Here is a 576,716-nt window from a genome sequence, read left to right as displayed (position 1 = left end):
AAACTGGCGTGTCCCTCTAAAAAATTGGGACCCAGATATTTGGGACCTTTTCCTATTAAGAAGAAAATTAATTCAGTGGCCTATGAACTCGAACTTCCCGGCTCATTCAAGATCCATCCTGTATTTCACACTTCTCTACTTACGCCTGATGTACCTAATTCTTTTCCAGGTCGAGAGTTGGGCTTTCCCAAAGCTATATTGATAGAAGGAGAGGAGGAGTTTGAGATCGAAGCCATTCTAGACTACAGGAAGCGACAAGGACAAAATCAATACTTGATTAAGTGGAAAGGCTTTGGCCCTGAAGAGAATTCCTGGGAACCCGAAGCAAACCTTCATGCCCAGAGGCTTATACGGGCTTTTCACCGCTCTCAAAGGTTGGTTCAAAGGGGCACCCGGAGGCTGCCCTTAAGGGGGGGGCACTGTCAGGGAACTCACCGTACGTATGCCCGTCCCCGTATAGCTGCAGTTCCCCTTCGTTCCAGGCGCCATGCGCGGTGTCCCCGTCAGAGGCGTACGAGTTCCAGGACGAACGGACGTATGCTAATCCGAACACGTGGACGTACGCCAATCCGAACACACGGAGACACCCGCGCAAATTGAACGGATGTACGTATTCACACACGGACGGCCACTTCCACCAATCCTGGCTCACTTCCCTCTATATAAACAGGATCCTGGCCTGACACCAGTGCTGGATCGTCTTCAGCTATTCCTGCAAGACCTGATCGTTGCTCCTGTGACCTTGATCCTGTGAACCTTGTTCCGTGACCTTGCTCCTGTGATCCTTGCTCCTGTGACCCGTTCCTGATACCCTCTCCTTGGATACCCTGTGTACTATCTTCCGGACTACCTTTGACCTCGGCTTGGACTTTCGACTTTGGCTTGTCTCCTGATTCGGTACCTCATTTGCTTACACGTTACCAGACCCCTGCTCGTCCTTGACTACGCACCTGCCTCCTGTTATTGTACCGCATTGCCCGCCAGTTGCCGACCTTGCCTGTTACAGACACGTAGTGCTTCCTGCACACCTGCTGGACTTCCGCTGTCTACCTCCGTGACCAGTCAACACCTCTTCTACCGTGAGGACCCAGCGTCTCCAAAGTCTTCTACTTCCACCTGCAGGCACCTGCACCCTTTCGTTGTCCTCACGCTCCCTGTTCCCATCTCCAGGGGCGTGGAGACCGGAAGCGTGCGAGAGGCCACCCTCAGCAGTCTGACTCCGCTGTAAGGTACGTGACAACTTCTTTTATCTGTAACTGGAATACAAGCTACTTTTTGACCATCAATCGCCCTTCTGGGACTAGATCTCAATGCATGGCCAACATCTTGACTCACGTACTTATCGTGACCTAGCATTGGCGCACAACTGAAAATCTGCCTCTCCTCCCACCTTCCCACATCTTTCTCGGTCTAAGGGTGGACAGGAGGTTGGTGCTATTATCACACACCACCATTTCTGGTTCCAACTGGAGTGGCATGAACCACCTCATGGCCTACCCCTGCAGAGCTGCAAGATACTCTGCTTCATGTGGCTCCTGTCCCCCACCCCCACATAGACCAGCTGAAGCCATGCATGGCACCTTTTAGTCTGGCTCATTGAATAGCCCCTTGGACAATTAGGGGGTACTATTGGTTCATAGGACAATTCAGCAGAGGAGAGCATGGAGGAGGATGTGGAGCTGACAAATCTCACATCATCACCACTAGCTGTATAGTGATGTGGCGGCACAACAAGCTGCAGCACTGAGCCCTGTCCTGTATCCTTTCAAGTTGCAAGCAGAGCTGATCAGTGTGCTGTGAACAAAATATATCTGCCCTGACCATGTTTGCTGAACCACGTGTTAGATAGATGATAGAGAGCTGAAATAGTCTTACGTGAAAAGAAATAGCAACTGGGAATCTGCTATTGTGGTCCAGCACATTCTATAAATTAATGGAAGGGGCCAGAATCCACCATATGGCATTAGTTGTAAAGCTAGAAATTTGGACAAGCTGGAATTTAGATGCTGGGCATGTGGGTGGCAGTGAGTGCATTTTTTTTTTTTTTTTTGCACTGCAGCAGCTGAGGCAGAGAAATTTGCCTGCTATACTCTACAGCTGGCGGTGCACTGCTGACAGATGTGTTGCAAAGACCTCTGACATCCTTTGCTACACCATCATCCCTGTCAGTGGAGGCTGCTGAGAGATCGTTGAGAGGTGAGGAGTGAGGAGAAGAAAAAATGTGTGCTGTTACCAAATGGGTAACACCAAAACTGTGCCCATCATATGCAGCCACTGTGTCCAGCAAATGCAACCACTGTGCCCAGCAAATGCAGCCAACTGTGCCCATCATATGCAGCCACTGTGCCATCATATGCAGCCAACTGTGCCCACCATATGTAGCCAACTGTGCCCATCATATACAGTCACTGTGCCCATAATATGCAGCCAACTGTGCCCATCATATGCAGCCAACTGTGCCCAGCAAATGCAGTCACTGTGCCCAGAAAATGAAGCCAAATGTGCCCAGCAAATGAAGCCAATTGTGCCTATCATATGCAGCCAACTTTTCCCATTATATGCAGCCAACTGTGCCCAGAAAAAACAGCCAACTGTGCTCATTATATGCAGCCAAAGGTGCCCATGATATGCAGCCAACTGTGCCCATCATATGCAGCCAACTGTGCCATCATATGCAGCCACCTGTGCCATCATATGCAGCCACTGTGCCCAGCAAATGAAGCCAACTGTGCCCATCATATGCAGCCACTGTGCCTATCATATGCAGCCAACTGTACCCAGCAAATGCAGCCACTGTGACCAGAAAATGAAGCCAACTGTGCTCATTATATGCAGCCAAATGTGCCCATGATATGCAGCCAACTGTGCCCATCATATGCAGCAAACTGTGCCATCATATGCAGCCACCTGTGCCATCATATGCAGCCACTGTGCCCAGCAAATGAAGCCAACTGTGCCCACCATATGCAGCCATTGTACCTATCAAACACAGGCAGTGTGCTCATCAAACAAAGCCACTTGTGCCCATGAAATGTAGCCACTTGTGCCCATGAAATGTAGCCACTTGTGCCCATCATATGCAGCCACTGTGCCCATCATATCCAGCCACATGTGCCGCCACTTGTGCCCATCATGTGCAGCCACTTGTGCCCATCATATGCAGCCACTTGTGCCCATCAAACGCTGCAACGGTGCACATCATATGCAGCCATGTGTGCCCATCAAATGCAGCCACTGTAAAAAAACGGATCCCCCCGGCAGCACCTCCCACATGCTGCTTGCAGCTCTGGTGTAGCACCTCCAATCGGATCATGGCTCTGGTAAACCCCCCCCCACTGGCGGATCATGGATCGCGGCTCTGGAAGCACAGCCAAACCCCCGCGGCTCACGGCTCTGGTATAACCCCCCATGGCTCAGACAGAGCTCAGTGGACTTACTGTAGGTCTGCAGCAGCTCCTCTCAGAGTGGTAACAACCTCCAGTGCTGTCTCCTCCGCTCCTCTTCCTAAGCCAGTGTGACGCCCTGCCTCCTGATTGGTAGGGAAGAAGGTTAGTGTGGAAATAGCGAAAATTAATTTGCTATTGTCACACAATTGGGTGGGATTAGGGCGCACTCTCTGCACCCAGATCCCACTCCATTTTGAAGCCTATTAGAGTCTCGTTTTCTAATCAGATGCTTCAAAAAGTCCCACCCCTTCCCACCCCCACCATAGAAATCCATGCGTCCAGCATCCTGAAAGGGGCCGGGGGCATGGAAGGGGGGGCGGTGCAGTACGCCCACAGTGCACGGGCCACCACTGCTTGTCAAGCATGTGGTACCCAAATGGCTAATGGTTTTGTCGAGCTCTGAGAAGCGGTCTATGGGATAACAGCTCCACAATTTGATCGAATAGCATGGCTGCTCTCTAATCTTCAATGATGGCTGCCTCTGGAGGACATCCTGCCTTGTTGGGGTTGTTTCTCCCCCTCACTTTCCTCCTATGCTCTATCCGGAACCCAAGTCATGTCAGTGACCTCATCATCATCATCCCCTTCATCCTCACCATCACTGGAGTCAACATAGCAAAGCGCTGTGGTTGGGGGAATATGACTGCCAGTTTGTTGTTTATCAGTGTTCTTCCCTCTCTCTAGGATCATGTTCCACCCTTCCTCTATCTCAGAACCAACATCAGAATCAAGTAATGTCTGTGCATCCTCAAGAAGCAAGTGGCTGATGCTGTGTTCAAATAATTCAGCTGACTCCTCCATGCATGGGGCTATGGTAGGAGTAGCTGCGGACGAGGACGCAAAATAAGCTGCTCTGGAAGCTGTGGTGGACTACGCACTAGTCTCTGCTTCAGTCATAAAGGATGAGAATGGTTTAGTAAGTCAGTTCACTGCCTCCTCTGCATGCTGTGGCTGGATAGCATGGGCAATATCACTAAACAGAGACATCCACCTTTGCATATGGACACAGACACTGCTGGTCCCCTCATAGTGGCATGGGAATGTCTGCCTCTCCTTGTTGGCCTCCCAAACATGATGGTAAGTGTATTACCCAGATTTTACAGACACTGGGAAATGTGTAACTGGTTGCACTTTATTCAATGAAAAGTGGTGTTTGGTGCACATTAAATTCAGCACTGACACTGACAGAAATGTAAAAACTATAAACAAATAAAATAAAAAAGGTGGAAGACCAGCATCACAGTCAAAAAAACTGTGGCTGACAATTAAAAAAAAGACGGGCAGGGAGTAGATAAAGAAAACCATGCAGCAATCAAAAAAAGAATGGTACACAGCACTGTATATGGCACTAAATGCTATGTAATACGGTTTGAAGCACTGCACTATACTCACACTCTATACTAACATGACACTAACACTCTATACTCAGAGTCAAATGTTATGTACAGCTGTTAAAACTAACACACTTCACTTACACACTACACTAATGCCGTGTACGCACGAGTGGAATGCCCGACAGAAAAAGTCCAACAGGAGCTTTTCATCGTATATTCCGATCGTGTGTATGCCCCATATGACTTGTTACATCGAAAATTCAGATGGACCTAGAAATAGAACATGTTCTAAATATTTCCGACGGAACCAGTTCCTATTGGGAAAACCGCTCCTCTGTATGCTGTTCCGACAGACCAAAAACGATGCATGTTCTGAAGCAAATACGAGATGGTAGCTATTGGCTACTGGCTATTGAACTGCCTTTTTCTAGTACCGTCGTACATCTTGTACGTCACTGCATTCTTGACGGTTAGACTTTGGTGTGATTGTGTGTATGCAAGACAGTTTCAGCAGAATTCCATTGGAAAAACCTTCAGAGTTTATTCCAAAAGGAAAATGGTCGTGTGTACAGGGCATAACAAACTACACTAACACACCATTCTCACACACTACACTAACACTAAACTAAAACTCTACACTCAGAGTCACAAGCAAACACACCAACTGCTAGTAGCAAACTGAGCCCTGCTCTATCTCCACTCCAAAACACTACAAGAGATTTCTATGGGAAGTTACCTATTATAGTGTGGGGTGGGACTATGAGCACTGAGACGTTATTAGAGAAAGTAATAATCACTGTCCAATCGGGGTTTTGACATTGCTAATTGGCGAATCCTTGCACCCGACCAGCAGTCAGGTGCAAGGCTTCATCCAATTAGGGCCTTAGAATGCACTGTGAAGCAAATTTGGGCGTTCGCCGAATGGGAAAACAGGCGAAGTTCAGGCCGAACATTTGCTTGGCTCTAACTGTTTGCCCATCTCTAGTCTCAGCTCTCTTTACTTTGAAATTTTCTCCTGGCATTATTATGCTGTGACTGGACTCCTTTTTGTTGTTGCCAATGAGGGAGGAAAAACAATAGGATGAATGGTAGCAGAAAATGGACAGTCAACAAAATTGATGAATTTGGAAGTGGTGGACATGACCCTGATGTTGCACCTTTGAGATGAGGCTGCTGCTCTGTCTTAGAACCATAGCAAAAATGACTGATGGGGAATTATGTTGAAGAGCAGTACACTGGTAAAGGGGTAACACTGAAGGTGAAGAATGAGTCCACCAAGTGACCTCATATTAAGCTAGGCTGAAAAATATACCTAAAACGACAAAAAAAAGATTACCCTAGTGTGGGGAACAAAGATGTTAAAGTGGTTGTAAACCCTCCCCCACAACCTTGTCCCATTTAAATCAGCATAAAAATCCCTAATGAACACTGCTTGTAGATATTACCTTACTTGCTTAGTATTGTTGTAATCCTTTTTGTTCTTTGGAATGAAGTCACTGAGCATGCCCAGATCTCCCCTGATTTACGGCACACTCTCTATGTCTTATCTATCTGTTATCAGGACTTCCTACAGCACACAACACTGAACTCCCAGGAGGCTGCTTAATCACTCAGAGCTTCCTTCTACACACCATGTGACCATGTGACCTCACATACAGTGTAAAGCAGGGCATGGGACAGCATTACTGCAGACTTATCAGCTGAAGATGATATGACTCATACAGGCAAACACTAGGTAATCAGCACAAGTAAATACTATGAAATAAAACAAGTCAGCCATGAACAGGGAAGCAGGGTTGCCATAGAAACACTGGATTGAGAAGGAGGCTTGGTTAATAGTACAGGAAGTGCTCAATGTAAGGGCAGAAATACACTGCACTGTGGACTCAGAAAACAATACTGAAAATGGTGCTGCCTAACCCCTGGAAACAAGTTTTTTAAAGTTTCTTTAAACAGTTAAGTAATATGCAATTTGGGCTGGATTACAGTGGCTATCGTTTGATAATTACTTATTATAATGGACTAAATGAAAAGAAGCATCAGAGTGGGAGAGTTTACTTCCTCTTTAATGAACGACAAGTGTGGACTGCTCATTAATCTAAAATATTGTTTATTGAATACAAATTTATAAAAACCACCAAATAGGTGGATGCATATGGGAATCTAACTCCCAGACAAGAACACACTTAATCACTTGACAAAACATGAAATCATGCTACATGTAATAAACACATAACTCAACAACACACATAGTCAATTTGTCCGGATTGACTCAAGCTGGGGGAGATATTGCTAATTTACTGGGGACATCTGTAGAGCTATGCTGCTGGGTGCCCTGTAAGACCTATCATCTCAAATGGTCTGTTGAAAACGGAATACAGTTATCCATCCTACATGGGTACTTCTGCAATTATGTGGGGGATTTGCAACGATGAAACTGTCACTGGTGGTCCAAGTATGAAAAAACAGTCTCTGGTATTGGCATCAACAGTTTAGTGGCTGCACGGTGTCAGTGTACAGGAATATTCCCTCTTGCTAATATACCAAAGTCTATCCTGAACACCTATTGGGTGAGGTATAACTAAGAGGATAGGCATCTTGATCAGTGAATGCCATGGAGACATGCACGTATGGATGTTGCTGCCATGGGTAGGAAGAGGAAGGGGGAGCAAGGTTGGGACAGGGTGTATATGTCTCTCAATGGCATCAAGGGATATGTATGAGTATCAATCCACATTTATGTCCTGGTGCAGTTCCCGTCCATCTCTATCTCCACCATCCCCACATGGAAAGTCCCACTGAGGTGTAGTCCACAGTTTCTATTATCCAGGTGCTCAGCGCTAGCAGTCCAGCATGGACCATGTGGTGTCAAGTGATTAAGTGTGCTCTTGTCTGGGAGTTAGATTCCCATATGCATCCACCTATTGGTTTTTATAAATTTGTATTTAATAAACAATATTTTAGATTAATGATCAGTCCACACTGCTTGTCATTCATTTAGCCTCTTTGTTCTCCACACTAGGGGAATAGTTTTTTGTTGTAAACTTTACTAGGCTTTAATGACATAACCTATATGGTATGAGTTGGATTGGACGTACTGCTTATGACTATATGCCTACTGCCTATGCTTTTTTTTAAAAATATACCTATATGCTTGCTTATTTCTTGATTGCCAAGCATATCATCAATATTAAAGGTCACCTATAGATAAAAATTGCTCTCTTCCTAGCCCCAACGTGACCCTACCACCTTTTTTGGCAGATTCTTACTAACCTTTCCCTATAGCTGCTTCCTGTGGTATCTGCAGCCTGGCTAGTAAAAATCTAGTGCCACGCTGCCCTCACCTGTGCAATAACTCTAAATAGGATGTAATTGTCTATTAAGAGGAATGACTACTGGGGGGGTGCCTGGCACACGGGCAAGATGGCCACATAAAGCTCCAGCTCCTCTCACCGGACCAGCTCTCACAACGTCTACCAACTTCCCGATGGCTCAATGAACTAACCCAAGCCCCGCTAGCAAGCCCTCACCATCTGAGAAGTCATGTTGCAGAAATGAAAAGAAGACAGAGAAAAGAAACGAAAAGAAGACAGACTCCCGAGGAAGCACACAACTTACATGTTTCAGCTGGCCGCAAGGCAATCCCGAGAGGGTGCCGCAGCTGACTCGTGTGCTGAAGCACTCGCGGCTTTCTCCTCTCCTCACCTTGAACTGTGCTCCAGTCCCCATAAAACACTGGGTGATTGCTCACAGCTCAGGACCGGCTCCCTGACCTTCTCTGCTGCATCTCCCTTATCCAGCAGCCCTGCCAAAACAAAAATGAGGATGGACCTTGTGACAGACCTAGCCGGGAGACAGGCTTTTTGAGAGGACTGAGTGTGAGCCTTTTGCCGATCGATTATGGGCCCTGGATTTTAAGGGGCACAGGGTGAATGAGAACCCCACTATAATCTGTGCTAGTCAGATTCAATGCTGTATATATGTACTGTATATATGATGTGTGTTGTCTCATGCTGTTGGGACACACACTGTCAAATGCTAATGTCATTAACTCCAGACACCTGTCTGTTGTGTAAATGAGTCTAGTCTGGCTTGTAAGGACATTCCAAACGTTGTTGTTTGTGCTAATTAACCCTTTGTTTATGTTTATAGTAATGTTTATTGAATTGTGAGCTAGGAGCCGAAAAGTTGTATTCCTTCAGTCAAACTAGTCTGAGTGTTGATTAGATAATTAGCTCATGCTAATTAGGTTAGGTTTTAGTCACCCTGCTGTATATATATTTTGTGTGAGATCTCAAATAAAGGTCATTCCTGATGTCCTCCAAGGCTGGTGTCGTCTAGTGCTTGGGGGTTCCTATAGCCAGATCAATTGGACTTGTGTTCCAGGACTTAGGAAGCGGTATATAGACAGAAGCACTCAATCGGAGTGTGGGATCGGTTCTGTCACATTGGTGACAAGTAGTGGGTTGCTTCCTGCAGTCTAGGACATCCAAACCTCTACTGGGATCCAAGATCAGGATAGCAGACTTAAGTCACCCCAGCGGAGATATGGACCTGTATCAGAGTTCCCGGGGCTGCTGCAGATCATCCTTTCAGCATACACCAGGACTGTGTCTGAGGATGAATACCTGGAGCTCAGGCAGCAGATTCCAGTGGAACTCTGGATTGGAGCCCTCCAGCTCCCTGGTATAAAACAGGGCAAGTGCTTTCCAACCCAAGAGCAACGGGCCAGTGACCAACGGGCATTGTGGATGGCATTCCTGGGAGAGCGGCCCCAGGAGCAATGGGTGACTGAGTTGGACAGGCTGGTCCAGCAGGAGATAGAGCTGGAAATCATTATCAGGCTCTGCAATGGCACGCAGAGCAGGGATATTTAGGGGAGACAACAGAATGCTCTCCGGAGGGATATGACTTTGGAGGCCCTGGATTGCTGTGGGAGAGCCTTACAGATCGTTTTGTGTTTGGCGATGAAGGGGAACCTACCCTTGAGGACCTGCGAGAATATAGAGAGGCTATGCTCAGTCTTGCAGGGGTCTCAGAGCTTAAACCTGAACTGGACCATTTGTTAAGCATCTGGAAAGGGCGTACAGGAAACTGATAGAACACGTTCAGCAGCATGCCAGAGAATCGGCAGTGGAAACTCCAGAGATTGTCATCCCCAAACCTGAAGTTCTGACAACAGGGCAGAGTTCTGCTAACTTCTGCCCAGCACCAACAGTGGGTCTGGCCTTCTTGGGAGAAGAGGTAGTCGGCCTTTCTCCCACAACACTGACAGGGACATGTGATTTTCTGCCAGCAGCATCTATGGAGTTACAACAAACTTCTCTAGCTGAGGATCCGGTAACTGAACAGAATGCCCAAGACCTCTGTCCCACACTTTTAGCAATGCCAGAGACTGGGGATTTAATAGACATTTCTGTAGAGGAGGAACCACCTAGCAAACCCCCAGCAGAAGTGCTGGCAACCGGACAGAGGGTCCAAGACCTCTGCCCCACACCTGCCGCAATTCGGTAGGCCCAGGGTGAGTAGGTGGCAGTCTATCATGAGCTGTAGATTAGGATCCAAGGAGAGGATGCAGTCGTCACCTCACAACTGCAGCTTGATCTGTTGTCAGTGAATGGGCCTGTGGTCTCCACTAACAGAAAACGAGCAGAAGTGCTGGCAACCGGGCAGAGTGCTACCAACCTCTGCCCAGCACCTACAACAACTGCGGAGTTCCAGGGAGCTGGGGCAGTCAGCCTCTCTCCCCAACAGTTAGCTGGAGCAGATGATGTAGGGAAGCTCCTACACCCCGCTGAACTGCTGGCAACGGAACATAGCGCTGCTGGCCTCTGCCCACAACAAACAGATTTCCTGTAAAGGTGGATGGGACTTCAGTCTCCACCTGTATACCCCAGGGATTCTGGGCAGTAGGCCCAGATGCCCAACAGCATGACGGACTAAGACCAACCACCCTGTCTTCTCTCCTGTGACTAAAGGGACTCCAGGGGGAAGGACTGGTCCACACCTCTCCCCAGCGTCAAGCATGTTCTCTGAGAGAGGCAGAGGTTGGCTGGGTGAGGAATACTTTGTTTGGGACACTTTATTTGGGGTACTGTGTGGATACCAGCATTACTGGTACTGGAACCCCTGACTAACTTCGGAGTCAACCCGTCTGGGGTCTCCTCCTGTGTTAGTCTCCTGCCGAAAGGGGAGATGTGTGACAGACCTAGCCGGGACACAGGCTTTTTGAGAGGACTGAGTGTGAGCCTCTTGCCGATCGATTATGGGCCCTGGATTTTAAGGGGCACAGGGTGAATGAGAACCCCACTATAATCTGTGCTAGTCAGATTCAATGCTGTGTATATGTATATATGATGTGTGTTGTCTCATGCTGTTGGGACACACACTGTCAGATGCTAATGTCATTAACTCCAGACATCTGTCTGTTGTGTAAATGAGTCTAGTCTGGCTTGTAAGGACACACCAAACATTGTTGTTTGTGCTAATAAACCCTTTGTTTATGTTTATAGTAATGTTTATTGAATTGTGAGCTAGGAGCCGAAAAAAATCTTATCCATTCAGTCAAACTAGTCTGAGTGTTGATTCGAAAATTAGCTCATGCTAATTAGGTTAGGTTTTAGTCACCCTGCTGTATATATATATATTGTGTGAGATCTCAAATAAAGGTAATTTCTGATGTTCTCCAAGACTGGTGTCGTCTAGTGCTTGGGTGTTCCTATAGCCAGATCCATTGGACTTGTGTTCCAGGACTTAGGAAGCGGTATATAGACGGAAGCACTCAATCGGAGAGTGGGATCGGTTCCGTCACTGACCTGAGGAGGTGAGCCAGCTACTATCTCTCTCTCCCACTCTAGTCATGCAGGAACCCGAGGCAGACTCCATAGCTTCATTCCCCACTGTGAGTCAACCTTTAATTTACACCACACTAAAGGATGTTATTGTCCCTAAGGAGCTGCTTACAATCTGATATTTTCTCTATGACGCACAAATGTGGGCGCAGTATCTCTTGCATGGAAGCTAATATGGGTGGAATTATAGCTACTGTTAACGATATTATTAATGTACAAAAAAGACCAGGTACATGACACTAAATGGATCAAAGATAAATTAGCAAACATTGAGGATAGATCACATTGCAGCTATCCTCCTATGTGCATAGCATGATCAAAGCTTTTCCACCAGATTTGAAAAAATATCGAACTGGTCATAGATCGAATTCACAGGCTCCCCCAACCACCAATTTTACCCGAGACGGTACCTAGAGATGTGATTATCCAGATTCACTTTTTCCATGTTAAAGAGCAGCTCATACAAAAAACAAGAGCACTAGGCACTCCTGACCCAGATGGCCGGCAGCAAATATTCGCAGATCTCTCCCAACATACCCTGAGCCAATGTAGACAACCTAATACAATCACCAAAGCACTGCATAACCACCATATCCAATACCAATGGATTGCCCCAGCAAAAATGGCTTCAAACACGCAGTGGCTTCACTCCAAGAAGGCCTACATCTCCTACAAAGGATCCATTTGCCACCTCACCTATGGACCAAAGCTCTCCAGAGGATCAACCAGCCCAACCACTGCCTCAGCAATCTAAAATTGTTCTAGCTAAACAGCCATCGTGGGTCATTCTTATCAAGACAGTCCCCTTGTTATGAAGACCCTACTCAGGGTCTGTGCATCCCACCTACCTTGCTCTCTGTTACTTTGTTTTTCCTTTTTTTTCCCTGAGGAGCATTGTTTTCTTTTCTTTTTAGTTTTGCTCCAGTTGTCTCCCTTTGACCTGTAACCACAGTTCTCGCCTGGCTGTTGTGTGAAGACCCTCCTGTACTATTTCTCTTCAGTTATCACCATTCATTTGCACCCCAACTACCTACCAGTAAACTCGGCAAGGAAGTTATCTACCTCATCCAAGCAAGTATCTTTCACCCACTCCGAGTATACAACAGTACCTATCTCACCCGCTCCACCTCACCATGACCATTAATATTTTGTCTATCAATGTTAATGGCTTCAATCACCCTGCTAAGGGATCATCTCTTTGGAAACTCATTGCACAAGCTCAACATGACATCCTGTGCATTCAGGAAACCCACTTCATTGCTTCACACCCTCCTCCTTATAACAACAAAAACTATACTAGCATCTACACTGTTAACACGCCCCACTCAAGAAGAAAGGAGTACTGGTCTTCATCAAAAATTCTCTCTCCTTCCATATTCATAGTTGCACCACAGATCCTTATGGGTGCTATATCATCTTGGTGGACGCCATCTACAACGCCCCTACAAGATTGTGTCTGTGCATGCTCCTAAAGCCCATCAGCTAAGATTTTTCCGCAAACTGCACAAGAAAGTGCTGGCAGTGAAACAAGGTTTGGTAATTTGGTGTGGAGACTTCAACAACACCCCTGACCCCCACATTGACTCCACATCCCTGACTAAAAGAGGTAAACCTGTTTTAAATCCACTGCTATCCTTCTTCCACCTCTACTATGTATAGAGATGCCAGATGCCAGATTTCTCTTCCCACAACTCTTATTCCCGCATTGACCTATTCTTACCAGACCAATGGACCCTGCAAATAGTTTCTTCTTCTTCCATACTCACATTCACCTGGTCGAACCACGCTCTGATTTGCCTCACCTTTGGGGACAGCCCTAAGCCCTCTCCCACCTTCTTATGGAGAATGAACACTCTTCAGTCTGACCCCTACACAAATTCCTTACTTGAACAGCTAGATGAATTCTTTAGACATAACAATGACTCCATATCTAACCCTCACATTGTCTGGTCTGCACATAAAGCCTATATGCGAGGCCTCGTCATACAATATGGGGCACGTAATAAGCGGCAAAGGAAGCAGCACATTGACAAGCTACTAGCCGATATTCAGACCACAGATTCTCTTAACAAACAGATGCCTTCCATGGAGCTCAAATCCAAAAGTCTTATACTACGCACTGAACTACACTCTATTCTCTTAGAAAACTTTGACAAACATCAAAAGCACCTCAAAATGCAATTCTATGCAAGCGGTAATAAAGCAGGCAAACTATTAGCCTGACAAATTAAAGGGACCCATACCAAAACCCACATTCCCTTTCTGTACCACCCAATTACTAAACAGAAATTATTTGAATATAGCAGATGCCCTTAGCACTTATTATGGCACTATATATAACCTGAAAAGTGATAAAAACCCTTGACCAACCAGATACTGCCTCTATTCAGGCATTCCTTGATTCTGTCCACCTACCGAGCCTAACCAATGACCAATTGACAACCCTCCATGCTCCATTCACAGTATTTGAAATTGGGAAGGCCATTCTTTCCCTTCCAAACAATTCAAATCGTGGCCTTAATGGTTTTGTAGGAGAATACTACAAACAGTTCAAACCCTTACTAGTAGATACCAGGTATTCAATGCTGCCAAAGTGGCTCTTGTTTGTTAACATTTATTTTATATTTTGTGCTGTATTTTTCCGATGTTACATATATATTTTTTGTCTTTGTATAGCTTCTCCGCTAGTCTATGGTTGAGGCGTATATCCCCTGATGAAGCCATGAGGCGAAACATGTTGGGACAATACACGATCATGCAATCTCTAGAAAGCCTCTTTGTTTAAACTATCATAATTGGAGATATCCTGTGAAATTCAACGACCTATTGGACTCTGTTGTCTATGTTTATCTTTGTCTATAATAAAACATATTTTGTATATTTTTATATATTTGGTTTCTCATTATTATCTGTATAAGCACCATAATAGTCCTTTCCCAAAATTCTTCCCTCTTTTTTTAATAACTTATCAGTAATGTTACTAAAACATCTCCAGAACTTGCCTTATTAAGCATAGGTATCAACAATATCCCCTATCAATTATGTTCTGTGACTGTTCACATACTCCTAGCTGCCAGATTAGCCATTACATGCCACTGGAAGTCCAATGACCAGAGTCTACTATCCAAAGTAACAACCCTGGTGCATAATCATGGTTCTTATGACTGTATGTTTGCTGCCTCTGAAGGCCGCTTTATCCCCATTAGCAAGCATTGGTCAACATTTCTCAAATGGTATCAGCACAACCCTTGATGTATTTTGTTCATAGATCAAAGAGGTGCTCTCTCTCTTTTGTACGTTATTATTATTGCAAGTGTGTTATGTTTTTTGTCTTTGAATTACTCTTTTTTCCCACTATAAACAGCTCTCATGGCAACCATCCTTTGTGTGCTTCATCTTGTATGTTCTTATATTTGAAATTCAATAAAATGTATTGAAATTAAGAAAAAAAAATAGGCCACACTTTTAGAACCTTGCAATAAAATCAAAATAGAGGTAAATTTTTGCAATAAAAAAGAAAGCTAAATACAAATAATATTAGGGTGTGCTCTGCCTAATAACTTCACTCCAAATTGAATTCTTGCAGGCAAAAAAAGCTTTGCTGGCAAAACCATCACAACAGGTCAAGTCAGTAGCACCCTCTACAAATAAATCCAAATTAATTTTCTTTTCCTTTAACTATGGCATCAATACATAACCAGACCATTAAAAAGAAAGTACTAATGTGCTACCAAATCAACAAGTGTATTGGTGGCGAGTAAAGTGCATGATATGGTGTTTAATGAAATATAAAAACTTCTGTAGTGTTGCCAACACTCTTAAATATGTATATATATATATATATATATATATATATATATATATATATATATATATATATATATATATATATATATACATATATATCGATGAATCTCTTAAATCTCTTAAACTCATTGAGAGAGATTCTCAAAACATGTGTTCAATATGAAATCCTATGAAGTGCATTATATCAAAATATTATTCAAACATACTTCAGGTTAGTCACATCCTTCTTCCTTCCAGCATGTTCTCTATTTGCACTTCTTTACACCAGCAGGGTCTGAAATACCCAAAATGCAAGCCCTCACTCCACCAGTCTGAATGTTGCTCTGAAGGAAATTACAGGAAGCTGGAAACAATACAAACTTGGGTGCCCACATTAGCTACATCAGCAAAAAAAAAGGATATACTGTATATTTAATTAACAGTTCTAAAGCCATATTAATGATAAGTCTGGCTAATTGGAAAAAAAGGGAAGTTATATATTAATGGCTCTTTATGGATTCACTTTTGACAAGTGTGCAAATAGAGTTTTGGCTTTTCTTTCCATCATACTACCATCATTACTTCTGTTAAGCCCCATACACACTATCAGTTTTTCTGCTGTGTTTTTCCTTTAGGTTTACCAAAACCATGTAGTAGAAGGGCCTGCCTGATTGCATATGAATTGAAACTTCTAAGGTGTGACCTCATATTATATGGTTTTGGTAAATCTTATGGAAAAACTCAGCAGAAATACTTATAGTGTATATGGGGCTTTAATTACTCATTCAATAAAGATGATAAGCTGCCCTAATTGCTAGGAAGCTAGGAGCCAGGATACTATTGTTTTTTTTTTTTTTTTTTTTTACATTGTCCTTCATGTTATTTGCTTTCTTCTTTAAGCCTAACATGAAACACAAATGGAAACTAGAACTCATGCACTAATATATCCATGTTGACTTGAGCTTTCACATCAGAAAATCAAGACCCATTATAATCAACAATAGCAAATAAAGTGACATTTGTGTTTAGTTTTGATTGCATACTCAAGTCATTTTTGTGAGCTTATATCCAAAGGAATGCCATAACCAATGTGTTTGTAGTTTTTGGCTTAAGCAGAATAAAGGTGAACCAATTTTGAAAGCTATTAACCTTATGAGTTGTACGTTGACACAGCAGAAGTTGAAGTGTAATCATATGCAGTAGCGCTAAATTGTTCTTTAAACTGCCCATCCGTTTTCTATGTGCAAATGCACGGTTGAGCTCCTACTGTCAGCACTATGGACAGTTCCAACTAGTAATGATGCTGTACATTTGTTCTGTGTTATTACAAAACCTTAAATTTAAATAAGGCTGTATAGCTGCTTTAATATTTATTTGACTTATATGTGTATATACAGCAAGCACATAAAGCACTTTTACCATACACCATGCAGTAAATAACGTAATGCCTTTGATTACGTTTGTAATTGACAACCAGAAGTCACAACATGCAATAAATTTAAACTTGCTATGGTAAACAAGTCAAGTATATCTAGAATCCCTTAAAGTGGTTACCAGCAACCTACTTAAAGCAGACTATTTCTTATGGCTGTGTCCCATGACCAGGGTTAATTTTGTCGACTAAAACAGCTAAAACATTTTAGTCAACTAAATGAATACTATTTTAGTCGACTAAAACTAAAACAATTGAGATGACTAAAATACGACTAAAACTAAAATGGCATTTTAGTCAAAAGACTAAAATGGGACTAAAACTAAAATGTAATTTTAATCAAAAGACTAAAACTAAAACTGAATTGAAATTTGACTTCAAAATGAACACTGGTCTGTGGTGCATGTTTATAACTCAATACTATAACTAATAACATATTCGATTTTTCACTCCAGCAGTATATAATGAGTTTGGAAATTGTAGAGAAATGTTAACTAATGCATTACAATTTAACTACACCCATTCGATTTTAGATGACTAAAATTAGTTTTAGTCGACTAACATGTACTGGACATTTTAGTTGACTAAAATATACTGGAGATTTAGACGACTAAATATGTCAAAAACTAAAACAATTGCAGAAGACTAAAATGGGACTAAAACTAAAATGCCATTTTAGTCCTAAGACTAAAAGTAAATCGAAATTTGCTGCCAAAATTAACACTGCCCAGGACCACAGCATACTTCCCAACAGTTTAACATATTACATGCATAGGGAGTGAGCTCCACCTCTCTTCTAGTAATGAATAAATCAATGATGTCACACTGGTAGATGGATAACAATAACCAGCAGCAGGACTGTACTTTTCGATCTCCACCCACTAGTGTGACATAATTTACTTAATCATTACTAGGTAGGAGAAGAAGCTCACTACCAGTGCCTGAAATCCAGTAGCAGACATGGAAGGGGTTGGGGGCCTCCCAATAAATACATTGCAGAAGAGAAGAGTAGAGCAGAGTAGGGCAGGGCCAATCTCCTGGGATGTGGCTGATGATCCATTAACTCCCTCCCACACTTAACTCCCCTTAACTTATCCTATGGTCTTTGAGCCTAATTTTCCAGCTTCATGTACCCCTTCCGTGCACTGTTCCCCTTATGGCCCATGAACAGTCCCTTGGGGGTACCCTAAGATGGGACCCTAAGTTTGAGGTATCATTAACTCCTTCCTGCCACTAGATAGACACTTGACCAGAATTCTTGAGGCCCCATCTGCCATGTAATTCTGTATTAACTCCTTTACTCCTCTTCTCCTCATGGAGCCACTGACCACAGCTTTCACGTGGGCTCTCATACCCCACCTCATGTCTTCCCTAGTCTAGTCTGTGGCCCTGAGAAAACTCATATTGGGCCCTTACGTGGAAATTGTTTGTCAGGTGCCTCATTATTAACTTACTTGCTACAGCTCTTGGCATTAGCTACCCTGGGGGCCCCTTTTGTCAGTTTGGTTCCCTATTGACCCCATCTGTGGCCCCGGCTATATCTTGCAATCTAGAGGCCCATCACTGTGAAGTTATATTAATAATTCTGAATTAATATTATGTACACTGCTATTCACCTTTACATATTTCAAGCAAACATTTATTTAAAAACAGAGATTCTTGTCTGGCATACATTGTGATACATTTTACTCTCCCCTTCCGTGGTCCCTGGAAGAGGTTGCTGTGAGCAGCCTAGGGGTTGCATGCAGCGTCATTCCATCAGAGGACAAAAGAGTTGTTGATACAATGATAATCATGTTAAAGCACTTAACAACAGGGTAAGGGTAAATAAACAACAGTGCAAGGAGACATGCTAAAGGCCCGTACACACGATCTGACTTTTTGACAACAAACATGCAAATGAGCTGTTTTAAGGCAACATCTGACTGTGTGTATGCTCCATCATACAAACTTTTTCAGTTGTCATCTGACTTTTGTTGGCTGTGCGAACGGACAAACTTTTCGACAACATAAGTACGATGGAGCAAGTCCGATCGTGTGTACACAAAAACCATCGGACCTTAGTCCAAAGAACAAACACGCATGCTCAGAAGCAAGGATCAGCATGAAGCAGTGGGTCTTGTAAAACGAGCGTTCGTAATGGAGATTGCACATTCGTGACATGTCAAATTAGCAAATTTATCAATGCAGCGCACATTCTCTTCTTCTTTTTAATGGCTTAATAATAAATCTGCTTTGCTGGTGATACTAACGGAGTAATAACAAGCATATTTTACATAGGATTTGTGTTCTAGTGATATCACCAAAAAAAAAAATTTAGTTTTTTTTTGCCATTTTGTTTATTGTGCATTCACAACATAAATATAATTATTAAATTATTAGACATATTCTCTGTCATCACAGTTCTAAATTCAAAATTATAAACCAAAAGAGCAAATGATACAAAGAAAAATTAAAAAAATATAGCCTATTAAATCATACTCAAATCCAAAAATACAAACTCCCCAGACCACTGGCCTTGTTGTGCATCTTGGGGCTGATTTGGCCACTGACCACCATGCTGCTGAGGTGGGTGGGCTTGCTGGGGTGGGTAGGTTTGCTGAGGTGGGTAGTTTTGCTGAGGTGAGTAGGCTTGTTGTGGAGGAGGTGGAAGTGAGTGGTCCAACTGACACACATGTGATTTTGTGGTTAGCTCTCGTTTCCTGGCCTTGCTGAGTAGCTGGATGATTATACCCTCACATAGCTCCCTTTGATCTGGGTCAATCTCCTGGAGCTTAGCCAAACCCTTAAGCACTATCGGGTGCTGTGTTGATCACAGATGTAGCCCTAGTTAGGAAGTCAGCTGTGGCCTCATCCAGGTGTTGGCTCCTCCTGGCCCTTTTTTTAGGTGGACACAGGGGAGTGATTCTGCAGTCAGTTGTCTGGCTGCTGGGCCCAGCCACTTCTTGACTCAAAAGTTCTTGTGTATGAAAAACCAACATCATTTAAATTTTTGGTCATCAATCACAAACACTTTTCAGCTCATGACTTTTTAATTTTAAATATGACCAAATAGTTAAGGCTATCATTATGGCTCCAGCATTTCTCATTCTTGTCCTAATCCCTTTTGGCCACTACTGTCTATTGATATGGAACTCACTTTTTTAACACAACTAATTATTAGGCATACTACCATCTATTTAACATAATTTAATTTTTTTTGCCAAGCTTTTAAACAATGCTATACCTGGGTTAAGCTGAGCTCCTCCTCCTCTTCATCCTGTGTAGGATCAGGCTCAGTACCAGTGGCCTCAGCTGATGTGGAGGGTAGTGTAGAGAGAGATTTGCGTGGTATAGTTTGATCGGACAAAAATTGGAAGCTGTAAAAATACCACAGCTTGGGAACATAGACATCTTCAGCTGCTGCTCCTGATTTTTTTGATTCATCTATCTTCTTTCGTTCCCTGTTATACATGCTTCTGAGGCCCCCAATTGTGGTCTTTATCAAGTAGGTTGCTCTGGGGTACACAGTTTTCACCAATTCCACCAGTTGCTCAATTGCTGCCATCCTCTTGGTTTTATTGCAATAGTCTTTATGTTTGACTTGCCACAGACAAGTGAGTTTCCTGTATTTTTCAATAAATTGGCTAAGGAATTTGTGTGAATTCAAACCTGACTTTGTCATTTTGGTGCTAATATCAGATGTCTGCAAAACAGAACACAAGAGAAACCATAATGAGTGGCATATAGCTCATAATCTGCTCAAAATATAGGCCTTTATTTAAGCAGTAGGGATGGGCTGTATGTTCGGGTTGAACATGAGTTTGACTTGAACATTGGCTGTTCGCCCGTTCGCTGAATAAGAAACCGTATCTGTTGTTTGCGGCAAATTCGAAAGCCGCAGAACACCCTATAAAAGTCTATGGGAGAATTCAAAAGTGATAATTTGAATTGATAATATGCAAACTATTGCCATAAAAAGTGTTTGGGGACCTGGGTCGTGCCCCAGGGGACATGTATCAATGCAAAAAAACTTATTAAAAAACAGTCTGAGAGCAAAATTACATTTCCAAAGCAAAAGACAGTCATTTAAAAGTACTAGCAGTAGCGACAGAATTTAGAAACGTACCTTCTTTACGTGGCTACTTTGAGCTCACATTCATCCCAAGACTATTCTGAATGTTATATTACATTACATGTTCGTTCTGATATACACGGAGTATGTGTGAAAGCTCCGCTCTCCGAGCGTCATGATGCTGGGCCGTGACCAGATTACAGATTGTTCAATGCATCATTGATATATAACGTTCGGGTCCCATTGACTTTAATTGGTTTCTTTATTTGGGTCCGGATTATTTTAATTATCATGTCTAAATTATGTTTTTTATCTATACAGTACATGTATGTAGCAAAAGGCAAGTACAGTGGTTAAAGTTTCTGATTGTGTATGGGTTTCATATTCCGATTTGGCCTACAAACGGACCACGTGTTTACTTAACATAGACTGCGCATGCGTGAAACTCCACTCACGCCGTCCGCCCCTGACATTATTTTCCTCTAATATTCCCCTATCCTTCTCTCTTCGGTGTGCAGTTAGGCCGCGTACACACGCGGGGACTGTTCGCTCAACTTTGTCCGCTGAACAGTGTTTCGGCGGACAGTCCGCTCGTGTGTGGGCTTCAGCGGACAGTTTCAGCGGACAGTCTAACGAACAAAGTTTTTCGGAAATTCCGTAAAACTGTCCGCTGAAACTTGGTTTGAGCGGACAGTCCGCCCGTGTGTAGGCTTGTTCGTCAAACTAAGTTCCGCGCATGCTCAGAAAGGATTTACACGGCGAAGGTTGCATTGCAGTGTATAGGACGTCGTATTTCTAGTCCCGCCGTACGTGCCGTTCACGTCATCGTGCAAGTTTCAGCGGACTGTTCGTTCGTCGTGTGTGGCCAAGTCCGTCCATGTTAATTTTGAGCGGACTGTCCGCTCAAACTGTTTGACGAACAAAGTTGGGCGAACAGTCCCCGCGTGTGTACGCGGCCTCAGAGCAAACATGGCGGAGACACAGATGTTGGTCAATGTGTCATCTAGTGGGGAGGAAAGGCCAGAGCCACAAACGTCCTGATCTAGGAGGAGGAGATTTAAGGCCATCAACATGGACTTTGCTGAAGTGGTGGAAATGGTGGATATTTTGCGCAGGGAGGATTATGATGGGAAACATGGTCCATACACCCATCCAAATTTGCTAAAGGACCAAATCATGAGTAGAGTTGTGAGCACTCTGGAGCAAAAGTTTGGGGTACGACAGTCCAAAGAACAATTAAGGAAGCCCTGGTCCAACATTAAACTGAGGGAGCCGGATCAGTATCTCAAAATAAAGAAGGTGCTTTGAAAAAGTAAGTACTTATCGTGTGTTCCTATTATGATTAATAACTTGCATGCTACTCCATGTGCTTTGCTTTACTGTTGTAATTAATTGTTCATAGGTAGGAAACACTGTTCGTTTGGTCGTGATAATTTGTCCGATTGAATGAAGTTTAAAAGATTGTTGTCTAGATGTCTTTGAAATTTGAATTAATTGCTAAATAGATTCAGTGGAATGTAGGGAGAGGACACTCAGCAGCTGTTTACACATCTGTACTCTAGAGAACTAGTGTGGGACATCAGAGAAACTTGGCCAAGAAAGTTAAGTATTTCAGTTTGGTTAAAAGGGAATTTTAATCATGTCTTCAACTTGGATCTCTTTGTAAACAGACAATTATACACCACTTCAAAGCAATGTTTCATATTCCTATTTCTGGCCACAAATATCTATGTGCTAAGTATACCTTTTGTTTCATTCTCATAGGGGAGAAAAGACTCAGACAACAGTATCCCAGGGACCCCCAACCACGTCATGACCCCTAACCTCGACAGCCTGAATGGTAAATTAGCCCCAGCGTTGCAGAGGATGTGGAGGAAAGAGAGGTGGAAGAAGTGGGAGAGATGTGCACCCCACCAGGTGAGTGTCTGACACCCCAGCTTCAGGTAATCTATGTATTCCTGCATATTTCTAAATACGTGTTTTTAAACCCATTTTTAGTTGATGTGCTGGTTGTGCAACAGGAAGCGGTACCTTTCACTACAGACAGCGCACAAAGGCTCATTGGCCAGATCATGGCCTGGAATGCGAAAAATGGATGCCATGCGCAATCGCCTGGACATCATATAGCAGGAAATGAAGAACATAATAGATATTTTGGGGAGAATCAAATCCCTTTTTCTGGTAAACCAAACAAAATCATGTTCTTCATTTCTTGCTGCATGATGATGTCCACATTCAAAGTATAATGTTATTTAAAAGTTTGAAAAGCCAAATTCTGAAGATGCACAGGGTGTGTCAACATGTGCTATCTGCGATCATGAGATCTCAATGTATGTGTTTTGTGGGTGCAACCCCTTCCTCGACTTCTTCTTCATAACACTAGTAGGCGAGAGGAAGGGATTGCACCCACAAAACACATCCATTGATCCCCATGATGGGAAATAGCAGATGCTGACATTACCCATTTAGACTCCCAATTTGTGTGCATCTTTAAAATTTGGCTTTTACAGGGGTGACATCACCCCATCTGATGAAAGCAATATCAAGACATTTTGGACACTATAATGTCTGATATTGCCTTCAAGGTGTATGCGTTGAACTTTGTAAGTTCCATAGCCTATTTTTCTTATAGATATATATATATATATATATATATATATATATATATATATATATATATATATATATATATATATGTTTTGATGGGAAAACAAACAAAAAAATACTTTTGATGATCAAAAAAAATAAAAGCTATAGTGTGATTTTTGCCTACAGTTTTTAGATGTTTAACTTTGTAAGTTCCAGAACTATGCAAGTTATGTTTAAAAACATGCCTGTTTCTTAAAAAAAAAAAATAATAATATATATATATATTTTTTTTTAAAACGCACATGTGAATGTGCACAGATTAAAAATTTTGAACTAAAAATAATGTGTGGCTTCTTATTTCAATGCTCAATACTAGTATATTTGTTAAGTTGTAGTTACATTGACAGTCTAAAATGTGTGTAGCTGAGACACAGCACAACATAATAGCTAGCTCAAAGCGAGATTGTCACCTCATGTTGCATATCAGGTTGGTTTGAACTAGTGTCAAAAATGACAAAGATCAAGGCTATTTACAAACATAGTAAACACAGACAGCAGTAGTTCACATCAAATAGTATTTTATGAATACAAGTCAAATATTTACAAATTAGCAAGTACATTTTGCTGCCAAGGCACTGCCCCTCTACCGACAAAGTAGTCCATATATTGTTCACAGACAAAATGGGCATTCTGGGAGCCCAAACCAGCACACACACTTTCAAGAGCTGACATCACAGCCTCTTCAGCTAGTCAGGAAAAAGGCTCATCAGTTTTCCCTGAGGCAATGTAGCCGGAAGCATTCCTCCTTAAAGAAATATGGAGGATGCAGCAGCATAACACCACATGGTTAATTTTATACTCTGCCAAGTTTATGGCAGTTAAAAAGAGCCTAAATCTACTCAAAAGGATGCCAAAGGCATTGTCAACAACCCTTCGGGGATGAGAGAGGCGATAATTGAAAATTCTTTGTTCTGGGGTTAGGTTCCCATTGGAAAGGGTTTTAGAATATCTTCCCCCAAAGAAAAGGCCTCATTTGCCACAAGCACAAAATTTAGTCCCTCGATATTGTTCTGAGTATGTGGCAAATGTAAGGTCCCTTTCTGTAGCCGATCATAAAATTCTATACACATCATCATACCTCCATCAGAGTGGCGGCCATTTATACCAACATCAACGTACATAAACTCATAGTTGGCTGACACCACAGCAAGCAGAACTATGCTGCAAAACCCTTTGTAATTAAAATAATAGGATACTGAGTTTGGTGGTGGGACTAACTTCACATGCTTGCCATCAATGGCACCTCCACAGTTGGGGAAATTCCATAAATTGTCAAACTGGGATGCCACATCCTGCCATTCCTTGGTGTTTGAAGGAAAACTGTGGAGTCAAACACAAAAGAAAAACAATTAATACTTGAGCACATAAAATTGCAACCATATTTGAAACAAACATTGTGTGGCAACATAATATTCTAACATTTAAATGTGTATTTACAAAAAAGGATAAGTTAGAATTATATGCTCCCTCACCCCCTCTGATGGCACATTATAAAAATGTTAGGGGGGAAGTCGAATGGGTAGATGTTTTAGACAAGTAAACCTCTACACTTCCATGAGAGCTAAATGCATTAAAATTTAAATTTAATTTGGCCAGCCCATCCATCTTTACAAGATTGGCAGGCCAGTGGACAGGTAAGGAGTGGCATAATCCAAAAATAAAAATGTACATTGTCCAAATCTATACACATTTTGACATATATCGTAAATAATAATAACAATGTTTGTTAATTATGATTACCGTATATACTCGAGTATAGGCCGACCCGAGTATAAGCCGAGGCCCCCAATTTACCCCCAAAAAACTGGGAAACCTATTGACTCGTGTATAAGCCGAGGGTGAGATATGCCTGTCCATCCCTGTGTGTGTGTGTCCATCCATCCATCCATCCCTGTGTGTGTGTGTGTCCATCCATCCATCCATCCCTGTGTGTGTGTGTGTCCATCCATCCATCCATCCCTGTGTGTGTGTGTGTCCATCCATCCATCCATCCCTGTGTGTGTGTCCATCCATCCATCCATGTGTGTGTGTGTGTCCATCCATGTGTGTGTGTGTGTGTGTGTGTGTGTGTGTGTGTGTGTGTGTGTGGCCTTGTGTGTCCAGCCTACCTGTGTCCCGAGCCTCCGTCCGGTCCCGAGCCTCCGTCCGGTCCCATCCCGTCCCGAGCCTCCGTCCGGTCCCGTCCCGTCCCGAGCCTCCGTCCGGTCCCGTCCCGTCCCGAGACTCCGTCCGGTCCCGTCCCGTCCCGAGACTCCGTCCGGTCCCGTCCCGTCCCGAGCCGAGCCTCCGTCCGGTCCCGTCCCAGGATCACCGCTCTTCGTCGGCGCCCATTCCCCTGTTCAAATGCCGCGCCTCCCTGTCTGTGATAGGCGGTACACAATTTCCCAGCAGTCTGTGTTCCGCCTATCACGGACATCCTCTTATCCTCGTCCGTAGTATGAGGATGAGCGGATGTCCGTGATAGGCGGAACACAGACTGCTGGGAAATTGTGTTCCGCCTATCACAGACAGGGAGGCGCGGCTTTTGAAAGTTAGAATGGCCGCTGTCTGTCTGCTCGACACGCTGTTCGGGCAGACAGACGGCGATGACTCGAGTATAAGCCGAGGGGGGCACTTTCAGCCTCAAAAAAGAGGCTGAAAATCTCGGCTTATACTCGAGTATATACGGTATTCATTACGATGAAGTTAAAAACCCAGGAAGTTGGCACAGCACAGTTATGGTGGTAGCTGTTCATAATGAGCACAGCACATAATGCTAAATTCATCATAACGAACATCGAATTTGTACATTTTGAAGGAAATCAGGCAGGCCCTTGCACTGCATACTTTTGAGAATTTAGACAGCAATCTTAACTCAAAAAATAAGGTGCACTATGTATGTGTTTAGCAAAATCAGCAGATAGAGTAGTTGTATCGGTTGGCATTTTTTTTTGGGAGGGGGGTTCAAAATAAGTGTTTTCACCACAAAAAAGGGACTCTTGCACTCTGCATGAATTTAAGGACAGGAATAAGACTAGGACACATTTTAGGGGGTGTTTAGGGTAAACATAAAAATGAATCATAACAAAAGTATTAAGTACTAGGCTAGGTGTGTATGGGCCCAGGGTAGCATGCTGGGGAGGTTAGTGAAGGAAAATATGCATGTAGGCCACAAAAAAGGTTACATGTGGACAAAGAGGACATTCATTCACAGCATATTAGAAAAATGGGAAGGATGGAATACAAAAAATATAAAATACATTAGAAAACATGAAGGTGATATTAAAGCAAAAAACTTACAGAAATATAGTCCTTCTGCAGGACTTGGATGGCACTACATGTCTCAGGAATAATGACTCCCAGAGCCTGGGGAGAGATAGCAGTGGTAAACTTGATATCCTGGAGACTCCCCCCGGTCACCAAATAACGCAAGGGGGCTATGAGCCTTTGCTCTGCTGGAATAGCAGCCCTCATGCAGGTGTCCTGCTTCATGATATAGGGGGACAGCAAGAGTAATAGTTTCTGAAAGCAAGAGTCCATCATCCGGAGATAATTATGATAATCATTCAGATTATTCTCCTGCAGCTCACGCAGCAAGGGCATATGGCTAAATTGGTCACGATTAGGTAGCCAAGTTTTGACCCAAACACTCTTCATCCTACTACTCTGATTGGGCTTGAGTCACAGCAACAAGTCCAAGCCCATAAATAGCACTCTCTCTTAGGATTGCACAACATGGCTGGTTGCTCAACAAGCGGTTGGAAACGCACAAGAAATGCACAGAACGGAAAAAAACGTGAATCAGCACTGGCCAAATGTCTACTAACTCAAAATTAGCAGAAGGAGCCCAAAGGGTGACTCTGGAGAATTGAACGTCCTCTTTTGAAGTGTCGTCAGTATGTTGTAACGTCACTACTTTCATGTTTGTTAAAAAGTCAGATCGTGTGTATGCAATACAAGTTCAGGGCCAACACCCTTTGTACAAAAGTCCACGGGAAAGTTTGTGCAAAGTCCGATCGTGTGTATGAGGCTTAACAGTGTGCACATAAATCCCTAGTAGGAATTGAACATGGGACGCCAGTAAGGCCGTTTACTGGGTATTGGTAGATTGTTTTTTATAGTCATTTTTTGAGGCCCGCCACACACATTACTATCTGACCGTACAAAATAACAAATGTATTTGTTACAAAAATAAGTCATATAAAAAAAAAATCACATTTGGAAACAGGATTACACATAAAGATCAATAAATGTTGTGGGTCACAGATCTGTAAAAGCTAAAACATAAAACATTTTAAAAAGAAAATAAATGGGAGTTACACCAGGGGTCTGTATTAAGAGAGCCGGGACATGAGATGGAGGGGGTTGCCAAGCCTGGGAGTCCAAGTCCCTGCTAGTCTTGATCAGGTATGAGCCGATGTTCGACTTGAATATTAAGGGAAACCCCGCGCCAACCCAGACAAGGGTTGTGGGGAAGAGGCCTTTGACCCCAAAACACCCTCCCTATGTTGAGGGCATGTGGCCTGGTATGGTTCAGATCTGAAGAGCCTGGTATGGATCTTGGGGGGGAGGGCCCAGGTCTTTTTTTTTACATTTTGATGCGGGGTTCCCCTTAATATTCATACCAGACCCAAATGGCCTGGTAATGGATTGGGGGGGATGGGGACTCACTGTTTTTTTCAATGATTTTATATATATTGTCAGGATCCAACAATACATTACAGCCTCAGCAGCTTTTAATGACATTTTTTTCCTTTAGAAACTGTTATGAACATGGGGAAGATGCGCTGCTTTATAGGCAGACTAAGGAGACTCCCAGGCACGATATTTAACACATATTTCATTTTTATTGTTTCACTTTAAGCATTATTAAAATCACTGTTCCTGCAAAAATTGCCATTTTTAAAACTTTTTTTTGCATTGATACATTTATGGCAACAACTTGCATATACACTTTTAAAATGAGCACTTTTGAATTTTCACATTTGTGTCCCATAGACTTTAACAGTTCGCATGTTCTGCTGTAAACTGACGTGGACCTGGGGGGGTTTCAGCTTATCCCTTGTCTTGATCAGTCAAGACCTGAATGGATTGGGTATCCCTAGAAGCTTCATTCGTAGCTGCCCCTCTGAAACACTTACCATGGATTAATCACTCTACTAGGATGGCCACGGTCAAATCCCATCCACTTGTCGCTCCTACTATACAATGCTTCCACACTACCTGCACACAAAATAACATATCGTCCTCATCAAGTCCCCTTACCCCGTTGAAAATGAATCCAAATTTTACTCCAGGTATGCACAAGTCCTTCCTCGTTAAGCACTGGACACAAGAACCGATATTGGCTAAATCCTTCTATAAAAATGGAGGAATGCTCTCAGCCGGACAATTGGCTCTAGCTATGCGTTCACCACCCATACCTTTTTGGACATTCCAGCAAATTCAGCATTTCCTGACACATTCCTCACGACACTCAGAGTACTCTAGGTCACTGACCCCATTTGAAAAACTTTGCTCCTCCACGACGCCCATGACACATCTTATCTCTTTAACTCACTCTCTTTTGTTTGAAGGCCACGATCCCACGGTCTCTTTAGCATGTAAGGCCTGGGAAAGAGATCTAGACACTTCCCTCTCCTGTGAGGACTGGGAAAAGATATTGCTTAATATTCATAAAGGCATGCTAAATGTCTCCACCCAGGAAAACGGGTTCAAAATCCTGAGTCGTTGGTACCGAACTCCTGCTCTACTTCACACCTGGGACCCGCATACTCCAGATACCTGCTGGAGATGTCATAACCATCGGGGCACACTTCTACATCTGTGGTGGGCATGCCCAGCTATACAACCCTTTTGGCAACAAATCCACGAAGTAATCCACAAGATAACGGACGTGACTGTCCCCTTTACTCCGACCCAATATCTTCTACATCATAATACCTCCCTGAAATCCTCTTATCGAAAATCTCTGACACTCCATCTGATTAGCGCAGCCAAACAGTGCATCCCGATCTATTGGAAGTCCTCCAATATACCCTCCATTAAAGAATGGTTACACAGAGTTGACAAAATTGCTAACATGGAAAAACTGATCCATATTACTAAAGATACGCCGACTAAATTTGGTTCGAAGTGGACTCCGTGGCAGATATTCATATCCTCTGATACGTTTCAGGATTTAGCGAGATGATATCCTTATTTGTAGGATCTACTGATCAATAATGTGAGACGAGTGTTGGAACATTTCTCTGTACCCCTGTCCCACCTTCTATTTCAATCCCTTTATCTTTCTATGGCTCCTCCCCCTCCCATATCCACCACACAGCCTTGTTCCACTTGGCCTATACCCGCCTCAGTAATTTGAGATGTCGATAGCATCATTCAGGTTTCTAATACTTAAGATTTGGTCTTCGTTAGATTTATTTGCGGGTAGTAAACATAATCTTAAAGGTTCTTTACTCCGTGTCAGATGACTCCCATTTTCTAAGGCCGCGTACACACGGGCGGACTGTTCGCCCAACTTTGTCCGTCAAACAGTTTCGGCAAACAGTCCGCTCAAAATTAGCATGGACGGACATGGCCACACACGGCACTTTTTTGAGCGGACTGTTTCAGCGAACTGTTTGCCAAACAGTTCGCTCAACTTTTGAAATGAACGGACTCGCCCACGTAAGGCGGAGGCAAGTCCGCCCATTTCGAGCGCGTGTACAGGTAGGCGGGGCCCGCGAAGGAGACGTCGCGGGCACCGCCGCCTGGAATGGACTTAAAGGGGAACCCCAACGCCGAAAAAAATCGGCGTGGGGGTTCCCCCAAGTCCACAACAGACCCTCGTCCGAGCACGCTACCCGGCCGGCCAGGAAAGGGGGGGGCGAGCGAGCGCGCCCCCCCCCCCTGAGCCGTACCAGGCCGCGTGCCCTCAACATGGGGGGTGCCTTGGGGAAGGGGGGGCCGCGCGGCCCCCCCACCCCAAAGCACCTTGTCCCCATGTTGATGAGGACAAGGGCCTCTTCCCGACAACCCTGGCCGTTGGTTGTCGGGGTCTGCGGGCGGGGGGCTTATCGGAATCCGGGAGCCCCCTTTAAGAAGACCGGGCCACCGCCTGCAAAAGAGCTACAAGAAGGCGCGGTGGCCCGGCAGAAGAACCGAAGAGGGGGACAAGACCCCCGAAGTCGGGAGAAGAGGCCGGCGGCGGGGAGGAAGAAAGCCGGACTCCTCCGCTAGCAAAAGAGCTACACGAAGATAGCGGAGGAGTCCAGCGAGAAGACCCCCGAAGACGGAAGACCCCCGGAGCTGTGCAATAAAATATTTTTTCCCTGTGTTGTGTTTTTTTTTGTACTTTATTTCACAGGTGAATGGGTAGGGGTACATTGTACCCCATACTCATTCACATAGGGTGGGGGGCCGGTATCCGGGGGCCCCCTTCTTAAAGGGGGCTCCTGGATTCCGATAAGCCCCCCGCCCGCAGACCCCGACAACCAACGGCCAGGGTTGTCGGGAAGAGGCCCTTGTCCTCATCAACATGGGGACAAGGTGCTTTGGGGTGGGGGGGCCGCACGGCCCCCCTTCCCCAAGGCACCCCCCCATGTTGAGGGCACGCGGCCTGGTACGGCTCAGGAGGGGGGGCGCGCTCGCTCGCCCCCCTTTCCTGGCCGGCCGGGTAGCGTGCTCGGACAAGGGTCTGTTGTGGACTTTGGGGGAACCCCCACGCCGATTTTTTTCGGCGTTGGGGTTCCCCTTTAAGCACATTCCAGGCGGCGGAGCCCGCGACGTCTCCGTCGCGGGCCCCGCCTACCTGCACACGCGCTCGAAATGAGCAGACTTTCCTCCGAGCGGGAACAGTTTGCTCATTTCGAAAGTAGCCTACACACGGGCGGACTGTTCGCTCAAACACAGTTTCAGCGGACAGTTTTTCGGAATTTCCGAAAGACTTTGTCCGTCAAACTGTCCGCTGAAACTGTCCGCTGAAAGCCCACACACGAGCGGACTGTCCGCCCAAACACTGTTCAGCGGACAAGGTTGGGCGAACAGTCCGCCCGTGTGTACGCGGCCTAAGTGTTCAGTTTTATGTCCTATGTTACATCTGATTTATTTGTTATTTGAGAAATAACATGCTGTTTATCCACCTTCCTTTCCCCCTTATGAAGCATTCATGTATTGAAGGTGTAATTCTCTGTATCTTGTTATACTGAAAATAAAAAAAATTTGAAAAAAAAAAAAAAAAAAAGACCTGAATGGGGAACCACAGTTAGAAGAATCCCAAGCATCCCATATCCTATTAAACTGGGTTATGGCTTCTCTCACCTGAGCCACCATATACCCTGATCTGCATATTTCTGAAATCACCTTCAGGACCGCAACCTGCTGGGGGGGGGCAGGGGGTAGGGGATAGCCAGTGTAGTGGAGTAGTTCTCTTGGCTGCTAATCAAAAAAAGGAAGCAATTTAAGTTAACCTCCCTGGCGGTATGATTATTTCGGATTTTAGGTGCTAAAAGCAGTACCATTATTTTGCATGAAAATTTTACGTTTTATATTGTAGTCCTGTAATTCTTAGGAATAACTCACTTAAATCTGTCCAAGCCAGAGTCTAGCAGACATCCCGGGTATGATAAAGTTTGAAAAATGAAATCATAAATTATAATATAATAAATAATTATAAATACCGTATATACTCGAGTATAGGCCGACCCGAGTATAAGCCGAGGCCCCCAATTTACCCCCAAAAAACTGGGAAACCTATTGACTCGTGTATAAGCCGAGGGTGAGATATGCCTGTCCATCCCTGTGTGTGTGTCCATCCATCCATCCATCCCTGTGTGTGTGTCCATCCATCCATCCATCCCTGTGTGTGTGTGTGTCCATCCATCCATCCATCCCTGTGTGTGTGTGTGTGTCCATCCATCCATCCATCCTTGTGTGTGTGTCCGTCCATCCATCCATCCATCCATCCCTGTGTGTGTGTCCATCTGTGTGTGTGTGTGTGTGTGTGTGTGTGTGTGTGTGTGTGTGTGTGTGTGTGTGTGTGTGTGTGTGTGTGTGTGTGTGTGTGTGTGTGTGTGTGTGTGTGTGTGTGTGTGAGGCCTTGTGTGTCCAGCCTACCTGTGTCCCCAGCCTCCGTCCGGTCCCGAGCCTCCGTCCGGTCCCGTCCCGTCCCGAGCCGAGCCTCCGTCCGGTCCGGTCCCGTCCCGTCCCGAGACTCTGTCCGGTCCCGTCCCGTCCCGTCCCGAGCCGAGCCGAGCCGAGCCTCCGTCCGGTCCCGTCCCAGGATCACCGCTCTTTGTCGGCGCCCATTTTCCTGTTCAAATGCCGCGCCTCCCTGTCTGTGATAGGCGGAACACAATTTCCCAGCAGTCTGTGTTCCGCCTATCACGGCCATCCTTTCATCCTCGTCCGTAGTACGAGGATGAGCGGATGTCCGTGATAGGCGGAACACAGGCTGCTGGGAAATTCAGTGTTCCGCCTATCACAGGCGAAGGCGGAGCCGGAGGCGCGGCTTTTGAATTAGAATAGAATGGCCGCTGTCTGTCTGCTCGACACGCTGATCGAGCAGGCAGACAGCGATGACTCGAGTATAAGCCGAGGGGGGCACTTTCAGCCTCAAAAAAGAGGCTGAAAATCTCGGCTTATACTCGAGTATATACGGTAATTGTACCAAATAATAATATAACAATAATAAAAATTATTCAATAATGTAATCAAATCAAAAACACTTAAATTTGCTCAGTTGCAGAATTGTCACTGTCATTACTTTTCAGTATTTGATAACGGATCTCCCCACAAATCGCTATCGCTCAATTCTGCAAGTGATTACAATTTATTATCGCTGTTTTCTAGCTGGTCTATAATCATTTTTGATGTAAAGTGACAGTTTTGGTTGCTATGGACAATCTCCAGTTTCCAGGCATAAAGAACAGTTTTTATTATATAAAACTGCATGCAGGACACTGGGTAGACCACTAGGGACAAAGGGGATGTGAAATAATTACATACAGCAATGTAATCTGTAAGATTACATTATACTGTGTGTAATGTGTGTGTTTCACTTTCTGAATTTGGCGCCGATCTCTGTCCCCGTGTGTCGCAACGCTTGCAGGGCACAGAGATCAGCTCCGTGATAGATCGTGCAAGACACGGCTCGCTCGTACAGCGTGGGGACATCGCTGGATCTGAGGGAGAAGGTAAGTAAACATCCTCCTGGATCCAGCGATGCAGTCCCGAGTCTGGCTCGGGGTTACCGCTTTTGGCATAAAAATTCCACCCCGAACCAGACTCGGGAATACCGTCAGGGGGGTCAAAGGTTTTACCAATGCCAGGAAAATGAAGGCCTAAAAGATAATGTAGTGGGTCCAAGAGGAAGGAGTGATCTGATTCTTGGAGATTCACAGCACCTTTAAGCCCAGTACACATGGGCACAGTACACATGGGCCAAATGTTGGGACGCAACGGCCGGTTAAAAATCAGTTTTATCTTGTGGAACCTGTGGGGTGTGTACCCGGCTTTAGTTCTTATGTCTCACAGACCCTGGCTGTAGTGGGGGTCACGCAACAGACTGTCAGGTGCCATGGATTCAGGGAACTCCCATTACATATTGTTAGTTGCAACAGATTCCTTTTTTGCAGTGAATGTTTATGTTTATAGTTCCACGATAACTGTCAATTCAAAGAGTCCATTTGCTGCCAGTGATTATTAAATAAAATTTTTCCAGCAGGACTGTTCATGAGAAGTAAATCGATAGATCGACTTTTCATGAACGGTAATGGCCATAGATGGATCGCATTTCTGCCAGTTTCCGGAAAACCAGCTGAATTTTCGATCCATGTTTGCCCAGCTTTAGTCTTTTGAAATGCAAGGCCTTTTAGGACTTTTAGTTTCATAGCACCTGGTGATTGCATGTCTCTTAATATCTATCTTTTGTTTGTGATTTCACAGGCAATAAAGCTATATCAAAATACTAACTAGTGTGCTAAAAGCCAACAAATCTTAGCATATCTGGAAATAAACGGACTTTGAAGTTTTCAGGGATGCCTAGAGTTAAAAACTAATAATCCCAGAGCACCATTTTTTCTTCAGTTGTATACCAAGCTATAAACTTTTGAATTTTGGAATACTTGAAAGACAAGCAATATCCAAATGTTGCAAGACTACAAGTCATTACATGCCTTACAGACTCTTAATAAGTTCCTTAAAATGCAGGCATGGCACCACTTGTAAAAACAAATTCCGCACTGTATAAAACATATAAAAAATATATACTGTAATAAATGTAACTTTAAATAAATGCTGTGTACAAAAACGGTGTATCACCAATCACAAAGTGATAAACAATCCACAATGCCAAACAAAATTACATGCGGTTGTAGTATTCGTGAATACTCTATATATGCACTACAGCCATATGTCATTTTGTTTTGAATTGTGGATTGTTTATCACTTTGTTATTGGTGATACACTTGTTTTGTACACAGTATTTATTTAAAGTTACATTTATTATATATTTTGTATATGTTTTATTTAGCACCGCACAAGCCTCCATCTTTTGTGTGCGCACTTGCATGCACATAAACTATAAGGTGTATTTATCATTGATTTCATTCAATATTTTCCCAAAATTCACCCAACATACTTTAGTGAACAACCACTCCATGTGGTCCATTTATTAAAGGCAAATAGACAGTATACTTTGCAAGGGATGATTGCACATTGCAAGAACATTTTCTCAATAGCTTGGTCAATCTTTGCAAAGTGAAATTTCATCACAATCACTTGAAAGGAAAAAAAACAGTGTATTTACTTGGATGTGATTAAATGCAGAGTAAGCAGAGTTTCACCTTATTCACAAAGTTCTGGAGAAAACTCCTATGCAAAGTTCATGCTTTAAAAGAATAAGCTGAGTGCAGTAGTACTATCGATTTCTGTGATGTGCTGAAGGGAGAATGTGCTATGTGCTGATTAGGGATGAGCTTCGAGTTTGAGTCAAACTCATGTTCCACTCGAACATTGCATGTTCGCCTGTTCAGCGAACAGTGAACAATTTGGGCCGTTCGCGGCAAATTCGAAAAGCCGGAACACCCTGTACAAATCTATGGGAGAAATCTAAAGCGCTAATTTTAAAGACTAATATGCAAGTTACTGTCCTAAAAAGTGTTTGGGGACCTGGGTCCTGCCCCAGGGGACATGGATCAATGCATAAAAAAGTTTTAAAAGGGCCGTTTTTTCAGGAGCAGTGATTTTAATAATGATTAAAGTGAAACAATAAAAGTGTAATATTCCTTTAAATTTCGTACCTGGGGGGTGTCTATAGTATGCCTGTGAAGGGGCGCATGTTTCCCATGCTTAGAACTGTACCTGCACAAAGTGTCATTTCACAAGGAAAAAAAGTCTTTTAAAATCACTTTCAATTGTCGGCTCCCGTAATACAGAGAACACTCAATGAGTGTTCTCTGTATTACGGAGCACAATTCATTCATTGCTAAAAAAAAAAAAAAGTGTGGGGGTTCCCCAAAATTCAATTACCAGGCCCTTCAGGTCTGGTATGGGGAACCCCGTGTCATATTAAAAAAAAAAAATCGACGTGGGGGTCCCTCTGAATATCCATACCAGACCCTTCAGGTCTGGTATGGATATTAAGGGGAACCCCGCGTCAAAAAAAAAAAATGAACGTGGGGTCCCCCTAAAAATCCACACCAGATCCTTTATCCGAGCACGCAACCTGGCAGGCCACAGGAAAAGAACCGTACCAGGCCACATGACCTCAACATGACCTCAACATTGGGAGGATGCTTTGACCCCTCAAAGCACCATGTTCCCATGTTGATGGGGACAAGGGCCTCATCCCCATAACCCTGGCTGGTGGTTGTGGGGGTCTGCGGGCGGAGGGCTTATCAGAATCTGGAAGCCCCCTTTAACAAGGGGACCCCCAGATCCCGGCCCCCCCGTTTGAAATGGTAAGGGGGTACAAAAGTACCCCTACCATTTCACAAAGAAAGTGTAAAAATGGTTAAATAAGACAAACACACTTTTGAAAAATTCCTTTATTAAAAAAAAAAAAAAAAAAAGATTCCAGCGGTGGTAATCCACTCTTGTTATCCAGCAATGGATGATCTTCTCTCCGGGGTCCAGCGATGGCTGATCTGATCCAGCGACGGGTGATTTTCAGTTCAGCGCTGTCCATACATGCATCCGTCTTCTGTCTCCACTGCGCTGACGTTTCTTATATTAGGAGGGCGGGACCACCCGTTACCTGACCCCGCCCCCTCTGATGCTGTTGAAGGAAGCCATGGGGTTCCCCAGTGATGTATGGGTGACCCCGCCCTCCTCTGATGTACCCTCTTTTATTTCATGTCCTCACCACATCGGTTAAGCCTGGAGTAACCCCCAAAAATCCGCTATTGTTGGGACAATCATTGGAAATCGATCGTTGTGCTGGGATCTGCTGTTTTCCATACTGAAGGCTTGACCCGTAGGGGTCTCCACCTGAGGTGAGAGGCTGGGGAAATCGTGTGGTGCATCATGGATATTATATATCTGATTGGAAGAATTTGACATTGATCGAAAGTTGTTTTTGCACATTTTTTTTTTTGCACACGGATTTAATTCATGAGTTTATATATGTGACCTTATTCATATTAGTGTTTATCACTTGTTGGACTATGTTTTTTGAATTTCACCTGTTACACTCGATGAGAACAGTGGATTTATTCAGAAATTTTTATTTTTCACATTTCTTTTTTTATGTATGTCTTTATATCATTAGACTAGGATTGTCATATATTTTTTCACTTGATGCACCTTATATACACACTGGATGTTATTTTAGATTGCTTTTTGGAATCTGTGGCATTGGTGATCTAGAGAAGATTAGAGAAGATTTTTTATTTTTATTTTCACTTGCACTTGCCTATTCTGTTCTACACGCTTACTTGTCAGGTGTGTGAGCAGTTCTATTTAGTATTTTTATATACATATTGATTCATTTCTGCACTTTAGTTAGCGCCACATACTTCACTTATTCGTGGAGTCTGCATTAGTTTCCTTATTTTCAGGAACTAAGGAAAAATGTTTATTGCATCTTTAAATTTAAAATATATATTGACAGGAGACAATAATTTATTTTTTTGGTTGGTCAGCAGATCTACCAGTAGTTTGCAGCCAGGTGACTGGTCTGGGATTGCTGACCCACCATACTAGAGCATCAAACAGAGTGCAATGCAGAGGGACTACAGTACTTGTAAAATTGGAGCTGTAGTAAGAAGCAAGAGTCACATAAGCTGATGCCTTCTCTGTAGTGTTGGCTCCTGTCCCATGTACAGTGATACCAAATGTACTCCATCTTTTATCCCATCTAGTGGTCTCCAGAGTGGTGCCAGCAGCAGAAAAGAAGAGATCTTCAGGTCATTGTGAAGCAATACACTGGGTATAATAGTATAGGCTGCTTTCACACTTATGTGCTGCAGTTTACCCACACTGTGGGTGCAACGCAGTGTAGCTGCAGCTTTCCTGCTGGTTAGCTGCGCTTAGCCATAAACTTCAGCTCCATGCATCAAAAAAATCCTCTCCATGCGTCAAATAAATTCTGTGCTCCCTACAGCAATTAGGGGCATATACATTTACTAGTGTTATGGGGTGGTTGTCAATGGTCACTACAATGATGAGGTAGCAGCTGCTGGGATCTGCGATTTGAATGTGTAGCTGAAAGATAATAGTATCATGAATGGCAATCATTACTCCTTTGCGTTTGGATTCAGAATGGACAAAGAACGAGTGGGAAAATTCGGGATGGGAACATTTAGGAGCTTTGGAGATTGCAAAATGTATCTCCTGCACGCATATGATATCACTTTTGGAGAAGATTTCCACAGAAGTGATCTTTTGAAAGGACTATTAAGCCCTTTGGCGTTTAAAGAAATGATGTTGAGAGGCATGGGAGCGTATGAAAAAATGGTTGAATGTGCACGGCTTGGCGCACAAAGGGAATGGTAGCACATTGAAGGAGCTCCTCAGCACACGCGGCCATTTGAAGCCTACACCCGACTGACAGCTTTCAGATGCCGGGCAGGAAACTGTACTCGACCCCTCACTCCCGCAAACACCATAACACCATGCCTGCAGTGGCGAAAAATAGAGCGGACATCAAAGCCAAGCAGATGACCCTCGGTGGAGCGTCCAGGCCTAAGATGGCACTGACATGCCACGAGGAAGAGGGCAGCGAGGATTCACTGTCAGCTGCTGGGGACACAGGCAGGGGTAAGTCATGGCCAGACACCCCTTAACATTCGCTGACATGTCGGTATTTGCTGCAGACATTAAAGCCACCTTTTCAGCTGCCATCACCGATCTGAAGACCAGCATGTTAGTGCTCAATGAGAAGATGGCGGCAATGGAGACAGCAGGGAGGCTCAGGGATAAGGCAATACACAGACTTGGGAGAGCCACTGTTACACAAGTCCAGCATCTCATAGATTTTAACAGGCAAATCGAAGATCTTGACAATAGGGGCAGGAGGTGTAACGTTAGAGTGAGGAGCCCTGAGGAGAGATTTTAATAGCCTGCTTGAGAGACAGGAAGACTCTGTGAGCTACAGGCCCCCTGGACCAGTATCAACCTTTCTTGATGACTTCTATGCCTGGCTACACTACTTTCTTTCTTCTGAAATTCCCACAATCATTCTGGGTGACTTCAACATCCCTATTAATACTAACACTCTTGTCACTTCCAAACTTCCCAGCCTAAGCTCCTCCTTAGACCTGAAGCAATGGATACACACTCGTACTTACTCTGAAGGCAATACCCTTGACCTCGTTTTCTCTCACCTTTGCACTCCATGCAACCTCTCTAACTATCTATTCCCTCTCTCTGATCACTACCTTATTCGTTTCACTCTCTCCCTCTCCTCCAACTCCTCTCCCTCCAACCGCCTAAGAGTTACCTGCAGAAACCTACGTCATCTCCTTGCTCTACTTCTTATCCAAACTCCTTGAATGTCTGGTCTACAACAGACTGAGCGTCCACCTTGCTGATAATAGCCTTCTTGACCCCCTTCAGTCTGCTGCTCTCCTAAAACTAACAAGTGCTCTACTAACAGCCAAAACCAATTGACACTATTCTGTACTCCTACTCCTGGACCTCTCTGCTGCCTTTGATATGGTTGACCACCCCCTCCTCTACAAAAAACTCCACACCTTTGGTTTCCGTGACTGTACTCTTCACTGGTTTTCTTCCTACTTATCCAACCACACCGTTAGTGTTTCTTACAACTCTACTTCCTCCTGACATGTACCTTGGAGGTGAGCCTTATTTTCAGAGGGAGACTGATTCAGGCCAAGAATGAAGGAGAGAAAACATGAGGCCGATTAACTTACTTACGGGCCCTTGAGCCTAATTTCACTATTATAAGCTGAAACATTGCGGGACAGGAGCACTGCACTGACTGGAGTACACCAGGCCCTGTTGGCCTTTTTTGAACAATAGCCCAGTTACGGGGGCAAAACCTTTTTCTTACTGTAATTTTGTTTTTCTCCATTTCAAATTGACAGGTAATTTCTCACGCAGGCTATCCTATAGGTAGACAGAAGACGGATGTATAGCCTCCCCCAAACTGAGAAGTAAGGCGGGATCTTCATCGAACTCCACACACTTAAGGTATGAACTTTAATTTACCTTGACAGGGGAGGAACTTTACACCTCGGATTTCCCCCTTATACCAGGGTCCAACATCATCTCACCAGCCCCCATAAGGCAGATTTCCATTTGCATCTATAATACAGAGGCGACTACCCTGCACCTGAACTGGATACCAACAATATGGGGCTTGACACAAAAGACGATAACACTTCAAGTGCAATCTATGGGTCTTCATTTTGCATTCACTCTTATGAACTACCGTATCCAAAAAAAAAAAGAAAAAAAAAGGATGGCCTACGACCACCTTAAAGTGGTTGTAAACCCTTACAACACACTTTGACCTACAGGTAAGCCTAGATTAAGGCTTACCTGTAGGTCCAAGAAATATCTTCTAAACCTACACGGTTTAGGAGATATTTGCCGAAAGACAGGCACTGCTGTCTACGGCGCATGCGGCGTAGACAGCGGCGCGCAGGCGCACTGAGCGTGCCGCCGTCAGTGGCGATATGCCGCGCCTGGCGGCTCCCGTGCGCATGCGCGGGAGTGACGTCATTGCGGCTTCGCCGAATGACAGCAGCGGAGCAGCGAGACCCACCGAGAAGATGGATGCGCCAGACTACAGGGGACAGCGGTGACTTCGCTGGCTCCTGTGTCAGGTAAGTGACACATAATGGACTACTATGCGATACATAGTAGTCCAATATGCTTTACCTTTGCAGGGAATGAAAGAGGAAGTAAACTCATCAGGGTTTACTTCCTCTTTAACGTTTGCATACTCTTTTTACCTGCTGATATCACATAAGGTAGAAAGTAAGCTTACATAACTGAGTCTATTTGTTTTGTTTGCTTACACTCTCATTGGGGGTTACGGTTGCAGTTCACAACAAGCACTGTATAATTTAAGGTTTTATATATAGGAGCTGGGGGTTGGAAGGAGATTTTTGATAGTTACATAGTTACATAGTTAGTAAGGTTGAATAAAGACACCAGTCCATCCAGTTCAACCTGAGTGAGTGTCTACAGTTGTCCCTATCCCTGTACATTGGGCAGTCAGTCTCTTTCCACACAGTTTTATGCACGTCTATTCTATCCCTGTACATTGCACACTCACATGGGTGCCTACCCTCAAGGAGCCCACAATAGTGATAGTGGTAAATCAACCAGATTTCTCAGCTTTGTTGAGAGATTGGCTACTGACACAGCTCTGATTAAACCTCCCACCTACCCCAAAGTAGGCGCTGTGATGCAGGCGCTTCAGTGACACCCCTCTTCTGCAGGGCTCTCGCTGGTGCTCTAGTTCACAGTCCCAATTTAAATAGATACCTCTAGGGGTCACTGCCTAGAGGCTAATTACCAAATACTTTGACCCCACTTTCTTAGTGTCAGATAGTGGGATCACTCTCCCTTTTCTTCACTGCTTAATCTTCTCCTCCCTTTTTTCTTTTTTTCTTTCTTTTTCTCCCCCCACTACACCCTCATCCACCATGATCTACTCCTCATTGGGCCAAAATCCTACGGTGATTTCACAAAACGTAAGAGGTCTTAATGTTCCTCAAAAGAGAACACAGTTATTACGTCACCTGGGGAAGGGGAAGCCGGCCTTTGTGTTTCTACAGGAAAATAGGATTTTTTGTACTCACCGTAAAATCCTTTTCTCTGTAATTCACCGACCGGCACAGCTCCTCTCTTAGCCATTGGGTTGTATACCTCACCTCCAGGAGAAATACTAGGCAAAGTTGTAACACAACACTCAGAACTTTCAGTTCCGCCCATGGGGGTGGTCCCTTAGGTATCAACCCTCCTGCCTGCTAGCAGACCTCAGTACCTCAACAAGCAGTATAACGTAAATAAAAAAGAGGGGCGGGTGCTGTGTCGGTCGGTGAATTACAGAGAAAAGGATTTTACGGTACAAAAAATCCTTTTTTCTCTTATATTCACTGACCGACACAGCTCCTCTCTTAGCCATTGGGATGTCCAACAAGCTGTGCCAAACGAGGGGTGGGAAAACAGCATAAACACTTCATCCACCGTGGCAAGTGAGAACAAGTGAAACTTTACCCACAAAAAAGAACAGTGCGTGGAGAAATCCACCACAAAATTAGGGTACCCTCAACAGGAGTGACTACCCACAACCACACAAAAAAACTGCGGAATATAATGCAACAGTGCATTAACTTAAAGGTACTGTGTTTTTATCTAAAAAAAAACATGAAAAAAGGTAAAATATTGCATATTCAATTGCAACTATTCAGCCGTCTGCAAAACTTTGCAGCCAAAAACAGGCATCAGCCGATGCACTGACGTCTACCTTGTAGAACTTGGTAAACGTGTGGACAGATGACCAGGTCGCAGCCCTACACACCTGAGCGGCAGGCAAGAGGGAAAGAGGGACCCCTGCCCCTTTAAGGCATAGGCTTGTACTACAATCTGTCTGATCCACCTGGAAATGGTGGCTGATGAGACCGCCATGCCTTTCTTGGGACCAGCTACCGAGACAAACAGCGACTCTGACTTCCGAAAGGTAGCAGTGGTAGACAAATGCACTTTCAGAGCCCAAACCACGTCCAGACCGTGAAGGGCCACCTCCTCTGTTTCGGCCTAGGACAGAGAGATGGTAACACAATGTCCTCGTTAATGTGAAAAGCCGACCACCTTATCCTATGGATAACCAGATAAGGCGACTTGCAAGACAAGGCCGCCAGATCCGAGACCCTCCTGGCCAATGTGATGGCCACTAGAAAGACCACTTTCTGAGAAAGAGTCAACAGGGGAAACACCCTGCTATTTTTAAGCAGCGGTTACTGAAGCGATGATAACACCAGGTTCAAATCCCATGGGGGCAATGGTGGACGCACCAGAGGGACTAAATGACGGACCCCCTGAACAAAGGTACTCACTAATGAGTGAGACGCCAGGGGTCACTGAAAAAAGACAGTCAAAGCTGAAACTTGCCTTTTAATAGTGCTTAACGTCAATCTCTGCTCTACTCCTTGCTGAAGAAACAGCAGTATCCTGGATATGGAAAAAGAGCACGGATGCCAACCTTTCTCCTCACATATGGAGATGTAGGCCATCCAGGTATGTTGATATATCTTCAGAGAAGAAGATTTCCATGCTCTCAACATAGTTGGGTTCACCGAGTCCGACAGACCCCGGTTCCTCAACACCTGGCTCTCAAGTCATGCCGTTAAAGCCCGCAATGGTAGAGCAGGATGGAGAAGCGGACCTTGAGACAGAAGGTCCTCTCGTAATGGCAGTCGCCAGGGAGCGTACCAGGGACGCTAAGGCCAATCTGGGGCCACCAGTATTTCTGGGATCCCCTCGGCTTCCACTATGAGAATCAGACGTGGTAACAGCTTCAGTGGAAGAAAGGCATAGATCAACTGGTACTGATCCCACGGAGCCACCAACGCGTCTGACACGTCCGCCAACGGATCTCTTGTCCTGGACATGATCTTGGCACCCTCTGATTGAGACGGGAGGCCAGAAGATCCACGTCTAGTGTGCCCCACCTCAGGCACAGTAACCTGAATACCTCCGGATGCAATGCCCAATCTCCTGGGTCCAGCATCTGGCGACTCAGATAGTCCGCCTGCCAGTTCTTCACTCCCGGGATGTAAATGGCCAACAGGGCCGGTACATGTCGCTCTGCCCACCGAAGTATGTGAGCGACCTCCCGTGCAGCGGCTGGGCTGCTTGTCCCCCATTGGTGATTGACATATGTGTCAGGGCTGGCTTAGCCCTTCCTCCTCTGGGCTGGTCACTCAGCTGTCGGCTAATTGGCAGCTCTCTTCTCTCTCCACAGTTACCAGCTGTTCCCGATGATGCTCGTCTGACCTGCCTATTTAAAGTTTTCCAGCTCATTAGTCCATTGCCTTCACGTTTGGTCACATCACAAGGAACCATCTCCTACTGTTTGTTTCAAGACTGGCTTGTTGACATCCCTCCTGGCTTCTTATCCGGCTTGCAGTTGCTCTCCTTGGATCCCTGACTTCTGGACTGGCTGATTACCCGATCTGGTTTATGAACTTTGGACTAGCTGACTACCCGATCTGGCTACTGAACTCTGGCTATGCTTGACTACGCTTTTTTCTATTTCCCTTTTTATTTTTATTATTATTAAACAAGTGTGATTTGATTGTACTTCTGTCTCAGTCTGTTTCATGGTTCCTGACAGTATGCCACTGCAGTGGCGTTGTCTGACTGGACCCTGATCGGACGTCCTTACAGTCCCATCGACCATGTGGAGAGGCACAGCCTGATCGCTCTCAGTTCGAGCAGATTGATCGGCAACTCGGATTCTTTCATCGACCAGGGGCCCTGAGCTGACTGAACCCCCATTACTCCACCCCAGCAGAAAAGGCTGGTGTCCGTTGTGATCACTGTCCACTTTAGAGGTAGGAACGACTTTCCGGCCTGAATCACCGGGGACCTCAGCCACCATATCAGTGATTCTCTGGCTGATTGGCTCACCTGAATCTCATGATCCAGGGACAACTGAGATTTGTCCAATTTTGACAAGCTCTCCTTCTGCAGGACTCTGGTGTAGAACTGGGCAAATGGTACAGCCTCAAAGGAGGCCACCATGAGCCACAGGACTCGCATGCAAAAGCGAAGTGACGACCACCTGCGATTCATCAGCAGTCTTACTGCGGATCTGAGAGTCTGCAGCTTGTCTGAAGGGAGAAAAACTCTCACTTCCATGGAGTCTAGCAGCAAGCCTAGGTACTCCAAAGGCTGAGTCGGTACAATCACAGAGTTCTTTAGGTTCAACAGCCACCCAAATTCTCGCAGAGTCTGCATGGTGATCACTACATCCTCCTCTAACTCTGAGGTGGAAGATGCTCTCAGAAGGAGATCGTCTAGATATCCCATGATCGTGATCCCACGTTGCCGTAGCAACGTCAAAACCGGAGCCAAAACCTTGATAAAGACTCGGGGGCTAATGTCAGACCAAAAAGGAGAGCCACAAACTAGTAGTGGGCTTCCCCGACTGCAAATCGCAGAAACTTCTGCTGCCACAGGAATATGGGTATGTGCAGGTACGCATCCTGGATGTCCAAGGGTGCCAGGAAGTACCCTTGATGGAGTGCAGCAACTACTGGGCGACTGATTCCATTCAGAACCTCTGCACCTTAACAAAGTGATGGAGGGCTTTTGGGTCCAAGATTGGACGTACCCCTTCCTTCTTGAAAACTACAAACATATTTGAGTAGAATCCTTGGAAACGTTCCGATTCCGGAACCGGCACAACCACCCTGCGACTCAGTAGATCCCTTACTGCCCCCAAAAGGGCCTCCCGGTGAGCCGGGATACGGGTATGCTGAAAGGGAAGAATCCGTTCGGCGCCCAAGAGAGCAACTCTATCTTGTAGCCTGAGGAAATCAGATCGCAGATCCATTGGTCGAAAACCGAGGGGACCACCGGGCTGCAAACTCCCGAAGGCGACCCCCCACCCGAGACATGGGTGGGGACAAACCTTCATGCGGTAGCACTTATACTCACAGGCTTGTTAGGCTTGCGGTTCCAGGGACGTTTTTGTCCGCCCGTGGTCGTCCTGTCGGGCTGGGGACTTTATACCAAAGCTCCAGGCGGACGGAAAAGCCGTTAGTGAACGGAAAAGGAGGGCCCTTGCCTAAAGCGTGGCTCCTTAGCCTTCCTGGCCTGTGGGAGTAATCACTGTTACCACCGATGGCATTTTAACTAATGCCATCCGAAGGGGCTCCGAAGAGCCGGTTGCCAAGGAAGGGAAGATCCGTCAGGGCTTTTTTAGATGACTGGTCAACAAACCAGCATTTCAGCCAAATCAGGCACCTCAACACCACAGCTGACACTGAAGCCCTAGATACAGAGGGAGGGTATCCAGGGCCGCGTCACAAACATACTTAAGGCCTTGCACTAGTTGGTCTGCCAGTTTCACGCAGACAAGAAAAGCCTGACGCTCTCCCAATTCACGGTGCAAAAGTTTTGTCCACTCAATCAGTATCTGTGACACAAGTGCGGGTGCCAGTACTGGTCGCACAGCGGACCCCACAACCGTAAACAAGGACAAGCCACTGCCTTTGCCTTCCTGTCCGTGGGATCCTTAAATGCAGGAGTTCCCACTAACGAGATCATGGTTACTTATTTAACCTGGATACTGGAGGGTCCACGACCGGAGGAGCCGACCACTTCGTGAGAAGGCTTTCCTCAAAGGGGTAACGCACCGCCCTGTGTCTGGGGACCAACAAGGTCCATTGCATCCGACCCCATTCCCTATAAGTGAACTTGTCAAAAAGGTCAGATATGGGAACACCATAGGTGAACATGCTGGCTTGTGGGACCCAAAAGGGACCGGTACATCAGCAGGGGGACCTGCTGGCTCCTGAAACTTCAGGGTATGACGCACAGCCGTGATAAGTGCTCCAACAATCGCTTTTTTGTGCCCAGCCATGATAAGTGCTCCAACAAGCGCTTTTTTGTGCCCAGACCCAGACGGGGATTCATCCTCACGGTCCTGGTCAGCGACATTTGACAAGACAGAGCAGGGGTCACCAGCCTCAGCAGGGCCCGAATCTGTGCCAGAGCTCTCGCCAGAGGACAGGGTAACAGGGGCCACCTTATTGCACCCATCTTCCCACGCACCACCTCCATCTAGCAATGAACGAGTTGAGGACCGCCATCAGGGTGTCCATGGGCACTGAGCAGTCTGCAGGTGACCCGGTTGCCATTGCCTGGATTTTGGGGGAAGAAACACTAGTTTCTGAAGCCATGCTGACCCTATCCTGTCTGCCACCAGAAGGGGACTTACGACAGTGACAGTCCCACCCTCCTTGCTGCCGCTGACTGAGGGGCTCATTCCCACTGGACTTATCACCCTGGGGAGTTCTGCGCTGTCCACAAGTGGTGCCTGTAGTCCCTGAATGTGTCCAGGTGCAGAGGAAACCAAAAAATGAGTTGGTTTTAACCGCTGGAATTATCGCTAAAACAATTAGAAAAAATGCACAGGCTTCAATAAAATGGCCGCTCAGCGTCCAGTACACAGACAGGAAACACAGGAAAAAAGGCTGTGAGAGCACATGAGCCATGTTGCTGCTAGGGAACACTGAAATGTGTTCAGGCTTACAGAAATGGCCACCAGTGCCTTGAATAGGAATCACATAGAAAATGGCCACTGAAACCCAGACAGTCAGCCTGCTTTGCCCACACCTAAAATGGCCACCAAACATCACCATGAAGTAGAAATAAAAAAACCCTGCAAAGCCACAGCGCTGCACTGTTCACAGTAGATCCTCACAGGCACCTTTCAGGGGCATACCATACAGGCCCCAGGACCACCGCCATTCAGCCAGCCCCCAGCTGTCAGGTGAGAGCCCATAGAGAGCTTCTATATAGGCACACACACACCACTCAGCAGCCACATGCAGCATCCCCCCGAAGGGGGGAGGGAGGGAGATAGGGACCGGGGAGAGAAGAAAGGGAGGTGAGGGGGCCCCCGAATCGACCTCCCAGTGAATGCCCAGCTGCTCAGCCCCGTCAGAACAGAGAGAACTGTACTTACCAGTCCTGAAGAGCTGGGAGACATTCCACTGTAGACCTACTCCTGATCAGTACAGGTAAGGCTACTGGCCTTGGCATACTGTGATGCAAACATCAGTAGCCCGGTCATATGTACGACCCGGAGCATAAAAGCTCACCGACCACCTCTGGAGCTAAGGTATGTCATGGTCTGCCGAGCCGTAGCTGCGACCTGCACAAGCTCGATGGCTGGACTGGGGAGACTAAAAGGATAAGTGAACCAGCCTGTCACCCAGCCAGCTGTTGATAGAAGATCACAGGATAATTCATCTTGCGCAAAAAGCAAAGCTTCTGCATAAAAAAAACACAGACCTATGGGCCTGCAGGGTTCCTAGGTCTTTCTCCTTCACTAGGCAAAATAAAACTGAGGTCTGCTAGCAGGCAGGAGGGTTGATACCTAAGGGACCACCCCCATGGGTGGAACTGAAAGTTCTGAGTGTTGTGTTACAACTTTGCCTAGTATTTCTCCTGGAGGTGAGGTATACAACCCAATGGCTAAGAGAGGAGCTATGTTGGTTGGGGAATATAAGAGAAACACATTTTAAAGCAAACTCCATCCCTAAAATTACTGATGGATTCTTTACCAAAGCCTATCATGCTACTAGTCCAGAATCCAGGACAAAAAGGGGTATCCATATTGATTGGGAAGAACTCAGGTTTTGAGCTGTGTCAACAACTGGCAGACCCGGAGGGTCGGTTTCTCCTCCTCAGGGGAAACATAGGGAAACTCCCAATCAATTTAGCAAGTGTATATTTCCCAAATACTGCACATGTGACTTTCTGTCAAAAACGTATCGACAAGCTCTCTTGGTTGCCTCTGGCTGCATACATAGTTCTTGGAGGGACTTCAACATCCCATTGGATCCCCTTCAGGACATCTCCAATGGCAAATCAACAATAACATACCGTAAACTCAAGAAAATTAGAACAATGTTGAGCACATTGACACTGATGGACTTCTGGCGAGTAACACACCCACAGTAGAAAGACTATACCTACTTTTCTACTGTCCACAATAAATATTCCTGCATAGATTTTGTGTTTGTAATGCAAAGGGACTTAAACATCCTGAAAGAAGCTGACATAGGGACCAGAACTGTATCAGATCACTCTCCCATCTCATTGACTCTACAATTGCAGAATGTAAATAAGAGACCTGGTAGTTAGTGACTTAACTCAACCTTATTGACAGACCCAGTGACTTTGGAACTAATCACAGAAGCCATAAAGACATATTTTAGAGAAAACACTACAGACAATGTTTCACACCTTACTGTTTGGGAAGCCCATAAATGTGTGCTTAGAGGCCGACTCATTAGCCTAACTTCACATAAAAAGAAGGCCACAGAGAAGGAACTGAAATAAATACTTAAAAAGGTGCATAAATTAGAAACTCAACATAAAAGATTGATGGCAATTAGCTTAGCTGAAGACCTTTAATAGCACGCAAAGAATTGCAGCAGAAATTAGACTTACAAGCAAAGCGAATATTATTCTTTCGCCAAGGTTTCTTTTATGAACAAGGGAACAAAAATAGTAAATTCTTAGCTAGGGCATTAAGATATATCCGTTATAATACCACCATTACCCAGATCAAGAATAGAGAAAACAAACTGGTACATGCCACGGATCAAATTGCGTCGGAGTTTCACAGGTTTTACACAAAACTGTATAATCTCCCACCCTCACACAAACCTGCAACAGCGAAGGGACCTAGACCCCAGATTATAGAACAATACTTAGCACAAAGCGGCCTAACACGCATGTCAGCCTCTGATGCGCAGGAAATTGACAAAGCCATAGAGATAATGGAATTCCTACAGGCGATCAAAACTCGAAAATAAGGAAAAAAGCCCGGGCCCAGATGGCTTCTCCTACTCCATCTATTATAAGACTTTTTCGCATTTACTAGAGAAACCCCTGTGAAATGCACTGAATTCTCTGACAACACCCCAGGAACTCCCATCTACCTTTAACATGGCACATATCACGGTGCTCCCCAAACCCAGCAAAGATCCCAACACCTGCTCCAGCTACAGGCTGATATCTCTGCTTAACCTGGACATAAAACCTCTTTCAAAATTATTGCAACAAGACTAGGCAGACTTTTACCAGATATTATTGGCCCAGATCAGGTGGGCTTCATGCTGGGAAGAGAGGCACATGATAATATCATCAAAGCCATAAATTTCATACACAAACTTAAAGGGAACACAGCCTTCAATAGGGTGGCTTGGGACTTCATGTTTGGATTTCAGCCTAACCTGCTAGCATGGATCTCGTTATACCAAAATCCAACAGCTAGACTGAAGATTAATGGGATTCTTTCAAAATCAGTGGAAATACATAACGGCATGAGGCTGGGCTGTCCCCTGTCCCCAATATTATTTATCCTTACACTAGAACCATGTATACGCACGATATACTTGAAAACTTATCAATTAAGGGTTATCCTTAGAATCCACATACCTATTGAAAGATTTTGAATTGTTTGGATACCTTTCCAACTTTAAGATAAATTATGAAAAGTCAGAAGCATTTAACATCTCCCTAAACCCCAAACAACTCCAAGACGCTAAATCCAATTGTCCATTCAACTGGGTAGACCTCAAGCCCAAATACATAGGAATATGGCTTACACCAGAACTGGATAGTCTTTATACACAAAACTTCCATTCCATCCTACACAACCTACAACTCTGGAATCTCAAACTATTATCTTGGTTTGGAAGGGCAGCAGCAGTAGAGATGACAGTATTGCCCAGGGTGTTCCATATTCCATATCCTGCCCATCGGACTACCTAAAAAGTTCTTCTCCATACTGAACACGACTTTGAGTTATCATGCTAACTCTGACTACCCCAAAAGCAGAGGAGGGTATTAATTTACCAAATTTCTAATATTATTACTATGCGACGCATCTGATACAAATTATTGGTTGGAACTGTCGCGCTTCTTCCAAAGATTGGGTGGGAATAGAAAGCCTACAGACTGAGACCCCTCTGAGATTCATACCATGGGTCACCAAAGAGGCACGCCCTGCCAACTTAGCACTACATCCCACAATCAGACAAACATTAGAAATCTTTCACACAGTGTCACAACAATATAATATTACCTCCACCCCTGGTCCCCTGACCCCACTGATCCATAACACAGAGTATAGGTCATACTATGATGTCCTTCCCACATAGAGAAGATAAGACCCCCAGAACTGTTGCTCACTGTGTAGACAATGGCAAACATAAGACTTTTGACAAATTAAAAACAGAACTGCACGCGAAACACTTTACCCATTGGCAGTACAGGCAATTATATGATTATGTCCACTGCACTGCCAATAGACAACAATTTCTGAGAGAGCAGATTTGGTTTGAACAACTGTGCATCACAGGAGAACCAGTGAGTAAAGTAACTTCCTTGATGTACAACTGGCTACAGACCAATAAAATTAGACAACCGAGCAGGCATAAGAAAGAATGGGAAACAGCCCTTAAAAAGTCCTTCACGGACGAACAATGGGTTGACGTAAACAAATGCTCCATCAGCACTGGCACCCAAGAAACTTCCTATGAAGTACTGATGAACTGGTATTTTACCCCAACCAGACTGCACGCATGGTACCCAGATGTAACAGATGTCTGTTGGAGATGTGGCACTCACAAGGGCACTATGCTGCACATCTGGTGGGATTGCCCACTCCTGTGCGGTTTCTGGAATGAGGTCTGCACTCAAATCCACACCATAACAGAAACTGAGCTGAATTTCACACCTGGGTGCTGTCTACTACATACAGTATATCCAACTATTCACTGAGCAGGTACAAAAAATCAGTTGTTTGCCACATGCTAAACGCAGTGAAAACAATTATTCCAAGACACTCGAAATCAACACATTTTCCCACAATAAGGGAATGGTTATCTGAAGTTGACTCACTTTACAATTTATGGAAATCATGGTTCACCTTCAAGTACTCAGAGGCCTTCGCCAAGATGCAAAATGGCTGACTACACAGGATAGAAACTTTGCCCAGATACACTTAATTCAAACTCCCCTATAGGAACTAATATAGATCACTCTTGAACCCGTCTGACTAACATAAAAATAATTTAGGTACAATAGAAGAAAATTATCTTAAAACCCTCTACCTCCCCTTACCCACTTCCCACTCCTCTTTTTCTACTCCTCTTCTTTTTTTCCTGTTTAATGTATATATATATATATATATATATATATATATATATATATATATATATATATATATATATATATATATATATATATATATATATATATTTTTTTTTTTTTTTGTATCTATTCCCTTTATGTTATAACTCTCAAGACACTAACAAAAATATAACCCCTGATATTGAATTATACTGATATGCAAAACACAAGGGGTTTTCATAACATTCACAATTTTAATAGTTTCATCAACAGTTCTACGTTTAAAAAGTAATAAGGGTTGTATACACAAACAGAAAAAGCATTACTACTGTATTTGAACTTGTATTACACATAAAACAAAATGGCTGTAATGTATGATTCCCTATAAGAATGTAATGAATATTTAACTTACTTTATGACAGTATATTTGCTCAATAAAAACTTTTATTGGAAAAAAATAAAAATAAAATAAAGTCTTTAAATCTTTCCCCTATTGTGTAAATGCTATAACTTTTGCGTAAACCAATCAATATACGCTTATTGGGATTTTTTTTCCCAAAAATAAGTAGAATAATACATATTGACCTAAACTGATGATTACATTAGTTTAAAAAATATATATTATTGGATATGTATTATAGAAAAAAGTTAAAAATATAGTTTTTTTTTTTTTCAAAATTTCACTCTTTTTTGGTTTATAGCGCAAAAAAATAAATACTTCAGAGGTGATCAAATGCCACCAAAAGATCTATTTGTGGGGAATAAAAGGACCTCAGTTTTATTTGGGTACAGCTTTGTACATCCGCGCAATTGTCGGTTAAAGTAATGCAGTGCTGTATCCCAAAAAATGACCTGGTCATTAGGAGGTAAATCCTTATGGGGCTGAAGTGGTTAAAGAAGAACTCCAGCTTTACCCCAAAACAGATTCATTGTGCATGTAAATTAATCACAACCCCAATATCAGTGTGTTTGTAACTTACAGTACCTCCTTTAGCTGTAAATAGCAGGTTCCTGTGTCTGTGATGTCACTCCTCCCCTTGTTTGAATTTCAAAGTTCTCTGACTTCCTGTTTCCTTTCTTTGCCAGTCCTGATACTACATGTCCCATCATGCTTTGAGCATCTGTAGTTTCAGGGCAGGAGTCACTTGGAGCAGCTGTGGGAGTTGATGTGGGTTGGTCTAAGGATTACTGTAAGTGTTTTTGGGCCTTCGTGTGGGTGGTGATTGGGGGTAGGAATGGAATTGTGTTATCCCTGCCCACACTCCACTCTTCTGTGCGGTGAAGAGGGAAGAAGCAGGAAGTGGAACTTAAGTCAAAAAGTTTAAATTATTCTAAAGGCAATATATATATATATATATATATATATATATATATATATATTAAATAATAAACATGTCACGCTTCCCTGCTCTGTATAATGGTTTTGCAGACAGCAGTCCTGATCTTCCTCTTCTCCCACCACTGCTTGCTAAGAGGGCACTTATGCATGCTTGCTCATGCAACCCATACATAAAAAAACAATGGCAACACCCACCAAACACGTGTCGCTCTCATGGTGCCACATAAGCTGGGTTCACACCTGTGTGTTTCTAAATGCATGGCAACCTGCACAGAAAACACACGCTTTGCTGTAACTTTTCTTCTTTCTTCTTATTGACCCCGCATTTCTCCATAAAGAGGACTTGTCACACACCATTCCTATTACAAGGGATGTTTACATCCCTTGTAATGGGAATAAAAGTGATCAAAAAAATAAAAAAAAAAAGTGCAAAAATCCCAAAATTAAGTAAGATTTTAAAAAAACGCCTCTGTCCCTGGTAACTCGCATTCAGAAGCGAACATACATGTAAGTCCCGCCAACATAACGCTGTTCAAACTACACATGTGAGGTATCGCAATGTGCGTTAGAGCATGTGCAACAATTATAGCACTAGACCTCCTGTGTAACTCTAAAGGAATAACCTGTAAAAATGTTCAAAGCGACGCCTATGGAGATTTTTAAGTACTGAAGTTTGGCGCCATTCCATGAGTGTGCGCTATTTTAAAGCATGACATGTTAGGTATCTATTTACTCGGTGTAACATCATCTTTCATATTATACAAAACAATTGGGCTAATTTTACTGTGTTGTTATTTTTTAATTCATAATTCATTTAAAAAAAGTGTTTGAAAAATGATTGCGCAAATACCATGCAAGATAAAAAGTTGCAATGGCCGCCATTTTATTCCCTAGGGTGTCTGCTAAAGAAAATATAATGTTTGGGGGTTCTGAGTAATTTTTTAGCAAAAAAATGATGATTTTTACATGTAGAAGAGAAGTGCCAGAATAGGCCTGGTTTTGAAGTGGCTAGTAGCCATTGACATTGAAGCTTTGTACATTAGCATTCCACATTCCTCAGGTCTTTCTGTAATAGGACTTCCTAAGTGAGAGGACACAGGACTCATGGTCCTTTAGCAAATGTATTCTCTCTATATTGGAGCATATCCTGACATGCAATATTTTGCCCTTTAATCATTCCCACTATCTCCAGGTGCAGGGGGTTGCGATGGGGACGTCTTGTGCCCCATCGTATGACAGCCTGCACCTGTGGGGTGGGAACGCATGCTGTTGTAAGATAAAAGATACACCAAATATTGGGATTCTATTCTAATGTGGAACCGATATATAGATGATGTCTTGATCTGGACTGGTTCCACTGGTTTCACAAACATGAAAAATAAAAAGTGCTAATTTTAAACCTTATATGCAAGTTATTGCCATAAAAAGTGTTTGGGGACCCAGGTCCTGCCCCAGGGGATATGTAGCAATGCAAATTTTTTTTTTAAACGGAAATCTTTTCAGGATCAGTGATTTTAATAATGCTTAAAGCGAAACAATAAAAATTAAATATTCCTTTAAATATTGTGCCTGGGAGATGTCTATAGTATGTCTGTAAAGTGGCACAGTTTTCCTGTGTTTAGAACAGTACCACAGCAAAATTACATTTTACAAAATACACAAAATTAAAAAAGTAAAATCTCCCGTGATGTAAATCTATCTCACCTCCATGGGAGGCTCCCACCGAGTGATGCTTCTTCTTGATGACAGCAGTTATATAGCTGAGCGCGGGGCCACTTGATGATGTAAACGGGTGACCCCACCTTCCTCTAACATTACGCGGCATCAGAGGGGGGTAGGGTCACCTGTTTATGTCATCGGGTTGCCCTGCCCTCAGCTATATAACAGCTGTCATCGAGAGGAAGTGTCACTCGGCGAGAGCCTCCTGTGGAGGCAGAGCTGTTAGCCCTTGTACACACGGTCGGAGATTCAGATGGAATGTGTCCTATCGGACCGTTTTTCCAGATATTCCGACTGTGTGTGGTCTCCATCGGACTGTTTCCGTCGGAATATCCGACGGATCAACTTTTCCAACTTGCCGGTAAAATTTTCCGACAAAATGCTCTGATTGGACATACTCTGATCATGTGTAGCCTCCTCCGATGGACAAAGTGCCACGCATGCTCAGATCAAATTCCTAGACCAAAGCTATTGGCTACTAGCCTGAACGTAGTCCCGTCGTAAAGAAATAACGTCATCATGTTATGTACAATTGGATTTTCTGACAACTTTGTCCGACCGTGTGTATGCAACAGTTTCGGACAAAATCCATCGGACAAAATCCAACGGATTTGGTTGTCAGAATGTCCGACCGTGTGTACAAGGGCTTGCAGCTTTATTTTTTCTTCGGTCCATCGAACGGCGTGAGATGGATTTACATCGTGGGACATTTTTATTTTTTAATAAAGGACTTGTCCCAAAGTGTCTCTTGTCATTTTTACTATTTTTGACACTTTTTTTTTTGCCGGCTAATTTTATTTTATTTTTTACATTCAGTTTTCAGCTGGGAATACTGACAGCTGATGACTCATCGGTTGCTAAGGACACGGCAGCCAGCTTCCCGGCCCCCTCCTTAGCAACCAGCTATATACAGTCTGTTTTACAGTGAGTTTAAAGACAAGGGCATTGGCCTTGGTGTTCTTGGTGCCAGGAATGAATGTTACTACAAAGTTGAATCGGGAGAAAAAAAGTGCCCAGCGGGCTTGTCTGGAATTCAGTCTTCAGTCAGAACACAAGGCAGAGGATGGCAGAGTACAGGAGCAAGGTGGACTTTAGATGATTGAATGCCTTCAGACCTTCCAGAGGCCACATAGAGCAGTTGGTCCCTTTCTTAGTGAGAGCAGTGATGGGAACTAGAATCTTGGAAAAATTCTTGATAAATTTCCAATTATAATTACAGAACCCAATGAAACTCTGAATTTCCTTTAACGTGTTAGGTCTGGACCATAGTAAAATGGCATCAATCTTCTTGGAATCCATCTGGAATCCTTCAGACAAAATTATGTAAACCAGGAAAGGTATTTCAGGTAGTCCGAAGGAGCACTTGGAAAGTTTTGGCATACAAACTGTGATCCCTTAAACGTTGAAGAACCTTGCGTACATGGCAATGATGATGCTGTATATCCTTAGCGTGAATGACAAAAGTGTTGAGAAAGTCTCTGAAAATGTCATTTACGAACTCCTGGAATACAGCGGGGGGCATTGCAAAGGCTAAATGGCATCACGCGACATTCATAATGCCCTCTAAGCCCTTGTACACACGGTTGGACATTCCAACAACAAAATTTGGCGGATTTTGTCAGAAACTGGTGTTGCATACACATGGTCAAACAAAGTTGTCGGAAAATCCGATCGTTCATAACGTGATGACGATATTTAGTTATGACGGGACTACGTTTAGGCTAGCAGCCAATAGCTTTGGTCTAGGAATTTGATCTGAGCATGCGTGGCACTTTGTCCGATCGGTATCATGTTGTCGGAAAATTTTTATATCCAGCTCTCAAACTTTGTTGGTCGGACATTGCGACGGAAAAAGTCAGATGAAGCCCACACACGGTCGGATTATCCGACAACACGATCCGATCGGACATTTTCCGTCAAAATGTCCGACCGTGTGTACAAGGGCTAAGAGTATTAAAAGTGGTCTTCCATTCATCTCTTGCTTTGATTCTAATGAGATTACAGGCAGAACAGAGGTCCAGCTTGGTAAAGATCTTAGATCTTAGATCCTTGAACATGGTCAAACAGCTCAGTAATTAAAGAGGGTATTGATTTTTTACAGTAATTTTATTAAGAGCCCTGTCCACGCAGAGTCTAAGTCCTCCATCATTCTTCTCCACAAAAAATAACCCAGCCTCCACGGGAGAGGTGGAAAGGCGAATGAAACCCTTCCTTAGACTGTCTTCAATGTATTCTCCCATCACCTCAGTCTCCCCTTGGGTAAGGGAGTTCCAGGAAGCTATACAGGGGCAAGGACAAGCAGGGGAAGTGAGGATTTATAGGGTCACTGATCAGGTGACTACCAACAGCTGGTCCCAGGTTGGAGCTAACATCCAAACTCATGGAGTAGAACCAAGCAGAGATTCTATCAAAAAGCAAGTTCCCTTGGTGGTTCAGGCAATAGCAACCCGCCTGCAAACACCAGGTCCCAGGCTCAAATCACAGACATGGCGTGGCACCATCCAGAGTCGTCGGGGAGAGGCCTTTTTCCACATGAACATGGATCCATTTTCAGATAAAAGTGGTCTCTGCAGTGGATTCACTCCAGAGGTCTCCACCACTTACTGTAGCAGCAGAGACGATTGCATCCATTCCCCTGAATGCCGAATGAGGGAATGATGGCCCCCCGCTTGGTTCCATAGCATTGACTGGTGGAAGTGACATCAAATGTTACTTCCTCCCAATCCTCTTAAAGGAGAATTTTTTTTTTTCAAATTACTTTTTATTGCATTTGAGTGTAAATATGAGATCTGATATCTTTTTGACCCCAGCTCTCATATTTAAGAGGTCCTGTCATCTTTTTTTCTATTACAAGGGAATTTTTTTTTTAAAAGGACAGTGTAAAAAAAAAAAGTAGAATTAATAATAAGAAAAATAAATTAAATTGCCCTGTCCTGCTGAGCTCACGTGCAGAAGCGAACGCATAGGTGAGTAGCGAAAACGATGTTCAAACCACACATGTGAGGTATCACTGCGATCGCTAGAGTGAGAGCAATAATCACAGCCCTAGCCCTCCTCTGTAACTCAAAACTGGTAACCTGTAGACATTTTTAAATGTCATCTAGCAGGCGGCACAGTGGTGTAGTGGTTAGCACTCTCACCTAGCAGTAAAAAGGGTTGCTGGTTTGAATCCCAATCACGACACTACCTGCCTGGAGATTGCATGTTCTCCCTGTGTCTGCGTGGGTTTCCTCCCACACTCTAAAGACATGCAGGTAGGTTAACTGGCTTCTGACCAAATTGACCCAAGTATATGAATGGGAATCTTGGATTGTGGGCTCCTTGGGGGTAGGAACCGATGTGAGTGTGCAACATACAGGGATAGGGACAATTGTAGACACTCACTCAGTATGGACTGGTGTCTTTGTTCAACCTTACTATGTAACTGTAGATTGACAATGTCCTGCTTACATGCTTCCTAATTTGTTGACTTAAAAATGATGGGGGGCCACAGCAATGTAGGAAATATTTTAGAAAAGACCACAGTAGCATTTGGAAAAATAAATATTTGGAAATTAATAATTCAATAGGAAATAAACTGTCCGAATACCAATAATATTTCCACCAGGTGGAATGAATAAAATATGCGGTAGGGCAAGATTATTGATAAATACATTATTTGATCCTTTACTGTTTTCCAAGAAAGACTGCAGGCCTCACTCCATAAAACCTTATATACAGTAGGATCCAAGGAAAGGTTCTCAAAATACACCCTGGAGGCAACTCTATCCATGGCTCAAAAGACAAAAGAATGATCTATTATCCAAATAATTGAAACTTGCAAAAAAAAAAAAAACTGAAATAAACAGGACTAGTCATAAGCACATTTGTCATGTGACTAGTTAGTTAAAATGGCAGTGTCTGCAGTGGAGAAGGCATTTTGTGTTCTTGAATTGAGAAATGGATTACCGGCTCAATGTGTGTCATGTGACTAAGGGTGCACACATAGAACATCTGTGACTGTCTCTAAAAAAAACTTGAAACATTCCCCTACAATTCCGTTATTAGTAACATAAAATATCTTAGATTTTTTTAGGGTTTTTTTTTTCAGTGCGTTGAAACAGTATACTTCTTTATGAATCACCATGTATTTTTCCAGCAAAATCAGGGAACTAAAAGGGTTACAATTGATTTTCAATTAATTTATGAAGGAACATATCCATTGCACAGTAAGACACGTGGCAGATGGAAAGGCCCTGAAGCTCTGTGGTAGTAGCAAGACTGTATAGCCATGCACCCCACAACAAAGAATTACATTCAACCATATAGAGACTGATGCTGTAATGAGAAGACTCCATTGGGCAGGTGAGTAGTTGAATCTTGGCACCAGAATGGTGGGCAACTTAACCAATCAAATGCTGTCACAATGTGAGAGACCAGATTAACTAGTCACAGATAAAAAGATAATAACCTTTTCCATTATTCACATGAACTATCCTATGCATTCACTTGCTATACACTGCATTTTTTGTTCAGGAGAATGTACCGTAAGCTTTTACTTTTTTAATGTGTTCCTAATAAATATTTATTATATGTATACTATAAATATTTTATATGTATACTGGTTACATATTAAGTACAAAAATAGAACTGGTTATGAATGATATAGCCTAGGAAACGGAGAAAGATATAAATATAGATACATATTTTAGGCATTGATTGAAAAGTTTTTTCTTAACTTATAGGAATCAAATAAACATATATTGGAATGCTGCTGCTATCTATAGGCAAACAAAACTAACCATTAAAGAAAAAAAATTTGCATTCTCAAATAGACTGCCAAATAAGGCTGTTCCTGATTCTGCCCTTGAAAACGTTAATGGTTCCATAGTACCACATACAGATTTAATATTAAATCTTTTTTTATTAATGTTTTCAATATCAACAGTGAAAAAAAACAGATGACAATGTAAATGTGAATCAATTTTTACATAAAAAGTAATACAATGATAGCTTAAAAGGGGATGTACCAAACTGTTGCAACAGATTCAATACAGTACAACAAACAAGTCCTTAGGTATAGTAAAAAAAAACAGCAAAATGTCACCAAATAAAGCTTAACTTGGTTAAGCTATAACTATATAGCTTTTGTTGTATATGTCCTCACAACCTCAAGAGGTTTATCTATAATAGGGATGAGTCGAACACCCCCCAGTTCAGTTTGCACCAGAACCTTTGAACGGACCGAAAATTCGAACGAACTTTAGAACACCATTAAAGTCTTTGGGACTCGAACATTGGAAATCAAAAGTGCTAATTTTAAAGGCTAATATGCAAGTTATTGTAATAAAAAGGGTTTGGGGACCCGGCTCCTGTCCCAGGGGACATGTATCAATACAAATATTTTTTTTAAAAACAGACGTTTTTTCTGAGGCACTGATTTTAATGACGCTTAAAGTGAAAAAAAAAGTGAAATATTTGTTTAAATATCGTGCCTGGGGGGTGTCTATAGTATGCCTGTGAAGTGGCATGTGTTTCCCATGTTTAGAACAGTTCCTGCACAAAATTAAATTTCGAACGGAAAAAAAGTAATTTAAAACTGCTTGCGGTTTTAATGTAATGTCTGGTTCCAGCAATATGGATGAAAATCATTGAGAAAAATGGCATGGGTAGCCCATATAGAAGTAGAATCTGTTTGTAATTTTGAAGTGGTACATTTTTAAAGTGTAGCTCCAGTCAACAAAATCTATTTTTAAGCTTTTTGGAAAACATAGGGAAGGGTTATCACCCCTGTATAATTTTTTTTGCCATCCGTCTTTTTTTCTTTTCCTGTTGTCTCCTTCCGTTTGCAAGCAGGAGACATTTGTAAGTTGGATGTTTGAAAGTAGGGGCCTGTCCTATATGCTCTGCAGTAATTTGGGCCTAAGATGTTGGTGTTGCCACAACACTGTAAGCCCACCAAGTGACTCTTGGTGGGCGCTGGAACGCCTTGCTGTGAACTATCATATCAAGAATTGTAATTATGTGCCATTGTTGAACAGTGGTAGAAAAATTGGGCCTTTGGTGGTGGTGGTGGTGCTGGTGGTGGGTGCTGATGCCACAACACTGTAAGTCCTCACAGTTACTCTCGGTGGGTGCTGGAATGAGCCGTGCTGTGAAATATTATATCAAGAATTGTAATTACATGCACCTGTTAAACAGGGGCTGAAAAATTGGGCCTTAGGCACTGGTGCCATAACACTGCAACACCTCACAGAAACTCTAGTTGGAGAGTAGGGATGAGCCGAACACCCCCCGGTTCGGTTCGCACCAGAACTTTCGAACGGACCCCAAATTCGTACGAACTTTAGAACCCCATTGAAGTCTATGGGACTCGAACGTTCGAAATTAAAAGTGCTAATTTTAACGGCTAATATGCAAGATGCTGTCCGAAAAAGGGTTTGGGGACCTGGTTCCTGCCCCAGGGGACATGGATCAATGCCTAAAATGTTTTTAAAAATGGCCGTTTTGGCGGGAGCACTGATTTTAATGACGATTAAAGTGAAAAAAAAAAGTGAAATATTCCTTTAAATATGGTGCCTGGGGGGTGTCTGTAGTATTCCTGTGAAGTGCCACGTGTTTCCCGTGTTTAGAACAGTCCCTGCACAAAATGACATTTAACGGAAATAACATCATTTGAAACTGCTTGCAGTTTTAATGTTATATCTGGTTCCTGCAATATGGTTGAAAATCATTGAGAAAAATGGCATGGGTAGATCTCCCTGCCCATTACCAGCCCCTTTGGGTCTTGTACGCATATTAAGGGGAACCCCGTACCCATATTAAAAAAAGGAAATGCATGTGGCCCCCAGGTCCTATATACTCAGAACAGCAGTATACAGGCGGTGCAAACAAGACAGGGACTGTGTAGGTTTGTTGTGTTAAGTTGAATCTGTTTGTAATTTTGAACTGGTACATTTTTAAAGTGTAGCTCCAGTCAAAAAAACAATTTTTAAGCTTTTTGGAAAACATAGGGAAGGGTTATCACCCCTGTATAATTTGTTTTGTTGTACATCTTTTTTCATCTCACTTGCTGTTGTCTCCTTCCGTTTGCAAGTAGGAGATGTTTGTAAGTTGGATGTTTGAAAGTAGGGGCCTGCTCTATATGCTCTGCAGAAATGGCGGAACGAGGTGTTGGTCTTGCCACAACATTGTAAGCCCTCAAAGTGACTCTTGGTGTGCGCTGGAGCGCCCTGCTGTGAACGATTATATCAAGAATTGTAATTACATGCCATTGTTGAACAGTGGTAGAAAAATTTACCTTTGGTGGTTGTGGTGCTGGTGCCACAACACTATAAGTCCTCACAGTTACTATGGGTGGGCACAGGAACGGGCCCTCCTGTGAAATATTATATCAAGAATTGTAATTACATGTCCCTGTTAAACAGGGGCAGAAACATTGGGCCTTAGGCACTGGTGCTGGTGCCACCAAACTGCAACCTCTCCCATATACTCTAGTTTTAGTGCAGGAATTAGCCCTGCTGCAAAGCATTGCATCAAAAATTGTAATTAAACGCCCCTGTTAAACAGGGGCAGAAAAATTGGGCTGATGGCATCACCCAGAACCAGAAATGTTCTTCCAACATATCAGCGGAGGAGGAAGAGGATAGACAATCAACATAACAGGACAGTCACTCAGCATCAGCATAGGCAGTCTTGAAGGGATGTGATATTTCGAAAAAAATATTCGGTTACATCAGCTTCAGGTGCTTGGTAGCTGTGGGTGATCCAAGACTGATTCATCTTGATGAAGGTCAGTCGATCAACTGAGCTCGGTGGACAGGCGCACCCTGTGATCGGTAACAAAGCCACCAGCAGCACTGAAGGTGCGTTCCGAAAGAACGCTGGATGCAGGACAGGCCAGTAGCTCAACTGCATACTGTGCAAGCTCTGGGCAGTGATCCATCCTCAAGACCCAGTAAACCAGAGGATTTTCGGTGGGAAAGGTGTCCAAGTCTGACCTTGCCCCTAGGTATTCCTGCACCATGTAAATCAGACGCTGGCGATGGTTGCTGGAACCGATCATACCTTGGGGCTGCGGACTAAAAAATTGTCTGAAAGCATCAGTCAGACGGCCACCTTCTCCACCGCTCCTTCTGACCAATGCCTCAGCAACACGTTGTCCAGGACCAGGAGTTTGTAACCTCCGAGTCTCTGGGAACGCGTTGCACAGACCTTTCTGCAAGGCCTCCCGGAGATGTCTCATCCTCTGCTCCCTCTGCGGTGGCAAGATAAGGTGGGCAACCTTACCCTTGTACCGTGGATCAAGGAGAGTGGCCAGCCAGTAATGGTCCCTCTCCTTGATCCGAAGAATACAAGGATCCTTCCTCAGGCTTTGCAGGATCAGGGAGGCCATGCAGCGTAGTTTAGCTGAGGCATTCGGTCTGGAGTCCTCTGGGTCACTAAGGAAAACATGATCCGCAGCTACCTCCTCCCAGCCACGTACAAGTCCACGTGTTTCTTGGGACTGTAAATCATCCCTACAAGACTGCTGCTGCTGCTGAGTGCCAGCCTCCACCTCCATGCTGACACAATCATCCTCCTCCTCCTCTTCCTCCTCCTCATCCTCTTCCTGTGTGATGGGTGGCACAGCAGGAACACTGTCTGGATAAAGGGGGCCTTGAGAGGCAAGGAAGTCCTCCTCTTCCTGCCTCTGTTCTGCCTCAAGTGCCCTGTCCATTATTCCACACAGCGTATGCTCCAAGAGGTGGACAAGAGGTACAGTGTCACTGATGCATGCAGTGTCACTGCTCACCATCCTTGTGGCCTCCTCAAATGGTGACAGGACAGTGCATGCATCCCTGATCATGCCCCACTGGCGTGGTGAGAAAAAAACGAGCTCCCCTGACCCTGTCCTGGTGCCGTAGTCGCACAGGTACTCATTGATGGCCCTCTGCTGCGTGTGCAGCCGCTGCAGCATGGCCAACGTTGAGTTCCACCTGGTGGGCATGTCACATATAAGGCGGTTCTTGGCAGGTTCAACTCCTTTTGGAGCTCAGCCAGCCGAGCACAGGCATTAAATGATCGGCGGAAATGCACACAGACTTTCCTGGCCTGCTTCAGGACATCCTGTAAGCCCAGGTACCTGCCCAAGAACCGCGGCACCACCAGGTTAAGGACGTGAGCTACACAGGGCACATGGGTCAGTTGTCCCTGTCGGAGGGCGGAGAGGAGGTTGGTGCCATTGTCGCAAACCACCATTCCTGGCTTAAGCTGGCGTGGCGTCAACCACCTCTCGGCCTGCCCCTGCAGAGCTGACAAAACATCCGCCCCAGTGTGGCTCCTGTCCCCCAAACAAACCAGCGCAAGCTCGGCATGGCATCGTTTTGCCTGCGTACTTGCGTAGCCCCTGGAATGCCTACGGAGCACCACTGGTTCTGAGGACAGAGCACTGGAAGAGGCCATGGAGGAAGAAGAAGAGGAGGGGGTGGAGGAGAGAGGTGTGTCACAACCAATAGTAGCATTTTGGAGGCGTGGTGGCGGAACAACCTCCAACACTACTGCACCTTGTCCTGCATCCTTCCCAGCTGCCAGAAGAGTGACCCAATGGGCCGTGAAAGACAGGTAACGTCCCTGTCCATGCCTGCTGGACCATGAGTCAGCGGTAATATGCACCTTACCGCTGACCGCCCTGTCCAGCGAGGCAAGGACATTGCCTTCCACATGCCGGTAGAGAGCCGAAATCGCCTTCCGTGAGAAAAAGTGGCGTTTGGGGACCTGCCACTGAGGAACCGCACATTGTACAAACTCACGGAAGGGGGCCGAGTCTACCAACTGAAAAGGCAGCAGTTGAATTTCTAGCAATTTAGCCAAGCTAGCATTCAACCGCTGGGCATGTGGATGGCTGGGAGTGAACTTCTTTCGCCGGACCAGCAGCTGGGGCAGGGACATTTGCCTGCTATAATCAGACGTGGGTGTACTGCTAGCAGAGTGCCCGGAAGCACTTGGCTGTGACACACCTAATTCTACACCTTCATTCCTCTCAGAGCAGGTTTCAGAGAGGACTGAAGGTCTAGTGGGGTTGGAGATCCCAGCTAATGAGGAGCAAGGAGAGGTCCGCTTTGTTCTTTGGTGTGGGTCTTTGAGGTATGCTTGCCAACGAGCTGCATGGCAGGTCAACATATGTCTGGTCAAGCATGTGGTGCCCAAGCGGCTGATGTTTTGGCCACGCGAGATACGCTTGAGACATATGTTGCAAATAGCAGCGGTGCGATCTGATGCACTCGTCTCAAAAAAGGCCCACACCAAAGAACTTTTAGAATAACGCGCAGAGGCAGCGCCCTGCAGAGGTGGAGCTCTGCGGTGTGATTCAGTCAGTGTGCTGCCCCTAAGCTGGCCCCCGGAGAGCATCCTGCCTCGTTGGACATGTGCCTCCTCCTCCTCTTCTCTCCTACCAGGCACCCACGTGGAGTCAGTGCCCTCATCATCCCCTCCCTCTTCATCGCTGGAGCAAACCTGGCAGTATGCTGCAGCTTGTGGAACATGACTGCCAGATTGCTGTCCTTCTTGAGCATCCCCTCTCTCTGCATTCACGCTACTGCCTTCCTCTAGCTGAGTATCATCATCAGAGCCTACAAAACACTGGGCATCCTCCTGGAGCATGTACCCAACACTGTTCTCAAAGAGTTCAGGAGACTCCTTAGGAGGATGTGGTGGGTCTAGGGAAGGAGTCACTGATGATGACACTGAGAGGAGGGAAGATGATGCGTTGGTAGCTGCTTTGCTAGTACCCTGAGACTGGGTGAGAGAGGATGAGGAGGATGAAGAGGGCTTGGTCATCCACTCTACCAAGTCGTTGGCATGTTGCGGCTCAACATGCCCAGCTGCCGAAAAGAAGGACAAGCGTGTCCCATGGCCATGTGCTGATGATGACGATGCACCGCGTCCATGACCAGCACTGTTGTCTCTAGACACAGAGCCTGCTTGCCCTCTTTTATCGGCTCGCGCCTGTCTGCCTCTCCTTGCTGGCCTTCCAGACATGGTAATGGCCTGAAGGGAGTTGGGAAAACCAGCAATTGGGTAGTGTATATTGTGCTGGAGGCACACACAACTTCCAATAACTCCTGCAAATGGCAGATGGCTCAAATAGAAAAGAGCTATGTAGGTGGATATAGCAGTGTATACTGGGTTCAGAGCACGCAGACAGCATGCACAAGCTCCTACCGCTGACTGCAAGCTCTATTTAAAATGAGCAAGATAGTTTGCTATATAGGTGGAAATTTTTTATTAAAATAAAACTGCTACTGATTTACATAATCAAGAACTTAAGAAAGACTCATACTTGAGCAAAAAAAGAACAAAAGAACAACTTGTACAAATGCTTTTAGATAGACAGGATCTATTCAAACTGCCCATATCGCCCATATCGGACGACCCTTAGTCCCATGATCATCTGGACTACTAAAAAAAAAAAAAAAAAAACCTATCCAAACAATTTCCAATCATTATCCTAACTATGTACATTTATATTACATACCCCCTATAGGCAGGAACGTAAAGAAACTGACGGTGCATACCATGTTTTTAAAATTAAGTTGCCCAAAAGCTAAAAAAAGGGGGTGAAAGGACAGACAGACCACCACCTAAGGAAAAGAAGGGGGAGATCATCAAGGTGGCCGGAAAGAGAACCCTCTCCACAACCTAGCACACCTTTCCCTACCCATTCTTTCCCCCTCAAGAAACCTCACCTTACCCAATTCCCGAACGATATCACCCGTCACCTCATGCATGGGCAGGAACTTGCCCCTAGTGGACACTAAACACCGAGCGTGCCAAGTGTAGTAAAGGCATATGACACTAACTAAATACAGGGATGATAACACAAAACCCCTCCGGGCTCTGAAGTCACCGTACACCCTCTCAGGATAGGCAAGGGCTCGGAGACGGGGATAGCCAATGGCATCTCCAACCTCCCCCAGAACCTCCAAGTTGAAAGGGCACTCGACCAAAAAGTGGTCCATGGTCTCTAGCACCCCACCACACTCAGGGCGAGGACAGCCTCTGTCCTCTGGGCTCCGGTACTTCAAGTTCGATCTCACATAGAGTCGTCCGTGGAACGCCCTCCATGCGAGATCCCAGAACTTGGCAGGAATTCTCTTGGAATTCAGGAGGGCTAGTCCCTCTCTGAGAACCCTGTCTGGACAGTCCCTTAAGGCCAGTGGTCTCAGAACGTCCGAAGCCATGACCCTCTGGTACAGCTCACGCCTGCCCAGGGAGCCTACCTCTAAGGCCGTTATCCTCCACCGCCTTAGTACCTTCAGGGCGGTTGGGACATAGGCAGGGAGGTACCCGTGGGACCTCCGAAGGTCACCCGGGCGACCGCCCCCCTCCCACCTGCTCAGGAACACTAGGAACCAATTCTTGCACGAACGTTCCCACAGAGAGGGTTCGTCCACAAAAATGGATTGCAGATTGAACTTCAGGAACACCACAGTGAAAAAAACCGTGGGGTTGATCATGTCCAAACCGCCCTCCCCTCTCCGCCGATACGTGACCTCCCTTTTTATCAGGTTCAGTCTGTTTCCCCACAAAAGCAGAAAAAACAGACCGCAGACCCGCGCATAGAGTGATTCTGGCAACAGACATGCGTAGCTGACACAGAGGAACTCGGGAAGCAAATAGGTTTTAACCAGGCTCACCCTTTCCCTCAAAGACAGCTTCCAGCCTTTCCAGGCGTTAACTTTCTGGGTGGCACTTACCAGCCTGCGCTCCCAATTTAGCTTGGGATAATCACCCTGGCCGAAATAAATGCCTAAGATTTTAACCTCTGGTCGGGGCAGGGGAAAAACGGCCGGGAGGTCGAACTGCTCACCCTCCCTTCCCAACCAGAGAGCTTCACTCTTGTCCCAGTTGACCAAACTGTGTTTCCACAAACTGGGCCTCCTCTCGGCTAGCCACTACCACCGCGACGTCGTCCGCGTAGGCCACACCTTCACCGCTTTATCCGGGCCACTGCCGGGCTCCATCAGGACCCCCCTCAGCTGCCCACAGTCTAGTCTTCTTACGAAGGGGTCGACTGCAAAGACATAGAGCAGGGGACTCAGCGGACAGCCCTGCCTAACACCAGAGTCCATCGGAAAGGTAGGACCCACCCAACCATTGACCAGAGTGAAGCTTTCTGCCCCTCTGTATAAAGTCCTGAGCCAATCAATAAATCGATCAGGCAGGCCGTATCTCCCCAGGAGAAGCCAGAGGTACCCGATCAAAAGCTTTCGCCTGATCTAATGCCAGCAGATACCGCCCATCACCCGTTGCTCTGCACCTCTCCACAGCCTCCCGGACGTTAAGGACTGCACTAAAGGTGCTACGGCCGGGAACTGTGCAGTGCTGGGAGGCAGACAGCAGCTTGCCCGCAACAGCAGACATACGCGTAAACAAAATCTTTGCCAGAATCTTTCTATCCGTGGAGAGAAGGGCGATAGGACGCCAATTCTCAACCACGGACGGATCCTTCCCCTTGGACAGAAGGATCAAGGCCGACCTTCTCATCGAGGGAGGGAGCAGGCCATATGCCAAACACTCACTGAACACCTCCCTCAGACGAGGAGCCAAAAGGCTCTTAAAGGCTTTATAAAATTCTGCCGTGAACCCATCAGGCCCCGGCGACTTCTTTAGAGACAACGAGTCAATAGCCTGCTCAATTTCGGCCACTGAGATCTCTTCCACCAAGGAGTCTAGGGGGTCAGACCCCACCTCAAGTGGAGTCCCGTCAAGAAATTCCTTGGCTCTCCTCAGATCCAACGGCTTCTTCCGAAGGATGTCTGAAAAATGGGCTCTGATGATCCCCAGGATGCCTGGCTTGGACCTTACCAGGGAACCCGAGGGATCTCTCAGTCCATGTATGACCTTCCCACTCACCGCGTCCCCACAGCTTTTGTAGGGATCCGGGTTGGTGAACTTCCCGTAATCCCTCTCCAGCACCAGGGAGGCGAGACGGTCATACTGACACTCCCTCATCTGGAGCTTCAGATCCGAGATCTGGTCCTGAGGGCCACCATCAGAAACCAAGCGATCTAGCTGCCTGCGTAACTTCTGGTAGGCCTGATACCGGGATGCTGCCCGACGGCCCGAGACTTCCCGGAAGAAGCCCTCCGACCTCTTCTTCACCACTTCCCACCATTCCTGGCGGGAGCAGCCACTCTCAAGGAGCGAGGCTTGTTCTAAAAAGAAGTCCTCATAGGCCGATCTGATTTCAGGGTCCTCAAGTAGCGACCCGTTTAGTCGCCACAGGCCCCTTCCTTTCTGAGGGGTGTCCGCCACATTCAGAGTGACCGACACCATACGGTGATCAGAGAACTCAACCGCATGCAGCGCAGGAGCTGCAAAGGACGAGTCCCCCTTCAAAAAAAACCTATCTAACCTACTCCTACAACTACCTCTGGAATATGTGAAACCAGTGAGGCTGGGGAAGTGGCGAACGTGCACATCCACCAACCCAGCTTCCCTCACTATTCTATTCAAAAAGATACTATCATATCCCAGAGGGCCTGAGGTGCCTGCCCGGTCCTTTGACCTGGTGACCATGTTAAAGTCACCACCAAAGACCACCTGCTGGGATGTAAACAGGTATGGTTTCAGCAGCGTGAGAAGGTCCTTCCTCCCCCTCTGGGACTGAGATCCATAAAAATTGATGAGGCGGAGGGATTCCCCCCTCACGACTGCGTCCACAATCAAACACCTACCGATTTCTAATTCAATCACTCGTCGACAAGCCACCGAACCAGTCTTAAAAAGGACCGCAACACCACTGCAGGGCTCAGCCGCAAGAGACCAGAGGGAGGGCCCATGTCTCCACTCCCTCTTTGCTAGGTGCATCTCTGCCACAGATGCCAGCCAGGTCTCTTGCAAAAACAAAATGTCTGCTTCAACCCGGCCGAGAAAATCAAAGGCTGAAAATCTAGCCGCCGCAGAACGCACACTTGCAACATTAATGGTCGCAAGGCGTATTGGAGCGGGTACCGCCATCCTTAGTGATTGAATTTTACGTTCCTCTCTATTTTACATTTCTAAAAGAATCAATCCTCCTCGGAGTCCGAGGAGGAAAGGATCCCGTATCTGTTCCATAGGGCCAGTGAGGAGCCCCCCCCCTGCCCCTGAACTCGTACTGGGCTGGGGGTTACCACCCTCCTTCCCCGAAACCTTCCTCTTCCTCTTCTTTTTGGTTTTCTTCTCCCATTCCACTTTGGGAGGTTCCCTCCCACTCTCTTCATCGGACCTCCCACTGGAGATCTCCTTAATTCTCTTATTAACCCCCTTACCGGCCCCTGAGATGTCCATCGGGGGTTACCCCTCCTGCACCAGCCTGCCGACCACTCACGACCACCGAAGAGGCCGGAGGGGGCATTAGTATAGCCGCCTGATCCAGGGGTGGGTGCGGTTTACCCGCATATTTAATTACTGAAGGGAGGGGGGGGGGGGGGTAAAGGAGAAGAAGGGGAAGCTGGAAGCTGGGAGGGGGGAGACCAGGGGGGGGGGGGCAGGGGAAAGGGAGGGGGACGGGGGGAAACAGGGGGAGGGGGGGTGATTTTTGGGTGAGGGCTTTTTCGCCTTGGCCGGCTTCCCAGGTGTTTTTGTTGCCGTTGCCCCATCTGACACAGGGTCAGACGGGGCCGGAGAACTCGCCGGCTCCCTCACTACGCCAGTTCCTGTCCTTGATCCGCGCCTGGGGGGTCTGACCCTTTGAGGGAGGGGGGACCCCTCCCTCTGTGACCCTGAGGGGTTGGGATCCCCACTTCGTCTAGGGACCCCCTCACCCTCCGGGCCTGGGGCACCCCCCTCAGCCTGGCACCCCCTGAACGCCTTGGGGCACCGACTAAAGGGGTGTCTCATTTCCCCACAGAGGTTGCAGACAATAAGCCTGCAACCCTCAGGTGAGTGGCCGAAGCCATTACACCTCACACAGCGGGGCATTGTGCAGTCCGCGCTGAGGTGTGCGGGACTGCCGCATTTGAAACAGCGACAGGGCTGTCCAGGGTAGAAGACCAGGATCCGGTCTCTACCTATGAAGGTGCTGCCAGGTACATGCGCCACGGTATTGTTGTGGCGCTTGAGCCGGATCCTGACCAACCACGCACCTGTCCAGACCCCGCGCTCATCCAAACTTTTCCTCAGCCCTGTCTGGAGCTGCCCGTACTGCGCCAGCCAGGTCGCGATGTCCTCAGGTGGGAGGGACTCATTCCTGACCAGTACAGTCACATTCTTTACCTCCTCCTGCCTCGAAAGAGGTATCACCCGGAAACTTTTCCATGGATCTGACGAGCTCGTACAGTGTCAGGAAAAGCTCCATGGAGACCAAGGAGACGAAACTTACATCAAACTCCTTCGAGTTTGTGGGATGTATGACTGCAAATAAGTCAGAGATTTTAAATCGCAGCCCCAGCAGATAATCGATGACCTGACCCCTGATGGGACATGCAGACGTCCCTTCCCACCTGAGCTGCACCACATTCCGCCTGCGCCTCTCAGGGCCCCCCGTACCCCTCGTCCAGGCCTGCGCACCCTGGGGCTGATCCCCAGGGGGAGCCCGGAAATTCTGGGCGCCAAACTGGCCGTATAGGGGACCCAGGGGGACAGAGGAACCTGCCACCTGTGCAAACGAGCGCCCAGCCTTCAGGGCACCTAAGAGGTTTGCCTCCTCCTGTGTGCCCAAGATGAAAACTGGGTCTGTGGGGGAAGGGCCAGACCCCTGACGGACCGGACTCCCTGGCTCAGTACCTCTACCCACCGCATCCCCACCAACCGGCATCTCACTCCTTACCGCGGGGGAAGGAGCAGTACCCCCTACAGCTATATGATCCTGGGGGGGAGCCACCTCCATTTCTTCAGGACCCCGCTCCTGTGACCCCTCCAAACCCCATATGAAATCCAGGGCCAAGCACTCGCTCCTCAAATCCCCCATCGGGGACTCACCCCAGCATACTTGTCCTGCTGGAAGAAAATCCCCAGAGGACGCTAAAGCTGTTATCTCCAGGGAGGTCTCCGACACCACCGCCTCCTCTCCCCCAACGAGCGACACTAACGGCCCCCCTAGCTGAAATTCCGGTGTCCCCACTTCCGTTTTAGGCCCTTTTAGGACTTCCGGGGTCACCGCTGACATCACTTCCGGTTCCCGGAAGTCGATGAGGTCACTTCCTGTCTCGTCACCCGGAACAGGAAGTGATGCACCCGCCCCCTTCCCACCACTCCTCCCAGTGTCAGCAGAAGATGCGTGTCCACATTGTCTATCCGAGACCGCACATGTGTCCGTTCCCATCAGCACCTCCCCCTCTCTCCATGCGGCCGCGGCGGGGGCCGCCATTATGGCCGGTTTTCCTCGCACCGCTATGGGTCTGGTGGGAGTCGTCGGGGTCACCGATGGGGCCCGGGGGGGGGGGGGTCGGACTGCACTGTCCACTGGGGACTTCTGACCATTGGCCTTCACTGGCCCCTCCGACGGCTCTCTGGTGAGGACCACCATCAGTTTCTTGTGACTTGCGATTCCACCGGAGCTTTTACGTGCTTCATCGGGTACCCTACCCGGATCCTCCTGGACTGCAGCCATAGGCATGGCAGGTGTTAACACAGGAATCCGGGGACCCTCCGCACTGACAGCTCCGGGGGTCATACATTCCTGACCGGCCATGGATCGGTCGTCTCCGAAAAACGTTGCTTCTACTGGGGTCTGTTGTACTGCTACATCAGGTGAGAGTTTCAGGGGGGACTTCAGGGGGGCATTTCCTCGTCTCACCGCCTGGGTTCCTTCCTGGCTGGTCTTTAGAAGTTCTTTCTTCACCTCTGCCAAAAAACTTCGCTCACCCTTTCCACGCTCGCAGAGAGCGCCCAGCAGCCACCAGAGGTCCCTGCATTCAAGCTTCAGGCCGTCTATGGTCTCCCTATATTCACCACGCTTGCTGCTGGCTGAGCGGTCCCTGCAATTTCGTAGGTCGGCCAGTCGCTCTGATCGCTGTGCATAAGTCGCCACGGCCTTCTGTATAAGGGTTTTTACCCTCTCTCTCCTTTTCTGGAGCTTGCTTGGGCCCTCTCCCGGCTGGGCCCAGGTCCAGTCTATTAACTCAGACTGTGTGACCAAGAACAATTTCTCCTGCCTGGAGAGGTCTCTCACCCCAGGGGGGGTTGTCTGAGACCCAGGCCGGGAAAGAGGCCCCGAGCCTGGGCTGGTCGACGCCATAAGGCCGGATGTCCAAGACAGCTGCGGTTCTCCACAGAGCTCCTCCACGCACGTCTGCTCTCCTGGGAAGCCTCTCCTGTGTGCTGGGTTCAGAGCACGCAGACAGCACGCACAAGCTCCTACCGCTGACTGCAAGCTCTATTTAAAACAAGCAAGATAGTTTGCTATATAGGTGGATATAGCGGTGTGTACTGGGTTCAGAGCACACAGACAGCACGCACAAGCTCCTAACACTGACTGCAAGCTCTATTATAAAAGATAGATATATCGCTAGCTATATAGGTGAATATAGCGGTGTATACTGCGGTCAGGGCACGCAGACAACAACCACTACAGAAGAGCAAGAATGAAAAATCGGCCGATAACGATCGGTGTATACTGTGTTGAAGGTATACAGAACACCCACTAACTGCTTCAGACGCCAACACACTACACAAGGCCTCCACGCTGGCGGCCTTCTATAGTGTGGGGCGTGTACTACACAGCCTGAGCTATGTTTGGCCACAGGCATCCTGCCTGTGGCCAATCATGGCTCTCCTCGCTGCCGGCGCTGTGATTGGCCAAGCATGCGGGGTCACAGTGCATGCTTGGCCAATCATGAGCCAGCAATGCACTGCGCCATCGCAATGCATTGTGGCCTGTGAGCGCCACACGAATTTGTCACGAAGGGCCCATAACGTTCGGAATTCGCCGAACGGGCGAACAGCCGATGTTCGAGTCGAACATATGTTCGACTCGAACACGAAGCTCATCCCTATTGGAGAGCAGGAATGAGCCCTGCTGCAAAGTATTGCATCAAAAATTGTAATTACATGCCCCTGTTAAACAGGGGCTGAAAAATTTGGCCTTAGGCCACTGGTGCTGGTGCCACAACACTGCAAACTCACCCAGATACTCTAGTTGGAGTGCAGGAATGAGCCATGCTGCAAAGAAATGCATCAAAAATTGTAATTACACGCCCCTGTTAAACAGGGGCTGAAAAATTGGGCCTTAGGCAGTGGTGCTGGTGCCACAACACTGCAACCCCTCACAGATACTCTAGTTGGAGTGCAGGAATGAGCCCTGCTGCAAAGTATTGCATCAAAAATTGTAATGACATGCCCCTGTTAAACAGGGGCTGAAAAATTGGGCCTTAGACACTGGTGGCGGCACCCAGAACCAAAAATGTTCTTCCAAGCTATCAGCAGGATCATTGAGGAGGAAGAAGATAGTCAGTCAACATAACGGGATAGTCACTCAGCATTAGCATAGGCAGTCTTGAAGGGATATGACATTTAAAAAAAAATATTTGGTTACATCAGCTTCAGGTGCTTGGTAGCTCGTGCTGATCCAAGAATGATTCATCTTTATGAAGGTCAGTCGATCAACTGAGTTGGTGGACAGGCGCACCCTGTGATCGGTTACAAAGGCTCCAGCAGCACTGAATGTGCATTCCGAAAGAACGCTGGATGCAGGACAGGCCAGTAGCTCAATTGCATACTGTGCAAGCTCTGGCCAGCGATCCATCCTCAAGACTCAGTAACCCAGAGGATTTTTGGGGGAAAGGTGTCCAAGTCTGACCTTGTCCCTAGGTATTCCTGCACCATGTAAATCAGATGCTGGCAATGGTTGCTGGAACCGATCATACCTTGGGGCTGCGGACTAAAAAATTGTCTGAACACATCGATCAGACGGCCACCTTCTCCACCGCTTCTTCTGTGACTGACCGAAGCCTCAGCAACACGTTGTCCAGAACCATGAGTTTGTAACCTCCCAGTCGCTGGGAACACGTTGCACATACCTTTCTGCAAGGCCTCCTGGAGATGTCTCATCCTCTGCTCCCTCTGCGATGGCAAGATAAGGTCTGCAACATTACCCTTGTACCATAGATCAAGGAGAGTTGCCAGCTAGTAATGATCCCTCTCCTTGATCCAAAAAATATGAGGATCCTTCAGCAGGCTTTGCAGGATCAGGGAGGCCATGCAGCGTAGGTTAGCTGAGGCATTCATATGATCCGCAGCCACCTCCTCCTAGCCACGTACAAGTCCCGGGTTTCTTGGGACTGTAAATCATCCCTAAAAGACTGCTGCTGCTGATGTTTAGTGCCAGGCTCCACCTCCATGCTGACACATTCCTCCTCCTCGTCCTCTTCCTTTGTGATCGGCGGGACAGCAGGAACACTGTCTGGATAAAGGGGGTCTTGAGAGGCAAGAGGGGTCTTGAGAGACAAAGAAGTCCTCCTCTTCCTGTCTCTGTTCTGCCTGAAGTGCTCTGTCCATTATTCCATGCAGAGTGTGTTCCAACAGGTGGACAAGAGGTACAGTGTCACTGATGCATGCACTGTCACTGCTCACGATCCTACTGGCCTCCTTAAATGGGGACAGGACAGTGCATGCATCCCTGATCATGACTCACTGATGTGGGGAAAAAAACGAGCCCCCCTGACCCTGTCCTGGTGCAGTTACACCATGACAGGTACTCATTGATGTCTCTCTGCTTTGTGTGCAGCTGCTGCAGCATGGCCAATGTTGAGTTCCACCTGGTGGGCATGTCACAGATAAGGCAGATCTTGGGCAGGTTCAACTCCTTTTGGATCTCAGCCAGCCAAGCACTGGCATTATATGACCAGCGGAAATGAACACAGACTTTCCTGGCCTGCCTCAGGACATCCTGTAAGCCCGGGTACCTGCCCAACAACCGCTGCACCACTAAGTTAAGCATGTGAGCCCCACAGGGCACATGGGTCAGTTGTCCCTGTCGGAGGGCGGAGAGGAGGTTTGTGCCATTGTTGCAAACCACCATTTCTGGCTTAAGCTGGCATGGCGTCAACCACCTCTTAGCTTGCCCCTGCAGAGCTGACAGAATATCTGCCCCAGTGTGGCTCCTGTCCCCCAAGCACACCAGCGCAAGCACGGCATGGCATATTTTTGCCTGTGTACTTGCGTAGCCCCTTGAACGCCTACGGAGCACCACTGGTTCCGAGGACAAAGCACAGGAAGAGGCCATGGAAGAAGAAGAAGAGGGGGGGGTGGAGGAATGAGGTGTGTCACAACCAGTAGTAGCATTTTGGAGGCGTGGTGGTGGAACAACCTCCAACACTACTGCACTTTGTCCTGCATCCTTCCCAGCTGCCAGAAGAGTGACCCAATGCGCCTTGAAAGATAGGTAACATCCCTGTCCATGCCTGCTGGACCATGAGTCAGCGGTAATATGCACCTTACCACTGACCACCCTGTCCAGCGAGGCATGGACATTGCCTTCCTCATGCCAGTACAGAGCCGGAATCGCCTTCCGTGAGAAAAAGTGGCGCTTGGGAACCTGCTACTGAGGAACCACACATTGCAAAAACTCGTGGAAGGGGGCAGAGTCTACCAACTGAAAAGGCAGCAGTTGAAGTGTTAGAAATTTAGCCAAGCTAGCATTCAATCACTGGGCATGTGGATGGCTGGGAGTGAACTTCTTTCGATGGTCCAGCAGCGGGGGCAGGGAAATTTGCCTGGTATAATCAGACGTCAGTATACTGCTAGCAGAGTGCCCGCAAGTACTTGGCTGTGACACACCTAATTCTACACCTTCATGCCTCTCAATGCAGGTTTCAGAGAGGACTGAAGGTATAGTGGGGTTGGAGATCCCAGCTGATGAGGAGCAAGGAGAGGTCCACTTTGTTCTTTGATGTGGGCATTTAAGGTTCGCTTGCCAACAAACTGCATGGTAGGTCACCATATGTCTGGTAAAGCATGTGGTGCCCAAGCGGCTTATGTTTTAGCCACGCAAGATATGCTTGAGATATATGATGCAAATAGAATCGTTGCGATTTGTTGCACTCGTCTCAAAAAAGGCCCACCCCAAAGAACTTTTGGAATAATTGGAGGATAGCTTGGAGAAATTGGAGGTAGCTTCAGGTGTATACTGTGCAGGGGGCACAATGCACTGACTGTAACTGCTGCAGCTGCCTGTGGTATAGGACCAGAACAGCACGAGCAATTGTGGGTAGCTTCAGGTGTATACTGTGCAGGTGGCACAATACACCAACTTTAACTGCTGCAGCTGCCTGTGGTATAGGACCAGAACAACACAAGCAATTGGGGGTAGCTTCAGGTGTATACTGTGCAGGGGGAACAATACACAGACTGTAACTGCTGCAGCTTCCTGTGGTATAGGACCAAAACAACATGAGCAATTGGGGGTAGCTTTGGGTGTATACTGTGCAAGGGGCACAATACACCAACTGTAACTGCTGCAGCTGCCTGTGGTATAGGACTAGAACAACATGAGTAATTGGGGGTAGCTTCATGTGTATACTGTGCAGGGGGCACAATACACCGACTGTAACTGCTGCAGCTGCCTGTGGTATAGGACCAGAACAACACAAGCAATTGGGGTAGCTTCAGGTGTATGCATGCGTTTGACTCAAGTTCATCCCTAATCTATAACAAAGCCATATTACACCATATTTGGAACAAAAATATGAAAAGGAAAAAACAAATAAACATCAAGCAGACTGCATCACGTCCATGAAAAGTGAGCCTTATTGAAGTTTTGGGAGTGGGTGTCATATAAAGCCTCATCTGAATGCCCAAAGAAATATAGGTCAGGAAGTCTATGGTTGGGAAACTATTTTTCAAGATTTAAAGATTTTCCTGAAGGCCCTCTAGGGGTCCCAAAGATTGTAGAACCTAGTCAGTCTACCTTCCTTATAGGCCATGATTTGTTCTTATAAGTAGTGGAGATGGGCCGAACAGTTCTGCTGCAAACCGTTCGAACCTGAACGGCGAATCCCATTGAGGTCTATGGGAGCTGAACAGGAAAAATCTAAAGTGCTTATTTTAAAGGCTTATATGCTAGTTTTTGGCCAAAAAAGGGGTATGAGGGTCAGGGTACTGCCCTGGGGGGACATGTATCAATGCAAAAACTATTTTTAAAAACTATAGTTTATTTTCAGGAGCAGTAATTTTAGTGATGCAACAATAAAAACAAAAAAATCTTTAAATATAGTGTCTGTGTGGTCCCCTCAGTCTGACTGTAATGTGGCGCATCTGTAGCATGCATAGAACATGCTGTAGCAAAAATGATGTTTCAAAAGAATGAAAAAAAATATTCAAATCAAATTTGAATTGACTCACAGTTGCAATTGCTGGGTCCCCTTTAATATTGCTACTAGACACGTATCCAAGCATGCAGCCTGGCAGGTCAGGAAAGGGGGGTGAGCGAAGGCGTCCCTTCCTGAACCATACCAGGCCACATGCCCTCAACATGGGAAGGTGCTTGGGGGGGGTGGGCTCTGCCCCCTCTACCCCAAAGCACCTTGTCTCCATGTTGGTGGGAACAAGGGTCTCCTCCCCACAACCCTGGTGGTGGGTTGTGGGGGTATGCTGGCAGGGAGCTTATTGGAATCTTAACATGGGGTCCCCCAGATCCTGGGCCCCACTGTGTGAATAAGTAGGGGTACATAGTACCCCTACCCATTCACCAAAACAATTTCAACATAATAAAAACACAGAGACAGTTTTTAACAATTCAATTTACAATGGGGGGCACTTTTTTTTAATAAAGGAATTATCAAAAACTGTCTCAGTGTGTTTTTATTACTTTTTGACACTTTTTTGATGAATGGGTACCCCATTATCATTCACATAGGGGGTCTGGGATCTGGGGGCTTCCAAATTCTGATAATCCCCTTGCCCAAATACCCTCACAATCACTAGCCAGGGTTGTGGGGATGAGGCCCTTGTCCCCATCAACATGGGCATGTGACCTTGTATGGTTCTGGAGGGTGCTCGCTTACTTGCCCCACCCCCCACTTCCTGACCTGTCAGGCTACATGCTTGGATAAAGGTCTGGTATGGACTTTGGAGGGGACCCCGCACCATGTTTTTTTTTTTTTTTTTTACTGCCAATTTTTTTTTTTTTATTCAGCTGTCAGCAGGAAGCCTATTAACAGCTGATGACTCAGGATGATGCAGCTGGCTTCCTGGCCCCTCTCCTTAACAAACAGATTTTACTGCTCCCTAATTGGGCAAAGCTTTGCCCGATCAGGGAGCAGAATGCACCACACAGCACGCAGTGCATTGGGAGACATTTGGCGGGGCGAATATCTGCCAAATACCCTGCAAATTTGGGTGTTCCCCCAATGGGACAAACAGCCATTCTTCGGCCCGAACTGATGCTCAGACCAAACCGGTCACCCAATTCTAATAAGTAGGTTTCAGCTGCATGCCTTATGACTTCTCCTACATTTGGGGTTATATTATATTTCTACCTCCTGAGCAGTAAAAGCCTTGCTGCAAACAGTATATGTACCATTAGAGGTTTCAAGGGATGTGGTAAGGCATAACATTCACACTCAAAATAGCCTGTTTAAAAAAAAAATGCTTCAACAAGGATACCTGTAACTCTTGCTATTTGCGGAAGATAGAATTCCACTAACTTCTCTGGGAGCTTAACATGTCCAATGCAGCCAGGCTGCTTAAAGGATAATGAATTCTTTAACAGGATTGTTTTGAGATACAAGACTACCGGAGCATATGTTAGGAAGTCCCTATCTGATAGAGCGTATTAGGATGACAGCCTTCCAAAAGGGATAGGTTTGTTGTTTTGGAATAAATCTGACAATTTTTGAATCTCTTTGTCATCAGTTCTGTGAATACTATATCTGGCAAAACAAATTTAAACACTTCCAATGGTAAATCTATCTTTTGAGCTTGTGATGTAGGAAATATTGTCATGCCTCTAATGTTGCTAATATTATTGGGCGGGTATGCTCAACCACTTTATGACCACCCTATTGTAGCTTTACTGCTACATGGCAGCCGCTATGCGCAGGATCATGTATATATACGTAATCCCGCTATGATTGTGCGGGTACCATGGACCCGATGTCTGCTGGCACCCACCGATCATTCAGAACACAGGCAGAACCCCAGTCAGTAGTGAAGGCATTGATCCTGTGTTGCTGCCCCAAAGTACTTCCCCCAATGTAAGGAAACACCAGCTAGACAAACAGTTAACCCCTTTGACCGGTCCTGATGTTAACCACTTCTCAGTCAGTGTCATTAGTACAGTGACCGTGTATATTTTTAGCATTGAACACTGTATTAGTTACACTGGTTCCCAAAAAAGTGTTAAAAGTATCAGTTAGTGTCCGATTTGGCCGCCACAATATCTCAATCCCACTATGTCACTGATTACCACCATTACTAGTAAAAAAAAAGAAAATAAATAAAAATTCCATAAACATATCGTACATAGACACCTTTTGCGGAAACAAATCAATATATGCTTATTGGGATTTTTTTCACCAAAAATATGTAGCAGAATGCACATTGGTCTAAATTGATAAAGAAATTAAATTAATTATTATTATTTTTTTTATAGCTGAAAGTAAAAAATATTGTTTTTTTTTCAAAATTGTGTGCATACTGGATACTTACCAGGTTTGGGCAATTAACAATGGTCAAATCCAACATTTCAGAAGGGAAGGAAGCCCTGAACACGGCAGTATTGAACACCGATTTCATATGTGGGGCAGTATGGTTCAGAACAACTTGTAGTATTAAGATGAGAACTCATCTGGCCCAGGGGATTTAGTGTGGGGAAGAGTTTGAATGACATTAGTAATTTCTTTAGAAGCATACCCAGCTCCTAAGTTGATAATTTAGGTAAGGAGACTGAGTCTAATAATTCTGCAATATTCTCTGTAGCTGGTTGGGGGGTCCTGTTGTACAAAGATCCATAGTATACACTGAAAGGATCTGAAATTTCTTCAGGATTAGTTCGTTTCTTACCAGTAGTGGGGTGAAAAAAATATGGAATCTTCTGTTTAAAGTGGTGTTGCCACCAAAAAATGAAAAGTTGCTTAAAATTCGTAAAAAAAAAAAAAATTGGCAAAAAAAAAAAAATTTACTCACCTCTAAATACCTGTTGCTAGGGAGTCCCTTGTAGTCTGCCTTCTTCCTTGCCCGGGCTGATGACATCACTTCCCCTCGCACCGCACATTCACCAGGGACCTGTCACGTGTCCCAGTTGACTGTACGGCGTATCACGGCGCCCTGCGCCGCTTATGCATGCGCAGTGGGTGCCCGGCTGTGAAGCCACAGCCGGGTGCCCACAGTACGCATGACCGTGCCGCGAACGGAGTGGGGAACGAGGGGGGGGCTTCATTCCCCCGCATTGCTGGACCCTGGGACAGGTAAGTGTCCGATTATTAAAAGTCAGCAGCTGCAGTATTTGTAGCTGCTGACTTTAATTTTTATTTTTTTAGAGGGCACCCCACTTTAACCCTTTTTTCTTGCAGTTGTTGTGCAAGAACTTTACCAGCTTTATTTCATGGTGGTACCAATTTGATTGCATGTTTAACTCTGTAATGATAGAGTCTAGGATAGAAAAGGACCTGGGGGTCCTAGTGGATGATAGGCTCAGCAATGGCATGCAATGCCAAGCTGCTGCTAACAAAGCAAACAGAATATTGACATGCATTAAAAAGGGGATCTGAGATAAAATGATAATTCTCCTGCTCTACAAGACTCTGGTACGGCCGCACCTAGTGTATGCTGTCCAGTTCTGGGCACCAGTCCTCAGGAAGGTTGTACTGGAAATGGAGCGAGTACAAAGAAGGGCAACAAAACTAATAAAAGGTCTGGAGGATATTAGTTATTAGGAAAGGTTGCAAGCACTGAATTTGTTCTCTCTGGAGAAGAGACGTTTGAGAGGGGTAATAATTTCAATATACAAATACCATACTGGTGACCCCACAATAGGGATAAAACTTTTTCGCAGAAGGGAGTTTAACAAGACTCATGGCCACTCATTAAAATTAGAAGAAAAGTGGTTTAACCTTAACCACTTAAGCCCCGGACCATTTTGCAGCTAAAGGACCAGGCCCCTTTTTGCGATTCGGCACTGCGTCGTTTTAACTGACAATTGCACGGTCCTTCGACGTGGCTCCCAAACAAAATCGGCGTCCTTTTTTCCCCACAAATAGAGATTTCTTTTGGTGGTATTTGATCACCTTCGCGTTTTTTATTTTTTGCGCTATAAACAAAAATAGAGCGTCAATTTTGAAAAAAAATTCAATATTTTTTATTTTTTGCTATAATAAACATCCCCAAAAAATATATATAAAAAAAGTTTTCAGGTGATCATGGGAGGGGATAGCAACATACCGCTTGACAGAATTATGGATAAATCCAACCCTGACAGACCTGCTCTCAAAAGACCGCCAACTGGGAGCAATAGGGTAGCTAGACTGTTACATCTATATGATTTAATCGATGCATGGCGAGAGAGTAATCCCACTACTAGGGATTATACACATTTTTCACAGGTGCACCGCACTTATTCCAGGATAGATCATCTATTGGTCCGCACACTTCTACTCCCGTATCTGACATCGGTGAAAATACTGTCCACCCCCTGGTCGGACCATTCTCCAATTAAACTGTCTTTGACAGGGTTGTGGTCTAAAGCTTCCCCAGCCTCGTGGCGACTAAATGCCAGCCTGTTAAACGACCCCATTTTGCACACTGAAATAGAAAAAGAACTACAAAAGTACTTTACTGTTAATAAATCCTCAGATACGTCACCCACGATCAATTGGGCAGCCCATAAGGCCTCGATTAGGGGCATTCTGATACAAATAGGCGCTAGGCAAAAGCGGGCCCGCGAACATGCGATTCGGCAACTAGAAGCCAATTTAGACCGGCTGATGCAGGAACAACATACTCACCCGCATTGCGACATTAGACATAGGATTGATGACGTTAGACTGGAATTAAACTTGGCTTTGACGACTCAGGCAGAAAAACATATTAGCTGGTCTAAACATAGGTACTATACAATGGGTGACAAACCGAACACTATGTTAGCCAGGAAACTAGTTCCCCGACCCCACACACCCACATTACCTAAACTAAGGCTCTCCACGGGTCGCTCCACTCAAAACCCCAAACTTATTCTGAAGGAATTTCACAATTTCTACTCCAAACTATATGGTTCGCAGACCAAGTATGATCCTCGTCGGGCCGACACCTTTTTCCGTGACGCCCCGCTACCCCAGTTGACGCGAGCCCACGCAGACCTGATGGATGCTGAATTCACAGACTTAGAGGTCAAAATGGCGATTAAATCGTTGCACCCCTCAAAGGCCCCTGGACCAGATGGTTTTACGGGCCATTATTATAGGAAGTACCAGGATATATTGATTCCTCACCTGTGCTCTTATTTTAACGAGCTTTGGAGGGGAAGTAAGATACCCTTACATGAAAATGTAGCATATCTCAGTGTCATCCCGAAGCCCGACAGGGATCATGGGAACTGTGCAAACTATCGCCCGATCTCCTTGATCAACACGGACCTAAAAATTCTAACTAAAGTTTTGGCGTTTAGACTTAATACCTTCCTGCCGAACTATATCCATCCCGACCAGGCCGGCTTTGTCCCGAACAGACAGTCATCGGACCAAACCCGCAGATTAATCAATCTCATATCAGCAGTGCAGTCGGATTGGGACGGTGGGGGCACTAGACGGGGTATGTTGCTTTCGTTGAATATTCAGAAAGCGTTTGACTCATTCTCTTGGGAATATTTTTTTGATGTACTACACAGATATGGCTTTGGCGAACGCTTTTTGACTCTCCTCAGAACGCTATATGACACTCCGTCGGCATCGTTGATGCTACGGGGATACTCCTCTCTGCCTCTTCCGATTAGAAGGGGCACGAGACAGGGCTGCCCACTGTCCCCGCTCCTGTTTGTCCTTGCAATAGAGCCACTGGCTATTAGGATCATGGAGTGCCAGGATGTCCAGGGGATTACGTGTGGAAATAGAGAACATAAATGCTTACTCTTCGCTGATGACCTACTGCTAACACTGACATCACCAGTTACTTCCCTCCCCAACTTACATGTGATCCTACAACCCTTCTCTGAAATTTCGGGGTTAAAAATGAACCAGTCTAAATCTAGAGCGCTCAATCTCTCATTGTCGGAGACCACGCGGAAGGCTCTTGAACGCTCATATAAATTTAAATGGGAGCCAGAGGCACTGCCATACCTTGGTATCTATCTGACCCCGACGATTCAGTCATTGTATAGGAAAAACGATCCCCCACTTTATAAAAAACTAACTGAGGATCTAGCGAAATGGCAGGTTCATCCACCATCGTGGTTCCGCAGACTACACTCCATTAAAATGAATGTGTTGCCTAGAATACTATATTTGTTCCGCACTCTACCGGTGGCTTTACTACAAAGGGATCTTCAATTACTGCAAAATGGAATCCTTCGGTTTATTTGGGGAAATAAGAGGCCCAGGGTGAACAGAAGCACAATGTACACTTTAAAAAAACATGGGGGGCTGGGCCTGCCTGATCTGCTGAAATACTTTCATGCGGCTCAGCTGGCCCACCTCTCCAGATACCACTCACACCAACCACATGCTATATGGATGGACATGGAATCTTTTTCCTGCCGTCCCTCACAGATTTCGCAGATAATGTGGCTTCCAATGAAGGATAGACCACTGATATTGTGTCCCACTCTGTCACTGGCTCTGGCTATATGGGACAGACTGTCGAAAATACATAAATTCAAGTCACCCCACAATCCACTAGCACCATTATTCAACAATAAAGAGTTCACCCCGGGCCTCTCTCCTCAACTATTTAGTTGGTGGACAAATAAAGGGCTACTGCGCATCGCTGATTTATGCGACCATAGGGGCATGCTTTCTGAACGAGCTCTGATAGATAAATTTAATATGCCGTCCTCTGAGAAGTTTCGATATGCCCAACTGCGCCATTATGTGCAGGGTGTGGCCCGTAGTGGAAACCTGGGGTCCCTGACTCCCATGGAACAGCTGAGTAGACAATATGACAAAATTAGAGACCATTTATCGGCCATATATACAATACTGAGGGGTACCGCAAAGAAATTCAGTTATATGATCCAATGGGAGCAGGACCTTCAGGAAACCTTTGAATTAGATGATTGGTGTATACTCTCTGAGACGGCATATCGCTCACTCACCAACACATCGGTGATAGAGGCAAACTATAAGGTTTTGTTAAGGTGGTACATGGTCCCAACCAGATTGGCCGCTTTTGTACCAGGGGCAACGTCCCAATGTTTTAGGGGCTGCGGCCAGGTGGGGACCACCTACCATATTTGGTGGTCATGCCTGAAGGTCAGAAGGTTTTGGATTAGAGTGTATAACTTTGTCTATACAATCACGGGCCTGAACCTAAAAAAGTCGCCTAAGCTGGCCCTCTTGGGAGGTAAAGCGGTAGAGGCCTCCAAGTATCATCAGAGGCTCCTCACTTTTCTATTTATTTCAGCTAAGATTACCATAGCACGTAACTGGAGGTCTGCCGCATTACCGATAGCTCAGCTCAAACATAAAATGTCATGGTTAATGCTTAACGAGCAGCTATCCGTGCTGTCTCAAGACAGGATGGAAATGTTTCACAGAATATGGGACCCATGGATTGTCTACCTAACTAACAATCCTTATCGATATGAGTGGATTGAAAACAGCAAAAAAAGGGTTGCAAAGAAAAACATTAATCAATATGGGCTCAAAAGTCATTAGATTGAGCTTGCAGATCTGGAGGGTCTCGAGCAGGTGAGTGGGAGGAGCCTGGGATAGACATTTCACTCTCCAGGATACACCACTCCTTCAGTAGGGTGATACTCTCAGTCATAGATGATATATTGAAGGTACAATTATCTTTAGTGATAATGAGTTTTACAGGGTAGTGCAATTGATATGATATATGGAATGGCTGTGTAAAGGCTTGGTAATCGTGACTAGCTTCCTCCTTTGTTGCATCATATATGCTGAAAAATCAACATATTGAAAGTTCCTGGTGCAATCTGGTAGGTAATCCATGTCTTTGGCAACAGCCACCAGCTTTTTTTTGATGTGGAAGTAATGAATGCCGGCAATTGTGTCCCTGGATATCTTTGAGATAACTGGGATATGTTTTGCCCTGGGTAGCCTATGAATATGATCAATTCTCAATTCTAGACATGTGTGGTTCATTTCTTTCTGATTTGAAATTCTGAATTTTTTTTTGTTATTTCAATACATCTAAATTTCTGAATTACATTCATAACAAATTTAAACAAATTTGAAATAACAAAAGAAAAAATTGGACAAAATTCTAATTTGAATAGTTGTTGAATCAAATTTGAATAGTTTGTGGGTTTAATTCTAATTGTTTTTGAATTTATGAAGACAATAAAATAGAATAGAAAATAAAGGAAATGAATAGAAAAGAATATAATACAGTGCCTTCAAAAAGCATTCACACCCCTTGAAATTTTCCACATTTTATCAAGTTACAACCAAAAACATAAATGTATTTTATTGGGATTTTATGTGACAGACGAACACAAAGTGGCCTGTAATTGTAAAGTGGAAGGAAAATGATAAATGGTTTTCAATTTTTTTTACAAATAAATATGTTAAAAGTGTGGCCTGCATTTGTATTCAGCCTCCCTGAGTCAATACTCAGTAGAACCACCTTTTGTTGCAATTACAACAGCAAGTTTTTTTGGGGATGTCTCTACCAGCTTTGCACATCTAGAAAGTGCCATTTTTGTCCATTCTTCTTTGCAAAGCTCAAGCTCTGTCAGATTGGATGGCGAGCATCTGTGAACAGCAATCTTCTAGTCTTGCCACAGATTCTCAATTGTATTTAGGTCTGGACTTTGTATGGGCTAGTCTAACACATGAATATGCTTTGATGTAAACCATTCTATTGTAGCTCTGGCTGTATGTTTAGGGTCATGGTATTGCTGGAAGGTGAACCTCTGCCCCAGTCTCAAGTCTTTTGCAGACTCTAATGCTCTCCTTGCCTGGCCTGTCAGTTTAGGTGGACAGCCATCTCTTGGTAGGTGTGTAGTTGTGCCATACGCTTTCCATTTTTGGATGACGGGTTGAACAGTGCTCTGTGAGATGTTCAAAGCTTGGAATATTTTTTTTTTTCAACATGAGTTCTTTTTATTAAAAAAAATTGTTGCACATACAAAAATAAAGGGTATCAAATTGGTAACATATGCGTGTCTCATTTTAACGCTTATACAAAATCACAAAATTACATTCACAGAAATAAGTACATCAGCGCATAGTATTCGAATTGGTACCAGAGTCATACAAACACCCCCACAGGGCCAATCACCCTATCCCGCTAATGCCAATATATCTCCATGGACTCACCCAGAGCACATAACAATGCCCATCTAGAATCAAACCACTATATGCATGTTGCAGAGTTCTTGAGCCATCTGTCCCAAGCTTTCTCATATTTGGAGGGGCACCCTCTATGGGTGTATATAAGTTTTTTGTACGGCTGTACAGTATTAACTTCCCTGATCCATAGTGAGACAGTTGGGGGATCAGGTCTCATCCAGACCCTAGCAATGACTTTCCGAGCAGAAAATAGCATTTCATGCAAGAATACTTTAGTAAATTTATTAGAGTCAGGATCCGGGAAGATTCCCAAAAGACATGGTTTTGGCTGAAGTGTTATGGGGAAGCCCATTGTGTCGTGTAGGAATCTCACCACCTGCAACCAGAACATTTGAATTTTATGGCATTCCCACAGGAGATGAAAGAAGGTACCAGTTACTTGGGTACACATATGGCAAGTGCTAGAGTAAGTGTTAATATATTTTGACATTTTAAGCAGTGTGAGATATGCTCTATGCGTTATAAAGACTTGGGTCAAGCGGTCAGAGAGTTTGGGTGATGCTAGTTTACAGGTGTCTAATGCATCACTCCATTCATAATCTGTGATAGGTCCTATCTCTCCCACCCATCTATTCTTTAGTGCATAGGCTGCCACAGTCATGGAAGGAAGCGACAGCATAACATAAAACTGTGAAATTAGTTTTTTTGAGATCTGGGTTTTTAATGGCAGCCATCAGAGGATTGTTGGCTAGGGAGAGATTGTCTAGGGGAAATTGAGCACGATACGCGTGACGAAGCTGTAAGTATCTATAATATACAACAAGAAATAGAAAGAAATACCGATGCACTAGGGACAAAAAATTGTAAAATATATCTGTTTGCTGCAACCTAATATAGAGATATCACTATGTGAGTCAATCTAGTTAATATATGCATATGACGAGGGTTGCGCTAACCTTATTTCCTATATTAATGCCTTACTTCCAAAGACAAATTCCACAAAGTCTAAACCATGTGTATCAAATACATTAATGTCACTACCAAGTAAACCACCACTTTTACAAATTATAAAACCAAAACAAGAAAGAAAATATGTGATGACACCACTGCAGTATCTGTCTCTTAACCAGACCACCAACTTCTGCACTGGCGTCGACAATAAAAAAATATGAAATATAATTTATCTTAATCAGACCACAAACGACTAAAGTGCTCCAGTCTCCAAAATTATATAGGGATGCTGTGAAAAAAAATCATCCACAATAAGTGAGTTCAACAGTGTGAGAAAAAAATTTTTTTGCTTTCTGTATACAACATACAGTATAAACCACAATATACCCCAATATACCATTAATATTACAAGTGCTTTAGTTTCTCCTGTAAGAAAAAGTGCTACATGAATAAATATAGTGCATAAATGTAAACAGTCTCTTCAGTGTTTGAGATTATCTTGATAATGCTTCTATCTTCACCCAAAGTGCTTAATATAAACACCGACCGAGAGCTTCACTACCACCGGGTAGAATGGCCACTCACCAGACCTAATCTGTGTTTTCGCCTTTGGTTCATTCCTTCACTGGTCACATCAATGATTTCTCCTCATGGAAAGTAAAACCTCTTGTACTAATATGACTCAAAGAGACATACAGAGGACCATCATGGTGTAGCAAGTAAATACAAATTTATTAAAAAATAGTTTAAAATCAATCAATCAGGTGTGCACACAGAATAGTGAGCGTGGCTTACATGGGCGTGGTTCAAATGGGGGTGTGGTTAGAGTCTGAGATGATTGAGAGATGGAGAAAGAAAGGGGAAAAAAGGGAGGGAGGGAGGGAGAGAGAAAGAAGGAAAGAAGGAGGGAAGGAGAGAGAAGGAAGGAAAGAGAGATGGAGGGACAGCAGGCCCAGATCCTACACCACAATAGAAATGTGTATTACAGAGTTTAACAAATCAGTAGATAAAGATATTCCAAACACCTGGTGTTAGCACTTCAATCATCCCAGCACCATGGTTGTTGTGGTGTCAGGATGATTGAAGCACATTATTACTATTATTACTTTGTAATATAGAATAAAATCATTCAACTCACCATAATCCAGAATCAGTGGGACCCCTGCGGGTGTCACCTGCTGGTTTAAAGTATGATAGAATGACTGTAGTAAAAACCTTTCAGGAGTTTTAAATCTTCCCCACCAGAAACTGCATTTCTTCCATAATAATAATAATAATAATAATAATAATAAAAAAGACTTTACTCTTGCTTTACATTGTTTGGCAGTAATGTATGTATAGCCATATATTCTTTCCATTTCAGGGCTGGTGTAAGGATTGTTGACACCCTAGGCCAGAGATGGCGAACCTTGGCACCCCAGATGTTTTGTAACTATATTTCCCATGATGCTCAACTACACTGCACAGTGCACGAGGATCATGGGAAATGTAGTTCCAAAACATCTGGGGGGACAAGGTTCACCATCACTGCCCTAAGCAAAACCTAATTTTTCCGCCCCCTGGCTCCACCCCCCTTGCCCTGCCCATGTATACCCCACCTTTTTAATAAAGCGCCCATCAAATGCATCCTCACCAACGCCCATCAAAATGTAGCCTCACCAGCGCCCATGAAAATGCAGCCTCACCAGCGCCTATCAAATGCAGCCTCACCCGCACCCATCAAAAGCAGCCTCACCAGTGCCCATCAAATTAAGCCTCACCAGTGCCCATCAAATGCAGCCTCATTAGTGTCCATCAAATGCAGTCTCACCAGCACCCATCAAATGCAACCTCACCCCAGCACCCATAAAAAGCAGCCTCACACCAGCGCCCATCAAATGCAGCCTCACCACAGCACCCAGCAAATGCAGCCTCACCAACGCCCATCAAAATGCAGCCTCACCAGTACCCGTCAAATGTAGTTTCAGCAGCACCCATCAAATGCAACCTCACCAGCGCCCATCAATTAATGTTTGTTTGCTTCCATTCATTCGAGAGTCGGGGCACAGACACAGTCCTCCGCTACCTCTGACACTATGTGAGAACGGAGCAGCAGCTGCCTGTTGATGCTGAGACTTAGTTGCTTGCTGCTATGTGGGGAGATTTCTCCCTCACTTCCTGTTCTAATGACAACTGTTTCACCAAGCAGTATGAGTAAGGCGGCTGCATGCTAGATAGCAAGGGGGGAAACCAAAATGTTTGAGTTGTCACCATAACAGAAAGTGAGGAGAAATCTTCCAATGGGCTCACCTTTTCTGGTGACAACTGTCTGATGAGGGGAGGGGGTGCCTTTCACTTCCTGTTGTGTCTCTGCGACAGGACATGAAACTTCTGATTTCTTCTCAAACTATAAAAAGGCCCAGAAGGAGGAAAGCTATATAGAGTGTGGTATATAGTCAGGTGAACAGTATAGACTGTACCTTACATAGTTACATAGTTAGTCAGGTTAAAAAAAGACACAAGTCCGTCCAGTTCAACCATAAAAAAATAAAAAAAATAATATATAATAAATATCATACCAGCCCATATGCCCAATTCTATATCCACAGTTGATCCAGAGGAAGGCAAAAAACCCCAGCAGAGCATGATCCAATTTGCTAAAGCAGGGGAAAAAATTCCTTCCTGATCCCCCGAGAGGCAATCGGATTTTCCCTGGATCAACTATCCCTATAAATGTTAGTACCCAGTTATATTATGTACACTTAGGAAATAATCCAGGCCTTTCTTAAAGCAATCCACTGAGCTGGCCATAACCACCTCTGCAGGGAGTCTATTCCACATTTTCACAGCTCTTACTGTGAAGAAACCTTTCCGTATTTGGAGATGAAATTTATTTTCCTCTAGACGTAAAGAGTGCCCCCTTGTCCTCTTTGTTGACTGTAAAGTGAATAACTCAACACCAAGTTCCCTATATGGACCCCTTATATATTTGTACATGTTAATCATATCCCCCCTTAATCTCCTCTTATCAAGAGTGAATAAATTCAGTTCCTCTCATCTTTCCTCATAGCTGAGTTCCTCCATGCCTCTTATCAGTTTGGTTGCCCTTCTCTGCACTTTCTCCAGTTCACCGATATCCTTTTTGAGAACTGGTGCCCAAAACTGAACTGCATATTCCAGATGAGGTCTTACTAATGATTTGAACAGGGGCAAAATGATATCTCTCTCTCTGGAGTACATACCTCTCTTAATACAAGAAAGGACTTTGCTCGCTTTGGAAACCGCAGCTTGGCATTGCATGCTATTATTGCGCTTATGATCTACCAAAACCCCCAGATCCTTCTTCACTATGGATTCCCCCAGTTATACTCATCCTGGCATGTATGATGCATGCATATTCTTAGCCCCCAAGCGCATAACTTTACATTTCTCAACATTATACCAATAAAAGTTTATTGAAACAATTGACAGCACAATACAATACAAGGAAGAAAACAAATATATCCATGGACATCAGCCCATAGGGCATAAGATAACATATTGTTCTGTCACAGAAATCCGCTATAGAGTACCTCATAGTTCAGTGGCGTAAGTTGATATACAGAAAAAGCAAGCCAGGGAAAGGCCTCTGTAGGTGCGGAGCCTAAGGAAAAAAAAAATGCCAATAGCCCCCTTTAACCAATGCACCTTAATACCTTCAATTGTAGGGGGAGAATTTTTAAGTGTCTAGAAGGATGGGGGAAGGGGGTGAAGGACAAGGTAGAAAGGTAGAGGGGGGGGGGAGGGGGGACAGTGGGCGGGGAAGCAAGTCCGCAGGCCACGAACCAGGGGGGGAACAGGGCGCATGTGGCTAAGACAGTGGGCTGGTAGTACCTTGAGTGGTGGCTGAATCGAAGTGCAGAGGTAAAAACATACAGTACAATCCTTCATGCAGTAATATACCAATTTACATGGCCTTATGCCATAATATCCAACCTTGGTCATGTTACATTATACAGGTGTACAGCTAATCGAGCCAACACTCACAAATCAACCATTTTGGAGTTTTGCATAAGCATCTGTGTATTTAAAAATAAACCATGGTCTCCACAGTCTGTGAAATTTGATCCTTTCTGAGGCCATTGCTACCGTCTCCTCCATCTTATATAAGGAATCTACTTCTAAAAGCCATTCCCGTAAGGAAGGAGGATGTGGCGATTTCCAGTGTCGAGGAATCATCATCTTGGCCGCATTCAGCATGTGGCGCACTACTGATTTTTTGTACTTGCCTAAAGAGTAGCTGGAGATGTGAAGCAGACAACACTCAGGTGTAAGGGCAATTTCGGTTTCGGTGATGGCGCGGATCTGCGTACAAATCCCGCCCCAAAACTCCCGCAGGTTCGGACAATCCCACCATATGTGCATCATATCACCCTTAGCTCCTCCACATCTCCAGCAGGACTCTGACGTTCCCGGGTACCATTTGTTGAGTCTGACTGGCGTAAAGTACCAATTCGTCAAGACCTTGTATGCCGTCTCTTGGGTGCTAGTGCTTATGGAGCACTTGTGTGCTAATATGCAGGCATTGCTCCACTGCTCATCAGTGAAGGTTTTGGAGAAAAACCTCTCCCAATCCCGTTTATGTCTGGTTGAGCGATCTGTCCTGGTAGCTTGTAGCCAATTGTAGACCAGGGAGGTCGCCCTCCGCACCGGTTCTCCCGTGATGCACAATTGCTCAAACCACGTCTGTTCCCTCAAGACATGTGGCCTGTTAGTCGGGCAGTATACATAGTCGTGTAGTTGTCTATATTGCCAATGTGTAAAGTGTTTTGCCTTTAAGTCCTTCGATAAGTCCTGAAAGGACCTGAGTTTGCCTTTTTCCATGCAATGGGCTACAGTCACAGGTGTCTCATCAGCTCTATGTGGGAATGATACCGTAGTGTGTCCTGACGCGAACGCAGAATTGTGAGCCAGGGGTGTTAGGGGACCCGGGGTGGAAGCTAGTCTGCATTGTTGTGAAGCTTCTCTAAAGACTTCCAGGGTAGGCCCTATCAGAGGATACGAGGTCAGTGTGGCCGAACGAGCCTCTTTGGCAACCCATGGCAGAAACCTCAAGGGGGTCGCTGTCATTCGGCTTTCCAGCCCCACCCAGTCCTTGGACGTGGCATGACAGTTCCAATCTAGAATGCGAACCAGGTGCGACACGTAATAGTAAAACTTGAAGTTCGGTAAGTTAATCCCCCCCTTAGCTTTTGGTAGGGTCAGAGTCGATAGGCTGATTCGGGGCTTCTTCCTGGCCCATATGAAATCTCTTATTATCGCTGTCAAATGAGCGAAGAACCGCCTAGGTAATTTAATGGGTAGAGTGTGAAAAAGGTACAGCACCCTTGGTAGTACCGTCATCTTAACCGCCGCCGCCCTTCCGAACCACGACAGTGGGTGGAGATGCCAAACTTGGAGATCTTTACGTAGGTCATTTAAAAGGGGCTGGAAGTTTTGTGCATAGAGACTATCCGAGTCGGGTGTGAGCCAGATCCCCAGGTACTTAAGTCTGCGATCCACCTACTTAAAGGGGCAGTTAGATTTGGCAGTCAGCAAGCGTGTAGGACCCAGGGAAATATTCAGTGCCTCGGATTTTTCGTAAATAATTTTGAAGTTGGAGAGGTATCCAAATATCTCGTATTCTTTCAATAGGTTGGGAATCGAAGTGTGGGGCTGGGTTATGACAAATAGGAGGTCGTCTGCGTAGGCGGCTATTTTAAAATGTGTTTGTCCCAGTGCAAGGCCCTTAATCGACGAGTTGGTATTGATCGTGCGAATACATGGTTCTAACGCTAGGATAAATAATATTGGGGATAGTGGGCACCCTTGACGTGTGCCGTTTTGTATAAGTACAGGTTCTGAAAGGGTCCCGTTAATTTTCAGTCGAGCCGTTGGGTGTTGATAGAGTGCCGAGATCCAGGCCATCAACTTTGGTTGGAAACCCACCCGCCTGCACACTGCAAACATGAAATCCCATGCCACTCTGTCGAAGGCCTTCTCCGACCCTCGACAGCATCTCCCCTAATACAATGTAGAAGATTCATCACCTTGACCACATTGTCCCGAGCCTCCCTCCCCGGCATAAAGCCCGCCTGTTCCGGCCCGATTAACTCGGGTAACAGTGCGTTCAATCTAGTAGCAATAATTTTTGATAAAAGCTTTATATCCAAATTGAGCAGCGAAATCGGCCGGTAACTGGAGCAGGAGTTAGGGTCCTTTGGGGAGCACTGTAATGTGTGCTAAATCAAAGGAGGGTGGGAGTTCCTGGGGTGCAGAGAGAGAGTTTAATGCGTGTAGCAACGGCGTCGTCAACAAAGGTGTAAAGGTCTTATAATAAATAGCTGAGAAGCCATCCGGGCCCGGGCTCTTTCCCGTTTTTAAGGATTTGATAGCCTGGGTGAGCTCCGGGGCCTCAATGGGTTTGTCTAGTTCCCTAGCGTCATCCACGGACAGACCTGGCATGCCACTATGTTGTAAGTATTGTTCTATAATCGCACGTCTCGACCCTTCTACCGTTGCTGGTTTATGCGGAGGTGGAATATTATACAGTTTGGAGTAAAACCTATGGAATTCCGCCGCAATGCCGTCCGTGTTGTGTATTAGCTTATTCTCATTGTTCCTGATCTGAGTGATAGTGTTGGAAGCCCGTACGCCCCCTCAATGCTCGCGCCAAAAATTTGCCATTTTTGTTCCCATGTTCATAAAAAAAACCCCGACAGAAAAATAATATCCATTTAGCCTGTATGTCCAGCTTATCCTGAAGGGCCTTGCGTGCAAGCAGTAAATCATCAGCCCGAGCAACCGCCGCCGACCGTTTGTGTTGAGCCTCTAAATCCCTCACTTTCATGAACGCTTCTTTCAAGTCCTGTTCTGCCGCTCTCTTCTTTTGTGCTGCCAGGCCCATCAGTCTGCCCCTAAGAACGCACTTGTGTGCCTCCCATATGGTTATATGGGAAACATCATCGGTGGTGTTCTCTCTGAAGTAGTGCTGTATAGTTTCCCTAACCTGGTCCAGGGTCGCGGGGTCCGTCAGCAATGCGGGATTGAGTCTCCAGCCACTCGACTGTTGACGCGTGGTCTGCAGTGTGAGCGTCAAGGATATCGGTGCGTGGTCAGATACCGACCTCGTCCCTATATGTGCCTCTTTAAGGTTGTTCAAGTCCCTTTGTGTCACAAACAGGAAGTCAATACGGGTATATTTGTCGTGTACAGTGGAAAAGTAAGTGTAGTCTCTATCCTGGGGGTGCAAGACCCGCCACGAGTCTGTCAGCGTTAGGGAATTCAGCATAGTTCTAATCTTTTTGAGTTTACGGTAAGTGATGGCTGACTTACCATCAGAAGTATCCTGGAGGGGATCCAACGATACATTGAAATCCCCACCCAGGATTTTACACCCTGTGGCGAACCCAGAGAGTTCATCTATCATTTTTTGGCAGAAGCTCACATGTGCCGCATTTGGAAAGTAAACACACGCCAGCGTAATAGGGAGCCCCCCAACTTTTCCCTTGAGGAAAAGGTACCGTCCCCCGGGGTCCGCCATCTGCTGCGTGAGCTCGAATCTGGAGTCTCTCCCCAACAGTATCAAGACCCCTTTAGTCTTCGAGTCAGGGCTAGCTGCATGAAAGGCTTTGGAAAAGAATTTATCTGTCATTTTAGGAATAGAATCAGCCCTGAAATGGGTTTCCTGTAGAAACACGAAGGACGGTCTCCCCCTCCTCAAGTGGCGTAACAGTTGCGATCTCTTTTGCGGAATGTTAAGGCCGTGCACATTGTGCGAAACCACTGTAGGGTTCCGGCCCAGAGCAGAATAAATGATTGTGCGGAAGGGAAGGGGAAGAGGGAAAGAGAGAGGAAATCAGAATAGGGACAGGTAGGAGACGGGTTGGGAAGGAGCCAAAGGAGGCAAGGGGGACAGAAAGGAAGAAGAGAAAGAGGGGGAGAGAAGGAGGAGGAAAGGGGTAGAGAAGCCCACTAACTGACACTAAGAAAGTGGGTCAAAAATGTTCGGTAATTAACCTCCGGGGAGTGACCCCCAGGGGCAAGATGTAAGAAGTGGGGCCGTGGATTAGCCCTCCCCAGCGACAATCCCCTAAAAGGAAACCCGGGGAAGTCGCTCGAGGAGCCACTCCACGATACCCCCTGTGGGGGAAGTGGGAGAACACCTAGAGCAATGCCAACAGCCAAAATCCCGGTCAATCTGGGATAAGTGATCCGTCTACAATTACCGGTCGTCCTCCGCACACCCCCAGCCCCATTGTTCAGCTAGCTTAACTAATCCTGTGCATAATAAGATTAACAACCGCAACCAAAACCCCTTAAGGGGGGTGTGAAATACATTATACCTATATATTAGTACTTATCTAAAGTGATGCAATCCGGCCACAACTATAGGCCAACCATTGTCCATCTGTGGCGAGTGGCCCCACATGTCCTGCTATATAAATGCTTTAAAGTTCCTGGCCCTAGACATAGAGGCCAGGCAATAACAAGCTGTAGGCAGGGCTCCCGCGGTCAGCCAGTCCTTTCCCCAGTGTACATGGGAGGAGCCTACCTGAATGTCCTAGCCGGCTCGGACTGTTCCATGTCGTTACCCATGTATGGCAGAAACCATCTCTGAACATCTTGAGCAGCAAGAAGGTAGGTGTCCGTAAGGTCGTCCGACCCGCTCGAATGGAGCAAACTGTGAGTAAAAGAGATGACAAAACAAAAAAACAAGAACAAAAAAAATAAATAAATAACAACATAACGGGTGGCCCGCCAAGCCAGCAGCGAGGGCGTGTCTGAGTGAACCCAACAGTGATAGGTGGATACCACAACAGCTTAGGCAAGTAAACCGGGCACGAATAGTCCCAACGAACGGCCAGAGGTAAGTCAACTTGCGGCAATAAGTGCGGTCCACGGCTTTTGCCTGATCCTGTCCGCCAGTGAGTGCTTGAGCTTGGGATGAAGCTTCCCTGACCGACCGGTCATCATTCCTGATCCGGGTTCAGCTGTAAGGCCCTGGGGGCGGAAGAGCGTCTGGGTGTAGCGCTTGTGCCCGGCGTTGGTAGTTTCTGAAACTTCCTCTTCTTGTGCGGAGGTTTAGAGGGGGTGGAGTTGGGGGACCCCGGGGAGGGCTGAGATGCAGGGACATAATGAAAATCCTTGTACCAGTCAGGAAGATCAATCAGTGGAATTTGGACTGCTTGGCAGAAGCCCTGTAAATCATCCGGTGTGCTCAAGAACAATTGTCTGCCCAAAAAGGTCACATTCAGGGCAAAAGGGAACTTCCATTTATAAGGGATATTTTGCCTGTGCAGGGCTTCCAGCAGAGGGCACAGCGCGCGCCTGTTGCTCAAGGTTATGGGCGAAAGGTCCTGGAAGATGGAAAGTTCTGTATCATTAAATGTAATGTGTGCATTACGTCTTGCTTTAGCCATAATGTCCTCTTTTAGCTTAAAATCAGGGAGGCAACATATCACATCCCGCGGTGGAGCTGTATCTGTAGGTCTTGCCCTCAAGGCTCGGTGAGCCCGTACAAAGTCTATTGGCATGACGGTTTGTCGTTCTAACAGTTCGTTGAACACATATTGTAGGGCAGAGGGGATGTTGTCAGGTTCCACCGATTCCGGTATGCCTCGCACCCTAATGTTATTCCTCCTCCCCCTGTTGTCCAAATCTTCTAATTGCCTGTTCATTGCAATGAGATGGGTTGTGTGGGAATCCGAGATTCTTTCCAGGCGTGTGATGGCTTTGTCCCATTTAGAACCTGCCCTCTCCACCCCCTCCAGCTTCTCCAATATAGAAAGGATATCTGCCTTAAGTTCTGTGATGGCGGATGAAAATGTGCCCTTAATGTCCGCCGCTATTTTCATCATGTCAGTTAGTGTGAGGGGGTGCTCAGCTTGCGCTACCCTTACCTCCTCCTCATACGCGGATTGTGAATCATCGCTGAGCTCATCTTCTCCACGAGGCAGCGCCATCTTGGGTAAGGCCTTGGTGCGGCGGGGTTGCGATTTGAAGATGTCCGGGATGCTTCTGGCTCCGGAGACCGGTGCGGAACGGCTCGAGCGGCTGTCTGAGTTGTGGCGGGTGAGCCTGCTCATGTTCACTGGCGGTTACGGTGATAATCGTGCTGTCGGGGCTGAGGGTATAGCGGAGCTCTTCTAGTCTGCTGCCATCCGCTCCGAGCTCCAAGCCACGCCCCCTACATTTCTCAACATTAAACCTCATCTGCCACATAGTCACCCAATTAGACAGAGCATTGAGGTCGGCTTGTAAATTGGAGACATCCTGTAAGGATGTTATTCCACTGCATAGCTTGGTGTCATCTGCAAACACGGAAATGTTACTTTTGATCCCAGACCCAATATCATTTATAAAGATATTAAAAAGTAAGGGTCCTAACACTGAACCTTGGGGTACACCACTGATAACCTTAGACCATTCAGAGTAAGAATCATTAACCACAACTCACTGAATTCTGTCTTTTAGCCAGTTTTCTATATATTTACAAACTGATATTTCCAAACCTGTAGACTTTACCTTACACGTGAGCCGTGTGTGCGGAACTGCATCGAACGCTTTTGCAAAATCCAAATATATCACGTCCACCGCCACCCCTCTGTCCAAGGTTTTACTTACCACCTCATAAAAAGAAATCAGGTTTGTCTGACAACTTCTGTCTTTCATGAATCCATGCTGTTTGTTGCTCAAAATATTTTTTTCCTGCAAGAACTCGTCTATGTGGTCTTTTATTAATCCCTCCAGTATCTTCCCAACTATAGAAGTTAAACTAACGGTTCTATAATTACTTGGTAAAGACTTTGTTCCCTTTTTAAATATAGGCACCACATTGGCCCTGCGCCAATCCAGTGGTACTATTCCTGTCATTAATGAGTCCCTAAAAATTAGATACAATGGCTTTGAAATTACAGAGCTCAATTCTTTTAGGATCCGTGGGCGGATGCCATCAGGTCCAGGTGCTTTATCCACCTTTATTCTGTCCAAATATTTCTGGACCATATCACTTTTGAGCCATTGTGGATTTGGGGCTGCGTCAGTACCACCCCCATTACAGATATGAGCTCCCCCATGCTCCTTTGTATACACAGAGATGAAGAATGTATTTAATAAGGTAGCCTTCTCTTTGTCCCCAGTCACCCACTCCAGATTATTTTGCAAAGGGCCTACATGCTCAGACTTAACCTTTTTACTATTAATATATTTGAAGAATTTTTGGGGGTTTGTCCTACTATCTTTTGCAATCTGTCTTTCATATTGAATTTTTGCATCCTTGATTTCCTTTTTACATATTCTGTTATATTCCTTGTAACATTTAAATGACACTAGCGTTCCTTCATTTTTATATTTTTTAAAAGCTTTTTTATAGTTTATAGCTTTTTTAACTTTGGCTGTGAGCCACATCGTTTTTTTTTTAACCTTTTAAACGTATTGCCCATGGGAATATACTTTGCCGTGAGATCACAAACAGTCTTTTTGAAGAATTCCCATTTCTGTTCTGTGCCCAGTGTTGCCAATATTCTCTCCCAGTCTAAGTCCTGGAGAGCAGCCCTCATCCTTGGAAAATTTGCTCTCTTTAAATTAAGTGTTTTTATCTTTCCCGATTAACTTTGAACTACGCACATCTGTATGCAGTTCCACCCATATTGCCTCAGACTCATCACACTCTCCGTCCACCAGGTCCTCTTTCTCACTCGCTTTGAGATCACTTCTCACATACAGACAGACCCCTCCACCTTTCCTTTTTACTCTGTCTTTCCAAAAGAGTGCATAGCCAGGAATATTAATAGCCCAGTCATGTGAGGAATGAAGCCAAGTTTCAGCAATACCGATTACATCATAGCTCTCCTGATGCACCAGAGCTTCCAACTCGCCTATTTTGCTTGGCAGACATCTGGCATTGGTGAACAAACATTTTAATGTATTAATATATTTTGACCGGTCACATACTATCCTCTTGGGTGTTCCAAGATTACAATTAGGACTTTCTTTTTTTTTTTTTTTCCAAAATATTTTATTGTAAATAAGAAATAAGAAACAGGGTAACAAGCATACAGAGTCACCTATGTTGTAAACATATTAGAATATAGAAAAAACAAATATTAATCAAAAGGGAGCAACGACACGATCTATTGTATAGCAATACTGTAGTGTCCGCAGCAAGAGCATTTTGTATCATACAATACATTCTGAACAACTATAAATTCAGCAAGTATTGACAAATAAGATCAAGAGGTGAGGTCAGCGTGAGAGGACCACTATCGTGGGGTTCGCATGTTGAGGAGCTCCAACAAAGCCCAGCTTATGGGGCGTAAAAAACAACATGTGAGGGGAATAAACTAAAATAGAAATCGCCTCCATCAGTTACAATAAACCTCAGTGGAGAATAGGGTAAAGGGCAGGTAGCCAACCATTAACAGTCGGAGATATGCGAGGATCCCCTAAAGGTAGTCAGGGCAAATGCAATGCGGATCAGGATAGATTGACGGACATCTCCATAGGAGCCATGTCCTTTATTTGTTAAATAGCTCGTTGTATATACTTATGAATCATATCGTTACAGTTTATATTATGAGGTACCCTTATGTCTAAGATAGGTACGTAAAGGGGAGGGGGTTGGGGAATAGGAAAGGACGGACATTTTAGGAAAGGTAAAGAGGGTAAAAAAAAAAAAAAAAGGGGGGGGGAGGCAGGGAGAAAGGTGGAAGGGAGGGGGGAGTGGAGTGTGGGAAGGGGTTTAAACAGTCACCAGTAAATACCATTTGGGTATTGTGTCAGGACTTTCTACTATATTTACCTTGGGTTTATGTGCTTTGGTTACCCTACCACTAATGCCCCTAATATTACCTTCTGGAATATGCTCCACGCTGACTATCTCTATCTCTGAACCCTCCCTACCTGAATGCTCCTCCTTTTCTGTGTCCCGCACCTCTCCCCCTCACCTTCAGCTCATCAATGAAGACAATGATGGGATAGGGAGAATCACTCCGTCATCTGCCATGATCACTTCTTCCAACCAGGCGGAGAGGGGGTGGGAGGAGCTGGGGGAGGGGCTACCAAAGCTGTCAGGAGGGAGTACACATGACAAATTCTCTGGTGAGAGGGGGCCGGTCTGGCTCTGACAACCATATAATACTGAGTTGTGCTGCTGTTCATGAGGTTATAAAGCTTGTGGGACACACAAGAGGGGAGGGTTGGCGGCGGCGGCGGCAGGTGGGTCACTTCCTTGTGTTCAGTGGAGAGTGGGGAGGGGTCGCCAATCCCTGCAGCCAATAGGCTTCAGTGTACAATAGAATTTTCTATTTGTACACTGAGGAGAGAAGCCGCACCTCTGTACTGAACACAAGGGGAAACAACACTCCTGTTCCCCTTAGATCATAGTCCCCCCAAGGTTTCATTAGGATCCTCAAAGTTCTCTCCTTACATCATGGTCCCCAGTGTTCCTCTCTTATATCAGAGTCATTCCTTTAATTAGGGTCCCTAAAGTTTCCCCTCTTACCTCAGGGACCCCAGATTAATCCCTTGCAGTACATTAAGGATACCAGATTCTCCCTTCCTTAAATCAGGGTCCCCAGAGTTACCCCCGCTAATCTGGGTCCCCAGAGATCCCTCTTAGATCAGGGTTCCAGAGATCCCCTTAAACCAGGGTTCATAGAGCTCCCCCTTAGATCATGGTTCCCAGATCTCCCCTTAGATCAGGGTTACCAGGATTCTCCCCTCCTTAAATAATTGTCCCCAGAGTCAACCTCTTACATCAGGATTAACAGATTCCTCTCTTGTTAAAACAAGGTCCCCAGAGTTACCCCCTCATATGAGGGTCCCAAGAGATCCCCCTCACATCAGGGTACCTAGAGATCTCCCTTAGATCAGGGTCCCCAGAGATCCCTCTTAGATCAGGGTCCCCAGAGATCCACCTTAGATTAGAGTTCCTGGAGATCCACCTTAGATCAGGGTCCCCAGATAACCTTCTTATATTGATGCCCCAGAGATCCCCCTTAGATTAGGGTTCCCAGATAATCCCCTTATATCAGGGTCCCCAGAGCTCCCCCTTAGATCATGGTCTCCAGAGATCACTCTTAGATCGGGGTCCCCCGAGCTTGCCCTTAGTGCAGAGTGCCCAGAGATCCCCCTTAAAGCAGGGTCCCCAGTGCTCCCCCTAACTCCGATGGGGGTGGGCAGGGGCAGAAGAGATGGATGCTATCAGCCAGTATATTTTAACTAACAACAGCGCTGTGGCTGAAGAGCGAACCAGCAGGGTCGCTGAGTGTTCATTTGTAAATGAAAGCCCCTTATGATCTATGCATTTGATAGCAGAGGCAGAGTCTGAGCACTGTAACAGCGGTGATTTGGTGGATCAGTGCATTGTGCAGCTTTCAATTTGGTGCCTCCCTCCAGCCTCAAAAGACTCCGCCCCTCCCATCCCTACCTTGTACCGGCCCTGCCTCTGATCCCCAAATGATTCCTCTGTCTGAGGTCACTAGGTCTGAGAGCACAGTAGATTGTGATAAGCAGAAAAAAGAGTGCAATGCACATTTTTCTTGCATTGAGTTATGGGAGCTGTTTTGAGGTCCAAACTAATCTTTGGACGTGTGTGTCTCAAGAAAGGCAGGTGAGTTGTCTGCTCCCCTGTTTTCACCTTCACATAATACAGCCCCAAGAGTCTCACAGTAGGCACAGCGCTCATTAGACATATAGCCCTGCAAGGCACCCTACATTTGTATAAAATTATGTAGGTAGGAAGCTCTGAGAGTCCCTCCTACAAGTGCTTAAAGCTGCAGTATTATTGCAGACCTGATGATGCCATCACTGTGGCTATAGGTGTGTGCAGCCTATTGCATTAGGGTGTGCACTCCAAGGCTCAAACCCATATGCCTTTCGCTGCAGCCTCAGCTGCACTGGACAGTGAATGAATGGGAAGTGCTCTGTGCATACAATGCATTAAGATAAAACAAATGTTCTGCCTTTACAACCACTTTAATGTTGAAAAAAACATTAATGGCATCATAACTCACTAATGCGTGTGTAGCGCCCTGCTCCTGATGAGCAGGCGCTATTTTTTTTTTTCTTAAATTTAATTATCTGAAGCTGTAGTTTGGCTCAGACTAATTTCTCTAAAATTCTGGTTTCTGTACCAGACCAGTTGGGTTGCACTGATTCCCACCTGACCATAGGTGTCATTGTAACCGTCAGTGGGTGTGGAACAGCAGCAGGCTGGATGTAATGAATACTGCCTCTTGCTCGGAAATGGTTCAGTGGGTGTGGTTTCCCTGCTGTGCATTCTGGGAGAGGGTATTTAAGGTACTGATGCCATATTTCTGGGTTTCTTTTCAGGGGTCCGTGATCCCAACCCCAGGGCCCTCCTGGCCTGGGGTCTGTGACGCATGGTCCTGCGCCTCGGGGCCTGCTGGCCAGAGGCTTTGCAACTGAGAGTGTAGGCCCAGGAATGTCTTGGGACCTACTGATCCAGGGGTGGTCCTGTGCTGTCTCGCCTGTTGGGAGAAGCCAAGGAAAGCTGGAGGATCCAGGGGAGGACTTTTCCAGTGGAGGACCGAGCGCAAGGCTGGTGTCTCTGGAGGAGCCTGGAAACTCAGTTTGAGGACCCATCCCGGATCAATATGCTTACAGTATCGCCGGTTCAGCTGAAAGAATCTGGTACTGTATGGTAGCTCTTCCTAAAAACTCTCAAGAATCTCTAAGTTTAATTAACAAGTCTGTGGCAGAGACTTTGTTGCACATCTATTTTCAAGAACCACTAATGCCGCGTACACATGAGCGGACTGTATTGCCGCGTACACACGAGGGGACTGTATGGCGTACTTAGTCCGTCGAAACACATTTCAGCGGACAATCCGCTCGTGTGTGGGCTTTAGCTGACTTTTTCAGCGTGCAGTCTGGCGTACTAAGTATTTCGGTTTTTTCGAAATTCTGTCCGTCGTACTTTGGTTTCAGCGGACAGTACGGTCGTCAGTATGCTAGTTCGACGGACTAAGAATGGCGCATGCCCAGAAAGGATTTACACGGCGGAAGGGTGCTTTGCTGTGTCTTGGACTTCCTATTTCTAGTCCCGTCGTACGTGCTGTACACGTCATTGCGCAAGCTTTCGACGGACTGTTTGTGCATCCGTGTGTAGTCAAGTCCGTTCAGTGGAAAGTACGACGGACTGTCCGTCGGATTGTATGACGAACTAAGTATGCCATACAGTCCGCTCGTGTGTACGCGGCATAAGTTTAATTAACTGTGGCAGAGACTTTGTTTAGCATATCATCGGCTGCTAGGTCAAGTGAGAGGAGTCTTTCCGGTGACTGCTGGATCCAGTCTGTGGAGCTATCTGTCCTCTGGATGTGACTGATATCTCTAACCCGCAATTACCAGGTGACTGAACTCCCCATTATCCTCTAACCCACTATTGAAGGACTGTGTCTTGTGTCTTTCTTCAATGTTACTCTTAAATAAATCTTCAAAAAGGACCACGTGTCTGATACATCTTCAGTTGCGCTACTTTCTACAGGACCCCCCTAAGATGAAGAGGCAAGCAGAAGAGGTAACGGTAATAACCCCAATAAAACCAGCAGCTCCTTCAGGGTGTTAGTGCTACATGCGCAACATACATTAACATATGTATAGGTAACATGTGTTGACACATGCGTAACCACAATGCAGCGCTATATAAAAATGTGTTTCAGCCTCAAGTTCAGGGACTAGGTGGGGGGGGGGGGTGTTTAAAAGGGGAGAGGAAGGTAGGGGACTAATGACATGTGCTGCGCAGGGATGAATTTTAAAATTCTCTTTTGAGGAGTTTTTTGCTCAACTCTCAGTGAGTCCTCCTTCACATTGGACCGACTTGTTATGCGATATGACAGGTCAATTCGTATGACAGGTCACACCTTAATGTCGGCAATATCCAAATTGATGCGACGCCTGAAGCATGAAGCCACCAAGATGTCTTCAAAGTCGCACCTGAAGTCACACTGACATGTGGCTTTGAAATCGTATGATTTCAGATTAAGTCGCATGATTTCAAAGCTGCATTTAATGTGAACGAGAGCTGAATTGAATGTCAGCTCATTCACTCCCCATTTCTCACTTCACTATGTAGAGCCTTTTATTTAATGGGGCCACTCATAATAATGGTGTTGGGAATCAAGAAGCAGTCAGCTCCTGAAGAATAAAAAGTACAGAATATGCTCATTTGACCTTTTTTTCCCCATAAATCTTTTATTTTGGAAAATGATAAAAAAACACAAAGAAATGAGGCACAAAAATCATAGCTTCAAACATTGCATCAATAACAATAGGCCACCCCCTCTCTCCAGCCACCTGTCTATCACCGATAGTCAAATTTATGCATTGTATAAATCTATCCATGCTCGCTGCTGCCATCCCCTATTCAGGCACCCGGCCCCTTTTCGGGCGCCAGGCGCCTGAATTACAGCAGCGGGGTATTTTTGAAGCACCTGATTAGAACCATAGGCTCTAATAGGCATCAAAAAAGGTAAACAGTAAATTTATATTCTCTTTCCTAACACTGAACCGCCCCTCCACCAATCAGGTGCTCGGGTCTTTTACCCATCATCTGATTGGCTGAAACAAAAGGCGCTGTGATCAGGCGTCCAATCATAGGAGAGGATGGGAGGAGAAGACGAGAGAACACATCAAGGACATGGAGTAAACCGCTCACGGCCCTCACCTGCTGCCCCACCGAGACAGGTTAAGTGCCGGGCAGACGGAGGGTATGTGGGGGGGCACAGTGATGGCATTCGATGGGCACAGTGGAAGCATTTGATGGCACAGTGAGAGCATTTTATGGCACAGTGGGAACATTTGATGGCACAGTGGGAGCATTTGATGGGGCACAGTGGGAGCATTTGATGGCACAGTGGCAGTGTTTGATAGACACAGTGGCTGCATTTTATGGGCAGAGTGGCGGCAATTGATGGCCACAGTGGCTGTGTTTGATGGTGCAGTGGCTGCGTTCAATGGACACAGTGAAGCTGCAATTGATGGGGTTCTTTTTTCAGTTTGTTTGTGCCCCCCCAAGATTTTTTAGCACCAGCCGCCACTGAGGAGCAGCATACTAATCCAGCCATGCAGTGGGTGGGCCTCATTTGACCATTTATGTATGTAAAAGACTTACAGTAATATCAATAATGGCACAGTTCTGAATAATTCTGGGTGGAGTATGAATTCCAATTTTTTTTGGCTTGATTATGAATTCATAAAAGCTAAACTCTAGGCAAGTGGCTAAATACACAGACAAAATACATAGGTAAGGGCTGTTTTACTTCCCAAAAGATTTATGTTTCTGTCCACCCAGTCATGAGATTTACACAGCTCTGCAACCCAGGCCTGTCCTGCCTGACAGAGATAGGGACCTTATCTTCCTCTGCTACATTTTAACTTTTAAGCACCCCACTCTAGTGCAAAAAGAAGCATTACACATTTTTTTTTCACTTTGTTCTTTCCTCCTATCAGCAAGCTCCATGCATAGCAGGACACCTGATTAGCAACTTGTACAGCTTTGCGAGTTCTGCTTTAAAAGGACTGCAAGAGTCTAACACCAGGTCTAATTCAAGTACTTACACTTGCTTGTAAAACGTATTAAAAAAAACAAAATATTGTTTAGTTTTATTGCTTGTGGAGTTGTAAATTTGTCTCTTTTATGCATGCCTGGAGTTGAGCTTGAAAGTGACATTTTTTTTATATGAAATATCAATATTGTTATGTATTTATATACTGCATCCAATTTTGAGTGGAGCACAATTTCACCAATTTTGTGTGGAGCACGTTTTTTTTTTTTTTTAAATGTTCTTATATACTATATATTATTTGGTTGTTAAAGGGGTTGTAAAGGTAAGTGTTTTTTTCAGATACAAACAAACTCAAGGATAAACCGAGGAAAAAAAAACAAGCTTTACTTAACACCAGCTCACAGACAACCAAATAACCTGTCTAACAGTATGTGTTAAAAACAGGGGTTTAGTCTGCACACATTTGTAAATGCATGCGTAAGCCACAGAGCCCCGCCAAGGCACCCCAGTATCTGCGGTACCTAAAACTAACTTATAAGTGTGCCCACAGTGGAGGCACATGCATTCTGATGGATAGGTGAAAGCAGGTGATGCATAAAGATGAAAAAACACCTGGAGGTCACCGGCCCCTCAGCCCCCCCATTTTACTTACCTGAACCCTGGAATTTCACCTGGCGGAGCCACGCTCTTCCTTTGCCCGGGGTTCTCGGCTCTTGATTGGATAGATTGATAGAAGCTCAGCCATTGGCTCCCGATGCTGTCAATCAAATCCAATAACACGGGCACAGGGGGGCAGGGTTATATTCAGCATTCGTGTCTATGGACGCAAATGCTAGACTCAGGAGGGCGCGCACAAAGATAACCCCCGGGAGAGCGCGTCTCCTAGGGGGTTATCCGATAAGAGGAGGAGCTGCGAGAGCCACAGAGGGACCCCCGAAGTTCGTGTTCGGGACACTCTGTGCAAAATGAGCTGCACAGTGGAGGTAAGTATGGCATGTTTGTTATTTAAAAAAAAAAAAACGCAAATATTTACAATAACTTTAATTTAGCACCCACTAAGGTGTATTAGAGCAGATATTTGTGAACCCTAGAACGGATAGGAAGTCCTAACACACAATACGATTCCTTTAATCTTTACAAAAGCTAAATGGATCCCCCCCCCAAATATATATATATATATATATATATATATATATATATATATATTCCGTGCTCCCCCCTCCCCCTTTTGCCTCTATGGTGTTCCCCAATCCAATACCTAATGAATCATTATCAAGATTCATTAGGTATTGGATTAGGGAACACCATAGAAGCAAAAGGGGAGGAGGGAGCACAGAATCATTTTTTTTATTTTGATTGATTTAACAAACTGTCATTCAGTTGGAGTATACATGGGGGTTGATTTACTAAAGGCAAATCCACTTTGCACTACAAGTGCGCTGAAAGGGCACTTGGAAGTGCGGTCGCTGTAGATCTGAGGGGAAGATAACCCCCATGGACTTTGAAATACATATGGCCACTTGAACATCCAAGAGTTCCATTTCCACGGTGCTGAAAGATGATTCTGTCCACTCTACAGGACCGAGCAAACAGTTCATTAAAAACCACTCCTGTCAAGCAACAGATCAAATGGTCAAATGGCCAGTCCTCAAAATATGTACACCCCCCCAAGCCCAAAAAAACACACTGATCCCCCCTCATCCAGCGCAAGGGATTAAAAGACGACAGCAACACAAGTTAAATCATGTTGCCTATAAAAATGGGCGTATCGGTCTATAGATGAGAGATTGGTACCACCTTCCATTCTAAAATAAAATCTCCCTGGCATGAAGTCACAGCTTATTTCACATCCGGTTTACCCCGGGACTGTCTTGAAATAAAGAAAAAAAAAGAATAATAAAAAAAAAGCATTGTTGTAGCCGTGATCTCCAAACTAGGAAGGAATTTAAGGGAGGGGGGGGGGTTGATTCTCAAGGAGGGAGCTAGCGATGCGCTTGTGATTGCTTCTGCTGCTGGATGAGTGAGAGGCAGGGCCGTGCAGAACTCCCAGCCTCAGCCACTCTCTCTGCTTTCCCTGGCTCTCTCCAAGTCACTTTCACAAGACTGGATTATACAAGCAACCACCTCTCTTTCTCCCACTCCTGTGTTTTTTTTTTTTTTTTTTTCCTCCTTCCTCTTCCCTCTCTCCGAGCATCAATCGTCTCCTAGGTAAGGGCTCTGCCTAAATGTCACCACTTAGCATCCTGTATCGCCTGATGTACATTTGGTCCATTTCTCCTCTCTTAACATGCAAACACTGAAGCTGTGACCATTTTTCTCCTCTCACTTTGGAAATCCGCAGCGATCGATGGCAGGTTTAGAAGATCAGTTGTGTTGTGTTTTGTTTTTAGGGACAGGCTGAACGGCTCCGCAGGACTTAAAGGGTGGAGAACAAAAAGAGGGAAAAAAAAAAAAAAAAGCTTTTCATAGGGAAGTTAATGTGGGGGTTTTTTGCTCATCTACAAGTCTAAACGACTTAGTCGACTGATAGAAGCTCTGCATTTTTTTTTTGTGTCTGTAATTCTCAGAGACAGAGATATTGTTTTGTAGCAGCCATCCAAAAAAAAAAAAAAAAAAAAAAAAACCCAGTAGTAATATTGAAGGAATTGGAGGATAATGAGATTTAAGGTAAGCTTGTGCTGGCTGAAATGGTGGTATTTAATTTCTAAGAAAGACAAGATTCCAGGAAGACAGGGATAGTTTAGCAGAGCAGCAGATGTGTGTATTTCAGTGCGTACTACAAGGAGATAGTCAGATTGTGCATGCTTTTTTTTTTTACATCCTATGTACACCATTCATCTACATCTTGCAGCGTTACATGATTAAACCTCACACACGTTTATCACCAAGAACCTTCAGCATGTGCGATCACAATGGAGGCTGCATGTGTTCAATCTCATTTTATTTCCCCCCCCCCCCCCTCTCTCGTCTGTGTTTTTAGCCCAGTGTTTACATGAGAGTGATGCAAACTGCGTTTCTATTGATTTCAATTGCACAAGGAATGTGGGGGAATGACTGTATGTGTGCTTGTTTATTTTATTCTACTAGTGAGGTGCTACTAGCACCCTTAAAATAAATGGTTGAAAGTAGCATGAATGGGGCTTGGTTATAGCTGCGTTGCTCAAGGCTAACAGACACTCTCTGCCAACAGAACTTTCAGATAGATCACAATGGCAATGGTTTAAGTAGACCTGGAAACTTAGTGCTGATGGAGTTTGGCTTTGGATAGAATGGAGATAGCCGAGAACATGGGAGGCACACAGAATAATAATTAAAAAAAATATATATATAGAAGCTCTACCGCAAGCTTAGGAGTTGCTAACACATCTGGGGTACTGCATATGTGTGTGTGTGTGTTGTTTTTAATTTTCCTGATACATTATTTTTTTAATCTTAAAAGAGATGGTGTATCAGAGCATGAAACTCCCATGTAACAGATGGGGTATTAAAATAATGAGATTAAACAGCAGCCCTTGGAATCACATGGAGTTTGACATGAGAGCTCTGCTGTTTGAAAAGCTTCAACTAACAAGCATGGAAATGCATTCCTAAAACCGCATTGAGGCAAAGTTCTTATATGATGTCTTTCAAGAATATAGATAGCTGACTCATTTCATCAACAATTAGAGCCGAGTTTACTCAGAAAAAGCTGACACATTTTTTTTTTTTGGCTGCCAATACTATGAGCAATACCCACATTGGTTTACGTATATTCACGTTACATGCAAGGACTGGAGTCTTGCAGCAACATAAAACTATAGAACTTTATTATTATTTATATTATATATAAATAAATAATATATATAATATATAAATTATTATTATATATTTTTATTTATTTTGGTCAACAAATCTTTTTTTTTTTATAATTATGCATTTAATTTTATAGTCGACACAGAAAAAAAAAAAAAAAAAACTTTATTCAATCAAGTTTGCCTCTAAACTGTGCTTATGTTTTCCCATAGACTCAAGGAATTGCAATGAGGAGGAAAACCATCTTGTTTGATTGTCTTTGGGCCTGGACAGTTATTTTAAACACGTTAACAGAAATAAGGTGAGTAGAATTTACTAACGTGTCCTATTGCCTGTTATGAGCTACTTGCAAGAGGGATGTTTGCGCTTTTTTTTCTTGATTCGCCTTTGTACCAATAACATGGTGACCCTTTCCCTAGGAAACATCAACTTAATGAACCAGTTTGCTTCTTAACCCATTATTTTTCCCTCTCCATTATGACCCGTCCTGAACCTTAATGCATTATGTATATGAATAATGAAGTGCATGTGGATTGGAAGTCTATTAACACAAATGAATGTCTTGGAGACTGAGATGTAAGCCAGGCCACAATACTTGACCATAGATAAAACAAGCATTCTACCTGTTTCATTCACACAATCAAAAAAGCTCAAAATAAATTCAATTCATTTTGCAAATGAAACAATTCACTTTAAGAAAGTGGTAGATAAATGCAGTGTCAGCCAGAAATGTGATTCCGATATAGAAATAAATCAAAGTGTAGGGTAGGGGAGTTGTGGCCTATAGACTTTTTTTTTTTTTCGGGGGGGGAGGGGGTTCCAGAGTGCTTATGCAAAATCATTTTGGATGTGAATTTAAACTTTTTGGCTTTTTGGGGTATAAGTTCAGATAAGTACTGCTATGTAATGCTGTAATGTTAAGGGTGAGAGGTTGTAACAATAAATGAGGGGCCTGCAAATCAACAAGGTGTCAGCAATAGCATTGTGATGACCGAGTTTAAATTTAATCTGTTCACTCCTCCAGGCAACAAAATCATGAGCATTATCACTGCCAGAGGGCCTGGAGCATATATTATTTAGCTGATGTTTGCCTGTCAGTCAAATAAAAAAGAAAGAAAGAAAACAGGGTTATTAAAATGTGTACAACTTATGGCAACAGAAATAGAATACGTACACATAATAATAAATAATTTACAGAATAGCTTTTATTTGCTCCTGCTTTATGAAGATGGCCTTAAACGATCACAGAGCAAACAGCATCATTTGCTGTTTCCCATAGCAAAAAGCAAGCTTTTAGCAGTTTACTGTGTTGAACTAATTAAAGCTGATTTCTCATTGGTTGCTTTGAACTATTATATTGTACAAAATTGTTGTTCATACCATATTACTATATCTTATATATCAAAACTTTAACTTATGTAAAGGACATTACTCTGACTGGTAGGACAGCTCTTGACATCAATCATTAAAACAAAAAAATGTGTCATCTAGAATATTCTTTTTACAATTTTTTGTCTGTGTCGTCATTTTAGTTTGGAGCTGGTTACTTTTTTATGATTAGGAACTAGTTACGCATATATGGATGTATTTTGAGTTGCTGATCTATCTATCTATCTATCTATCTATCTATCTATCTATCTATCTATCTATCTATCTATCTATCCAACAAAAACATACATGACTTTAGACGATCAGCCAATGTTAAACATTTATGTCTAAGCCTTATGGAAAGTAAAAAATACACGCCAATATGATGATGACCTGTAGATGGAGTCAGTGCACAGTGTTTTAGGGTGAGGATACAGAATACTGTGTATACACATTAAACAGTGAATAAGGTAGACAAATAACATATGAATATTCAGCAATACTAAGATGATCTGTACTTATACCTTACCAAACTTACTTTTTTTATTATTTATCAGTTTTGATTTCTAGACTTCTTTTGGTAGTTTGTGTTGGTGGGCTTATTAACTAAGTAAAGAATTTAGACTTACAGTATGCCAACATGATAAAGAGCATAAAGTGCAGTAATACCTAGCAGCCAATCAACAATCACTTCTCCTTGTTCTTTAAAGTAAAAACTGATTGGTTGGTAGGGGTTGCAGGACTTTTTTTTAGGTCACATTGTTTTTTTAAATTATTATGCTCTCTTAATTTATCACAGTGTGTGTGTGTGTGTGTGTGTGTGTGTGTGTGTGTGTGTGTGTGTGTAGTGTGTGTGTGTATTGTACCACAGTTAATATTGTCCTTATATGAATTGTTAAGATACAGTAGAGATACAATTTCTGCAAAATATTTACATTTTCCTTTTATATATATTTTAAACAGCTTCTTTGGGTGTTATTTTTCAACACATAGGATTTTGATTTATTAGTATGAATGAAAAATAAATAAATTAAAAATAAATAAATAAATAAATATATATGTATGTGTGTGTATATATATATATATATATATATATATATATATATATATATATATATATATATATATATATATATATATATATATATATATATATATATATATATGTGTATAGATATATATATATATATATATATATATATATATATATATATATATATATATATATATATATATACATAGAGATTTAGTTTTTTTAATAGTATGAATGAACAACAAACAACAATGAACAACGATATATATATATATATATATATATATATATATATATATATATATATATATATATATATATATTTATTTTTTTTTCATTCATACTAATTAATCAAAATCCTATGTGTTGAAAAATAACACCCAAAGAAGCTGTTTAAATATATACACATGTAAATATTTTGCAGCCAAGAAATGGCATCTCTACTGTATCTTAACAATTCATATAAGGACAATATTAACTGTGGTACAATTCAATTTGTCTCCAAATAAATTCATTGCTATTTGATCAGGGAATACAGCTTAAATTCTGAAGCCAAGAACCCTATTAAGGCTATAATTATTGCTTATCACAAATTTTCAGCTCATGTTGTTTCTCATCCATCATTTTCTATCTGTGAGTGCTTTCCCTGCCCATGCAGGCTGCATCTCCTATTCATTCAGACCACAGCCACTAAGGTGTTTTTGTAACTGACATTCACCTTAATCTTGATGCCCTTCTAGTCTCCTTGGGAATTATGCGCACATCAGTTTGCAACCAGACAATAGTACTACTTCTGTAGAATAGTTGTAATCCAGAAACCCATAAAAAAAATAAAAACAAACAAACAAACAACAGAAATAACCATAAAGTGTATCTAGTAAAATGCAACGGGGTGTACAAGTTTACATAGCTATTTTGTTAACTAGATTGTTATAATAACAAGCAGATACAATAGCTAACAGATTTTTCATGATGTTTCTGGACGTGTAGGTCTTGTTTACAACACGACACGTGTTAAGGCGTTTTACATTAACATACATTTCAGATGCATCGCATTTAAAAGGCTGAATTTCAGATGACTCGAATGGCAAAATGCAGGTCAATGCAACTTAATGCAACTAGATGAAACTAGAATTACTTCCTTCCAATGCACTGCAATGAAATGTGTTAGATTGCTTTCAGTAGAGCCTATTCACACTATTTTCTCATGGTCGTGTATTTGTCCGCAATGGAAACTGCAGAAAAATGAAAGACAGAACATCTGGTGTGAATGAGCCCATTTAGCGGATATACATTTAAAATACCCCAGATAGTATATGAAGTACAGGTAGGGCTGCATGCACCATAGGGGCACTAGTGGGCAGGTGCCCAGGACAGCAGTGTAATGGGGCAGTACCAGAGCCTCAACATTTTCAAACATAATATAAAAGTTTCTTGTTATATTGATTTCTTCTTCAATCCACCTCTGGACATGTGTGGCTGAATTCAGCAAAAAAATGTAGGGGGGAGGGAGTGTAGAGAATATTGAAATAAGCTGGAAAGTTCACTAGCTCAGGAAATAAAAAATAAAAAAAGCTCTCCTGTTTCTCGTTTGGTTGTCTGAAAAGTTCTGCATTATAAACACACAGCATGGTGCCTCCAACAACACAGTCTAGTAGAAACTTTTAGCAAAACAATCACATGAGCGGAGGCAGAGCTTGCACAAAGGAACCTTATAATTTAGATGTGCGAATGACTTCATGTCAAAACATTGCTTTGGGTGCAAGGAGTGCATTACAAGCACCAATTATGGGGTGGAGAGTATTTGTTGACACTGCTTCCTTCTATACTTCTTTTAGGGTGGAGATTTTCAGTTGTTCCTGTCCAATAGCTACTTAGACTGGGCTTTAGTTAAAGTTTTGTTACTTTTTTTTTCAATCTGTATGGTACTTACTGTGCATTGAAGTGAGAAGTGTCCCTTGAGAAGTGCCCCCCCCCAATATATCCGTGAAATGGCATTCTACCAGTGCTGCAGGGGTTAATGTGAGCCATTGGACCTGTCATAGGCACTCTTTAAGAAAAAAGACTAAAGCAGGGTAAACAGGGATTGAAAATGAACTCTCAGGCCATGTTTACCATTGACTAATCAAAAAAACAGCCGGTGTTCTATCAAAAAGTGTCCGGCCATCGAATAGTGTCCGCCCCCTACTGCGCAGGTGCAGCGCTTGCACAGTACAGAGGAGAAGGAGACTCTGAAAGTCTCTGAAGAGTCCAGGTTGAAGCCCCACCATCCAAGTGGAAATACGGTTGCTCATAGTAACAGGGCCCCTCACAGGCTCGCTTCGCTGGCCACGCTTCGGGCATGGCCCCGCTTTGCTCGGATATTTTTTATTCTAACTCTATGTCCACTTGGATGGTGGGGCTTGAACCTGGACTCACTGCGCAGGCACCATTTATCTTCGGAGATGTTCAGCTTCTCCTTGTCCTCCCTACTGCGCAAGCGCAGTACAGGGTGGACACTATCCGATGGGGGACACTATTTGATACATCACCGGCTTCTGACGGTCATGGTCATGCTGGAAAATGAGTATTCAATCAGCCAATGGCTGCAGCACTGATTAGTGTAGTCTGATGGAGGAGGGGGGTATCCCCCCTGTCAGAGTACAATAGCTCAGTGGGAGAGATCACAGCATCATACATTGTTTGTGTTGATGCAGGGATCTGTCAGTTTTTTTTTTCGATCAACCTGCTGGCTCCTAGCTTGTAATATCACAGTGATATCAAGTAGCAGCTAGACCTCCTTCATGCTTGGCTAACTAGTATTGAGAAATGTGGGATACTACTCTCATTTCCGCTTGACACAAATTGGGCTTGAAATGAAGGAGCTGTTCATTGTTTGACTCCACTTCTATATTATAGATTTACATTATATCTGTTTGTAAACATTGGATTTTTGAAGTTAAATGGGAGCAGCAATACTTCTCTCGCCCAGGAGCCATTTGGTGAATATGTCCATTACTGCTCCCAGTGTGCATAGACCAACAAACATTTTTTGTAAAAAGCATCGTCCTTATTTCTATTTTAAAGGAAAGATAAAACATTAGAGTAGAAAGTTAGGCCCTATTATACCTTATTAAAGTGGAGGGCCACCCAAAAAAAAAAACATTAATAAAAAATAAATAAATAAATAAATAAATAAATAAATTCACTTACCTAAAACGCTGTTGCTAGGCAGTCTTCCTAATCTGCCTCTTCCTATTCCACGGTGCTTCCTCCTCTTCGGTGAGGGGCCCCCGTTGCCTTCTGGGACATGTGTTGTCCCTGAAAACAATGGGGCCATTCACAAAGCACCGCACGACTTGCACATGGGCAGTAGGAAACGGGCAGTGAAGCCGCAAGGCACCACTGACTGTTTCCCTTCGTTAGGATGGAGGTGCTGGCATCGCGGGATTGTTGGACAGGTAAGTGTCCTTATTAAAAGTCAGCAGCTACAGTGTTTGTAGCTGATGACTTTAAAAAAAAAATATGTATTGGTCCGGATATGCCCCTTTAAGTGAATGTAAAGTTTTTTTTTGTAAATAACAAACAAGTCAAACTTGCCTGCTCTGTACAATGGTTTTGCACAGAGCAGCCCTGATCCTAGTCTTCTTAGATCCCCCTCTGTCACTTCTGGCTCCCCCTGCTAACTACCCCCGAAGCAAGCTACTTGATTTGGTGGCACTTGTGTTGGCTCCCTCCTAAGCTGGCTCTGTGTACCCATTGACACATAGAGTGCAGCTTGGCCCTGCCCCTGCTTCCTCCTCACTGGCTGTGATTGACAGCAGCAGGATCCAATGGTTGCTGCTGCTGTGTCTGAGCCTATGAGGAGGGAGAGAGCAGAGAGAGGAGAGAGTGGAGAGAGATGCTGTTCTTGTGCATTGCTGGATCTCAATCAGGCTCAGGCAAGTATAAGGGGGGGGGGGGGGCTGAAGGGGTATCTGCATACTGAAATTTTTTCAATTTAATGCTTTAGGGTAAAAAATATTCAGCATTTAGAACCACTTTTAATGCTTTCTACTAAGTGTAAGCCCTTGTACACACGGACGGTCATTCCGATGGAAAATGTCCGATCGGACTGTGTTGTCGGATAATTCCACTGTGTGTGGGCTCCATCGGATTGTTTCCGTCGGAATATCCGACGGACAAAATTTTAGAGCTGGGCTATAAAATTTTCTGACAACATGATCCAATCGGGCTTTGTCCGATTGTGTGTAGAGAATTCCGATCGGACAAAGTGCCACGCATGCTCAGATCAAATTCCTAGACCAAAGCTATTGGCTACTAGGCTGAACGTAGCCCCCTCGGACCGAAATAACATCATCACGTTACGTACGATCAGATTTTCCGACAACTTTGTCCGACCGTGTGTATGCAACACAAGTTTCGGACAAAATCTGTCGGACAAAATCCGACGGATTTTGTTGTTGGAATGTCCAACCGTGTGTACAAGGGCTAGCACTTATGTTATATGCCGCTGATTGCAAGCCCTGTATTCTAGTTTATGGGTGGTTCCTTGGTTTTTACAGTGCAATGGAGCCCCCCTAAAGCCACCCTTCTATGCACTTGCCATGGAGAGGAATACAAGCTGGCGTGAGGACACTGCCTGTGCCCACATGCACAGGTAGCTCACACATAGGAGACATTCCTTCTGCTCCTCCTCAAAGACAGCCTCTGGAGTTGCTGTCAGCTATTGCTTTGGAGGAGGAGCAGAGGCATGCTTTGAGTATGTTGTCCTCTTGAACTGGTAGTGCATGTCACGCAAGCAACATCCTCACATTGGCCATTTTTAATGTGCTGTTTTAAATGTATTGATTATTAATTATTGAACTGCCCTTGATCATGTGTGATCATAAATGGACCAGTATTTGTATGGATTTCTTCACTAATGTTTAGCTATCAGAGCTATTCTCTAACTTTGAACTGGGGGGTAGAATGTTAAGTCTCCAAGTCCCATATCAATTAGGCTTGTGCAATTCGTTTCGTAACGAATCGAAATTTGGCCGAATTTTGCATCTTTCGGACATTCGGATGCATCCAAATGTCCGAATTAAAAAATAACGAATTACAACGAATACGAAAGAAATATAACGAATTAATTTGAATGAATTCGACATGATTCGGTAATTCTTTAAAGATCTAATGAAACAAAAGGTCAGCTCAAAGTAAATCTTATAGTCCAATCAACTAATTAATTTTGTGCTGGAGGATGGATTACTGGCAAAGTGCATTCCCGAGAACTGAGTTAGAAGGGTGTTGTATTGTATTTGAGCCGAGGAGAAGAGACGTTGTCATTGTGTGTGTTAAAAGATTCAATAAACAAACGACTTTCCAAACTAGGAATCATTATCACGAATGTCTATACATACATAAATAGCAAATTTCAACGAATACGAATGAATGAAATCGACGACACTCTACGAATAATAATGAATTATCCGACTACGTATTAACGTAACATAACGAATATAACAGAACGAAATGATGTATTTTACGAATGACAACGAACCAAAACTAAATGAAATTTTCCGTTGTGCACAAGTCTAATATCAATAACTCAACCAGGGTGGCCCACAGTTCCTTTGCTATGAGGGCCCATGACAAGTTTTGGCAGGCAAGTGATTGTGTGATTGTGATAATGCCCATACATATGAAATGATTTTCTACTTTTCATCATTTGTCAGTGAACATTATATGATGGGTGCAAATAATTATTGGCTGAACAGTTTGGCTGAAAGGATTAGTTGCTAAGGTTACATTGTCCTGGCAGAATGTGAACTGTTCCCCTTCTATAAGGCCAGCACTTTGCAAATCGTTGTCATATATGTTTGTGTATCTTTTGTCTATGAAGATCTTAAGAATCAAATGGAAGAAGCAGTAATTTATTGTATTTAGATCTAATGAAGCTTGTACATACTATACTGATTATTTGAAATGTGTAGATTACATCCAAGGGAATAAAGGAAAAAAAAAATAGAAAGAAAAAATGTCCTTACCATTGAATGTCACATCTCATCACTTAAAGTTACTTTTTGTTTTGCCAATGCAGTGCACAGCAAAGGGTCACATAACATCAACCCCTCTGGGTATGGGTGTAACTTACTCCCACTCGCCCATGTGACAGTGATAGATGATTTGTGATTGGTCCATCACTGTCATATGCAGCCGAGGCAGGACACCAAAGTCCTGTGTAAGCCCTGGCAAGACAGTTTAGAACTTGCACAGAGCTTTCTTTCCCTTAACTTGGTGGCTGTAAAGAATGGCTGTTCACTTTGCAAAGTGAAAATGTTCACTAAATAAATAAGTGAAGTTGTGTTAATTTTTTTTTCCATTTCTCTTGCACACATTTGGGTAGTCGAGGTTAATGCAGATTTACATTTTTTTAATAAGCCCAATCAACATTCACCTTGGAAAATGACCAGTCACTACACCTTGAATAAATCTGGGATTGTTGACCTTGGAAAGTGAATGGTATCTTTAAGTTCTTTAAGTGCTTTAAGTAAAATTAAATCATTCCAAATTAGTTATTCAAAATTTCCCTTGCACATAAATGGAAGTCAGTGCGAAAACAGCTTCCGTTTATTTACTAAGCCAAGTGAACTTTCACTTTACAACATTAATATTAACTTTGCCAAGTTAACAGCATTAGCACTCAATTACATAGCAACACTGTTGGGTGGCACAGTGGTGTAGTGGTTAGCACTCTCACTTAGCAGTAAAAAGGGTTGCTGGTTTGAATCCCAACCATGACACTACCTGCCTGGAGTTTGCATGTTCTCCCTGTGCCTGCGTGGGTTTTCTCCGGGTACTCCAGTTTCCTCCCACAATCCAAAGACATGCAGGTAGGTTAATTGACTTCTGTCCAAAATTGGCCCTAGTATATGAACAGGACTCCATGTGTGGGATCCTTGAGGGTAGGGACCAATGTGAGTGTGCAATGTACAGGGATAGGGAAAATTGTAGACACTCACTCAGGATGGACTGGTGTCTTTATTGAACCTTACAAACTATGAAACTGACCCATTATGTGCACATTCTCAGTATGCTAATAAATGCACAGATCAACTACTTTTTCTTACTCGTTAAAAGAAAGGGACATAAAGTACTGAACCCCCAAATTTCAGGAACCCCATAGAAGCTACATGAAGTGCTTTGATGCTGTTTTTGTCATTGCTGAAACAAATAGATTTGCAGAAATTTAACTGTAGATCAATTTACCCATCTGTACATATTATCTGCTTGTAAAGTCAAAGTGCCCTAGTACTGGAATTGCAGCAATGTAATTGTGGATTAGTATGTCCATCTGTACATATTATTTGCTTGTAAGGTCAAAGGGCCCTAGTACTGGAATTGCAGCAATGTAATTGGGGATTAGTATGTCCATCTGTACATATTATCTGCTTGTAAAGTCAAAGTGCCCTAGTAATGAATTACACACAAGGATAACATTTCCACACAGTCTTACACACTGCTGACCTGGGGTTACCATGCAGAAAAACAGGAGGTCAGAAAGTGTCCTTATGCCTATGAAAGCCAAAGAAGCCATCTGTCATTTTGGAACATCAAAAAATAAAAGTAATTTGTCGTTTTTTTCTAATTTTATCACCTTTGTATTATTATTATTATTATTATTATTATTACTTTTTTGTGCTGTGCTATAAATAAGAATATTTCAAGATAACTTCTGATCTATTAGATCTATTCCCGTCTTTAATTGATCTTTGTACCGTGATGTTTTTGAAGTTTACAGATTAGAAGCTTCTCTAATACTGTCATATGCATTTTGCATTTGTTGTTAATAGATGTTAGGATTTGTACCATAAAATGAGTATGCAGATAAATACATGATTTTCAGAAATTAGTATTTTAAATATTGTTTTCTTGAAATGGTACCTGTGGACATTAATAACAGTGGGGGAGATTTACTAAAACTGGTGCACTCAGAATCTGGTGAAGCTGTGCATGGTAGCCAATCAACTTCTAACTTCAGCTCGTCAGTTAAGCTTTGACAAATAACACATGGGGGTGATTTACGAAAGGCAAATCCACTTTGCACTGCAAGTGCACTTGGAAGTGCACTCACTGTAAATCTGAGGGGTAGATCTGAAATTAAGGGAAGCTCTGCTGATTTTATCACCCAATCATGTACAAACGAAAATGCTGTTTTTTATTTTCCTTGCATGTCCCCTCGGATCTACAGCAACTGCAATTCCAAGTGCACTTGTAGTGCAAAGTGGATTTGCCTTTAGTAAATAACCCTCATGGAATCTGATTGGTTTCTATGCAGAGCTGCACCAGATTTTGCACGCTTTATTAAATAACCCCCACTGTAAACTAGCACAAAGATCTGCTCAATGCAGAGAAAGTGTTGGTTTACAAGGTTGTTAATGTGCAAATATTTGCTTATTAAGGAATTTAAGCTTATTCAAAATGTACAAAATACTGAATGTTAAAGGCATTGAATTATGCACTGCAATAAACATGATGGTCTGGAAAGGAACCTGCATGTCTTCTAGGTTTATATGTACACATGTATACTGTACATGCTCATTACAGATATAGACTTTGCTTCCTACTTTTCTCTGCTACCCAATGCTTACCCTGCTCCCTCTTACAATATACAACATTTGTGACTTTATTAAAGAAAAAGAAAGAAAAGATAAACTGTGTGGATACTGTTGGATCACAGGCCCACATGTGTGCACAAATGTTTACCCACATGGACCTATCTGGCTGACTGTACAGTGATATTTTATATCGCCCAGTTTGCTGTGCAAAGCAATCAAATAATTATGTCATTATGCTTTCGATCTCTAAAACCTGAACTACAAGATGCACAAACTAAAAATATTTAGAAAAGTAACCTAAAACAAATAATATAACTGGCCTAGGGCTCGACAAATCTTAGGTTCCAGGTTGCCACGGCAACTATAAATTGCATCCTGGTGCCTGGGCTTTTGTCAGTCCATTCACTATTGGTCTAAATAATGTGTCCGTCTGAAACCTGGATACAATATTCAGACAGGAATGTGGCTCGGAGCGGGGCCTGATGAGATGGGTGAGGAGGAGGCGGAGGTGGCAGCAGACACTGCTGAAGAAGATGCACAGGACATGCAGGAGGACACATGGGGAATGGGAAATTGCATTACTGTCCCCATATACTGCATTCTGCACCCCATATTCTGCACCCTTCTCCTGCACCCTGCACCCCATGCCCTGCATTCTGAACATTATATCCTTCCCCTGCACCCCATGTCCTGCATTTTGCCCCTTGCACCTCACTTTTCTTCTGAATTCTGCACTACTTGTCTTTCATTCTACACACTGCACGCCTTTCCTGCACCCTGCACCTTTATACCACACTTCCTGTTCTGGCACTGATGCATGCATTCCACATCGAATTTGGGGTTTTGGATTTGTGTGGACACTCTGCCCTCCTCTTTTGGCATCCTTCTTTGGTACCCTTTCCCTATTGTCCTGGCACCTTGCCCCCCCCCCCTTTCTCCTCCTGGCATTGATGCATTCAACTCACTATTTCTAATTTGGGGTATTGCATAATTTGCACCCCTTCCCCCTTTTGGCACCACTGAATGCATGTCTTCAGTAGCTTAAATTTGGTGTTTTGCATTAATGCATGGGCCTGGCACCCGGCCCCCTCTCCTGGCACCCTGCCCCACCTATCCTGGCACTGCATGTTTTCTACATTTCCATCACAGGCTTTTTAAATGATCTATGGACCTTTCTCCTGTCCTGGCATTGTATGTTGATATGATATGTGATTCTGTGGGCCCCTGTCCAGGTACTGTATGTATTGATCTGTGGGACCCTGTCCTGGCCCTTTGAGTAATGATCTGTGGGCCCCTGTCCTGGTATTGTATGTATTTATCTATGGGCTGCCCCTGTCTTGGTACTGTATGTATTGATCTATGCCCCCCCCCCCCCCCCGGTACTGTATAAAGGCTTTCCATATCTCCTCTCTCCCATGGTATATAGCTCTGAGTCCAGGCACTAGATATATCCCATATCCCATCTGTATTGTATAGAATAATGTGTAATATTTCCTCTATGCATTGTGTTCTATTTCTGGGATTTATTTATATGAAATATGTCTGTTTTTAGTGCTTATGCTTCTACTTATTGTGGATTATATCAGTCATTGATCAGTATGGATGTTCTGTGTATACATACAGTATATTGTGCAGTGTTAACATACAAACTGATAAATTGTTTTCAATCATGTTCTGTTATTAGATTTACATTGTGTCGATTGTGCTGGATTATCAGGGTGATCAGTACAATGTAGATTTTGTGTATATGCTTTGTTGACATTAGGCAATATTGTTGTACAATCTCCTGTATATTTATTTTTCTCCAGTGTTGGATATACATTGATGTTCTGGACTTCTTATATCATTATGACATTATGTCGGGGTTATTGGCTGGCCACTCTGCTGTAAGTTAGGGTTAGGGGGTGCAAATTACTTGCCTTGCCCCAGGCTGGCAACCCACACTCTGCTAAAAAAAATTGGCTCCTAACTTTTTAAATTGGGTCCTATATTCAAAGCAAATTTGTCAAGCCCTGACTGGCCTACAAAGCAATGAAACATGCATGAGCTAAATTAAAAGGCAAAACAATCTCAAGATGCGTGGTATTTCTGAATATGTCACCCAATCTCAAATGCCACACTACATGAGAGATGTTTCTCTTACTGCTGTACCTAACCTTTCTTCAGCCAATCTCACAATTTATTGGATTCATCGTATCCTGAAGCCACCAAACCTCTCGGAGGAAGTCCCCTGAGATGTACATCTCAGGGTACATTTTTTTCTGTCAAGGAGAAATTGCTTGATACTTTCCAATGGGTGGATACACTCCCAGAGAAGATTAGAAATCTCCAAGTGTTTCCAGACTACTCCCAACATACCATTCAAATACACAATAGTTTGCTCACTATCACCAAGACCTTACGCAATCATAACATCTCCTATAAGTGGAAGTATCCTGCTAGCCTGGTGATTACCCATGAAGAATTGACTAAAACTCTACACTTGGAAGAGGGTCTTACTCTACTCAAAAAATGTGACATCCTCCCAGCCTCACTGCTACACTCGGGCCCCTCGTCCAAGCACAAAATCTTTGCCACCTGGCCTAAAGTCACGCAGAAGCTACAAGCATCGGAGGTCTCCTGGTCCTCTTCTAGATAAGTACACTACACCATACAGTCTGCCCTGCTCGAAGCCTTACTGGAGGGTCTTCTTTTTTTATGCTCCTCAACAAGTACTGTTTTTGCTTTTATGCTTTTTTGTTCCAGTTGGAACTTATGTTGATCATTTTCTGTTACGTTACCATTGTTGGCCAGACTTTTGTTCCTCAAGCATCCAAGCACAGTACCAGTTTCATGCAAGTATGTGGAGCTCCTTTTTCTTCCCACTTCACCGCTAAGGGTTTGGAGTCCCTCAATATCAGCCTGCCTGCCTGTCTGTTCCCCATCCTGTATAGTACTTACAGTATCTGCTTTCTTCAGTCTCTGACTTTCCTATATATACAGTGCCTTGAAAAAATATTCATACCCCTTGAAATCTTCCACATTTTGTCATATTACAACCAAAAACGTAAATGTATTTTATTAGGATTTTATGTGATAGATCAACACAAAGTGGCACATAATTGTGAAGTATAAGGAAAGTATAAGGGAAATTATAAATGTTTTTTCATACTTTTTTACAAATAAATATGTGAAAAATGTGGTGTACCTTTATAGCCCCCTGGAGTCAATATTTTGTAGAACCACATTTCTCTGCAGTTAGAGCGGCAAGTCCTTTTGGGTATGTCTCTACCAGCTTTGCACATCTAGAGAGTGACAATTTTGTTCATTCTTCTTTGTACAATAGCTGAAGCTCTTTCAGATTGGATAGCGAGTATCTGTGAGCAGCAATTTTCAAGTGTTGCCACAGATTCTAAACTGGATTTAGGTCTGGACTTTGACTGGACCATTCTAACACATGAATATGCTTTGATATAAACCATTAAATTGTAGCTCTGGCTGTATGTATTGTCCTGCTGGAAGGTTGCCCTGTCTCAAGTCTTTTGCAGGCTCCATCCATCTTCCCCTCAACTCTGATCAACTTGCCTGTCCCTACTGAAGAGAAGCATCCCCAAAACATCATGCTACTACCACCATGTTTCACTGTGGGAATGTTGTGTTCAGGGTGATGTGCAGTGTTAGTATTCTGCCACACATAGCATTTTGCTTTTAGGACAAAAAGTACAATTTTGGTCTCATCTGACCAGAGCACCTTCTTCCATATGTTTACTGTGTCCCCCACATGGCTTCACGCAAACTGCATACGGGACTTCTTATGGCTTTCGTTCAACAATGACTTTCTTCTTGCCACTCTTCCATAAAGGTCGGATTTGTGGCAAGCATACTACTAGAATGTCTTGTGGACAGATTCTACAGCCTGAGCTGTGGATCTCTGCAGCTCCTCCAGAGTTATATTGGGCCTCTTAACTGCTTCTCTATTTAATGTTCTCCTTGCCCGGCCTGTCTGTTTAGGTAGACGGCCATGTCTTGGTAAGTTTGCAGTTGTGCTCTCATACTCTTTCCTTTTTCAGATGATGGATTGAACAGTGCTCCGTGAGATGTTTTCTATGTGAAAACAGCGGACCCAGAATTACATCGGGAGATTATGTTGAGTCAACATCTGAAGAAGAACAGCAGAGAAGACCAGGAGAGGGGAGAAGAACCAGCAAAAGAGCAGAAGACATCGGAGAAGATCCGGAAAGGGGACTAGACCCAGCAAAAGAGAAGAAGACAGCTCAGAAGACCCGGAAAGGGGAGAAGACCCAGCAAAAGGACAAAAGATAGCGGAGAAGAACCGGAGAGGGGAGAAGACCCAGAAAAAGAGCAGAAGATAGTGGAGAGAGAGGAAAAGACCCAGCAAAAGAGCAAAAGATAGCATAGAGAGAGGAGAAGAGTCGGAGCTGCTTTAATAAAATACTTTAAAAACCTGTGCAGTGTGTTTATTCTTGACACTTTTTTATTTAGGTAAATTGGAAGGGGTACGATGTACCCCATACTCATTTACATAGGGTGGGGGGCCGTGATCTGGAGGGCCCCTTGTTAAAGGGGCTTCCAGATCACTATAATTCCCCGCCTGCAGACCCCGACAACCACCAAGCAAGGGCTTTTGGGAAGAGACCCTTGTCCTTATCAACATAGGGACAAGGTGCTTTGTGGTTGGGGGTGCAGGGGCCCCCTCTACCCCAAAGCACCCACCCCGCATGTTGAGGGGATGTCGACTAGTATGGTCCAGGAGGGGAGGGGGGTGCTCGCTCGTCCCCTTCCTTTCCTGATGTGCCAGGTTGCATTCTAGGCTAAAGCGCTGTTGTGGATCTTGGGGGGAACCTGACGCAAATTTTGTTGGGTTTCCCCTTCAAGATTATCAGCACACAAATCACATCGCTAGTTAGACCATCTTGATCCGACTTCTGGTGAGACTTCTATTCAAATCGATGGGCTCCCATAGGGAACCATTGATTTTGAAAAGAGACAGAGAAATGCGGCTGAAAGCTAGCGTGGCTAAACGGGTATTGACGCCAATACAAAGCACAAAAAAATTGTATTTTTAATGTTGCTTTTTTCCTGGCATCGGTACTAGCTTTGCAGCTCGTTTGTTTAAATGTTCATGGGCATGTAGCCTAAGAGAGGATATTTTACAAGGATGAAGGCTGCTCTTGTAAAGTATATTCCCATGGGCAATACGTTTAAAAGGCTAAAAATAAAACCTATGCGGCTCACGGCCAAAGTTAAAAAAAGCTATAAACAATAAGAAAATAGCTTTTAAAAAATATTAAAATGAAGGATCACTATTGTCGTTTAAATGTTACAAAGAATATAACAGAATATGTAAAAAGGAAATCAAAATTCAAAATGAACGACAGATTGCAAAAGATAGTAGGACAAACCCCAAAAATGTTTTTAAATATATTAATAGTAAAAAGGTCAGGTCTGAGCATGTAGGCCCTTTACAAAATAACCTAGAGTGGGTGACTGGGGACAAAGAAAAGTCAAATGCATTAAATACATTCTTCATTTCCGTGTATACAAAGGAGCATGGGGGAGCTCAAGTCCATAATGGGCATGGTATTGACACAGCCCCAAATGATCCACAATGGCTCAAAAGTGATATGATCCAGAAATATTTAGACAGAATAAAGGTGGAGAAAGCACCTGGACCAGATGGCATCCAACCATGGATCCTGAAATAATTTCTGTCATTTCAAAGCCATTGTTTCTAACTTTTAGGGACTCATTAATGACGGGAATGGTACCACTGGATTGGCGTAGGGCCAATGTGGTGCCTATATTTAAAAAGTGAACAAAGTCTTTACCAAGTAACTATAGACCTGGTAGCTTAACTTCTATAGTCGGGAAGATACTAGAGAGTATAATAATATTTTAAACAACAGACAGCATGGGTTCACAAAATTCAGAAGTTGTGAAACAAATCTGATATCTTTTAATGAAGAGGTAAGTAAAACCTTGGTGGCTGTGGATGTGATATACTTGGATTTTGCAAACGCGTTTAACACAGTTTCCCACACACGGCTAATGTGTAAGATAAAGTCTACAGGCTTGGAAATATCAGTTTGTAAATGGATAGAAAACTGGCTAAAAGACAGAATTCAGTAGTGGTTAATAATTCTTACTCTGAATGGTCTAAGGCAGTGTTTCTCAACTCCAGTCCTCAAGGCACCCCAACAGGTCATGTTTTCAGGATTTCCTCTGAATGAAACTGCTGTGGTCATTACTAAGGCAGTGAAACTGATTAAATCACCTGTGCAAAACAATGTAAAGCCTGAAACCATGACCTGTTGGGACGCCTTGAGGACTGGAGTTGAGAAACACTGGCCTAAGGTTATCAGTGGTGTACTTCAAGGCTCAGTGTTAGGACACTTACTTTTTAATAACTTTATAAATGATATAAGGTCTGGGATAAAAAGTACAATTTCAGTCTTGCAGATGACACCAAACTATACAGTGGAATAACATCCTTATAGGATGTCTCCAATTTACAAGCCAACCTCAATGCACTGTGAGACAGTAAGGCTTAATGTTGATAAATGTAAAGTTATGCACTTGGGGTCTAAGAATATACATGCATCATACATACTAGGGGGAGTACAACTGGGAGGATCTGTAGTGGAGAAGAATCTGGAGGTTTTGGTAGATCATAAGCTAAATAATAACATGCAATGCCAAGCTGCGGTTCCCAAAGTGAGCAAAGTCCTTTCTTGTATTAAGAGAGGTATGGACTCCAGAGAGAGCAATATCATTTTGCCCCTGTACAAATCATTAGTAAGACCTCATCTGGAATATGCACTTCAGTTTTGAGCACCAGTTCTCAAAAAGGATATCGGGGAACTGGATAAAGTACAGAGAAGGGTGATCAAACTGATAAGAGGCATGGAGGAGCTCAGCTACGAGGAAAGAGTAGAGGAACTTAATTTATTCTCTCTTGAGGAAGATTAAGGGGGGATTAAGGGGGGATATGATCAACATGTACAAATATATAAGGGGTCCATATAGTGATCTTGGGGTTGAGTTATTCACTTTATGGTCAACACAGAGGACAAGGGGGCACTCTTTACGCCTAGAGGAAAAGAGATTTCATCTCCAAATACAGAAAGGTTTCTTCACAGTAAGAGCTGTGAAAATGTGGAATAGACTCCCTCCAGAGAGACAGTTCTGGCCAGCTCATTTCATTGTTTTAAGAAAGGACTGGATTATTTCCTAAATGTACACAATATAACTGGGTACTAACATTTATAGGTAAAGTTGATCCATGGATTACCCTGCGGGGTCAGGAATGAATTTTTTCCCCTGCTGTAGCAAATTGGATCATGCTTTGCTGGTGTTTTTCGCTTTCCTCCTTGTCAACTGTGGGTATAGGATTGGGTATGAGGGATTGTTTGATATTATTTTATTTATTTATTTATTTATTTTTATGGTTGAACTGGATGGACTTGTGTCTTTTTTTTAACCTGACTAACTATGTAACACTGTGTAAATAAATATATATATATATATATATATATATATATATATATATATATATATATATATATAGAACATGAACATGAACATATTGAAGGACTACAGCCTAAAAGAGGCATGTAATAGTGTCAAAAGGTGGAGAGTGAAAGTACTAGATGATAGAACCTACATACCCAAACTAAGAAGGGTGTGAACAAGTGGAGGTACCAAGTAATCCCAGTGAATAAACCAGCTAAATGTTGCCTTGAACTTGGGAAGAAAAGCGTTACAACCAGTGTGTTGGGGTCTCAAGGTGAATTAAGGGTGTGTTCCACCTGCGTGCAAAGGCGCTTGTAATATGCCACTAACATCACACTTACTCTATTATAGAGTAATAATAGATAAAATCCATATGACCCGATACCCTCATCCAAACACTCGATATGGATGGGGGAAACCTTACTGCACTTTTAATGTAAATACCCAACTGTCTCTAACATTAAAACATAATCACTTTTATTTTCATTTGTAACTTAAATGTAAGCTTAAAACTACCTTGAAGGATTTTGTCTGCATCTTATTTTAAATGTATGCCACTATTGTTATGGCTACACTGATGCTAAGGAAATCATATGCAAGAAACGTTGTCTTCCAATCCAACCATGTTTGGAAATATAAGGAGGTGGCCATATTTTTTAACTACCAGACTGTGTAGGTTACAGTAGAAATTCAGATATATTGAGGCATTTCCCATTTAACTATAATGGCCATTCCATCTGTCTTACACTCAAGTGGATTTCTGTCTGCCTCATAATTGTATAGAATTCTGCCTCACAATTCTATGCTTGCCATATTTGACTATCCACCAATAACTACATATTACTTGAGCTTTTAAGAGTCTTTCAACTCATCTTGGAACTTTTTTCACCCTTTTTTGTTAATCTGACTTAATTCCTATAGCACAGAGATAAACAGAGCAGTCATCATTTCTAAATACTAGGTACTGTATACATTTGTTTGGTGCTGCTCCTGTGCACAGCTGCTCTAGGCACAAGATATCAAGTTTCTTCTAGTAGCCATAAGGTGCTGTACCAGCCACATTGTGGTTGTGGAAGATGCAGGATTCAGTGAAATCTCATATGGCCAGTAGATAATGACAGACAAGCATTCTGTGACTCCCAGTTTAGATCACGCACCATTGGGGAGTGAAATATTGACCTTGTGTGACTTTGCTGGGTCATTGTAGAATGATATGAATGATGCTTGTATATAATGTAAAACTAGCCTGTGGTCAGATTTGGTTAAGTAACCCTCTTTTTGACAAAAGTGCATGTGCTCACCATATTTATGTTACAAAAAGCTTCATTGTACTTTCATTTCAAATTGCATATATCAGTTTTGGATAGTTATAAGTTGCACGAGTTGTGCTAAATGTCTGAAACAGAATATCTCTAAAGGCACTGTTACTTTTTTTATGATATACTGTGTTAACAAGATGCCAACAAGATATACCAAATATAGTTTTCTTGTGTGCATCTTTTTTTTTAGAAAAAGAATAGAGAAAGCTGACATTCACTTATACCGTTTCATGGCAATTTCCATTACAGGCTTTTACTAACTAAACATAATAGGATCCTGGGAGCACTGGTGTTTGCAACCTCTGGCCTAAGGCTAAAGGAGCTTTAATGTCAAATAAATAATTGTAAAGGGATTTTTATTCTTTAGCTTGTGAAGGTGTAACATGACATCCAGGTCACATGATAATGTAATCTATCACTTTTAACACAGCCTATACAAGAGTAATTTTAACGCAGAGGACAGTATCTTAATAGAGGTAAAGTTATACATTTCAAACAAAACCATTGTCTGTAATATATTTTAAAGCCATAATTGCTAAAGAAGTTAAGTGATTTTTTTTACATTTTGAAAATTAATAGCTAACATGCACTACTCTGTTTAGGAGGATTTTGTGGTCAGTGTTCTTAGTTACTCAAGAATCAAATTTTGGAGCATGTGCTGCTATGTACCACCACACAGGGGCAAAAGAGCTTTCCCTGGGCTCCAGAGCACAGCTTGTAGTTGTGGTTTTGTAAATCTTTTGAATAAGCATTATCTTTAGAGCATATGTTGCCACCAGACAGGGCCTAGAAAATCACCCCACAGGCATCAGTACGAGGCTTCCATTCCCATCACCAAAAGCTAAATGGTTTTAGCAGTATTGTTTCCAGTATTATATGTTTAAAGCTGATCTTGAAAAAAAAAATATATGAAATGTAGTTGTGTATATATTTAAAAACATAATTAAATGTATTTTAAATGCAACTAATATAAATATCTATTTCATCTTAGCCTCTTTTAATCTTCTTTACAGAAGCACTCAGACTGGGGGAGGGAGTGGAAGTATTAGGAGCTAAGCAGTTGCCATCTATTAAAATGTACTGGCAAGAAAATTCTCACAGGAAGAGGGAACAGAGAGATGACATTATTATTCTTCTGCTGCTCCTTCACTGTCCATTTGCAAGCAGGGTCAGGGAGGTGATCTAGCTGTGCTAATTAAAAAGTGGATTGCATGCATCGCAAGAGGTTGGCCTCCATACTGCTGATCAGATTTGGCATCACCTCTTCACAGAAGCAAATCTTAACACCTGATTTACCAACTAGTCTTGTTGACAGGGGCTGGGAGTGGTGGTACCATCTCTTCTGAGTGGTGGTACATAATATAGGGGGGGTATTTGAAGACTGAATACTGGGAATGCCTGGCTGACACATGTTATTGAGGGTTACTAAAACCTAAGGTGCAGTGTGAACTCATTTGAAATGGTAGGTCGAAATATTCTGGTAACGCTTCACTGGCCAAAAATGCAAACTACCGTATATGAGATCATGGGAAAGGGATCTTCAGGAGGAACGAGACCTAGAGGACTGGCATTTTCTATATCTCTAAAAATTATATACAATACCTCGTTCTAATATAAAACTTTACAGAAGATGGTATCTAGTGCCCACTAGATTAGCTTCCATGTTCCCTGCCACATCTCCGCTATACTTCAGAGGGTGCCACAGCCTGGGGACTATGTTACACACTTGGTAGGAATGCCCAAAAATCAGAGTATACTGGAATACTATTTAACACATTACACATAAAGTCACAAAGTGTCCTGTAACCCAAAATTCATCCATAGCCTTATTGAATGGCTACAATACTGAACATTCCAAAACAGTCACAAACTTTGATCCGCTTTATCCTGACAGGGGAAAAACTCTCAATAGCTAAGGCATGGAAACAACCTAAAGTATCAATCGCAGCCACAAAAAGGAAAATATCTTGGATTATGGCTCAGGAAAGACTAACTGGTGTACTCCTAGACAAGTCCAAACACTTTGAAGCAATCTGGGAACTCTGAGCCCAATATATGGGAATATCCCTGATACCTGGAATAGATAATAACTAATGGATACAATTAAATTCCTCTTTGGTTGGAGACTCTTTTCCTTCTCCTTCTTCTTTCCCTCTACTCTTCTATCTTCTCCTTTGGTGTGTTCTGCACTATAACCTTTCACCATTGATCATACCTTGAAGCCTTTAGGGCTAGAACTAAATGTAAACTAGGCTGACTACAGGCCACCATGGGAGATCCGGAGGTTCCGCTAAACTGAACAATCTCAAGGGCAAATCAAAGGCTTAGCAGCTATCCCTGATTTTCACACCTTCAAAAAAGGAGATGGGGCAGCTAGATCCCAAAAAGGGTGTTGATGGTCGTGGGCCCACATCACTCCCCAAATGTATATCACACAGCCGTTTAATGTAAGAGATAGATGTATTATTAATGTTCTCCAAATTTGGTGATTCAGAAGTTGATGTACACATTATACTGTATTTTTTTCTATCTGGAAATCAATAAAATATTTTGACAGAAATATTCTGGTAAGTGCAGGTCCATGTAGGGCCATAAGGTACATCCTTTGTCATAAAAGTCGGGCACCTGTCTCATTGTGTAGAGCAGCACAAGCACTTCTATTTGTTGACTTATCACAGAAGACACTTGGGTTGATTTACTAATATTGGAGAGTGCAAAATCTGGTGCAGCTCTACATAGAAACCAATCAGCATCCAGGTTTTATTGTTAAAGCTTAATTGAATCAGCTGAAGTTAGAAGCTAATAGGCTACCATGCCCAGATATACCAGATTTTGCACTCGCCACCTTTAGTAAATGAACCTCACTGGCACAGTTGGGACTGATCAAACTTTTTATGTTTGTGATCACAATAGCTTTGAATCTATGTTTGATGGTTTTGGCTGCACAGGTTTATTTATTTATTTAATGCTCACTCACTTTAGGGTAGAAAGTCTGTAGGAACTTCATAATTACAGAATATCCCTATTATTGAGATAAAGCGAGGAGGGGCATTCTGTAGTAAAGAAAGAGAACTGGGAACAATGATAACTGATAACATTGCAGTTGGGGCAGAAAGCACAGGAAGTTTTCAGCACCCAACATTTCTTGCAGAATCACCAGGTAGTTTAACACTTATTGAAAACATACAACAGCACACTGTCAATGTTATTTAACAGACCAAAAGGGAGATAATAATAGACATTTGTTGATAAAATTTAAATTTATTTTAAATGTAGTAGAGATAAGTCAGGTCTCCAGACTGGCTCTGTTTTCTAGCAGGCCTGTGCAAATCTCAGGACTGGATAGACAAAACTAAAAATCCTTTGTAAGTAACACAGCTATATATATGCATACCAACTGTGTCTGTAGATATTTTACTGGGGCTCAGCTTAAAGATGATCTATTTCCATTTATATCCAAAAGTCATTGTAGTCTAATGCCTGCAAGGAAATTAAGTCCTGGGATTCTTCAACTTGATTTCTACTGAAGGATTCACAATTTCAAAGCTACAGTCTACATACACAACTGCCACACTAACTCCACAACTGGTAGCTGTTTTCAAATAAAGGTGTATTATTCCACCAATGGCCTGAACATAGTTATTCCAGTCATAGGCCTGAACCTTGAATGGGAGGCTGAATCACAATTCACAGAAGTGTATGAAACTGAAATATATTGCCCACAGAAGTTAGTCAGAAACAAGTTAGTCAAGGCAATATATTTGTGGTTCCTGGTATTAATCAAGAGAAGCCTCAGCTGTCTGGCCATTAAGTCCCAGCTTCTCAATGCGGTCTACTGCAAAGCCAATTAAAGTAGCAAAATGTGCTGTCACTCACGGTGACTAATTTTCTTCTACAAACATTCAGGCTGGGCTGGTATTTTGAGAGGATTCTCTTTGCAATTTGAGGAGTTTTTTTTTAAACTTCATGATGTTGTGTTGTGATTTAGTAAAATTAAGTTTAATGTTGGTGCAATAGCTGCATTTTAAAGGAGAAGTACAGCCAAAGCTGAAGCCCGCTGTCGGCTGACGTCACAGAGCCAGTCCAGGCTTGGTAAAGATCTCCATCAAAATGCCTGGACCAGCAACTGGCTCAGCTTCTCAGCGAGCCACTGAGAGCCTGACCTAGCCACTCCCTGCCCAGTTCTACTGTGAGATGCTGGAGGCAGACCGCGGTGAATGACAGTCATCACCTTTCTGCTCTGGGAGCTCTGAGAACTGAGCGATTGGCAGCATTTCTGATCAGAAAATACAGAGCTTTCCCTGAATGGCACCCGCACCAAGTGATTGACCTCCTATATTCACAATGCATTAGGACAGCTGCTCTGCACAGGACTAGAAAGCTAGTGGAGATCACTGGGGTAGCAATGCCTACTACAGTGATCTTCAGCTTCTAGAGGGAACACAAAGATATGGAATATACATAGTTACATTGGTCCAAGCTAGGGATGAGCCGAACACCCCCCGGTTCGGTTCGCACCAGAACTTTCGAACGGACCCCAAATTCGAACGAACTTTAGAACCCCATTGAAGTCTATGGGACTCGAACGTTCGAAATGAAAAGTGCTCATTTTAACGGCTAATATGCAAGATACTGTCCTAAAAAGGGTTTGGGGACCTGGCTCCTGCTCCAGGGGACATGGGTCAATGCCTAAAATGTTTTTAAAAATGGCCGTTTTGGCGGGAGCACTGATTTTAATGACGATTAAAGTGAAAAAAAGTGAAATATTTCTTTAAATATGGTGCCTGGGGGGTGTCTGTAGTATGCCTGTGAAGTGCCACGTCTTTCCCGTGTTTAGAACAGTCCCTGCACAAAATGACATTAAATGGAAATAACACCATTTAAAACTGCTTGCGGTTTTAATGTTATATCTGGTTCCTGCAATATGGTTGAAAATCATTGAGAAAAATGGCATGGGTAGCCCTCCCTGCCCATTACCAGCCCCTTTAGGTCTTGTACGCATATTAAGGAGAACCCCGTACCCATATTAAAAAAAGGAAATGCGTGTGGCCCCCAGGCCCTATATACTCAGAACAGCAGTATACAGGCTGTGCAAACAAGACAGGGACTGTGTAGGTTTGTTGTGTTAAGTTGAATCTGTTTGTAATTTTCAACTGGTACATTTTTAAAGTGTAGCTCCAGTCAAAAAAACTATTTTTAAGCTTTTTGGAAAACATAGGGAAGGGTTATCACCCCTGTATAATTTGTTTTGTCGTCCATCTTTTTTCATCTCACTTGCTGTTGTCTCCTTCCGTTTGCAAGTAGGAGATGTTTGTAAATTGGATGTTTGAAAGTAGGGGCCTGCCCTATATGCTCTGCAGAAATGGCGGAACAAGGTGTTGGTTTTGCCACAACATTGTAAGCCCTCAAAGTGACTCTTGGTGGGCGCTGGAGCGCCCTGCTGTGAACGATTATATCAAGAATTGTAATTACATGCCATTGTTGAACAGTGGTAGAAAAATTGACCTTTGGTGGTTGTGGTGCTGGTGCCACAACACTATAAGTCCTCACCGTTACTCTGGGTGGGCACAGGAAGGGGCCCTCCTGTGAAACATTATATCAAGATTTGTAATTACATGTCCCTGTTAAACAGGGGCAGAAAAATGTGGCCTTAGGCACTGCTGCTGGTGCCACCACACTGCAACCTCTCCCATATACTCTAGTTTTATTGCAGGAATTAGCCCTGCTGCAAAGCATTGCATCAAAAATTGTTTCTTAACGCCCCTGTTAAACAGGGGCAGAAAAATTGGGCCTTAGGCACTGGTGCTGGTGCCACCACACTGCAACCTCTGCCATATACTCTAGTTTTATTGCAGGAATTGGCCCTGCTGCAAAGCATTGCATCAAAAATTGTAATTAAAAGCCCCTGTTAAACAGGGGCAGAAAAATTGGGCCTTAGGCACTGGTGCTGGTGCCACCACACTGCAACCTCTGCCATATACTCTAGTTTTATTGCAGGAATTGGCCCTGCTGCAAAGCATTGCATCAAAAATTGTAATTAAACGCCCCTGTTAAACAGGGGCAGAAAAATTGGGCCTTAGGCACTGGTGCTGGTGCCACCACACTGCAACCTCTGCCATATACTCTAGTTTTATTGCAGGAATTAGCCCTGCTGCAAAGCATTGCATCAAAAATTGTACTTAAACGCCCCTGTTAAACAGGGGCAGAAAAATTGGGCCTTAGGCACTGGTGCTGGTGCCACCACACTGCAACCTCTGCCATATACTCTAGTTTTATTGCAGGAATTAGCCCTGCTGCAAAGCATTGCATCAAAAATTGTTTCTTAACGCCCCTGTTAAACAGGGGCAGAAAAATTGGGCCTTAGGCACTGGTGCTGGTGCCACCACACTGCAACCTCTGCCATATACTCTAGTTTTATTGCAGGAATTGGCCCTGCTGCAAAGCATTGCATCAAAAATTGTAATTAAACGCCCCTGTTAAACAGGGGCAGAAAAATTGGGCCTTAGGCACTGGTGCTGGTGCCACCACACTGCAACCTCTGCCATATACTCTAGTTTTATTGCAGGAATTGGCCCTGCTGCAAAGCATTGCATCAAAAATTTTAATTAAACGCCCCTGTTAAACAGGGGCAGAAAAATTGGGCCTTAGGCACTGGTGCTGGTGCCACCACACTGCAACCTCTGCCATATACTCTAGTTTTATTGCAGGAATTAGCCCTGCTGCAAAGCATTGCATCAAAAATTGTACTTAAACGCCCCTGTTAAACAGGGGCAGAAAAATTGGGCCTTAGGCACTGGTGCTGGTGCCACCACACTGCAACCTCTGCCATATACTCTAGTTTTATTGCAGGAATTAGCCCTGCTGCAAAGCATTGCATCAAAAATTGTAATTAAACGCCCCTGTTAAACAGGGGCAGAAAAATTGGGCCTTAGGCACTGGTGCTGGTGCCACCACACTGCAACCTCTGCCATATACTCTAGTTTTATTGCAGGAATTGGCCCTGCTGCAAAGCATTGCATCAAAAATTGTAATTAAAAGCCCCTGTTAAACAGGGGCAGAAAAATTGGGCCTTAGGCACTGGTGCTGGTGCCACCACACTGCAACCTCTGCCATATACTCTAGTTTTATTGCAGGAATTGGCCCTGCTGCAAAGCATTGCATCAAAAATTGTAATTAAACGCCCCTGTTAAACAGGGGCAGAAAAATTGGGCCTTAGGCACTGGTGCTGGTGCCACCACACTGCAACCTCTGCCATATACTCTAGTTTTATTGCAGGAATTAGCCCTGCTGCAAAGCATTGCATCAAAAATTGTACTTAAACGCCCCTGTTAAACAGGGGCAGAAAAATTGGGCCTTAGGCACTGGTGCTGGTGCCACCACACTGCAACCTCTGCCATATACTCTAGTTTTATTGCAGGAATTAGCCCTGCTGCAAAGCATTGCATCAAAAATTGTTTCTTAACGCCCCTGTTAAACAGGGGCAGAAAAATTGGGCCTTAGGCACTGGTGCTGGTGCCACCACACTGCAACCTCTGCCATATACTCTAGTTTTATTGCAGGAATTGGCCCTGCTGCAAAGCATTGCATCAAAAATTGTAATTAAACGCCCCTGTTAAACAGGGGCAGAAAAATTGGGCCTTAGGCACTGGTGCTGGTGCCACCACACTGCAACCTCTGCCATATACTCTAGTTTTATTGCAGGAATTGGCCCTGCTGCAAAGCATTGCATCAAAAATTTTAATTAAACGCCCCTGTTAAACAGGGGCAGAAAAATTGGGCCTTAGGCACTGGTGCTGGTGCCACCACACTGCAACCTCTGCCATATACTCTAGTTTTATTGCAGGAATTAGCCCTGCTGCAAAGCATTGCATCAAAAATTGTACTTAAACGCCCCTGTTAAACAGGGGCAGAAAAATTGGGCCTTAGGCACTGGTGCTGGTGCCACCACACTGCAACCTCTGCCATATACTCTAGTTTTATTGCAGGAATTAGCCCTGCTGCAAAGCATTGCATCAAAAATTGTAATTAAACGCCCCTGTTAAACAGGGGCAGAAAAATTGGGCCTTAGGCACTGGTGCTGGTGCCACCACACTGCAACCTCTGCCATATACTCTAGTTTTATTGCAGGAATTAGCCCTGCTGCAAAGCATTGCATCAAAAATTATAATTAAACGCCCCTGTTAAACAGGGGCAGAAAAATTGGGCCTTAGGCACTGGTGCTGGTGCCACCACACTGCAACCTCTGCCATATACTCTAGTTTTATTGCAGTAATTAGCCCTGCTGCAAAGCATTGCATCAAAAATTGTACTTAAACGCCCCTGTTAAACAGGGGCAGAAAAATTGGGCCTTAGGCACTGGTGCTGGTGCCACCGCACTGCAACCTCTGCCATATACTCTAGTTTTATTGCAGGAATTAGCCCTGCTGCAAAGCATTGCATCAAAAATTGTACTTAAACGCCCCTGTTAAACAGGGGCAGAAAAATTGGGCTGATGGCATCAACCAGAACCAGAAATGTTCTTCCAACATATCAGCGGAGGAGGGAGAGGATAGATAATCAACATAACAGGACAGTCACTCAGCATCAGCATAGGCAGTCTTGAAGGGATGTGATATTTCAAAAAAAATTATTCTGTTACATCAGCTTCAGGTGCTTGGTAGCTGTGGGTGATCCAAGACTGATTCATCTTGATGAAGGTCAGTTGATCAACTGATTCGGTGGACAGGCGCACCCTGTGATCGGTAACAAAGCCACCAGCAGCACTGAAGGTGCGTTCCGAAAGAACGCTGGATGCAGGACAGGCCAGTAGCTCAATTGCATACTGTGCAAGCTCTGGCCAGTGATCCATCCTCAAGACCCAGTAAGCCAGAGGATTTTCGGTGGGAAAGGTGTCCAAGTCGGACCTTGCCCCTAGGTATTCCTGCACCATGTAAATCAGACGCTGGCGATGGGTGCTGGAACCGATCATACCTTGGGGCTGCGGACTAAAAAATTGTCTGAAAGCATCAGTCAGACGGCCACCTTCTCCACCGCTCCTTCTGACCGATGCCTCAGCAACACGTTGTCCAGGACCAGGAGTTTGTAACCTCCCAGTCTCTGGGAACGCGTTGCACAGACCTTTCTGCAAGGCCTCCCGGAGATGTCTCATCCTCTGCTCCCTCTGCGATGGCAAGATAAGGTCGGCAACCTTACCCTTGTACCGTGGATCAAGGAGAGTGGCCAGCCAGTAATGGTCCCTCTCCTTGATCCGAAGAATACGAGGATCCTTCCGCAGGCTTTGCAGGATCAGGGAGGCCATGCAGCGTAGGTTAGCTGAGGCATTCGGTCCGGAGTCCTCTGGGTCACTAAGGACAACATGATCCGCAGCTACCTCCTCCCAGCCACGTACAAGTCCACGTGTTTCTTGGGACTGTAAATCATCCCTATAAGACTGCTGCTGCTGCTGCTGATGCTGATGCTGAGTGCCAGCCTCCACCTCCATGCTGACACAATCATCCTCCTCCTCCTCCTCCTCCTCCTCCTCCTCATCCTCTTCCTGTGTGATGGGTGGCACAGCAGGAACACTGTCTGGATAAAGGTGGCCTTGAGAGGCAAGGAAGTCCTCCTCTTCCTGCCTCTGTTCGACCTCAAGTGCCCTGTCCATTATTCCACGCAGCGTATGCTCCAAGAGGTACAGTGTCACTGATGCATGCACTGTCACTGCTCACCATCCTTGTGGCCTCCTCAAACGGTGACAGGACAGTGCATGCATCCCTGATCATGCCCCACTGGCGTGGTGAGAAAAAACCAAGCTCCCCTGACCCTGTCCTGGTGCCGTAGTCGCACAGGTACTCATTGATGGCCCTCTGCTGCGTGTGCAGCCGCTGCAGCATGGCCAATGTTGAGTTCCATCTGGTGGGCATGTCACATATAAGGCGGTTCTTGGGCAGGTTCAACTCCTTTTGGAGCTCAGCCAGCCGAGCACAGGCATTAAATGATCGGCGGAAATGCACACAGACTTTCCTGGCCTGCTTCAGGACATCCTGTAAGTCGGGGTACCTGCCCAAGAACCGCTGCACCACCAGGTTAAGGACGTGAGCTACACAGGGCACATGGGTCAGTTGTCCCTGTCGGAGGGCGGAGAGGAGGTTGTTGCCATTGTCACAAACCACCATTCCTGGCTTGAGCTGGCGTGGCGTCAACCACCTCTCGGCCTGCCCCTGCAGAGCTGACAAAACATCCGCCCCAGTGTGGCTCCTGTCCCCCAAACAAACCAGCGCAAGCATGGCATGGCATCGTTTTGCCTGCGTACTTGCGTAGCCCCTGGAACGCCTACGAAGCACCGCTGGTTCTGAGGACAGAGCACTGGAAGAGGCCATGGAGGAAGAAGAAGAGGAGGGGGTGTAGGAGAGAGGTGTGTCACAACCAATAGTAGCATTTTGGAGGCGTGTTGGCGGAACAACCTCCAACACTGCTGCACCCTGTCCTGCATCCTTCCCAGCTGCCAGAAGAGTGACCCAATGGGCTGTGAAAGACAGGTCACGTCCCTGTCCATGCCTGCTGGACCATGAGTCAGCGGTAATATGCACCTTACCGCTGACCGCCCTGTCCAGCGAGGCAAGGACATTGCCTTCCACATGCCAGTAGAGAGCCGGAATCGCCTTCCATGAGAAAAAGTGGCGTTTGGGGACCTGCCACTGAGGAACCGCACATTGTACAAACTCATGGAAGGGGGCCGAGTCTACCAACTGAAAAGGCAGCAGTTGAAGTGCTAGCAATTTAGCCAAGCTAGCATTCAACCGCTGGGCATGTGGATGGCTGGGAGTGAACTTCTTTCGCCGGTCCAGCAGCTGGGGCAGGGACATTTGCCTGCTATAATCGGACGTGGGTGTACCGCTAGCAGAGTTCCCGGAAGCACTTGGCTGTGACACACTTAATTCTATACCTTCATTCCTCTCAGAGCAGGTTTCAGAGAGGACTGAAGGTCTAGTGGGGTTGGAGATGCCAGCTGATGAGGAGCAAGGAGAGGTCCGATTTGACCTTTGGTGTGGGTCTTTGAGGTACGCTTGCCAACGAGCTGCATGGCAGGTCAACATATGTCTGGTCAAGCATGTGGTGCCCAAGCGGCTAATGTTTTGGCCACGTGAGATACGCTTGAGACATATGTTGCAAATAGCAGCAGTGCGATCTGATGCACTCGTTGCTCATGTGCCTCCTCCTCCTCCTCCTCTCTTCTTCCAGGCACCCACGTGGAATCAGTGCCCTCATCATCCCCTCCCTCTTCATCGCTGTAGCAAACCTGGCAGTATGCTGCAGCTTGTGGAACATGACTGCCAGATTGCTGTCCTTCTTAAGCATCCCCTCTCTCTGCGCTCACGCTACTGCCTTCCTCTAGCTGAGTGTCATCATCAGAGCCCACAAAACACTGGGCATCCTCCTGGAGCATGTACCCAACACTGTGCTCAAAGAGTTCAGGAGACTCCTCAGGAGGACGTGGTGGGTCTAGGGAAGGAGTCACTGATGATGACATTGAGAGGAGGGAAGACGATGCGTTGGCAGCTGCTTTGCTAGTACCCTGAGACTGGGTGAGAGAGGATGAGGAGGATGAAGAGGGCTTGGTCATCCACTCTACCAAGTCGTTGGCATGTTGCGGTTCAACATGTCCAGCTGCCGAAAAGAAGGACAAGCGTGTCCCATGGCCACGTGCTGATGACAATGCACCGCGTCCACGACCAGCACTGTTGTCTCTAGACACAGAGCCTGCTTGCCCTCTTTTATCGGCTCGCGCCTGTCTGTCTCTCCTTGCTGGCCTTCCAGACATGGTAATGGCCTGAAGGGAGTTGGGTAAAAAAGCAGTTGGGTAGTGTATATTGTGCTGGAGGCACACAACACCCACTAACTCCTGCAGATGCCTTTATTATAGAACACCAGAGATAAAGGGGTATATACAGATGTATACTGTGCTGTGCTGGAGGCACACACAACTTCCAATAACTCCTGCAGATGGCAAGTGGGCTCAAATAGAGAACAGCTATGTAGGTGGATATAGTGGTATGTACTGGGTACAGAGCACGCAGACAGCACGCACTATCTCCTAACACTACTGACTGCAAGCTCTATTATAAAAGATAGATCACTAGCTATATAGGTGAGGTGAATATAGCGGTGTATACTGTGGTCAGGGCACGCAGACAACAACCACTACACAACAGCAAGATCGAAAATCGTCCGAAAACGATCGGTGTGTACTGTGTTGAAGGTACACAGAACACCCACTAACTCCTGCAGATGCCTTTATTATAGAACACCAGAGATAAAGGGGTATATACAGATGTATACTGTGCTGTGCTGGAGGCACACACAACTTCCAATAACTCCTGCAGATGGCAAGTGGGCTCAAATAGAGAAGAGCTATGTAGGTGGATATAGCGGTATGTACTGGGTACAGAGCACGCAGACAGCACGCACTATCTCCTAACACTACTGACTGCAAGCTCTATTATAAAAGATAGATCACTAGCTATATAGGTGAGGTGAATATAGCGGTGTATACTGCGGTCAGGGCACGCAGACAATAACCACTACACAACAGCAAGATCGAAAATCGGCCGAAAACGATCGGTGTGTACTGTGTTGAAGGTACACAGAACACCCACTGCTTCAGACGCCAACACACTACACAAGGCCGCCGCGCTGGCGGCCTTATATAGTGTGGGGCGTGCACTACACAGCCTGAGCTATGATTGGCCACAGGCATCCTGCCTGTGGCCAATCATGGCTCTCCTCGCTGCTGGCGCTGCGATTGGCCAAGCATGCGGGGTCACAGTGCATGCTTGGCCAATCATGAGCCGGCAATGCACTGCGCCATCGCAGTGCATTGTGGGCCGTGAGCGCCACACGAATTTGGCGCGAACGGACCAAAATGTTCGGACTTCGCCGAACGGACGAACAGCCAATGTTCCAGTCGAACGTATGTTCGACTCGAACACGAAGCTCATCCCTAGTCCAAGCTGGACCATTATAACTATTTAAAAAAATGCCATACCTGGAATTGTTTAAAAGTAAAAAAAAAGCTAATAGCTGCTCAAGTGAGACTAAAACTGGGTACACACGATGCGAATATTGACTGGTTCAGCAGGAACTGGCCAACATTTAGACGGGGTGTACACCCTACTGTCCAACAGAACCCAATCTCATGCCAGGCTTCTGTCAAATGTGCATGCTGGAAAACCAACAGCTCATAAGCACTGGCATCCAAAGGTTGAAAGTGATGATCAGTGTGTTCTGGCAGGGGGGGGCTAGTACCTCTGTCAGAACACAATAGCTCAGTGGGGGAGATAGCCGTAATAACATTGATTAATTGTTATGACAATCTCTCATTTTAATTTTTTTTTTTTTCATCCAGCCCACTGGGTTGAACAAAAAATAACATAAGTTGTATACCAGGCTTTATTAAGTCAATGCAGAACAGTGTCCAATGAGCTTCTTTCTGGGAACAGCGGCAGTTCACCTATGGGTTTCTGTTACCCTGACAGATTTATATCAACAGTCTGTAGCACCAAAGTCCCATGTGTCTCTGATCTGACTGACACACACAGGTAGGTCCAGCTGGCCTAATCAAGACCTCTCTAGCAACATTAAAATGTGGTCCAGTATTCCTTTACCTTGACTTTGTTGGTTAAAACAGGTATTTAGGAAACCATGAAGTGATATGTGATATATATTTATAAATAAATTGTATAGGCAAAATGTATGTTGCACAATGAGCGGATAAGGTCATACAGTTATTAAAGCAATTTTTAAAGCCAGGACATACAAAAGAAAGTAGTTATATTTAAAGAACCACTAAATGATGAAACAAGACTCCATCACAAAATAAACAGAAAACAAAAATAATTAAAAGGAAGTTTTTGCTGCAATACTGACCTTTAATCAAGATTCATAGGCAGGGTGCAGCGTGGTCACATAATCAGGGGCAGTAATAAACTTGTATTGAAGAAATGCAGCAGTTCACAACAATCCCAGTGACAAAACAGCTCAACCAGGTGCAATCAAGGTTACAGCAATGGGAACAGAGCGGGTTCAGCCAGAATGACAGCATCTGTAGAAGGCGGCAGAATGCAGCCTGGCCATCTCGTGCCCATTTGGGAAGATGTCCAGAAGAGATGCAATTCTACTCTTTCCCTTCTCGTAAGCAACCTTTCCGTACTGCTAGTACTTTACCTAACAGATAGGGTACCTTTGCCTTCTCTACCCACATGCATAAAATCGCTCCAAACCTGGGAGGCAGAGCCTTAAATAGGCTCTGCTCATGCTAAGATGGCTGCCAAAAGCCATATGGGGCAATAGCATCCAACCAGAACACTTTCCCAGCATCCCAAGAAACCATAGAGGATCCAGGTTCCCAGTGATTTCCTCTCCAGATGCAGATCCACTGTGGTTGATAACCACCTGTACTGGAGTAAATAATATTCACCTGCCTACACCCCCATCATATTTATTTTCTACCATAAGATTGTTCTAGGTTGAATAGCAGCTGGGATTTTTTCAGCCCACTTCCTCTGAGCCCAGGCTGTCATGAGACAGCCCCCAGCCTAAAGCTGGACAGTGACGGGGAAGCAAAACAGTGATTAGCTCTACCTATCACAAGTCTGCTTTCTCCTTCTATCAACATGTTCCTTGTCAGTATATGAACTGAATAGCTCCTTGTGCTGCTTTATATTTTAATATACATAATTATGTATTAAAAAATAGAGAGCTGCATTCATTTTTCTTTTATTTCTACCTAAAGTTAAGTTTTAACCACTTCGCATCCAGGCCAATTCTGACATTTCTCTCCTACATGTAAAATTTCTATTTTTTTTGCTAGAAAATTACATATTGTAACATGTAAACATCCCTTGTAATAGGAATATGGCATGATCGGACATATTTACAGTGAGATATGGGGTCAATAAGACCCCATATCTCACCTCTAGGCTGGGAAGAATAAAAAACAAAACAAAACGATCCTGGCTTCCTAGCCAGATTGGCGGCGTTAATTTGAATACAGAGGCCGGGTGTGATGTCATAACATCGCGCCTGGCCTCCGAACGATCATAGAGACTCCGGGGACGATCTAGTTCACCAGAAATCTCTATGGTAACTTGCTGGGGCCGGCGGATCCTGTGACCGACTCACCGATGGAAACGGTGAGTCGGTAGAAGCACCGGAGGGCGGCGGGAGGGGCCGCTATGATCATTCTTATGGTGTAGGGCTGAAAACGGCAATATCTGAATGATGTCTGTGGCCTCAGGCATCATTTAGATATAACCACTGAAAGCCCATGACATCAATAGACGTAGTGTGGGCGCCAAGTGGTTAAAGTGAACCTTTACTTTTTCTCAGTTAAGAGTCCACACAGCCAATATAAGAAGAGGTTAACTGAACAAATGTTACTCACAATAACACCAGTGTTAGAGCATCTTCACATGTTCACTTTGAAGTGTTTGGTCATAAGGCTTTTTGTCAAGATCACATCTCTTGCTGTTTGAATCTTTTCTTTTGTCATGCAGTGCAAAGTAAAAGACTCAATTAGTACCCTGCTCCCCACCCCCACCCCCACCAACAGATCAGCATATACTCACCTTTCTTTTGTTAGCCTGATCACTCCATTCAGCTGCCAGGAGCTGAGTAAGATACCCAGAAATTAGCCTGCCTGAGCATGTAACTTACTCCCTTGCTCCTATGTGACAGCACAGGTGCCTCAGCGTACCTCAGAACTGTCAGATGGGGGTCTGTGAAGGTGTCCATAGTCCTGTGAAAGCACTGACAGGACAATTTGGAACTTGCTCATTTTCCTTTCATGGCTCTTTGAAGCATCAGGAAGGCAAAGAAGGGTAAGGGTTATAAATGTAACAAATGTAAACAAATCCACGCTTACAACGAACGGTCAGCTTTTATTCAATTGGTTAAAACCTTTATCCCAAGAGGAAAATATATCTGTTTCTGTAACTGCTTAAAACAAGTGTAGCTGAAGTTAGGCTTTATTGTGTAAGTCATTTATGTAACGTTTAGTTAAAACTACTGGTCACTCAAATATTAACCTTTTTTAGACATGATAACTCTGTTGCTCCTCCGTAGATAAAGGAGCCACCCTAAGACAGGAAGTGTGTTATTGGCCGGATTACCAGGTAAAAATAAAGAAAATAAAAACAAAAAAAGAAAATGAATGCAGCCACCACATTTAAGGTAGGCAGCTATATATTAACTTTTTGCTTTAACACAAACCCCACCTTCCCACTGCTCCCATTACTTATTTTCACCTTAAGTTTGCCCTCCATCTGTTCAGTTGCTAGAGAGAAATACCCAGTACATCTGGAAATGGGAGTCTATGTTATTTCTCCCTTTCCAAATTACTTAGTTATCTTATAAATAACAAGCAGCGGCAGATCCATAAGGGGCTCAGGGACGCTGCCTCCCTGATCTCCATGTGCCACCCCCTAATCTCCATGCGGTGCGCCGGACACATTAGATTTCTATTAGCTTTTCTTCTTTTGTTTTTTAAGCACATGATTATAACCTGAGGCATAAAAAAGGTTGGCTCGGGGTGCAGATCACTGTGCCCCAAGCCCATCTACTTGTGACATTAGCGAATCAATATTCGCTATTGACTTCCAGTTTCTCCTCCCGGTCAATCAGGACAGGAAGTGGGTCTTAAGACCGGATTGGCCAGGAGGAGAAGCAGAGGAAACCACAACCTGTATGGGGTAAGTGCGGACTTGGTGGGGGGGTTTGTTTGCCACCGCCCTCTCCCCCCCCTCCAAAAAATGGAGCACCAGCCGCCTCTGTAAATAACCTAGTTAGTCAGGCTAAGAAGTCTTTTGAGTTTAACAGTGCACTAATTGCTAGGCCTGTTATATGGGAGAAATTGGGGTCCTTAGTCTTGTGAAAGCCGTGACCAGAGACACTTGGAGCTTACACAGGGATTTTTTACTTCAACTCAGCGGGCAAAATTGGCAGGTGGACAAAGAGGAGGAACATAAAAGCAGGGGAAATGTTGGTGAAGCACAAGCTCACAATAAAGGGTTAGTTCACCTTTTCAGAAAAAAGTTAATACTCTACACGCTCACCACCCCTCCAGTGCCCACAGTACTTACCTCCATGGATGACAACATGCCCAGGCAGCTGGTATAGCATTCCAGGGAATTTAAATCTCTGCTCTTCATTCTGCAGGGCTTTCAAGATGGATTAGAGTGAGTCTGTGTGCAGACACTAAACAAACACAATTGCCCCGATTCCTCCCAAAGGCCCGGCATAAAGAAAGGAGAGAAGAGAGAGGATTTTTCAAATCCCTGGTCCACTACACCTGCTGTGTGGGCACTGACAACTGATGGAGGAAAGTACAGTGGGGACTAGTATGGTGTTGGGTGTTAGTTCACCCTTTCATTTTTTATGAAAGGGTGAACTCAGACTTTAAATATTGAAGTATTTATTTTTCTCAAAATCTATTGAAATGTTAACATAGTCATCCATAAGGAAAGCTAGAAAAAGATTTCAGAAATACAAGTCAAACAAAAAGAAATGGCAACATTGTTCAAACTTCTTATTACAACATTGTTCAAGCTTCATATACACTGCTGCTGATAAATGGACGTTTAGGAGCAGTTGAGCATTTTTTTTTCAGCTGCCCCTGATCTCTCCTCTGTTATCTTATTAGTACATGTAACACAGGGTCGTTTATAGTAATTTCTAGGCAGTTGAGTTTAGAAGCATTTTTTGGGAAGCAAAAAAATGCACTCAGGACGGATGTTCAGAGGCATTTGAAACGCCAAACGCCTGTAACAGCTTGTAAATGCATTTAAACACAGTAACTCTCATTTAGCCGTGTTTCATTTACAGGCGTTTTTTTATTTTTGACTATTTAAAAAAAAAAAGCTTTTAAACGCAAGTGTTGCTAAACGCGGCTAAACACGGCATTTAAAACAGACATTTTTAAATGTCGGTTACTATCTGTCAAGTTAAATAGTTCAGGAGAGGTTGTAAAAGTACTGTGTACATTAAGCCTTACTGTAACAGCAGACAAGCGTTGTCACTTCACTCTTGTAGACTTTGATAGAAAGTAGAAGGAAAACTGCCATATAGCTTGTGAGATGAGATCTATATCTCAGATTTGCCAGACACTTAAGATAAGTGTCAGATGTAAGCTAATAAATGAGCCAATGCAAGGCCCTATATTGCTTAACACATGTATACACACAACAAATGAGCATACATACCTTGAGAATAATTGGAACATGCAGTTACAATGTTTGCCCCTTTAAATAATAAGTGAAAGCTTTAGTTAAAAAAAAAATCTGAGTCAAACATGGATTCATGTACAGGGATGAGGTTTAGGTTCTCAGTTATTCCTGCAAGTGCAAGGTTGGTGGACCTGGCAAAATAATGAGGACATTCACCACAGTAACTATAATGATCTGCCTGGCCTTTGATCTTGGGTCAGATGGTTTAGATAGGGCCAGTAAAGAGTATTTTTTTCATGTTGTCCTGGAAGTCTCATTAAATGGACCTTCTACCCTCTGTATTGTATTTTGAATTTTTTGCTTTGTTATTTTTTTTGTCCTTCCTGTGGGTTATCTGTGAGTATAGGATTGTGTAAATGAAAGTTTTGTACTTGCTTTTTTTATTTTTCTTCAATTGGTCAAACTGACATCTAAGACAGTTTACAGATATCCATTTAAACTGTATATCTAGCTACTGGCATAAAATCCTGTCCTAATATTATGCATGCAGTGAAGAAATATATAAGCTATCAAAATAGAAAATTCTGCAATAATTAGAGGCAATGTATATATAAAGATTATCGCATGTAAGCACACTTTACATCTTAGCTAGATATCTAATATAATGCTACAAAAAAAAAACATATTTATGTACAATTACATGGAAGGTGCAAGCAACCAAAAATGCTTTTTTGGTTGCCTATACCTTGCATGTACAGTACATGCAGTAGAGTGGGGAAGGGTTACAACTTTTGACTTTGTTTTAGTTGCTGTCCATGTCTTCCTGTCCTGGTGGCACCTCATCCCTCATGTCTTGTATGGGTATTAGAGGGATAGAAATAAAGAAACATCTTCCCAGTGACATCACATTAAGTAAAAAACTGATACAGTTTATCTCTTCCTAACCCCTCTAAAAATCTGCAGAAGTAAGGCTTTAAAGGTTATGTCAAGACAAATAAAACAATCTAAGACAGAAGAAAAATACTTATTGATCTCCCAACAATCAAGTATGCTCCTAACTTCCTTTTTGATTTGACAACACAATCTTTTGGCATTGATAAAATGGTATATACTTGGTTCAGTAAGTGGTTGCAAGAGAGTATCTGGAGGATAGTGATATAAGTTGTAAGTTGTGAGCGGGGTGCTCCAGTACTCTGTCCTGGGACCGATTCTGTTTAACTCGTTCATAAACAATATAGAGGTTGGAATAAATAGTTCAATCTCAGTGTTTGTTCATGATACAAAGCTAAGCAGGGCAATACTTTCTAAACAGGATATATACAACTTTACAAGAATAGCTAGGTAAAATAAAAGGGTGGGCATCTATTTGACAGATGAGTTTCAATGTAGAATAATGTACTTGGGATGTAAAAATATGCATGCAATCTAGATGCTAGGGGGAGAACCTCTGGGTTCAAGGATGGAAAATAATCTATGGGTCGAAGTAGATGACAGATTTGGCAATAGCATAAAATGTCAATCTGCAGCAAGCAAGGTCAGCAGGCTATTAGCATTAATTCAAAAGGGTATTTACTCAATAGATACAACTATATTTCAACCACTTTACAAAACTCTGGTTCAGCCACATCTTGAGTATTCTATGCAGTTCTGGTCACCAATCCTCAAGAAGGATGTGCTTGAATTTAAGTAAGTCCAGAGAAGGGCAACAAAGCAAATAAGGGGGCTCAAGGATTTTAGTTATGAGGAATGGCTACAAACATTAAATCATTCTCCCTGGAGAAGAGGCACTTAAGAGCGGATATGATAGCAATGTACAAAGCTTTGAATGGTAACTCTTGCATTGGGATGAAATGTTTTAATTATAAGTCTCTAAAGAACATGCAGTCATACAATCAAATTGGATGAGAAATTGTTTAAATCTTAAACTGCATAGGTGGTTCTTTACTGTTAGAGCAGTCAGGATGTGGAACCCCATGATGGTGTCAGCTGAAACTGTCGATAAGTTCACAAATTTTTAGATGTGTTTTTTTTTAATTTTTTTTATTTATTTATAGTTTTTAATACAATACAGCTGAAAAGCAGCAACGTAGAATAATAATAAAAAAAATACATAAACACAAGGATTACAGGTACAGTATACAATATGACCCTATAGATTGACAATACTGCTGACCACAGGTGTCTCTGTTGCCCCTCCTTATAGAATGAAGCTGTATTACTAGTCAGAACACCAGGAGAAAAAAAAATCCTTAAAAAAGGAAAACCAATGCAGCCACCACAATCCAGGATTGGCAAACTGCAATAAACAATATTTTTATTTTTATCTTTTCTTTACTTCTTTAGTTTAAATATTGTATGCTTTCTTCTTTCCCTTCTTCTCTCTTTTCCCTCTCTAAACTCCTTATTTATATATAAGATAACATCCTTAGTATATAACCAGATGGTTACCAATCAACCAAGAAATTTTCAGGTAACAATATGCCATTTTGATCAGAAGAGAAAAAATTAAATAAACATAATGCAGATATGCATCAGACTTATATAGATGTTGAAATTTAAAGGAGTTGTAAAGGCAGAAGGTTTTTTATCTTAATGTATTCTATGCATTAAGATAAAAAAAAACCTTCTGTGTGTGTATCAACCTCTCCAGAAACCCCTAATTACTTACCTGAGCCCCTTCTCTCTCCAGCAATATGTAGGAATGTCTAAGCCACCCGGGACACTCCTCCTGATTGGCTGAGACACAGCAGCAGCACCATTGGCTCCCATGGTTGCCAATCAGTCAGGTAGCCAATCAGGGAGAAAGGGCCAGGGCCAGGGCGGGGCTCCATGTCTGAATGGATACACGGAGCTCTGACTTGGCTTAGGTTCCCCCATAGAGGGCTGCTGGCTGAGGGGGCAATCAATAGGAGGGAGGGGCCAGGAGCAGCAAACAGTGGCCTGAGAAGAGGAGGATCCAGGCTGCTCTGTACAAAACCAACTGCACAGAGGAGGTGAGTATAACATGTTTTTTTATTGAAAATAAAAAGAGACTTTACAATTAGTTCAAGATATGCATACCTCTATTATACAGCATACTGTCTACCTGCTAGTCTCTAGTCTCGACTACTGTCTTTTTACCCCAGATTTTTTCCAAACCCTGATAGAATAAAAATACATGCTTATTCTTATTTTCTCCTCTTTCCTTAAAACACTCCCAAAAAAAATAGAAGACAAAACAAACTAAAAAAAAAAAAAGACAAAAGTTGCTCTCTCTCCTTCTCGCCTCTGGCATTCGCCCCTGGTCTTAGCAAACCCCATATAAAATCCTAGGAATTGATCCTCTAATACTAAAGGAGATTGGTCTTTATTTGAGAGATACAGAGTCCATATTCTCCAGTATTTCTCACTCTTTTCTTCACTATTTCTTTAATTGCCATCGTGAGGTCTTCCATTTCCTGAATTTCTGTAATTCTAGCCAGCCAGTGAGTATTAGTTGGACTTTTGTGCTGATATACACGCTTTTGCAGCCGTTAAAAGGTGTCTCAACAATGAGTTTTTGTAGCTTTTATTGGATAAGGGTATATCATGAAGTAAGTATGTTGAGAGCTTCCTCTTAAGAGACACACCAGTTAGTTTTTTAATTGTATGTTCAACCATATCACAGAAGTCTTTCAGTTTCGGACATTCCCCAAAAATGTGAAATAGTGTACCCTCCAATTTACTGACAGTGCCAACAGGTGTCTGAGGTCTGGGGAAACATACAAAGCAATAATGAAGGTGTTTGATATCATCTTGTAAGGAGTTTTTATCCTTCTTCTTGATATCTGCTCGCCACTGAGGATCCATTTGAGTTTGCATGGAGGTAAATTGTAAATATTTTTCCCATTTTCTTGCGAAAAAAAATCTTTCCCATTTTTGGAGAAAGGAAAGATTCTGTGGGGCATTCGCCATTTTAAGCACTGAGTACAGATGGGAGAGTGAGTGCCTCATTGGTTTCACTGCAAGGCAGGACTGCTGAAACATAGGTCTCTTACATTAGAATACCTCCAGCAAAGTGTAAAGATATGCACCCAGCTGGGAACAGAGAAGGAAGACCAAAGTTTGTGAGAAAGTCTTTGAAATGTCATTACTAGTCATAAGCCGCTTTTCCTAATAGAAATGCAACAGGCGGTAGGGTCCCTGACGAATAAGTACATCAAATTCATGATTATGAAGTCCAGGATTAGAGGCTGGGTTGCCCAAAATTGAAGTTAATGAACTAGGTAAAGGTGAAAGATCTGTATGTTTAAAAACTGATCTAACAGCTATAAGAGTAGTTCCAGCCAATGAAGGCCATGTGAACCTGTTTAGGAAAAGGGAGCCTGACTGCTGGAAGTATGGCATCACTGTGGGTATGAACCTAAAAAGGAAGTGAAGTAGCTCTCTTAAGATTGGCTACAAAGACTGGGTGGAACCTGAATTCTAGCAAAAAGTTACGCTGGGGCACGTCCAACTATTTTGAGGAGATTCAGCTGTCACAAGAGTTTCCCACCCTCCCACCCGTTGTGATGTTTTGTCACAGCTTATAGGCGGTTTTGACCTTGCTAGCATCTGATATTGCTTTATGGGCTATGCCCTCAAGTTAAATTCTGGGACCTGTCTGGCACTGATGGTAAGGATAGGCCTCTTAGACTATGCGAGTTTATATTTTATGGGTGCTCAGAGTATAACTGTGACTGGCATTGTTGTTTGGTACATTTGGAAAGTCATTCATTTTGCAAAGTTCAATAAAGCTGTGGCCTTGCCCTATTTCCAACCTAATCAGAATCCGTGCCATAGTTAATCAGGTTGAAAAAAGACACAAGTCCATCCAGTCCAACCATAAAAATAAATAAATAAATTAAAAATAATATCATACAATCCCATATACACAATCCTATACCCACAGTTGATCCAGAGGAAGGTGACAAACCCCAGCAGAACATGATCCAATTTGCTCCAGGAGGGGAAAAAATTCTCCCTGATCCCTGGATCAACTTTACCTATAAATGTTAGTACCCAGTTATATTATATACATTTAGGAAAGAATGCAGTCCTTTCTTAAAACAATCTACTGAGCTGGCCAGGCCACACACACACACACATACTCAGATTGCAGGATGAACTAGTGTCTTTATCTAACCTTACTAACTATGTAAATACAGTATGCTTCTTCTTCAGCAATTACATAATGAGCAGCTTTGTTAGCCTTGACCAGTGCTTTCTCTTGGACTACAGAATACCTCCCCCCGTATGTTATTGGAGATGAGCGAAAATGCTCAGGAGAAAAGAACTAGTCAGGGCTGAAAATACTGTTTTGGTTTTCAGACTGCAAAGGGAATGTGTTGCCAGCTCAAACGTGAAGTCAGGAGTACACTAGGTTTCTGGAAGTTTAATATATATTTTTCTATATTTGCAGCATTTTTCAAGAGACAAAACACAGGAAATGTTTTGGAGAGAAAAACACACATGTAGCACACATGTTTTTACTGCCATGCATTTTAGATCCCATGTTTTTCAGTCCTCAGCAGGAGTGTACCTATAAAAGGTACAATACAATGGGAGTTTTCCATGCTGAGATCCAACATAAACTATGTAGTCCAAATCCACCCAGAAATCAGTCACTGTGTTAATATTTGTAGTCTATCTGCCTTTGTACAACACTTTGAAATGCATGTGGAGTATTGTAATAAATAACATAATATAATATAGCTATTTTCCTACAAAACCACCAAGATATTTTCAACCATCCCTACATTTGGTAATGTATGTGATACTGCTATTAATTTTGCAACATTAGGGCAGTAAGACATCAAAGAAATGTATTTTGAAGGAAAGATAACAACCACATAATTAAGTTCCTCACCACAGCACTACGCTTAAAGCTCTGATGAAAGGTAAACAGACCTAAAGTATGTTTCATGATGATTTTTCTTTAAAGCCTTGTCATTTCCTTCTAGTCTATTTTTATTTTTAGAAAAGCCTTCTCTTAAACTTAGAGATATTTATCGAGCATAACATTTTATTTATTTTAATACATAAGAAGAAAGGTTTAGATATTCCTATAATGGTACCATTAAGCAGATATAAAAACAATTATCTCCTAAGCCTGGATTGATCTGATTCACAACAGCCTACATACATGTAAATACTAGTTCAGGACCCAAGGCTTCCAGCACTTTCAGACTCATTAGTCTACTGAATTGTGATTAAACAACAACATTGGGGGGATTTACTAAAACTGGACCACACAGAATATGGTGCAGCTGTGCATAGTAACCAGCTTCCAGGTTTTTTGTCAAAGCTTAATTGAACAAGCTGAAGTTAGAAGCTGATTGATTATATGATATGCATATCTACACCAGATTGTCTGTGCCCCAGTTTTTGTAAATCCCCTCCATAGTACCTTTTTCCTTGTCATTTTTGCCCCGCAAGCTCTCCTTTAACTACTGGGATTCCAAATCCTGCTCCTCATCGCAATCTCTCAGCCGTGCAATCATTCACCACTCTTTGGAGCTCATCTCCATTTATCTTGCATCCTAAGTAACATAATCTACTTCCCCCAATAGATATGAGCTCTGATCAATACAAAACAAAACTGTTTCTCCTTGTGAAACACAAATGGCACCTTATTTGAAATATTTAAAAATTAATTCACAATCAATCCTTAGGTTCTAGCTTTTTTTTTTTTTTGCAAATATAAACTTTATTAAACACCAGTTCAGGGAAAAACAAAAATCCAGCAGTACAGCAATTGAAAGGTTAAAATACGTTTTGCAGATATCTGTATACACAGCAGTGATGAAAGTCAGCCATAGGCAATACAACTTAAGCAGATGAACATCAACCTGTAAGATTCTTCATTGCTGAAGCCACACTAGTCAGCTCCGTGCATATGTGATGACTGCTTGCTGGTGTTTTTCCCTTTTCCCCTGATTTTTCAATTTTCTTCTTATTCGAAATTGGCATGGGTAAAGGTAGGCAGGATGGCCTACATAAAAGGGTAGAGAAAAAAAAGGGGGGGTGGGACATAAGGGAGGGGGGGGGGGAGTGGGGTGTGAAACAGTATAGGCGGTAAGGGGAAAGGGGGAGTATGTGGCAGCCAGGGCGATGGTGAGCTCCTCCTGTACTACTTCGATTCGGATTGGCATGTGTGCTCAAGGTTTCAATCAGGAATTTAAGAGGGAGGTGCCCTCTGCTGAATAAATAAAAATATGCCAGCTAGCCCACGTTGTCGAGTACTTCTCTGATTGTGTTGCGCCATAAGAACCAGGTCTTCTAGTTTGCATATTTCCTCCACTTTGTGGAGCCAGTCTGCCACCGTCGGCGGACACTGCTACTTCCAGCGGGCAGGGATGCACACCTTAGCCATGTTCAACAGGTGTCGAATTAGCGATTTTTTGTAACGTTTCATTGGGATCGTCGATAAATGGAGTAGAAAGAAGGCCGGTTCGTCAGGTATTTCATACGTGTTAAAGGACTGTGTGATACGTCTAACCTCCCTCCAGAAATTTACCAGTTTAGGGCAGGACCAAAAGATGTGTAACATTGAGCCTTCCGCTTCACCGCATCGCCAGCAGCGATCCGAGGTGTTGGGAAAGCATCTATCTAATCTGGAGGGAGCAAGGTACCAGCGGGACATAATTTTGTAATTGTTTTCTTGTGTTTTAATGCAGATGGAGGATTTGACCGCGCAGTCTACAATTGTTTGTCATTGCGATTCTGAGAATTTGCAGTTAAGTTCCCTTTCCCAGCTCTCTAAGTACGGCAAAGTCGGTCGCGCAGGGGCTGAGGTGATTAGAGCGTACATTCTGGAAAGGGATTTTGTGGCCACTTCAGTTTCCGAGCAGAGATCTTCAAAGGGCCACAATTGTCGGATAAAGTTACTGGGATGTGGTAATGAGTGTAGGAAGTGGTGCAGCTGCACCGCCGACCAGAAGGGGAGGCGAAATTCACCTGTAGGGGCTGTCAATTCCGTCAGTGATGGCCATCACCCATTCTGTATAAATTTGGCGACATGATCGCGTCCTGATCTCTTCAGGTCTGCGAACCCCGCAGGTGAGAGGCCGGGAGTAAAGTCCGGGTGTCCTAAAATTGGGTATAGAGTGGAGTTGTCAGAAGTGAGGTGAAATTGCGCAGATGCTCATTTGCTTTGTAGGATGGTGACTCCTAAGAGGGGGTGAGTCTTTAGGTCTTTGTGTAGGGAGTCAAAACACCACAGCACACTTTTCAGTGCTGTCGTAGTTTGGGCTTGTTCCACTTGTACCCATAGCTTTGCTGCTGAATTACGACTCCAGTCTAAGACCCGACCCAAGTGTGCAGCTATATAGTATTTTTTAACATCTGGCAGCGCCAGGCCGCCTTGTTGTTTTGGTAACGTAAGGAGGGTCCTGCAGGTTCTAGCTTTTATATATACTGCTTTGTCATGCGCAGGAACCCTCAATTTTTCACTCTGCAGAGACAAGATACCACTTCCAATTTAGTCCTTTTAACCTCCTACTCAATGCATTTCAGACCTAGGGTTTATTCATCAGGAGAAACGCCTTACTGATTTAACTTTTGTAAAATTGTTCCACTCCTGAAAAAAAACAAGCCCAGCGTACCAGGCATACTTGTTGGTATAACCATAGCAAGAGTGCTGCAACCCTGTAGGCTCCCCATAATGTTAAAAAGTAACTATGTTTTTCTTGAAAAAAAGTTTGTTCTTTGTCTGATATACCGTGTCCTTTGTAGATTGATTCCAAATGGGAGGGTTTGGTTCAAAAATAATCAACAAGTGCACTGTCAGTGTTCTAATAAGGCAAACAGCAGTGTCTGAATCTCATTAGAAAAAATAACAATGGGGGGGGGGGGGGTATCTCACCAAAACTGAAATTTCTATTGCAGGAAATGCCTGTGATTTGACTTGTATCTAGTGCAGACTTCTGGAAAAATTTGTGATTCTATTACACAAGCAGGTCATGACATTTCTGGTGGCATTCTGTGCACCAACTGTATAGTGAACACCATATTGCCATATTGCATTACATTTTACAATAAATTATAGCAGCTGCAGATTGAAAAGGAAGGGCACATTTTAATAACATTAAAATGCAATATGACTTGGGAAGAAATTATACATATAATATTATTTTATTATTTGCTATATTTTTTTTACACAAAAGTTTAGTTACTCTTGAATACCAACCTGTAAATCTCACAACATACTAGGCAGACGTTTGGAGGGTGGTTGCAACAATAAGATTTACCCCCTCAAAACACACCTGATGATCAAAGATGAACTTTCCTTGTAACAAAAGTGATCAAATAATTTACACATGAATTATCTTTGAAAAACCTGTAATAATTCTCTGCTATTAAATTATTATCTTCAATGTATTTTGCTATCATTCCTCACAATATACTCATTTTAGCACAATACCAGGCTTACTGGATTATAGTGTTCCCTATCTAGCTTTGTAGTGGAGTTTTTTTCAAAGGGTTCATGCCCACAATGCCACATCTTAAAAGGCAACGTACAGGTACATTAATATGCCTGTACAGGTACGCCTGCATGTGCCCTTTAGCTGATGTATATCGGCATGAGCTGGTCGGCAAGGGGTTAAGGACCAAGCCTCTTTTTGAGATTTGTTGTTTACAAGTTGAAAACATTTTTTTGCTAGAAAATTAGTTAGAACCACCAAACACCCTAGAGAATAAAATGGCGGTCATTGCAATACTTTCTGTCACGCCGTATTTGCAAAGTGGTCTTACAAGCGCACTTATTTTTCTTATTTACATTGCCTTTTATTTTTTATTTTCACACTGTTATTTAAAAAAAAAAGTGTCACTTTTATTCCTATTACAAGGAATAGAAAACAAAGCATGACAGGACCTCTTAAATATGAGATCTGTGGTCAAAAAGACCTCAGATCTCATATTAACACAAAAATACAATAAACACTTTTTTTTTACCATTTACAGTTTTTTTTAAATGGCCCTTTAAAAACTATGGGTGGAAGTGACGTTTTGACATCAGTTCTGCCCTGCAATGGTATGGAGATGGGTGGGGACCATCTTCCCCTCACTCATCTCCATACCAAGCAAGGAAGAGGATCCGATCACCTCCGCTGCTGCCGACGGTTCCGGTAAGCGGCGGAGGGCACCGGAGCACGGCCAGAGGGGAGCTCCTCTCCCTCTGCCGATAAGTGATCTTGCGGTGAATCCACCGCAGAGACCACCATTATCGGAAACTGGACAACCGGCCAAAGAAGAGGATACTGGAGTTGTGGCAGCTAGCTGCTGCCATACCAACAATATTCCTCTTCAAAGTTAGGACGTATATCAGCATGCAGCAGTCCGGAAGTGGTTAAATATGTTTGTTTGTTTTTTATATAATTTTGATTTGGCATACATTTTAAGTTCAATCCACAGCAAGTTAAAAGGACACAAGGTTTCTGACAGGAATGCACAGATATTTTTCTGCTCTTACAAAAGAAATGCTGCCACCACATCCAATGACTTGTAAGCTGCAATGCTGGGGTTGATTTGCTAAAACTGGAGAGTGCAAAATCTGGTGCAGCTCTGCATAGAAAGAATCAGCTTTGAGTCTTTTTTTGTCATAGCTTAATTGAACAAGCTGAAGTTTGAAGCTGATTGGCTATCACGCACAGCTGCACAAGATTTTACACTCTCCAGTTTTAGTAAATCAACCCCGCTGCATATTAAAGTTAAGTTATTGGATTTGGATATACTTGAAGATTTATGTTTGGACTATTACTGTAACTGAAGGCCTTACTGACTAAGAGGGAAGCTCAAAAAATAGTAGAGTCAGGTTCTCTACCCAGAGTATTTACATTGAAATCAATTTATTGTGCACGCATCTGGAATTGCCTGCTAAGTACTTACAACTCTGGATTAAGTAAATAGATAACATGACAGATTTGTTTTATGCCATTTCCTGTAAATCATTTACCAACTTAATTTTTGTCACACATTGCATCAACTTTCTCCCAATACGTGCTTGTACTCTGCTTTATATGAAACATTCCTGGGATAATGTGCATAAGACAGCAGAACATTTTACAGAAGAAACCTCCCTTGGAAATAATGGTGTATAACACACTTCACTGGGTCTGAAATTTGTTTCGAGATCAGAATGAAGAGAAGGAGGTCACCAAATCCATGTGGAGTTTTGACAACTAATTACTATCTAAAAGAGGATAGGCAGTTTCATAATCAGCACACCATGCACGAAGGAACAAGGGCACAATATGATCACTGTATTTTTAGTTATTTGGATTTTTCATCAGGTTGCCGTGTTCTAGATTGCAATGCCAACTTCAATATATAAACACAGAAATCTAGGACGAAAAACACACTGTGGACAGTACACATTATTATTTCAACAGCTAAAGGTGTCTACATGCCCTTGCAGTTGAAGAACCATTGGTAAATTATGGTATGTTATATATCACATTAACTTAATTCCATGATGAGTCCATGCTCCATTCATTTATGTATGTTTTAAAGCTGAACTTTTACCCAATCTTCCACTCACCTAGGTTGTAAGACCAGTCCCTGCAGCTTCTTTTCCCCATGCTTCAGGAGATGCCCTTCAACTTCAAGAGCTCATAGCCTTGAATTGGGCACAAGGACACTGAAGGACATTTAACTGCCTGAGCAGCCCCATTGCAATGAAGATTTTTTCTTCTTTCCCTGGAAATGGGCTTTAAATTACCCAGGACACAAACTAACAGTTTAATACAATATAGAGTATATAAATCTAATTTTATAAAGCATAAAAAACTTTTTTTTTAATTATACTTTTCTTTTAATTTAAACGAGTTTCATAAGTTGTAAATGTTAAAGTGCCAGTCAACTAAAACTGATATTTCTTTTTTTAGTAAATGTTGGATAGCTAAACCATCTGGAATTTCCTTATATCTATACAATTTTTTGGATGGGATTTTTGTGCTTGAGGTTGTAGGTCTGCACAAATGCTGTGGCCTTATGAGGGTCCCCTATCCTCACTTTTGGATTTTAAATGTATTTTAATTACGAAGGACGCCTTAGGGGATGCTGTAAAAACTCAAAGTTGGGCACCCAAAACTTCAAAAGGGACAAGAACAGAAATGTACAGGAAGCTCTTGCTGTTGTAGTATCAAAGATATATAAAATCCAAGAAATATAACAAAATAGCACCTACCCTAGACGTTCAAATGCCTAATTCCCTGAAAAATACATATAGATAAATATTAAATGCATTAGCTCCAGTGATTTTTAAGGGGTCACCACACAATTGCTCACACAAAAATATATAAAATTGAATACTTTATTATGGACTACAATTAAGAAACATTCAAAACAAGGAAATACACCTCATTTTTTTCATTTCAATGTATTTCACAAGAACAGAAAATGTACAATTAAAAAGAATGTGTCATACAATGAGACACGGTAAGGATACTCATTTGAATAAAGGTGTATGACATAGAAAATTAACAGACATAGGTAAACCATATAAACAATTCTAAGTACTAAGCATAGGGTAAAGGGTGCTGTTCCACTCCCCCAGATACCCCATTTGGGAGCAAACTGCGTCAGGGGAGGGGTGACAACACACCCCACTTTTAAATTCAATAAGTTTACCTGTGGATTAACAATATAAAAAGAGTGATACACAACACATAGATGATGTAGAAAATCAGTAGTAACATGTACAGTTTTAGAAAACCAGATGCCGATTTAATAGTAGACAGTTATGTTATACTGTATTTGTCTGTCCAGTTAGATCAGCAGTTGTCAAATTTACTACAGCTCAGCAAGTTGATCGCTAGCAGTCTCTCATATGTTTGGAGAGTCTTGAGAATTCCACTTTTTAAGAATATTTTTACGTGCTGCTAGTAGTATATGAGTCACCACTTGTCTCATGGGGATTGGATATGTGCCTATTACTAGACTTAAGATAGCAAGTCCCACATTAGGAGTATTCCAGGAATTGAGGATAATTACTGCATTTTCAAAATGTGTATGTCGACTGTAGGGCTATAGTGTTGGCAATATTATCTGTGTAGGATTTTTAGGCAGTTTAAGTAGGAATCGTCCAGCCTCCAGGAGTCAAAAAAATCAGTAGAGAGATGAGGTCAGGTGTAGGTGAAATAACTATTTTGATGCCCAACCATAGTGGTTAATAATCCTTCCTAAACCAGTATTGCAATTGTTATTCCCATACCCCCAGCAGATTTATGTTTAGCTAAGTTTGTTGTGGGCACATCTCGGCTTTTTTGTTTTTCCAGATAAAGTTGTTCAGTAGACCCTTGAGGGAATTTAGGTGTTGTGCTGGGACAAGGATCAGGAACACCCTGAAATATTATAACAATTACGATTAAGGTAGAATCATGATTTTAAAGGTTGCTACTAGCCTACCTGCCCATAAAAGTTCATGGTGAGACATGTGTTAAAGTTGGCTTAATTTTTTGGGTCAGGGAAGTATAGTTATTCTGAATTAGGGAGGCCGTTGAGGTTTTCAGGGCTATACCCAGATATGGCACACTCTGAGAGCTACAGATAAATGGCAGTAGGTCTTGAAGATGTCATTTAGTGTTGGGTGGAATTCCTAAGTCAAGTATTAGAAATTTGTAGTATGAAATAGAGCTGAATGCAGTTTGGGTTTGGTATGCTTGGGGTAGTAACCACTTAGGGTTAGTTAGGAGAAGGTTGACTTAATCTGTAAAAAGGTTAATAACGTGATCTACAGTTGAACTGAAATGCTGTTATTAGGGGGTTTGGCGGATGTCCTCCACCAGTGGCTTTATTACAAGGTTGAAGATAGAAGGGGATAGTGGACATCCCTAGGGGGTACAATTTGATTTGTTAAATGGTTTAGAGAGAAGGCCAGAAGTATAGAACTGGGCTGAGGTGTAGGAATAAAGCGCAAGAATTGCTGTCCTGATGGGGCCCTGAAAAACAAACTTTGTTAGTACACTTGACATATATTGCCAATCAACTCTATTGAACATCTTCTCCGTGCCAATAGATAGTAGCAGAGAAGTCTTTCAAGTTTTTCTGCATAATATATAACATTTAGGATTCTCCTGGTTGCATCTGAAGGTTGCCTTCTCTTTACAAAACCCATCTGGTCTTCCTGAATTAGAGACGGCATGATAGTGGTCTAAAATTTGTTTAGGTTTGGGTATGGTTACCACATATGTGTTTAACATCTCTTGGGGGAAGGAAGAGGTCTGTGCTGTTGCTGAATATATGGCATACAGGTGCAGAGTAACATGGTAAAAATTTAGTAATACTCATTTGAGAGATCATCAGGTCCCGGAGACTTACCAATTGGAAAAGATGCTATGATCTTCCCTATTTCACTAGGGGTGAATGGAGAGTTTAGTTGGGGGAGTTGTGATTCTGACAGTTTGGGTAGTTTTAGTTTATCTAGAAAGGCAGAGATACTTTCAGTGGATGGTTGGGGGATGTGGGGGTAATTTTTGAGATTGTATAGTTACATAGTAGGCAAGGTTTAAAAAAAGGTTAAGATAAGTGCCCCATAGAAATTTGAAAACTGATCAGCAATTTCCTGGGGGTTAACTATCTTATGTTTGGTAATTGGGTGGATCAAATATTGGGTCCTTAACCATAGTTGAGCTGCCTTATTCCTGTTGGCCAGGGGTTTACCTGCACGGTTCACATTAGCGTTAAAGGTTAAGCTTTAGGCATGTTAGGTGTGTTAGGTGTTTATCTTACTGTTGCGTTAGTAGGATTCTCAACTCTTCTCTTTATGAAGAGCGGTAGTTATTGTAGGAGATGGTGACAATTTGTTGCGTGTGTCTAAGCTGTGAATTTCTGCAATATGTTTGTTTAGGTGTAGATTACGGTTCGGCCCGAGCATGAGTTTGTGCCAAACTTTGGCTGTTTGGTTGTTCTCCTAAACAACAGAATGATCAGGTTGTTCGACCGTTTGTTCAGCCCGCCATAATGCACTGAACATTGAAAGCCCTTATTGGGGCATTGAAAGCCTCACCCAATCTGGGCACAGAGCATGGCGTTAAACTTGCAGTAACACAATGAAATATACAGCATTAAACTTGCAGTAACGCATAGATATATGGTGTTAAACTTGCAGTAACGCAATTAAATATTAGCCGTTCAACTTGCAGTAACGCAATTAAATATTTGCCGTTCAACTTGCAGTAATGCAATTAACCACTTGCCGCCCGCCCTATAACAAATAGACGGTGGCAAAGTGGTTGCATAATCCTGACCGTACGTCATATGACGTGATCAGGATTATGAGCCGCTGCGTGCCCCCGGGGGCGCGCATCGCGGCGATCGTTGTTGCGGGGTGTCAGTCTGACACCCGGCAACTACGATCTTGATAAAGAGTCTCAGACGTAGACTCTTTACCACGTGATCAGCCGTGTCCAATCACGGCTGATCACAGTGTAAATAGGAAAAGCCGGTGATCGGCTTTTCCTCACTCGCGTCTGTCAGACGCGAGTAGAGGAGAGCCGATCGGCTGCTCCTCTGACAGGGGGGGTCTGTGCTGATCGATTATCAGCACAGCCCCTCCGAGGATGCCCACACTGGACCACCAGGGACGCCACCAGACCACCAGGGATGCCCAGGACAAAGTATGCCACCCTAGACCACCAGGGATTCCAGTCAGTGTCACAATGGATGCCAATCAGTGCCCATAATGGATGCCAATCAGTGCCCACAATGGGCATCACTGATTGGCATGCATTATTGATTGGCACTGATTGGCATCCATTAGTACAATATATTATAATACAATGCCGCTTATCAGTTTTCATATGTGCCGCCTATCAGTGCCCATCCATGCCACCTATCAGTGCCCATCCATGCCCACCTGTGCCGCCTACCCATGCCCACCTGTGCCGCCTACCCATGCCCAGCTGTGCCGACTAACCCATGCCCACATGTGCCGACTAACCCATGCCCACCTGTGCCAACTAACCCATGCCCACCTGTGCCACCTATCCATGCCCATCCATGCCAATCCGTGCCAGCTATCAGTGCCAATTTGTGCCATCTATCAGTGCCCATCCGTGTCGCCCATCATTGCCACCCATCAGTGCCGCCTATCAGTGCCACATATCGGTGTCCATCAATGCCACCTCATCAGTGCCACTTCATTGGTGCCACCTCATCGGTGCCCATCAGTGCCGCCTTATCATTGCCCATCAGTGTAACCCCATCAGTGCCCATCAGTGAAGGAGAAAACTTACTTATTTGCAAAGTTTTGAAACTGAAACAAAAAAAACATTTTTTTTTTCAAAATTTTCGGTATTTTTTTATTTGTTTAGCAAAAAATTAAAACCGCAGAGGTGATCAAATACCACCAAAAGAAAGCTCTATTTGTGGGAAAAAAAATGTACAGCGATAAACTTACAGTAATGCAACTGAAATATACTGTGTTAAGTGTGCAGTAACTCCCCGAAAGGTACTGCGTTAAACGTAACGTAACGCACTGAAATATATGGCACTAAACTTGCAGTAACACACTGAACTGTACAGCATTAAACTTGCATCAACACAACTGGAATATACTGTGTTAAGTGTGCACTAACGCACAGAAATGTACTGCGTTAAATGCCACATAATGCACTGAAATATGCGGCGCTAAACTTGCAGTAACGCAATAAAATGTACTGTGTTCAACGGTCACTACACTCACACTGACTGAACTATCCCTGCTGAGGACGTCTCTGACGAAACGCGTACAGCGTCATTACGCACACTACATCACTTCCGGTGCGCCTGACCCGTTGGAGCGCAGCTGGAGCGCACGCCGCTCGCTCAGGGGGACTGTTTGGTGTGCTGGCGAACCGGTGTGTTTTTTATCTTGGCCCCTTTCTGCGCAAGGATGCCAAAGATTTATTAAGCTAAATACTTTTATAGAATAACTTTCATTCAGCCTATAAGTAGCCTAAAAGAGCCTGGGAAGCGGTTCCCCTGGGGAGGCAATTATCCCTAAAGAGTGACTTGAGCTCCCCACTTTAGAAGGAGGGTGCGAGTTTGGGGAAATAGGTCTTATATGACTGATTTAATATTACAGCTTTTTGCACATATATAAAAAGTATTTTATTGTTTATTTTTATTTTTATTTTTATTTTTATTTTTTGAGCTGTAAAATTGTTGTATAACCTTTTTTGTATAATTGCTGTGCAAAAACCTTTCGATGTGCGAAAGGGTTTTTTTAACATAAAATTAACAATTTTTTGCAATAAAGCATTTTTTTAAGTGGTTATAAGTCTCCCACTATATATATATATATATTTTTTTCAAACTAAAGAAGAGCTTCAGCTTGTTCCCCTTCCCCCAATTATAAATGTTCAGCAAATCATAAATACTACACCATGAGTGGTTTTTTTTTCCTTTGAGGAACTACCACCGGATATAAGAGTTTTTTTCATCTTCTTAAAAACCTTGTGGAGGACCTTTTGAAGATACAGTCGAGCGGTGGAATCCTCAATAAAGTGGAATACAGATTACATGCGAACAACCCCCTAGGGGGTGTGTGGATTCGGTGAGTGGGGACCCTTGAGGGGGAATGAGCACGGAAGTCACTAATAAGCAGTCATAATCACGAAAGTCACCTTCCTGTTTTCTGAAGCAAAATAATTGCATATTTGTGGATACCTGATAGAAGAATCATTGTGGACTATATATATATATTTTTGTTCATATATTTTTTATATTTTTTGTCTTTATCTTTATTTTTATAATTTTATATTTTTATTTTTCACATTTATTTTTCACTTTTTCCTATATAATTTTCTTTTTTCACTATTCTCCGGTTTATATTTTAAATATCGGATGAATCTGTATATCTTTCATTTATCTTTACACGTGAATTTTTTTTTTTTATTATTGATCAATTTTTGGGGGTCTATTGTATAATTAGCACAAGGAATGCTTATGCAAATTAGGGGTATAGCTGATATATTTCCCACATATGGGAACTTCTAATATCACAGAATAGTTTGGATATCACTTGGTTTCTTGTTTTTTGTGTTTGTTGAAATAAGTGACGAATTTTCTTAGCTTACTTATGGTAGTTGATATTAAGTGTTGTGAAATTACTTTTTTCTGATTAAGGGTATGAGGAATTTTTTAGTTTAACCACTGTAGTTGGTATATAACACCAAACATGATTTTTAATACACCTAGTCCCTAGGGACAGCAAATGGTGATTAAAATAGGTTTAAATCCAATATTGTGAACAGAAATAGCCTGAGGTAGTGCCAGCAGCCCACAACAATCATTCATTCTTCAACACGGGTTGTTGAACATAGCCCGTGTATTTCAGGGAGGCAGCAACCTCTTAAAACTAATAAAACTCTTAAAATTAATATAATTTAAATTAATAAAAAGTAACAAAGAGAGAAAATCTCTGGGGGTACATAAATATACATCTATATCCCTGTTTATCGTGGCCCATTCCATAAGCGCGGCTTCTTCTATATAACTGAACTATCCCTACATTCACACTAATGTGAAGATAAATGGCGGTCATAATTTTGTTCTGTTTTTTAAATACAATTATTGCTGCAGCAGCTTCTATACACAGGACAGATGTGCCACTTTACAGGTGGACCTCCAGGCACTATTTTAAAAGGATTTTTTTACTTTTATGCTTTTACTTTAAGCGTCAATAAATCACTGCTCATTTAAAAATGACGTTTTGACAAACTTTTTTTTCATTGAGAGATGTTCCCCAGGGCAGTACCCAAACCTCCATAACCACTGTATGCCTAATTACTTGCATATAAGCCTTCAAAATAGGCATTTTGATTTTTAACATTTGGGTCCTATAGACTTCAATGGGGTTTGCTATTTGGTACCAAACTTTTGCGATGTTCGAAAGTTTTGGTTCAAACTGAACAGGGGGTCGTTCGGTCCATCCCTAGTATAGATCATAGCATTTCTTGTCTTCCAATACCCCTTATATGCACTTTATGAGCGTTCCATAGGGTAAATGGGTTTTCAACTGACCCAAAATTGGAGGCAAAAATTCTTTAATATGTTGGGTGATACATTTTGAGCTTTCGGGTTCTTGCAGTAGTCTGACGTTGCAATGCAATGGGGACTGTAGAGGGGGCACCTTGTTCATTAATGGTAATAGATACAACGGCATGGTCAGACCATATTATGGATATGTGAGGATGATATCCTCTGCCGTTATGTAGTGAAGCTCTAAATAACATTGGCGTGTCCTTCAGTGCTATGTCTGACACTAGCTGGCAGGATGTGGGAAAGCCTAAAAGGGGTCAACTGTAACAGAGTTGTTGGGCCCTTGTAAGGGCTGTGGTCCACTCACCTCCATGTCTGGTCCCCAGTGTCTCCTTCCTGGGGATGTTGTACATTGTCTGGACTTGGCAGGGCTCCTGGTAGTAGGACTGGAGGCTGCTGAAGATGACCCACTGTCTGGAGGGAGCTGAGAACCTACAGGGTGGTGCTCTGTGGGGCAGGATTGTAAGACAGTGACCTGCTTGTTCGCCATTTTGTTGTAGTCCCCTCAGCACAGAGGGAAAGAAGCTGTTCAGCATGCAGGGCACGATCAGTGGCCCCTTTCTCCTCCTCATTGTGCCTGCCAGTTCCCTGGGTCTCCCAGACTTGGATGCGGCTGGGTGTGAGGTGATTCGGCTCTGGTGTCTGTGGTAATCCCAGACGGTCTCGCGGTAGCTCAGCGGCCATTATGGAGCTCAGATAACATGGCCCACCTTCACCTCCTTTTTTTTTAAATCTTTCCTAATCTCAGCCCCTCAGCCACCTGAAAAAATATGCCCCCATGTAAAAAATAACATACACAGAAGACCAGTACTGCTATAATCAGCTAGCAGGCTTCTATTGTCGTGCATGTTCACCAACATGCAAGACTCTTGTAGCAATTGTAGTCTCTTACTCTACTATATGACCCAGCACAAGTAAGGGTCAAATAAAGCTCATATGTTCTACAGAAAATGCATGTGTTGGCTTTTATCTTCTCAAGTATTCTCATTTAAGGCTCCAAGATAGTGTTGCCTTTAAAGATTCCCCTATCTGCAGCTCAAGGACCTAACATGTAGGTAAAAACCATCATCCAAACAGGAACTTTAACCCTGGACCCTGAGATCAAGGGTCTGATGCTCTACCAACTGAGCTATCTAGACTCTTCTGGCACCACTATCTTAAAGCCTTAAAGGAGAACACTTGAGAATATAGAAGACACCACATACATTTGCTTTTGAAACATACCGTTATGAGCTTTATTTGATCCTCACTTGTGCTGGGTCAGATGATCTGGTGAGATTCTAAAATTGCTATGTGTTAATACTTTTAAAAGAGAAGTGTGGGATCCAAAAAAATAAATATTAAAGCCCCGTACACACGAGCAGACTTTTCAACATCCAAAGTCCGACGGACTGAGTCCGTCAGACTATTCGATCGTGTGTGGGCTGCAACAGACTTTTGACTCGCCAAAGTCCGAAGGACTTTAGAATATGGAACATGCTTCAAATTTTTCCGAAGGAACTCCGCCGGACCCGGTCCCTTCGAAAAATTCGCTCGTGTGTATGCTATTTCGACGGACTAAAACCGACGCTAGGGCAGCTATTGGCTACTGGCTATGAACTTCCTTATTCGAATCCAGTCGTACGTCATCACGTTCGAATCCGTCGGAGTTTAGTGTGATTGTGTGTGGCCAAGTCCGCTCAGCCGAAAAGTCTGTCAGAACTCCTTCGGAATTCCAGCAGAACTCCGACGGAACTCCTTCGGAAGTCTGTCGGACATAAGTCCTCTCGTGTGTACGGGGCTTTATACTCACCTTGATAGCTTCAGCACGATCCAAGCCACAGCTGTCTCCCGCTGGCTCTACACTTAGAGCTGGGCTATCAAAGACCACTGATCACTCAGTTCTTGGTCTTCTGTGGACAGGGGGTTTGTGACTGTCATTCACCACTCTGTGCTCTGCACCTCCAGTGCTCATTGGAGCTCTGAATTGTGGGGGGAGAGGCTGACTTAGGCTTTCAACTGCACACTAAGAGGCTGAGCGAGCTGCTGGTCAAGCATGTGGATGGATTCCAAAATTATTGTCAGATAAATCTCGTATACACATTAACATGGCAACCACTTACCCTCCGGAAGATTTACCTTCCTTTATGACCAGGCCATTTTTTGTGATACGGCACTCCATTACTTTAACTGACAATTGCGTGGTCATGCAATGCTATACATAAATTAAATGTATGTAATTTTTCCCCCACAATTAGGGCTCTTTTTTGGTGGTATTTGATCACCATTGCACTATTTTGCGCTATAAACAAAAAAAGACCGACAATCTAGAAAAAAAAGAATACATGCTTTACTTTCTGCTATAAAATATATCCAAAAAAAAAAGTCTCATAAATTTAGGCCAATATATATTCTGCTACATATTTTTGATTAAAAAATCCCAATAAGCGCATATTGATTGGTTTGCACTGTCATAGTTTACAGTATACACTGTCACTGTACTAATGACACTGGGAAGGGGTTAAACATTTAGGGCAATCAAAGGGTTAAATGTGTGCATAGCCAGTGTTTTTGTGTACTATATGTGGTGCCTTTACTAAGGAAAGTAATAGATTTTATTCCCTTTGTAGGGAAAAAAAATCCATTACTTCCCCACTAACAGGACAGAGCTCTGTCTTGTTTACATAGGCAGAGATTTGTCATGTGTGTCTTTGGACAATCGGCAGGTGCTGGTCGGCACCCACTGATTAGCATCTGCTGTGTTTGATCACAGCAAAGCTGGCTTGCTGGCGGCGCATGCCCCCTACTCGGACGTGCCAGACCACGTACCTAGTACGTGATCTGGTGCAGCAGAGCTGGCTTGCCCCATAAATCTAAGTGGTATTTTAACACTGGGGTGGTGCTGGCGTTAGCGGTAAAGTGCCGCTAGCTTTAGCGGCGCTTTACCGCTGTTATAGCAGCACTTTTTGGCTGCTAGCGGGACACTATTAACCCCCACTGGCAGCCGAAGAAGGTGCCTGTGATGGGGTGCTGCCGAATAGCTGTGCAGGCGCTTCAACAGTGCTGCTAATTCATTTCAATGGTCAGGGCATTTTGGGAGCGGTGTATACACCACCCCAAAGATGCTGCTTGCAGGACTTTTATTCCCATCTTGCAAGCATACCACACGAGAGGCCCCTTATTAGGTGATCTACGGGTGCAATTTTTAGCATCACATTGCCTGAAAAGCGTCCCAGTGTGAAAGGGGTCTAAGTGATATAGATGGCAAACAGTTAAAGTGATTGCAAAAGTTTATATAAATATGCAACTTTCATCAAAAAAATAGTTGGAGATCCTGCTCTGAAGTAGCATTTCTGTTATAGACTGTATGTCGCTAGCTGTCTCTCAGTTGTGCCTCTGCATTGTCACCATGTCACAAGCATCCTTGATAAGGAATGAAGGCAGTCATTCTGACCTCATTGCACAGTTATGGTTCAGGAAGCTGAAGCATGTGGACATCGGTGGTTTTAACAGGGTGGAGGTGATTGCCAGCACCAAAATACTAAAAGGATTAAAAAAAGTAAAACAGTGTTTTATGAGAAAAAAAGTGGGAATTGTTTAAGATGTAGCACACTTTAACAAGCTAGATATCATCCCTTTTGGCATATGAGCGGCAATGGCAATTTGAGTGTAGAAGGGAGATGCTGTATGTAGAAGGAAAGAAATGGAGAGAGATATTAAAAGCAGAAAACAGGGAGCGTTATTTTGTGTTCGATTGCTGCCTTTACACAAATTGCCAAAATGCTGTTGTACACTAACACTTTTGGAGCAGAATGTGTGTTCTAAATGAAAAGAGAAAATTTGAATTTAAATTGGTACCTTTTATTGGCTAATGCAACAGACAGAAAATGTAAACTTTAAAAAAATGTTACGTTTTTAAATTAGGTATTATAGTATTAGTTTAACATGAAATGTTCTGGTTATATTGAAGCAGTATCACATGGGTTGGTACTGTTATTACACATTTATTACAGTAATTTGGGCTCCCAGCATACTGTAGTTTATTGAAGTGCTAAATAATAATATCATCTACTATAGTATTTTTGGTTGCCACTCTGCCGTTTGAATTAGCATTTATGTATTTCTTTTTTTCATATTAAAATGTATTGAAACAGTGAGTGACAGAAGATAAGTTGTTGCAGTGTTTGCAGTGTTATATAAAAGAATATAGAGTGTTATTATACTGAAGTAGGCATAATGAAATTAGGCAAATCATGTTTTTCATTCTCCTGATATAAGCACCTAGATTTGTCTGATCTGCAGAAAATCATGCAGAATACCATGAAATCAGGAGTCATGAATTGTATGATTTTTTTGCAGATTGGTCAAATCTGTTTTCATATGTTCAGGACAATGAAAATATTGTGGGGTGATGGACCAAAAAAGTTCTGATGCAAAGATGATGACCAGTCAAACCATTGCTGGTGGTGCTTTAACCCCCTGACGGTATTCCCGAGTCAGGCTCGGGGTGGAATTTTTATACCAAGAGCGGTAACCCCGAGCCAGACTCGGGACTGCATCGCTGGATCCAGGAGGAGGTTTACTTACCTTCTCCCTCGGATCCAGCGTTGTCTCCCCGCTGTACGAGCGAGCCGTGTCTCGCTCGATCTATCACGGAGCCGATCTCCGTGCCCTGCAAGCGTTGCGACGCACGGGGACGGAGATCGGCGCCAAATTCAAAAAGTGAAACACACAGTATACATATAGTATAATGTAATCTTACAGATTACATTGCTGTATGTAAATATTTCACATCCCCTTTGACCCTAGTGGTCTGTCCAGTGCTCTGTTCTTTATGCCTGAAAACTGGAGATTGTCCATAGCAACCAAACTGTCACTTTACATCAAAAATGGTTTTAGACCAGCTAGAAAACAGCGATAATAAATTGGAATCACTCGCAGAATTGAGCGATAGCGATTTGTGGGGAGATCTGTCATCAAATATTGAAAAGTAATGATAGTGACAATTCTGCAACTGAGCAAATTTCAGTGTTTTTGATTTGATTACATTATTGAATCATTTTTATTATTGTTATATTATTATTTGGTACAATTATTTATAGTTATTTATTATATTATAATTTATGATTTCATTTTTCAAACTTTATCATACCCGGGATGTCTGCTAGACTCTGGTTTGGACAGATTTAAGAGAGTTATTCCTAAGAATTACAGGACTACAATATAAAACGCCAAATTTTCATGCTTTTAGCACCTAAAATCCGAAATAATCGTACCGCCAGGGAGGTTAAAGTGGCTAGTAAAGTCTCTTCCTTTACTTAAAAAAATGGTCCCCCATGCAGGCTTAGGTCAGAATGTACTAGTACTGACATGGCTCTCCTTGGTCCCCAGCGGCTTCCATCTTCACCCAGTCTTCCTTCCGTGTTCCCGATCTTCAGGCACTTGGCGGGGCTGCAGGTGAAGTCACTCCCATGCACCGGAGTCACATCACTGTGGTACACAGGGCAGGCTGTAAATGTGGTCTGAGCTACACATGTGTGGTTCAGATCACAATACCCACTGACAGGCGGGAGGGAGGGGCGTTTATAACAGATGAGACCACAAGGGTTTCTTCTGTTATAAAAAGCCTGCCTGTCAGTGGATTTACATTTCAACGATTTACATTTCAAAGAGTTTACTACTACTTTAAAGCTGAACCTTGGGATTTTATTTGTACTTTTGTCCATTCAGTTCTGAGATTTACAAAGCTCTGCCATACTACACATCCTTGTCTGGTAGCGCTGTATCATTTATGGATACTCTCACTAGCAGTCTGTGACTGGACAGTAAAGAGAAGCAGCAGACTGATGAGTTCACCTCTTTGTCGCTCTGCTCTCACTTTCTAGCAACATGCTCCATGCTCTGTTGAAGGTGTGATGATGAAACGCGTTAGTGTGTGACCTTATGGCGACCTGAAGTGACGTGCGCGTGTCACTACCAGGAGGGAACAGCCAGATACTATCAATGCAGTGGATGGCAGATGGTATTCCATTTTTTTTATAACAAAATGCCTGTTACAATTTATGTTGTGTAAGTGTGTTTTTTAAGGGCGTGGTCATCTTGAATAAACTTTTAAAATGGTATCACGCTATGTGGATCCTTTTCTTACATGACTAAACCACCCTGGGTGATGAGCTGTTTGAGATAACCAGACCAAACGGGAGATGCATGGTGTGTTCAAGGCTTTTGAATTACATCCCTTTGGTCAGTGTAACCCCTTGTTTTATGTGGTGTGGATGGTATACGCCTATCAATGATTTTAGTAGAATCTTTCAGCTATCTCATCACCAATCAACATACTATTGATTTCTCATATGTCTTTACATGTGAATGCTGGTCCCATTTAATTTATTTGATTGGAGTGCTGATTTGAGTATTGGAACTTTGTCTATATGGACTAAGGACTTTTTTTTACTTGTGTGTATGTTTATGTTTTATTTAAGCAGCTGCTTGTATGTACATAGACTTACATCATATACATCATATATATATATATATTGTGAAATTTGGGGATACTAGCTCCGCGGGATTAAGTGCATAAACCGTTGTCAGGTGAAACCAAAATATATTTATTTATAATTAAATCAAAAATAAAGCTTTTCTTCAGCATGTAGAAACTGTAAATTAAAGTCCGCTTATCTTCAGCACAAAATAATACAAAAAGAAAAGCACCTACAGTTCTGTAGATAGGTCTTCACCAAAAAGAGTCCTTGCAGAGATCTTTTTGCAGCCTCCAAAACAGCAAACAGCAAATAGAAAATACAACAGCACAGCCAGACAGCTCCCCAGACAGGTGTTCATCTCCTTCTCCTCCTCACCCCACCTCTCTGTCTACTTCCTGTCTTTATAGGCTGTCTGTCTTCCTGGAGGCCGTTAACCTCCTGTGGTCAGGGAGGGAGGCTCTTTCCCACCCAAACGTCACTTTAGAGCCTCCCAAATTCCGGGTCCCAACTACCTCTCTTAAAATATAGAGAGGACCGCGAATCAGTCATCTCCCGAAAACTATACCCGGAATCTGTCACCCATTTTTGGGTGACCCCCTGAGGCCTACCATGATTCCCTTAAAGGGACCACATCCCGAATATAGGCGCCACATAGTACCCGTCCAGGACCCAACCTTGGCGTCCTGTACATATCCCCCCCCCCTCTGCCTCAACGCGGAGGTGTTGGAGGCACCATTTGATACCATACAGTGGACCCAGGAGAGGGCATCAGCATTCTGATGTAGTCTCCCAGGTCTGTGCTCCACCACAAAATTGAACTCCTGGAGAGACAGGAACCACCTCGTTACTCGGGCATTCGTGTATTTATTTTGCCTCATCCAGGTAAGCGGGGCGTGGTCGGATACCAGGCGAAACCTTCTGCCTAGGAGGAAATACAGCAAGGAGTCCAAGGCCCACTTAATGGCAAGACACTTCCGCTCTACCACCGCATAGTTTTTCTCTGCTGCCGTCAGCTTTCTACTTAGGAAAACTACAGGGTGCTCTTCCTCGTTGATTACCTGCGACAGGACTACTCCTAACCCCTCATTTGAAGCGTCTGTCTGTACTACAAAATCCTTATTAAAGTCTGGAGCAACAAGCACCGGATCCTGGCACAATGCCGTCTTAAGCTTCTGAAAAGCTTTTTCGGCATCATTATTCCATTTTATCATCACTGACTTTCTGCCTTTGGTCAGGTCAGTCAATGGAGCAACAATGGTGGAAAAGTTGGGTATAAACCTCCGGTAGTAGCCAACTATGCCCAAAAATGCTCTGATCTGCTTCTTGGTTAGGGGACAAGGCCAGTCCTGTATGGCTTTCACCTTGCTCATTTGGGGCTTTACCAACCCTCTACCCACAATGTACCCTAGGTACTTGGCTTCCTCCACCCCAACTGCACATTTTTCTGGGTTTATGGTGAATCCTGCTCTTCTCAGGGAGTCTACGACTGTCTGAACTCGGGGAAGATGTGACTCCCAATCAGGGCTGAAGATGACGATGTCATCCAAATAAACCGAAGCGTACCGATGATGTGGACGCAAAATTTTGTCCATGGCCCTTTGGAACGTAGCAGGGGCAGAGTGTAAACCAAACGGCATTCGTTTGTACTGGAAGTGGCCTTCCGGGGTAGAGAAGGCTGTTTTCTCCCTAGCTTCCTTGGTCAGGGGAATCTGCCAGTACCCTTTCGTGAGGTCCAGCGTGGTAATATACCTGGCAGGCCCCAACCTCTCAATGAGCTCATCTACCCGTGGCATGGGATAAGCATCAAACTTTGAGATTTTATTCAGTTTTCTAAAATCATTACAGAAGCGAAGAGTGCCGTTGGGTTTGGGTACCAACACGATTGGACTCGACCACTCGCTCTGCGATTCCTCAATGACATCAAGCTCGAGCATTCTTTTCACCTCTTCAGACACTGCCACTCTATGAGCTTCTGGGATACGGTAAGGCTTTAACCGCACTTTTACCTTGGGGTCAGTTACAATGTCGTGCTCGATGACATTGGTGAGTCCTGGCAACCCTGAAAACATGTCCCTATTTCTTTGAAGAAATTCCTTTGCTTGCTGGGTTTGGGGTCTAGTTAAGGTAGTAGCCACCTGAACCAGGTCGATCCCTGCATGATCTCCTGACTGTACCGCTACCACCGCGGATACCTGGTCTCTGTCTCTCCAGGGTTTCAACAAATTCACGTGGTAGATCTAGTATGGTTTCCTTTTCCCTGGCTGGTGTACCTTGTAGTTTACCTCCCCCACTTTTTCCACTATCTCGAATGGACCTTGCCACTTGGCCAAGAACTTTCCACTGTGGGTATTAGGACAGCCACCCGGTCTCCTACTTGAAACTGTCTGACTTTCGCAGACCGATTATACACCCTTCTTTGGGCTTCCTGAGCCCTCTGCATGTGCTCCCTCACCAGCGGCATCACCTTAGCCACCCTCTCCCGCATTTGAGAGATATGCTCTACTATGGTTTTGTGTGGTGAGGACTCACTTTCCAATCTTTCCTTTACCAGATCCAGCAACCCCCGCGGCCGTCGCCCATACACTAGCTCAAATGGGGAGAAGCCCGTGGATGCTTGTGGAACCTCCCGGATGGCAAACAAAAGGGCAGGGAGTAACATATCCCAATCCTTCCCGTCCCTCTGGACGACTCTTTTTAGCATGGTCTTCAAAGTTTTATTAAACCTCTCCACTAGGCCATCAGTCTGCGGGTGATAGACGGACGTCCGCAACTGCTTAATTTGGAACAGTTTGCACAGGTCCGCCATCACCTTTGACATAAAAGGGGTGCCCTGGTCCGTTAATATCTCTTTGGGAAAACCAGTTCGCGAAAACATTTGAAATAGTTCTCGGGCAATGGCTTTAGAGGAAATTTTCCTCAAAGGAACTGCTTCTGGGTACCTGGTTGCATAGTCTAAGATGACTAATATATACTGGTGCTCTCTTGCCGATTTTACCAGGGGTCCCACGAGATCCATAGCGATCCGCTCGAATGGAACCTCAATAATTGGCAAGGGTACCAGAGGGCTTCTATAGTGGGGCACTGGGGCAGTTAACTGGCAAACGGGACAAGATGCACAATATCTTTTAACCTCAACTTTCACCCCTGGCCAGTAAAACCGGTCAGTTATACTGGCCTCTGTTTTCTCTGCCCCCAAGTGTCCTCCCAGTGCGTCGTTGTGGGCTAGATCGAGTAGCATCCGCCTACACAGTTGGGGAACCAGCAACTGCTCTATAGTTTCCCCACGGCTTTCAGCCACTCGATAAAGCAAGTCCCCCTTTAAGGCAAAATGAGGAAACCTCTGATCTGCTCCTGGCATTTGTGAGACCCCATCCACAACAGAAACCTGCTCTCGGGCATTGACCAAGGTAGGATCCCGCAGCTGGGCGGTGCCAAACGCACCCCTGGGTACATCTAGATCTGGGTGTACTGGCCTTGAGGATGTTTCCCCTTCACTTTCCTCAACCGGAGACTGCAATGGGGAGAGCTCCTCGTCATCCTCCCCCAGCATAACCTGTAATGGGAAGACTCCCCCCCCCCTCAGAGCAATCTGAAACCGACACATCTTTCAACTTAATATTCTCTACAGTATCTTATTCAAAAATGGGTATCTCTGTATCAGTGGGGTGGGTTGTGGGGGTTTCAGGCCCATGTTCCTCAGACTTTCCTGGCTGTCCTGGCAGCCCCATCTGTACCTGGCTCCACAGTTTGAAAAATAGTGGACAGTCCCGCCCCACTATAATGTCATGTATTAGACTTCTCACTACCCCGACCTCTTGGGTCACTGAGATATGGCCATAGGACACAGTCACTGAAACCATGGGGTATTCCTTGGTGTCCCCATGGATGCACACTACCCGTAGGGTTTTCCTTACAGGGCCAAGTCTCCCAATCACCCTGGCATGTACCAATGTTACCATGCTACCAGAGTCCAGTAGCGCCCTGGCAGGAAGGTGGTTCACCCACACTTGACACTCAAACTGTCCTGCGATTGGATCCAGGTGAGTGGTGCAGACTCTTTGCACGTAGAAGGAGCTTCTCCGACCAATTCCGCAGTCCATAGGCTCCTCCTGAAGTGGGCATTGCGCCCGGGTATGTCCCCAGGACCGACATCGCCAAAACTGTAGGTCTCCTGTTCTTGGGACAGGAACCACCCTTCGAGGTTCTGTAGCAGATGATGCGGTTCGGCGGATCCCAGCGTCTGGCAGGGCTTCTCTCCTAGGCACTATGGCAGGTCTGGTTGCCCTTGGTGTGGGTTCCCTGCGCCTGGCAGGCCCAAGCAGGTCCTCCACCATGGTGTACCTTTCCACCAACTCCACCAGCTGGTCAGCGGTTGCGGGGTCTCCATGGCTTACCCATCGCTGTAGGTCATCTGGCAGGGACCGCAGGTACCAGTCCATCACTATTCGTTCCACCATCTGTGGGCCTGATAGTTTTTCTGGCTGCAGCCATTTTTTAACCAGCTGAACCAGTTCATGCATTTGCGACCTGGGTGGTCGGTCAGGCTTGTACCGCTAGCGATGCACCCTCTGAGCCTGGACAGCTGTGGTCACTCCTAGGCGGGCCAGGATCTCTGCCTTCAGACGCTCATAGTCGCTGATATGTTCTGCTGGAAGGTCAAAATAGGCCTTTTGCGGGTCATCGGTGAGGAACGGGGAGATAATGCCGGCCCATTGGTCACGGGGCCATCCCTCTCTCTCCGCTATCCTCTCAAAGGTGGTGAGAAAGGCCTCTACATCATCGCTGGGCGTTAATTTTTGTAAAAAATGGCTGGCCCTCACAGACACCTGGTTGCCAGCGGCAACAGCCACTTGTTCACGTCCCTGAGCTAGCCGCTGTACTGTCTCCTGCAAGGCAGCCACCTGTGCTTGAGTGGACTCCTGCTGAGCAGTAAACTGGGCGGCTAGCAGCCGTGTGCTTTCCTGTTGTGCAGCTATGGCCTGTGCCAGGGCCTGCTGCTGCTGAGCCATCGCTTCCTCATGGCGACGGTTTGCATCTGCTGAAGCTTGCTGCTGGGTTATGGTGGCTTGTGCCAAAGCCCTGATGACCTCCTCCATGTCTTTGCCTGCCGCTTGCAGCGTCTGGGCTGGCTTCACCCAAGACATGCAATTTGTACACAGTCTCTTTTAAATGTCAGTTTTTAAACGGTTTTTGCGGCTGCAAATGCACTTTTGCCAGCATCCAAAACACCAGTTGTGAAGTTTGGGGATACTAGCTCCGCGGGATTAAGTGCATAAACCGTTGTCAGCTGAAACCAAAATATATTTATTTATAATTAAACCAAAAACAAAGCTTTTCTTCAGCATGTAAAAACTGTAAATTAAAGTCCGCTTATCTTCAGCACAAAATAATACAAAAAGAAAAGCACCTACAGTTCTGTAGATAGGTCTTCACCAAAAAGAGTCCTTGCAGTCATCTCCCAAAAACGACACCCGGAATCTGTCACCCATTTTTAGGTGACCCCCTGAGGCCTACCATGATTCCCTTAAAGGGACCACCTCCCGAATATAGGCGCCACATAGTACCCGTCCAGGACCCAACCTTGGCGTCCTGTACAATATATATATATATATATATATATATATATATATATATATATATATATATATATATATATATATATATATATATATATGTTTTCTACATATATGGTTTGGGAACTACATTTTTTCCTGAGCACTGAGCGGTACAATTAGGCCTTTTTAGACACTGAAATTATTAACGCTCTTTGCACTGCAACAAAACTGAATGACGTATGCTGCTTTTCCTACCTCCATTGTAAGCATTGCTGTACAAGGACTGCAAGAGGCTGATAACAAGTGATATTCAGGTACTTGCACTGCTTGTATATAAAAAAAAAAATACATTTAACGCCTAAATACAATTGCCCTCTCCCCAGCAGATAAAGAATATAGTACTCATTTTTCTGGTGGATGATCTAACAACGAGTGAGGTAAACACTACTCTGTGTTAGATTGCTTCAAGGTTCTGTGACAGAAGTCCTGGAATGTGGGCAGGCACTCCTGTGTCAATACAAATCATGATCAGCATCCACATTATCAGGGCTGCTGGTCCTGCTTTGTAAATGATGACATTGGCAAGAGGGTGGGCAAAAAGAAAAGTTGGAGACTCCCAAAAAGCGTATTATCAGGGTACCCCTTGTTACGAACTTGTGGAGAGGAAGACTGCAGGACCATATATTAAGATAAGCACTGCTCTGTGTTAGATAACCCCTAGAACATTTACTGCCTGGAGCTACATTTTTTATTAGTGAATACCTAGCTGCATTAATATGTGGCTTTTTATCTTTCTGGTGTCTAGATTTAACAGTTGAATTACTTGTCATCTTATAAAAATGGATGACTTCTGAAGGTTTGAAGTGACCGTGTTAAACAAAGTGTTTAAAAATCCCTTTGTGTTATTTATCATTCCTATATATTGCATGGACTTATTGAACTTCACTAGCTATTCACTTACAATTGGAACTGTTGAAAACCCCCAGTGGCTGGGAAGGATACACGTGGATGCATATAATAGAAAAAGGTCAGTACAGTTAAACTGAACAGCCTATAGATCCATAGGGACTAGTCTATTGAAAGTGTGAAATATTTTCTCTTTTTACCCACCTTGAAAAGAAATGAGCCATAAATATATATACAAGTTAACTTCTAAAATAAAAACAGTTGAACTGGTAAATATTTTTACGTACCTTGGTTGATGTCTGTACCAAAATAAAATAGACCCATTATTCAACTCTTGTATTTTGGAGCTAACACAAGGTATGTGAGTCAATGGCAATATGATTTTCATTACCTTTGTCTAGGTCACTACCAAACTCTGATTACAAGTAACAACTGACATAATAATGCAACACAATGTCAGTGGCAATATTTTTTGTAATAATGGTTAGTAGTGGAATCTTTTCCCAGAATACCCCAATAATCAGTAAAGTTGAGCTAGTACCATACTGCTAAATGCAATGACTCAGCAGCTTGCCAGTGTACTGTACCTTCCAAATTTGGGGCGGAGTACTCTAGAATCTTGAAATAACAGTGAGCTGCTTGGTCAACTAAGCAGCATTTACTAATTTAATTTTCTGTGCAGTTTATTTGTGAATTCTGTTGCTGGTTACAGTGCATATTTAAATCATACATCTAAATGGACCACAGAAATGTTGTGCACAACTCTTTCCTTGTTTCTTTCATTCTCTTTAATCCATAATTGCTAACCTCCTTTCAAAAATGCTGTTTGCTTGACTATAATGCTTACCCAATGGCTTTTAAAGACCTAAGACAAGCATACAAAGTGAATTCAGAAAACCTGTTCTGCATAGGTTTGTTGGATCAGTGACTTTAATACAGTACAGTATGTAATACCTAAGGAAAAGGGTCAGTAAGACAGCCAGATAACTAACATCTTCAGATCTTCAGCTTTTTATATTTCTTCTAGCAGAGGCTACCTTTATTCTGCTTAAAGTGTATGCTACCCCAACTTTTCATATTTTTTTCTTATATGTGCATGTGGTACCTTGTACTTGTCTTGTATTAAGAAGTACCCTGTTCTCTTTTGCTTCCTTTGTGTAAATTACCAGAAAGCATTGCTTCCTTTGTGTGAAATGCCTGGTGATCCTGCCAGCCCCCCAGCTTGCCTATTTCAATGTGGTCAGTTTTCTTCTTTGTGTTATACTGGGGAGCTCAGGTTGACTGCCCTCCAATGGTTAGACTTGTGCTGACACCCCCCAATGCACAGCTCTTCACTTCTGAAGATCATTGTACTGCTATTTTTCTGCTTCCTGCTGATACATCCTCCTGCAATTTCCACCCCAGCTCTCCAAGCCCCTTATGAAGCTGAGAACAGAGGTCATGTAATGACTTACAAATGCACAGAAAAACTTTTCTGTATATATAAAAACATTATAAATACTTTTTCTTCTTTTTTTATATATTGCAAATTTATTGGGTTGTTTACATACACTTTTACACTAAAGCATTTGAAAAGCCCAAACTTGTTTTGTTTATATTATTTTGAATAGATTAAAGCATGAATAGAATCCCTGTCATGTTTTGGAGATAGAGGAGGAAAAGCTCTCCAGAGGGAGAGAGATAGAAATAAAACTTGACAGAGGTCCTAACCCTTCCCCACCCCATCCAAAACAAATAAAAAAAGGTTTTAACGTTCAATATTCTTTACTTGTCAAAACAGGGGGGGGGGGTAATAAAACTGATTACTATCTTCTACTTGTAGAAATTACTATTATCAGTATGTTCTAGTTTGCAAGTAATTTGTACGGCAGTACTGCCGTAGTTCAGAGCAATATAGCACAAAATCCATTATCCTTATTTTGACCTTAATTAGGTAAAAGAGCATTAAGAGGATAGTAAAGTACATTCAATGAAAAGTTAAATTGCAGAATAGCTGTGAACTAAAGATATTTTAAACTTTGAAAAATCTGTAGCATTTTCACTTTTTTTTCCTTTTGAATTTCCATTAAACTAAAAGCAGGATTATTTTTAACTGTTAATCTAGATTGCTATTTTAAGTGTAAAGTAATTTGAAAATATAAAACAAACTGACCCCTGGAAAGGATGCTCACAAGGCCATAGGCATATCACTGGCAGAAATGTTCTTCTAATTAGGCTTAACAAACTGAATGAGCTATCTTAAAGGATCCTGCCGGAACTGATATTTCACATTGTGATATGCTAAATCTTTCATTTTGTTCTTATTCTTCTTGGAGACTTTCGCTGACCTTACACTTAAATTTCCAGTTCTGTCCCTTCCTATTATGAAGTCTAATGCCCCGTACACACGAGCGGACTTTTCGACATCCAAACTCCGACGGACTGAGTCCGGCGGACTATCCGATCGTGTGTGGGCTGCAACGGACTTTAGCGAAGCTAAAGTCTGACGGACTTTAGAAATGAAGCATGCTTTAAATTTTCCCGACGGAACTCCGCCGGACCCGGTCCCCTTTGAAAAATCCGCTCGTGTGTGTGCTACTCCGACGGACTAAAACCGACGCTAGGGCAGCTATTGGCTACTGTCTAGGAACTTCCTACGTCGAATCCAGTCGTACGTCATCACGTTCGACTCCGTCGGAGTTTGGTGTGATGGTGTGTGGTCAAGTCCGTTCGGTCGAAAAGTCCGCCAGAACTCCGTCGGAACTCCGGCGGAACTCCGGCGGAACTCCTTTGGAGGTCTGTCAGACTTAATCCCTCTCGTGTGTACGGGGCATTACTCTACCTTCTCTACTGCACTCTCACTCCACTCTTTTTGTTAAAGTCCCCGAATTTCACTTGGTCTTAGCCACCAGCAGCCACAAGAGATGAGCCAACTGGAGGTCCTCACACTTTTTTTTTGCTTGGGGTATCTCTTTAAATCCATACCAGCCACAAAGGGTCTGTTATGCATTTTAGAAGGGACTCTACACACATTTTTTTATCATTCTTGCTGTAGGATGTGCTATAGCAAATGTGACATTTACATAGAAAAAAAAAACATAACAGTTAGAATTGCCAGCAAATTACATTTCATTGTCAGACTCTATTGTTAAACAAGCAAACAAACCAAAAAAATAAAAAAAAAGTACACAGATGTTTCCAAAGGTCCCCCAAAAATACATAGCCGACCCTATGTGCCTCTAGGGAAGTGCCCTGGGCCAATAGCCCATTGGCCCAGAAAATGTGCATTTTTGATTTCACAAAATGGATTCCATTGATTTTAATGGGGTTCAGGTTCAGCATTCAAACTTTTTTTGAAATTCACCAAACTCCACGCTAACTAAATCCAGGGCAGTTTTAGTCCCTGTAGAACAGGGTTGAAGAGCGAGAGGAAGAAGCACAAGAAGTCAATAAGTTTATGCGCTAACACAAAGCATGCCATGCTGATTGAAAGAGAGAGCAGGGTGAAGGAGATGAGCTCATCCCTGTGTTGCTTATCCTTTTTACTGTCCAATAACAGGCTGGGGGGAAGTCCTGGCCATGCTGACTCAGAGGAAGTGGGTTGAATGACACTGGCCATCAGACTGAGAACATCTATCAGCAGAAAAAAATAGTGCAGGAAAAATATTTGGAGTGAAGATGAATATTGCTCCAAAAGCTCATTATGTGTTTTTTTATCTTTTAATAAGCTATTCGATGTAATCTTGTTATTTTTAGCTGGGGTTCTACTTTAAGGATGACCTTTCACCTATACATACATTACCACACAATAATTCACATTGCCAAACGTTGGCAAACATTCTGAACATGTGTTTTAGCAGTGCTTTTAATGTCCCCCCCTAGACATCCACATAGTAAGAAATGCACCTGAACCTGTAACGCACCACGGTCCAAGACATGAGCTGTATAGCATTAGAAAAACAAGAGTCATGTATGTTTTTTTTTAAGTGAGAACACTCAGTAGAGATACAAATGGGCACATTAATAGGCATAACACACACTGATGAATCAAACTAAGTGCTTGCATATAAATGGGTCTTAAGTGGTTGTAAGTACTGTAGCTCCAAAAGACGTGGTATGTCAACAAGTATTGTAACGTTAACATGTTTTAGGACGTTTTTTTACTTGCTTGCTATTTTTATAATGCTATTCTGTTTATTTGTACATGGCATACATCATCTTATGCCGCGTACACACGGTCGAACTGTTTGACGTACTTAGTCCGTCATACAATCCGACGGACAATCCGTTGTACTTTCCACTGAACGGACTTGACCACACACGGATGCACAAACAGTCCGTCGAAAGCTTGCGCGATGACGTGTACAGCACGTACGACGGGACTAGAAATAGGAAGTCCAAGACACAGCAAAGCACCCTTCCGCCGTGTAAATCCTTTCTGGGCATGCGCCATTCTTAGTCCGTCGAACTAGCATACCGACGACCGTATTGTCCGCTGAAACCAAAGTACGACGGACAGATTTTTGGAAAATCCGAAATTCTTAGTACTCCGGACTGCACGCTGAAAAAGTCCGCTGAAGCCCACACACGAGCGGATTATCCGCTGAAATGTGTTTCAACGGACTAAGTACGTCAAACAGTTCGACCGTGTGTACGCGGCATTAGAGTCACAAATTGTTTTAAATGACCTAACTGCAGATTCATTTTATCATTGAGAATGTAGATATTTATTAGGCAGGTATTACCATATATTCTTTTGTCAGTATATTGATGTATGTCATTCTTTTGACTATACAGTAATTGGGGTTAAAGGAATAGAAACTGTTCATTTAGGGCTGATCCACACCAGCAGTGTTAGGATGCATTGCCCAAAGCAGTCCAACACAAGGATAAGGCAAATAGCTTTATTTCCTGAAAGTGGGTGTAAGCTGAAAACAAAATAGAACTTGTACTTTAATCAGCACGTTGTGATGCACTGTAATGCATGACAACAGTGCATAATAATAGCATAATAATAGCATACAAGTTAAAAAGGAGTCAAAAAATGCACTGCAACTCGTGTAGAAAATGTACTCCAGAGCAGCACAACTTAAAACCACATACCAGCGTGTGTGCATTATGCCTATGCTCATGCATGCACTACGCTATGAACAAGCCCCCAGTAAATTGAATGTGGAATGTGCATGTGCACTTTGCAAAGTAATTATTCATTCAGCTTGGTGAATGAAGAGTCAGACTGTGATTCAGGTGTTCACTTAAAAAATGCCCAGTCATGTGCAAACAAAATTAAAAAATATTCTTGCATGTGATTGGATGATTTCCATTAACACCGCTTCATCTTGTTCATTTTTTTTTTTAGCCTAAACTGTTTCAATTTTTTTAGCAACTCAATCCCATTATCTGCCTATAAATTATAACAGAGTTCCTCAGACTATGTCCACATCCAGTATTTTCAGAAAATAACAGCCTAAGTTCTGGAACACTAGTAACTCCAGCAAGAAATGACTGATAGGCATACTTTAATTACTACTGAATGCTAATTGCTACTCATTTTTACTAATGGCAGTATTCACTGATTTTCACAAAGCAAGCTAGAATAAATTGGGCTTTGTATCTCAGACCTAAGTGTAAAAAAGTTAAAGGAAATCTATAGCTGTTAAAATAACTTTTTTTAAGAGAACAGTTTTTTTCTCAGGAAAAAAGAAGTATTGCATATTACTTTTTTACTTTTTATTTAATTCTTCCAGATGTACCTCAGGGATCTTTATCACATGACCGGTAGACTAGCCTAAGAACCCGTAGAGTCACTAATACGGCAACAAATAATTTTCCCTTTTTATTATATAGAATTTTGGTCACAATATTAATCAACATTTCAGGGAATTGTAGGTTCCCTTTCACAAGTCAGCAATGTGACACACTGGTTAATTGTTGCCCTGAAAAAGGGCCCCTAGGTGACTTTCTATATTTGACTATTGAAGAGATGGTGTTTCTCCAAGCATTCATTATTCTAAAATGTCATAGGCTATATAGATGTAGTGCTGCTCACAACAGAAATATTGCCAGACTATTGTTTATAGGCCCAGTAGCTGGCGAGTAAATTTACATGTTATATATATTAGGAATGTCCTGATACCGATATTGGTATTGGTATCGGCGTCAATACTAGCTATTTTCGGTACTCGTGAAAATGCTCTGATACCGGAAACCAATACCGGAAGTGACATTGCTTGGGAGCGGACAGCCTCCTGCCCTCCGGACAATGCCATCCCCACCTCCTCCTCTCAGTGGCATCGCTAGGTGCATTCCTGCCCATCCTAACAGCCCGCAAGTCTTGTCTCCTCGCTGCACACCTCCCTCCTCCAGCTCTGACTCCCGGCCAGACAGATCATTGGATTCGGGCTCTCCCTGGCTGGAGACTGAGGCAGATAACGGGGGCTCTCTATGAAGATACTGAACATCCTGTTGTACTGAGCTGCGGGGCTCTCTCCCTGTACCATGCCTGCAGTCCCCGACTGTCTCCTGTACCATGGCTGCAGTCTCTGGCTGTCTCCTGTACCATGCCTGCAGTCTCTGGCTGTCTCCTGTACCATGCCTGCAGTCCCTGGTTGTCTCCTGTACCATGCCTGCAGTCCCTGGCTGTCTCCTTTACCATGCCTGAAGTCTTTGGCTGTCTCCTATACCATGCCTGCAGTCTCTGACTGCCTCCTGTACCATGCCTGCAGTCCCTGGCTGTCTCCTGTACCATGCCTGCAGTCTCTGATGGTCTCCTGTACCATGCCTGTAGTCTCTGACGGTCTCATGTACCATGCCTGCAGTCACTGATTGTCTCCTGTACCATGCAGGCAGTCTCTGGCTGTCTCTTGTAACATGCCTGCAGTCTCTGGTGGTCTCCTGTACCATGCCTGCAGTCCCTGACTGTCTCCTGTACCATGCCTGCAGTCTCTGGCTGTCTCCTGTAACATGCCTTCAGTCCCTGACTGTCTCCTGTACCATGCCTGCAGTCTCTGGCTGCCTCCTGTACCATGCTTGCAGTCTCTGATGGTCTCCTGTACCATGCCTACAGTCTCTGGCTGTCTCCTGAACCATGCTTGCAGTCTCTGATGGTCTCCTGTATCATGCCTGTAGTCTCTGACGGTCTCATGTACCATGCCTGCAGTCACTGATTTTCTCCTGTACCATGCATGCAGTCTCTGGCTGTCTCTTGTAACGTGCCTGAAGTCCCTGATTGTCTCCTGTACCATGCCTGCAGTCTCTGGTTGTCTCTTGTACCATGCCTGCAGTCTCTGGTGGTCTCCTGTACAATGCCTGCAGTCCCTGACTGTCTCCTGTACCATGCCTGCAGTCTCTGGCTGTCTCCTGTAACATCCCTTCAGTCCCTGACTGTCTCCTGTACCATGCCTGCAGTCTCTGGCTGTCTCCTGTACCATGGCTGCAGTCACTTTGGTCTGTTGCCTCCTCCTTCTCTCCAACAGCTGTCACTTCTGCCCCATGTCTCACAATAAGCCTCCTATCCCCATCTTCTTCCCCCGATCCCAGCCATCCCAACTCTCCCACCCCATAATCCCTATTTCACTCCACCCTCAACTACCCCTCCCCTCCCACTCTGCCATCACCAAACTCCCAAACAACAACCCTCCTCCCAAGAAAAAGTATCAGTACTCATACTCGGTGTTAAAAAAAAAAAATATATATATATATATATATATATATATATATATATATATAATGAGTTGCGTCCCCCTCTATTTGGATTTAGCACCACTGAGTTACATAGTTATAGTAGGTGAGGTTGAAAAAAGACACAAGTCCATCAAGTCCAACCCATGTGTGTGATTGTATGTCAGTATTACATTGTACATCCCTGTATGTTGCAGTCGTTCAAGTGCTTATCTAATAGTTTAAAACTATCGATACTCCCCGCTGAGGCCACCATCTGTGGAAGGGAATTCCACATCCTTGCCACTCTTACAGTAAAGAACCCTCTACGTAGTTTAAGGTTAAACATCTTTTCTTCTAATTTTAATGAGTGGCCACAAGTCTTGTTAAACTCCCTTCTGATAAAAATGTTTATCTCTATTGTGGTATCACCGGTATGGTATTTGTATATTGAAGCTTCTCTCAAGCGCCTCTTCTCTAGATAGAATAAGTTCAGTGCTCGCAACCTTTCCTCATAACTAATATCCTCCAGACCCTTTATTAGCTCTGTTGCCCTTCTTTGTACTCACTCCATTTCCAGTACATCCTTCCTGAGGACCGGTGCCTAGAACTGGACAGCATACTCTATGTGCGGGCAGACCAGAGTCTTGTAGAGCGGAAGAATTATCATTTTATCTCTGGAGTTGATCCCCTTTTTAATGCATGCCAATATTCTGTTTGCTTTATTAGCAGCAGCTTGACATTGCATGACATTGCTGAGCCTATTATCTACTAGGACCCCCAGGTCCTTTTCCATCTTAGATTCCCCCAGAGGTTCTCCCCCCAGTGTATAGATTGCATTCATATTTTTGCCACCTAAATGCATTATTTTACATTTTTCTACATTGAACCTCATTTGCAATGTAGTTGCTCATCCCATTAATTTGTTCAGATCTTTTTGCAAGGTTTCCACATCCTGCGGAGAAGTTATTGCCCTGCTTAGCTTAGTAACATCCGCAAATACAGAGATTGAACTGTTTACCCCATCTTCCAGATCGGTCATGAACAAATTAAACCCTGGGGGACCCCACTACCCATCCCTGACCATTCCGAGTACTCCCCATTTATCACCAACCTCTAAACTCACCCTTGTAGCCAGTTTTCAATCCATGTACTCACCCTATGGTCCATGCCAATGGACCTTATTTTGTACAGTAAACGTTTATGGGGAACTGTGTGAAATGCTTTTGCAAAATCCAGATACACCACATTCACGGGTCTTCCTTTACCTAGATGGCAACTCCATCCATGCTGATTACTGCTAATGATATCGTTCTCATTACTAAAATATATTACTGATGTTAGGCTAACTGGTCTGTAATTTCCAGGGATGTAGTTTGGGTCTTTTTAAATATTGGTGCTACATTGGATTTTCTCCAATCAGCTGGTACCATTCCAGTCAGTAAACTTTCAGTAAAAATTAGGAACAATGGTCTGGCAATTACTTGACTGAGTTCCCTAAGTAACCTCGGGTGCAAGCCATCTGGGCCCGGTGATTTATTAATGTTAAGTTTCCCAAGTCTAATTTTAATTCTATCCTTTGTTAACCATGGAGGTGCTTCCTGTGATGTGTCAGGAGGATAAACACTGCAGTTTTGGTTACTGAAGCCCCCCGATTCCCTCGTGAAGACTGAGGAGAAGAATAAATTCACCTTCACCATCTCCCCATCCTTTGTAACCAAATGTCCTTCCTCATTCTTCATGGCGCCAATATGGTCTGTCCTCCTTTTTTTACTGTTTACATACTTAAATAATTTTTTTTCTTGCTCTCCTCCGTTTATTGTGTCTTTCATGTTCTATCTTAGCTATCCTTATTGCACCTTTACATTTCTTGTTGCATTCTTTATAAAGTCTGAATGCTGATGATGATCCCTCAACCTTGTATTTTTTGAAGGCCTTCCCCTTTGCTTTTATATGCATTTTTACATTGGAGTTAAGCCATCCAGGACTTTTGTTCCCTCTTTTAAATTTATTACCCAATGGGAAGCATTGGCTAATGCCTTTATTTAATATGCTCTTAAAGCAAACCCATCTCTCCTCCATGTTCTTTTTTCCTAACATTTTATCCCAATTTATCCTTCTAGTAAGGCTCGTAGTTTAGGGAAGTTGGCTCTTTTGAAATTCAGTGTCTTTGTATTCCCCTTATGTTTCCTATATGTGTGATTTATACTGAAGCCAATTGACCTGTGATCGCTGTTACCTAAATTGCCCTCTATTTCCAGATCCGTGATCAGGTCTGTATTGTTGGTAATCAGTAGATCCAGTAACATTTTATTTCTAGTTGGTGCGTCTACCATCGGACCCATAAAATTGTCCTGTAAGACTTTTTGAGCCTTAGATGAATGTGTGGTTCCCTTTGCCCAGTCTGTCTAGATAGTTAAAATCCCCCATTATGATAACACTTCCCATCCTTGCTGCTAATCCAAATTGTAATAGGAGATGTGTCTGCCCTTCCTCCCTCAGGTTAGGGGGCCTATAGCATACTCCCAGTATTATTTTCCCCTTAGCTTCATCCCTTTGGAGCTCTACCCATAAGCATTCCACCTCCTCCCCAGCTCCCTTAGTGATGTCATCTCTCACATTCACTTTTACATTATTCTTGATATATAGGTATACCCCTCCCCCATTTTTACCCTCTCTATCCTTGCGATAAAGGCTATACCCTTGAATGGTTGGCAGCCAATCATGAGAGCTGTTGAACCAGGTCTCTGAGCTTCCCACAAAATCCAAATCCTCCTCATACAACAGTATCTCTAGTTCACCCATCTTGTCCGCCAGGCTCCTGGCATATTATCCTCTTATTGGGTGTTCTGAGATTGCAACTAGGACTTGCTACTATACTTACCTTGGGTTTATGTGTTTTGGTCAACCTACCACTAGTGCCCCCAATACTACCCTCTGGAATATGTTTCGCGCTGACTATCTCTACATCTGGGCCCCCCTTGTTGCTTAGTTTAAAAACCCCTCTAACATTTTGGGCCAGTCCTCCAGGAATCCAAACCCCTCCTTACTACACCAGCTCTTCAGCCACTTGTTTACTTAATCTCTACCTAATCTCCCTCTGCCTTTCTGGTGTGGCTCGATGTTCCAGTACTATTCCTGAGAATACTACCTTGGAGGTCCCTTTCCTCAATTTAGCTCCTAAGTCCCTAAAATCATTCTTTCTGACTTTGTCATTGGTGCCAAAGTGCACCATGACAGCTGGGTCTTCCCCAGCCCCTCCCAGTAATCTGTCCACCAGATCCGTGATGTGACGAACCCGAGTGCCCGGCAGATAACAAACAGTTCGACGCTTCAGGTCTTTGTTACAGATTGGCATCTTTGTCCTTCTAATAATTGAGTCCCTTACCACTAGAATCTGTCTTTCCTTTCCCTTCGCTCCCTCCCCACTCTCATTGGAGGAGTTCTTCCCTCAGCAGCTAGGAGACTGCCTCTGCTCCAGCAGTGCTGGTCCCTAACTGGTTTCACCAATGTCACTCAATGGAGTTTACTTACTGGGATGCTCCAGCCCTGGATCAGCCTCCGTGGCACTTCCCCCTCTACCTTTCCTGACTGTCACCCATCTACTCTTTGCTAGTGCCTGCACCCCTTTGTCTCCACCCGCCTCTGTGCTGGCCCCAACCGCGACCTGGTGTGTACGTTCCTGGCTCACCTTTAGTATGGAGGGACTCCTCAGTGCTGACAGTTGCTTCCCCAGATTTAGAACCTGGGCTTCCAGGGAAACAATACGCTTACATTTTGCACAGCGGTATTCACCCTTGATCGGATGATCAAGGAACGCATAAATGCCGCAAGATTTACAACGAGTCGCCTTTTCACAACCGCGCCATCATACCTATTAAATTTAATAAGGATTGGGGATTATACCCTGTCCAAATTACCTAACAACTAGCTTCCTGACACTAATACTTTATTAATTACCTCCACATGCCGCCGTTTCTATTCCTTTCTGTCCTGGTGACCTAATTCTTACTTACATTAACAGCATAATCAAATTTAGTTATACTAGAATGTGTTAGCATGTGGTTTTTCTGTAATAGATGTTTTTTACTAGGAATGTTCAATATGTTTGGGAGGATTATGTGATTTTTCTACAGCAACATGGTGTATAGAGTAGTAGAAGTAGATACAATACCACTGTTCAGCCAATCATGGCTCACGCTGCTTATGAACAATAAAGTTAGTCAGAGTCATAAACTACATGTATAATTTTTTGCCCAGAAATAACCCTGCCATACAGGTATTCTGAGAGCTGCGGGTTTGCTGGCTGTCAAGCAACAATAGTTAGCAGAGGGAGATTTACCCATCCATGCTGTATAGTGTGGATGTGGGAAGCTATGGATTTCTCATCAGCAGAGAAAAGTCAAGTCATTAGGCTGTCTCCGTTATCTGACATGATGTAAAATTCAGGGCTAGAGTGACAGAAATACAAATTCTTTGGTGGGTAAAACAGCTCTCACATATGTATTATACTTTGTATTTACCTGTTTGCCTGGAGTTCAGCCTTAAAGTGGATGTAAAGGCAGAATGTTTCTTTTTTATCTTAATGCATTCTATGCATTAAGACGAAAAAGAACTTCTGTGTGCACCAGCCCCCCTATACTTACCTGAGCCCCATCTCTATCCAGCAATGTGCACGAGTACCTCCCTCCTGATTGACTGAGACACAACCATTGGCACCCACTGCTGTCAATCAAAGTCAATATGGAGAGAGGTGGTTTGCTGTGGCTGCATGTCTGAATGGACAGTAGCTCGACTCGGGTGCCCCAATATCAAGCTGCTTGCTGTGGGGGCACTCAGCAGGAGGGAGGGGCCAGGAGTGCTAGCAAGGCACATGAGAAAAGGAGAACCTGGCCTGCTCTGTGCAAAACCTTTTTACAGAGCAGGTAAGTAGAACATGATTGTTATTTTTAAAGAAAAAAAACAAGACTTTAGTGTCACTTTAACTGCCAGTGTGGCTGTTTTCAGAAGACCTATAGTTCACAGATAGCAATTAGTAATGTAAATAACTCTGATTACCTGATCTGCGTGCCTGGTAGGACCTTCATTTTTCTGCTGTATGCCTCCTAAAGAGTTTAAGACAGAATTGTTGAGACCCTGAAATGCTTTGAAGCTGCTGACTGAAAAATGTTGCATTTTAAGAGTGTGTTTGTCCAGTGCTGGTTCCTGCAGATTAGGCATATTTAAGGGTCAATTCCAGCCCTAAAATAATAAAGCCTAGTACACACTAGTAGTTTTTTTTCCTTCAACCCTGCAGGGCTGAAGGAAAAAAATCTGACAGCTCAGGAGGAGCCGTTGTACTAACTATCTGGTGTTAGTACATCGATCTCCCCTGCTGTGCTTTTTTTTTCAGACAGAGGTGCAGTCCCCCACCAGACCACTTCAGCCAGTGCTCTCAGCCATTGGCTGAGGGCGCTGATCGGGAGCCGATCAGCAGACCTTTTTTGGTCATGTCCTATGCCGGGTGTAGTACACAGAGGCCAAATGTCAGCTGGTTTCTATTGAACTAGCTGATGTCGTCCGACATTTGGCCCATGCGTATTAGGCTTTAATCTTCTGTTCTTGTTAAACTAGACTTATATGGGAAATAGAGAGCTATCAGGGTCACACTTTATCTCAGAGCCTCTACCAGAAGTGACTGCCACACACAGTGAAAGGTCTAGTGTTATTGCTGCTATCGCTGCAGAAATTTCCAGGAATCCTATTGGGCCCATGTTTATAGCAGTAAACTACTCCTGCATGAATAGAATGGTGTTATTGATGGGGATGTTTTAAATGGCATCGGTGTTATTATGGTACTAGTAGTATTTCACAAGAAAAAGTTTGTTTTTAGGTTTCCTGGTTCTGGGCCAAAATGTAAACTACATACTACAGCAAAGTTAACTCCATTAAGTTTAATGTTAATAATCACTTTGGTTTTATAACTTCATTATTCATAGTGTATTTGTATCAGAAATAAAACAGAAGGAAACAGTAGTAACGGCTGCATATCTTACCAGATCCCCATCTGCGATGCTAAGCATAAATATGCCTTATTTGTGACGTCAGTCACTTCCGTTCAGCGTGATCCTCAGTATTAAGGATTGAGTGATATGTTGATTAAAAATGGAAAAAGCTGAGTGAGTTAAGGAGACATCTTTAGTAGTAATTACTTTGGAATGACAATCTTGCTGAATAGAAGAGATTTTGTGTCTCTGAATCAGCATAAGCGAGCATAAGTAGATTTGAGAATTACTGATGGCAGGATTGTATTCAGCTCAATGCTTAATAATATATATTTTTTCAATGTCCTGTAATTTCAGTTGTGGACAAAGCACACAGGATGAGATTAGAGACAATACCACAGTGTTCACAAGGATCCTGGATCGTCTCCTAGATGGCTATGATAACCGCTTAAGACCGGGATTGGGAGGTTGGTAATTGTTTTTAATTCTGCAATTGTGCTTAATCACATAATATCTACAAAGTTGCCAAAGCACACACGACTGTACTTGTGCTAAAAATGAATCACAAAAATGCACAAATTCAAAAATATACTAGAATGTATACTTAGCAGGGAAATGTATGAAGTGCAGTAGACCATAACAACCAATCAAAACAAATTTTTATTGCTCTTATTAAAAATATACTTCCCATGAGAGAAATATTGATGGCATTTGTCTGACTGTGATTGGGGCCAGAACAAGCATGCAGCAAATAAAAGTCTGAAACAAGTTTTAAATGTATACTGTACATCTACATTTGTTGAGAGTCAGTGCCCAGAAAAAAATTGAAGCCACAGTAAGGTGAGGATTGCACTAAAGCTTATCTCCAACCTAAGGTAAATAGACCATTGACATGTATACATATAGTAGCTGTTAAACCTGACAAAAATATGTGCATGCATGTCCATCTAGTCCTGAGATTTATAGAGCCCTGCCAGACAGCACCACCAAGTTAGTTATCTGATATTCAAATACTAATGGTAAAGTGGCACTAAACTTTGTTTTAAAAAGAAAAAAAAAGTCTAGTATGTATTAGGTTGTCTCTTAACTCCTCTGAAATCATCCCCCACCAGCACTGTCTGCTCCTCCCCTCCTGCTTGTGCCCCCATATCAAGCTGCTTGCTATGAGAGCACACATGCAGACGAGCTCGCAACTTGTGCTGTGTGCATCCAAAGATACACGCAGCACAGCTTGGCCCAGCCCCCTGCTCCCTCCTAACAGGATTTGACTGAGAGCAGCAGGAGCAAATGGCTCACACTGCTTTAAATCTGCCCTGTGAGAATAAGAGCAAGACCAGAACTTCTGTAGCTGGGCAGAGTGCTAGATCAAAAGAGGGCTCAGATAAGTATTAGGTGGGGGGAGGAACAAGCAGTAGGACATTTTTACCCTAATTCCAGGAATACACTTTGGTAAAAAAAAGTTTTAGCCGTATAACCACTTAAAAAAAAAAAATCTTCTTTTGATCTCAGCCTCCTTCAAATCTCCAACTTTCATCTGATATCCTCTGATGTCTTGTTAAATGGTAGCTAAGCTCATTCTCCATGGTCCCACTGAATGTATAAATGTAGATACCCTCTCTTGCTTGCTCCCGAAATGGACTAGGCACTATGGTACATAGGTATGGTACTATGGGACTATGGACTATGAAATTTGTAGTAGGCAAAGAGCAGTGCACATGGCTGCAACTGACGTCCACTGCTCCATCCAAACAAACACAAGTGAGAATGAAAAGAAAAATAGAATACAAGACCAATAGTTAGTGGATGTGTATGGCTTATTTTTGGAAAATAAGGAGATTGTTCAGTGTCACTTTAGGCAACACACCTAAGTCACCTCTGCCCTCATACTTTGATTAGACAGTGAAAGACCAGCAGCAACTCGATGAGCTTATTTCTCTGCTCCTTTCTCCTGATTACTTGTTCCTTGTCAGTATATTTGCATGCAGTACACCTGATAAGCTCCTAGTACTTCCCTTCCTTTCTTAAATTTTTCCTGCATGGGAAATCATAAGGGGGTAACATCAAATTCAGCAATTACACTGGTTGCATTTAAAAATATATTAATGGGCAATTTTTTAAAGCAGGTAGAACCCTTTCACACTGGGGCATTTTTAAGGCACTTTTGAGCTAAAAACAACACATCTAAAGCACCTGAAAAAAGCTTCCCCTGCAGCCCCAGTGTGATCACACTGGGGCGGTGCTCTTGCAGGACGTTAGAAAAAGTCCTGCAAGCAGCATTTTTGGGGTGGTGCAGGAGCGGTGTATACACCTCCACCGCCCCTGCCATTGAAATGAATGAGCAGCAATGTCGAAGTGTCTGAAAAATGCTTCAGCAGCGGTGCTTTTTGGGCGCTATTAACCTTTTCTTCTGCCACTAGTGGGTCGCTTTTAAAAGCACCGCTAAAATTACGGTAAATTGCCACTAAGACTAGCACTGCTTTATGGCTAATGTGGCCTGTTGTCAGTGTGAAAGGGGTCATAAGCTGACATTTACCAAACTATCGCTGCAGATGAATGATACATTTGTTTTAAATGAGAGAGGGATTAGTTCATCACTGAAATTCATCTTCACATCTTTTTAAATATTAAAGTGGATGTAAACCCTCACATATACCCAGTGAAGTCAACAGCCTCAGATGATACACAGAGATAAAACAAATCTCCCTACATAGGTATTACTTGTATATGTGCTGTCTTCAACTTTCTAGATTATTTAGAAAGTGCACATCTTGTTAGAATTTTCTCTTCTTGTTCCACCACTGGGTGGAGGAAAGGCACACACCCCCTCTCCACATAGGCAGAGGAAGGAAGAAATGTGCAGAGCTGTGTTGTTAAATGGACCAGTTGTCTGCTAATCTATTGCTATGTGGCATCCCCGACACAAATTTCAGGCTGGTTTTATCTCGGTTGTCGGAGAGCTTGTCAGAAGTTACCGTGCTGATAACAGAAGAACTGAACAGCAGAAAGATACGAGACTTAGTGCTTTGGAGAGAGATAAGTAAACACTACAGATGGATGCGCCCAGGTGAAATTTCATGAATGGGGTTTACATCCACTTTAATAGACACAAAAAAATGACAGTGCTCCTAAATCCCCTTTTCTCCCTCCTGTAAAATAAAGCAATTCTCATCCACTTAATCTTGCGTGTATACAAATATCTCAAGTACAAAATTTAAGTTCTTGAAGCAGTTTCAACTTAGCTCTCCTCTTTTTTACTTTTGTCAAAGGTCTGACCACACTGAGTTTGTTTGAATTTGTGCAGTCCCAGCTCGCTGTGCTTAAAACCTTATCAATGGTATTTTTTTTTTGTGTCTATTAATATCAGTTGTGGCAAGAAGATGAGTGGAGTTGGTCAGCAGCTCTAACTAGAATTTAGTGCATTTTGCATTATATACTATTGGCTTATTTTTAAATATGCCTCCCTTTTAGTGAGTGCACAACTGCATTAATTGATGTTGTCAGCTAGATTACAATCACAAGCTTTTAAGATAGTTTAGACCTGTTCTCTAAATAAATGTACGCTGAAGGTTAAACTGAATGACCTAAACATGAATCTAATGCCCCGTACAGACGAGTGGATTTTCCATCTGAAAAAATGTGGATAGTCTTTCCGACAGAATTCCACTCAAGCTTGGCTTGCATACACATGGTCACACAAAAGTTCTCTGAACTTTCGACCATCAAGAGTGTGGTGACGTACAACACTACGACGAGCCAAGAAAATTAATTTCAATGCTTCCGAGCAATGGTCAAACTGTTTCCCAGCATACGTGGGAATTTAGCAGAGGATTGGAATTTCCACCTGAACTTTTTCCAACCGAAAAATAGAGAACCTGCTCTCAATCTTTTGCTGGCTGGAAAAGTCTGATGGAGCATACACACAGTCGGAATTTCTGACCAAAAGCTCACATTCGATTTTTGCTGGCAGAATTTCTGATCCTGTGTATGGGGCTTAATTGTCAAAAAACATCTAGAATATCCTGTACAATTTTGGGACCCTGTTAACCAGAATAAGTTAGGGTACATGAGATGGTTCACTGAAAATACATTGGAGGGGAATTCAATAAAGCTGCTTTGCCACATTTCTGGTGTTAATCCATATTGGTAATGTGCTATGTTAAATCCATGAAGCAACTGTGTCATTTTTGGTTTCAACTCACGTGCCAAGTTCAGATAGTTCTAAAATGCACCACTTTTACATTGTGACATAATGAATGCATCAAATTCTGAAAAAAAAATTCCAACAGTTTTTATCTTATGAAAGTAGAGCTAATTAGGGCCAACTCTTTCTTGGCATATAGAGAGGAACTCTGGCGCAGACAGATTTTGCAAAAGTATCTTGCGTGCATTCTAAAAGTGGTGCAATGCCAAATTCAAGTACCAGTTCTAGACAGGTTCTTGAATTTGTCACTTTTAGAATGCATCTGTCCACACCAGTCTTTATGAATTTGAGGGACTATCCTTTCCCTTTGTTAAAAAAAGAAAAAGTAGATAATGGATAGTATTTAAAGTTTTTTTTATTCCACTGCCCTGTTTTTCAGCATCAAATATGACAAAGTTGGAACTGCATACTTTACAGTATACTGACCAATAGTGTGAAAAGGCAAGTTTTGGTGAGATTAGTTATATAAAGATATACATATCTTTCAAAGTCCTGTCCAAATTTCTATCTCTGATTCCATACAAACCAGGGATGGAGGCATGTCATTGTTCATATTTAGGCTGGTACAGGTCACAACTCCTTTTTAAACCATTAGTTATTTACTTTAGATTTCTTTATTCTTTCTAATCCATTAACACTTGCAGTCGTCAGCATATTGATATCAAAATGTAATGTGTTACTTTTCTTTTCTTACATCAGGGGACGCAGAGCCATAGTACTTACTATGTGGGTTATAGGGCCACTGATAGGTGATGGACACTGGTACACCCTAAGGCAAGGAGTGTACTCCCTACATAACCCCTCCCACTACTGGGAGTCTTCAGTTTTTTCGCCAGTGTCTAAGGTGTTGGTCATGATTAAAGATATGCTGTGCTGAGCTCCACTGGAAGCTTCCCTGCTGGGGCTAGCCATACTGACCAGATCCGTTCTGATATCCTTTCATGGGCTAAAGGAACGGTACCCAGGCCTCGTAACCAAAGAAAAAAGGTTTTGCTTGTGAACGCTTCTCTTTTTAGAGAGATGGGCCTTGGGATCCAGCACTTTTTGGTAGTAAGGCCATAAAGTTTTTACTGGCAGGGTGCTGTCACAAGTCCAGGATTGTGGGTAGCCTGAGGTTCCCCTGTTCCTGAAGGTTTCCTGAAAGTTTCGGAGCCCACCGTGAAGGGTAAAGATTGGGGTTATCTCAGATAACCCTGCTGCAAGGAAAGGTTTTTCTTAGGAATTTCTCCTTCTGTGTATAATGCTGTCATGCCTATGTTTCACCACTGGGGGCTGTATTGAGCACTCACCACATGATGCTGAAAACAGCGCAGAAGGCTTAATTTCTCCTCTCCTCTGGCCACAAGCAGATCCTCCGGTAAGAAAGGGGGGTCTGGTTGTCCTCCTGCGTCCCCAATGTTGGTGTTGTTTTCCCCTTTGGAGGATTGATATGCCAAAAGCAGTTTCCTTTAAAAAGCAGAGGATTTATCCACCTGCCATGTCTGCTGTTTCACAGGACGCTTGAGTCTGCCGCTTGTGAGGGAAAGGAAAAGGGGGGCCGTAATTTGTGCGGGGGCTTGGCTAATGGCATCAGATGCAAGCCACTCATGGAGGAAGTTGTTAAAGCGCTGTGTGTGTTGCTGCTGCCTTGCTGTGGAGGGACACATGAGCAGGAGGTTGGCTGGATTCAGGTTTGGTGACACAGGCATTCCCTTTGACACATTGTACTTTACCAGGCTAGGTATTAATAGCAGCTATTAGCGCTGGAATATAACCTAGCAGTGTACATTCTTTTGCTGGTAGTGCCTCTGCTTTGTGCTTCAGGCTATGAGTGGTAAAGGGGCCAGGAACTCCTCTAAGGGTTCTAAAAGGTCAATGGTTTCACAACAAACTAAATCCATTTCCAAAAGAATGTCATCCTCCTCTGAGAGTGATGCGCCTGGTTAGATTGAGCCATCAGGGAAATCTGTTGTTGCAGCTGGGCTAGACACTTCAGCCCCTGTATATATCACACAAGAGGTTTTCTCTTCTACCATTTGTAACTTTTGTAAGAATGATGCTATGATATCTCTCCATAGTGGGGTCAAACATAGCAGATGCCCATCTAGTGCTCAGGACCCTCTTATTGAGGTTCAGGAGGCTGGGGATCAGGTAGATCTTCCCAAATATTTGGGAGATACTTATTTATCCTCTTCTGAGAATCCTAATATAGAAGGAGTAACATCACAAGACAGGTTGCTTGTGCACTCTCTTACTAAATTGGTTTGATCGACCTTTTTGCTGCCTGCAGCGCAGGCTCTTGAGGAACCCACCTCTAATTTGGGATCATTAAAACCTCCCCGATCTGGGGATGCCTTTCCTATTCATGCATGGCTAAAGAAGCTTATGTATGCTGAATGGGAACATCCGGATAAACAATATTATCCTAAGAGATTCTCCACACTTTATCCTATGAAAGAGGATTTCTATAAAAGATGGGGGGTTCTAGCGACTGATGCTGCAATCGCCTCAGTGAACAAGAATCTCACATGTCCGGTGGATAATGCGCTAATGTTAAAGGATCCAACAGATAAAAAATTGGAACTTATTTCTAAAAGCCATATGTCTTTAGCAAGTTCAATAGCGCAGCTGGTTCTTGCCGCAATTGGTGTATCTCAGTCCATTAAGGAACAGTTTGTGGAGATACTTAAAATTCTGCCTGGTCAGCAGGTCCAGCAATGGGCTGGTGTATCAGACGCACTGTGTTTCACAGTAGATGCTATGAAAGATTCTATTATTCAAGCCTCACGGCTTATGCTTGGACTAGTGCATTCTCGCAGAGTTCTATGGTTGAAAAATTGGTCAGCTGAAGCACCGTGTAAAAAGCTCTTAGCCATTTTCCCTTTTCATGGGGAACGGCTATTTGGAGACAATCTGGATAAATACATCCAAAGGATCTCTAATGGGAAAAGCTCTCTTTTACCAGTAAATAAGAGCTTCATACATTTCTCCTTTAAACGTGCTGCCTCACCTGTACCAGGGGCATCAGACTCTAGGCAGTCTCGACGGGCTCAACCGTCAGGTTCAAGAGGAAGACCCCAAGGGCCGCACCAAGGTCAGAAGAGATCTTGGGGCAGAAAGCCCACAAAGCAGAATGCTAAAGCCTCCTTATAAAGGGGCGCCCCTGCTCGCTCGGGTGGGGATAATTCTCAAGGATCTGGCAGGAACAATAGGTTACAAACTAGAGTTCCGAGAGTTTGTCTCCTCATTTTCTAAGGGCAAATGTTCCCAAGGACCCAGAGAAAAAGAAGTCTCTCTTTCTACCTCTGGATCATCTATTATCTCAGTCAGTGATATCAGAGGTCCCCTTAGTGGAACAGGGCACAGGTTTTTATTCAAACCTTTTCACGGTTCCAAAACCAAACGGAGAGGTAAGACCTATTCTAGATCTCAAAGATCTGAATCGGCACTTAAACCTCCGATCCTTTCGCATGACGTCAATCTGATCGGTTGTTCCCATCCTGCAAGGAGAGGAGTTTTTGGCTTCTATCGATAACAAAGATGCATATCTCCATGTGCCAATATTTCCCACTCACCAGAAATTTCTGCGCTTCGAAATAGAAGATCATAATTTTCAGTTTGTGGCCCTGCCATTCGGTCTAGCCACAGCACCATGGGTGTTCTCAAAAATGTTGGCACCTCCTTTAGCCAGATTAAGGACTCAAGGTATAACGGTCCTAGCCTAGTTAGACAATCTATTTTTAATAGATCATTCTGTCTCAGGTCTAAACCCGAGTCTGGTCACAGCTGTAAACTACCTGGAATCTCTAGAAAAATCCTCCTTAAAACCATAAAGCAGGTTGCAGTACTGGGGTCTGGTCATAGATACTGTACAGAAAAAGATATTATTACTCCAGACAAGAATCAGTTCCATTATAGGACTAATTCAACTAATCAAAGCAAAGAAAAATCCCTTCCATTTGGTTGTGCATGAGATTGTTGGGGAAAATGATGGCCTCCTTCAAAGCCATCCCTTACGCACAGTTTCATTCAAGACTGCTTCAAAGCACCATCCTGTCGGCCTGGAACAATAAGTTTCAGGCCTTGGACTTTCCAACACGTTTGGCTCCCAACGTACGTCAGAGCCTAAATTGGTGGTGGATATCCAGCAACCTTCAAAAGGGAAACTCATTTCTACCAGTCTCCTGGAAAGTGGTGACAACAGATGCCAGCCTTCTAGGCTGGGGAGCAGTCCTGGAAGAAGATTCTGTCCAGGGGAGATGGTCCAAGTTGGAGAGGACCTTGCCTATCAACATTTTAGAAATTCGGCAGTTCGTCTGGCCCTAGAGTCTTGGACGGTCAAACTAAGGGATTGTCCTGTCACTATTTAATCCAACAATGCCACAGCTGTGGCATACATCAATCAAATACGGGGCACGAGAAGTCGTGCAGCCCAAAAAGAGGTGAATCATGTTCTAGCTTGGGCAGAACACAACATTCCTTGCCTGTCGGCAATATTCATTCCAGAAATAGAAAGTTGGCAAGCGGCCTACTTGAGTTGCCAACAATTATTCAAGGGGGAATGGTCTCTTCACCCCGACATATTCCTAGCGATATGTCAGAAATGGGGTACTCTGGACGTGGACCTGAATTTTTTTCAATGGCCTCTTGCTTCCTATTCTCTGGTGCATAACTTTCTTCAGGGTTAACACGGTTTAATCCCCCTATCAAGCCACCTCTAAATCCTTGGGATTTAAATTTGGTCTTATCGGCTTTGCAGAATCAGCCTTTTGAGCCTTTACGAAAAATTCCCTTGGTTCTTTTGACTAGAAAGATAATCTTTCTGGTTGCCATTTCTTCTGCTAGAAGGGTATTGGAATGAGCGGCTCTGTCTTGTAAAGTGCCATATTTGATCATGCATAAGATAGTGTTACGTCCTCATCCTGATTTCCTACCAAAGGTGGTGACAGGTTTTCACTTAAACCACGATATTGTTTTTCCTTCTTTCTTCCCAGAGCCTCAATCTAGGGAAGAGAAGGCACTACATTCCCTTGATGTAGTAAGAGCGATCAGAGTCTTTTTAAAGGCGACCACTCAATTTTGCAAAACAGATGTTTTATTTGTACTGCCAGAAGATCCAAAAAGGGGACAGCCAGCATCAAAATCTACTATTTCCAAATGGATTTGTCAAGTCCTTATTCAGGCTTATGGTTTAAAGAAGAAAATTCCTCCTTTTCATGTTAAAGCACAGTGAACCAGGGCGATTAGTGCCTTTTGGACGGTGCATCATCAGGGCTCTATGGCTCAGATCTGTAAGGCCGCAACATGGTCTTCAGTTCATACGTTTACCAGATTTTATCAAATCGATGTTAAAGGTCATAAGGATATTGCCTTTGGGCGCAGAGTACTGCAGGCTACAGTATGAGTCCTCTGGCCACCTTTTTTTGTTGTGTCTCTCTCCCTTCAGTTGCCATTGCTATGGGACATCCCACATAGTAAGTACTATGGCTCTGTGTCCCCTGATGTAAGAAAACAGGATTTTTAAAACAGCTTATCTGTAAAATCCGTTTCTTTGATGTACATCAGGGGACACAGAGGTCCCTCCCTTCTTGTATTGCTTGGCTACAAAACTGAGGACTCCCAGTAGTAGGAGGGGTTATATAGGGAGTACACTTCTTGCCTTAGGGCGTGCCAGTGTCCATCACCTATCAGTGGCCCTATAACCCACATAGTAATTATTATGGCTCTGCGTCCCCCGACGTACATCAAAGAAAATCCTGTTTTTTTCATTTTGCATGTCTCTGCAATAATTGTGTCCAGGGAATCTAGTAATAGCGCCAATGCCTCTTTTTTATACACTGATTATTATTGTTATAACAGTCAAGGCAGTAGGATTATTGTACATACTGCAATACTGTAAACATTTTAGTACCTACATTGTTGTTATTATAATTGTACTGATAAAATATGAAAGATTGCAGTAAACATTCTGTACCAATAATCAGCTCTTCTGCATCTATCAATAACTTCAATATCCAACTGATACCTGCTTAGGTTTGCATTGATGTATGTGACTCTCATAATTTTTTTTAAATTGACTGATATTGTGTCTAGGCGTTTGCAACTCAAATATAATGTTTTTTCAATTCTAATGTAGACTGTGTCAACTCTAGTATAGGTAACTTGTTACTATACTGTTAGTGCCAGTATGGCAAGCTTTAGTAATCTAGTATTTCATAGTTTTTAAGAACAACATAGTTGCTATGACTAGCACAGGCACATTCCTGCAGATTTTTAAAATGGAGCAAAGCATAACTTTCAAAAATATAAGTGTCAGTGACAGCTACCATATACTGAGACAAATCTTTTTTTTTTTTTTTTCACAATCAAAAGTTTTATTGAAAACAAAATCAGGTTTACAGTCAATGATCAAATACACGTATCATAGCCGTCTATCTGTAAACAGTAAAAAAACAAGCAAATAATTACATCTCCAGTGTGTTCTAATTTGGTTAATGATAAGATATGAGGTGATTACACCATAGAGGACGCTAAATAGCGTGCAATATTTACGGAAGGGTGAGTATTTTTGGGGGGGAGGGGGAGAGGTGGTGGCAGGGGGTGAGGGGGGGGGGAGGGGAATGTGGGATCTGGTTCGCCCTTTGCAATAGTATATAACTCCGCTTGTTACATATACTCTGTGTCATTCTGAGCCTAGTTCCTACTCTGTTGAGGTTCAAAGGATGTTGAAAAGGTTAGCCTTTAAGTGTACGAAATTCGGGAGAGAGTGTGAAAGCCAGCCACGGTTGCCATGTTTTGTTAAAATTTGTGCTGTTTTCATGTTTGGTTGCCACAATCTCCTCCATCTTGTATATATAGTGTACTCTGTTAAGCCAGTCTGTAATTCCCGGGGCTTTGGTCGTTTTCCAATGAATTGGTATCAGTGTTTTGGCAGCTATAAGAAGATGTCGGGTCAGCGATTTTTTGTATCGGTTTAAGTTGATGGGGACCAGATTAATCAAGCATGTGGCCGCATTCAATTCTAGGCGAGTTTCTGTGATGTGCTTTATCCAGGTTCTAATTGCATCCCAATAGGTTCGTATTAGTGGACACTCCCACCATATGTGCAGGAAGGTGCCTATATGTGTTTTACATCTCCAGCATGTGTCCGAGGCGGAGGGAGACCATCTCCTGGCTTTTTGTGGTGTAATATACCATCGGGCGAGAATTTTATAGGATATTTCCTGGTATTTGGAGCTTAAGGAGCACTTATGTGCCAAAATGCATGCCTTGTTCCATTGCTCGTCAGATATGCTGGTCTGGAGATCACATTCCCACTTTGTTTTGAGTTTAGTTTTGTCATCATGTGACGCTTGAGTTAACATCGAGTATGCAAGTGACGTGGTATTCGCTATTGGTGATCTCTGTAAACATATATTCTCAATCGGAGTCAATGGGAGGCAAAATTGATGCTTGTGTTTGTTGTTTACCAGGAAGTCCTTTAGTTGGATGTAAAACCAACGGCCAGGAAACAGCTCCCCCACCTCGGCGTTTAGTGTTTCGAATGTCTTGACTTGTGAACCTGACATACAAGTGTGTACCAGGAAGTCTTCTGCCATTTTGTGGTGTAGGCCAGGAATGAATTCAGGGTTGTTCGCGAGTGGTGTCAGGGGACCTGGGTTTGTTGCGATTTTTTGCAGCTTTACCACTGCTTGCCAAATCTTTATGGTGTTTTCAACTAATGGGTGATCTATAAGTTTTGGCTTTCTGGAGTGAAGCGACCATGGGAGGTAGAGAGTGTTGCGCGATGCCAAATTGCTTTCTAGTTGGACCCAATCCTTATGCGATCCGTGGCAATGCCAGTCTATCACTCTTGTGACGTGGGTGGCCTGGTGGTACTTTTTAAAGTCCGGCAATCCTATACCCCCATCCCTTTTAGACAGTGTTAAACGTCGGAATTGGATTCTAGGCTTTTTATCTGCCCAAAGAAATCGTCTTTGAATTTGACTAAGTGTGGTAAAAAAGGGTTCTGGAATTTTAATTGGTAGAGCGTTAAATACGTACAGAAGCTTGGGAAGTACCGTCATCTTTAATATTGAGGCCCTTCCAAACCAGGAGAACATTTTTACATTCCATTTGAGAAGGTCCCTTTTGATCGAGGCAAGTAAAGTTTTGTAGTTTACATCATATAATGATTCAAGTTTACTGGTTAAGTTTATGCCTAAATACCTAAGGGTGCCTCGTTCCCATTTATAGGGGTGATTGTCTTGTATACTTTTGAGGTGGTTCTGTGATAGGGTAAGGTTCAGAGCTTCAGATTTCGACTGATTTACTTTAAAGTTGGATATATACCCAAAGGTTTGGAATATTTTGTGGAGGTTAGGTATCGAAATGTGGGGATTGGTGAGGAAGAACAGGAGGTCATCTGCATAAGCAGCAATTTTGTATTCTCTATCCTTTAGTGTAAAGCCCTGAATATCAGCGTTAAGATTAATCGTTCTGATTAGAGGTTCTAGGGTAAGGATGAAAAGGAGTGGCGATAAAGGGCAACCTTGGCGGGTACCATTATGGATGGAGATAGGGTCTGAGAAAATATTATTAATTTTGATTTTGGCTTGGGGATTCCTATAGAGAGCCGAGATCCATGACAACATGTTTCCGTTGAGGCCAATATGAGCGCATGTAGCCATCATGTAGTCCCAGGAGACCCTATCGAAGGCCTTCTCGGCATCAGTAGAGAGCAGCATGCCTTTGGTGTCAGATTTCTGTGCATAATGAATTAGGTTCAGGGGGGGGCGTGGCTTGGCCGGCGGAGAGGATGGCGGCGCATTAACAGAGCTCCGGGAAGAGAGTCAGCAAACAGCCTTATCTGTCCTTCTTACACCGCGAAACATGGGCAAGAAAAGTCAGCTAACACCCCACGCCAGTGCCCGGAGGAATCCGAGCGGCGGAGCAGCCCGGAATATTAACGAGATCTTTAAATCCCAGTCTGTACAGCGGGCGAACGGACCTGACAAGATGGCGCGGCCGCATGGCGAGGAGGGAGATTTCAGTGAGGACTCCCAATCTGCCTCGGAGGACACGGGTAAGGGTCTCTCTCACTCCTCTAAACCCCTCACCTATGACCACATGTCAGGATTTGCGGCGGACATAAAGTCCACGTTCTCAGCAGCAATAACAGATCTAAAGACTAATCTGCTTGTTCTGACTGAAAAACTCACAGCGGTGGAGGCCGCAGGGAGAAGGAGGGACAGAGACATACACACATTGGAGTCAGTGGCAGAGGCCCACTCCGCACATTTCATAGAAATGAACCGCCATTTAGAGGATTTGGACAATAGGGGGAGGAGGAATAACATCAGGGTGAGGGGGATCCCCGAATCCGTGGAACCTGATCAGATCATTCCTGCACTGCAAAGACTCTTTAACAGCCTCCTTGATAGACAGGAAGATACGGCCATAGAATTTGTGCGCGCCCACAGAGCGCTCAGAGCAAGAGGCCTGGATTCTGCACCCCCTAGGGACATTATTTGCTGTCTCCAGAACTTCCCTCTAAAAGAGGACATCATGAGAAGAGCAAGGGGAAATGACCGCATTGTCTTTAATGGAGCAGCCATTATGCTTTTTCAGGACCTGTCTCAAATTACATTGCGCAACCGGAGAGCTCTACGCCCGTTGCTGGATATTCTCAGAGAACATGAAATCAGGTACACCTGGCGCTTCCCCTTTGCGCTTGTGGTATCACATGGGGGTAAACAGTTGTCTTTGCGTACTCCAAGTGACCTACCAGAGTTTTGCACTGCCCTGCGTCTGGAGCCACCAGCCTTACCGGAGTGGTATCAAGAATTTGCCCTACCGGTGAACCCCCGGGAAACTCATGGTTCAGCCTGCTCGACTCCGGAGAAACAACTGCCAAAACGCATGAGAAGCAACAGGGGGAGTCATTCCATCATGGATACCCCTAATCCCAGACCTACTCCCTCCAGGAACAGGGGGGGTGACCGGGACTAATCTACTGATGCCCCACCACTCTGTGTGATGTTCCCAGGCCATATTGTGTGCTGATTGTGTGACTGCTAGCTTACATAGAGGGAAGTCATGGCCTATCTGGAGGGGACAGTGGCGGGAACTGACTATTCGCCCGCAATGATGGAGGGACGCTATGCTACCCCAGACCTGCTTTTCCTACTACAGGGCTAAATGTGTGGTTCGCACTATTGCAAACGGATGTAGGACGTTGCTTACACCTGGGCACCTCGCCCTGTGGGAGCCTTGTTCAACTTTTGTACATGTGAACTATTATGCTACGGGGCGGGCTGGGACACGGCCTCCGCGGGTAGTCGGGAATAGTGATTATGGAGCTTTTGTGTTCTTTGCTAGATCCTTTGCAGATTGACCCCGGATTTTATATCCCACCAAATACAGGATTAGTCTGGCTACATCCCTCTTGCTGCACTATTGGAGCGAGACTATGCACCACCTGCAGAGGTACTGAGACTGGCCCACGCCGGGGAATGTTGTTCTGCTTTCTCATGGTACATTACCAGCGTTAGGCCCCGGTATACTTTGGAGCTACCGAGACTTGGCTACCACTCTTCCCACTTGGCCTAAATACTAGCTGCAGCTCGTCACCACAGACACAGATGGCGGATGGCCTGGAGGCGACTACACAGGGGGGTTTGTACCCTTGTCCTTTAAGATTCGTTTTACAGAGCTGAAGAAGACAGACTTTTCACATTTCATTGATTTTTTCTTTTTTTTTGCTGACTCTCTATCCCATCTCTCTATGTTACTTGTTAAATTACTTACATTTGTTTAAGTTTCTTATTTACACCGTGATAGCTTTCTCTATTTCGTTTTGATAGGGACTACACGGTGTCACTGTTCAACATACGCCTGGGTCGGATCCGCAAACAAAGCGAGCCGCTTGACGGATCACCCCACGGCCCCACCAAGCTTTTCCAGACCGGGTAGTTTACCTGATCTTGGGAAGGGCTACTTTACAACCCGGTAGGCTGTGTTTGGTTTACTGAGGTTTTATCTCTAAATACTTATCTCTTGGAAGCAGCTTTTTCTTTCCGTTGCTTCCTGATCTCATTTCCTCTTTTCTAGAGTTTTTTCTTCATTCTCTCTTTTTCTTTACCTCTATCTTTTCTTTCTTCCTGTTCCCCTATCCTCGTCCCCCTTCCTTTACCCACCTCCTCTGTCATAGACACCTGAGAAGCTTGCATACTGGTTTGAATTGATTTGGAGGTTAATGGTTCTGCAGAACCTATTCTAATCACTTACTGCTTGTCATATTTTGTTTCTCTTCTCTTTTCGAAGTACTCATACCATGGTATACAAAGAGCTGGGTGCTGCACCCTTCGTGCTATCGCATAATGTGCAGGGGCTGAACATTCCAGAAAAGAGATCCACAGTCCTCAGGGAGCTACGGAAAGGTAGGCCGCAATGTGTCTTCCTTCAGGAGACGCATTTTGTTACTCGCCAGACGCATAGATTGACCGACAGATATTTTACGAAATCATTTCATGCGACTAACGACGAGTCCAAAACAAAGGAAGTCTCCATACTCCTGGGCAAGGACACACCGTTCGAGGTCCCTGAGACCCTTTCTGACCCGGGCGGTCGCTATCTGTTCTTGAAGGGTTCCTACAGGGGCAGACCTTTAACTTTGGCCAATACTTACTTCCCCAACAGGAACCACTTGCAATTTTGTAAACGTCTTATTAGAGAGTTGCAGGGGTTTGCAGAAGGGTGTATAATATTGGGCGGGGACTTTAACATTCCTCTAGATCCGTTGACAGATACCTCCACAGGGAAATCTTGTGTCACATTTCAGATACTGAGGCAGATCAAAAAGCTATTGCAATCTATGCAGCTAATTGACTCTTGGTGCCTACTGCACCCAGAGGGCAGAGATTTTACACATTTCTCTAAACCACACAACAAATATTCCCGTATCGATTATCTGTTTGTGACACAAAGGGATTTACAGGCGATCAATGAGGCCAGGATAGGCTCACTTGTGATCTCAGATCATGCACCGATAGCAGTGTCAATGGACTTTAGCTTGCTCAAACGACATTCGGCTTCCTGGAGACTAAATTCCTCTTTATTGACGGACCCGACCACCCTGCCTCTAATTGAAGAAGCATTAAAAACATACCTCTTACTCAATGACTTACCAGGCACAGATCCTTTGGTGCTATGGGAAGCACAGAAATGCTCCATCAGGGGAGTGCTCATTAGTCTGGGAGCGAAACGTAAACGGGAGCAGGAAAGAGTGGTGAGAGAACTCATGCACAAAATTAACAGACTTGAGACCCTACATAAACGCACATTGTGCACTCAGACGGCCTCTGACTTACTGGTAACCAGAAAACAATTACATGACCTTTTCCACAATAAAACCAAACGCCTATTATTTTTTAAGAAAAAGGTATATTATGAGGGGGGCAACAAAACTGGTAGACTACTAGCGAGGGCCCTTCGGGAACACCACTCAAGTCAGGTTATCAATGGGATTAGGACTTCGGACGGCACCCTCGAGGTTGACAACGACTCCATCGCGGCCCACTTCCATAAGTACTACACGGAATTATACAACCTACCTCTTCAACACAAACCCCCTGACCTGACTGGAGGCCGACGTCAGATCATTGCAGACTTCCTAGAAAAAAGCGGACTCCCAACTCTTGAGGAGAATGACTGGGGTGCCCTTGATGAACAGATCTCTGACGATGAAGTGAAGCGGGCTATTAACGAACTGAAACCTGGGAAGAGCCCTGGGCCCGATGGCTACACGGCTATCTATTACAAAACCTTCCGTGACATTATAGTGGGCCCGCTCAAGAAAGCCTTGAACTCTCTGTCTGCGCCTAGACAAGTTACTCCAGATTTCCTTTCGGCACATATAACAGTGTTGCTTAAACCCAACAAAGATCCCTCTATTTGCTCAAACTACAGACCTATATCATTGCTAAATTTAGATTTAAAAATTTTAACAAAAATTTTGGCCAATAGATTGGGTCCATTGCTGCCGGGACTGATAGGGATTCATGCCGGGAAGGGAGGCCAAGGACAATATACTTAAAACACTCCTGCTGGCTCAGACTGCTAAAGCAAGGAAGATCGGAGGCCTTCTCCTGTCCACGGACGCGGAGAAGGCCTTCGATCGGGTAGCGTGGGACTACATGCTGGCCACATGCAGTAGGGTGGGGATGGGACCGAGGTTGCTGTCTTGGATCTCGGCAATTTACCAGAGTCCATCAGCTAGAGTTAGGATTAATGGCTCCCTCTCCGACCCGGTGAAGATCTCGAACGGGACCAGGCAGGGCTGCCCTCTATCCCCACTTTTGTTTATTTTATCTCTAGAGCCATTCATTAGAATGGTGAAGGGAGAGGAATCGATCAGAGGATCAGGGTGCAAGACAGAGAGTTCAAGGTGGCAGCTTACGCCGATGACCTGATGTTCTACCTAGTTGACCCACACACGACATTCCCTAACCTGCTCAACGCTTTTAAGATCTTTGGGTACATATCCAATTTAAAAATCAACTATACTAAATCGGAAGCCCTGAACATAGGCCTCACCACCGAAGAATTTGACAGGATCAAGGGGAGTTGCCCGTTTCGCTGGGAGGAAAAGGCGTTAAAATACCTGGGTGTTTGGGTTGCCCCGAACGTAGCTACAATATATGATCTCAACTTTCCCCCCTTGTTAAGACAGATAGAAGATGACCTACGCAAATGGGGGGCGGGATGGTTTTCTTGGTTTGGGCGCGCAGCAATCCTGAAGATGTCTGTCTTACCTAGACTAATATACCTATTTCGGGCACTACCAGTTAGGATCCCGAGAAGCTTTTTCAATAAATTAAACTCGCTGGCGTTGAATTTCTTGTGGAACAAAAAGAGGGCTAGGATCAAATTTACGCTGTTGTCGACACCTAAAGATAAGGGAGGGATGGGCCTGCCAAACTTCAAGAACTACCAGATAGCGGCACACCTGACCAGAATAGTTGACTGGCATTGCCACAGAGACGACAAAGACTGGATACGTTTGGAAGAAAGGTTACTCGGACGCAGGTTGCACTTCGCCCCCTGGATCCCCTTGACCAAGCTGAGGGAGGGGTTCAGCTTAAATCCCCTTACCGAGACCACACTCTCATTACTTCACATAACTATGAAACACACAGCAGTGACGACCCAGAATAGCCCACTGACTCCGCTAAGGGACAACCCTGAATTCCTGCCGGGAATGGGTAATGCTATCTTCACCGATCGGCAGTCAGACTCACCAAGAGTGGCTAAAAATTGCTTCACTGGGGGCAGACTCAAAGACCTATCTGTTATCAAAAGAGACTGGGGAATACCCGACCTTCCTCTTTGGACATATTTCCAACTCAGGAGTTTTGTCACCTCTTCTCGACATAAGGGGGCCTTTACAAGACCATTAACAGACTTTGAGGAGGTGTGTGCGTCTGGCGAGAAACAGGTTAAAACCACCTTGATGGCCTATTCTTGGCTACAAAACCTTTCCGGGCTCCCTGGGGACGACTCTAGGAGTAAGTGGTCTCGAGAGCTCGGTAGACAGATTACGGACTCACAATGGGGGAGCGCTTGTGCACTGGCGCACCGATGCTCGGTTAACACCAACACGCAAGAGTTGGGTTACAAACTACTGATCAGGTGGTATCATACACCAGACAGGCTTCACAGGTGGTTTCCGCAGGTGCCAGAACACTGCTGGAGGTGCCTAAGCGAGGTGGGGACACTAACACACATTTGGTGGAGTTGCCCTAAAATAACACCGTTTTGGGACGCAGTGCGATCCACAATTAAGCAAATCACGGACACCTCCATCACGCTAGATGCAGCTTGTTGCCTCCTACACATTACCGATACACCAAGAAAGAGATATAAAAATTCTCTTCTCAAGCATCTTTTAAATGCAGCAAAGGCGTTGGTGCCGCTGCACTGGCGCTCTCCCAGAGTCCCCACAGTATCAGATTGGCTAAAAAGAGTGACGGATCTGTACATAATGGAAGAAACAGTAGCACAGGCTCACGAGAATGTAGATTTATTTCATGCTATCTGGACTCCCTGGATCGTGTTCAGATACTCCAGGCAATATACCGAGCTGCTTCAGGTTCACTAAGCAGTCCTTTGTTATCTTCATTTATGCTCAGCAGATTACCCTTGCTTCCTTTTAACTCCCTATTACTCTTTCATCCTTTTTTCCTTCTGTTCTTCTATCCCTTTCCCACACTACTCTCCTTCTATTTATACTATCCTTTCTGATCAAAGAAGTGGTCGGACCTACTCCGACTACACAGTTTATTATACCATATGGTACAATTAGATTGGATCCTTCTAAAAGTTAGGCTTTGATGATAGCTTGTGGTTCTGGTTGGCTCAACATGCTCTAAATGTCAATGTAAGACAACTAAAGCGAACTGAATACGTGTAGACAGAGAGATCCGTGGTAAGGAATGATTCCAGTTATGTATCACATATATCTATTAGTAGAATTGTTGTGAACCATGCCATTGTACTCTTGTCTTGTGTTTTGTAAGACACTTGTCTTTATTTTACAATAAAAGCTTTTGATGTGAAAAAAAATGAATTAGGTTCAGGGCCTTGATGGTGTTGTCACGGGCCTCCCTCCCCGGCATGAATCCCACTTGTTCGGGGCCGATTATTTTTGCTAAAAGGGGTTTTAGTCTAGTGGCTAGAATTTTAGCTAGGAGTTTAAGGTCTGTGGTAAGAAGTGAGATAGGTCTAAAGTTAGCGCAGTCCGTGTGTTCCTTATTGGGCTTGGGGATTACGGCTATATGTGCCATAAGGAAGGATTGGGAGTCATGTTGGTTCTTCGCTAGGAAATTAAAGGCCGAACAAAGGGGCTTTATAAGAGAGTTAGTGTAATGCCCCGTACACACGAGAGGACTTATGTCCGACAGACTTCCAAAGGAGTTCCGCCGGAGTTCCGACGGAGTTCTGACAGACTTTTCGGCCGAACGGACTTGGCCACACACGATCACACTAAACTCCGACGGATTCGAACGTGATGACGTACGACCCGACTCGAATAAGGAAGTTCATAGCCAGTAGCCAATAGCTGCCCTAGCGTCGGTTTTAGTCCGTCGGAATAGCATACACACGAGCAGAGTTTTCGAAGGGGACCGGGTCCGGCGGAGTTCCTTCGGGAAAATTTGAAGCATGCTTCATTTCTAAAGTCCGTCAGACTTTGGCGAATCAAAAGTCCGTTGCAGCCCACACACGATCGGATAGTCTGACGGACTCGGTCCTTCGAACTTTGGATGTTGAAAAGTCCGCTCGTGTGTACGGGGCATTAGTCTTATAGTATTGTGACGTGAAGCCATCGGGCCCGGGGCTCTTTCCTGCTTTTAAGTCTGCAATCGCGTTCGAGATTTCATTGGTGGTTATGGGGTCCTCTAGCGCATTTGTATCTTCTATCGTCAGGGAGGGCAGTCCACTATTCTGTAGGAAGTCACGTATAGCGTCCTGTTTCGTGCTCGTCAGGTGGGAAGGTTTGTGTTGTGTCGGGATTTGATAAAGTTTAGAATAGTAGGCATGGAACAATTCCGCTATTTCTTCTGAATTGTGTTTTAAAGTGCCCCTTTTGTCTTTTAAGGCATGAATATGATTCGACAACGTGGCCTCTTTTAGGGTTTTGGCCAGTTGCTTGCCACTCTTGTCTCCGTATTCGTAGAAAATGCTTTTCTTAAAGAAAAGAGAACGTTTAATCTTCATGTCTAGCAGAAGCCTCAGGGAGGTTCTGAGTTGTGTTAATTGGCTTTCTAGTCTGAGTGACTGGGATTGTTTATGTTGTAGTTCAAGGTTTGCTATTTGCTGGGAGAGTTTATTAATTTCATCTTCCCTTTCTCTTTTTTTCCGGGCACCCCATTTGATAAGATCGCCTCTTATGACTGATTTGTGAGCCTCCCAGTTGTTTAGTGGGTTTGTGTCAGAGTCAATGTTGTGGGAAAAATATGTGTTAATGGCGTTCAGGATGTCGTCTTTTATAATTGGGTCGGTGAGGAGGGTGGAATTTAATCTCCAATTAAATGCGGACTTGTGTGGTGTATTGAGGTGTAACGTGACCGCCGTGGGTGCATGGTCGGAGAGGGCTATGATGCCTATCCCCGCTGAGAGCAGGTTACCAAGGTCCCTTTGCGAGATGAATATCATGTCGATTCTCGAGTACTTTTTATGGGGTGCCGAGAAGAAGGTGTAGTCCCTGCCTGTGGGGTGCATGGACCTCCACGTGTCTACCAGTGTAAGGGACTGCAGTAGCGCTTTTATTCGTTTGAGGGTCCTGTACGGGACTTGTGTGTGTCCTGTCGAGGTGTCTGTAAGGGGTGCAAGGGGGACGTTAAAATCTCCACCAAGGATGGTGCACCCTTCAGCAAACCATTTGAGTTCCTCTACCAGTTTGCTGCAGAAAGAAATATGAGAGGAATTCGGGAAGTACACATTAGCTAAGGTTACAGGTGACCCCTCCCAGGAGCCTTTAAGAAATAGAAATCGTCCCTCGGGGTCTGTCAATTGTTGTTTTAGCACAAAGGGAGCATCCTTGTGAAGAAGAATGGATACTCCCTTGGTTTTGGCCAAGGGGTTGGTGGCGTGATACACTGTGGTAAAGGTACCATCAGTGAGTCTAGGGATATTGCTGCCTATAAAGTGAGTTTCCTGTAGGAATACGATTAAGGGTCGAGCTTTTTTAAGTTCCCTTAATAATTTGGACCTTTTTTCGGGTACGTTCAGACCATTTACATTATGGGAAAGGACAGTTGGTGCTCTCCCTAAGAAAGCGTATGCCATGTCGTAAGCAGAACCGTAATAGGTGGATGTCCAGAGATATGTTGAGTACACCAGCAATGTACTCTGTATTTGCTGCGGTCGCGAGGCGTAAGCGGGCAGGGATAATATAGAAGGGATGGAACAATTGTGTAGTTAAGGGATAAATGTAGTTGGGGGGGGGGGGGATGGGGTGAGACTCGTGGGGTGATGTGAAGGGATGAACTAATCTGTCCCTACTGGAGGGTGAGTCAGCCTGGTGTCTGACTCGTTCTAGAGTAAGGAGGTATTTCCCCTGTGGGGGGTAGTGGGAGGTGTTATAGTAAAGGTAGTATTGAATGTTGCGCTAGGTAAAAGCGCCGTATGTATTTGTTAGTAGGTAACCCTGAGTAAAGGTCCAGTGGGACCTGGGGATCCAGATATCAGGACGGGGGAAGTGTCCCCCTGAGAGTAGGGTAACTGGGATCATGTGTGTGAACAATCTTAGATAGAGTTAGGCAGCTTATGGTGTCGTGTGAGATATCGACTTTAATTTGGAACTGTTTCCAGTCTGTCTGTTGGCATCTTATACTCTATCATCATTTTATAACTGCATAATACTTACAAAATAGTCAAATAGGAGAACTTCTAAAGAAAGAAGGGTAAAAAGAAAATAACATTTCAAGTCCTATAGTGCTTAAACAGAATGATCTGTCAACCAAAAGCAAGAGTTTAACACTCTGCAACCTAGTACGAGATAGCAAACATTAGGTGACTCTACACTGTAGCGTATTCATTAATCTTAATAACAAGGAGTGAGGGTTTAAGGTAAAAAAGCAAATAAGCTCAACTATACTCCCCGGCATGTACCAAAGGTCTCCTCCGAGGGAGAGTCAAAGTGTCTTGCACCGGGTTCTAGATAAGTAATCGCCTCCCAGAAATGGGGTTAGTGGTATGTCGGGCTATCAATATACCGCAGTTAGGTTTAGTAAGACGTCCAGATAGCAAAAAGTGGGTAAACAGTGTTGGGGTATTCCCTCCTCTGTCTTGGCCAATCCCATTCCCATTGCAAGGCCTTGCGTGGTACAGGCTAAAAGATTTGTGTCAAACCTTCCATAGGCTGCAAAGGGGTAGCAAACAAGGCCTCTACTTCTGCAGAACTTCAGCCAGGAATGAACTGTACAAGGTTCCTCCCGGGAGGCAGTAGGAGGTACGGATCGTGTTACAGTTCAGCTAGAGGCAGCGGCCCAAGTTTGTTAGCAGGTTACAATTTCCGGGGGTCGGTCATTGCAAAAATCTGTATGTGGGACTGGCTGGTTCCCAAAAGGTCAGAAAAAAGTTAAGAAAAGCTGCCGAGGAGGGTGTGGCGGTGAGGTTGGCAAGCTCGATAGTCCAGTGTAGGCTGTGAACCGGTCTCAGTTTGTGTTCAGGTGCTGATCTCGCACTAACTTGGCGCCTGTTAACTTAAGGCAATCTAACGACCTTAGCGATCAGTAGGTGACAAAGACTTGCAACTTGCAGTAACAGAACTTATGCGTAGCATCTGCATGTCAGTAGCCCCTCGTGTCTCTTCCTCTTGGGCTCCTCGCACTTCTAGAGGGGTACGGAGGCTCACCACTGCTCCTGTCTGGATTTCTGCGGTGTTTGCTTGATTGGTAGGGCGACTGTGCATGGGACGGTCCTGGCGAGAATTGCGGATTGTTCACTTCTGGGGGTGTGCGGAATTCCGCGTACCATTCCGGGAGGTCCAGGGTGTCGATCTGGAGGTCTTCACAAAATTTATTTAGATCCTCTGGGACTTTGAGCACAAATTGTTTCCCCAGGAAACTTGCTTGAAGTGCGAATGGGAACTTCCATCTGTAATTGATTCCCTTTTGCCGCAGCACCTCTAGGAGTGGCTTCAGGGCCCTCCTGTTTTTGAGCGTAATGGGCGACAGGTCCTGGAAAAGTTGTATTACAGCCTCCTCATGTACGATCCGTTCTTTGGCCCTGGCCTTTTGGAGAATGTCTTCCTTCAGGCAGTAGTTGGGTAGGCAGCATATGATGTCCCTCGGGGGGTTTCCGTCTGGTGCTCTAGGCCTGAGGGCCCTATGTGCCCTGTCAAAATCAATAGGGGATTGTTCTGGTCTGTCTATGAGGGTATTGAATATGGCAGTGAGAGTAGGCCTGATTTGTTCTTGGGATATAGTCTCAGGTACCCCTCTGATTCTGATATTGTTCCTGCGTCCTCGATTGTCTAAGTCTTCAATTTGCCGGTTCATATCGATCAGGTGTTGAGAATGCGTGGTTGCGATGTCATCTAATCTAATCAGGGCTCTGTCTCTCCTCTTCCCCGCACGGTCTGATATTGCCAGTTGTTCCGTTAGGCGCAGAATTTCCGTTTTGATGTCAGTGATTGCCGCAGCGAAGGAGCTTTTAATGTCAGCCGCGATGTCTGTCATGGCCGCATAGGTAAGCAAATGTTCATTCTTATTAGCGCCAGTATTTGAATCTTCAGAGGCTGGTAGTGAGACCTCGTCATCCTCCATGTCTTCTATAATACTGTCACTCTGCGTAGGTGCTTTATTGGTGTTTCTACCGCCGCCAGAGTATTTAAATTTGCTTAGGTTTGCAGATGATGTTTTGCTCTGTGGGGTCCCCAAAGAGCGTAGGGTATGGTTATGTGTACTTCTCCGTGAGTGCGCTGACATAGTCAGTATGATCCGTTTTCACGTCTCAGGTCCCCAGGTCACCAGGTTTTTGTTACAGCATCACCTTAAAGGCTATACACCAAGCCACTGCCCCTGTTGTAAGTTCCTGAAAGTAAGTGGCAGGCCAATTACTGAGTGGGGTGTACCTTAAGCACTGTAGTTGTTGTGGTCCTATTGTGCCTAGGACAGCTGGTCCTCTGGGTAGGCTCGCAAGGGGTTAAAGTAAGCTGGGTGTAGCAAGATGGCCACTGGCTTCTTATCTGTATGCCTGCTGGCACATATAGTCCCACAGCCTGCTTCTGACCCCTAAATGTCCCAGGTCTTGTCAGGTGAGGTGTCAGGGGGGAGCTCCCCAAACTTTACGTCTGTGCAGGGTTCAGGATGTCCAGCAGCGGCAGGTACAAGGGGGGGGGGGGCGGGCTTTGCAGTACTCACTGTGTGTTGAGGCCTAAGATGTGGCCTGCACTCCTGCGGAGCCTAGTCGCGGTTTGGGGCTCGCCGATGGTGGTCCTTAGCTTCCCTGGGCCTGCCCTGACGCTGCGGTACTCCGGTCCGGGTGATGCACTCCCGGAATGCTGCGTCTCAGATGGCGGTGCGTGGCGTGGAGCGGCTCGTCAGTAGGCCCCAAGATGGCGCCCGTTATTGTCCACAGCCTCGCGGCGGCCCGCGGCCTCAATACTGTCCCCGCTGCACAAAGAACACTCCGGTATACAGCCCAGGGTTCGTGGCAGCCGCCCCGTACAGGATGGGTGATTTTTGAGTGGAAATGGCTCCGGATGGCAACGGATTGCGATCGGCCTCCCGGAGCTCAGCTTCCACACGTCTGCTCTCCTCCTCGGCTGGACACGCCCCCCGAGACAAATCTATCATCCTTGGAATCTTGGACATTTGAGTGCATGGACTGCTCATTAGAAAAAAATGTGAGCATATACAAATGCCGATTTTTCTGTATCCACTGTGTAGAGTAGTCATTTTTAGTAATGTATACCTCCTAATTGATTTCATTCATTGAAGTTCTGTTTGACTGTTTTGATTTTAAGAAAAAGTCTGTCTCTTATTTTTAACATGCTGTAGTACAATTTAGTGCAGCTGTCAACAGCTGACATATAGTCACAAAGCTACAGAAAGTGATCATTACATTCCTTCATACATATAAAACATGGCAGCTGTGATGCAGTATTGCAGTCTTCTTTTTTATCTAAAACGTGCTTACAATTCAGAAAAATACTTGGTTTGTTTATATTGAAACTAGTATTATAAATGTTTGAAGTAAACATATCAAGTGAGAAAGATGGGGCAACTATTGCTGTTGTCCTTCTGAAGATGCTAGCTATTTAGCTGTGATGCCAAATCACTGACTTTAGTACTTTCAGAGTCACTAACCAATAGCAAATATTTAGTTCAGGAAAATCAGAGAAATTTCAAAGATGACTTACCTCCATACTTGTCACATGGTAGGGACTCAAGGCATGCAAGGGTCACCTCAGCATGATAGCCAAGCAATTAGTATTTTCAAAAAAAGAACACCAAATTAAAAAATGGGACAACCTATATGGTAAGTTAAAGGAATAGTAAACCTGCATAAAATATCTGCATTTTTTACTTGATAGTGCTACTTTAATTATAGAACATATAGTATCACTGCAAGACCTGGAAATCGAAAACTCACTTACAATAGATTGCCTTTTTCAAGTTATGCAGTAGTGCTTATTATACGTGCTCATTATTAGTATATAGTATTCCGTTGAGAAACACAGTAATACAATTCTATTAATTAGATAGATACGCTTTTCTTGCAAACTATTATTTGTCCAGTTAAGAATGCAATGTCCTTACTAGCCACCTGTACCTTTATGTGTATCTTGTTAGAAACGTCTGTTTGTGCCCTAGCTGTAGGCATTACACATACAAGCTGAAAGGCACATTGACGGATCACCATACCAGTAGTGATCAATAAACAGCTTGCTAATAGCGACTGTGTTCAGGGGGTTGTTTGCTGGCATTTGATGTGTTTTAAACACATGTTAAAAACAGCTCAGTGAATTCCCATTTACCTCAATGGTACAGAGTGGATGACAAGTCTGAGACTGCAGTTGACCTACATTGCATTTCTATAAATGCAGCATGTCCTACTGAAGATGCAATTGCAATGTAGGTAAAACAGATCAAACACAGTCTTTTGTATTGAGCGCATGTGCTTGAGCTGCATTGATTTTAAATGTAAAAAACTGTGTTTGATAGCCATGCCCCCGTACACAAGCAGTAATTATTTTACTGGAGAAATAAGACTGGTGGAAACTGATTGGCTGCTATGACCTACATTTTCCTATATACACTATATTGTCAAAAGTATTAGGGCATCTGCCTTTACATGCACATGAATTTTAATGGCATCCTAGTCTTCGTCAGTAGGGTTCAAAATTGAGTCAGCCCACCCTTTGCAGCTTCAACTCTTCTGGGAAGGCTGTCTACAAGGTTTAGGAATGTGTCTATGGGAATGTTTGACTACTCTGCCAGAAGCACATTTGTGAGGTCAGGCACTGATGTTGGAGGAGAAGGCTTGGCTCACAGTGTCTATTCGCTCATCCATGTCTTTATGGACCTTGTTTTGTGCACTGGTGCGTAGTCATGTTGGAACAGGAAAGGGCCATCCCCAATTGTTCCCACAAAGTTGGAAGCATGAAATTGTCAAAAATGTCTTAATATGCTGACGCCTTAAAAGTTCCCTTCACTGGAACTAAGGGGCCAAACCCAACCCCTTAACAAAAAACCCACACCATAATCCCCCCTCGACCAAATGATTTGGACCAGTGCACAAAGCATAGATGAGCGAGTTTGAGCTGGAGGAACTTGACTGGCCTGCACAGAGGCCTGACTTTACCCAATAGAACACCTTTGTGAGGAATTAGAGTGGAGACTGCAAGCCAGGCCTTCTCATCCAACATTAATACCTGACCTCACAAATGCGCTTCTAGAAGAATGGTCAAACATTCCCATAGACACACTCCTAAACCTTGTCGCTATCCTTCCCAGAAGAGTTATAGCTGTTATAGCTACAAAGAGTGGGCCAACACAATATTGAACCCTACAGACTAAGACTGGGATGCCATTAAATTTCATGTACGTGTATCCAGGAAATTTCCATGCGATCTGAAGCGTAATTTTTTTTATGATGGCAGCTTCTTCAATGCCTGTATAAATGAGGGGGTGTAAAATAGATGCTTTTCAAAGGTATGATGAAAAGAAAAATGCTTTTTAATCTTGACCATGTACAATTTTTACAGGCAGCTCTCCGTAGTAGTTTGGATATGTCAAATTTGCAACATATTACCTCTCTTTAAAGGTTCTTAAACCAGTTCCTGCTGAAGGCCTTCCTTATCAGGCAATGAAAAGAGGCCAGAAACTAAGCCACTTAATTCAGGGCTCATTTATACACAGCTTTAGTGATTTCAAGGTCCTTTTTTGACACCAGTAACTCCAGGACCTGCCTTCAAGTTCTTACTGCAACTCCGAGCTCCTAGAGACTGTAGGGTACAAATATATTTCAGGAGAAAAAGAATGCATGCAACCCATGCCACAGTGATGGTGATTCATTGGCAGGCCAACTAGCCCAATTAAAACGAGAGGACACTATGGTTTTTGAAACCTTTTCTACTCTCTACTCCTCTCTGTTTTCATCCCACCCCATTACAGACATAGAGGGGTTAATTTTCTAAAACTGGAGAGTGAAAAATCTGCTGCAGCTCTTCAGAAAAACGAATCAGTTTCAAAGTTTGCACTCTCTAGCTTTAGTAAATAAACCCCACAATGCCCAGTTCAGATTACATTTTACTAGCTTTACTGCAACATAACTTGTTAGCAAACAACTCTTCACAAAGAGACATTTTAATGGGGCGACTTAAGGTACATTTCAAAAGAATAAATATCTTACAAAATAGTTAGTACTCTTCTGCTCACAGTGCCTCAGGTGGTCAGCTAGACTATTAAAAAGGAAACTCGGTTCTGTGGATCCTCAAAAGGCTCTCCAAAACTAAGGGCAAAGTCCTTAACAGCTTGCATACTTACAGCACTTTTAAGTATCTCTCATGCTCTACTTTGGAGTTCTCACACTTAAGCTACATAAGCTACACCTGTGCCCCACATCATGGTTCCTGGTCTCCCTCTTCCTATTAAAAAGACCCTCATCTCTTTAGGAAGCAGCCATGTGGGCTAAACTCCCAGATTCACATGATGGTGGTGACCCCTGTACTTTCCCATCCTGGACTCTGTGCAGCAACACAATGCACACTATTTATACACCATTTTGGTGCCAAAAGAGCCCCCTAAATCTTGACAGTGTCCAGTTGCAACACAGACCTCTCCAGGATGGAACCCAAGCCCATACGACGAATGTGTCTTATGCTGTACACTAGGGATGAGCCGAACACCCCCCAGTTCGGTTCGCGCCAGAACATTCGAACGGACTGAAAATTCGAACAAACTTTAGAACCATATTAAAGTCTATGGGACTCGAACGGTCGAAATCAAAAGTGCTAATATTAAAGGCTAATATGCAAGTTATGCAACAGACAACACCAGCAATAAGGGTTATCTTCAGGTGTATACTGTGCTGGAGGCACACAACACCCACTTTAACTCCTGCAGATGCCTATATTAGAGAACACCAGCAATAAAGGGTAGATACAGGTGTATACTGTGCTGTGCTGGAGTCACACAACACCCACTAACTCCTGTAGATGCCTGTATTAGAGAACACCATCAATAAAGAGTAGATGCAGGTGTATACTGCGCTGGAGGCACACAACACCCACTAACTCTTGCAGATGGCTGTATTAGAGAGCAACAGCAATAAAGGGTAGATACAGGTGTATACTGTGCTGGAGGCACACAACACCCACTAACTCCTGCAGATGGCTGAGAAAAGAACACACTGTCCCTGCCTATGTAGCTCTTTCCCTGCACGCCAACACACTACACAAGGCTGCCATGCTGGCGGCCTTATATAGTGTGGGGCATGTACTATACCCCCTGAGTCATAATTGACCACAGGCATCCTGCCTGTGGCCAATTATGGCTCTCCTCGCTGCCGGTGCTGTGGGGTCACAGTGCATGCGGGGTCACAGTGCATGCTTGGCCAATCATGAGCCAGCAATGCACTGCAATGGCATAGTGCATTGTGGGCCGTTCGTGCCACACAAATTTGGTGCGAACGGTCCACAAATTTCTGAATTTGCCAAACAGACGAACGGCCAATGTTCGAGTAGAACATGCGTTTGAATCGAACACCGAGCTTATCCCTACTGTACACATTAGTTGTATGATTGGCTCCCCTTAGAAAAGTGCCTAAATAAATTTTGGACTTACTGGGATATCTAATGGCACCTGGGAGCATTGCAGAAGAATTCCACCAAGGAATTACAATGGGGTCTTAAAGTGGTTGTAAACCCTTACAAACCACTTTGACCTACAGGTAAGCCTAGATTAAGGCTTACCTGTAGGTCCAAGAAATATCTCCTAAACCTATACGGTTTAGGAGATATTTGCCTGAAGACAGGCACCGCTGTCTACGGCGCTTGCGCCGTAGACAGCGGCGTGCAGGCGCACTGAGCGCGGCATTTCCAACAACGGAGCTGCCGCGCGTGTCGGCTCCCGTGCGCATGCGCGGGAGTGACGTCATCGCGGCTCCGCCGAATGACAGCGGCGGAGCTGCGAGACCCCACCGAAAAGATGGATGCGCCGGACTACAGGGGACAGAGGTGACTTTGCTGGCTCCTGTGTCAGGTAAGTGACACATAATGGGCTACTATGCGATGCATAGTAGTCCATTATGCTTTGCCTTTGCAGGGAATGAAAGAGGAAGTAAACTCATCAGGGTTTACTTCCTCTTTAACACTTTGCTACAAGCTGGGCAAACACAGTTAGATTTTTATTTTATCATATTTAGCAGTGTTTTCCCTAGCCTATATCACTAATCACATTACTTTCTCTTTATCATCACCATCATCAGATATTAGCAATCCAACAATGATATTTGTATTTTTAAGCCATTTTGCTATTACGGTATTTATCCGATTTTTATTATTTATATGTATTATTTGCTATTTCCAATTAATTGTCAACCCTATCCATTACAAAGTTTTTACTACTCCTAACTTTGTTAGCTTGAGGTGGTATAGCTATTGTTACACAAATATGAAGTACATAATTTGGAGAGTCTAATTTAGGCCTGGGAGTTTGGACACAAAGGAAACCAGAAATTATAGGCTAGAGGTCGGAGATTTGGAATTGTGTTGTACTTGCTCTGTGTGAGCTAAAATGATTAAAATGGCCACAGTCTAATTTTATTGCACATATTTTTATTTTCAATTTGCTGGTGGACTACAGGAACCCACCATGCATTATTGTAATATGCTATTCCAGAGTCATATATAATTTCACAGTATACAAAAAAAAGTATACTTTTATTTTAGTGTCACTTTTGTGTCACAGATAAATGCAAAGAGCACCATTCTACAAAAGAAAGAAAGTACAATTGTACTAATCTCCTGTAAAGCTAACAATGAAATAAAGGTTGTGCTTTTGAACATTACTAGCGCTTATAGTATTTCCTACTGCAATTAATCCATTGTATTTGAAGAAGAAATCAAATATTATGTCATCTTGGCTACACAGAGTAAAACACATTCTAATATGCTTTAGATTTTCACCAAACCACACGTTTATACTACAACTTTAAGAGCTAGTGTATAAGCCTTTCTGATACACCAGCATGTAGACAGGTTGAAGTGTGTATGTCTTATGCCCCGTACACACGAGCGGACTTTTCGACATCCAAACTCCGACGGACTGAGTCCGGCGGACTATCCGATCGTGTGTGGGCTGCAACGGACTTTAGCGAAGCTAAAGTCTGACGGACTTTAGAAATGAAGCATGCTTTAAATTTTCCCGACGGAACTCCGCCGGACCCGGTCCCCTTTGAAAAATCCGCTCGTGTGTGTGCTACTCCGACGGACTAAAACCGACGCTAGGGCAGCTATTGGCTACTGTCTAGGAACTTCCTACGTCGAATCCAGTCGTACGTCATCACGTTCGACTCCGTCGGAGTTTGGTGTGATGGTGTGTGGTCAAGTCCGTTCGGTCGAAAAGTCCGCCAGAACTCCGTCGGAACTCCGGCGGAACTCCGGCGGAACTCCTTTGGAGGTCTGTCAGACTTAATCCCTCTCGTGTGTACGGGGCATTAGTGAACCAGCTCCCAGCCCATGCTGGGGAAAGAGTTAAGTCTTTATACCTCCATTACTGGGCAGTAACTGAGCTTACAGTTACAGTGCTAAAAAGGGGGGCAACTGAGGTCCAAAAAAAGGAAGCAGGTTCCAGTGCGTCCAGAGAGTTCCAGCATCACCTGTGAGCACTATTTTTTTTGGAGGACATCCAAGCCATGGACAATGCCATTAAGAACTCTCACCTCATGGAGGAATGCCTGAGCTATTATATAACAATAATAGTTATATATTATATTACTATTATATAACTTATATATATAGTCAAGATTAGTAATCAACTGTTATGCTGCATCTCTCCAGTAAAGTTGCATTAACCATTCTGAGCCTAGTCTGAAGTTATTCAAAGGGGTGCATGTGCATTCTGGCGTATCCAAAAGAACCAGGGTTAGTAACAGCACTATGGGATATGAAGTAACACCACTATAAAAGGTTAACTTGGCAAGTCAAGAAGAGGAGAGTAGTTGCTATGGGTTACTAAGTAAAGGAACAAGCTAAAGCAACCAGTCAGCGTGGTACCTGGTAAAGTGACAACTCCTTCAGTAGCGAGGGTTGATGTTCTATCTCCCTCCCCAGCAGCCGGCATCCAATAGCAACTGGTTTTGAACTTGTGTTACAGGGATCTTTGGCTTGGTTACAGGGTGCAGAAAGGAAGGAGTTAAGTAAGAGCACACATGAGGCCCATGCTATGTGCTCAGCAGGACCCCATTCTGTTACTGGGAGTGGGGTAACAAAGGTATGCTGGACTGATGCAGTGGGTGCAAGCTCAGTACATACCTATTAATGCAACATACAATTTGTAGTATGTAGTGACATGGGACAAGTTGCTTTGTACTTTATTACTGCACTTAGTGAAGGCTCATCTCTAAGTCGGGAAACTGCCGTCATGTTAGATTTTTTTACATGACTGCAGTTTCTGCCTGGTTCCAGCATTGATGAGCATGCTCTATGCGAGAGGTACCCCTACGTGCACAGGTACAGATGACCCCACCCACAAGCAAATCTGGTGCATGCCTTAAGGGAGATGTTTTGCATGTGGGTTGCTTTTAAGTTGTTTTTCTTGACAATGTTTTTTTATTGGAAGTTTAAAGTAAGATAACAAATTAAAAATATAAAAAAATTGAGTAAATGGCAGAGAGATTATATTTCAACAGTGATAAATCTTACAAACAGATGCACTAAACATTGTTACTTCAGGTATAAATGCATAAGAAGCCAACAATATAGTAATAAGCAGAGAGTGATCTCTCCACCATGAAGAAAGGAAAGAAGAGGGGACATGGAGTGGGGGGTGTAAGTAGAGATGGGAGGGAATAGGAGGTAACAAGAAGGGGGGGGGGGGGGGGACAAGGAAACACAGGAAGAGGGAGAGGAGGATGAACATGATCATGGGCATGAAAAATACCAGTCAAAATAATACTGTTGGTTGAGAGGGGACAAAGGCTAGTATCCACAGAACTGTATTGTGGTAATTTATCAAACCTTAATTGTATATCCAGGATTAGATAACCAGATAGATCTATTTTTCCTGAATGTCATAAATGTGAGGTGTGTGATCGATAATAGTTTCTCAATCTCACATTGGCGGTTGAGAGTTTTAAAGCATCAGTGACAGATGGTGTCTGTAATGAATTCCACATAGTTACATAGTTACATATAGTTACATAGTTAGTCAGGTTTAAAAAAGACACAAGTCCATCCAGTTCAACCGTAAAAACAAATAAACAAAATAAAAAATAATCACACAATCCAATATACCCAATTTTATGCCCACAATTGATCCAGAGGAAGGCGAATAAAAACCCATCAGAGCATGCTCCAATTTGCTACAGCAGGGGAAAAAAAAATTCCTTCCTGATCCCCCAAGAGGCAATCGGATTTTCCCTGGATCAACTTTACCTATAAATCAGGAATTTTAACCGCGCTCTCACTTATAGTAAATCTAAATAAAAAATTAACACCTAAAACCCCCAAAAAATATAAGAAAAACATATAAACAAAAATAATATATATACACAATAAATAATCCAAAAATATAGTGCCAAAATACAAATAAGTGAATAAATAAAATTATACTCTATGATTTTAAATTCATACAATAATAAAGTGCACAAAATTTGTGTAAACAAAAATAAAGTGCTCAAAAAATGTGTATAAGCAACGGTTCCTCATAAAGATGTGATCATGAGCATACAGTAATAAAGTGCACAGAATTTGTGTAAACAATCACAGATATTATAAACAGAGTGCTCAAAAATTACGTATAAGCAACAGTTCCTCATAAAGACGTAATCATGGGCATGACAGTCCAATAAACGAAAATGTTTCTTCCAAAGAAATCCTGTGCAGGTGCAAAAAAAGAGGGTTTCCTTCACCAACACCGTGCTGATAAATAGTAAGAATGCGCGCTTACCAAATCTCAAAATCAGAAAGGCATTTGTTATCAGAAATCTTAGGGGTCATTACACCGGAGCATCAACTCGTTTTCATGCGGTTGAACCATTCAAATCTCAAAATCAGAAAGGCATTTGTTATCAGAAATCTTAGGGGTCATCACACCGGAGCATCAACTTGTTTTCACGCGGTTGAACCATTCATAAAAGGCAAGCAAAAACTCCCATAGCGTAAATCCGTAAACAAAATCTTTTATTCAATAATAAAAACCATACTCACAAACATAAAGGTCAAATCAGCGTTAAAAAAGCTGGCCGGCAAAGCGAACGCCCAAATGTCACATGATTTGCGTCAAGCACGTCAAGACCACCCTACGTACGTTTCGCCATATGTGGCGTCGTCTGGGGCATGGGCGATGCGCTGACGCATCACCTTTTATAGACATAGACTAGGACCAAACCTCGTTCTGAGCTGAGGGGAGGAAACCGGAAATGATAGAAACCGGAAGTGCGTCACACCAACATGGCCGCCACGTGACACCACAGGCTCCATGTTGGGTGAGGGCAAAAGTTAGCTAATGTGAAAAAATCAAAAACCAGAAACGGCGAAACTCGGAAATAAGTCATATTAACATGGCTGCCACATGTTACCGCGGGCTGCATGTTGGATGAAGGCAAAAGTAACTACTAAAAAGGGACATCAAAACCGGAAGTATATCATATCAACCTGGCAGCCAAACAGCAACACAGGCCGACTTCACGGCCGCACGTCGGAGGTCACAAAGACCCGGAAGCACACCACATCAACATGGCGGCCACGGAACACCAAAAGCCCCACATTGTTTATGGGCAAAAATAAAAATAAATATAAAAATAAATAAAAATAAAACCATACTGGAATAACCTAATGGCCACATAACGGCATCATTAGCATGCCGGCATAGGAGCCACCGGGTGCCACTAATATCATACTAAAAAACAAAAAACAAAAATAACTATAATGACTAGTTATCTCAGGGATCCTCAAACTATGGCCCTCCAGCTGTTGCGAAACTACACATCCCATGAGGCATTGTAAAACTCTGACATTCACAGATATGACTGGGCATGATGGGAATTGTAGTTCCTGAACAACTGGAGGGCCGTAGTTTGAAGACCCCTGAGTTATCTGATGGCCGCGTGGCGTTATCTTTAACATACTGTTTATAGGAAGAATGGTCCACACCACCATGCAAGCCATAAACTTCCACAAACACCACAAATCGAAAAGACATATAGCAGAAAAAATTAATATGTCTCACAAAAATTGTAAAACAAATCAATTAATAAACTCTATATTAAAAAATGCATATAAAAAAATTAAATTACAAAAGGATAGAAAAAATAATCTGAACTCTCAACCATTAAAAATATAAACCCCACAAACACATATACCTGCCAAAGAAAGTAAATTATGAATTGTCTATAAGTGCATTGATGTCAACGTCTACATTAAGTCCAAACGGGGTATAGCATTTAATTTTATGGATCCAGGCCATCTCTAATCTTGATATGCCCCTGACCACAGAACCTCCTCTCCAGGGCAAATCAAATTTATCTATGCCCAAGAAAATGGTTTTAGCTGGATTTTTATCATGGTATTCTAGATTAGGGATGAGCCGAACACCCCCCGGTTCGGTTCGCACCAGAACTTTTGAACGGATCCCAAATTTGTACGAACTTTAGAACCCAATTGAAGTCTATGGGACTCGAACGCTTGAAATTAAAAGTGCTAATTTTAACGGCTAATATGCAAGATACTGTCCTAAAAAGGGTTTGGGGACCTGGCTCCTGCCCCAGGGGACATGGATCAATGCCTAAAATGTTTTTAAAAATGGCTGTTTTGGCGAGAGCACTGATTTTAATGACAATTAAATTGATAAAAAAGTGAAATATTCCTTTAAATATCATGCCTGGGGGGTGTCTATAGTATGCCTGTGAAGTGCCACGTGTTTCCCGTGTTTAGAACAGTCCCTGCACAAAATGACATTAAACAGGAAATAACATCATTTAAAACTGCTTGCGGTTTTAATGTTATATCTGGTTCCTGCAATATGGTTGAAAATCATTGAGAAAAATGGCAAGGGTAGCCCTCCCTGCCCATTACCAGCCCCTTTGGGTCTTGTACGCATATTAAGGGGAACCCCGTACCCATATTAAAAAAAGGAAATGCGTGTGCCCCCCAGGTCCTATATACTCAGAACAGCAGTATACAGGCGGTGCAAACAAGACAGGGACTGTGTAGGTTTGTTGTGTTAAGTTGAATCTGTTTGTAATTTTCAACTGGTACGTTTTTAAAGTGTAGCTCCAGTCAAAAAAACTGTTTTTAAGCTTTTTGGAAAACATAGGGAAGGGTTATCACCCCTGTATAATTTGTTTTGTCGTACATCTTTTTTCATTTCACTTGCTGTTGTCTCCTTCCGTTTGCAAGTAGGAGATGTATGTAAGTTGGATGTTTGAAAGTAGGGGCCTGCCCTATATGCTCTGCAGAACTGGCGGAACAAGGTGTTGGTTTTGCCACAACATTGTAAGCCCTCAAAGTGACTCTTGGTGGGCGCTGGAGCGCCCTGCTGTGAACGATTATATCAAGAATTGTAATTACATGCCATTGTTGAACAGTGGTAGAAAAATTGACCTTTGGTGGTTGCTGGTGCCACAACACTATAAGTCCTCACAGTTACTCTGGGTGGGCACAGGAACGGGCCCTCCTGTGAAATATTATATCAAAAATTGTAATTAAATGCCCCTGTTAAACAGGGGCAGAAAAATTGGGCCTTAGGCACTGGTGCTGGTGCCACGACACTGCAACCTCTCCCATATACTCTAGTTTTATTGCAGGAATTAGCCCTGCTGCAAAGCATTGCATCAAAAATTGTAATTAAACGCCCCTGTTAAACAGGGGCAGAAAAATTGGGCCTTAGGCACTGGTGCTGGTGCCACCACACTGCAACCTATCCCATATACTCTAGTTTTATTGCAGGAATTAGCCCTGCTGCAAAGCATTGCATCAAAAATTGTAATTAAACGCCCTTGTTAAACAGGGGCAGAAAAATTGGGCCTTAGGCACTGGTGCTGGTGCCACCACACTGCAACCTCTCCCATATACTCTAGTTTTATTGCAGGAATTAGCCCTGCTGCAAAGCATTGCATCAAAAATTGTAATTAAACGCCCTTGTTAAACAGGGGCAGAAAAATTGGGCCTTAGGCACTGGTGCTGGTGCCACGACGCTGCCACCTCTCCCATATACTCTAGTTTTATTGCAGGAATTAGCCCTGCTGCAAAGCATTGCATCAAAAATTGTAATTAAACGCCCCTGTTAAACAGGGGCAGAAAAATTGGGATAATGGCATCACCCAGAACCAGCATCATGGCCAACGTTGAGTTCCACCTGGTGGACATGTCACATATAAGGCGGTTCTTGGGCAGGTTCAACTCCTTTTGGAGCTCAGCCAGCCGAGCACAGGCATTAAATGATCGGCGGAAATGCACACAGACTTTCCTGGCCTGCTTCAGGACATTCTGTAAGCCCGGGTACCTGCCCAAGAACCGCTGCCCCACCAGGTTAAGGACGTGAGCTACACAGGGCACATGGGTCAGTTGTCCCTGTCGGAGGGCGGAGAGGAGGTTGGTGCCATTGTCGCAAACCACCATTCCTGGCTTAAGCTGGCGTGGCGTCAACCACCTCTCGGCCTGCCCCTGCAGAGCTGACAAAACATCTGCCCCAGTGTGGCTCCTGTCCCCCAAACAAACCAGCGCAAGCATGGCATGGCATTGTTTTGCCTGCGTACTTGCGTAGCCCCTGGAACACCTACGGAGCACCGCTGGTTCTGGGGACAGAGCACTGGAAGAGGCCATGGAGGAAGAAGAAGAGGAGGGGATGGAGGAGAGAGGTGTGTCACAACCAATAGTAGCATTTTGGAGGCGTGGTGGCGGAACAACCTCCAACACTACTGCACCTTGTCCTGCATCCTTCCCAGCTGCCAGAAGAGTGACCCAATGGGCCGTGAAAGACAGGTAACGTTTCTGTCCATGCCTGCTGGACCATGAGTCAGCGGTAATATGCACCTTACCGCTGACCGCCCTGTCCAGCGAGGCAAGGACATTGCCTTCCACATGCCGGTAGAGAGCCGGAATCGCCTTCCGTGAGAAAAAGTGGCGTTTGGGGACTTGCCACTGAGGAACCGCACATTGTAGAAACTCACGGAAGGGGGCCGAGTCTACCAACTGAAAAGGCAGCAGTTGAAGTGCTAGCAATTTAGCCAAGCTAGCAGTCAACCGCTGGGCATGTGGATGGCTGGGAGTGAACTTCTTTCGCCGGTCCAGCAGCTGGGGCAGGGACATTTGCCTGCTATAATCGGACGTGGGTGTACTGCTAGCAGAGTGCCCGGAAGCACTTGGCTGTGACACACCTAATTATACACCTTCATTCCTCTCGGAGCAGGTTTCAGAGAGGACTGAAGGTCTAGTGGGGTTGGAGATGCCAGCTGATGAGGAGCAAGGAGAGGTCCGCTTTGTTCTTTGGTGTGGGTCTTTGAGGTACGCTTGCCAATGAGCTGCATGGCAGGTCAACATATGTCTGGTCAAGCATGTGGTGCCCAAGCGGCTGATGTTTTGACCACGCGAGATACGCTTGAGACATATGTTGCAAATAGCAGCGGTGAGATCTGATGCACTCGTCTCAAAAAAGGCCCACACCAAAGAACTTTTAGAATAACGCGCAGAGGCAGCGCCCTGCACAGGTGGAGCTCTGCGGTGTGATTCAGTTGGTGTGCTGCCCCTAAGCTGGCCCCCGGAGGGCATCCTGCCTCGTTGGACATGAGCCTCCTCCTCCTCCTCCTCCTCTCTCCTACCAGGCACCCATGTGGATTCAGTGCCCTCATCATCCCCTCCCTCTTCATCGCTGTAGCAAACCTGGCAGTATGCTGCAGCTTGTGGAACATGACTGCCAGATTGCTGTCCTTCTTGAGCATCCCCTCTTTCTGCATTCACGCTACTGCCTTCCTCTAGCTGAGTGTCATCATCAGAGCCTACAAAACACTGAGCATCCTCCTGGAGCATGTACCCAACACTGTGCTCAAAGAGTTCAGGAGACTCCTCAGGAGGACATGGTGGGTCTAGGAAAGGAGTCACTGATGATGACATTGAGACGAGGGAAGATGATGCATTGGCAGCTGCGTTGCTAGTACCCTGAGACTGGGTGAGAGAGGATGAGGAGGATGAAGAGGGCTTGGTCATCCACTCTACCAAGTCGTTGGCATGTTGCGGCTCAACATGTCCAGCTGCCGAAAAGAAGGACAAGCGTGTCCCATGGCCACGTGCTGATGATGATGCACCGCGTCCACGACCAGCACTGCTGTCTCTAGACACAGAGCCTGCTTGCCCTCTTTTATCGGCTCGCGCCTGTCTGCCTCTCCTTGCTGGCCTTCCAGACATGGTAATGGCCTGAAGGGAGTTGGGTAAAACAGCAATTGGGTAGTGTATATTGTGCTGGAGGCACACAACACCCACTAACTCCTGCAGATGCCTTTATTATAGAACACCAGCAATAAAGGGTAGATAAAGGGGTATACTGTACTGGAGGCACACAACACCCACTAAGCCCTGCAGATGGCTCTATTAGAGAACAGCAATAAAGGGTAGATACAGGTGTATATTGTGCTGGAGGCACACAACACCCACTAACTCCTGCAGATGCCTTTATTATAGAACACCAGCAATAAAGGGTAGATAAAGGGGTATACTGTACTGGAGGCACACAACACCCACTAAGCCCTGCAGATGGCTCTATTAGAGAACAGCAATAAAGGGTAGATACAGGTGTATGTTGTGCTGGAGGCACACAACTTCCAATAACTCCTGAAGATGGCAGATGGCTCAAATAGAGAAGAGCTATGTAGGTGGATATAGCTGTGTGTACTGGGTACAGAGCACGCAGACAGATCGCACAAGCTCCTAACACTGACTGCAAGCTCTATTATAAAAGATAGATATATCGCTAGCTATATAGGTGAGGTGAATATAGCGGTGTATACTGCGGTCAGGGCACGCAGACAACAACCACTACAGAAGAGCAAGATCGAAAAATTGGCCGATAACGATCGGTGTATACTGTGTTGAAGGTACACAGAACACCCACTAACTGCTTCAGACGCCAACACACTACACAAGGCCGCCGCGCTGGCGGCCTTATATAGTGTGGGGCGTGTACTACACAGCCTGAGCTATTATTGGCCATTGAACACGAAGCTCATCCCTATTCTAGATAATGCCTAGATACAGAATGCTTTGGGAAGCCGTCAATGATGTTAGTAATATGTTCATTTAAATGCACGTTGAGTGCCCTTTTAGTCCTCCCAATGTATTGTAGCCCGCATGGGCATTGCAACAAATAAACTACCCTTTTGGTGGTACATGTGATAAACGGTTTAATGTTATGTACCCGCGATGTACTAGATGATGTAAATGACTGAGTGCGTCTATGTGTGCAACCACTCATAGAACAAACCCGACATCTCCGACATTGATAATATCCCATCAGTTGCTCAAAAAAATAGGGTTTCACGCTAGGGGGATTGAGGACATTGGGTGCCACCTTATTCCTCAAAGAGGGGGCACCCTTATATATCACTCGTGGCCTAGTGGGTAGCACTTCATTTAGAGTAGGATCGTTGGCCAAAATGTGCCAATGCTTGTTAATAATCTTTTTTATTGCCTGGTGTTGGACAGAAAATGTAGTAATAAAGGGGACCCGGCCCATTTTATCATCTAAATCAATCTTTGTCCTTTCCCTCAGTAGTGAACTTCTTTCAGTAGCCCTAGCAGCTTGTAACGCCGTTTTGAGCATCTTATTCTCATAGCCCTTGTCGCTAAACCGCTCTGATAGGATACCGACTTGTTTCTCAAAAATATCAGGATCCGTACAGTTCCTTTACCTATGTTAGTACCCAATCTAGTGATTGGTAGCTTTGCAGTCATGAGTAAATGCAAGTGTAATCACTAACCTAACCTTGAGGGAAAAGTCATGGATGCCTAAATGGAGGATGGCCATTGAAGTGTCAGGACTGGAGCTATAGAATATCCTATGATCAGGGGTGGACTGACAACTCATGGGGCCCCCGGGCAATTGGAGATTATGGGGCTACATCGTACACACACACACACACACACACACACACACACACAAACACACACAGTATACAATCACACAGTACACACAGACATGTTTCTATTGGCTGAGAAGGTACTGGAGAGGTGGGACAGCTATAATCTCAGGATTTAGACTAAAAGGATGTCGGTAAGGGACATTTCAGAGACAGATGTAAAAAAAAAAACACTGATTTTTACATACTGTCCCTGGTTTTACTGAGGCTGGCAACCCTGATGGGGCCCTCTAGTGGCTCGGGGCCCTCGGGCAGGCACTCTAATAGCTCAAGTAGGAACTCATTGTGTGGTACAGCCAGGGGGTGTTGTGCTTCTAGCCATTCGGATACCGCATGTACCACTGTCTCATGTAGGATGGAGGCGTAGAGGGACTCTATGTCCACTCCTGCAAGGACACAGTCAGAAGAGTACAAAACAAATGATGGTAACTCTGTGACCAGGTTTTTGATGTGTTTATCAATATACTTCCTCACTCTTTCTAAAGGACCTCCCATCCCTGACACAATGGGGCGTCCGGGCGGTTTTTCTATATTTTTGTAAGTTTTCGGGGTAATATAGAATGTGGGGATATTATATTCATTCACCTTCAGGTACTCATATTCTTTTTGTATCAACAAGCCTACTTCAAAGGCTTTGCTCAGGCAATAATTAATTCCATCTACCAGATCTGGGAATGGGGTTCTGGGACATTTTTCATAACACAATGAGTCCAGGAGCTGCCTATATACTTCATCTAGGTACACTTTTCCTGCCACAGAACTACATTGCCCCCATTATCGCTTGGTTTTATTATACAATCAGGATGTTTTTTTAGTTCATCTAGAGCTTTCTGCTCCTCTAGAGTCAGATTGTATTGCATGGGTTGCATTTGCTCCATGCAGTCAGCTGAAGGTCATGTGTGGTGGCTTCCATAAACATTTGCAGATATTGATTGTTACCAAAAGTTGGACATTTTTTGGATTTATTGACTAGTTTTTAAGGTCAAGTAAGCCAGAGTCGATCCATGTATTTCATTCAAGGTTTTTCAACAATTCGTTGTCACCTAGATCTTCAATTTGACAACCCCCTTGTTTAATGTCTATAATCTCCTCCTTACCATCAATTTAAAATTTACACATCTCAGAAATAGACCTATATCTTTGTAAATATCGAAAAGATTTCCTTTATTAGATGGTGAAAACCCTAGGCCTTTTCTAAGACGGGATAGGTGATCTAGACCTAGTATGTGTTCAGTTAGGTTAATTACAGTTTGATCTAGGTTCTCTTTTGATTCTGGGTTATTACTCCATTGCACTGAGGGTAGGGTGATCTGTTTTGGACTTCATCAATTTCCCTATTTGTGGTTCTTTACCATTTGTCCCTACTTTCTCATTTACTTTTCCCCCTTCTTCTCCGCCTGGGTCTTCCCTGTCTGCTCCAGTCACTAAAAAAACGATTTCCCAGCCTGATTGCCATCCTTAGTAGGTTTCCTAAATCTGCTCCGAGATCTACACCTTCCTCTTTTTCCCTCAAGATCATATACCTGTCCACTTTCAAAAAGTCGGACACATCCCTTTGGATTTTTTTCTGTTTTCCTAATTTCTGTCCCTTCTGATATTCCTCTACTCTTTTTAGTCTTTTATTAAATTTACCAAATTCTTTAGTATTTTGGCATTCATCAAGCCCTTTAATTGACTCATGTAGCTGCTCCTCCAATTGTAGCTGAATTCTTTCCTCATTAATGATTAGTCCCATAAGATGGGAGGAAGTTGTTCCTGGTTTTGTTTGTTGGATATGTAAAAAGTAGGGCATCCCAAAATCCCTTACGACATCCAAGTTATCATCCCCTAATAAAACAACAAAAACATGCCAAAGGTCTGATCACTGTGTCTGGATGCAAAAAGGAAATACTGTGAGACTGGCTGTGCAATAGTGTGGAACCCTAACATCAGCATCTTATCTGGGGGGTAGTTCTACATTTTGGGGGCTCCTCTCGGGATTTGCCTATGGTAACTTGCACTGCCATTGCCCCTAACAATTGGAAATCATCGAGCCAGAGACTATAGTTTGCCATTTAAAAGTCCTCAGGAGGATTATGGTAGGAAGCTGGGATTGTATACTGCTGAACTATGAATGTCAATATGGTGTTCAAGTGACGTTGTCCATTGCAACCATGGTAAGATTGCTACCAATCAGCTATACTGCACAGCCAATTGCCCCCATGCCGTGAGTGGGATGGCTACTTGTGCTGCACCTGAGCCTTCCTTGATCAGTGAAAACTATGTTGTGTGCTGTCCTCAGTGGCAACCACCTCGGGCGATCGTGCCAATGAATTACAAAATGTTTAGCTGTCTGATCATTGCTGGGAAAAGTGACTGTGTGCCGAAACATCCTGCCGAAACCTGTAAGCCCTTGTACACACGGTCGGAGATTCCGACAATCAAATCCGTCGGATTTTGTCCGTCGGATTTTGTCTGAAGGATTTTGTCCGAAACTGTTGCATACACACGATCGGACAAAGTTGTCGGAAAATCCGATCGTTCAGAACATGATGATGTTATTTCATTACGACGGGACTACGTTCAGGCTAGTAGCCAATAGCTTTGATGTAGGAATTTGATCTGAGCACGCGTGGCACTTTGTCCGATCGGAATTCTCTACACATGATTGGAGTATGTCCGATCGGAGCAGTTTGTCGGAAAATTTTTCCAGCAAGTTGGAAAATTTGGTCCGACGGATATTCCGACTGAAACAGTCCGATCCATACCACACACAGTCGGAATATCCGACAAAACCCCCCGATCGGGGTTTAAGATGTGCAAGGATGTGTCCGCTGTTACCCGTATATACCAGGGTGAACCAGTGGGATCCTGCAGGATTTTGTCTGTCAGCTATTCCACCACAGCTGAAATAAGAGACTGCCAAGATCCTGCTGAAACCAGTATTACCTGTTCTGTCGGCAGCAATAAAAGTCTGTAGCAACCACTACAGACTTTTATTGCTGCCTGCGCCCAGCTATTCAGCCCTGGCTGGGGTCAAGGGGCATGGCACAGGAGAACCAAGAGGGAATGCATCATGGCGGGTTACCTACAGCCCTGCAGGTAACCTGCAATGCATTCGTAAGCCTTCTTGACTTGCACTGGATGGTAGGCATGATCATCACATGTTGATCACGTCCGTGCCTATATAAGTCATGGCGCACCTTGCAAACGGCATTACAGTGGGAGAGAGCATCGTGTCAACATCGGAAGAAGAGAATAGGGATCAAGACGACAGAGAAGACCGGGCCACCGCTAGCAAAAGAGCGGTAAAAGAGCATAAGATAGCAGAGGAGCAGAAGAACCAGAGAGTGGGAGAAGAACTGGAGACCCAGAGAAGAGGCTGGAGAGCAGGAGAAGAATTGGTCACCAGGAGAAAAGGCTGGAGAGAGCGGAGAAGTCGGAAGAGACCCGTGAAGTCAGAAGAAGACCCCCGGAGCTGACTTGTAAATTACTTTAAAAACCTGTCTAGTGTGTTTTTTATTGACACTTTTTTCCCCCAGGTGATGTACACCATATTCATTCACATAGGGTGGGGGGCCGGGATCCGGGGGCCCCCTCATTAAAGGGGGCTCCCGGATTTCGATAAGCCCTCCGCCCACAGACCCCAACAACCAAGCCATGATTGTCGGATAGAGGCCCTTGTCCTCATCAACATGGGGACAAGGTACTTTGGAGTGGGGGGCCACAGGGCAATCGGTCGACCGTTTTTTGACCGATCCGAATTCTAAAAGTTGGAATTTGTTAGAAAATTAATAAATGAAACAAACTTTAATGGACTTCAATAAAATGCATTACTATTCATTACTTTTTCGTTGGGCTATTCGGATACTTTCAAATCTCTGAATAACCAAAAATGTCTAATGCTGACTTAAAGTGGTTGTAAAGGGATTTTTTTTTTAAATAACAAACATGTTATACTTACCTCCACTGTGCAGCTCGTTTTACACAGAGTGGCCCTGAACCTGGTCTTCTGGGGTCCCTCGGCGACTGTCTCGGCTTCCCTCCGCAAGTACTTCTCACGTTCATGCGAGCTCCCTCGCATGGTAAGAAGTACTTGCGGGCGCGCTCCCATGATACAGCCGGTGGCTATAGCCGCTCACTGTATCACTCTGCCCCACCCCCTGGCACGCCGCGTCATTGGATGTGATTGACAGCAGCGCGAGCCAATGGCTGCGCTGCTTTCAATCCATCCACTCTAGCCAATCAGCGGCCAGGCTGAGCAGCGAAGAGGATGTCAGAGGCAAGCGTGGGACTTTCGAGGGGTCATGTAAGTAAAACAGGGGACTGGGGGGGGAGGCACTGTCAGATGTTTTTTCACATAGAATGCATTAAGGTGAAAAAATGTTTACCTTTACAACCCCTTCAAGGAACTGAAAAAGGACAAGGCACATAATATGATATTGGAAAGAAGGGGAAGATGTTTCTGGTCCTATAGTTTAGCTATGTTTTTGGCACTACTTCTCTATAGCAGATGCATATCTCACAATTTTTGAGATGGGGACGAGGGATGCCGATTAGGAAAATTATGTAGGCATAAGACACTTCCCTTGACAGGCCTCCTTAAAGTAGAATTATATGTATAAAATAAGTTTAGATATACCCACAAGTGTTTTTTTTTTTTTTTTAATCACTACTATTCCTTTATACTGGATTTTCAAATTTACAAATGCAGCAATTCAGAATTTGGTTGAAGGGATTATCACTGGGAAACACTTTTTTAAAGATAAATAGTGAATTTTATATACAACTATATAGATCTGACCAAAATGAGGAACAAAAGAGGAGGAACGAAAGACAAAGATACTTTGTTTAAAATCAGGGACAATCCCTTGAAATCAAGGACAGTTGGGAGCTATGCGGATGGGCCAGCAGTGAATATTTTGATAATATTGAATGCCTATTCAACATACAACCAGATTATTTAAGGCAGTGTTTCTCAACTCCAGTCCTCAAGGGCGGCGCCCCAACAGATCATGTTTTCAGGATTTCCCTCAGATGAAACAGCTGTGGTGATTACTAAGGCAGTGAAACTGATCAAATCACCCATGCAAAATAATGGGAAGCTTAAAAACATGCCCTGCTGGGGCGCCGCCCTTGAGGACTGGAGTTAAGAAACTCTGATTTAAGGTGTGACACAGCTCAGACTAACTCCTTAAAGAGGAAGTAAACCCTTCCAAACAACTTGGACCTACAGGTAAGCCTAGATTAAGGCTTACCTGTAGGTCCAAGCAATATCTCCTAAACCTATATGGTTTAGGAGATATTTGCCCGGAAATGGGCACCGCTGTCTACGGCGCACTAAATGCGGCAAATCCATGAATGGATTTGCCAAATTTGTCGACTCCCGTGCGCATGCGCGGGAGTGACGTCATCGCGGCTTCGCCGAGTGGCAGCGGCGGAGCTGCGAGACGCGACTCCCGTGCGCATGCGCGGGAGTGACGTCATCGCGGCTTCGCCGCTGTGATTCGTCGGAGCTGCGAGACGCCACCAGCAACATGGATGCGGCGGACTACAGGGATCAGCGGCGACTTCGCTGGCTCCTGTGTCAGGTAAGTGACACATAATGAGCTACTATGCGATGCATAGTAGTCCATTATGCTTTACCTTTGCAGGGAAAAAAAGAGGAAGTAAACCCATCAGGGTTTACTTCCTCTTTAAATAAAATGTACAAATATTTAGCATTTTACTCCAAAAGATTTTTTATAATGTTTATACTGGGATGGCTTTAGATTGTCTCCTCTGTGCTAATGAAACTATTAACTCACTGCTGCATATTTCTTGCCAACCAAAGGTGGCTTGTTTCACTACCTTTTTTGAGTGGAATGAAGCTTAGACTTGCTATGTCTCCATGATCATATTTGACATCTGCTAGCCAATATTCAGTACAGCGGCATGGTCACAATGCACACTAGGCCTTAATCAATAGTGCTTTACAGCAGTTTTGCTTAAATTACATTTAGATTATTGAGTCAGTGCCTGATTAGTGTTATCTGTTTCCTAAACTGTGGGTTGATTTTTGCACTCTCAGATTTGCACTCTGCGATGTTGTTTGTTCTCGGCATCTGACTCAGACTGCTTTTGGCTTATCCTCAAATATCTGTTACTGTGCTTTGCCTCTGGTTAGGCATTGAGTTGATTTTGGATTCTGCTCTCCGCCTTCTGCCTCTTGCCTGTTTCAATTTGTTTTGCTGGTTTTACTGTGGGGACCAGGATTAATACTATATTCTTGTCTGCACAAGTTGGCTGCCACCATTAAGGTAATATATCTGCAGTACAACGTCTGCTCTTTCAGTAGGCACTGGATAAGACTAGAAACACTAGCTTTTCACCTCAATGAGAGTCTTCTGCATGCTGGCAGAGTCCAAATTTATATCACAGCAGCCTTGCATTCCTTTCCACCTTGATTTTCCCACAGCCAGTAGTAGATATTAAAGTATTTGTAAACCAAAAAATTTGAATTGAATACATTTTTCCCTTTCTGTATTTCATATGTGCTTTTTACTCGTTTCTGTCATTCATTTGAATTCCTGGTTGATCCTGCCAGCTCTCCAGTACATGGTTGAAAACTGCCCATGCTAAGCATCTGTGTTAGCATAGTCAGTTTGCGCCCCCTATCATTACGCTCTGAGATACAGGTGAGCTGTGGAAGCACACAGTTTGCCTGTATCTTCTGTGGTCCATGCAGTCACACTTAGGACTGCTGATAGAAATCACGGGGCCCTGTGCAGCCTACCTGAACGGGCCCCCCACCTCTGCTAAATTTTTGGCCATTGCATTTTTGCTAAAATGCAATGGTCATGATGCTGTGTTTTGCAGCTATAGCAGAAATTATACCCCGTCGAACTAGACCTATTCAAGTGAATAATGGCACAAAGTCAAAATCTCATCCTTACAGTGAGCGATCGGTTCCAATCACTCACTGTGTTCATTCAGAATGGTGAGCCACCCCTGTTCTCTCTGCAGCTGCCGGTGGGAGAGGAGGAAAAACAGCAGCACTGTGGGTGCCAGACAGCAGGAGGAAGGGGCACAGATATTAGAATTGATCCCCCTGCAGTGCAGCCAGAGGAAGAAAAGTAGAAGCTGGGAGCACTGCATTAGACTCACAAGTGTCAGCAATAAGGCAGTACTGTTGGCCGTCCAGCATGGACGCAATTCCTATGTAAATATTTTACTGGAGCAGATGTTTTACATTTTCTTTGTTTACCTGAAAGTGAACACATCTCCATGCTGTCCAGAGCTTTTACATAGGTTACAATGATTCTCATTCTTATTCATCATCACGCGCAGTTCAATGCAGTGTTACACTGCAGTGGCTCTAAATAATTATTTTACTATTCCTCACCTATTTGGCTCAAGGATATTGACCTGGTCACTGCCATACAAAAAAGCTGCAGTTTTAAATGGGGCTAGTTTTATTGACTGATGAAACAGAAGTAATTAGGATATGGACAGATAGGTTTTGGTGGGATTTTTAAGGGTGTCAGCAAGCAATGAATACAAGTAATAAAGTATGTAAAATAACAGTTAATTGTATTGTTACACACAACACATAATTAAAAAGTTTGTTATGCTTTGAATGAACATATACATTGGAAACATCTTGTCTTTGAAAGGAGTTTTGTCTAGTCACTGAAAGGTGACAAATAGATAGTTATCCCGACATGTTTCGCCACCATGGGCTTCTTCAGGTGTCATTAAAGGCAAAAGATGCATAAAACAAAACATAATTTAGAACAAATACAGCAACTATTTACAAAGCACATTAAGTTTAAATATCAGCTGCCATGCTCCATCTCGTTGCCACTCACTCACATCTGATCTCTCCTGCCTCTAACCAGATGCCAAATACAGGGCACCTATCACTGGGTGGCGCACATGTAGGCCAGCAATGGCCCAGACAGACCAGGCTGGAATATATGTATATATGGTGTAATATATTAGTCCAATGGTCGTGTGTTAAAAAATAACAAAAAAGGCATAACTAGTGAAAAGTTAAACGAGAAAAAGATCATTATAGTGAATAGAACATCACGTAAACAGGGGATAACATCAAAATGATTATATACAGCATACTCACAGCAAAGGCTGTTGAAATGCAGATAAGGCAAGGGTGCCGTGTGGAAATTGTGACCTTAGTTGTCAAAAGGTGAAAACAAGCGGTGGAGTTGCTGCATAAATGGGGGCATTAAAATGAATGAATTCAGACAGTGGATAATATGGTTCAAGATTATACTCAACAAATGAGCTGACAAAAGATTATAAAGATATATAAATTATTAGAATAAGAATCCAGTAGATATAGGTGAGGTGTTACACAGAACACAGACCATTGTCCTGCTGCAAATCACCTGTCTCCTGAAAGGAAATTTACACAAGTGGCAGCAGGTATAAATACAAGCCAAAGAAAAAACTTCAAACAGTGCAGATAAACATAAGGCAGATGTACTGGGTATTGCAGCAAAAAAAATCACTAAGCTGAATCGTATTTTTTACCTAGTATATGGCAGTAACCAAACGTGGTTTTCTGACAAGTGATCTGTGTGATCTTTGTGCTTCTCAATTAACACCGCTCAGCCAGCGTCTGACGTCACCGGCTGATTACAGATGTGCGGAGGCCAGGGCACATGCGTGACACATCATCAGATGGGGGTACTACAGCATCCATAATGCACCGCGACCCGTGGATGGGGGATAATAATAATAATTCTTATTACTATTCCTCACCAATTTGGCTCAAGGATATTGACCTTGCCACTGGCATACAAAAAAGGCTGCAGTTTTAAATGGGGCTAGTTTTATTGACTGATGAAACAGAAGTAATTAGGACTAGGTGCTAGTTTGCCTTTGTAGGTTTAAAAAATATTCTAAAAAAAAAAAATTCTAGAAAGAAAATTGGTTTTGAATCTGTGTTTTTTTTTTAAATGTTTGTTTTCCTTGTTGACTGACAAATATCAAAATTTTTGTATGTCTGTTCTGCCTCCCGTGACTTTTTACTTGCTTCCCATTTTTTTGCTTGTACATATGTTCCAGGATTCACACCATGTCTTATATCTGTCAGCACAAGTTGGCTGTCACCATTAAGACATTACAACAGTCTCAATTATGTCACATATTTGAAGCTGCAGAAAAAAAAAAAAAAAAAAAAAAAAAAAAAAAATATATATATATATATATATATATATATATATGTATATATATATATATATATATATATATATATAGTTGGAACCCTCCTACCAAGATAGATGTGAAACCACATAAAGATGCCACAAGACTCCCCCGAGGTGTGCCCTAGTCAGTTGGTCAGTAAGCTAAAAGGGGGCATACCTAAGATAAGTAATGGTTGATTGTAGAAGAGGCATGAGAAGGAAGTGTAAAGAGGGAGGATATCGTGCACTGGAACCGACAAGGAACACAAGTGAGTGGGATGCCTAAATACCCCCCCCCCCCGGCTCCTCCTGTAAATTCAGGCCACCATAATGGTCTTCTAATTTAGAGATAGATAGATGTGAAACCACATAAAGATGCCACAAGACTCACAACATGACATAGACCTAAGGTATGCCCTGGTCAGCTGGTCGGTACGCCAAAAAGGGGGCAAAAATACTAGGATAAGGAAAGTTGTTTTATTGGTATACATGACACTTATTGGGCAAGCTTGGTGAAGGCTTGCAACATCTCAACTTGGTATTCAGAATGTACAGGGTGAAGCAGGTTGATTTCCATCTGCCTAATCTTCTGATGACATGATCCGGTACCCTGTGTCGGGAGGTGGCCGAGGCCACTCTGATCCGGAAGGAGTGACTAGAAAACTGGTTAGGGTTAAGGCCTAGATTAGCCAGTAGGATGCGAACATGTCTGATGAACTGGCTAGCTGTTAGTGGGCTGGAAGGAAAAGACAACAATGGGCTGGAGCTAGACTGGCTCAGCAGGTGTGATAACAACTGGTCCAGAACCGCTATGGGGCACCATTCATTGTGGGTCTGGAAGAATTAGATTTTGGCCTCCTGGTGCTGGACTGATGAGTTTTGAACACTGCGTAACACCTGGCAACCGGCGCCACTGTAAGTGAACTCACCGGGCCATAGGAACATGTAGAAGGCCAGGTAGATAGCTTCTTGGATGACCAGGCTGGGCAGCAACTCAAAAGGGGACCATGACAGGATGGCTGACATGTCCCAGAATGTGGAACTTGATATGGGCAAGCGTTTGCTACTGGCTACAGGCTGATGTTTCTGGATGTCACATAGCCAGGCTTTGACTGCATGGGTCACGAATAACAAGAGTTTCCCAGGTTCTTGTAGGGAGAGGAAATGCTGCATGCCAGCTAGGTACAGTCTGACAGTGTTGTGGGACAGGCTCAGATGAGTGTGGCAGTAAGACACGAAGGCCAGGTTGTGCCTGATGTGGCCTGTGCCCGTCCTGGGTGCATGTGGCTATGAATTTGCCATAGGTGTTCGAGGCGATGTGGTAGGTCTTCAGCCTCGTTGAGCAACAGTGACCGGTTTATGAGCAGCATAGCTTTGTGAAGGTGGTCTCTTAGCCCATCATTAGCTGCGACCAAGGTGGGATAAGAAATTAAGTTGGGTCGGCAGAAATACAAAGGAGAATTGAAACGGGACAGTCCGTCTGCTGCGAGATTGCATGTGCCAGGTATGTATGTGCAGTGCACATTGAAATTGTAGTGAAGGGATATCTGCACCAGCCTGCATAGGAAGGACATGAAGGCCAGGGACTTGGACCTGCCTTTGTTGACAATCTCAACCGTGGCTAAGTTGTCCGTGGAGAAGACCGCGGTCTACCCCGCCCAGGTGTATCCCGAGACCTGAGCTGCAGTATCGATAGGGTAAAGCTCGAACAATGAGTATGTCTGGCTGAACCCAGGGACCAGGAGGATTTCCTACGGCCGTGGACCTACAAACTAATGGGTACCAAAAAGGCTGCTGCATCTGTTATTGTGTAAGGTGAGGAGGCTGAAGCTGCTGGGATGAGCATGGATACTCTGTTCCAGGTTCCAGTTCTCAAGGAAGTTGTACCACATCACGTGATCTGCAGAAGCTGCCTGGTCTAGCCTGATGGTTTGATCGGAGTCCTGTGCGTGGGAAAGAAAGACTAGAAGGTGAGAAATTAAGGAACGCCTATGAGGGACAATCATCATAGCAAAGTTCAACATGCCTAAAATGAACTGCCGCTGTCTCTTGGGGCTACATCATGAGGTGGTGAAGGCATGAATGATTCCTAGGAAGGAGATGGATTGAGCGGGCCTTCCACTTTATGCTCCGTTATGGGCACATTGAGGTTGCCGAACACTAGCCTTAATTCGTCTAAATCTGAGGTGGGCTCATCGGGCCATTTGATCAGCAGGAAGTCATCCAGGTAATGGATGATTTTCTGGCATTGCACCTGAAAGTTAGAATTCAGGTGAGGGATTGAGTGAATGTATCGATGAGCCATGGACTACTATTTGAGCCTACGGTCAGTTTGATAGCAAAGTAGTATGAATTTCTCCATATGATGCCGTGCCACTGCCACAAGGAAGGTTCAATGGGTAAGAGCTTAAAAATATCTGAAATGTTCGCCTTGGATAGCCATGCACCTGTCCCTGTGCTAATGATGGACTGTATAGCTAAGTCAACATACGCATATTTGAGAGAGAACTCTTCAGAAGGAATCAGTGAGTTAAGACTGGGGATGTGGGAGGAATGAGACGCAGACAAGTCAAACACCAAACTTAATGTATTTGAAATTTGCCATTTACAAGCCCAATAGGGCAAACCCTCCATGCCCCAAATGGCAACTCAGCAAAGGGGCCAATAAGGAATCCCTGATCCAGCTCGGTCTGCAACAGATTGTCAGTAGCCTGCTCATCAGTGGATGCTGAGCAGAGGTTCCTGCACTCATGGGTAATGTGGGGTAGGGTGATGAACCTCGCGTGGAATCCGGAGACAAACCCACGCACTAGTAATAATGCGTATGTGGGTGACGGGTGAGAGGAAAGGTAGAACTCCAGCCATTGTAAGTCCACCTGGCTCAGTCAAGATGAGTTGGGCTGCTTGAGGGTGCATGTGCTCTTGAGATGAGCTCTATGACCGTTGACACAAATGTGGAGTAGTCGGCATTGGTTGAAGCTGCAGGTGCCATAGTTGAAGTTGTTGCAGATAGATGTTTTTCCTAGTAACTGGGCAAGCCATCCCAACTTGTCCACCTGAGGATTTTGCATAGGGGCACGCATGCCTTAAGCGGCAGTAGAAGTAGAGATAAAGGCCATGTTAGAGCACCAGTTTGTCATGTGCATGGAGGACTGGCAAAGGTACAAATCCATCTCTTCCCTCTTGCTGAGGTTGGCCGAGCACAACATGTCCCTAAACATGTCGAAGACCAGCACAAACTCAGTGATCAGCAGTTTGCGATATAGCCTGGGGTCTTTGACCTTCAGAACCATGGACACATCCCCCCAGGCGTAGGACTTATTCTCGGCCAGATCGTGGACTGAGATGAGCAGGGAGGCTCAGTTAACATCCTTTCCCTCTGGGATGTCCTTCCTGATGCTGGCTGGGACAAGGTGTGCAGGAAAAATAGTGGAACTAGTGTCCGGCGTACCTGTGTGTGAGAGTGCCAAGGCGAGCGCTGCGACCAAGTCTAGGGAGGTCATCGCTGGACGCACCACTAGGACTCCTACTCTCGCCTGCATGTCAGAGACTGCTGCGGTCAGCGTGCTGATCATATTGTGCAGCTGGGTGAGAGCTGAGGAGATGGACTGCAGGGATGCCTGCTGGGTACCAGGAGAAGCTGCTGCTGGTGTTAGGAACAGCAGCCTGAATAATTTGGCTTTCCTTCCTTGGGTGTGGAATGCCCTACACCGCAGCTCTGCCATGAGCTTGGAGATAGTCCATCCCCTGAGGGACTGAGTGCTGCCTGGCTCTGAACCCGTGGTGGTGACAGAGGGGCGGAGTCAAGGCCCTCACTTCCAGACCGTGACATGACTCCAGCTATAATGAGAAAAGAGGGGAGGGGGAGGGTGTTTGTTAAGAAGAGTTTTTGGAAAATGAGAACAGCGGAGGAGAAACGGAGTATGTAACAATAAGTAAGAAGCAAGGGGGATGAAGAACAAAAAAAGGAATGACAGGCATAGTGAAGAACATGATGCATTCTGGCAAACACTGAAGAGTTGAAATTTAGAAAACTCAAAGAGTGCGGGCCGATCAAGGTTAGCCAGGAAGGGACTGGCCAAATAACTGATAGCTCGGGTGCCTGGTCAGTGTCATGCATGGACCTGTGAAAAAGAGCCCCAGAGCATCCCGCTGGGGTAGGAAGCTGCAGTCTGGTTGTGGCCTAAGTAGGAAAGTTGCTTTCTGTAGTAGGTGACATATGGTTGGCCTGCTAACGCCTGCACTGTCAGCAAGCAACTGTTTAGCAACCTTGTCTGCGTAGTTTGAAGGTAATGTCCTGTCAGAAAATAGGTAAGAAAAAAAATGTGACAGTAGCTAAGTGCCAGACCGGTAGCTTAATTCGTGTATGTGAGGTATCAAGGTGAATAAAGGGTGCTGCAGGCTGATGTGGGAGAGTGTCCCGTGTACTACCCAACTGACTCATGCCCTGATAGAATAAGATCCTGGTTGTGGCCAAGACTAATCTGGCGACCGGGAACCTGAAAAAGGTAGCAGGGAAGTCCAGGTTTAACCTGGCATGAAGGAGAGTCTTAAGCCCGCCCCCTCCCTCTAAAACTTGACAAACCCCCCGGGCAAAAAAAATACAAAGCCCTGCTTGTGTGTATGTATGTTCTACCTGCGAGAAAAACATCCAACTTTGTGCAGGATGGAACAACCTGACCTCGATGACCTATGGAGAAAGACAGACAAGAAAATGTGAGTGGCCAGGTTGAGTGCCACTGGAGACGGGCTTGCAACACGAGTGGCCAAAACGTGACAAACCCGCCCTGGGTAAAAGAATGCAAAGCCCTGCATTTGTGTATGTATGTCCTACCTGCAAGAAAAACATCCAACTTTGTGCAGGATGGAACAACCTGACCTCGCTGACCTATGGAGAAAGACAGACAAGAAAATGTGAGTGGCCAGGTTGAGTGCCACTGGAGACAGGCTTGCAACACGTGTTGCAAGAATGCAGCCTCAAAGGGAGGCGAAAACAAGCAGTAGAAAAAAGTGGAACATTTAGGTTACATGGGAAACATGGGGTTAATCAAGGCCATACTGACCGAGTGATGTAAATAAATGTGCTGACATTAAGAAGAAGCATGCTTGTGACCTAAGAAGTTGCATGAGTTGAAAGTGTGAACGAGCAAATGAGTGAAAGTGATACAAGGCCCTGCTGCAGAAGCCTGTGGTGCCTGAAAACGCGTAATGAGTAGTATGAGTGGCAACTGAAAGATTGTGGCAAAGAATCTTGAGAAGGTGGCTGTGTAACAGAAGCTTGTGGTGCCTGTGAATAAGTAATGAGTGGTACGAGTGGCCACTGAGAGCTTGTGGCAGGGACCTTGTGGGGGACCTGCTTTGCGGAAGCTCGTGGTGTCTGTAAACGGATAATGAATGGTGTGAGTGGCAACTGAGAGCTTGTGGCAGGAACCTCATGGGGGAGGCCATGTTGCAGAAGCACAGTGTCTGTTGGAAGAAAGTATTATATCTATATATATATATTCTTCATCATTTTTTATTTATTCCCTTTTTTTTTTCGTTCATCGTTTTTTCATTTTTTGCTCGTGTTTTATTTTTATTTTTTTTACTTTTTTTTCGTTCCTTTTTTTTTTTTTTGTAGAAAGCATGTCCAAACTAGTGCATGATAGAACAACCTGAAAACAGATAAGAAAATGCGAGTGGCCAAATTGTGTGCCACTGGAGACAATGAGTGGTCGGATCTTGTGCCACTGGAAACATGCTTGCAACGATTGCAAGATAGTAGCCTCATCAGGGAGGTAAAAAAAAAGGACAAATCGTGCCGACTCGGGTCAGAGTTATGGAGCTGGAGTATCGTATGAGAATGAGTAAGTGTTACCATATTAATGGTCTGAGTAACGACAGGTTGCTTGTGGCAGGAGCCTCATGAGAGAGACCAAGCTCCAAGAAGCTTGTGATATGTGTGACAACTGGAATGGACTTTGTTGTGCTGAGGATATGAAACACTATGTTGCTGATGTGACCGGGATTCGAATTGGGCCATTATAAACTGTTAGGGTGCCACCCCCTCCTCCAAAACCAAACACATACAAGCCCCTGAGGCTAATAAAAGTGCAGACAAGGCACCAGGTGGGTCAAATTACCAACTCAATCAGTCACAGAGCCTGTGCAATCAATACATGCTCATCTTCAAATGGATGAGGTGGCAACCCCATAGACAATGAATCCTATAACCAGCAAAGCCTGTGTGGAATGATATAGGACAACGAACAACAGCAGCTTGGAGGCTTGGATCTACAAACAAATCGCATGTTTATGGATAGGATGACAAACAAGGCAGATGGATCTACTATGCCTGTGCCGAATGATGCCGGGACATGACCGACAACTCGAAGGCAGCCAAGTGCCCATAGGATGTGGGATAGGAAACATACCAAATTGTAGCATTGCTTATGATATGAAAAAGGTTTGAATCCCACCTACAACAGCGAGTGAGAACCACCGATGAGGACCATGAACTGAGAAGCTGCAACACACTTGTACTCTAATGCACAGACTCCCGAACACGAAGTGCACTGGGGTGAGTTGGCCTAGTGACATGTAGTATCGCGCACTGGAACCGACAAGGAACACAGGTGAGTGGGCTGCTTAAATACCCCCCTCCCCTGAGGCTCCTCCCATAAATTCAGGCCACCATACTGCCCTTCTAATATATATGTGTGCATATATATATCTATATCTATATATATATATATATATATATATATATATATATATATATATATATATATATATATATATAATGTGTGTGTGTATGTATTTGCATTGTCCTTTGGTCAAATACAAATACAGTCTCCCAACACAAATTAACTAAAGGATAAGTAAAGAGTTACAGGGAATATACAGCAAAATAAGTGGCAGGTTCCAGTTTGTACTCTGCTATATTTGTTTTAAGAATCTATAGCAATGAAGACTCCCTAGAGACTGTTTCTTTGTGTGACTGACCTCAGTTCACAGTGCAAATTCTGCATACAGATTTTTTGCTTGTAATATCCAACAAATGCTGTTGTATCGTATTTTACTGAAGGTTCTAACACAAAATAAAGTTTATTGTACTGTTGCTGGACAGACAATAATGTTTGTGGTGTCATTTTTAAAAGTTATTATAACAGAGCAAATTCTAGAGGCATATCAGAATGATTTTTGTAGCTGTAAATGTTGCAAGTTATCACTGTCTTGATAAATAATAATAATAATATTTTATATAGCTTTTAGTAGACTTATTATGGTCACCTGTGGATCATGTCTTTGTGGGCTACAGTGACAAAATGTAATCTCAATCAGACACAATGTTTGTTAAATATAAATTTCTTTATTAACCACATCAATACAGAGCTTTTATACACCCTTCCTTTGCAGACCAATTTTTAGCTTTCAGCACTCTCGCACTTTGAATGACAATTACTCAGTCATGCTACACTGTACCCAGACCAAATTTTTATACGTTTTTTCTCACAAACGGAGCTTTCTTTTGGTGGTATTTAATCACTGCTGTTTTTTTTTAATTTTTGCAATGTAAGCAAAAAAAGAGAGACATTTAAAAAAAAAAAAAAAAAAACTTTTTTTAGTTTCTATTGTAAAATTTTGCAAATAAGTCATTTTTCTTCATATATTTGGGCCAAAATGTATACTGCTACATATCTTTAGTTAAAATAACCCAAATTAGTGTATATTATTTGGTCTCTGTGAAAGTTATAGAGTCTTCAAGCTATGGTGCAAATCATTGAAAAATTATCACATTTGATCACACCTGATGTACTGAAGGCCTATCTAATTTCTTGAGACCCTAACGAGCCAGGAAAGTACAAATACCCCACAAATTACCCCTTTTTGGGAAGCAGACATTCCAAGGTATTTAGTAAGAGCATGGTGAGTTTTTTGAAGTTGTAATTTTTTCTCACAATTCTTGGGAATGTTTATTTATTTATTTATTTATTTTTGCACAAAATTGTCATAATAACAAGTTATTTCTCTCACACAGCACATGAATACTTGCAATGACACCCCAAAATACATTCTGTTACTCCTCCTGAGTATGGCAATACCACATGTGTGAGACTTTTACACAGACTGGCCACATTTAGAGGGCCAACATTGAAGTAGCATCGTCAGGCGTTCTACATGCATAAATTAAACATCTTATTTCTCAATCCTTATTGCAGTTTTGAAGACCCTAGAGCACCAGGACAATGTAAACGCCCACAAAATTACCCCATTTTGGAAAGCTAACCCCCTTATATATAATCTATGAGGCATAATGAGTCTTTTGAACGGTTTGTTTTTTTCCAGAAGGTTTTGGAAAATGTGGAATAAAAATGAAAATGCATTTTTTTGTTTTACACAACGTTGTCCAATTAGAAGATATTTCCAACACATAGCATGTATGTAGCAAAAATAACACCCCAAAATACATTCTGCTACTCCTCCTCAGTATGGCAATACCACATGTGTGAGACTTTTACACAGCCTGGCCACATACAGAGGCCCAACTTCCAAGTAGCACTCTCAGGTGTTCTAGGAGCATAAATTACACACATATCACCTTGTTGAAGGCCCTTCATATTTGTAACACATAGCATGTACTGCACATACCAATTACAAGCCAAAATATATTCTGCTGAGCAAAGGGTAAAGAAAAGATTACCTGTGGTTTTAGTAGTGCAGTGGTCCACAGAGGAGAGCATCGGTCCAGGTAGCAGGCAGGAATGTGGACAGCGACAGCAAAACAGGCAACAAGCAGGAATAGTCAGTACAGTTAGAGATGTTGTCAGCACAGCCAAAGCATTGGTCCAGATAGCAGGCAGGGATGTGGTCAGCAGCAGCAAAAGGATCAAAGGATTGTCCATGCAGCAGGCAGGAATACTGTCCATAGTTAGTACATGCAGCAGACAGAGGTATCGTCAGCACAGCCAGAGTATTTGTCCAGGGAGCAGGCAGGACCATCAAACTTAGGGCATAGGTCAGGAAAGAATGCGGACAGGGGTAGAGGCTTCTCCCACCCAAATCGCTTTGAAGCCTCCGGACAACCAGACCCTGTTCTGGGAACACAGAAAACAAAAAACTGTTTTTCTGAACTCAGTACACTATTCTGGAGCCCCTCACATATGTGAGACCCCTGTGTATCAGGGTGAAAGATCAGTCCAAGGGGCATGCAAAAACATGGTCAACAGCCCAAGGTCAGTACAGGTAAAAGGCAAAAATAGACGGTAGGCAGAGGCATAGTCTAGAAACAGGCCAGGGTCAGTTCACATGGAAGACAATGATATGGTTGGTTGAGGCAGGGAAATATTCAGGACAGATATTGAAAACGGGGAAATGCCAGTATTAGAAATACGGGCTAATAGTTTTCTAGAGTGTGATATCGCTTGAAGCATTCTCCGATGCAAAGGCCAGGTTGGGAGGGACAGTCGAGACAATGATGTCTTTCCTAACTCCTTTTTTGGTGCACACCCGACATTTTTTTTGGCGTCCTCCTCCGGATCCTGATGGTACAATATGGTCCGGAAAATCACACCCATGTAGTCTGCTGACACAATTGGAGCGAATGATTTCTGGGGGGATACTTGTTGGTAGATCAGGAAAGTGACAATGTGTTCAATAAACTTTATGAATGTGGTGGGTGATTCTGTTGATTTTTTGTAGATGATGAAAGAATTTAAAAGGGCCAAATAAAAAAAAGTAAATTGTGTCTTTTTTGTACCAGAAGAGAGATTTTGTTGTTGAAAGATAGAGCCACAACATACATTTAAACTCCCCATGAATTTATTGTACTCGTTTATATGAGACCGCGAACAGGACCATGAACGTGACCATGTTTTCTGCGAAGTTCCACCGAGGTGTCATCGTGGATGGTGGACATGATGTATTCATCTTTCCTATCACTCCACTTCACAGCCAACACTTCCTCGTTCCTCAAGCTTGCCGATTCCCCCTTTGAATGAGTGTGGTGACAAGACACTGTGGGAAGTCCCTTTGGTTTTTCCTTGTTGTACCATAGGCCAAAGGTTTTTTTTAGGTGCAGGTGGCGGAGAAGGGGCAAACTGGTGTAATAGTTGTAGGTGTAAATATGATACCCCTTTTGGAGGAGTGGGAATGCCAACTCCCAAACTATTTTTCCACTTATTCCCATGTACGATGGACACTCAGGGGGCTAGAGCTGGGAATCTTTGCCTTTGTACACGCGGAATGAGTGCACATAACCAGTGGCGCTTTCACAGAGCTTGTTGAGCTTTAAGCCGTACCTTGCCCTCTTACTGGGGATATATTGCTTGATTCTCAGCCGGCCTGTGAAATGCACCAGGGATTCGTCCACAGATATGTTTTTGTCAGGGACATAAAGTTCAGCAAACTTTTTGGAAAAAAAATTAATTAGGGGGTGTATTTTATATAGCTTATCAAAGTTTGGGTGATTTCGGGGGGGGGGGGGGGGGGCGACACTGTGAGTTATCACTGAAATGCAGTAAGTGCATTATAATTTTGTATCGGGACCTGCATATGGTGGCTGGGTTTGGTCGACCAAGGGCAGGCATAGCTGCAGCAGGGGTTGGTTGCAATGAATTTTTGGGTAAAAAGTTTGGTTTTGTCCACGATGCCTTGAACCAATCCATTTGGGAAAAACCTGCAGTGTTGACCTGCACACCTGGCTGTGCTGTAAAAGGGGGGAATGGTGCACCCTGTGGTAGAAGGCAGCCACAATGGGTTTGCCAAGGCATCTAGAAGCTGGGTTTGTGCCCTAATTCTTTGTTGTGCACTTGTACTGGGCCTTTGCTCCTGGGGTCTACCGCCGTTGGCGGTGTTCAGACCATCTACTGTTTGGATGGACTGCTTCCTCCTCCAATTCAGATCCTGATGTGCTGCCTTCGAGGGGCTAATATTCCGAACCAGAATCGGAATCAGAACTGAGCGGTGAGAGCTCCCCAATGCTCTCATCGGTCAGACTGAGTATTTGGTAAGCCTCTTCTGGGGTGCACACCTTTCTGGACATAGGTACTCTGGTGGCAGGTACTCTGGTGGGAGGTGGTGAGGTGGCGGGTACTCTGGTGGTGGGTACTCTGGTGGCAGGTACTCTGGTGGCAGGTGGTGAGGTGGCGGGTACTCTGGTGGTGGGTATTCTGGTGGCAGGTACTCTGGTGGCAGGTACTCTGGTGGCAGGTGGTGAGGTGGCGGGTACTCTGGTGGTGAATACTCTGGTGGCGGATACTCTGGTGGTGGGTGCTTTGGTGATGTGGCAGGTAGTCTAGTGGTAGGTACTCTGGTCTGGTGGTGGGTACTCTGGTGAGGTGGCGGCTACTCTTGTGAGGTGGCAGGTACTCCTGATGTACGGGTACTCCTGATGGACAGGTATTCCTGATGGACAGGTACTAGATGACAGGTACTCCTGATGGACAGGTACTAGATGACAGGTACTCCTGATGGACAGATCCTAGATGACAGGTACTCCTGATGACAGGTACTAGATGACAGGTACTCCTGATGGGCAGGTACTGATGGACAGGTACTGATGGACAGGTACTAGATGACAGGAACTCCTGATGGACAGGTACTAGATGACAGGTCCTCTTTATTTAGGGGGGCAACCCCTAACAGGGAGAACCCAGCAATAGTAGTTACACACAGTTTGTTTACATTTAGTGACCGGCTGTTATTGGAAACAGCCGGTCACTAAAGAGACAGTTTCAGGCTCTTTACACTGATCATGGCTCGGCTGTATCCAAGGGAAAAGCCCCAGCCCCGATCACCGCGCTGCTTGACCCGGATGCGCGCGTGGGCGCCGTGCACGTTGCTACACAAGCAGCCATCAGAGGGAGCGGGGTCACCCATACGTTATTGGGGAAACCCGGCTTCCCCATTTGCATCAGAGGGGGGCGGGGTCAGGTGATGGGTGGCCCCACCCTCCGCATATAAGAAACGTCAGGCCGCCGGGATCCCGCAGTGTCTCCTCCGTGGAGACAGAAAATGGATGGATGTGCTGCGCTGGATCAGATCAGCCATCGCTGGACCTCGGAGAGATGATCATCCATCCCTGGATAGCAAGAGTGGATTACCACCGCTGGAATTTTTTTTTTTTTAATAAAGGATTTTTTCAAAAGTGTGTTTGTCTTATTTAACTATTTTTTTTACACTTTCTTTGTGACATGGTATGGGTACTTTTGTACCCCCTTACCATTTCAAACAGGGAGGGGCCGGGATCCGGGGGTCCCCTTAAAGGGGGCTTCCAGATTCTGATAAGCCCCCCGCCCGCAGACCCCCACAACCACCAGCCAGGGTTGTGGGGATGAGGCCCTTGTCCCCATCAACATGGGGACATGGTGCTTTGGAGGGGACCCCAAAGCATCCTCCCAATGTTGAGGGCATGTGGCCTGGTACGGTTCAGATGGGGGGCTCTCTCGTCCCCCCCTCTTTTCCTGTGGCCTGCCAGGTTGCGTGCTCGGATAAAAGGTCTGGTATGGATATTTAGGGGGAACCCCACGTCAATTTTTTTTTTAATTTGACGCAGGGTTCCCCTTAATATCCATACCAGACCTGAACGGCCTGGTAATTGAATTTGGGGGAACCCCACGCTTTTTTTTTTTTTTATCAATGACTTTCAATGAGTGTTCTCTGTATTACAGGAGCCGACAATTCATTATAGCCGCAAGTGATTTTAAATGACTTTTTTCCTGCAAAAATTACACTTTGTGCAGGGACAGTTCTAAGCACGGGAAACATGCGCCCCTTCACATGCATACTATAGACACCCCCCAGGTACGAAACTTAAAGAAATATTACACTTTTATCATTTCACTTTAATCATTATTAAAATCACTGCTCCCGAAAAAACAGCCATTTTTAAAACTTTTTTTTGCATTGATACATGTCCCCTGGGGCAGGACCCAGGTCCCCAAACACTTTTTAGGACAGTAACCTGCATATTAGCCTTTAAAATTAGCACTTTAGATTTTGAACGTTGGAGTCCCATAGACTTTAATAGGGTTCTAAAGTTCACACGAAGTATGCTATATAGAGTTTAGCAGCTCCGTTGAATCTTCTTTATACATTCGACAGACACCATAAGCCTTCAAAGACAGATTTTCAGACAAATGCAATTTTTGAACGAAAAACTAAATAAATAAAAATGAATTTCGGAAGTAACTAAATACATTTATTTTTCGGACGAAAATTAAATTCTGAAACAAAATATTTCACTCTGCACATGTCTAGCATTTTCAGGAAAAAATACATAAAAAATATTTTCAGTGCAAGCAAACACAATATTGTACCCATTTATTTGGTAAAATATAAAAGATTGGGCTGCACTGAGTAAGTAGATACATGTCAAGTCATAAAATTGTACACACCTGTGAAATCACAAAAAACAATGGAACCCAAAATTCTCCATCGACCTTAAAGGCCTTAACAGCTTTTACAAGTTATCAGTTTGCTTTTAGCCATGAATTACAGCTCTAGAAAATTAGCTCTCACTTTGACACTTGTGTTAATATCTCACGTGTGTGACACAAATGATGTTGACATATACGTGATCTCCCTGTGTTTTTATGGAGTGTGTGAGGGGATGACGAAGATTATGACGAAGATGCTTAAAAATATTTTTAAATTATTTTTGTTTATTTTATCTAACTCTTCTTATACCTTATACACACACACAAAAAAAATTAACGTTATTGTTATCATAAGGGAGTTAACAAGTACCCCCAATATCATAGCATGGACAGGTGACAGGTACTCTTTATAGGGACATTGGGTTCTATTAGATGCTCCTAAAGGGTAATTACTTCTAAAGGTAGCAGGCACTGCAACTTTCCTCATTAGAGTCCTGCAAGTTCATCATCTGATCAGTAATGAAAAAGTCACTCCCATAGGCACTTAGTACACAAAAGACATAGAATAATAAAAATATTTATTCACAGGATAATAGGTAGGAATCTGCAAAAAAAAAAAAAAAAGTTGGTTAAAATCCTTGTCCTATTGATTAATCACTGAGAGAAGATTTTTCTTTTTCACAACAAAAGTGAAGTTACTTTCTAATGTTGATTGAGAGTTGAGATTTTAGTTCCACTTTAACACTATAATTTTCACTTCATTGTTGAAGACTACACATTAAATGTTCATTTACCAACAATAATGGAACACTTTCTATTAACAATTCAAACCTGTCAGTTAACATTAAGGATGAGCCGAACACCCCCGGCTCGGTTGGCACTAGAACTTGTGAACAGGCAAAATATTTGGACGAACACCGTTAAAGTCTATGGGGCACAAACATGAAAACTCAAAAGTGCTAATTTTAAAGGCTTATATGCAAGTTATTGTCATAAAAAGTGTTTGGGGACCCGAGTTTTAGAAACTGGCTTCCTATAGATCTGTGTAAAGGCACAACTGTGGAGTCACATTGTATTGTCAGATATAAACAGTTAATTATGGAATTCTGTTCTTAGAATGTAAATTTTTACATTATAACCGCTATAATGAAATAGTTAAAAAAAAAATTATAATACATGTTTATTGATCTATAGGCTCCGTTTACATCTAGCCATTTTTGGGCATTTTTCTGCTCTAAGCCTCAACTCTAAAAATGTCCAATAAGACAAATCCCTTTCATTTCAATGGCCTCTGTTCACATCCGTTACCTTAGTGAAGTTGTGAAAATGATCTTTGCAAAGAAAACCCAATCACGTGCAAGGAAAAAAAAAACATTTTTGTTTGTACATAATGAATGATGGAAGTCACCATGGGTTCACCTCATTCACTAAGTTAAGGGAAAATTGCCTTGCAAAATGAAAATTATTTCGCAAAGTGAACACTTTTTGCTTTGCATAAATCAACTCTGTCGTAACAGATGCTAGTTGTGATTTGCATATGTGATTGTCCCATATGTGTACAAGTTCACATCTTCTTCCTCTTGGCTCTTTACAATTTAGCTCATTATGAATGAAGAAGAGAGAGAGCCCTGGGGGAGTGCCTTTGTACCTGAAATCCATTTAATATAACAATATGATTATTGAACAGGACTGTGATTCTTTCCTATTCTTTACATTATTCCTATAAATATAAGTTGAGGGAATTTTTTTAGGGATTCTGGAAGAAAAATTACATGTGGACATTTATCAAGCAATATTTGTATTCATCTTATAGAAGCTTTTTCTAAGCAGTAGTCCCACTTTAAAGAATGAAGCCTTTGTCACTTTTTGCTTTACCCTTTCTACCTCTTCCCATGCTTGCAAACCAACAATATGAGTAAAAGTATTAGTGGCCACTGCAGTTTGAATAATGTGATATAACATGTTTTACAGCTTTCCCACCATGTTAAGGTATTTAACTAGACCCTATGCAGTATCTTAAAATATAAAGACTGTGCCTTGATTTCAGATAACTGACACTGACATGGTCGATCGATTACTAGATATTCAGATTGTACATATATACTGAACTGGTTAGCCCTCTGAGAGGTATTCCCCAGATCTTCTAATAAAAAGAATATTTAATTTGACAGCTAGCTCCAACACCACAAACATACAGAACTGTTTACACCAATCATGGAGATTAGTGATGGACGAACTTCCGACGGGACGTTTCGCGAACGCGAAATGCGAACGGACCCAAACGTTCGCGAAACCGACCGTTCGCCGCGGGCCCCATTGACTTCAATGGGAGGCGAACTTTGCAAACCTTCATGTCGAATTTGCGGCCACGTGGTAATTATTAGGGGGTAAAACGTAGTCCCACCATCTGGACAATGACATAATACATGTATGAGGTGAATTTGGGATCGATAACTACAAGCATTTTTATTTTATTTGGGAAATTGTTCTAACAATTCAGGACTATGGAGCTAATGAAGGCAATGGAGGAGAGGGAAGGTCAGGGACCAGGGTAGGCAAAGAAGAGGGTGCAGGAGATGATCACCAGCAGCGTGACATACCGGAATGACACATGCACCGTGATAGAGGCATCTGACAGCAGCACCGTAATACAGAGCACTGACAGCAGCACCGTGACATACAGCGCTGACAGCAGCACCGTGACATACAGCGCTGACAGCAGCACCGTGACATACAGCGCTGACAGCAGCACCGTGACATACAGCGCTGACAGCAGCACCGTGACATACAGCGCTGACAGCAGCACCGTGACATACAGCGCTGACAGCAGCACCGTGACATACAGCGCTGACAGCAGCACCGTGACATACAGCGCTGACAGCAGCACCGTGACATACAGCGCTGACAGCAGCACCGTGACATACAGCGCTGACAGCAGCACCGTGACATACAGCACTGACAGCAGCACCGTAAGCAGCCCCAGGAGGAAGTCAGCACAGCACAGGGATGGTGTGATCCCCTCATAATAAGAACCCCCAGGAGGAAGTCAGCACAGCACAGGGATAGTGTGATCCCTTCATAATAAGAACCCCCAGGAGGAAGTCAGCACAGCACAGGGATATCATAAGCAGCCCCAGTAGAAATATGACACCGCTCAACCTCTTCAAAGAGGAGGGTAGGGGCATATAGTACGGTGTGCTTTTTTGGGTCAAGGAAGTGAGCCAAATGAATTAAGAAGGTCTGTGTGCTTGATTAAAAAAATAGTTTATAGACATATACATGGTCTACTGGTCACATGTGTTGAATTCCTCCGAGATCCATGCCTCATTCATTTTTAGAAATGTGAGGTAGTTAACACTGTGGTGAGCTAGGCGAGTACGCTTATCGGTCACAATCCCCCCTGCTGCGCTGAACGTCCTTTCGGACAGGACACTGGATGAGGGGCAAGCCAACAGTTCGATTGCAAATTGGGCAAGCTCTGGCCAGAGGTCAAGCCTGCCCACCCAGTAGTCTAGGGGTTCATCACTCCTCAGAGCGTCCACATCGGCCGTTAACCCAATGTAGTCGGACACCTGACGGTCTAGGCGTTCCCTGATGCTGGATCCGGATGACACCTGTCGATGGGTCGGCTGAAAGAATGACCTCATATCCGAAGTCACCAACACATCTTCAAACCGGCCTCTTCTTGCAGGCGCTGTTGGATTGGTACCCGCAAATCCTTCTCTGGGAGTGGGAATTGCTCCTCTGCCAGCGCACGCAAAAGCAGAATGCAGCATTTCTCGAAGCAAGGCCTGGAAGTGCTGCATTCTGACAGCCCTCTGCGACGGCGGTAACATTTCCGCCATTTTGTGTTTGTACCGGGGGTCTAAGTACGTTGCCACCCAGTACTGGTCCTTGACCCTCATGCTTTTTATACGGGGGTCCCTATTAAAACACTGGAGCATGAAGGCCCCCATTTGCACTAAAGTGGAAGCGGTGTGGTGGCCTGGCTCCTGCTCATCATCCAGGATAATGTCGTCCTCTTCATTCTCCTCTCCCCATCCTCGCACAACAGGGATCCCAGAAAGGTTTAAAGCATGCTCTTCTTGCTCCTGCTCATCCGCCCCGGCACCATCCTCCTCTGACTCCTCATCAGACTCCTGTTGTTGACTTGTCTCAGATAGAGTAGCCCCCCCTGGGAATTCATCCAGCATTGCGACTTCCTCATCTTCCCGCTCCTGCTCCTCCACAGCCTGATCAATGACACGACGCAATGCACGCTCCAGAAAGAAGGCATAAGGTACCATGTCACTGATGGCGCCATGGCTGCGACTGACCAGTTTGGTGATCTCCTCAAATGGCCGCAGAAGTCTGCATGTGTCGCGCATGAGCAGCCACTGGCGCGGTGAAAAAAAACCCAGCTCCCCAGAACCGTTTCTTTCGCAGAGTTCATACAGGTAGACGTTAACTGCACGTTTCTGCTGGAGCAGCCTATCAAGCATATAGAAGGTTGAGTTCCATCGCGTCGGGCAATCGCAAATAAGACGTCTGACCGGCAGATGGTGTCGCCGCTGAATGTCAGCAAGGCGAGCCATGGCCGTGTAAGATCTTCTGAAATGGGCCGAGATTTTCCTTGCCTGCCGCAAGATGTCCTGGACCCCAGGGTATTTGACAAGGAATCGCTGCACGACCAAGTTTAAGACGTGTGCCATGCACGGCACGTGCGTGATTTTGCCCTGTTTCAATGCGCTAAGCAGATTGGCACCGTTGTCACACACCACTTTACCAACTGTCAAATTGAGCGGTGTTAGCCACTCATCTGCCTGTGAACGCAAAGCTGAAAGGAGTGCCGGGCCAGTGTGGCTCTTTGCTTCCAGGCACAACAGACGCAGCACGGCATGGCAACGTCTCACCTGGCATGTGGAATAGGTTCTGGGGAGCTTGGGCGGTGCAGTGGAAGAGACGCTAGCAGCGGAAAAGGAGGAGGCAGCTGAGGAGGAGAGGGAGGAGGATGGAGTAGGAGGAGGAGAAGAAGAGTCAGGCCTGCATGCAATCCGTGGCGGTAAAACCAAATCTACACGGGTGCCACGGGTTACATGCTTGACGGCCGTCAGAAGGTTCACCCAGTGGGCAGTAAAACTGATATACCTTCCCTGCCCGTGTTTGCTAGACCACGTGTCTGTGGTCAGATGTATCTTGGCACCGACACTGTGTGCCAGAGATACATTCACTTGCCGCTGAACATGGCCATATAGCTCTGGGATGCCCTTCTCTGAGAAATACTTCCTTCCTGGGACCTTCCATTGTGGTGTTCCAATGGCCACAAATTTGCGAAAGGCCTCCGAGTCCACCAGTTTATATGGCAGTAGTTGGCGGGCTATGAGTTCTGACAAGCCAGCCGCCAACCGTTGGGCAAGAGGGTTATCCGGCATCATCATTTTTTTACACTCAAACATTAGGCCCACGGAAGCCTGCCTTTTTGCAGAAAAATGTGAGCTTGGCGTGATGGAAGGTGGAGTGGAGGACAATTGTGAGGAGAGAGGAGAAGGAGAAGTAGAAGACGAGGCTGGACGGTGAGAGCCTGCAGTGTGGCTTTGTGTGTTCCGTTGCTCCCACTGGGCTCGGTGATGGCTGCTCATGTGCCTTCTTAAGGCGGTCGTCCCTAGGTGAGTATTGGGCTTACCGCGACTAACGCGTTGACTGCAAAGATTGCAGATGGCAACGCTATTGTCAGCAGCGGACACGTTAAAAAAAGCCCACACTGCGGAGCCATGTGCCGGTGTCCTGGGAGCGCCAGATGTGACCGTACATGGTCGATGACTCGCTCCTGATACATTTGCAGTCTGCTTTGTCCCTGCTGTGCAATGTAAGTCATTGCTGCTTCTCCTCCCTATCTGCTGGTCCATATCTCCCTCTGAACTCCCCTCCTCTTCCTCTCTTGTGGGCACCCACGTGACATCACTAGACACGTCATCATCAACGTCACCTTCCCCACCGCTATAAGTAGAGATCTCGGAGTAGGCAGCAACACCGGGGACCAACCTCCTCCTTGGGCTGATCTGGGTACTGGCGTCAGACTGCTGAGTAGCGCTTGTTGCTACCTCCTCTTCCTGATCCAATACCAAGAGTGGCTGCGCATCAGAAATGTCCTCTTGATATGGATCGGAAAATAATTCCAGTGACTCAAGCGGAAGGTATGTGGTGGTGGTGGTGGTGGTCGTGTTGTTGGTGGTAGTGTCTTTGGGGGTGCACATAGCAGAGAGTGAAGAAGAGGGTGCAGATCGAGAGGATGAGGAGGGTGCAGAAGAGTAAGGCTGAGCGAGCCACTCAACCAAGTCTGGTGCATCCTTTAAAGTAATTGAACGCACCTTCTGCAACTTCCCACTTTGGCTCAAGCCTGTTGCTCCTGCCCTACCCCTACCACCCCTGCGGAAGGGCCTGCCTCTTCCTCTGCATGTCATTTTTTAAATGACCCTGTGACAAAACTCTTAGTCCCTATACCGCTGAAGGACTGCTGCAGTATAGGTGAGCGGTCAGCAGTGGTGCACGTCAACCCTATCTATTGTGGACCTATAGCGGTCCTTACAGAACAGCAGACTGTACCGCACTCAAGCCTATGTACCGTAGCACCCTATACCAAGTTACCAGTCCTTATAAGAACTTTTGTGGACCAAGCAGGTTGTGTATTAGTGTTTAGCAGACTGTACGTCAGTCCCTATACCGCTGAAGGACTGCTGCAGTATAGGGCAGCGGTCAGCAGTGGTGCACGTCAACCCTATCTATTGTGGACCGATAGCGGTCCTTACAGAACAGCAGACTGTATCGCACTCAAGCCTATGTACCGTAGCACCCTATACCAAGTTACCAGTCCTTATAAGAACTTTTGTGGACCAAGCAGGTTGTGTATTAGTGTTTAGCAGACTGTACGTCAGTCCCTATACCGCTGAAGGACTGCTGCAGTATAGGGCAGCGGTCAGCAGTGGTGCACGTCAACCCTATCTATTGTGGACCGATAGCGGTCCTTACAGAACAGCAGACTGTATCGCACTCAAGCCTATGTACCGTAGCACCCTATACCAAGTTACCAGTCCTTATAAGAACTTTTGTGGACCAAGCAGGTTGTGTATTAGTGTTTAGCAGACTGTACGTCAGTCCCTATACCGCTGAAGGACTGCTGCAGTATAGGGCAGCGGTCAGCAGTGGTGCACGTCAACCCTATCTATTGTGGACCGATAGCGGTCCTTACAGAACAGCAGACTGTACCGCACTCAAGCCTATGTACCGTAGCACCCTATACCAAGTTACCAGTCCTTATAAGAACTTTTGTGGAACAAGCAGGTTGTGTGTTAGTGATTAGCAGACTGTACGTCAGTCCCTATACCGCTGAAGGACTGCTGCAGTATAGGTGAGCGGTCAGCAGTGGTGCACGTCAACCCTATCTATTGTGGACCGATAGCGGTCCTTACAGAACAGCAGACTGTACCGCACTCAAGCCTATGTACCGTAGCACCCTATACCAAGTTACCAGTCCTTATAAGAACTTTTGTGGACCAAGCAGGTTGTGTATTAGTGTTTAGCAGACTGTACGTCAGTCCCTATACCGCTGAAGGACTGCTGCAGTATAGGGCAGCGGTCAGCAGTGGTGCACGTCAACCCTATCTATTGTGGACCGATAGCGGTCCTTACAGAACAGCAGACTGTACCGCACTCAAGCCTATGTACCGTAGCACCCTATACCAAGTTACCAGTCCTTATAAGAACTTTTGTGGAACAAGCAGGTTGTGTGTTAGTGATTAGCAGACTGTACGTCAGTCCCTATACCGCTGAAGGACTGCTGCAGTATAGGTGAGCGGTCAGCAGTGGTGCACGTCAACCCTATCTATTGTGGACCGATAGCGGTCCTTACAGAACAGCAGACTGTACCGCACTCAAGCCTATGTACCGTAGCACCCTATACCAAGTTACCAGTCCTTATAAGAACTTTTGTGGACCAAGCAGGTTGTGTATTAGTGTTTAGCAGACTGTACGTCAGTCCCTATACCGCTGAAGGACTGCTGCAGTATAGGGCAGCGGTCAGCAGTGGTGCACGTCAACCCTATCTATTGTGGACCGATAGCGGTCCTTACAGAACAGCAGACTGTACCGCACTCAAGCCTATGTACCGTAGCACCCTATACCAAGTTACCAGTCCTTATAAGAACTTTTGTGGAACAAGCAGGTTGTGTGTTAGTGATTAGCAGACTGTACGTAAGTCCCTATACCGCTGAAGGACTGCTGCAGTATAGGTGAGCGGTCAGCAGTGGTGCACGTCAACCCTATCTATTGTGGACCGATAGCGGTCCTTACAGAACAGCAGACTGTACCGCACTCAAGCCTATGTACCGTAGCACCCTATACCAAGTTACCAGTCCTTATAAGAACTTTTGTGGACCAAGCAGGTTGTGTATTAGTGTTTAGCAGACTGTACGTCAGTCCCTATACCGCTGAAGGACTGCTGCAGTATAGGGCAGCGGTCAGCAGTGGTGCACGTCAACCCTATCTATTGTGGACCGATAGCGGTCCTTACAGAACAGCAGACTGTACCGCACTCAAGCCTATGTACCGTAGCACCCTATACCAAGTTACCAGTCCTTATAAGAACTTTTGTGGAACAAGCAGGTTGTGTGTTAGTGATTAGCAGACTGTACGTCAGTCCCTATACCGCTGAAGGACTGCTGCAGTATAGGTGAGCGGTCAGCAGTGGTGCACGTCAACCCTATCTATTGTGGACCGATAGCGGTCCTTACAGAACAGCAGACTGTACCGCACTCAAGCCTATGTACCGTAGCACCCTATACCAAGTTACCAGTCCTTATAAGAACTTTTGTGGACCAAGCAGGTTGTGTATTAGTGTTTAGCAGACTGTACGTCAGTCCCTATACCGCTGAAGGACTGCTGCAGTATAGGGCAGCGGTCAGCAGTGGTGCACGTCAACCCTATCTATTGTGGACCGATAGCGGTCCTTACAGAACAGCAGACTGTACCGCACTCAAGCCTATGTACCGTAGCACCCTATACCAAGTTACCAGTCCTTATAAGAACTTTTGTGGACCAAGCAGGTTGTGTATTAGTGTTTAGCAGACTGTACGTCAGTCCCTATACCGCTGAAGGACTGCTGCAGTATAGGGCAGCGGTCAGCAGTGGTGCACGTCAACCCTATCTATTGTGGACCGATAGCGGTCCTTACAGAACAGCAGACTGTACCGCACTCAAGCCTATGTACCGTAGCACCCTATACCAAGTTACCAGTCCTTATAAGAACTTTTGTGGAACAAGCAGGTTGTGTGTTAGTGATTAGCAGACTGTACGTCAGTCCCTATACCGCTGAAGGACTGCTGCAGTATAGGTGAGCGGTCAGCAGTGGTGCACGTCAACCCTATCTATTGTGGACCGATAGCGGTCCTTACAGAACAGCAGACTGTACCGCACTCAAGCCTATGTACCGTAGCACCCTATACCAAGTTACCAGTCCTTATAAGAACTTTTGTGGACCAAGCAGGTTGTGTATTAGTGTTTAGCAGACTGTACGTCAGTCCCTATACCGCTGAAGGACTGCTGCAGTATAGGGCAGCGGTCAGCAGTGGTGCACGTCAACCCTATCTATTGTGGACCGATAGCGGTCCTTACAGAACAGCAGACTGTACCGCACTCAAGCCTATGTACCGTAGCACCCTATACCAAGTTACCAGTCCTTATAAGAACTTTTGTGGACCAAGCAGGTTGTGTATTAGTGTTTAGCAGACTGTACGTCAGTCCCTATACCGCTGAAGGACTGCTGCAGTATAGGGCAGCGGTCAGCAGTGGTGCACGTCAACCCTATCTATTGTGGACCGATAGCGGTCCTTACAGAACAGCAGACTGTACCGCACTCAAGCCTATGTACCGTAGCACCCTATACCAAGTTACCAGTCCTTATAAGAACTTTTGTGGAACAAGCAGGTTGTGTGTTAGTGATTAGCAGACTGTACGTCAGTCCCTATACCGCTGAAGGACTGCTGCAGTATAGGGCAGCGGTCAGCAGTGGTGCACGTCAACCCTATCTATTGTGGACCGATAGCGGTCCTTACAGAACAGCAGACTGTACCGCACTCAAGCCTATGTACCGTAGCACCCTATACCAAGTTACCAGTCCTTATAAGAACTTTTGTGGAACAAGTGAGTTGTGAATGTTTAGCAGACTGCAGCAGAAGGGCAGCAGTCAAGTATAATATCCTTTCTATATTTGGAAGAAAGAATATTATACATGTACAAGCCTATTACTGTACCACTGATACCAGTCCTGAAAAGAACCTTTGTGGAACTAATAATAACAGCAAGTCTTTAAAATTACCCTCACTGCCTGACAACACTGCTTCCTTCCTGTCCCTATACAAATTGGCAAAAAAAGAGAACGATTAGTGGTTACTGGAACAGCTCTTTTGTGGACCTTGATAGTAACAGCTAATGATGATGATGATGATGATGATGATGAAAGACTAATCTGGCTGTCCCTGTAGCATACACCGTCCTTTCCCTTTCTCTAAACTAACAAAAGACACTCAGGCTGCTGCAAGAATCAGCAGCACAGCAAACCTATCAACACCTAACACCTATACCAGTCCTGAAAAGAACTTTTGTGTACCAAATAGCTAGTGGTTTATCTCTCCCTACTCCACACAGGAACCTGTCCCTATCTTAACAGAAGAAAGAATGTAAAATGGCCACCGGATCGGGTGTATTTATAGGTTAGGGGGAATGTACAAGTGTCCATGTGCTGTCATGTCTCAATTGGCTGTCCTGTATCACATGATAAACGTGTCACCAAAGGTTAAAGTTCTTGTATACATTAAACACGTAAGTCCGCCGCGGCGAACGACGGAAAAAGGCGTTCGAACGTGCGGACCGCGAATGTCGGAAATTCGCCGCGAAACGACCGCCGGGCGAACCGTTCGGCCATCACTAATGGAGATGTGTAAAGGCAAGTGTAAAGGCAATATATATATATATATATATATATATAGTAGCTTTGGGTAGAGTATGGAAGACACTTTGTCAAGAATTTACTGCAGTAGGGAAGATTCCCCCTCACACTTTTCCTAGTGACATTTATCATCCATACAGAAAAATTCTAAAACATAATTAGACAGATTAGAAGTAAAAATAATTGGTGGGGTCCCTGAGCTTCGCTTAGGATCTGCTACAAATTCTAAGGTTTAACTTTTTAATTGCTTAACATCAACATATATTGCTAAAATGTGTGCAAATATAAAGATGTCCACATTTACATTTCAATCTTTTATAGGATTTTAAATGTAAAAGATGGATTGTAATAATCTAAAACATAGAAAAGGACAATGTTTTATAGATAAAAGACATTTATATGCACAATTGTATTATTCTTAGTAGTGTGGAAAAATTACTATTTTACATCTAATGAAGATTGTTAGTAGATATTGAACTTCCTCATTTCCTGCTCCAACAGAGCGCGTAACTGAAGTGAACACAGATATCTTCGTCACAAGCTTTGGACCAGTTTCCGATCATGATATGGTAAGATTCAAGTTTTTTTATGCTATGTTCTGTGTTCATAGAATATCGCTTCAAGGTCTCTGCACAAAGGCAAGAAAAAGAATCATATTTGCATATGGTAATAAACTTGTAAAAGACTAATTTTACCTGTCAAGAATCTGTGCATTATATTCCTCATATTCTCTTTTTTCATATGTCATGGTTGACCTACATGTAAAATGTGCTAAAATTGCTCATTACGTTGAATGTATAAGTATGTAAGTTGAATATTTAAGTATAAACCAGATACCAGATGGTCTTTAAAATTCTTAAAACATAACAACTTTGAGATTATTTATAATAATTGCGTAAATCATATGCATATATTGCATAACTCATATAAAATCTAACTACATCTTGACTTCTTGCCATTCATAGTCAATCTTGCTATGGTTAATGTGTACATTATAGGGTTTTTTTGCTAAACTGTTCTGCAGAAAATGCCTAGCTACCTAGTTGCCATGCTATCCTTCCCAGATCTAAAGTCTAATGTTGATTGCTGACACATTTACCATTGGCGGCTAACTCTCCTGATCCAGCCATTAGCTTCCCTACACAGATTCACACAGAAAAACTGTATTTTGAATCCATTCAATGTTCTTATTTTAACTGAAACCCTGATGAAGGGATATATTTTTCTAACCCAACATGTTGGATGTCTTTTAGAAAAACTAATACAACATGGTTGACTCTTTTATCTTTTGGTTTAGTGCTTCTTTCAATGTATGCTTTTTTCTGATAGCCCACTGGGGTACCCCCTGTAGGGTAGCCTTGTCTGTTGTGAGCAGCCTAACCTAAGCCAGTAAGCTTTCTGATTGTTTTTGTCCCCGTACTACTTTGCATTAACTCACATCAATGTCCCAGTGCCTATTGGTTGCTTTGTTCTTTTTTGGTATGCAGCTTGCAGAGTGGCCAGAAAGCTCAAACATCTAATATGCCTGGGAGGTGGGCATGCTGGGCCACATTCAATGTCCCACAATTCCAGGGCAGAAGTATCTCAACAAGTCAAGTGTCACCTTGGAAGTGTCCATTAAGTTGAGGGAAGCTGACAATTTAATTTCTGTTTCCTAGTTAAGTTTGCCTGCTCCACCAAACCCTTTGCGGTAGATTGCACTATCCTTTCCTGTGGACCTATCTGAGTTTGTACCATGCCTGTTAAAAGTCTGTTGGCATGTTTCAGTCAGCATAAAGACATCTCCTTCTTCATTCTACCAAAACCACTTCTAAACTTATCTTGAGCCTCCCCTGGCTCCAATTACATTCTCATGTGCTGGATTGGTCCTTCTCTCAGTTACTCATCTGGTGGCCCTTTTTTAATTCCTGACCAAGGTCATGCAAGCCAAATCTCTTTTAGCTGTCTCCAAGGTTTCCTCCTCCTTTCTGGCTCCCTAAGTGGATTACTGAAATATCTTCAACAAAGTGCAATTCTGATCAGTAAACAGTGCTTGGCCTCTACAACTGTGCACTCAAACTTATAACAGGATGCTTGCATACTATGCAGTCACTAAAAAATATTTGTGGCTAATGTCTCTCCGATAATGCACTCTACTTTTATTTGCTGCCTATTTAAGTGTTCGCGTACTGTCCTGATGGTGGCCAATTTCTACCAAAAATATAACTAAAGTGTATATTTTGTATATTTTTGGAATGAATGGGGATAGTAGGGGTGCAGGGAATGGGTCTCTGTCATACAGAGACAGACAGTTTGTGAGTAGGTAACCGGCACAGCCCAACCTGGGCTAACTCCATAGCTAGGAGCTACACTTTTTAGAGGGTTTGCACTGACAAGGCTCACACCTAAGTGAAACGTTTGAATCTGTGCAGAGATGGACAGAAGACCTTAGTGGACAAAAATTGACAGGAGGCTGAGTATAATGAATTGTGTTGATGTGATGCTGAAACCCCCTGTGAGGAAGCCCTGATGTTGTTGGTTAATAAAAGTGGGCAGTAAGCCCTAGAATGTAAGTTGAAATATGAACCACTGGGCTTTAATATAGGGCAGGAAGTTTAAACACTTGTATATAATATTAAAAGTAGAATTCATTCCCAGTCACTTAAAAATCAATAAAACACGGTATGATGTACATGGTACAAGAATCATCTACCACAAGGGTGGAAACATTGCAGCTTCCTTATTTCTCACCCCACTAATAATTTACCTTTATAAAACAGCACAAATCCAACAGTTAAAATTCACATCATAATTTTCTAATCCTGGTGGCCATCCAGCACCATAAGTAGGGGCCTGCTACTTATGATACACATAATAATTAAATGTATTCAAATATAAGTGATAGTGTTATACACATTCATCTTATACAGAGATTGTAAAAATAAGGAAAGGCCAAAGGACCAAATGTCTCCAGTGTCATTTTAGAACACCTATCCAAGCTATATAACCCAACCTTTTCATGAGCTGAAAGATCAACACAACCACTAGATATAATTCTCCTAAAATAAGCAATATTGTACATACTACTAGATGAAAGGGTGTCTATCTATAAAAAAAAATAACACAATTAGAAATTGTTCAAATTCCCAACTTGATCATAAATAAAATATGTCTCTGAAATATATTATTGAAACATCCAAAATCAAATCTCCAAAATTAGTGTCCCTTATAAAAATGACCTTCTATGCTACTTATTGAGGCTAGGGCAGTGCCCCCACAGTTCATAGGGAGCTACAATAAAACATAAACATATAATTAGACACTATTCCCTATATTAAGCTCTTTCCCCATTAGTAAAGTCAGAATATTCTTAAAGATGAAATTCAGGTTCAGTTATTTTTACATAGTTACAATGGTCCAGCTTGAACCAATGTACATATGCATATGCCATACTTGATGATCCCTCTAGTAGCCGGAAATCAATACAGTAGGCATGATCTCCACCATATACAATCAGATTGCTTTGCTTAAAGTACTTGCTGGACAGATGTCTATCTTTCTACATAAGGACCAGTTATTCAAACATGTAAAGTCTCTACAGCAGATGGCAAAAGGAATGATTCCTTTACCTTCTTAAATACCCCTGCCAAGTGCAAGCCATACTAACTTTCAATAGACACACAGTCCAGCTTTGGAGGTGTGCCACCATAAGAAGCAGTTTCCTATAGTGGCACACTATTAAGAGGAGGAATCAAGAGTGTTGGCTGGGAACACCAGAAGAGAAAGTTATGAACTGCTTTGTGCAATATCGTTGTACAGAAATATCCATTACAACTGCTTTAAGCCATTCCTCATCTTTAGATTTTAAATATCTTTTAGTAGTAGGTTAAAAAAAATGGCAAAATATAGTTACAAAATACAATGCCATTTTTAGGATTCAGCTGGGAACTTTTCCATACAAATAAGTGTATATCTATTTATTTATTGCTCAGATGTATTCATTGTAACATTGTATTTCTTTATTCTTCCACAAACAGGAATACACAATTGATGTATTTTTTCGACAAGGCTGGAGAGATGAAAGACTCAAATTCAAGGGCCCCATGACAGTCCTCCGTCTTAATAATTTAATGGCAAGCAAGATATGGACGCCAGATACGTTTTTTCACAATGGAAAAAAATCAGTGGCCCATAATATGACCATGCCAAACAAACTCTTACGGATAACAGAAGATGGGACTCTGCTTTATACAATGAGGTAAAAGTGTCTCCAAACCATATGCTGAAATGTATTTTGATGTATTACCTAGTTTATAGAAGCTTGCAAATATTTTGTCACTGTATAAAAAACATAATTTTGTAACAAAAAAAAGATTGCATAGACAGAATACATTAAGACTAATAAGACATCAAAGAAATGCCAGAGGTAAGGCATGTTTCATTTCAACAGTCCATCCTCCACTGTATTCTATACAACATTTATTGTCTGTATGTGATAACAAATAAGCATATTATTATTTTATATAATTGCATCCTTATAGGATTTTTAAATTCACTATCTATCTATCTGTCTATCTATCTATCCATCTATCTATCTATCTATCTATCTATCTATCTATCTATCTATCTATCTATCTATCTATCTATCTATCTATCTATCTATCTATCTATCTATCTATCTATCTATCTACTGCTAGAACTGCTGCAAAATCCATCTGCCCTAGTCAATGTGTTTGCAAGTAGAGAAGAATTTATACTTGTACATAATGGAGTATAGCTAAACTGATTTGTGCCCTGATACGTAAAGGGAATCTGTATTTTTAATATTTTTTTTAATATGCAGGGGAAAGAGATCTTATGAAATTATTTGATTAGTGTGTGTAATTTATAAGAATAAACTTTGTTTCTATGCAAAGTTTTTAATTATATAGCAAGAGACCTACCGTATTTGCTGTGATTTTTCCTGCTGTAAGGTTTATGGATTTGTGTCCTCTTATGCAAAAATAATGAGGATTATGCATAGTTTCACCTATAGCAGCTGCCATTCCCTCAGGGATAGTATGCCTACAGGTGCTTGGCTGCCCCCAGGACTTAGGGTACTGTGCTATATTTTCAGAACTGGGATTTACTCCAGGAACCCAGAAAGGAGAGTTCACGTACCGTGTCAGATGGTTTCAAGATGATAACATTCAAGGTGGATGCTGTGTGTAGGAGTGGCCAAGACTGGTGACTGATGGGTTATCAGTGGTCTGAGCTCACATCAGACCGTCACAAAGTATGTTATCAAGGTAAGGAGGTCAGGGCAGACAGCAATCAGAAGCGTATCTGTATCCAGGAGAGTGTCAGGTTTGGTGTCAGTCAGAAGAGTAATCTGTATCCAAGCAAGGCACAGTAACAGGGTACCAGTTCAGGTCAGTAAGAGAAACAACTCAGAGTCAAGGTAAAGCAGGGCACAAGGTACAGGGGCCAGGCAGCAAATGCTATCACAAGCACAGATCCTGGGACTTGTGATGTTCAATAAGGGCATCACAGTCCCACCAGACAAACAGAGAAGAGGAGGTGGAAAAGGAGGTGCAGATCTGCTGCTTAGAAATGAGGACACCTCCTGCTGCCAGACAGTGAGAGTGGAGGAGCTTTGCACACACAATCCAGGAATGGAAATCAACAAAATGGCAGGCTGTAGAAAGACTGCAACAGGCACAGAAGCAACTTAAGAAATCATAGGAGTCCACCTAGAGCTCCTAACACCTGTTTAGGAGCACTGCGCGGTGTTGTGCCTTAAGGATTCTTTTATGTCACAACCTGTCTACAAAACATGGTCTGTCTCATTGGATATCAGACTGATGCTCATACAGACATTTGGGTTGGTATTGGCACAGTTAGGAGTCTGTGATCATGGCCCTGAACACATTGGGTTACTAACCCCTTTTGTTTGGTACTGGATATACCCCAATTCGGTTCTCTGACTTCTGCTAATACTTTTATAGCATTTTTGGGATTGTTATCTGCAGCCTTAAATTTGACAACTTTGTTTGGAGAGCAGAGTAATTTAGGTCAAGTGTCAAATTTTTTCACAATTACCATGATGATGATTTTGTGAATACCTGGTAATGTCAACTTCTTCCTTCAAGTATATCATGCTACTTCCAATCTTCTTGCCTGAATTTCAAAAAAATCTCAAATGCCAGTAAAACTAAAACTTAATTCTCACTGGTAGGAGCAGCAGAAGCAAAGAGCAGAGAAAATAACAGGAGGAACTTCATATTGTAAATCTTAAAACTTAAGTTTATTCTGCTTATATTTTGCTTCCCTGTCCTCCTTCATCAACATTATAATTGATTTTATAACCTCCCATTTTCATTACATACCCTATTGTAGACCATCACAAGGTCTCTGTGTTTCTGTATGCTATGCAGGCAGATCATTGCTGGTGAAAGCTGCTGGCAGGGTGCAATACATACAGTATCTTACACAAGTGAGTACACCCCTCAGATTTTTGTAAATTTTTTAAATATCTTTTCATGTGACAACACTGAAGAACTTATACTCTGCTACAATGTAAAGTAGTGAGTGTACAGCTTATATAACAATGTAAATTTGCTGTACCCTCAAAATAACTCAACACACAGCCATTAATGTCTAAGCCGCTGGTAATGTCCAAATTGGACCCAAAGTGTCAATATTTTGTGTGGCCACCATTATTTTTCATCACCTTTACCGTCAGCTTCTTTAGCAAGGCAGCGGTCATTGTGGAAGTGTGTTTGGGGTTGTTATCATGTTGGAATACTGCCCTGTGGCCCAGTCTTCCAAGGGACGGGATCGTGCTCTGCTTCAGTATGTCACAGTGCATGTTGGCATTCATGGCTCCTTCAATGACCATGACACTCCCACCACTATGCTTGACTGTAGGCAATACATACTTGTCTTTGTACTCCTCACCTGGTTGCCACCACACACACTTGACAGCATCTGAACCAAATACGTTTATCCTGGTCTCATCAGACCACAGGACATGGTATCAGTAATCCATGTCCTTAGTCTGCTTGTCTTCAGTAAACCATTTTCAGGCTTTCTTGTGGCTTCATCTTTAGAAGAGGCTTCCTTCCTTCGATAGCCATGCAATTTGATGCAGCAATTTGATGTAGTGTGCGGCGTATGGTCTGAGCACTGACAGGCTAACCCCCCACCCCTTCAACCTCTGCAGCAATGCTGGCAGCACTCATACAGTGGTGTGAAAAAGTGTTTGCCCCCTTCCTCATTTCCTGTTCCTTTGCATGTTTGTCACACTTAAGTGTTTCGGAACATCAAACCAATTTAAACAATAGTCAAGGACAACACAAGTAAACACAAAATGCAATTTGTAAATGAAGGTGTTTATTATTAAAGGTGAAAAAAAATCCAAACCATCATGGCCCTGTGTGAAAAAGTGATTGCCCCCTAAACCTAATAACTGGTTGGGCCACCCTTAGCAGCAACAACTGCAACCAAGCGTTTGCGATAACGTGCAATGAGGCTTTTACAGCGTCCTGGAGGAATTTTGGCCCACTCATCTTTGCAGAATTGTCCTAATTCAGTTACATTAGAGGGTTTTCGAGCATGAACGGCCTTTTTAAGGTCATACCACAACATCTCAATAGGATTCAGGTCAGGACTTTGGCTAGGCCACTCCAAAGTCTTCATTTTGTTTTTCTTCAGCCATTCGGTGGTGGACTTGCTGGTGTGTTTAGGATCATTGTCCTGCTGCAGAACCCAAGTTCGTTTCAGCTTGAGTACACGAACAGATGGTCGGACATTCTCCTTCAGGATCTCTTGGTAGACAGCAGAATTCATAGTTCCTTTTATCACGGCAAGTCTTCCAGGTCCTGAAGCAGCAAAACAGCCCCAGACCATCGCACTACCACCACCATATTTTACTGTTGGTATAATGTTCTTTTTATGAAATGCAGTGTTCCTTCTACGCCAGATATACTTGGACACACAACTTCCAAAGTGTTCCGCTTTTGTCTCATCGGTCCACAGAATGTTGTCCCAAAAGTCTTGGGGATCATCAAGATGTGTTGTGGAGAAATTGAGACGAGCTTTGATGTTCTTTTTGCTCAGCAGTGGTTTTCTCCTTGGAACTCTGCCATGCAGGCCATTTTTTCCCAGTCTTTTCCTGATGGTGGAGGCATGAACGCTGACCTTAACTGAGGCAAGTGAGGCCTGCAGTTCCTTGGACGTTGTTGTGGGGTCTTTTGTGACCTCTTGGATGAGTCGTCGCTGCGCTCTTGGGGTAATTTTGGGCGGCCGGCCACTCCTGGGAAGGTTCACCACTGTTCCATGTCTTCGCCATTTGTGGATAATAGCTCTCACTGTGGTTCGCTGGATTCCCAAAGCTTTGGAAATGGCTTTATAACCCTTTCCAGACTGATAGATCTCAATTACTTTCTTTCTCAATTGTTCCTGAATTTCTTTGGGTCTCGGCATGATGTGTAGCTTTTAAGGATCTTCTGGTGGACCTTACTGTGTCAAGCAGCTCCTATTTAAGTGATGCCTTGATTGTGAACAGGTGTGGCAATAATCAGGCCTGGGTGTGGCTATAGAAATTGAACTCAGGTGTGGACAACCACAGTTATAGTATGTTTTAACAAGGGGGGCAATCACTTTTTCACACAGGGCCATGATGGTTTGGATTTTTTTTCACCTTTAATAATAAACACCTTCATTTACAAATTGCATTTTGTGTTTACTTGTGTTGTCCTTGACTATTGTTTAAATTGGTTTGATGTTCGGAAACACTTAAGTGTGACAAACATGCAAAGGAACAGGAAATGAGGAAGGGGGCAAACACTTTTTCACACCACTGTATGTCTATTTCCCAAAGACAACCTCTGGATATAACACTGAACACGTGCACTCAACTTCTTTGGTCGACCATGGTGAGACCTGTTCTGAGTGGAACCTGTCCTGTTAAACCGATGTATGGTTCTTGGCCACTGTATTGCAGCTCAGATTCAGGGTCTTGGCAATCTTCGTATAGCCTAGGCCATCTTAACCTCCCTGGCGGTATGATTATGTCAGATTTTTATTCAATACGTTTTTATTGAAAGACATATTGCATATCACAATGAAGATGCAACCAACAATATAACAATATACTTTTGTAACATGTATCAGTGTAATATTTCTTATCACTTAACAATTGCCATATGTATAAGCAACATATACCCATTTATTTAAGAATGTAAATAAAAGCCTCACATTATTCCCATACGAGTCATTCTACATGGCAACGGGATTGGTATCCCTATATATTACGGGCGTTACCTCTGGAGGCTGTAAGTAAGGAAGATAGCAAGTTGTAGAAGAGAGAGAAGAGAAAAGGAAAAATTGGAGTAGATTATGTCAGATTTTTTATACAATTTTTTGCATGGAAATTTGGCATTTTATATTGTAGGCCTGTATGTTTTTAGGAATAGCACTTAAATCTGTCCTAACAAGAGTCTAGTAGACATCCCGGGTATGATAAAGTTTGAAGCACTAAATCATAAATTATAATATAATAAATAACTATAAATAATTATAAAAAATAACAAGATAATAATAATAAAATGTATTCAATAATGTAATCAAATCAAAAACACTGAAATTTGCTGACTTGCAGAATTGTCGCTGTTGTTACTTTCGGTGTTTGATGTTGAATTTCCCCACAAATCACTATCGCTCAATTCTGCAAGTGATTCTAATTTATTATCATTATTTTCTAGCTGCTCTACAACTGCTTCTGACGTAAAGGGACACTTTTTGGTTGCTATGGACATTCTCAAGTTTTCAGGCAGAAAGAACAGTATATATAATATAAAACTGCATGCAAGGCACTAGACAGACCACTAGGGAAAAATGGGATGTGAAATTATTTGATACAGTAATGTAATCTGTAAGATTACAGTGTACTGTATGTATTGTGTGTTTTCTTAACTTTTTGAATTTGGCACCATGCTCCATCCCCATGCGTCACCGCTCTCACAGGAAATGGAGCCCAGCCCTGTGATTAATAGAGTGGAGGACACAGCTCACACACAGCGGGGAGACATTGCAGGATCCTGGGGACAAGGTAAGTAACTTTTCTTGGATCCTGCAATGCGATCCTGAGTGTGGCTCGAGGTTACCGCTTTTGGTACTGAAAATTCACCCCGAGCCACACTCGGCAATACCACCAGGGAGGTTAATGTAGAGCAACAATTTTTTTTGGCCCGAATTTGGCCCAATTTGGACATTTTCACTTAGGGGTGCACTCACTTTTGTTGTCAGCGGTTTAGACATTATTGGCTGTGTGTTGAGTTATTTTGAGGGTACAGCAAATTGACACTGTTATACGAGCTATACGCTCACTACTTTACATAGTAGCAAACTGTAATTTATTCAGTGTTGTCACATGAAAAGATATAATAAAATATTTACAACATTGTGGGTGGGAGTACTCACTTTTGTGAGATACCGTAGCTTTGCGAAAACATCACAGCACCTGCCTCAGTACTCCTCCCAAGGAGTGGGCTTGCTCTTGGGAGGAGTTAGACAAAATTAAATTAAAAATGAAAATTGGTGATTGCATATCAGTCTAGAAGAGTAGGTATTCATAGGCAGACTGCATTTACATGAAGGTTGCTTTAGATCAGGGATCTGCAATTAGCGGACCTCCAGATGTTACAAAACTACAAGGCCCACCGTGCCTCTGCCTATGGATGTCATGCTTGTGGCTGTCAGGGTCTTGCTATGCCTCATGGGATTTGAAGTTCTGCAACGCTAATTGCATATCCCTGCTTTAGGTAATGCTCACAAGTGATGATGTGATGCTGAGCCTTCAAGGGGAAGGACAGGGCTGTCAGACTTGGAAGGAATGGATGAGATGATGTCGGATGCCTTCCAGCCAGAAAATTAGGCTGATTCTATCTGATTTGCTGCATCTTCAAATGTACACTGTGATAAGCTCATAGTCTGCAGTTAAATCAGAGTAAGCAATTTCATACAGGATGGGGGAGCCTGTATAACTGTGCATGACTGTACCAAGGCTGGAGTTCAGCTTTAAAGTGTAGCTAATTGTAAACCTTTTTTTCGTTTTGGATAGGGTTATAATCCCCATCAGTTTTTTGTAATCTGTATCCCATTGTGGAGATTTCCTATCACTTTCTGTCCATATCCAATACATGAAGTGAGAGGAAATCCCTCCAAAATGAGGGAATCCCAGTTTTTCCCTAGGACAATCAGAACTAGTATCCCTGTAGGAAGACGTCCTTCTTATTTACAATCACAATGGTAAACAGAACAAATAGAGAGGGTGAAGCTCCTTAAGAGGGGCACAGATAGCAATGAAAACTGACAGGTGTTCCAATGCCTCACCACTTTATCCAAAACAAAAAAAAAAAAGTTATATAAAACTTAGTAACATTTTAATATCAGAGCTGCAATGGCAAGTATCATCTGGCCCCTAGGAATGAGCCGAACACCCCCCGGTTCGGTTCGCACCAGAACTTTCGAACGGACCCCAAATTCGTACGAACTTTAGAACCCCATTGAAGTCTATGGGACTCGAACGTTCGAAATTAAAAGTGCTAATTTTAACGGCTAATATGCAAGATGCTGTTCAAAAAAGGGTTTGGGGACCTGGCTCCTGCCCCAGGGGACATGGGCCAATGCCTAAAATGTTTTTAAAAATGGCCGTTTTGGCGGGAGCACTGATTTTAATAACGATTAAAGTGAACAAAAAAGTTAAATATTCCTTTAAATATTGTGCCTGGGGGGTGTTTGTAGTATGCCTGTGAAGTGCCATGTGTTTCCTGTCTTTAGAACAGTCCCTGCACAAAATGACATTTAACGGAAATAACATCATTTAAAACTGCTTGCGGTTTTAATGTTATATCTGGTTCCTGCAATATGGTTGAAAATCATTGAGAAAAATGGCATGGGTAGCCCTCCCTGCCCATTACCAGCCCCTTTGGGTCTTGTACGCATATTAAGGGGAACCCCGTACCCATATTAAAAAAAGGAAATGCGTGTGGCCCCCAGGCCCTATATACTCAGAACAGCAGTATACAGGCGGTGCAAACAAGACAGGGACTGTGTAGGTTTGTTGTGTTAAGTTGAATCTGTAATTTTCAACTGGTACATATTTAAAGTGTAGCTCCAGTCAAAAAAAATATTTTTAAGCTTTTTGGAAAACATAGGGAAGGGTTATCACCCCTGTATAATTTGTTTTGTCGTCCATCTTTTTTCATTTCACTTGCTGTTGTCTCCTTCCGTTTGCAAGTAGGAGATGTTTGTAAGTTGGATGTTTGAAAGTAGGGGCCTGCCCTATGTGCTCTGCAGAAATGGCGGAACAAGGTGTTGGTTTTGCCATAACATTGTAAGCCCTCAAAGTGACTCTTGGTGGGTGCTGGAGCGCCCTGCTGTGAACGATTATATCAAGAATTGTAATTACATGCCATTGTTGAACAGTGGTAGAAAAATTTACCTTTGGTGGTTGTGGTGCTGGTGCCACAACACTATAAGTCCTCACAGTTACTCTGGGTGGGCACAGGAAGGGGCCCTCCTGTGAAATATTATATCAAGAATTGTAATTACAAGTCCCTGTTAAACAGGGGCAGAAAAATTGGGCCTTAGGCACTGGTGCTGGTGCCACGACACTGCAACCTCTCCCATATACTCTAGTTTTAATGCAGGAATTAGCCCTGCTGCAAAGCATTGCATCAAAAATTGTAATTAAACGCCCCTGTTAAACAGGGGCAGAAAAATTGGGCCTTAGGCACTGGTGCTGGTGCCACGACACTGCAACCTCTCCCATATATTCTAGTTTTAGTACAGGAATTAGCCCTGCTGCAAAGCATTGCATCAAAAATTGTAATTAAACGCCCCTGTTAAACAGGGGCAGAAAAATTGGGCCTTAGGCACTGGTGCTGGTGCCACCACACTGCAACCTCTCCCATATACTCTAGTTTTAGTGCAGGAATTAGCCCTGCTGCAAAGCATTGCATCAAAAATTGTAATTAAACACCGCTGTTAAACAGGGGCAGAAAAATTGGGCTGATGGCATCACCCAGAACCAGAAATGTTCTTCCAACATATCAGCGGAGGAGGAAGAGGATAGACAATCAACATAACAGGACAGTGACTCAACATCAGCATAGGCAGTCTTGAAGGGATGTGGTATTTAAAAAAAAATATTCCTTTACATCAGCTTCAGGTGCTTGTTAGCTGTGGGTGATCCAAGACTGATTCATCTTGATGAAGGTCAGTCGATCAACTGATTCGGTGGACAGGCGCACCCTGTGATCGGTAACAAAGCCACCAGCAGCACTGAAAGTGCGTTCTGAAAGAACGCTGGATGCAGGACAGGCCAGTAGCTCAATTGCATACTGTGCAAGCTCTGGCCAGTGATCCATCCTCAAGACCCAGTAAGCCAGAGGATTTTCGGTGGGAAAGGTGTCCAAGTCTGACCTTGCCCCTAGGTATTCCTGCACCATGTAAATCAGACGCTGGCGATGGTTGCTGGAACCGATCATACCTTGGGGCTGCGGACTAAAACATTGTCTGAAAGCATCGGTCAGACGGCCACCTTCTCCACCGCTCTTTCTGACCGATGCCTCAGCAACACGTTGTCCAGGACCAGGAGTTTGTAACCTCCCAGTCTCTGGGAACGCGTTGCACAGACCTTTCTGCAAGGCCTCCCGGAGATGTCTCATCCTCTGCTCCCTCTGCGATGGCAAGATAAGGTCGGCAACCTTACCCTTGTACCGTGGATCAAGGAGAGTGACCAGCCAGTAATGGTCCCTCTCCTTGATCCGAAGAATACGAGGATCCTTCCGCAGGCTTTGCAGGATCAGGGAGGCCATGCAGCATAGGTTAGCTGAGGCATTCAGTCCGGAGTCCTCTGGGTCACTAAGGACAACATGATCCGCAGCTACCTCCTCCCAGCCACGTACAAGACCACGGGTTTCTTGGGACTGTAAATCATCCCTACAAGACTGCTGCTGCTGCTGATGCTGAGTGCCAGCCTCCACCTCCATGCTGACACAATCATCCTCCTCCTCCTCATCCTCTTCCTGTGTGATGGGTGGCACAGCAAGAACACTGTCTCCTCTTCCTGCCTCTGTTCTGCCTCAAGCGCCCTGTCCATTATTCCATGCAGCGTATGCTCCAAAAGGTGGACAAGAGGTACAGTGTCACTGATGCATGCACTGTCACTGCTCACCATCCTTGTGGCCTCCTCAAACGGTGACAGGACAGTACATGCATCCCTGATCATGCCCCACTGGCGTGGTGAGAAAAAACCAAGCTCCCCTGACCCCGTCCCGGTGCCGTAGTCGCGCAGGTACTCATTGATGGCCCTCTGTTGCGTGTGCAGCCGCTGCAGCATGGCCAACGTTGAGTTCCACCTGGTGGGCATGTCACATATAAGGCGGTTCTTGGGCAGGTTCAACTCCTTTTGGAGCTCAGCCAGCCGAGCACAGGCATTAAATGATCAACGGAAATGCACACAGACTTTCCTGGCCTGCTTCAGGACATCCTGTTAGCCCGGGTACCTACCCAAGAACTTCTGCACCACCAGGTTAAGGACGTGAGCTACACAGGGCACATGGGTCAGTTGTCCCTGTTGGAGGGCGGAGAGGAGGTTGGTGCCATTGTCGCAAACCACCATTCCTGGCTTAAGCTGGCGTGGCGTCAAGCACCTCTCGGCCTGCCCCTGCAGAGCTGACAAAACATCCGCCCCAGTGTGGCTCCTGTCCCCCAAACAAACCAGCGCAAGCACGGCATGGCATCGTTTTGCCTGCGTACTTGAGTAGCCCCTGGAACGCCTACGGAGCACCGCTGGTTCTGAGGACAGAGCACTGGAAGAGGCCATGGAGGAAGAAGAAGAGGAGGGGTGGAGGAGAGAGGTGTGTCACAACCAATAGTAGCATTTTGGAGGCGTGGTGGCGGAACAACCTCCAACACTACTGCACCTTGTCCTGCATCCTTTCCAGCTGCCAGAAGAGTGACCCAATGGGCCGTGAAAGACAGGTAGCATCCCTGTCCATGCCTGCTAGACCATGAGTCAGCGGTAAGGTGCACCACCCTGTCCAGCGAGGCAAGGACATTGCCTTCCACATGCCGGTAGAGCCGGAATCGCCTTCCGTGAGAAAAAATTGCGTTTGGGGACCTGCCACTGAGGAACCGCACATTGTACAAACTCACGGAAGGGGGCCGAGTCTACCAACTGAAAAGACAGCAGTTGAAGTGCTAGCAATTTAGCCAAGCTAGCATTCAACCGCTGGAACTTCTTTCGCCGGTCCAGCAGCTGGGGCAGGGACATTTTCCTGCTATAATCGGACGTGGGTGTACTGCTAGCAGAGTGCTCGGAAGCACTTGGCTGTGACACACTTAATTCTACACCTTCATTCCTCTCAGAGCAGGTTTCAGAGAGGACTGAAGGTCTAGTGGGGTTGGAGATCCCAGCTGATGAGGAGCAAGGAGACGTCCTCTTTGTTCTTTGGTGTGGGTCTTTGAGGTACGCTTGCCAACGAGCTGCATGGCAGGTCAACATATGTCTGGTCAAGCATGTGGTGCCCAAGCGGCTGATGTTTTGGCCACGCGAGATACGCTTGAGACATATGTTGCAAATAGAAGCAGTGCGATCTGATGCACTCGTCTCAAAAAAGGCCCACACCAAAGAACTTTTAGAATAACGCGCAGAGGCAGCGCCCTGCACAGGCAGAGCTCTGCGGTGTGATTCAGTAGGTGTGCTGCCCCTAAGCTGGCCCCTGGAGGGCATCCTACCTCGTTGGACATGTGCCTCCTCCTCCTCCTCCTCCTCTCTCCTACAAGGCACCCACGTGGAGTCAGTGCCCTCATCATCCCCTCCCTCTTCATCGTTGGAGCAAACCTGGCAGTATGCTGCAGCTTGTGGAACATGGCTGCCAGATTGCTGTCCTTCTTGAGCATCCCCTCTCTCTGCATTCACGCTACTGCCTTCCTCTAGCTGAGTATCATCATCAGAGCCTACAAAACACTGGGCATCCTCCTGGAGCATGTACCCAACACTGTGCTCAAAGAGTTCAGGAGACTCCTCAGGAGGACGTGGTGGGTCTAGGGAAGGAGTCACTGATGATGACATTGAGAGGAGGGAAGACGATGCGTTGGCAGCTGCTTTGCTAGTACCCTGAGACTGGGTGAGAGAGGATGAGGAGTATGAAGAGGGCTTGGTCATCCACTCTACCAAGTCGTTGGCATGTTGCGGCTCAACATGTCCAGCTGCCGAAAAGGACAAGCGTGTCCCATGGACACGTGCTGATGAAGACGATGCACCGCGTCCACGACCAGCACTGTTGTCTCTAGACACAGAGCCTGCTTGCCTTCTTTTATCGGCTCGCGCCTGTCTGCCTCTCCTTGCTGGCCTTCCAGACATGGTAATGGCCTGAAGGGAGTTGGGAAAAACAGCAATTGGGTAGTGTATATTGTGCTGGAGGCACACACAACTTCCAATAACTCCTGCAGATGGCAGATGGCTCAAATAGAGAAGAGCTATGTAGGTGGATATAGAGGTGTATACTGGGTTCAGAGCACGCAGACAGCACGCACAAGCTCCTACCACTGACTGCAAGTTCTATTTAAAACGAGCAAGATAGTTTGCTATATAGGTGGATATAGCGGTGTGTACTGGGTTCAGAGCACGCAGACAGCACGCACAAGCTCCTACCGCTGACTGCAAGCTGTATTTAAAACGAGCAAGATAGTTTGCTATATAGGTGGATATAGCGGTGTGTACTGGGTTCAGAGCACGCAGACAGCACGCACAAGCTCCTACCGCTGACTGCAAGCTCTATTTAAAATGAGCAAGATAGTTTGCTATATAGGTGGATATAGCAGTGTATACTGGGTTCAGAGCACGCAGACAGCACACACAACCTCCTACCGCTGACTACAAGCTCTATTTAAAACGAGCAAGATAGTTTGCTATATAGGTGGATATAGCGGTGTGTACTGGGTTCAGAGCACGCAGACAGCACGCAAAAGCTCCTACCGCTGACTGCAAGCTCTATTTAAAACGAGCAAGATAGTTTGCTATATAGGTGGATATAGCAGTGTGTACTGGGTTCAGAGCACGCAGACAGCACGCACAAGCTCCTAACACTGACTGCAAGCTCTATTATAAAAGATAGATATATCGCTAGCTATATAGGTGAATATAGCGGTGTATACTGCGGTCAGGGAACGCAGAGAACAACCACTACAGAAGAGCAAGAACGAAAAATCGGCTGATAACGATCGGTGTATACTGTGTTGAAGGTACACAGAACACCCACTAACTGCTTCAGACGCCAACACACTACACAAGGACGCCGCGCTGGCGGCCTTATATAGTGTGGGGCGTGTACTACACAGCCTAAGCTATGATTGGCCATAGGCATCCTGCCTGTGGCCAATCATGGCTCTCCTCGCTGCCGGCGCTGTGCGGGGTCACAGTGCATGCTTGGCCAATCATGAGCCAGCAATGCACTGCACCATCACAGTGCATTGTGGGCCGTGAGCGCCACACGAATTTGGCGCAAAGGGCCCATATCGTTCGGAATTCGCCGAACGGGCGAACAGCCGATGTTCGAGTCGAACATATGTTCAACTCGAACACGAAGCTCATCCCTACTGGCCCCCAGTCTGTGATGCTGTTACCCTCCAGTCAAAGGGTAAGCTTATGTTTTCCGAAGAGATGCACTTGCTGCATTTGCTTGCAACCTGTTTTTCTATTGGAATAGAAGAGTTCATGCAATTAACATATAAACCGTCAATTGTGGCTGAATGATCTATGAGGAGCCCCAGTTATAATTATGCCAATAATATCATGCTTCAATATATCACTAAAATATTTCCCATGATTACAAACATGCAAGACATTAATGGATACTGTGGTAGGGATCCCAGTTGGTTGTTGGTTTGCTGGCAGCAATTAACCCATTGAGCTGAAGCTATTAATCAAGATTTTCTGGAAAGCTGTCTTTGCCTAAAGGGTTTGGCAGCCTACAGTATAGCATGTTCTAATAAGCAGGTATATTTGACCTTGAAAATAACATAAAATGAGTGCTTCTTTTTGGCAGCCATATTTTAAAGGACATGTTATATGACTTATGTTTCTTTTTTTAATAGTAGTAATAGGAGTAATTTGCATGATTAAAATAATCAGAGAATAGGGTTTTTGGCTTATTTAGTAATCAACAAGACCTAGACACTCAACTATGGATTGCCATGTGAACAACTGGCCTTTTTTTTTTTTTTTTAACGCAAAGCCGTGTGTAATCAAGATCAGCCCTGATTGAAGTCTTAGCTAGGTTCCTACATTTTTCTTCATATGCTTTGTATTTAAAAAAGCAATATATAATTTTTTTGGATGGAAACAAAAAATTGGTAGATGGATCTGTAAGATTCATAATGGTTAAATGGTAGTTTAATCCTACAGCAGAAACCGGAATCTATCTACAGGCACAAATCTAATTCTCAAAGAATATTTGGACAATGCAAATTTAAATTAGCAGTGGACAGTACACATCTGCATATGCTTTGATGGAAATAAGAGTATAACATGAAAACTGATTGTTACTTTTAGCCCAGGTAAAAATATATTGAGTTGGTATCATCCTATTGTAATCCTCCATACAATAAAACCAAGACAGAGATAAATGGGCAATTGGCAGCCTAACAGTGAAAGTGAGAGTGAGGGTGAGGGTGAGGGTGAGGGGGAGTAGGAGTAGGAGTAGGAGCCAATCGGTTGTACTGAATGCACATGTGAGGGCAAGGAACATTGTAAAAGGGGGTAGATAAGAGAGTGAGCTGAGGCATGAGTTAATCAGCTTCCTGCTATTTCTTTACCGCCCAGTCATAGCCTGGGAAAAAGGAGGTAAGCTAATTAAATTCATTAAGTGTAGGTCATCTGCTAGGTTCCACTGTGTGATAAAGCTGTGTGAATCTCAGTCGTGGATTGAAATAAAATTATTTATCCTGCAACTTCCCATGTGTGCCTTTGAACTGTCTATTTTACTTGGAATTCTGCTATGGATTTCTAAGTTCAATTCCCTGCATCAGGTGGAGCAAAGCACATCCACAGGTTCAGATGTATTGTAGTATTTAATTTTTTTTTACTTCAAGAATATGCAACAACATCAAGAAAGATGAAATTGGTGTTGGAAATAGGAGTCCCTAATACTACTACATAGAAATGTGAGCTAGTGTTTCAAATAAATATTCATCTAATGAAAATATCTTTTTACTCTAGGTGTAAGTGTGTTATTTTGTCTATGACTGCATTAAAAAAAATAATCATCAGTTTTAATTTAATACTCATAATTTTTTAGACTGACTGTGCGAGCAGAATGTCCAATGCATTTAGAAGATTTCCCAATGGATGCTCATGCCTGCCCCCTAAAGTTTGGAAGCTGTAAGTATTTTTGTCAGATAGTAAATGCCTAAGTACATCATCAGTGATGACTGAATCAGGAGAATCGCATATATTTATAACCTTTATGACTGTCCTGAAAATCTGCACTCAGATGTGTCTGCTGTGGAAGGAATCACATGACTCAGGTAGCCAACTAATCATGATTTAAATTGTTGAATCCCTGAAGAATGAAATTGCATACATAGTAAGGTAAATAAAAATCTTTATTATCAATGATACTTTATTTTAATATCACATTTATAAAAAAAAAAAAAAAATGGCTAAAAGTTAAAATTAGTAGCAAATAGCCACAAATTTCTCTTATCTGCAAATCAGCGAGATCCAACAAACCAGTTTGATCATCGCTACACGAGTGGTGCAATTCTCTGAATGTAATTTACTAAAGATGACTCTTCTGCAAGGTCACTTTTGTGTGCTTAAAGCCAGACTCTGGGCATAAAAGCCTTACTAGGGTTAAACCTTGCTTTGCATCAAAAGAAACTACTCATCATGCATGCTTTCCTTCAACATCATATTCCTTTAACATCATTGTGGCTCTACTTATGGACCTCCTAGATTTAAGCACCACAGGTCTCATAAATCCTAGTGCTGGGGTTGTGCCTTTGTCTTCTTCTCGTCTTGGCCATTTATAAAATAAAACCTCCCCAGATGTGTGTTTTGTGAATGAGCTGTAGGGGAGGGGTGTGGAGACACAACCACAGCTCTGGTGTCTCTAAAAGTCCTTCAATGCTTACTTCCAATTGGCCCAGAAACTAACAGATATGCCAGATGTAGAAGTTGGCCTACGTTAAGGGAGTTTGCTTCTAAAGAAAAGCAAGGTTATTGTGCCTTAAGTTTAGCTTAAGTTTGGGTTTCTAAACCCAAGAAAATAAACTTTTCTTCTTTAGATGATGTGGCTGCAATCATTTCTTATCTTGGGCTAAAAATGTTTGCTGTAGTTACAGAAAAATATTGTTTGCTCCTAATGGAAATCCTTAGCCTTCTCTTTGAGTTGAACTGAAATCTTAGGCAAGGTTATTAGCCCTTTCTGTGAACTACAAAATCAGACCTACCAACCTGTAATGAAAATGAGCAAACTGAAAGGTGTTTGTAGTGCAAATCAAGAGCCTAGTGTGACAACACTGATCTCCCTTTGGTACAGAACAGTGAGTGAGCATTGTCACCCCAGAGCAAGAAGTGTGCTACTGGTAGGATCACCAGGAGAAAATAAAGAGGAAAAACTAGTGAGGCCAATACATATAAGGACTGGTAAACTACATTATGTTACATTTTTGCTCATGAGTTTAGATTTATTGGGTGTAAAAATGCTAAACACAGGCATCTACAGGCACAAAAATGTGCACACATATAAAGACATATAGGGAGTAAAAAATGCTGTCTTAGTCTAGTGAATATCATGAAGCTATGTTCACTTTAACCATGTCAATACTGGGCACTTTTACCTTCCTTCCGGCCTAAGCCAATTTTCAGCTTTCAGAGCTCTCGCACTTTGAATGTCAATTGCGCAGTCATGCAACACTGTACCCATATGACATTTAAAAAAAAAATGAATTCACGAAAATAGAGTTTCCTTTTGTTGGCATTTATAGGCTAAGTTCAGATTTCTAAAATCTAGTCCCCCTATGTACCAAGATACCATTAACCCCCCTAGCGGTAATCCCGAGTCTGGCTCGGGTTAGGTTTTTACTGACAGCAGCGGTAACCCCGAGCCAGATCGGGATCGCATCGCTGGATGCAGGGGAGGACACAGGGAGAGTTACTTACCTTGTCCCCTGGATCCAGCGATGTCCTCCGCGCTGTGTGATCAAGCTGTCCTCCGCTCGATTCACAGTGCCGAATGCCGCCGAGCTCCGTTCCCTGCGACGTTACGGCGCACGGGAGCGGAGAACGGCGGCAAATTCAAAAAAGTAAAAACACACAAAACACACAGTACTGTATTAAAAAATACACACCCCCTTTGTCCCTAGTGGTCTGTGCAGTGCCCTGCATGCACTTTTATATTATAAATACAGTTTTTTCTGCCTGAAATTTGGAGATTGTCCATAGCAACCAAAAAGTGTCCCTTTTTCAGTGTTTTAGGATTTGATTACATTATTGAATAATTTTTATTATTCTTTATTATATTATAAACTTTATCATACCCGGGATGTCTGCTAGACTCTGGTTTCAACAGATTTAAGAGAGTTATTCCTAAGAATTACGGGACTACAATATAAAACACCAAATTTCCATGCAAAATAATTGTACCGCTTTCAGCACCTAAATCCAGACTGAATCATACCGCCAGGGAGGTTAATGTACCTTGGTTGCAGAGAAATACAAGATTTCTTTAATTTTGAGAACAATGCCTTACCTTAGCCCTTGCTATATGTCTTAGAAAGCTTCAGAGACTCACTGGTATAGATTTGAGACAGAGAAATCAGTAAGACACAGTAAGGAGTTTACCAGCTGACCTCATTAGCACACACCCTTCACCCACCAACTAAGGCTGGCCATACACTATACAATTCTCTTATTCAATTTTCTTTAGATTTACCTTCATCTATGTAGTGCAAGGGCCTACCTGACTGCATGCACATTGAAAGTGTTTAGGTTTGACCTATTGTATGCTTTTGGTAAATCTAATAGAAAATGTAATAAGAAAATTGTATAATGTATGGCCAGCTTAAGGTTTCAAAGCATTTCTCCACGCATGACTGGTTTCCAGAGTAAAAAATTGCAGTGCTAAATAAATGATAATCAGAAATCATTCATTAACCACTTCAGCTCCAATGACTTGGCTGCAGAATGACCGGGCCATTTTTTGTGATTGCATCGCTTTAACTGACATTTGCATGGTCATGCGACATTGCACTCAAACAAAATTTTTTCCACAAATAGAGCTTTCTTTTGGTGGTATTTGATCGCTTCTGAGGTTTTATATTTTATGCGCTATAAACAAAAAACAGCGACAAATTTTGAAAAAAAAAACAATATTTTTTTTTTAAAAAAAGGCAATTTTTTTCTCAGTTTAAGCCAATATGTATTTTTCGACATATTTTTGGTAAAAAAAATTGCAATAAGTGTATATTGATTGGTTTTATGCATAAGTTATAGCATTTACAAAATAGGGGATAGATTTATAGCATTTTTATTATTATTATTATTTTTTTTACTAGTAATGGGGATTTTTATTGTGACTGCAACATTATGGCGGACACATCAGACAATTTTGACACATTTTTGGGACCATTGGCATTTATACAGTGATCAGTGCTATAAAAATGCATTAATTACTGTAAAAATGTCCCTGGCAGTGAAGAGGTTAACACTAGGGGCGATCGAGGGGTTAACTGTGTTCTCTGGGAGGTGATTCTAACTGAAGGGGCAGTGGGCTGATTAGAGGAAGTGACAGATCATGGTTCCTAGCTAATAGGAACACACGATCTGTCATTCCTCTCAGAACAAAACATGGATTTGTGTGTTTACACGCACACACTTCCTTGTTCTGTCCCTTGTCGTGACCATGAATCCACCAAATGTACCATGGGTATATTTTAGCTAGGGGTGGGAACACAATACCATTGTGTAAAAATGTTTACAATGGCTTCCATTAAGGAGATGTTTATCGCTCCCCTGAAGGAGCGTTGAAAGCATTGATACCACATATCCTGACTCTTCTTCCAGATCCAGTTCCCAGTTCCGAGCATAAGTAGGTTTAAAATGCCCTGGCCATAATGGATATACCTCCACTCTAATCCATTATTTTAGAGCATCGCTGTTCATATGCCGTCAGACTCAGGGGATTAGGTTTGTTGGACCAGATGGAGAACAGACAGTGTGAAATCTGTGAGTGTCTGAACTGCTATGAGGGGGGCACCTCTAATTTGCTTACACAATATCCAATAGTAAGGGGCCCCACTGGGTTAATGAAATGGCCTATTCTTAATAACTCCTTATTTAGTCACCATTTAGGTGTTAAGGTGTTAGTGTTCATACCAGGTGGAAAATCCGGGTTATGAAATAGGTGCGCTAATGGACAGAGATCAGAGATTAGAGAGGTATGTTTATATAGGAGATCACAAAGCTAAGGAGTGCTAAGATCGGGGGTCTAAGTTTTGATGGGCTCCAGAATAGGAAGTCTATGGTGTGACGGGGAACCATTTGTGTTTCCATTAGGCACTAATCCAGCTTAGGGTAATGAGAATAAACAATAGAGATCTGACCTACCTGATAGTACCACCACATATTAGGAAGCACCCGTCCCCCTTGAGTTTTCCGTCTAAAGAGTATATCCTTATTAGCGCAGCGGTGACCTTTGGTCCCCCAAACAAATCTGATTATTTTAGATTGAAATTGAAGCAGTTGTGTTTTCTTGATCAGGATAGGAAGAGACCCAAAGAGGTATAGGAGGTGAGGTAAGAATGTAATTTTAACAATGTTGATTCAACTTAGCCAGGATAGATCATGTTTGGACCAGGTGATTGGGTCCTCCGTTAGCATTTTAAACATGGGTAGATAGTTAGCTGAATATAATAGGTCAAAAATGGGGGCCAAGTTGACCCCAGATATGGAATGGAAGTGGAGCTCCAAAAAAAGGAGAAGCGTTCCTGCAGACGCTCGATCAAAGAATTTGGAACCGAGATATTCAATACTATAGATTTTGAGACATTTACTTGTGGGCCCAATGCTATTTGAAATTCCCACAGCAGTTTAAAAATATTGGAGATCAAGATAAGGTGAGAGGTAACGAAAAGAAGGAGATCATCCGTGAATAAAGCACATTTATGTACCTGATGTCCTCAAAGTACCCCCCGAATGTCAGCTTGGATTCTGATGGCTATAGCCAGAGTTTCAATGGCTATAGCAAAAATTAGGGGTGAGAGAGGGCAGCCCTGTCTGGTGTCCTTCTCAATACTGAAAGGTTCAGAGTAACTACCTTGGAGCCTTACTTGGGTGCTAGGGTTGGAATAGAGTGAATGCAGGATTCCCAAAAAGTTGGGGTCGAAGCCCCATCTTTCTAGTACCTTGAAAATATCGGTGACAGGTTTTTCAAGTTGAACACTATATTGTAGTAAGAAACCAAAAAGCCAAGGCCAAGAGTGGATCCCAACTTAAGGAATTTAGTAATGTCTAGAACTTTGAGATCGGTGACAGGTTTTTCAAGTTGAGCGCTATGTTTTAAAGACGATTTAGGGAGAGATATGCCTTGGAGGAAGTCCACCAGCCGTGGATGTGAACATGGGTTGTTAGCCTTGTATAGGTGTGAATAGAAATTATGGAAGCTTTCCATACTGCGTTGGGGGTTTTATGATAGAGTCTCAGAATTTTTCGAGGGATCAGAAAGGATTTATTTTTTTCCCCTGCTGTAGCAAATTGGAGAATGCTTTGCTGGGGTTTTTTGCCTTCCTCTGGATCAACTGTGGGTGAAGGATTGTGTAAATGGTATATTATAATTATTTTTATTTTTTTATTTTTTTGGTTGAACTAGACGGACTTGTGTCTTTTTTCAACCTGACTAACTATCTAACTATGTAATTAATGAGAATTTTAGGAAAGAACAGTTTTTTTGGGGGATTTTCACACATTATTTTTACACATTATGATTGTTTCCACCAGTGAATGTCACTGATATAAGCAACCGTTTTTACTGAATGAGTTTATTCAGTGTTTACTATTGTGGTTAGCCATGATTGGCCCTGTCTGTACCGTGTGATCAATGTAACCAATTAAAGAGATCAACAAAATTGTATACAATGAATGACATGAATCAAAGCCATTCATTGTGTACAATTGTTATGTGATCTGCTGTGATTGGTCACAGCAGTCACATGGTACCAGCAGCAGCAGGTACACTGATCAGTCATACTCTGGTGGACACAGTGGGTGACAGATCATGCCACAGCATGGCCCGTGGGTCGCACGTGATGCACGTTCCTGGAAGGACATCATATGATGTTTACTTGGAACAGTGAATGTCAGGCCCGGCCTACGGACAAATAACTGATAAATACCCATTTTTGTGCAGGAAAAACTTAAATCGAACCTTCACTATTGTGGAGAATAAAATAGAAAATAAAGAAAAAATAATATAGCGCATATAACTGTGATACAAGTCATATTGTAATTAAATGCTACCTTTCCTTTTCAATCTGCAGCTGCTGTAATTTACTGAGAATACATTGCAATATGGCTACATGGAGTTGTTCTGTACACAGAATGTGTACTGACCACTCCCCAGAGACATAATTTCCTGCTTGTGTGATTGACCAATTTTCTCAGAAGTCTGTCTAAGATACAAGTCATATTTCAGGCAACCCCTGCAACAACAAAAAAAATTGGAAAGATACGTTCAATAGGAACATGTCTAAGTGCTAGTTCACACCAGACGCAGTTCCGTTCAGTTCTGTGTGCTTTTTTTCTGCACAAAATGTATGCACAGTGTTTTCCATGTATTCTAATAGCTCTAGTTCACACCATGCAGTCAGTTTCCGGTCAGCTTCTGCACCAGAAACTGACTGCATGGTGTCAACTAGCGGCATTGGAATACATGGAAAACACTGTGCATACATTTTTAGTGCACGGAACTGCATCTGTTGTGAACTGGTCCTTAAGGGATGCAGGCCCAGCAGCTTTCCTCATTAGTGCTCTGCAGCTTCACAGCTGACAGTTAATTATGAAACCACTCCCATTAGATTCAGTACAGAAGCATAGAGAAACACAGATGGATTTCTTCAGAATAACAAAAGGTAGGAATGTGCAACAAAGTTTGTTATAGTCCTTGCAATGTACAGTACATAGATCACCCAGAGGGGAAGTTACTTTTGTAAAAAAAAAATTGATTTTCCCAAAACTGGAGCAGCCAGAACCCTGGACAGCTGTGCATGGCAACCAATCAGCTTCTACCTCTTATTTTTAAAGCTTAACTTGACAAGCTGAAGATGGAATCTGATTTGTTGCTGTTTACTTCGGCTCCAGATTCTGGCTGCTCCAGTTTTGGTAAACTCCTAACACAGAATTTTTCTTTGGACATAATTGTATAAATTAAGTGAACAATCAAACGCATGGATTAATAACTAATTTTATATTTGTCTTGAACTAACACCTGTTTAGCAAGTAACTATTATTTACCTTGGCATAAAAATCCCCAATTGTCACAAAAGCGAACTTATGCTTATGTTGGCAGAGGTTATCAGTACTCAGTACCTCTGTTCTTTGTCATGTCGAAAGGCAGTTCAGCAATTGTCTGTACTGTGACAGACACAAAATACAACTGTCTATCTTAGATGACCATAGGTTCTCTTAGGTCAAACCATAACCACTGGTGTGAAGCTCCCAGATATTGATGTTAGTGTAGACTTACAGTACTCCTTTGTCAAAGCAATTTGCAGATATACCTGCTAGTAGATACTGAAAACCTTTTTAGCTAATGCTATACAAATTCAGAAACAAGGTCCATTTTTCAGATGACTTATCCTGTGATTGATTTTCTCACAGCAATTATTAACTGGTTGCCGACCGCCGGCCGTCAAATGACGGCCAGGCGGCGCACCTATTGCGGCGGGAGGCCGTCATATGGCGTCCTCCCGTTTAAACAGGGAATGCGCGCGATCGTGCGCGCGCATCCCTGTTTCTTCGGTGGCGGCGTGTCACGGAGACACCGCTCGCCACCGAAGGGGGTGAACAGCCATTCGTTATGGCTGTTTACCACGTGATCGGCCGTGATCACAGATGGTCACACCCCGAACGTGCACGGCGCATGCGCGCGATCGCGAGCACGCTGCGCCTGCACGTCAGTGACGGCGTGTTCCCCGGGAACACTGCTCGTCACCGACGCTGGTAAACAGCCATTGGCCGGCTGTTTACCCACGTGATCGGCTGTGATCCTTTCACAGCCGATCACTAAAATGTAAACAAACCGCGGTAACGGGATGTTACCGGGTTCTCCTCCTCACACACCGATCGTGTGTGAGGAAGAGATTGCGGTAACATCTCGTTACCACATACAGTGTACACCAATCACACTGATTGCCCCCCCCCAATAAAGAGGACCTGTCACCACCCCTCATAGTACCTGTCAATCACAGTCCATCAGAGTACCTGTCACAGTCCATCAGAGTATTTGAGTACCTGTCCCAGCCCATCTGAGTACCCGAGTACCTATCCCAGCCCATCTGAGTACCCGGGTACCTGTCCCAGCCCATCTGAGTACCCGAGTACCTGCCCCAGCCCATCAGAGTACCGAGTACCTGTCCCAGCCCATCAGAGTACCCGAGTACCTGTCCCAGCCCATCAGAGTACCCGAGTACCTGTCCCAGCCCATCAGAGTACCCGAGTACCTGTCCCAGCCCATCAGAGTACCAGAGTACCTGTCCCAGCCCATCAGATTACCCGAGTACCTGTCCCAGCCCATCAGAGTACCCGAGTACCTGTCACAGTTCATCAGAGTACCCGAGTACCTGTCCTGGCCCATCAGAGTACCCGAGTACCTGTCCCGGCCCATCTGAGTACCCGAGTACCTGTCCCGGCCCATCTGAGTACCCGAGTACCTGTCACGGCACATCAGGGTACCCGAGTACCTGTCACGGCACATCAGGGTACCCGAGTACCTGTCACAGTCCATCTGAGTACCCGAGTACCTGTCACAGTCCATATGAGTACCTGTCACCGCCCTTCAGAGTACCCAAATACCAGTCACTAAACCATCAGAGTACCTGTCACCAGGCCATCAGAGTACCTGAGTACTTGTCACCAGGCCATCAGAGTACCCGAGTACCTGTCACAGTCCATTAGAGTACCGAGTACCTGTCACAGTCCATTAGAGTACCGAGTACCTGTCACAGTCCATTAGAGTACCGAGTACCTGTCACAGTCCATTAGAGTACCGAGTACCTGTCACAGTCCATCAGGGTACCCGAGTACCTGTCACAGTCCATCTGTGTACCCGAGTACCTGTCACAGTCCATCTGAGTACCCGAGTACCTGTCACAGTCCATCTGAGTACCCGAGTACATGTCACAGTTCATCTGAGTACCCCAATAACCTGTCACAGTCCATATGAGTACCTGTCACCGCCCTTCAGAGTACCCAAATACCAGTCACCAAACCATCAGAGTACCTGTCACCAGGCCATCAGAGTACCCGAGTACCTGTCACCAGGCCATCAGAGTACCTGAGTACTTGTCACCAGGCCATCAGAGTACCCGAGTACCTGTCACCAAGCCATCAGAGTACCCGAGTACCTGTCACCAGGCCATCAGAGTACCCGAGTACCTATCACCAGGCCATCAGAGTACCCGAGTACCTATCGCCAGGCCATCAGAGTACCCGAGTACCTGTCACCAGGCCATCAGAGTACCCGAGTACCTGTCACCAGGCCATCAGAGTACCCGAGTACCTGTCACCAGGCCATCAGAGTACCCGAGTACCTGTCACCAGGCCATCAGAGTACCCGAGTACCTGTCACCAGGCCATCAGAGTACCCGAGTACCTGTCACCAGGCCATCAGAGTACCCGAGTACCTGTCACCAGGCCATCAGAGTATCCGAGTACCTATCTCCAGGCCATCAGAGTACTCGAGTACCTGTCACCAGGCCATCAGAGTACCCGAGTACCTGTCACCAGGCCATCAGAGTACCCGAGTACCTGTCACCAGGCCATCAGAGTACCCGAGTACCTATCTCCAGCCCATCAGAGTACCCGAGTACCTGTCACCAGGCCATCAGAGTACCCGAGTACCTATCTCCAGCCCATCAGAGTACCCGAGTACCTATTTGCAGCCCATGTCTCATAGAATATACGTTGGGGTGTTTGCTTTCCAAAATGGGGTCATTTTGTGGGTAATTTCACTGTCCTGGTGGTCCAGGACCTTCAAAAGTGTGATGGGTAGGAATGAAATGAGATGTGTCATTTATGCTCCTAGAATGCCTGAACGTACTACTTCAATGTTCGGCCTCTCTATGTGGCCAGGCTGTGTAAAAGTCCTACACATGTGGTATCGCCATACTCGGGAGGAGTAGCAGAATGTATTTTGGGGTGTAATTTTTGCTATATACATGCTATGTGTTAGAAATATCTTATAAATTGACAATTTTGTGTAAAAAAAAAATGCTTTTTAATTTTTTTCCACATATTCCAAAAACTTCTGGAAAAAAATGAACCGTTCAAAAGACTCATTATGCCTCACAGATTATACGTTGGGGTGTTTGCTTTCCAAAATGGGGTAATTTTATGGGAAATTCCATTGTCCTGGTACTCTAGGGCCTTCAAAAGTGTAATAGGTGGTTGAGAAACGAGATGCGTAATTTTTGCTCGTAGAACGTCTGAAGGTACTACATCAATGTTAGTGCTCTGTATGTGGCCAGGCTGTGTAAAAGTCTCACACATGTGGTATCGCCATACTCGGGAAGAGTAGCAGAATGTATTTTGGGGTGTAATTTTTGCTATATACATGCTATGTGCTAGAAATATCTTATAAATTGACAATTTTGTGTAAAAAAAAAATGTGTTTTAATTTTTTTCCACATATTCCAAAAACTTCTGGAAAAAAATGAACCATTCAAAAGACTCATTATGCCTCACAGATTATACGTTGGGGTGTCTGCTTTCCAAAATGGGGTCATTTTATGGGAAATTCCATTGTCCTGGTACTCCAGGGACTTCAAAAGTGTAATAGGTGGTTGAGAAATGAGATGCGTAATTTTTGCTCGTAGAACGTCTGAAGGTACTACATCAATGTTGGTGCTCTGTATGTGGCCAGGCTGTGTAAAAGTCTCACACATGTGGTATCGCCGTACTTGGGATAAGTAGCAGAATGTATTTTGGGGTGTAATTTGTTGTATGCATATGCTGTGTGTGAGAAATAACCTGATAATATGACAATTTAGTAAAAAAAAAAAAAAAAATCTTCATTTTGCAAAGAATTGTGGGAAAAAATGACAACTTAAAAAAACTCACCATGCTACTTACTTAATACCTTGGGATGTCTACTTTGTAAAAAGGGGTCATTTGGGGGGTATTTGTACTTTCCTGACTTGTTAGTGTCTCAAGAAATGAGATACACCTGATGTACTGAAGGCCTCATCAGAAGTGATCAATTTTTAGTGATTGGCACCATAGTTTGTAGACTCTATAACTTTCACAAAGACCAAATAATATATACTAATGTGTGTTATTTTTACCAAAGATATGTAGCAGTATAAATTTTAGCCAAAATTTATGAAGAAAAATTACTAATTATCAAACATTTATGACAGAAACCAAGAAAAATGCGTTTTTTTCACAAAATTTACGTTTTATTTTATTTATAGCACAAAAAAAAAAAAAACACTAGCGATTAAATACCACTAAAAGAAAGCTCTATTTGTGTGGAAAAAAGGACGCAAGTTTCATATGGATACAGTGTTGGATGACTGAGTAATTGTCATTCAAACTGTGAGAGCGCTGAAAGCTGAAAATTGGTCTGGTCAGGAAGGGGGTGTAACTGCACTGTATTGAGGTGGTTAAGAGATTCTGGTCTGCATAAATAAAATGTCTACTAAAAGGTTCATCTGCAAAACATGATTAAAAGAAAAAAAGCATATACAGTTATGGAAATCACATAGCATTACTTTCAGGTATGTTTTACATATAATAAATACAATCAGAATTAATATTTACTTAAATTGCACATTCATTTCCCAATAAATAAAACCAGTGCATGGGGTAAGTACAGATTTTTGATGGACTGCTAAAGCCCCATACACACTATCAGTTTTTCTGCTGAGTTTTTCCTTTAGATTTACCAAAACCATGTAGTGCAAGGGCCTGCCTGATTGCATACAAATTGAAACTCCTAAGGTTTGACCTCATATTATATGGTTTTGGTAAATCTGAAGGAAAAAATCAGCAGAAAAACTGATAGTGTGTATGGGGCTTAAGAGGAGATCTTAGTATGCCAGTGATTACTTAGGTGTCTCTTATAATTATTATTGCTACTCAATCTGCAATAAAATATTTCTGATTAGAAGAATGAATCTCCATTTTCTAGTAACTAGTTCTGTGGTGGCAACAGATTGATAAAACATTTACTGATCATAATATTTTTTTTTCTGTTTGAACGCAGATGCTTACACAAGGGCTGAAGTCGTGTATACCTGGACCCGAGAACCAGCACAGTCTGTTGTCGTTGCTGAAGATGGCTCTCGGTTAAATCAATACGATCTCCTGGGTCTAAATGTGGCATCTGGAATTGTTCAATCTAGCACAGGTTTGTGAATATTTGTGCTTTGCCTTCACATATTGTATGCTTTACATCCTATTAACTTCCCTTGTCTCAAGCAATAGAAGCTGACTTCAGCAGCAGATGAGTTGCTATGGCAACAGGAGAAAATCTAATGATCAATTATTGTCCAATACTATCATTTTCAGGCTTAGTTAATCCTGGTAATGATGCCCTTTTCAACATCTGAAGCAAAACGAAAAGGGCAGATTATAAATAGTAAGGGAAGAAGGAGATTTTGGGTCTGTTTAGATTGCCAGAAATAATTGTCTTTTATTTTAAATTTTAAATTGTTTTTAGAAATGGACGTATAATTCTGTCGCAGCAGTTTTATTGGCAGGTGAAACAAGCATGTGACAACCAGCCTTCATTATCATAAATAACAAAAGTATATTTCAAGGGGAACGCAGCCTAATGTACTGTGAAAACCAAAACAAACAGGAGCCCTAATTCACATCTTTGTATCATCTTTGAATGACCTTGAATATGTCACCTTGTCTCTCTTAGTCTCCGACAGTGAAAACAACTGGTAAGCTCTATTGAACAGGAACATTGTGGCTGGTTTATAAAAGCCGAGAAAAAAATGTTGCCCTTAGCAACAAGCAGCTTAGGCTGAGATGGTGTTTTTCTAAAATTTAAAAAAAAAAAAAAAAAAGAAATAAGGAAAAAAAGCACGATGATAGTTCCTATGACAACACAGATATTTTTTTTAACTTTTTTTTTATTATCAGGGAAGCACGTACATTTTATCAAACTGACAGCTTTGGAACTCTTTTTACTTCCACACAGCCAACAACACTCTGGGTAGATGTAAACCTGACTAATGACTGTGTTGAAGAGTAGTCCTTAAAGGGGAATTATTATCACCTCACCCTGCTCCCTTGCCAGCATTAGCATCTTACCCTAGTCTTTTTTTGGTTTTTGAGATCTTAAGCTATCTTGATTGGCCAGGCTGGAAAGATGCATTGCAAGTACATGCGTATGGGAGTTCACTCATTCTGGCATCAAGGTATGCTGAAAATGTACATTGAGCTGTGCATGTGCAGCTCAGTGTTTATTCTAAAGTAGATTGTGAAAAGGCAGGCAAGTTTACTCTCTGATCAAGCCTATCAGGGTGAAATGCATTAGAAGGGAGTGGCCACAGGTAGGGACTGTTATCTAGTCAGTCAAGTGCAATAAACATATATGGTGCAAGGCCATCATTGTGCGGCTTCTCCTTGTTTATGTGCTGTGTAGCGTTGAGCCCGGAAAAGGTCCTGAATGGCAGTACCTGACAGACTGCGGAGTGAAGGATTTAATGGAGCTTAAAGTGGTGCTTACATTACTGATCTTCAACAGGCAACTAAGTTTGTTTTACCACATTACAAATTATCTCTTTTTTTGGGGGGACTCTGAGGGCAACCAATACAACAGAGACTACAGTTAAAAGTATTATATTCTTTATTTTTACCTGCAATTTAATTTAAAAATATATCACAAAAAAATGTATATTGATAGTATTTCTCCAAACATGTTTCAGTATACATCCATAATAGAATATGTAATTTGATGGACTTTAAATATAATCATATATATCATAATAGCACAATTGTACAATACAAATATGTGCTGCAAAACCCTATAGCCATCTATCTTTGCTTGTTGTTGTTTTGTAAGCTGGAGATGTCCAACACATTTGGAAAATGGTCAACTTATATCTTCTTCAAGGATAAATAATACCACTCTGCAGGGATTTTTTTTAAATCATAAAATAGGTACATGAACTCAACCACAACCCCCCCAAAACCTCCCTCCCCCAAACACATACCTTCTAAACTGCATTAAATAGTTGGTGCGGTCAAATTTAAATAACAGTAGGAAGGACTTAAAGGGGCATTAAATACCAGGAGTGCATTACATGCAGAGTGCAGAGTTTGTTTGTTTTTGCTTTTTGGAGGGGGGGGGGGGGGTACACACAGAGTGCAGAATTTGGGTGTCTATGTACATAGTGCAGCGTTCAGGGTGTGCTACGTATTCGTATATGTACAAATTCCACTGTAAAGCATGTTCAGTTTTTATCTGTCCTAAATCCTACTGGCACTACTATGCAATGCATATATGTGCTATAATTTTTTGGTCCACTCAATATGTACCTAACAGGTAATTAGAAAATGAGATGAGAACTCCTTACCTTTCTCACCTGCGCTCTTTGATTTGGTCTAACTATAGCAGTGTAAGTGTTTTCGATTGAAGCATCTTTGGTTAGCTTCTACGCTTTTCACATATTCGATTTGGAACAAATGTAAAGTATGGTACTCTCTCTCTTTGCCATGTCCCCATTTATCCAATGTCCTATATAAAACTGAAATACCAGATAGTTTGTACAATGGTCGGATGATACTATGGGACTGAGCTGCTGTATTCCAGTTACATCATCTTGTAAATCCAATAACCCGCAAGCTACATTCTTTTGAAGTACTCTCCAAACATCTCTTTTATTCATACCTTCAGTTTAAACATTACTTTTCCTCATTATCACTAACCACACTTAATAACTTCTATTTAAAAAATCCTCCATGAAGACACCCAATTTTCTGTAGAGTCTCATTTATATATGCGTAAGTGGGGACACATTCTTCATTATACTATCCAGTTAAATCAATTGCAAAAATATGATACTCCTTATGCTGTGTGGTGCACAGCGAGACTACCTATAAAGTCTGAGCCCTTGTACACACGGCCAGACATTCCAACGGAAAATGTCAGATCGGACCGTGTTGTTGGATAATCCGACTGTGTGTGGGCTCCATCGGACTGTTTCCGTCGGAATATCCGACCGATAAAGTTTTAGAGCTGGGCTATAAAATTTTCTGACAACATGATCCGATCGGACTTTGTCCGATCGTTTGTAGAGAATTTCGATCGGACAAAGTGCCACGCATGCTCAGATCAAATTCCTAGACCAAAGCTATTGGCTACTAGCCTGAACGTAGTCCTGTCTTAATGAAATTACATTACAAAAGATCAGATTTTCTGAGAACTTTGTCCGACCGTGTGTATGCACCGATGGATTTTGTTGTCAGAATGTCCGTCTGTGTACAAGGGCTTAGGGGTTTGTGAGATGCTCCATTTTCATGACCCAATGGTATGGGGGATCTGATGGAGATGCAGCTGTGAGCTAGGTTTGTTATATTATATCCTCTGGCAGTGCTCCAGTATTCAGCGTTTTTGTTCTAAAAGCAAACATACAAAAAAGAAAACCTCTTAGAAATCTTTTCGCCCAGCACCCTGCATGGAGATTAGGAGGCGGCACATAGAGATTAGGGGGGCGGAGACCCTGTGCCCCTTATGGACTGGCCAACCCTGCTTGGAACAATGGCGAACAACTCCCTCCCTTCCACTGGTCTGTTGATAACTGTGCCTCTTTATTTTTTCTTGTTTCTTTTAAAATTACTATCACTGTCATAAACCTCTGATGTGTACTTCATATTTTGTATAATCTACTTGGACATTTTAGCATGTAGTGACTGGGGGATAGCAGGTCTCACCCTGGCTCACACATTTGCACTTACCTGAAATAAACTTATTTCCGTGTTAATGTACAATACATCTTGTACATGTGTGTATGGACGAAGACTATTCAGTGTGGCTGTAACTCATTTTATTTTATGAGTTAACTTTTTAATATTTGATGTGCATTATATCCTTTCTTAGGTATTATCTTTGAAAAATACCCAATAAAAACACAATAGAAAGTATCTGAATTATCATTAGTTTATGTCTGGCAAAACAAAAAAGGGAATAATTTAAATGAAAACAAATAAAGAATGGATTGTGTAGTGTGATAGAAGATTCATAAAAATATTTCTGAATGTGAGATGAAAATGTTAACATAAATACGTAACTGGAAGAACTGGGTCTCAAAACAAAAGAACATTTTAAAAAATAAGAAACAAATACAAATAATAAAAAGTGTGAGGATGAAATTCATTGCAAAATATGTAAGTTAAGAACTGAATTTAGTGAAAATAATAAAATATCATATACGGTATGATTAAACAATTCACAACTTCTTCTATACTATGGGGTTGAATTGCTAAAACTGGAGAGTATTATATTCAGATAACAGTGGTCCAGAGTCAACTTAACAATTGCATAAGAATATATACAGTATATATAAACTCAGCATCTAAAACAAAGCTGCTACGCTCAGCAAAATTAAATCAATTACGCATTTAAAACCAGCTCTTGCCAATAGTATCCCCAGAGAAGTCAATGAGGTGTAACCCCTTAAACCTGAACCAATGTCTTTTACATCCAATAAAGACTTGTGAGGTGCAGTATTACTTTTGCAAGATGATCTTGCCTTTATAGTGTAGTACTGTATATTTTCATCACAAATCAACCCTCAACATGATCCGTATGTGCTCAAATTCAAACAAGTGCAAAAGACCTTTCTGCGAAATCCCCTTGTGCAATCACTTCCTATATACTCTTACCCTCCAACATTGTAAATTAGCCTTTTGTTTAACACTGTTATTCATTCCTTCTCAATATGTCCTCCCAATTGTGTTTCCTTCCAGGGATTTTCTTCATCTCTAATTTTTACTGTGTAGATGTGGAAAATACCCAAAAAGTACAGAACCTAATATATTGCTTTAAATATCTAAAACGTGCTAAGGTAGTTCACAACTCACATTAAGATATATTATAATATGCATATCCTTTACACCAAATATGATATCCACCATGTGTGAATGTGCTCTCCACTCACTCCATGCACCTTATCAGATTCTTTATGTTTGGAACAAGCCCCCCATGCGAAAAATGTTATACCAACCCCATAGTGTAGTATTTTGCATAAAGTACCTTGATGCTTTATGCATCAATCATTCCTAGGGAGTGCTCAGTCCAAATAGCCAAATAGCTCAAATGAAATAGTTTAAACCCCAAAAAATGAATATAATAATATAGTGTAATGCTCCTTTAAATAACACTCCCTTACGTGACATATACACTCACTTTGAACCATGCAACACTGTGCTTGTCCTTTAAGACCTATGATGTGAACACCAGATCCCAATATCCACCAAGAATCACTCCATGCACCTTACCAGACTCATATAAATACCAACGTTTTACTCTCCACTCCAAAAACCACGGGTACAGGCCTTTCTCTTTTTGTTTGGAACAAGCTTCCACATGCAAAAAAATGTTATACTAACTACATAGTGCAGTATTTTCCATAAAATCCAGTATTTATTCCATTAAAATACACTCACAAACAAGCTCTATGTAACACACTCACAAACAAGCATGTGAATTTTCCATAAAATACTAATTCCTTGATGGTTTATGCATCAATCATGCCTAGGGGTTGCTCTGTACAAATAGCCAAAAAGCTCCATTGAATTGGTAGAACCCTAAATTCAAAAATAATAACACAGTGTAATACCACTTTAAATTACACTTCCTAAAATGACATACAGGTATACACTCACATTAAACCATACAACACTGTGTGTATGTCTTTTAAGCCTATGATGTGAACACCAGATGCCAATATCAACCAAGACTAATTCCACGCACATTACCAAACTCATATAAATATCAGTGCTTTACTCTCCACTCCAAAAAACACGGGTTAAATCTTTCCTCTTTATGTTTGCAACAAGCTCCCCCATGCCAAAAAATGTTACACCAACTACATAGTGTAGTATTTTCCATAAAATCCAGTATTTATTCCATTAAAAATACACTCACAAACAAGCTCTTTGTAATACATGCCCAAAAAAGCTTGAGAACCTCACTCAAGATGGCAGTCAAGGTACTTCCGGCGTGCATGATGAAGTCACTTATGGCACCTGACATCATTTTCGGCATGTTTCGTCCAATGAAATTCTTCTAAGGATGTGACTGATAGACATGGACCATCTTTATATACACTTAGTTCCGCCCCTAGAAAGTATTTGATATTTACTACTGGAAAAATGTCCTAAGGTGCTTAACCACTTAACAACCGCCCATAGCCGATTAACAGCTTGAGGGCGGTTGTTTAACTCTGAGAGGCTGTTAATTAACGGCCTCCCAGAATTCTGCTCTCACGCGTCCCCTGGGGCGCGCACATGAGAGCATCCGTGACCGCCGGGTCCACTGGACCCGGCGCATCACAGATCATGGTAAACAGCCGTTCGTCACGGCCGTTTACCACGTGATCGCTCCGTCAAATGATGGAGTGATCACTTGTAAACAAACTGGCGTCATGTTATGACGCCGGTTCCTCCCTCCCCTCTCTGTACCGATCGGTACAGCGGAGGGGAAAGAGATAGGTGTCAGTAGCGCTGTGGGCTGCATCTGCAGTGCCCACATCGCTGCTCACCGAAATGTAACCCTTCAATTCCCTGCCATTACTCTGCAATACCCTGCCATTACTCTGCAGTACCCCCCATTACTCTGCAATACCCTGCCATTACTCTGCAGTACCCCCCCAATACTCTGCAGTACCCTGCCATTACTCTGCAGTACCCTGCCATTACTCTGCACTGTCTGCAGTACCCCCCAATACTCTGCAATACCCCCCAACACTGGGCAATACCCCCAAATACTCTGCAATACCCTCCAATACTCGCCAATACCCCCCAATACCCGCCAATACCCGCCAATACCCTGCAATACCCGGCAATACTCTGCAATACCCCCCAATACTCTGCAATACCCCCCAATACCCGCCAATACTCTGCAATACTCCCCAATACTCTGCAATACTCCCCAATACTCTCCAATACTCTCCAATACCCGCTAATACCCCGCCAATACTCTGCAATACCCCGCCATAAATTGCCATACCCAGCCATACTTGGAGATACCCTGTAATATGTAATACCCAGCCATACACGGAGATACCCAGCCATACTCGGAGATACCCAGCCATACTTGGTGATACCCTGAAATACCCAGCCATAGATGCCCCCTCACCGCCCTCCGGTGCTTCTACCAACTCACCAATACAATCAAAGCCAGAATCTTTTTTTATTTTTTATTTCAGGCTTCCCAGCCTAGAGGTGAGATGTGGGGTCTTATTGACCCACAGATTTCACTGTAAAGAGGACCTGTCATCCCATATTCCTATTACAAGGGATGTTTACATTCCTTGTAATAGGAATAAAAGTGATCAAAAATTTATTTTTGGGGAAAAAATTGTCAAACTAAAATAAATAAAGTAAAATTAACAATAAAAAAAAAAAAATTAAAGCGCCCCTGTCCCCATGTGCTTGCATGCAGAAGCGAACGCATAGGTAAGCCCCGCCCACATATGAAAACGGTGTTCAAACCACACATGTGAGGTATCGCCGTGAACGTTAGAGTGAGAGCAATGATTCTAGCCCTAGACCTCCTCTGTAACTCAAAACTAGGGATGAGCTTCGTGTTCGAGTCGAACATACGTTCAACTCGAACATCGGCTGTTCACCCGTTCGGCGAATTCCGAACGTTATGTGCCGTTCGCGGAAAATTCGTGTGGCGCTCACGGCCCACAATGCACTGCGTCATCGCAGTGCATTGCTGGCTCATGATTGGCCAAGCATGCACTGTGACCCCGCATGCTTGGCCAATCACAGCGCCAGCAGCGAGGAGAGCCATGACTGACCACAGGCAGGATGCCTCTGGCCAATCATAGCTCAGGCTGTGTAGTACACGCCCCCCACTATATAAGGCCGCCAGCGCGGCGGCCTAGTGTAGTGTGTTGGCGTCTGAAGCAGTTAGTGGGTGTTCTGTGTACCTTCCACACAGTACACACCGATCGTTTTCGGCCGATTTTCGATCTTGCTGTTGTGTAGTGGTTGTTGTCTGTGTGCCCTGACCGCAGTATACACCGCTATATTCACCTCACCTATATAGCTAGTGATCTATCTTTTATAATAGAGCTTGCAGTCAGTAGTGTTAGGAGCTTGTGCGTGCTGTCCGCGTGCTCTGTACCCAGTACACACCGCTATATCCACCTACATAGCTCTTATCTATTTGAGCCCACTTGCCATCTGCAGGAGTTATTGGAAGTTGTGTGTGCCTCCAGCACAGCACAGTATACATCTGTATATACCCCTTTATCTCTGGTGTTCTATAAAAAAGGCATCTGCAGGAGTTAGTGGGTTTTTTGTGCCTCCAGCACAATATACACCTGTATCTACCCTTTATTGCTGTTCTCTAATAGAGCCATCTGCAGGGCTTAGTGGGTGTTGTGTGACTCAATTACAGTATACCCCTTTATCTCTGGTGTTCTATAATAAAGGCATCTGCAGGAGTTAGTGGGTGTTGTGTGACTCCAGCACAATATACACCTGTATCTACCCTTTATTGCTGTTCTCTAATAGAGCCATCTGCAGGGCTTAGTGAGTGTTGTGTGACTCCATTACACTGCTGTTTTACCCAACTCCCTTCAGGCCATTACCATGTCTGAAAGGCCAGCAAGGAGAGGCAGGCAGGCGCGAGCCGATAAAAGAGGGCAAGCAGGCTCTGTGTCTAGAGACAACAGTGCTGGTCGTGGACGCGGTGCATTGTCATCAGCACGTGGCCATGGGAAACGCTTGTCCTTCTTTTCGGCAGCTGGACATGTTGAACCGCAACATGCCAACGACTTGGTAGAGTGGATGACCAAGCCCTCTTCATCCTCCTCATCCTCTCTCACCCAGTCTCAGGGTACTAGCAAAGCAGCTGCCAACGCATCGTCTTCCCTCCTCTCAATGTCATCATCAGTGACTCCTTACCTAGACCCACCACGTCCTCCTGAGGAGTCTCCTGAACTCTTTGAGCACAGTGTTGGGTATATGCTCCAGGAGGATGCCCAGTGTTTTGTGGGCTCTGATAAAGGCACTCAGCTCGAGGAAGGCAGTAGCGTGAGCGCAGAGAGAGGGGATGCTCAAGAAGGACAGCAATCTGGCAGTCATGTTCCACAAGCTGCAGCATATTGCCAGGTTTGCTACAGCGATGAAGAGGGAGGGGATGATGAGGGCACTGACTCCACGTGGGTGCCTGGTAGGAGAGAGGAGGAGGAGGAGGAGGAGGCACATGTCCAACGAGGCAGGATGCCCTCCGGGGGCCAGCTTAGGGGCAGCACACCGACTGAATCACACCGCAGAGCTCCGCCTGTGCAGGGCGCTGCCTCTGCGCATTATTCTAAAAGTTCTTTGGTGTGGGCCTTTTTTTGAGACTAGTGCATCAGATCGCACCGCTGCTATTTGCAACATATGTCTCAAGCGTATCTCGCGTGGCCAAAACATCAGCCGCTTGGGCACCACATGCTTGACCAGACATATGTTGACCTGCCATGCAGCTCGTTGGCAAGCGTACCTCAAAGACCCACACCAAAGAACAAAGCGGACCTCTCCTTGCTCCTCATCAGCTGGCATCTCCAACCCCACTAGAGTTTCAGTCCTCTCTGAAACCTGCTCTGAGAGGAATGAAGGTGTAGAATTAGGTGTGTCACAGCCAAGTGCTTCCGGGAACTCTGCTAGCGGTACACCCACGTCCGTTTATAGCAGGCAAATGTCCCTGCCCCAGCTGCTGGACCGGCGAAAGAAGTTCACTCCCAGCCATCCACATGCCCAGCGGTTGAATGCTAGCTTGGCTAAATTGCTAGCACTTCAACTGCTGCCTTTTCAGTTGGTAGACTCGGCCCCCTTCCGTGAGTTTGTACAATGTGTGGTTCCTCAGTGGCAGGTCCCCAAACGCCACTTTTTCTCACGGAAGGCGATTCCGGCTCTCTACCGGCATGTGGAAGGCAATGTCCTTGCCTCGCTGGACAGGGCGGTCAGCGGTAAGGTGCATATTACTGCTGACTCATGGTCCAGCAGGCATGGACAGGGACGTTACCTGTCTTTCACGGCCCATTGGGTCACTCTTCTGGCAGTTGGAAAGGATGCAGGACAAGGTGCAGTAGTGTTGGAGGTTGTTCCGCCACCACGCCTCCAAAATGCTACTATTGGTTGTGACACACCTCTCTCCTCCACCCCCTCCTCTTCTTCTTCCTCCATGGCCTCTTCCAGTGCTCTGTCCTCAGAACCAGTGGTGCTTCGTAGGCGTTCCAGGGGGTACGCAAGTACGCAGGCAAAACGATGCCATGCCGTGCTTGCGCTGGTTTGTTTGGGGGACAGGAGCCACACTGGGGCGGATGTTTTGTCAGCTCTGCAGGGGCAGGCCGAGAGGTGGTTGACGTCACGCCAGCTTAAGCCAGGAATGGTGGTTTGTGACAATGGCACCAACCTCCTCTCCGCCCTCCGACAGGGACAACTGACCCATGTGCCCTGTGTAGCTCACGTCCTTAACCTGGTGGTGCAGCGGTTCTTGGGCAGGTACTCCGGCTTACAGGATGTCCTGAAGCAGGCCAGGAAAGTCTGTGTGCATTTCCGCCGATCATTTAATGCCTGTGCTCAGCTGGCTGAGCTCCAAAAGGAGTTGAACCTGCCCAAGAACCGCCTTATATGTGACATGCCCACCAGGTGGAACTCAACGTTGGCCATGCTGCAGAGGGCCATCAATGAGTACCTGTGCGACTACGGCACCAGGACAGGGTCAGGGGAGCTCGGTTTTTTCTCACCACGCCAGTGGGGCATGAACAGGGATGCATGCACTGTCCTGTCACCGTTTGAGGAGGCCACAAGGATGGTGAGCAGTGACAGTGCATACATCAGTGACACTGTACCTCTTGTCCACCTCTTGGAGCATACGCTGCGTGGAATAATGGACAGGGCACTTGAGGCAGAACAGAGGCAGGAAGAGGAGAACTTCCTTGCCTCTCAAGGCCCCCTTTATCCAGACAGTGTTCCTGCTGTGCCACCCATCACACAGGAAGAGGATGAGGAGGAGGAAGAGGAGGAGGAGGATGATTGTGTCAGCATGGAGGTGGAGGCTGGCACTCAGCATCAGCAGCAGCAGCAGTCTTGTAGGGATGATTTACAGTCCCAAGAAACACGTGGACTTGTACGTGGCTGGGAGGAGGTAGCTGCGGATCATGTTGTCCTTAGTGACCCAGAGGACTCCGGACCGAATGCCTCAGCTAACCTACGCTGCATGGCCTCCCTGATCCTGCAAAGCCTGCGGAAGGATCCTCGTATTCTTCGGATCAAGGAGAGGGACCATTACTGGCTGGCCACTCTCCTTGATCCACGGTACAAGGGTAAGGTTGCCGACCTTATCTTGCCATCGCAGAGGGAGCAGAGGATGAGACATCTCCGGGAGGCCTTGCAGAAAGGTCTGTGCAACGCGTTCCCAGAGACTGGGAGGTTACAAACTCCTGGTCCTGGACAACTGAGGCATCGGTCAGAAGGAGCGGTGGAGAAGGTGGCCGTCTGACTGATGCTTTCAGACAATTTTTTAGTCCGCAGCCCCAAGGTATGATCGGTTCCAGCACCCATCACCAGTGTCTGATTTACATGGTGCAGGAATACCTAGGGGTAAGGTCAGACTTGGACACCTTTCCCACTGAAAATCCTCTGGCTTACTGGGTCTTGAGGATGGATCACTGGCCAGAGCTTGCACAGTATGCAATTGAGCTACTGGCCTGTCTTGCATCCAGCGTTCTTTCGGAACGCACCTTCAGTGCTGCTGGTGGCTTTGTTACCGATCACAGGGTGCGCCTGTCCACCGAATCAGTTGATCGACTGACCTTCATCAAGATGAATCAGTCTTGGATCACCCACAGCTACCAAGCACCTGAAGCTGATGTAACAGAATAATTTTTTTTTAAATATCACATCCCTTCAAGACTGCCTATGCTGATGCTGAGTGACTGTCCTGTTATGTTGATTGTCTATCCTCTTCCTCCTCCGCTGATATGTTGGAAGAACATTTCTGGTTCTGGGTGATGCCTAAGGCCCAATTTTTCTGCCCCTGTTTAACAGGGGCGTTTAACCACTTAAGGACCGCCGTATTGCCATTATACGTCAACACAATGGCACAGGCAGGCACAATCACGTAGATCTACGTGCCTGCCTTCCAGCAGGTGGGGGGTCGGACCGGACCCCCCCCCCCCCCCGCTGGTTACGGCGGTCCGTTTCCCTCCAGGAGCGATCCGTGATGAGGGGATGGCCGTTGGTTTCTGGCCATCCCCTCTCGATCGCTCCTGGCCAATGACGAACTTCCTCCCACTGTGTATTGTTTACACAGGAAGGAGGAAGTGATGTCATTCTCCTCGGGGCGGTCTTTTTGACCGGACTACGAGGAGAAGACTAAAAGTAAGTGCACCAAAACACTACACTGACACATAGGTACACATAGGTACACAACCCCCCCCCCCGATCTCCCCCCCGATCCCCCCCCCCCCCAGTCACAGTGTCACTGATTGCATTGATCATTTCTTTACTGATCAATGCATTCAGTGTCAGTTGTAAAAGTAAAAACTGTCAGGGCAGTTAGTGTTAGGTCCAGGGTAGCCCCCTATCACCCCCCAATAAAGATTTAACCCCCTGATTGCCCCTAGAGTTAACCCTTTCACCCCCTTTGCCAGTGTCACTAAGCGATAATTTTTCTGATCGCTGCATCAGTGTTGCTAGTGTCGCTAGGTAGCTAGTTATTTTTATAGGTTCACCGCCAGGTTTTTATATCGCTAGGTACCCCGATATACTACCCAATAATGGTTTTAACATCCTGATTGCCCCTAGTTAACCCTTTACCCCCTTTTGCCACTGTCACTAAGCGATCATTTTTCTGATCGCTGCATCAGTGTCGCTACTGTCGCTAGGTAGCTAGTTATTTTTTTAGGTTCACCGCCAGGTTTTTATAGCGCTAGGTACCCCGATATACTACCCAATAATGGTTTTAACATCCTGATTGCCCCTAGTTAACCCTTTCACCCCCTTTTGCCACTGTCACTAAGCGATCATTTTTCTGATCGCTGCATTAGTGACGCTACTGTCGCTAGGTAGCTAGTTATTTTTTTAGGTTCACCGCCAGGTTTTTATATCGCTAGGTACCCCGATATACTGCCCAATAATGGTTTTAACATCCTGATTGCCCCTAGTTAACCCTTTCACCCCCTTTTGCCAGTGTCACTAAGCGATAATTTTTCTGATCGCTGCATCAGTGTCGCTACTGTCGCTAGGTAGCTAGTTATTTTTTTAGGTTCACCGCCAGGATTTTATATCGCTAGGTACCCCAATATACTACCCAATAATGGTTTTAACATCCTGATTGCCCCTAGTTAACCCTTTCACCCCCTTTTGCCAGTGTCACTAAGTGATAATTTTTCTGATCGCTTCATCAGTGTCGCTACTGTCGCTAGGTAGCTAGTTATTTTTTTAGGTTCACCGCCAGGTTTTTATAGTGCTAGGTACCCCGATATACTACCCAATAATGGTTTTAACATCCTGATTGCCCCTAGTTAACCCTTTCACCCCCTTTTGCCAGTGTCACTAAGCGATCATTTTTCTGATCGCTGCATCAGTGTCGCTACTGTCGATAGGTAGCTAGTTATTTTTTTAGGTTCACCGCCAGGTTTTTATATCGCTAGGTACCCCGATATACTACCCAATAATGGTTTTAACATCCTGATTGCCCCTAGTTAACCCTTTCACCCCCTTTTGCCAGTGTCACTAAGCGATAATTTTTCTGATCGCTGCATCAGTGTCGCTACTGTCGCTAGGTAGCTAGTTATTTTTTTAGGTTCACCGCCAGGTTTTTATAGCGCTAGGTACCCCGATATACTACCCAATAATGGTTTTAACCCCCTGATTGCCCCTAGTTAACCCTTTCACCAGCGATCACAGTATAAGTGTCACTGGTGACGCTGGTTAGCCAGTTAGTTATTTAGGTTCCCCGTCAGGTTTTTATATAGCGCCAGGGACCCCCATATACTACCTAATAAAAATTTGAACCCCCTGATTGCCCCTAGTTAACCCTTTCACCACTGATCACCGTATAAGTGTTACGGGTGACTCTGGTTAGTTTGTTTTTTATAGCATCAGGGCACCCACCATTTATTACCCAATAAAGGTTTAACCCCCTGATCACCCGGCGGGTGATAACAATTAGGTTTTAGGGTCAGGGTTTGCGTCGCCCCAGGCAGCGCTAGGTTAGTGCCAGTACCGCTAACACCCACGCGCAAAGCATACACCTCCCGTAGTGGTATAGAATCTGAACAGATCAATATCTGATCTGATCAGATCTATACTAGCGTCCCCAGCAGTTCAGGGTTCCAAAGAAACGCATTGTTAGCGGGATCAGCCCAGATACCTGCTAGCACCTGCGTTTTGCCCCTCTGCCCAGCCCACCCAAGTGCAGTATCGATCGTTCACTGTCACTTACAAAACACTAAACACATAACTGCAGCGATCGCAGAGTCAGGCCTGATCCCTGCGATCGCTAACAGTTTTTTTGGTAGCATTTTATATTTAAATCCGGAAGGCAGTGCTTGGTTTTCGGGGTCCCGTACGTGGCTAGGCTCCAAAAAAGTCCCCCACATTTGGTATCCCCGTACTCGGGAGAAGCAGCAGAATTTATTTTGGGGTGTAATTTGACTTCTGCCCATAGCATGTGTGAGCAATATATCATTTTGTGACAACTTTGTGCAAAAAAAAAAAAGTTTGTAATATTCCCGCAACTTGTGGCAAAATATAAAATATTTCATGGACTCAACATGCCTCTCAGTAAATAGCTTGGGGTGTCTACTTTCCAAAATGGGGTCATTTTGGGGGGTTTTGTGCTATTTTGGCATTTTATGGCCTTCGAAACTGTGATAGGTAGTGAGGAGTTAAATCAAAAATTTGCACCCTTAGAAATCCTGAAGGTGGTGATTGGTTTTCGGGGTGCCGTGCACGACTAGACTCCCAAAAAGTCCCACACATGTGATATCCCCATACTCGGGAGAAGTAGCGGAATATATTTAGGGGTGCAATTCCACATATAACCATGGCATGTGTGAGCAATATATCATTTAGTGACAACTTTTTGTAAAAAAAAAAATTATTTTTTATTTTTTGTCATTATTCAATCCCTTGGGACACAAAAAAATATTCAATGGTCTCAACATGGCCCTCAGCAAATAGCTTGGGGTGTCTACTTTCCAAAATGAGGTCATTTGGGGGGGTTTTGTGCCATCTTGGCATTTTATGGCCTTCAAAACTGTGATAGGTAGTGATAGGTAGTGAGGAGTCAAATAAAAAATGTATGCCCTTAGAAATCCTGAAGGCGGTGCTTGGATTTTGGGGTCCTGTACGCAGCTAGGCTCCCAAAAAGTCCCACACATGTGGTATCCCCGTACTCAGGAGAAGCAGCAGAATGTATTTTGGGGTGTCATTTCACATATGCCCATAGCATGTGTGAGCAATATATCATTTAGTGACAACTTTGTGCAAAAAAAAAAAAGTTTGTAATATTCCCGCAACTTGTGGCAAAATATAAAATATTCCATGGACTCAACATGCCTCTCAGTAAATAGCTTGGGGTGTCTTCTTTCCAAAATGGGGTCATTTTGGGGGGTTTTGTGCTATTTTGGCATTTTATGGCCTTCGAAACTGTGATAGGTAGTGAGGAGTTAAATCAAAAATTTGCACCCTTAGAAATCCTGAAGGTGGTGATTGGTTTTCGGGGTGCCGTGCGCGACTAGACTCCCAAAAAGTCCCACACATGTGGTATCCCCATACTCGGGAGAAGTAGCGGAATATATTTTGGGGTGCAATTCCACATATAACCATGGCATGTGTGAGCAATATATCATTTAGTGACAACTTTTTGTAAAAAAAAATTTTTTGTCATTATTCAATCCCTTAGGACAAAAAAAATAAATATTCAATGGGCTCAACATACCCATCAGCAATTTCCTTGGGGTGTCTACTTTCCAAAATGGGGTCATTTGGGGGGGGGGGTTTGTACTGCCCTGCCATTTTAGCACCTCAAGAAATGAGATAGGCAGTCATAAATTAAAAGCTGTGTAAATTCCAGAAAATGTACTCTAGTTTGTAGACGCTATAACTTTTGCGCAAACCAAAAAATATACGCTTATTGACATTTTTTTTTACTAAAGACATGTGGCTGAATAAATTTTGCCCTCAATGTATGACTAAAATTTAGTTTATTCGATTTTTCTTATAACAAAAAGAAGAAAATATCTTTTTTTTTCAAAATTTTCGCTCTTTTTCCATTTATATCGCAAAAAAAAAAAATCGCAGAGGCAATCAAATACCATCAAAAGAAAGCTCTATTTGTGGGAAGAAAAGGATGCAAATTTCGTTTGGGTGCAATATTGCATGACCGCGCAATTACCAGTTAAAGCAGCGCAGTGCGAAATTGGAAAAAGACCTCTGGTCCTTAAGGTGTTTATTGGTCCGGAGCTGAAGTGGTTAAGTACAATTTTTGATGCAATGCTTTGCAGCAGGGCTAATTCCTGCAATAAAACTAGAGTATATGGCAGAGGTTGCAGTGTGGTGGCACCAGCACCAGTGCCTAAGGCCCAATTTTTCTGCCCCTGTTTAACAGGGGCGTTTAAGTACAATTTTTGATGCAATGCTTTGCAGCAGGGCTAATTCCTGCAATAAAACTAGAGTATATGGGAGAGGTTGCAGTGTCGTAGCACCAGCACCAGTGCCTAAAGCCAAATTTTTCTGCCCCTGTTTAACAGGGACATGTAATTACAATTCTTGATATAATATTTCACAGGAGGGCCCCTTCCTGTGCCCACCCAGAGTAACGGTGAGGACTTATAGTGTTGTGGCACCAGCACCACAACCACCAAAGGTCAATTTTTCTACCACTGTTCAACAATGGCATGTAATTACAATTCTTGATATAATCGTTCACAGCAGGGCGCTCCAGCGCCCACCAAGAGTCACTTTGAGGGCTTACAATGTTGTGGCAAAACCAACACCTTGTTCCGCCAGTTCTGCAGAGCATATAGGGCAGGCCCCTACTTTCAAACATCCAATTTACAAACATCTCCTACTTGCAACTGGAAGGAGACAACAGCAAGTGAGATGAAAAAAGATGGACGACAAAACAAATTATACAGGGGTGATAACCTTTCCCTATGTTTTCCAAAAAGCTTAAAAATAGTTTTTTTGACTGGAGCTACACTTTAAAAATGTACCAGTTGAAAATTACAAACAGATTCAACTTAACACAACAAACCTACACAGTCCCTGTCTTGTTTGCACCGCCTGTATACTGCTGTTCTGAGTATATAGGGCCTGGGGGCCACACGCATTTCCTTTTTTAAATATGGGTACAGGGTTCCCCTTAATATGCGTACAAGACCCAAATAGGCTGGTAATGGGCAGGGAGGGCTACCCATGCCATTTTTCTCAATGATTTTCAACCATATTGCAGGAACCAGATATAACATTAAAACCGCAAGCAGTTTTAAATGGTGTTATTTCCGTTTAATGTCATTTTGTGCAGGGACTGTTCTAAACACGGGAAACAAGTGGCACTTCACAGGCATACTACAGACACCCCCCAGGCACCACATTTAAAGGAATATTTCACTTTTTTTTTCACTTTAATCGTCATTAAAATCAGTGCTCCCGCCAAAACGGCCATTTTTAAAAACATTTTAGGCATTGGCCCATGTCCCCTGGGGCAGGAGCCAGGTCCCCAAACCCTTTTTAGGACAGTATCTTGCATATTAGCCGTTAAAATTAGCACTTTTAATTTCGAACGTTCGAGTCCCATAGACTTCAATGGGGTTCTAAAGTTCGTTCGAATTTGGGGTCCGTTCGAAAGTTCTGGTGCGAACCGAACCGGGGGGTGTTCGGCTCATACCTACTCAAAACATGTAACCAGTAAAAAAAATTTAAAGCGTCGCCTATGGGGATTTTCAAGTAGCGACGTTTGGCGCCATTCCAAGGGCATGTGCAATTTTGAAAAGTGACATGTTCGATATCTATTTACTCAACATAACTTCATCTTTCACTTTATGCAAAAATTGGGCTAACTTTACTGTTTTTTTTTTTTTTTTTAAGCACAAAACATTTTTTTCCCCCAAAAAAACGCATTAGAAAAATTGCTGCGCAAATACCGTGTGAGGTAAAAATTTGCAACAACCACCATTGTATTGTTCAGGGTCTTTGCTAAAAAAAATATATACTGTTTTGGGGTTCTGTGTAATTTTCTAGCAAATAAATGATGATTTTTACATGTAGGAGAGAAATGTCAGAATTGTCCTGGGTGCTCCAGAACGCCTGATGGTGCTCCCTGCATGTTGGGCCTCTGTATGTGGCCACACTGTGTAAAAATTTCACACATGTGGTATTGCCGTACTCAGGAGTAATAGCAGAATGTGTTTTGGGGTGTAATTTGTGGTATGCATATGCTGTGTGTGAGAAATAAACTGATAATATGACAATTTTGTGGGGAAAAAAAAGGAAAAAAAAAAATCTTGATTTTGCAAAGAATTGTGGGAAAACAACTTCAAAAAACTCATCATGCCTCTTACTAAATACCTTGGAATGTCTTCTTTCCAAAAAGGGGTCATTTGGGGGGTATTTGTACTTTTCTGCCATGTTAGGGTCTCAAGAATTGAAATAGGCCGTCAGTACTTCAGGTGTGATCAATTTTCAGATATTGGCACCATAGCTTGTGGACTCTATAACTTTCACAAAGACCAAATAATATCCACCAATTTGTACTTATTTTTACCAAAGATATGTAGTGGTATAAATTCTTGCCAAAATTTATGAAGAAAAATTACTAATCTGCTAAATTTTATAACAGAAACAAAGAAAAATTAATTTTTTCACAGAATTTTCGGTCTTTTTTCTTTTATAGCACAAAAAATAAAAAACTGAGAGGTGATTAAATACCACCAAAAGAAAGCTCTATTTGTGTGAAAAAAAAGGACAACAATTTCATATGGGTACAGTGTTGCATGACTGAGTAATTGTCATTCAAAATGTGAGAACACCAAAAGCTGAAAATCGGTCTGGTTATTAAGGGTGTTTAAGTGCCCAGTGGTCAAGTGGTTAAACACATTGTAAACAAGTTATTTGCCCCTCAGAGCCAAAGTATCAAATTGGACTACTTGTACAAAACCTCATAAGTCATTCAAAACCTGACAGAAGCCCATTTATATGGATCACGATACGGCAATCGACCATCAGTTCTTACCGATATTGAAATTCCATAACACTACAACTAAAAGGTTTTAAAACCAATACTATTAAAAAGTATTTAAAAAAAAAACAATTAAATCTTAAATGTAAATCAAACTGCCCTTAAAAGTTATAATCTATGGTACACTTTTATCTTATTCAATTATACCTCCATCTAGTGGTGAAACCTTATAATGACAGACAAGTATAGGGTTTTTTAGCGTTTTTTCAAAGGGTTTCATTCCTTGAGATATCTCTGACATTATTAGACCCTCTCCAATGTTCTTGGACAGTGTCAATACTGCAGAATTTTAAATGTGATAAGTCATGACTATGAATCTCTCTGAAGTGTTTGGATACAGAATGGCGCTTAAGACATGTTTTGATATTTTGTATGTGGCCCACATATTGTAAGTCAGAAACTACATTCAAGCAAATATGTTACAAAACTTGTATTACATGACATCATTTTTTTTTCTGATAGTCTTTTTGTGTAACGTTTGATCTGAATTATGGTATTTTCCATCTCCCAGAGGAAGGACATCATCATTAAACCTGCAGGCAAGGGCGGGGGTGCTGTCCTCCTAGATAAAAATGATTATGAGGAAGAACTAAATAGGATTGTTTTGGTGATACAGAAATATATGACCAAATAACCATGAACCCTACCCAAAGATTTAAAAGGGATTAAAAAAAGTAGCAAAAGACAAGAACATCCTGAACAGTAAGGAGGTGAAGTATTGGGTTCCCTCCTGCTGTAGAATCCCCCACTGTGCAATTTAACAAAAATCCACTAAAGTTTCATTAAATCCTAAAGATAGGATTTTGGAGCCACTTATTCCTATCCAACCACACTTTATTTATCATATAGCAGAGAATTTAAAAACACAAATTGGTAAAAAAAAAATGTTGTCCCTACACCACAGAAAAGAAGTACTACTATGTTCAACCTAGAAGGTTTTTCCATGCTGCAGATGTAACATCTACAAAACATCAAAAAGAAAGAAATATCAGATATAAAAAAATATGACATGTAATACAACTTTTGTAGTTTCAGCCTGCATTATGTGGGCTGGACTATTAGAAAGCTTCACGTCAGGCTGTTTGAACACATACAAATTATCAAAAAAAGGTCTAAAGAGACATTTTGATTGCACAAGTGGATTATACAGAAAGTCAGTACATAGGGGATCATGTTGAGGGTTAAATTGTGATGAAAATATACTACACTATATAGTTTTTTATTTTTATTTTTGGAGGCTGTTGTCATCTGGAAAAACAGATATCATCTTGCAAAAGTTAGGTTCGACCTGGTGAATAAAAAACAAACAAAGAAGCATAAGATGTTTTGAACTTTAATGCATGCTTTTTATTAGATGTAAAAGACATTGATTCAGGTTTAAAGCTTTACACCTCATTGACTTCTCTGGGGATACTTTTGGCAAGTTCTAGTTTTAAATGTGCAACTAAAACTGGAGAGTGCAAAATCTATTGCAGATGTACATGGTAGGAGAGAGAGAGAGAGAGAGAGAGAGAGAGAGAGAGAGAGAGAGAGAGAGGCCTCCTAAGGGTCCTTTTACACAGGGCATTTTACTCCGTTCAGCAGGGGATCCATGAACAGAACCCTGCTGATCCAGAGCTGAACAGATTGGATGTCAAATTTGTGATATGTGATGCAGTACTTTTCAACACATAATTCTTTTGATGTACTTGGATGGACTAGGCGGATGTAAATGAACACAAACAAGTCTGTGTATGTCCACCTTCCCATAGAGCTGCATGTAGGTTCCAGTTTGGCCCACCTGTAAAATTGATAGGCTGACCTGATCAGAAAGCCCATATGAAAGGGGCCTTATTGTCATATAAATGTGAAAGAAAAAAAAAAAAGAAAGTTTTTTTTTGTGGCCAATGATTCTCTTCAGCACAACATAGCTATCAATGATGTGGTTTGGTGCAGAAATAACACCCCCTCATTTTATAGGATGCCTTAACTTATGGTGTACTTACACTTCTTAGTCCTTCTCCTTCCTCCTATACCTTCACCTAATCCTTGCAACATTTGTCACCCAGTGTTCATTTACTTCAGTAGGACACCCTGTCAACTGATCGACTGGTTGTGGGTTTTCCATTGAACTGTGGGGATGTTGGTGAGTGGTGACTTATGCTTTGGGAAAGAGGAGCAGACATAGTATTTTTTAATATGTCGCTGGGGTGGGCTAACCATATAAAAAAAAATAAAAAAAAAAAATATGAAAAAAAATATTACCTTTACCTAAAAGTGTGTTACTGTATATTCCAAAAGTGAGAGCTCTAAAAAGAATGTATGCACTAAAAGTGCTTGTATCCTTTACAATAGGGAAGTCACAGACACACAGTTTTAGCTAATAGTAGACCTCTTACATTAGTAACCAAGACAAAATTGCCATTAAGTTATCTTTAGAAACCTAACTTTATATGCCATTAAACTACAAACATTATTTTCTGTAAATCATATTTCTTCTTTAAAGTGGTTGTATATCCTCAGAAAAAAAAAAAAAAACTCTGTAAGGCAAAGGCATAACGAGCTAGTATGCACCGCATACTAGCTCATTATGAATCACTTACCTTAGAACGAGGTCCCTGATGTCATTCTTGCACATGCCCCTAGGAGTCTTCTTCCCGGCAAGATCCGACAGTGTCTGCCGGAACTTCAGCCGGGCATTTACAGCGCATGCGTCACTGACGTCATGAAAAGTTAATATCTCCTAAACTATGCAGGGTTAGAAGATATTCATTTTACCTACAGGTAAGCCTTATTATAGTCTTACCTGCAGGTAAAAATTTGAAAAATATGTATACAACCACTTTAAAGTATTAATTAATGTTCTTGTTTATAAATGATTAAAAGTTAATGCCTAGAAAGTCACAATTTGTATTGTAATTGTTATAATAAATATTAAAATTAACAATCTGATTAAGTATTGTTTGCAACTGGCACTGTTCATCCGCCAGTCTGTGTAAGGGAACCATGTTATCAGGCACTTTGGACAACTAACTCATTGAATTGGTTATAAAAGGAGAGGCATCTGTTAGTATTGTGACCCATCCATAAGTGTGTGCACAGGGTGTGCCAGATATGACTGGGCACACCCTAATCACTCCATGCCTATGAACATTAAAACTGTGTGTGCTGGCGGGAAGATGGGAAAGATCACCCTCCCACAGCTAGAAATTGTGATCAGCTCTCATAGGAGTCCTGTGCATCTTTTGCTCCATTTCAGGTCTGAATTCAGCCAAAACTTGGGCTGAAATCGGACCTGAAATGGGGAATGGAGCCGCACCGGATTCCTGCTGTGAGCCACTGCTTGCTAAGGTTTGAACCCAGCCTCAATTTAGAGAACATAAGTTCTGGGAATAGAATCTGCTGTATTTTTGTTAGATACTGACCAACCAATCCATTAGACATTAAAGGTAACCCAACACCATAAAGCCTATGTGGAAATTTCAATGCTTTGAATTATTATATCTGTGCAGACTTCAGCTTAACATTTCAACCTTAAGTCTTATGCCATCTGAGAGTGGCTACCTTTCAACTTGCTGATCTTGTACACTTTTTCTTCATTTATGCATGTTCCTAATGGCGCGTACACACGACCGCACTTTCCGACAGACTAAGTCCGACGGTCTTCCCGACGGACTTTCGGCGGAGGTCCAAAGGACTTTCTGAATGACTGACTTGCGTACACATGAAATGACTTTCCGGCAGACTAGGTCTGACGGACTTCTTGACGGACTTTCAAAATGAACAGACTTGCCCGTCCGTTCATTTTGAACGTGACTCCAGGTATGACGGGACTAAAAATGGAAGTCAATCTCACAGCTTTCATCGGTGAGATTGACACTTTGCGAGCCCCGTCACCTGGTATGGATTTTAAGGAAAACCCCTGAACACCGAAAAAAATGGTGTGGGGTCCCCCCAAAATCCATAGCAGACACTTATCCGAGCACGCAGCCTGGTCGGTCAGGAAAGGGTGTGAGGACGAGCAAGCGACCCCCCCCCCTCCTGAACCATACCAAGCCGCATGTCCTCAACATGGGGGGTGGGTGCTTTGGGGAAGCACCTTGTCCCCATGTTGATGAGGACAAGGGCCTCTTCCTGACAACCCTGGACATTGGGGGGCTTATCAGAAACCAGGAGCCCCCTTTAATAAGGGGGCCCCCGAATCCTGGCCCACTACCCTATGTAAATATGTATGGGGTACGTCGTACCCCTACCCATTCACTTGGGGAAAAAGTGTCAATAAAAAAACACACTACACAGGTTTTTAAAGTAGTTTTTTGTTACTTTTTTTTTTTTTTCCATTAAAGTTTTTATTGAATGTAAGTAGAAATAGTTTTACAGGTTGTTAAGATACAACAGTATAAACAAAATGACATTGTATCAAGAACGCAAACATGTTATACAAGTTCCAAAATAACCGTAACAGTATCAGCTGTAAGGAGCATATGACATGTGAATGAGTTTACATGAGAGATTTATCCTGTACGACCAGAGGCGATAGTTGCGTGAACAGTGTGGTAGAATCTTTCGAATTTTGTGATTGTAAGTAATCTCGGAGTCTCGATTCAGATTCTGATTCAGAGGAATTGCGTCACGTAGGTCTATAGAGTGTTTGTGGTAAGGTAGGATGGATAGACATCCGTCTGGGGATCGGTCCAGAATTTCGTGGGTCTCACGTGTCTCATGTTTTGTAGAAGCATTTATGTAACCAGTCCAGCTGGTTTATTTGATTATATCTGTTGGATGAGTAAGGGGGGGGGGAGGAGCTGGGTGAAGGGGGGTGGAGTAAAGGAGGAAATCTTTCGCACTTAAGAATTGGATTTGTAGAAGGGGTGTTCGTAAGATTAGAAGGTGGGAGCAGATGGGGGGGAGGGGAGGGAGAAACCGGACGGGTCAGGGGGGGGCAATAGCCGCCAATCTAGCCCCATACTTTGAGCCGCTTCCCCCATCCCCCCCATGGGTTTTTTATGAGTAAAGTCAAGGGGGGTGAGGGGTCGCGCCTGTTCAGTTAGTGTTTAATTGCATGGTGCATGCGTAGTCTGGGGTAGATTTGAAGTGGGACCAGCAGGCCCAACGAGAATTGTGTTTAGTAATGTTCTCCTGTGAGATGGCTATAAGTTCTTCCATTTCAGCAGTTCTATTGATCCTCATGAACCATTCTTTGATTGTTGGAGGCCTGGAGGTGCCCCAAAGAACAGGGATGCACATTTTCGCTGCATTCAACAAGTGCATTGTTAAGGACCTAAAATATGTTCGTCTAGATAATGTGGTGTGATGTAATAATAGTTGTGCGGGGGTGAATTCCAAAGGGTATGTAGTTATCTTTGACGTTAAGTTGTGAACCTCCTGCCAGAATTTTTGAAGTATGGGACAGGACCACCATATGTGGACGTGGGAGCCAGGTTCAGATTTGCATCGCCAGCACAAGTTTGAGGTGGTTGGTGAATATTTGTTGATGAGGGTTGGGACTCTGTACCAGCGGTTGAGAATTTTGTATCCATTTTCTTGGGTGGATACGTTTATTGAGCCCTTGAGAGTATATTCAAATATTTGTTCCCATTGGTCTTCTGTGATGGTAATCGCGAGTGCTCTCTCCCAATAATGGCAGTTTTTGTGTTTCCTTGGATGCTTACTAAAAAGGAGCTGATATATGTAGGAAATTAAGTGTCGTTGTGGTGCAGACTCCGAGCATAGTGCTTCAAATGGAGTAAGGGCTCTGGACCAATGTGGCCTGTGTTTGGGGTCTGAGAGAAAATGCTGTATTTGCAAATATGTTCATAGAGGGCATTTCTGATCCTTCATTTGTGATGCTAGCCTTTCTCGTGATGTGAAAGAGTTTGCCTGGAAGAAGTGCTTTACTCTTATGTGTTTGTGTGGCCACACAGAAGCAAGAAAGTTTGGGGACATTCCGGGAGGAAAATCTGGGTTGGCTCGGATTGGAGTCATGGGGCCCGATATTGTTGCTAGTTGCTAGTTGGAGCATGCTTTGTGGAAACAACGCAGAGTGGGGCCTATAAGAATATGTTTGGAGGCTGTGTTTGGGATGTGATTGGAGGGTAGTCATGGTGCTGTCGCTAGGGGTATTTCTGCTAACTGTTCTTCTAATTCTACCCATTGTTTAGTGGATGCATGTAGGTTCCAGTCAACTACTCTAGTAAGCATACAGGCCCTGTAGTAGTACGGCAGATCGGGTAGGCCTATGCCCCCTCTTGAGGTGGGTGCCTCAAGGAGTTCACATTTTATACGGGGGCATTTATTGTGCCAAAGGAATTTGGAGCATAAGGTTTTAAGCGTAGCAAAGAATGCTGGTGGTAGATGGATAGGTATGGCCTGCATGACATAAAGAAGTCTGGGTAGGATATTCATTTTAAGAATTGAGGCTCTTCCGAACCAGGAGAATGAGGGATTATCCCATTTATGTAGGTCTCTTTTGATCGTATGTAGTATTGGTGAGAAATTTAAAGAGTGCAGGTCCATAAGTTGGGTTGGGAGTTGGATCCCAAGGTATGATATAGCCTTGGTATTCCAGGAGAAGGGAAAGTTGGCTTGGCATAATGCTACTGTCTCTGCTGGTAAGGAAACATTTAGGGCATAGGATTTATCTAAATTTATTTTAAGATTGGAGATAGCCTGAAAGTCTCTAAAGTCCTTCAGAAGATTTGGAAGGGAGATATGGGGTTCAGAAAGGGAAAGTAATATGTCGTCAGTGAAGGCTGAAACTTTGAACTCGCATTTCGGGGTTATAATACCTTTAATGTTGGGGTTGCTTCGGAGACGGTTAAGAAATGGTTCCAGTGTGAGTACATATATGAGTGGCGAGAGGGGGCATCCTTGGCGTGTCCCATTCCTGACCGGGAAGGCATTCGACAGGTGGCCGTTGACTTTCACTTTTGCAGCGGGATGTGTGTAGAGTGCGAGAATTAATTTGAGCATCTTGTCACCTAGACCTATCAATCTTAGAGTCACAGACATGTAGTCCCAGGCCACTCTGTCAAATGCCTTTTCTGCATCTAATGAGAGGAAGAAGCCTTTCTGATTGGAAGCCTTTAAGTACGAATGAATGTTGATGGCTTTGACGGTATTATCTCTGGTTTCCCGGCCAGGAATGAAGCCCACCTGGTCAGTGGATATAAGTTGCGGGATAAGCGGGAGAAGGCGGTTGGATAAGATTTTGGCCAGAATTTTTGTGTCCACGTTGAGGAGAGATATTGGGCGATAATTAGAGACTAAGGTGTGGTCCTTCCCTTCTTTTGGCAGTACAGTTATTTGAGCTTCTAGAAGGCGATGTGAAGGGGTATTTCCTGATGTAATTGAATTTAGTGCGGTTAAGAGAGGGGTGCTGAGAATGTTCAAGAATGTTTTGTAGTATACAGTGGTGAAGCCGTCCGGGCCTGGGCTCTTACCATTTTTCATTTGCCTAATTGCTTGGGTGAGTTCTTCCCCGGAGATTGTTTTTTCCAGGGATAGGGCTGTTTTTTTTTTTGAGATATTGGTTTGGGAGTGTGTAGTGTCAGGAAGTCCCTGATGGTGGAAGTCCTGTGTTCTTGTGCATTTTGTTGCGGATTCGGTTGGGCTATGTTGTAAAGGGTGTGGTAATATTGTTCAAAACATGAGGCTATATCACTATTATTTGTGGCGAAAGATCCATCAGGATTCTTAATTTACCGGATAGTCTGTCTTGCTCTTTTCGCCTGCAACGCTCTGGCTAGGAGTGTTCCGCTTTTATTGCCGTGTTCGTAAAATAATTTACAGGATAGGGTAAATTTTTTTCTCAGTTTCTGGGATAGCTCATCGAGCAGGAGTGATCGTGCGTGCGTGAGTTCTTGTAGGGTTAATGTGGCTTGTGATTTTTTATGTGCTGCTTCCAGCGATTTAATTTGGGTTAGCAGTTCTCGGATGCGTGCTTGTTTCAGATGTTTACGTTTGGCTGAAAGAGCTAGGAATTCCCCTCTAATCGAGCATTTATGAGCTTCCCATTCTGTGATGGGGTGCGTGTCTGGTGTGTTATTTATCTGGAAGAACGAGTCTAGACAAGATTGTATGTGGTCTAGATTGGCCTGGTCTGTCAGTAAAGAGGGGTCTAGGTGCCATATTTTAGATCTGTCAAGGGATTCCGGTAATGTGAGCGAGATGGATATGGGGTGGTGATCCGAGATATACATTGGTTCGATGTTGGCTTTAGTTAAGAAATGTAGATCCTGTTGTGAAATAAACAGATAGTCAATTCTGGAATACCGGTTATGGGGGGGCAGAGAAAAATGAGTAGTCTTTTCCAGTAGGGTTTAGGGAACGCCAAGAATCGTGTAGAAGTAGATTGTGTAGTTGGGAGTGTATTTGGCGTAAAGCTCTGTATGGGATAGATGAAGTTCCCGTTGAGGAGTCGAGGATGGGATTGAGGGGTGCATTAAAATCTCCGCCCAATATAACTAGTCCCAATTGGAATGAGGATAGAAGGGAGGCTATTTTGCGAAAAAAGGGGACGTGTTTCACATTAGGTGCATATACATTGGCCAGAGTGATCGGTCTGTTGTGTAAGTGACCTTTGACCATAAGGTACCGGCCTTCCGGGTCTGTCAGTGAGTCTGTAATTTCAAGGGGGCAGTTTTTTGCCAATAAGATAGAGACTCCTTTCGATTTGGCTGAGGGGTTTGTTGCGTGGAATGCTTTAGGGTAATGGTAGTTTTCTAGTTTTGGTAAATTGTTTGATCTGAAGTGTGTTTCTTGTAAGAAAATGACGTCCGTCTTGTGGCTTTTCATCATTGTGAGGACTTGTGATAGTTTTTCGGGCGTGTTTAACCCTTTTGTGTTGAGGGAGATTATTTTGAGTTTGAGAGGGTTCGGTGAGATATTTGGATGCATAATATCGGGTGTGATATGAAGTAGAGGGAAGGTTATTGGTGAGTAGATGCGACTGGGCGTTAATCGAGTGAGTGCTATGCACAAAAGTAAGAGGAGGAGCGCGTGTGAGGGAGGGTATGAGGGGAGGAAATAGGAGAGATAAAAGGGGAAAAAAATAAAAAAGGGGGGAGGGGTAGTTAAGCCGGGGGAAGATGTAGGCCCGCTACTCTTCCTAAATCAATTGGAGATTACCGGATGAGTTCAGCAGATGTACCGAGTCTGCTGTGTGGGGGTTGCAAGGATCGGTCGTGACTAGCCTCGTCCCGTCTCAGAGGACTTATGTTCGTATGTCAGAGGATAGTCTAAATGTGGTGTAGGGTGAGTGGAGAGAGAGTCCTTCAGTTTGTCAGAGGGGGTCATTGAGCATGTATTGAGTTATGGCAGTATCGATGCCAAGAGGGGCTAACTCTTCTGTGTATATCAACTAGCATATACGAAATCAAATAAAATAAAATAACATTAAGGCGGGCAGAAGCTTCTGGTCTGAAAAGTAACATACACATTTAACTTAACCCTAACAGAATATGAAAGGACCAAGTGAGAAAAGATAACTTAATTTAAACCATGGACCTGCCAAGGAGAGGGACATTCCCCCACGTGTCGCCATAATTGGTGATGCGGGGGCATGCACATGGGGGATCTTACTGAGGTGCATATCCTTGGGGGTGTCTTGGGTATTTAGAAGGTTAAGGTGAGTACAGTTGTTATACCCTTATAGCTGCTGGTAGGTGTCCAGGGTGCGAGCCTAGTGTAGTGCTGGGGCTTTGGCTCTCTGTGTTGTGACGTAGTAGTTGCCAGGGTGGAGATGAAGATGTGTGTACAAAACATCTCATGGGTTTGCATGTTCATACAATGACTCATATAGAGATTCCCAGGACAACAGGGAGTTTGGTGGTAATGGCTAGCTTCGATGTTTGGTATGGAGGCAAGGTAAGAATCTTGCGTGGGGAGAGGGTATGAATATAGGGTGCAGTACCTTCCCCCTGGATCTGAGTCTAGGAGGGCCCGGTGGTTACCGGAGGTGTCTCCACTATATCTCTTAACCCCCCCCTTGGGGTTTACGAGGGGAAGCCTGGGATGTTGGCAGGATTCTCTCCCTTGTCCTGTGTAGTCGGTGATATACCAATAGGAATACAAACAAACATATACATATATAAATATACATGGCTATAAGTATGGCATGGTGCTGATCCATTCAGATACTATAATTTCAGTTTGATTTACATACCCCCTCCCAGCCAAAGTGAGTTCAGTGTCTTCCTGGAGTGCTGGCAGGTTGGTATACGTCTTGCTGTGCCATGTCTGTGGTGAGCGTTGAGATCCGATATTGTGCTGTGTTCTTAGCATACTGTATCGTTCTGTTGGGGGGGGGGGGGGAGGCGATTCTCTGAAGCGTCCGGGGTTTCCTGTCATGTTTTGATGACCTCATATTTAGAACATCTATGAGGAGACCCTAGCGAGCGTACGTGTGTAAGGGATTACTCGTTTGTCAAGATGACCTGTGATGGAGTATTGCACCCAGTTAGTGTACGGGCTATGCTTTGGAGGAAAGATGTTGAGGTGCCATAATAGACAATCCTCTCTTGGGTCTGCTGGGGGGGGATAAATCTCTTAGGGTCTTGGAAACTTGAGTTTTAGCTTCGGGAGTATCTCCCAGAAGCCAGCAGCTCTCCCTACAGGCGTGAAGCGTCTGCGGTAGAGGACACGAGAGTAAGATTCAACAGATGTTCAGTTAGGTGCAAACATTAGGGGGATTAAGTCCCAGAGAGTAGGATTATGCGGGGACACCCAGGTGACAAGGGACTGTCATAAGATACACATCGAGCAGCAATAACTAATAACTTCTTAGCTATGTATCTTAAAACTTACAATTCGTAGAAAGATAAAGTGGGATGAGGTGGTCCTGTGGGTCCATGGCTGTCATGTGCAGGAGTGTGCCTACATCAGGCCTCCTGACATGATCTTCTGTGAACTGGAGAGGCCGAGGGGCTTCTGTTGGCACGGTGGTGTCTTGCCTGTGGTGGTGGTGAGGTTGGAGGTGATCTCTGGCGACGTGGTCTTTGTGCATTCCATTCCATGGGGTCTTCTCCATGTTCTGCAATCCGTGGGAGTGAACTGCGGTGCTCATTGTGCCAATCAGGTAGATGTGGTATGGGCACATTTAGGGTGCTGCAAAATTGTCACAGGTCCTCCGGGACCCAAAGTAGAACGGTGTGTCCCAATGCTGAGGCGGAGAGGCAAAAAGGGAATTTCCACCTGTAGGCGATATTTCTCGCTCGTAAGACGTCCAATAAGGGATGGAGATCTTTCCGATGTTGAAGGGTGATCGGCGACAGATCTTGAAAGAGCTTAATTTCTGTTCCTTCGTGGAGGACCTGTCTTCTCTTTCTGGCGCGTTTGAGGATTTCCTCTTTCAGGGGGAAGTTTACTAGGCAACAAATGACGTTGCGTGGCCGGATCTGTTTCTCTACCTCTGGGACGTAGTGCCCTATGCAAATTCGATTGGCGAGTCATGAGGTATGTCTAGTAAGCCATTAAGGATCGCTTGCACGCATTGTTGGAGATTGCTGGGATCGACATTTTCAGGGAGATTTCTGATCCTTATATTATGTCTCTGTCCCCTATTCTCAAGATCCTCTAAGTGCCTGCTCTCTGATCTGTATGGCGTGATGATCTGCGGTTCGCTGAGCTTGAGTAATGGCGGCTTCCTGTCTGTTTGTGACATGCTCCACCCTGTCTAAACGTGTGGCCATTGCCTGTATGTCCAGCCTAAGTTCCCCTATTGCTGCAGCCAGTGTGCTTTTTATGTCAGTGGCAATTGACTGCATGTCATGGAGAAACAGGGGCTGAGCTGCACTGGCTGTGTGGTGAGCTGGGTTGTGCTGGCTGATGGAGGAGCGCTCTGGGCTGTTGTTAACCGAGCGCGCTGTCTGTGATGGGGCCTGTGTAGGTGGTGTAGGTGGCGGCGTGTCCTGCTGTTGCGACCTGAAGATCGCGGGAGTGTTGCCGCTCGGCTGGCTCTCTCCATCCCACGGGGATCGGGACCTTGGCGCTGATGAATTCCGGTCTCCCTTACCCATTTTCGGCTGTATACAATCCTCTGTGGAACTCGGTTTATTCCTCGGCGAGCGAGAGCTTGCTCGTTAGGCGGCCATTCACGTCCGGCGCCAAGCCACGCCCCTTTTAAAGTAGTTTATTAGGCAGCTCCAGGGGTCTTCTTCCGACTTCGAGGATCTTCTTCGACTTTGTGGGTCTTCTTCTGACTTCTCTGCTCTTTCCGGTTCTTCTCCCGGGCTCCTTCGCTATCTTCTGCTCTTTTGCCGCTCTTTGCCTGGCTTTTCTCCTTCAACGTCATCGTCGCAGTCTTCTTCTTCCTTCTTCTGCTCTTCATATGTTGACACAATGCTCTCTCCCGCTGTAATGCCATGGACACGGTGCGAGATGACTTATATAGGCATACGGGCGGGGTCACCGGGTGATGTCACCACGGACCCCGCCCATTATTACATCAAAGTCCCGGGAAATGCTGGAACTGTGAAGTCATAAGGGGTGGAGTCACCGGATGACATTACCTGGTGACCACAACCATTATGCCTATATAAGTTGTCACGCACCGTGTCCATGGCATTACAGCGGGAGAGAGCATCGTGTCAACATCGGAAGAACAGAAGGAAGAAGAAGAAGAAGATGGCGATGATGACGCCGAAGGAGAAAGCCGGGCCACCGCTAGCAAAAGAGTGGCAAGAGAGCAGAAGATAGCGGAGAAACAGAAAGTATGGAGCAGTCCGAAGAAGCCCCCCGAAGTCGGAAGAAGACCCCCGGAGCTGCCTAATAAACTACTTTAAAAACCTGTGTAGTGTGTTTTTTTATTGACACTTTTTTCACAGGTGAATTGGTAGGGGTACGATGTACCCCATACTTATTCATATAGGGTGGGGGGTCGGGATCTGGGGGCCCCATTATTAAAGGGGGCTCCTGGATTCCGATAAGCCCCCCTGCCCACAGACCCCGAAAACCAACGGCCAGGGTTGTCGGGAAGAGGACTTGTCCTCATCAACATGGGGACAAGGTGCTTTGGTGTGGGGGGCAACAGGGAGCCCCCTTTCCCCAAAGCACCCACCCCCATGTTGAGGGCATGCAGCCTGGTATGGTTCAGGAGGGGAGAGCGCTCACTTGTCCCCACCCCCTTTCCTGACTGGCCAGGCTTGCGTGCTCGGATAAGGGTCTGGTATGGATTTTGGGGGACCCCATGCCATTTTTCCAATGTAGGGGGGTTCCCCTTAAGATACATACCAGACCTAAGGGTCTGGTGTACAGTACCCTGTAGCCGAGTGGAAACATTCACACGGGCCGGTGCTGTAGCTTCCCTTGCGTCGTATTTGGTCCGTCGGACCAGTATACAGACGAACGGGCTTCGCAATAATAACTTGGTCCGGCGGACCAAGATTTAAAACATGTTCTACTTCTAGGTCTGTTTGACTTTTGAGAAGAAAAAGTTTGACGGAGCCCACACACGATCGAATTGTCAGATGGATTCTGGTCCACCGGACCATGTCCAATTCTGATCGTGTGTACATGGCATAACATTAGCAAATAACATAGCTCTGCAATTCTTGCACCCTAATGTTATTGAGTACAAAAAATAAAATAAAAAAATACCAACTAATCGGTTGTTGGATAGCGAGTCCCCTTGACATCTTAATGGGTTTCTATCTAAAAAAATCCCTCTTTTTCTTGTGAGCTTCAGAGTTTTGGTTGAACTTTAATTTAAATAAATACATAAATATATGTGATACATGGGGATTTAAATCTGCTTTATTAGTGGCTTGTTGAAAGGTGAAAAACACGTTAGGAAGAAACTTTGTCCACTAAAGTACATTAGATTATGAAACAGTAACCTGTAACATTTTTCATGACTTCCACCTTTGGCACCAATCTCCTTATACTACAGATTTTAAGTAACTCCAGCATTTTTCACTGGCTAGTGGTCATGAAATATGTCTTTCTGTTGCCATTTACAATTCTGCTCACAGTGCATATCTTTCCTGCTCAACAGACCATGCAACATTTTCCAGTGTGAGCAGCATTCACATAAAAGTGACTAAGTCAATGGCAGCCACATTTACACCTGACAGATTTGAGATCTTTGGCTTTAACCTGTCATTGGCACGTTGGATGAGAACATGAAAGTGTTTTATCAACAGCAAAAAATAGTTTTTTTGCTGGCTGGCTGAGACAGATAAAAAGTGAATGGTGGCAATATACATTACTTCATCCTTGCAGGATGGAATAATATAAATCTTAGTTTTCTCACTCTGTTGCCAAGTACCCATATAGACATGCCCAATTATGTCCGACTTTTCCTCATTTTTAAACTTTTCATGTTTTTCCATGTTATTTCTATATTTTTACAATTATTTGAATCATAAAAAAAAAATGATTCTCATTGATGTAAATCTTGCCTTGACTATGTTACATAGCTTCTGTCAAAAAAAGGAAGAGGAGAAACTTGTTTTATGCCATTATAATGACACCTACTTACCTGTACTGTAAACCCTTTCTCTGTGCAGTTAGTCCTTGGTTAAGCTGGAACTTTATGCACAAAGCTCAATGCCCAGTTGAAACACAAACATGTTACAATTGGATCGCATAATAAATGGTTTGTGGACACTTCACCATCACACCTATAAAAGCTTGTAGAACATCCCATTCCAATACCATGGGCATTAATATAGACTTGTTCCCTTCCAAAGCTATAACCACCTCTACTCTTCTGGGAAGACTTACCACAAGATTTTAAAGTGTACTTGGGGAAATTTGTGCTCGTTTAGCCAAATTAGCATTTTGTGATGTCAGGTACTAATGTTGGACAAGAAGACCTGGCTTGCAATAGGTGTGTCAATTCACCCCAAAGGTGATCAGCATTGTTGGGGTAAGGTCTGTGTGCAGGTCACTCAAGGTTTTCTAGATTGGTTAAACTATGTTTTTTAAGGGAAACTGTTTTAAAGAATATTGTATTCTAAAACATCTGTATAGTGTTAACATATACAGTAATAACCTTCATTGTATTAAAGCTGGGCTGCAGACATTTTTAAACAACACAAATAAAGGCAGTTGTTTAGTTCTTCTAAAATAGTTGCATGTAAAGAACTTTTACATGCAATTAGCATTAGTCTATGAATCTGTTTTGCTACCAGCCCCTGTAATTCCCTGCAAAGCAACAGTCAAAATGAGAGAAGGAAGACCAGCCCTAGAAGACAATTAGTCTCTTCTGTATGCATATGTGCTAACTGGAAACATGCTGACTGCAGTATTGAACAGAGTGAGTAGCACTGGTAACTTATCAGTATATTGTTCAATAAAGGAGTTCAGTAAAAGATTTGCAGGGGTGCTTTCAATGGCTAATTATTGTGGTTTAAAATAGAATGAGAGGCAAAACTTTTTTCCTTTTTGGTTAGCGTAAGGGAGGGTTGTAACCCAGTTAGTTTTTATTTTACTTTCTGCATCCTATTGGGAGATTTCCCTTCACTTATACCCAAAACGGGGAGTAAAAGGGAATCCCTCTGAAGTGAATAAATCCCTTTTTTTCACCAGACTCAGCAGTGTGTCCCCATTAGAAGATGTATCCTCTATTTCTCTTCTTGTGAAAACCCAAAATTTGGCATTTTCTTTTACTTTTTGTGAAAATGGTAAACAGGACAAAATTCAAGGGTGGATCTCCCTTAGGTGGCATAAACAGCAATAAAAAACTGACAGGTGACACGTGTGAAAAGGTCCATGGTGTTGGCAAAACTTCTTAAGCACTACTGGCACTGTTATAGCTTGTCCCAACCCCTGTGACACCCTAATAATAACAAGACCATGAAACGAATGTGGGTTAAAAAATAAATAATATACCAACTATTATCAAGAATACAATATTTTGCATGGTTGTTATCCTTTAAGTGTTTGTCAGAATATAGTTAGAATATGATTGCCAGAAGACAGAAACTGATGTGATTCACTTCAAAAGATGTGAAGAAAGGAACGCAGGGTGGTTTTTATTGTTCATTTTTTGCTAGCATATCATATTGTAGTCAACAGTCAACACTTATCAAAACTTTGCTGAAGAAAAAACAAAATGTAATGATACATTTAATGTATGTAGAGGTTCTAAAACAAGCTAATAATCAGATGTTTTAAAAAAAAAGCCTGTCTACCATGTTGATTCTCTGGCTTTAGAAAGTCAGAAACGGGTGGTACAGTTTTTAGCTGCATATTAGCATAGATCACGACAGTGGCATAGAAGTCTGATAATGGGACCACAACATGTAGTGAGGACTAAAGCCGCGTACACACGGGCGGACTGTCTGGCCTACTTAGTCCGCCGAAACACATTTCAGCGGACAGTCCGCTCGTGTGTGGGCTTCAGCGGACTTTTTCAGCGTGCAGTCTGGCGGACTAAGTATTTCGTAATTTCCGTAATACTGTCCGTCGGACTCGCATTTCGGCGGACAATCCGCCCGTGTGTGTGCCAGTCCGCCGTACTTTTGAAATGAGCAGACTTTTCCCGCCCGGAGAAAAGTCCGCTCATTTCGAGCGGGTATCCAGGTAGGCGGGGCCCGCGAAGGAGACGTGGCTGGCCCCGCCGCCTGGTATGGACTTAAAGGGGAACCCCAACGCCGAAAAAAATCGGCGTGGGGGTCCCCCCCAAGTCCACAACAGACCCTTGTCCGAGCACGCTACCCGGCCGGCCAGGAAAGGGGGGCGAGCGAGCGCCCCCCTCCTGAGCCGTACCAGGCCGCGTGCTCTCAACATGGGGGGGTGCCTTGTCCCCCCCACCCCAAAGCACCTTGTCCCCATGTTGATGAGGACAAGGGCCTCTTCCCGACAACCCTGGCCGTTGGTTGTCGGGGTCTGCAGGCGGGGGGCTTATCGGAATCCGGGAGCCCCCTTTAATAAGGGGGCCCCCGGATACCGGCCCCCCACCCTATGTGAATGAGTATGGGGTACACCTGTAAAATAAAAGTACAAAAAAAACACAACACACGAGATAAAATACTTTATTGCACAGCTCCGGGGGTCTTCCGTCTTCGGGGGTCTTCTCGCCGGACTCCTCCGCTATCTTCTTGTAGCTCTTTTGCTAGCGGAGGAGTCCGGCTTTCTTCCTCACCGCCGGCCTCTTCTCCCGACTTCGGGGGTCTTGTCCCCCTCTTCGGTTCTTCTGCCGGGCCACCGCGCATTCTTATAGCTCTTTTACAGGCGGTGGCCCGGTCTTCTGTCGCCGCCGTCGCCGCCTTCCGTTCTTCTTCTTCTTCTTCTTCTCCAGGAGATGTTGCCTCGACGATCTCTCCGGCCGGAATGCCAGGGACGCACTGTGCGGCCACTTATATAGGGACAAGGGGCGGTGTCACATGGCTTTATGTCACATGGGTTGGTGTCACATGGTGACCCCGCCCCCTTACGATGTCATAGTCCCCATGTGACATCAACCCATGTGACCAACCCATGTGACATAAAGCCATGTGACACCGCCCCTTGTCCCTATATAAGTGGCCGCGCAGTGGCATTCCGGCCGGAGAGATCGTCGAGGCAACATCTCCTGCAGAAGAAGAAGAAGAAGAAGAAGAAGAACGGTAGGCGGCGGCGACGGCGGCGACAGAAGACCGGGCCACCGCCTGTAAAAGAGCTATAAGAAGGCGCGGTGGCAGAAGGCGCGGTGGCCCGGCAGAAGAACCGAAGAGGGGGACAAGACCCCCGAAGTCGGGGGGAAGAGGCCGGCGGCGAGGAAGAAAGCCGGACTCCTCCGCTAGCAAAAGAGCTACAAGAAGATAGCGGAGGAGTCCGGCGAGAAGACCCCCGAAGACAGAAGACCCCCGGAGCTGTGCAATAAAGTATTTTATCTCGTGTGTTGTGTTTTTTTTTGTACTTTTATTTTACAGGTGAATGGGTAGGGGTACATTGTACCCCATACTCATTCACATAGGGTGGGGGGCCGGTATCCAGGGGCCCCCTTATTAAGCCCGCAGACCCCGACAACCAACGGCCAGGGTTGTCGGGAAGAGGCCCTTGTCCTCATCAACATGGGGACAAGGTGCTTCATGGTGGTTTCTGGGGCCGCGCGGCCCCCCCTTCCCCAAGGCACCCCCCATGTTGAGAGCACACGGCCTGGTACGGCTCAGGAGGGGGGGCGCTCGCTCGCCCCCCTTTCCTGGCCGGCCAGGTAGCGTGCTCGGAAAAAGGGTCTGTTGTGGACTTGGGGGGGGGCCCACGCCGATTTTTTTCGGCGTTGGGGTTCCCCTTTAAGTCCATAAGTCCATTCCAGGCAGCGGGGTCAGCGACGTCTCCTTCGCGGGCCCCGCCTACCTGGAGACGCGCTCGAAATGAGCGGACTTTTCTCCGTGTGTGTGGGCGAGTCCGTTCATTTCAAAAGTAGGGCGGATAGTATGGCGGACTTAGTACGCCGTATTAGTCCGCTCAAAAAGTGGTGTGTGTGGTCAAGTACGTTCATTCAAAAGTATGACGGACTGTCCGTCGGATTGTCTGACGGACTAAGTTGGCCAGACAGTCCGCCCCCTGTGTATGCGGCTTAAGAGTACATGACACTCCCAGAAATGTTAAATGGTGTAGAGTCTTGTGGAGAACGCTTGAATGGAGGATAAGGAGAAGACACAGATTTCAAAAGAGGTCAGTATATTACCTCCTCTATTGCAGGGATTCAAATAGAACAATTGAGAACCTGGCAGTTAAGTGAACCTATGGGTGTGTATCCAAAACGGAGTTATTGGTTTTAGAGGGACTTACCTTTACAAATTACTACTGATTTCTATTTCAAATTACAAATGTTGCATACAAAATAATTGTATACATGAATAATACTCACTGTTTTGTAGAGTTGTTTGCCCCATTGGTGGCAAGGGAAATAATTAGGGTATAGCAACTTGGTAAGTCCAGGTGTAGCTGTGGCCAGGACATGGAAGTTGAAACTCCAGGTGTAGCTGCAGCCAGGACATGGAACGTGGAACTCCAGGTGTAGCTGTGGCCAGGACATGGACATTCAAGTAATCGCATGTGTTTAAAAGGAGAAAATTTGTTTTAAAACAAGCCCTCACTAACCTTCGTAGCTGCAGACACAATGGAACAATTTAACTTTAAAGTTTACAGCAGAATCACTTAAAGATTAAACTCAAGACATTTAAAAGAACCAGATTAATTAAGTTCTGTATTTATCATTACATCATTAAATCTAATTTTTTATTCAAGCATAATCATATGTACCCTAACTTGCCTTGTTATCAGTCTCTTGCTGACCCTTAACAGCAGAAATCACACTGGGAGAGGCAAAAACATCAAAAAAAGTCAGTCAGCAGTGATGCAGTGTTCATGTGCTAATCATGAATATGTTGATAGGAGGAGAGAACAGAGTGATGAGCTCATCGGTCTTCTGCTACTCTTTTATTGTCCAGACACAGACTAAGGTGGGGGCAGCACATGTCTCATGGAGAAAGTAGACACAAGATGAATGTGTAACGCATTAGTATTAATCAGCAGCAGAGAGGTCTTTTGCCCTGAAAGTCAGAGCTGTGCAAATATCTGGACTAGGTGGACATGTTTTACTTTCAAAGGTAAAACAGCTCATGTTTATGTATTTCTGTGCTTTTAGCTGTTTCCCTGGAGTACATCTTTAGATCATTTAAGGTAATCTATCAGAAGCTCATTTCACCCTGCTCCTCCTTCTAAGACAGTGGTTCTCAACCTCTCTAGTCCAGTGACACCTTGATAAAATTTCCCAAGTTGTGGGAACCCCTAACAGTAAAATTATTTTCAGAGCGTGGGTTGTCAGCACCCAAGGCAAGACAAGTAATTTACACCCCTAACCCACGGACATTTAGCGCTCCCTGTGTCCCTTCCTCTCATACAGATGTACCACTCTTTCTCTTTGTTCTCCTTTTATCTCTCTCTATCCTAATTTCTTGTTTTTTTCCCCATCCCTCTCTCTAGGTGTCTTTCTTGTTTTTTTCTCGTATTCTTTCTCTCCCTTTTTCTTTGTTCCTCCCCCACTTTTCCTCTCCCTTCCATGTATTCTCTATTTTTATTCCTTCTCTTACTCCTTGGTTGGGGGGGAATTGGATGAGTGGTAGTGCTGTGGGGGAGTTGTGATGAGTAGCAATGTTCTTCTGATCATCCAACTTAGGTACTCTTGATGAGGGTCATCTCCTGATCTGAGAACTGTAGTGGGGACTTTTAATGGCAACTATAATCACAGGTAGTGTTACTCACTGTGTCTCTGACTTTGTGGTGTCTCATAGCAGTGACACCTATGCCGATCCAGTCTCCTCCGGCCCCTCCCACTTCATATTCCTCACCAGTCAGCTGACCTCTAGTCTCTGCCCCCAGCCATGTCATGAACTGAATGGGTGGCTGCGAAGAGGCTCAGTGGGCGGCTGCAGACTCCAGGAACAGCCCTGCTGGGCGGCTGTGAAAAGGCTGGGAGAGCAGTGAGGGCTTCAGGAACAGCCCATGATTTGGTGACCCCTGGCAAATCATCATTCGACCCCCAAGTTGAAAACCACTGTTCTAAGAGAATCTGTTATGAGCAAACTTGTCAAGTCACTGCTGGGAGGGGAAAGCAGGGGGAGCTGAGATGACTTAGACAAAAAAGTTTTTTTTTCCTGTTGTGAACAGCTACAGAGGACTGTAGGGCATGTTTTAAAACACATTTACTGCTTGGTAGAAATAAGTTAGCATTCAAATGTCCATAGCCTTTGCACAGATTCACTTTAACACATGATTGTACTTCTTTAACCACTTGCTGTCCGAAAACGGCTATAGCGCGGCCTTAATTTGTCCCTGGATGTCCCTGGATGTCTATGAGACTCGCCTAATCACAGATCTGATTAAGGGGTCGATCCCAACCTCTTACCACCTGATCAGCTGCCAGCCAATGACAGCTGATCATGTGACCTAAACAGAGCTGGTAATCAGCATTTTTTTTCTAAAAAAAAAGCCAATCACTGGCGGCTGCGTGAGGGACATAGATCCCGATCGTGGAGAGGCTTCTGTGCCCACTAGCCTCACCTACCAGTTCCCACCAGTGCCACCTACCAGTGCCTACAGTGCCCACAGTGCCACCCATCAGTGCCCAGAGTGCCAAATATCAGTGCCCACAGTGTCACCTATCAGTGCCTACAGTGTGTCATCACCAGTTCTGCCTATCAATATCACCTAGCAATGCCACCTACTAGTGTCCATCAGTGCCACCTACCAGTGCCTATCAGTGCCACCTACAAGAGACCATCGGTGACCATCAGTGACATCTATCAGTGCCACTCATCAGTGCCACCCATTAGTGCCACCCACCAGTACCCCCCACTAGTGCCACCCACCAGTTCTTTTCAGTGCCCATCAGTGCTTTCTTATCAGTGCCCATCAGTGTCATCTTATCTGTTCCTAGCAGTTGCGTCTTATCAGTGCCCATCAGTGTCGTCTTATCTATGCCTATCAGTGTCACCCTATCTGTGCCCATCAGTGCAGCCCATCAGTGCCCATCAGTGCAGCCTCATCTGCGAATATCACTGAAGGAGAAAAATGACCAGTTTGCAAAATTTTATAACAAACTATTTAACATGTTTTGTTTTTTTGTTCTCAAAAATGTTTGTCTTTTTTTTGTTTGTTTAGCAAAAAATAAAAACCCCAATGGTGATTAAATACCACCAAAAGAAAGCTCCAGTTGTGTGAAAAAAAGTATAAAAATGTAATTTGAGTATAATGAAAGCTGGAAATTGGCCTGGTCAGGAGGGGATTTTTAAGTAACCAGTAAGAAAGAGGTTAAGCAGATACTTTGTTTATAATGTGTTTATATTACTAGGACAAACAGAAAAAAGTGATTGCAGCTACTAGTTTCATGTTTAAAGCTGTGACCCAATTTGTGCTTCAGATAACAAGAACACAATGCGGGTGTTATGTTGGGGTTTCACATCAAATCATTTTCCACCTGCTGTGATTGCAGAGGAGAATATAAACAAAGTGTTGGTACCTAATACCACAATTATCTGTGATGCAGGTGAGGGTTATAAAGCCGTATAAACAACACCTCTCAATCAGACATCTTGTACACTGACATCACATGTTGCAGTGTTATGCTGTTTCAAAGGTATCATGAGCTTAAAAAGAAAAAAAAAAAAAAAACTGTCTTGTTTAGACCGGCAAAGTTGTTATGACAAGACTTGGATAAATTTAGGTAATTTTGTCATTTGTCTCTCCATTGTTAATTAACAAGAGCTAACAAATACAAGCAGAATATGGTGTATTATTATATTTCTTTGTGAATTAGGCATCCTTAACCACTTAAGGACCTCCTCATAGCACATTTACTGCTACAGAGCGGCCCTCCTTTACAGAATCACACATATATACGTAATTCTGCACCTCCACCTGGGGGGCACGCCCACGACGCTGGCGGTCCTCTTCTGCTGTGATTACTCACAGCAGAAGCCGATATGTGGGTGACAGACCCTGGACGTCCACCAGCACCCGTCGTTTGTCAGACAGGAGATCTGCCTATGCAAACAAGGCAGATTTCTGTTCTGACAGGGGGGAAGTGATGGATTATGTGTCCCTACAAAGAAGGGAATCAAATCCATCACTTTCCTTAGTAAAAGCAGCACACGCAGTACAGTAAAACACTGGCTTGGAACACAGTTAACCTTTGATCGACCTAGATGTCACTGGTTCCCACAAAGTGTTAAAAATATCAGTGTCAGAATGTCCACTGCAATCACAGTCCCACTAAAAGTCACTGAGTAAATAAAAATCCCAGTATACTGTATATCTCATAGTTTGTAGAGGCTATAACTTTTGCGCAAACCAATCGACATATGCTTATTGGGATTTTTTTTTTTGCAAAAATAAGTTGCAGAATACTTAATGGGCTATATTTTTGAGCACGTCCAAAAATTATGACATGTTTGTTATGTAAAAAGAAAAAAAAAGTATACTTAATTTGATCTAATGGTTCTAAAGTCCCTGCATTAAGATAAAAAAAAAAAAACTCCCCACTAACTGTATCCCTTCCCCACTCCCTAAACACTTATTTAACCACTTGACAACTGGGCACTTAAACCCCCCTCCTGCCCAGACCAATTTTTAGCTTTCGGTGCTCTCACACTTTGAATGACAATTACTCAGTCATGCAACACTGTACCCAAATTTATTTTTTGTCCTTTTTTCCCACAAACAGAGCTTTCTTTTGGTGGTATTTGATCACCTCTGGGTTTTTTATTTTTTGCACTATAAATGAAAAAAGACCAAATAAAAAATAAAAAAAAACGCATTTTTCTTTGTTTCTGTGATAAAATTTAGCAAATTATTAAATTTTTCTTCATAAATTTTGGCCACAATTTATACTGCTACATAGCTTTGGTAAAAAAAAATAACCCAGATTAGTGGATATTATTTGGTCTTTGTGAAAGTTAGAGAGTCTACAAGCTGTGGTGCAAATCATACAAAATTGATCACATCTTATGTACTGGTGGCCTATCTCATTTCTTGCGACCCGAACACATTAGGAAAGTACAAATACCCCCCAAATGACCCCTTTTTTGAAAGTAGACATTCCAAGGTATTTAGTAAGAGGCAGCTTTTTGGCATTTTTCCCACAATTCTTTGCAATACAAAGAATTTTATTTATTTTTTTCACAAAATTGTCATTGTAATAGGTTATTTCTCTCACTTGGCATGTGCATACAACAGATGACACCCCAAAATAAATTCTGCTACTCCTCCTGAGTATTACAATACATGTGTGGGACTTTTCCACAGCCTAGCTACTCAGAGAGGCCCAACATGCAGGGAGCGCCATCAAGTGTTTTAGGACCATAAATTACACATCTAACTTGTTGACTATTTATTACACTTTTGAAGGCCCTGGATCACCAGGACAGTGACACTGACGTGGCACTGATGACAGATGGCACTGATACGTGGCACTGATGACATGTGACACTGATGTGGCACTGATGACATATGGCACTAATATGTGGCACTGATGACAGATGGCACGTATACGTTGCACTGATGACATGTGGCACTAATACGTGGCACTGACAGATGGCACTAATACATGGCACTGATGACAGATGGCACTAATACGTGGCACTGACACGTGACACTGATGACAGATGGCACTGATACGTGGCATTGATGACACATGACACTGATAACAGATGGCACGTGACACTGACAGGTGGCACTGATGACAGATGGCACTGATACATGGCACTGATGACAGATGGCACTAATATGTGGCACTGATGACATATGGAACTATGTGGCACTGATGACACGTGGCACTGATGACAGATGGCACTTATATGTGGCACTGGGGACAGATGGCACTGACGGGTGGCACTGGTGCAAATGGCACTGACAGCTGGCACTGGGGACAGGTGGCACTGGGGACAGATGGCACTGACAGGTGGCACTGGGGACAGATGGCACTGGCAGGTGGCACACTGGGGACGTGAACTGTTTTATTAGTGATTTTTAAACATAATATTGTTTGGGTCCTTTTTTACACATTGCACCCCCTTCTAGAGTAATTTAACATATTAGGAATTTTTTATAAAAAATCTAACACCTGTTTTTCTTGGTCCTTTTTTTACACACAATTTTTTTGTATAACAGCTCAACAATTTTAGGAGATTAACCTTTGGGCCAGGTTATATATACAATGTTAAATACATCTATGGTCACTTTTGCTATTAACATCACTCTTATAACAATAGGGTTTATATTTTTCTATTTTTCTATTTTTATTTGTATTTACAATTTATTTTTATTTTCATTTCTATTTTTTTTCTATTTTTATTTTTAATTTTATTTTTATTTTTTATTTTTTTTCCTATTTTTCATTTTCATTTTTAGTTTTTATTTTTATTTTTTATTTTATTCATTATTTATTATCCATTACTTCCTATTTTTGTATATTGTGGTTTTATGTAATGATTTTATTAAAAGTGTTTCAATTTATGTAAACGGCGTTGCCTACATTTCCGGTGTCACCCTATCTCTGACCGTTCCGGTATACACATAGTCTGTATTGACCAGCGAATATAAGTTCACTAACATACCTGGCATCTGACACAGTGGTAATTAGTGTTTACATCCATTAATTTGAGGTATGGACTACAACAAAATGGAGACCATCACTTATTTGCCTCTACTATATTATCACCAGCGCATGGTAGATAAGAAAATGGCCATGCTTATACTTCTGGTCACATTACCTGTGCAAGATAGATAATAAAATGGCCGTGATTGTATTTCCGGCCACCGGACTTCAACAAAATGGCCGCCGCAATAAGCAAAATAAGGGTATATAAGGGACACTTCTGTCTCTCTGTCTATTCCCTGATGAAGTCACGAGACAGTGACGAACACGTGCGGAAAGAGAGAGAGAGAGACACCGGAAGTGACGCCCAGACCCGCTGTCCACCGTTCTGTTTACATTCAATACCTGTTTTTACCTTCTAAAATGTGAGTAGCCAGACAACTTTATTTAAAAAAAGATTGATTTATCAAAATACTACACTATTTGGCAACGTTTCTTGCATTTTATGAGGTTCATCTGCCACAAAATCATCCGATATAAGAGAGAGGAAGCCCCATATTGACCAATATATGTTGTTATGCGCTGTAACCTTACAGCAGTAAGGTAAGGGGACATCCATCCATTTATGCCACGAAGGGGAAAGAAGGAGTGTGGCACTGAATTGCCTGCATGATTTGCACAGCACAAAACATGGATTTGGTTTTTGCCTGAATACCACGACAGCAATAGTTGCACTGTTTTCACTCCCAGTTTATCCATCTATGCGATTAATTGCTTGGACTTATTGGCACTTAGCACTTTATTTATTTATACGGATTGTCTTACGGATTTGTTTCTGAGTGCGATTATTTTAGTTGATCATTTCATATATGTGTGCACTAGTCACTTTATTTGAGTTTTTGTACTTTAACTTCTAGCACTCGCTATTGTATCATATGTGTATCACTATGACACTTTGATCCACATTATTTTTTTAACAATTGTTGTTTGACTTCAATATCATTCATTTACTATAGGGAACATATAGTGTGTTTATGATTAGCTATTTTTATGGTGTAATATCGCTTTTTATCCTTTATTCACCCCCGATCATCCACTCCCCCCCTTTCTTCCCTTGTTTTTTCCCCTTTCCCCATACAGCGCAGCACTATTACACATTTTATTTATTCTTACTAGGGTTAGAGTTTTTCCCTCCACCAGTGCATGCAGCAGTAGCCCATCTTCTCTTCACATCAAACCTATAGGGTTTAGCGCAGAGGTACTATATACAATACACTGGGGACAGATGGCACTGGCAGGTGGCACACTGGGGACAGATGGCACTGACAGGTGGCACACTGGGGACAGGTGGCACTGACAGGTGGCTCACTGGGGACAGATAGCACACTGGGGACAGATTGCAGTGACATTGTGGAACCTTTTATTTATGTTTATTTTATTAACTATTATGGCCGCTGCAGCCACTAATCTCTATCTCCTCACAGGCTGTCTCTGTGTGAGGAGGGAAAGCCGGCGATGAGAGATGATCTCATATGATCATCTCTCATTGGGCATGCCGATCGCGCTGTAAACGGCCGCTGTGATTGGCCGTTTACGCAATCTGTGGCTGGCTGTGTCCATGGGACACAGCCAGCATAGAACTTCCCCGATGCACACTCGAGGGAGCGCGCATTGTGGAAGTAAACAGGAGGATGTCCAAGGACGGCCTCCCGGCAATTGGCATCCGCGTTGCAGCCGTCTTTCGGCTATAGTGCGGACGCCTAGTGGTTAAGGCCTGTCAGCAATTCAGCACTCTCCCAGTTGCAGCTCTTCTGCCTTCAATTTATGGTCTCACAGGCAGCAGTGGGAGCCATAGACTCCTGGTGTTGTCAGTCAAACTCTGTGAGGACACACACAGCCCGGCTTGGAAATGCACCTGCATGGTTGCCCTCTCGGCTTGCTGAGGGGGCACTCATAAGAAGGAGGAGTGGAGAGTATGGGCAGGGGACACGAGAAGGGGACGTAAAAGACCATTCTGTGCAATACCATTGCACAGAACAGGTAAGCATAACCTCTTTTTTATTTTAACAAAAAAAAAATAGGCTTTAATATCACCTTAAGTATTTATCAGATTAGATTTGTTTCTGCACCTTGATAAAAGATCACTTTGAAATGCTTTTTTATAAAAGAAAAAAAAAATACTTCTTATATGCTTTTTCAGCAAATTTTCATAATATGTTTAATCTGAAATGCTAAAGGCTGACTTTGAAGTGCACCTGGCAACTGCACAGCCATGCAATACTGTACGCAAATTACATTTTTATAAAAAAAAAAAAGTTACAAATAGGGCTTTCTTTTGGTGGTATTTGATCACCTCTGGGGTTTTTTATTTTTTGTGATATATTGTAAATGAAAAAAGACTAAACTTTTTTTTTAAAACTATATTTTCTACTTTCTGTCATGAAACAAATCTGATAAAATTTCATAATACATTTAGGCCAAAATGTATTCTGCTAAAAAAAGTCCCAATAAGTGTATATTAATTGTGTGAAAGTTATAGCGTCTACAAACTATGGTATATACTGTATATTTGAAAATTTATCAATTCTAATGTACTGATCTAATTTCTTGAGGCCCCAAAATGCTAGGACAGTATAAATTCTCCCAAATAACTCATTTTTGCAAAGCAGACAGTCTGGAGCATTTAGTAAGAGGCATGGTGAATTTTTTATTTTTTTGACAATTAAGAAATTGAAAAATAGTATTTAAAAAAATAAATAAATAATCTATGGCTACTAGTACAGTACAGCTTCATCATATGAATCAGTTGGCAGTGCTCAGGGATACTGACTGGTGACAGTACGTTGATAAAAATATTAAATAAATAAAAACAATTTTTGTTCAATTTTGTGGGTTCGTGGGAGCGCACCCATATCTATGGAGGTGATATTCCATTCAGGTCACGTATCATCTCTTACCTACGCTACATAGATGACCTTATCTTTGTGGTCGGTGAACAGTTTGAGATGTCAATTAATTTCTGGACTTTTTAACCACTTCAATACCGGGCACTTTTACCCCCATCCTGTCCAGACCAATTTCCAGCTTTCAACACTGTCACACTTTGAATGACAACACTGTACTCATATGACATTTTTATAAATTTTTTCCCAAATAGAGCTTCCTTTTGGTGGTATTTAATCATCACTGTTTTTTTTTTTATTTGTTGCTAAACAAATAAAAAATAGACCAACATTTTTGAAACAAATCTGTTATAAAATGTAGTAATGAGGTGGCATTGATGGGCAATAATGAGAAGGCACTAATATGCAGCACTGATGCATATGCATCACAGATATGCAGCACTGATGGGCACTGATGAGTGGCACGGATAGGCGGCACTGATGGGCAGTGATAGGTGGCAATGATGGGCACTGATGGGCAGCACTGATGAGCACTGATAGATGGCACTGATGGGCACTGATAGATGGCACTGATAGGCAGCACTGATGAGGAGGCACTGATAGGTATTACTGATGGGTACTGATTGGTATCTGTGATGGGCACTGGCCGGCAATACTAATGGGCACTGATTGGCATTTGTTATGGGCACTGATTGGCATGCGTGATGGGCACTGATTTGTATCTGTGATGGGCATTGGGCACTGATTGGCATCTGATGTGCACTGATTGGCATCTGGGGTGGGCACCTCTGATGGGGGCTGCGCTGATTATCAGGGCAGATTCCCCCTGTCAGGAGAGCCGCTGATCGGCTCTCCTCTAATTGCGCCTTGTCAGGGCAAACTGAGGAAAGCCGTTTATTGCCACTTCCTGGGTACTGCTGTGATTGGTCACAGCTGATCATGTGGTAAATTCCTATGTCATAGGCTCTTTACTCAGATCAGAGATACGATGTGTCGGAGCGACACACTGCACCACATATCGCTACTGTGCAAGCCCCCTGGGGCACACGCGAGCGGCTTATCCTGCTGGATGTTATATGATGCCTAGTCAGGATAACTGATCCCTCTCCCGGCCATCATTCTGCTATAGACCGAGTGGGATGTGATAAGCAATAATAATCTGAATTTATGGTTCACCGGCCACATGGATAAAAAGGAGATATCCTTTTGGATGTCCACCTCTGTGGTGAAGCAGGTATGATTGTAATGTATCTTTTCAGAAAACCTCTCCGTGGTAACTCCTTGCTAGTTGCAAATCCAGGCACCCTAAGCATACTATTAAAGGCATTCCCGTTGGGCAATTTTTAAGGGCTAGATGGATTTGCAGCAGTGATGGTTTATTTTAGAGAGAGGAATCCAACCTGTATCAGAGATTTCTGGATAGGGGTTATCCGTGGTGGACAATTGATAAAGCCTATTCCATTGCCAAAGCCCGAAGTAGAAGTAATCTGCTGGGGGGGGGGAGCAACAATAGTAACAATAACAGATACATATGCAAAAATTGTTTAACTCTTTAAACCGCCTTTAGTTTAGAATTCAACCAGACTAAAGGTATTATCAATAGATATTTGCCTTTTTTGTTTGGTGATTCTGTTTGTGCAAAACTTTTGACAGATGGTGTTAATAGTTTTTTTGACCCCAGAGCGACACAGTTTACAACTTGGTCACATTTTAAGGGCAATTAACTTTGTGCACTCCACAATTAGGGATAAATCATTCAGAATAAATTCCTATTTTAATTGCAATACACATTATGTTATTTATTTAATCACCTGCAGACTGTGCAATAAACCATATGTAGGAATAACTAACAGGCGTCTTAGGGACTGCTTTCAGGAACACCTTTACAGTATCGAGAAGCACCACTCTACCAATGTGACAAGGCGTTTCAAAAACTATCATGCTGGGGACCTGTCATTGGTCTCAGTATAAGTAGCGGAGAAAGTATGTGTTCCTAAAAGAGGCAGAGATGTTTTTCATCTTCTGTGCAGGAGGGAAGTATATTGGATTTTCCAGCTGCAGACCTGTATCCTCCCACATCTCAACTTTGAGTGGGCTGTAACCCATGTTTATGAGTGACAGAGCACTAACAGGCTAGGTTTAAAAGATGACTGAAATACGTCATAGGTGATATAATTTGCTGCTCAGTGATTGCAGTATTCTAGTCTGCATCTCCCCAAGGTAATACTGAAAATATGGCCTGTTAGTGAGTCCCGAGGACAGGAGTTGAGAACCACTGGTCTAGAACTAGGCAGGAATCTGCAGTGAAAACAAATGAGAAACAAGAGCACAGGGAATGGAATGCTTAAGGAACAGGATGACCAGAGCAATGACTAAGATTGAGACAAGGATTCCGGATACAAGATAGTTATACAATATAAGGATCGCACCCTATCTGAATGCTATACCAGGCCCCTGGACTATGCATAGTTGTGCCCTTACATTAAGGAGTAAATTAAATGGAAATAAGGAGGTGGCCCTTAAGCCAAACATGAGCATGTGCACAAATAACCTGAAAATATATATACAGCAGGTGCACTTACTGTATACCAGGACACAGGAAAAAGATTGTACCAGACATCACTGCAGGAAAGGAACATACACCAGCAGAAGCATTCAGTGGGACCCAGGAAGGACAGAAGGCACAGCAGCAAAACCAATAGGCAAATAGCACACAGGTACGTTCCTGACAATATACCTATATTCCAAGTTAGACATATATAGGTTTGAAAGCATGTCCATAACAGTTGCTGCTTTCTACAGGGACCTCCTAGTAGAGGTTGGTGCTGATCATGAAACTTCTGTTTACTTTTCAGAGGAGGTGATTGTATTTAGCTAGCTAGCCAACTGCATTGCACAACTAACATTATTTTTAAAAAAGTAGAGAAAGGTTTTTTTTCCACAGGTTTGACATGTGTTGGTCTGGCAATAGTGTATGTCAAGTCTTGCAATCATGTATGCATGGAAACAAGTTAGAAAAATGGTGATTACTGACTTTCTTCTGAAAATTCTGCTTTCCTGTCTCTGGCATTACCATTTTCAGAATTACTTTCCTAGAACAAGCATGTAGCAACTTAAAGTTAAAATGAATCTGCATATTTGTTCTAGGTCAGTAACTCAAGAATTATTGAAAACATTGAATAAGCATGAAAGTCAGGAATTTGGCCTTTATGCCAGAGAGATCAGCAATGGTAGCTTATATATTTTCTCAGTCTCCTTTGAGGGACATTGAACCACGTCATGCTGAGTAAATCTAGATAAAGATGACAATAGGATTGATCAGTAGCTTTCATCTTGTAGATAGCAATTCACAACATACATTAATATGTTAGTGATAATGATGATAGAATTTTTAAAATAAAGATTGACTGTACTAGTGATTCCATATGTTTGATAAGGCACTTTTCACACAGGCATTCCGATCAGGTTCTCTTGTCAATTTTTTATGCAGACCTGATCAGAAAAGTTGATGCAGCCCTATGGACAGACGGGTATAAACGGACTTGTGTCCATTTACACCTTTCTACTTCTAGGTCCAATCAGATCTGGTAAAATAAAAGCAGAAAAGGTCTGCGTTCTTTTCTGTTTTGGTGGACCGAGTTGGAGGTAGCATAATATAAATGGACAGCAGAGTCCATTTACACCCAGCCACCCACAGAGCTCAGTGGGGTCTGCCCATGTCTGCTCTGCATAAACTGAGCGGCATCTGTCCCACTCATAGATCCCCTACTGATCGGAGCAGGCTCATCTCCTTGTAAAAGGGACCTAAAGTGTACTGGCTACCACACAAATCCACAAACTCTACTAATTTCACTTTTTTTAAAGTTAATATGGAATGGAATATGGAATATTAAGGAAAGGACAACGTGCTTCTCTGTACCCACCTTAACATCCATCTAAATCCTTTTAGTTGTTTCCTCTCAAAGTAATAAACTAATGAAATGTAATGTAATGCTTTTTAATAGTAAATGTACATAGGAAGCTGTATTTCTCTGCACTCTGCTGGACAATGCTGGAAGTGGTCTAATGGACCGAGCAGGGTTGTTATGTAATTTACCTTGTTTAATGTTTTAAAAAGTCAGCTGTTCGGTTGAGCGTGTGGATTCCAATATTATTGAGCAACAACTGTGGCTTAATCTCTGTAACTGAATTGCAGGCCTGCCCAACTGCTGTAACCATTGAGCTTTACTCTCTCCATTATAATTATGAGAGTCAAAAGTAAAGGGTGTACAGCCCAACATTCTAATTCATGTTAATGTTTTATAATTTCAATTATAATAATATATGTGACCTCCAGTCTGACTGCTCATGACGCCCCCCCACCCCATCCTACAACTGATGCCTTTTCTTCCGTGGGTTGATCACAGCCCACAATTAATATTAAACAGTGCTGCATAATGTGCTGTTTTAATATTATAACAAGATATTACAGAATTAACCACCACTTAACATTCACCCAGCATTATATCTAACTGGGTAAACCAGTTTTAAGAAAATAGCTTGAACTGTACTGTACAACATATGCATCACGGCAAACTATTGATGGCCCTCATTTTATTTGGAACCTAGGAAGTCAATGTCGATAGGCCCTCCCACAGTGCTATTGTGTTCTGCTGGCGGGGAGCCTTCCCTGCAAACAGAACGAACACAATGATTAGCGTTGCCAGCTATAGCAACCGAAACAAATTGTGATGGAAAAAACTGCCAGGATGTTGTACACAAGTTGATTGATAGATAGAATTGTGTACAACCAGGGTGTCCATACATGGATTGAAATTTGACCAGTCTCTGCTAAACTGGCCATATTTTGATCCCTGTATGGCTGGCTTTAGAACCTTTCCTTAAGCTGGAATTTAGGCCACAGGTTAAAGAGTAGTCCATCAATAATCGATTGTTTAAGTCAGACAGTTTAATGACTTGCTGATAAGTTGGTAAGGGCCTTTCAATATTATTGACACGCTATAATGACTTTAGGTCTGCTCAATTGCTGTTGCCACTGCCTTTATCCTCTTTCTTGTAGTTTTTACATATACAGAATAATGGATGGCAGTCAGTGAAGAGGACGAGCGAGCCAGACTATCTGACTTTTGCTCAATATTAAGAGTGCTATTTCTTAAGTACAGAAACCCAAAACATACAGTAACCCAAAACATAATGTACTCAATAATGCACTGGTCTGGAGTTCTGTTTGCATTTAAAATTGTAATAGAGTTAATGCTGAACTCCAAGAAAAAGCTAAATACCCCAATAAAATGCATACATTGGGGATGGTTTACCTACCAAAGGTTTTGCATTTGTGTCCACCGAGTCTTGAGATTTACACAGCCCTGACAAACAGCATAGTCAGGCTGATGACCTGACTTTTACTATACCACAACTAAGGAACACAGTCTGAACACCTTTCTGCCACAAGCATGTGATTTGGCAATAACAGAGTAGCAGGCAGACTGATTAAAGAGGAAGTAAACTCTCCCACTCTGATGCTTCTTTTCATTTAGTCTATTATAATAAGTAATTATCAAACTATAGCCATTGTAATTCAGTCCAAATCGCATATTACTTACTGTTTAACCACTTACAGACTGTACCATTTTGCTGGTCAAAGACCAGACCACTTTTTGCGATTCGGCATTGCGTCGCTTTAACTGACAATTGCGTGGTCGTGCGACGTGGCTCCCAAACAAAATTGACGTCCTTTTTTACCACAAATAGAGCTTTCTTTTGGTGGTATTTGATCACCCCTGCGTTTTCTATTTTTTGAGCTATAAACACAAATAGAGCGACAATTTTTAAAAAGCGCATTATTTTTTACTTTTTGTTATAATAAATATCGCCCAAAAATATAAAAAATACATTTTTTTCTCTCAGTTTAGGCTGATACGTATTCTTCTACATATTTTTGGTAAAAAAAAATCGCAATAAGAGTTTATTGATTGGTTTGCGCAAAAGTTATAGCGTTTACAAAATAGGGGATAGTTTTATGGCATTTTTATTAATCTTTTTTTTTTTTTACTAGTAATGGCGGCGATCAGTGATTTTTATTGTGACTGCGACATTATGGCGGACACATCGGACATTTTTGACACATTTTTGGGACCATTGTCATTTATACAGCAATCACTGCTATATAAATGCAGTGATTCCTGTGTAAATGACACTGGCAGTGAAGGGGTTAACCAGTGGGTGGCAGTGTAGGGGTTAAGTGTTCCTAGGGGCGTGTTACTAACTGTGGGGGGCTGGGCTTTCATTTAGTGAACACTGATCTCTGCTCCAATCACATGAAGCAGAGATCAGCGTCACTAGTTGCTAGGCAGAATGGAGAAATGCTGTTTACAACAGCATTTCTCCATTCAACCGCCCCGTGAGACGATCGCGGGTATGCCTGCGGCGATCGAGTCCGCGGGACCTGCAACCGGACTCACGGGGTCCTGACCTGCCGGCGCGCTTGTGTGGGCAGGGCGGCATTGAAGATTGGATGTACTTGTATGCCAATATGACTGCCCGTGCCATTCTGCCGACATACATCGGCGTGCGCTGGTCGGGAACTGGTTAAAGAAACTTGAAAAAACTTGTTTCCAGGGGTTAGGCAGCGCCATCTTAAGTATTGTTTTCTGTGTCCACAGTGGAGTGTATTTCCACCCTTACATTGAGCACTTCCTGTACTGTTAACCGAGCCTCCTTCTCAATCCAGCGTTTCTATGGCAACCCTGCTTCCCTGTTCATAGCTGACTTGTTTTATTTCATAGTATTTACTTGTGACGATTATCTAAAGTTTGCCTGCGTGAGTATTATCAGCTTCAGCTGATAAGACTGCAGTAATGCTGTCTGATGCCCAGGTTTACACTCCATGTGATGTCACATGGGGTGTAGTAGGAACCTCTGAATGATTCTCCAGTTTCCTGGAATTTCAGTGTTGTGTGCCATAGGAAGTCCTGATAATAGATAGATAAGTACACAGAGTGTGCCGTGAATCAGGAGAGATCTGGGCATGCTCAGTGACGTCATTCTAAAGAACAAAAAGGATTACAACAATACTAAGCAAGTAAGGATATATCTACAAGCAGTGTTCATTAAGGTTTTTTATGCTGATTTACATGGGACAAAGCTGTGGGGGAGAGTTTACAACCACTTTAAGTCACCTTTCTTTCTCATGAGCGTTTCTTGCCAGAAAATGTGCCTGCAGGCCACCTGATTGGCTCCAATAGCTGCCTGTTCCACTCCCAGTTTGAGTTCCTCTGTACAGAAATCAAGTCAGATGTATATTCTTACACTAATTACATTTGAAAATAAATGTATTTTTTAAATTAATTCTTAACTACATAAATTAACATTCTTAAGCTTGGAGTTGAGCTTTAAAGTGTAACTAAAAGCAAACTTTTTTTCACATTGATAGAGTAAGAGAGGGTTATAACCCTTGTGAGTTTTTTTTTGTTGTTGTCATCCCATTGGGGATTTTTTCCTTCACTTCCTGTCCCATAGCCAAAACAGGAATTGAGAGGAAATCCCTTTCAAAGGGAGGGAATCCCAGTTTATCACCAGGGTCACCAGAACAGGGGCACAGATAACAATAAAAACTTACAGATGTTCTAATCTATCTCCACTCTATCCCAAACTAAAACAAAAAAAAAAAGATTTGACCTTTAGAAGGCAGTTGGTGCCCCATGATTCTACCAGTAATTATCTTTCTAATACATAAAAATATTTGTGACACTCAAGTGTTAGAAGCTGCAGGATGTTTGGAGATGTGAATTATGGTTAGCCTAAGCAGAAGATACACAACTAAAACTAACTCAACTAAAGACTGCACAACAGAACAGAATTAAACCTGATGCACAAGACAAAAGTTAGAACTCTACTCTAGCTCTGGTGGAAACGACTAATTCACAATATACAGTTCATGTGACCTAGGACTATTGGGAATTAAAGTCATGGCTTCACATTGGTTAAATATAAAGAACTGAATAAATAAGAATATAAGTACCAATGGTGCCCAATTGCTGGGTCAATCTATATGCCAGCAAAGTAGGTGGTACCGTCTCACCCAGTCTTGGGTGGCACCTAACCCTTCAAACTCCTGAACACAGGAGAATTATAAAAATATTTGGGGATAGCCCATAGGAGTTCTAAGAGGGAGGGGGGAATAAAGCGAACTGCAGTAATAACATATATATATATAGTAAACTTTATTGATGGTCCAAAAAATCCAATAGAAAAGGTGAATAATCAAACAGCACAGGATCATTAAAAATAGGGAATCGTTGCCTTTTAAAAGTGCATACACGCAGGCTCTCTCAAAACACTGCATGCACTCAAGTAGTCAGCACATATTCTATGATAATGTCATTGAAAATTAGGTAGTGGTGAGTAGCAAGGAATCCTAGTGGTGTCAACTGTCATACGGCTATACAACCTCACTTAGGACATCTGCTCACACAATGCACCTGTATGAATATAATGAGTGACTAAATAAAGTTATCACTTAATAAAGTGAACAGTTGGTTGGGCATAACACTGCTCCCAAACAGTCCCCATATGGAGGACAACAAATTCAAAAAATTCCAGTGATGAAATATCAATGTAAATGACAGTAACCTATGGAAGACGTGAAAGGTCCTGCTATGAGGTACACAGATAGTGTCACTCCAAAGACATGCAGGTAGGTTATTTGGCTTCTGTCCAAAAATTGGCCCTTGTGTATTAATGGGGGCCTTGGATTGTGGGCTCCTTGAGGGTATTGACCGATGTGAGTGTGCAATGTACAGGGATAGGGACAATTGTACACACTCACTCAGGTTGAACTGCAAAGACGGGTGTCTTTATTCAACCTTACTATGTAACTATGTGAACTCCTTGGAGTGTAAGGCATTTGGTAAGTATGGAGATAATCAGAGTGTATAAAAACAGGTACAAAACGCGTTTCATACACTAGGTGGCATGGACTACCTTAGGGTTTTTAATGACATTATCATAGAATATGTTCAGATTACCTGAGTGCATGCGGTGTTTTGAGAGAACCCGTGTGTATGTACTGTACTTTTAAAAGGCAATGTTGCCCTATTTTTAACGATCCTGTGCTGTTTGTTTATTCACCTTTTCTATTGGATTTTTTGGACCATCAATAAAGTTTACTATATATAGGTTATTACCGCAGTACACTTTATTCCCCTCCTTCCTCTTAGCCCTTGTACACACGGTCGGACATTCCGACAACCAAATCCGTCGGATTTTGTCTGACAGATTTTGTCTGGCGGATTTTGTCCGAAACTGTTGTATACACACAGTCGGACAAAGTTGTCAGAAAATCCGATCGTACTTAACGTGATGACGTTATTTCGTTAGGACGGGACTACGTTCACGACAAGTAGAGGCGCAAAAGATCAGAAAATAATATACTCCAGAGGGCTGTCTGTATAAAGTTATATTGGACGATAATATGAATGAGAACTTTCAGTTCTCAAGTCCCGTGAAAGTGTCTTTCGTTCTTTGAGTGGGACTTTGGAATGCAGGGCTGCCACCACAGGGAGCTGAAACCAGGCTCCTAGACTGTTGCAGGAAAAGAGAAGAAGAAGGGGGCACCTCTGGGTGTAGATTTTTAAAAGGCAATTTATTCACAGGTAAAACAAACAGATGATGCACTCACATTTTCCAAGGCATAAAAAGGCATGTAGAATACAAGGGGGGTGTTTTTTTCATCTGATTCGTCCGTCACATAGGATCCGGTCCGCGGGTGTCATGTTGTCCTCTCCTGGCGTTACCACGAGTTTGCCAATGGCCTGATGAAAGAGCGCGGTCGTCTCTCCACCTCGACCCGAACGCTCAGGAAACGCGTCGCCCGCCGTGACGTCACAACCCTGTGACCCGCGTGTCACCGCTAACCAAGCCTCGCTTTGGAAACACATCCTCTGCGTCCACCAAGCCGGCATTTTTTAACAACAAACTTCTTCTTCTCTTTTCCCGGGACTACGTTCAGGCTAGTAGCCAATAGCTTTGGTCTAGGAATTTGATCTGAGCATGCGTGGCACTTTGTCTGATCGGAATTCTCTACACATGATCGGACAAAGTCTGATCGAATCATGTTGTCGGAAAATTTTATAGCCCAGCTGGAAAACTTGGTCCGTCGGATACTCCAACGGAAACAGTCCGATGGAACCCACACACTGTCGGATTATCCGACAATACGGACATTGTCCATCGGAATGTCCGACCGTGTGTACAAGGACTAAGAACTCATATGAACTATCCTCCAATTTTTTTCATATATAAAGCAATTACTTAAATATTCTGTTACCTTGCTAACATTGTCTAGACAATTTCTTGTAAATTCTCCACAGAACTAGATTGTAGTAATAAATCTACACTCAACTATAATATATTTTAGCATATGAGAATTTTGTCGCATTTCTCCCTTTAGCTTGCCATAACAACACAAATACCATCATCTTGCTAGGCTGGAAGTAAAATAATGTATTTGAAATGCTCTGTGCATAATCCACTGGCAATGTCTAGACATGATTTTTTTTACACAAATTCAGGTTCTTTTAGGAGAGAAATGTGTGCTCTCTTATCTGTCATCTACATTTAAAAACACATTTCTAGGATTGTAGTTTTCTAGAAGCAAAAGTTCTTTCTTTTACATCACTTATTCTGTATGCCAATGCCTGATGATTCATATCTGATTTCCACCCCCTCTCCCCCTTCTTATTTTTATTGAACAAAACGGTTTAAACACATGATGACTAAATGTGATTTTCCAGTAAGACACAGATGGATTTTTGTCTTATTAACTATTCATTATGCTTAAAGGAACAGAAAATGATAATAAAAAAAAATCATATAGATTAACTGTTAAAATGTTCACAAATATGCTGAAAAGTTACAGGAGCAAGCTTAGGTTCATATTAACACGATATGGCATGCGATTTGACACTTTTTTCCAATGCCCACCTAACCCCTGAACCCCGTTCCCTCTTAAATACTACAGTCACTCTCTGGCTCCTACGCTCTTTAACTCACATCTCCAATCTCTCCCTTTCTTCCAGCATCTTCTAAAACATGCACTAGTCAGCCTAATAATTAAACATCCTTCCTTGGACCCCACCAATCTTAACCTACGCCCATCTGTTTGCTCCTGTTTTCCACCAAACCCCTTTAACGCTTGGTCTACAACTGACTGAATGACCACCTCACTGAGAATAATCTACTTGATCTCAGTCTGGATTTCATCCTCCACAGAAACTGCTCTTCTAAAACTCACAATGTATTAACAGCTAAAACTAATTGACACTACTCTGTACTCCTACGTCAAGACCTTTTGGCTGCCTTTAATTTGGTTGACCACCCCCTCCTCAAAAAAAAAAATTTACTCCTTTGGTCTCTGTGACTGTACTCTTTGTTGGTTCTCAGCCTACCTATTCCACCACACCTTCAATGCCACTTATAATTCTACTTCCTTCACTCCTCTTCCTGTTTATATTGGGGTCTCCCAAGATTCTGTTTTTGGACCTCTTTTATTCTCGATCTACACCTCCTCCCTGGGTCAGCTGATAGCCTCCCATGGTTTTCAATATAATTTTTCTAATGTTTTTCATCACCCACAGTTACTACCTTTTCTATCACTTGACCCCCCCCCCCCCCCCCTTTAGATTGTAAGCTCTAAACAGCAGGGCTCTCTGATTCCTCCTGTATTGAGCTGTATTATAACGGTACTCTCATGTTGTAAAGTGCTGCACAACTGCCCCATGTGCAAGGGGCCTCAGGGTGCATCTATGGTCAAAACTGAAAACCATATAATTATTTCCACCTTGTATTTCAATTATATCTAGCCTATTCATATCAATCGGAATGCTCCTAAAGTTTAAAAACATACTTTTTTAAGAATCACACACATTTACTTCTCTGGATTCTGTGACACATATTCAGTAAGCTCTTTGAATATGCACTGCTTGCGTCATACTTTTTACAGAAAACCTACCTTATGAACTACAGATGTGCTGAGAAGAGGAGTTTCAGAAAGTGGAATCAGAATAGGAATAACTGTTTGCAGGTAGCAAGGTGCCATGCCACATATAATCCTTAGACATTAAAAGTAAACAGCAGATTAGGGAGCTGAAAATTATGCAGGGAATCCAGAAAGTTGTGGAAAGAGACGGCCAGCAGACAGGCAGCACTCACAACATGAAATATATGAGATATTTCCAGGGCCATCTTTAATATTGATTGGACCCTGGGCAAAACATTTCTTGCCCAGCCTGGCAATTTCACTCTCTACCTGCTCTGAGACATACAATAAATAGCAGCTAGACTTAAAATCTGTTTACTGTATCAGATCAGGCAGAAATTGCGATTGGTTTTCAGCAGTTATAGCATATCATTACTGCTTACTGACTGGTTGCTAGAGGTTAAAACACACATTATGGCTCACTGATTAGTTGCTAGAGGTTACAGCACATCATCACCTCACTGCAGAGGACCATGATATACATATGAATGCTGCCTTTATTTACATATCAATGCTGCCGGCCAAAGCTATTTACTTACTAATGCTGCTGCTATTTACATATGAATGCCGGTTATTTACATGTAAACACAGGGTCTGCAGGTGAGTAACTTGTAAACAACAATAGGGCAGAGCTGGGCAGCATTAGTACCAGAACTTCACACTGAGATATCGGGACATAGCATAGGACTAAAACTTCAAGGGACAAGGAAATTTAAACTGGGATAGTTGGCAAGTATGAGGCAACTGCTTTGGGCCCCCAACAATGACAGGGCCCAGGGCAGCTGCCCCTTTTTCCCTGTCTTAAAGACGGCCCTGGATATTTCAAGGAATAGTATTGTATTGTTTGTATTTCCATTACAATGATGATATATAGTGTATGCTGGGTGTGTAGATCCTTTTTGTTAAGAACTGTATTAAAACCTGTCCCAAGGTAACCTTTGATTAATAAACACAGATTTATGCAAACATGCACATTTTCCAGTCGGGAACCCTTGAAAACTATTTTCAGTCTCGAGGCACCCCAGTCTAAGGCCTGGTTCACATTATGGTGATTTAGGGAATTGCAAAATTGCGCACGTTCCTGACATGCAGACAAACACACTGCTCTTTACCAGACATGTAGGGATGTCATTATTCTTAATGGTACCCCCACACATTGGCAAACATGGTGCATTTCGATGCAGCACAATTAGAAGAAAAAAGATAAGGGAATTCTTTCCCTGTGTTTCTTTGGGGCAGCCCACTGAAACTAATTTGTTGTCCTATCATCATGCAGCTATATGTGAACTAAGGGCCTGTTTACATGTGGGGTTGAGGGGTGGTAAAACCAAGCACTTTTGCTGTATTTTTACCATCCCAACTGCTTACCCTTTAGCTGCAAAAGAAGCTGCTGGGGGGTACACATGCTGTGGCTGGAAGTATACCCCCAGGGGAATGGGGCTGTGCTGCAACCACCCCACAACTGTGTGCACTGAACACATTTTCTGCATAGTGATGATGCAATTAGGGGGTTATAACAGGAGGTGAGGAGGAAACATATTGCCCGTTCACTGCCTGTAAAATGCCTCTGAAAAGCAATCTGATCATGGATCACTTTTCAGAGGAACTGCCTTTTCTTGCTGGTATTATGAACAAGCCATAAACAAAATCAGAAATAGGGGTTCCGGTTTAAAAGTAATTTGAATACATACACACGCATTTACTGTATACATATATACTGTATATATTGTATGTATATATTTATATATACAGTTGTGCTCATAAGTTTACATATCCTGGCAGAATGTATGATTTATTGGCCATTTTTCAGAGACAATGAAGCCATGTATTATCATTAGGGATGAGCCGAACACCCCCCGGTTCGGTTCGCACCAGAACTTGCGAACGACCCCCGCGTTCGGCACGAACGTTAGAACCCCATTGAAGTCTATGGGACTCGAACGTTCGAATTGGAAAGTGCTAATTTTAACGGCTAATATGCAAGATAGTGTGCTAAAAAGGGTTTGGCGATCTGCCTCCTGCCTCAGGGGACATGGGTCACTGCAAAAAAAAGTTTTAAAAACTACCGTTTTGGCGGGAGCACTGATTTTAATGACGATTAAAGTGAAAAAAAAAAGTGAAATATTCCTTTAAATATGGTGCCTGGGGGGTGTCTATAGTATGCCTGTGAAGTGCCACGTGTTTCCCGTGTTTAGAACAGTCCCTGCACAAAATGACATTAAACGGAAATAACACCATTTAAAACTGCTTGCGGTTTTAATGTTATATCTGGTTCCTGTAATATGGTTGAAAATCATTCAGAAAAATGGCATGGGTAGCCCTCCCTGCCCATTACCAGCCTATTTGGGTCTTGTACGCATATTAAGGGGAACCCCGTACCCATATTAAAAAAAGGAAATGCGTGTGGCCCCCAGGCCCTATATACTCAGAACAGCAGTATACAGGCGGTGCAAACAAGACAGGGACTGTGTAGGTTTGTTGTGTTAAGTTGAATCTGTTTGTCATTTTCAAGCGGTACATTTTTAAAGTGTAGCTCCAGTCAAAAAAAATATCTTTAAGCTTTTTGGAAAACATAGGGAAGGGTTATCACCCCTGTATAATTTGTTTTGTCGTCCATCTTTTTTCATCTCACTTGCTGTTGTCTCCTTCCGTTTGCAAGTAGGAGATGTTTGTAAATTGGATGTTTGAAAGTAGGGGCCTGCCCTATATGCTCTGCAGAAATGGCGGAACAAGGTGTTGGTTTTGCAACAACATTGTAAGCCCTCAAAGTGACTCTTGGTGGCCGCTGGAGCGCCCTGCTGTGAACGATTATATCAAGAATTGTAATTACATGCCATTGTTGAACAGTGGTAGAAAAATTGACCTTTGGTGGTTGTGGTGCTGGTGCCACAACACTATAAGTCCTCACAGTTACTCTGGGTGGGCACAGGAAGGGGCCCTCCTGTGAAATATTATATCAAGAATTGTAATTACATGTCCCTGTTAAACAGGGGCAGAAAAATTGGGCCTTAGGCACTGGTGCCATCACACTGCAACCTCTGCCATACACTCTAGTTTTATTGCAGGAATTAGCCCTGCTGCAAAGCATTGCATCAAAAATTGTACTTAAACGCCCCTGTTAAACAGGGGCAGAAAAATTGGGCCTTAGGCACTGGTGCCATCACACTGCAACCTCTGCCATACACTCTAGTTTTATTGCAGGAATTAGCCCTGCTGCAAAGCATTGCATCAAAAATTGTACTTAAACGCCCCTGTTAAACAGGAGCAGAAAAATTGGGCCTTAGGCACTGGTGCCATCACACTGCAACCTCTGCCATACACTCTAGTTTTATTGCAGGAATTAGCCCTGCTGCAAAGCATTGCATCAAAAATTGTACTTAAACGCCCCTGTTAAACAGGGGCAGAAAAATTGGGCCTTAGGCACTGGTGCCATCACACTGCAACCTCTGCCATACACTCTAGTTTTATTGCAGGAATTAGCCCTGCTGCAAAGCATTGCATCAAAAATTGTACTTAAACGCCCCTGTTAAACAGGGGCAGAAAAATTGGGCCTTAGGCACTGGTGCCATCACACTGCAACCTCTGCCATACACTCTAGTTTTTTTGAAGGAATTAGCCCTGCTGCAAAGCATTGCATCAAAAATTGTACTTAAACACCCCTGTTAAACAGGGGCAGAAAAATTGGGCTGCTGGCATCACCCAGAACCAAAAATGTTCTTCCAACATATCAGCGGAGGAGGAAGAGGATAGACAATCAACATAACAGGACAGTCACTCAGCATCAGCATAGGCAGTCTTGAAGGGATGTGGTATTTCAAAAAAAATTATTCGGTTACATCAGCTTCAGGTGCTTGGTAGCTGTGGGTGATCCAAGACTGATTCATCTTGATGAAGGTCAGTCGATCAACTGATTCGGTGGACAGGCGCACCCTGTGATCGGTAACGAAGCCACCAGCAGCACTGAAGGTGCGTTCCGAAAGAACGCTGGATGCAGGACAGGCCAGGAGCTCAATTGCATACTGTGCAAGCTCTGGCCAGTGATCCATCCTCAAGACCCAGTAAGCCAGAGGATTTTCAGTGGGAAAGGTGTCCAAGTCTGACCTTGCCCCTAGGTATTCCTGCACCATGTAAATTAGACGCTGGCGATGGGTGCTGGAACCAATCATACCTTGGGGCTGCGGACTAAAAAATTGTCTGAACGCATCAGTCAGACGGCCACCTTCTCCACCGCTCCTTCTGACTGATGCCTCAGCAACACGTTGTCCAGGACCAGGAGTTTGTGACCTCCCAGTCTCTGGGAACGCGTTGCACAGAGCTTTCTGCAAGGCCTCCCGGAGATGTCTCATCCTCTGCTCCCTCTGCGATGGCAAGATAAGGTCGGCAACCTTACCCTTGTACCGTGGATCAAGGAGAGTGGCCAGCCAGTAATGGTCACTAAGGACAACATGATCCGCAGCTACCTCCTCCCAGCCACGTACAAGTCCACGTGTTTCTTGGGACTGTAAATCATCCCTATAAGACTGCTGCTGCTGATGCTGAGTGCCAGCCTCCACCTCCATGCTGACACAATCATCCTCCTCCTCCTCTTCCTCCTCCTCACCCTCTTCCTGTGTGATGGGTGGCACAGCAGGAACACTGTCTGGATAAAGGGGGCCTTGAGAGGCAAGGAAGTCCTCCTCTTCCTGCCTCTGTTCTGCCTCAAGTGCCCTGTCCATTATTCCACGCAGCGTATGCTCCAAGAGGTGGACAAGAGGTATAGTGTCACTGATGCATGCACTGTCACTGCTCACCATCCTTGTGGCCTCCTCAAACGGTGACAGGACAGTGCATGCATCCCTGATCATGCCCCACTGGCGTGGTGAGAAAAAACCAAGCTCTCCTGACCCTGTCCTGGTGCCGTAGTCGCACAGGTACTCATTGATGGCCCTCTGCTGCATGTGCAGCCGCTGCAGCATGGCCAATGTTGAGTTCCATCTGGTGGGCATGTCACATATAAGGCGGTTCTTGGGCAGGTTCAACTCCTTTTGGAGCTCAGCCAGCCGAGCACAGGCATTAAATGATCGGCGGAAATGCACACAGACTCTCCTGGCCTGTTTCAGGACATCCTGTAAGCCGGGGTACCTGCCCAAGAACCGCTGCACCACCAGGTTAAGGACGTGAGCTACACAGGGCACATGGGTCAGTTGTCCCTGTCGGAGGGCGGAGAGGAGGTTGGTGCCATTGTCGCAAACCACCATTCCTGGCTTAAGCTGGCGTGGCGTCAACCACCTCTCGGCCTGCCCCTGCAGAGCTGACAAAACATCCGCCCCAGTGTGGCTCCTGTCCCCCAAACAAACCAGCGCAAGCACGGCATGGCATCGTTTTGCCTGCGTACTTGCGTAGCCCCTGCAACGCCTACGGAGCACCGCTGGTTCTGAGGACAGAGCACTGGAAGAGGCCGTGGAGGAAGAAGAAGAGGAGGGGGTGGAGGAGAGAGGTGTGTCACAACCAATAGTAGCATTTTGGAGGCGTGGTGGCGGAACAACCTCCAATACTACTGCACCTTGTCCTGCATCCTTCCCAGCAGCCAGAAGAGTGACCCAATGGGCCGTGAAAGACAGGTAACGTCCCTGTCCATGCCTGCTGGACCATGAGTCAGCGGTAATATGCACCTTACCGCTGACCGCCCTGTCCAGCGAGGCAAGGACATTGCCTTCCACATGCCGGTAGAGAGCCGGAATTGCCTTCCGTGAGAAAAAGTGGCGTTTGGGGACCTGCCACTGAGGAACCGCACATTGTACAAACTCACGGAAGGGGGCCGAATCTACCAACTGAAAAGGCAGCAGTTGAAGTGCTAGCAATTTAGCCAAGCTAGCATTCAACCGCTGGGCATGTGGATGGCTGGGAGTAAATTTCTTCCGCCGGTCCAGCAGCTGGGGCAGGGACATTTGTCTGCTATAATCGGACGTGGATGTACCACTAGCAGAGTTCCCGGAAGCACTTGGCTGTGACACACCTAATTCTACACCTTCATTCCTCTCAGAACAGGTTTCAGAGAGGACTGAAGGTCTAGTGGGGTTGGAGATGCCAGCTGATGAGGAGCAAGGAGAGGTCCGCTTTGTTCTTTGGTGTGGGTCTTTGAGGTATGCTTGCCAACGAGCTGCATGGCAGGTCAACATATGTCTGGTCAAGCATGTGGTGCCCAAGCGGCTGATGTTTTGGCCACGTGAGATACGCTTGAGACATATGTTGCAAATAGCAGCGGTGCGATCTGATGCACTCGTCTCAAAAAAGGCCCACACCAAAGAACTTTTAGAATAACGCGCAGAGGAAGCGCTCTGCGCAGAGGAAGCGCTCTGCGCAGAGGAAGCGCTCTGCGCAGAGGAAGCGCTCTGCGCAGGCGGAGCTCTGCGGTGTGATTCAGTCGGTGTGCTGCCCCTAAGCTGGCCCCCGGAGGGCATCCTGCCTCGTTGGACATGTGCCTCCTCCTCCTCCTCCTCCTCCTCCCTCCTTCCAGGCACCCATGTGGAGTCAGTGCCCTCATCATCCCCTCCCTCTTCATCGCTGTAGCAAACCTGGCAGTATGCTGCAGCTTGTGGAACATTACTGCCAGATTGCTGTCCTTCTTGAGCATCCCCTCTCTCTGTGCTCACGCTACTGCCTTCCTCTAGCTGAGTGTCATCATCAGAGCCCACCAAACACTGGGCATCCTCCTGGAGCATGTACCCAACACTGTGCTCAAAGAGTTCAGGAGACTCCTCAGGAGGACGTGGTGGGTCTAGGGAAGGAGTCACTGATGATGACATTGAGAGGAGGGACGACGATGTGTTGGCAGCTGCTTTTCTACTACCCTGAGACTGGGTGAGAGAGGATGAGGAGGATGAAGAGGGCTTGGTCATCCACTCTACCAAGTCGTTGGCATGTTGCGGTTCAACATGTCCAGCTGCAGAAAAGAAGGACAAGCATGTCCCATGGCCACGTGCTGATGACAATGCACCGCGTCCCCGACCAGCACTGTTGTCTCTAGACACAGAGCCTGCTTGCCCTCTTTTATCGGCTCGCGCCTGTCTGCCTCTCCTTGCTGGCCTTCCAGACATGGTAATGGCCTGAAGGGAGTTGGGTAAAACAGTAGTTGGGTAGTTTATATTGTGCTGGAGGCACACAACACCCACTAACTCCTGCAGATGCCTTTTTTATAGAACAGCAGAGTTAAAGGGGTATATACAGATGTATACTGTGCTGTGCTGGAAGCACACACAACTTCCAATAACTCCAGCAGATGCCAATCGGGCCCAAATACAGAACAGCTATGTAGGTGGATAATAGCGGTATGTACTGGGTACAGAGCAGGCACACAGCACGCACTATCTCCTGAGTGACACTGCTGACTGCAAGCTCTATTGTTAAAGATGGACCACTAGCTATATAGGTGAGGTGAATATCATGGTGTATACTGCGGTCAGGGCACGCAGACAATAACAAGAAAACAGCAGAGTTAAAGGGGTATATACAGCTGTATACTGTGCTGTGCTGGAGGCACACACAACTTCCAATAACTCCAGCAGATGTCAATCGGGCCCAAATAGAGAACAGCTATGTAGGTGGATAATAGCGGTATGTACTGGGTACAGAGCAGGCACACAGCACGCACTATCTCCTGAGTGACACTGCTGACTGCAAGCTCTATTGTTAAAGATGGACCACTAGCTATATAGGTGAGGTGAATATCACGGTGTATACTGCGGTCAGGGCACGCAGACAATAACAAGAAAACAGCAGAGTTAAAGGGGTATATACAGCTGTATACTGTGCTGTGCTGGAGGCACACACAACTTCCAATAACTCCAGCAGATGTCAATCGGGCCCAAATAGAGAACAGCTATGTAGGTGGATAATAGCGGTATGTACTGGGTACAGAGCAGGCACACAGCACGCACTATCTCCTGAGTGACACTGCTGACTGCAAGCTCTATTGTTAAAGATGGACCACTAGCTATATAGGTGAGGTGAATATCACGGTGTATACTGCGGTCAGGGCACGCAGACAATAACAAGAAAACAGCAGAGTTAAAGGGGCATATACAGCTGTATACTGTGCTGTGCTGGAGGCACACACAACTTCCAATAACTCCAGCAAATGACAATCGGGCTCAAATAGAGAACAGCTATGTAGGTGTATATAGTGGTATGTACTGGGTACAGAGCACGCAGACAGCACGCACTAACACTACTGACTGCAAGCTCTATTATTAAAGCTAGATCACTAGCTATATAGGTGAGGTGAATATAGTGGTGTATACTGCGGTCAGGGCACAGACAGTAACCACTACACAAGAGCAAAATAGTAAATCAGCCAAAACGATTGGTGTGTAACTGTGTTGAAGGTACACAGAACACCCACTGCTTCAGATGCTAACAAACACTACACGAGGCCGCCTGAAAGGCAGCTTTATATAGTGTGGGGCGTGCACTACACTGTCTGAGCTATGATTGGCCACAGGCAGGATGCCTGTGACCAACCATTGCTCTTCCCGCTACTGGCGCTGCGATTGGCCAAGCATGCGGGGTCACAGTGCATGCTTGGCCAATCGTGAGACAGCAATGCATTGCACCATCGCAGTGCATTGTGGGCCACACGAATTTTGCCGCGAACGGCCCAAACGTTCGGAATTCGGCGAACGCACGAACGACCGATGTTCGAGTCGAACATGCGTTCGACTCGAACACGAAGCTCATCCCTAATTATCATTCATCTGTGTTTACTCTTTTTAAATAATAATGGCAACAGAAACTCCCCAAATGACCCTGATCAAAAGTTTACATACCCCTGTTCTTAATAGAGTGTATTGCCCCCTCTAACATTAATGGCAGCTTGAAGTCTTTTGTGGTATTTATGGATGAGGCTCTTTATCTTCTCAGATGTTAACGCTGCCCATTCCTCTTGGCAAAAAGCCTCCAGTTCCTGTAAGTTCTTGTGCTGTCTTACATGAACTGCACATTTGAGATCTTCCAGAATGGCTCAATGATATTGCAGTCAGGAGACTCCGTACCATTGTTTGGTTTATTTCAGAGCCTGACGTGACTCAGCCTCATTAGCCGATAGCAGGCAGTAGCCTTCCAACAACTGATTTTGGGTCACAGGAGAACAGGCATTTAATTAGACATGTGCATTCGTTTTCGTCCGAATGCATTTTCGTCCGAATTTCAGCTATTTTCGTTTTCGTTTTGACAAACGATAACGAAAGCACAAAATCCGAAAAACGAAAAATCCGACATAAATAAATGCTTTATTTTCGTTTTCATTGTTACAACAGTTCGATATAGAATAGGAGATTCGACATGACTCTGACAACAATCTGTGTCTATAGAACCTGTGTTCGAATGTGCCTAACCTTACCTCTATTAGTCCAAGATTATATAGAGAAAATATTCGACAGAGAAAAAAGATTTGACAGAGAGAAAAGATTCTGCAAGATACTGTCCTAAAAAGTGTTTGGGGACCCGGGTCCTGCCCCAGGGGACATGGATCAATGCAAAAAAAAGTTTTAAAAACGGCCGTTTTTTCGGGAGCAGTGATTTTAATAATGATTAAAGTGAAACAATAAAAGTGTAATATTCCTTTAAATTTCGTAGGGGGGGGTTGTCTATAGTATGCCTGTGAAGGGGCGCATGTTTCCCGTGCTTAGAATTGTCCCTGCACAAAGTGTCATTTATGCAGGAAAAAAAGTCCTTTAAAATCACTCACAGCTATAATGAATTGTCGGCTCCCGTAATACAGAGAACACTCATTGAAAGTCATTGATAAAAAAATAAATAAATAAATAAAAAAAAAAAGCGTGGGGGTCCCCCAAATTCAATTACCAGGCCCTTCAGGTCTGGTATGGATATTAAGGGGAACCCTGCCTCAAATTTAAGAAAAAATTTGACGTGGGGTTCCCCCTAAATATCCATAACCAGACCCTTCAGGTCTGGTATGGATATTAAGGGGAACCCCGCGTCAAATTTAAAAAAAAATTGACGTGGGGTTCCCCCTAAAAATCCATACCAGACCCTTTATCCGAGCACGCAACCTAGCAGGCCGCAGGAAAAGAGGGGGGGACGAGAGAGCGGCCCCCCCTCCCTCCTGAACCGTACCAGGCCACATGCCCTCAACATTGGGAGGATGCTTTGGGGGTCTGTGACCCCTCAAAGCACCTTGTCCCCATGTTGATGAAGACAAGGGCCTCATCCCCACAACCCTGGCCGGTGGTTGTGGAGGTCTGCGGGCGGGGGGCTTATCAGAATCTGGAAGCCCCCTTTAACAAGGGGACCCCCAGATCCCGGCCCCCCCCCTGTTTGAAATGGTAAGGGGGTACAAAAGTACCCCTACCATTTCACAAAGAAAGTGTAAAAAATGGTTAAATAAAACAAACACACTTTTGAAAAATTCCTTTATTAAAAATAAAAAAATAAAAAAAAGATTCCAGCGGCGGTAATCCACTCTTGCTATCCAGCGACGGACGGTCATCTCTCCAGCGATGTCTCATGTCATCCAGCGCAGCGAATCCTCCGTCCTTCTTCTGTCTCCGTGGAGGAGACACTGCAAGGATTCCGGCGGGTGACGTTTCTTATATACGGAGGGCGGGGCCACCCGTCACCTGACCCCGCCCCCCTCTGACGCAAGGGGAAACCCGGGGTTCCCTGTGACGTAGGGGTGACCCGCACCCCTCTGATGTAACACAGGCAGGTTTCCGTTACATCAGAGAGGGGCGGGGTCACCTATACGTCACGGGGAACCCCGGGTTTCCCCTTGCGTCAGAGGGGGGCGGGGTCAGGTGACGGGTGGCCCCGCCCTCCGTATATAAGAAACGTCACCCGCCGGAATCCTTGCAGTGTCTCCTCCACGGAGACAGAAGAAGGACGGAGGATTCGCTGCGCTGGATGACATGAGACATCGCTGGAGAGATGACCGTCCGTCGCTGGATAGCAAGAGTGGATTACCGCCACTGGAATCTTTTTTTTATTTTTTTATTTTTAATAAAGGAATTTTTCAAAAGTGTGTTTGTTTTATTTAACCATTTTTTACACTTTCTTTGTGAAATGGTAGGGGCACTTTTGTACCCCCTTACCATTTCAAACAGGGAGGGGCCGGGATCTGGGGGTCCCCTTGTTAAAGGGGGCTTCCAGATTCTGATAAGCCCCCCGCCCGCAGACCTCCACAACCACCGGCCAGGGTTGTGGGGATGAGGCCCTTGTCTTCATCAACATGGGGACAAGGTGCTTTGAGGGGTCACAGACCCCCAAAGCATCCTCCCAATGTTGAGGGCATGTGGCCTGGTACGGTTCAGGAGGGAGGGGGGGCCGCTCTCTCGTCCCCCCTCTTTTCCTGCGGCCTGCCAGGTTGCGTGCTCGGATAAAGGGTCTGGTATGGATTTTTAGGGGGAACCCCACGTCAATTTTTTTTTAAATTTGACGCGGGGTTCCCATTAATATCCATACCAGACCTGAAGGGTCTGGTTATGGATATTTAGGGGGAACCCCACGTCAAATTTTTTCTTAAATTTGAGGCAGGGCTCCCCTTAATATCCATACCAGACCTGAAGGGCCTGGTAATTGAATTTGGGGGACCCCCACGCTTTTTTTTTAAATTTATTTATTTATTTTTTTATCAATGACTTTCAATGAGTCTTCTCTGTATTACGGGAGCCGACAATTCATAATAGCTGCGAGTGATTTTAAAGGACTTTTTTTCCTGCATAAATGACACTTTGTGCAGGGACAATTCTAAGCACGGGAAACATGCGCCCCTTCACAGGCATACTATAGACAACCCCCCCCCTACGAAATTTAAAGGAATATTACACTTTTATTGTTTCACTTTAATCATTATTAAAATCACTGCTCCCGAAAAAACGGCCGTTTTTAAAACTTTTTTTTGCATTGATCCATGTCCCCTGGGGCAGGACCCAGGTCCCCAAACACTTTTTAGGACAGTAACTTGCAAATTAGCCTTTAAAATGAGCACTTTAGATTTTGAACGTTGGAGTCCCATAGACTTTAATAGGGTTCTAAAGTATGCTGTATACTAGCTCCGTCGAATCTTCTTTATACATTCGACAGACACCATAAGCCTTCAAAGACAGATTCGACCGTGATTCATGTGGATTTTCGGACGAATGCAATTTTTGAACGAAAAACGAAATAAATAAAAACGAATTTCGGAGTAACTAAATAAATTAAGTTTTCAGACGAAAACGAAATTCCGAAACGAAATATTTTACTCTGCACATGTCTACATTTAATCACCACTGGGCTTTTTATTTTTTGCTAAATAAATTAAAAAAGACCAAAACATTTTGAAAAAAAAATGCTTCCATAGTTTGTTATAAAATTTTGCTAACCAGTAATTTTTCTCCTTCACTGATGTATGCTGATGAGGCTGCACTGATGGGCACCGATAGGCTGCACTGATGAGGTGACACTGATGGGCACTGATGTGGCCACACTGATGAGGTGGCACTGATGGGCACTGATAGGCTGCGCTGATAGGTAGCACCGATAGGTGGTGCTGATGGGCACTGATAGGTGGCACTGATAGATGGTAATAATGAGCACTAATAGGCAGAACTAATAGGTGACACTGATGAGGAGGCACTGAATGGCAGCACTGATGAACACTGATTGGCAGCACTGGTGGGTACTAATTGGCAGCACTGGTGGGCACTGATAGGCAGCACTGGCACTCTTGGGACTGCACTGATAATCAGGACACTAATAATCAGTGCCCTGATTATAAGTGTAGATGTCCCTTTCACAGGACATAGTGATCAAAGAGCACACCGTCCCTGTGTGCCATGATGGCCGAGATCACAGGGGGACATCATATAACGTTCCCTCCCAGAACAGGGCGTCCGTGCTGTAGCCATAATTTGGCTATACTGCGGTCAGCAAGAGGTTAAACATACTTCTCTTTTAGCAGTAACTCCAAGCAGTCAAAAAAAAAAAGAAAAATATTGTAATAATGGATACCTTTTCATTAAATACTTTTGGAGACTAACATTGAATAATTTAATTTGCTTCATATTTGATGACAGGTACTGGCAAAAATTATAACCACATAAGACCTTTCCAGATCTGCATTGTTAAAATTATAGAAATCTGACTGATCAAATTGTATCCTCTTATTGGCCAAAAAATCACCGTACAATTATCATTGCATGCTCGGAAGATCTTTCTTTGTCCAGTTCATGTTTTGAAGTGTACATATTGCAATAACAAAATTTATATTTTAAAAATATACTTTTTCTTCCAGGTGAATATGTTGTCATGACAACCCACTTTCACTTAAAAAGGAAGATTGGATACTTTGTAATTCAAACCTACCTGCCATGCATTATGACAGTTATACTATCCCAAGTATCTTTCTGGCTCAACAGAGAGTCTGTTCCTGCAAGAACTGTGTTTGGTAAGTTTCAAGAAGCTGATCTTTACATGGCTGTCATTGTGGAGCTGGACATATTTACAGTATGTTGTGTCTTTTTTGTACTGTTATTTCTAAATGCTGCTAAACCTAATTATTACATTAAAAAATCATGGCTCGGAATATATACTTGCATTACAGTTACTGCTAAAAATTAGAGATTTTTTAAATGCTTTTGATTCATCTGATCTATTTTCACTCTTACTTCCACCCATACCACGTTAAAATATTCTAGTCTGCTATTTTTTCCCCATTGCTTTTTACATTGTTTAGTAAAATCATACATGGCCCAGTCTCTATCAAATAATGCAATGTATGACGCAAACCCCTATATCAGGAAGGATGTAAGCATGTGTAAGTCTAAAGCCTCATACACATGATCGGATTTTCGGCAGGGAATTGTGTGATGACAGACTGTTTGCCTAAAATCTGACCGTTAGTATGCTCCATCAGACAATTGTTGTCCAACTTTCAGCCAACAAATGTTGGATGGCAGGCTAGTAAATTTTCGGCGGACAACGGTCTGTTGTCAGATTTTCCTATCATGTGTAAACAAGTCTGTCACACAAAAGTCCAAAGTACAAACACGCATGCTCTGAAATCAATGCTCACAAAACAAAACATAAGCAGAGTGTGCCCAAAGGGGGGCGTTCAAGAACTGAAATTCGACATCACTATGTTCGTGTTTGTTGGCCAACAATTGAGTACCGTTTTTTATGCAAGACAAGTTCCTAGCAAACGCCCTTCGGAAGTTAGTCTTCGGATACCAACCCAAATGACAGTTTGACTTGGGTGGTTGCATTGTACTAGCAAAATAGGTTACCTTTTCATTAAATACCAGCCTATGCTTATAGACACCGTGTTGTTCCATATCAACCAAAATGTTCCAAAAAGATAGTAGGCAGTAAGGTGCCTATTTAAAATGGCAAAAATGCAAGGATCTTCTGTATTTTCTATGCCCCATAAAGTCCTCCACTTTATAGAATAACAAAAAAACTAATTGTAATTAAAAGACATTTTACTTGTTTCAGAGTAGAGGATATATCATAGATCCTGAAATTCTCTGTAGTAGTCTGAGCTACATACAATAATAGCCATGGTCTTCTGGGTGCTACTCCTGCAGCTTCCCCTCTGCACACTGAACACAGGACATCATTCATTCAGAAGCACTTAGAGGATCACTTATATCACTGTATGTGGCATTGACTAATACAGTGATTAAAATAATCAAACAAGCACTGCACTAATATAAAATACATGAATAATAAAAGTGCTGCTACTTAAAAATAAAATAATATTGCAGTGTAATATTGCAGTTGCAGTGTATTGTGTTTTGTCACTTCCGACCTCATCACTGGGGCCCCCCTTTGACAAAGTCGGAAGTGACAAAATGCATTAGAAGCGTGACTACACAGCAACTGGATATTGACGCTGGGAGTGCAATCTGTGAGTGTGAGCTAGGAGAGATCTGAGACACAGCATGCAGGCACCCGGCATGTAACAAAAAGCGTTTTATTTTTAATCATGATGTAAGAGGTTTTACACTATTGGAGGCTCTGTGTTGATTTTATCTCTACATGTGGAGAGAGGTATCATCTATTTTTCAGTCTGGATAGATCTGAGCAGAGCTTTGGATTGTCAACTGCTTGGAGCAAGATTAATTGCATATACGATTGAATTCTATACAATCTGGTGAGCATCAGTCTATAAGGGTGTGGAATTGGCACTTGATCACTTTGGTGAAGGATTCTTGGTGATTTAAGTTTAAGTTTTTGTATGAAGATTTGCACCACTTTTATACAATGGACTTTTGATTTATGAGTTTTTTGATATAGACATTTTTCGAATATGGACACTATTTTTTAAATATTCCTATTTTTATATTCATGTATATTATTTTCATTGCACTACTGTGATTGAGTAGTTTGACACTACATCTGTTTTCACCTATTTTACATAATACAGTGATTGTCAACATCCCCTGTGGTACTCTGAATATTTGACACTCACAGTACATCAAGCAAAGCTTGATCAATGTAAGCACAGAAAAAAACATAGTTTCTTTTAAAAACGTCTAAAAAAGTCATTTTTATAAATATATCTGCAGCAATCATCTCTAATCTCCATCTTAGTATTTTTTACATTTGCCATTATGGTTCTGCTTTTTTTTTGTTATTTCAAACAATACGTGCCAATGTGGGCAACAACTCCTATTAGCTGTAGGAGTAGCAACACAATAAAATAGCAGTAATTTATATCACTTCAGGTCGCAACATTGTTCAGAGTGTGAGTGGATTGGGAAAGTTTTAGTGACATGAATGCCTCTACATTTGTCAATAGCAGCTGACTGATAGCATAATGTGTGTCCAATTTTTTGATAAAATGTATTGGAAAACAAACTCTGTTGCAAGATCCCTCAGTATACTAAGCCCTTGTACACACGGTTGGAGATTCTGACAATCAAATCCGTCGGATCTTGTCCAAAACTGTTGCATACACACGGTCAGACAAAGTTGTCGGAAAATCCAATCTTTCATTATGATGGGACTATGTTCAGGCTAGTAGCCAATAGCTTTGATGTAGGAATTTGATCTGAGCATGCGTGGCACTTTGTCCGATCCGAATTCTCTACACATGATCGGAGTATGTCCGATCGGAGCAGTTTCTCGGAAAATATTTCCAGCAAGTTGGAAAATTTGGTCCGACGGATATTCTGACGGAAACAGTCCGATGCATACCACACACATTCCGACGGAATCTCCGACCGTGTGTACAAGGGCTAACACTGATAAATTCTCCCTTTGCCTATTTCATCCATAAAATGTCAACTTTAGATTTTAAACCACAGTTGAAATTCTGCATTCAAACTTGTCTGCAGCAATATTATGGCACTCCTGAGACTGTGATTATAATAACATGCTAAGATGTAACAACAGGACAACTATAACAAGATCACCATTCAGTACTTTATTATGAGGGTTTTGTAGAAGAAAGCAGGACAATAGTATCAAAGGTTTCAGCATTTTCAATAGGAACCACTGTTCCCATTATGTCTCCCTGCTGTTTACCAAGATAGCTTAGGTCCTTCAACCCCTTGGAAAACATCCCCTCAAGTCTCTAGACTGAAGATAGCTCACCAAAAAAATAGAAAATACTTTAACTTTGAATATCGGATGACCTTGGTTAAAAATAAAAGCTACAACACCATTACATCATGAAGTGTTATCACAACTTAATCAAGATTGAAAGGGAGGTTTTGAGATGGATTAAGAAAGTGAGAACAAGATACCCTGCTTTGTTAAAGGATTGTCAAGAAAGGAAAATGGTCAACTGTTTGCCTTGGTAAAACTTAAACTATGCTCTGCTAATTGGTCGACATATTCCCTAGCAACTCTTTTGAACTTGCTAGCATTGCTCTGCAAAGACATTAAAAATACTGCAGCCAATTTTGCAGTTCAGCAGAAATCTATTCATTAGAATTCAGTTATTTGTGCATTTGATATTTCCTTAGGGAATAAAATAACAGGTTTCCAAAATATACCGTTAAATGCCAAATACGTTTCTTGTTATGTGACACTCCTGGCCATCAGTTTTTTTTTTTTCTAGAATTTTCACTGCGAACAACATTGTGAAAACACTGCAGTAGATGTAATATATTAATATCTACAGTTGTCAAGGTAACACAAAGGCATGTGATGTGCAGAATATGTTCAGATACAACCTTAAAAAAAGTACAATTTATCTGTTGGATGTTGTAACATTCTGCTTCTTATTATAATACAGTTAATTAGTATTTGTTGGAACCTTGGCCAATTAAATAAAAAAAAAAGTTTAACCCCCTAGGGACAGAGCAGGAAGATTTATTCATTACAACACAACAATAAGGCATTCAAAGGGAAGAAGCCTACTACGTTGGTGCAGGTAGATCAGTTATTGCAGAAAAATGTTATCAGTTATTGAACTTTGCCTTCTCCTAAGGGTCTGTTCACACCTATGCAGCGGTGTGTGTGTGTTACTGCCTGTGTTTTATATACACGGATGTCCATTAAATGTACATTTTTCAAGAATGTTTTTTGTACAAGCATTATGAAAAGTGGAGAACATTCAAGGAATAGGTAAAGAGTAAAATGTTGGAAGGAAGAGTGTGAAGGGCTCCAATAATGCAGTAGTTAGATTGGGGAAGGTATTATGCTTTAGTGTAGGGCATCCTTTTTGCTTTAGGGAAGTCACAGTTTTTTCTAAACGTGAATAAAAATGTAACACAACACAATATGGAGCATTCTTTTATGCACTTCAATCCAAGTCTGAGGATTAGTTGTACACCTGTTGTTGTTCACCTTAATTTGGAGACACTCTGTAACTGCCAGTCCTTGCATTTAGCAGCTGCTTTCAAAGAAAGTATGGTATATCACTGATGCCTAATGTAGGGATCAATCGTGAAGTCATTTAATGCTGTATTTCTTGGTATTGGCTGCAGCCACTGATCAAAAAATGTTTTCCAATGTTCCTGTTCAATAGAGGTTGTTAATTAGATCAACTTCTGTCGAGCAGGAACGGCCAAAGATGAATCAAAATTCAGACGGTTCTTGCTGAACCGGCCTAAAATCAAGCTTAACACCTATTTGATGTATAAAACCTGCAGAATAACACTTTGAAAATTCTCAGCAGACCTTCATATGCTTACTTGTGCTAGAAATTTGAAAACTAAAATCTGCTTGATTCTGAAGGCAAAAGATACTTCTGTTTACAAAGATTGGTATGCTCTATTAGGGTAATTAAAAAGACAATGAGCAATGTATTGAAGTTGAAAACCATATAAGCTGTCCATACACGGCTCTGTTTTTTTTTTCATTTAGCCGGTGGCCTGAACAAAAAAAATGTCAATGATTTCCCCTTCACACATTTGAGGTGGATACAGGAAACCTCCTTGCTGCCAGAATGCACTGATCAGCCCTGCAGCTGATTGACTACATATGCTGATTGAAGCAAAATTTACAACAAGCTTGTTCATGAGAAGTTTATTGTTAGATATACAGGAGCAGGTCCCTGCTGAACCAGCTGAATTTGGACTAATCTATGGCCAAGTTTACATTGTTTTTAATATATGGGGTATCTGTCATGGATGCAGAATTCATTCCCACAAGGGGCAGATTGGCTAACCAGGACTTGATAGCAGCAGGTGAGGCTAGGTGCTGGTATAAGCCACAGGGGAGAGAGCCTTGTAGAGTCACAGAGGAAATAATTGATTGGGTGCCCAGATCAAACAAATAATTTAATTATTAGTATATAAATTAAGTAATTATACCAGTCAATCCGTTCAGGGAATATCCCCCGGACTGCAGTCCTAACGGCCCTAAAAAATGCATATACAAAGAAAAGAGAAAAGAGGTCCTCCCAAGAGAGCTGATTAGGACACGATGGTTAAATTAATCATTTTTATTGTAGAAAAAACACACAACAATTTAATGAAACAGTTAATTAGACCTAATGTGTACCTCATGGATAATTAAAAAAGACAACGTTGTCACATTAAAATGGGGGATGCAGCAGCGCATGCACCATATACTCATTCACACACACTCTCATACGCTCAAATTGATCATCAAAGATTGCCAAAAATGAATTTTAAACAGGAGTACACTCCTCTGGATGATTTAATAATTCCTTGGCACTAAACAGCATTTGTTACTATACGTGTTGATAACCAAACGGCAGTATTCAGTGTTTGTGGTGTTTAGAGCAAGGTACTCAACGTGTAGCTGTCCAGAAATCATTTACAGAGTAAATTAACATGCAGTCCAAGATGTAGTACGAGTATAAGTCCCTTTTATACAGATTAATGACAAGCCTAGTTGACCAGCTGGTACACGGAAACTTGAGTTTGGATTCTGATATAGTCCGTAAAACAAACTTTGCACAGTTCTATTACTTCAAAACAGGCAGTACAGCAAAGCGAGAGGGAGGGGGGGTGGGGAGGGAAAAATAGGAGCAAGGCATCACAGCTGATAAAAATGCTATTGCAAAGACACTCTCACAATATCCTGTTCTCACGCCACTTTCCTCTGCCTCTACCCATCCGTTCAACTCTAACCTCAAACAATAAATACCGGGATCCAGTTGCTGGAAATATTATTTTTCTGTATAGATATTGCAATAACAGTATGATCACTGTGCAAAGCCGCTGTAACAAGGACACTCCATCAGGGTTCCAAGCACTTTAGGTATCCTGTCCTATTCAAGCTCCATCACAGAAGCCTAGCTCGTGCTGCGAGCTGACACTGCCCCAGACAATGTGCTGACGTCACGCTGATGCATTTTTCTAGCTAATCAGGACGCTAGCTTCTTCAGTGCTGGGAGGAGTTTAGGGAAGCTGGCTTAAATGTCACACTGACGCGTTTCGCTAGCCAATCAGGACGCTAGGTTCTTCAGTGCTGGGAGGAGTTTAGGGAAGCTGGCTTAAATAGCCATTAAAATGTCGATGTAGTACCAACATTTGGCCACGAGATGTCAGGCATACTTCCTTCCATATACAACATTCAGCATTGACTCGGAGAATGGTGATATTTTCGATCTGACCAAATATAATAGAAGTAGAAGTCAATCAAGAGGCCCTAGATCTAGACAGCGAAGTCACAGCAAAAAAGTGGTTCATCTTCTGATAGTGATCAGGAAAAAGAAAATTTATACAAAACAATCACTTTTTTAGAAAACCTAGAGTGGAAAACATCAGCTTTAGGCCCCAAACAAATGATGAGCAGAAAGAAGGTAAAAGAGGGGGGAAAAGTATCATAGAAGGAAAAGGCAGTCAAAAGTCAGAGGAATGGGAGCTTAAGAAGCTGGTGAAGCTGGAAGTTGGAAGTGAAGTACAAGACCTTAAGATTGTGAATCTGTCTACATTTCAGTGATCACCATATTAAACTCTTAGCCCCTGTACACACGGTCGGAGATTTCGACAACCAAATCTGTCGGATTTTGTCCGTCTGATCTTGTCCAAAACTGTTGCATACACACGGTCGGACAAAGTTGTTGAAAAATCCGATCTTTCAGAATGTGATGATGTAATTTCGTTTACGATGGGACTACATTCAGGCTAGTAGCCAATAGCTTTGATGTAGGAATTTGATCTGAGCATGCGTGGCACTTGGTCCGATCAAAATTCTCTACACATGATCGGAGTATGTCGGACCGGCCCAGTTGGTCGGGAAATATTTCCAACAAGTTGGAAAATTGGGTCCGACGGATATTTGGACGGAATCAGTCCGATGCATACCACACACAGTCGGACAACACGGTCCGATAGGACACATTCCGACAAATTCTCCGACCGTGTGTACAAGGGCTAACAAAAGGGGCTGTCTTTTTCTCCCACTTCCTCTATGAATGAATTTGAATGAAGTATTTAAGGACATCAGCCGTTTCCTAAGGAAAGTCTTCTTTAAAGCATGAACAAACGATAACCACCGTGCAGAATCCAAAAACTGAAAGACCCGACATTTTAAAAATAGCAATCTGTGTCCATCGAACCTGTGGTCAAATATGCCTAACATTAGCTCTATTAGTCCAATATTATTCTACATAGAGAAAAAAGATTCGACATAGAGACAAAAGAGTCGACATTATAGAGACAGTAGCAAAAAAGGTCGAATGTGCCTAACCTAACTCTATTAGTCCAAGATTATTCCACATAGAGAGAAAGATTTGACATGAAGATTTGACGAAGCAGTCGACGCGAGTGGACATTTATGGTCAAATGCTCTGCCCATAGACTATAGAAGAATTCTAAAGTTGGTTGACTAGTAAGAACAATTAATACATATAATTATTACTAGTGTCATACAACATTAGAATTCTACTATAGCTTGTAGGTGGAACATTCGACCGGAAATGTACGATTGCAGAGTTGTACAGTTTAGCTGATCCGTCGAATCTTCTTAGAACATTCGATAGACACCATAAGCCTTCAATGGCAGATTCAACCTTAATTATTTTGGATTTTTGGACAAATGCATTTTTTAACGAAACTAAATAAATAAAAAATAATTTGGGAGTAAAATAACTAAATAAAGTTATTTTTCGGACGAAAACAAAATTCCGAAACAAAATATTTCAGTGTGCACATGTCTAATGAATAGCGACACAGAGGAAGAAACCACTCAACCGATCAGAAGAGCAGCCATTATTAGAATCAGATCTACCAAAATGCCAGTACTTTAAAAACATAAATGGCTTAAGGTATTTCTTGATCTGGTACGGAGGGACCTTAGTAAGGTTAATTGGGACTGGATTGGACCAAATAACCTAACTGGTGAAGAAAGAAAGGCCCTTAAAGAACTTGAAGAAGCCCCAGATTTGATGATAAAAAAGCGACAAGGGAGGAAATGTGGTTTTGATGAGTGAAAACCTCTATGAAGGTGAAGCCTTGAGATTACTCGGCGTTAGATCTACTTATAAAAAACTTGCAGTGACCCCCTTCCCATCCCTTGTTCAGACTCTGAACACCACATTTAAATGGGGCTTGGAAGCTGGTTTACTCTCCAAAAAAGAACATGATTACCTTAGGATTGATAATACCACTATCCCAAACTTCTATATCATCCCTAAGTTACATAAATCGCTAACTCAGCCACCTGGCAGGCCTATAGTTACATTCATCAATGGTCCCCTAGAAAAGGTAGGGAAATATGTGGATTCTTTGATCAAAGATATGGTCACCCGACTTTCCTCCTTTGTAAGGGACACTAGGGATGTACTTCTGAAATTACTACTTCTGACCCTTCCAGAGGACGAACTCTTGGTAGGAATCGATGTAGAAAGCCTCTACATGTCAATACCCCATGAATGGGGGATCGCTGCAGTGACACACTTCTTGGAACTGGAATAACCCCATTTGGGGGCGCACAATGAATTTGTGGTCGAATTACTCAAGTTTATGCTTAAAAACAATTTTTTTCCAATTCCTGGGAGTGTACTACCATCAGCAAAGAGGCACCTGCATGGGTACCCTTTGGGCTCCATCGTATGCATGCCTCCATTTGGGGCTCTGGGAGGAGGTGGTGTTTAAATCCTCTATATACCTCAGCTACTGTCTTTTATGGCTGAGGTACATAGATGATGTCCTCATGATATGGCGGTGTACAGTAGAGGAATTGATGGACTTCCTGCTACAACTTAACATTAATGATAGGAACATCAAACTGACCTACTCATATCATGCGAAGACACTACCCTTCCTTGATTTAAAACTAAATGTGGAAAACAACAAAATAGAGATGCAAACATTTCGTAAAGAGATGGCTGCAAATACCCTCCTCCTGGCTCAGAGCCATCACCCAAAACCTTTGATTAATGAAATACTAGCAGGGCAGTTCCTGAGAATCAGGAGGAATAAAGGAGATAAACATTTCCTAGAAGAAGCTAATGACATGTATAAACACTTCAGGGAAAGGGGGTACTCCCATAAACCCCTTAAAAAAACAAAGTTAAAAGCCCAGAGCTGTGAGCAGAAATGCCTTTTTAAACCTCAGAATGACTCTCTAAAAACGTCAGTAGCCTATCCAAGAATTATTACTAAATTTGGGTCCCAGTGGACATGGTTGGCCCTAGGCCTCTGTTAACAGCAAGGAGGGCACAGAATCTAAATGACACTCTGGTCCATTCAGAGTATAAAAGGTCACAAACTAAAGACTGGCTCTCTAGTTCCAAACCTATAGCAGGTATGCATGCCTGGGGGCATTGCAGTATCTGCAAGTATGTACATAGGACTGATGTGTTCACCAATCCATGCGGAGGAAAAGAATAAAAGATAAAATGTTTTATAAACTGCTCTACAACACAAGTTATTTATATGCTTACATGTCCGTGCAATAAAATATATGTTGGAAAAACCTAGTGTGAACTCCGCATTAGAATTAGCGAACACCTCAGTGGTATAAAGAAAAAGGATGATGATCGTCCAATCTCCTTACATTTGCAAAATTTCATGGTACTGACCCTAGGGGGTTAAAGATTAAGGGAATTTATGTCCTTAATCTACCCCTTAGAAAGGGGATTTTGACACCATTTTGTTGTAGAAAGAGAAGATGTGGAAGTATTATTTAAATTCCGTGGTACCTTCAGGCTTGAATATTGAATGTAATTTGCAGTCTTTTTTGCCTAAATGGTATGTGAGAAACCATGGACTATTGGGGATATACTATTTCATTGCCATCATCTTTCTGTTCAATGTCCATTTTTTCTCTCGGCTTATATAAAAACACAAAAAATGCCTTGTATTCATGTAGTTCACAGGCTGAATGTTGTATATGGGAGGAAGTATGACTGACATCTTGTGGCCAAATGTTGGTACTACATCGAAATTTTTATGGCTATTTAAGCCAGCTTCCCTAAACTCCTCCCAGCTCTGAAAAAGCTAGCGTCCTGACTGGCTAACAAAATACGTCAGCGTGACGTCAGCAGAGCGCCTGGGGGAGTGTCAGCTCGCAGTATGAGCTAGGCTTCTGTGACGGAGCTTGAATAGGACTGGATACCTAAAGTGTTTGGAACCCTGACAGAGCATCCTTGTTACAGCGGCTTTGCACAGTGACCATACTGTTATTGCAATATTTATACAGCAAAATCATATTTTCAGCAACTGGATCCTGGTATTTATTGCTAGAAGTTAGAGTTGAATGGATGGGTAGAGGCAGAGGAAAGTGGCCTGAGCACAGGATATGGTGGGGGTATCTTTGCAATAACATTTTTATCAGCTGTGACACCTTGCTCCTATTTTTCCCTCCCCATCCCCCTTCCCTCTCGCTTTGCTGTGGAGACCTATATGTACTGCCTGTTTTATAGTAATAAAACTGCAAAGTTTGTTTTACGGACTATTTCAGAATCTAAACTCCAGTCTTGGATCAACTAGCTGATCAACTAGGCTTGTACTACGTCTTGGATGTTAGTTTACCCTGTAAACGATTTCTGGGCAGCTACATGTTGAGTACCCTGCTCCAAACACCACAAACACTGAACACTGCAATTTGATTATCATCACGTATAGCAACAAATGCTGTTTAGTGCCAAGGAATTATTAAATCATCCAGAGGAGTGTACCCCTGTTTAAAATTCATTTTTGCCAATCTTTGATGATCAATTTGAGCATATGATAGTGTGTGTGAGTGAGTGTATGGTGCATGCGCAGCTGCGTCCCCCATTTTTATGTGACAACGTTGTCTTTTTTAACTATCCATGAGGTACACATTAGGTCTAATTAACAATTTTATTAAATTGTTGTTGTGTGTTTTTTCTACAATAACAATTATTAATTTAACAATAGTGCCCTAATCAGCTCTCTTGGGAGAACCTCTTTTCTCTCTTTTTTTGTAGTCACAGAGAAGCAAAGGATACTGCAGAAAATGGAGTCAGCATGCTTGCTTGCTCAGTAAAGGTGAATGCCTTTGGGAAGGCCAAGCCGCAGGGTCTGGAAAGCAGCCTGGTTTTCAGCAATTGTTACTGGCTCGTGGAGAAGTCTGGAGAGTACAGAAGGCACACAAGTGAAAGGAAACTGGATGCAGGCTGGAGAATGCTCTGGGAACCACAAAGATGCTGGTAATACGTTTTTGGCTGAAACATACACACAGGTGCTGGGATGCAGGGTACAGGACATAATTAAAGGCAAGATGCTGGCTAGGGTGCACAAGGAAATCACAGGTAAAAGTATGCTGGTTACTAGCTGGGGTGAACATAGAATCATACAGTTGTTATGCCCTCTATACACGGTCGGAAATTCAGACGGAAAAAGGTCAGATCGGATTATATTGTCTGAAAATCCAATTGTGTGTGGGCTCTATCAGATTTTTTCCATCGGAAATTCCGCCGGAAAAAAATTGAGAGCAGGACCTCAAATTTTCCGACAACAAAATCCGATCTGACTTTTTCTGATCGTTTGTAGAGAATTCCGATCGGACAAAGTGCCACGCATGATCAGATCAAATTACGAGACCAAAGCTATTGGCTACTAGCCTCGACGTAGTCCCGTCATAATGAATGAACGTCATCACGTTCCGAGCGATCGGATTTTCCGACAACTCTGTCTGACCGTGTGTATGCAACACCAGTTTCGGACAAAATCAGATGGAAAAAAATCTGACGGATTTTGTTCTCGGAATGTCCGCCCGTGTGTACGGGGGCTTAGGTGCAAGTTGTTGGCTTGAATACACATTGAATTAAGTAGGTACTGGTTGCATGTTTTAGGCTGGGATACACAGGGAGTCACAGGGAAACACTGAAGACAGGAACACTGGGAATATATTAAGATCATAGAGGATCACTGTAGACTTGTTTGGGAAGTCTCTATTAGTCATAGGGAGCTTGCCAGCTAGCATGGTGACATCAAGCTCAAACACCAAGCAGCACATGCCCTGACCTTTTAAGACAGAGCCTGACCATAGATTGGCTGAGATGCTGGTGGCAACTGATTGGCTGCAACAGCTTTGCACAGGGGAGGAAGACCCATTGCTGGAGTGTTATATTGATGAGTATGGCAGGGATGAAAGGTTTTGACATGTTTATGTTTTTTTATTGCTAACCACGACCACATTAGGGAGATAAACTGAAATTAGTTCATCTGGGTACATATCCCATCTGGTGGAGAGTGCTCATCAGAAACTGTACTACCTGAGGAAGCTGTGAAGGTCAAACTTTTCAGAAAATGCCCTTCTCAGCTTTCATTAGGCTGCCACTGGGAGTGTGGTGCCTTATTACTCTCTGTGGAAAGATATGTGCATTGTCCATGACAGGAATGCCTTACAGAGGGTAACAAAAACAGGGCAGAAGATTATTAAAGGGGCATATTTACTGGGTATTTTAAAACTGTGAGTAGGTAGGTGCCTCCAGAGAGCTATGCATATCCCAAAGGATAGCATCCCGAGAATGTCTTGTTTACAGTGTAAAGGGTATTTAGAAGTATTTTCTCTTGTACCACTAGGCTGGAAAAAAGCTTCTTTCTGTGGTCCATACAGTTTTTAAATGCTAGAAGTTTTTTTTTAGGGAAAAATTAAATGTGCAGAATGTATTTATTATACAATGTATGTGTTGTTTTTATGAAGATAATTTTCTTGTGACGTATGTGATGTCTTTTATTGTGAGGGGGCTGCATTTGCATTTCATTTTATGATTTTTATTGTAAAATTATATTTTTTTGAGGTTTTCTTGTGTCCCTTTTAAAGAGTTTACGCACACTTTTTTTTCCCAAGTGTCCCAACAGTAAATATGGGGGAAGCTATCTAACATGGTCAAGGTAGCAATAAAAGTCTGACAGAAGTTTCAAATTTCTCATTCTAACTAAAACAAAATACTGCACACATTTTGAATTCATTTTACTAAAAGCATAAGCTATAGCAATCAAAAACTCATATTTCATGTTCTGAATGCAGTAAACTGTTATACTCACCTCCTCCCAAATCCAGCTCTGGGTCACCAGGTTTCACTTCAGCCAATCAGCAAACGGGTGTTTGATGATTGCTACACCTAAACTAAGCTCACCCATGCTTCTAGAGACTTACCTGCATTCTAAGGTTCCAGTCTTCTTTGTGTCCTTGTGTTCTCTCCAGTCCACATGTCTCTGTACTCCAGCTGTACCCCACTTCCTCAAGGAGGCCTCTGTGTCTGGTGTTTTCCGTGTGTAAATATGCCTATGACAACTGAATCGACACAGTTACTATAAGGTTTACAACATTTTTAATAAATTACATATTTAAAAAGGAACATCATTCAATGTGCCATACAAGACCAGGTTAAAAAGTAAAGCTACTACAGAGCTTGAGTTTGGTGGTCTACGAGTTTTGTAGGGAGCCCCCGCTTATTCAGGACCATATAAGTTGAATGTGATTTATAGCTTTAACTAGTTATATCAAACAAGAAAAAAAATATGCAGTGTGCCTTTGTGTCTTCTGCATGCCTCTGTGCATCTCCATGTCTCCAGAGCACCCCTCTGACTTTAGGGATAAAAACAAAGCAAGAGAGAAACAAGTACTTTGAATATGCCTATGACAACTGAATCAACACAGTTACTAGAAGGTTTACAACATTTTTAACAAATTACATATTTAAAAAGGAACATCATTCAATTCAATTCTACTACAGAGTTTGAGTTTGGTGGTCTACGAGGTTTTGTAGGGAGCCCCCGCTTATTCAGGACCATATAAGTTGAATGTGATGTATAGCTTTAACTAGTTATATCTACCAAGAAAAAACCTATGTATATCATAGAAAAAGTGAATATATATACTGTATATATTATTATACAATCACAGAAGCATGTAATTTATCCAAAAAGATGGTTTGCAAAAAGAAAGTATTTATATTAACATATGAGCTATATATATATATATATATATATATATATATATATATATATATATATATATATATATATATATATATATATATATATATATAAACCATATGCGTATGCATGTACAGATACGCAATCACCTGTATTGTATATATGTATAAATATGCGCTTCTGCCCGCCGGCTCAGCGGGAGAACTCCCCGTTGATGACAGGTCCTTTCTGCTCACTGAGTGGGGAGGGGCTGCTTCCTATGGAGGGATTGGATGAAATCGGACAGCGTGTTCTTCTTTTTTCTTTGAACGTGGATGTATATATATGGTAGTGAATACTATTTGTCATTACAGGTAAGAATTTGATAGATATATGGGTAAGAGTAGCTTAGTGTTGTATCTGACTGGGGGCTAACTGCCACATCCCAAAAGAGCAATAGAGAACAAAGGAAGGGCCCCAGGGGGATTATAGAGGCAGTAGTCAACCAGAAAGCAAAAGTACAAAAGATTTAAAAAAAGTTTATCAAAATTGATTGCTACATCAATAGCATAGTTAAAAATAAGAGACAAATTATACAAATATGATACCACACAAATGGAGCAATGCTCATATTCTGGAACACACTGTCGGTCTCATGAAGTAGGAGGCCAGGCCAGACAGGTGTTCACAGAGATTCCAACATGTTTTGAAATATATTATTATTTCTTTCAGAGCATATTGCAGTTCTAGCATGTAAAATGGCACAGGCATATAGGTGTAATAGCAATCATCTTCAGAATCTGCCCCATCACATTAGACTCAACACAAAGGGAATGTCAAATCTCAATTGGAGCAATGGGCCACAGAGAACAGCAGATGTCAAGGATGGCAACCGACGGTAAAAAAGGAAAACTGCTCACGAGGATCGCATCTAAGAAGCCGTTATGTGTAAATCTCCTTATTCAGAATCACATCATGCTGAGTGAGAGACAGAAAGGCTGACCATGATCATAAAATGGAAATGCGTAGACCAGCCAAACTCAAGCTCTGTAGTAGCTTTACTTTTTTTAAATCAAGAAGAGTTTATTTAACAAGCACGCAGAATAAAAAGTACACCACAAACAGGTATGTTCCAGCAGAAAAGACATGCATTAAACTGGCAAAAATATCATTTTACCTAAAAGAAACCTAAAAGAAACCAGAAGAACATAAACATATTGATCCATATAATAAAGAAAAAAAAAACAGGGTTTAGGAAGACCAGAGAATTGCAGTAGCCCCTCAGCTCAGGTGCTGCAGCTTTACTTTTTAACCATGTTTTGTATGGCTCATTAAATTATGTTCCTTTTTATATACTGTATGTAATTGAATAAAGATTTTGTAAATGTTCTTATAGTAATTGTATTGATTCAGTTCTCATAGGCATATTCAAAGTCCAGTTTCTATCTTGCTCTATTTTGTCAATATTTTCAGTTGGGATGATGTCAAAGAAAACGTGATCAACTTTTAAGAATGGCATCCCACCCCAGATTTACATATTAGTTACCCTCTGACTTTAGGTTGACTCTGGATGCCTCCATGTTTCCAGTGCAAACTATGCTACGAATAAAGAAAGTAACAACTGAGCAAGAACATTGTGAAAATATGATGACTCATTGGAATGGTATACAGCATATACTGTATATTGATGTATATGATTCACACACACATATTTTTGAGACCCTAATCCATTTATATATCTGCTGTAACAAGTTCATTTTGTTTGGATAGGTAAGCATATTCACAATTTAACCCTTTAACCTCTCTTTCTGCAGGTGTAACAACAGTACTTACCATGACCACACTGAGCATCAGCGCCAGGAATTCTCTTCCAAAAGTAGCCTATGCCACTGCCATGGACTGGTTTATAGCAGTGTGTTATGCATTTGTATTTTCAGCTTTGATTGAATTTGCAACTGTGAACTATTTTACAAAGCGAGGGTATGCGTGGGATGGAAAAAGTGTAGTTCCAGAGAAGGTAATATTGCATTTTCATAAAAGTTGCATATTGGTCATTTGTAAATATTGTAATTGTAATCCACGTTTCCTTTATATATATTTTGTCCCCTAGATCTCTTTACTAAGGGCTCTTTCTGGCCCATGTTGGAACATATTTTGCAAAGATTGCATGAAATAATTTTTAAGATAGCAGCAGATTTCTCATATTTTTGCTGAGTTGTCTCCTCCAGCAGGAGGACATCCCCTGAGTACTGTTTTCACTGTTAAGTTGAGATAACTACTTTTGAATGCCTGTGTTTGCTGACAGACAACTGGGGTGTTTACTTGTCAGTGGAAGAGAAAATTGGCAATATCTCTTCTGACCCATAAAATGAGCTACAAAGAGAAACAATGTAATAAAAGGAAGAGTAGCAAAACCTGAGTAGAGAACCCATTAGGACTGGATTGTGTTGTCTGGGTGTTTCTCCTTTTAGTTATCTGGAGCAGTGTGAGGTTGACTTTGGTCCAACCGGTGTTCTTGTGCTTACTTTGGGAAATGTTACCCAACTCATACTAATTATCAGTAGTAGCAGATGATGTAGTAGTAGTAGTAGTAGGAGTAGGAGTAACAGGAGTAGCAGCAGAATGAATGTTAATATAGGATCAGTGTTAAAAGTCCAAAGTGTGTTGGACCATCTTGTGAGAAGGTCTTTTTTTGTTATATTGAACTGTTGGTATGAACTAATGTCTAGTCTTTGAATTAATAATAACATATTGAACCTGATATGCTGCCATTGTATTTCTGAAATAGGTAGGTGCTTTAAAAGTAAACACTAGTAAGACTGAATAACTGCTTGTCAACATTAATGGAACAGTGCCACCAGGTGGCTTTATCAGAAAATAGCACAAATGATACAGTTTCTTTTGTATACCATAGGACAAAAACAAAAACACACAAAAAAAAAAACATGTATTATTTTGCTTGATTTCCTTTAATTCTGTAAATTAAATTAAATGTAAATTAACAACATCATTTAACTAATTGTAGCAAAATAAATTGTAAACCAAATCTAAGATATCAATAGAACAATGTTAACCTCTGCAATACAGGGCACTTTTACCCACTTCCTGCCCAGACCAATTTTCAGCTGTCAGTGTACCCGCACTTTGAATGATAATTACTCAGTCATGCTACACTGTACCCAAACAAAATGTTTATCAGTTTTTTTCAAACAAGTAGAGCTTTTGCTGGTATTTAATCAGCACATTTTTTTTTTTTTTTTTTTTTGCGATATGAGCAAAAAAAGAGAAAACATAAAAAAAAAAAAAAAACTTTTTTGTGTTTCTATTATAACATTTTGCAAATAAGTAATTTTTCTTCATACATTTGGGCCAACATTTTTACTGATACATATTCTTGGTAAAAATTAACCCAAATTAGTGGATATTATGTAGTCTTTGTGAAAGTTAAGCCCCGTACACACGAGCGGACTTTTCAACATCCAAAGTCCGACGGAATGATTCCGTCAGACTATTCGATCGTGTGTGGGCTGCAACAGACTTTTGATTCGCAAAAGTCTGACAGACTTTAGAAAATGGAACATGCTTCAAGTTTTTCCGACGGAACTCCGCCGGACCCAGTTCCTACCGAAAAATTTGCTCGTGTGTATGCTATTCCGACGGACTAAAACCGACGCTAGGGCAGCTATTGGCTACTGGCTATGAACTTCCTTATTCGAGTCCAGTCGTACGTCATTACGTTCGAATCCGTCAGAGTTTGGTGTGATTGTGTGTGGCCAAGTCCGCTCAGTCGAAAAGTCCATCAGAACTCTGTCGGAACTCTGTCGGAACTCTGGCAGAACTCCGGCAGAACTCCTTCGGAAGTCTGTCGGACATAAGTCCTCTCGTGTGTACGGGGCTTTATAGAGTCTACAAGCTATGCTATGTATCATTGAAAATTGATCATTGCTGATGTTCTGACTGTCTATCTCATTTCTGGAGGCACTGAAATGGTCAGGACAGTACAAATACTAATGACCCCTTTTTGGAAAGTAGTCCAATGTATTTAGTAAGAGGCATGGTGAGTATTTGAAGTTGTCATTTTTTTCCCACAATTCTTGGAAAAATTGAGAAATAATTTATTTTTTCTAAAAAGTTATTTCTCACACATGACATAAGCATACTAGCAATTACACTCCAAAACACATTTTGCTACTCATCTTGAGTATGGTGATGCCACATGTGTGAGACTTTTACACAGCCTGGCCACCTACAGAGGCTGAACATCTGAGTAGCAACTTCAGGTAAAAATTGCACATCTAATTTCCTTACTACCTATTACACTTTTGAAGGTCCTGGAGCACCAGAACAATGGAAACACCCACAAAATGACCCCATTTTGGAAAAACACCCCCTGCGTATATAGTCTATGAGCCATTATGAGTCTTTTGAACGTGTCATTTTTTGGAAAAAGCGTATTTTGTTTACACAAAATTGTCAATTTATAAGATGTTCTAAAATACAGCATGGACATAGCAAAAATGAAACCCCAAAATACATTCTGCTACTCTTCCTGAGTATGGCGATACCACATGATTGGGACTTTTTCACAGCCTAACCAAACAGAAAAGCCCAAACTCCAAGGAGCACCATCGGATGATCTAGCGACATGAATTACACAACCTATTGCATTTTTGAAGACACTTCATAAATCTAACACATAGCAATTATACCCCAAAATATATTCTGCTGAGCAAAAGGTAAACAAAATATTACCTGTGTCTTTAGTAGTGCAGTTGTCCACAGAGGGGAGCATAGGTCCAGGCAGCAGGCAGGGACATGGTCGGGAATCATCCAGGCAGCAGGCAGGAATACTTTCCATATTCAGTACAGGCAGCAGGCAGAGATACTCTCAGCACAACCAAAGCATTAGTCCAGGTAGCAGGCAGGGATGTGGTCAGCAGCAGCAGTCCAGGCAGCAGGGAGGAACATGGGTCATAAAGTCCTGGGTCATTACAAGCAGAGATAGGATCAGCACAGCCAAAGAATTGGCCCAGGCAGCAGGCAGGAACATCAAGCTTAGGGCCTCAGTCAGGAAAAAATGGGGACGAGAGTAAAGGCTTCTCCCACCCAAATCTCTTTGAAGCCTCTGGTCTCCAGACCTTGTTCTAGGATTACAAAACCCATAGAAAACCAAAAACAGTTTTCTCTACTCAGAAAATTCTTCTGAAGCCCCTCACATATGGGAGACCCCCTGTGTACTATAGTAGCAGGGCAAATAAGCAGTTCAAACAGGAGGAAGAAAACATAGTCGATTAACAGGCCGAGGTCAGTGCATGTGAAAAAATCCAGACGTCAGGCAGAGGCATCGTTGATAAACAGACCAGGGTCAGTTAATGTGGAAGGTAGAAACATGGTCAATCGAGATAGCAGGCAAATGATCTGCATAGGTATTTGAAACAGGGAAATATCAGGCTGTTAAAAATAAGGAGAACTAATATCTTAGGGATATGTGCTAACATCCAAAGCATTCTCTGATGCATAGGCCAGGTTGGGAGAGACATTGGGGACAGTAATAACTGCTGTCTCTTCTAACTCCTCTGCTGCATACACAACATTTCTTTTAGTGTCTTCTTCCTGATTCTGTGGGGGGATTGTTTTAGAGAAAATGTTGCTCATGAAGTCGACTCACACAATCAGAGTGGAGACTTCCTGTGGGGGAGGACCCTTACAGGTATATGAGGGCAGTGACAATTTCTTCAATAAATTTGAGGCAGGTATAGGGACATTCTAATTGGTAAATATGGCTGTAGTATCAGACAGATTATAATCATGTACACATTCAAGCTTTACAATGGGACCGAGTCTTCTGGGAATCTCCACCAAAGTGTCATTGTGGATGGTGGATAGGATGTAGACATCTCTCTTATCCCTCCATTTCACGGCTAACACTTCCTCATTCCTCATACTTGCTGATTCCCCCTTTGTAGCCTTGTTGTCACTAAGTTTTGGGGGAAGCCTGTTCTGGTTTTTAGGTGGTGCCGCAGACCAAGATTTTTTCACCGCACAGGTGGCGGAGAAGGGGCAGACTAGTATAATAATTGTTGAGGTAGATATGGCAGCCTTTTTTTGAGCCAGGGGAATGCCAGGTCCCAGACAATTTATCATGGATGGAATGATCTCGGGAAGGGCACTGTGAGTTGTCATTGAAATGCAGGAAGCACATGATCATGTTATAGCGTGTCCTGGACATGACGGCAGAATAAATCGGCATGTAATGGATGGGGTGAGTGGACCAGTGGGCATGCACTTTGTTTTTTTGTAAGTTGCATATTAAATGTAAGTCCCAAACAATTTTAACTAATCTACTGTGAGACTCCACCAATGAAACAAACGGGCATATGAATAATTGGGATTGGTGGCAATAAATTGCTCTGCAAAAAGTGTTGTTTGGTTCATGATGTACTGCAGCAAATCTTGAGGGAAAAACACTTTAAAAATTATTGGGCTGGACACCTGGCTGTGCAGTGAAAGGGGGGATTGTAGCTGGCCCTGAGCTGGAAGGCATCCATAATAGGTTTGCCAGGGCACCGGGAAGGTAGGTTTGGGCCTACATTCTTTGGGTCTGGTGCGTTATTCCAGTACTCGTACTGGGCCTTTCTTCCTAGGGTTTAGCACCACTGGTGTTGTGCCGTTGGGGTGTATGGCACTGTTGGTGGTAGGCAGGTCTTCTGATCTTGTTATTCTTCTTATTCTTTTGGGAGGGACTGTTTCCTCCTCCAATTCAGTCCCTGATCCACTACTCTCTACAGGCTCATATTCTGAATAAAATTTGGATGGTGAGGGCTCCCCAGTGCTCTCATCATCCAACATAGTAAGGATTATATGCCTCCTCAGGTGTAAAATATATTTTGGACATGGCAGCTGATGTGAAGCAGTGATGGGCTGATGGGCAGCAGTGATTTTGACTCTTTAATGGGTGACATTGATTAGGCTACACTAATGGGCTGCGCTGACAGATCCACTGATGGGGGCACTAATGGACTGCGCTGACAGATCCATTGATGGGGCTGTGTGACAGATCCACTGACAGGGCTGTGTGACAGATCCACTGATGGACTGTTTGGCAGATCCACTGATGGGATGCTCTGACAGAGCCACTGATGGCGGCACTAAGAGGTTGTCCTGACAGATCCACTGATGGGCTGTGTGAAAGATCCACTGATGATGGCACTAATGGACTATGTGACAGATCCCCTGATGGTGGCACTAAGGGGTTGTCCTGACAGATCCAGTAATGGGTTGTGTGATAGATCCGCTGATGGTGGCACTGATGGGCTGTGTGACAGATCCACTCCTGCGCTGTATGACAGATCCACTGATGATGACACAGATGGGCTGTGTGACAGATCCACTGATGACGACACTGATGGGCTGTGTGACAGATATGCTGATGGTGGCACTGATGGGCTGTGTGACAGATCACTGATGGGCTGATCTGACATGTTCTCTTTATGGGGGGGAGGCATGTGGTGCACAGTAATGTGTACAGAAATAGCAGAGTCGATGTTCACTCACAGTTGATGCTTTTCCTCCTTACATGATTGATGTGTGAGAAGAAGAAAGGAATAGTGATTAACCACTATATGTTTGGACACAGCGGATCACGTGGTAAACAGTTGATTTCATTAGCTGTTTACCCTGAACAGGGCTGGGCTGTGTCCTGGGGACAAGGCACATCAACGATCACTGCACTGTGCGCCCCTGGGGGTGTGAATTATCAGTGCATTCTGATGGACTTCATATAACCTCCAATCAGGGTGGCAAAAACCCCGCCCGGCGGTCAATCTGGTATTGTCGAAGTTGAAGTGATGTATAGCCGAAGGGCATCTATACCACTTTGTCACCAGTTTGAACCCCTTTTCTTGAGTTTTAATGGCTAGGGAGAGTTTGTGCGTTAGAATAAAGCATTTTTGCCAGTCAATGGGGGAGACGGGGTGTTGGAAATCTTTTTCCCAAGCCTTCGTATAGGGTGGGAGATCAGGATGAAAAGCATTCAGCAAGAGGGAGGGAATAAAGCTGCAATACCTTGTGTGTTGGAGGATCGGTTTGGAGGAGCATATCCTCGAATCCTGTTGGTTCAACTAGAATATTTGATATTGATGGGAAGGTTCGAATATAGAAAGTCAGTTGTTGTTTCTGGACCCACTGCATAGAGAATTGAGAAAGTAATTCAGAGGGTATCTAGCTTTAGAGTGGGGTCTGCTCGGAGAACCTGGGAAAGCCTCCTATGGCCTTTTTGCCAAGGTCAAATCTTGTCACATGCATAGCCGGTGGGAAGGCTTGAGTCCCAAATAGGGAGGGCCATAGGCCCCCAAGGGATTTGATATGTTCCCACTAGAGATTAAGCAATCGCAAATTTGGATCATTTGACAAGTGAGCTCACAGAGGGGGTGTGAACCCCTACAATTTGCGGGTGTGGTCCATGGGTGAGCTGAGAGTTCAATGGAGTTCATATGGCTTTCCAAGTGAACCCAGAGCTTGGTTGTATGGTTATGGAACCAGTCCAGTATGCCAGTATCGCTGCCTTATGGTACAATGAAGCGTCCAGGGCTCCTGCTCCCCCTCTCGCTTTCGAAAGAGATAACATTCTGTATTGGATTCTAGGACAGGCCAAATTCCAAATGAATTCAGAGAACAGCTGGTGCAATTTCCGAAAATAGGAGTTAGGTATGTATATAGGGATTGTCTGAAATAGGTACAACAACGGCAAAGGACATCCATTTTCAAGGTGTTCATCCTACCAAGCCAGGTGAGCCGTTTGAACGTGTAAGTAGACAAATGGACTTGAGTTCTAAGAAGTAAGGGGGTAAAATTATTGGAAAAGAGTTGGGATGCATCCTCCCGTATTTTAATACCAAGGTATCGGATGGAGGTGGATCCTGTTTTAAAGGAAAAGGCAGTCCAGAGTCCGACTTTGGAAGAGAAATATTGAGAATTTCCGATTTACTGTACTTTAAATTTACTGACTTTCCCAAATCTCTGTAGCTCCTGCAACACTGAGGGCAGGGACGAGTGTGAAAATGTCACAAATAGGAGCAGGTCATCTGCGAATAGAGCAAGTTTAGTTTGAGTTCTGTGCACAGAGGGATTGTTTCGCAGAGCAATAGCTAAACAGTCCATGGTGAGAACATATAGGAGGGGAGACAGAGAGCACCCTTGTCCTGTCCCATTATAGATATAGAATGCAGGCGACAGAGAGCCGTTTAGTTTTATCCTAGCAGATGGAGAGGAGTAGAGGGACATTATCCTTGAGAACATGTGGTCTCCCAGCCCTATTTGTTGTAACGACAGCCAAAGGAATTGCCAATCTACTCGGTCGAATGCCTTCTCTGCATTGACTGTTAAGAGGTATAAAGGAATATCATGGGTACGGGCATAGTCGGATAAAAGGGTTTTATCCCTTGATTCTCGGCCACTTACAAATCCCACTTGATCTAAGTGAATCAAACTGGGCAACAATAGTTGTATTCTGTTGGCCAACACTTTAGCAAAGATCTTCATTTCCCCCCCCGATCAAGGATATTGGCATATCATTTTCATAAAGTCGGGTCCTTCTCTGATTATGAGATAAGGGATACATGAGCCTCAAGTGTTTGTGGAGGGAACACTGAGCCCTCTGACACAGAGTTGAATACTTTAGTGAGGAAAGGAATAAGAAGGGGAGCAAATAGTTTGTAAAACTTTGGGGTAAAGCCGCCTTGCTCTGGGCTCTTGCCAGTTGGTGTACTCGCAATGGCTTTCGCAACTTCATTTGCTGTAATAGGTGTTTCAAGTTTGGTAACGGTTTCCTCATCCTAATTGGGGAGTGCAGTTTCCATGATATGAGAGGGCCGTAGGTATGTTGTACAGGGATTGGTAAAAATCCCTGAACATCTGCACAATCTTAGAAGGTGAGGAGATTGATTCCCCATGCGGTCCTTGGATATGGGAGATGAAAGTAGAGGATACTTTTGGGTGCAAGGAGCAGGCCAGTGACCTGCCTCACTTGTCTTCGAATTTATATTGGTGAAATGTCCGTGAATGTACACGCGGAGGTCTCATACAGACCTCTGAGATGTGATCGGGCGTTGGAAAACCTCTGTGAGTGTGTTGATTGTTGGGGACTGCTTATGGTCAGTTCTTGAGCTTTTGAATTGCAGCCACTACATCGGCTGTGCGTTCCTTTTTCAGGTGAGATCCTAACTGAATAAAGGTTCCACATAACACTGCCTTCAGTACCTCCCATTGGATGGGGAACGACGTGGTTTCTTGTGCGTGGTCCCCAAAAAAGTTAGCTAGTGTTTCTGAGATACGTGTAATAAAGTTCGGGTTAGCTAGCAACGAGTAGTTCGAGCCCTATGTCCACTCCTTCACAGGTGTGGAGGGGAGCAAGAATGTCAAGTATATAGGGGAGTGGTCTGACTGTGTCTTGTCTATTTTGTACTCAGGAGACCAGTCTAGACCGCTGTGGTCACTCAATAGTCAATGCCACTATAGGTCTGATGTACCTAAGAAAAGTTTGTGTAGTTATGAGCCTTAGGGTACAGTACCCTCCAAATGTCTACAAGGTGCAAGTCGTATAGTGTGCATTTCAGGGCCCTCAATTTGGGGAATGAAATACGTGACCTTGAGGTGGAAGAGTCCAATAGTGGCTCCAGGGGGGTATTAAAATCCCCACCCAGGATGAGCTTATCCTTCGTGAATTCGAATAGAATGTTCAGATACTGCAAAGTTGATGGAACTTGGTTGACATTTGGTATCGTAAATTTAAATCTAAGGTGTCCGCATCACGTGCTAGACACAAATCGTGCCAAACCTATTTGGGAAGGGAGGTCGAAAGCAGGAGGTCTGAGTTGTGAACCTGACAACATAAGCGGTAACCCAGAGCCAGACTCGGGATCGCATCACAGGATACAGGGAGACTTACCTTATCCCCTGGATCCAGCGATGTCCCCCCCCCCCGCTGTGTGTGCGAGTGCCGCCGAGCTCCGTTCCCTGTGATGTTACGACGCACGGGAGCAGTGATCGACGCCAAATTCAAAAAAGTCAAAATACACAATACACATATAGTACTGTAATCTTACAGATTACAGTACTGTATAAAAAAAATACACATCCCCTTTGTACCTAGTGGTCTGTCCAGTGCCCTGCATACACTTTTATATTATAAATACAGTTTTTTTTTTGCCTGGAATTTGGAGATTGTCCATAGCAACCAAGAAGTGTCCCTTTATGTCAAAAGTGATTTTAGACCAGCTAGAAAACAGCGATAATAAATTAGAATCACTTGCACAATTGAGCGATAGCGATTTGTGGGGAGATCCATCATCAAACACTAAATCTAATGACAGCGACAATTCTGCAAATGAGCAAATTTCAGTGTTTTTGGATTTGATTACATTATTGAATCATTTTTATTATTATTTGTTAGCATTATTTATAGTTATTTATTATATTATAAACGTTATCATACCCGGGATGTCTTCTAGACTCTTGTTTGAACAGATTTAAAGCGGTTGTAAACCCGCTGATGTGTTTTGTTTTTTCCCACCTGCAAAGGAAAAGGCATAATGAGCTAGTATGCACCGCATACTAGCTCATTATGAAATACTTACATTAGAACGAGGCCCCCGACATCTGGCCCGATCCACGCAGAGGGAGCTGACATGTTCCCTCAGCGTTTCTTCCGGGTATCGCGGCTCCCACGCTGTGAGTGGCCGGAGCCGCGATATCGTCACTCCCACACATGCGTGTGGGAGATTTCTTCCCGGCAGGGTCTGGCGTCTGCCAGGCTTTCAGCTGAGAATCCCCTGTGCGCATGCGCCGCTGCAGTCAGCGGCGCATTGCGAGGGAAATATCTCCTAAACCGTACAGGTTTAGGAGATTTTTTTTTACCTACAGGTAAGCCTTATTATAGGTTTTCCTGTAGGTAAAAGTCCCAAAAATTACTATACAACCGCTTTAAGAGAGTTATTCCTAAGAATTGCAGGCCTACAATATAAAAAGCCAAATTTCCATGCAAAATAATTGTACCGCTTTCAGCACCTAAAATCAGAAATAATCATACCGCCAGGGAGGTTATTAACCAACATTTGTAATTGTTACGAAAAGTTAACAAACCTAAAAGTTAAAAACCCAGGAAGTCAGCACAGCACAGGGATGGTGGGAACACCTCATAATGATAAATTCATCATAACAAACTTTCCTTATTTTTACTAAAAGTTAACAAACCTAAAAGTTAAAAACCCAGGAAGTCAGCACAGCACAGGAATGGTGGGAGCCCCTCATAATGATAAATTCATCATAACGAAAATTCGTAATTGTTACAAAAAGTTAATGAACCTAAAAGGTAAAACCACAGGAAGTCAGCACAGGGATGGTGGGAACCCTATGGGAATTTCTATGCTTTCGAATTTCATACAAAATTTAGTTAACGAATTTCGGAATTTCGGATCCAAATTAACAGAAACATGACTGGTGTTTTGTTCACCAATCAGAGGAAGTCAGCGAGCACAGAGATGATGGGAACCTGTCATAATGGGCACAGCGGGTGTACACTCAGACCCGGGAACTCAGCACAGGGATGGTGGGAACCCCTCATAATGGACACACAGCAGGTGTACAGACCTGGGAACTCAGCACAGGGATGGTGGGAACCCTATGGAAATTTCTATGCTTACGAATTTCATACAAAATATGAAATGTTAACTAATTAACAAAACATGACTGGTGTTTTGTTCACCAATCAAAGGAAGTCAGCACAGCACAGGGATGGTGGGAGCCCCTCAAAATGATAAATTCATCATAACGAACTTTCGTTATTTTACCGAAAAGTTTACGACTCTAACGAAAATTCGTATTTCGTACACGAATTACAATTTTTTTTCGTACGGAAGGAAACAGAAGGAAACAAAACAAATTTTTGATATTACCCATGTCTACCAAGCAGTGATAAAGAGCAGCAACATTGTCAACATCTAATCTACATCCCTTTTATGTATATCGATCCCAGTAAGGGCAACACAAAAAAAAACCCCTGAGCTCAGCAAATTTCTATACAGTCCCTGTAAGTGGAGTGATATGATTGGCATGAGTTCATAAGAGGAGGGCACATAGAGAACACAGTACCAAGGCAAACCTGGCCAATTCCCTTAATGAAAGCTGCAGATTAAAAGATGTAAACCCATTGTAAAACATTAGACAGAGAGAACAAGTAACAGTGTTGGCTCATGTGGGGAGCCGAATCAGTCTTCCCGCGACGTTGGATGTCTTGCTCTAGGACCAAAAGAAGCAGATCCAGATCTCTGATGTCTGTGACTTTGCTGGAGAGGGCCTGGTAGTCGGTGACTGTCTTTTGGAGGGTCCAGCCAGTTCGGGATGCTGATAGGGTCTTGTGCAAGGAAGGTGAAGAAGGCAGGAAGTTGGTCAGGGTCCAACAGAGCAAACTTACAATTATCATCTTGGGTTACTTTGATGCCAAAAGGATGGCCCCAGATGTAGGTAGCCCCAGCCTGATGGACCAAATCCAAAAGCAGGCGGACCACACGTCTCATGTGTAAAGTGTTGCGAGAGAGGTCCGGATAGAGGTGTATTGTAGATCCTTCTAATTCCATAGGACCCGAGCATCAGGCCTTACACATAATATCTTCCTTGAGGGTATAGTAATGGACCCAGCATAGGACATTGCGAGGACAGTCACTGCGGTGTCCCCCATGCCTTCCACTCTGTCCAGTTCAATAGGGGATGTAACTTCCCTGTCCAGGACCTGTTTGAGGATAGAGATGACAGTGGGCTTTAGATCAGTGCCTGAGGTTGCTTCCCGGGATTACCTGTATCCTAATGTGGTTGCTGCGGCCCCTGTTTTCACTGTCCTCTATGCAGAGTTGGTGTTACTGCAAATGGGACAGATGTGTCGTGGTTGCAGATTCGAGGGCCACAATATGAGCCATATGGTCATCTTGGATGGTATCTAGTAGGGGGCAGGATGGTCGCTACATGCGACTCAGGAGCTAGGACTGCGTTCCCTGCAAATCTGCTTCACCATAAAATGAGATGGAGACATGTTGCAAAACTATTGTGATGCAGCAAACTGTCAGCTGAGGAGATTTTGCTTTTGTGAGGAGGGCTACAGGTGTCAGCTGAACCTGCTGGGCAGCTCTAGTGACAGTGTGGGGAATGATCCAGGAGCAAAGGGGTTAAGGAGACCAAGAGCAAATGTATATACTGCAGCAGGGTGGAGCAAGATAGCCGCTCCACGTGGCCCTGGGGGTCAGAGCTGAAACCCCCACCACAGGTAGCCTGGGGTATCCTGGGTTCCATGTAGGTGGCAAGGCAGGTCTGTTAGGGGGAAAAAGATAGATATGTGCCCCAAAACGGCAGGAGCTCTCTACGGGCACGTCTGTTCAGACCTCCATCCGACCACCCCCCCACTGCGTAATTTTAACTGACAATTGCGGGGTCATGCAATGCTGTACCTAAATAAAATTTAAATCTTCTTTTTTCCCACAAATAGAGCTTTTGTTTGGTGGTATTTGATCACCACTGCGTTATTTATTTTTTGCAGCATAAATAAAAAAATAGATTTAAATTTAAAGATATCACCACAAGATGGCGTTGTGTGGATACAGATAAGTATAAGTGTGCCAATGTCCTAAATATATTGCAAAATGTATTCAAAAGAAGGAAGCATGGACTTTAGAGGCACATCTGTAGCGTTGAAATACAAAATGAACTTTTATTAATCTTTAAAGTTCACATTATTGACATGACATGTTAAAAACAAGACATGATGTTTGATCTGACGCACATACCACCTAACACAACCAACTATTACCACAGTGTAATAAAGCAATCAATAGTGATTCAAAATGAGTGATGTCAGGAGCAGCTGGTTGGTGGTAGGTGGTTGGTGATTGGTGGTAGAGACGTAGTGAAGAAAACTCTGCACTCATAAGCTCTTCTTCAGGAGTTTGCAGTCTAATATGTACATAAAAACAATAGAAATAATAAAAAAACTTCTTTGTTTTTTAATTATTTTTATTGTTTTTATGTACATATTAGACTGCAAGCTCCTGAAGAAGCACTTAAGGGCACGTAACATGTAGAGTTTTCTTCATTAGGTCATGGTAAACCCCAACCAGCTCCTCCTTTTATTTGACATCACCTAATTTTGAGTCATTATTGATTGATCTGTTCCACTGCGGTAATAGTTGGTTGTGTTAGGTGGTGTGAGCGTCGTTTAGACCAAATACCATGTCTTGTTTTTAACATATTATGTCAATAATGTGAATTTTAAAGATTAATAAAAGTTAATTTTGTATTTCAACACTACAGATGTGCCTCTAAAGTTCATGTTTACTTTTTTTGAATACATTTTGCAACAAATAAAAAAAGATTGACAATTTTGAAAAAAAAACAATACTTTGTTTTTCTGCTATAAAACCAATATATGCAATAAAAAAATTTAAAATATCAAATGTCTTCATAAATTTAGGCCAATATGTTTTCTGCTACATATTTTTGGTAAAAAAAATCCCAACAGGTATAAATTGGTTTACATGAACGTTATAGAGTCTGCAAACCATGGTATATATTTATGGATAGTTTTTAACTAGTAATGGCGGCGATCAGCATTTTATAGCGGAACTGCGATATTCCAGCAGACAAATGGACACTAATACCATGATCAGTGCTAAAAATATACACTATTACTGTACTAATGACACATTGACTGGGAAGGGGTTAAACATCTAGGATGAAAAGGGTTAACTGTGTGCTTAACCAGTGTTTTTGTGTATTGTGTGAGATGCTTTTACTAGGGGAAGAGATGGAAAGTATTGCCCTTCTTTGCAGAAACACAAAATTCATCCCTTTCCCCTTGTCAGAACAGAGATCTGCCTTGTTTACATAGGCAGATCTCAGTTCTGTGTGTTTTACTGACAATCAGAGGGTGCCAGAAGACATCCAGTGCCTGGCACTCGCAGATCAGCTTTTGCTGTCAATAATCACCTGCAGGCAGAAGTGCAAAATCACATATACATATGTGCTCCTGCACAGGAGAGCCGCCCTATAGTAGTAATTCTGCTATGGAGCAGATGGCAAGTGGTTAAAATAGAAAGCCAAGGGGAATAGTAGGCTCACCAGGTATTTCATAAAAGGGAAGCAATGCAAAGAGAACAGAATTATTTTCAATACAAGTACAAGGTAACATACACTTTAACCATTTTAATACCAGGCACTTTTACCCTCTTCCTGCCCACGCCAATTTGCAGTGTTCAGTGCAGTTGCAATTTGAATAACAATTGTGCGGTCATGCAATACTGTAACCATAAAACATTTTTGTTATTTTTTTCACACAAATAGAGCTTTCTTTTTCTGGTATTTAATCACCCCTGGGTGTTTTATTTTTTGCTAAATTAAAAACGAAAAAAGACTGGAAATGTTGAAAAAAAATGTTTTTCATTGTTTCTATTATAACATTTTGCAAATAAATAATTGTTTTTCCTACATTTAGGTTAAAATGTATTCTGCTACATTTCTTTGGTGAAAATAACCCAAATCAGTGTTTATAACTTTCCTACAAACTAAATAATAGAGTCCACAAACAATGGTATATATATCTGAAAATAGATCAATCCTGATGTACTGACATCTAATTTTTTTGAGGCCTAAAAGCACCAGGACAATGCAAAACCCACCAAATTTTGGGAAAGTAGACAGTCTAAGGTATTTATTAAGAGGCATGGCAAGTTTTTTGAAGTTCTAATTCCTTGTCACAATTTTTTTTTTAATTAATCGATAAAAAAATATATTTTTTTTGTCTTTTTACATACTGTCACAAGTGCAGTACAGAATTTTCATATAATGGATCATGCACATTGACAGGTGACAGTATGTAAAAACCCCCGAAGGAGCTGCTGGTTTGATTTGGGCCTGCACTCTGCTAATAAACCCCACTAACTTGACTAAGTCCCCTTGACACAGCTGTGGTGCAATACAATACAGTACAATATAATATAACACAATATACCTGTATTGACACTTCATGATCCACTGGCTCCTCCTGCTGGGAGAAAACAATACTCCACACGAAGGGGTACTTAACCAAAGTATATTTTACTATACGTATTGGTAAACAGATGGTTACAATAACTGTGCTGTCATCCAAACTTAGAATGACTGAACAATGACTTTTGATATAACAATTATAAACAATATAATTACAAGGGAGCTCCCCCTACTTTTATAGCTATGTGTGAGATCGCACTTAAAGTACTCAGTCTTTTTGGTCTTCTTGTCTTCGCTAGCAATGATACTTCCTTATAATTTGTAATCCAAGGGTTAAAGTAATTAAAGTTGAGTTAAGGATGAACTTAGTGTTGCTTCCGTAATTATAATACAATACTTGAGATGCGATAGTATGTAGGCCTTATGCCTGCCTAGTGTCAGTTGCTATACTCCTCCTCCGTGAGACTATGGATCCCAGCGAGGCCTGTATATAAGTCTGACTAGGTGCAAAGTTTAGTAAACTGTGGGCCGCAACCCGCTCACCAACTGGATCAAAAGCTCGGTATGGTAACTTTGGTCCGGTGTTTGCAGCTTGCTTCTATGTCAGCCGACTCCGTCACTCCATCCTTCTGATGCTCAAACGAGTGTCTCGGGATCTTCCCAATCTGATCACTGTGTCTCTGGCACTTCAGGCCACTCACACAATCGAGCAGGGTTGCGCTCCTCAGGGCAATAGGCTGCTTCGTCTGGGAGGCCTCCTCACAAGTCCTCACAGGCAGGCCATGCATTCCCAAGAGACCTAAGATGGCCGCTCGGGGTCCTTTTATGTCCTACCCAGCATGCACTGTCACCCGGCATCCTAGGTAAAAAGGTCAACTCTCCAGTGTAAATAACAGTCACTTCCCATACAAAGTTCAATGCTTTGATAAAGCAAAAATCATTTAAGTCCACTATCAGTGTTTGGCCGCAAGATGGCGCCAAACACTAAGCCATAGAAATGTCCATAGGCTTTCATTGTAAATGCTAATATAATTTAATAGCCAAGGATGCCAGCTCTATCCATATATATATATATATATATATATATATATATATATATATATATATATTTATATATATAAATTATATCTTTCTATGTGACAACACTAAAGAAATGACACCTAGCTATAATGTAAATAATGTATAACAGTATAAATGTCCTCTACCCTCAAAATAACTCAACACACAGTCATTATGTCTAAACTGCTGGCAACAAAAGTGAGTACACCCCTAAGTGAAAATGTCCAAATTGGGCCCAAAGAGTCAATATTTTGTGTGACCACTAGCAACACAATTGTATACAATGGATGGCATGAAAGGAAGCCATCCACTGTTTTTCAACTGTCACGGGAACTGCTGTGATTGGTCACTGGTACTCGCAGTGGGCCTGTACAATGATCTGTCATTGCCCGTGTGGATATAGACATGACAGATTGCACCGCTGCGTGGCCCTGCAGCTGTGCAAGGGTCATGTTCTGGTAGGACATCATATGACAAGACCTTCATTGTATTATAGGCTGGGTGGAAAGATGTTAATGCCAGATACACCAGTCACCTTAAATATGTCTATTTAAACCTTCTTCACCCTCATAAAGACACAATGAAGGGCAACTATAAACATAGTTAATATAATCTGACTGAATATCTCCTCACCCAATACCACATTGCAAATGTAAATGGACAACTAATGTATCCAGTTTATAAAAGGTCCCTGGGGAAAACCTTTAATAATAACGAAACCTTGTCTACATAATTTATAAATGTTATCAAAATTTTGGATAAGATCGTATGTGCATACAAATAGAGGATTGTTGACTAAAGTTCCCCTTTAGCCCTGGTTCACTCCAGTGTGATTTTCTATGCCATTTGAAAGTTCAAAATCACATGACATGTTACACCCCATTACTTCATTGCCAGCAATGGAACCGTTCAAATCACCTGCACAACTTTTTTGTAATTTTATTGCAACTTGCATTGGCTTCTATTAGGTGAAGTCGCAAGCTGCAATGAAATCAGAGGTCCAAATCGCACTGATCTGCGGCTTTAAAAATCACTCTATGTAGCACTATTTCAAAACCACACTGGTGAACCAGAGCTTCCCGAGGAAACAGAAAATAAAACATATTCATTTGGATTTAGTCAACTTTACTATTTCAGTATTTTTAAACAATGTGGGCTAATTCAGACACTCCACATTTTAATAATGTGCATTATTTTGTACACTAACTGGACATTTGGCAAAGAGAGCCATGTCACTTCACTTTCATTTTGAATGGCCTGACAATGCACCACAACACAGGTTTAAAGGGACTGGCATAATTTTTTTCAAAGCAGCTCACCATGACCCTCAAGACGGTTCACATTTGTTTGCTGTGATGCACTAAATATGTTATGGTGCTCTGATAAGATGCATCAGGTTCCATTTAAAATTAATGGAATTCCAGCACAAAGTAGTCAGTTTTATTAGATACCATGTGTTGCACACTAGGTAGTAATCATTAATAAATCACATATGTACCTGAGTTTCAAATGGTCTTAGCTTTTTGTAAGGAAGGGAAAGGACTGTGAGCCAAACAGGTTGCTGCATGCAAATCTGCTGACTGGGAACATGCTGATTAAAATACAGAGTGATTAGTGAGATGACCTCATCAGTCTGCTACCGCTTCTTCATTGTCCAATCATTAGCCTAGGAATGATACAGTCATGTCCTTTCTCCAGTCCCCAAGTCGTCTAGTTTTATTAGACAGCTGTATTGTTAATTTTATAGCCTGCATCTTTTTTTTAAGTAACGTTAAACAGTATATGAAATTTTAAACCAAACAAGCTATCTATGAAGATTAAGTTATAGTATAGCTAATATACACAGTATCACATTGATAACAGAGATATTTTAGTCACAAATTAAAATGTAACTGAAATCCAAAACACATAGAAATAAATGCCTAATTATTTTAACACTAGAAAAAAATACTGTGTTTTGTTAATTTGAATTTGCTCTCTAACTTCCATCAAAAGCGAATAATGATCCTGCTGTACATCAATAAGGTCCAAAGCAGTACATTCATGATCAGTAATTGATCTTACTATGGCACTCCAATATCAGACTTGTCATTTTGTTATTTCTATTTCGCTGCTCAATAGTTTCCTGCTGTATTCACTGACACAGTTTTTTTGTTTGCATTGATTGCTTGCATTCTCTTTACTAGAGATTCACAAAATGTTCCTTACATTGCATTTATGTCCTATAAATTTGCATAACGAACAATAAAAATGCAATTATTTGGAGACAAAGACAAAACTGATATTATTTCACCAAGATATAAAGTTATTTAATTTCAATGACGGCAAGTAGAATTTTCAGGTCAAGCTATTATAATATACCCTTTAAATTCCTCAAATCCCTGCATGTTGTTCAACAGTTTGTACAGCCCTGAATTATCCAGTTTTAGTAAATCAACCCCATTTATTCTCTTCTTTAGAGCTGTCAGGACACAAATATAACACACAAATACACTCTGTGACCAAAAGAGGATACCCACATCTGTCTAAAATATATGTGTATACCACTGCGGCCACCTTGACTACAGAAATTAAACCAAAATAGGTACCAATCTAGAAAAAAATATATATATTGTTTTTCCAGAGGTAGTGCTGTGTGCTCCATAATTCTATATAAATCATATAAAACAAAATAAAACACCTCATGTGATCAATGTGATCAAAACTTAAAAAATATCAATGGAGACCACATTCTTAATGTCCAAAAAAATAGTGTTCCAAAATGTCCTCAATCTTCCCAATTTTATTATCAATCCATATGTAGCACTGACCCCTGAAGGAGCGGCTGGTTTTGTTGGGCTTACCGTTACCTTCTTGACCTTGTGTACGTCTAGAGGTTTCCCGAGGTAGATGGCCAAAAGAACTGCAGAAACTGACACTGGATCCACTTTGAGTATATTTATTGGACAACAAGTAGACAGAACAGTCTCTAGATGAAGGGTAGAAGGTTAGGTAGGAAGTTCAGGTACTCTTGGAACTGCAAAAGATAGGAAGTCTCTTGCCATAAAAATTCAGAGAATTACTGCTCACAACTGGATTCCCACAACTACCTGATAGACCTCCTCTCACTAGGGCTAGCAGCCCATAGAGTGTTTGAATAAAGCAAAGCCTCTGCCACAGACTTGCATATATAACACTTAAACAAAGTCTCTGCCACAGACTTGGATGTAGAACACTTGTGAATAAAGTCTCTGCCACAGACTTGATGTAGAACACTTGTGAATAAAGTCTCTGCCACAGACTTGATGTAACTGAAGGATGTAGACAAATTTAGAGGGCCATCATACAGAACCAGTATCCTGCAGCTGGCGATACCGTATGAGTGTAGATTCGCTTAGTGTCTTTCAACTGAGCCTACAGGCTCTTTCCGAGAAGCCAGCCTTCAGCGTGGCCTTCTCCCGAAGAGTCCTCCCCTGGTTGCTTCTCCAGTTTCTGGGCCTCTCCACAGATGAGATGGCACCGGACCACCTTTGAATTCTCCTTCCAGTTACTTTGCCTCGGGCTAGCCAGCCCCGAGACTCGGAAGTGGATGGATCCACACCCCAGGCCCTGAGGGCCATGGGGGCTGGTCAGGAGGACCAGGACAAACAGACAGAAAGATCTTCTGGACCGGAACCCAGAAGCACGTGATATCAGTACCTTAAGTACCCTCTCCCAGAATGCACAGCAAGATGACACTCCCACTGGGCTGGTTCCGAGAAAGAATGGCACTCAATGCGCCTAGCTAAACTGCGTTCTCACACTGTTCAGTGGTGACAGCAACACATGTGGCCAAGCAGAACACAGTGCAATCTAGCTAGACTGGCACTGAAACCACAATTTGGTATAATTGATCCTAAAACCCACTGTGGTTTTAGGAACTTTAAATAGCAAAAAAACACATCTTCAGGAGCCGGCGCTACACATACATTAAAAATTCTCTAAATGTACCACGTGAGTTCAGTGAAACAACCACTCCCCACAGGTTCAGCACTACTTTTATTTATGCCCCCAATCCACACACAGCTCCATTGCCATCTTGTCTGAGGGACAGAACGGTACTTGGGGGGCGTGGCCTGAACGCTGAGGAGAATGGCAGCTTGATTCCTCTGCTCCCGCTGACACGGAGGGAAAACAGCCCGATACGGAGGTAATCTTACCAGCCTGACTCACAGACCGACATGGGAACATCCTCCCGCGGGTCCTCCACATCCTGATCTAGGTCCCCTCGCGACCTAACACACAGGGCGACTCAAAACATACCTGACATGTTCCGCTCCCAGGCCGGCAATATGGCGCCCACACGAGGCTCACCTCCCCCTCCCAACTCTGCAGGCTCCACACGGCCTTCCTCTGCCAATGGAGAAATAATCCTCGCTCCACAGCAGCACCCCAGTCTCAATGACCTTAGATCTGTGGCCGCGGATATTAAAGATACACTGACGGCGGCGATCTCAGACCTTCGGATCGACATCCAGGCGATCGCAGGCAGAGTGCAAGAGGTGGAACAGAAGACAGTGCAACATTCAGCTGTGATCCGCCGATCCTGTCAAGTTATTGATACACACACCATGCAACTGAGAGAGCTGAACCGTCACATGGAAGACCTGGACAACCGCGGTAGACACCACAATCTCCGCCTCCGTGGCCTGCCAGAGTCGATCGAAGCAGAGCACCTACAGGCTGAGGTGATAGGCCTCTTTAACACCATCCTGGAAAGAGACCCTGCGACACCCATAGGCCTGGAACGTATTCATCGCGCCCTCCGCCCACGCGGCAAGGACTCTGATCCACCCCGGGATGTGGTCTGTTGTGTAATAGACTATCAACTTAAAGAGGACATCCTTAGGCAAGCTCGCACCAAGAACCCGCTGCTATACAAAGATGTGGAGGTCCGTTTATTTCAAGACCTATCCTCTATTACTTTACAACGCCGCAAAGAACTCCGCCCTCTACTGGATGTCCTTCGAGCCAAGGGGATCCCGTACCGTTAGAAATACCCATTTGCTCTATCGGCCTCCTCACAGGACCGATCCGCAATGCTCAGGGTCCCTGAAGACCTCAGGCGTTTTTGCGCTACGCTGGAAATTCCCTACACAGAGGTCCCTGACTGGTACGCAGAATTTCGTCCGCAGTCTGCAAGACGCCCACCACCAGGAGGCGAACCGATGGACACCCAAGAACACCGTAACCGTAGGCAGCGTTCGCCGTCAGAAGACAGAGCTCGTGACTTAGCGCTGAACTCCACTTATGGATCCAGTCCATCAAAAGCACCGCATACAAGACGGGCTCGCAGGGATCGCTGAACTGAGTCACTTCACGTTCAATCATCCAGCTAAGTGGATATATTTGCCTCATCGGCCCTTCTACTTCTTTTTTTTTCCCTTTTTCTTTTTTATTTTCTCTCCCTCGCTGTTCTGATTACCTTTATTGTGTTCCCCTCCTTTTTTTAAACAAAAGGAAAAAAAAAACAAAAAAAAAAAAAAAAACATGCCTGACTTTACTTATCAGCCGAGCGGCTCTCACCAGTTTGTCTAAGCCACTCTTATCCCTCTGACTATGAGGGATTTCACTGAACTTATTCTGTGCGCATGAGACTATCTGCTACAGGTTTATGGTTCACCTAACCCCCCAAATCTGAGAGTGGATCTGCTGTAGACCCGCATACCCAGTGTGTTTTTTTTTGGGCCTGAAATATATTGTGTTGTTGTTTTGTTTATTCTCTTTGCTTATCTCTACAGAGGGATGATCTGCACGGATTTGATGACACGGCCCTCATGTTTTAGTCACACACTGTGGCCACATACGCCCATCTCCTGAGGTATTGTGTGCCCTCCACTGGGCTGTTTAATGAGAAGCCACGTAATTGACGTCAACGATTCCACCAGACTACAATGGCCTCTGCGCTCTGGAGACTGAACTCCTGTCGCGCGACCTGCTCTCCACCCATACTCCCTGGTTAGGGAAAGCTGATTACACGATCCGTGCAGGTCATCCTGAGTTGTTTACAGGTCCACTAGTTTTGGGTACTTTTTTATGCTGGGATATTTACACCCCCCTCCTTTAATAGGAGACATGATTCGTTTAGTAGTCACTGCTAATCAATCCCAAATAGGGTTCAACCTTATTATCCAGAACCGACATCCTTAATCTTATGCGGGAGAGGTAGTTCTGTCTGTCAGAACGCATACACCCCCTTTCCCTCAGTACAAGCTGGTTACACTGTCACTGGAACCAATGCTGCCAAAATTAAGTCCAACGGAAGACCCCCACATGGCCACAGTTCCCATAACTGTAGTGTCTTTACTAATTAAAATAGTTCCGTGGCTCCCAACCAGGACCTATAACGGGTCCTCAGTTAGGTTTATACCCCCTTTATAGGATATATACGAACACCCATATCCTGGGTCAGACACCATGCTACGCAATGGTGAGACGTAATATGTGGGGGGCTTCATATCTAGCCATATGGTCTCACACAACAATGTGCGTGGTATCCTATATTGGAGAGGATTCCTGGAGATTGTACAATTCCACACACACCCTCTCCCACATAAGGATGCATCAGATGGGTTCCATTTGAAATCTTGTTTCCTACTGATGTTGATTTGTCTTACACGACCCACATACCCTGGTTTGGGCTCGGATGGTCTCATCCCCACCCTAAACCAGGCACTAACTCCACCCGAACTGGGAAGAGTACGGCACATCAGGATTACAGGCGAATCTGTCTTGCTCTGATTGTTTTTGCCGAAGTTTTTACTTGTTACCTATTGTTTTCAACCAAGTTCTTTTATGGTTTAGTTTTGTTTTATTGAATGCTGATGTTGGTCATACTAATGTAGGTCTTGCCTGATTTACTTGTGCCATGATCTCCGCATTTTTTCTTTGCCTCACACCGGTTGATAGTTGACCCTTAATCTCTACCTTCTCATGAATCCTTGTCCCCCTACCACAGATTCCAAGAAGCCTTTTACTATAGGATATATGTTTCACCTCACAGCCACATTTCACACTTACACAAGTCTCTTTGACCCCCCTATTATACTTACATTACCTCCTCCATTTGCACCTCCACCAATCCCTCCGTTCAGCAAACTGCACCCCTATTTGTATTACTACTACTTCTCCTCACTTCGGACCCCACCCCACGCAGCGGTAGTTAGTTTTGCTTCTCTATCTAGATACCTTTCAGCACATATTACCCCTGAATTACCCTGGGTGCACCTTGTGTTGGATTTATTCCACACAAGGGTTAGCGAGCTGGTTCTTGCTGCACGCCAGACACCATTAATTGGTTACACTCTATATACCTTGTTCCTCTTATCTCATTACTTCATCAACGCTCGGACGGTACACTATCCCCCCCCCACTCTTTTTTTTTTTTTCTCGATCTTCCACCTCCCCCCTCACCCCTGTCGGGTTCAGCTTCACTTTAAGTACAGATAGCATAACACATACTCCTGATCCTGATCACAACCCCAGAAGCTCCGATAGACCATGGCCTCCTCACACCTTCGCTCCGCTGCCCTTTCGCTGAAGATGGTCTCTATCAATGCTAAAGGCTTGAATATTCCGGAGAAAAGATCCCATCTTCTTCGAGAATGTTACAAATTTAGAGCGAATATAGTATGTATCCAAGAAACGCATTTCATGAGAAGTAAAATACCTCGGCTGTCTGACAGAGCATTCCCCACAGTCTTCCACGCGACCAACGAACAATCTAAAACAAAGGGAGTGTCAACACTTTTCTCCAAAAACACACCTTTTAAGTTAATAGACTCTCTTAGTGACCCCGAGGGGAGGTACCTTTTCCTTAAAGGCACCATTCACTCTAAACCTATCACGATAGCAAATATTTATTCTCCCAACACCAAACAAGTTGCATTTTTCCGCACTATATGTGACCTCCTAACCTCCTTTTCATCAGGAATTTTAATTCTTGGAGGGGATTTTAATATTCCTCTAAACCCGATACTGGACACATCTTCAGGTACTTCAGCTATACCATACAAAGCTTTAAAACAAATCAAATTACAACTCCAACATCTTATGCTTCATGACACCTGGAGAACGCTGAACCCGCTAGATAAAGATTATACCTATTTCTCTCCTCTCCATCAAAAATATTCCCGGATCGATTACTTTTTCATCTCTCAATCCGATATTCCTCTATTAAAAAAAGCCTCAATTGAGCCCATGACATTCTCTGACCACCATCCGATCACCATCTTATTAGAGTTCCCAGACACAACCACCTCGACTAAGACTTGGAGGCTCAATTCTTCCCTACTAAAAGCCCCATTGAACATAGACAATCTCTCCAAACGTATCAAGGAATACTTCCTACTCAATGACCTCCCAGAGACTCCCGTTCTTATCCAGTGGGAGAACTTTTAAAACTGTCAGCCAACATTAAAAGAGAACGCCAAGCCAAAATCGCAAAACTTACCTCTCAGATAAGCGCACTAGAGGCCACACACAAACAGACCCTTGCTCTACAAACCTACCAGGAGCTGACTCAGGTTAGGAGACTACTATTAGAAGAACTACACTTAAAAACTAAGAGGCAATATATTTTGAGACACAAGCTCTTTTATGAACAGGGTAACAAAGCGGGTAGTCTCCTGGCCAGAGCAGTTCAACATAAAAAGCAAAGTAACACAGTACATCACATCACCGACAAAAACGGGACCATCCATGCTTCCAATGAAGCCATAGCCCAACAATTTGTGGAATACTATCAAGCCCTTTATAATTTACCTCTCGACCCCAAAAACTCCCATGATCCAGATGCCAGGAAAATATTCATCAAAGATTTTCTTTCCAAATATTGCCCTACTCCACTATCGCCGGAAGTCAGCCAAAGTTTGAACACTCCTCTCTCGGAAGATGAATTCACAAAGGCCCTGAAAGAAATGAAAGTCGGAAAGGCTCCTGGCCCGGACGGCTTTTCATTACTGTATTACAAAATCTTTAAAGATGTACTCCAACCTCATTTTCTTGCGGCCTTCAGATCCTTTGATTCCAACCCATCCCCTCCTCCACAAATGCTAGAAGCACATATAGCGGTTTTGCCAAAGGAGGGCAAGGATGCATCCCTGGTTACAAACTACCGCCCCATTTCGCTCATCAATGTAGATGTAAAAATGTATGCCAAGATCCTTGCAAATCGTTTGTTACCCCTGCTCCCATCCCTGATCTCCTTAGATCAAGTAGGATTCGTCCCAGGACGAGAAGGTAGGGACAATACAATAAAAGCATTGAATATTCACCATTGGCTAACCTCTAATAATAAACAGGGATTCATTCTGTCTCTTGATGCCGAAAAGGCGTTTGACAGAGTGGCCTGGGACTACATAGACTTGGTCTTATCCACTATCGGCATCCCGGATATATTGTTGTCATATATACGTGCATTGTACACACGACCTATTGCTAGGGTCCGGGTCAATGGCCACCTGTCAAACGCCTTCCAACTCCATAATGGTACAAGACAAGGTTGCCCCCTTTCGCCCCTACTCTTTGTCCTTACTCTAGAACCCCTGCTCAATAAAATTAGGCTTAATCCAAACATTAACGGCATCACAATCAAACATCGCACCTATAAATTAGCGGCCTTTGCTGACGACCTTCTTCTTTTTTTGACCAATCCGCACATTTCTATCCCTAATCTTCTGAACGACCTAGATCTTTTTAATTCCATCTCTAATCTGAAAATAAACTACTCTAAATCTAACGCCTTGAACATTTCCTTACCCACAGAAATGGTCTCGCAATGCCAATCCAACTTTCCCTTCAATTGGGCTAAGCATTCAATTACTTACCTGGGCATCAAATTACCCACATCCCTCTCCAACCTTTTCCAAGAAAATTTTGCTCCTGCCTTGAGAGAAATCAGGGAGGATCTTAAAAGGTGGAATGCCCTGCGGATCTCTTGGTTTGGCAGGGCTGCCCTCCTTAAAATGTCGATTCTACCGCGTGTCCTTTATTTGTTGCAAACAATACCGATACACATTCCAGTCTCCTTTTTTAATTCCTATAGACAAGCATGCTCCTCCTTTATCTGGCAACATAAGAAGCCCAGAATCCAATTTGCCCGCCTTGTTCTTCCCAAAGATAGAGGTGGCATAGCCCTCCCTGACTTACGCAGATACTACTGGGCAACGCATCTCTCCAGAATAGTAGACTGGAATGTCCATCAGGATGTAAAAGATTGGGTTTCCTTAGAACGCTCCACCACTTCACAACCTTTAGGCTCTCTACCCTGGGTCCACCCACGTCACATTCAAATGCACAACAAACAACACCCCTTGATTGGGGCTACACTGAATACTTTTTACCTAATGACTAAAAAAGTGACACCGAACCCTGAGATAGGTCCTCTTACTCCTCTCCGTGGCAATCCGGCTTTTCCCCCAGGACTGAGCAGTGATTTTCTTACTCAAATCTGGCCCTATAAAGATCTCCAAGCCCGACACTTTTTTACTAAAAGAGGTGCCCTCCTCTCCCTGGAGGAGCTGAACACTATCACGTCCCCCAACCACATCCCCTACTGGACCTATAGACAAATTCACCACTTCCTGTATAGCAGGATTAACGTCCCACATTGGACGAGAGATTTAAACACACTTGAGAACTTGTGCTCCCAAGCTACTCCTCAGAGGCATCTCATATCTACCCTCTACTCATCACTCTTCACAGGTTGCTCAGCGTTCTCCAGTGCACCTTTTTCCTCATGGGAACGGGAGCTTGCTGTTCAGCTCTCGGACTCAGACTGGTCCACAATTTGTAGCTACGTACACAAGGGTTCACTCAATGTAGCAATACAAGAATGTGGCTACAAAATACTTTCTAAATGGTATAGGACGCCCTCACTGCTCCACAAGTTTTCAAATTCCTGCCCAGATAAATGCTGGCGTTGTGGCGCGGTTGGGGGCGACATGCTCCATATCTGGTGGTCGTGCCCTCTCATTCAGAATTTCTGGAAGATGGTCCACGAAACCATCTTTGTCGTCACATCCCAACGCAACGACTTTTCCCCTGCCCCCTACTTACTTCACTTCACCAATATCCCCAAACGACGATATCTCAGGTCTCTCAATATGTACATGATCAATGCAGCAAGACAATGTATCCCCTGCCATTGGGGTACCTCTTCTACCCCAACGAAAGCTGAATGGTTTCACAGATTAAATAGTATCGAAACCATTGAAGAACTGATCAGCATTTCTCATGAAACCGTTTCCAGATTTACTGCAACATGGTATGACTGGCAGCGTTTTAAATTTACAGATGCCTACCTTAGGAGTGATGGCTAATTTTACTACACATATCTAGCTGAACACCCTTTTGTTCACTCTTGTTCTGTCTGTACCGCCCCCTCCTCTCCATGTTTACTACAACTACTGATGTCTGTTATACCCTATTGCTTACAGTATAAGATAGCAATATAAGATACTTTGAATCAACACAATTCACTCCTTTAGTGATCACCGTCTCTAAGAAAATAGTCATTCTATTGTTTTTCTTGTTCCTTCATTGACTACAAACCGAGCCTTATATTTCACCTGTTTGGATAACACCTTTGCTTGTATACATCCAAGTATATGTTCTTTATCATACTTGTCTTTTGGCTCTGTAAACACACGTGTAAGCATGTACTTGCTTGTTCTTGTTGTTTTTTTTCTGTTATCAATAAAATTTTGTGGAAAAAAAAAAAAAAAAGAACGGTACTTGGAGGAATAAATAAAAGAAGAGCTGTATATGGGAAAGAAGATTTGGGATGTGAGGAGAGGAATGAAATGATTTGGTTTTTAAAGTGCTCTATGCTGCCTATATCCATGTGAGGCATAGTGATCTGGTGAGTGCTGAACCTGTGGGAAGTGATTGTTTCACTGAACTTGCATGGTAAATTTGGAGGATTTCCGCACATGGATGAATAATAAACTTGTAAAAATTGTGGACATTTTGGAACACTATTATTTTGGCCATTCCAAATTTGGTCTTTATTGATATTTTTCCCGTTTTTATCACATGAGGTGAATTATTTTGTTTTCAATGATTTATGTTAATACATAGAGCGTGCAGCAATACCTAAGATTGTACAAAGTATATATATTTTTTCTAGTTTGATATTTATTTTTTGTTAGAACAAAGCTCTAACCAAAATACTCAGTAACAAGCATTGCCATGTAATTGCCCATAACTCCTTGCTCATATTTTTTTCTTTTTGGTGTGCCCTTACTAGGGATGAGCCGAACACCCCCCGGTTCGGTTCGCACCAGAACTTTCGAACGGACCCCAAATTCGAATGAACTTTAGAACCCCATTGAAGTCTATGGGACTCGAACGTTCGAAATTAAAAGTGCTAATTTTAACGGCTAATATGCAAGATACTGTCCTAAAAAGGGTTTGGGGACCTGGCTCCTGCCCCAGGGGACATGGGTCAATGCCTAAAATGTTTTTAAAAATGGCCATTTTGGTGGGAGCACTGATTTTAATGACGATTAAAGTGAAAAAAAAAAGTGAAATATTCCTTTAAATGTGGTGCCTGGGGGGTGTCTGTAGTATGCCTGTGAAGTGCCACGTGTTTCCCGTGTTTAGAACAGTCCCTGCACAAAATGACATTAAACGGAAATAACACCATTTAAAACTGCTTGCGGTTTTAATGTTATATCTGGTTCCTGCAATATGGTTGAAAATCATTGATAAAAATGGCATGGGTAGCCCTCCCTGCCCATTACCAGCCTATTTGGGTCTTGTACGCATATTAAGGGGAACCCTGTACCCATATTAAAAAAAGGAAATGCGTGTGGCCCCCAGGCCCTATATACTCAGAACAGCAGTATACAGGCGGTTGTTATTAAGTTGAATCTGTTTGTAATTTTCAACTGGTACATTTTTAAAGTGTAGCTCCAGTCAAAAAAACTATTTTTAAGCTTTTTGGAAAACATAGGGAAGGGTTATCACCCCTGTATAATTTGTTTTGTCGTCCATCTTTTTTCATCTCACTTGCTGTTGTCTCCTTCCGTTTGCAAGTAGGAGATGTTTGTAAATTGGATGTTTGAAAGTAGGGGCCTGCCCTATATGCTCTGCAGAAATGGCGGAACAAGGTGTTGGTTTTGCCACAACATTGTAAGCCCTCAAAGTGACTCTTGGTGGGCGCTGGAGCGCCCTGCTGTGAACGATTATATCAAGAATTGTAATTACATGCCATTGTTGAACAGTGTTAGAAAAATTGACCTTTGGTGGTTGTGGTGCTGGTGCCACAACACTATAAGTCCTCACCGTTACTCTGGGTGGGCACAGGAAGGGGCCCTCCTGTGAAATATTATATCAAGAATTGTAATTACATGTCCCTGTTAAACAGGGGCAGAAAAATTTGGCCTTAGGCACTGCTGCTGGTGCCACCACACTGCAACCTCTCCCATATACTCTAGTTTTATTGCAGGAATTAGCCCTGCTGCAAAGCATTGCATCAAAAATTGTAATTAAACTCCCCTGTTAAACAGGGGCAGAAAAATTGGGCCTTAGGCACTGGTGCTGGTGCCACCACACTGCAACCTCTCCCATATACTCTACTTTTATTGCAGGAATTAGCCCTGCTGCAAAGCATTGCATCAAAAATTGTACTTAAACGCCCCTGTTAAACAGGGGCAGAAAAATTGGGTCTTAGGCACTGGTGCTGGTGCCACCACACTGCAACCTCTTCCATATACTCTAGTTTTATTGCAGGAATTAGCCCTGCTGCAAAGCATTGCATCAAAAATTGTAATTAAACGCCCCTGTTAAACAGGGGCAGAAAAATTGGGCCTTAGGCACTGGTGCTGGTGCCACCACACTGCAACCTCTCCCATATACTCTTGTTTGATTGCAGGAATTAGCCCTGCTGCAAAGCATTGCATCAAAAATTGTACTTAAACGCCCCTGTTAAACAGGGGCAGAAAAATTGGGCTGATGGCATCACCCAGAACCAGAAATGTTCTTCCAACATATCAGCAGAGGAGGAAGAGGATAGACAATCAACATAACAGGACAGTCACTCAGCATCAGCATAGGCAGTCTTGAAGGGATGTGATATTTCAAAAAAAATTATTCTGTTACATCAGCTTCAGGTGCTTGGTAGCTGTGGGTGATCCAAGACTGATTCATCTTGATGAAGGTCAGTCGATCAACTGATTCGGTGGACAGGCGCACCCTGTGATCAGTAACAAAGCCACCAGCAGCACTGAAGGTGCGTTCCGAAAGAACGCTGGATGCAGGACAGGCCAGTAGCTCAATTGCATACTGTGCAAGCTCTGGCCAGTGATCCATCCTCAAGACCCAGTAAGCCAGAGGATTTTCGGTGGGAAAGGTGTCCAAGTCTGACCTTGCCCCTAGGTATTCCTGCACCATGTAAATCAGACGCTGGCGATGGGTGCTGGAACCGATCAGACCTTGGGGCTGCGGACTAAAAAATTGTCTGAAAGCATCAGTCAGACGGCCACCTTCTCCACCGCTCCTTCTGACCGATGCCTCAGCAACACGTTGTCCAGGACCAGGAGTTTGTAACCTCCCAGTCTCTGGGAACGCGTTGCACAGACCTTTCTGCAAGGCCTCCCGGAGATGTCTCATCCTCTGCTCCCTCTGCGATGGCAAGATAAGGTCGGCAACCTTACCCTTGTACCGTGGATCAAGGAGAGTGGCCAGCCAGTAATGGTCCCTCTCCTTGATCCAAAGAATACGAGGATCCTGGGGGGCGTGACCGGAAGCGGAAGACGGTGGACGTGAATCTGAGGAGCTCCGCTGAGGCCTTCTGCTAATCCGAGGCCATCCTCGCCCAGCGAGCTCCCCAGAAGTTCCACGCCGCACATCGTGGGTGCGGACAGCGAGGGGCACAGTCCGGTGTCAATATTGGACACCTTAGACGCCGAATCCCGGTCCGCGGCCGGCCGCATTACACGGCGCGGCGCCACCATCTTGAGGCCTGCCGGGTCCGTGAGCCTAGCGCCGGCCTGTGGCGCTCCGTGGATCCCCCACCACATCCGAGGACCACCCGGGGAGGCCCCTGACAGCGGAGCCCCGAGAGCCACCTTTCCAGGAACGGAGGGACCGGCGGATGAGCCCGAAAAACGGAGGGCAGGTGAGAGGAGCAGCGGCCATATTGGCACACCTTAGGCCCACCACTCCCAGATCTGAACAGATCCCCCCCTATTCCCTACCAGACTTCCTCAGCCTAAGTGTCCTGGCTACTTTCACCCCTGAACCACCTCTCAGCAGCCAGGGGCTTCTCAGATACTCTGCAGCCCTCAGACCTGTGCTGGCTTTCCATCCTATGCCATACACCCGGTGGCCATCTTGCTTCACCCATCTAAATTCACCCACCTATCATACTGCTGCAGATATTCCTACTAGTACAGATGTGCTTCGCAATCCACCGTACTCTCTAAACGACAGGTGTGTGTTACCCCCACCGGGGGTGTGCTCCGAGCTCCACATTTACTAAATCTGGACATTTGGCTATCATTTGGCTATCAGAGACGTTACAACTTGGTGGCACTACACCCTCTCCTCCTCCTCCCCTCCTTTACAGTTTTGAGGAAGCTTGACACCTCATCCAAACCTATACACCTACCTCCCCCCCCAAAAGAAGGGGAAAAGCAAACCCAGAACAGCTCATACTAGCCACATAAGGTCTACAAATGTGATAGACTACTAAGGCCGGGACCTGGCTCCCCCGTCATCTCTCCATGACTCCCGTCTTTCTTTCATGTGAGCTTTTACAGACACGGGTGTTTCCTTTTTGACTCATTTCAACCGGCCACACGCCCCATGGGCAAAATTGGGGACCAACGACGCACCTATTCCTCTTCTATAAAATCACAGTCCTCCGCGGCTATGGACCGCTACTTGAGCAAACCCTCTCAAAATGCCTCGGGGGCTTCCGAAGGCTCTCGGTTCCCACCGGAACAGCCTGACATGTGCACCAACATGCTCTTCAATGGCACCTCCTCGCTCTCATCCTCCCCATCTCCCCCCCTAACGGCGGAGCACTGGACACTAAACTACACTCCCTCTTACAAGCAATCACCCATACCATTGCACAGGAGATAGGGAAAGTAGCCAAGGAATTGAGAGGGGAGATTAATCAGCTGGGTGAACGCACAGACTCCTTGGAATACAAATTTGACGAAATGGTGCAATATGTCCAGGTTCTCGAGGAAGACAATACCACCATTAAAAATACCGTGACTCAATTACAAGCCCAGCAGGAAGATCTGGAAAACAGAGAGCGTAGACAGAACCTTAGGTTCAGAGGCATTCCCGAAACAGTGGAAGACAAAGACCTGCGCAACTACCTCCTAAGCCTTTTCAACTTTTTAGCCCCTAATGTCCCAGACATAGACTGGCGCCTAGACAGAGCACATCGGTCGCTGGCTCCGAAACCTCCTTTGGGGGCCAACCCGAGAGATGTGATTGTGCGTTTTCACTATTATGACAGCAAAGAAACCCTGACGCTAGCATCTCGCAACCAGTCCAGAGTTGAATTTAAAGGCTCCAAGCTCCAAATCTTCAATGATCTGTCACCCATTACCCTGGCGAGGAGGAGAACCCTTCGACCATTGACTTTGCATTTACAGTTTCACAAAGTGGCCTACCGGTGGGGCTTCCCTTTTCGTCTTTCCGCTTCTAAAGACGGCATCCAATATTCCCTACGTGATCTGCAAGAATGTGACTCTTTTCTTCGCAACTTGGGGCTTCCACCTCTTCCAGAAGAAGATTCTCCACCTCTTCCAGCTACGCCCAAGCCTCCGCTGGCTCCGAGCCGCATCTGGACCCCGGTGCGACAGAAGACGTCCAAATCTAACTATACACCCCGGAAAGGTCGTGCCTCCAGGCTCCCAACCTGAACTGTCCCCTCCTGATTGGATACCTTATTTACTTTGACACCCAAGTGCTATTATGGGTGGTCAGTGCCCCCTAGAGGGTAGATCTACCCCTTGACCAGTGGGGTAGGTGGCCGGACTTATCTGCCGCTGCCTCCAGTTTAACTAAATTTTATTCCTCTTCCCTCAACAGGTTGTGATATTTTTGTCTGATAGAAACTATAGTATTATGTTTTGTTTGTGTATTTTTGTGTACGGTTGCACACTTATGGGGGTCTGTACATGTATGTGTATAGCTCCCCCCCCCCCTTTTTTTTTTTTTCCTTACACAACCGAGGTCTCCTGTTCACACTGGGGGCACCCTATTTATTTCGGAGAGAGACGGGGGACCCCCCCCCATCCATGTTCCTCCTTTTTCTTTTTTTCTTTTTGCATGTTTTGGAGATGTACAAATCTCCACTTCTGACCCATGGCTTTGACCTGGGCTCCCTGGTGGCGCCGAGCCATCCAGGTTTCTATTGGTTGGTCGTTAAATTCCGACCCCTCATTTTACCCCCGTTTTTTCCCCTTCCCCTTTTTCTTTTCTGGAACGTTTTTTCCACTCTGGGTGGGACACTGGGATCTTTCCCTGTCTTCCACTGGTTATACTTACCTCTGGTACAGATTTTTTTGAACGATTGCACCGATGTTTATGTCATGCATATTGCTTTGTTATGTATTATATATTTGTTTTGGGTCCACTGTTATACCCTACTTGTTGCACTTGTGAGGTTTTCTGCCATGCTCTGGCCCTTGGTTGACTTATTATGGCTTTAAAACTCCTAACATATAATGTTAAAGGATTAAATTCCATTCAAAAGAGATGGCTGGCTCTGAAGGAGTTTAAGGCTTCCGGGGCGGACGTGATATTGGTCCAAGAGACCCACTTCCGTGTTGGAGGTTCACTTAAGTTTGCTAGCAAACATTTCCCGACCTCCTTTCTGGCATCTGACCCGTCGGGTAAGGCGGGTGTTGCTATACTGATTAGTCGGCATTGCCCGTTAAAGGTCACATCATCCCATTTAGACCCTCATGGAAGGTTTATCATCCTGAAATGCTCCCTACTTGCTAAATCCCTCACCATAGTTAACATTTATGCCCCTAACTCGGGTCAGCTTAATTTTTTTGTCCTCAGTCTTTGACACTCTCGACCGCTTTGCCCAACCGTTTATGATATTAGGAGGAGACTTTAATATGACGATGTCGTCAGACAGAGATAGATGCACTCTATTTCCCTCAGCTTCCCCACCCCGAGCCACTCGCCTATCCAAATCGTTCCGTAAGCTGATAAGATCTAGGCGTTTGTTAGACATCTGGAGGATAAAACATCCTACTCATAAACAGTACACCTTTTTCTCACACCCCCACAAGCTTTATTCCAGATTAGATCATTTCTTTATCTCCTCGCCCCTATTAACGTCAGCGGTCTCCTCTGAAATCAACCCTATCACATGGTCCGACCACTCTTCAGTCCAACTGGATATCCACCTTTCATCTACCTTTCCTAAGACATGTCATTGGAGACTGAATGAGACTTTCCTCCATTCTCCAGAAACTAAGAGTCTTTTAACAAATGGTCTCAAGGAATATTTCCAACTTAATACTGACTCGGTCACGGAGCCCTCCACCCTGTGGGAGGCCCACAAGGCTGTTTTCCGCGGACAGTGTATAGCGCTGGGGTCCCGCCTTAAAAAAGACGCGGCATCCCAGCGTTCTGCCATTATGACTGACTTGCGCCGGGCAGAGAGATTGCTGTTGGCCTCCCCCACGGTGGACAGACTCCGGAAGGTCGTCTCCCTGCGCAATCGGCTCAAATCCTTAGCCATGAGCAAGATAGACAAGTCTCTTCTGTGGTCCAAACAGAAGTTTTATGAATTCTCTAATAAACCTCATAAGCTGCTGGTAAATAGGTTAAAGCCACGCCCCTTTCAACCCTCTCCCGACTTTCTACGACAACCCGATAGCTCACTTACATATTGCCCCCTGACTATGTCACGGATATTCGGAGACTTCTACCATAACTTATATAACTGCCTACAGACAGACCCAAATTATGACTTTACAAAAGAGAGATTCGATCTCTTCTTTAAGCATTTGAAATTACCTAAACTTCTTCCTGATCATCTTGCTACCCTGAACTCAGCCATATCACCCGATGAACTTGAGGAAGTAATCATGCAGCTCCCTAGCCAAAAAGCTCCAGGCCCAGACGGGCTACCCTATTCCTATTACAAGACCTTCCTTCCTATCCTGAGCCCCCACATGATCTCACTCTATGCCTCCCTACTTAAAAGTTCTACTCCACACGCCCAATTCCTCCATGCCCACATATCGGTCATTCCAAAGCCTGGTAAGGACCCCTCCCTACCGGACAATTATAGGCCCATAGCGTTGTTAAACTCAGACTATAACATTTTTACGAAGATCCTGGCTAACAGGCTGACCCATATAATCCCTACACTCATCCATAGAGACCAAGTGGGCTTTGTACAAACCCGTCACGCAGGAGATAATACCAGACGCACGATAGACCTGATTGATCTACTGAACAAAACCTCCCGCCCAGCCCTGGTCCTTAGTTTAGATGCTCAAAAGGCCTTTGACAGACTTGGTTGGCCATATATGTTGGCCACTCTTTCTAGATATGGTTTCGCAGGTCCTTTCGTAGCAGCCCTTGAAGCCCTCTATTCCCGCCCCTCTTCTCAGGTCAAATTGGCATCCTATTTATCCTCCTCCTTCCCTTTGAGTAACGGCACCAGACAGGGCTGTCCCTTGTCGCCTCTTCTTTTTATTCTATGCCTGGAACCCCTAGCAGAGGCCATCCGCATACACCCAGACATTAGAGGGGTATGTCTACGCCACAGGGAATACAAACTGTCCCTGTTCGCAGATGACATCCTCTTGACGCTGACTAGTCCCCACATCGCACTCCCAAACCTCTTATCCCTGCTGAAAGACTTTAGCTCCATATCAGGGTACAAGATTAACACAAGTAAAACTGAAGCTTTACCCATACATATTCACTCTTCTGCTCTCAATTTACTGCAAGATAATTATACCTTTCACTGGTGTACAGATTCCATTAAATACTTAGGGATTAATGTCACGCCCTCCTATTCAACCTTATACTTGGCTAATTACCCTCCACTGTTTCGCGACATTGATAGGCTATTGAAGCAATGGGATTCGCTTCCCCTCTCACTTCTGGGCCGTATTAATGTCCTGAAGATGTCGGTGATGCCTAGGCTCCTCTACCTTTTTGACACTCTCCCGATCCCAGTCCCTATGTCCCAACTAAAAGCAGTTCAGAGAACTTTTCTTAATTTTATATGGCATTATCGAGCACATAGGATTGCAGGTCCGGTGATGTTAGCTCCAAGATGGCGCGGAGGTCTGGGAGCCCCAGATCTGATTAAATATTATTACGCTACACACCTTAAACCAATTATTACCTGGTCATCCAGGAAAGCCCCTACAGTGTGGGCAGAAATTGAGATGAGCATCACCAGACCTGCACACATTTGTGCCATGCTCTGGACGGACCTTAAAACCTCCATGGGCCCACTTCGCAGCATTTGTCTAGCCCCGATGTTATTCTCCCTGGATGTCTGGAGGAAATGCTTAAAGTTGTTCTCTCTAGCCTCCCAATGCCCTCCTTTGATAAACATTTTGTTTAACCCAGATATCCCGGACAGCCTGGCTTATGATAGGATGATTCCTTGGTCCCAAGCTGGTATTTTTCAGCTCCGCAACATAGTACATCCTCTCACCAGGAAACTTCTATCGTTCGCGGAATCGCAGAAACAGCACCAGATTCCCAAACAACTTTTCCACTCCTATCTCCAAATCAGACATTATTTCGCTTCTAAATCCCCCACCCTAAGTCTCGACAAGCCAACCCCATTTGAACTTTTATGCGCACAAGGCCCGTACCAGGCCCATTTAATCTCTGACATATACCGAATACTCCAGGAATCGGTACCCATTACAGAATCTTCCCATTCCTATATGCGGAAGTGGTCGCAAATGCTAAAACATCCCATATTGCTCCCACAGTGGCAGAGAATATGGGCAGCTGTCTCTCAGACGTCACGTTGTGTAGAACAGAAGGAAACAGCTTATAAGATATTGCTTTTCTGGTATAGAACGCCTGAAATTCTACATAAATATGACCCCACGGCCCCTGCGGTCTGTTGGAGATGCCGAGGAGATACAGGTTCTCATTTTCATATTTTCTGGGAATGCCAACTGATTAGCCCATTCTGGCTGACAATACAGTCTTTCATCCAAGACTTGTTTGAGATTTCCCTCCCACTAGATCCTCTGTACTTCCTAATAGGGTTACCGATTCCTGGACTTTCTAAACATGCTCAGAAGCTCGCCACCTTCATTTTACTAGCGGCTAAAAGAGCCATCCCTACACGGTGGTTATCTCATATTCCGCCCGATCTCACCCAGGTTTTGCAGAACTTAGAACATATTAGACATGTGCATTCGTTTTCGTCCGAATGCATTTTCGTCCGAATTTCAGGTATTTTCGTTTTCGTTTTGACAAACGATAACGAAAGTGCAGATTCCGAAAAACGAAAGATCCGACATAAACAAATGCTTTTTTTCGTTTTCGTTGTTACAACAGTTCGATATAGAATAGGAGATTCGAAGTGACCGTTCGATATAGAATAGGAGATTCGACGTGACTCCATATGTCTATTGAACCTGTGGTCGAATGTGCCTAAGTTTCGTTTACCTCTATTAGTCCTATTATATAGAAAAGCTTCGACAGAGAGTAAATATTCGACATAGAGAGAACAGAATCGACAGAGAGAAACGATACTGGAATTGGGTGGGGGAAGTAAATTAAAAAAAAAAAGATAATATTCGACGGGATCGTTGCACGCTTATAATAATATTCGACGGGATCGTTGCACGTTTAATAATATTCGACGGGATCGTTGCACGTTTAATAATATTCGACGGGATCGTCGCAACTATATGACACTGCAATCGTACATTTCGGCAATCGAATGCTCCGCCTATAGGCTATATAGTTTAGCAGCTCCATCGAATCTTCTTTATCCATTCGACAGATACCATAAGCCTTCCAAGACAGATTCGACCGTAATTCATGTGGATTTTCGGACGAATGCAATTTTTGCACGAAAAACGAAATAAATAAAAACGAATTTCGGGAGTAACTAAATAAATAAAATTTACGGACGAAAACGAAAAAACGAAACGAAATATTCTAGTCTGCACATGTCTAGAACATATCAGCCGTATGGAAAAGCTTACAGCCATAGTCCACGATACTATGCCCCAGTTCTCTAAGATTTGGGATCTGTGGAACCGCTCCAAACTGAATACTGCTGCGTAATTCAGATTACTACTCCACGCCCTCTTACGATGAATTTAAATGCTCAAATTAATCGACCAAACCATGTCATATAATTCTGAAAGGGAGAAATTCCCACGCCCCCGGCTCACTGAGACTTGGTTATTTGAAAGTGGCATTTACGGATCTGTACTGCAAATAACTGATAATCTTTTGAAGACATAATAAATATGCTGAACTATTATGCCCCACCCTCCTTCTTCCCCCCCCCCCCCCTTTCCTTCTCTTTTTTTTTTTTTTTTCCTCTCTTCTCCCTTCCACCCTTCTCCCCCCCTTCCCTTGTTTTTGATTTGTCTCATATGTCAAACTTACTGTTTCTATGAACACTTGTACAAGATACTGTACAAGATACTGTATTCTTGTTATCTTTCTATTTTCAATAAAAAAAATACAATTAAAAAAAAAAAAAGAATACGAGGATCCTTCCGCAAGCTTTGCAGGATCAGGGAGGCCATGCAGCGTAGGTTAGCTGAGGCATTCGGTCCGGAGTCCTCTGGGTCACTAAGGACAACATGATCCACAGCTACCTCCTCCCAGCCACGTACAAGTCCACGTGTTTCTTGGGACTGTAAATCATCCCTACAAGACTGCTGCTGCTGCTGCTGATGCTGAGTGCCAGCCTCCACCTCCATGCTGACACAATCATCCTCCTCCTCCTCTTCCTCCTCCTCATCCTCTTCCTGTGTGATGGGTGGCACAGCAGGAACACTGTCTGGATAAAGGGGGCCTTGAGAGGCAAGGAAGTCCTCCTCTTCCTGCCTCTGTTCTGCCTCAAGTGCCCTGTCCATTATTCCACACAGCGTATGCTCCAAGAGGTGGACAAGAGGTACAGTGTCACTGATGCATGCACTGTCACTGCTCACCATCCTTGTGGCCTCCTCAAACGGTGACAGGACAGTGCATGCATCCCTGATCATGTCCCACTGGCGTGGTGAGAAAAAACCGAGCTCCCCTGACCCTGTCCTGGTGCCGTAGTCGCACAAGTACTCATTGATGGCCCTCTGCTGCGTGTGCAGCCGCTGCAGCATGGCCAACGTTGAGTTCCATCTGGTGGGCATGTCACATATAAGGCGGTTCTTGGGCAGGTTCAACTCCTTTTGGAGCTCAGCCAGCTGAGCACAGGCATTAAATGATCGGCGGAAATGCACACAGACTTTCCTGGCCTGCTTCAGGACATCCTGTAAGCCGGGGTACCTGCCCAAGAACTGCTGCACCACCAGGTTAAGGACGTGAGCTACACAGGGCACATGGGTGAGTTGTCCCTGTCGGAGGGTGGAGAGGAGGTTGGTGCCATTGTCACAAACCACCATTCCTGGCTTAAGCTGGCGTGGCGTCAACCACCTCTCGGCCTGCCCCTGCAGAGCTGACAAAACATCCGCCCCAGTGTGGCTCCTGTCCCCCAAACAAACCAGCGCAAGCACGGCATGGCATTGTTTTGCCTGCGTACTTGTGTAGCCCCTGGAATGCCTACGAAGCACCGCTGGTTCTGAGGACAGAGCACTGGAAGAGGCCATGGAGGAAGAAGAAGAGGAGGGGGTGGAGGAGAGAGGTGTGTCACAACCAATAGTAGCATTTTGGAGGCGTGGTGGCGGAACAACCTCCAACACTACTGCACCTTGTCCTGCATCCTTCCCAGCTGCCAGAAGAGTGACCCAATGGGCCGTGAAAGACAGGTTACGTCCCTGTCCATGCCTGCTGGACCATGAGTCAGCAGTAATATGCACCTTACCGCTGACCGCCCTGTCCAGCGAGGCAAGGACATTGCCTTCCACATGCCGGTAGAGAGCCGGAATCGCCTTCTGTGAGAAAAAGTGGCGTTTGGGGACCTGCCACTGAGGAACCACACATTGTACAAACTCACGGAAGGGGGCCGAGTCTACCAACTGAAAAGGCAGCAGTTGAAGTGCTAGCAATTTAGCCAAGCTAGCATTCAACCGCTGGGCATGTGGATGGCTGGGAGTGAACTTCTTTTGCCGGTCCAGCAGCTGGGGCAGGGACATTTGCCTGCTATAATCGGACGTGGGTGTACCGCTAGCAGAGTTCCCGGAAGCACTTGGCTGTGACACACCTAATTCTACACCTTCATTCCTCTCAGAGCAGGTTTCAGAGAGGACTGAAGGTCTAGTGGGGTTGGAGATGCCAGCTGATGAGGAGCAAGGAGAGGTCCGCTTTGTTCTTTGGTGTGGGTCTTTGAGGTACGCTTGCCAACGAGCTGCATGGCAGGTCAACATATGTCTGGTCAAGCATGTGGTGCCCAAGCAGCTGATGTTTTGGCCACGCGAGATATGCTTGAGACATATGTTGCAAATAGCATCGGTGTGATCTGATGCACTCGTCTCAAAAAAGGCCCACACCAAAGAACTTTTAGAATAACGCGCAGAGGCAGCACCCTGCACAGGCGGAGCTCTGCGGTGTGATTCAGTCGGTGTGCTGCCCCTAAGCTGGCCCCCGGAGGGCATCCTGCCTCTTTGGACATGTGCCTCCTCCTCCTCCTCCTCCTCTCTCCTTCCAGGCACCCACGTGGAGTCAGTGCCCTCATCATCCCCTCCCTCTTCATCGCTGTAGCAAACCTGGCAGTATGCTGCAGCTTGTGGAACATGACTGCCAGATTGCTGTCCTTCTTGAGCATCCCCTCTCTCTGCGCTCACGCTACTGTCTTCCTCTAGCTGAGTGTCATCATCAGAGCCCACAAAACACTGGGCATCCTCCTGGAGCATGTACCCAACACTGTGCTCAAAGAGTTCAGGAGACTCCTCAGGAGGACGTGGTGGGTCTAGGGAAGGAGTCACTGATGATGACATTGAGAGGAGGGAAGACGATGCGTTGGCAGCTGCTTTGCTAGTACCCTGAGACTGGGTGAGAGAGGATGAGGAGGATGAAGAGGGCTTGGTCATCCACTCTACCAAGTCGTTGGCATGTTGCGGCTCAACATGTCCAGCTGCCGAAAAGAAGGACAAGCGTGTCCCATGGCCACGTGCTGATGACAATGCACCGCGTCCACGACCAGCACTGTTGTCTCTAGACACAGAGCCTGCTTGCCCTCTTTTATCGGCTCACGCCTGTCTGCCTCTCCTTGCTGGCCTTCCAGACATGGTAATGGCCTGAAGGGAGTTGGGTAAAAAAGTGTTGATCCTATCCTGCTGTATGTGTCAAACAGTGTTACCTGTAATTGAATGTTCACATGTTGTCGAGCAACTAAAACTCATCAGAGGGGGGAAAGACAAAGGTGGAAGCTCTGCCACCACAGTTGGGATCATGCTGTGCCTAGAGCTCCTCGCACCCCAACCCCCTCTCCCGAAGGTAAACTATATGTTGCTCAACTTTGTAAAGACTTATGACTAGGTCCAGACCATAGAATGACTAAACATATCAACAGGAAACAGTGCCAAAGTGGGATGTCCAGTTCATTGTGTGAAGGACTACTGCGGAAACACTTAATGAAGATAGAGATACAGATTCCTGGTCCCCATAATGCCAATTTATACAAATAAATGTGTCAAAACCAGATCTAGGATGAGACTGAACCCTGGCCTTGGCTAGGCCCTTTAAGGAAAAGGCTGTGGCCCATTAACCAAAATAAGGAAGGGAAAGAAAGAAAAAAAGAGAAGGAAGAGGTGAAAGGGGGTACAGAGAAGAGCAGAAGTCGACTAGGGGAGAGTGAGTGATCACCTGACCATCTCAAGGTAATTTCTAAAGGGTAACTCCAACAAAGGTTGCCCAGGGCTCCCAGATCTGTTTGAATTTTTCAGTGTGGTCCAGGAATACACTTGCCATCTTCTCTTGGTTCATTATCCAAGAAATCTTTCTTTTCTCCAGTAGCACAGAGACAGACGTTTTTTTTTCAATACTTTGGCCAGGGTAAGTCCAAGGATAATAAAGAAAATGAGATGCTGTGTACTCCTGGAGGCTTCCTTCACTGGAAAGTTAAGAAGCGCGTTTAGGGGAGACGTTTGGATAGAGATTGTTGAAATTTTGCGAATCCAAGAGAACATTTTGGACCAGAAGTTTCATATTCTGGGGCATGCCATGTACACATAGTACATGTCGCCCCTCAGGTCGCACCCCCGAAAACAGAGGGGGGAAGATGATGGAAATATTTTGGCAACCTTTAATGGAACTAGGTACCATCTAGACATCACTTTTATACTTGCTTCTATGAGGCAGGAGTTGAGGATACCTTTGTATGATTGGGAGAAATTCCTGTGCCAGGTTTCCAATTTCCAATGGTGGGACAGATCCTCCTCCCAGGCCAGCATGTAGGGTGCCTTGGAGCACACGGAGGACAGTGCCTTGTAAATCACCGAGATCCCCCCCCCCCCCCCCTGCTCATCAGCCTGACCACACCAGTGTTCATAAGCAGTTATTTGAGTCCCATTGGGGAGCGTTTTGCAACGCTCATGCAGGAAGTTTGAGATCTGGGAGAATCTAAAGAATTCAGAAGATCGCATTTCTAGGGTACTAACACAGAATGCTTTGGAGAGTGGGCCCAGAGGTCTAAGGAAGTGTCCTATTCTATATAGCCCTTTGTCTAGCCACCACTTGAAGGCTTTTATGTTTAGGCCTGGAGTGAATGCTGGATTTTGGAATAAGTGCTGTAGTGGTTCTATGGGGGAGGTTAGTTGGCTGTTACCTTTTAGGCTGTCCCAAAGTGCGAATGAGTGAAAAAGTGTTGGGGATAGAATTGGAGGTCTCAGGCTCCAGAGGAGATAGTCCAATATGTGTAAAGGGACCGCCTCTCTCTCGATATGTATCCAGTCGGCATGTTCCCAGCGTGAATAGATCTGTGATATTTGAGACAGTTAGGCTGCTTGGAAGTACCATAGCAGATTGGGGCGGCCTAGTCCCCCCTCTTCTCTTGTCCTGCAGAGGACTGCTTTTGAGAGCCTGTGACCCCTTTGCCCCAGATGTATTTGATGAGTTTGGCTTGAAATTAATAGTATAGGATGTGAGGTAGTTGGGTCATTTTTATTGTATTAATTCTGCCCAACCAGGGTAGGGAGAGTCGGGACCACCTGGATAGGACGTCTTCCAGTTTTTTTGAATAGTGGTGGGTAGTTTGCTTGATGTAGGAGTTCAATCCCGGGGGTCAATTTAATCCCCAAATATGTAATATTTGGAGAACCTAACGCTACCCCTAAGCGTGGTGAGCAGAGAATCAGGGATATTAATGTTGAGTGCTTGGGATTTGTTGTGACTAACTTTGAGGCCAGAGGCCACCCCAAAAATCATCTAGGAGTAGACATATGTTGGGAAGAGAGGTTAGTGGGGAGGAGACAAAGAGTAAAATGTCATCTGCGAACAAAGCGAATTTGTGCCATCGCGATCCACATTGAATACCTTGGATGTTTGTGTTAATTCTAATAGCTATTGCCAGGGACTCGATTGCTATGGCAAAAATGTATGGGGAAAGCGAGCAGCCCTGTCTTGTGCCTCTAGAAATGGGAAAATATTCAGAGTAAAATTCCTGCAGATGCACCTGAGCCGAGGAATATAGCGCGTGCATGACATTGAGGAATGTTTCCCCAAATCCCCATTGTTTTAGAGTGGAAAAAATATATGGCCAATGAACAGAATCAAATGCCTTTTGGAGGTCTAGGGAGAGTAAGCAGCCCTTCCTGGGAGTGTCTTTGTCCCAGTTAGAGTTGAGGAGGGAGATGATGTCAATCGCACGGCAGGTCTGATCCGGGCCCTGTCTTCCCAGGATGAAGCCCACGTGGTCCTTATCAATATATAGGCTAATGAAGGAGGCCAGGCGATCTGCAAGGATTTTAGTCAGAATCTTTAAATCATTGTTAATGAGAGAGATTGGCCTATAGTGGAGCTGGGATCTTTGTCAGGCTTGGGGAGAACTGTGATAACAGCATGTTAATTGAGGTGTCTCTGTCGTAGAGTATTAAAAAAATGGGCCATGTAGGGGGCGAGGCGCTGAATGTGATTTTAAGTTCTTAATGACCATGCACACCTCCTCTGAGGATATAGGGGCTTCCATTTTCAAGCGGTGTCTGTCCTCCAAAGTGGGTATTTGCAAGTCTTCAAGGAAATGATCTACTGTGTTTTGAGATGGGCAGTTTTCTCTGCTATATAAAGATTTATAGAAGTTATGGAATTCCCCCATGATGTGTTGGGGGTTCTGGGTCAAGGTGCCTCCTTTAATTTTAATTTTGGGGAGGGCTGGGGTTCTGTATTTCAGCGAAAGCCTGTCCGCGAGCATAGAGCCGATTCATGACAGTAGAACCGGGATCTGCTCCAACGCAGCCATTTTTCTGCCCTTGTAGTTAGGGCAAGGTTTAAGGCCATGTGGGCTGCATTTAGCTTTGTTGTGGGAACTGCTCTTGGGTTAGCTTTGTGTTTTTAAGTTAAGGTGGTGTACTCATGATCTATCTTTTTTATCTCCACTTTATTAGCTTTGTTAATCTGGGAGGCCACTTGAATTAGTTGTCCTCTGATAACGGCCTTATGAGCTGCCCAGAGGCAAGAGGGGGCAGTGTCGGGTGTGCCATTAGTGACAAAGTAATTCTGGATATTGGTTTTGATTTCCTTAGCAATGATCAAATCACTCAGGATGGACTCATCGAGTCTCCAGTACCTACATGGTCTATGGCCCGCCGGGCGCTGCAAGATCAGGAATACCATGGAGTGGTCCGACCAGACTGTCTTCTTAATATTAGCTCTGTTCATAAGTGGGATTGTGGTTGGTATAACAAGGATATGGTCTATCCTTGCAAAAGATTTATGAGGATTTGAGTAGTGAGTGAAATCTCTAGTCTGGTTCACTTCCCTTCAAATATCTACCAGGTCATACTGGAAGATCAGTTTGGCTATACATAGGTTCTGTTTGGTTGCTCTAGTGAGGCATTTTCCAGGGGGGCATGACTTGTCATGACTTGTCTAGTCCCTGATCAAATGCTGTATTGGAGTCTCCTCCAAATATAGGGAAAATTTGCTCCTATGGGAAATGAAAATGCCCACTCCCTTAGTTTTGTCCTCAGCATTGACCAATGACAAAGAAGGGAATTTGGGGTGGATAAAGAATGGGCAATATTGTTTGGGGAAATGTGTTTCCTGTAGGGGGACCACGTCCACCTTTTGAGTATGCAGGTATTGGAAGACTTTACATTGTTTAGCTGGGGAATTCAAACCTTGAACATTATGGGAGACTATCTTAAGGGGGGGCTGCACTAGAGGGTTGTTAGCCATTGAGCAGAGGGGTGAACCACACTAGAAAATCAGTAGCACTTACAAACATGTCTCCACGTGCCCCAAGACAACCCACGCACCTGAAGAGGATCTCTGAGAGTGCCCAAGTAATCTGGGGGGTAACCCCCAGTCAAATTCTGCAAAAGAACCATAGTTAATACATCATTGATGATAGAGGAAAGCAAGAAAAGAAAGAGAGGCAGGGGACAAGGGAGTCTCCCGTAAAATGGAGGGGACAGAATCCTCCATCTGTAACAGTGTGTTCAACAAAATCCCTCTGTAAAAATGGATTAGCCCTGTCCAGAGAAACGTATAAAACCTGTTCTGCTAGACAGGAGGAGGTGCATGAACACCACCCCAGCAGAGAAGCCTCGTACTATATTCACTGGTGTAGTGTGAAAAGGGCACTGGGCCCAGTAGTCACCTCAAAAATAAATTTCTCTGAGGTAAAGATAAATACGGAGGCGAGTAAGCGGTGATCAACCATAAAATATAACAATATACATTTTCTAGTATATTTATAAAAGTTAACCTGGATCATTAAGGACAAACAAGTCGTGTGGGTAAGGGAAGGGGGAGGGGAGGGAGGAAGGGGGAGAAGGAGGTGACTATATTGAAGGCACAACAAGGCATTTCAACTTGAGTGAGCAGGACCCCTGAGTTGGTCAGGGACCATGTCCTGCTTCCCCCCTCCTGCTCCCCACAAAAAAAGGGGGGCAACCTGGTGTGGTAAAAGGGGGTATATATGAGTCAGTGTCCTCCCCATGGTGGGAGCCCCATGAGGCCACCTCAGTAGAGAAGTTGAAGTGCCCTTAATGCCGCGTACACACGATCAAACAAGCGGGTGGAAAAGTCCGGCAAACTCAAGTCCGCCAAACAATCCCCCCCTGTGTAGCCTCCGGCATACTTTTTTGACCCGAAAGTACGGCGGACTTAGAATGTCGTTTTACACTCCAATCTTCCCGCCGGACTCGCATTTCGGCGGACAATCCGGCCGTGTGTATGCCAGTCCACCGTACTTTTGAAATTAACTGACTTTTCCCGCCCGGAGAAAAGTCCGCTCATTTCGAGCGGGTCTCCAGGTAGGCGGGGTCCGCAAAGGAGACGTCGCTGGCCCCGCCGCCTGGTATGGACTTAAAGGGGAACCCCAACGCCGAAAAAAATCGCCGTGGGGGTCCCCCCAAAGTCCACAACAGACCCTTGTCCGAGCACGCTACCCGGCCGGTCAGGAAAGGAGGGGCGAGCGAGCGCCCCCCCTCCTGAGCCGTACCAGCCCCCCCACCCCAAAGCACCTTGTCCCCATGTTGATGAGGACAAGGGCCTCTTCCCGACAACCCTGGCCGTTGGTTGTTGGGGTCTGCGGGCAGGGGGCTTATCGGAATCTGGGAGCCCCCTTTAATAAGGGGGCCCACGGATAACCGGCCCCCCACCCTATGTGAATGAGTATGGGGTACAATGTACCCCTACCCATTCACCTGTAAAATAAAGTACAAAAAAAAACACAACACACAAGATAAAATAATTTATTGCACAGCTCCGGGAGTCTTCCGTCTTCGGGGGTCTTCTCGCCGGACTCCTCCGCTATCTTCTTGTAGCTCTTTTACTAGCGGAGGAGCCCGGCATTCTTCTTCGTCGCCGCGGCCTCTTCTTCCGACTTTGGGGGTCTTGTCCCCCTCTTCGGGTTCTTCTGCCGGGCCACCGCGCCTTCTTATAGCTCTTTTACAGGCGGTGGCCCGGTCTTCTGTCGCCGTCACATGAGGTTCTGATGGGGAGTTCGTGTCCTTCCAGGTATTAGCTGGGAAGAACTAAGGAAAAAAGGAAGTTGGTGGATCCTCATCTTAAGTGATTCAGGGGGCTACGGTGTCCTTGGATTTCTTGGTCTCCCAAACCAGGTGCAAGGGGCTGGTCGGGAGTTGTCTCTTTGCCAAGTTGGGATGGGGTCCCGACTGAGGAGTATTCGGGGCTTGCGTATGAGGCCTAATTTCAGCAAAAGTTTTTATTTTCCTGTAGGGATCCGAAAGTGTATGCTTTGCCTTTAAAGAGTAGTTTAAGTTGGAACAAAAAGAGCCACCAGTACTTACTGTATTTATTGGCATATAACACTCACTTTTTCACCCTAAAATCAAGTGCAAATAGCATGTGCATGTTATACACCGATACTTCCATTTCAGCTGCCTCGGAGGGGACAAGGAGGGGGGGTGGGACGAGCGCCTTCAGATTACATACAGTTAAAATCTCCTGTTTACTTGGCGGCCTCTGTAATAGGAAGTCCCGTCTCCTGGGTCACCATTGTACCACTGTTCTGTCTATCATAGGAGATCCTCACTGTATGTAATCTGTCGGTGCTTGTCCCGCCCCCCTCCCTGTCCCTTCTAGGCTGCAGATGGGCATTGATCAGGCTGCACTGATGGCAACTGCATTAAAGGCAATAGTGAGGCTGCTGCATTGATGGCAATGGTGAGGCTGCATTGATGGCACTTGTGAAGTTGCAGATGGGCACTGACCCTTATTTTCCTGAAACTTCCCTCTTAAAATGAATGTGCGTGTTATACGCCGATGATTAAGGTAATTTCTTTGTCCATCAGGATCTGGAGCAATGGTTTTAGGGCTCTTCGTTTTTGGATGGTGGAAGGGGACAGGTCTGCAAAGATTTGCATTTGGTGTCCCTGGAACACTAGCTTAGACATGGTTCGCGATTTTCGCATCACTTCCTCCTTGATAGAGTAGAAATGTTATTTTACCACAACGTCTCAGGGGAGGCCGTCAGCTCTCAGAGGTCTAAGTGCCCTGTGGGCCCGGTCCAGCTCCAATCTATGCTGAGGGGTGTCAGGGATAAAGTTCTTGAACATCTTTATACGACTCAGGGAGACCCCTAACCCTGAAATTGTACCTCCTTTTCCTGTTCCCAAGGTCTTAAATTTTAGCATTGGCAGTCTCGAGTTGGTCCTGCAAGAGCTGAATGCAATCAGTGTTTTGATTCATTCTGCCAATGGTGGCTTCTAGATTTGTTTCTATGATCTCCATGTGGGTCCCTATGGTCTGGAGGTCTGCTTTAATGTCACTTGTGATCTTGTTTGCAGTATTATGCAGTCTCCTATCTAAAAGATCTGCAAACTTGTCAAAAAGGTCTGCCACATTCACTGGTTGGTAGGCCTGAGATCCCGGCAGTAGCAACTGGTCGGTCTGGGGGGGCAGCCCCCATGGGGGAGAAGTCCTGGTCTGCCAGGGAGTGTTCAATAAGTGATTCAGTGGATGCTGGGGAAGCTGGCTCCAGGTAGGGATTACTCACTTCGAACCCTTGCTGCAGTATGGAGGGAGAGGAGGCATCCTGTTCACTGGTGAGGCAGGCATCTGCAGAGGGGTGAGGTGCGGCCACCAACCATCTTGGCCGTCCTGGACTGAGACTGAGTGGCTTCAAAAGCAGGCTTCAGGTTCCTCCTCACTGCTCCTGAAGATATCAGAGGGTCCCCGGGACATCCCCTGATGTTGGGGGCTTGATCCAGGTGGGATTCGCTGGTGACTGTGATGCTGGAGAGGCTCAAGCTGATGGGGTGGGACGAAGCTCTCGGACTAAGCTGCTGGGGTGGGACGGAGCTCCCGGACTAAGCATCCATGTCAGGTGCCACCGCGCATTCGACCTCCGTAAAGTATATTTTCTAAGTGCAAAAATAATCTTTGATTTAACTTTTAGAATTTAAAAGATTTGTTCTTCCATGTTTTTAGAAAGGGCTAGGTAAAACTCTGAAGCAATCATTTCCCAAGGTTAAACAGCGTACCAGAGTGCACTAAAGTGCCTTATGATGGTAATAGGTGCATTATTAATTGCAGCTGCAGGTCTTTTATATGTAGAGCTACTTGATACTAGTGTACAAAAAATTTTTTTTCCATTTTTATTAATTTTATATTTGGGCTCGGTTCATGCTGCTGCGACCTGAAAATCAGCATGACTTTGCCAGGGAACTTTGAGGCAACTTCGAAGAAACTTCAAGGCAGCACTAAGGCTTAATGTACACGGAACGTTTTTACAACCTCTCCTTAACAATTTAAATTATCAGGTAGTAGCCCACGTTTAAAATGTCCATTTTGCCACGTTTACATGTTTAGGAGCATTTAGCCATGTTTGTGTTTAGAAGCGTTTGAAAAAAAAATTCAATTTTTTTTTTTAACTAGAAGCATCTAGTGCTTGAAATGCCTCTAAACTCAGCCTCTGAACGATTTTTTTTGCTTTCCAAAAAAAGGTCTCTAAACTCAACTGCATAGAAATTACATTAACGAACGTGTACTGATAAGATAACATTGGATGAGTTCAGGGGCAGCTGAAAAAAGCAGCCAACTGCCTCTGAACATCCGTTTAAGCAGCAGTGTACATGAGGCCTTAAGAGAATGACTGGATAATCTTTCTGTAATGTTGGATTCAAATCACATCAATTAAGATGAGGAGCTGACTTGGATCTGACTTCCATTAACATCTATGGGCACAAGTCGGATAGAAGTTGCCTTGAAGTAGTACAGGGACCTTTTCTAAAGTCAAAACAACTTCAGTAGTGCTAATTAAGACAACTATTGTTCACTAACATGGTATTTCACATGTCATGCGACTTAGAGTCTCACAAGTCAGATCCCAAGTCTTGGCAGTGTGAACCGAGCTTAAATGTTTCAAGAGTTTTGCAAATATTAATATACGTTCTTTGTATTACATTAAAATAAAGTATCAATTTATATTTATATATAGCATGTTTAAACTTTTTTAGGTTTAACAGAGAGATTTATTTTCTGTATATTTCTATGTTAAGAGAATAACAGAATACTGTATAACACAGGCATAGACCAGGTATAAACCAATCAATTTTTACTTTTATATAAATAAGTGTCTGCAAAATGTTAAGCTGACCTTAAACGTTTGTGCATTCGTCATTAAAAAAAAGTTAACAAAAGTTGGCATTTTGACCATATTAGTGTACCCAAGTTGGTATTTGCACACTATTATGAGCAAAATGCCTGGGTGCATTTAAAATATTTTCAAGTAAGAATGTGAAGATTTATTGGTTGTTCGGTGGTGGGCACTTCCAGTCAAAACTGACAATAGGCCTTATAAATGATCATTTTTCTTCATTATACAGTATACTGTATATATACACACACACATACAGTATAAATGCAGTTTATTTTTGTTGAGTAAGTGATGTACTGTCTCAAACCATGGCCCTAAAGCAACTGTTGCTATTCCCTGAACAAAAAGGGTTACCCCTTACAGAGCCTGTACCAGAGATCTTCTCTGTCTACAAGCACTACACTAGCTCCTGCATCAGGAACACTGATGTGTTGTTTGCCAGATCTTCCACTGATCACTGTGTGTTTATTTTCTGCTTGCCGGTATTTTATCAGTATTATACTCTATGAGGGGCTTCAGAAACACACAGGGGTTGATTTACTAAAACTAGAGAGTGCAAAATCTGGTGTAGCTCTGCAAAGAATCCAAACTGAACATAGGAGCTGATTGGCTACCCTGCACAGCTGCACCAGATCATGGGTGTTCCAGTTTTATTAAATCTCCCCCACAGAAAGCATGGGAGGATTGGGCATCTGACACGTCTGGAAATGTTTAATGCTAGACATTGGTAGCTAAAGAGTGTAGCAATAAAGAAAACAAAAATTGACAGTGCAGTCAGTAGGGAAATAAGTATTAGCCAACTTTTTTTTAAATTTATTTTTCTGAGTAGAGTAGAATAGGGTGAAACTCACTTTTGTTTTTTTAGTATTCTGTGTGTACCATTTCTCTTTCTGTCCCAAAAGTGCAACTAGAAGTTAGAGGATATCTATACAAATAAGGAGAATTTCTCTATTAGGCAATGGTCCCTGGATGTCTTCATTGGAAGATTTCTCCTTACCTCTTATTTTGAGGACAATTATAACTTTTTCGATTTCTCCTCACTTGCAGCAGGAAGTTATACAGACAGCAGCATAATTGAAGATCTAATGCTCCTCTATTATATCCAAAACTAAAAAAGGCATTTGCCTAGGTATACACTTTGAAGTAGAGAGAATCAAAATAAATACCTTATAATGTACTCTTTTCTAGTGCTGAGTGATGCAGCAACTGTCCCTTGCCCTGTCTCTTGCTGCTGCCATCTTCACCATGGCACCTGGCCAGGAATAAACTAAGGGTATAGCCTGTGTGCCTCTTTTTTTCCACAGTATTATTATTTATTATTTAATAATTACATTGATTTATTTAATTATATGTATGTATTTATATATGTATTTATAATTATTATTATTATCTTTTTTTGTTAGGATTAGGGATTAAGGTTAGGGGGTCAAAGTTAAGGTTAGGGGTTAATTTATTTTATTTGATTATTTATTATCATTATGCAATTATTATTATTTAGTTTTATTTATTTATTGCATTTGTGCAGAAAAATTTGCAACACAATACACAGAAATGCTCATTAACCCGCAAATTGCATTTCTATGGGAAAATAAACACTTAAAAATGCTCCAATCCTCCTATATTAAGCTTGAAAAGTAGCTCCAAAACTTTTTTAAGCTTCAGGGAATGGAGACTAAAGCAAGTACAGACGGTCTGATTGTTGGACGACCAAGCATCTGATTTTTTTCCAAAAGGACGTGTGCAGGATTTTGTCTAGCATACTAACTATCCGCAAATTGTCATTTGACAAACCTGAACGTAGTGACATACTATGAGAGTATAAAGAGGAAGTTCATTTCTCAAGTGCCACCCTTTGGGCCCCTTCTGTGAGTGTTGATTTGCGAATTTCAGATCATACAAAACAAATGCCTTTTAAAATATGTTTGGCATAACTTACATGCAAAGCAGCTTCAACGTTACCCCATTAAAGAACCTGAGAATTTTGACATTTCATCAATTGCCGCATCACGAATGTTAATTCTAGATCACGAGCAGCAATTTACAAGACAAAACTCTTCACAGTCATTCCTTGATTCCTAGCATGCGTGCTTATACTTTCGACTTTTGTGTGATGGATTTGTATACCGACGGTCCAAAAATCAGACTTGGAGCCGTCATTCGCCAAAAATCTGCTAGCCTGTCATCCAACATTTATTGTCCAAAAATTGGAGAACAATTGTTGAAAGGAGAACACTAACGGTAAGAATTTCAGACAACAGCTTCTCAAACGACAATCCCCTTCCAAATTTGGCATCGTGTGTACGAAGCTTAAGGGTCTGTGTGGATGGGCTTTGACATTAGTTTGCGACTTCCAAGACTATTCAGAGTTCATTGACAGGTGCATTTGACTCGCAGTTGATCTCCTGACCTGCTTCAGGTGGGTTTTGCATCTTTATATACTGTACTTGTATCAGAATGCAAAACGCGTTTAACTTGAATAAAAGCCCATCAATACAGGTCCTTTAGGTCCCAGTTAATTCAAAGCTAAGTTTAAAAAATGAAAAGTCCTTAATCACTTGACCTCCAGAAGATTTACCCCCCTTCCTTACCAGTAGGGAAGGATGAGCGGTTCGGCCCAAGCATACATTCGGGCCAAACTTTCCTTGTTTAGACGTTCAGCGAGCAACATTGTGGCACTGAACAGGGCATTGCAAGCCCTGATTGGCTGAAGCAGTGAAAGCTTCAGCTAATCAGGGCACAGAGCACTGTCAGAGTCATGATTGGACACTGTCATCATGACTTTATCCAATCATGGCTCATTTCCGCCCCATAGTATAAAAGTATTCTTTCAATGGCAACCATTTTCAGTGTGATTTCAGCGTGGAGAGAGATAGAACAGGGCTCTGTTCAGTGCTATTAGTTAGTGTGCTATACTGTGCTATTTTGCTTTAATTGTCAGTGTAGAATATTAGTTTACTGTCAGTCTAGGGATGGCGTAAGTGTGGCGAGGAGGACCATAATTCAGCTTTGCATAGTGTGCAGCTAGAGTAGGGACAACTCAGATAGTTTCACTGTAGTTTAGTGAAGCTGTTTCATTCATACACACATTAGTGTAGAGTAGGAACAGCTCGTATAGTTTCAGTGTAGCGTAGTGAGACCGTGTCAGTAATCTTGACATTAGTGTATAGTTAGAGTAGGAACAGTTCAGATAGCATCAGTGTAGTGACGGTTGAACACAGTCTAATTTGATTGCGCTACTGACATTTTAACGCCATTTACTTCTGTGTGCGTTACTGCCAGTTTAACATCATATCATTTTGTGTGTGTTACTGTCAGTTAAACACCATATAGTTTTGCATGCATTACTGCTAGTTTAACGCCATATAGTTCTGTGTGTGTTACTGCCAGTTTAACATCATATCGTTTTGTGTGCTTTACTGCCAGTTTAACACCATACAGTTTTGAATGTGTTACTGTCAGTTTAACGTCATATAGTTCTGTGTGCGTTACTGCCAGTTTAGCGCCATATCGTTTTGTGTGTGTGTTACTGCCAGTTTGATACCATATAGTTTTGCATGTGTTACTGCCAGTTTAACGCCATATAGTCTGTATGCGTTACTGCCAGTTTAAAGCCATATAGTTTTGCGTGCGTTGCTGCCAGTTTAACGCCATATAGTTATGTGTTCGTTACTGCCAGTTTAACACCATATAGTTTTGTGCATCACTGCCAGTTTAACAAGAGTGCCTCTTTGTTCACATCTATTCTGGCCTTAGCTCCAACATCAGCCATTGGGGAACCCGCTGAGTTATTTGACCACAGCATCAGCCACTTGCTCCTTGATGATGCCCTGTCATTACTGGATTCAGATGTTGGTTCTAAGGTTGAGGATGACAGGAACATGAGCCTAGAGAGAGGGAGGAACACTGGTAGACAATTTGGCATTCATGTTCCCCAAGCCGCAGTGTATTGCCAAGTTGTCTCCAGGGGCAATGATGAAGGAGATAGAGATGATCATGATGATGAGGTCGCTGATGTGACTTGGGTGCCAGATAGAGCAGAGGAGGAAACTGAAGGTGAGGTGGCACAACCCCAGAGGCCGACATCAAGAAAGAGCAGAGAGCAGCCATCCTATTCCTTCACATTCTGTTATCTCCCGGCCCACTCCCCAAAGCTCAGCTGTCTGGGCCTTTTTCATCACATCTGGAGCAGATCGCACTGCTGCTGTCTGCAAATGGTGTCTCAGGCACATCAAAAGTGGCAAAAATACCAACCATTTGGGTACCACATGCTTAACAAGTCACTCAGCCCATTGGCAAGAGCACTTAAAAGCCACACAAAAGTGGCACAAATCTGTTCCTCCTCCTCCTTCTTACCCACTTCAGTCTGCCCCTGCAATACCAAATCATTACCTCTCAGTAGCCTCCAATGACAGGGATGATAGTATAGCACAGAGTGTGCTACATGTCCTAGTATCACATCTGCCAGCAGCACACCAACAGCTGTAGACTGTGTAGAGCAAAAAGGGGTGCAACAGCTCTAGAGTGAAAAATTAAAAAACACATGCAAAGAATAGTGATGGACGAAATTCCGACGGGACGTTTCGCGAACGCGGCCGATAGTTTGCGAACCGTAACGTTTGCGGCGGGCCCCATTGACTTCAATGGGAGGCGAACTTTGCAAACCTACAGGTCAAATTTGCAGCCACAAAATAATTACTAGCTGTGCAAACATAGTCCCACCACATGGCCAATGACATAACAAATGTATGAGGTGAATCTGGGATCGACAACTACAAGCATTCTTTTTTTATATGTGAAATTGTGACAATTCAGGACTGTGGAGTGCATGAAGGCAATGGAGGAGAGGGAAGGTCAGGGTAGGCAAAGAAGAGGGTTCAGGAGATGATCACCAGCAGTGTGACATACAGCAATGACACCTGCACCGTGATAGAGTGATCTGACACCAGCACCGTGATAGAGAGCACTGACATCAGCAGCGTGACATACAGCAATGACACCTGCACCGTGATAGAGTGATCTGACACCAGCACCGTGATAGAGAGCACTGACATCAGCATCGTGACATAAAGCCCTGACACCAGCACTGTGATATACAGCAATGACACCAGCACTGTGATAGAGAGCACTGACATCAGCAGCGTGACATACAGCAATGACACCTGCACCGTGATAGAGTGATCTGACACCAGCACCGTGATAGAGAGCACTGACATCAGCAGAGTGACATAAAGCACTGACACCAGCACCGTGATATACAACACTGACACCAGCACCGTGATAGAGAGCATTGACATCAGCAGCGTGACATACAGCAATGACACCTGCACCGTGATAGAGTGATCTGACACCAGCACCGTGATAGAGAGCACTGACATCAGCAGCGTGATATAAAGCACTGATACCAGCACCGTGATATACAGCACTGATACCAGCACCGTGATAGAGAGCACTGACATCTGCCGCGTGACATAAAGCAATGACACCTTCACCATGATAGAGTGATCTGACACCAGCACCGTGATAGAGAGCACTGACATCAGCAGCGTGACATAAAGCACTGACACCAGCACCATGATATACAGCACTGACACCAGCACCGTGATAGAGAGCACTGACATCAGCAGCGTGACATACAGCAATGACACCTGCACCGTGATAGAGTGATCTGACACCAGCACCGTGATAGAGAGCACTGACATCAGCAGCGTGACATAAAGCACTGACACCAGCACCGTGATATACAGCACTGATACCAGCACCGTGATAGAGAGCACTGACATCAGCCGCGTGACATAAAGCAATGACACCTTCACCATGATAGAGTGATCTGACACCAGCACCGTGATAGAGAGCACTGGCATCAGCAGCGTGACATAAAGCACTGACACCAGCACTGTGATAGGGAGCACTGACATCAGCAGCGTGACATACAGCAATGACACCTGCACCGTGATAGAGTGATCTGACACCAGCACCGTGATAGAGAGCACTGACATCAGCAGCGTGACATAAAGCACTGACACCAGCACCGTGATATACAGCACTGACACCTGCACCGTAAGCAGCCCCAGGAGGAAGTCAGCATAGCACAGGGATGGTGGGAGCCCCTCATAATATGCACAGCAGAGGTACAACCCCAGGAGGAAGTCAGCACAGCACAGGGATGGTGGGAGCCCCTCATAATAAGCAGCCCCAGGAGGATGTCAGCATAGCACAGGGATGGTGGGAGCCCCTCATAATAAGCAGCCCCAGGAGGAAGTCAGCACAGCACAGGGATGGTGGGAGCCCCTCATAATGAGCATAGCACAGGGATGGTGGGAGCCCCTCATAATGAGCATAGCACAGGGATGGTGGGAGCCCCTCATAATATGCACAGCAGAGGTAAAGCCCCAGGAGGAAGTCAGCACAGCACAGGGATGGTGGGAGCCCCTCATAATAAGCAGCCCCAGTAGAAATATGACACCGCTCAACCTCTTCAAACAGGAGGGTACGGGCATATAGTACGGTGTGCTTTTTTTGGAAGAGGAAGTGAGCCAAATGAAGAAAGAAGGTCTGTGTGCTCGATTAAAAAAATTGTTTATAGACATATACATGGTCTACTGGTCACATGTGTTGAATTCCTCCGAGATCCATGCCTCATTCATTTTTAGAAATGTGAGGTAGTTAACACTGTCGTGAGCTAGGCGAGTACGCTTATCGGTCACGATCCCCTCTGCTGCGCTGAACGTCCTTTCGGACAGGACACTGGACGAGGGGCAAGCCAACAATTCGATTGCAAATTGGGAAAGCTCTGGCCAGAGGTCAAGCCTGCCCACCCAGTAGTCCAGGGGTTCATCACTCCTCAGAGCGTCCACATCGCCCGTTTACCCGATGTAGTAGGACACCTGACGGTCTAGGTGTTCCCTGATGCTGGATACGGATGACACCTGTCAATGGGTCGGCTGAAAGAATGACCTCATATCCGGAGTCACCAACACATCTTCAAACCGGCCTCTTCTTGCTCCTCCTCATCCACCCTGGCACCATCCTCCTCTGACTCCTCTTTAGACTCCTGTTGTTCACTTGTCTCAGATAGAGTAGCCCCCACCCCTGGGAATTCATCCAGAATTGCGACTTCCTCATCTTCCCGCTCCTGCTCCTCCACAGCTTGATCAATGACACGACGCAATGCACGCTCCATAAAGAAGGCATAAGGTACCATGTCACTGATGGTGCCATGGCTGCAACTGACCAGTTTGGTGATCTCCTCAAATGGCTGCAGATGTCTGCATACGTCGCGCATGAGCAGCCACTGGTGCGGTGAAAAAAAAAAACAGCTCCCCAGAACCTGTTCTGCCGCAGAGTTCATACAGGTAGACGTTAACTGCACGTTTCTGCTGGAGCAGCCTATCAAGCATATAGAAGGTTGAGTTCCATCGCGTCGAGCAATCGCAAATAAGACGTCTGACTGGCAGATTGTGTCGCCGCTGAATGTCAGCAAGGCGAGCCATGGCCGTGTAAGATCTTCTGAAATGGGCCAAGATTTTCCTTGCCTGCCGCAAGATGTACTGGACCCCAGGGTATTTGACAACGAATCGCTGCACGACAAAGTTTAAGACGCGTGCCATGCATGGCACGTGCGTCATTTTGCCCTGTTTCAATGCGCTAAGCAGATTGGCACCGTTGTCACACACCACTTTACCAACTGTCAAATTGAGCGGTGTTAGCCACTGATCTGCCTGTGAACGCAAAGCTGAAAGCAGTGCCGGACCAGTGTGGCTCTTGGCTTCCAGGCACAACAGACACAGCACAGCATGGCAACGTCTCACCTGGCATGTCGAATAGGTTCTGGGGAGCTTGGGTGGCGCAGCGGAAGAGACGCTAGCAGCGGTAAAGGAGGAGTCAGCCGAGGAGGAGAGGGAGGAGGATGGAGTAGGAGGAGGAGGAGAAGAAGAGCCAGGCCTGCATGCAATTCGTTGCGGTAAAATCAAATCTACAGGGGTGCCACGGGTTACATGCTTGACGGCCGTCAGAAGGTTCACCCAGTGGGCAGTAAAAGTGATATACCTTCCCTGCCCGTGTTTGCTAGACCACGTGTCTGTGGTCAGATGTATCTTGGCACCGACACTGTGTGCCAGAGATACATTCACTTGCCGCTGAACATGGCCATATAGCTCTGGGATGCCCTTCTCTGAGAAATACTTCCTTCCTGGGACCTTCCATTGTGGTGTTCCAAAGGCCACAAATTTTCGAAAGGCCTCTGAGTCCACCAGTTTATATGGCAGTAGTTGGTGGGCTATCAGTTCTGACAAGCCAGCCGCCAAGCGTTGGGCAAGGGGGTTATCCAGTGTCATCATTTTTTTACGCTCGAACATTAGGCCCACGGAAGCCTGCCTTTTTACAGAAAAACGTGAGCTTGGCGTGATGGAAGGTGGAGTGGAGGACAATTGTGAGGAGAGAAGAGAAGGCTGGACGGTGAGAGCCTGGAGTGTGGCTCTGCAGAATTGTGCTATGAGCATCAGGTACCCTCAAAGCATTCAAAGGGCTATTCCCAGAGTCAGGCTAAAAGTCAGGCTAAAATATGCCATGCAGTGCTTCAGCTGGTGTGTTTAGGGGACAGGAGCAAAGATTCTTGTAGATCTGCAGGGACATGCCCAGAGGTGGTTCGCACTATGTCAGCTGGAGCGGGGAATGGTTGTGTCCAATAATGGCTCAAACCTCCTGTCCACCCTTAGAGAGAGAAAGTTGACAGTTGTCCTCAATTTGGTGGTGCAGCATTTCCTAAGTACGTACCCAGGGTTGAAAGATATACTAAAGCGGGCCAGAAGAGTCTGTAGCCATTCAGGCTGTCATGCAGAGCCAGTACTTGGTTGGCTGAAATTCAACAGGAATTCCACCTGCCCGTAAACCGCCTGATTTGTGACATGCATACTAGGGGGAACTCAACTTTGGGAATGCTGCAGTGGCTATACATGCAGCAGAGGACCGTTAACGAGTACCTGTGTCAGTACGGCTCAGGCCACCTGAGCATTTTCTTCTCCCAAACCATTGGCTGATTATTAAGGATGCATGCACTGTATTGTCACAATTTGAGGAGGCCACAAGGATGGTGAGCTGTGACAGTGCATGCATCAGTGACACAATACCTGTTGTGTTCCTGCTGGAGCAGACTCTGCGTGGCATTATGGAGGCAGAGCAGCAGGAGGAAGAGGAGGACCTCCTTTCCTCTCAAGGCCCACTTTATCCCGACACCATCATTCCTATGTCACAGAACAAACAGGTGGAGAGAGGGGAGGAGGATGAGGAGAAGTATTCTTGCACTTTCATAGGCTTTGAAGAAGAGGAAGACATGTGTCAATCTGTAAGCAATGGCTTTCCAACACCAGGACCCTTGGGAATAGTACGTGGCTGGGAGGAGGAAGTTCCAGATGCTGTTATTCTGAGTGAACCTGAGGAGTCTGCTTCTCAGGCCTCAGCAAATGTGAGGCGCATGGGGAACCTCATGCTTCAAAGCCTGCGAAAGGACCCAAGAATACGTGCATAAAGGAGAAGGATGATTACTGGTTGGCAACCATCTTTGACAACCGTTATAAAGGAAAGGTCTCAGAACTCATCCCCTCCCAACAGAGTGCAGAAGATAAAATCTCTTGAGGACACATTAAAGAGGATTTTAATAAATGTTTTTCCTGACTCCAATAGGAAACACTCCAATGTCTTGGAAAACATAGTTTTGAGTCTTCTAGTTTCATAGTTAGTAAGGTTGAATAAAGACACTAGCCCATCCATGTTCAACCTGAGTGATTGTCTATAATTGTCCTTATCCCTGTACATTGCACACTCACATCAGTCCCCAGATGCCAATTAACCTACCTGCATGTCTTTGGATTGTGGGAGGAAACCAGAGTATCTGGAGGAAACCCACGCAGACACATGGAGAACATGCATACTCCAGGCAGGTAGTGTCATGGTTGGGATTCGAACCAGTGACCCTTCTTACTGATAGGTGAGAGTGCTAACCACTACACCACTGTGCCACCTTCTGTTGGTCAAGACAGGAGTGTTGGGGAAGGTGTCCGCCTAAATGAGGCATTTCAGATTTTTTTTAGTCCTTGCCGTCCAGGGCTGTCAGCTTCCACATTCCATCAGCAGTGTCTGCATCACATGGTGGACAATTACCTTGGGGGCCAAAACAGATATGGAGATATTTCCAGCTGATGTTCCAATGACTTACTGGGTCATGAGCATAGACCACTGGCTAGAACTTGCCCAGTACGCTATTGAGTTGTTGGGTTGACCTGCATCCAGCGTGCTTTCAGAACGGGCATTCAGTGCTGCAGGAGGTTTCCTTACTGATTATAGAAAGCATCTGTCCACAGACTCCATGGACCGTTTGATTTTTATAAAAATGAATCAGTCCTGGATGAAGCCACCCGATGCTGATGTCATTGATGTCTGCAGGACTTTGAGGCTGCTTTGAGAGTGTTAAATCATTTCATCTGGAAGAATATTTTTGGTATAGCTTTCATGGGCACAATTAACACCCAAATGCCGCGTACACACGATCAAACAATCGGGTAGAAAAGTCCGGCAAACTCAAGTCCGCCGGACAATCCCCCCGTGTGTAGCCTCCGGCGGACTTTTTTGACCCGAAAGTACGGCGGACTTAGAAAGTAGTTTTGCACTCCAATCTTCCCGCCGGACTTGCATTTCGGCGGACAATACGGCCGTGCGTATGCCAGTCCGCCATACTTTTGAAATGAACTGACTTTTCCCCGCTCGGGTCTCCAGGTAGGCGGGGCCCGCAAAGGAGACATCGCTGGCTCCGCCACCTGGTATGGACTTAAAGGGGAACCACGAAGCCGAAAAAAATCGGCGTGGGGGTCCCCCCAGGTCCACATCAGACCCTTGTCCGAGCACACTACCTGGCCGGCCAGGAAAGGGGGGACGAGCGAGCCCCCCCTCCTTAGCCGTACCAGGCCGCGTGCCCTCAACATGGGGGGTGCCTTGGGGAAGGGGGGATCACGCAGCCCCCCCACCCCAAAGCACCTTGTCCCCATGTTAATGAGGACAAGGGCCTCTTCCCGACAACCCTGGCCGTTGGTTGTCGGGGTCTGTGGGCGGGGGGCTTATCGGAATCCGGGAGCCCCCTTTAATAAGGGGGCCCCCAGATACCAGCCCCCCACCCTATGTGAATGAGTATGGGGTACAATGTACCCCTACCCATTCAACTGTAAAATAAAGTACAAAAAAACACAACACACAAGGGTTAAAATAGTTTATTGCACAGTTCCGGGGGTCTTCCGTCTTCGGGGGTCTTCTCGCCGGACTCCTCCGCTATCTTCTTCTAGCTCTTTTACTAGTGGAGGAGCCCGGCTTTCTTCCTCGCCGCTGCCCTCTTCTTCCGACTTCGGGGGTCTTGTCCCCCTCTTCGGTTCTTCTGCCGGGCCACTGCGCCTTCTTCTAGCTCTTTTACAGGCAGTGGACCGGTCTTCTGGCGCCGATGTCGCCACTGTCGTCGCCGCCTTCTGTTCTTCTGTTCCTCTGTTCTTCTCTTCAGATGTTGACTCGTCGCTCCCTCCGCTCACAATGACGGGGGACCGGGCACGCGGCGACTTATCCATCCTCTGGGACTGTGACAACATAATGGGCGGGGACATCATCCGGTGATGTCCCTATATAAGTTGCCGCACGTCGCGTCGGAGCCATTGTGAGCAGAGGATGCGACGAGTCAACATCTGAAGAGAAGAAAAGAACAGAAGGCAGCAATGACATCGGCGACAGAAGACCGGGCCACCGCCTGTAAAAGAGCTATAAGAAGGTGCGGTGGCCCGGCAGAAGAAACGAAGAGGGACAAGACCCCCAAAGTTGGAAGAAGAGGCCGGCGGCGAGGAAGAAAGCTGGGCTCCTCTGCTAGTAAAAGAGCTAGAAGAAGATAGCGGAGGACTCCGGCGAGAAGACCCCCGAAGACGGAAGACCCCCAGAGCTGTGCAATAATTTTAACTATTTTAACTATTTTAACCCTTGTGTGTTGTGTTTTTTTTGTACTTTTTTTCACAGGTGAATAGAGTGGGGGGGCGGTATCCGGGGGCCCCCTTATGAAAGGGCGCTCCCGGATTCCGATAAGCCCCCCGCCCTCAGACCCCCACAACCAACGGCCAGGGTTGTCGGGAAGAGGCCCTTGTCCTCATCAACATGGGGACAAGGTGCTTTGGGGTGGGGGGCCGCGCTGCCCCCCTTCCCCAAGGCACCCCCCATGTTGAGGGCACAGGAGGGGGGGCGCTCGCTCGCCCCCCCCCCCTTTCCTGGCCGGCCGGGTAGCATGCTCGGACAAGGGTCTGATGTGGACCTGGGGGGGAACCCCACACTGGTTTTTTTCGGCATTGGGGTTCCCCTTTAAGTCCATATCAGGTGGCGGGGCCAGCAACGTCTCCTTCACGGGCCCCGCCTACCTGGAGACGCGCTCAAAATGAGCAGGCTTTCCTCCGCGTGTGTGGGCGAGTCCATTCATTTCAAAACTACGGCGGATAGTACGGCGGACTTAGTAGGCCGTATTAGTCTGCTGAAAAAGTGCTGTGTGTGGGCAAGTAGTCCGTTCCGAAAGTCGGACGGACAGTTCGGCGGGAAGTCCGCCAGACTAAGTCCGCCGGATAGTCGGCTAGGTGTGTATGCGGCAAAAGAGTAATTTTTCTGCACCTGTATGACAGGTGCATATAATTGGATTTTTTTACAGCAAGGCCAATTCTTGCTTTCATCAAGATTACCTCTATAGGGTTATGGTGGGAAGGCACCACCGACACCCAAAGATCAATTTTTACGCACCCGTTACTTCTTAGTAACCCGTTACCAGAATGTTTTCAAAAAATCTCTTGTTCCATGTGCACTACATTGTGGCCTCATCATGCACACTGGCTCCCCAGATGTTACTAAACAAAATAAAGGCAGCTTGCAGGGAAAATGTCATTTTTTTGGCTTTATAAATGCAATTATTGCTGCAGCAGATTCTAGACATGGTACAGATCTGCCACTTTACAGGTAGACTAAGGGGACCCCCAGGCACTATATTGGAAGGATTTTTTTCATTTTTATGCTTTCACTTTAAAAATAAAAAAATCACTGCTCATTTAAAATTAAGTTTTTCACAATTTTTTTTTTATTGATACATGTCCCTCAGGACAAGACCTGGGCCCCTATACCCATTGTTTGTCCATTTGCTTGCATATAAGCCTTCAAAATGGGCACTCTTGATTTTTGACGTTCAGATCCCATTGACTTTAATGGGGTTCATTATTCAGTCCGAACTTTTGTGGTATTTGAAAGTTCTGGTGCCCATCCCTACTTACCAGGCTTTTTTTTGCGATATGGCACTGCATTACTTTAACTGACAATGGTGTGGTCATGCGATACTGTACCCAAATAAAATGTATGTACTTTTTTTTTCCACACAAAAAGAGCTTTCTTTGGTGGTATTTGAGCACCTCTGTGGTTTTTATTTTTGGTGCTATATTAAAAAAAATCTAATTTCTCCATCAATTTAGGCCAATATGTAATCTGCTATATATTTTTAGTAAAAAAAAAAAAAAAAATGGATTGCTAAAATGTATGCGTATCAGTCCAATATTGCCTACCAAAGATGAAAGCTTGAATAATTTTTATTTATTGTTTATTTGTTTAGTTAAGTCTACTATAAAGCCAATTTTTTGACTGCTTGAAATTTTACAAGGAAAATCTGAACATAAAAAAGAAGCATAGTTTGTCACATGCAATTACATAATCTAGCCGTTAACAATTTGTTTTTATGATATAGATTGAACTATACAAAAATAACCCAGTGCAGTCATCACAGAGAATACAATTACAATATGGAATTTGAATTTCAGTTTATTTAGATTCTTGTTGCATACATTTGCAAATACTATATATGTGAAGCCACACTACTATACCAAGGCAATTATCCAAATGTGGCCCCTATATAAGCACCCAAACTGGGACACATATAAATACCAATGAATTAACTGAGAGCAGGCTTACTTTATAAAATCATCTCATCTTTCCTAAAGACACATCAGCACACAGAAAAAGACTAAAGACTCCATGGAGTAGATTTACTAAAAATGGTACACTCAGAATCTGGTGCAGCTTTGCATGGTAGGCAATCAGTTTCTAACCTCAGCTCAATTTAGCTTTGGCAATAAAAAATATATATAAAGGCCAGTATGGTGGCCTGAATTTATGGGAGGAGCCCGAAGGGTTATTTAAGCAGCCTTGTATGCCTTGTCGGTCCAGGTGTGCGATACTGAACATCACTAGGCGACTCTTCCCAGCTCACTTTGTGTTCGTGTGTCTGTACGTTTGATCACAAGTGTGTTGTGGCTTCTCGCTGTTGCAGGTAGGATTCAAACCTTTTTCGTTTCATATGCAATGTTACGATTCTGTATGTTTTCTATCCCGCATCCCTTTCATAGTTAGCTGCCTCTGAGTCGTTGTCTGCCATGTCCCGACATCATTCGACACAGGCATAGTAGATTCGTAGGTTCCCTCTGCCTTGTTTGTCATCCCATCTACGTACATATGATTTGTTCGTAGATCCAAGCCTCCAAGTTGCTGTCAGTCATTGTCCGATATCACTCGACACAGGCTTCACTGGTTATAGGATTCACAGTCCATGGGGTTGCCGTCTCTTCCATTTGGAGATGAGCATGTACTGATTGCATGGGTTCTGTGGCTGACTGAGGTGGTAATTAGACTTAGAATTAGGTGCCTTGCCTGCACTTTAATTAGCCTTAGGAGCTGGGTGGTTGGTATGTGTTCGATTTTGGAGGAGAGGGTGGCACCCTAACAGTTTACCATGGTCCAATTTGAATCTTGGTTGCGTCGGCGACATAGTGTTTTTCGTATCCATGACACAAGTTTATTCCAGTTGTCGCAGGCTTCCTGCAGCTTGGTCTGTTTTGTGAGGCACCTGCCACAAGCAACCAGTTGTTCCTTAGACCACTCATACGGTCGCACTTACTCATAAATACATTTACCCCAGCTTCATAACTCTGACCTGAGTCAACATGATTTGTCCTTGTTTTCGCCTCCCTGGTGAGGCTACTTGCATGCAATTGTTGCATGATCCGACCATTCATTGTCTCCAATGGCACAGCATTTGGCCACTCACGTTTACTTGTCTGTTGTTTCATCAAAAAAAAGAAAAGAAAAAATATAGGAAAAGATTAATAAAAAATAAATAAAAATTTTCTTAGGAAAAAAATAAGCAAAAACACACATAGGGTCTGCATCTTCACCCAGGGTGGTCAGTAACATGTGAGGGGGTGGATTAGGATGTATTCCATAACAGGTTAAAAAAACTCTTATGTCACCTTTTCTACAGGTTCTTGGTTGACTAGGTTTCTTGACCTCTACCAGGATTTTGTCGTGTGTGGTGTACATGGGTTTCACCCTCACATCACTCTGCAGCACCTTTTTCATACCGTTCACTTCACATACATGATTTGGGCTGCTGATCAGGCGTTAGCTACTGTCACATGTTTATTTGCACTACATTTTCTTTTCGAAGGGTGACCCTTCACCTACGCAGATAATGGCGCTAAACATTGGGCTTGTAGACAGTACAAGCGTTGGCAGGCCGAACATACGTCATGAACGACAAAATGCAGCATTCCTACTTAGGCCTTACCAGACTTCAGCTTCTCGACCCAGTACGCCCTGGGGCTCTGCTCCACAGGTTTGTGCTTAGCGCAGACAGGCATCCGAGTATCAGTTACCTGGCGAGTCACCTCCTGACTCACCTCAGTTGCCACGCATTCTTTTGAGCTTTCTAAATTTCTACTCAACAGCGTTCAACACTACAGAACGCAAAATGGCTTCTTCACTGTGCCTGTAGTTCCTTTACTATTCTTCTTCACCTTCTTCCTCACCTTTTTCTCATCTATGTTTACGTACTCCGTCTCTTCTCTTCTGTTCTTATCTTTCCGACTCTTCTTAAACATACATACTCCACGTCAGCCCAATTTGAATCCCGGTCATACTGGTGGCACAGTGATTCAAATCCATGGCTCAAGACGAACACACTCGCTGCCCATATGATGCTCCAGTTTGCAGTTCTGACATGAGTCGGCACGTTCCATTCTCATTTTCCAACATACGATCATGATACATGACTAGAATGGTCTATAGTTCCTCCCCACACTCTCCCCATAGTTTCTCTACTTACGTTTGTTTTCTACCACCCTCCCAAGGTTAGAGGCAGGATGCCATTGCAATTCGTCTACCAGTGGCATGGTTATGGCCACTCATCGTCTACCAGTGGCACACATTCACAGCCACTCATTTACATGTCTGTCTTTTCCCTCTCAGGTCAGTTGGGTTCAGCTTGACCCGTCCATGTCACAGGCCGACAGCATAGATCTTGCCTCTGCCCCTCCAACACCCCCCGAGGGGTCAGAGCACGGCAACGCTCAGTCTCTGAGGGGTCCTAGGCTTCACTTCTACAACTACCATCAGTCATTCACAGATGCAGCAGCAGCCAAACACTCTGTTACAATTCAGCTCCAATCAGGGCATTTTGGACACCAAACTTTTCTGCATTTGAAAGCTTATGTCCTCTGCTCTGCTCCATCTGCTAATCCTCCACACATATGGAAAATGGGTGTTCCAATGCAGATTCAAGACATCCCCTGGCCATCCCCTCCACCTCCATTACTGCCCAGGGCCTGCCTGCCACCACTCAGCATTTGTAGGTGAACAAATCAGGACAGCCTGCCCAGTCGCTAGGGGAAGCGCAGATTTGCAACAATTTTAACTACGCTCCCCCACATACAGCCAATTCCATCTGCTCCACAGCCTCGACCAAGCCATACAGCGCATCATCAGCATTACGAATGGGCATGCGGCTGTCCAAGGCAGACATTTTGCACGGCTTCAAACTGCTACCCATTGAGCCATCCTTGTGGCAACAGCACAGCATCAAATGGAAGGCTCATACTACTTCCCCACTGTACTGACCTTTGGCTCCAAGAGCAGTCCATGGCTCTTCAATATGTTTGCTCAGTCCCTCCTGGATCTGGATCCAAACTCATCAAGCGCAGTGGCAGTAGTCATCCATTACCTCGATGGCATCCTGCTGATCAAACAGTTTGGCGAGCCCCCTCAGATATAGACAAATTAAGGGTAGTGTTTGGAAACCTCAATGTGACTATAGCGGAGCATAAAGTGTAACACCTGGCCCAGTCCATCACCTTCCTAGGCATCACTCTTGATACCCACTTCATCCAGGCCAGCCTACCTCCAGAAAAACTGTCTCAGTCTTCGCCTTCTCACATGTTTGCACCTAGAGACAGCTGCAGTCCCTGTTAGGGATGCTTAATTTTGAGATGGGGATTGTCACTCAGGGGCATTCCTTAATTTCACGCCTCCTGGTTTTTCTACTAAGGCATGGGTCCCCAAGCAAGTCTTTAGGCTAGACCAAGCAGCTACCATGGATCTGGCAAAGTGAGACAAGTTCCTTGAAAACTAGAATGGTGTTTCCATGTTCATCCCAGTGGCATCAGCCTCATCACCTCACGTAGTAACAGATGCAGAAACCTCCACATGCTTTTCTGCAATTTTTTGCCCTCATTCCTTTGCAGGCCCATGGCCACAAGAAATGCTTTTGGTCCCTGTGATTAGCCAGATGTCCTCCTTATTCAAGCTCTACCCCATCATTGCAGCAGCTCAGTTCTGGGGCCACACCTGGGTAGGGCAGACTGCAGTCTTCTCAACGGATAACCTGGACATGGCTGAAGTTACCAACTAGGCAGGTCTAAGTCCCTGGACATGATGTCCTTCCTATGCATGCTTGTGTGGTCATCTCTTCACTACAAATTCAATGTTCACTGTACCTACATTCCTGGCAATTGCAATATCACAGTGGACACACTGTCCCACCTTACATAATTACATAGTGACATAGTAGGCCTTAATTTCCCGTTGTTTTCCTACAGAAACCTGAAGCCAGCCCAACCTTTTCTCCTATCCCACCTTGGTCGCAGCTGACAATGAGCTGAAGGACCACCTTCACAATGCAACCCTACTCATAAACTGGTTACTGTCTTGCAACGCACCACAGGTCTACCATGCCTCCTGGAACACCTACCACAGGTCTCTAGCCACATGACCCAGGTAGGGGACAAGTGACATCAAGCACATCCTAGCCTTTGTGTCACACTGCTACACACAGCTGACTTTATCCCATGACGCTATTAGGATGTATTTAGCTGGCATCCAGCAATTTCTCTCCTGTAAATACGTTTAGGTTTGCGAGATAGGTAGCACAACGAATGACAACATCGTGTATGGTAAATGTTTGAATGCTACCTGTGACAGTGAGCGAGAAACAAAAAAAAATGATGTCTTGTAAATGTTATAGATAGGCAACTCCTATCCTCATATTGATCAGTGGTTCCAGATAAGTAATAACTACTGCAGTAGGGAACAGACACAAAAATGTTCACTTTGCACCTGTACAAATAACAGTCCTGTTTATTTGATATTTTTTATAACCATGCTTACATAGGTATCACATTAATATTACAATTGCAGGCAGTGCATAGGAGGGCTATTTTCTTATCAGTCTAAAGCATGTAAAATACATGCAAAACATTAATAGTGCTATGTGCAGAGTGTAGTGTAGTGTGCAAAACGTAAGCAATGCATACTAAATGCAGTACAGTTTTATACAGAATTTAACATTTCTCAATAAATAAACTGAGAGCAGGTGTATTGCGGGGTATAGCAATATCTCTCCATAATGTTTTCTCTTAGTGGTAACAATGGAAAAGCATGACAAAGCTACAACATGCTTCTGATCATGGGAAGTTGTATATGTTTGTGCTTGAACTAGGAAAGAATGAACATATAGGAACAAGCCATTTGTCTGTCCATAGGCATGCATGAAGTATAAATGAACTAAAAAAAAGTCAAGCTATGTTTTGTGTTATATAGAACATTTATACATTTTATTACACTGAAAGATTTACATTTTGAGCCATGAAAAAAGCTGCACCCTTCCTGGGACTAGGCACCTCCTTGCCTACAGCCTCAAATGTGTATATTTTCAGAGTGAAAATACTGATATCTGGAAAAGATCTGGACCTGAAGGGCCCGGTATGGATTTTGGGGGGACCCCCACGCATATTTTTTTTTTATTTTGGTGAGGGGTTCCCCTTAATATTTATACCAGACCCAAAAGGCCTGGTAATGGACTGGGGGGAGAACTCATGCTGTTTTTCTCAATACATTTTTATCTTTATTGCCGGGATTCGACAATACATTACAGCCACTAGCAGTATTAAATTACTTTTTTTCCTTTAGAAATATAATTTTGCTGTGGTATTGTTCTAAACATGGGCAAAATGCGCTACTTTACAGGCATACTAAGGACACCCCCTAGGCACGATATTTAACAGAATATTTAATTTTTATTGTTTCACTTTAAGTATTATTAAAATCACTGCTCCTGAAAAAACGTCAGTTTTTAAAACTTTTTTTTGCATTGATACATGTCCCCTTGGGAAGGACCCAGATCCCCAAACACTTTTTATGACAATAACGTGCATATAAGCCTTTAAAAGGAGCCCATAGACTTTAACGGTGTTCCGCAGCTTTCCAATTTGCCGCAAACACCGCATAATGTTCGCTATTTGGCAAACAGGTGAACACCCGATGTTCGAGTTGAACTTACATTCAACTCGAGCTTACGTTCGACATGAACATCGTGCTTTTGTGTAGAAGGAGTGCACGTATCTGCTCACGATAATTTTAGTGTGTTTGCTGACTACATATACACTTTACTACAACCAAAGGTTTGTGTGTGACTATTTTGAGTTTTGTGTGTGCGTTGTGTGTGCAAACCCTATATACATATTACAAATCATGCCTTCAACAAAGACAATTTGCTGTTAAAAAGAATGAGATCAGAGTAGAAAAAAGAACATAATCATGTGATCAGTCTTATATTTGTGTATAGTTAGAATAGCACATTTCTTGTCCAAGAGATTGTTACACTTTCTGCTCACTGCAGAGAGAAATAGAGTGTGGGCAGGGATAATACAATTCCATTTCTCCTCTTTCACCACCCACACAAAGGCCCAGAAACACCCACAGTAACCCTAGGACCCACCCACATCAACTCACAGAACTGGTACATGTGAATCCCATAGCCTGCCCTGAAACTACAGAAGCTTAAAGGATGATGGGACATGTAGTATCAGGACTGGTAAAGGAATGAAACCAGAAGTCAGAGAACTTTGAAATTTCGCCAGGAGGAAGAGTGACGTCACAGACACAGAAAGGTGCTTTATACAGCTAAATTATGTAAGATACTCATAAACTGACACTGGGGTTGTAATTCATTTACATGCACAATTCATCTGTTGTTTTGGAGAGGAAAATCTGGAGTTCTTCTTTAAGGGAATTTTCCAAACAAAAAGAAATTGTGGAATTAATCTAAATGTCCCTATGTAAGGTAAGGTGTTCCTCCTATGTACACTTTTGCTTCTGACCAAGGCTGTGATAAACACATATCATTTATAGGAATACTGAAGTTAAAATGTGTTGGTACTGTTTATCTATTTTTAATATCTTGCTTCTTCTTTTTTATTTCTTTATTTATATGGATAAAGTTTCAATTATTATTCCCTACTATTCATTATCCTGAAGGATTGGCAACAGGGATCCTCTTGTTTCATTTTTAGTTCAAAGTGGAAAATCATTTTAATTTGGATGCAAATCCTCTCTGTTGTTGTTTTATTTTTCTAACACATTTTTGTTTTGTCTAGCCCAAAAAAGTAAAGGATCCTCTCATAAAGAAGAACAACACATATGCTTCAGCAACAGCCAACTACCCACCCATAGCCCGAGACCCTGGTTTGGCTACCATTGCTAAAAGTGCAACCATAGAACCAAAAGAAATTGAACCAAAACCAAAACCTGCAGAACCCAAGAAAACATTCAACAGTGTGAGCAAAATTGACCGGCTATCAAGAATAGCTTTTCCTCTCCTATTTGGGACCTTTAACTTAGTCTACTGGGCAACATATTTAAATCGGGAACCAGCAATCAAACCATCAACACCACCTCAATAACCCATCAACTCATATCCATGTTCTGTCTTTTGCACTGGGAATTGCTTCCAGTATTTAAATCGGAAAATTCCTATTTGCCATATTACCTCTGTCTTAAGGAATTTGAAGGTTTGCGTATGAAACATAGTTTTAAAAAAGAAAAAAATAGAAGAGGCCACTGCTTGATGCCACGGTACAAATATGTTGTTTGTCCAAAACAAGAGGTATCTGTGAATCCTGAACTGGACATGTGAAACTAGACAAGAGTTTAATTAGCAGCATGTCGTTGAAATACCTAGCAGATAGAGATGTGCCCTGTTCACCATATCTACAATGTATAGATTGCAGGGATATATGTTATATATTTAAAATATGACAGTAATATACTGTAAATACAGGAACTCCATGTAGTAAACACTACTGTAAGAGTAGTAATTAAAGTTTAAATTCAATACAAATGTTTCTTGTACACTAGTAAAAAAAGGTTGTTGACTTTCCGTATCTTGGTTACTGTTGAACTTCTTTAGTTCTTATATTCAGTCATTTATCAGGTAACATGGCATAAGGCTGACTATGGATTATAGAGGTCTGAAAGTGGTTGAAGTGTCCAGACACGGTCATCGAGTAGTGCCATAAGTGTTTACTAGTGCTTGATGTTTTCTAATGCTTAAAAACCCATAATCACACATGACTCTTAAACAAGAATAAATATATACTCAACAGAAGCATTCCCTTTGCAAAACAATCCATTTACCACCTGTTTCTTTTAGAAATACAATTAATATGAATAATATGTTAAACAAGTATATTGGAATTTATTGAAACTGCCCCAAATTCTACAAATCGCACTGCTAGTATTTGTGTAATAATACATGCATCAAGATAGTTTGTTCTTGCTTCAAACATGCAGCCATGTCCTTAAGAATTTCCTATTTTTACTTTTTTTTTATTCTTTGCATATGTTTAGACTTTTGAAGCAAACACAATTGTTTAGTGATTTACTAAATGAATAAAAAAAGACACATTTAGTAAATCACCTGTATAGCATTATTTATAACTTATCCAGACCAGACAATTTGCTTCCTATTTAACCAGTTCTTCAGATTAAGGGAGTGGGGGTTCTTTTTACTTCGTTTTTTTTCCAACCTCCTATTTTTTGCAGGTTTGGCAAACCCTAAATAATTACAAAAAGCTGCATGATCCTTAATTATTCGTCTTTGCTGAGCATTGCAGCATTACAAATGGGAAGTAAGTCTTGTGTTTTTTTTCTTCTTTGACCATCTGAAAAGAAGAGGCATATTTATTCTATCTCTGTATTGAATATTAATGAAATGATACAGCTAAGTAGAACTTAGACAGTGGTTTTTAGATGCAATATTCAAAATGGCAGATAGACTAGTTATTAAATTAATTCTCTATTATATAGATTATTTATGGAAAAAAATACTCAATCACAGTGAATGTTTTACCTTAGTACCTCATGAACAACTATTTTTTAACTTTATAGAGTATGTTAATTCATATATACTGCCCACTGAAACGACATTTAAGAATATTTTCATCTACCAGTGAGAAGAAACAAGCAGAATACAATTTGTAATGTAAAAAAAAAATGTTACCTATGTTGCTGGATACAGTCCCAATTTATATTTTTAGGCCCCACTTTCTCTCCAGTACTATTACCATCAATATTCTAATTCTATAATTGAAGCCACAAACTGCAATCCATGTTTTAACCAAAAATAACAATAAAAACCTCTGCACATGTAATCAAACAAAAATCACTCCTAGCCACACACACACACACATTATATATATATATATATATATATATATATATATATATATGGCTAGGAGTGATATATACAATATATTATTATGTGTTGACTGTTGCTTGTACTGTCATGTGTTTCAACACACAAAACGCTATATACAAACAAATTGTGCTGCACAATCAACTTACAATTGTACACCTCCCATTTATACTTAATTATTTGTGCACACTTTTTTTTTTAGTTAGACAATTCGCCCAGAACAGGGGAGTGGTACGGTGATCACTGCCTCGGTCTGCCTCCTGAAATCGGAATTCATCTTCAGCGTAATAGCTGAAAATGCAAAGAGAGCACCTCTAATAGAGAAAGCGTTTTATTTTTTTGATTTATTTGCAGCAGCTTTTTTCTGGAAGGAAGTAGAAGTCTGTGGTTAAGATCCTGAACTGGCAAGGTGATTGGTCCCAATGCCTGGTGAAATCATAAACTCCTTAAAGTGGAAGATGCATGAATTTTCTGCACTTGCTTTGCACAGACACTTGTAGTGTTGGCCTGTTTAAAGCCTTTTTACATATTGGATCATTTTTATGTATTAGGATTAATGATATCGTGGAGTATTTTGTGCATGTTGTCACATATCATTTTCAGCATGCTGGTCATTTAAAAAAAATGTGCAAATAAAAAAGTAGAAATGGGAATTGAGCAATTGTAAGCTGATTGTGTGGCACTATCTGTTTATTCAATCCCTTTACTGTGGTGAAATTGTCAATTAAGGAGGATGAAAGATTAAGTATTTAGATATTTGCAACATGCCTAACACTGATGTACATTAAAGGTTTTCTGGACATTTTCATCATTCAAATAAACAGTCTAATTAAATTAATTAACCTACACTATTGTTTATTAACGAAAAAAAATAAAAATCCAAGCTCAGTTACACATGCATTGTTAAATAATTTGCAAACTGCTTGTTAAATATTTCTATATAGTAGACATCAAAAGATTGCTAGTGAAGAATGTGTCATAGTGTAGCTTATAATATAAAACGTTTATCATTTAGTTACCTTTTTTTAGTATATTAACTTTTGCATTTAAAATGTCAATATTCTTTGTTTGCAAAAGGTCTGACAGGTGGATAATTGCACATAGAAGGTTACAAGTTAGACACAATGCACATTATTTGAAACACATTAACCTCCCTGGCGGTATGATTATGTCTGATTTTTGATGATGAAAGCAGTACATTGTTTTGCATGGAAATTTGGCGTTTTGTATTGTAGGCCTGTAATTCTTAGGAATAACTTGCTTAAATCTGTCCAAACAAGAGTCTAATAGACATCACAGGTATGATAAAGTTTGAAACACTAAATCATAAATTATAATATAATAAATAACTATAAATAATTTTTACAAATAATAATATAATAATGATAAAATATATTCAATAATGTAATCAAATCAAAATTTGCTCAGTTGCAGAATTGTCGCTGTCGTACCTTTCAGTGTTTGATGACAAATTTCACCACAAATCACTATCACTCAATTCTGCAAGTAATTCTAATTTACTATCGCTGTTTTCTAGCTGGTCTAAAACCGCTTTTGAGGTAAAGGGATGCTTTTTGGTTGCCATGGACATTCTCAAGTTTCCAGGCAGAAAAAACTGTATATATAAAATATAAAACTGCATGCAGGGCACTGGACAAAGCAGTAGGGACAAAAGGAATGTGAAATGATTTGATACAGTAAATCCTTACAGTTTACAGTGGCAGTGTATGTGTCTTGTTTTTTTCACTTTTTGAATTTGGCACCGGGTTCCATCCCCATGCGTCGCAACGCTTGCAGGGAATGGATCCCAGCATACAGTACATTGGGCAGAAGACACAGTGGGAGGACATCGCAGGATCCTGGGGACAAAGTATGCAACTTTCCCAGGATACTGCGATGCAATCCCAAGCGTGGCTCTGGGTTATCACTTTTGGTAATGAAAATTTACCCCAAGCCACACTCAGGTTTACCACCAGAGAGGTTAAAGATGCAATAAATACGTGCTTTAAAACACATTTTCCAGATACTTTTTTTTTTAAATGATGGTAAGCCTACTTACATAACAGCAATTTTTATGTGTTCATGCTGTACATTACACATTTATTGATAGAAGAAACCTAAATTCTTCTTAAGCATGTACATGCACATAATGTATTGTTTGAGATGTAGACAAGATTTGACTGTTTATAACACAATGGAGTTGATTCAATAAACCTAAAAAGTAAGTTCACATTGCAAGGAAATTGTCACTTTTTAAAAGAATGCTCTACTCAGTAAATGAGGTGAAGCTCTTTTGACTTCCATTATCCAATCATGTGTAAGCTAAATATTTTTATTTTCCTTGCACATGAGTATGTTTTGAAAAGTGAATTTTCACCAAATTTCCTAAGCTAAGAGACATTCTCTTGCAATGTAAAAATGAACAGCCTATCTGACATTAGTATATCAATGTATTTTTAATAAAACTTAACCTTTAGAAATCAAAACTTAAACTTTACATAAATATATTTTTCTTCAGAATATAATTAACCACTTGCCGACCGCCTCACGCCGATGTACGTCATCAGAATGGCACGGGCAGGCATAAGCACATATATGTACGTCCTTTGCCTCCCGCGGGTCGGGGGCCCGATCGGGCCCCCGCCCGGTGCCTGCGGCGGTCGGTTTTCGTTCGGGAGCGATCCCGGACGAGGGGACGGCCATTCATTCATGGCCACCCCCTCGCGATCGCTCCCGACGAATGGAAATCCCCGGTGACATCACTTCCTCTCCTGTAATGTAAACACAGGAGAGGAAGTGATGTATTCTCTCCTCCGTGTCGGTATTTTTCGTTCCGACACGGAGGAGAGCGGATCAGTGAGTTGCACCAACACATCCCACACACAGTAGAACATGCCAGGCACACTCACACCCCCCCTTTACCCCCCGATCACCCCCCCAATTACCCCTGCCCCCCAGTCACAGTGACACCAATGTCATTTTTTTTTTTTTTTTTTTTGCATTGGTGTCATTTGTGACTGTAATAACTGTTAGGGCAGTTAGGGTTAGCCCCCTTTAGTTCTAATGTACCCCCCTAACCCCCCCAATAAAGGTTTAACCCCGTGATCACCCCCCGTCGCCAGTGTCACTAAGGCTGGGTTCACATTGCAGCGGTTTATGAGAACGAATGTGATTCGCACCGCACTGCAGTGCAAATCACATCCGATCTCTGTGCGATTCGAGTTCAGCCATTCGCCGCACCCGCCGCACCCGCCACACCCGCCGCACCCGCCGCAAATTCGCACGGGACCCTTTTTTTGGCCCGCAGCAGAATCGGATCGCATGGGTGTTCACACCATGCGATCCGAGTTTGCAGATCGCACTGCGATATGCGAACTGATCTGGGGGTGTCAGTAACATTTCACTGACACTCCCAGCAGTTCGCATAGGGCAGTGTGAACTGCCGCCGGGAGGCATGCGATGCGGGAACCCGCCGCGGATTCGCGGCGTTTCCGCATCGCTCCAGTGTGAACCCAGCCTAATAAGCGATCATTTTTCTGATCGCCGTATTAGTGTCACAGGTGACGCTAGTTAGGCAGGTAGGTATTTAGGTTCGCCGCAGCTTTTTATAGCGCTAGGGACCCCCATATACTACCGCATAAAGCCCCCTGATTGCCCCCTAGTTAACCCTTTCACCAGTGATCACCATATAACTGTTACAGGTGACGCTGGTTGGTTAGTTATTTTTTTATAGTTTCAGGGCACCCGCCATTTATTACCTAATAAAGGTTTAACCCCCTGATCACCCGGCAGGTGTCATTTGTGACTAATAACTGTTAGGGCAGTTAGGGTTAGCCCCCTTTAGTTCTAAGGTACCCCCCTAACCCCCCCAATAAAGGTTTAACCCCGTGATCACCCCCCGTCGCCAGTGTCACTAAGGCTGGGTTCACATTGCAGCGGTTTATGAGAACGGATGTGATTCGCACCGCACTGCAGTGCAAATCACATCCGATCTCTGTGCGATTCGAGTTCAGCTATACAGATAGTATGGCTGAATTCGTGTCGCACCCGCCGCAAACTCGCACGGGACCCTTTTTTTGGTCCGCAGCAGAATCGGATCGCATGGGTGTTCACACCATGCGATCCAAGTTTGCAGATCGCACTGCGATATGCGAACTGATCTGGGGGTGTCATTAACATTTCACTGACACTCCCAGCAGTTCGCATAGGGCAGTGTGAACTGCCGCCGGGAGGCATGCGATGCGGGAACCCGCCGCGCATTCGTGGCGTTCCCGCATCGCTCCAGTGTGAACCCAGCCTAATAAGCGATCGTTTTTCTGATCGCTGTATTAGTGTCACAGGTGACGCTAGTTAGGCAGGTAGGTATTTAGGTTCGCCGCAGCTTTTTATAGCGCCAGGGACCCCCATATACTACCGCATAAAGCCCCCTGATTGCCCCCTAGTTAACCCTTTCACCAGTGATCACCATATAACTGTTACAGGTGACGCTGGTTGGTTAGTTATTTTTTTATAGTTTCAGGGCACCCGCCATTTATTACCTAGTCTCACTAGTGTACCCCTAAATTTAGGGGTGTCTACTTTCTAAAATGGGGTCATTTGGGGGGGGGGGGGTTTGTGCCATCTTGGCATTTTATGGCCTTCAAAACTGTAACGCCCTTAGAAAGCCTGAAGGCGGTGCTTGGTTTTTGGGGCCCCGTACGCGGCTAGGCTCCCAAAAAGTCCCACATATGTGGTATCCCCGTACTCAGGAGAAGCAGCAGAATTTATTTTGGGGTGTCATTTCACATATGCCCATGGCATGCGTGAGCAATATATCATTTAGTGACAACTTTGTGAAAAAAAAAAAAAGTTTGTAATTTTCCCGCAACTTGTGGCAAAATATAAAATATTCCATGGACTCAACATGCCTCTCAGCAAATAGCTTGGGGTGTCTACTTTCTAAAATGGGGTCATTTGTGGGGGTTTTGTGCCATCTTGGCATTTTATGGCCTTCAAAACTGTAATAGGTAGTGAGAAGTGAACTCAAAAAATTACGCCCTTAGAAAGCCTGAAGGCGGTGCTTGGTTTTCGGGGCCCCGTACGCGGCTAGGCTCCCAAAAAGTCCCACATATGTGGTATCCCCGTACTCAGGAGAAGCAGCAGAATTTATTTTGGGGTGTCATTTCACATATGCCCATGGCATGCATGAGCAATATATCATTTAGTGACAACTTTGTGAAAAAAAAAAAAAAAAAAAAAAGTTTGTAATTTTCCCGCAACTTGTGGCAAAATATAAAATATTCCATGGACTCAACATGCCTCTCAGCAAATAGCTTGGGGTGTCTACTTTCTAAAATGGGGTCATTTGTGGGGGTTTTGTGCCATCTTGGCATTTTATGGCCTTCAAAACTGTAATAGGTAGTGAGGCGTGAAATCAAAAATTGACGCCCTTAGAAAGCCTGAAGGCGGTGCTTGGTTTTCGGGGCCCTGTACGCGGCTAGGCTCCCAAAAAGTCCCACATATGTGGTATCCCCGTACTCAGGAGAAGCAGCAGAATTTATTTTGGGGTGTCATTTCACATACGCCCATAGCATGTGTGAGCAATATATCATTTAGTGACAACTTTGTGTAAAAAAAAAAAAAAAATTTTTTTTTTGTCATTATTCAATCGCTTGAGGCAAAAAAATAAAATATTCAATGGGCTCAACATGCCTCTTATCAATTTCCTTAGGGGGTCTACTTTCCAAAATGGGGTCATTTGGGGGGGTTTTGTACTGCCCTGTCATTTTAGCACCTCAAGAAATGAGATAGGCAGTCGTAAACTAAAAGCTGCGTAAATTCCAGAAAACGTACCTTAGTTTGTAGATGTGACAACTTTTGCGCAAACCAATAAATATACAATTATTGACTTTTTTTTTACCAAAGACATGTGGCTGAATACATTTTGTCCTAAATGTATGACTAAAATTGAGTTTATTGGATTTTTCTAATAACAAAAAGTAGAAAATATCATTTTTTTTCAAAATTTGCGGTCTTTTTACGTTTATATCGCAAAAAATAAAAATCGCAGAGGCAATCAAATACCATCAAAAGAAAGCTCTATTTGTGGGAAGAAAAGGACGCAAATTTTGTTTGGGTACAACATTGCATGACCGCGCAATTACCAGTTAAAGCAGCGCAGTGCCAAAGTGTAAAAAGACCTCTGGTCATTTACCAGCAAAATGGTCCGGTCTGAAAGTGGTTAATGAAGTTTGGGTTCTTGAGCTTTTTTAAATGACCTTATTGCTTGCAATGGCTTTAAGTAATTATATTTTGTAAGGGTTCAGTGACCCTTTATCCATTCACATGCAAGGGATTTTATTTGTTTTAGGTAGTGGAAGAAAACATTAAAAAAATGTATATAAAAAAAAAGTTATTTTTAGTGTTGAACAGAAGTATGCAAAAACAGTAAGCCGAGTTGTGTTATAATCCAAATTTACGTTAACTATTTTTTAACGTATTACATTTTCCTTGCTCTCCTTCTTTTTCTTGATAATAATAATAATTATTATTACTAGTAGTAGTATTAATATAATCATCATTATCATTTTCTTCCCTCTTTTTCATAGAACCATACAGCATGTTTGCATTTGCAACACATCACTGATTTTAAACTATTGTATATGGAGGACCACAAAAATGCACCCACATGCTTATACTTCATGCATAATATTTAAGATTTTACCAATGAATGAATGAATAAACAAAAATGATACATAATTTAAGTTTAAAATAAGCTTATAATAGGTACCGTATTTATTTGATTTAACAAAATACATTTATCCAACAAAACATCCAACAAAACACTAAACTAAATTGCAGATAGATGTCTGTTCATTTGTTGTATAGTTAATTAGCTAACATGTATTTAATTTAAGAAACTGAATGTAATATATGTTGATACAGATGTTGATATAGATTATCAAATGGACAGTTTATATCTGTATGCAGCAAGATATTGTATTGTAAGTGTAATAATGATGTACTGTCATCTATATTAATTGCTTATTTTGATGTTATAGATAGGGATGAAATAGAGTACAATACATTATTATTATCTTTTTTAATAAATGATTAACAACATTTGTGAACATAGTTGCCAGAGATGAATCAATCAGTATAGTTCTAATATGATTATTAAAAGTACTGTTGCACTTATTATGCATCCATATTTATGCATTACAATTAGGTACAACGGGTGTATTTTTGTTAGTCATTTGATTGTCAAACAGTAAAGTTACACTAAACATCCCATGCTGAATTCAAGCACAATTCTTAAAGATTGTACAGCAAAGGCTATTTTTCCTAAATTCAGGTTCAGCTCTGACAATAAACAGTCTAAACTTTATAAGTTAAACTATCTTATTGCTCTAGCTCATACATTTTTGTTATGGGTGTAATAAGTCGAAATTAAAAGGATTATTTACAAAAGGAGCATTTCATGTCTACCCTTGGCCTAATAATCTGTGCTTAGTTTAACCATCCACTCATATGCAAGTAAATAAAACAAAAAACTTGGAAAAAAAACATGCAAATGATTTGATCTTTAAAGCGAGCACAGGTTTACTCATACATTTACAGTGTATTTCTTTATTATATCATCCGTAAGTGTTTTATCACATTAGTCCTTGTTTATTCTCATTTAGTACAAATATTAAATACAGACATTTCGATTTTGTGCAAAACTGTTTTTTTTTTGTTTTTTTTTAAGCTGAACAGTGAATGTATCAATGAATTTTGCTTTGCTCTTAATATTTAGTGTATTGCACTTCCAGTCATTTCAATGGAGAGCATGATAATTTTGAGTTTAATTAGTGCTAATAAGCAAGTTACATCCTGTAATAATTGAAGCTATATTTGTAGCTAAATTAATATCTTTACCAGTTTTGGCTTTACATGACATTAAAAATGTGTAACCTATATAAGCTAGATATAGTAAATAAAGACATACACACATGCATAAGTAGTGAAATACTGTTCTGCTGAGAAAAAAAGAGAAATGTAATGAGAAGATTATCTGGATTATTTCACATTTATCTACAATTTTTTTTTGTGAATTAAAAAAAAAAAAAAATCACATAATTTAAGCATTATAATACTGCACAGAATGTCGCTAAAATGTCTACAGTGATAAAAGTAAACTGTAAGATAAGGTTCTGACTATAAAAATGCCATGCAGTATAGGCCAGTGATAATGTTTTGTTTACTACACCTTAAAATTAAAAAAAAAATAGTTTAAGGATTATTTGTGTTGGTTTGATTTCTTTGCTGCCTGGTAGCGAATATATATATATATATATATATATATATATATATATATATATATATATATATATTTTTTTTTTATTACAACTCTTTGAAACATGTAAGTTTTTAAAATAATACAGTTGTCTTAGACAATAGTTAATAAATACAGCATTCCAAAATTAGCTTGGATATGTTTATGGCCTTAAAAGAATGAATACAGTTCCTACGAGTTAAAAAGGGTTCACTTCCCCAGATATGTGATAATAAAATGTATGTATGTATGTATGTATGTATGTATTTATTTATTTATTTATTCTCTGAATTATGATCATTCTAAAATCATATTATTATAGACAAATATAATTACTGATTAAATGCCTGGAGTTATTAGCTGTGTCTGATAACTACAGACTCAGACAGGTACAGACGAGGCTTAATAATTTAATTCTAATGGATGTGTTAAATACAACTCTGTTATCACATCGTTAGGTAGGTGATGGTGTCAACTGCATTGGCAATATAATATGACTCCATAACCATAAATATTTTAAGTATCATGTAGTGGATTCTTTAGTCAGAAATAACACCCCCAAATGATTATGTTTTTTTTGTAATAGAGTAGCCTGTGGACAAAAATATACTAACCATTGCAGGTCTGTTGGGAAAACCAGCCTACTTGGTTTGTGAAACCACTCTGTCAATATCTTCCTTTTGCTGCATATGCTTATGACACCTGTTTTAATGTCAGGGAGCAAAATTGTCTGAAGGGCATAACAGTTCTGGATCCACACACCAGGGTTGAAATGATAATTATAATTACGTGTGCATTTGCATACAGTAAAATAATTCATGAATGAATCTAATTACTATATAAAGTTGATTTAGTTCAGTTATGCATACGCTATCAAATAATAAAATGTATCTTACAGGGAATGTATATTTTTGGTATTTTTATATTTTTTATTATGTTCAGGGCTAAAAAAAATCAATATAACATTTATTATTTTTATTTTGTTTCGTATATAAAGATATATAAATATGAAACATTACATAAGAGTAGTCCATATTTACAATTTAAAGACAGCAGATAGAGCACCAAGCTTCTACTAACATTTAAAGCATGCCTACACAGAAAAACAAAAATGTAATCTATGGCAGTCTACTAGTCCTTGGATATGGTGACTGCATTGGTTTTTATTTTTCAGGCTAAGAGCAAGCACAGAAAATACCTTTTTTAATCTTGCCAGAATTTCAGCATCCTTGTTATTTTCTATCAGCTGAAAATAAACCACAAACATCTCTCTTGTAAAAATGGCTAGTCCTATGAATCAACGACATAACTGAAGTGAACAAAGACAGATACGTTTGAGGTCCAGCCTTAGTAACAACCATGGCTCTCTCCATAAATAAAATGTGAGACGAGTGTAAACAATATGGAGTTTATTTACTAAAGAAGTACATTCTGTCTATAAAGCTTAGTGGATGTGGTGGAACAGAGCTGACTAATTATCCAATCATATGCATGCAAAAATCCTGTTTTTTATTCTTCTTGCACATGCTTGGGTATTCTTTACATAGTGACTTTTACCACATTTAGTAGAGGTTTTGAAAATTCACTTGCAATGTGAAAATACGCTTTGCAAAGTTAACAGCCTATACTGATTTAGTAAGTGAACCCCTAAGGGAGAATAAGCGTGTCCTTTGTAGAATCAAAAAGTGAAAGCAACGAGAAAAACCCTAAAAAAATAAATAAAATGAATGCAGCCACCACATCTAGGGACTGGTAAGCTGCAAAATATTACATTTCTGTTTTTGAGTCTGTTTAACCACTTCAGCCCCAGAAGGATTTACCCCCTTAACGACCAGGCCATTTTTTGCGATATGGCACTGCGCGGCTTTAACTGACAATTGCGCGGCCATGTGACATTGTACACAAACAAAATGTATGTCCTTTTTTTTCCCACAAATAGGAATTTCTATTGGTGGTATTTGATCACCTCTGCGTTTTTTATTTTTTGCGCTATAAGCAAAAAAAGAACACCAATTTTGAAGAACAACCAATATTTTTTAATTTTGCTATAATAATTATCTCAAAATTAAAAAAAAAAAATAACAAATTTATTCATCAGTTTAGGCCAATATGTATTCGTCTACATATTTGTGGTAAAAAAAAATTGCAATAAGTGTATGTTGATTGGTTTGCGTAAAATTTATAGCATTTACAAAATAGGGGATATATTTATAGCATTTTTTTTTTTTTTTACTAGTAATGGTGATTTTTAGTGGGACTGCGGCAGACAGATCAGACACTTTTGACACTTTTTTGGGACTATTGCATTTACACAGCGATCAGAGCTAAAAATAGCCACTGATTACTGAATAAATGTCACTGGCAGTGAAGGGGTTGACACTATGGGGTGATCAAGAGGTTAAGTTTTCCCTAGGGAGGTGTTTCTAACTGTGGGGAGAGTGGACTGACTGCCAGTAGAGAGAGATTGCTGTTCCTGATTACTAGAACAGCAGATCTCTCTCTACTTCCCCTGACAGAATGGGGATCTGTCTGTTTACATTGACAAACCCCCGTTCTGGCTCTCTGAGGAGCAATCGTGGGTCACTGGTGGACATCAGGCCACCAGCCATGCATATCAGCTCTGACGTCGTGAGGTGGGCGCACGCCCCTATAGCTCTTAAAGCGGCCACTGTACACCTACGGCGATTTGCACAGCTGTGCCAACCTCCCAGTCTCCCACAGTATAATGACAGCAGCTGGTCAGCAAGCAGTTAAACCTGTTCTTTTTCAGTGCCTAATAGTTAGTGGAGTCATTTATTTCCCTGCCCTGTATCTGCTTTGTCAGCTGCATTTAGAATTTAAATTAAAGACAAATCATTAAAAAATTACCATAACCATTGGATTGCACAAGACCACAAAGCTAAACAGGTTTTTAGGGCCCTGGTAGACAGCAAGATGTAAGTGTAGGCAAGTACGTAAGTACGTAAGTAAGTGTGCTGCAAAGTTAGTAGTGATTTTCTCCATTTTGACTGTACAGTTTGGAAAGGAAATGTATACGAGTGTTTGAGTATGACTGATTAGAATTAAAAATATTTTTACAATAGCTACCCAACTGTCAGGTGTCGGGGATTGTTTTATTTGTTATAACATTTTATTTTGGTGGGTTTTTCGTAGAGCAGTAAATATTTTTGCTGAGGGTCTACACTGAAAACAGTCAAACCAGGTTGAATGTTAGTATCAGATGATATTGGTTAAAATAGGCAAACTGTTGTGAGACCTGATTGCAATTTAAAGTGAACAGTTTACCTGAGGAGAACAAAAAAAAAATTGCAAAAGTTATGGGGCGTATTTATAAAAAAAAAAAAACACAAAGCTACTTGTCCTGCAAATCTACAGGTACATTTGTTCTGTGCGATTGCCAGTGAAATTGAATGTTACCAGGCTATTTTCTCTCTGGGTCAGCTGTTCTTCATTTATAAGATGAGCGTTAGTCAGGAAATACTGCAACATGGCCACTACATTGCAGTGATGATCATATCATTTATTTATTATAGACATCAACTCCATATAGCAGCCCTAATACGGTATTTTTCTAGTTCACACCATTCTTATAAATAGAGAACATCCAACTTGGAGAGAAAACAGCCTAGTAAAATTTGATTTTGCCAACATTGACACAGAACATATGTATATGCAGTTTTGCAAGGGGATTATACACCGTTATATATATATATATATATATATATATATATATATATATATATATATATATATATATATATATATATATATATATATATATATATCTATATATATAGATATAGATATATAAAATATATATAATACGCCCCTAAAGTGGCCCCTAAATCTATATAATGTTTAAAAATATATTTCAAATATTTATATTATTCAATATTCTATTGCTATTCTATATTATTTTATGTCTACTTATGTTGTGAAAAGTCATTTTTTAAACAGATCTATAAATCATATGTTACACAATTATATAATCTGGATTACAAAAATGACAGTTGAACCTTACTTCTGAACTGAACATTGTTTATGTATTCAATCACATGCAATTTAACAACAATAGCGGTAATTTGTATGTAATACGGAAATTATGACTTCTTAAATATTTACAGATGGTATAAAACTTGCATTAATGAATGAAAGAAAATGTGTTTTTATATTCAGATTAAAACCCACTCTATTTAAACCTACATTAATGTATTGTAATTGAACTCTAATAATGTTTGTGCTAGCAGGTTTTATCTTGGGTAAACAAAGTGCCTATAGTTACTGGGCTGTCATTTTGTTTTCATCATATCATTCAGACTTTGAAAACATTGGCATTGGAAATAACAAAACACTGTTCAGTCATCTATAGTAATCACATGTTAGAAAATATGTATTTCAATGTGACCTAGATAATGGCATAGTCATTGGGGGCTTGGTATTACATCCCCAATGACAGCATGACAAAGCCCTTAGAAACTCGAGGCAGTTTGTTTTCTTCACCATATCTAACAAATCCTTGACCATATATTACTTGAGTATGTAAATCCTTTATTTATTACCCTTGCAACATTGTATTTTGTATGTGAGCATTGCAGATTGGTCTGTGCTGTTAATTTGTTCCTGCTCAATCAATGGCAAACCCAGTTTATCTTAAGACAGAACATCAGAATCACTTTTGTTCACCATATTATTTCAATTTCTAGTAATGTAAACATCTAGCATTAAATGCATACTCTCATTAACAAACGAATGTACAGTAAACTACAGATTTTATTAAGTAATGTTTTTACAGTAGCAATATATTTGTAGGAACAATATGTAAGGGCTTTCAATATTGGATGTCTTTGGGGTAGGTTGGACATTCCCTTTGAGATGTTTAAGACAGTTTGACTGCCTCTTGTCCCAGATAAGCTGTAAATACTGAAATAAAACTAGCAAAGTTACTTGAATCTATAAAATACCAACTATTTAAAAGATTAAGGCCTCATTCTCATGAGGCGGATCCGCTTCCACGGAGTCCGCCTCTGTCCGCCGGCTCAGCGCGAGATTTCTCCATTGATCTCCACTGAGTCGGCAGATGACAGGTCCACTCTGCTCACTGAGCAGGGAGGGGCTTGTCGAGCACAGCTGGTTCCTATGGAGAGATCGGATGAAATTGAACAGCATGTCCGTTTTCATCAGATCTCACCCGATCTGATCTGCCAGTGATGGATCCGGACGTAGGACCATCCGTCTGCTTTTGGCGGATCAGACCAGGTCGTATTTCAGCAGACATGTCACCGCTGACATCCGTCGCTTCATAGACCAGCACCCTTTCAGGTGACAGTGTGAAAGGGGCCTTAGTATTTACACTTTTTACAGTTATCATATGCATCACAGATCAATAAAATTGTTTAGATAACCATATCCTAAAATATAAAGAATGTACCAATAGCATAATTAATCATCTTTAAATGTTTATATTTAATCTACAAATTAATATATGTATATACTGTGTGTATGTATATATATATATATATATATATATATATATATATATATATATATATATGCCTCCTTCATGTTTACATCTGGTCACACGTTTGTCTACTTTGGTCTACTTCTTGTAACATAGCAGGAGATGTTCTGTTGCTTTGCATTTTCTTTACTGTGCTGTGAGGATTAATTTCTGACAAAGTGAAAATATGTGTAGTAACCTCTATAAAGTATCGATCAGATATTTAATTTAATTTTACTCTAAAAATATCAATCAATACTAGATCAATTTGATATAACCTGACACATCTTCCACTTGCGTGTACATTTGCATGCCTATGTTTAATGTGTATGAAATATTGATATGTACAGCACCATGCATATCTTTTTATAATGCTGATGAACAATAAGCTGCTGACTAAAAATATCCCATCAAATCACCTTTTCCTTTAGCAGTGATGAAACCATGTATTACTGCCCAACTGTTGCTAGACTTTTCAGGCATTATAGTTTTACTGTGATTGTCCCTGTCTTGAGTTCTTGAGTAGGGATGAGCTAGGTTTAGATTCAAAGTTGGGCCAAACCAAGTTTGCCTGAACTCTTGAGAAGCTGCCATGTTATTGCATCCTTGCTGGTACAATGAGCTGTAGTGGGATATTCCCCACAGCTGAACATAACACAGGGGCAGGGATGCTCAAGACAACATTGACCTATTATGACCACATAACCAATATTGTTGTCTTAATATGGCCATATAACCATAATAGGTCAATGAGCTCATGAGTATCACCTTCTTGTATACATTCAGATGCAGAGAATCCAGACAGAAGCTCATTGGCCCAGTAATACAACTAATGTCCAGGTTCAGACCAAATCTAGTTTGTACCAAACTCAAGCTCACCCTTGGTCTTGAGTAATACAAACACATGCAACCTAGATTGTTACCTAGGTGGTATTTAGGGCTACATGTCTGCCTAACCAAAACCGTTTGCAGCCTAGGTTGGCAGGACTATTAGTTTTAAAACAAAGTCACCCACACATCACAGGCTGCAACTAATTCCTTTATATAATAAATACTTTCAGGCTGATGTCCTGCCTATCAGTGCAGTCCTCAATACTGCTGACCCTACACAGTTTAAGAATATTATGCCATGTCAATACAAATGCACAGTTCATTCACTCAAAATAGGATGTTTATTCTACTGTTCTAGTTGTTGGCTTTCTGTCTGGTACTTTTTTGGATAACCAGCCAGTTGAAGAAAAAGTAAGCAACACATGACAGTTGACCTAAGGGGCAAACATTATAAATCAGGCACTGGGTGTAGTCTAAAAATGTGAAAAATTTCCTTGAACAGGACTCAAAAATCCTTACTTGCTCATTTGCTCAAGCCAATGAAAATTACTGGTTTTACAAGTTTGCATTCAATGTCTTTGGACATTCTAGCAAAATATTAAAAACTGATTTGTGATCTACTGATCAACTTCTTGTTTTCATCTGTAGAATTTACCAGCAAATAATCCTCTATACCCATGTTTTCAGGATGTTCACATCATGTATGTTTTACCCATGATTAAGTCTTGTCAATATTTTTATCTTTTATTTGCAATGTGTTCTTGTACTGTCATGTAAATAGATGATGTCAAGGGATACAATATGTTTTACTAAAAGGATACCATATTTTTTACTAAAATAATTCAGACCTGCTTACATAGTTCTGTTTTATCAGTACTATGCATTTAATTTACCATCTTGACATGAGTAACATGGCTTCACATTTGTTTTGCAAGATTTCCACTTTGTTTATCCTTTAGCAAAGATAATTAAAGAGTAGAAATGTATATAGGGTTTTGAGAAAAAGAACACATGTACAGATTCATTCTAAGTTTAAATATAAAAGAACCAGGCAGTTACAAGCTTGCACTTACAAGCTTCCTATCAGCGATGATCTTCCCACGCGGAAGCTATCAAAGCCGAGAGTCACTGAAACACATCCTTTGCATAAGCATGGCTGCAGGGCAGGGAATGTCTCCACCAAATGACTGGCTGTTGGAATTGACAGCTTCCTGACAGTGTAGCCCTTGAGGGTTCAGACCCGTGTCTGAACATGCCTGAGCTCATACCTACTTCCAATATGAAATAAAGATACAAGCTTTTACAAGAATGCAAACCTTTTTTTGAGTTTCAGTGCCACAGTACAGTGAATGCTGGCAGTTGTGGTTTTAAACCCCAACGTCTCTTGATCATTTTATTTGTATTTTTCTCTCTCTATCCCATGGTTACTCTGCTCTTAGAATCAATATATTCATGCAGTTGTGGTGTACTCAAGTTAATTTCTGTCTGTTCTTCATTTCTTAGGAGGAATTATTTACATAGCCCAAATTCAGGTAAATGTTAAATACCAAATATTTTAAAGGTTCTTACAATAGTATTTACATGTAATGTAATGTACATATTAATAAGTTATAAAATCATTACAAACAAAAACAACCCTTTCATCTGAAGTGTTTAAATGAACCCCCTGCAGGTCTCTACAGAAAATGTATCTACATTTGGCTGAACCTTATTCGGCACAGTGGAGCCAGGCCATTCATGCAGCAAATAAGTGGTCATATAATGAACAGATTAACCACTTAAGGACCAGGCCTCTTTTTCAGACTTGGTGTTTCCATGTTTAAAACAGTTTTTTTTGCTAGAAAATTACTTAGAACCCCCAAACATTTTATATTGTTTTTTTTCTAACACCCTAGAGAATAAAATGGCGGTCATTGAAATACTTTTTTTCACACTGTATTTGCGCAGCGGTCTTACAAGCGCACTTTTTTTGGAAAAAATTCACTTTTTTGAATAAAAAAATAAGACAACAGTAAAATTAGCCCAATTTTTTTTATACTGTGAAAGATAATGGTATGCCGAGTAAATTGATACCCAACATGTCACGCTTCAAAATTGCGCCTGCTCGTGGAATGGCGTCAAACTTTTAGCCTCAAAAATCTCCATAAGCGACATTTAAAAAATTCTACAGGTTGCATTTTTTGCGTTACTTCTTGGAGGTCTAGGGCTAGAATTATTGCTCTCGCTCTACCGATCGCGGCGATACCTCACATGTGTGGTTTGACCACCGTTTTCATATGCGGGCGCTACTCACGTATGCGCTCGCTTCTGTGCGCAAGCTCGTCATAACGGGGTGTTTTTAAAATTTTATTTTATTTTTTCTTATTTATTTTAATTGATTTTATTTATTTTTACACTGTTTTAAAAAAATAAATAAAATGGATCACTTTTATTCCTATTACAAGGAATGTAAACATCCCTTGTAATAGAAAAAAGCATGACAGGTCCTCTTAAATATGAGATCTGGGGTCAAAAAGTCCTCAGATCTCATATTTGGGCTAAAATGCAAAAGAAAAAAAAAAAAAAAAAAAAAAAAGAAAATCGGACATTTAAAAAAAATATATACCTTTAAGAGGTATGGGCGGAAGTGACGTTTTGACGTCGCTTCCGCCCTCCTATGGTATAGAGACGAGTGGGGGCCATCTTAGCCTCACTTGTCTCTATGCCCAGCAGATGGAAGGACCCGATCGCCTCCGCCGCTACCGACGGCTCCGGTAAGCGGCGGAAGGTGCGGGAGGGCGGCGGGAGGGGGGGTGGCACCTCTCCCGCCGCCGATAGCGGTGATCTCGCAGTGAATCCGCCGCGGAGACCACCGTTATCGTACAGCCGACCGCCGCCTGAAGAGATGGATATCTCAGTTGTGGCAGCAGCTGCTGCCGTTACCGAGATATCCCTCTTCAAAAATAGGACGTACATCGTCGTGCGGCGGTCGGCAAGTGGTTAATTAATTTTATTAGTAACTCTACCCCCCCCCCAAAGGTTAATTGTTTTACCTTTGTAGAATACATTCTCATCATGAGATATCATCAATTGTTATAAAATTCTTCCTATACTGGGGAAAGGTTTGGAAAGTTAAAATAACAACTTTTGGTCTGTGGTAATCACATAGGTATCCTTTGGAAGCCTACAATTCCCCAACATAATTTGTTTAACAGAAGTAAAAAAAAAAGTTAATTGTTTATTACACAACTAACTTGTCATGTTTAATGCCATCTTTCACATGTGCTTTTAAGGCACATTGTGCATTTTATTTAACAATTATTTTTGCAATGAAGAGAAAGTATGTAGAAAGGTGCATACTATAACATTTCAAAAAGCAGACATAATTCATAATAGACCTTTGCATTTTATAAAACATTTTTTGCTAAACATTCAATACTTTTTATGTAACATGGTCCTAAATCTTATTCAAAGCTACTGGATTTACCTCAAAGTTGTAATGACCTTCTTGATTTACTAAGATTGGAGAGTGGGAAATCTGGTGCAGCTATGCATGGTGGCCAGTCAGTTTCTAATTTTAGCTTTTTTATTTATCTTATTTAGCCTTGAGCTGATTGGTTTTCATGCAGAGCTGCACCAGATTTTGCACTCTTCAGTTTTAGTGAATCAACCCATGTGTGTTGCACTTAGCTTAGGTTCACACTGATGCAGGTTTAAAATCGTGCAAGTTCAGCCAAACAGCAATGCAATCCAACTTCGGTGGGCAATTTGACAGACATCTGTGCAGGTTCATGCACAGATGTCTATTCAAATCGCCCCCAAAAGTCACCAAAAGTAGTACATTAACTACTTTTGGGAATAGGGGCAGCACCGCAAAGTAGACATTGCACCTATTTGGACAGTGCCATTCGCATGCCAAATCCTTTCATTGTGAATGTGGGCTAAATTTTCCATCCAAGTACTAACTAGGGCCAACCCTGCTTAGCTTCTGATATCAGACAAGATAACAAGCATTCAGGGTGGTGTGAGCACTTACTCAAATATGTAAATCATTATTAAATTTTTTTTAAAGGGAGCCCGTCACCTCATTGATGAAGGCCTTCCTGGACTGCATGTACGTGTATTTCTTTCAAAAACTGTGGTGGGATTTACTAAAACTGGAGCGTACAAAATCACACGCAGCACTGTATAGAAACCAGCTTCCAGGTTTTATTGCCAATATGTTATTGAATGAGCTGAAGTTAGAAACCAATTGGATACCATGCACAGCTACACCCATTTATGAGTGCTCTAGTTTTAATAAAACTCCTCCTGTGTTTGTATGCTTTGGGGACCCTTAAACACATGTGCATAGTGTTACCTGTATACTATATTTGAAAATTAATATAGCTCAGATATGATTCAGGTTAAATGAGAGTTCTTTGACCCCAAGTGAAAGCTTTAACACAATAACAAAAATGTATTGGTATATAGTGAAGTAGGCCTAGACCAATACACAGCAATCTATCTAATTGTACAGGAAAATGATACAAATCATGGATTACATGAAGGAATACAGAGTATATTCCTTAAAACATTAATCTAAAAACAGTAGGACAGAAAATACACAAGACCAACATATTTATATACAAGCACAAGGGAGATTTCCCATATTTACCAGTCCCATAGAGGTTCCATTCACGTGAATGCTCTGCCATAGAGTGTGTGTTTCCCTCCCATCTAGTCTGTGTATATCATTACAGGCTGATGCCTCAATGGTTGGCATGGCATGGCTCTAATTGGTGGGCTTCCCTATTCCTGGTTCAGGATTGGCTACATCTCCAATCCCTATACTTTGCATAAGTCAGCCCCTTTTAAAGTGAGTATGTGTAGAACAATGAGGTTTGGGTCCCATTGTTTGTATACATAGTTTAGGTACCGAATTGTCTGTCTAACAGACACTTCTGGAAAGCTATGTTGTACGCCCTATTAACATATTTTACAGCTATTAATGGAGATTTCACATAAACTCATAAGGCAACAGATGGCCCCTTGTGGTCAGTTGAGAATATGAGACTTGGCCACTCCTAAAATAATGGTTTATGTGTAATCTCCTTTAATATTTGGAACTTTTGGCTTTGCCTTCTAAAACAAAAAAATCTCTTTGAGAAGAAAAACTTTTAAACTCTCCATCTCTACAGTCCACATTTCTGGATCCCAGTATCGGTAGTCATCACTTGTTCTGGATGTAATAAGTCTATAATAAAAATCAAAAGAGACAGAAAACCCAAAAAAAGACAAAGAAAAAAAAACATGAGGATCCTTGTTCTCAACAGTCCAATAATGATAGTATGCAAGTCCATAATGCCAATCTGGTCATGTTGCCCTTGCTTCTGAGACAGCCCTCCATGGTGATTACAATTGGATACAGCATACAGTAATGGCCTTTTGACCAGCTTTCCTGGCTTTCTGAAATTATACTTTATTAATGTGTACAAAGGTAGAAAAAGAAAAACACGAATAGTTTTAAGACATATGCATTCAAATGAATGCTTATCTTGTCATTCTGAGTATTAAGGACCTCCGATTAGAAATGTTATAGATATACTGTGACATAATGATGAGACCCTTTCCTATTGACACATTTAACAATTTGAATGGTTACGCCCTTCAGCCAGGTTGTCTCATTTCCATCCACCATCTTTCTTCCTATATTGTCATATGCCTGCAAGTAACTCTGCCACGCTTTCTGCTTAATACCACTGTGTGCATGTATGACCCTTAAAGTGTCCAAGGGGATCTTGTTGCCATTGCAACTCACCTCTAACTCCTTTTAATAAAACTGTGTTCAGTTATACCAACCCTGATGGGCTAACCTTGGCTGGCACCAAACTTTTGTGCATGTAGCTACCGTACGAGTCCTGCGTTTAGCAGGCTATAGAAGAGGTCATAACTTTAGGAGGTCTTAGTGCAGATTAGGCAGTGTCAACTAAGCAGACAAAAATACTTGATTTCAGAATATGAATAAGTGTGATGTCATCAGTTGGTTTCAAGAACAATCCAACAAAACTACGCTTGTACTATACTCCCTGCTATTTGCCAATCACTTTGAGTCTTGCAACTCCCAGTATATCTGATATTCAAGCAATGCTCTTTGAACTTAGTTATGGCACAAAAAACTGACCCACAAATAAAAATGACCAATGACGGCATATAATGGCTGCCACATATTAGGACTGTAGAGAGGATTGTGTGCCACATATACAAAGAAAATAGTCACATGACTGTTGCTAAACCCTAGTGTTACTGTTACTATTGTCATAGTTGGTAATAGCTACAATGACATACATTTATACAAAACAATTATCAAATGTCGAAAGAGAAAAAAAAATAAAAGGTGATAAAGGAAAGCAAGAAAAATAGTTAACATTAAAAAAGAAGAAATTTTTTTTTAACAAAAACATTTTTTTTTAAAGTACAGATTTAATGTATTAGAGACAGGATAGAAACTCTGTTTAATGAAAGAGACAAAGAAAAAAAATTATATATATATATATATATATATATATATATATATATATATATATATATACTGTATATATATATGAACTTAGTTAGGCCTGACTGCAATTAACGCCATCCAAACCTTCTCCTTAAAACAAACATAAAAACTATGCTTTAAGGTCCTCTGTGTTTCAAAGTAATTTGCCCAGTCTGCCTCCACTCTGGATTATCCATCCATGTTTGTGTATTTACCATAAAATACAAAACTCAAGCACCTCATTCTACCTCTCTGAGAGGTTCCTAATGGACTAAACCAGTAGGGGATGCTTGGAACAGACTTCCAGCAGAGGTAATGAGTCCACCAACCATAAGTACAGTCAAAAATGTAAAGGGCTCACCCACATATCTATACTCTGACAGACAACAAAAATTATAGGAAAACTTGATGTACTTAAGTACTTAAAGTCTAAGAAGACAACATGTAGACATAAAACCTTCACACATATTAACAGAACGTGAGTCAATTTGGAAGGAAAAACAGGACATATTGAATCCATAAGATGCCACAAGGTGGGAAGTAATGTATTTTTATGTACTTTCCGAGTGTCAGAGTGAATGAAACTTCACTCTAAGCCACAGGAAAGGAAAAAGAAACAAAACAAAACCCCTACAGTTTCTCAGAGTTATAGGGATCAAGATATCATATCTGTTCACAGGTTAATTTGTCAATAAATTTAAACTTGTAAAAAAAAAAGTATAAATATGAGCTGGTACCAGTACTGAGCTTGTTATAAACGGAAACACAAATAAAAGCATGTGAGGCTAATTTCTTATTGATGGCCATCCAACAATGGTGTGTACACATGAATTTAAAAAAAAAAAAAAAAAGTTCATGCACATCCTTTACATCACTCAGACACAATCATTTATTTAGATTGAATCCCATACATTCTGGATAGAGAGAAATTTGGTAATTGCAAATGAATTGCTAGGCGTTTATGGCCACTGGAAGAATACAAAAGAAAGAAAAAGAAAAAAAATGGAATATTATACTTTACCTTCTGTTAGGCATATATATTTATGCATATGTCCAGCTATCACAGCTATCTACATACAGCTGTTTATATGTAAATATACTTTCAGGAACTCACTTAACCTGAAAAAAAGATAACGTGTAGACAACAGTTATTACTTTATCCCCTTTTTTTCTTTAACATATTTAGAGCAAACAATACAACTTACATGTACATTGGTAAATGGTCAATGGCATTCCCACTTTGCTCTAGTGAAACTAAAATGCCATAGGCCTCTAAAACATAACTTATATTTTGTATTTCATCCCCGGTTTTAGTGTACTGATTTGGTTCCCGATGAACAAGTTACGCCCTCCATTTTTCCAATTCAAGGATTCAATCACGTTTCTTTAAAAGGATTGGAATTCTTTCACAAACATCCCATTCCTGTTTCATTTGCCTAATCTCATACTGTAAAGCTTCATTCTCGGCCTTAATAATTGAGGGAGGGATGTATGATTTTGTATTTTCATATTTATAACTCCTAGGCCTTTCCCTGGTTGGTGAGTACACTTCCATGTCACACCTCTTTGTTGTATATTGATTCTGTTTTAATATTTTTTCCCCAGAAGACAAACAAATCTGAGCAATGTGACCGAAGGTGTAGCACTTTATCTTTTGTGAAGTATTAAGCACCTACTATCAACATCACGGGGTTTTAGGCTGAGAATATTCAATGGCTAAAACCTGATTAACAACTTTTTCTGTCTTCATACGAGATATAGGGGCACTTTCAAAAGAGCTCCCTCCTTTCAATGAGTTGTTGAAACTAGCACATACTCCAGATGGAGATAATTTCCTGTTACATCTAGAAATACTCAAACCGATTGCATTACAATCTATGGTATGTGGAGATTGCACACGCTTCCCTGGGTTGGAAGATGCAGACAATTGTTTACATTTACTCTCTGCCTCCTTCAGCCCCTATGCAGGCTGATCAACCTCTCCCGCTTGTTTTGGTTGTCTATTGTTTGTTGCTGGTGGCTAGCATTCAAATTTGTCATAGAAACTCAAATGCCGCATACACACAATCAGACTTTCTGGCAGACTTGGTCCAGATAAATAGATCGTGTGTGGGCTCCAGTGCACTTTTTTTCCCCAAAATCTGACGGACCTAGAAATAAAACATGTTTCAAATCTATCCGACGGACTAAAAATGATGAAAACCAATCATCTGTGTGCTAGTCCGACGGACTAAATACGGCGCAAGGGCAGCTATTGGCTACTGGCTATTGAACTTCCTTGTTTAGTCCTGTTTACATCATCACGTTCAAAACAAACAGACTTTTGAACGGACCTAGTCCGGTCGTGTGTGGGCAAGTCCGTTTAGTTTAGAAAGTCCATCGGACCTCCGCCGAAAGTCCAACGGGAGGACCAAGCATTAGAGTACTGATATTACTTTTGGTTATTTCTAGATCCTCCTTGAGAGATATGTTTTGCAACAATAACTGTCTGTAATTGTTAGCCAACCAGCAAGCCGCAAAAATGTGTGCAGTCTTACCCTCATGTTTGCTGTATTTTGTCTCTGTGAGCTTTATATTTACTTGCACTTGTGCCTGGTGCCATGTGCTTTTTGATTCCTCCATTGCTCTTATTATTTCAGAGCTATTTACCACAGAACAGACTTCTGAGACAGTAGTCTACCACACACCACAAACAATAGTGCTGAGTGCACACAAGGAACAATAGGGTAACCCTCTAGGTTGACAATAGAAAGGTAAACACAACCGTGTTCACACCAATAGCTGTTACACCAAATTCATTTTAAAAAAAAGAAAACTTACAAAAAAATACTATATGACAAATTGAGCTCATCAAATTATTGGTAGGATTTTTCCTAACCCAAACAAATAAAAATTCAAGGTGTAATATAGTATGCTAAATGCAACTTATTTTACACTCTAAAATTAATTGTTCTCAGATATTAGCTTCAGTAACCAAACTTCCACACTGGTATTTTAACAGAAAACTGAGAATATTACTGCTTATAAATTCCCACAGCAAAAAACAAACAAACAACTCTCTTGTTGCTCAGTTTCAATGCCCTACACACAAATACTATGCCTTTAGTGGACACATCATTTAAATAAAAAAACAAAAACCTGTTGAACCTTTTCAAAAAAACAACCAGGACCACACTCATCATACATCACACTCAAACAATAGTTAGTGAGAGCAATGAAGCCTGGTGAGCACAAAAGAAACAAAATAAATAAAAACAATTTTCCCCACTAAGTAATTCCCCCCCATTACATTGACCGGTTATAATAGTACTTCCAATGTACTTTTTCAACTATAATTATGGGATATTTAAAAAAAAAAAAACAATATATACAGTAGTGTATCCTCCCCCTTAGAGTTATTCTGATACCCACTAAAACAAAAAGAAAAATGTACATATATTTTCCCTAGATAAACTTTCTGTGACCTCCAAACTACCGGAAAAACTGACTCAGTTTAAATTCAACCCAATAGCCTTAATCTGCATTACACAAATATCAATATTATATTAAATACTTTCAGTCCTGTCCTCGACTTTGTTGGTTGGCAATTATGTTACCCGTATACTATATTTGAGAATTAATATCACTCAGATATGATTTGGGATAAATGAGAGTTCTCTGACCATGAGTGAAAGCTTTAACATAATAACAAAAATGTATTGGTATATAGTAAAGTAGGCCTAGACTAATACACAGCAATCTAATGGTACAGGAAAAGGGTAACAAACATTGATTACATGAAGGCATACAGAGTATATTCCTTAAAACATTAATCTACAAACAGTAGGACAGAAAATACAAGATCATCATATTTAGATACAGGCACAAGGGAATTTCCCATATTTCCAATTCCCATAGAGGTTCCATTCACGTGACTGCTCTGCCATAGAATGTGCGTTTCCCTCCCATCTAGTCTGTGTATATCATTACAGGCTGATGCCTCATTGGTTGGCATGGAGTGGCTCTGATTGATGGGCTTCCATATTCCTAGTTCAGGATTGTCTACATCTTCAATCCCTATACTTTGCATAAGTCAGCGCCTTTTAATGCAAATCTTTGGCATCAATTATTTTGAGTGGGAGACTTAACTTGTAGGTACATGACCTTCAGGAAAGTTAAGTATTGATGGCGGTTGACCCTCATTGCATGCCTAAACAGGTGATCCTTTGAAGTGAGTATGTGTATAACAGTGAGGTTTGGGTCCCATTATTTGTATACACAAGCTTAGGCACCAAATTGTCTGTCTAACAGACACTTCTGTGAAGCTATGTTGTACACCCTCCATAGATACAAGCTAAATAAAATATATTCATAATTACAATATTTTTCAGCTATTAATGGAGATTTTATATAAACTCATAAGGCAACAATAGTAAGTACAAATCTTCCTTTACATTCAAAAGGTTGCTTGGGTATAATCCTGTTGATCAAATTTAAAAGTGCACAATATGGTACAACCTACAAAAAGCTGTGAGATTAGAAAAGAGGAATGCATGGGTATGTCTAAAATTGGAAGACTTCAGTTTGCAAAAAATAGAATGCAGACAGGACCTGCTTATAAATGTGCCTACTATTCAAAACCCGAGTAGCTATCTGTATGCCCCTATGTGTACATATGGCCAGTTTGCAAATTGCTGCCAATAGCATTTTATGGTTTAGGATTAAGTTGATATTTAAAAAAAAAAAAACTTAGTTTCTTTGGAGTGGCTCAAACAATACTGCTCTTAACCATGAAGCCTAATTAAATTATTTTCTTGTTATCCTTGAAAATAATTATCTGTAGTCTATGATTCATTTTAACATTTTTAAATATAATTCAAATTACTATTATTACATTATTGTAAAATTAGGGTTTCATATTATAAGTGCATTATCAAGGTTTATTCACTTCTGGACATTTCATATATTAATACATTTTAGATGTTATGAAAAATCCTTTACAGCAATGTCCAATCTATTTCTAAAATTAATATTTGTGTTGCAGTCACGATGCTCTTCTTGCTTTACTTACTTAACTGAAAAGAAGTCAGAGCCATTGATCAAGTCTCCAGTTTGCAAAATCTGACTTAATTGCTTGCAAACTTTTTTGAGGTCAATGACTCATTAAATACTATGTGATTAGTATAACACCCAGATTACTAGAATATTCAGGACTGGCAGCACAAGTATTGTTTGATTAAGGCCATTTTCTTCCAATACAAGCATAGGACTATAACATCAAACTTAAAATAAAGGCTGGTTATCATTTCCTCAAAATACTATTATAATATTTCTGGGAAAATATGCTATTTTTGTCATTTGAATTTAGATATGCTTTGTCAGTCTTTAGATGTCTTCCCTCTTATCCAAATCATATAGATAAAATAATCACTTCAAAATAAACAAGTAGCCTTCTTGTTAATAACACATATACACTTGAAGGGTTATCTATTATTATCCTGATTTCATGCTTGAATCTGTCCCTTTAGGACAGATAAAACTACCTCAGTAAAAGGTGTGTGTTCCTTATCAGACTACAAAAACAGCACAAAAGTGAAGAATATCCAGTTTGAAAAGTTATTTATAGGTTTCTAAGACCATACCTGTATGAGTTCCTACCTTAAACACCACTGTCCCATGCCCAGATATTTGCCTAAATTAATTAAAGCTATGACGCTCAATCCTATAGATCAAAATGAAATCACACATTTTTGTAGACTCTTGGTGGCCTTGATTGGGCTTCAAAAACAATGGGTATTTGTGTTGAAACGCAATACACCACATTTAAGCTGGTGTGTACACTAAACACTATAGATCTATAGATGACTAAGCATAGTAAGTGTAATGGCAGGTTAAGAATACCAGTTGCCACATAAGTGCTGGTTGCACATTAAAGCCATAGTTACACTTTTCTGAACACTGGACTCAAAAGAAATTCTTAATTGAATAAGTAAAGATAAGTGAAAACCTGACCTCCAAGTTTGAGACCTGATCTAGAAAGGGAAGATGTGTGGCTTTCTTGATACTTTCTGTTAAGGCCTGGAGCATGAAGCAAGTTCATCAAGAAAGGGGCTGGAGTCATCTATGTTAACCTTTTCCAATCCACCTTGATTAGAGTGAAAGTAAAAAAAAAAAAAAAGATACTGGTTGTTCATAGTTGTTTATACTGTTGTTAAACCATACTCAGACATCTCTTTCTGCCCTCTCTTTAAGAAATAATCTTTCTAATATGCTAAAATTAATCTCCGTTACATTAATTCAGGAATTTTAAAGCAAAGATGCCTGCACATATCTTACCTCATCTTCTAGAGCACTCTGGGAAGCCTTGAGAAAAGGGTATTTTACAAATGTGTTGTGGTCTACTGTCAACTCTCTAAGCTGGAGCACCCTCAGAGTATCCTGAGACACTCCAGAAGTGAACCATGAGTATGTGCAGTCACCTATGAACACCTGCACTTAAATTCTGATTTCAGTTTGCAATGCATTAGTTGAGTATAGATATACATTTCTATAAATAAAAATTATGGAAAGGGATACTAGTTAAAAAAAGGGTAACAGGTAACTCTAAGCATCGCAAATTGGTTCATGACAACAGATCAGGCAAATACAGAGAAGATTTTTGATTATTAAATCCTTTGTCAATGTTAAAAAGCTCATAGCAATCAGAAGTTTCATTCAACTGTCTACTCTAAACAGCTGGTATGTTCCCATTGATTACTACGCATTGTCACTCCTATAAATAAAGACTAAGAGGCACATTATTCTGTATGAAATTGCATTAACAGATAAATGCAGAGCGCAACAATTAAAACGGAGGATTCAAACTGTGTTGTAAACCAACTGACTTAGTTGGACTCTTAAAGGGGATGTTCTACCTTTTAGTACCTTGTGTAGATATTTGTATAGAAAAAAAATAACTATAATTTTAGTGACTATTTATATTGTTACTTCAAGCTTTGAGCTAAGTTCACTTTTTTGACCTTTTTTTTTCCTAGCTACAACTCATAGCTACCTTCTGGGCCTGTATTTTGCACACTAGCTGTGTATATTATTTACTTATACTGCTTTTGCTATGCAATGACAGCATAATATCATCTTTTATTAGTTTAAAGTAGTATGTATGAATAGTATGATACTGTATAAACCTAATTGCACAGTTTATCAAAGGAATGGTATTCTATGTAGCTTTTCTACAGTGCTTTGCTAAACCATGTAATAATAGTATGTCTTCCTTGGGAATAATGATCCACTCTTATAGAGGACAGTGTCTGTTTACTCTTGGGTAATTTTAAAGATGACACTGAATGTTTATTGCACTTCAGTGCAGTGATGCGGCAATAAGTCCTTAAAAATCTAATAGAGGTTGTTAATGGCAGGTGCATGTATTGCTTTATAGAGTTTAGCAAAGGCTCTTTATTTTATGTCAGATTGTAATTCTCTTAAAATAATAAACTTAAAAAATGAAATTATAATAATTGTTGTGTGCTTTTATTGTCTGAAACTGTTCATTTAAAGTATATGTAAACTCAGTCACTAACTTCTCATATTATGTTAATAAAATGAAATAATGTACTTTCAATATTTTGCCCATCTTTTGCTATGCAACACTGCGCTACTTTACCTGACAATTGTGCAGTCATGCAATGCTGTACCCAAACTAAATTTAATTTATATCATGTTTTTTTTTCACACAACATTTTTGGTGGAATTTGATCATCTCTGGGTTTTTTATTAAATAAATTTAAAAAGACCAACAGTTCTGAAAAAAACAGTATTGTTTACTTTCTGCAAAAAAATATATCACATATCACAATAAAACATCTTAATAAATGTTGGCCAAAATGTTTTCTGCTACATGTCTTTGGTAAAAAAAAAAAAAAAAAAAAATTAAGTGTATATTAATGAATGTTATAGCATCTACAAACTATGGGATATATACTGGAATTTCTTTTTTTTATAACAATAACGTCCATGCTCAGCGATGGCGTGCAATCTGACACTAACTGACACTTGGTAGGAACTAACCTGTACTGACATCACCAGTGACATTATTATAGTGATCGGTGCTACAGTATATGCTATAATATGCAATGTCACTGTACTAATGATGCTGGGCAGGAATGAATTAAAATCTAGCGTGATCAAGGGATTAAATATGTGCCTAACATGTGTTTGTGTTTACTGTATGCTGCTTTACCTGGAGATCTAGTTGTTTTTTAATTCCCTGCTAAGCACTACAGACAGCTATGTGTTGTTTACACTCACAGAGCTGTGTTCCATGAAGCTCACAGCCGATCACCTGGCGGTCAATCACTGGCTGGGATTCGATATCATGTGCTGTGACAAATCACAGCACAGCTGGGCACACATGTGCGCACTGCAGAATCATGTATATATACCTGATTCTGCACAGCTGGCCTGCGCTGTCACAGTAAATGTACAATATGTGGTCAGCAAGTGGTTAAGTATTTGGTGATCCTGCAATGAAGGTCCTTGTTCAGTCAGTGTTTCTTCTAGGGTGACAATGCTTTGTCCCTGTCCCCCAGATGTGCTTTCAGTTTTACTACCTTGTCATACAGGCTTCTGATGGATAGTTGAATACCCAAATATGTGGAAGAGAAACTAAAAACCAATTTTTTTTCTAGCATGATTGAGTATACAAAGTGAACACAACCCCACATCATTCACTGTCGTTCACCGCGCAAAGAAAATATGCACTTTGTTAAAGTGGTTGTAAACCCACAAAAAAGAAAAACCTGTAAGACAAAGGCATAATGAGGCAAAGGCATAATGAGCATGCGTAGCATACTAGCTCATTATGAAATGCTTACCTTACATCGAAGCGACCGCAGTGGTCCCGCCACACTGGTGGGGCTGGCGTCATGTCTCCCAGAGTTACTTCCAGGTATCGTGGGCTCCTGCCGCTTTGATTGGCTGTAACTCTGGTAACTGCACAGCAGCTGAAGAAACAGCATAGGGTAGTAATTCAACCCTATTGAGTCAATGATTCAGAACAAGTATGCACATATGCACTTCTGACTTAACTGAATTAAATCCTTTCTAAGTCCAAGGGATAGAGAAAGAGGTGGTATTACTTCACCTAACTCTCTGCTCTGGGAGTACATTGTGGTGTGCTGAGAATTAGGCTTTAACCCTAACCTAAACCCTAACCCAATATAATTGAGCTCTTACATCCCAACTGCTCACTAATGTTTAACTTGATATTGCATGATACCACAATCACTTTTTACGCTTCTGATATGGGGCTGTTTATTCAGTGAAAAATAAGTATGTGCAATGCCTATTTTATAGCTAAACATTCTTTCTCAACCACTGCATACTGTATTTATTTTCATGTTCATTATGTTTTCTGGTCAGGTGCAGGTGGATGTTCTGCATCATCCTGTACCTGTGGCAATACCACTCCCAGACCAATATCAGCTGCATCCAGCTGCACTACAAAATCCCTGTAAATATCTGGGGAGAAAAGAACTGGCTGTGCACATATAGTCCTCTTCAAGTCTGGGATAAAACTCTTATAGTAACACATTACGCCAAGGAAACCTCTGACCTGATTCTTGTTTGTGGGGCATGGCCATTTCTGGATGGCTTCTGTTTAGCCTAAGTACTTTGTTTACTCAAAACCAATAGCACATTTTTGATATTTTCCATAACATATGCTTTAAAGAGAGCATCTATTGCAGCCTGGACATGGGACAACCAAATTGGCCAGATATGATGCAGCATATACAGTAGCTAGAAATTACCAAATCTAGATAATTATTGGATTGGTGACTCTAATTGTATGTAAATTTAATACCCCAAGTGATGCAGTTCAGACCATACATGAACTTGTGCATGGAGGTCTCATCACCCCTTCACAGGAAAAAGGCATTGTCTATATATCTTCTCCAAAAATAGAGATTAGGATCCAAAGATGGTAATATTTTCCTAAAATGCCATGAATACATTTGTGCAGCTAGGAGCAAATTTTGCCCCCATCGCAACCCCAGTCTTTTGCAAATAAAAATCCCCACCATAGTAGAACTAATTTTGCTCAATCCCAAACTGCAAGAACTTTAGGATGAATGTGGAATAACGGTGTACAAGGAAGATACTTCCAAATCCACAAGCAATATGTCCCCCTCTACCGCTATCTGTGACAGCTCACTAATACACTGAGTGGCATCCTTCAAATAGGCTGCATTGCCAATTGCCAATGGTTGCAAAAATAAATCTATGTGTTTCCCTATTCAAGAAGTTATGGAATCAATACCACTCACTATAGGCCTTGCTGGGAGTTTCTCCAAACTTTTGTGCACTTTAGGTAGATAAAAAAATTGTATGTGCTCTAGGGGCAAGTGGTACTAACAAGTATTTTTCCTTTTTATCGATAATGCCTTCCTTATATCCTTTTGATATACTGTAAGTCTTTCAAGTTGTCTTTTACACAAAAAAGTTGGATCTTGATTTAAAATCTCATACGTTCCATTATCTGACAGGAGATTACGCATCTCCTCTAGCCACTTCAGCCCCGAAAGAATTTACACCCTTCCTGACCAGAGCACTTGTTGCGATTCGGCACTGCGTTGTTTAACTGAAAATTGCGCGGCCGTGCGACGTGGCTCCCACATAAAATTTATGTCCTTTTTTTTCCCACAAATAGAACTTTCTTTTGGTGGTATTTGATCACCCCTGTGGTTTTTATTTTTTGTGCTATAAACAAAAAAAAGCGACATTATGGTGGACATTTTTGACACATTTTTGGGACCATTGTCATTTATACAGCAATCAGTGCTATACAAATCCACTGTTTCCTGTGTAAATTACACTAGCAGTGAAAGGGTTAACCACTAGGTGACAGTGTAGGGGTTAAGTGTGTCCTAGGTGTTTCTAACTGTGGGAGGGCGTGGCTGTGTATGACACGTCACTGATCCCTGCTCCAATCACACGGGGAGATGCTTGTTTACATTAGCATCTCCCCATTCATCCTCCCCGTAAGGCGATTGTGGGTATCCACGTGGCGATCAAGTCCACAGGACCCGCGATCCAACTCATGGAGCTGGCCGCCTCTTAAAGGGCAATGTTCAGGTACGTGATTCTGCCTGTATGAGCCCTTCTGCCGACGTAGATCGGCGTGAGGCGGTTGGCAAACGGCTAGGTAATCCTCCTTCTTTAAACAGAACAATCTGTCATCTGGGCAGATAACCACATTTTTGCGGTCACAGAGAGTTTTAACTCCTTTTAATAGGTCTACCAGTGATCTATGTTTGAAACTGGCTTCTTCCAGAACTTTAAGCACAAGGTCTTTAAATATATAAATATTCCCATCTTTAATCCCCAGTCGGTTGAAGAGCAAGGCATTATGTAATTCAGAGTGCATATATGTACCATCTAGATTAGACACATAGTTCCTCTCAGTGGAAATGCCTTTTAATATTTAGTTTTCAAATGTACCTAAGTACATCAATAAATGTTTCAAATTTATTGAGTGCTCTAGTAGGTGCAAAATGTAATCCCTTATCCAAAGTGTGTTTTTCTGAGTCAGTGAGGGATATGCCACTTAGGTTAAAAATCCCCTCACCTCTCTTTCCTTTTTCTTGGAGACCTCCCCCCCCCCCCCTCACATTTTCCTTTTCTTTGTCCCTTGCCTAAAAAACTCCTGGGTTTACCACTTAGGGGGTCATGGGATGGGATTCACTGGGAGATCCAATTTAGTCACCTTCCTCCTCCCCTTTGATCATATAGGGGTTCATACCTATTGTATGCTGAAACTTGGGGTGCTTCATGTGGATTTGGAGGACCCCTATAATTTCCACTGTAATCTACTGGACCTCTTGAAGGGGACCAATAGTTCTGTTGATTTCAGGTTCCATATTGGGGGGATAGTGGACTTCATGTCCCATCCTCGGATTACCTCAAATGCCCTGTACACACGTTTTTTCCGATGGAAAAGGTCTGATTGGATCTGACTTTTTCCATCAGAATTTCCGCCGCACAAAGTTTGAGAGCAGGATCTAAAATTTTCCGACAACAAAATCCGATCGCATAAATTCCGATCGTGTGTAGACAATTCTGACGGACAAAGTGCCAGACATGCTAAGAATAAACTAAGAAACAAAAGCTATTGGCTACTGGCCCATTTATAGTCCCGATGTACGTGTTTGACGTCACCTCGTTCAGAACGATCAGATTTTCCAACAACTTTGTGCGATCGTGTGCATGCAACACAAGTTTCGAACAAAATCCATCTGAAAAAATCTGATGGATTTTGTGGCAGAAATGTCCGACCGTGTGTACAGGGCATTAGCGAATGTGTCCACCCTGTTTGCCCTTACCTGGTTTTACCCTGCCTCTATTAGACCTTGTGGGAGTATGTGATCCTCTTTATATCATTCTAAAAAAAACAATATCCCATGAGGCATGCATTTCTGCTACCATAATATTCTTAAGTCTTATAAAAAATTGCCTAAGGTCCGTGGCTTCTGAGGGAGCTTTATCAAAGATCTCCTCTGCCACTATCTTGCGGGAACTATGGTAATCAAATACGTCTAAAGTGAACCTGTTGCACCCCCAGTGTGTATTCAAATAATATAGTATATTATATATAGTTTAGTAAACTCGTGCTCACTCAGTTGAAATGAGTTGGGACAATGTTCAGTCCACTGTTATCAAAGTTGCCAAAGTGTATGTGCTGTACCTCAGCAGAAGTTGAACGGTTATCCACAAACACACAATACTGCACAGTCTTTTCTGAAAGTCGATCCCAGCCCTTTCACCCCTTTTGCAAAATGCTCAAAACCTGCTTATTTATCGCCTTGTTTGGGATATATCTCCTAAGATACACGTGGGCCTCTAATACACTGTTTTAAATATTTGCTTTTGCTTATATGTAATTGGTTCTCATTTAAAGGCAGCCACAAGTTATGATAGCTGTTTGAACCATTTGCATTGTGGCACCTTTAATTGCACATGATTGTTGAGATGTCTTACAGGTATCCCCTATGCTTGACATTTACCCCAAATCAATCTTAATATCCCTGTATCATATCATTTTTGATCTAAGAAATCTGACCCACCCCTATGGTTTCTCTTAGGACCTCCACCGCCCCAATATGGGATATTTTCAGAGACCCCTGTAAGACATTCTTCTTGCTCATTTGGAATAGATATGCATGCTAATCTCCCTCGTCTAGGCCTGGGGCATATGCAAATCCCCATGCAGTGCACCTTCTGAGACACTATTGCCTAATACACACATGTGGATTTACACAATCCATCGGCTACTACTATAACATGCTCTCCCCAGGGTGGGCTGGGAAGGTGGAGACACAGAGCTATAAACATCCCAAAAACTAAGCTGCCTTATCTGTTGCCTGTAAGTGCTTAACCAAAGGGGCTACAGCAACAATATCTTGCAACACTGTGAGTAGCATCCTTTATATATTGAGACTTGCCACATAGCTTTGGTTTCTCCTCCTTCCTGTCACCCTCACAGGATAGTATTATCTCACATTTTGACCCCAGACACACAGGTATAATCTTCTTCAATCTTAACCTACAGTAAGTGAGTGTTTACATATCACAGCTCCACCCTGTGGTCTGCAAAGCAGGATATGATCCTACATGTTGATTTTGAAAATGAGGGTGATAGTTCTGTAGAAACCCGAACCTCTGAAGAGTTCAACCAATTATGTATGACCTACTCATACCCTCCAATGGAGAAGTGTATGAGAGTTACCACACGGCCCTACAAACCACACAACTAAGCCACTCTACCTTCTGCTGCAGCTCCTCCATGGCACAACAGACCTTGCAGGTCACTGGCCACACTCTACTAACCAAAACTGGTATTCACAATCTCTACATATACCTGCATATTAACCCTATCTAAGCAAATGGAAGCTTCCTCATTCTCCGAGCTGTCTTGATATATCCTCTCACATTCCTACAACTTGTACCATGGAGGTTGTACTAGCACTTTAGCCTCCATTCCTAGACAACATTATGTCTTTTAGCAAGTAAATATTCCCGCGCTGTATCAAAGAGAGAAACTACAACTAAATAACTGCTGCAAAGCACTGACAGGCCAACCATAACCACAAGGAAAATAAACAATGAAACATAGTGCTGCACTGTTGGAGTGTTAATATACTGTGAATAATATGTGGTAAATTACCTAATAAATCCACATGTACAATGGGCAATGACTAATAATAAATCAATATGTGCCACACACATATCATATATAGATGAATGAATAATGATTTAATGTTCTATACTTGTAAACAGCGAATAAGTGAAAAAAATAATAATAATGACAAAGTCCTCTGAAAAGCGATTTACAGTCCTCTGAAAAGTAATTTGCAAAGAAGTACTAGATAATAAAATGCTCGTGAAGTACACACAAGATAAAAGATAAAGTGACTTTCTTTCTTCTGTGAAAACACCATATAAAGTGCAGTGTGTTTTTCTTTATGTGTGACACCCTTCCATGCTGTGCACTGTGATGATGGGTGGCCTCTTACCTCAAGGCTGTGGGATAACAGCATGTGTGTTTTAATCGCAGTTGGTTCTTGGTAGTGGTTAAAGCTCCTATGCTTGTATATTTCCAATATTGGAACGGCAGTCTGCTCCTTTTCAATCTAATGCCACTTATCTTTTTACACATACAGTAAATGTGTAACTCCTACAATATAGGTAAATGTAAGATGGCAAGGGGAAGAAGAGAGGGATCCCAGAATAGTGTAGTATGTTTTAAAACAACTTGATTTATTTAATAAAAACAGTGGATACAGGTACTCACACTCTACGCCCCTATATGTATTGTCAAAGTCATGTGACTTCATTGGGGGAATTATGCCCTTTGGTGTGCGGGACTTTGTGAGATAGGACCTGAGTAATGATAACTAACAGAGACCAACCTCCACACAGTGGTCCTATAATTTTGTCCTATCATAAGGTGCCTTCTGTTAGGACTTCACTGTACCCTTTCGACTACTCCCATTTAAAGGAGCTTCCGCATCAGGAGGGATAGGCCAAACACCCTCCTGTTCGGTTCACAGCAGAACTCCCAAACAGGAGAAATATTCTAACTCGAACAGCGGACCCCACTGAAGTCTATGAAAGCCGAACAGAAAAATTGAAAAGTGCCCATTCTGAAGGCTTGTATGCAAGTAATTGTCCATAAAAGGGGTATGGGGGTCTGGGGTACTGCCCAGAGGGACATGTATCAATAATTTAATTACATTTTTTTAAAACAATTGTTTTTTTAGGGGGCAGTGATTTTACGATGCTTAAAGTGCAACAATGACAATGAAAAATTCCTTTAAATATTGTGCCTGGGAGTCCCCTTAATGTGCCTGTAAAGTGGCGCATTTGTAGCATATACAGAACATGCTACATTAAAAATGAAATTTCTAAAGAAAAGAAATCCCATTTAAAATGACTCACATTTAAAATAAGGAAAAAAACTACATGGAGTCATGTATTTTTGAAGCAACTGTACGCCATTGTTTTTTTTAAATGGCTTGGGTTCCCCCCTAAACTCCATACCAAACGCTTATCAGAGCATGCAGCCCGGCAGGTCAGGAAAAGGGGGGATAAGCAAGTGCCCCCCCGAACCATATCAGGCCACATGCCTACAACATGACGGGGACAAGGGCCTCTTCTTGACAACCCTGGGCTGTGGTTGTGGGGGTCTGTGGGTGGGGGACTTATTGGAATCTGGAAGCCCCCGTTAACTAGAAGGCCCCCAGATCTGGCCCCACCCTATGTGAATAGGTATCAGGTACCATCGTAGCTCTACTCATTCACCAAAAAAGTTTCAAAAAGTAAGAGCCACAGGAAACAGACAGATCATTTATTAAAAAATTAAAAAAAGCTTTCCTCAATGTACATCCACCATCACTCACGACATCACTCACGACACCCGACGGACCCAAAAAATAACAAAAAACAGAAAACTCTTTCGCCTCCGCCTCCTTCGCTTTGAGAGCTCATATATAGGCAAGGGGCGGGGTCACTCAGTTACTTCACCAGGTGGCACCTCCCCTTTTGACATCATGTTACATCAGAAGGAGGCCATGACATTGAGTGACATAACCAGTTGGCCCTGTCCCTTGCCTATATAAGAGTTGTCAAAGCGAAGAGAGAGCATACCGCGGGTAGTCTGCGGAAGCATTTTCCACTTTTTCTTTTTCTTGGGTATGGCAGGCCTCATGGATTTACGTCAAGGGACACTTTTTTCTTTTTTAATAAAGAATTTGTCAAAAACTGTTTCCTGTTTTTCTTACTTTGACACTTTTTTGGTGAATGGGTACAGGTACAATGTATCCAATACCCATTCACATGGGGGGAAGTCAAGATCTGGGGGCCCCCCTGTTAAAGAGGGCTTCCGCATTCTAATAAGCCCCCCACCCACAGAGCCCCCACAGCCCAGGGTTGTCGGAATGAGGCCCTTGCCAACATGGGGACAAGGTGCTTTGGGGTGGGGGGGCACAGTGGCCTGGTGTGGTTCAGGGGGGGGGTTGCTTGCTCATCGCTCACTGCATGTTCATATAAGCATCTGGTATAGATTTTGGGGGTGACCACATTCCGTTTTTTTAAAAAATACTTTGGCGTGGGGTTCCCCTTAAAAACCATACCAGATGTAATTTTTTTTCTTTATTTTATTTTACCAGCACTTTTTTTTATTCATCTGTCAACGGGGAAACGCATTGACAGATGATGATGAGGAAACCCACTACATCCTCAAGCTACACACCATGCTCTATCCCACAGTATTTCATGTGACCAACTCTGTTTCCAGGTCCCAGGCAGTAGCCATTCTAATTTCTAAACTTTTCCCACTAGAGACAACATAGACACATGAACGTGGTTGATATCTATTCCTAAAAGGTGATGTTCGTGGTAGACCCATCACATTAGCTGATATCTACACACCAAACAAACACGTTTCCTTCTTCCATTCTACTCTACAGACTCTCACGTCATTTGAAAAAAGAATATTAATTTTGGGAGGAGACTTCAACATTTCTCTCACCCCTAGTCAGGACACCTCTTCACACACATCCTTGCTGCCATATAGGGCCCTCCAAGGGATTATGCTCCAGCTCAGAGAACGCTTGTATGATACATGGCACAATTTGAACCCTACCGCAAAAGACTACACTTTCTTTTTGGCAACGGCACAATAGATATACTAGAATAGATTACTTTTTTATTTCTCAGAATGACACTACTACATGATACATTGATAGAACCTAAGCACCTCTCAGGCTACAATCCTATCTCTATGACAATACATTTCCCAATTAAGACTACACGATCCTCTCTTTGGCATCTTGAGTCTTCCATATCGACTGACACTACTATCCTATCAGCAATTAACCTGCACCTGAGACAATACTTTTCAGAAAATTACTCACTTGATACTTCCTCACTAATGCAGTGGGCAGCCCACAAATGCATCATCAGGGGAGAGCTGATCTCCATAGCCAATAAGATAAGAAAAGACAGGCCCGCATTAATGAACTAACAGCATGTATACATTTACTCTAGAAACTTCATAAGCAGTCTCTGGCAACGCAATTCCTTCAAGATCTGACTTCAAGGCTAGAAATTACCTGCTGGAAGAGCTAGGGAAAACAATCAAGCACAAATATGTTCTTACCTGCTCGAAGAACTAGGGAAAAAAAACAAGCACAACTATTTTCTTTCCCAATGGATGTTTTATACATTTGGAAATACATTTGGGAAACTCTTGGCTAGAGCCCTCCAAGCCAAAAAAAGGCCATAGTGACTGGCCAATCTATCACTAACCTGGATGGTCGCTCCGTTACCACAACTGAGGAAATAGCCATTCAGTTTGTCCATTACTATTCCAATCTGTATAACTTATACTCTTTTGAATCATCAGGAGATGCAACACCTAGACAGGAGATGATTAAGGAATTCCTCAGACAATATAGCTCTAAATCAATAACATCTTCAGATGCCATGCCCAATTTCCTTCAAGGAAACCACCAAAGTACTCAAGCAACCTAAACCAGGTAAAAGCCTAGGTCCAGATGGCCTGACGGTTGGCTACCATAAAACGCTATGCTACCAATTTGCTTCCTCACTTCTTGAAAGCCTTCAATTCACTGTGTTCTTCTACTCCTCTGGGCAGAGACCTATTGGCAGCCCATATAACAGTCATATAATGGTCATTCTCAATTCAGGCAAGGACCATTCCACAGTCTCCAATTATAGATCAATTTTTCTCCTAAATGTGCATGTCAACGTTTACGCAAAAAATATTGCAAATCGCCTACTCTCTCTGCTCTCCAAACTGATTTTCCCTAGACCAAGTGGGTTTCATCCAGGGACCAAAGGCTAGAAATAACACCTTGAAAGCAATAAATACTCACCACTGGCTTTCTTCCTCTACTCAGCCCTGCTTTTTTCTCTCACTAGATGCAGAAAAGGCGTTTGACAGGGTGGCATGGGATTACATGATGGAAGCTTTGAGAGCCCTTGGTATCTGTCAGAAACCATGAAATCAGACCAAGAAAGTACAGTTAAATCACATTTGTTTAACCGGTTTCCGACCAGCGCACGCCGATGTACGTCGGCAGAATGGCACGGGCAGGTATTTTGGCGTACAGGTACGTCCAATCTTTAATGCCGCCCTACCATCATGAGCACGCTGCCGGCGGGGCGCTCGCATACTGGTCGGGACCCCCGTGAGTCCAGCCGCGGGTCCCGCGAACTTGATCGCTGCGGGCATACCCACGATCGTCTGAACGAGGAAATGCTGTTGTAAACAGCATTTCCCCGTTCTGCCTAGCAACTAGTGACGCTGATCTCTGCTCCATGTGATTGGAGCAGAGATCAGTGTTCACTAAATTAAAGCCCAGCCCCCAACAGTTAGTAACACACCCCTAGGAACACCTAACCCCTACACTGCCACCCACTGGTTAACTCCTTCACTGCCAGTGTCATTTACACAGGAATCACTGCATTTCTATAGCAGTGATTGCTGTATAAATGACAATGGTCACAAAAATGTGTCAAAAATGTCTGATGTGTCCGCCATAATGTCACAGTCACAATAAAAATCGCTGATCGCCGCCATTACTATTAAAACAAAGTATTAATAAAAATGCCATAAAACTATCCCCTATTTTGTAAACGCTATAACTTTTGCGCAAACCAATCAATAATCGCTTATTGTGATTTTTCTTACCAAAAATCTGTAGAAAAATACATATTGGCCTAAACTGAGGGGAAAAAAATATTTTTTTTCATGTATTTTTGGGGGATATTTATTATAACAAAAAGTAAAAAATAAAGCATTTTTTTCAAAATTGTCGCTCTATTTTTGTTTATAGCGCAAAAAATAAAAATACCACCAAAAGAAAGCTCTATTTGTGGGAAAAAAAGGACATCAATTTTGTTTGGGAGCCACGTCGCGTGATCGCGCAATTGTCAGTTAAATCGTCGGAAGTGCTGAATCGCAAAAAGTGGTTTGTTCTTTGACCAGCAAAATGGTCTGGGGCTGAAGTGGTTAATAATAAAAGTAAAAAGAACATACATAGTCAAAACATAGCCAAAGTTCAGTAACCGGAAAGGATCGTCAACCAAGCCAGGAGTCAGGGATCAAAATAGTAGAACAGCAAGCAGGATCTGTAGCCTGAAGGGATGTCAGCAAAGCCCGTCTTTAAACAGGAATGCAGGCGATAGTTACTTGTGATGTGACCAAGGCGAAGGCAGAGCTCCTCTGGACTGGATGCCTTAAGTAGGCAGGACTGACGAGCAGGATCAGCAACAGCTGGGTAACTATGGAGAGAGATGGGAGCTGGCAATTAGCAGACAGCTGAGTGGCCAGCTCAGAGAAGGAATGGCTGAGCCCAGCGCTGACAGTATCAAAAGACATATGCTCAACTTTATTCAAAGTCTGAACTCCTCACCTACAGCGAAAGTTTGTGTGAATGACCACTTGTTGGACACCTTCTCCATATCAAACATAACACATCAGTGCCCCCTCTCTCAATTTATTTTTGTTTTGACCCTGGAACCATTACTATGCAGACTTAGGTCAAATTCTGACATCAAAGGGGTCAACGTGTCAGGCCCCACCTATAAGCTAGCCGCTTAAAGATTTTTCTCGCCTTAAAATTTTAACAAATCTCTAGATCAACTTTTCCGCGGCAAATTCAAAAAATATGCAAGTTATTGCCCTAAAAAGTGTTTGGGGACCTGGCTTCTGCCCCAGGGGACATGTATTAATGCAAAAAAAGTTTTAAAAACTGAAGTTTTTTCGGGAGCACTGATTTTAATAATGCTTAAAGTGAAACAATAAAAGTGTAATATTCCTTTACATTTCGTACCTGGGGTGTGTGTATAGTATGACTGTAAAGGGGTGCATGTTTTCCATGCTTAGAACTGTCCCTGCACAAAGCGTCATTTCTGCAGAAAAAAAAGTCATTTAAAATCACTCGTGTCTAAAATGAATTGTCGGCTCCCCGTAATACAGAGAAGTCATTGAAAGTCATTGATAAAAAATAAAAATAAAAAAAAAGCGTGAGGTTCCCCCAAATTCAATTACCAGGCCCTTCAGGTCTGGTATGGATATTAAGGGGAACCCTGTGTCAAATAAAAAAAAATGATGTGGGGTTCCCCCTAAATATCCATACCAGACCATTCAGGTCTGGTATGGATTTTAAGGGGAACTCCACACTAAATTAAAAAAAAAATGGTGTGGGGTCCCACTCAAAATCCATACCAGACCCTTTATCCGAGCACGCAACCTGGCAGGCCGCAGTAAAAGAGGGCGACGAGAGAGCGCCCCCCCAACCGTACTAGGCCACATGCCCTCAACATTGGGAGGATGCTTTGGGGGTCTGTGACCCCTCAAAGCACCATGTCCCCATGTTAATGGGGACAAGGGCCTCATCCCCACAACCCTGGCCGGTGGTTGTGGCGGTCTGCGGGTGGGGGGCTTATCAGAATCTGGAAGCCCCCTTTAACAAGGGGACCCCCAGATCCCGCCCCCCCTGTTTGAAATGGTAAGGGGGTACTTTCCCCTACCATTTCACAAAGAAAGTGTAAAAGAATGTTAAAAAAGACAAACACACTTTTGAATAAGTCCTTTATTAAAAATTTAAAAAATTTAAAAAAGATTTCAGCGGTGGTAATCCACTCTTGCTATCCAGATACGGATGATCATCTCTCCGGGGTCCAGCGATGGCTGATCTGATCCAGCGATGGGTGATCTCTCACTCCAGTGCAGTCCATCCATCCATCTTCTGTCTCCACCAGAGGAAACACTGCGGGGATCCCGGCAGCCTGACATTTCTTATATGAGGAGGGCGGGGCCACCAGTCACCTGACCCCACCCCCCTCTGATGCAGGGGGAAAGCCTAGCTTCCCCAATGATGTGAGGGCAACCCCGCCCCCTCTGATGTAACGCAGGTTTCCGTTACATCAGAGGGGGCGGGGTCACCCTCACGTCATTGGAGAAGTCAGGCTTTCCCCCCTTCATCAGAGGAGGCGGGGTCAGGTGACGGGTTTGCCCCACCCTCCTACTATAAGAAATGTCAGATTGCCGGGATCCCCGCAGTGTCTCCGCCAGTGGAGACAGACGATGGATGGACTGTGCTGCGCTGGACTGGAGGGAGAGATCACCCGTCACTGGATCAGATCAGCCATCGCTGGACCCCGGAGAGATGATCATCCATCGCTGGATAGCAAGAGTGGATTACCACCGCTGGAATCTTTTTTTTTTTTTTTTAATAAAGGACTTTTTCAAAAGTGTGTTTGTCTTTTTTAACATTCTTTTACACTTTCTTTGTGAAATGGTAGGGGTACTTTTGTACCGCCTTACCATTTCAAACAGGGAGGTGGGATTTGGGGGTCCTCTTGTTAAAGGGGGCTTCCAGATTCTGATAAGCCCCCCACCCACAGACCCCCACAACCACTGGTCAGGGTTGTGGGGATGAGGCCCTTGTCCCCATCAACATGGGGACATGGTGCTTTGAGGGGTCACAGACTCCCAAAGCATCCTCCCAATGTTGAAGGCATGTGGCCTGGTACGGTTTAGGGGGGCGCTCTCTCACCCCCCTCTTTTCCTGGTCTGGTATGGATTTTTAGGGGGACCCCATGCCATTTTTTTTTTAATTTAGTGTGGAGTTCCCCTTAAAATCCATACCAGACCTGAAGGATCTGGTATGGATATTTAGGGGGAACGCCACGGCATTTTTTTTATTTGATGCGGGGTTACCCTTAATATCCATACCAGACCTGAAGGGCCTGGTAATTGAATTTAGGGGAACTCCACGCTTTTTTTTTTTTATCAATGACTTTCAATTACTTCTCTGTATTACGGGGAGCCGACAATTCATTATAGCCGCAAGTGATTTTAAATGACTTTTTTTCCTGCAGAAATTACACTTTGTGTAGGGACAGTTCTAAGCACAGGAAACATGCACTCCTTTACAGGCATACTATACACACACCCCAGGTACGAAATTTAAAGGAATATTAAACTTTTATTGTTTCACTTTAAGCATTATTAAAATCAGTGCCCCCGAAAAAAAAAAAAGTTTTTAAAACTTTTTTTTGCATTGATACATGTCCCCTGGGGCAGGACCCAGGTCCCCAAACACTTTTTAGGACAATGACTTGCAGATTAGCCTTTAAAATTAGCACTTTAGATTTTGAACGTTCGAGTCCCTTAGACTTTAATAGGGTTCTAAAGTTCACACAAAGTTTAGGTCTGTTCGCAGGTTCTGGTGTTGGGGTGTTCGGCTCATCCTTAGATATAACCTACCTTGGAGTTCAGCTCTCCTCCAAGCTAAACCTTTACTCCAGGAGTTTTCTCCCACTTTTAAGGAATATTCAACAGGATCTGCTGAAATGGTCTTCTAGGCCCTTCTCCTGTTTTGGGAGGGCTGCGATAATTAAAATGTATATCCTACCCAGGATTTTATACATCATGCAAACTATCCAGATAAAACTCCCACTAGCCTTTTTCACATCATACAAATATGCCTGAATCCAGTTTATATGGAATAAGAAATGTCCTAGGATAGGCTATGATGCATTCCAGATGTATGCAGATATCATTGGGCCTGCCATTTGGCCAAAGTGGTGGACTGGCAGGTACATTCCCAAACTAAAGAATGGTTTCATCTCAAACACATATTCTCAGGGATCCCACTGCGACAACTCCCATGGATTAGACTTGCCCATTTCCCGACTGGTTGCACTAACCACCTAATTGGACCCACACGTCAAACCTTCCAGGTTACGTGTCAGAAGTTAAATTTGTCCTCCCCCAGAATCATTAATCCCAAGCAAACAGAACATAGACTTCCCTCCAGGCCTTTGAGAATCATTTGTTGTGGACTCTTGGTGTCCCCCGATCCGAGACAAAAACTTCTATGATAAGGGCTCCCTCATGATGCATGTGGCACTATCCTCCTGGGTACTGGGTCAGCATCTTTCCTTTTGGATGTATATGCAAATAAGACATTTTCTGATCAGCTCTAGTCCCCTCCAGACATGGGCCAGAAGCCACACCCCTTTAAATCACTTTGCACAAGAACTGAACCTCAAAGGCACTTGATATCTGACCTTTTGCTATCATGTTCTCTAACATAAATAAGGTTAATCAACAATGGGAGTGGGAGCACTCACTGGATCTGTCAAAGGAGGATTGGGAATGCAAAAACACTTATATACATAAAGGCTCCTCCATTTTTCCAAAAATATACTCCAAATGGTATTGAATCCTGAAAATAATCCATACGTTTTATCCCCCTGTCTCCTCCTCTGTTGGTGTTGTAATAAAGAACCAGGCTCAATTTTACACATTTGGTGGTCATGCCCAGATTTTCAGTCCTTCTGGAAAGAGGTCCACCTCCTCATCACTAGAATTACAAAATACACACCAGACTACAATTTCTTGGTGTAAACATTCCCCTCCGACTATGGTCGACTGGTTTAAACACATTGAGAATGTTGCAGAAATGGACACCAAGCCAGATAGACCCCCTCTAAATTCTGGAGAACCTTGGCCTGTTGGTTGGAATTTGTAGATTCAATTAAATTCTCCCAAATCATGGGCACTAATACTGGTGGCCCTTGAAGCCAATGTTAGCCAGAGGGGAAGGGTGAGAAACCCCTCACCCTTGACCCCTTGCTCTTTAGTACTCTCCCCCTTCTCTCCCACTCCTTTCCTACCTCCAACCCCTTAACAACCCTATTCATCTTACCCCTCCACCCTTTTTATTAAATCTTTCTATTTTCCCCCTCATTCCATCTACACCCTAATCCCCCCTCCCTTTAGAAGTCCTGACTCTTAATATGGGCAGACTGGATACTCTTTCTGATTAGCATCAATTGCTCATCCTACATTTGGGTATTGTTATATTATGTTAAATCTAACTAAATGTACGTTTATGGAAAAATTACAGTTAAGTGTTTAGTTGTAACGTGTATGCTACTGTAGGACTTGATATCCAAAACTCTGTTCTTTTTGATTGATAAGGAACAGATTGTGCTTATTTGATGATGTACAGTATCTCAGAAAAGTGAGCACACCCTCACCATTTTTGTAAATATTTTATGATATCTTTTCATATGACAACACTGAAGAAATTACACATTGCTTCAATGTAAAGTAGTGAGTGTACAGCTTGTATAACAGTGTACATTTGCTGTCCCCTCAAAATAACTCAACACACAGCCATTAAAGAGGAAGTAAACCCTCCTACACATGTTTAGCTTGTTAGATAATACTTTTCTCAGGCAGCTGATCGCTGCCTGAGAAAGTGAACTTACTTGTCACATTTTCGTAAAAACCGCCGTTTACATTTCCGTGACGTCAGCCGTGCTTGCGCTGTGTGGTCGTGCGAATGCGGCGTATACTGTATTGCCGACTTTCATCTTCCTGCCTCTCTGCCTTTTTTTAATACGAGGCATTCTCCTCATTGCGGCAGAGGAGAAGTCTCGCGTTGTAATCCTATCCCTGCTCTTCCTGACACTCCCCCTTGTGACTGAAGACGTCACGCAGGGGAATGAATGCTTTGTTGCCTTAGTAAAGGCAACCGAGATCGAGGCTTGGTTAGGATTTCTATTGACGCTACGGCGCATGCGCGAGATTTCCGGAGTGAAATCTAACTAAGGGCGGAAATGACGTCCGGAAAGGACGTCAAAGCCCGAATTTGAAATGGCGCGGGCGATACCCGGAAGGAAGATAATTTGGAAAAGAGAAAAAAAGGTATTTACAGCGCTCGTTTTGAGATATAACATATACAGAATGAAGGCTGATGTACAGTATTAGAGTAACATTAGTAAAATGGAAATTTTTTGGGCGGGTTTACTTCCTCTTTAACCACTTTCAGACCGGACCATTTTGCTGGTAAATGACCAGAGGTCTTTTTACACTTTGGCACTGCGCTGCTTTAACTGGTAATTGCGCGGTCATGCAATGTTGTACCCAAACAAAATTTGCGTCCTTTTCTTCCCACAAATAGAGCTTTCTTTTGATGGTATTTGATTGCCTCTGCGATTTTTATTTTTTGCGATATAAACGTAAAAAGACCGCAAATTTTGAAAAAAAATGATATTTTCTACTTTTTGTTATTAGAAAAATCCAATAAACTCAATTTTAGTCATACATTTAGGCCAAAATGTATTCAGCCACATGTCTTTGGTAAAAAAAAAGTCAATAATTGTATATTTATTGGTTTGCGCAAAAGTTGTCACATCTACAAACTAAGGTACGTTTTCTGGAATTTACGCAGCTTTTAGTTTACGACTGCCTATCTCATTTCTTGAGGTGCTAAAATGACAGGGCAGTACAAAACCCCCCCAAATGACCCCATTTTGGAAAGTAGACCCCCTAAGGAAATTGATAAGAGGCATGTTGAGCCCATTGAATATTTTATTTTTTTGCCTCAAGCGATTGAATAATGACAAAAAAAAAATTTTTTTTTTTTTTTTTACACAAAGTTGTCACTAAATGATATATTGCTCACACATGCTATGGGCGTATGTGAAATGACACCCCAAAATAAATTCTGCTGCTTCTCCTGAGTACGGGGATACCACATATGTGGGACTTTTTGGGAGCCTAGCCGCGTACAGGGCCCCGAAAACCAAGCACCGCCTTCAGGCTTTCTAAGGGCGTAAATTTTTGATTTCACGCCTCACTACCTATTACAGTTTTGAAGGCCATAAAATGCCAAGATGGCACAAAACCCCCACAAATGACCCCATTTTAGAAAGTAGACACCCCAAGCTATTTGCTGAGAGGCATGTTGAGTCCATGGAATATTTTATATTTTGCCACAAGTTGCGGGAAAATTACAAACTTTTTTTTTTTTTTTTTTTTTTTCACAAAGTTGTCACTAAATGATATATTGCTCATGCATGCCATGGGCATATGTGAAATGACACCCCAAAATAAATTCTGCTGCTTCTCCTGAGTACGGGGATACCACATATGTGGGACTTTTTGGGAGCCTAGCCGCGTACGGGGCCCCGAAAACCAAGCACCGCCTTCAGGCTTTCTAAGGGCGTAATTTTTTGAGTTCACTTCTCACTACCTATTACAGTTTTGAAGGCCATAAAATGCCAAGATGGCACAAAACCCCCACAAATGACCCCATTTTAGAAAGTAGACACCCCAAGCTATTTGCTGAGAGGCATGTTGAGTCCATGGAATATTTTATATTTTGCCACAAGTTGCGGGAAAATTACAAACTTTTTTTTTTTTTCACAAAGTTGTCACTAAATGATATATTGCTCACGCATGCCATGGGCATATGTGAAATGACACCCCAAAATAAATTCTGCTGCTTCTCCTGAGTACGGGGATACCACATATGTGGGACTTTTTGGGAGCCTAGCCGCGTACGGGGCCCCAAAAACCAAGCACCGCCTTCAGGCTTTCTAAGGGCGTTACAGTTTTGAAGGCCATAAAATGCCAAGATGGCACAAACCCCCCCCCCAAATGACCCCATTTTAGAAAGTAGACACCCCTAAATTTAGGGGTACACTAGTGAGACTAGGTAATAAATGGCGGGTGCCCTGAAACTATAAAAAAATAACTAACCAACCAGCGTCACCTGTAACAGTTATATGGTGATCACTGGTGAAAGGGTTAACTAGGGGGCAATCAGGGGGCTTTATGCGGTAGTATATGGGGGTCCCTGGCGCTATAAAAAGCTGCGGCGAACCTAAATACCTACCTGCCTAACTAGCGTCACCTGTGACACTAATACAGCGATCAGAAAAACGATCGCTTATTAGGCTGGGTTCACACTGGAGCGATGCGGGAACGCCACGAATGCGCGGCGGGTTCCCGCATCGCATGCCTCCCGGCGGCAGTTCACACTGCCCTATGCGAACTGCTGGGAGTGTCAGTGAAATGTTAATGACACCCCCAGATCAGTTCGCATATCGCAGTGCGATCTGCAAACTTGGATCGCATGGTGTGAACACCCATGCGATCCGATTCTGCTGCGGACCAAAAAAAGGGTCCCGTGCGAGTTTGCGGCGGGTGCGGCGGGTGCGACACGAATTCAGCCATACTATCTGTATAGCTGAACTCGAATCGCACAGAGATCGGATGTGATTTGCACTGCAGTGCGGTGCGAATCACATCCGTTCTCATAAACCGCTGCAATGTGAACCCAGCCTTAGTGACACTGGCGACGGGGGGTGATCACGGGGTTAAACCTTTATTGGGGGGGTTAGGGGGGTACCTTAGAACTAAAGGGGGCTAACCCTAACTGCCCTAACAGTTATTAGTCACAAATGACACCTGCCGGGTGATCAGGGGGTTAAACCTTTATTAGGTAATAAATGGCGGGTGCCCTGAAACTATAAAAAAATAACTAACCAACCAGCGTCACCTGTAACAGTTATATGGTGATCACTGGTGAAAGGGTTAACTAGGGGGCAATCAGGGGGCTTTATGCGGTAGTATATGGGGGTCCCTAGCGCTATAAAAAGCTGCGGCGAACCTAAATACCTACCTGCCTAACTAGCGTCACCTGTGACACTAATACGGCGATCAGAAAAATGATCGCTTATTAGGCTGGGTTCACACTGGAGCGATGCGGAAACGCCGCGAATCCGCGGCGGGTTCCCGCATCGCATGCCTCCCGGCGGCAGTTCACACTGCCCTATGCGAACTGCTGGGAGTGTCAGTGAAATGTTACTGACACCCCCAGATCAGTTCGCATATCGCAGTGCGATCTGCAAACTCGGATCGCATGGTGTGAACACCCATGCGATCCGATTCTGCTGCGGGCCAAAAAAAGGGTCCCGTGCGAATTTGCGGCGGGTGCGGCGGGTGTGGCGGGTGCGGCGGGTGCGGCGAATGGCTGAACTCGAATCGCACAGAGATCGGATGTGATTTGCACTGCAGTGCGGTGCGAATCACATTCGTTCTCATAAACCGCTGCAATGTGAACCCAGCCTTAGTGACACTGGCGACGGGGGGTGATCACGGGGTTAAACCTTTATTGGGGGGGTTAGGGGGGTACATTAGAACTAAAGGGGGCTAACCCTAACTGCCCTAACAGTTATTACAGTCACAAATGACACCAATGCAAAAAAAAAAAAAAAAAAAAAAAATGACATTGGTGTCACTGTGACTGGGGGGGCAGGGGTAATTGGGGGGGTGATCGGGGGGTAAAGGGGGGGTGTGAGTGTGCCTGGCATGTTCTACTGTGTGTGGGATGTGTTGGTGCAACTCACTGATCCGCTCTCCTCCGTGTCGGAACGAAAAATACCGACACGGAGGAGAGAATACATCACTTCCTCTCCTGTGTTTACATTACAGGAGAGGAAGTGATGTCACCGGGGATTTCCATTCGTCGGGAGCGATCGCGAGGGGGTGGCCATGAATGAATGGCCGTCCCCTCGTCCGGGATCGCTCCCGAACGAAAACCGACCGCCGCAGGCACCGGGCGGGGGCCCGATCGGGCCCCCGACCCGCGGGAGGCAAATCACGTACATGTACGTGCTTATGCCTGCCCGTGCCATTCTGCCGACGAACATCGGCGTGAGGCGGTCGGCAAGTGGTTAATGTCTAAACTGCTGGCAACAAGGTTAAAATGTCCAAATTGGGCCCAATTAGCCATTTTTCCTCCACGGTGTCATGTGGCTCATTACAAGTAGGAATGGGCAAATGGTTTGGCTCAACCATTGTTCAGCCCCCCGAACCGACCACAATACATTGCGGCTCTAAACAGTGCATTGCAAGCCCTGGTTGACTGAAACAGTGAAAGCTTTAGCGAGGGCACAGAGCGCTGCAGCATTCCAACATTCCCATTCAACAGAAGTCTATCCTTCGACATTAAATCATGAACATATAAAGAAAAGTGTATACTAACTCCAATCTAATTATTCAGTTATGGTTATCCAAAAATATAACAGAATGTTCATTCATATCAATTTGCAAAAAGGTGTACTGATATTGAAAGAAATAAAAAATAAAATCTTTATTCAGTGTACAAATGATTCTCCCATAGGTGTGCACAGCCTATTGCATTAGAGTGTGCACCCCAAAGCTCAAACACAAATGCGTATATATAAAGATGCCTGCCTTTACACGCACATGAACTTTAATGGCATCCCAGTCTTATTACGTAGGGTTCAATATTGAGTTGGCCCACCCTTTGCAGCTATAACAGCTTCAACTCTTATGGGAAGACTGTCCACAAGGTTTAGGAGTGTGTCTATGGGAATGTTTGACCATTCTACCAGAAGAGCATTTGTGAGGCCAGGCACAGATGTTGGATGAGAAGGCATGGCTCGCAGTCTCCACTTTAATATGGAGGCCAGTCAAGTTCCTCCACCCCAAACTTGCTCATCCATGTCTTTATGGACCTTTCTTTGTGCACTAGTCCAAATCATTTGGTAGAGGGGGGATTATGGTGTTGGGTTGTTTTTCAGGGGTCGGGCTTGGCCCCTTAGCTCCAGTGAAGGGAACTCTTAAGACATCAGCATACCAAGACATTTTTGATCATTTTATGCTCCCAATGTTGTGGGAACAGTTTGGGGATGGCCCCTTTCTGTTCTAACATGACTGCACACCAGTGTACAAACAAGGTCCATAAAGACTTGGACTGAGCAAGGGTGGTAGAAAATTAACTTCAAGTGCAAAAATTCACATTATAATAATAACTAAAACATATACAATAACAATCTAAACAATAAAAATTCCAAATAGCTATTATGGCGTGACTCTACCAACTAAAAAGTTGTTGCACTTGAAGTTAATTTGTATTGCAATTATCTGTAGAGGGGTTTCCACCATCTCTGCTAAGTTTAAAAAAAATGTCTTATTATCATTTTGATGTTTATTACATGTGAATAGGGATGAGCCGAACACCCCCCGGTTCGGTTCGCACCAGAACTTTCGAACGGACCCCAAATTCGTACGAACGTTAGAACCCCATTGAAGTCTATGGGACTCGAACGTTCGAAATTAAAAGTGCTAATTTTAACGGCTAATATGCAAGATACTGTCCTAAAAAGGGTTTGGGGACCTGGTTCCTGCCCCAGGGGACATGGTTCAATGCAAAACAAAGTTTTAAAAACGGCCGTTTTGGCGGGAGCACTGATTTTAATGACGATTAAAGTGGAAAAAAAAGTGAAATATTCCTTTAAATATGGTGCCTGGGGGGTGTCTGTAGTATGCCTGTGAAGTGCCACGTGTTTCCCGTGTTTAGAACAGTCCCTGCACAAAATGACATTTAACGGAAATAACGTCATTTAAAGCTGCTTGCGGTATTAATGTTATATCTGGTTCCTGCAATATGGTTGAATATCATTGAGAAAAATGGCATGGGTAGCCCTCCCTGCCCATTACCAGCCCCTTTGGGTCTTGTACGCATATTAAGGGGAACCCCGTACCCACATTAAAAAAAGGAAATGCGTGTGGCCCCCAGGCCCTATATACTCAGAACAGCAGTATACAGGCGGTGAAAACAAGACAGGGACTGTGTAGGTTTGTTGTGTTAAGTTGAATCTGTTTGTAATTTTCAACTGGTACATTTTTAACCACTTGCTTACTGGGCACTTAAACCCCCCTCAGTCCCAGACCAATTTTCAGCTTTCAGCGCTGATGCCCTTTGAATGACAATTGCGCAGGCATACAACACTGTACCCAAATGACATTTTTATCATTTTTTTCCCACAAATAGAGCTTTCTTTTGGTGGTATTTAATCACAGCTGGGAGTTTTATTTTTTGCTAAACAAACAAAAAAAGATGCAAAAAAAATAAAAAAAATCATGTTTAATAGTTTGTTATAAAATTTTGCAAACAGGTAATTTTTCTCCTTCATTGAAGTGCGCTGATGAGGCGGCACTGATAGGCTGCACTGGTGGGCACTGATAGGCTGCACTGGTGGGCACTGATAGGCTGCATTGGTGGGCACTGATAGGCTGCACTGGTGGGCACTGATAGGCACTGATAGGCATAGTTAAGGCGGCACTAATAGGCACAGATAAGGCGGCACCAATGGGCACAGATAAGGCGGCACTGATGGGCAAAGACGGGCACAGATAAGATGGCACGGATGGGTGGCACAGATGGGTGGCACTAAGGGGCACTGATAGGTACCACTGATAGATCGGACTGATGGGCACTGATAGGTGGCTCTCACTAGCTATATAGGTGAGGTGAATATAGCGGTGTATACTGCGGTCAGGGCACGCAGACAACAACCACTACACAACAGCAAGATCAAAAATCGTCCGAAAACGATCGGTGTGTACTGTGTTGAAGGTACACAGAACACCCACTAACTCCTGCAGATGCCTTTATTATAGAACACTAGAGATAAAGGGGTATATACAGATGTATACTGTGCTGTGCTGGAGGCACACACAACTTCCAATAACTCCTGCAGATGGCAAGTGGGCTTCGATAGAGAACAGCTATGTAGGTGGATATAGCGGTATGTACTGGGTACAGAGCACGCAGACAGCACGCACTAGCTCCTAACACTACTGACTGCAAGCTCTATTATAATAGATCACTAGCTATATAGGTGAGGTGAATATAGTGGTGTATACTGCGGTCAGGGCACGCACACAACAACCACTACACAACAGCAAGATCGAAAATCGGCCGAAAACGATCGGTGTGTACTGTGTTGAAGGTACACAGAACACCCACTGCTTCAGACGCCAACACACTACACAAGGCTGCCGCGCTGGCGGCATTATATAGTGTGGGGCGTGCACTACACAGCCTGAGCTATGATTGGCCACAGGCATCCTGCCTGTGGTCAATCATGGCTCTCCTCGCTGCTGGCGCTGCGATTGGCCAAGCATGCGGGGTCGCAGTGCATGCTTGGCCAATCATGAGCCAGCAATGCACTGCGCCATCGCAGTGCATTGTGGGCCGTGAGCGCCACACGAATTTGGCGCGAACGGACCAAAACGTTCGGACTTCGCCGAACGGGTGAACAGCCGATGTTCCAGTCGAACGTATGTTCGAGTCGAACGTATGTTCGACTCGAACGCGAAGCTCATCCCTACATGTGAAATCACAGATCACTGGAATTTTTGCACTTGTAGTTAATCTGCATGACAAATATCTATAGGAGGGGTTTCTACCATCCCTGCTAAGTTTCATTTTTTATTTATTTTTACAGTTTGGTGTGTATTATAGGTGATGTTACATATCACCAGTATTGTGGTAATATTGACAATTATTGAGGTTTCCATACATTAGAGGTAGGGATGAGCCGAACACCCCCTGGTTCGGTTCGCACAAGAACTTTCGAACGGACCCCAAATTCGTACGAACGTTAGAACCCCATTGAAGTCTATGGGACTCCAACGTTCGAAATTAAAAGTGCTAATTTTAACTGCTAATATGCAAGATACTGTCCTAAAAAGGGTTTGGGGACCTGGCTCCTGCCCAAGGGGACATGGGTCAATGCCTAAAATGTTTTTAAAAATGGCCGTTTTGGTGGGAGCACTGAGTTTAATGACGATTAAAGTGAAAAAAAGTGAAATATTCCTTTAAATATCGTGCCTGGGGGGTGTCTATAGTATGCCTGTGAAGTGACACTTGTTTCCCGTGTTTAGAACTGTCCCTGCACAAAATGTTTTAACGTTATATCTGGTTCCTGCAATATGGTTGAAAATCATTGAGAAAAATGGCATGGGTAGCCCTCCCTGCCCATTACAAGCCCCGTTGGGTCTTGTACAGATGTTAAGGGGAACCCAGTACCCATATTAAAAAAAGGAAATACGTGTGGCCCCCAGGCCCTATATACTCAGAACAGCAGTATACAGGCGGTGCAAACAAGACAGGGACTGTGTAGGTTTGTTGTGTTAAGTAGAATCTGTTTGTAATTTTCAACTGGTACATTTCTAAAGTGTAGCTCCAGTCAAAAAATCTATTTTTAAGCTTTTTGGAAAACATAGGGAAGGATTATCACCCCTGTATAATTTGTTTTGCCTTTTTTCATCTCACTTGCTGTTGTCTCCTTCCGTTTGCAAGTAGGAGATGTTTGTAAGTTGGATGTTTGAAAGTAGGGGCCTGCCCTATATGCTCTGCAGAAATGGCAGAACAAGGTGTTGGTTTTACCACAACATTGTTAGCCCTCAAAGTGACTCTTGGTAGGCGCTGGAGCGCCCTGCTGTGAACAATTATATCAAGAATTGTAATTACATGCCACTGTTGAACAGTAGTAGAAAAATTGACCTTTGGTGGTTGTGGTGCTGGTGCCACAACACTATAAGTCCTCACAGTTACTCTGGGTGGGCACAGGAACGGGCCTCCTGTGAAATATTATATCAAGAATTGTAATTACATGCCCCTGTTAAACAGGGGCTGAAAAATTGGGCTGCTGGCACTGGTGCTGGTGCCACGACACTGCAACCTCTCCCATATACTCTAGCTGTAGTGCAGGAATGAGCCCTGCTGCAAAGCATTGCATCAAAAATTGTAATTAAATGCCCCTGTTAAACAGGGGCTGAAAAATTGGGTTGCTGGCACTGGTGCTGGTGCCACGACACTGCAACCTCTCCCATATACTCTAGTTGTAGTGCAGGAATGAGCCCTGCTGCAAAGCATTGCATCAAAAATTTTAATTAAACTCCCCTGTTAAACAGGGGCAGAAAAATTGGGCCTTAGGCACTGGTGCTGGTGCCACGACACTACAACCTCTCCCATATACTCTAGTTGTAGTGCAGGAATGAGCCCTGCTGCAAAGCATTGCATCAAAAATTGTAATTAAACGCCCTTGTTAAACAGGGGCAGAAAAATTGGGCTGGTGGCATCACCCAGAACCAAAAATGTTCTTCCAACATATCAGCGGAGGAGGAAGAGGATAGACAATCAACATAACAGGACAGTCACTAGGCATCAGCATAGGCAGTCTTGAAGGGATGTGATATTTCTAAAAAAAAAATATTCGGTTACATCAGCTTCAGGTGCTTGGTAGCTGTGGGTGATCCAAGACTGATTCATCTTGATGAAGGTCAGTCGATCAACTGAGTCGGTGGAGAGGCGCACCCTGTGATCGGTAACAAAGCCACCAGCAGCACTGAAGGTGCGTTACGAAAGAACGCTGGATGCAGGACAGGCCAGTAGCTCAATTGCATACTGTGCAAGCTCTGGCCAGTGATCCATCCTCAAGACCCAGTAAGCCAGAGGATTTTCGGTGGGAAAGGTGTCCAAGTCTGACCTTGCCCCTAGGTATTCCTGCATCATGTAAATCAGACGCTGGCGATGGTTGCTGGAACCGATCATACCTTTGGGCTGCGGACTAAAAAATTGTCTGAAAGCATCGGCCACCTTCTCCACCGCTCCTTCTGACCGATGCCTCAGCAACATGTTGTCCAGGACCAGGAGTTTGTAACCTCTCAGTCTCTGGGAACGCGTTGCACAGACCTTTCTGCAAGGCCTCCTGGAGATGTCTCATCCTTTGCTCCCTCTGCAATGGCAAGATAAGGCTGGCAACCTTACCCTTGTACCGTGGATCAAGGAGAGTTGCCAGCCAGTAATGGTCCCTCTCCTTGATCCGAAGAATACGAGGATCCTTCCGCAGGCTTTGCAGGATCAAGGAGGCCACGCAGAGTAGGTTAGCTCATTCGGTCCGGAGTCCTCTGGGTCACTAAGGACAACATGATCCGCAGCTACCTCCTCCCAGCCACGTACAAGTCCACGGGTTTCTTGGGACTGTAAATCATCCCTACAAGACTGCTGCTGCTGCTGATGCTGAGTGCCAGCCTCCACCTCCACGCTGACACAAACATCCTCCTCCTCCTCCTCCTCATCCTCTTTCTGTGTGATGGGTGGCACAGCAGGAACACTGTCTGGATAAAGGGGGCCTTGAGAGGCAAGAAAGTCCTCCTCTTCCTGCCTCTGTTCTGTCTCAAGTGCCCTGTCCATTATTCCACGCAGCGTATGCTCCAAGAGGTGGACAAGAGGTACAGTGTCACTGATGCATGCACTGTCACTGCTCACCATCCTTGTGGCCTCCTCAAACGGTGACAGGACAGTGCATGCATCCCTGATCATGCCCCACTGGCGTGGTGAGAAAAAACCGAGCTCCCCTGACCCTGTCCTGGTGCTGTAGTCGCACAGGTACTCATTGATGGCCCTCTGCTGCGTGTGCAGCCGCTGCAGCATGGCCAACGTTGAGTTCCACCTGGTGGGCATGTCACATATAAGGCGGTTCTTGGGCAGGTTCAACTCCTTTTGGAGCTCAGCCAGCTGAGCACAGGCATTAAATGATCGGCGGAAATGCACACAGACTTTCCTGGCCTGCTTCAGGACATCCTGTAAGCCCGGGTACCTGCCCAAGAACCGCTGCACCACCAGGTTAAGGACGTGAGCCACACAGGGCACATGGGTCAGTTGTCCCTGTCGGAGGACGGAGAGGAGGTTGGTGCCATTGTCGCAAACCACCATTCCTGGCTCAAGCTGGCATGGCGTCAACAACCTCTTGGCCTGCCCCTGCAGAGCTGACAAAACATCCACCCCAGTGTGGCTCCTGTCCCCCAAACAAACCAGCGCAAGCATGGCATGGCATTGTTTTGCCTGCGTACTTGCGTAGCCCCTGGAACGCCTACGGAGCACTGCTGGTTCTGAGGACAGAGCACTGGAAGAGGCCATGGAGGAAGAAGAAGAGGAGGGGGTGGAGGAGAGAGGTGTGTCACAACCAATAGTAGCATTTTGGAGGCGTGGTGGCGGAACAACCTCCAACACCACTTGCCCTTTGTCTTGCATCCTTCCCAGCTACCTTCCCAGAGTCAGCGGTAATATGCACCTTACCGCTGACCGCCCTGTCCAGCGAGGCAAGGACATTGCCTTCCACATGCCGGTAGAGAGCCGGAATCGCCTTCTGTGAGAAAAAGTGGCGTTTGGGGACCTGCCACTGAGGAACTGCACATTGTACAAACTCATGGAAGGGGGCCGAGTCTACCAACTGAAAAGGCAGCAGTTGAAGTGCTAGCAATTTAGCCAAGCTAGCATTCAACCGCTGGGCATGTGGATGACTGGGAGTGAACTTCTTTCGCCGGTCCAGCAGCTGGGGCAGGGGCATTTGCTTGCTATAATTGGACGTGGGTGTACTGCTAGCAGAGTGCCCGGATGCACTTGGCTGTGACACACCTAATTCTACACCTTCATTCCTCTCAGAGCAGGTTTCAGAGAGGACTGAAGGTCTAGTGGGGTTGGAGATCCCAGCTGATGAGGAGCAAGGAGAGGTCCGCGTTGTTCTTTGGTGTGGGTCTTTGAGGTACGCTTGCCAACGAGCTGCATGGCAGGTCAACATATGTCTGGTCAAGCATGTGGTGCCCAAGCGGCTGATGTTTTGGCCACGCGAGATACGCTTGAGACATATGTTGCAAATAGCAGCAGTGCGATCTGATGCACTCGTCTCAAAAAAGGCCCACAAGAAAGAACTTTTAGAATAACGCGCAGTGCCCTGCACAGGCAGCGCCCTGCACAGGCGGAGCTCTGCGGTGTGATTCAGTCGGTGTGCTGCCTCTAAGCTGGCCCCCGGAGGGCATCTTGCCTCGTTGGACATGTGCCTCCTCCTCCTCCTCTCTCCTACCAGGCACCCACGTGGAGTCAGTGCCCTCATCATCCCCTCCCTCTTCATCGCTGGAGCAAACCTGGCAGTATGCTGCAGCTTGTGGAACATGACTGCCAGATTGCTGTCCTTCTTGAGCATCCCCTCTCTCTGCATTCACGCTACTGCCTTCCTCTAGCTGAGCATCATCATCAGAGCCTACAAAACACTGGGCATCCTCCTGGAGGATGTACCTAACACTGTGCTCAAAGAATTCAGGAGACTCCTCAGGAGGACGTGGTGGGTCTAGGGAAGGAGTCACTGATGATGACATTGAGAGGAGGGAAGACGATGTGTTGGCAGCTGCTTTGCTAGTACCCTGAGCCTGGGTGAGAGAGGATGAGGAGGATGAAGAGGGCTTGGTCATCCACTCGTCGTTGGCATGTTGCGGCTCAACATGTCCAGCTGCCGAAAAGAAGGACAAGCGTGTCCCATGGCCACGTGCTGATGATGACGATGCACCGCGTCCACGACCAACACTGTTGTCTCTAGACACAGAGCCTGCTTGCCCTCTTTAATCAGCTCGTGCCTGTCTGCCTCTTCTTGCTGGCCTTCCAGACATGGTAATGGCCTGAAGGGAGATGGGAAAACCGAGCAAGATAGCTAGCTATATAGATGGATATAGCGGTGTATACTGGGTTCAGAGCACACAGACAGCACGCACAATCTCCTACAACTGACTGCAAGCTCTATTTAAAAAGAGCAAGATAGTTAGCTATATAGGTGGAGGTTTTTATTAAGAAAAAACTGCTGCCAGTTGTATTTACAAAACAAAGACATAAATACTCATTCTTGAAAAGAAGAAAAGAAAAACAACTTGGACAGACTTAATAAAATAGAAAAGAAAACATGCTTTATTCACCAGCTTAAAAGAAAAGTCATTTGGATTAGAACAGTTTATCTACAATAACAACCTATCTAGATACACTACACACCCTTTATAGACAGGAACGCAACGAAACCATCAGTGCCTACCATGCTTTTAAAATTAGATTGCCCAAAAAACTAAACGTGAGGGACAGGACAGACAGACCCACCACCTAGGGAAAAAGAAGGGGGGGGATCATCAAGGTGGCCAGAAAGAAAAGCCTCTCCACAATCTGGCACACCTTTCCCTGCCCGTTCTTTCTCCTTCAAGATACCTCACCTTCACCAATTCCCGAAAGATATCACCCGCCACCTCATGCACAGGCAGGAACTTGCCCCTAGTGGACACTAAGCACCGTGCGTGCCAGGTGTAATAAAGGCAAACTGTACTAACTAAAAACAGTGACGATAACTCATGACCCCTCCGGACCCTGAAGTCGCCGTACACCCTCTCAGAATAGGTAAGGGCCCGGAGACGGGGATAGCCAATGGCATCCCCAACCTCCCCCAGAACCTCCAAGTTGAAAGGGCACTCAACCAAAAAGTGGTCCATGGTCTCCAGTGCCCCCCCACACTCGGGCTGAGGACAGCCCCTGTGCTCAAGACTCCGGTACTTTAAGTTCGACCTCACATAGAGCTGTCCATGGAACGCCCTCCATGCAAGATCCCAGAACTTGGCCAGAATTCTCTTAGAATTCAGAAGGGCTAATCCCTCCCTGAGAACCCTGTCCGGACAATCCCTTAAGGCTAGTGGTCTCAAAAAGTCTGAGGTCATGACCCGCTGGTACAGCTCCCACCTCCAGGGCCGTTATCCTCCACCGCCTCAGTACCCTTAGGGCAGTTGGAACATAGGTGGGGAGGTACCCATGGCCACCCCCCTCCCACCCACTCAGGAAAACCAGAAACCAGTTCTTACATGAGCGTTCCCACAGGGAGGGTTCGTCCTGAAAAATGGATTGTAGGTTGAACTTAAGAAACACCACGGTAAAGAAAACCGTGGGATTAATCATGTCCAACCCACCCTGCCTCCTCTGTCAGTACGTGACCTCCCTCTTTATCAGATTCAGCCTGTTTCCCCACAAAAGCAGAAAGAACAGACCGAAGATCTGCGCATAGAGCGATCTTGGCAGAAGACAAACGGAGCTGACAAAGAGGAATTCGGGAAGCAAATAGGTTTTGACCAGACTCACCCTTTCCCTCAGTGACAGCTTCCAGCCTTTCCAGGCATTAACCTTTTGGGTGGCACTCACCAGCCTGCGCTCCCAATTTAGTTTGGGATAGTCACCCTGGCCAAAAAGGATGCCCAGAATTCTAATTTCTGGCTGGGGAGTGGGGAACACGTCCGGGAGGGCAAACTGCTCACCCTCCCTCCCCAACCAGAGAACTTCACTCTTAGTCCAGTTGACCAGCGAACCAGATGCCTCGGAGTAATCTCCAATCTGTGTTTCCACAAACTGGGCCTCCTTTCGGCTAGCCACTACTACCGAGACCTCGTCCGCATAGGCCACCACCCTTACCGCCTTATCCGGGCCACTGCAGGGCTCCGCCTGGACCCCCCTCAGATGTCCGCAGTCTAGCCTCCTTACGAAGGGGTCAACCGCAAAGACGTATAGCAGGGGACTCAGCGGGCAGCCCTGCCTAACACCAGAGTCCACCGGAAAGGTAGGACCCACCCAACCATTGATAAGAGGGAAGCTTTCAGCCCCCCCTGTACAAAACTCTGAGCCAATCGATGAATTGATCAGGCAGACCGTATTTCCCCAAGAGAAGCCAGAGATACTCATGGTTCACCCGGTCAAAAGCTTTCGCCTGGTCTAATGCCAACAGATACTGCCCGTCACCCGTTGCCCTGCACCTTTCCACAGCCTCCCGGACATTGAGGACAGCACTAAAGGTGCTGTGGCCAGGAACCATGCAGTGCTGGGAAACAGACAGTAGCTTGCCCACGACTGCAGACATACGCACAAACAGTATCTTCGCCAGGATCTTTCTATCCGTGGAGAGAAGGGTGATAGGGTGCCAATTCTCCACCAGGGACGGATCTTTCCCCTTTGACAGAAGGATCAAGGCCGACCTTCTCATCGAGGGAGGAAGCAGGCCAGACGCCAAACACTCGCTGAACACCTCCCTCAGACAAGGAGCCAAGAGGCCCTTAAAGGTCCTGTAGAACTGCGCCGTGAACCCATCGGGTCCCGGCGACTTCTTTAGAGACAAAGAGTCTATGGCCTGTTCAACTTCGGCCACAGAGATCTCCTCTGTCAAAGAGCCAAGGGGGTCAGACCCCATTTCAAGTGGAGTCTCATCAAGAAATGTCTTGGCTCTTCCCAGGTCCAAAGGCTTCTTCTTCAGGAGGTCCGAAAAATGGGCTTTGACGATCCCCAGGATTCCCGGTCTGGACCTCGCCAAAGAACCCGAGGGATCCCTCAGTCCATGTATGACCTTCCCACTCACCACGTCACCACAGCTCTTGTAGGGGTCCAGGTTGGTGAACTTCCCGTTATCCCTCTCAAGAACCAGGGAGGCGAGACGGTCATACTGACACTCCTTCATCTGAAGCTTCAGACCTGAAATCTGGTCCTGAGGGCCACCATCAGAAACCAAGCGGTTAAGCCGCCTGTGCAACTTCTGGTAGGCCTGGTACCGAGAAGCTGCCCGACGACCAGAGACTTCACAGAAGAAGCCTTCCAACCTCTTCTTCACTACTTCCCACCTTTCCTGGCGAGAGCAGCCGCTCTCAAGGAGCGAAGCTTGTTCCATAAAGAAGTCTTCATAGACCAACCTGACTTCAGGGTCCTCAAGTAGCGACCCATTTAGTCGCCACAGGCCCCTACACTTCTGAGGGGTGTCCGCCACATTCAGAGTGACCGACACCATACAGTGATCGGAAAACTCGACTGCATGCAGCACAGGAGCCGCAAAGGACGAGTCCCCCTTCAAAAAAAACCTATCTAGTCTACTCTTACTACTACCTCTGGAGTATGTGAAACCAGTGAGGTTGGGGAAGTGGTGAACGTGCACATCCACCAACCCGGCCTCCCTCACTATGCGATTCAAAAAGATACTATCATATCCCAGAGGGCCTGAGGTGCCTGCCCGGTCCTTTGACCTGGTGACAAGGTTAAAGTCACCACCAAAGACCACCTGCTGGGTTGTAAACAGGTATGGTTTCAGCAGCGCAAAAAGGTCCTTCCTCCCTCTCCTTGACTGGGGACCATAGAAATTTATGACTTCTTTAGAGACAACGAGTCAATAGCCTGCTCAATTTCGGCCACTGAGATCTCTTCCACCAAGGAGTCTAGGGGGTCAGACCCCACCTCAAGTGGAGTCCCGTCAAGAAATTCCTTGGCTCTCCTCAGATCCAACGGCTTCTTCCGAAGGATGTCTGAAAAATGGGCTCTGATGATCCCCAGGATGCCTGGCTTGGACCTTACCAGGGAACCCGAGGGATCTCTCAGTCCATGTATGACCTTCCCACTCACCGCGTCCCCACAGCTTTTGTAGGGATCCGGGTTGGTGAACTTCCCGTAATCCCTCTCCAGCACCAGGGAGGCGAGACGGTCATACTGACACTCCTTCATCTGGAGCTTCAGATCCGAGATCTGGTCCTGAGGGCCACCATCAGAAACCAAGCGATCTAGCTGCCTGCGTAACTTCTGGTAGGCCTGATACCGGGATGCTGCCCGACGGCCCGAGACTTCCCGGAAGAAGCCCTCCGACCTCTTCTTCACCACTTCCCACCATTCCTGGCGGGAGCAGCCGCTCTCAAGGAGCGAGGCTTGTTCTAAAAAGAAGTCCTCATAGGCTGATCTGATTTCAGGGTCCTCAAGTAGCGACCCGTTTAGTCGCCACAGGCCCCTTCCTTTCTGAGGGGTGTCCGCCACATTCAGAGTGACCGACACCATACAGTGATCAGAGAACTCAACCGCATGCAGCGCAGGAGCTGCAAAGGACGAGTCCCCCTTCAAAAAAAACCTATCTAACCTACTCCTACAACTACCTCTGGAATATGTGAAACCAGTGAGGTTGGGGAAGTGGCAAACGTGCACATCCACCAACCCAGCTTCCCTCACTATTCTATTCAAAAAGATACTATCATATCCCAGAGGGCCTGAGGTGCCTGCCCGGTCCTTTGACCTGGTGACCATGTTAAAGTCACCACCAAAGACCACCTGCTGGGATGTAAACAGGTATGGTTTCAGCAGTATAAGAAGGTCCTTCCTCCCCCTCCTGGACTGAGGTATATAAAAATTGATGAGGCGGAGGGATTCCCCCCTCACGACTGTGTCCACAATCAAACACCTACCGATTTCTAATTCAATCACTCGTCGACAAGCCACCGAACCAGTCTTAAAAAGGACCGCAACACCACTGCAGGGCTCAGCCGCAAGAGACCAGAGGGAGGGCCCATGTCTCCACTCCCTCTTTGCTAGGTGCATCTCTGCCACAGATGCCAGCCAGGTCTCTTGCAAAAACAAAATGTCGGCTTCAACCCGGCCGAGAAAATCAAAGGCTGAAAATCTAGCCGCCGCAGAACGCACACTTGCGACATTTATGGTCGCAAGGCGTATTGGAGTGGGTACCGCCATTCTTAGTGATTGAATTTTACGTTCCTCTCTATTTTACATTTCTAAAAGAATCAATCCTCCTCGGAGTCCGAGGAGGAAAGGATCCCGTATCTGTTCCATAGGGCCAGTGAGGAGCCCCCCCCCTGCCCCTGAACTCGTACTGGGCTGGGGGTCCTCACCACCCTCCTTCCCCGAAACCTTCCTCTTCCTCTTCTTTTTGGTTTTCTTCTCCCATTCCACTTTGGGAGGTTCCCTCCCACTCTCTTCATCGGACCTCCCACTGGAGATCTCCTTAATCCTTTTATTAACCCCCTTACCGGCCCCTGAGATGTCCATCGGGGTCACCCCTCCTGCACCAGCCTGCCGACCACTCACAACCACCGAAGAGGCCGGAGGGGGACATTAGTATAGCCGCCTGATCCAGGGTTGGATGCGGTTTACCCGCAGATTTAATTACTGAAGGGAGGGGGGGAGGGGGCAAAGGAGAAGAAGGGGAGGCTGGGATGGGGGAGACCAGGGGGGGAGAGGGGAAGGGGGGGCAGGGGAAAGGGAGGAGGACGGGGGGAAACAGGGGGAGGGGGAGGGTGATTTTTGGGCGAGGGCTCTTTCGCCTTGGCCGGCTTCCCAGGTGTCCCTCACTACGCCAGTTCCTGTCCTTGATCCGCGCCTGGGGGGTCTGACCCTTTGAGGGAGGGGGGAACCCTCCCTCTGTGACCCTGAGGGGTTGGGATCCCCACTTTGTCTAGGGACCCCCTCACCCTCCGGGCCTGGGGCACCCCCCCTCAGCCTGGCACCCCCTGAACGCCTTGGGGCACTGACTAAAGGGGTCCCATTTCCCCACAGAGGTTGCAGACAATAAGCCTGCAACCCTCAGGTGAATGGCCGAAACCATTGCACCTCACACAGCGGGGCATTGTGCAGTCCGCACTGAGGTGCGCGGGACTGCCGCATTTGAAACAGCGACGGGGCTGTCCAGGGTAGAAGACCAGGATCCGGTCTCTACCTATAAAGGCGCTGCCAGGTACATGCGCCACGGTATTATTGTGGCGCTTGAGCCGGATCCTGACCAACCACGCACCTGTCCAGACCCCGCGCTCATCCAAACTTTTCCTCAGCCCTGTCTGGAGCTGCCCGTACCGCGCCAGCCAGGTCGCGATGTCCTCAGGTGGGAGGGACTCGTTCCTGACCAGTACAGTCACATTCTTTACCTCCTCCTGCCTCGAAAGAGGTATCACCCAGAAACTTTTCCACGGATCTGACTTCCTGACGAGCTCGTACAGTTTTCAGGAAAAGCTCCATGGAGACCAAGGAGACGAAACTTACATCAAACTCCTTCGAGTTTGTGGGGTGTTTGACTGCAAATAAGTCCGAAACTTTAAAGCGCAGCCCCAGCAGATAGTCGATGACCTGACCCCTGCTGGGACATGCAGACGTCCCTTCCCACATGAGCTGCACCACATTCCGTCTGCGCCTCTCAGGGCCCCCCATACCCCTCGTCCAGGCCTGCGCACCCTGGGGCTGATCCCCAGGGGGAGCCCAGAAATTCTGGGCGCCAAACTGGCCGTACAGGGGACCCAGGGGGACAGAGGAACCTGCCACCTGTGCAAACGAGCGCCCAGCCTTCAGGGCACCTAAGAGGTTTGCCTCCTCCTGTGTGCCCAAGATGAAAACTGGGTCTGTGGGGGAAGGGCCAGACCCCTGACGGACCGGACTCCCTGGCTCAGTACCTCTACCCACCGCATCCCCACCAACCGGCATCTCACTCCTTACCACGGGGGAAGGAGCAGTACCCCCTACAGCTATATGATCCTGGGGGGGAGCCACCTCCATTTCTTCAGGACCCCGCTCCTGTGACCCCTCCAAACCCCGTATGAAATCCAGGGCCGAGCACTCGCTCCTAAAATCCCCCATTGGGGACTCACCCCAGCATACTTGTCCTGCTGGAAGAAAATCCCCAGAGGACGCTAAAGCTGTTATCTCCAGGGAGGTCTCCGACACCACCGCCTCCTCTCCCCCAACGAGCGACACCAACGGCCCCCCTAGCTGAAATTACGGTGTCCCCACTTCCGTTTTAGGCCCTCCCGGGACTTCCGGGGTCACCGCTGACATCACTTCCGGTTCCCGGAAGTCGATGAGGTCACTTCCTGTCTCGTCACCCGGAACAGGAAGTGATGCACCCGCCCCCCATCCCACCACTCCTCCCAGTGTCAGCAGAAGATGCTTGTCCACATTGTCTATCCGAGACCGCACATGTGTCCGTTCCCATCAAGCACCTCCCCCTCTCTCCATGTGGCCACGGCGGGGGCCTCCATTATGGCCGGTTTTCCTCGCACCGCTATGGGTCTGGCGGGAGTCATCGGGTCACCGATGGGGCCCCGGGGGGGGTCGGACTGCACTGTCCACTGGGGACTTCTGACCATTGGCCTTCAATGGCCCCTCCGACGGCTCTCTGGTGAGGATCACCATCAGTTTCTTGTGACTTACGATTCCACCGGAGCTTTTACATGCTTCATCGGGTACCCTACCCGGATCCTCCTGGACTGCGGCCATAGGCATGGCAGGTGTTAACACAGGAATCCGGGGACCCTCCGCACTGACAGCTCCGGGGGTCATACATTCCTGACCGGCCATGGATTGGTCGTCTCCGAGAAACGTTGCTTCCACTGGGGTCTGTTGTACTGCTACATCAGGTGAGAGTTTCAGGGGGGACTTCAGGGGGGCATTTCCTCGTCTCACCGCCTGGGTTCCTTCCTGGCTGGTCTTTAGAAGTCCTTTCTTCACCTCTGCCAAAAAACTTCGCTCACCCTTTCCACGCTCGCAGAGACCGCCCAGCAGCCGCCAGAGGTCCCTGCATTCAAGCTTCAGGCCGTCTATGGTCTCCCTATATTCACCACGCTTGCTGCTGGCTGAGCGGTCCCTGCGATTTCGTAGGTCGGCCAGTCGCTCTGAGCGCTGTGCATAAGTCGCCATGGCCTTCTGTATAAGGGTTTTTACCCTCTCTCTCCTTTTCTGGAGCTTGCTTGGGCCCTCTCCCGGCTGGGCCCAGGTCCAGTCCATTAACTCAGACTGTGTGACCAAGAACAATTTCTCCTCCCTGGAGAGGTCTCTCACCCCAGGGGGGGTTGTCTGAGACCCAGGCCGGGAAAGAGGCCCCGAGCCTGGGCTGGCCCACGCCATAAGGCCGGATGTACGTACGTCTGCTCTCCTGGGAAGCCTCTCCTGTGTGCTGGGTTCAGAGCACGCAGACAGCACGCACAATCTCCTACAACTGACTGCAAGCTCTATTAAAAAAGAGAAATATATCTAGCTATATAGCTGGATATATCTGTGTATACTGCGGTCAGGGCACGCAGACAACAACCACTACAGAAGAGCAAGAATGCAAAATCAGCAGATAACGATCGGTGTATACTGTGTTGAAAGGTACACAGAACACCCACTAACTCCTACAGATGCCAACACACTACACAAGGCCGCTGTGCTGGCGGCCTTATATAGTGTGGGGCGTGTACTACACAGCCTGAGCTATGATTGGCCACAGGCATCCTGCCTGTGGCCAATCATGGCTCTCCTCGCTGCCGGCGCTGTGATTGGCCAAGCATGCGGGGTCACAGTGCATGCTTGGCCAATCATGAGCCAGCAATACACTGCGATGGCGCAGTGCATTGTGGGCCGTGAGCACCACGCGAATTTGGCGCGAACGGCCCATAACGTCCGGAATTCGCCAAACGGGCGAACAGCTGATGTTCGAGTCAAACGTATGTTCGACTCGAACACGAAGCTCATCCCTAATTAGAGGGTTCCACAATTATTGTTAAGTTATTGATTAGTAAGTTAACGCTGCACTTTTGTGGTGTGGGAACACATAACAGTGCTTAGTGTCAGGCCTTTTACTGACACTTTTTAAATTTACTTCCAGTAGTTCATTGTAAATAGTAGTGTGTTGATTACGTATTATACTAAAGATCGACATGTGGCAGCACTGATATCCAGCACTGATTGGCACTGATATGTGACACTGATTGGTAGCACTCATGGACACTGATAATCAGCACTGATTGGTAGCACTGATGGGCACTGATAAGCGGTACTGGTAGGCAGCACTGATTGGCAGCACTGATAGGCACTGCATGGTGGCACTGATAGGTGGCACTGATAGGCACTGATGGAAAGCACTGATGGGCTGCACCAATAGGCAGCACTGAGGAGCACTGATTGTCACTGATAGATGGCACTGCTAGGCAACACTGATTGGCAGCACTGATGGACACTGATAAGCAACACCGATAAACACTGATAGGTGGCACTGATTGGAAGCAGTGATAGGCAGCACTGATTGGCACTGCTTGGAAGCACTGATTGGAACTAATAGGCAGCACTGATTGCCACTGATAGGCAGCACTGATTGGCACTGATAGGTGGCATTGATTGGCATTGGTTGGCACTAATATGCTTCATATATAGATAGAAATAGGGACCCTGGCGCTGCCTCAAGAGTGTATGTATTAGCCCTTGTACACACGGTCGGAGATTCTGACAACCAAATCCTTTTGGTCCGATTTTGTCCGAAACTGTTGTATGCACACGGTCGGACAAAGTTGTCAGAAAATCCGACATGATGACATTATTTCGTTACGATGGGACTATGTTCACACTAGTAGCCAATAGCTTTGGTGTAGGAATTTGATCTGAGCATGCGTGGCACTTTGTCCGATCAGAATTCTCTACACATGATCGGAGTATGTCCGATCGGAGCATTTTGTCGGAAAATATTTCCGGCAAGTTGGAAAAGTTGGTCCGACGGATATTCCAACGGAAACAGTTCGATGCAGACCACACACAGTCGGAATATCCGACAAAACGCTCCGATCGGACACATTCCGACGGAATCTCCGACCGCGCGTACAAGGGCTTATAGGGTACACCCTTACTGTATAAGGTGATCTAAGGTCTATCTACTATATTGGCCCTATATCCCATGAAGAACGAAAGAAAAAGCACAGAATACTCTACAATGTAAAAACATACAAAAAAACAGACTATATAGTCCAGAACACCTGAAAAAGATTCCCTGTGCTTATATGTAGCTTAGGTGTATAATAACAGATACAGGGTATAATCCAACCAACCCCTTATTATCTATATACACCTGCTAGATCTATGAGGGTACTATGTGGTAGGAATAGTATAAATTGGTAAGGTATATTACATCATTGATACATAATTAGACATAACCAAGCATTAACAATAAAAATAAAAATAAAAGTAAAAATAAGAGGGCAATAATTGACTTATATAGCTCACTGTAACTTCCCACTTATCTAGCTATATATGATTTGTGCAATCCTTATTACATAGGTGCAATCAGACCAGTAATATGAATCTCCAAACTAATGTAACAGGTATCTCAATCCGATTCGCTGAATATTGGGTAAAGTCCGCACCAAATTTGTAACAATATGAAAAAAGTTACCAGAAAGAAGATGAGTGTGCAGAAATGCAAGAAAAAGTGCAAAAATTGCAGAAAATCAAAAAAATTGTAAAAATAGCAAAAATTACAATCAGAAAGTAAATAAGTATGAGTGGTAAATAAACCTGTGCAAAAAGCAAAAGTGCAGGAGGAGCATATGCTCACAATATCTTAAGCTATAATGTGCAAAAGTCTGTAAATGATCACAAAAAGTTCATTAGAAGAAAGTTCTATATACAGCGCATCTTCATACGGCTGAACCATAAGGTGACGTTAGTGCTCATTCAAAAAAACGGTTACTTCTGTGCTCACCCCTTCAGGTCCCCACTCACCGGATCCCTGCACCCACAGGGGGTAATAATGCGTGTAAATCCCAATCTCCAGACGCTTGTCAACCAGATCATCCACCTTATTTCACTCCTCTGGTATGCAGTTGATGCCTTTTTAGGTCAGATGCAGGCAAGCCAGTAAATCCTCAGGGAGATGAAAAAATATATTCCATAGTGCAGTAACTTTTTGTCACCAAAAAAGCTTTTTATTTGTTAAAACATTTTAATTACAGACCGGCCCAAAGGCCATAAAAATCATCCAAAGCCAAAAAATTATTATCATTATTATCTTATGATTAAGATGAAAAAAAAATAAAAAATAAAATAAAGAAATAAATGAATGAAAAATAAATAAAAATAAAAATAATAAAGATGAAAAAATTCCTTAACCACTTGGGATCCGCGCTATTGCAAAATGACGGCAATAGCGCGGACCCACATTTTCGGGACTACGTCTATTGACGTAGTCCCGGTTACGAGCGGCCTGCGCGCCCCCTGAGGGGCGCGCGCGGCGCGCTCTGTGATCGGCGAGTCCGTGAGACTCGCCTGATCACCGATCCGTGTAAGGGGTCGATCCCGACCCCTTATCACGTGATCAGCTGTCAGCCAATGACAGCTGATCATGTGATAAAACGGAGCCGGTAATCGGCTAGTATTCCTCCTCGCGCTGACAGCGCGAGGAGAAAAAAAAAAAGCCGGTCGCCGGCGGCCGTGTTCGGGACATCAGTCCCGATCACGGCCAGCAATGTAAAAGGACACCTGCCCCCTGCCAGTGCCCACCTGCCACCCGCAGTGCCATCCTGAAATAAAGTAAGTGCCCCCCTGTCAGTGCCACCCAGCAGTGCCCATAGTGCCCACAGTGCCACCCAGCAGTGCCCACAGTGCCACCCAGCAGTGCCCACAGTGCCACCCACAGTGCCACCCAGCAGTGCCACCCACAGTGCCACCCAAAATCTGCCTCAGGTGCTGCACCCCAGTGCCGCCCATCAGTGCCCAGCAGTGCCGCCCATCAGTGCCCAGCAGTGCCGCCCATCAGTGCCCAGCAGTGCCACCTATCAGAGCCACCTATCAGTGCCACCTATCAGTGCCCATCAGTCCCATCTATCTGTGGTACCTATCAGTACCCATCCGTGCCACCCATCCGTGCCACTTATCCGTGCCACCCATCCGTGCCATCTTATCTGTGCCCATCTTTGCCCATCAGTGCCGCCTTATCTGTGCCCATCGGTGCCGCCTTATCTGTGCCTATTAGTGCCGCCTTAACTATGCCTATCAGTGCCCACCAGTGCAGCCTATCAGTGCCCACCAATGCAGCCCATCAGTGCCCACCAATGCAGCCCATCAGTGCCCACCAATGCAGCCTATCAGTGCCGCCTAATCAGCGCACTTCAATGAAGGAGAAAAATGACCCGTTTGCTAAATTTTATAACAAACTATTAAAACATGATTTTTTTTTTTTGCATCTTTTTTTGTTTGTTTAGCAAAAAATAAAACTCCGAGCTGTAACTAAATACCACCAAAAGAAAGCTCTATTTGTGGGAAAAAAATGATAAAAAATTCATTTGGGTACAGTGTTGTATGACCGCGTAATTGTCACTCAAAGTGCATCAGCGCTGAAAGCTGAAAATTGGTCTGGGACTGAGGGGGGTTTAAGTGCCCAGTAAGCAAGTGGTTAATTCATTATATATAAAGGCGCCTAAACAGAAATGGCCAGGACCACAAAAAGTTAATTAATAAATGCAGGTGACCTGGGATAGTTCAATTGAGTATGTCCATTAGATAGAAGCGTCTTAGACGCCCTAATTTCTCAAAAGAAGGCTGCCCCATACACTACAGGAAAAAATATAAGAGAAAAGTTCTATTGTAAGCTCCGGTTGTGTATCAGGAAGCAGCGGGAAGACTGCGTGCGTTCCAGCTGCGCTTCACCCAGTCTTCCAACTGGAAGTGACGTAGTGTGCGTGGCTCAGTCATCACATAGTAGTCCATTATGTATCATTTACCTGGCACAGGAGCCAGCGAAGTCACCACTGTCCCCTGTAGTCCAGAGCATCCACCTTCTTGGTGGGTCTCGGTGGGTCTTGCTGCTCTGCCGCTGTCATTCGACGAAGCCGCAATGACGTCACTTCCACGCATGCGCATGGGAGTCGCCACTCCTGGCATATCGCCGATGACAGCGACACCTGTATTTTGGCAAATATCTCCTAAACCATGTAATTGCTGCAGAAGTCTGCATGCGTCGCGCATGAGCAGCCACTGGCAAGGTGAAAAAAAACAAGCTCCCTAGAACCTGTTCTGCCACAGAGTTCGTACAGGTAGTCGTTAACTGCACATTTCTGCTGGAGCAGCCTATCAAGCATATAGAAGGTTGAGTTCCATTGCATCGGGCAATCACAAATAAGACGTCTGACTGGCAGATTGTGTCACCGCTGAATGTCAGCAAGGCGAGCCATGGTCGTGTAGGATCTTCTGAAATGGGCCGAGATTTTCCTTGCCTGCTGCAAGATGTCCTGGACCCCCGGGGTATTTGACAACGAATCGCTGCACTGCCAAGTTTAAGACGTGTGCCCTATATACTGTACACCTATACCAGTCCTTAAACTGACCTTTGTGGACCTAGTAGTAGCTAGCTAGTAGCTAGTGAATTGCAGACTGTCTCTGCTCCAAACACCAAACTTTCCCTCCCTACATTGAGAAACGACAGCTGCAGAATCGGTCAGCAGCACAGCAGTGCGGTATAATATGCTTTCTATATTTGAAAGAAAGTATATTATATGTGTATTACAACCCTATATACTGTACACTTATACCAGTCCTTAAAAGGACCTTTGTGGACCTAGTAGCTAGTGAATTGCAGACTGTCCCTGCTCCAAAAACCAAACTGTCCCTTCCTACACTGAGAAAAGACAGCTGCAGAATCGGTCAGCACTCAGCTCAGCAGCACAGCAGTGCAGTATAATATGCTTTCTATATTTGAAAGAAAGTATATTATACGTGTATTACAACCCTATATACTGTACACCTATACCAGTCCTTAAAGGACTTTTGTGGACCTAATAGTAATAGCTAGTGATTAGACTGACTGTCCCTGCTCCACACAGCGTCCTTTCCCTACACTGACAAAAGACAGAATGTAAAATGACCACCAGATCAGGTCTATTTATAAGGTAGGGGTATGTCCATGTGCGGAAATGTCTCAATTGGCTGTCCTGTACCCCATGATGGATGTGTCATTGGTCAAAGTTCTTCACAATGTAAACGCATATGTCCACCGCGAACAGCACCAGAAGTCCGCCGGTTTGGGGAATCACGAACAAGCAAAATTTGCCACAAACCAACCGTCGGGCGAACCTCAAGGCCATCTCTATACATCAATAGCAGCTACTGTATACAGTTGCCAGCATCCCTGCTCTTCCTCAGGCTTTGTGGCTTTTTGTGAGCATTTTACAAACACCTCCCTCTTTTATGCAAAATTTAAACACAGGTGAATGTTATCCCACAGGTGTGTCCCGTGCTTCCAAAATTGAAAGCACGTGGAGAAAATTAACCCCATGTTCAGTTTATCCTTGTTTGCTACCTATTACCACCAAAATGGTTCTGACATAAAAGTAATTACTTAAACTGCAACATTGTGTCAGAAAAAAAATATATATAGGCATGTATGTGTATATATATATATATATATATATATATATATATATATATATATATATATATATATATATATATATATATATATATATAGTTACATAGTTACATAGTTAGTCAGGTTGAAAAAAGACACAAGTTCATCCAGTCCAACCACAAACAAACAAAAAATTACAATAATATCATACAATCCCATATACCCAATTCTATACTCACAGTTGATCAAGAGGAATTCCAAGAAACCAAGCAGAGCATGATCCAATTTGCTAAAGCAGGGGAAAAAATTCCTTCCTGATCTCCCGGGAGGCAATCAGATTTTCCCAGGATCAACTTTACCTATAAATGTTAGTACCCAGTTATATTATGTACATTTAGGAAATAATCCAGGACTTTCTTAAAGCAATCTACTGAGCTGGCCAGAACCACCTCTGCAGGGAGTCTATTCCACATTTTCACAGCTCTTATTGTGAAGAAACCTTTCTGTATTTGGAGATGAAATCTCTTTTCCTCTAGACATAAAGAGTGCTCCCTTGTCCTCTTTGTTGTCTGTAAAGTGAATAACTCAACACCAATTTCACTATATGGACCCCTTATATATTTGTACATGTTGATCATATCCCCCCTTAATCTCCTCTTCAAGAGTGAATAAATTCAGTTCCTCTAATCTTTCCACATAGCTGAGCTCCTCCATGCCTCTTATCAGTTTGGCTGCCCTTCTCTGCCCTTTCTCCAGTTCCCCAATATCCTTTTTGAGAACTGGTGCCCAAAAGACTTTGCTAACTTCGGAAACCGCAGCTTGGCATTGCATGCTATTATTGAGTTTATGATCTACTAAAACCCCAAGATCCTTCTCCACTATGGAGATTGTAGTTGTACTCCCCCTAGTATGTATGATGCATGCATATTCTTAGCCCCCAATTGCATAACTTTACATTTATCGACATTACACCTCATCTGCCACATAGTCGCCCAATTAGATAGAGCATTGAGGTTGGTTTGTAAATTGGAGACATCCTGTAAGAACTTTATTCCACTGCAAAGCTTGGTGTCATCTGCAAAGATGGAAATGTTACTTTTGATCCCAGGCCCAATATAATTTATAAAGATATTAAAAAGTTATGCCCCGTACACACGTTCCGATTTCGTAAGACAGTTCGTTCACATTTTGTTGTATACAACTAAGATCGAATACAACAGTGCAAAATGTCTGTAAGATTTTTGTCGTACGATTCTGGAAAAATTTTCCGTTGTGCGTAGCTACGTATTTTAAATGATGTCAAATACATGTGACCTGTGTGTCCTTCTGGTTTATTTTCATGTTTCCGATCATGCGTGGTGTTTGTCGAATGACTTTTATCGGACGCATACTGTACTGGCTACACGATTGTCGTACGATGGGCTGTCATCCGACCAAAGTTTTCCTTTTTGTCCCTTCGGATTTGGTTGGACTGACTGTCGTGATCGGCTGTCGAAAGCTGCATACTAACGATCAGATTATCGAACGATCTGTCCAAAAGCGACTTTTGTGGTCCGATAATCGGAACATGTGTACGGGGCATAAGGGTCCCAGCACTGAACCTTGGGGTACACCACTAATAACCTTAGACCATTCAGAGTAAGAATCATTAACCACTACTCTCGGAAATTCTGTCTTTTAGCCAGTTTTGTATCCATTTACAAACTGATATTTCCAAACTTGTAGACTTTACCGTACACATGAGCCGTGTGTGTGGAACTGTATCGAAAGCTTTTGCAAAATCCAAGTATACCACGTCCACGTCCACCCCTATATATATATATATATATATATATATACATATACAATGATGTATTTCTATAGAATATTCAAAGTGTAACTCCACTTTCGTGGGGGAAAAAAATAGCAAATAAAGAAAAAAGTTATATAGTGTATACAATTGCCACACAAGTCATATTGTTAATAAATGTTATTAAAAACTTTCCTTTTTCAATCTGCAGCTCATTTCTGAAAATGCAATGAAATATGGCTACCTGAAGGTGTTCTATAAACAGAATGTGTACAGAACGCCCCCCAGAAACATAATTTCCTGCTTGTATGATTGGCATTTTAGGCATCCCCTACAACAAAATCAGCAGTTTTCCTCTTTAGAGTCCTGCAGGTACACAGCTGATTGATAATTGGGTAACCACTCCCATTAGACTCCCTTCCCCACATGGATACAGACAAACACACATGTTTTTTTTTTCAGAATAACAAAAGGTAGAAACCTGCAACAAAGTTTGTTAAATCCTTAAAATAAATGTACAAAAAAATTATAAACATATTATGCTCATCTTTTCTGTGCAGTTGGTTTTGCACAGAGCAGCCTGGATACTCCTCTTCTCGGGTCCCTCTCTGCTGCTCCTGCTGAGTCACAGCTTAGTGTGTCCATTCAGACATTGAGCCCTGACCCGGCCACACCCCCCTCTCTCCCCTGATTAGCTTACTGACTTTGATCGACAGCCATGGAAGCCAACAGCATTGCTGCTGTGTCTCAGCCAATCAGGAGGAGTATCTCGGATGGTTAAGACACTAGTGGACATCACTGGAGAGAGACTTGGCTCAGGTAAGTAATTATCGGTGCTGGAGAGGCTGCTACATACAAAAGGTTTCTTATTTTAATGCATAGAATGTATTAAGATAAAAAAAAAAAAAACTTCTGCCTTTACAGCTCCTTTAAGTTGGTGATTTTTAAAACCATGATTCATGAGATAAGATACTAATTCATGAGAAAAAGGGATTTAGATAGTTAAGTGTTCATTTCATATGGAAAAATAACAATTCCACATCAATACAATTATTATTTTTGTGAAATGGAAATGTTGATGTGAAGATTATCATAAGATATAATAAATGCAAGAAAAATAACCATGGATTTGTGATTTCATACTTATGTGAGGCATTTTCTGCATATTATCATCTTTAACTGAAGAAAAAAGGAACCCTCATATGATTTATATAGCAAAGCCAGGAACCATTAATCTGGCTTTCTCTACTCTTTAACTTTGAGCAAAAGAAGGCAGAAGTGATAGATAAGAATTCATTTTAAATTCTTCAGCTTAAGAAGCAGTTGTCAACATTCTGGTCATATTGCTGGCACGATAGCATCATAAATCCTTCCGCACCAGGATGGAAACATCATTGTAGAAATGTTACTTCGGTTTTTACTCACTAATAATCAGAGGACAAATGGGATTTGTACGCTGTTTGACACAGGCATTATAATTTCAAATCTCTCTTACAAAAGTTAAAATAAGTAAGATTCATTGTTTTTTGGGAAACCAATTTCTGAAACCTAATATTGCAACGGTATTCCTATTGCAGGTCATATTGTAACAAGAAACAACCAAATACAATCTGACATTCAAAGGTGGAAATGTCCCCTTGTATGTTGTTAAGGCTACAAATCAAGAGTCTGAATATATTGTAATTGATAAAAATTGACTTTGTAGGCATGTATAAAGATAATAACACATTTTTAATAGTTCACATAAAATACATACATGTATATGACACATGATTTCTAAAACAAACTTTTTTTTTTCTGGAGGAAATACTAAATATGATATTTCCTGTGAGGCAATGATAAACATGTCAAGAAAATGCCCACACTGAGATGTATGTACTTCTCTTGATTCCCTTAAGATTAAAAGAATGGCTCGCGCTACATGTTTTGTGACCTGAAATGTAACTTCTTCAGGAATTTCAATGTTTCTAGTTAGAAAAACATACTTTTTTTTTTTTAAACAGTTTTATTCGCCAAGTGTACATACATACAAAGAAGGCACCATTTACAAGGTATATTCGCAACCATATACAACAAGGTAGCGGAAGTATGGACCGTTTACAAAGTTGCACGGTGCGCAGGCAAAAATATGTTAGCACATATAGCTTTTTTTTCATTGAATACTTAACCATTCACCCATATTTATTACAGATCATATCATTCATCACCAGTATATGTTATGGTAAACAAAGAACAAACCTATAAACAACTTATAAACCAAAACTATGGGGGTTAATTCCCCCACATTTTTCCTTGCTGTGCGCTGTCATCTCCCCCCCCCTCCCAGATATGCCCTCACCAATAACATCTCTCAGGAAATACTTATTTGACAATGGTATATAGTTGTGTCCCTTAGGTGTCACATGGTGTAGTTTCCTTAGAATTTATCCATCCATGTCCCATATTTTGTTAAATTTTTTCTTACTACCTCTTGCTTCATAAGTCATCTTGTACAGGGTAACATTTGCATTGACCAGACCTTTCCATGATGATAGGGTAAGAGCCTCACTCTTAATCCATTTCAAAACTATAAGTTTTCTGACATAATAATACAGCAATCACAGGAATTGCCTTGTATTGTTATTCATCACCTCATCCTCTATTACACCCAGGAGTCCCAAAAGTGGGCTACAGATATTCGGAAGATCAAAGGTGTCTGCAATAAACTGGGACACCTGTGACCATAGCGGTCGTATCTAACCACACTCCCACACCATGTGAATAAAAGTGCCAGCTGCCACCTGGCACTTGTGGCAAGTAGGGTCATCTCTTCTGCCCATCCTAAATAGTCTGTGTGGAGTATAATACATTTGGTGAAGGTATCGTAACTGTATAAGTTTGTCCCGAGCTGAGATGACTGTGGACCCATAGGAGGCTAGAACTTCCTCCCACTGGGCCCCAGTCAACTCTGCAATCACCTCTGTCCATCTGCTCCTTATTTTTTCCTCACTGGGCAGTCTTTTGGTCATAAGAACCGTATAATAGGTAGAGACACGTTTTGTGTGCTCCTGTTCTGCAAGTAATTTTTCCATTCTTGTGTTTTCCAAAAATATTGGCCCAGACCCAAATTGAGCGTGAGCCGCATGTTTCAGTCTGGCATACTGGAATGCCCATGAGTCGGGAATATTCAATTCCCTTTTTAATTGTGCAAAGGTTTTAAGGTCCCCATCATCAAACAGCTGATGTAAATAGACAAGTCCACGTCTCGCCCACCTATGCCCATCGTCCAGGAGAAAAAAGTATTTTAAACAGGGATTAAGCCATAGGGGGGCATTAGGGGATAGATAGGAGGGTGCATCCTGTATATGCCTTGTACATGTCTCTAGCACCTGTTTGGCTGGTTTGAGTGCAGTCATGCCACATTCCGTCGGTACTTCACCTCGAAAGAAAAAATTCAAGAGTGTCTCATAGGAGGAGGCCGCAGCTGCCTCCAAGAAAAACATACTTTAATTAGAATACAATATACATGTTGAGGTACACAAGTGCATATATAGTATACATGAACTCACCAAAAAGACGGTGCTTTAACAGAGAGTTTCAATGCTCACCTATATCCAGGAATCACAACCACCGAGAGGCCCTCTCCACGGGAACAGATGAAGACCATGGGCCCTGTTACTGAGCAGCAGCCAAAAGGTCAGCACATCTGTTGGGATGTGGAGTAACTATAGATGTAAAGTATATATAGGTAAGTACTGATAAAATACTTTGGTTGGTATTTGGGTAAACTGTGCAACTACACTGGGTCTCATACTCAGATATCTGGTGGTCTATTGCCTTAACTGCTGATGTCACCTTAGGTTGAGTTCTTGCATTCTTGCCTATCTATAGAGGAAACCATAGGGTTTATAATCCCAAAATCTTTAACCATTCAGTGATTTACACTAAAGCATGGTTTTTACTAGAAAAGGGTGAAAGACACAGACAAAAAAGGACACCACAAGTAATACCTTTTTTGTTCACTGATCCTGGATAGAGGGACTTTTTGAAATTGACAGCTTTCGGGCATTTGTTGGTACAAGGTGACAACATTCTGTCCCTATTTCACAATTGTGCTCCTGAATCATCACCATATGATATGGGCTTCCAATTCAGAATTGCCCATTTCAAAATGCAATATGCAGACATAAGTATTTGTGTACTAAAAGGAAGGGAAATTTTCCTTAACTTAGTGAATGTGGTAAAAATGTATTTTGCAAAGAATACCCAATCACACAAAAAAAATGAAAAAACTGTATGCTTGTGGATATTAAATAATCCACAAGTAATCACCAGCTTTTACAATTCTTATAATGTAGTTGTATGCACATTTTTAAAAAAATTTTAAGCCCATAGTCTTTTTTTATATATGCATATTTGCATGTGCATCTATACATATGTACATAGAATGACTGTTCTCTATACCTGTATATATCATCATCAAACATCCTCTTTCAGAAATGGATATCTGAATTTAGTTCAAATAATATTTTTTTCATACACTTGTGAGTAGGGGGGTATCTGTAAATACGTTTACTGTAAAATACAAAATTATATTCTTTATTATTTTATCCTGATCAAATAATTGTTATTCTTACTTTTTATGTTATGTTGTAGCTCTGATGAAGGGAGTGAAGTGTGAACAATGAAGCGCACTACCTTATTTAAGATGCTTACATTCTGATGTGGCGCTTTGCTATATATATATATATATATATATATATATATATATATATATATATATATATATATATATATATATGAGAAATTGAAAGATTAATTCCTCGATTAATCTTTAATGTTTTGATCAATCAAAATTCTTTTGATCGGTACTCACCTCTCCTCCGGCTTCTTGGTCTTCAGGGAGTTCTGTCTCGAGCGTGCATGCATGGGACTTCCAAGATGGCCGCGTAAGCTGGGAGCTCCACACTGCCCCAGCCAGAAAGCAGTCCTAGCCCTAGATCAAGGCCAGCAGGACCCTCGCAAATAGCGGGAACTGACCGGGGAGCCTCCGCACACCCCTCCTATGCCAGGCAGCTCTGTCCGCCGGGACCTGGGACCGCAGTTCACTGCTGAGGAAACCCAGGCCAAATACAAGATGGCGGCCGCGTCTCAGCCACGACACACACACACAGTGGGACAAGCTGAATGCAGGCAAGTCATCGCCCCAGCCACCTTTGCCTACACACCCCAGGCAAACCCCAGCATCTCCCACAGTGTGACCCCATCGCCAGCATCTACTGAATCACTCTTAGAGTGGTCAATGGACAATTACATGCTTTCCCCCCTGTGTGATACCCCTGTGCTGCAGGACGGCATGGCCTTCTCAGGCCCTGACATACCACAGAATACAGGAGATTTGTTACTCAAACTGTCTGATTTTCTAGAAAGGAGTTTATCTCACACTGCCAACAAAATCATAAGCGACATACACTCTGATTTCCAAAATCTAGGCTCCAGGATGGAAGCCATCGAACATAAACTCGACATTACAGTATCCAGGGAAAATCAGAACACTGATCACATCCATGTTGTCCAAGAGCAATTAGATGTAGCTCTAAACAGGATTGACGACCTTGAAAACCGTTCGAGAAGGGACAACGTCAGGGTCAGAGGTATCCCAGAATCTAACACAGATATTCCCAAGGTGATCCAGGAGCTCATAAAAACTCTAGTTCCCACCATAACACTGCATAAATTGGAATTAGACAGAGCACACAGATCTTTGGGGCCTCCCAGAAAAGGTGGGTCCTGAGAGATGTAATAGTGAAACCACACTACTACAGTGTGAAGGAGGAGATCGTCAAAATCTTACGACAACAACCCCCGCATATCCTTCATGGGTCAGGACATATCGATTTTTGCGGACATTTCTCCCATGACTATCCAGAGGCACAGAGCCCTCAAACCACTGCTGCAGATTCTTGCACAGAAGGAAATAAAGTACTGGTGGGCCTTCCCCTTCTCCCTGAAATTCGCCCACAAAGGCAAAACTTTTTCATTTGCTACCTTCCCTGAGGGTGAACAAATACTTCTCTCCCTTAAGTTGATTTCACAAGACCCCGCAATGGACACTTAAAATCTGCAAGCAGGATCCTCCAAACAACCGTCACCCACAAGCTCAATTTCCCCCGCTTGGAAAACAATTAAAAGCAAAAGGGTGAAGGAACCCACACTTACCTGAAGTTGCTCACTACTGTGCTCATATTGGTAATCTACCCAGGGAGTCACTCTTGGTGACATCATGTTTAAATTAGGCTCCTGCGCTATATATGGAATAAGGAAGTGATCGTTTTGTCTGGTTAGCTGGATCCTGCAAACACTTCCATTTACTCATGTAAAAAATAAATAGAAAAAAAGGGTAGTGGTGCTGCGCTTCCAAAGTGAAGTTAATCCAAAAAGTAAACACTATATCAAAAACTAAGAGAAACTTATTATTAACCACTTTCAGACCGGACCATTTTGCTGGTAAATGACCAGAGGTCTTTTTACACTTTGGCACTGCGCTGCTTTAACTGGTAATTGCGCAGTCATGCAATGTTCTTTTGATGGTATTTGATTGCCTCTGCGATTTTTATTTTTTGCGATATAAACGTAAAAAGACCGCAAATTTTGAAAAAAAATGATATTTTCTACTTTTTGTTATTAGAAAAATCCAATAAACTCAATTTTAGTCATACATTTAGGCCAAAATGTATTCAGCCACATGTCTTTGGTAAAAAAAAAGTCAATAATTGTATATTTATTGGTTTGCGCAAAAGTTGTCACATCTACAAACTAAGGTACGTTTTCTGGAATTTACGCAGCTTTTAGTTTACGACTGCCTATCTCATTTCTTGAGGTGCTAAAATGGCAGGGCAGTACAAAACCCCCCCAAATGACCCCATTTTGGAAAGTAGACCCCCTAAGGAAATTGATAAGAGGCATGTTGAGCCCATTGAATATTTTATTTTTTTGCCTCAAGCGATTGAATAATGACAAAAAAAAAAATTTTTTTTTTTTTTTACACAAAGTTGTCACTAAATGATATATTGCTCACACATGCTATGGGCGTATGTGAAATGACACCCCAAAATAAATTCTGCTGCTTCTCCTGAGTACGGGGATACCACATATGTGGGACTTTTTGGGAGCCTAGCCGCGTACGGGGCCCCAAAAACCAAGCACCGCTTTCAGGCTTTCTAAGGGCGTAAATTTTTGAGTTCACTTCTCACTACCTATTACAGTTTTGAAGGCCATAAAATGCCAAGATGGCACAAAACCCCCACAAATGACCCCATTTTAGAAAGTAGACACCCCAAGCTATTTGCTGAGAGGCATGTTGAGTTCATGGAATATTTTATATTTTGCCACAAGTTGCGGGAAAATTACAAACTTTTTTTTTTTTTTTTTTTTTCACAAAGTTGTCACTAAATGATATATTGCTCATGCATGCCATGGACATATGTGAAATGACACCCCAAAATAAATTCTGCTGCTTCTCCTGAGTACGGGGATACCACATATGTGGGACTTTTTGGGAGCCTAGCCGCGTACGGGGCCCCGAAAACCAAGCACCGCCTTCAGGCTTTCTAAGGGCGTAAATTTTTGAGTTCACTTCTCACTACCTAATACAGTTTTGAAGGCCATAAAATGCCAAGATGGCACAAAACCCCCACAAATGACCCCATTTTAGAAAGTAGACACCCCAAGCTATTTGCTGAGAGGCATGTTGAGTCCATGGAATATTTTATAGTTTGCCACAAGTTGCGGGAAAATTACAAACTTTTTTTTTTTTTTTTTTTTTCACAAAGTTGTCACTAAATGATATATTGCTCACGCATGCCATGGGCATATGTGAAATGACACCCCAAAATAAATTCTGCTGCTTCTCCTGAGTACGGGGATACCACATATGTGGGACTTTTTGGGAGCCTAGCCGCGTACGGGGCCCCGAAAACCAAGCACCGCCTTCAGGCTTTCTAAGGGCGTTACAGTTTTGAAGGCCATAAAATGCCAAGATGGCACAAACCCCCCCAAATGACCCCATTTTGGAAAGTAGACACCCCTAAATTTAGGGGTACACTAGTGAGACTAGGTAATAAATGGCGGGTGCCCTGAAACTATAAAAAAATAACTAACCAACCAGCGTCACCTGTAACAGTTATATGGTGATCACTGGTGAAAGGGTTAACTAGGGGGCAATCAGGGGGCTTTATGCGGTAGTATATGGGGGTCCCTGGCGCTATAAAAAGCTGCGGCGAACCTAAATACCTACCTGCCTAACTAGCGTCACCTGTGACACTAATACAGCGATCAGAAAGACGATCGCTTATTAGGCTGGGTTCACACTGGAGCGATGCGGGAACGCCACGAATGCGCGGCGGGTTCCCGCATTGCATGCCTCCCGGCGGCAGTTCACACTGCCCTATGCGAACTGCTGGGAGTGTCAGTGAAATGTTACTGACACCCCCAGATCAGTTCGCATATCGCAGTGCGATCTGCAAACTCGGATCGCATGGTGTGAACACCCATGCGATCCGATTCTGCTGCGGGCCAAAAAAAGGGTCCCGTGCGAATTTGCGGCGGGTGCGGCGGGTGTGGCGGGTGCGGCGAATGGCTGAACTCGAATCGCACAGAGATCGGATGTGATTTGCACTGCAGTGCGGTGCGAATCACATCCGTTCTCATAAACCGCTGCAAAGTGAACCCAGCCTTAGTGACACTGGCGACGGGGGGTGATCACGGGGTTAAACCTTTATTGGGGGGGTTAGGGGGGTACCTTAGAACTAAAGGGGGCTAACCCTAACTGCCCTAACAGTTATTAGTCACAAATGACACCCGCCGGGTGATCAGGGGGTTAAACCTTTATTAGGTAATAAATGGCGGGTGCCCTGAAACTATAAAAAAATAACTAACCAACCAGCGTCACCTGTAACAGTTATATGGTGATCACTGGTGAAAGGGTTAACTAGGGGGCAATCAGGGGGCTTTATGCGGTAGTATATGGGGGTCCCTGGCGCTATAAAAAGCTGCGGCGAACCTAAATACCTACCTGCCTAACTAGCGTCACCTGTGACACTAATACGGCGATCAGAAAAATGATCGCTTATTAGGCTGGGTTCACACTGGAGCGATGCGGAAACGCCGCGAATCCGCGGCGGGTTCCCGCATCGCATGCCTCCCAGCGGCAGTTCACACTGCCCTATGCGAACTGCTGGGAGTGTCAGTGAAATGTTACTGACACCCCCAGATCAGTTCGCATATCGCAGTGCGATCTGCAAACTCGGATCGCATGGTGTGAACACCCATGCGATCCGATTCTGCTGCGGGCCAAAAAAAGGGTCCCGTGCGAATTTGCGGCGGGTGCGGCGGGTGTGGCGGGTGCGGCGAATGGCTGAACTCGAATCGCACAGAGATCGGATGTGATTTGCACTGCAGTGCGGTGCGAATCACATTCGTTCTCATAAACCGCTGCAATGTGAACCCAGCCTTAGTGACACTGGCGACGGGGGGTGATCACGGGGTTAAACCTTTATTGGGGGGGGTTAGGGGGGTACATTAGAACTAAAGGGGGCTAACTCTAACTGCCCTAACAGTTATTACAGTCACAAATGACACCAATGCAAAAAAAAAAAAAAAAAATGACATTGGTGTCACTGTGACTGGGGGGCAGGGGTAATTGGGTGGGTGATCGGGGGGGTGTGAGTGTGCCTGGCATGTTCTACTGTGTGTGTAGAGTGTTGGTGCAACTCACCGATCCGCTCTCCTCCGTGTCGGAACGAAAAATACCGACACGGAGGAGAGAATACATCACTTCCTCTCCTGTGTTTACATTACAGGAGAGGAAGTGATGTCACGGGGGATTTCTATTCGTCGGGAGCGATCGCGAGGGGGTGCCCATGAATGAATGGCCGCCCCCTCGTCCCGGATCGCTCCCGGACGAAAACCGACCGCCGCAGGCACCGGGCGGGGGCCCGATCGGGCCCCCGACCCGCGGGAGGCAAGGGACGTACATGTAAGCCCTTATGCCTGCCCGTGCCATTCTGCCGACGTACATCGGCGTGCGGCGGTCGGCAACTGGTTAAATAAATATGTGTGACCTAATAGTGCGTGATCACCTCAAATACCCTTGGGGCCAGCCTAAAGACTTCTCTGTTGAGAACTACTTATATATACGTCTAAAATTAGAAAAATAAAACCACATATATAAATGAAGTGACCAAACACAACGTGGTATAGTCAGGAAGAGTAACCCCAACTAAGGTGCTCATAAAAATCTAGTGTATATATATATATATATATATAACAACAACTTCATAAACAACAAAGTGTCGTGCACAACAAAATATAAATGGTGATCAAAGTTGCATCAAAGTGCTAAGTGCATCAATCGAAAAAACACACATAAATCAAAATTGCATCAAAAGTGCTGAGTGCATATAGTAAACATAGAACAATTTAAAACACACAGTAATCCGGCTAAGTGAACGAAGTCCAGTGTGAGTATCAGATGCAATTATAAAGTGACTCAGTGCTTGTAAAGTGCATGAAGAGTCTTCCTCCACTCCGGTGATTCCACATGTTAGTGCACACACTAGGTAATTACCTCACAGCAATTTGAGTCAAGCAATAACAGCAGCAAAGTTACGAGCGAACCGCTCGGGTGCAGGCGTCACTTCCGGTCTCCGTATCCTACGTGTTACGTCACTTCCCATGACTTCAACTGGGATGCGAGAGTCATAAATGGAAGCGCAATTAAGAGGACTGGGCGGGAGCGGTTCCACCCAGTATTCAAATGCGGACGCTCCCTGTCTACTCTAAACAGCAGAGCGCCAACGAAATACTATCGAAAAAGCAAAGCATACTATGTGTGGGTCATAAATTTACCGCCAACAGGGGAATGCTAAAGGCACATTAAAACGAGCCCTATAAAACGTATCTATCATTCGATCGGCATCACCCCATATTTAATTATAATATAGGGCACATACCTCAGCCATTTTTTTGGAGACCATAACGTTGTCTCCTCCACACACAGCAGCCATTTTTTTGGAGGTTATCCAGCTGCCATGTTAGTGTCAGCAACGTATGTTAGACCACCGGAAAGTAACTAGGGAGAGTATTTTTTTTATATATAAAAGGAACTACATCAATATGGAAACCATTATCCATATCAGCTATATTAAATGTATTAATTTTAAAGAACTGTAGATAAAACAAGTTTTTAAATTAGATTAAAAATGACTTTCTTTAAAATATCCATTTTGATGCGTAGGATCTACAACTCGGATCTCGGAAGTGATGCATGCATTACAGGATACCAAAAATAAAACTAACATATTCCAAGGCAGAGATGTATAATAAAAGAACTAAAAAAAAACCCTGGAAGAGGGGGATGAGGGGGATAAAAGGGAGGGCATTTAAAAGTTACTGATAAAGCAATTCAGATCAAATTCTACATTGAGTCCCCTAGGAGTGAAAGTATCGAGAGAGAATATCCATTTAGATTTGATCTGACTCAGCGTCCTCACCTTATGTCCCCCTCTCCAGTGTTTGGTATATGGTACGATCCCCCAGAATTTTAAATCACGGGGGTCCTTCTTATGATGTGTCGCAAAGTGTTTCAAAATGCTGTGTTTGTCAAAGCCCTTGATAATGTTCTGCACATGCTCCTTGATTCTTACCCTCAAAGGTATTTTTGTTCTACCCACATACTATAGGCCGCAACTACACTCCAGCACATATACAGCTCCTTGTGTATTGCAACAAATAAAATCCCTGATCTCATGTGTGTTGCCTGTAAACTGGAACACCTTGTTGGGTTTGCTTGTCCTCATGCAAGCGAAACACCACTTACAGGGAAAAAACCCTTTCCTGTAAAGAACGTATAATTCTTCATAGGCGGATCGGGGATACTTTTAACTAACCTATCCCTCAGTGTTGGGGCACGTCTATATATAAACTTCGGTGTTTTTGGCAATACATTCTGTAAATCCCTGTCATTTAACAGGATATGCCAATGTTTTTTAATAATCTTTTCTACGTTTTTATATTGGACGTTAAAATCTAAAATCATGGCCCCCTCATTGGATCTTGTGCATCTTTTATCTTGTCTGGTCGTATCTTTAATCAGGTCTTGTCGGTCCATATCTTCAACTTCTAATATTTTTTCCTTGATAAAATCCTTTTCATAGCCTTTATCCTGAAATCTTTGTCCCATAAGCCTGGCTTGTTCTAAAAATTTGCCCTGCTTATTGCAGTTCCTATGCAGTCTCATAAACTGGCCCTTTGGGATATTGAATATCCAATTCTGGTGGTGGCAGCTTGTCACTGGGAGGTAACTGTTTTTGTCAACACTCTTAAAGTGTGTCTTAGTGTGGAGCTTCCCGTCTTCTTGTGTGATCTCTAAATCTAGAAAAGTCGCCTGCGTTTCACTGGTGTTCCATGTGAGTACTATGTTCATATCATTCACATTTAGTCTCTCTTGGAATTCGCTTAGACTACTGATGCTGCCTTTCCATAGAACTATAATATCGTCTATATATCCCTTGTACATAACCAGTTCAGCAGGTATGTTGGAAAAAAACATCTTGTCCTCCCATTTTGCCATAAATAATCCTGCCACGCTTGGGGCAAACTTAACGCCCATAGCGACGCCTGTACTTTGATGGTAGAAGTTTTTATTGAACCAAAAGTAATTGTTCTTCAAACAAAAATCCAAACATTTGACCAGATATTTCCTCTGTGCACAGATCAGATTTGAGTGGTTTCTGAGACCCCATTTAACTGCTTCACGGGCCTCATGATGTGGGATTATAGTATACAGCGAAGATAAATCTGCTGTTGCTAGAATGTATGGACCTTCACTTGGAAATTCTCCCAGAATTTGTAGGATGTGTTTTGTATCCCGGAGATAGGCTTTGGTGTTTTTCACTACTGGTTGTAGGAAGTTGTCGATATAGGCCCCCATTCTAGAGGTGAGCGAGTCTATCCCGTTCACTATCGGCCTGGGGGGGGGGGGGATTTTTCCTGTCTTTATGTAACTTAGGTAAATAATAAATGACTGGGGTCCTAACAGACTCAGGTATTAGGAATTGGGCTTACTTTTTATTCATTATTGATTTCTTAAGGCCCAAATGAACCACTAATTCTAGCTCCTTCCTGCCTCTAAACACCGGGTTCCTCAGTAATTTATTGTAAGTGCTAGTGTCATTTAATACATTTACCAAATTATCATTGTGCTGGGATTTTGACAGGATCACAATCCCGCCTCCCTTATCGGCTGGGCGAATCATTATATCCTTCCGTTCACTTAGCCTTTTAGTTCCACATCTTATATAGTTCGGTTCTTGTTTCTTCTTGATGTCCAATGTTTTGAAGTCTTCTATTACGACCTTTTTAAAAACATCTATGAATTTATTGTTGTTGATCTGAGGGTTAAAAACGGATTTATTTCTCAAGGAACTGTGTATCACTTCATTAGTTGTTGCTACTTGTGTTTTTATAGGGTTGTTTGTTAGGTATTTCTAAATATATAGGCCTCTTATATACTTTTGAATGTTCACGTATGTTTCAAATGTATCCAAATTCTTTTTTGGAGCAAATTTTAGGCCTTTATCTAACACAGCTATTTCTTATGTCGCCAAAGGGTACTGCTTAAGTTAAAAACACCTTCTCCTTTTATTCTCGTTTTCGCTTGTTTTCTCTTTCCTGCTCTTCCACCTCTCTTCTTTTTGGACTTCTTTCTCTCTCCCTTTGTTCTCTCTGATCTTCTCTCATCCTTGGTGGATAGTGATCTTGAACTCTTTCTAAAAAAACCTTATTAGCATAATGATCCTGATAGTATGTATGATAGTACTTGTCGTCCCTTTCTCCATCTGGATAATCTCTAAGTGGAGCTTACTGATTATATGTGGGAATCATGTACTGATATTGTGGCTTATGATACATTCGAGGTGGGCCCCACTCATCTCTCTCTCTGTAGTTGTGCTCATAATAGGGTGCAGAGTTCCTTGTGTGAGGAGGATAGTGGGGAGTTCTAGGTTGCTCATGTGGTGGGTGGTGCCAGTTTCCCCCATACGGGTTTTTTTTTATTGTTGTTGTTTTTCTTCCAGTGTGGTTTCTTCCAACCCTTTTTTGTGTGTATGAGAATTATAGGAGGGTCTTCTTTCTAAATGTTGCAGTGTAGATTGTTTAGGGGGATACTGTCCCTCATTTGACCTACTCGGTGTAGGAGAATTGTTTTTCTTATCCCTCACTTGTTCATAGCAGTGTTTCGCTTGCATGAGGACAAGCAAACCGAACAAGGTGTTCCAGTTTACATCTACCAGTACAGGCAACACACGTGAGATCAGGGATTTTATTTATTGCAATGCACAAGGACCTGTATATGTGCTGGAGTGTAGTTGCGGCCTACAGTATGTGGGTCGAACAAAAAGACCTTTGAGGGTAAGAATTAAGGAGCATGTGCAGAACATTATCAAGGGCTTTGACAAACACAGCGTTTCGAAACACTTTGCGACACATCATAAGAAGGACCCCCGTGATTTAAAATTCTGGGGGATCGTACCGTATACCAAACACTGGAGAGGGGGACATAAGGTGAGGACGCTGAGTCAGATCGAATCTAAATGGATATTCTCTCTCGATACTTTCACTCCTAGGGGACTCAATGTAGAATTCGATCTGAATTGCTTTATCAGTAACTTTTAAATGCCCTCCCTTTTATCCCCCTCATCCCCCTCTTCCAAGGTTTTTTTTTAGTTCTTTTATTATACATATCTGCCTTGGAATATGTTAGTTTTATTTTTGGTATCCTGTAGTGCATGCGTCACTTCCGAGATCCGAGTTGTAGATCCTACGCATCAAAATGGATATTTTAAAGAAAGTCATTTTTTATCTACCGGTAATTTAAAAACTTGTTTTATCTACAGTTCTTTAAAATTAATACATTTAATATAGCTGATATGGATAATGGTTTCCATATTGATGTAGTTCCTTTTATATATAAAAAATACTCTCCCTAGTTCCTCTCCGGTGGTCTAACAGACGTTGCTGACACTAACATGGCAGCTGGATAACCTCCAAAAATATGGCTGCCGTGTGGGGAGGAGACAACGTTATGGTCTCCAAAAAAATGGCTGAGGTATGTGCCCTATAATATAATTAAATCTGGGGTGATGCCGACCGATGGTGCCTTTAGCATTCCCCTGTTGGCGGTTAATTTATGACCCACACATAGTATGCTTTGCTTTTTCGATAGTATTTCGTTGGCGCTCTGCTGTTTAGAGTAGACAGGGAGAGTCCGCATTTGAATACTGGACGGAGCCGCTCTCCCGCCCTGTCCTCTTAATTGCGCTTCCGTTTATGACTCTTGCATCCCAGTTGAAGTCACAGGAAGTGACGCAACGCATAGGATACGGAGACCGGAAGTGACGCCGGCACCCGAGCGGTTCGCTCGTAACTTTGCTGCTGTTATTGCTTGGCTCACCTCGTTTGTTTGTGAGTATGTTAAGTTGTGAATAAATTGCTGTGATTTTAAAAACTTGCTACACTATGGTCGTCCTTATATTTATTTTTTGAGCCATATTGGAATATACTTATGGAGTGGCTACATGGATGGTGATCTGAGAGTGGCTATTTGAAGTTCCCCCCTTTTGATTCCTGGTGTACCTCTGAGGAGACTGCAGATACGCTGTATATTATACAGCGGGGAGGTAATTACCTAGTGTGTGCACTAACACGTGGAATCACCGGAGTGGAGGAAGACTCTTCATGCACTTTACAAGCACTGATTCACTTTATAATTGCATCTGATACTCTCACTGGACTTCGTTCACTTAGCCGGATTACTGTGTGTTTTAAATTGTTCTATGTTTACTATATGCACTCAGCACTTTTGATGCAATTTTGATTTATGTGTGTTTTTTCGATTGATGCACTTAGCACTTTGATGCAACTTTGATCACCATTTATATTTTGTTGTGCACGACACTTTGTTGTTTATGAAGTTGTTGTTCCATATATATATATATATATATATATATACACACTAGATTTTTATGAGCACCTTAGTTGGGGTTACTCTTCCTGACCATACCACGTTGTGTTTGGTCATTTCATGTATATATGTGGTTTTATTTTTCTAATTTTAGACGTATATATAAGTAATTCTCAACAGAGAAGTTTTTAGGCTGGCCCCAAGGGTATTTGAGTTGATCACGCACTATTAGGTCATACATATTTATTTAATAATAAGTTTCTCTTAGTTTTTGATATAGCGTTTACTTTTTGGATTAACTTCACTTTGGAAGCGCAGCACCACTACTCTTGGTGACATGTTTCAAGGTACCCCCCCTCATGGGGAACCCTTCTGCACTTTACCACTGCTCTGTTCCCAGGGGTATGAGTTCTCTTGCCTGGGAGCTTCAGTGGATTTCTAAGTAACAAGATCCCGGTTCCAGAGGTTTCTTCCCTTTTTGCAAACTTCCAAAGAGGGAAAACACTACAATGGTCAAAGAAACCGGACTGCCCGTTATTCAGCTGCCCTCAAGGAACAGTACCCAGACTCGCTGGTTCAAGTGGGAAAATAACCCAGATGGTTTCCTTCTAGAATACAAGAAGACTTCAGACACTATTTTTATCATGTTTGCTAAATACGAAGCTATCAATAACACTTTCCCAACTCCCCTTCCTATCCCCTCTCCCCTACCCTCTCCCCTCTCTCCTACCCTCTCCCCTTCCCCCATCCCCTCCACTTTCCCACCACCCCCTCCCCAATAAGATTCCAAGGATTATGTTCTCAAGGTCCTGCTGGCTATGATTCAATATTTTTACTATGTCACAGTTCTATCAATATACAGTTTTATGTCTTCTTTTTATTTACTCCAGGGTTAGCTCTGGATGGGGCAGCAGTCATGTGCCTCCTTCCGTCTCTCAATCATGAGATTATCATTTTCTGGGGATGGACCAGTAGTCCCTTTTGTGGACTACCGTTTTTTGTATAATTGCATTGAAGGGGGGAGAGTTCCCCCCCCCCCACCGCAGCCTCAACTTAGGCCCCTTTGTTTTCTTCTTCTCCCTCCTTTCTTTCCTCCCCACTAACCGCTTCTCTCCTGTTGCCTTTTTGCAGTTGCAGCGTCTAAATGCCGTCTCTCCAGGTCCTGGGCCCAGCTCCATCGCTAACTCCAGAACATCTTATCAGACTCCAGGAGGGGTGAGTGAAATTGATATGTTTCTTCCCTCCAATTTCCATGCCTAGTAAAAACAGGCTCCTACTGACCCTCAAAATAGGGTCCCATAACATACAAGGCCTTAACTCAGCAATTAAGAGAAGTAAGGTCATTCAGTCATATCAATCTCAAAAAATTGCAGTTATTTTATTACAGAAAACACATTTTCCGGTACGATACAGCCTCACTTTTATCCACACCCACTATCCCCTAAAGTTTTAAGCCTCACTGGTCCACAGGGATAAGGGATATTACACTCCAAACAAAGGCCAGGGGAAATTTTTTGTTTCCATGTTCCAAACATTAGGGCCCCTTCTAGAAGGAACAGTGATATTTGGAGGAGACTTTAATATTGCTTTTGATCAAAGCCTCGATAAATCAAAACCACATACAGCAGAACTCACCCGTCCCACGAGAATTAGCTCCAAATTAGTGAAACTAATTTACCAACAGGGTCTTACCGATATCTGGCGAGAACTCAATCCAACGAATAGGGACTACATGCATTTATCATTTCCCCACCAGTCTTACTCTAGAATTGACCATATTTTTGTATCCTCTTGCATATACCAGCTGTAACTAAAGCCTACATTAAGGAAACAGCTCTTTCTGACCTTTCTATGGTCATAATCACAATTCTAGATCATCTGGCCAGTCCCCCCCCCAACCACACTGGAGATTGAAAGAAACCCTACTCAATGATCCCGTCCAAGTCACAATTCTCGAGAAAGCACTGAAAGACTATTTCCTCCTAAACGATGTTGAGTGTATATCGGTCGAGACATTATGGGCTGCCTACAAAGCTACGATCCGAGGGAAGCTAATTCAAATTACTGCTCAATTAAAGAAAGAGAAAGCCTCGGACGTACTGAAACTAGAGAGAGAATTCTCTGCTCTATCCAAACGACACAAAAAAGACCTGACAGAGGTCCAAATTGCTCAGCTAGACGCTGCCCATTTAGCTCTAAACCTGACGCTCACTGTCAAAGCCAAGAGTTCCTTGTGTTGGACTGGAGTGAGATTCTACCAACATTCAGATAAAATGAGTAATATGTTAGCAGCTAGACTCTCTCCCAAAATACGCACCTTTACACTCCCCAAAATAAGACAACCGGATGGCTCCTCAACCCAAAGAAAATCTAGAAAATCTCCCCATTCCCACTCTACAGAAAAAGCAGGTAGATCTCATGGAAGCCCCCTTCTTAACAGAAGAAGGAGGTGATAAAAAATCTGAAAGGAAGCTCGGCCCCTGGTCCTGATGGATTCCCCAATCTCTATTACAAAACCTTTGCTGACACACTAACCCCCCACCTTACTAAATGTTTCAATTCCAAAAGAAATGGAGAGCCCATAGACGCCCACCTCAACACAGCTTTTCGTTCAGTAATAATCCCCAAACTAGAAAAATACCCTGAAAGAGTAGAAAATTATAGACCCATATCTCTCATCAATAATGATTTGAAAATATTCACAAAATTACTAGCAAACAGAATTAATTCATTCATTAACCAATATGTACACAAAGATCAAGTAGGATTTATACCAGGTAGGCAGGGCCTGGATCAGGTGAGAAGAGCCATAGACCTCATCTCTATCCTTCAATCAAGCTGGAAAGGGGACCCCCCTCAAGAAGGTCGCCTGTTGTCATTGGAACGCGGCTCTAGTGGAACAGTTGAAACCCTCATTTAAATTCAAGTGGAGCTATCCTTCTATTCGCTATCTAGGGATAAAGCTCACCCCCAAAATAGAACAGCTTTATCAGGAAAACTTTCCCCCAATGTACCGTAAGCTAGAAAATTACCTCCAACAATGGTCAATACACAATATATCCTGGCTGGGCAAAATTCATGCCATAAAGATGACGCTTCTCCTCTACTTATTTAGATCCCTCCCAATACTAATTAGAAGAGACCACATTAAATCTTTCCAGGGAAAAATAATCAAATTCATTTGGGGAACGTGTTCTCTACAGCCCAAAAACAAGAGGGGGACCTGGTCTTTCTGACCTCTTTAAAGCGGAGGTCCACCCTAAAGTGGACCTTCCGCTCATTGGAACCCTCCCCCCCCTCCGGCGCCACAATTGGCACCTTTCAGGGGGGAGGGGGTGCAGGTACTTGTACAGTACAGGTATCTGCACCCACTTCCGGCATAGATTCTGCAGAAGGTATGCCCCTTTCTGCAGAATCTACGCACCCTTTCCCATGGTCCCCCGCTGCCTGCTGGGAAATACACGGATCCCAGAGACAGCGGGGACCATCCTTATTACGCAGCGCGACTCACGCATGCGCAGTAGGGACCCAGGAAATGAAGCCGAAAGGCTCCACTCCCTGATTCCCATACCCAAGATGGCGGCGGCAGCACCCGAGAGACGATCGAGAGATCGGCTTTGGGTGCCGACATTGCGGGCGCGCTGGGTGGGTAAGTGTCATTATTTTAAAAGTCACAGCTGCAGTATTTGTAGCTGCTGGCTTTTAAAAAAAAAAAACGGCGGACTCCCGGCGGACTCCCGCTTTAAATATAACCAAGCTGCCAGATTAGCCCAACTCTCTACAGTTTATTTCAGACAAGAGAGACTGGACTGGATTAATATAGAGAGACAAGCGTTCCCTGCATACACTTTAGACTACTTACTCTGGTGCCCCGAAAATCCAGACCCCCAATTTTATCACCTACGCTCTCCATCTCCATTAAACTTTGGGATGACTTATCACATTTCCCATCGCTGACATCCATGACACGCCCACTAGCTCACATATTTCATAACCCTCTATTTAGACCTGGTATGGACATCAAATCATTTCAATGGTGGTTGGATAAGGTGATGTATTGTATTGGACATTTCTTCTCCACTTCGGGCCCAGTCACGTTGAAACACTGCATTCAGAAACTGAAGCTTCCCAACTCTGAAAAATGTAGATTCCACCAAATTTCTCATATCCTGCACTCTATATGGAAAAATAAACCTACTCCACTGGATTTTACACAATATGAGCGCTGGTGTGGGCAGGCAATGGAGCATAGAGGAGCATATCTATGATATACACTTCGGTTTCAGAACCTACATCCAAGTTCGCCTACATGGAAGCATGGGAAAGAGATCTACAGGAAACCTGGGACCTGGAGGAAGGGCATAAGATGGGAACAAGAGCATATAAAGGTTTTCTTTCCCTGGATGCCGAGAAGGCGTTTGACAGAGTGGCCTGGGACTATATGGACTCAGTCCTCAAAGCAATAGGTTTGCCGGATTTGTTTCTCTCATATATTCGAGCCCTGTACTCCCAACCGACCGCCAGAGTGCGGGTCAATGGCCACCTGTCAAACGCCTTCCGGCTCCACAATGGTACCAGGCAAGGATGCCCCCTCTCACCCCTACTCTTTGTCCTCACTCTCGAACCCCTTCTCAATAAACTAAAACTTAATCCGGACATTAATGGCATATCAATCAAAACACGCACCTACAAAATAGCCGCTTTTGTGGATGACCTCCTCCTCTTCTTAACCAACCCGCATATCTCTATCCCCAATCTTCTTTCCGACTTGGAGCTGTTCCAATCCATCTCAAATCTTAAAATAAATTATTCCAAATCCATTGCCCTGAATGTAACTCTCCCTGCAGAGATGGTAGCGCAATGTCAAGCGAATTTCCCCTTCAATTGGGCCGAACATTCAATCACTTATTTAGGAATTAAAATACCGACGTCCCTCTCAAATCTTTTTAATGAAAACTTTCTCCCAGCATTGCAAAGCACCAAATCAGACCTTAAAAATTGGAGATCTTTAAATGTATCCTGGTTCGGTAGAGCCGCACTCCTTAAAATGACAATTTTACCACGTTTCCTTTATTCACTGCAATCAATTCCGATCAGCATTCCATCGTCCTTTTTCCATTCTTTCCGACAAGCCTGCTCTGCCTTCATATGGCAAAACAAAAAGCCAAGAATACAATTCACACGTCTTACCCTTCCAAAAACCAAAGGAGGAATTACTGGGCCACACACTTGGCCAGGATTGTGGACTGGAATGTCCACCAAAAAGTTAAGGACTGGGTACCACTAGAGCACTCCATCTCTACACAATCTCTTCGGTTACTACCCTGGATACATCCACGCCATATACCTATACAGCACAAGCAACACCCGTTAATTGGGCCCACACTGTCTGTTATCCACAATGCATTAAAGACAATATATCCGCATCCGTGGTTGAGTCAGCTTACTCCACTGAGGGATAACCCCGATTTCCCGCCTGGCGTGAGTCCCAACTTTCTGGCCAGCTCCTGGCCTCACAAAGAACTTAATGCTAGACAATTTTTCAATAGGAGAAGGACTTTCAGAGCTCTGGTTGATCGGAATACCACGGCTTCCCCTACCCACATCTCCGACTGGACGTATAGACAAATTCACCACTTCTTGGTTAGCCGACACAATACAGACCATTGGACGAGAGATTTGAACACTCTAGAAAACCTATGTACACAACACGAACCACAAAGACATCTCATCTCCATCCTTTACACATATCTCTTCAGGGACAAATCAGCGTTCTCCAGCAAGCCCTATTCCTCATGGGAGCAAGATTTAGCTATCAAAATCTCTGACTCAGAATGGGAAACCATATGTACTTATATTCTCAAAGGTTCCCTTAATGTAGCGGTTCAAGAGGGAGGATACAAAATCCTCTCCAAATGGTACAGAACCCCTTCTCTGCTTCACAAATTCTCAGATACAATCTCCAACTTATGTTGGCGCTGTGGCAAGGCGGAAGGGACCATGCTCCACATTTGGTGGTCGTGTCCTGCCCTTCAGAATTTCTGGAGGTCGGTCCACGACACCATACTTGCAGTAACATCCCAAAGTAATGATTTTTCCCCAGCTTCCTATCTACTTCACTATACCAAAATCCCCAAGAGACGCTACTTTAAATCCCTCAATATGATCATGATTAATACAGCTCAACACTGCATCCCATGTCATTGGCGATCCTCTTCAGTACCAACTTTAGCGGAATGGTTCCATAGATTGAACAATACCGAAACCTTTGAAGAATTAATTAGTATCTCCAATGACACAGTCACAAAATTTTCAGCAACCTGGCAGGACTGGCGTAGTTTCAAACTTACTGACGCGTACTCCTCACAATCTGGCTAAATGGCTCTCATACACTAGATTATCCCTTTCTCAATATCTTCCCTCTCCCCCAACTTTACCACCACCCCCCCTCCTTCCCCCCACAACGTATATTAATGCTCGGAATACTTTCCCATTATGTGATTCAGAATGCCTTAGAATACCCCCCTTCCTAGTTGAGGCACCCTTTAGGCCGTTTTTAGACACAACTATACAAGTAACTAAGATCATTGTTATGATACTTTACATATTTGTAAATTGGTTAAGTTCTGTCACCAGCTACTAAGCCTTTCTTTGTTCACTTAAGCTTTGATGACTTACTGTTACATGACTATATTGATGTGATACCTTATCAATTGCCTGTATTCTCTTGTATGTTTACATTATCTTAATAAAAATTTTGTGGAAAAAAATAAAATAAAAATAAAGGTATACTGAATATCTCCTTGATAGAAGCAAACCTGACAGTATTAACTAGATGGTACTTAGTACCCGCTAAATTATCAAAAATGTTTCCCTCTACCTCACCGTTATGTTTTAGAGATTGCCAAACCCAGGGCTCCATGCTCCACATTTGGTGGGAATGTCCGAGAATCAGAGGATTTTGGAATAAAATGTTTAATCTCATCAGGAGAGTCACAGGTTTCGATATACCAAAATCCCCCAAATAGCATTACTGACATTCCCAAGATCCCCAAAAACTCTCACAAACTGATATTGTTTATGCTTTTGGGAGCTAAAATCGTAATAGCAAAGACCTGGAAACATCCAACGATATTCCTCGTGGCTGCCAAGAGGAAGATCTTGTGGATACTGTCGCAGGAAAAGATGATCAGCATGATAATGGACAACTCTAAAAGATTTGAAGCAATCTGGGAACCCTGGGCTAGGTACATGGGGATCTCTCTCATTCCTGAAGTCAGGGCATAATGAAATTAAGTTATTTTCCAGAGCAATTAGGCAAATCCCTTCTTTACCCTCTTCTCTCTCCACCTTTTCTCTTTTCTTTTTTTTAATCACTAACAGCCCTAATATATATATATATATATATATACTCTCCTACATACACAAGAACTGTTTGATGCATGGAGATGTCTCCATGCCAATGAGAGGAACTATACTTTTTTCTTCACCAGATATGTTTCTGACTGATAAGAGGTTTTTGCAACATGTTCACACTCCACAGATACATGCTATCACGTGGTCTGTTCATGCAGAGATAACAATGTCTATTGATGAACAGGGTGTTCCCTCCTCACCCCCCATCTGACGCTGCAATGTTAGGATCTACACAAACCCAAATTAATCCCTGTAGTTTCTCAGCATCTTAGGGATTTCTTCCACAATAACTGCACACCTGCAATGGACCCATTTACTCTCTGGTATGCTCACAAAGCATTCATGAGAGGCATTCTGATACAGCTAGGAGCCATAGAGAAAAAATGACACACCACCAACCTTAACAACATATTGAAGGAGATAAACACACTGGAAATGCATAACAAAATATTCCCAACGCCAGCTACGGCAACTAAGCTCTCCAAATTTAGAGAAACTTTGAGAGAACTTCTCACACAACAATACAACAAACATCTTAGAAGACTACAACTTCAATCATACGCTAGCGCAAATAGAGCAGGGATATATCTAGCAAATAGACTCAAAGCTGCCCGCATCAAGACCAAAATAGCATACCTATTACACAACACCCTATACCACAAAATCACTAACCCCCAAAAAATAGCAAACCAATTTGATGATTACTATAGGGCACTGTATAACTTGCACAAAGATTCATCAACCCCACAGCCATCCTCAGACAACATACAAAAATTCCTGCAGAGCATAAAACTCCCATTCCTATCAGAAGACCAACTCTCACAGCTGAACGCCCCAATCTCAACTCAAGAAATAGAAAAAATTCTAACAACAATTCCTAACGGTAAATCACCAGGACCAGATGGTTTCCGGAACAAATACTACAAGGTCTTCAAAGAGATACTTTCCCCACACATCCTAGTGGTCTTCACAAAAGCAGAGGAGACATCTTCTTTCCCCCCTGAGATGCTGAGAGCCCATATAGTCACTCTACCACAACCCCAGCAAATTTTAGACCAAAATTATTTTAAACCCCGATGTCAAAATATACGCAAAGTTACTAGCCAGAAGACTGATGGATATCATACCCTCTATCATACAATGCAACCAGATGGGATTTGTGAGGGGGAGATAGACCTCACATGCCACAAGACTCATTATCAATGTTATTCATCATGCTGTTAAACCAGGAAGGCCTTCTATGCTTCTCTCTATAGATGCAGAGAAGGCGTTCGACAGAGTCCACTGGAGGTACATGGAATTGGTGCTGGCCAAATTTGGTTTCAAGGGTCCAATACTAACAGCAATAATGGCCCTTTATTCATGCCCATCTGTACAGGTCTATACTTCAGGTCTACTATCCAAACCTTTCAGAATATCCAACGGCACTTGTCAAGGCTGCCCTCTCTCCCCTACCATATTTAACTTGATAATATTAAGGGCTCTACCTTTGGAACTGACAAACACGTCATAAACTTGTTCGCAGATGATGTAATTCTCCTACTGACAAACCCACAGACTTCCCTTCCCCAGGCCCATAAAATACTATCAGACTTTGGAGAATTATCTTACTATAAAGTCAACTTTAACAAATCCCTGATATTAGACATAGGAGTTCCTCAAAACACAAAAAGTGCACTACAAAATACTTTTCCATACACATGGAGCAAAAAAGGTATCACGTATCTAGGTATAACCCTAACTAATACAACCAGATGCCAACTTCAAGCCACTTATAACCAAACTAGAACGACAACTCACAGACATTTCTAAATGAGAACTATCCTGGTTAGGCAAAATAGTGGCATTTAAGATGACCATCTTGCCACAAATCCTCTACATGTTCCGCTCCCTGCCAATTCCAATCCCCTCACACTACATCCATACTATGTCCAAAATCATGTGGAAATTTGCATGGGGAGGTAAAAAAGCCAGATGCCCGCACAGCAATCTCATACCTCATAAAACAGTAGGTGGCGCAGGATCTGCAGATATAAAAGACTACCTATGGGTGATGGGACTTGATCAACTTAACTTAACTTAAGCATTGGTTCCACCAAACAGACAGTCCGTTATGGATAGATTTAAAAAAATCACTACTTCCTATAACCAATCAAATAACATTCCTCATGAGCGATATATGGGAACCCTGGGAAACTGGGGTATGTCACCCCCCATACAAGTGTCCATACTAGCATGGAGATTCCTCCTAAAACACAATTGTAATGATATGCAGGAAATTACATATGAATTCCCTATAGACCTCTTAAGCGCAAAGATCCCTTTACTCCCGACCACACACTTTGAAACAAGAGATATAAGGCACATACAGGACTTGTTTATAAACCGGAAGCCAAAACCAATAGAGCAAATAATGGCAAAATACCAATTACCGAGCAATATGTGGTTTTCATGCTTACACATCTCCCACTTCCTAAGGATTCAACCCATACCTAAATTAAAAATACCTACCAAGGCATGGTGCTTCTATTCTTCCACACCATGACCTACTAATAGAATATCACTATTCTACAATCTTCTTAATGAGAAACTAAACTTCAATAAAACCTCAGCCCTTAGGAAGTGGGAAAAAGATTTATCCACCACCTTTTCTACTGAACAATGGACTCATGCTTTCAAAACTATTCACAGAGCATCCCATTGTGTAAACCACTAGGAAATGACACTACAAATTATCAATAGATGGCACTATATGCCATATAGACTTGCCACCTTTTTCCCAAGCACATCTCCTTTATGTTGGAGAAAATGCAACTAAGTGGGCAATCTACTACACACATTATGGGAATGCTTGAGTTTAACTAGCTTATGGAACAAAACATTCCAGATGATCTCATCTCTAACAGGGACCCTAACACCCTTGAATCCCACCCTAGCAATACTTCATATTGGTATGGAAAAAATTCCATGAGGAGACAGATCAGTCTACTATTAGCAACCCGCACTCTCATACTTCACAATTGGAAAGACACTATGGCTATCAACATATCTGACGTAATCACACTAGTCAATAGAAATCACACCTTAGAGTAGACATGTGCATTTGTTTTCGTCCGAATGCATTTTCGTCCGAATATCAGGTATTTTCATTTTTGTTTTGACAAACGATAACGAAAGCTCAGAATCCGAAAAACTAAAGATCCGACATAAATAAATGGTTTATTTTTGTTTTTGTTGTTACAACAGTTCGATATAGAATAGGAGATTCAACGTGACTGACTATAACAATCTGTGTCTATTGAGCCTGTGGTCGAATGTGCCTAACCTTACCTCTATTAGTCCAAGATTATATAGAGAAAAGAATTTGACAGAGAGAAAAGATTCTGGAATTGGGTAGGGGAAGTAAAGTAAAAATAATGATGATGATGAATGTTATTGGCTGATTATAACCAAAGAGGAGGAGCAGTAAAATAGCTAGAACTAAGTACACATGTACAGCCAACTTATGCCACGTACACACGTAGACGTCTATCCGGCAGACTTAGTCTGGCGGACTTCCCGCCGGACTGTCCATCGGACTTTCCGAACGGGCTACTTGCCCACAAACGGCACTTTTTCAGCGGACTAATACAGCGTACTAAGTCCGCCGTACTATCCGCCGTACTTTTGAAATGAACGGACTCGCCCACACACCCGGAGAAAAGTCCGCTCATTTCGAGCACGTCTCCAGGTAGGCGGGCCCCGCCACCTGGTATGGACTTAAAGGGGAACCCCAACGCCGAAAAAAATGGCGTGGGGGTTCTCCCCAGGTCCACATCAGACCCTTGTCCGAGCACGCTACCCTGCCAGCCAGGAAAGGGGGGGACGAGCGAGCGCCCCCCCCACCCCTCCTGAGCCGTACCGTGCCCTCAACATGGGGGGTGCCTTGGGGAAGGGGGGCCGCGCCCCCCCCCACCCCAAAGCACCTTGTCTCCATGTTGATGAGGACAAGGGCCTCTTCCCGACAACCCTGGCCATTGGTTGTCAGGGTCTGTGGGCGGGGGGCTTATCGGAATCCGGGAGCCCCCTTTAATAATGTATATGAATGAGTATGGGGTACAATGTACCCCTACCCATTCACCTGTGAAAAAAAGTACAAAAAAAAACACAACACAGGGTTAAAATAGTTTATTGCATAGCTCCGGGGGTCTTCCATCTTCAGGGGTCTTCTCGCCGGACTCTTCTGCTATCTTCTGCTAGCTCTTTTACTAGCGGAGGAGCCCGGCTTTCTTCCTCGCCGCAGGCCTCTTCTTCCGACTTCGGGGGTCTTGTCCCCTTCTTCGGTTCTTCTGCCGGGCCACCGCGCCTTCTTCTATCTCTTTTACAGGCGGTGGCCCGGTCTTCTGTCGCTGCTGCCGCCGCCGCCACCGCCGCCACCGCCGCCGCCACCGCCGCCGCCACCGTCTTCTGTTCTTCTCTTCTTCTCTTCAGATGTTGCCTCGTTGCTCCCTCCGCTCACAATGATGGGGACAGGGCACGCGGCGACTTATATAGGGACATCACCGGATGATGTCCCCGCCCAGTATGATGTCACAGTCCCAGCATCCTCTGAGACCCGCGGAGATGTGCAATGTTGTGGTTTTTTTTTGGACTTTTTTTCACAGGTGAATGGGTAGGGGTACATAGTTTCATAGTTTCATAGTTAGTAAGGTTGAATAAAGACACCAGTCCATCCAGTTCAACCTGAGTGAGTGTCTACCCCTATCCCCGTACATTGCACACTCACATTGGTCAATACCCTCAAGGAGCCCACAATCTAAGGTCCCCATTCATATACTAAGGCCAATTTTGGACAGAAGCCAATTAACCTATCTGCATGTATTTGGAGTACATTGTACCATTGTACCACATACTCATTCACATAGGTAGGGGGGCCGGTATCCGGGGGCCCCCTTATTAAATAAGCCCCCCACCCGCAGACCCTGACAACCAATGGCCAGGGTTGTTGGGAAGAGGCCCTTGTCCTCATCAACATGGGGACAAGGTGCTTTGGGGTGGGGGGGCTCGCTCGCCCCCCCTTTCCTGGCCGGCCGGGTAGCATACTCGGACAAGGGTCTGATGTGGACCTGGGTGGGACCCCCACGCCATTTTTTTCGGTGTTGGGGTTCCCCTTTAAGTCCATACCAGGTAGCGGGGCCAGCAACGTCTCCTTCGCGGGCCCCGCCTACCTGGAGACGCGCTCGAAATGAGCGGACTTTTCTCCGGGCGGGAAAAGACCATTCATTTCAAAAGTACGGCAGACTGGCATACGCACGGCTGGATTGTCCGCCAAAATGCAAGTCCGGCGGGAAGATTGGAGTGCAAAACTACTTTCTAAGTCCGCCGTACTTTCGGGTAAAAAAAATCTGCCAGAGGCTACACACGGGGGGATTGTCCAGCGGACTTGAGTTTGCCAGACTTTTCCACCCGATTGTTTGATCGTGTGTACGCAGCTTTACTTTCACTTACGATTGCTAGCAGAGAGAGACACACACACTGAATAATTTCAGAAGACAGTGAATTTTAGCTGGTCCATTTGAATTGTCACTTGTCAGAGAACCCAAATTATTATTAAGCATAATCACAGCAGCAGAACATTAGTGAAGCAAGCTACAGTTCAACTTAGCTTTTTCCTAATAATCTGCTGCTTTTGTGTTAGTGTGAGAACCTTATAGTGATACTAGTGTTGCTGCTAGTGTTGTTGTAATAGCCTCAGAGGCTGCCTGTGTTGTGGGGGGATTTATTATTATAGAATCTCGTTACCTGTCTGATCAGTGATCGTTATCACCAGTTTCTGTTTGAACGAGTATGTAATATATATATATATATATATATATATATACATATATATATATATATATATATATATATATATATATATATATATATATATATACACACAGAAACACTTGTAGATGGCCCAGGAACGTCCTCAAATGCCTCCATGTTGCTCTCATAATGGGTTGCAGCCATATTCGTTATTATCAGTCACTCACTATCTGACACCTGACACTGTAAGCCCCCGTACACATGGTCGGACATTCCGACAACAAAATCCGTCAGATTTTTTCTGACGGATTTTGGCCGAAACTGGTGTTGCATACACACGGTTGGACAAAGTTGTCAGAAAATCCGATCGTTCGTAACGTGATGATGTTATTTAGTTATGACGGGACTACGTTCAAGCTAGTAGCCAATAGCTTTGGTCTAGGAATTTGATCTGAGCATACTTGGCACTTTGTCCGATCGGAAATTCTCTACAAACGATCGGACAAAGTCCGATAGGATCATGTTGTCGGAAAATGTTTATATCCAGCTCTCAAACTTTGTTGGTCGGACATTCAAAAAAGTTTGATGAAGCCCACACACGGTCAGATTATCCAACAACACGGTTCCAACCCGACATTTTCCGTCGGAATGTCCATCTGTTTGTAGAAGGCCTTAGACCATTCATTCAACATGAACGATGGAGATTCGACAAAGTAATGAAAAACCACACACGTTTATAATAATATTAGATGGAAAATCGAAACTGTACGATGCTGCAGTCGTACATTTCCGGAGTCAAATACTCCGCCTATAGGCTATATAGAGTTAAGCAGCTCAGACAAATCTTCTTTATACATTCGGCAGACACCATATGCCTTCAAAGACAGATTCAACCATAATTCATGTGGATTTTCGGACGAATGCAATTTTTGAACGAAAAATTAATAAATAAAAACTAAACTAAATACATTTATTTTTCGGACGAAAACGAAATTCTGAAACAAAATATTTCACTCTGCACATGTCTGCCTACTGGCAATTAACTCTTTAAATTTCCGACAATTCGATAGTGACTGGAAAATATGGCATGACAAATACAAAGATCCCTAATGTCCGACAAACTTTACTGTGTCCTTGAAATTACTGTAACTGTAATAAAATGTTGATAAAATAGAACATACATCAATACACTATGTAACTATAAACTGTTTATCTGTATATATGTTTTGTTAAACCTATGAAAACTCAATCGTAGAAGACTGGTATTCTTGGTGTTTGGTTGTTAATCAAATTGAATTCTTAAAAATATCCAGTTATCTATCCTTTTTCAAGAATATATTGAGTTCTGATACAAACGTATCCGTTGGATAATTTCTTGATCGTGGTTTGACCTTGAGAGAAGATGGTTGCTTAGCTTAAGATCTCCAGCTGGCAGAAACAGTTCTCTCACTCTTTCAGTACAACCTGCGACCAGCCACAATGGGGACTGCATCCTGAAGCAACTCAACTACAAGATTCTGTTCCCCCAGAGATGCCACCGGCCACCTAAGCCAGAACATTCCTGAGATTTTCCACACCCAGGCCAGGTACATGAGAGCATCATCTCAAGGGTCCCAACAGTCCACCAACATATTGGGATTAGATGGCTCTCAATTAACTTCTCTCTCAACTATAGGTCCCGCACCAGATGCAGCAGATAAACATAAATGACCTAAGAGTAATAGCTATAGACATCAAAGACATGCTGTCGGTCGCGATCATGGACCTCCGCCGGACATCCACCAGCTAGCAGGAAGAATGCAAGACATAGAAAAAACAGCAGCATACTATGGATCTGCACTAAGAAGTATGCACCTTACAGTAGATACCCATACACTGCAGCATTGTGAGCTGAATCGATACATGGAAGACCTGGACAACAGGGGGAGAAGACACAACCTGCGGGTGAGAGGCTTAACTGTATCAGCGGAGCCTGAACAGCTAACAAACACAGTGGGGAGTCTGTTAAATTCCTTCTAGACAGACCCCCTGCTACCCCTATAGCAATAGAGTGTACCCACAGAGCCCTACGACCAAAAGGCAGAGAATCAGATCCACCCTGTGATGTGGTGTGCTTTATAGTGGATTTTCAATTAAAAGACCTGATTCTGAGAAAAGCCCACAACAGAATTCAGCTCACCTTCAGCAGCAACGACACCTACATTTACCAGGATCTCTCAGCAATCACACTCCAACACTGCAGAGACCTGTGACCCCTTTTAGAACTCCTAAGCACATAAGAAATCTATTACAGGTGGAAGTTCGCCTTCTGTCTTACAGCAACCTCCCAAGGCAGAATGGCCTCTCTAAGGGTCCCGGAAGATATACCACAATTTTGCGACAGTCTAAACATACCACTGGTGGAAGTCCCTAATTGGTACGCAGAATTCTGACCCACCAGCAGAAGACCCGCTCTATCCAGGGAAGAATCCATGGAAACCCAAGATAAAAGACAACACCGTCAACAGTCCCCATCTGCCACAAGTGTTCCCCTTACCCACATGTCCAACAACATGACGCAAGCCGCACGTAAGCCCTGCAACCACTCAGAGCTCTCAGCGAACACTGACTGAGATCTTAAGAGGTCTATAAACCTGGGCTAAGTACCAATTCTGTTTTTACCTTTCCCTGCCTTATATATGACCCTAACACTGAAAAGTGGTTGTACCAACTGCCATCTGATACCATCAACTCAAACTTGTCATAGTGTTTTGTTTTAGATAAACTAAAATTTTTAATGGTTGCAAGTCAAACAACAATGAGACTTACTATTTTCCCCCTACCACCCCTTTAGGCTGTATATGCCATACACACAAGATGAGAGACAGGAGATATCCGCCCTACATTAGACTGTGTACCATGACCGTATGTTTGGCCCTCAATACAACGGATCTCATGTAGGATCTGATCATCAACAGCCCAACAGCCACTGCCACATACAGTGTCTTGAAAAAGTATTTATACACCTTGAAATTAAAAAGTGTGGTGTGCATTTTTATTCAGCCCGCTGATGCAATACTTTGTAGAACCTCTCTTTGCTGCAATTACATCTGCAAGTCTTTTTGGGAATGTCTCTACCAGCTTTGCACATCTAGAGAGTGAAATATTTTCCCATTCTTTTTTTACAAAATAGCTCAAGCTCTGTCAGATTGGATGTCCTTGAATTGTCCTTGAATTGTCCTTGCTGAAGAAAAGCATCCCCACAATATAATGCTGCCACCACCATGTTTCACAGTGAGGATGAAGTATTCAAGTTGATGTGCAGTGTTAGTTTTCCGCCACACATAGCATTTTGCGTTTAGGCCAGAAAGTTCAATTTTGGTCCCATCTGACCAGAGCACCTTCTTCCACATGTTTTCTGGGTCCCCCACGTGGCTTCTCACAAACTGGAAATAGGACATCTTATGGCTTTCTTTCAACAATGGATTTCTTCTTGCCACTCTTCCATAAAGGCCATATTTGTGGAGTGCACAACTAATATCCCTGTGGACAGATTCTCCCACCTGAGCTGTGGATCTCTGCAGCTCCTCTAGAGTTACCATCGGCCTCTTGCCCGCTTCTCTGATTAATGCTCTCCTGCTCGTCCTGTCAGTTTAGGTGGACGGCCATGTCTTGGTAGGTTTGCAGTTGTGACATACTCTTTCCATTTTCAGATGATGGATTGAACAGTGGTCCCTGAGATGTTCAAAGCTTGGGATTTTTTTTATAGCCTAATCCTGCTTTAAACTTTTCCACAACTGGGACGTGGGCTGGAACTTCATGGCGTAGGTTGTGCAGAGTGAGAGCTCCATCTGAGAAGTTATCCTTATACCTTATCCTCTGGGGAAATTCCACCAGAAGCACACAGTACTGCAGCCTTTTTTTTTTTCTCAATTGTATTTTTATTGAAAAGTTTTTTCAGTAAGAGTATACAGAGGGAAGTATAACAACAAATGATTGTCAGTGTCAACAATGTTACAGATCATAGGCCACAGAGCAAGAAAAGAAAAATAAGCAGAAAATAAACAGAAAATAAACACAGCAACGTAATGGTCAGGCAATATCAAGTCACAGGCTCAGTTAAGCAGTAATGCATCCAGCAACGGGTGGGACGGGGGGGGAGAGTCAGGAGGGGGGGTGTAGGAGAGAGTCCGATGGGTGGGTAGGCCAGATAGCTACGTGTCTGCAAGGAAAGCACAGCCAACCACTGGATCTGGGGTATGCTCATTTCCGGGAGGAGCCTATACCAGACTGAGGCATCCTCGGGGAGAGACGTATATTGGCGGGGGGGGGGGCTAAGGAAAGACATCGTGTAGACTTTAAGGGGGGGCTGCAGGGAGTCCCGGGTTAAGGTGGGAATGGTCCCATAAGTCCCAAACTCGGGAAAACCTAGGCAGAGTATCATGAATAACAGCGGTAAGGTGCTCCATCCTACGGATCTGTTCCAGCGATTGCAATATCTGTGGAAGTGTTGGCGGGGACTGCGACAACCACCTGACTGGTATGGCCCGTCTTGCTGCCAATAGAATATATCTTAAGAGTTTCTGAACATTGGCAGGCAGGTCAGGAAAGGGTAAGCCTAACAGAAAGTGGATTGGGGTTAGCGGAAGGGTGGTTGCGGACAGTTCTTGCAAGTAGACATGGACCGAAGACCAGAAAGGTTTAATGACCGAACATTCCCAAAAGATGTGAAAAAGAGATCCAATAGCCTTTCGACATCTCCAGCAGAGTGGGGAAGCCCGGGGATCGTATTTATGTAGGAGCTGCGGGGTCCTATACCAAAACATCAGGATTTTATATAATGTCTCCTTCTGTTCCACACATCGAGACAATTTAGAGGCAGTCTCCCAAATTTTCAGCCACTGGGGGGTGGTAATGGTCTGGCCAAGAAGCCGAGACCACTTACGCATATAGAGGTGACCTGGGCCAGAAAGAGAGGGAGAGGCCTGTAAAAACGTGTAAATCTCAGAGATGAGTCCCGTTTGGTGTGGACCTTGGGAGCAGAGAAGTTCAAAGGGGGTAGGGTTGTTCAGGGTAAGGGTGAGGTTTTTGGAGCCAAAGTAATGTCTGATTTGAAAATAGGAGTAAAACAAACCCATAGGGACCTGAAATTTACGTTGAATGTAAGCGAAGGATAGAAGTGAGTGCATAAGTGGATGTACCAGATTACGAAGTTGAAAAACGCCCGCACGTGTCCAAGGGAGCATGCGTGGGTAGGACAGGCTGTCCGGGATGTCAGGATTGAACAATACGTTTAATAATGGCGAGCACGAAGAGGCCAGGGAGAAACGCTGGGCACATTTCTTCCAAATAGAAAGGGTAAAGAGCATGGGGCGGAGAGAAAGGGTCCTAAGTTGATGAATGGAGGTTTCCAAGTCTGCCCAAATCAGCGAGCAGAGGTGGACCGGGGTAGTAATGCTCATTTCAATGTCAGACCACACGCTGGAGGACATCCTATGGGACCATACTATAACCGGTTTCAAGTGCGTAGCATAATAATATTTAAGGAGGTCCGGGGCCCCCAGCCCACCTCTGGCTCTGGGAGTGAGCATCACGGAACTAGCTATCCTGTGGGCCTTATAGCGCCAGATAAAGTTAAGAAAAGACCTCTGAGTCGCTTTAAGTTGGGACATGGGAACGGGGATCGGTAGCGTTTCAAATAGGTACAAAAGTCGCGACATGATAGACATCTTCAGGACATTGATGCGACCCAAGAGAGAAATGGGATACAAGTCCCATTGTCGCAAGAGTCGGTCGATGTCCCGAAAGAGTGGTGGGAAATTAGCATGATACAGGCTAGAGTAGGAAGAGGTAAGGTTAACCCCTAGATATTTGAGGGAGGCCGTACACCAACGGTAAGCGAAGTTACGCTGTAAAGAGACAAGATCTGCGGGGGGAATAAGGATAGGTAGAGCTTCCTTCTTGTTAGTGTTGATTTTATATCCAGAGATCGAGCTAAATTGGTGCAGGAGAGCATGTAAAGAGGGAAGGGAGGTGTGGGGTCTGGTTAAAGTCAGCAGAATATCGTCAGCATATAGAGACAGTTTATACTCAGTTTGGCGTAGTTGTACCCCTCGAATATCAGGGTGATTACGGATAGCCGCTGCCAGGGGTTCCAAACAGAGAATAAAGAGCAAGGGGGATAGTGGACAGCCTTGCCTAGTGCCATTACTGAGGGAGAAGGATGGCGATAAGTAAGAGGATAGTTGAACTTGCGAGGAGGGATTGGAATACAGTGCCCTTAAGGCGGCGATGAAGGGACCTGCAATGCCAAAGTGAGAGAGCGTGGCAAACATAAATGGCCAGCTGAGTCTGTCGAACGACTTCTGAGCGTCAAGGCTCAGTATAAGGGCTGGGCGGCTTGTTTTGTTTAGTAAGTCAATCAAATCTATAGTACATCTAGTATTGTCTCCCACATGCCTAGCCAGTACAAAACCGACTTGGTCTTTGTGGATAAGTTGCGGTAGTAAACGGGACAGTCTGACAGTCTGCCAATATTTTGGTGAAAATTTTGTAGTCGGAATTTAGCAGTGTGATAGGCCTGTAATTGTCTGGGAGGGAGGGGTCTTTATCTGGTTTAGGGATCACAGATACGTGAGCATGGAGAAACTGGGGGTCAGGAACGGTGCCTTTCAACAAGGAAGAAAATAGGGAAAGAAGGTGCGGACTCAGCAACGGAAGGAAAGTTTTGTAGTAGGAGTACGGTAGGCCATCAGGGCCAGGGGCTTTTTGAGTGGGAAGATGCTCAACTACCGCAGCTAGTTCCTCAGGGGAGATAGGAGAGTTTAAAGACGGGAGGTGGTCAGGGGAAAGCCGGGGGAGGGGCAGTGATTCTATGAAGGAGTTAAATTTCTCCTGGGTGAAAGTGTATTGATCATCAGTGAGTAAACAGTTATACAGCTTATGGTAGAAGTCACCAAATGTTTTAGACATTGCGAGAGGGCAGTAAGTGGAGGAACCATTGGGCTGCCTAAGGGAGTCAGGATAGGCTTGGAAAGGTCGAGGTTTAAGTTTGTTTACTAGTATCCGGTGGGGTTTGTTAGAGTACTCGTAAAACTTCTGTTTTGACCATAGAAGGGATTTGTCTATCTTCTGCATATCAAGTGACCTAAGGAGGTTACGTAGGTAGACAACAGTCCTAAGCCCTGACACCGTGGGAGAGGAAAACAAATGATCTTCGGCTTTGCGAAGCTTAAGGAGAGCCGAGGCTCTTTGGTGTGTGGCGTCTTTTTTAAGTCGGGAGCTTATTGCAATACAATGCCCCCTGAATACAGGTTTATGCGCCTCCCACAGCGTCGAGGGCCCAGAGACGGAGCCAACGTTAAGCTCAAAGTACTCATTAAGGCACGTGGTCAGTTGAGCTTTAGCCTCAGGGTTACGTAGAAGAGTCTCATTGAGCCGCCAGTGACAGGAGCGGGGGAAGGCCGAGGATAGGGAGAGTTCTAAATGGACAGAGGAATGATCTGACCATGGGACGGGATTAATTTCCGAGGAAACCGCAGCTGTCAAGAGGGGTGTGGAAATGAAAAAATGATCTAATCTAGAGAAGAGTTTGTGAGGGTGGGAGTAAAAAGTGTAGTGTTTCTGAGTAGGATGTTTAATTCGCCATATGTCTAATAAACGACGGGCCCTAATAAGTCTGCGGAATGATTTGGAGAGGGAGTCTACATTGGAGGTGGTCTTAGGGGGGAACAAAACATGTTTGTCTTTACCAGGGGACATGACCATATTAAAATCTCCACCAATCACTGTAAAAGGGTGTGCATACTTATCTAACATGTCAAAAACAGCACTGAGGAAGCGAACTTGCCCAGAATTGGGAGCATATACATTTAGGATCGTGACAGGTTTAGACTGAAACATGCAATCCAGAATAATAAATCTGCCCTGGGGGTCCAGGTAAGTAGATTGGATTCGGAGCGGCAAGGAGCGGCCAATCAGAATTGCCACGCCTGCCTTGCCAGACGGATCCGAAGCCAGAAAGGAGGTCGGAAATGATTTGCTGGCAAATTTGAGGGAACCCCCAGGACGGAAGTGAGTCTCCTGGATCAGTATCACGTCCGCCTTTGAAGCTTTAAACTCTTTCAGAGCCAACCACCTCTTCCGAACAGAGTTTAAACCTTTCACATTACAGGTAAAAAACTTCAACGACATATCAAAGGATATTGGTGAAAGAGCATAGAAAGAAGCATAAAACAGTCAGTGGAAGGTGGGTCCCAAGCAGTAGGGAGGAAGAGGCAAGAGGAGATAAAGAAACAAGAGGAGAGAAAAAGAGAGAGCCTGACATTTGGTAAATGGTGGTGTGACAATAATATCGACAATGACATACATCTAGAAAATTGTGGCAGTCGGTCACCAAGGAGACCAAAGGAGACCGAGGCCCGACTAAAAAGAACTTCCCAAAGAAAATCTCGTGTAAAGGTGAGCGGTGTCACAAGAATATGTGAATCACCGGAAAAAGGCTGTGGACAAAAACCAAAAACGTTAAGAAAAAAAAACATTGAGAGAAAAAAAACAACAAAAAAAAACAGCCTATGGGGAGACTGCATGGGCAGCAGCCATGAAAAAAAAACAACAAAAAAAAGAAAAACCAAAAATAAAAATTACATCCGAAGAGAAACCCGGAGGAAAGCAACCTCCAGGAAGCCCAGGTCTGAGCCCGGGACCAAAACAGGGGTCGTAAGGACCACCTAGTGTGGGGGGGGGGGGGAGGAGCCCGTAGGCCACCCCCCGCCTTCCATAGCTGGAAAAACTAATTCAGCCAACCTTCAAAAAGCAAACGTAGGAACAGGATGAATAATAATACAACAGGCAAAAGGCAATATACTGAAGTTGCAAACAGTGGAAAAAAGAGCGTTAAACAACAAACAAACAGTGCACCCCATGGGCGTCAGGGGGTAAGTGTGGGGGGTCCGTCATGGCATAATAACATAAAACTGCACCATGGAAAGTCCAACAAGGCCCCGTCTAGGGGGGTAGATAAGCCCAATCGCGTTCCAAGGCAGCGTCCCTCAAGTCGGGGGTCTGAAGGAAGGTCTCCGTTGAGGGGTGAGATTGGATCTAGAAGGCTTCGGTCGAACTGGGGTCCATATTCGGGCAGGAAGTGCGGACGGCCGAGGTGTAGAGGGAAGCGGAGTAGGTTCTTCGCCTGGAAGAGGGGGGAGACCAAGACTACGCAGGAAGGCGTCGCTTTCATGTAGATCGCGAAGAGAAAACTGAGTGCCTTCTCGGGTCACCGAGAGGCGGAAGTGAAAACCCCATCTGTATGGAACCTTGTGGGTTTGGAGATGAAGTGTCAAGGGACGCAGGTTTCTTCGCCTTGCCAAGGTGATGGGCGAGAGATCATTGAAGATTTGAATCTTGGCACCTTTAAAGTCTAGCTTGGATTGGTTACGAGTGGCGAGTGTAAGTGCTTCCTTACTGTCAAAGTAGTGGAACCGAACCACCACGTCCCTCGGGTTTGCACCTGCAGGGGGCTTAGGCGCCAGTGATCTATGGGCCCTATCCAATCAATATCTGGAACTTGGGGGGCCACCACATTAAACAGGCTGAGAAGGTAGGGGCGGAGATCCCTGTCTTCTACCACTTCAGGGATGCCTCTAATCCGCAAGTTCTGTC

At 43.5% G+C, this 576,716-nt stretch overlaps 1 protein-coding gene across 2 annotated transcripts; it reads left to right on the top strand.

Moving 5' to 3' along the window:
• Positions 1-108,777: 108,777 nt before the first annotated feature.
• On the top strand, positions 108,778-463,819 carry GABRA1 (gamma-aminobutyric acid type A receptor subunit alpha1). Of its 2 annotated transcripts, none has more exons than XM_077474085.1 (10): positions 108,778-108,976; positions 110,773-110,861; positions 194,499-194,608; positions 269,670-269,737; positions 273,185-273,405; positions 288,500-288,582; positions 300,686-300,829; positions 373,129-373,281; positions 389,410-389,612; positions 460,883-463,819. In XM_077474085.1, the coding sequence occupies exons 2-10, from the start codon at positions 110,788-110,790 to the stop codon at positions 461,186-461,188; spliced, it is 1,362 nt and encodes a 453-aa protein (XP_077330211.1). In that variant the 5' UTR covers positions 108,778-108,976; positions 110,773-110,787; the 3' UTR covers positions 461,189-463,819. The 2 variants fall into 2 exon arrangements, with proteins under 2 accessions (XP_077330211.1, XP_077330210.1); XM_077474084.1 differs by lacking the exon at positions 108,778-108,976 and adding an exon at positions 109,047-109,435.
• Positions 463,820-576,716: the final 112,897 nt, after the last annotated feature.

The sequence above is a fragment of the Lithobates pipiens genome, unplaced genomic scaffold (genome assembly GCF_037356315.1).
Source record: "Lithobates pipiens isolate NorthernLeopardFrog02 unplaced genomic scaffold, aLitPip1_a1.2 Scaffold_8, whole genome shotgun sequence".
Classification (NCBI taxonomy): Eukaryota; Metazoa; Chordata; class Amphibia; order Anura; family Ranidae; genus Lithobates; species Lithobates pipiens.
This window is presented reverse-complemented; position numbering and strand designations above follow the sequence as displayed.

Bases quoted from the DNA above. Each gene is read 5' to 3' on its own strand.
- GABRA1 (XM_077474084.1), top strand. The intron at 194,609-269,669 runs GTTGGTAATTGT...CTGCTCCAACAG, and splicing joins CTTAAGACCGGGATTGGGAG to AGCGCGTAACTGAAGTGAAC. The intron at 373,282-389,409 runs GTAAGTTTCAAG...CTCTTTCTGCAG, and splicing joins TCCTGCAAGAACTGTGTTTG to GTGTAACAACAGTACTTACC.